Here is a 576716-nt window from a genome sequence, read left to right as displayed (position 1 = left end):
GGTAAGGGGTCAATCTCGCAGTTTTATGGTTTGTGAAGAAGCAGGATGCTGACTTCTATTTTACTGAATGTGGTGGGTAAGTCATGGTATTCCTGTGGGAGTTAGGTGAGGTTGAGAGTTTCCTCCATTTCCACTGACTTATGGAGTGAAGTCAACTGGGTTTGCAGGCAGATGGTCCAGTACATGCATCCCCAACTCAGCAAAGTGAGGGTCATGAGTGGAGAGCCAGGGTAACCAAAGATGAGGAGTATTAGGTGAGTTGATCAGGAAGAATTGGATTAATTTGCAGTGCTGTCTGATGCTCAAGTGTACAGCTGTGTGCACACTACCCCAGACCCTAAGGGGTATTCATTAATGGCAGTGAAACAAAAGAGATGAGAGATAGGCTCAGTAGGAAGTCCAAGATGCATACGCACAGAGTCCAGTGCAGAAAGTTGTCTGCTTTGCCAAAGAGCACCAGAGTCTCCTTTGCATGAAGAGCTGTTGGGGTGTGGAGGAAGACAGAGAGAGTTCGTTCGGCTATGGTGCTGGAACAAAGGTACGGGAGAGAGCTTAGCAGATAAAAGGCCCTTTGTTTCCCAGGTGCAGTGTGCATTTGTTGTGTGGGCGGTCAGCAGCTCCACAGTAAGCACCCAAGTTGTTTTTCCACCGATGCTCATGCTCTTGGGGGGCATAGATTCTGGGGGCATTGCTGATGAGGGTCCCACAGCCTGAAACGCTTCAAAGTTCAAAGATCAACTTCCAAAGTAAATTAATTATCAGAGTATATTTATGTCACTATATACAATCCCAAGATTCATTCTCTTACAGACATACATAGTAAATACAAGAAACACAAAAGAATCATCCATGCTCACCCCTCCTTCCCTCTGCCTTAACAGGGATAGATTTCCTCTTGTCCTCACCACCACCGGATGAGCCCACACATCAAACACATCATTCTCTGTAGCTTCTGCCATCATCAACAGGATCCTACCACCAAACACATTTTTACTCCCCCCTCCCATCCATTTTCTACATGGATTGCTCTCTCTGGATTCCCCTGTTCATTTATCCCTCACTATTAATCACCCTTATGGCACATATCTCGGCAAGTGAAAGAAATGCTACACTTGCCCTTTCACCTCATCCCTCACCTCCATTCAGGGCCCTGAACAGTCCTTCCAGGTGAGACAATACTTCACTAGCAAATCTATTAGGGCTATCTATTGCATCCAATGTTGCTGGTGAGGCCTTCTCAACATTGGTGAGACCAGGCATTTACTGAGGGATCATTTTGTTGGGCACCTCTGCTCCATCTGCCAAAATCAGAATTTACCAGTGGCTAAGCATTTTAATTTCTGTCCCCATTCCCATTCCAACATGTCGGTCCATGGGCTCCTCTTCTGACATGATGACGTCACTCTCGGAGTGGAGGAGCAACACCTCATATTCTGTCTAAGTCATGTCCAACCTGAGACATCAGCATTGATTTCTCCTTGCAGTAATTTTTTTTCCTTTCATCTCCCCCTTCGTCTATTCCTAACTCCAGACTCTTACCTCTTCTCCTCACTTGCCTCTCATGTCCCCCCTCCTTCTACCCTTTCCCTCAAGGTCCACTCTCTTTTACCATCAGATTCCTTCTTCTCCCGCCTTTTACCCATCCCACCCACTCAGCTTCACCTACCACCATCTAGCTTGCTCTCCTTCCTCTCCCCCACCTTTTTTTATTCTGCCATCTTTCCCCTTACATTTCAGTCCTGATGTGGACTCTTAGACCAAAACATCAACTGTTTATTAACTTTCATAGATGCTAACTGACCTGCTGAGTTCCTCAGTAATTGTGTGTGTGTTGCTCGGAATTTCCAGCATCCGCAGAATCTCGTGTTTAGAGTCAATGAAAGACCGCATCCAAAAGGAAAGACAAAAAAAAAACAATGTGCTAAAGACAATGAACTGTAAAAATGCAAAAAGAATAAATAAATAAGCAATAAATATCAAGAATATGAGATGAAGAGTCCGTGAAAGGAAGCCTTAAGTTGTGGGAACAGATAGGGAGAATGAAGTTATCCCCTATAGTTTAAGAGCCTGGTGGTTGAGGGTTAATAACTGTTCGTAACCTGGTAGTGTAGGTCCTGAGGCTCCTGTAACTGCTTCCTTATGGCAGTGGTGAGAAGATGGCATGGCCTGGATGGTAGGGCTCCTTGCTGGTGGATGCTGCTTTCCTGCAACTGTGCTCTGTGTAGAAGTACTCAATGGCGGGGAGGGCATTACATGCGATGGACTGTGCTGTATCCATTACGTTTTGCTGGTATTTCCATTCAAAGGCATTAGAGATTCCATACCGAGCTGTGATGCAACCAGTCAGTACACTTCACAGCACACATCTATAGATGCTTGTCAAAGCTTTAGGTAAGTCTAAATGATGTACTCATCTTCGCTGTCCTGATGTTCCAGGGGTGAGTGAAGAGCCAATGAAATGGCTTCAGCTGTTGGCCTGTTGTGACAGAAGGAAAACTGGAGTGAATCCAAGTTGCTTCTCAAGCAGGAGTTGATGTGTGTCGTTACCAGCTTCTCACAGCACTTCATCACAGTTTAGGAATGGACCTGGGGTTTAGCTGATGGTCATTCCATAAGATACTTATCAACTCAGAGGGTCAGAGCGATGAGGCTTTCGAGGTCAGTGAGCATCTCCCAGATAGACAGCTCATCTTTCAACCGACCTGAAAAGCCATGATGGTAATGGGCCAGCAGCACTTGCACATTCCAGCCTTACTGGGCAGCAATGGTCCTGAATTCCATGGTGCATTCTAGTACAGGGTGTGAGCCCTGACACAGACGAAGTATCTGATGCACTGCCTCCCTTCCACTTCCTGGCTGGTTGAGACAGAGAATTGGTTGAGTGTAGCGAGCAGCTGCTGCTTCTGGATTAGATACTTATGTCGGCAGATGACTTCTTTTGTTGCAAGCAAACTCTGCTTGGTCAATCTCTGGTTTATTTTTCTGTCAAGAAATATATAGGAAGTTTCACCCAAAAGTTGAGCAGCAGAAGTTTTTCAGTACTGAGTGATAACTTTAATAATAAACTGCAAAATAAAATGCATGAGGGGCTACAAAACAATAGAGAACAAACACTCGACACGTGGTACTTACAATTGGCTGAGGCTGGCTGGTTCAATCAGTGAACAAAGACTGAGCTGGGTTTAAATAGGCTGCAAGTGATGAGTTGGAAACAAGTGGCAGGTGACTCGTGTTAGCGGGATGGCGACTACGAGATGCCTGCCTTATTTAAACATTCCAATAGATTTTCTTTCTATTTTAAGACTTTGGAAAAAAAAAATATACATGAGAAGAATATGAACATCAAACATTATTACAGCTATTTATCTTAGGGGAAAAAAACAGACACTTTACACACAAAATGTACTATTGACCTCATTTCTGCATTTACTTTTTGCAATGATTATCTTTATAATCAAGAAAGTATAAAAATAACACTGAATATATATCAACTGCATTCAGGTAAATAAGTGGAGTTCAGTCAATGAGCCTAAAGTCTTAGTTTTGGGCAGCATTCATATTATCACTCCAAAGAGCAAACCAAGTAAAAGATTAATGGATCTCTAAAAAAACTACACTTGGAAAACTGGCAAATAATTTATTGTGGTAGGTCAATAAAAATATTTAATGACTTGAAGAGCTGTACAAAGAAGTTAATCCAAGTCACGCTGCCTTCTCAGTAGCACCATAGGTCAAGTGGTACAAAAGCCTTAGGTCCCACACAAACAGGTCCGAGAACAGTTATAACCCTTTAACCATCAAGGTTTTGAACCAGCGTGGATAATTTCATTCAGCTCAATGCATAGCCGACTCCATAACCCATAGACTCACTTTCAAGAGCTCCACAACTCAATGTTTTTTTTATTATTTTTACAGTTTTTCATCTTTTGCACATGAACTTCGGTTAGTGTTTGTTATTTACAGTTTTTCATAAATTCTATTGTATTTTGTTATTTCCGTTTAAATACTTGGAAGAAAATGAATCCCAAGATAGTATATAGTGACATACGGTATACATACTTTGATAATTTACTTTGGAATTTGAACTTTGAAGTTATTTGTTTATATTGCTTATTTTCATTTACCTATATTGACTATGTTGGGGGACGGTAAACTAATATTTTTAATTTAATTTTTTTTATCTAGGCATACAGCACAGATTAGGTCCTTCCGACACTTCGAGCCCTGCAACCTGCAACCCCCAATTTAACCCTTGCCTAATAAAGATAATTAATTTTCCAATGACCAATTAACTAGTATATCTGAAGTCTAGGGAAGGAATTCAGAGCATCCAGAGGAAATACCATGGACGTCCAGTCCTTATATACTTCCATCCCCCATCAGGAAGGTCTTAAAGCTGTATGCTTCTTTTTGGATTCCAGACCTAATCAGTTCCCCTCTACCACCACTCTGCTCCGTCTAACGGAATTAGTCCTTACTCTTAATAATTTCTCCTTTGGCTCCTCCCACTTCCTCCAAACTAAAGGTGTAGCTATGGGCACCCGTATGGGTCCTAGCTATGCCTGTCTTTTTGTTGGGTTTGTGGAACAATCTATGTTCCGTGCCTATTCTGGTATCTGTCCCCCACTTTTCCTTCGCTACATCGATGACTGCATTGGTGCTGCCTCCTGCACGCATGCTGAGCTCGTTGACTTTATTAACTTTGCCTCCAACTTTCACCCTGCCCTCAAGTTTACCTGGTCCGTTTCCGACACCTCCCTCCCCTTTCTAGATCTTTCTGTCTCTGTCTCTGGAGACAGCTTATCCACTGATGTCTACTATAAGCCTACTGACTCTCACAGCTATCTGGACTATTCCTCTTCTCACCCTGTCTCTTGCAAAAACGCCATTCCCTTCTCGCAATTCCTCCGTCTCCGCCGCATCTGCTCTCAGGATGAGGCTTTTTATTCTAGGACGAGGGAGATGTCTTCCTTTTTTAAAGAAAGGGGCTTCCCTTCCTCCACTATCAACTCTGCTCTTAAACGCATCTCCCCCATTTCACGTACATCTGCTCTCACTCCATCCTCTCGCCACCCCACTAGGAATAGGGTCCCCCTGGTCCTCACCTACCACCCCACCAGCCTCCGGGTCCAACATATTATTCTCCGTAACTTCCGCCACCTCCAACGGGATCCCACAACTAAGCACATCTTTCCCTCCCCCCCTCTCTCTGCATTCTGCAGGGATCGCTCCCTACACAACTCCCTTGTCCATTCGTCCCCCCCATCCCTCCCCACTGATCTCCCTCCGGACACTTATCCGTGTAAGCGGAACAAGTGCTACACATGCCCTTACACTTCCTCCCTTACCACCATTCAGGGCCCCAAACAGTCCTTCCAGGTGAGGCAACACTTCACCTGTGAGTCGACTGGGGTGATATACTGCGTCTGGTGCTCCCGATGAGGCCTTTTATATATTGGCGAGACCCGACGCAGACTGGGAGACCGCTTTGCTGAACATCTACTCTCTGTCCGCCAGAGAAAGCAGGATCTCCCAGTGGCCACACATTTTAATTCCACATCCCATTCCCATTCTGACATGTCCATCCACGGCCTCCTCTACTGTAAAGATGAAACCACACTCAGGTTGGAGGAACAACACCTTATATTCCGTCTGGGTAGCCTCCAACCTGATGGCATGAACATCGACTTCTCTAACTCCCGCTAAGGCCCCACCTCCCCCTTGTACCCCATCTGTTACTCATTTTTATGCACACATTCTTTCTCTCACTCTCCTTTTTCTCCCTCTGTCCCTCTGAATATACCTCTTGCCCATCCTCTGGGTCCCCCCCACCTTGTCTTTCTTCCCGGACCTCCTGTCCCATGATCCTCTCATATCCCCTTTTGCCTATCACCTGTCCAGCTCTTGGCTCTATCCCTCCCCCTCCTGTCTTCTCCTATCATTTTGGATCTCCCCCTCCCCCTCCAACTTTCAAATCCCTTACTCACTCTTCCTTCAGTTAGTCCTGACGAAGGGTCTCGGCCTGAAACGTCGACTGCACCTCTTCCTACAGATGTTTCCTGGCCTGCTGCATTCACCAGCAACTTTGATGTGTGTTTCTTGAATTTCCAGCATCTGCAGAATTCCTGTTGTTTGGAGTATTGTGTGTAGTTTTGGTCACCTTCTACAAGACAGTTATCAATAAGATTGAATGAGTGCAGAGAAAATTTGCAATCATGTTGCCAGAACTGGAGGATCTGAGTTATAGCAAAAGCTTGAACAGGTTAGAACTTTATTTCCAGATTCATAGGAGAATAAGGGGAGATTTGACAAAGCTATACAAAATTAAAAGGGCTATAGAGAAGGTAAATGCAAGCAGGCTTTTCCATTGAGTTTGGGCGAGCCTAGAACTAGAGGTCATGATTTAAGGGAGGAAGGTGAAATATTTGAAGGGTACATGAGGGGATTGCCAGCTGGTGGTGTAGTGGCATCAGTGCCGGACTTCGGAGCAAAGGCTCCCAAGTTCGAATCCAGCCGGGTCCCTTGCACACTTTCCATCCGTGCTGGGTTGAGCGTTGAGCTAGCAACTCGGCCTAGTAAAAATAAGAAAGCCTGCTAAAAACAAACACCGTCATGATGGCGTCTCGATGACTCCACTCAGAGTTAAGGGCTTTCTTCTTCTTCCTTCTACAAAAGGGGGTCTTCTTCACTCAGAGGATAGTGAGAGCACAGAACAAGTTGCTAGCAGAAGTAGATGCAAGTTTGCTAACAACTTTTATGAAAAATTTGGATAGGTATATATATAGCTATAGTCTGGATGAAGGTTAATGAGACTATGCAGTAAGATGGTTCAGCACAAGATAGAGGAGGCACATGGCCTATTTCTGTGCAGTAATGTCCTATGATACTATGATTCTATAACATGGAAAGGTTCGTGAGTGTACAGTTAGAGATTGGGTGCAATTTGAGCAGACATGTAGATTCTTGGAGAAATAATGAACATTTCACAGAGAATATCAACTACATTGCTAAAATCAATTTAGTAGATACAAGTCATATAACTGGTTGAGCATAAAATCAAGGTGATAAGATACTTGCCATTTAAAAGAAAATGAGGACATCCAAAAATATCATTCAGCTACTGAATTATTTCAGAAGTGGATTAAAGTTAAAAGGAAATGTGAGAAAAACAATTCACATTCACAATGATGTCCCATGCACAATCATTAATCCTTCCTCAGTGCAGTTGACTAAAGGATGAAAATTGGTTAAGTCTGAGAACCATCCATCTTCTTTGCAAGAAGTTCTGTGCAAGATTGTACTCTTCAATGGGCAGGCAGGGAAAGTCTATTTCCAGTGACATTTATGACATGGGAACCCTTCAATATAGCCCTAATTGTGCAATAAAGAACTGCTGAGTTAGTAAATTTCAAACATGCACTTCATGCTTGTCCTAGCATAATTATAACTTAGGGAAAATATTATATTTCATTGCCTGTGTTACTTTTACTGGTAATACTTATTACTTTCACTCTTAAAGTATACTTCATACAGTGAGGGAACCCACAGCGCATGAAAACTAAACAAACCATTTACCCCACAGAAATGGTTCTTTTTGATTATCGTGGTAGGATGACTTTCTTCATCCATGTCTTCTTGCGATCTATTGTCACGGAAGGACTCAGGCAGATACTAAATTAGACATACTCATTTAAATCAAATTCTAGCCAGCTCTCCACTTCCTCTATCCTATCATTCTTTTAGACAATGTATTGTCAGAGGTTTGTCTACTCTTGTTCCTGATAGTAAAACACTTAATATAGAGTCATGGAGCCATAAATTCATAGTCATAGAACAATACAGCATAGAAACTGGCCATTTGGCCCATCTAGTTCATATTGTCGACCTGAACCTGGATGATAGCCACCCCTCCCACCCCCAAATCCTGCCCATCATGTACCTATCCAAATTTCTTTTATATGTTGAAATCAAACACAAATCCACCACTTCAGCTGGCAACTCGTTCCACCTCTCACCACCCTTATTTTCACCCTTAACCCATGACCTCTAGTTTGAATCTCACACAACCTCAGCGGAAAAAGCCTGCTTGCATTTACCCTGTGTTTACCACTCATAATTTTATATACTGCTATCAAATCTCCCCACATTCTTCTACACTCTAGAGTATAAAAATCTAACTTATTCAACCCTTCCTTATAGCTCAGGTTGTCAAATCCAAGGAACATCCTTTTAAATTTTCTCTGCAGTTTTCAATCTTATTGATATCCTTCTTGTTAGTAGGATACCTACACTGCACCTGTTTACCAACACTCCAAATTCAGACTCATCAATTTCTTATGCAACTTCAACATTATATCCCAAATCATGTACTCAATAACACAAAAGATTCTGAAGAAGCTAGAAAACCAGAGCAACACACAAAATGTGGAAAATCTCAGCAGGTCAGGCAACAACTATCCAAAAGAATAAATAGTCATTTTTTCAGGCCAAGACCCTTCTTCAAGATGGAAGGAGAAATCAATGTTCATGCCACCAGGTTGGAGACTACCAAAACGGAATATGAGGTGTTGCTTCTCCATTTTGATAGTGGCCTAATCATGGCAAAATAGAAGGCCATGGATGAACATGTTGGAATGGGACTGGGGACAGGAATTAAAATGGTTTGCCACTATGAAATTCCACTTTAGGTGGATGGAGCAGAGGTGCTCCAAAAAGCGCTCCACAAGTTTATATTGAATCTCATCAATGTAGAGGAGGCTAACACTGGGAGCACCAGATACAATCGACAACCCCGACAGATTTGCAGGTGAGGTGCTTCCTTCCCTGGAAGAACTGTTTGGGGCATTAAATAGAGGGGAGGGAGGAAGTGAATGGCCAGCTGTAGCATTTCCATCACTTGCAGGGATATGTGCAGGAGGAATATGAGTGAAGAAGGACAAATGGACAAGGGAACCATGGAAAGTGCGATCCCAGTGGAAAGCAGAGAGCTGGGGACGGGGGGTGGTGCAGAGGGATTAAAGATGTGTTTGGTAGTAGGATCCCATTGAAGATGGCAGAAGTTACAGAGAATGTAGTGTTGGATGAGATGGTACATGTTCTGGTTAATGAGAACAAGAGGAACTCTATCCCTGTTAAGGCGGCGGGAAGATGGGGTGAGTATGGATGTCTGGGAAATGAAGGAAATGCAGGTGAGGGCAGCATCAATGGTAGAGGAAGGGAAATCCCATTCTTTGAAGAAGGAGGATATCTCTGATCAGGTCTGGCAGCATCTATGGATGGGAATAAACAGTGAATGTTTCGGGCAGAGACCCTTCAACAGGAATAACAGAATGGAGCCGAGTTATGCGGATATGAGCTCAATGGGACAGGAGCAGGCAGAGACAATGGGCCTACCTGGAGAGTCAAGTATGTAGATCTTGGGTAGAAGGTACAAACGAGCAGTGCGGGGTAAAGGAACAATGAGCTTGGTGGCAGTGGATGAGAGTTGTCCTGAGCTGATGAGGTCAGTGATGGTGTCAGAGACAATTTTCTTAACATCCAGATTGGGGTCCTTTTTAGGTAACAGGAGGTATTTGAGAGTTGGCGCCTGGCCTCAATAAGGCAGAGGTCAATGCGGTACACCACAGAAGCACCCCACTTATCTGTAGATTTGGTGGTAAAGTTGAGACTGCTGCAGAGAGAGTGGAGGGCGGTGTGTTCAGTGAGGGCGAGGTTTGAGGAGTAAAGAGGAGTGTTTAAGTCAAGCTGATTGATGTCTTGTTGGTGATAAGAGATTAAATGCTCCAGAGTCAGCAGAGAACCAGAGTAGGGTGCACAAGAAGAGAAAGAGAGTTGGAGTCTGGGAAAGAGGTCATCAGTGTGGGGTGGGTAATTCTTGCCAAAGAAGTGGTCTCAAAGACAGAGGTGACAGAAGAAGAGCTCAGCATCATGGTGGAACTCACTGAGCTGCAGTGAAGGGGGACAAAGTTAAGGCCCTTACTGAGGACAGAATGTTCCACCAGACAGAGAATGGTCAAAAGGAATAGTGAAGACATGGTGGTGGGATCAGAGGGGGACAAGCGAGTTGGTCGTGTCAGAGGAGGAGGGAGGGTTGGAGTGTACAGGGAAGGTAGGGTGAGAGAAAGATGGAGACTCTAAGAATACAAGAGGTGTCAGCATAGCCCGTGAGACCTGGGGTTGGACAATGGTTGTGGGTCAAGGGGGCCTGGGGGCTCAGCAACAGCGAGGAAGATCTTGGTCTGCAGGTGATAGTGACAGAGGTCAGGCTGAAGCCAGAGCTAGAGGCCGTGTAATTCATGGTCTGAAGATATCCGGGGTCATTGGAACAGGAATTGGTGGTAGTGGGAAGGTGTTTAGGGCTGTCAGAACTGGAGTTGGAGGAGGCAGGGTCTGTTGTGTGGAGCCACTCGGGGTCATTAGAGATGGTGTTGGAGAAGGTGGGATCTGCAGTCTGGGAATGGGCAATCTTCCATTCCTTCCTGAATGTAAGGAAAATGAAGAACCGGCCATTGAAGCATTGATCCAGCAGAGGATGAAATGTTGGAGGGGTCCATGGCAGGCAAAGGAAAGAGGCCTGGAGCTGTCGCAGAGACTAAGACAGGATGCGTAAGTATCTGCTCATGGCAGAAAGGGTGGTGCATAGAATTTGGAGAAAGAAGCAGCAGGAGACATAGTAAATTGAACAATTTCCTGGGATCTTCAGTGGTCCAAAATTAAGCTCAATCAGCCCATTTTCCCAGCTGGTCCAGACCTCCTTGTAGTCAATACTTTGATCTATGAAGGCCAATGTGCCAAAAGATCTCTTTATAAACCTATCTCCCTGTGACACCACTTTCAAGTAATAACAGATCTGTGTTCCCACTTCTCAATGTTATCCCACATTCTCAGTGTCCTGCTGCTCACTGTGTAAGTCATAACCTGGTTTGTCCTCTCTACATTTAACACCTCACACTCTGCTGCCTTAAATTTTATCTGCCATTATTCAGTCCATTTTTCCAACTGGTCAACCTCCTCCCCCCACTCCCCCCCACGCCAAATTTGATAGTCATCCTCACTGTCCACTATACTCCCAGTCTTGGTGTCATCCACAAATTTGCTGATCCACTTTACCAGACTATCATCCTGATCATTGATGTAGATGACAAACAACAATGGACCCAGCACCGATCCCTGTGGCACTCCACTAGTTACAGGCCGCCAGTCGGAGAAGCAACCATGAGCTATTCCTGCAAAGCCAATGTCTAATCAAGTTTACTACTTCATCTTGAATGCCAGTTTTCTATTTGGGAAGACCATGCATAAGTCTATAAACACAATATCCACTACCATGCCTTCATCAACTTTACAATCTGTCCCAATCCACACCTGCCAAATCCTTTCTGACATCATCAAAATTGGCCTTTCTCCAATTTATAGTCTCAACACGAAGACCAGAACTATCCTTCTCCATAATCATCTTAAAACTAATGGCATTATGATCACGAGATGCAAAGTGTCCCCTACACAGACTTCTGTCACCTCCCTTGTCTCATTCTCTAATAGGAGATCTAGTACTGCACTCTTTCCAGTTAGGAATTCTATGCACTGATTAAGGAAACTTTCCTGAACACCTTTGACAAATTCTATTCCATCCAGTCTTTTTACAGTATGGGAATCCCAGTCAATAGGTGGAAAGCTAACATCACCTATTATCACAACCTTATGTTTCTTGGAACATGTCGAGGGATTGTTGGGTGCTCTATAATATAATCCCATTAATGTGGTCATTTCTTATTCCTCAATTCCACCCATACAGCCTCAGTAGACAAGCTCTCCACTGTGTCCTGTCTGACATTTTCCCCGACTGCTAATGCCACCCCTCCCTCTTCAATCTCTCCTGCTCTATCATGTATATAACACTGGAAACCTTGAACACTGAGCTGCCAGTCCTGCCCCTCCTGCAACCAAGTCTTGCTAATTACTACAATGTCATGATTCCATATACTGATCTATACTGCAAGCTTATCTGCTTTTTCTACAATACTGCTTGCATTGTAATATGCACAACTCAGAACGTTTGTAACACTATGCTCAGTTTTTCAATTCCTGACTTTGTATGTAGGCTTAACAACATCTTTCCCCAAAAATGTTGTTATTTTTCATCCAAAATAAACTCTTATCTCACCTCCTCACACTTCAGTCTCGCCTTTGTTCTTCCTTTTTTAAATTTCCCAGCCATGTAAGATGCATTGGAATGCTTTTCTATGAATAGAAAGAGAAGTATTATCGCATCTCTTTAGTATTAAGAAATGTGTTTTTATGGGACATCTGAATATGTAATGAAATACAAACAAAATGAAATTGCATATGAGACAGGCAAGGATTTACAGAAATCAAAAATACAGTTGTGGTTTATTTTCACACACTTAGCACTTATGGAAATTTTAAGACAATAGTATCCAAGCAATCTTTGAAATAATAAATCCAGTATGAAATATTAGGCTGGCCTGCATTGGGATGATCAGCATGACTTTCTGCAGCAAAGATAGTGCATTCCATATTTGATCTTTTTTTTGAGTTTACCAAGGAACTTCATGAAGGTAAGGTTATCAACATGGATTTCCAATAAGCGCCTCGTGGTATGTTAATTCAGGAGGTGAAGATGCTTGGGATCCAAGGTGAATATAAGGGCAAATTTTCAAAAATAGCAAATGATATAAAACCTAGGCAAGCCATTGGGATCAGGAAAAATCTTGTATCAGTATTGATATTGTGGTCCTGAGATTGCGAATGAGACCAATGTGGACTCTTCCATGGATGGGCAGGGGATGGGGGGGAGCAAATAAGTAGCTTATGAAATGCTGTACACTCCCACCATGCACATAGGACATCTGTATGTTCTTAGTTCACAATCTCACGCCATCCCGGCTACAGCTTTTAGGAGGATATTAACAAATGTCAGGGAGTCATAAGGCTATGAGACCTTAAGAAGTAGGATCAGAATTCGGCCATTTGGCCCATTGAGTCTGCTCCACCATTTAATCAAGGCTGATCCAATTTTTCTACTCAGCCCTAATCTCCTGCCTCCCCCCCAATATCCCATCATGCCCTGACTAATCACGAATCTATGAACCTCTGCCTTAAATATATATAAAGACTTTGCCCTACAGCTACCTGTAGCAAAGAATTCCACTGATTCACCACTCTTTGGCTAAAGAAATCGCTCCTCATCTCTGTTCTAAAAGGATGCCCCTCTATTCTGGGGCTGTTCCATCTGGTCTTAGACATTTCCAATAAAGGAAACATTCTCTCCACATCCACTCTATCATGGCATCTTACCCGTCATCAAACGCTCTTCATATGACAAGTTTTTTAATCCTGGAATAACTTTTGTGAACCTCCTTTGAAATCTCTCTGGTTTCAGCACATTCTTTCTAAGATAAGGGGCCCAAAACTGCTCACAATACTCCAGGTGAGGCCTCACCAGTGCTTCATAAAGACTCAACATTACACCCTTGCTTTTATATTCTAGATCTCATGAAATGAATGGTAACATCACATTTGCCTTCCTCACCACAGACTCACCAGCAAATTAACCTTTAGAGAATCCTGCAAAAGGAATCCCATTGCACCTCAGATTTTTGTATTTTCTCTCCATTTAGAAAATAGTCAACCCTTTCATTTCTTCTACCAAAGTGCATGACCATACACTTACCGACATTGTATTCCATCTGCCATTTCTTTGGCCATTCCCCTAACCTGTCTAAGTCCCTCTATAGCTTATTTCCTCAGAACTATTTTCTCCATCTGTTTTCACATCATCTGCAATCTTTGCAACAAAACCATCAATTCCAACATCCAAATCATTGGCATATAATGTAAAAAGAATCAATCCAACACATAACCCTGTGGAATACCTGTAGTCGTTGCCAATCAACCAGAAAAGGCTCTCTTTTGCCTGACACTTTCCCAACCACTGAGGTCAGACTAACAGGCCTATAGTTTCCTTTCTTCTGCCTCTCTCCGTTCTTGAAGAGTGGAGTGACAATTGCAATTTTCCAGTCTTCCAGAACCATTCCAGAATCTAGTGATTCTTGAAAAATCACCACAATTTAATGCCACCACAATCTTTTCAGCCACCTCTTTCAGAACCCCAGGGTGTACACCATCTAGTCCAGGTGACTTACCTACCTTCAGACCTTCCAGTTTCCCAAGAGCCTTCTCCCTAGCAATGGTAACTTCGCACACTTCATGACCCCTGACACCCAGAACTTTCACCATTCTGCTAATGTCTCCCACTGTGAACACTGATGCAAAACGCTTATTCAGTTTGTCCACCATTTCCTTCTCCTCCATTGTTAACTCTCCAGCCACAAACAAGAGAAAATCTGCTGGAAATCCAAGCAACGCACACAAAATGCTGGAGGGACTCAACAGGTCAGGCAGCAGCTATGGAAAGGAGGACAGTCAATGTTTCAAGCTTCAGCAGGACTAGAAATTTTAAAAAATGAGGAGTAGATTTTAAAGGTGGGGGAGGGGAGGGAGAAACACAAGGAGATAGGTGAAACCTGGATGGGGAGCGGTGAAGTACAGAGCTGAGGAGTTGATTAGTGGAAGACGTACAGGGGTAGAGAAGTGGAACTCTAATAGGAGAGGACAAAAGGCCATGCAAGAAAGAAAAGGTGGGAGGAGCTACATCTACAGCATTGTTTTCCAGTGGTCCGATATCCACTCTCGCCCCTCTTTTACCCTTTATAGAACATAGAACATAGAATAGTACAGCACAGTACAGGCCCTTTGGCCCACAATGTTGTGCCAACCCTCAAACCCTGCCTCCCGTATAAGCCCCCACCTTAAATTCCTCCATATACCTGTCTAGTCGTCTCTTAAACTTCACTAATGTATCTGCCTCCACTACTGACTCAGGCAGTGCATTCCACGCACCAAGCGCTTTCTGAGTAAAAAACCTTCCTCTAATATCCCCCTTGAACTTCCCACCCCTTACCTTAAGGCCATGTCCTCTTGTATTGAGCAGTGGTGCCCTGGGGAAGAGGCGCTGACTATCCGATGTATCTGAAGAAACATTTGGTATCCTCTTTATTATTGCAACACACACAAAATGCTGGAGGAACCCAACAGTCCAGGCAGCATCTAAGAAAAAAGTACAGTCAAGCAGGACTGAAAGGTTTTGGCCTGAAATGTCGACTGTACACTTGTCCTAGATTCTGCCTGGCCTGGTGAGTTCCTCCATCATTTTGTACGTGTTGCTTGGATTTCCAGCATCTGCAGCTTTTCTCTTGTTTGTGATTGGATTTCCTCTTTAATAATATTGGATAGCTTACTATCATATTCCATATTTACCTACTTAATGACTTTTTTAGTTGCCTTCTGTTGGTATATAAAATCTTCCCATTCGTCTAACTTCTGCTCATTTTTACTCTATTATATGCCCTTTCTTTGTCCTTTCTGTTGGCTTTGACTTCTTTTGTTAGTTATGATTATGTCATCTTTCCTTTAGAATACTTCTTTCTCTTTGAGATGCATATATCCCGTACTTTCCAAATTGCTTCCAGAAATTCCAGCCATTGCTGCTCTGGCATCATCCCTGCCAGTGTCCTTTTCCAATCAATTCTGGCCAACTCCTCTCTCATGCCTCTATAATTTCCTTTACTCCACTGTAATACTGATACATCTGACTTTAGCATCTCCTCAAATTTCAGAGTGAATTTGATTATTTTATGATCACTCACCCCCCGAGGGTTATTTTACCTTAAGGTTTCTGAACGATTCTGGTTCATTGCACAACACCCAATGCAGAGTAGCTGATCCTCTAGTGGACTCAACCACAAGCTGCTCTGAAAAGTCATCTTGTAGGCACTCTACAAAACTCCCCTTTTTAGAATCCCACACCAACCTGATTTTCCAAAGCTACCTGCATATTGAAATCCTCCATGAATATTGTAACATCACCCTTTTGGCATGCATTTTCTTTCTCCTATTGTAACTTATAGATCACATCCTTACTACCGTCTGGTGGTCTGTATATAACTCCCATCAAGATCTTTTTACCCTTGCAGTTCCTTTGCTCTATCCAGAATGATTCAACACCTCCTGGCCCTTTGTCACCACTTTCTAATGATTTCATTGCATTTTTACCAACACAGCCACACCACTGCCTCTGCCTACCTGCCTATTCTTTCGATAAATGTGTATACTTGGACATTAAGCTCTGAGCCTTAAACTTCTTTCAGCCATGATTCAGTGATGCCTACAAAATCATATTTGCCAATCTGTAACTGTGCTACAAGTTCATAAACCAACTGAAGTAGCAGATTTTTAAAGACAGATGGAATAATACAAAATATTGCACATTGAAAATAAACTTGTAGATGCTACACATATCAATGTAATTTCAATGGTGATACAGGAATAAGACCTCCCGTGTTCATACAAAAAAGTCTTTGATGTATAGGTGTCAATGATAAGCCAGTTTAAAAGCATGAAATACAACTTACTTCAAAAATAATTCAAAATACACTCAGAATCCAATTTATTAGGTATACCTGTATATATTAATGAGCAAATATACCTGTATGTATATTTGCTCATTAATGCAAATATATAATCACCAATCATGCGGCAGCAACTCGATGCCTAAAAGCATGCAGACTTGGTCAAGAGGTTCAGTTGTTGTTTGGACCAATCATCAGAATGGGAAGGAAATGTGATCTAAGTGACTTTGGCCATGGAATGGTCTTTGGTGCAGTTGTAACCCTTCAGTAGGACCACTCAGCAGGCCAGGCAGCATCTATGGAAAAGAGTACCATCGACGTTTCACCCCGAAACATCATCTGTACACTTTTCCGTAGAGACTGCCTGGTCTGCTGAGTTCCTCTAAAAATTTGTGTGTGTTACTTGTTCACGAAAGAGGGCAGATGAGAATGGTTAGACTTGTTCAAGCTGACAGGAAGGCAACAGAAACTCAAAATTAGCAAACAATACAACAGTGATGAGCAGAAGAGTATCCCTGTAGGCACAGCACATTGAACCTTGAGGTGGAAGGGTTACGGCAGCAGAAGTGGTGAACGTGCACTCAGTGACCATTTTATTAGGTATAGAAGGGTCTAATAAAATTGCCATTGGGTGTACATTGGCAAGGAAATTTCCTTAAGCACTTACAACATACTTGGGGAATGTACCCTTTTACAAATATTTAACTGGTCCTTTACCCTCTACACCTGCATTTAAGGCCCACATTATTTTTTAAGAAGCACATGTTCATGTTGCAAAAATGGCTTCAATGTAGTGTTATCAACTGGCATGTAAGATCTTACCGTGTAACCAGTCTTCTGTGCTCCATACTCATGGAGGATTGCACACAGCTTTCAGATTTTATATACAGTATGCTTTTAATCATACAATACTTACAAATATTGTGCTATGCAATAGAACTTCTGCTTCTCGAACAATCTACCACAAGATTGAAGGCGGAGCTCAGGAGGGTTAATGGCAACTAACGGCGACTCCTTTGTTTGAATCTTCAGAAACAGTTCTATTTCCATCTTTAATATCTCTATTTTTCCCTTTCAGGGTTCTTTTGAAGACTCTGACCTGAAGTTACATGCTGACTACGGTTCTTTGTAGAAATGGGACCTGCTCTTGGGGTTCCATAACTGGCCGTTTTTCAGCACACCAAAGGCTCAGCCTAACAGTCCAGCTCGAATACGGAAGCCTAGGATCTCTGGTCTCCGGAGATGGGTGGATCGAGAGTTGGTGTCATTGCAGGAGACCCATGTGTCGTCGGGGCAGTTGGGACATTTGCTGTGTGCCTGGAGACCCGGGATATTTTCGATCTTTGGGCCCAGAGCTCGAAAAGAGCGATGTAATGGACTTTTAACATCGTAAACCAGCAAGTTGTTTGTTATGTCTCCCTGCTTAATCATAGAACATAGAACATAGAATAGTACAGCACAGTACAGGCCCTTCGGCCCACAATGTTGTGCTGACCCTCAAACCCTGCCTCCCATATAAGCCCCCACCTTAAATTCCTCCATATACCTGTCTAGTAGTCTCTTAAACTTAACTAGTTAATCTGCCTCCACCACTGACTCAGGCAGTGCATTCCACGCACCAACCACTCTCTGAGTAAAAAACCTTCTTCTAATATCCCCCTTGAACTTCCCACCCCTTACCTTAAAGCCATGTCCTCTTCAATTGAGCAGTGGTGCCCTGGAGAAGAGGCACTGGCTATCCACTCTATCTATTCCTCTTATTATCTTGTACACCTCTATCATGTCTCCTCTCATCCTCCTTCTCTCCAAAGAGTAAAGCCCTAGCTCCCTTAATCTCTGATCATAATGCATACTCTCTAAACCAGGCAGCATGCTGGTAAATTTCCTTTGTACCCTTTCCAATGTTTCCACATCCTTCCTATAGTGAGGCGACCAGAACTGGACACAGTACTCCAAGTGTGGCCTAACCAGAGTTTTATAGAGCTGCATCATTACATCATGACTCTTAGACTCTATCCCTCGACTTATGAAAGCTAACACCCCATAAGCTTTCTTAACTACCCTATCCACCTGTGAGGCAACTTTCAGGGATCTATGGACGTGTACCCCCAGATCCCTCTGCTCCTCCACACTACCAAGTATCCTGCCATTTACTTTGTACTCTGCCTTGGAGTTTGTCCTTCCAAAGTGTACCACCTCACACTCCTCCGGGTTGAACCCCATCTGCCACTTCTCAGCCCACTTCTGCATCCTATCAATGTCTCTCTGCAATCTTTGACAATCCTCTACACTATCTACAACACCACCAACCTTTGTGTCGCCTGCAAACTTGCCAACCCACCCTTCTTCCCCTACATCCAGGTCGTTAATAAAAATCACGAAAAGTAGAGGTTCCAGGACAGATCCTTGTGGGACACCACTAGTCACCACCCTCCAATCTAAATGTACTCCCACCACCACGACCCTCTGCCTTCTGCAGGCAAACCAATTCTGAATCCATCTGGCCAAACTTTCCTGTATCCCATGCCTTCTAACTTTCTGAATAAGCCTACCGTGTGGAACCTTGTCAAATGCCTTACTAAAATCTATATAGATCACATCCATTGCAGTACCCTCATCTATATGCCTGGTCACCTCCTCAAAGAACTCTATCAGGCTTGTTAGACATGATCTGCCCTTCACAAAGCCATGCTGACTGTCCCTGATCAGACCATGATTCTCTAAATGCCCAGAGATCCTATCTCTAAAAACCTTTTCCAACAGTTTTCCCACCACAGACGTAAGGCTCACTGGTCTATAATTACTCGGACTATCCCTACTACCTTTTTTGAACAAGGGGACAACAGTCACCTCCCTCCAATCATCTGGTACTATTCCCGTGGACAACGAGGACATAGAGATTCTAGCCATAGGCTCAGCAATCTCTTCTCTCGCCTCATGGAGCAGCCTGGGGAATATTCCGTCAGGCCCTGGAGACTTATCCATCCTAATGTATTTTATCAACTCCAACACCTCCTCTCCCTTAATATCAACATGCTCCAGAACATCAACCTCACTCATATTGGCCTCACCATCATCAAGTTCCCTCTCATTGGTGAATACCGAAAAGAAGTATTCATTGAGGACCTCGCTCACTTCCACAGCCTCCAGGTACATCTTCCCACCTTTATCTCTAATCGGTCCTACCTTCACTCCTGTCATCCTTTTTTTCTTCAGATAATTGAAGAAGGCCTTGGGGTTTTCCTTTACCCTACTCGCCAAGGCCTTCTCATGCCCCCTTCTTGCTCTTCTCAGCCCCTTCTTAAGCTTCTTTCTTGCCTCCCTATATTCCTTAACAGACCCATCTAATTCCTGCTTCCTAAACCTCATGTATGCTGCCTTCTTCCACCTGACTAGATTTTCCACCTCACTTGTCACCCATGGTTCCTTCACCCTACCGTTCTTTACCTTCCTCACCAGGACGAATTTACCCCTAACATCTTGCAAGAGATCTCTAAACATCGACCACGTGTCCATAGTACATTTCCCTGCAAAAACATCATCCCAATTCACAACCACAAGTTCTAGCCTTATAGCCTCATAATTTGCCCTTCCCCAATTAAAAATTTTCCTGTCTTCTCTGATTCTATCCTTTTCCATGATAATGCTAAAGGCCAGGGAGCGGTGGTCACTGTCCCCCAGATGCTCACCCACTGAGAGATCTGTGACCTGACCCGGTTCATTACCTAGTATTAGATCTAATATGGCATTCCCCCTAGTCGGCCTGTCCACATACTGTGACAGGAATCCGTCCTGGACACACTTAACAAACTCTGCCCCATCTAAACCATTGGAACTAATCAGGTGCCAATCAATATTAGGGAAGTTAAAGTCACACATGATAACAACCCTGTTATTTTTGCACCTTTCCAAAATCTGCCTCCCAATCTGCTCCCCTGTATCTCTGTTGCTACCAGGGGGCCTATAGAATGCCCCCAATAGAGTAACTGCTCCCTTCTTGTTCCTGACTTCCACCCATACTGACTCAAAAGAGGATCCTTCTACATTATCCACCCTTCCTGTAGCTGTAATAGAATTATGACCAGTAATGCCACCCCTCCTCCCCTTTTTCTGCCCTCTCTATGCCTTTTAAAGCAATGAAATCAAGGAATATTGAGAATCCATTCCTGCCCTGGTGCCAGCCAAGTCTCTGTAATGGCCACTACATCATAATTCCATGTATGTATCCAAAATCTCAGTTCATCACCTTTGTTCCTGATGCTTCTTGCATTGAGGTACATACACTTCAGCCCTTCTACCTTACTGCCTTTACACCGTTTATTCTACTTCTCTTTCCTCAAAGCCTCTCTGTATGTTAGATCTGGCTTTACTCCATGCACTACTTTCACTGCTCTATTGCTCCGGGTCCCATTCCCCTTGCAAATTAGTTTAAACCCTCCTGAACCATGCCAGCGAACCTACTTGCAAGGATATTGCTCCCCCTTGAGTTCAGGTGCAACCCATCCAATCTGTACAGGTCCCACCTTCCCCAGAAGAGATCCCAATGATCCAAAAATCTAAAACCCTGCTCCCTGCACCAGCTCCTCAGCCACGCATTCAACTGCCATCTCCTCCAATTCTTACCATCACTGTCACGTAGCACTGGCAGCATTCCTGAGAACGCCACCCTTGAGGTCCTGTTCTTTAGCCTTCTGCCTAGATCCTGAAACTCACACTTCAGGACCTCATCCCTCTTCCTGCCTACGTCATTGGTCCCAACATGTATCACGACTTCTGGTTGCTTTCCCTCTCGTACCAGGATGTCGTGCACCCGGTCAGAGACATCCAGGACCCTGGCACCTGGGAGGCAACAAACCATGCGGGTGTCCTTCTCACGTCCACAAAATCTCCTGTCTGCTCCCCTGACTATAGAGTCTCCAATGACGACAGCTCTCCTCTTCTCCGTCCCATGCTTCAGCACCACCGGGTCAGAATCAGTGCCGGAGGCTCTGCCACCATGGCTCACACCTGGTCAGTCGTCCCCGCCAACAGTATGCAGGACTGTAAACTTATTATTCAGGGGAATGGCTACAGGGGTGCTCTGCACTACCTGTCTGCTCAACTTCGCTTTCCCCCCTCTGACTGTCACGCAACGACCTGCTTCCGACAGCCTAGGTGTCACTACCTCCCTGTAGCTCTCATCTATGACTGCCTCATTCTCCCTTATGAGTCGAAGGTCATCCAGGTGCTACTCCAGATTCCCTACACAGTCTTCCAGATCGCCCAGCCGTACACACTTCTGGCAGATGTCACTCTGCGGGAGAGGTGCGTTCCCCCAAAACTGCCATATCTCACATGAGAGGCACATCACCGTCTCAGGAGGCATTGTAAAGACTAACTGCGAGCAAGCTTGTCCTCCGCCTCTCCTCGTCGAAGCCTCTCGAGTCAAAGCCTCAAAGCTCCACTCCTTCACTGGCCCACTCACTCTCATGCTTGCTGGGAAAATAGAGACATCTCTTTCTCCCTTATTAGGGAGGAAGAGAACTTGAGGTATGTCAAAGTTTTTGGGGTAACTGCAAGTCTGTGTCTTTGCTGATGCTTTGAGCGCTCGGTGGCTGTGCTGATGCTTTTTTTTGCCAGTGGTTGGGGGGAGCTGGGAGGGACTTCAGGGTTCTAACATTTGACCATCATTCATTCTTTGGGGCACTCCTCTGTATTCGTGGATGGTTGCAAAGAAAAAGCATTTCAGGATGTATATTGTATATATTTCTCTGATATTAAATTGTACCTTTGAACCTTTGAACCTTCTCTGTTACCACAGCCAGAGCTGGACTGGGACCAATGTCCTAGGGGTAGCGTTTGCTACTGTTGTTCAGGAGGATTTAAACTAATGTGGCAGCGGGATGGGAACAAGTGCAGAGAGACAGAGGGGTGTAAAGAGAGGGTAGAAGCAAAAACCAGTAAGGTGAAAAGTAAAAGTGGCAGGCCGGGAAATTCAGGGCAAAAGTCAAAAAGGGCCACTTTTCAACATAATTGTGTAAGGGCTAAGAGTGTTGTAAACGCAAGCCTGAAGGCTTTGTGTGTCAATGCAAGAAGCATTCATAACAAGGTGGATGAATTAAAAGTGCAGATTGTTATTAATGAATATGATATAGTTGGGATCATAGAGACATGGCTCTAGGGTGACCAAGGATGGGAGTTCAACATTCAGGGATATTCAATATTCAGGAGGAATAGACATGAAAGAAAAGGAGATGGGGTGGCATTGCTGGCTAGAGAGGAGATTCACGCAATAGAAAGGAAGGACATTAGCCGGGAGGATGTGGAATCAATATGGGTAGAGCTGCATAACATTAAGGGGAAGAAAACGCTGGTGGGAGTTGTGTACAGGCCACCTAACAGTAGTAGTGAGGTTGGGGATGGCATTAAACAGGAAATTAGAAATGCATGCAATAAAGGAACAGCAATTATAATGGGTGACTTCAATCTACATATAGATTGGGTGAACCAAATTGGTAAGGTTGCTGAGGAAGAGGATTTCTTGAAATGTATGTGGGATAGTTTTCTGAACCAACATATCGGGGAACCAACTAGAGAGCAGGCCATTCTAGACTGGGTATTGAGCAATGAGGAAAGGTTAGTTAGCAATCTTGTCGTGCGAGGCCCCTTGGGTAAGAGTGACCACAATATGGTGGAATTCTTCATTAAAATGGAGAATGATATAGTTAATTCAGTAATGAAGGTTCTGAACTTAAAGAAGGGTAACTTTGAAGGTATGAGATGTGAATTAGCTAAGATAGACTGGCAAATGATACTTAAAGGGTTGACGGTGGATATGCAATGGCAAGCATTTAAAGATCGCATGGATGAACTACAACATTTGTTCAAGCAACACACATCAAAGTTGCTGGTGAACACAGCAGGCCAGGCAACCTCTCTAGGAAGAGGTACAGTCGACGTTTCGGGCTGAGACCCTTCGTCAGGACTAAGTGGCCTGCTGTGTTCACCAGCAACTTTGATGTGTGTTGCTTGAATTTCCAGCATCTGCAGAATTCCTCGTGTTTACAACAATTGTTCATCCCAGTTTGGCAAAAGAATAAATCAGGGAAGGTAGTGCACCCGTGGCTGAAGGGGGAAATTAGGGATAGTATCAATTCCAAAGAAGAAACATACAAATTAGCCAGAAAAAGTGGCACACCTGAGGACTGGGAGAAATTCAGAGTCCAGCAGAGGAGGACAAAGGGCTTAATTAGGAAAGGGAAAAAAGATTATGAGAGAAAGCTGGCAGGGAACATAAATACTGACTGTAAAAGCTTTTATAGATATTTGAAAAGAAAAAGATTGGTGAAGACAAATGTAGGTCCCTGACAGTCAGAAACAGGTGAATTTGATCTCAGGGAACAAGGATATGGCAGACCAATTGAATAACTACTTTGGTTCTGTCTTCACTAAGGAGGACATAAATAATCTTCCGGAAATAATAGGGGACCGAGGATCTAGTGAGATGGAAGAACTGAGGGAAATACATGTTAGTAGGGAAGTGGTGTTAGGTAAATTGAAGGGATTAAAGGCAGATAAATCCCCAGGGCCAGATGGTCTGCATCCCAGAGTGCTTAAGGAAGTGGCCCAAGAAATAGTGGATGCATTAGTGATAATTTTTCAAAACGCTTTAGATTCTGGATTAGTTCCTGAGGATTGGAGGGTGGCTAATGTAACCCCGCTTTTTAAAAAAGGAGGGAGAGAGAAACTGGGGAATTATAGACCGGTAAGCCTGACATCGGTGGTGGGGAAAATGCTAGAGTCAGTTATCAAAGATGTGATAACAGCACATTTGGAAAGTGGTGAAATCATTGGACAAAATCAGCATGGATTTGTGAAAGGAAAATCATGTCTGATGAATCTCATAGAATTTTTTGAGGATGTAACTAGTAGAGTGGATAGGGGAGAACCAGTGGATGTGGTATATTTGGATTTTCAAAAGGCTTTTGACAAGGTCCCACACAGGAGATTAGTGTGCAAACTTAAGGCACACGGTATTGGAGGTATGGTATTGATGTGGATAGAGAATTGGTTGGCAGACAGGAAGCAAAGAGTGGGAATAAATGGGACCTTTTCAGAATGGCAGGCAGTGACTAGTGGGGTACCACAAGGTTCAGTGTTGGGACCCCAGTTGTTTACAATATATATTAATGACTTAGATGAGGGAATTAAATGCAGCATCTCCAAGTTTGCGGATGACACGAAGCTGGGTGGCAGTGTTAGCTGTGAGGAGGATGCTAAGAGGATGCAGGGTGACTTGGATAGGTTACGTGAGTGGGCAAATTCATGGCAGATGCAATTTAATGTGGATAAATGTGAAGTTATCCACTTTGGTGGCAAGAACAGGAAAACAGATTTTTATCTGAATGGTGGACGATTAAGAAAAGGGGAGGTGCAACGAGACCTGGGTGTCATTGTACACCAGTCATTGAAAGTGGGCAAGCAGGTACAGTAGGCAGTGAAAAAGGCGAATGGTATGCTGGCATTCATAGTAAGAGGATTCGAGTACAGGAGCAGGGAGGTACTACTGCAGTTGTACAAGGCCTTGGTGAGACCGCACCTGGAGTATTGTGTGCAGTTCTGGTCCCCTAATCTGAGGAAAGACATTCTTGCCATAGAGGGAGTACAAAGAAGGTTCACCAGATTGATTCCTGGGATGGCAGGACTTTCATATGATGAAACACTGGATCGACTAGGCTTATACTCGTTGGAATTTAGAAGATTGAGGGGGGATCTGATTGAAACGTATAAAATTCTAAAGGGATTGGACAGGCTAGATGCAGGAAGATTGGTCCCGATGTTGGGGAAGTCCAGAACGAGGGGTCAGTTTGAGGATAAAGGGGAAGCCTTTTAGGACCGAGATGAGGAAAAACTTCTTCACACAGAGAGTGTTGAATCTGTGGAATTCTCTGCCACAGGAAACAGTTGAGGCCAGTTTATTGGCTATATTTAAGAGGGAGTTAGATATGGCCCTTGTGTCTAAAGGGATCAGAGGGTATGGAGAGAAGGCAGGTACAGGGTTCTGAGTTAGATGATCAGCCATGATGGTACTGAATGGCGGTGCAGGCTCGAAGGGCCGAATGGCCTACTCCTGCACCTATTTTCTATGTTTCTAAAACCATCGAAACAGATTTTAGACAACTGACAAAAACAAATTGATGGAAGGAATGAGCTACAAATCAAAATGCCTTGTCTGAGAAATCAATGCATGCAAAGTCAATAGAAACCTAGAAACTAATGTACAAAGAGAGACTTAGAGAGAAAGATCAGAAGATGAAACTGTTATGAGCTCTTTTTAAAAAAAAAACAATGCAGACATGCTTTATAATTCTGTCACAAACAACAGGAATTCTGCAGATGCTGGAAAATCAAGCAACACACATCAAAGTTGCTGGTGAACGCAGCAGGCCAGGCAGCATCTGTAGGAAGAGGTGCAGTCGACGTTTCAGGCCGAGACCCTTTGTCAGGACTAACTGAAGGAAGAGTGAGTAAGGGATTTGAAAGTTGGAGGGGGAGGGGGAGATCCAAAATGATAGGAGAAGACAGGAGGGGGAGGGATGGAGCCAAGAGCTGGACAGGTGATAGGCAAAAGGGGATACGAGAGGATCATGGGACAGGAGGTCTGGGAAGAAAGACAAGGAGTGGGGGGGGACCCAGAGGATGGGCAAGAGGTATATTCAGAGGGACAGGGGGAGAAAAAGGAGAGAGAGAGAAAATGAAGCCACACTCAGGTTGGAGGAACAACACCTTATATTCCGTCTGGGTAGCCTCCAATCTGATGGCATGAACATCGACTTCTCTAACTTCCGCTAGGCCACACCTCCCCTTCGTACCCCATCTGTTACCTATTTTTATGCACACATTCTTTCTCTCACTCTCCTTTTTCTCCCTCTGTCCCTCTGAATATACCTCTTGCCCATCCTCTGGGTCCCCCGCACCCCCCCCCCGTCTTTCTTCCCGGACCTCCTGTCCCATGATCCTCTCGTATCCCCTTTTGCCAATCACCTGTCCAGCTCTTGGCTCCATCCCTCCTCCTCCTGTCTTCTCCTATCATTTTGGATCTCCCCCTCCCCCTCCAACTTTCAAATCCCTTACTCACTCTTCCTTCAGTTAGTCCTGACGAAGGGTCTCAGCTTGAAACATCGACTGCACCTCTTCCTACAGATGCTGCCTGGCCTGCTGCGCTCACGAGCAACTTTGATGTGTGTTGCTTATAATTCTGTCACTCCACATTTTTAATTTAGTATAACTAATTGCAGAAAATATTAGGACATTTGGTCAAGATATTTGTTTTAAAATCATGATCAGCACAAGTTGCACTCATTACATGTCAACCTCTACATCTGAGTCCAGGGCAAAGTTCAAGTTTGACCTTAGAGTGCATTACCAAGAAGTGCTGCATTAGCAATGTCAGCTTTCAGATGTTAAACATTCTCAGGTTAATGTAATGGATCCCAGAACACTACTTCAAAGATGACTGTTGAGGTAACATATTTTGACTTTTTGAACACTACTTGAAAATCTTTCAGTTTTTAATCCCAAATGGCTTGGCTAAGGTTTTAGGATGATGATATCTCATTTTGAGCCACCAGGAAAAGTATTTTTTCCCTGTTGATGATGTTAACTCTTTTTAAAACGTTTTAAGTACTTTGTTCAAATCAGCCCCCAGTCATAAATATTTCAAGGAGTAAGATCCAGTTTTGTGGAATCAGTTCTCTCAATTCAATCCTCAAAGTCCCATTATTTTGATGAATTTTTGAGATGGCAAGATGGCACTGGTGAGACAGAACAACATTTTGTGAACAGCAAACGAAACTACTAGATATTCTATTAAATATACCTTTTCTGGACTACAATCACTGTAAAACACAGCCTATAATTTTCTTTGGGAGTTGTGTTTTTGAACCATCTATACAGCTTGACATTTTTGAGGAATCCTAGGGCCGGCTGGTGGTATAGTGGTATGAGCACTGGACTTCAAGGCAGATGGTCCGGAGTTCAAACCCCGCTGGGTCCCAGCAATGATAATTCAATGAACTGGACTCTTGAGAATGCAGGTATGGCCATGGTGGCCATTGCTGGAGCGGACATGGGGCCAACTTGAAATGTTGGGCCTGATCAATGTGGCAGAGCCCGCACCCGAGAGCAAAAAATAAATAGTAGTTTAGCAGATTTAAGCATGAAGCCTGTTGAAATAGATCAAGGCATCAGGGCCGAGTGAAACAGACAAGCCAGTGTTCAACTCACTACTTTGAGAGGCTTTACACACCTCAGTGCTGAACTGGCTCCATGGCTGTGGGCTCAATCTCAGGGACTCAGCAGTTCATGTTCTGTGTTATTTGTTTACTTTTCTATTGTTTGCGTGATCTGTTTTTTTTATGTACATTGGGTGTTTGACAGTCTTTGTTGAGTGGGTTTTTTAGTGGGTTCTATTCTTTCTTTGTTTTATGGCTGCCTGCAAGAAGATAAACCTCTGGGTTGTATATGATTTACAAACGAGGGGTGATTAATAAGTTCGTGGCCTAGGGTAGAAGGAGTCAATTTTAGAAAACCTAACACATTTATATTTCAACATAGTCCCCTCCTACATTAACACACTTAGTCCAGCGGTCGTGGCGTATACGGCTCTTGGACTTCCAGATAGTGCCCACAGTGGGGGTGATAGATACGTTCATGGCCTAAAGTAGAAGCAGATGAGTTATACAGCTCTCTTTACATGCACATGCAGGTCAACTGTTTGTGTGATTATGCAGAAAATTTGAAGTTAATAACTTATCAGGGGTGATTGATAAGTTTGTGGCCTAAGGTAGAAGGAGAAGAGCTATAAAGTTCTCATTCCATGCTGGTTGAGTCATTTGTATCCCAGAGTCAAAGATTTGGTGCTTCTGACTGGTCTCTCTCTCTCTCCCTCTCACTTGCTGCTGTCGGCAGAAGGTGTCTCTGTGTGGCCAGTCTCTCTCTTGCTGCTCCTGGAGGAAGATGCCTGTGTTTTGACATGTCTCTTTCTCCTTCTTGATCAATGCAGCTGGTGTCTTGGGCCTTGGGCAAGGTTTAATTGATGCAGTATGTGGATTGGACTTGGTAGTTCATGTTATGATGTGGTTTTGGTTACTACATTTTTTTTTGCTATTTCATGCACAGGAGCGAAGGGCTGAAAGTAACAGGAGTGACACCTAACTAGTTAGCTTTCTCCCAGGACTTTGTGATGTATTGGGAGTGTCTTCAGGATGAGTAGAAGTTCTACACTACCCTTTGACTGCATCTTAAAGCCAGCAGAAAAATAACTGACCTCACTTGTCTTACCAATGGGATGTGTATTCAAACCAACTAGCAATTATTTGTGGCATGTGCTTAGCAGTTTTCAGTCTTGACTTTATCTTTTCTGCTCAGAACTAGTCAATGTAACGCGAGAAATCACCAAAGGTCATTCCCAGTCTAAATGCTGATTTTCTTATTGTGTTACATGCTGAGCAATTTGATTGGAAAGATCTTGAATGACATTGAGGAATCTTTCTGACTCTAATTCAGATTGTTTCAAAATTTAGCAAGTTCCTAACTTATGGGAGAATGTTGCAAGGAGTCCATGATACAGTGTGTGATTGTGTTTGAGTTGCACTTCCAACAGCATAAATCGTATACTGCAACAATTATCAGAGAAATGCTCAACATAAAGCCTCATTAACTTAGGTTGCTCTAAGCAAATTGACCTTAAAATCACACAGCAATGCCAATGGAACTGTTAGTTTAAAAAATACACAGTTAATTATGCAGAATATGTAATTTCTGGCATTTCACCATTTTGCTTCTTAAGTCCAAACCATCACAATGCAAAACTGCACTTTTTTTTATTTCATTGGTCCCAATTTCAATTTATTTCATATGTTAATGCCTTAGTAAAAGCAGCAGAAATTTTACTAGGCAAATGTAAAACTTCATTTGATTAGCATGCAGATCAGGATAGGACACAATGATCAGCATGCTGGGGTCTTGGCATCCAGATTCTAATTACAATTAATCATCAGGTAATTGAGAGCACTGTGAATCGACATGCTGGTCTTTGCAGCTGATTCTCTGATTCTGCTTCCAATGAGCAAGGACCTAGACTCGAGAAAGAACCTTGCAATATATTTCCCCAGTATGGATTCTACTTCTGATTAAAAAGGTATGTCACTGAATCAGACTGAATTCAATATGATAGCTCATTCCAAATAGAATATAGCTACTTCTCCTCTTTTGGATGCATGTAGAATATATTCACTCTGGAAAAATTAAAAAATATATCAGCATTATTGAACCACAAACATGAAAAAGTAAGCTTATTGTTGACTCCTGTTTGAAGTAAATCTATTTCAGACTCTGTACCTGAATGACTGTAAGAGACTTCATTAAAGGCGAAGCCATTCCAGAATTACTAACCTTGTTCCAAATTTACACTAAACTAATGCAATCCAAGTGTGTTGGTCAGGTTAGTGGTATTTATAAAATCAGATCTATAAAACAGATGGCTACTTCAAACTTTTTGAGTCATTCTAGATTATTTTGTATGATCCTGTCTTCACGTTAAAAGCTTGTAAGTATTGGAGAATTGTATAAAGGATCTGCAAGTGTAGCAAAGGCTGCACAGCCTGTTGTTTTCTGTAATTTTCATTACAATTATGAAGAGGGTTGAAAGAATATACATGGAACACATTTCAATTTGTGTATAAATTAAAATCTACTGGTTTCAAACATATAATAGTGTATAAAATTTAGAGACACGTCTTAGAGATTAACAATGGTTTTCAGTGTCAAGTGGAGAAGTTAGACACATATATGTGGAACAAATTAGTGAGAAGATATCATAGGGTCATACAGAACAGAAATAATCCCTTTGACTTACTGAGTCCATACGTCCATGTAACTATGAAATACATATTCACACTAATCGTATTTTCTAGTCTCCATTTTCTCATCAATTCCACGCACATTCTACCCCTTACCTACACAACAGGGGCAACTTGCAGAGACCAATCAATCTACCAACTTGGATGTCTTTGGGATATGGGAAGAAACCAAAGCACTTGGAGAAAGTCCCAGAGAGAACGTACAAACTCTTTGCAGCCATGAGACAGTAAATCTAGTAGCTGTGCCAATGCACCCTACATGCGTGAAAAGAAGCAAGGTGTAGGGATGGAGAGGTCTTCAACCCTATTTCAGCCCATTTTTTTATTTAGACCACAAATACTGACAAAAATTTATGATGGGCTGAAAGCCTGCTGCTATGATGTTATGTCTATTATGATATACAGGTCATTCTGGTGTGAATGAAGTATGAAATCCATGTCATGGTGAATGCAGGATATTCTGATAAATCAACACATTCTCGAATTGCACCGGTTCAGTGATGGCACAAAGTTGAAAGTATCCGTGGGTTTAAATTAACAATCCAGAATGTTTTGTTTAAATACACCATGGCAATGTGAATTCAGTTAATAAATTTCAAATCAGCAGTTGATCTTTGTTATGATGAGGACATTCTACTAGATTGTCATAAAAATCTAATTTTGTTCACTCGTACCCTTTGGGAGTAAGTCTGCCTTCTTATCCTTATCCATTCTGGTCAATGTCTCACTTCAGACCATCTTAAATGGGAAAGAGCTGAAGCATCATTTGAATGGCCAATCAATGACTGGCATGACAAAAGTAACTTCCGACTGGCAAAATTAAGCATTCATATTACATCAGCCTAGTAGTGAAAGTAGATTAATATCCTCTGTCCAGAATAGAGGATATCTTTGCAAATCTTTCTGGAGGGAAACATATCAGCAAAGTGGGTTTAGTTGAGGACTACCTGCAGATGGAGATAGAAGAAGAGCCTAAAGTGTTTCTCACTTGAAGGGCTTTATAACTATCATAGGCTTATTTTTGCAAAAGCATCAGTACCTACACTCTGGCAGAAACCAAGGACCAGGTGCTGCAAGGTGCCCAGCCACTCAGTGTTACCTTTTTGACATTATAGTTACAGGTAAGAATAACAAGGAACATTTCCAAAATTTCAAGAGTGTTAAAAAGATCAGAAGATTATGGGCTTAAATGCAGCAAGTGTGAATTCTTTAAAACAAGCATCACATACTGTGGTCACACAATTGATGCTCAAGAATTATGCAAGTGTGCTGAGAAAATTCAAGTAGTGGTGGATGCCCAAGTCACAGACTGTGTCACAGTTGCAGTCCTTTTTTGGATTTGTCAATTACCATGACAGGTTCCTGTTCAACCTGACGACTGTGCTCCATCCCTTGAACTCATTACCACAGATCAGGAGGAAATGGCAATAGACAAACCTGTGTGAGGTGCCTTTCCAAAAGGTAAAGGAAATGGTAACATCAGATGCTGTACTGACACATTGTGATCCACATCATACAGTGAAGCTTGCCTGTAACACCTTGCCTTATGGTACAGGTGCAGTCATGACACATATTATAAATGATAGAAGTGTTTGCATCACATTCCTTTACCACTGAAGATAAAAATTTCACACAGATTGACAGAGAGGCCTTGCGTCTGGCTTGGGGTGTAAAATGGTTCAACCAGTACGTGTATAGGAGGGAATTTACCCTCATTACTAATCATCAACCACTGGTGTCCATTGTCAATCTACAGAAGGGTGTTCCACTAACAGCAGCAGCATGAATGCACAGATGGGCTCTGTTTCTTGGAGGAGGCTATTACAAGTTTGAATTCAAGAGGACATCTAATCACAAAAATGCTGATGTATTGTCTCATTTACCCTTGTAAAAGGAATTAACTGAAAAATTTACTAAAGAGGACACTCCTCTTGATGTATTCTCCCTAAAGCAAATTGAAAGTCTCCCTATAATGGCAGTGATGATCCAAAGAGAAACCAGAAAACACCTCAGTCTGTCTGAGGTCCACAGAGCAGCTCAAAATGACTGGAGTGTGCAGCAGAAATTCCAGTTCCCCCATTTTTTTTTTACCAGCGCCAGAATGAACTTGCACTTGACTGGGCTTCCTTTATGTGAGATTGAGAACTGTTGTACTATTCAAGCTAAAAGCTAAATTGTTCGAGGAGCCATGTGCTGGTCATCTTAAAAGTGTTGGCTTGAAGCTTTGTCTTGTGGCCAGGGATAGATCAACAAATAGAGTGTCTAGTCATGCTCTATTTGGGATGCCAATACGCTCAGAAGATGTCAAGAGCAGCAACTCTCCATCCTTGGGAATCGCCTGCATTGCCCTAGCAGAGGATTCATGTGGATTTTGCCAGACCTTTCATGGGCACAAATTTCCTGGTCATAATTTATACAACTACAAAGTGGCCAGAAGTGTTACCAGTGGCCTCCATTACAGCCTCACATACTACCAATGTATTGAGAAGCTTCTTCTCAATGGCTGGTGTTCCAGAGCACTTAGTCAGTGACAATGGACCACTAATCGAACTGTGGCAAATACTTCCATCCATGATAGAGGGTTTTATGAAATGACCACCTCACAGTCTTTATGAAGACAAAGTCTCATATTTCCCAAGAGGACACAGGTAATTCAATATTAGGCATTCATGCAGTATCGAGGCAAATCAGCAGCAATGGAAATGTTCACCAACACAATGATTTAGTGTATTTCTCTTCCTACTATTACAAAGGATCAACCATCTTCAATTGAAGAGTGCAAGAAGGCATTTTGTGAGCAGCAGTTCTTATATTAAATAATGATTAGATGCCAGCTGAATGAAGCTGCAACTCAGGATCACACAGATACATGTAGGTGTCTGTCAGAGGAACTGGGATCTATTGATGGTGATGTGAATAAGGAAAGAACTTGTTCGAATGGATGCTTGATGTTGAGCACAGAGAGGTTTGTTTACATTATGAATTACTCTATGACTATACATGATGATTTGATCTATTAAACATCATCCTTTGAAAGTGCTTTAATGCAGAAAATTTCTCCTGCCCAATGGTACTTGTAAGAAAATGTCATGGTCCAGATGTTGGCGACTCTGATGGTAGAAGCTGACATAATGCCTCCTGAAGGTATTACCCATAGTGGGGAGCAATGTGCCTGAGATGTATTGGACAGAATCAGCTACTCTTGATGTCTTCTTATATTCCTGTTCTTTCAAACATGATGCAACCTGTCAGGATACTTTCAACAGTACACCTGTAGCAATTTGTTAAACCATTTGGTGACAAGCCAAACCCCTTTAATGTCCTAAGAAAATAAAGACACTGTTTTGCTTTCCATCTGATTACATCTATGTGCTGGGCCCAGAACAAGTCTTCCAAAATGTTAACAACCATCTATTTAAATCTGCTGACTTTCTCCAATGCTGATCCACCAATGTAATTGGCACATGTTTGTCCTCCTTCCCATTCCTAAAGTCAAGAATCTTTCACTTTTACCAATGCTGTGAGAAGTTATTGTTGAAGCCCCACTCAACCAAGTGTCCTATCTCATTTCAGTAAGCTGACTGTAAAACCACCTGTGATTCATCAAACAGCAGTTTGTTATTGGCAAATTTGAAGGCATTAGAGCCACGTCTAGCTGCATGTGTGTACAGATAGTAGAACAGTGGTCTAATAATGCAACCTTGAAAAGCACCTATATTGGTGATCACAAGGAGGGAATATTTTTACCAATCCTCACTGATTGGGAAGCTGAGTATCTGTTTGAAGATGGAAGTACAGAGGCCCAGGTCTTGAAGCTTGATAATGAGTTTGGATGGGAACAATGGGTTGAATGTCATGCTGCAGTCAATGTAGAGCAGCCTGATTTCCAGATAGTCCAGAGCAGAACGAAGAGCCAGAGAAACAGCAAATCCTATTGACCTGTTGTGGCAGTTGGCAAACTGGAATGGGTCCAGGTCATTTCTGAGACAAGAGTTTACTTGCGCCATAACCATCATCTTGAAGCACTTCATTACAATTGATGTAACTGCTACTGGATTGTAGTCATTTGAGGTGGGTCTCAACGCACTTTTTGTCACCGGTATACTAGATACATATTTGAAGCCAATGAGAACTTCAGACTGCAGTTGCATGAGTTTAAATATGTCCATAAATACATCAACTGCACAGATCTTTAGTACTTATCCAGGTGCCAGAGGCACTGTAGCACCAGATAAAGCTGATAACCCTAATTCAAGGCCCCAAAATTTCTTCCAGGTGAGGGCAAAATAAGTGTGTCAGGGTCATCTACTCTATCTGGTGCTCCTAATGCAGCCTCCTCTACGGTGGTGAGGGAGATTGAGAGACTGCCTTGTTGACCATTTTTGCACTATGCACCACAAAAGGCAAGATTTCCCAATTGATTACTCATTGAACTTCCTAATCCCATTCTGGTATATAGGTTCATGGCCTCCTCTACTGCCCCATATTCTGTCTGTGCAGCCACCAACCTGATGGCATAAATATTGATTTAGCTATCTTACAGTAATTTCTTCCTACTCCCTCCCTCCCTCTTTTTCCATTCTCCATTCTGGCTCCCCTCTTACCCCTTCTATGCTCCTTATCCATCCATTACCTCCCTCTGGTGCCCTGTTCCTTCCCTTTTTCCCATGGTCCCCTGCCCTCTCATATTAGATTCCTTCTTTAGCCTTTGCCTTTCCTTTGCCTTTTCCTCCTATTACCTCCCAGCTTCTCAATATTCTTCCTACCCGACCCACCCACTTTACCCCTCACATGGTTTCACCTATCACCTGCAAGTGTGTACTCCTTCCCCTCCCCCACCACCTTCTAATTCTGTCTTCTTCCTTCTTCCTTCACAGTCCTTCAGATAAGGTCTCAGCTTGAAATGTCAACTGTTCATTCCTCTCCATAGATGCTGCCTGATCTGCTGAGTTTCTCCAATGCTTTGTGTATGTTCTCCATGTGTCAATAATTTTTTACCCAAAGAAAAGTATTATAATATCCTTACTATATAGCCCCAGTATTGACTTCAATGGTATGTCACTCGATGAAATACTATTCACCAGCCAAAATAGTTCCTTTCTATCATTTTTTTATATGTTCACTTCCTATCAATTCTTTTCCAACTTTTAATAAGATCAATCACGTCACTTGTTATACTTCACAGAGAATGTGCCTCATTTATATGAAATTTCACGCCAATTTCTCATGCAACCCTCGCAGAGGTGGTGACATAATGAATTTGCACTGCTCTATTCCAGAAATATATTAAGATTTAAGATTTATTTTATTTCTTACATCTGTCTCTCAAAATGAGGGAGTAAGAGTCTACATTGCGTCTCCATCACTATGTACAAACAATAAGAAGGGAAATGTGGGAGAATATTACCCAAATACTAAAATTATATACATAATTGTTTTGTATGATCAGTCATAAACAATCAGATCAATGTACAGTCAGATATGCAATCAGATCAATATGTATTGATCAATTTGATGTTGTGGTGAAAGAAGCTGTCACAGAATCTCTTAGTCCTGGCCGTAATGCTGCAGCACTGTGTACCAGATGGTAGCAGCTGAACCAGTTTGTGACTGGGGTGGCTGGAGTCACTGATGATCCTCCGGGCCCTTTTTATGACCGCTGCTTGAAATGTCCTGAACAGAGGGAAGTTCATATCCACAGATGCATTGGGCTGTCCACTGCGATTAAGGGTAGTACAGTTCCCATACCAAGAAGTGACACAACCAGTCAGGATGCTCCCGATGGCATCTCTGTAGGAAGTCCTGAGGATTTGGGGACTATGCCAAACTTCTTCAGCCGTCTGAGGTGCAAGAAGGGCTGTTGTGCTTTTTCACCACACAGCCAGTATGTACAGTCCAGGTGAGATCCTCAGTAATGTGTATACTGAGGAACTTAACTACTCACCTTCCCAACAACAGTCCCATTGATGTCAATAGGGGATAGCCTGTCTCCATTCCTCCTGTAATCCTCGATCAACTTCTTCGTTTTTCAACATTGATGGAGAGGTGGTTTACTTGGCAACACTGTGTCAGGGTGTTGACTTCTCCTCTGTAGGCTGCGTCACTACTGTTGGAAATAAGGCCTATCAATGTTGTGTCATCTGCAGATTTGATCAGCAGATTGGAGCTGTGTGTGGCAGCGCAGTCGTGGTTGTGTAGGGAGTAGAAGAGGGGGCTCAGGACACAGCACAGGGCTGCTCCTGTGTTGAGGGGCAGAGGTGAGGAAGCCCATCCTTCCCACCTACCAGTGATCCAACAGGAATTCCAGGATCCAGCTGCACAGGCCAAGATCTCTGAGCTTCATGTCAAGCCTGTGGGGTGGGGGGTGGGGTGGAATTATGATGTTGAATGCTAAATTGTAGCCCAAGAACGGCATTGTAACAAAAGCATCCCTCTTCTCCGGGTGAGAAGAGGGATATATATCTCAACTAGATATTGTAGATACTAGAACAGATCAGGTCTGGGAATCCCTAAGGTACAATATTGTTATTCATTGTTTGTTGATGCTGGCCTATATTCATTGCTCATTCTTGATTGCATCTGAGAAGCTGTGGTTAATCGCTCTTCTCAATGGCAGAAGTACCTTTATGACAAAGACAATCGCAGCTCAACTATGGTGATTTTAGGTAGGAGCTCCAAAACAGAAATGGCAGTAATGAATGAATAGAAAAAAAATCCATAGCAACTTGGAGAGAAACCTGCAGTTTGTGGTATTTTCCCCTTTGCTTTCTGTTTTGCCTTTCTTGATGGTAGAAGTTACAGATTTGAGAGATGTTGTCAGCTGAGTAAGTGCAGTGCATTTTGTAGATGATCTTCCCTACAGCTGCACTGCATACGTAGTGAAGGGTACCAGGATATTAGTACAGGGAGCTGGCTGGTACTTGTAGCGATAATCATTGATAGCCTGGAGCTTTATCATGTTGTCAGAGCTGCGCTTTTCCAGGCATAAGCATTTGTCCAGATATAGTCCAACCATGAAATTAAATAGGAGAAAAGCTTCCACATGTTGATATGTAACCCTCAAGTTAAAGAAATTAAAGTTCCATTTGCAGGTTTTTTTTGTATTTCTTCTTCATTCTGTATGTGAACTCTTAAATATCTTCTGTGTGCCATTGTTCTTCACCTCTCACAATTCAACAACACTTCAGGTTATCCTTTTTGAGGATATTTCCAGACTTAACACATGTAAAATGTTTGCTCATACAGCTAATGTATCAATTTCCTTTTTAATTTCATGTTCCTGTCTTCATTATTTACTATGCCACCAATCTTTGTGTCATAGGCAAACATGAATTTATGGCTTTCTACTGTGTTGCCTAAGTCATCAATAAATATAATGAACAGTTGAAACACCAATATAGATCATTACAGGACATCACCTGTCTCCTCTTCTTCAGGCGCCTTGCCGTTTGGCGTGGGTGATCATGTCTCTCCACCCATTATGGTCCCTGACCTTCCGAATTGTAGTTGTTGCCTCCCCTGTTTCTAACCATGATGTTATTCCATCTATCATTTTCATTCTCTGTCTGCCTCTGCTTTTTTCCTTCCAGCTTTCCAGTTGTAACTAAATGTTCTAATGTCTCTCTTCGTATGATGTGTCCAAAGACTTTTGATTGCTATTTTCTGATTTCTTTTAAGTAATGTACGTTTTGTTTTCATTTTCTGTAGAACAACTTCATTGGTTATCCTGTCCGTATATGATATGCATAGCATTCTTCTGAGGAACCACACCTCTGCTGCATTGATTCATTTTCCATTGCATTTGTGATGGTCCATGACTCGCAGCCATACATCAGTATAGGAAGAATGTAGCAGCTGAGAGCTCTAAGGCGGGTGTCAATTGCTATTTTCTTGTTTGTTAGGATGTTTCTTATTTCTGTAAATGCTATTCTTGCCATTGCCATTCTTGCTTTTATCACCTGTCACTGGTTTCAAATTCAAATATATAGTGTATAACTCTATTAACGCACCATGCTTGGGATTTTGGTAATATTGGGATGAGTAGGGACTCCGGACTTTTGGGTGTTGTTCCAATTAATCAAATTTTAGTTTTCTTTTATAGATTTTTATGCAGTAGTTTAATAAATACTCCAGTGAACCTGGTAAGTTTTAAGAGAATACAGAAAATGGACCCCGGTAAATTTTAAGGAAGAGGGAAATTCAGATGAATATGAAAACAGGGACCATGGTGTGTCAGTAGAAGAGTGGGAAGCAAGGGCCTGCCATGTTCATGGAACCACAGAAACCTGCACGTGTGTTAAAGAAGCACAGGAACTAGGGATCTGGTATTTTAAAAGAAACATAGGAACCAGGAGACTGTTGAGATAATGGAAACCAGGGGTCTAGTGAGTTCATGGTATGTCAGGAACCAGGCATCTTTTGCATTAATGGGACCATGGGAGCCAAAGGTCTGGTGTATTAATAGGACCAGAGGAACTCAGGGTCCAGTACGTTAATGGGACCAGAGGAACCAGGAGTCAGTGTGTAATGGGACCATAGGGATCAGGGGTCCGGTGTGTTAATGGGACCATAGGAACTAGAATCCTGGTAAGTTAAATGAAACATGCAAACCAGGTTTGTTAATGCAAGTGTGATAAGTGGAGTCCCAATGTGTTAATGGAAGTATTGGAATCAGCACCCCCTGAATCAGTTGTTGAACTGTAGGGTAACATAATGAATGACAGATGACACATACTGTTTGTCACAGAAACTGTTTTATATAATTCAAAACACAGTCATTGAGTGGTGTTCACTTTAAGAGACGATGTCTGACATGATGTCAGTGTAAGGTAACTGTTTTTGTTTTATTCGGAAGGGAAGAAAAGGACTGCGACTTTTGTTAAGCACATCAAATGACTCTTGCAAGTTTTATTCACAAAATGTCACAGAACCACTGAGGTTTCTCAACAATAGGATAGCAAATTGTCAGAGTTTTATAGTTTTCACTGCTTTAATCTGTAATGCCCAACCATTCTCCAAGCAAGTTTGTTATATGTCTTTAATTTTACTAGTAATAATGAACTATGCAAACACCACCTTAACAATGAGAAGTAACTCCATTTCCAAATGTGGAAATATACAAGAAAATGTGAAATTACAATACAAAAATATAATATAGTTGCTACATAAAAATGTAAATAATTCATAAAGGAATCCTGAAGGATTCAATGAACTTGACTCTCAGGACTCCAGGTACAGCACCAGGAAGTAGACGAAGGTCAGCCATCACCAAAGAGAGAGCGCCAGGACAAAGACTGAAGCCAGACTGAAGTGTCAAGGCCGGAGAAAATGAACTTGTCTCAGCCCCACTACTCTGTGCCAGCCAAGATACCCAACCTGAGCCCACCCAACTTGCATGTGTTTAACCCATCTCCTTCTCTTCTTGCTACTACCATCAGGTAGCAGGTGCACAATTCTTGGTTCCCACACCACCGGGTTCAGGAACGATTTTTGCCCTACATCTATTAGGCTCCTGGATCAGCGTGGATGTCTTCACTCAACTCAGTACTGAACTAACTCCAAAGTCTATGGACTTGGTACCAAGGATTTTACTGCCGGTGGACTCAACATCAAGGATTTTACAGTCTATGGACTTGGTATCGAGAATTTTTACAATCTATGGACTCAGTATCGACAATTTTACAATCTATGGACTCCGTATTGAGAGTTTTACAGCCTATGGATTCCGTATCATGGATTTTACAGTCTATGGATTCGTTATCGAGGATTTTACAATCTATGGACTCAGTATTGAGGGCTTTACGATCTATGGACTCAGTATTGAGGGTTTTACAGTCTATGGACTCGTTATCGAGGATTTTACAGTCTATGGACTCGTTATTGAGGATTTTACAATCTATGGACTCAGTACCGAGGATTTTACAATCTATGGACTCAGTATTGAGGGTTTTATGGACTCGTTATCGAGGATTTTACAATCTATGGACTCAGTATTGAGGATTTTACAATCTATGGACTCAGTATTGAGGGTTTTGCAGTCTATGGACTCGTTATCGATTTTACAGTCTATGGACTCAGTATTGAGGGTTTTACAGTCTATGGACTCAGTATCGAGGATTGTACAGTCTGAAGCACCTTCAATAACTCCAAAAGACTGAGGTTTGGTAAAATACTGAAAGGCTTTTACTCGCTGTACAATACGACCTCCACAGTGAGTGTCTGCCCCCGGACTGAGGGGGAGGGGCAAGGTGAACACCTTTATACAGGACTCTGTAGGAGGAGCCACAGGGGAGTCAGCAGAGGGACAAGTCCAGACAGTTAACCCAGTTACAACATATATAGTTTACCACACAGTCTATAGATTCAGTATGAGGATTTTACAGTCTATGGATGCGTTACTGAGGGTTTTACAGCCTGGGGACTCAGTATTGAGGATTTTGCAATCTATGGACACGTTATTGAGGATTTTACAGCCTGTGGACTCAGTATCAAGGATTTTACAGCTCGTTCTCAGTATTATCTGTTTACTTTATTATTCGCATGATTTATCCTCTTTTGTTACTTTGGATGTTCATTAGTCTTGGTTATGTGTGTTTTTTCATGGATTCTATTGTACTTCTTTAATTTCCTGTGGGTGCCTGAAAGAAAATAAATTTCAAGGTTGTAGATAGAATACAGACTTTGATAATAAATTTAATTTGAACTTTGTACTTATAGAGGGTGAGAGAAACCTATTAGGTAGGTCAGAGATTTAAGAAAGTTTTCACATACATTTTGTCAGTTCTCGCATATTGAGAGATAAGTCGCTTCATTGTTTCATTATTTTGAAATGGACAGGTTTCCCTGTTAGATGGGAGAGCAAGAATTAGGTGGCTGAGTGGAATGGAGTGCTGGAACTGGGTTTTCAGTGAGTCAGTGGGGAGCACAGAAACTGGGGCCCCAATGAGTTGGAAAGGGAGCACAACAAAGGTGAATCAGATGCCAAAACACTGGGAATTGTCAGAGTTGTACTGTACACAGAAAGGCGTGAACTCAGTCTAGACTGGGGGATTACCATCGGCCAAAAACATCTGAACCATCCACAGTACAAGAGCTGATCAGAGGCTGAGTACACTGAAATGAGGATGTCATACCCTGCTTTTTTAAGTCCTTTGTAATATGAAATAGTTTGTGATGGAATGTTTTATTTTTGGCTGGAAGAATACAGCTCCAAAAATACTTTAATTTACTATATTCAAAAACCACTTAAGAATTTCAAAAGTTATGAGATGAACGGGCTATGTGATTAACAGAGCAAACGCACTCTAACACATATTCCCTCCACCACAGCTGCTGTATATGTCAGCTACAAATAACCTTTAATTATGCATGAAGGCTGTTTTGGCAGTATGCACAGTTTGGTATTTTTTACACACTGGTTTTCTGCCCTGTTGAGTGCGGTCTTTCATTGATTCTATTGGATTTACTGTATGCTAGGAAGAAAACTAAGCTCACATTGTATATGATGTCATATATGCACCTTGATAATAAATTTACTTTGAACTTTGAACCTCAAATCTGTAAATTCTACGAGCAAGAAGAATACAGGATGTGTTACTAGCACCTCCTGAATATTGTTCTCCAAGTCACACCCCATCCTAACTTCGAAATATCATAGTTTATCATTGTTGGATCACAGTCTGGAATTTCCTGCTCAGGACCATCGTAGAGTAGATGCAGTTGAAGAACTGCAGAAGTAAAGTGAAAGAGCAAGTCACCACCACTCAGGGTTGCGTAATAAATGCTGGTTTGCCAGTAATGCTGCCTCTTTATGAATGAATAGTTAAAAGCAAAGACTGAATCTTGATGGGGTCAGTTTCTGTGAAGTTCAGTAGAAGAGCCATAGTAAAATAGCATTGATGACAGATGATTGGCAAAACCTTAGTAAAGTTCACCCAACAAATACTTCTCAATACACGGTAGCTATGTACTACTGATAATCTTGTCAGCAAGTGGGTGCAATAGAAAGCTTATAAACTATATGACTGAAAGGTCGATATCCTGTGGTTGGTTTATCTGCCCATTTTAGAAGAACAAGGCAGTTTTTTATTAACATTGCCAAGTGAGGTTAACATCCACCTCCAAGGATGACCTTTCTTGAGCCTATTATCTCATTCGAAAATCATCAAGATGTGCAAATTTTCACCTCAGGTAATAAAATGCACTGTATACTTCTTCAACTGTGCCTATATTTCCAAAACTATCAAGTTTTGAGAAATGGTGAACAATTAACTTCTTTGATTTGGAAAAGATTTAATGTATATTTGTACCACTTCATAAGTGTATACGAATTTTCAGGTTCAAGAAAAGGGCCTGTAATGTGTTGTACAGTTCTATGTTCTAAGTAAAACAAATTATCTTATTCTTTTCTCATGGAAAATATCCTTGTCATCAAGCATTTCAGCTTTATATTTCAAAGTCTACTAACATAAAATAGATAAATCATATCAAAGATTTTTCCTTTCATCATCTGTTTTACTCTGTTATCCAATCTATTGTTGATTCCCTTTATGTTTGAACACATCATGACAAAGAATTTGACAATGTAACTTAGTTAAGTTCCTTTATATAATTTATTTTTAAACTTCAAGCATAAGTTAATAGATTTTGAAATTGATGAAGGGTTGAACCAGAATCTACTGGTCCCCTGGGCAGAGTCTCAACCAGGAGGGAAATGCCCTTTCCAGTCACAGGTTTTTCCTTATTAAAGGAAATGCAACTAAATTTCCTTAGCATGCCTTTAGAAACCCCAAAGTGTTTGATCATTTCTATAATCTCTCCTTAGTAAAGCATCTTTAAAACAGCTTGCAGATTTCTTCTGTGATTGGAATATATTCAGGTGGTTCTCTGCGATTAATAATTGAGCTTAATTATTGTAGTTGGGGCAGGGGGGAAATCTCTTTTGAACTTTACCTGATCTTAACTGCATTAGAGCAGATAAAAAGACTAATCCATGTCTTATCCAGCTGAGAATCTCATTGTGGGAAGCTCAATGGATAAGTGGAATTGGGTTTACTTTAATGGAGAGTATCATCAGGAAGGTGTAAAATCAGCAATTTTCCATTATTGTCAGTGGGAGGTTAAGTTTACCAACTGACAGTTTACCAGCAGTATGCAGTATGTTGGCATCAAGAGAAGAAACAATTGCAATAAAGGTAATTTTACTGCAAAACCTTCTATTGAAGGTATATTTATGGTATACATTGATAATACCCTGTGACAAATGGCTTCACAACCTTTTACAATAAAATTTCCACTTCCGTTTCAGTAAAAAAAATGCTTATCTTGCCCCATTATGACATAAATGTCTAACAACACCACAATTGTTTCTTTCTGTAGTTAAGGTTTTTCCAGACATACACTCAGACAGGAGCAGCCTGAGTGCTTTTACTTTGTTTTTACTTGTTTTGAATTTTCCAACTAAATTAAATTTAAATTAGTAAACTCTCATGAACTTCCAACAAAGTTTGGCTTTGTCTTCATCCACCATCAGGGGATTGTCCTCCCTAGAATATGATCTACTTTAAATGATAAATAGCAGTATGCTCTGAAAATTTACTTTCAATATATTAATACTTCTACACATCAAATGCATAACTTCATCCATACAGTTAGCAATTCTAATGCAGCATCATATCATTTCTGATATGATGAATCATATCATCATATGATTCATGATGATATCATGCATATCATCATTTTCAGATCTGAAATTTGGCAGACTATTTTCAAATCCAGTCCATCAAATCCCTAAATTACGCACATTGCTACCAAGTGTCAAAATGAATATTGAAATGGCCCAGTATTTTACAGACTAAACTTCCTTGCTTTGTTCATCAACACAAGGAATTCTGCAGTTACTGGAGATTTTCAGCAACATGCACAAAATGCTGGGGATCTCAATAAATCAGTCAATATCAGTTCTGTTATGTTTGGTAACTTCAAAACATTAAACTAATTCATAAGAAGGCACAGAAGTCTGAAATACAGGTCTAACGCAGTTTACTTTAAGCAAGGTATACATGTATCACGTAGTAGTGTAATGGTGTATGCAATTCATGTATACATATAAACCATAATAAATATATATATATATATATAATTATTCAAATATTATTGAAATATTAAATACACAGGTTCCTCTAGCATTTTGTGTGTGTTGCCCTTCCTTTTTTCCACCTTGACTTGATGAAAGACACAGACGGTAACAATCTTTCAGGAGAGGTAATGAGTTCTGGATCTTTCAAGATTTCCTCGAGACTCCCATCATCACAGAATATTTGTATCGCACTGTGTCAGACAATGACTTTCTAAAACAAGAGTGGGCTTAGTCACATCCAATTAATAATCGGTGTAATTACCAAGTCCCCCGATCATGAACATCTGGAACATTAGTGGTGATGATCTGCTAAACCATGGCTGCAAGAACAGGGCAGAGGATGTATATCTAATAGGGAGAAAGTTGCCTCCTGATCCTCCATATTGTAACAACAATCTGCAAGGCAAATCAGCACTATGATGCAATATGCACTATGTCTGGATTTGTGAAGTTTCACCACACATAAGAAAGTTGACACCAACCAGGGCAAAGCAGGAAATTTGATAGCTCTTGATCCACTACACCAGTAATCTTCAACCTTCGGGCCACGGACCAATATCAGGCCGCAAAGCATGCAGGGGTGCAGTGGTAGCTGGAGCATACCCAGCACATCTTAAAGAAAAAAGCAGAAAAAAACAAGCTGATTAATTAGGTGCCACTCAGCATGTAAATGTCAGCCCAAATCAGAGGCGATTGTTGATTTCACTTGCTCTACATGATATTCACTCCTCTTTCCAGGGCGCTGGAGCCTTTAGCTGTTCCATTGTTTGGTCAATTTAACCGCCAGCCCAGACAGGCTGAAAAGACAGGGCTGTCAGGATCGAGTCGATATGTTGAATCTACACAAACTTCTAATAAAGTATAGGTGCCGCCGTGCTTTCTTTGTAATGACAGTTACTCGCTAGTCCCAGGACAGATCCTCTGAAACTTTACAGAGAGAGAAACATCAATCCTTAATGCCGAAGAATTTAAAGTTATTGACCCTCTCCACCTCAGTTCCTCTAATGAAGACTGGCTTCTGGGCAGCACCTAATTAATTAGCTTGTTTATTTTGGCTTTTTTCTTAAAGGTGTGCTGGGTGCACTCCGGCTACCACTGCACCCCTGCATATTTCGCGGCCCAGTATCGGTCCGCACCCTGGAGGTTGAGGACCACTGCACTACACTATCCATTCACACTAATGCAATGTGTGCCATCTTTAAAGTGCATTCCAAAACCAACCAAAGTTTTCCCAAAGGCAATTCTCAAGGGCACAGTCTAAAAGAACCATAACAATCTGTGCACTGAAACTCCATTATAATGTTCCCTTCATGTTGTAACTCTTTTTGACCAGAAAATAGTTTGCAGTTCTTCACTGTTACTGGGTCAAAATCCTGGAATCTTTGGTGCAGAAGTATTATGGAAATAATTTCAACATTAGTAATGCAATGATTCAAGAAATTGTCTTAATGTTGTCCTCTGTGAATGCATAGTATAGTGGATCGGGCACTCCTCAATATGGCTGTTTTGCCTTGAACTCTATGGACAGATTTTGGCCCAGTGAGTGATGTCCAAATCCCAGAAGACTAACACACAGTAACCCAATGAAACTTCTATGATACAATTTTTCCTTCACGAATGCACTGAACTAGAAACGTGTTCAATGTAACCCTAGAATGAGCATCTAAATGATTTACGAATGAAAGGTGTTAAAAATTTTAAAAATACAATCTATCTTTTGATTATCCAGAGATTTGAACTTTGAGCTACCAGAATTAGTGTAAAAATACCAAGCATAATCATCATTAACTTACCTGATTAATTTGACTCTGATTGGCAACAACATCTCCTACACAATCTCCAGCAGCAGAGGTGCACCACAAGGCTGTGTGCTTGCCCCTCTGCTCTATTCACTTTACACTTATGACTGGTAGCTAAGCACAGCTCCAATGCCATATTCAAGTGTACTGAGGACACCTCTGTCATTGGCTGAATCAAAGGTGGTGACAAATCAGCACATAGGAGAGAGATTTAAAATCTGGCTGAGTGGTGCCACAACAGTAACCTCTCACTCAATGTCAGCAACACCAAGGAGCTGATTATTGACTTCAGGTGGAAGAAACCAGGACTCCATGAGCTCATCCTTATTGGGGGATCAGTGGTGGAGAGGGTCAGCAACTTTATATTTCTCTGTCTTATCATTTGAGAGGATGCAAAAGGTAATGGATATGGCCCAGTCCAGTATGGGTAAGGCCCTCCTCACTATTGAGCATATCCTCATGGAGCGCTGTCACACGAAAGCAGCATCCATCTTCAAGAACCAACCACACCCCCCCCCCCCACCCCCTGGCCACCACTACAGAACCCATCTGTCTTCTCATTGCTGCCATCAGGAAGCAGGTACAGGAGCCTCAGGACTCTCACCTACAGGTTCAGGAACAGTTATTACCCCTCAACCATCAGGTCTTGAACCAGAGGGGATAACTTCATTCAGCTTTACTCACCCCATCATTGAACTGTTCCAACAACCTGTGGACACACCTTGAAGAAATCATCTCATGTTCTTGATATTTACTGTTTAATTATTATTACTATTTATTTCTCTTTTGTATTTGCTCAGTTTGTTGTCTTTTGCTCATTAGTTGTTTATCTCTCCTGTTGGGTGTTGTCAATCATTGAATCTGTTATGTTTCTTGGATTTACTGTGTATGCCCAGAAGAATATGAATTTCAGGATTGGAAATAATGACATATATGTACTTTGATAGTGCATTTACTTCAAACTTTTCTTGAATTTTGAACTGATTATTCTTGTTTTAAGTGTACATTCATTAACCCTCCCAACAGTAGTTCCTGGGCAATAATTTAAAATGAGTAAAACGAAATCAGTTCTTCGACAAGTACTTAACTTTGTGATTTCAAAATCAGAATCATGTCTTATATAACCTGAATTTATTGTTCTGTGGCAGATGTAAATTAACTGTAAGAAATTAGTTGATGGGATGGAATCTAATGTTGAAAGAACCTGAGTCTATTTTGCATGTACATAGGATATTGCAAAGGGATTCACAACCAATAAGTTAAAAGAAGCTGTTTTTATGCAGATAAATGAAAGTTGTGCATTGTTGTAAAAATCACAAAATATCCCTTTTACCCGGCTTTTTGAAAATGTTTTCCCATGCCCAATGGTAAATGGAATCTTCATCTCTTCTAGACAGTTAGGGTAGATGATGTAAGAAAATGCCTTTCCATTTTTGTCTATCTTCTCTGTATTTGTGATGTTGTTGGCTATTTTTTAATCTCACCGAGTAAAATGTCTATTTTGACAGAAAGCATGTTCACTAATGCAGTATTCTATCAGCACTGATTTGGCACTGCTAAATTGTCAGATTAACTGAAGAGCTCAACCCATTAATTACTGGGTGGAACATGAATTGAAAATTTATTGACAGAGAATTAAATACTTCCTCAGAGCCAGCCTGACACTGAAGCAAAAGTAAAATGCTGTAGATGCCGTAAATTGTAATTAAAACAGAAAATGCTGAAAATACTCAGCAGCAGGTTAGGCAGTATTTGTGGATGGAGAAACAGGGTTAAATTTATTTCTGAGACATCAGCAGGCTGCTTTAGACACTCCTAGTCTGGGGAATGAATAGGTTTAATGGACCAAATGACTGTTATATGTTCTATGCTTTGAGTTAACCTGCCTAATTCAATAATTCACTAATCAATACACAAAAATCCAAGATACAGGATAAAATTTATTCATGTAAAGTAAAATTAAAATCAGAAATTTCAATAAATACATTTTTTCTCTTTTATAATCTTTTTACAATTCACCTTTCTTGATACAAGCACAGGTGATATGACAGGTTTGCTTTTAATGCGATACATTCATTATGCTGTCCAGCAAGTTCGTTTTCAAATTTTCTATATTATTTACCCCTGAGATGTTTGAAACAGAGCCAATGCCTTTTAGTGCAAGTTGTGAACTGAAGCAACCATGACTATTTTTTCTGAATTTTATTGTTAAATTATCTCATTTACTGAGATGTGTTTAAAAATGCATGCTGCATTCAAACTGAAGACTGGAAGGTAATAAGCAGCTGCAGTACCTTACCACTCCAAATATTGCTGCTGGACTCTTGAGAGATTGTCCTGTCAGTTTCCAAAGCAAATCTCTTTAGTGCCTCCTCACTGTGAACCAACAGCTGCATTATTACTGTCGGATGCATTTCTGCTGACAACATGGGAATAGGTTTCATGTTACAGGAAATTGTGATAGTTACAGCTTTCCAGGAATGCAACCTTTCCATAACAGAGGGGTGACCTGTAGTAATCAAATCAATTGCTGCTTTGAAAAAAAAGAGAATAGATAATTTATGGGCAAGAGGTAAATTACACCAAGTGATTTAGAATGTTTTTCATAAATAATAACTTCATTATATGACCTCCCTTTTCAGCAATTAACAGTAAAAAAATAATTAGTTGATTTTTCACAGGTGTCAGACTGAAAAGCCACTTTTCAATGTTGTCCATGACATTGTCAATGAGAACACATGTGGGTGTTCATCAGTTACTATAGTAAAATTCAGAATATGTACATCAAATGTTAGCTGTCTAATTACTGAATAGAGCTGTAGTACCTAGCTAGTCTTAAGATGAGATTTTTTTTTCACTCAATGACACAATATATTTCAGTATCTCTTTTTAACCGACAACCTAAAGCCTGTATTGAGTTCACTTTACAACATTTGAAACATTTTATCCGGTTTAATATCATTGACATATTTCATGAAATGTGTTGTTTTGTGGCAGCAGAACAGTTCAATACATAAAAATTACAGTAATTACAAAGTTACATTAAAAATATACACTCAGGTGCCAACTTTATTAGGTACACCTGTACACCTGCTAATTAATGCAAATATCTAATCAGTCAATCATGTGGCAGCAACTCAATGCAAAATAGCATGCAGACACAGTCAAGAGATTCAGTTGTTGTTCAGAATGGGGAAGAAATGTTATCTAAGTGACTTTGACTGTCAACTGATTGTTGGTGCCAAAAGTTGGTAGTTTAGTATCTCAGAAACTGCTGATCTCCTGTGACTTTTCACACACAACAGTTTCCAGAGTTTACAGAGAATGGTGTGAAAAACAAAAAAAAATCATCCAGTTCAGTTCTGTGGATGAAAACACCTTTTTAGTGAAAGAGGTCAAAGAAGAATAACCAGATTGGTTCAAGCTGACAGGAAGGCAACAGTAACTTAAAAGACTATTGTGTGTAGAAGAACATCTCTGAATTCACAATACATCAAACCTTGAAGTGGATGGGCTACAGCAGCAGAAGACCAGGAGCATTCACTCAGTGACCATGTTATTATGTACAGGGGACACCTAATAAAGTGGCCATTGAGTGTATAGAGAAATAAAGTACTGATAAAAGAGAACAAAGTAGCAAGGTAGTGTTCATTGGCTCATTCTGAATCTGATGGCATAGTGGATTCTTCAATAACGAGGTGGCCAACAAGAAAGAAATCATCTCTCTGGCACTGTAGTGTCAAAAAAACAACCTCTCCCTCAACGTCACAAAAACAAAGGAGCTACTTGTGGATTACAGGAGGAATGGAGACAAGCTAACCCCTATTAACATCAATGGATCTGGGGTTGAGAGGGTAAACAGCTTTAACACATCACCAAGGACCTTGTGTGGTCTGTACACACCAGCTGTGTGGTGAAAAAGGCACAACAGCGCCTCTTTCACCTCAGACGGTTGAGAAAGTTTGGTATGGGCCCCCAAATCCTAAGAACTTTCTACAGGGACACAATTGAGAACATCCTGACTGCTGTATCACTGCCTGGTATGGGAACTGTACCTCCCTTAATCGCAGGATTCTGCAGGGAGTGGTGCAGATAGCCCAGTGCATCTGTAGTTGTGAACTTCCCATGATTCAGGACATTTACAATGACAGGTGCGAAAAAAGGGCCCGAAGGATCACTGGGGACCCGAGTCACCCCAACCACAATCTATTCCAGCTGCTACCATCCAGGAAATGGTACCACAGCATAAAAGCCAGGACTAACAGGCTTCGGGTCAGCTTCTTCCACCAGGCCATCAGACTGATTAACTCACGCTGGTTTGAGTGTATTTCTATGTTATATTGTTCTATTCATTATAAATTACTGTAATTGTACATTATATATTTAGATGGAGATGTAACAAAGAATTTTACTCCTTGTGTATGTGAAGGATGTAAGAAATGAAGTCAATTCAGTATTCAAGTCTCACCCATGTCCTCTGGTGGAGAGGCTAGAGCCCATGATGCAGCTGGTTGTCTACAACTCTCGCAGCATTTTCTGATCCTGTGTTTTGATGTCTCCATACCATACGGCGATGGAACCTGCCAGAAAGATCTCCACAATGCATGTGTAGAAGTCTTCTAGAGTCTTTGGTGACATACCAAATCTCCTCAAATTCCAATATAACTGCTGCCATGCCTTTTTGTAATTCCCACAATATTTTGGGCACAGGATAGATCTTCTGAAAGGTGTTGACACCCAGGAACTTGGAGATGCTTACCTTTCCACTACTGACCCCTTGGTGAGGACTGCCATGTGTTCTCTTGATTTCTCTTTTATGAAATCCACAATAAATTCCTTGGTCTTACTGACGCTGAGTACAAGATTATTTTTGCAACAACACTAAACAGATCAATTTGTCTCACGACAGTACCCCTCCTCTTCACAATTTGAAATTCTGCCAACAACAGTGGTTGCACTGGCAAATTCATAGATGGCACTTCACTTGTGCGTAGTCCCACAGATATGAATAGGAGAGAGCAGAAACAAAATTCCTTTGCCCTTGCACCATCAAGAAGAGCTTGCTGCTTGCAAATGACAATTAAAAGCTATGAAATGAACTTCCTTAGAGGCCTACAGAGATTCAGCATGGCATTAAAAACCTTGAGAAACTTCTATAGATGTGTGGTGGAAAGTGTATTAACTGACTGCATTGTGATCTGGTACGGGAACACCAATACCTTTGAGCAGAAAATCCTACAAAAGTTAGTAGATTCAGACCAGCACATCTTGGATAAAACCCTCCTAACCATTGCGCACATCTGCATGAAATGCTTCCATAGGAAAGCAGCATCTATCAAAGATCCTCACTACCCAGGCCATATTCTTTCCTTGCTGCTACCATCAGGTAGTAGGCACAAGTGCCTCAGTACTCACACCACCAGGTTCAAGAGCAGTTACGACTCCTCAGCCATCAGCTCTTTGAACAAAAGAGGATAACTACACACATCGATTGAAATATTCCACAACAAATTACCTCACATTAAGGACTCATTATTTTGTTATTTCATGCTCTCATTAGTTATTGTTACTTATTTATATTTGCATTTGCTCAATCGTTGTCTACTATACTCTTGTTCTTTCATTGATCCTGGTTACAGTTACTATTTTACATATTTGCTGAGAATGCCTGCAGGAAAGAGAAGCTCAGGGTTTCTACGTGGTAATACGTATGTACCCTGATAATAAATTTTACTTTGAACTTTGACCTTTAGATGGAGGAACTCTATGTCTGGGGGCACCCTTCACCTTACGCCATTCAAACCATGACCCAAAACTTAAGCTAAAATTCCAAAATACTATGAAGTAAAATTGTTACTTACTGCTTATAGTGCCAATAAGTATAGTACAGACTAAAATCACTCCAACATTATCCACGTGTTGAGCAGGAAGCAAAGAGATAAATGATTATATTTGAAATCCCAGTAAGAATTACCAAGTGTTTTAATTATGGCAGCTTCATTTATTTGGTGTGTCTCTCTCTTTTTCAGAAGATGCTGATCTATTCTTCCTGCTTAGCCAATTGAGATTTCTTTTAAAAATAAAATTGTTGTCTTTGTCTTATGCTTTCTGGAGCATATCCTGAAAAATCTAAGAGGCAAGTTTGATTTTTGCACACTGGCAGATATCTGGAACATGCTGCCAGAGGCAGTGGTGGAATCAGATACAATTACTATGTTTAAGAGCTACCTAAATAGGCAAGGCTTGGAAGAATACATTCCTAATGCCAGCAAATAGGATTAGTGTAGATGGCGGGGGGGAGCATAAAGACAGGAACAGGCATGGTTGGCTGAAGAGTGTGTTTCTGTGCTATTTGACTCTGCGATTCTTAGACTTATTATAATAATCCTGAAACATGAGTTCAAATCTCACCATTCCACTTAATAAAATACATATATAATTATTAATTACATAATTTTTTTAGGATTATGAAGACACGCAGGCCTCTTTTATTGTCATTTAGTAATGCATGCATTAAGAAATGATACAATATTTCCTCCGGTGTGATATCACAAAACACAGGACAGACCAAGACTGAAAAAAACTAACAAAACCACATAATTATAGCATATAGTTACAACAGTGCAACAATACCATAACTTGATGAAGAAGTCCATGAGCACGGTAAAAAGTTCAAAGTCTCTCAAATGTCCCACATCTCACGCAGACGGAAGAAGGAAGAAAAACTCTCCCTGCCATACCTGACCATGGTCCAACTCTGAGTCATCTGAAAACTTCGAGCTCTGATCAGCGCTCCGACACCGAGTACTAAGTGCCAACTCTATCCGAATGATTCAACCTCCACCTCAGTCGCCAACAGCAGGCAAAGCCGGGGATTTTGAGGCCTTCCCGCTGAAAGATTCCCGATCACACAGAAATAACAGCAGTGAACTGGCGTTTCAGAAATTTCTCCAGATGTTCCTCTGTGCTTTCACGTCCGTCTCCATCAAATCAGAATTGTCCATGGCCCCTATTTAACGGATACGATATCATTTTTCACCGGAGGGCTGCACACGCGAGGTGCGCTACTCTTTCTCCTCCCGCTGAGATTACATAAATTTGGTCTTCAAAGCTAATATCAATATTGCTGACAATGAAACTATTAGATTATTATAAAATACTATCTAGATCACTTTCACTTTGTCATCTTTACCTATTGATCTTATGATATTATTTCAGACCCACAGCAACTTGGTTAACTATTAACTACCTGCTGTAAAAGTCACAGGTACAATAAGGAATAGGAACTAAACTATCAGGCCCCTGTACTCAAGTGATCCTTCCCTTTCTCCCTTTTGATGGAGAGAGAGAACGAACCTGTCAGCCCTTGAGAAAGGGGGCTTGGAGAATATGGAAAATTGTAACATCAGAACAGTAAGCTGCTGGTCTGTGCTCTCGTTGTCACAGGAGCAACCTCTTGCTCTCCTGCTGGAGAGAGAGAACCCACATAAGACACCAAAATGCTGGGTTATGTACTGTAGTTTTGATGGATTCTGGATCAAGGTCTCTTCAGGGGCTTTTGCTGTTGCTTTCATTGTGTGTGGGTGGGGGGGGGATTGGTGCTTCTACTGGCATGGGGGGATGGTTGATGCTTTTACTACTGCTTCTGTGAAGGGTGGGGTGCGGGGTGACTTCATTGTTCTAACGTTCATTCCATTCGATCACTTGTTTCATAGGTGTCTGCGAAGAGTACAAATTTCAGGTTGTATACTGTATACATTCTTTGAAAGTAGGTGGATCTAAATGAAATTACAGTAGTTAAATATTACATGGGAACTATTGTTATTATTTGGCCTTGATGAGATGAAAGCCATCCTGAATCTCATCATAAATTTGAAAAGAATATCAGTAACTTGGTTCATTTTTAATCAATAGCTCATATGAAAACATAAAACAGTGTTAGGGAGAAAGAGAAAATGAGCTGGAACTTTCTTGGAGTCATGGAATAATACAGCAAAGAAATGCGTTCCTCTACAATACACACAAAACATTGGGGGAACTTAGCACAGACAGCATCAATGGAGGGGAATAAATCATACTGTAGGTTCTTCTGTCCATCAAGTTCACACCAATCAGTACATCAAGAATGTATCTGCAGACTCAGTTTCCACTACACTTTGAGAAAGACTTACTATCCTCTTGGGGAGAAAAATCACCTCATCTCTGCCTTAAGTGGACAACCCCATATATTTTACAGTTCCCGAATCCAACCCATTCGTGAATCACGCACAACAAGCAAATCTTTTCTGTATCTCAGAGCTCAGCAATCTCTCATTGTTTAGTTGCTATGCTCCTTTTAACTTTCTGACTGAAATAAATAATTTCATAATTGTCCACATTATACTGCATTGCCAAATCTCTGTCATCCATTTACCCTATCAATTTCTTTATATCCTCTTCACAAATTATTTATTATGTATTTTTGTCCTATAAGAAAACTTTGCAACCATTTTACTACTGTAAACTATTTACATAAATCAAGGATTTTATATCATTTGTAAAAAAAAAGCTTGAAGTCCAAAGCTAATTATGTTTTTAATAATTATCATCACAAATTTGCTTATTCACTCTTTCCTGTTAACCTGCAAATCAGGCATCCATGCCAACATATTACTTCTACATCAAGAGCTTTAATGTTCCACAACAAATTTTCAACACAGCACCTTTCCACATGCCTTCTCCAAATTTAGTATATCATTTGGTCATATGAACATATTAAGTAGAAGCAGCAAAAGGCAGTTCATCCTCTTCAAGGTGATCTAACATTCAAGCCAATCATGGTTGATCTGACTACAGTATAAACACAAATCCACATTGCTGTTTACTTCTAGGAAACAGTCACCTTTTTGTTTATCTGCCCACCTCTGCCTTATTAATATTCATAGACTCTGGTTCCATTCTCCTTTTTAAAACATAATTCCAAGGGCTCACCACCCTTGGTGAGAGGGAAAAAATAAGAACAATCATTCATCTCTGGTTTAAGTGGGCAATTCTTTTTTTTAAACAGTCTGAGATTTTAATCCACAAGTAATTCAATAAACAGAACCAACTCACGGTGATATGAGACAGAAAGAGAACAAATGCTTTCAATTGGTAAAACCACATTTGTTCATTCCAGCATCAGTATTTTGTGTGACAATTGTCTATGGTTAAAAGTTTACTCAGGATGGGGCAGAGACACTTGGAGCAAAGATTAATCTCGACCCCACAATTACTTAATTCAACTGCATGCATCAAATATATCTCAAAATCAGACAGAAAATAAGTTGTTGGAGTCCAGTTTTGAGTTATGTAGACTTCCTTCATATCTTTCACTATCTTGTAAATCATTAACTTATTGACCATTATAAATATTATATGCTATTTCACCAGTCCTCTGCCACCAGTATCTCATAATGACCCAGAGATCTCAGTTCTTCATAGGCTCCCACTCAACCAAAGAAGGGCCAACTCTGACCATCCATTACCTGCTCAGCCTTCATTCCTAATGAACTGGCTGATCCCCATATATTGCCTTGATCACCTATCTAACTAACTCTACTGCATTCCTTTCTGCAGCCTCCTCATCTCCAGCAAACTTGTTTTCAATCAACCTCCCACCATCTCTGCCTTCCCAAGTAAATAAAATGTTTGTCAACTTGTTATGGATCCACCTACAGGGAAAAAAAATCTCAGATTCCATGGATTTTATCTGAAAGATTCATTACTCCTGCTCTTACTGTTTTGGTTTGGAGAACTTAATCAATGGTTTAAAGAACCTCATAACTTGCCTTTGTCTTGGGAAGTGAAAGGAATGCCTGGTTTATTCAAATTTTCTCATTGATTTTCAAGAGATGATATTTTGTTGTTGTTTTCTTAACATTTAATTTAATATGCCAGATATGTGGCAAAGTTAACACTTCCGACTCTATACAGACATCCTGAGTCACATGGAGCCAGGGACCTCTATCATTCTCAGACAATATTTCCGTCTAGATTAAAATTCAGCAAATTATGATGTGCTGCTTTGTTGACAGAATGATTTGTTTGAAATCATTTTTCACTTTGTTCAGAGCTGAAGGTTTAATGAAGTCTGGATTCCTTCATTAATTTAAAAAATACAGATTTTTCTGTAAATTAAATTAAACATTCATTTCTACATCAACACATTTTTTATGTGCTTATGTGACCTTATCAATTGGTTACACACAAGATTCGGCAGATGGTGAAAATCTTAAGCAACTCAAACAAAAAGCTGGAGAAACTCAGTAGGTCAGGAGATACTTAAGGAGAGAAATTAACAATCCACATTTTTGGGCCAAGACTCTTCATCAGGACTAGAAAGGAAGAGGACAGAACCCAGAATAAAAAAGATAGGGGGAACCCTGTTAGATTGTTTTGGTGTTTTTAGAACCACATAACATCCTGAGCAAAATAATTTTTAAGAATCTCCAAATCTTTTTCTTTTTCAATCTTTTTATTAATTTCATAGAATATAAACATAACATAGCAATAATACAAAATTGTTGGGATTACACTGTTATATTTAACATGAGTAATTATAAAACCAAATAGTATTTAATTGACAAAACTCCCAATCATGTAGGATACCAATGAATAAATCAGGATAAAAAGAAAATATCAAGACAAATATCATGAAAAAATAAAAAATAAAAATAAATAAAACCCCCTCAAAAAAAACTAATCTAAACAGAATTAATCAACTAAACTAAAAAAAGACCTGGGCAATTTTAACAACGTAAAGATGGAAGAAAAGAAAACTTTAGTGCCGACGACTCCATTCCTCTCAACCAATACTACAGAGAAGTAAAATAAGTTTGGAAATGGTCAAATTACATCATATGAAAATGCTGAATAAATGGCCTCCAAGTTTTTTCAAATTTAATGGAAGGGTCATAAACCACATTTCTAATTTTTTCCAAATGTAAACACAACATACTTTGTGAAAACCAGTGAAATACAGTAGGAGGGTTAATCTCTTTCCAATTCAGCAAAATGGATCTTCTAGCCATTAAAGTAAGAAATGCAATCATCTGACGAGCTGAAGAGGCTAAATGATTTGATCCTATCATTGGTAATCCAAAAATAGCAGTAATTGGGTGAGGTTGTAAGTCTGTATTCAAAACTGTTAAAATAATACCAAAAATATCTTTCCAATATTTTTCCAACAAAGGACATGACCAAAATATGTGAGTTAAAGAAGCTATCTCGGAATGACATCTATCACATAAAGGATTAATATAAGAATAATAACAAGATAGTTTATCTTTGGACATATGAGCCCTGTGCACTACTTTAAACTGTATCAACACATGTTTAGCACATACAGAGGATGAATTAACTAATTGAGGAATTTTTTCCCATTTTTCAATCCTTGATCCCATCAGGTTACGGGGTATATTTTCAAAGCTCATGCATCTATTTTACAAATAAATTATCAGAGTTCACAAGTGTTATGTTTAGTAACTCCAAAACATTAAAAAGTTTGAAAGGAAAACACTAGAGCCAGATGAGAGTCTAACTTTGTGTTTACCTTAAAGCAAGGCACACACATATCACAGACATCCCACCCTGCAAAAACTCATTTCAGGGAGGTAGCACCATCAATTTGCGGGAGACTTTCGGGAGAAGTGGGATGTCTGCAATAGAGTAGCTCCTTAGCTGGCCAGCTAGTTTAAATAACGTTAGCTATGTTAATGTACGAATGACACCTGTTAAACTCACCTCAACATGTCTTTTACAGTCCTAAACCACCATGGGCAATAGAAAAGTCATTGTTGCAAACAGTGCAGCGAGCAATATTGTCATTATTTTGACCCCTATTAGGCAGGGGTACACTTTAGTGTGGTCTGGGGTGACGTACGTTTTATATTTTTTTGGAACACTCTGCAATGGCGCGCCCTTGCTTGCGCTCTCCCTCTCTCTCTCTCTCTCTCTCTCTCTCTCCCGTGGTCACTCGCGCGCTCTCAAGCCCTCTCACTTGCTTTCTCTCGCTCACGTGCTCTCTCTCTCTCTCTCTCTCGCTCGCGTGCTCCCTCTCTTGCTTTCTCGCTTGCTTGCTCTCTTGCCTTTGCTCTCGCGCTCTCGCTTTCTGTCTCGTATGCGCGCTCTCGCTTTCTGTCTCGTATGCACGCTCTCTCTCGTGGTCGCTTTCGTGCTCTCTCTTGCTTTTCTCTCGCTTGCTCTCAAAAAACTTGATTTCTGTGACATTGTATATAATTTGCAGGCATCAGGGAGCCACTATTAAAATACAGGAGACTCCCGGAAGTCCCGGGAGAGGTGGGATGTCTGATATTACATGGTAATATCATAATGTATGCAATTCACTTTCATTTACATGAATTATTTAACCAAACAAAGAATGCTTAATCAACACATATTTTCGGGATTACTGAAATATTAAATGCATAACAATACTAAATATTCAGGGCTCCAAGACCACAACTGGAGTTTAAATAACAAAACCAAAATTCCTGCCCAAATTGTACTAGTAAGCCTCAAATCCAAAGAACAAATAAGAGCCTTTACGTTGGAGAATGAAGGAGCTCCATTCACTGGAATTTGCTCATGCATTCTCTCCAAACGAAGTGTGTAATAATACAAGAATAAATTGCAGGAGAAAAGCGCATCAGGTCAAGCAGCATCAACAGGGAGGAACAGTTAAGGTTTCAGGTCTGGGATCCTTAAATAAAATCAATGAAAGTTCTCAGACTTGGAATGTAACTATTTTTTTCACAAACTCTGTCTGATCTGCTGATTTTCCATAGCATTTTCTAACTTTTATTTCAGATTTTCAATGCCTACAGTTTTTTTTTTGCAGTGCTAATGATGTTCCTGCAGTCATTGCAGAAGCTGAATGGAAGAGCCCTCCCCAGCCGCTACAAAGCAATTCCATATCACTACTGTACTCCTTCAAATACCTAACAGCAGCATCAAGAAGCATGATCCAAACTAACACAACAGAAGCAGCCTACACAAGTTACCTGGGAACCCAATCCAATTTAGCTGAGTATGGAAAAATTGAAATTATGGGGAAAGGGAACTTTTTGACAAATTTATTTCTTCACACTTGCAATGCTCTTATGAGAATCTAGAAATGTACAAGTAGGAAGGAAGCTTTCCATGACTGCTTAGTCATTCAATATAATCATGGCTGGCCCTTTTTCTCAATATCATATTCCCATTCTCTGATTTTGATACTCTTTAGAAACATAGAAATCCTACAGCATAATAAAGGCCCTTCGGCCCACAAAGCTGTGCTGAACATGTCCTTACCTGAGAAATTACCTGGGGTTACCCATAGATCTCTATTTTTCTGAGCTCCATATACCTGTCCAGGAGTCTCTTAAAAGACTCTATTGTATCCGCCTCCACTACTGTCACCAGCAGCCCGTTCCATTTACTCACCACTCTCTGCGTAAAAACATACCCCTGATATCTCCTCTGTACCCACTTCCAAGCGCTGTGCCCTGTCGTACTAGCCATTTCAGCCCTGGGAAAAAGCCTCTGACTATCTACACGATCAGTGCCTCTCATTATCTTATACAGCTCTACCAGGTCATCTCTCATCCTCGGTCACTCCAAGGAAAAAAGGCCGAGTTCACTCAACCTATTCTCATAAGGCATTCTCGCCAGTCCAGGTAACATCCTTGTAAATCTCCTCACACCTTTTCTATGGTTTCCACATCCTTCCTGTCATGAGGCAACCAGAACTGAGAACAGTACTCCAAGTGGGATCTGACTAGGGTCCTATATAGCTGCAACATTACCTCTCGGCCTCTTAAACTCAATCCCATGATTGATGAAGGCTAATGCACCGTATGCTTTCTTAACTACACACTCAAACTAAACAGCAGCCTTGAGTGTTCTATGGACTCGGACCCCAAGATCCCTCTGATCCTCCACACCGCCAAGAGGCTTACCTTTAATACTATATTCTGTCATCATATTTGACCCACCAAAAAGAACCACCTCACACTTACCTGGGTTGAACTCCATCTGCCACTTCTCAGCCCAGTTTTGCATCCTATCAATGTCCCGCTGTAACCTCTAACAGCCCTCCACACTATCCAAAACACCTCCAATCTTTGTGTCATCAGCAAGCCTTTAGTGCCAAGATCTCTATTTCCTTCTTAAGTGTATTCAGTGTCCTGACTCCACTATTTCCATGGGAATAAATTGCATAACAACTTCACTTTTGAATGGAGAAATGTTTCCTCATTTCAGTTTTAAAAGTTCTAGGTCATCCCTTCCTTTTCTCCAGCCTATTGAGCTCTGCTGGAATTTTAATGAAGATGTTCATCTTCAGTCAGTTCACTTCCCTTGTGATCCTTTCTCTCTCCTTCTGATCTACCCAGGTCCTCTCAACAACTCTTCTAACTCACTGCCCCCGTTATCTAGTTTCTTTCCTTTCCAACAATCCCTCCACCTCCCATGTTTTATTCTTCTCCTTCTCCTTGTTCTACCAGACTTCCATCCACACAGTCCTGTCACCAGTCCCAGACGGTTTCATCTGTGCATCATCTCTTCCTTATCTAGTTCTACTTATTGCCTTCTTGACTCATCAGATCCCAAAACCTACAACCTCTTGTGTCTCTATTTCTCACCTTTTGTCTCTATTTCCACCTCCTCTATGCTTCACATTGGTTCCATCTGTCCCATTTATTTTCTCTCCTTTTTGTTCACTTCCCTTCTTGCTCCTTTATTTCTTCCTTCTCTCTACCTATCCCTCACCCGTAACCATGTTCCTAATCCACCCCTCCCATACCAGGCTCCAAATGCCCATCAACATCCTTCTCACTGGTTCCATCCAGAGCTTGGCAGGCCCAGTCTCACCCTTCTCTCTTATCTCTTGTAATGACTATTTCCCCCTCTTCACTCTCTGTCCTAATGTAGGGCCTTGACCCAAAATGTTGAATATCCTTTGTCTCCACAGATTCTTCCTGACATGCTAAGTAGTTTGTTTTATAATCCAAACTTTTGTGCCTTGATTGCTTCTAAAGTTGAACAGTCTGGATAGCTACTCTGGCGAAAGTAACTGTAGCTTGAAATTATTGAAATTGGGTTAGTGGAATATAGTGTAAGGAAATGAGGGTTATTGCACTTTGGAAGGAAGGTAAAAGTGTAGATTATTTTCTAAATAAGCAGAAAATTCAGAAATTGAGGGTGCAAGGAAACTGGGAGTCCTACTTCAGGCTTTCCTTAGGGCTAGCTTGCAGTTTTTGTCAGTAGTAAAGAAGGCTAATGAAATGAGAGGATTTATTTTTAGATGTAAGATGGTGGTGCTCTTGGATGTGGAGCCTACTCTGGGAGCATTCAAAGGAGTTTTTATTCATCCTGTTTCTCTTTTTTACAATCACAAGTAACTACTGGGTACTAAGAACATCAGGTACTGCAGGACTAACCTATCAGCGAGTTGCCTAATAGCAATGGAGCTGGACACATTGCATACCATTGTCGTGTTGTTGCTTGGACTTGTTACATACTGTTGTGCTGTGACTGTGCAAGTGATTGGCATGGACATTCTTAGTGGGATTGCAAGACCGTTGTTGACATTGATAATGCAGTGTACTGCAAGTCCGGTTCATTAGTTCATTGTAAAAACCGGTGGTGGTAGAGTTGCATTGCCTCAGTTATGACAAGGACTAGGCCAAAGCTGTGGTCTCTCCTGTTGCGGCCTCCCAGAAGAAGAGATGTTGAAGCGGTGTTGAAGAGCCTATGTAGGGTGCACTGAAATCTTTACTAGGTTGGGGCTTGGCCTCTCTCATCAATGCTGCCCTCTAGTGTTTGTTAAGTGGAAGAACAAGCTGGACCAGGAAAATCTGCAATCATGCCATTCAGGGACTTGGACTATATTATTTTTATCTTTTTTTTCTTTGTGTCTGTTTTTGTGCTATTTGTGCTATGTGCTGTTGGTAATGTACGTTGCACCTTGGCTCCAGACAAATAATGTTTTGTTTGGCTATCTTCATGTATGGATGAATGGCACAGTAGTGTAGTGGTAAGCACGACATTTTACAGTACAAGCAGCCTGAGTTCAATTTCAACCGTTGCCTGTAAAGAGTTTGTACTTTCTCCCTGTTACCACATGGGTTTCCTCCTTGTGCTCTGGTTTCCTTGCACAGTCCAAAGACATAAAGGTTAGTAGGTTAATTAGTCACTAAAAACTGTCCCATGATTAGACTAGGGTTAAATTGGAAGATTGTTGTGTACAGTTGCTCAAAGGGCCTATTCCATGCTGTATCTCAATAAAATTAAATTAAAATAATTAAACTTGATTTTGAATTTGAATTTGAATTTCAACTAAAGGTAAGGATGTATTGCTGAGACTTTATAAGGCATTACAGGTTTCCCCCGCCATCCAAAGGTAGAGCGTTCCTATGAAACGGTTCGTAAGCTGAAATGTTTGTTGAAGCAAAGAAGCAATTACCATTTATTTATATGGGAAAATTTTGTGAGCGTTCGCAGACCAAAAAATAACCTACTAAATCATGCCAAATAACACATAAAACCTAAAATAACAGTAACATATAGTAAAAGCAGGAATGATATGATAAATACACAGCCTATATAAAGTAGAAATATTTCTCTACAACGATCACCTGTACAGATCTCCGTAGTGAAAATCTCATGCAAGCGTCGTCGGCAGAAAATCTTATGCAAGCGCTGTTGGCAAGAACACTCTGTCCAGTAACTTTTAAGCTGCCAAATCATACCAAATAACACGTAAAAATACACAGCCTATATGAAGTAGAAATAACGTATGTACAGTGTAGTATCAGTTACGGGAATCGGGAAGACAGCGAGCACACTGATGATGGCATGTTAAACTGAGTCGTCGCAGGCTGGGGTGGTGCAGTGGCCCCCACCCACCAGGCCGCTGAGCGATACATTGCCGCGAAGCACTCAGGGGTCCAACGGTAGCTGGGAAGTACACAGCACATCTTTAAGAAAAAAGCCGAAACAAGCATGCTAATTAATTAGGTGCCACCCGTAATTGTCGGCCCAGATCAATGCCGATTTCCGATTGCATCGTCTCTGGTCTGGGCCGACAATTACTGCTACTTGGTAAGAGTAGACAGTAAGATAATTCAGAATTGTTTTGCTCATTGCCTTTTTAAGAACTCAGATTTGGAGATGCCAAAAATGGCCAGGAGTACAAATAAAGTTATTTCACTACTTCAACAAATTAGGAACTACAATGAATTTGAAGGTGTTGACAATTATCTTGAATATTACAATGAAAATGAAGATTTTGGAGGATACAACCATCAAAAGCATTATATGAAGGCAGTCCATTATCTGCACTGGGTGCCTGTGCTGATTTTGTTCATTTACAGTCAATCAAAAGAAGATGGCAGCAGACCCTGGGTGAATTCCTCCATCGATAACTATTAGGAATTAATACTCAGTTTTATAGTACTGTAGTACTTTTGGTAATGTTCTAATTTGATCTGTATTTTATTTAAATACATAATTTGTAATTTGCTTTATTATACCTTATTAACTATTTTCATGAAACTTTGGTTAATTGGGCAGCTACTTAACTTGACCAAAGTGTACTTATCACGATGTGTCCCAATTAACCAGAGTCCACAATACTTAATATGTGAAGAGCTATGGATGTCTTTAGACCTGTACTCAATCAAATTCAGAAGAATGAGACGGTTGCCATTGAAACATACTAGATACTGTAAGGCCTAGATGTTGCCATTTGTAGGAGAGTCTAGGATCTGAGGACACAGCCTCAGAATAGAGGGATATCCCTTTAGATCTGAGAAGAGAAGGAATTTCCTCTGCCAGAGGGTAGTGAATCTGTGGAATGTGTGGAATCTGTGGGTTTATTTAAGGCAAATTTTGATAGGTTCTTGTTCAGTAAGAAGAAGGCAGATGAACAGGATTGAAAAAACATCAGCAAAACTTCCTTACTTTTATATTCAACACCACTACCAATGAAGGCAAGCATGCCATACATCGTCTATACAACCTTATCCACTTGCACAACCACATTCAGCGAGCAATGATGACACTTTGATGCACATTGATTATTCATGACATTTATTTTATTTTTTAACACTGCTTTTTTGTCTACCATTATCAATTAACCTACCAGCATCTTCGGAATACAGAAGGAAACCAGATCACCCATGGAAATCCACATGTTCTTTGAGAGGTCCCTGGAATTGTAAGGCTGAAGCACAAACTGTTGCACCACCATGCTATCTTCCCAGACAATTATCTAGCTGAACAAGTCAGTTACTAATTCACAGGACTGGAAAGACCAAAGGATTAGGAAAATAATTGCTATAAGGTGTACAAATATTTCAGAATGGTGTGTTTTCTAGTGTGCCTCCTTTATTGGAAATGGGTCCTTACAATGAGTCGAACATTACTCCATGACTGGAAACAGAGCATTTATTAATTGCATAAGTATGAGTATCAAAATGTCGGTGAGATGATTGAGTACAGAGAAATAAGTTTAAGCATCATTTACTTGGATATAAATAACCTTAAATTCCTTGCAGTTTAATTCATAAATTACTCAGGCTGCTCAAAAATATGGATAGATCAGTAGTGCATGCATACACAGGAATATGTGGAGTATGCAAATGATAACCTAAGTCCTTCTGAAATATAGCTTTAGTGCTTACCTTATCAAATTGGGTCACGACAGTCCAGCAAATGCTGTATGTTAATTTTGCTCTGTTCCCTTTAACTGAATATGTCACTGAACAATTAACCATCTGAACACATTTTTGCTAAGAAATGAAATGACAAAAACAACATCTGCTGTGAAAATCTCTGGCAAATTTAAACACTTTATTGACAAATTTAGACAGCAGCAGAAGATGGAAAACCATTTTGCCATTTTCCTATTCACCACAAGATCAAGCTTAACCATTCAGGCCGCTGTAATAGTTTTTCATGACATGAAGGAGGATCTGCACCTAATTTACCCGGCTTTGCTCCATTTTCCTGGGTAACAGATTTTGTTAGAAAGGTTAATCTTGATTGTTTCACATTTTGAGCATTGAAAACGTCTAGCGCAAGAAATTCGACAGATGCTGGAAATCCAAAGCAAAACACAAAATACTGGAGGAACAGTTGATCAGGCAGCATCCATGGAAATGAACTAACAATCAATGTTTCAGACCGAGACGCTTCGTCAGGCCATCTAACTGTGCCCTAGTGCTGATTTGGTGTCTTCTTATTAAGGCAGACTATTTGGCAGCACCACATGCGCTCTACAAGTGGATCTTCAATTATATTCAGGTAAATTGGTGATAGATTTGGAGCAGAGGTCATTATTGAAAACTGCAATTATTAGAGATGGAAAATTAGTATTGCACGAGGACTGAGTACTGGCATTTCAGAATCATTCACTTAGATTGTACAAGTGGACATTAATTGCTTTTTGGAGTTGTACCTTTATCCATATCTGTTTGCTGACAGAACTGATACATTGGTGAGCATTATCGTACAGTATGTACGATTGTACTTTTCTGGATTTTGCAGAACAAAAACTGCTAAGTCTAAATGGTTATATTGTGGGTCCTATATAATTCATCAAAATGCTTGAATCTTGACCTGATTCTCATCAATCAGATTGAAAAATTACCTTTCTGTTCATTGTTAAAATATGACTCATGGTTAGATTAGATTTTTTGGCTCATTTGGTTTATCCTTTGACATATTTGATTCATGTGTGTGAAAAATGTTGTTGGCAGACAGAATATAAGTTATCACTCATGATATTCAATCAAGTCAATAGAAACATTTCCTTCAATTGAATACAGCATAAGCTTTAATTTCTCACTTTTGAGGTTCTTATTAGATTGTCAATTCAATAATTACAAATAGAAAGAGGAGTTAACAGTACTTAATTGCAATTGGTAGAAACATTACAGAAGTTTTCTTTAATATTACACTGTAAGTAGTGGACATGGATGTTCTCCTGCATTGTTGGTTAAGTTTTAGGTGAAGGAATTGAGCAATACAGATCTGGAGGAGTTACAGAACCAGCCAACACTGACAGGATGTTATAATTAAAAAGTGATAAATATGACAATTACCTCTTGCACATTGATGACGCGAATTAAAAAGATGACAAACACATAAAATGAAGACAAGTGTGTGTAGTTCTTGTTGCATAACCAAAGGAAAGATGTCACTAAGCTGGAAAAGCTGCAAAAAAATATTTTCAAAGATATTACCAGGTATTCAGGGCTTGAGTTAAGGGGAGATTGGGTAGACTATAGACTAGAAGTGAAGGAGGCTGTTATGTTTTGTAATTTCAAAACATTAAACTAATTCAAAAGAAGACACAGGAGTCCAAAATGTGAGTCTAACTTTGTGTATATTTTAAGCGAGACGTGCACATGTCACATGGTAGCATGATGACAAACGTATTTATACATATAACCCACAATGATTTATTTAAATGAATAATAATGCTTAATCAAACAATATACATACAATATATTTACTCAAATATTACCAAAATATTGAATAGAGAAGACTAGGGGTTACGTTATAGAGGCAGATAGGGTGAATGTTCAGACTTTTTTCTAGGGTTAAAGTTAAAGTCTGTCCCGAGCCTTGTGGCCCATCAGGCCAGAACTTATGCCGGTTTCTGTGGCGTGAAGCAACTGAGAGTACGAGACTCCCCCCCAGATAGGACGCCAGTCTAATGCAAGGTTAACCCCCAGCATTTGCTGGTACCCATTTTCAGCTGGGTGGACCGGAGCAATGTGTGGTTAAGTGCCTTGCTCAAAGACACAACACGCTGCTTTGGCTGAGACTCAAACCCACGGTCTTCAGATCGCGAGCCCAACACCCTAACCACTTGGCCACGCGCCACTTTTTCTAGGGTAGAGAAATCTAAATCTATAGGACATAGATTCACATTTGTAAATTGAGATGGGAATGATTTCAGAGGAGTCTGAGAGTCAACTATTTCCACAGAGCATGGTTTGTATGTGATTCAAAGTATATATATATATATGTTATACAACCTCGAGATTCATCTCCTTACAGGCAGCCACAAAGCGAGAAACCATTATCAAAAAACAACAAACGCCTAATGTGTAGAAGGAGAAAAAAATTGTGCAAACAATAAAAGTAAGCAAGTAGCATTTAGAACGAAATTGAGTTCCCACTCATGGAGGCCAGAGCAGCTGGCGCAGGCTCACAGCCTCAGCCTGAGTTCATCACATAGTCCAGTAACCGTTGTGGAGCTTGCAGACGCAGAGCGCAGAGCAGGCCCACGGGCTCACAGACTCAACCTTAGTTCAGTGAAGAGTGGAGTAAATATCATAGAGCAGTGAGCAGAGTCAGTCCAACCCTTGCCTCTAGACCCAACACTGTGTCTTTTCAAACCATCTAGCCCAGCATTTAAATCATCCAAACATTGGGTCATTCCTCAAGACGTAGGCCCTGTCGCATCAATGCACTCTGGGCCTAGACCCTGCTGCCACGTTTCAGCTGGTACCCGACCTTTCCAAATCAGCCCAGTGCTTAGATTGATCAAGCCTCGCTCTCAGTTTAGGTGGACGGCCTTTGAATCACCTCTGCTCCGCTCACTCCCACCCACATTCTTCAACCTTCAACTCAGCCTCACCTTTGTTCACCTCTTCATTGTTTGCAATGATCATTAAACATTCTTTTTAAAACAGAAAAGTGTTACTAACGAAGTATTTAGTTGTATTTCTTGCTTTGAAAACTGCCAGTAAGTTGTCTCTCATCCTCAACAGTGCCATCTAAAACCAAAAGTTTTAGTTGCCAGAGGAAGTGATAGAGGCAGATAAAATTACAATGTTGGAAAGACATTTGGATCGGAATATGAATAGGAACGGTTTAGAGCAGGGCTTACCAACTTGGGGTTAATAGAGCCCTCAGTTAATAGTGGTGGTCCATGGCATAAAAAAGTTTGGGAACCCCTAGTTTAGAGGAATTTGGGCCAAACGCAAGCAAATAGTACTAGTTCAGCTGGACAACTTGGCCAACATGGATATATTAGACTAAAACATCAATTTGTGTTGTATAACTCTAAAAGCCTTTAAGAAAGCTGTGTGTACAACGTTTTTGAGGCTTGGAAGACAATGATGACTTTCTTCTCCAATTATGTGCTACTGCAACTCTTTCAGCCATTCACCTTATGTACTTGTAAATCAAGCTCACTAATTTTCCATTAAAATATTTAAAATGCTAATTGAATTTCCAAGGCGAAATATTTGCCCACTAAACCCTACCCACTCTCTTATATACAGTATCTCACTCCCAAGTAAATTTGCTTTCTACTTATTGTCTAGGTTCATTAGATTTATTACATCTGACATTTGTGCAGAAATAATTCCATTTCCTAATTGTCACTTGCTAATCTTTAAAGCATACAAGCAAAGGGACATGAATAAACTACATTAAACAAAAGCTGAATAATAATAGAAGAAATATTGTAATATGAACTTGGCCCTTGCCCAGCTTTACACTTCTCATGCTCAAGAAGTGTTCATTAACACTTCAATTTGAAAGAAGCAGACTGAACTTCAATGATCCATTAGAGATAACAATCAAAAATTATAATTAGAATTTATGTTGTGCTTTTCAGTGCTACTTATTGTATGCTTTATATATTCATGGATCATTGATAGCAATGAACAAGCATAGAGCTGTTGGTGTAAATAAATTAGAGAACGATTCAGCTCCAGGCCTGCAAATAACTCTGAGTGGACAAGCTTATGTGAACTGCAGTACTTTATTTTTCTATTACCTCCTGCCAATGGCCTCCGAATCTCTTAAATTGCTTCATTGTCAGTGAATTAACTTCTGAGCTATTTTGACACCTTCAGCCGAAGCAGCTCAGTAGATTATCTGAAACATTTCTGTTGCTTTGTGGGTGGATTCTTCCTACTACTGATGTCATCAACAATGCATCTAATGTAACACCATAGAATACAGAGGAAACTCCTGTGGTTTATTTTCACTCAGCTATCCTGAACAAAGTCTCCAGCCAAAATACACCTACCTTTCCAGACTTCCTTTAATTAGTGATGATGTAATCCTCACCTTCGTTAAATAAATCAAAACTATGACTGCATACGACGGCTCTTTTCTTTATAATAAATGGTGGCAATCTTGTTAACAATAATTGGTAGCCCAGTCTTAATTGTACACATATGACTGGGTGTGAGCCACTTGACCTGTCCTTTTGCTGGGCCAGAATTGGCTCTCAGATGAATTTCTGCACAGTAGAGACACAGAAGATGATTCCATTGCTGAGATAATGGTAACCATAATGTTCCTTAGCTCCTTGATATTTAGAAAATAGAGTAAGGGAAAAAGTAGTTTGTAATAATGAGTGAAACCTAATCCAACATAGTACCATAAATCTTACTGCCTTCTGCATATTGACTGACATGTATGTCACTCATAAATCAAGTGGTATGCTGTTTAAGTAGTGAGAGAAATAAACACTTCAGTAATACAATGTTGATTTCTGTGTAAGGCTGATGTCAGTCATTACAATGGTCATGTCCATTTTCAGCAGCTCCAAATAGAGAGTAATCTGTGACTTACACACATCATGGAGTGCAGGTACACAATGAGACAAAATTATCACCCAAGTTTCACAGAATAGATAATTACTTCATCTATAGTAAATGGTGAATGTTAAATCCATTTGATTTTAATTTTTTTATTCCTTCACTGCAATGTACAAACTCCTTGGAGGTCCAGCCTAGTTCAATGATGATGTTGATTTATGGAAAAGGAAATAGGTTGTACTAATGTGCTACATCTTAACTCAGTTTGTAATACCGTGACCTGTCTGCGAACCTCACCTTAAACACTTATTTCCAGTGGTAAGCAAATTGAGCAACTTGAGTTTTTGATTAGCTTGCAAATATGCCCATGGTGGAGGGCACTGTTGTTGACATACCATTTGGCCTTCTAGTTGTTGTCTGACTGTTGTCAGTCAATAGGTCATACACACAAGAAAAGATTCAAAGCATGCTTGAAAAAAAAATGAAGCATCTCCACAGACTGCTGGGAATCAATGTACCATGACAGACCAAAGTAAAGAAGGAACATTTAGGATGGTATTGAGAACCTTAAGCTCATACATACAGAATGAGTTCAACAGACAGAAGCTCCACATGAGAAGCAGAAAGAGTGCACCACCTCACAAAGTACACCCACTGCCTTGGCAATCACATCCTGTCTCGTCTGTGGAAGCAAATCCCATATTGGCTTCATCAGCCACTAAAACACACAAATTATGTGGCAGCAAATAATCCTAGATCCTGATGGTTGCCTAAGAAGGAAGTGAAAGAGAAGGAGAAGAAAAGGCTCTCACAACCCGTAGTGGTGTACAACTCAGAAGCAAATATTGTCCATCTTCTTCCTCTGATATCTGCCAATTAATTCTTTGTTTTGAAGACTTCTTTGAATTGCTTTTTCTTTCCCTAGGAGTCAGGTCTTTACTGTTTGTGATATAATCAGCTTCAGGTTTAATATCACTAGCGTATGTGGTGAAATTTATTGCTTTGCGGCAGCAGTACATTTCAGTAGATAATAAAAGACTATAAATTACATTGAAAATTCTATACAGTATGTATTAAATAAGTTGTGTAAAAAGAGAGAAAAAAATAGTGAGGTAGTGTACATTGGTTTATTGTCCGCTCAGAAATCTGGCAGTGGGGAAAAAGTTGTTTTTAAAACATTGAGTATGTGTCTTCAGGCTCCTGTACCTCCTACTTGACAGTAGCAATGAGAAGAGGGCATGTCCTGGATGATGAGGGTCCTTAATGACAGATGTCACCTTTCTTGAGGCATCGCCTTTTGAAGATATTCATGATGCTGGAGAGGCTAGTGCCCATGAAGCTGAGTTTGCAACTTCCTGCAGCTTTTTCTGGTCCTGTGGCTTCAGTTCTCCATGCCAGATGTCGATGCAACCAGTTAGAATGCTCTCCATGGTACATCTGTACAGTCTTGTGAGTATTTGGCAACACACTGTCTCCTCAGTTTCCTAATGAAATATAGCCACTGTAGTGCCTTCTTTGTCATTCCATTGATCTGTTGGGTCCAGGATAGATCTTCCAGAGATGTGGACACTCAGGAATTTGAAACTGCTCACCTTGTTCACTGCCGATCCTTCAATGAGGACTGATAGGTGTTCCCTCAACTTCCCCTTCCTGAAGTCTAAATCAATTCCTTGGTCTCAGTGTACAAGGTTGCTGTTGCGATACCACACAACTGGCTAATCTACCTTGCTCCCTTCTCATCACCATCTAAAATTCTGCTAATAACAGTTGTGTCATCAGCAAATTTATAGCTGGTGTTTGAGGTGTACCTAGTCACACAGTCATGAGTATAAAGAGAGTAGAGCGGTGGGTAAGCATATATTCTTGTGGTGTACCGGTGTTATTTTGTCATTGAGGAGGAGATGTTACTTTCGATCCATACTAACTGCGGTCTCCCAGTGAGGTAGTCGAGGATCCAGTTGCAGAGGCAGGTACAGAGGCCCACTTCTTGAAGCTTGTTGACTAGAACTGAGGATAGGATTGCATTGAACACTGATCTGTAATCAATAAACAGGAGCCTGAAATAGGTATTCCTATTGTCCAGGTGATCCAAGGCCGAGTGGAGAGCCAGTGAGATTGCATCCATTGCAGACCTATTGTGGTGATAGGCAAATTGCAGTGGGTCCAGGCCCTTAGGAAAGAGTTGATTTTGGCCATGACTAACTTCTCAAAACACTTCATCATGGTAGATGTGAGTGCAAGTGGGCAATATTTGATAAGGTAGCTCCCTGATCTTCTTGGGCACTGGTACAGTTGTTGCCCTTTTGAAACACCTTGGACTGCAGCAGTGAGAGATTGAAGATGTTCTTGAATACTCTTGCTATTTGGCTGGCACAGATTTCCATTGCCCTACCAGGTACAGCATCAAGGCCTGATGCCTTGTGAATATTCACCCTCTTGAAAGGCGTTCTGACGTTAGCCCCTGAGATAGAAATCACATGGTTACCAATTGCTGTAGAGGTTTGCACATGCTGAGTGTTATTCTTCCTTTCAAAGCTTGCATAAAAGACATTGAGTTCACCTGGTAGTGAAATATCACAGCCAAGCATAATGTTAGGTTTTACCTTGTAGAAAGTCATGACCTGCAAACACTACCAGAGCTCACATGCATCTGATTCTGTCTCTAACTTAAATCAGAATTGTTTTCTCACTCATAAAATAGCCTTCTGTAGGTCGTACCTGGGCTTCTTGTATTGATGTATATAAATAACCTGGATGAAAAGGTAGATGAGTGTGTAAATAAGATTGTGGACAACATGAAGATGGGTGATCTTACGAATAGTAGAGACGACTGGCAAAGTATACAGCAAGATGTAGATCTGTTGCTGATATGGGTGGTGAAAGTTAACCCAGCCAAGTGTGAGGTGTTGCACTTGAGAGACTTCCTGTAAAGTGACAGTACACAGTTAATGTCAAAACCTTAACAGTGTTGATGTGCAGAGTGACCTTGGGGTCCAAGTCCATGACTCCCCGAAAGTGACTAAAAAGCTTGATAAGATGGTAAAGAACTCATGTGATATACTTGCACTCATTTGTCAAGGAACAGCGTTCAAGAGTCAGGAAGTCATGTTGTAGATTTTTAGAACGTTCATTAGGCCATGTCTGGAGTATTGCATTCACTTCTGGTTATCCCACTATGGAAGGATTTGGAGACAACGCATAAGAGGTTTACCAGGATGCTACCTGGATTAGTGGGCATGTGCTGCCAGAGGAGGGTGGACAAACTTGGGTTGTTTACTCTGGAGTGTCGAAATCTGAGGGGAGATCCGATAGAGATTTATAGAATCATGACAGGCATAGACAGAGTAGCAAACTAGTATAATTTCCCCCCACCACACACACAAGGTGGAACTGTCTAATACCAGTGGGTATGCATAGGAACATAGAAACCCTACAGCACAATACAGGCCCTTCGGCCCACAATGCTGTGCTGAACATGTACTTACTTTAGAAATTACCTGAGGATATCCACAGCCCTCTATTTTTCTAAGCTCCATGTACCTATCCAGGAATATCTTAAAAGACCCTACCGTATCTGCCTCCACCACCATCGCTGGCATCCCATTTCACACACTAACCACACTCTGCAGAAAAAAAATTACCCCTAAAATCTCCTCTGTAACTACTTCCAAACACATTAAAACTGTGCCCTCTCGTGCTAGCCATTTTAGCCCTGGGAAAAAGCCTCTGACTGTACACACAATCAATGCCTCTCATCATCTAATACACCTCTATCAGGTCACCTCTCATCCTCCGCCACTCCAGGGAGAAAAGACCAGGTTCACTGAACCTATTCTCATAAGGCATGCTCCCCAATCTAGGCAACATCCTTGTAAATCTCCTCTGCATCTTTTCTATAGTTTCCACATCCTTCCTGCAGTGAGGTGACCAGAACGGAACACAGTACTTCAGGTGGGGTCTAACAAGGGTCCTATATAGCTGTCACATTACCTCTCAGCTTTTAAAATCAATCCCACGGTTGATGAAGGCCAATGCACCATATGTATTCTACACCACAGAGTCAACCTGTGCTGCAGCTTTGAGTGTCCTATGGACGCGGACCCCAAGAGCCCTCTGATCCTTCACACTGCCAAGAGTCTTACTACTAATACTATATTCTGCCACAATATTTGACCTACCAAAATGAACAACCTCACACTTAACTGGGTTGAACGCCATCTGCCACTTCCCAGGCGAGTTTTGCATCCTATCAACATCCCACTGTAACGTCTGACGGCCCTTCACACTATCCACAACACCCCCAACCTTTGTGTCATCAGCAAGTTTACTAACCCATCCCTCCACTTCTTCATCCAGATCATTTATAAAAATCACAAAGAGTAGGGGTCCCAGAACAGATCCCTCAGGCACACCACTGGTCATCAACCTCCATGCAGAATATGACCCGTCTACAACCACACTTTGCCTCTGTGGGCAAGCTGATTCTGGATGCACAAAGCAAGGTCCCCTTGGATCACATGCCTCCTTACTTTCTCAATAAGCCTTGCATGGGGTACCATATCAAATGCCTTGCTGAAATCCGCATACACTATATCTACTGCTCTACCTTCATCAATGTGTTTAGTCACATCCTCAAAAAATCAATCAGGCTCATAAGGCACAACCTGCCTTTGACAAAGCCATGCTAACTATTCCTAATCATATTATGCCTCTCCAAATGGTCATAAATTCTGCCTTTCAGGATCTTTTCCATCACGTTACCAACCACTGATGTAAGACTCACTGGTCTATAATTTCCTGGGCTATCTCTACTCCCTTTCTTGAATAAGGGAAAAACATCTGCAACCCTCCAAACATCTGGAACCTCTCCCGTCCCCATTGTTGATGCAAAGATCATTGCCAAAGGCTTAGCAATCTCCTCCCTCACCTCCCGCTGTAGCCTGGAGTACCTCTCATCTGGTCCTGGAGACCAATCCAACTTGGTGCTTTCCAAAAGCTCCAGCACATCCTCTTTCTTAATGTTTATACGCTCAAGCTTTTTAATCGGTTGTAAGTCATCCCTACAATTGGCAAGATCCTTTTCTGTAGTGAATACTGAAGCAAAGTATTCATTAAGTACCTCTGCTATCTCCTCCAGTTCCATACACACTTTTCCACTGTCACACTTGATCGGTCCTATTCTCTCACATCTTATCCTCTCGCTCTTCACATACTTGTAGAAGGCCTTGGGTTTTTCTTTAATCCTGCTTGCCAAGGCCCTCTCAAGGTCCCTTCTAGCTCTCCTAATTTCATTCCTAAATTCCTTCCTGCTAGCCTTATAACCTACTAGATCTCTATCAATACCTAGTTTTTGAACCTTTTGTAAGCTTTTCTTCTTGACAAGATTTACAATCGCCTTTGTATACCACGGTTCCTGTACTCTACCATCCTTTCCCTGTATCATTGGAATGTATCTATGCAGAACTCCACGCAAATATCCCCTGAACATTTGCCACATTTCTGCCGTACATTTCCCTGAGAACATCTGCTCCCAATTTATGCTTCCAAGTTCCTGCCTGATAGCTTCATATTTCCCCTTACTCCAACTAAACGCTTTCCTAACTTGTCTGTTCCTATCCCTCTTCAATGCTATGGTAAAGGATTTAGAATTATCATCACTTTCTCCAAAATGCTCTCCTATTGAGAGATCTGACACCTGACCAGGTTCATTTCCCAATACCAGATCAAGTACAGCCTCTTCTCTTGCAGGCTTATCACCATCTTGTGTCAGAAAACTTTCCTGAACACGCCGAACAAACTTCATCTAAACCCTTTGCTCTAAGGAGATGCCAATCAGTATTTGGGAAATTGAAATCTCCCACCATGACAACCCTGTTATTATTACACCTTTCCAGAATCTGTCTCCCTATCTACTCATCGATGTCCCTGTTACTATTGGGTGGTCTATAAAATACACCAAGTAGAGTTATTGATCCCTTCCTGTTTCTTACTTACACCCACAGAGACTTAGTAGACAACCCCTCTCTGACTTCCTCCTTTTCTGCAGCTGTGACACTATCTCTGATCAGCAGTGCCACGCCCCCACCTCCTTTGCCTCCCTCCCTGTCCTTTCTGAAACATCTAAGCCTGGCACTCTTAAGTAACCATTCCTGCCCCTGAGCTATCCAAGTCTCTGTAATGGCCACAATATCATAGCTCCAGGTACTGATCCAGGCTCTAAGTGCATCTGCTTTGCTCATGATGCTTCCTGCATTTAAATTGACACATCTCAAACTATCGGTCTGAACGTATCCCTTCTCTATCACCTGCCTATCTCCCCTATCGCACTGTCTACAAGCTTTCTCTATTTGTGAGCCAACCATCCCTTCCTTTGTCTCTTCAGTTTGGTTCCAACCCCCCAGCAATTCTAGTTTAAACTCTCCCCGATAGCCTTAAAAAAACCTCCCTGCCAGGATATTGGTCCCCCTCGGATTCAAGTACAACTCGTCCTTTTTGTACAGGTCACGCCTGTCCCAAAAGAGATCCCAATGATCCCGAAATCTGAATCCCTGCCCCCTGCTCCAATCCCTCAGTCATGCACTTATCCTCCACCTCACTCTATTCCTATACTCACTGTCACGTGGCACAGGCAGTAGTCCTATGATTTCTACCTTTGAGGTCCTGGTTCTCAACTTCCTTCCTAACTCCCTGTAGTGTGTTTTCATGACCTCCTCCCTTTTCATGCCTCTGTCATTGGTGCCTATATGTACCAGACCTCTGGCTGTTCACCCTCCCACTTCAGAATATCGGATATCCTATGCATTTAAGATAAGAAGTAAATTTAAAAGAGATGTACAGGACAAGTTTTGTTTTAAACAGAGTGTTGGGTCCCTGAAGTGTGTTGTCTGAGTGGTGGTGGAGGCAAATATGATAGAGTTATTTAAAAGACTCTTAGACAGGTATACAAATTGGAAGGATATGTACATTGTATGGATTATAAGGAATAGTTTACTTGGACATTTCATTACCAATGTAATTAGTTATGCCCAACATCATGGGCCAAATGGTCTTGGCACGGGCTATACAGTTCTATTTCTGAGGTCTGCAGCCCATTACCCAAAATCACTGGCAGATATGCTTGGGTTCTACAAGGACCCTTGCCCTGAAAACCCTTGTGACTGTTTCCTTGTCTTTCTGGTGAGATACTGAAAAACTTTAGATTATTTTAAATGCTACACATATGTTATAAACTGTGCCAACTTTTCTTTACTTTTAAAATATACATGAAAGTAATTTCATAAATGGAAGATCAGGAGCTTGAAGGCACACATTCAACAATTCAGGAACAGCTTCTTCCCCTTTGTCATTGATTTCTGAATGGACCTTGAACCCATGAACACTACCTCACCACTTTTTTGCAATACTTATATAATTTAACATGTATATAATTTGCATTTTTTATTATTATGTATTGCATTTTACTTCTGCTGCTGCAAAAACAGAAAAGTTTCATGACATATACAGGCAAATTAGAAGCTGGTTCTGATTCTAAAAATAAAAATGCATTGTTTTTACATATGTGAAAATTTTCAGATCTTTGAGTGGTATTTCCCTAGTGAAATTTTGAGACTGTAGCTCCAAAGACAAACTGCACTGCCAACATTTATTGTCCATCCCGATCTCAGTTGTGTTCTAAAGTAGGTAAAATATTTTCTCAAGTACAAGGTAATTGTGAAAATCAGAATAATTTTAAATGCCTAATTCTATAGCACTTTGAGAGTAATATTCCGATTCTGTAATGTTGCATGAAAGGAGGAGCTATGGAGATAAATTGTGCGGTAGGTGGGCCTAGGTTTGATCCGTCTTTCCAGTACTGACTTTGTAGAGGCTGCATGCTCATCCTATGATCATGTGGGCTTCCCGCAGAGCCTCTTGTTCCTCCTCATATCCCAAAGATGAACAGATTAATTAGTGACTGTAAACTACCTTGGTGTAGGTACTTAGGCTCCGTCCACACTAGACCGGATAAATCAGTAACCAAAGCTTTTTCTCTTTGTTTTGATCCTCCGTCCACACTGAAATGGCGTTTTCCTCCCCCAAAAATGGAGCTTTTCAAAAACGCTCTCCACAGTGAATAAATCTGAAAACACCTAATGACCGGTGTAGTGTGTACAGGGTAACCGGCTCTTTTTAAAAACGCTGTCATGACGTGCCGGAACAGATAGTGGCGGCAGTGCGGCATTTCATTGTTTTCTTGAACGCAACCTCCAACACCACAACAACAACAATGGTGGACAGCTTCATGTGTGAGTTGCTTATTTTTATTGTCTACATTAATTTCAACCCCCCACACAACCTAACAATTTCCAAACAGACGGCAACGAGATTGAAGCCAGAAGAGTTAGAAATGTACTCACCAAATACTTTGACCCATAGCTTACTGAATACTGAATAAATAAGTATACTCACTTTGCCCTGTTTTCTGTCCTTGCTTGTATGGAGGTGGTTTACCTACTTATGCAAGTACTTCTCTGACAATAGATGAGTAACAGCCCAATGTAACATTGTATGGAAATACAAGATAAAACTGATGCAGACATGTTTTATACATTTAACAAGGTGATTTATTAATGTATTGCTTGTGCAAACATTCAATAGATGCAATTGTCACTACTTCCAAAATGTCATTTTTAAATAGTAGCTTATATTTGGCATAGATGTGAAAATACTAAGGCCGAAGAGGAAAATTGTAAGTTTCACTTTCACTCAGGTAAAAATAAAATCACTTTTGCCCAGTAACTTGTTTTATTGCACATGTTAAATACAGCAACATAATACAGAAAGGCATGGCAAAAGTAAAGGCAAACAAATGAGGTAACAGCAAATTTCAATTTTGCCCAGTAACAAGCCTTATTGCATTTAGTTGTAGCTGTCATCCCTTTCATCGGTGAAAGGATTATGGATGTAGGAAAAGTTTCCAGAGTGACCCCTCTGTGGGAGTGGGGAAGATGTTGGTGGGGCCACCCGGGGGTCTGTGTGTCCGTATGTGTAGCTATTGTAGTGGCTGTGAGGCTGGTATTGTGGCGGTGAAAAATACTGGGGAGTGTGGGGAACCATCATATTCCTCATCATTGCAAATCCCTCTGCAACAGAGTTAGCCAGTTTTTCAATGTTCATCGTCAGCCAGGTCATACTGTCCATGAACTCCCTGTCGGTTGCCTCCATACACTCCAGTATTTGTTTTTATTAGTTTTAAGTCCTCCTGCGCGAGAGCCAGCAGCTGTCCGTCATTTGGCAATTTCCTTTTAAGTTTTTCTAGTCTGTAACTGGACAAATGTTCACCGAGTCTTTCACGGCGAGATTCCACACCAAACATGTCACAGCCATCACCTGTTGCTTGGTCCAAACTGTCGGAGTCGGATGTACTCATCAAAGCAGGTGAATTCTGTAGATGTGTCTGTGCATGCTCAGTAGGAGGAGATTCGCCCAAATACCCATTTTAATGTGGACGGAGGTATTTTTAAAAACGCCTGGTGTGGATGCCTATCATTTTTACGCGAAACCGGCGTTTTCAAAATTAACCAGTCTGGTGTGGACGTAGCCTTAGAAAGAGAATCAGGGATGGAAAGAGGATTCACTGGCTATACAAGAGAGAACATATTATAGGGAAATAAGTGGGAATTAATTAGATTGTCCTAAGAGGTGCAAGGTTTCAATGGGCTGAATGTCTTCCTTCTGTCACAACGAAGTATGAGAAACAATGCAAATCTATCTGAAAACACTATGGAGATAATTTAGGTGCTTAACTGCAGTTAAATCAATTAATTTGTATGACTATAACCGCTCTTTTCTCCTTTAAAATACATGCTAATGCCACATTTTAAACATATGTGTACCTACTGAATATCACTGAATGTACTTGTAAGTCAACCTTTGTTTGATCATGGTCCTTCAAAGCACCTTGAGATAATTTAGTTCTTGACCAAATTGTTATTGTTGTCATTGTCCTATTATTCTTATTTTATCTTCTTTCATTTTTAATGCATGAATTCTCTCCCACCTAAATCTCCAGCACCACTTCATAGATTAATATCGAAACCTTAGAAAGTATAATGAATTTCTGATTGCTGTTACATCAAGGATATTGACTGATGAGAAATCATTCAGATGAAGAGCAGAGTAAAGAAAGCAAATCATCACAAGTACCTCAAATTACACACTGAAAGCAAGAAACTATGCCTATAAATCTTGACCTATAACTGGATTTTTTCTTGGTCTTGAAAAGTAATGTTGATAATTAAGCATATGACTCAGTTTGTGAATTTCATAAAGATATCAATGCCAAGACTGGCATGCAAGTAATTGTGCTTTAGCCTGAATGAAGTTAATTCAATCTTATGCTGCTGTTTGATGGAACCACCATATTATTTGGTTTGTTGATAGAAACAACGATTACTCTGAACTTGAAGCATGAAACTTCATAAATGCAGTTAATGAAAGAGAGGGACTGGAAAAGAAATATCAATAACCTGCCTTTTCTTATCTCCAGCAGTCGTTCAATGCATGTTGCTTTTCGTGATTGATAATAGGAAGAATGGAAAACAATAATGCATTTAAAACTGTAGTCCTCAATATTAACCTGAGTCATTGGGATAGGATGGCGGAATTCTGTTGGGAAAGCTAAGAAGTCCATCCTGCAACCAGTAAATTCTGATTATAGATGAAATGCATTAATTTTTGGCTCATGACAGAATGACAAATATCTCCAATGAATGAATACAACTTTTATCAGTGACTAAATGATGAAAAAGCTAGACATGGTGATTATCTAAATTGGGCATTGTATATATTTGAGCTTCGACAAAATTCATTTTTTTGTCTTCTAAGAGTTTCTCACATATCACAAGTGTCTTAGAGACACATATGGATGGTTCATTGGAGAAGCTAATCTTCCTGTAGCCTCACTGTCTCCGGACAAACAATGCATCATTTGCAAATGTTCACACTCTGAGGGAACTACTTCGTCATTTAGTTGAGTTTCCACAAATGGATTCATGCTTTGCAAGTGATGACAGCTGTGGAGATCTAAAACAGCATTCTGTTCAGCAGGCCTCACATGCCCAATCCCGAAGGGTGTTGCTAATAAGGAGTTTGCTGAAAAACATCAGCAATATAATGGGAGCTGCTTGATAAACTAAAATAAAAACAGTGTGTTGAAAATACTTAAAAGTTTGCTCTGTTTTCATTCCACAGCTGTTGGCTGACCTGCTGAATTTTTTCTAGTATTCTCTTTTTATTTCCAATTTCCACCACCTGGGTGTTTTCCTTTTGAAGAGTTCTGTAACTCATAATTTCAGCACTCTCCTCTTTATTCCTTCCTTCCACTACTATATTTTTATTCGTCTGTCTCTTCTAGCATCTGCTCCAGTCAGATTACCTAAAATGAACAAGACTTCAGAGTCAGAATCAGGTTTAATGTCACTGGCATATGTTGAAAAATTTTTTTATGTGCCCACAGTACATTGCCTTCTCTCATCCAGCACTACCACCTCTTGCCTCATTCTGACTCTTTTGGTTGACTTCTACTTTATTCAATTTTATGAAAGGTCACCCACCTGAAAAATTAACTTTTTTCCCCTCCCCCTCCCCCTCTCTCTCCTGTCTAACCTGTGAAACATCTCCAACAGTCTCAGTTTTTTGAGTCATCACTGATGCCAGCAAACCTGGAGGCAATGTCTCAGGAAGTTCTGCAGTATCTTTGAGAGATCCACTTACAAAAGAAAGCTTATATGAATAAATGTTTAGTTTATTAGGAACTCTACCAGTCAGCTTGCTTGTATTGTCAAGAAGCATCGGCAGCTCTAGAAGCAACCTTACAGATGGATGGCTCTTGATGAGGAACCCATCCTGTCTGAGCATGGAATGGAGCACCTATGCTCCATCTTCCAGAACAAGTGGTATCTACCAAAGGCCACCCATTTTAATTCCCATTCCTATTCCAATATATCCATCCATGTCCTCCTCCACTGTCATGATGAGGCTACACATAGATTGGCCTTATATTCCATTTGGGTAGCCGCTAACCTGGCAGGAACATCTATTTTCCAGTAATGTCCCCCCACACCCCCTCTCCTTCACCATTTCCCATCCCCTTTTCACTCTCTCACTTTATCCCTTTGCCCATGTATCGCCTCCGTCTGGTGTTCCTCCTGCCTTTTCTTTTTTTCCATAGTCTTCTGTCTTTTACACCAATTAGCTTCCCAGCTCTTTACTTCATCCCTCTTCCTTCAGATTTCACCTATCACCTTGTTTCTATCTCTCTCTCCATCACCCACTTTTTAAATCTACTCCTCAGCTTTTTTTCTTCCGTCCTGCCGAAGGGTTTTGGACTGAAATGTCGACTGTACTCTCTTCCTAGATGCTGCCTGGCCTGTTGAGTTCCTCCAGCATTTTGTGTGTGTTGCTTGGATTTCCTGCATCTGCAGATTTTCTCTTGTTTGTGATGGAATGGTGTCCACCATCAAAAGCATACTTTTGTCCCATTTTGATCCAGTATCACAACTTCCACTGCACACAAGTAACAGTTGTCCACAGGGGTGGATCTTGTAGTGACTATCGAACTTCCTGAGCTGACCATTCCAATGCCATTTGGAGTAGGCAGGTTCATGCTGATCTAAAGTGCTCCATCCTGCTTTTGTATATCTGGGTAGTTTTTGCAGGTCTGAGGGAGAAGACTGAGAGTAGAGACTGGAGGTCAGGAGAGCAAGTGAGAGACTGGCAAGGGAAGGATTGGGGGATCAGGAAGGCTAGAGAGATTTTAACACTGAGCTTGGAACTTAAAGGTTTAGGATGTGCTTCTCTTCCTCCCCACCCCCACTCCCCTTCACCCTATCTCCTTTAATTCAATACTAATGTGGCCCTTCCTGGATTGCCAGTTGTGCTGGACATCCATTGCCCAAGTTCTGGAAGTTACTGCCGATCAACTGAGCTCCTTGCTGAGTTAGAGCAAAGAGCTTCAGTACAAATGAGTTGAGTAACACGTTCTAAATTCATTTATTGTTTTTCCTCTTTGTTCTCCCTAGAAGTACTTCTATTTTGAAATATTCTGTATGAATGGCATGTAAGACAAAGTTACTCAATGTATCTTGATACATGTGACAATAATAATCTAATTACCAATTAAGTGCAGGCTCTTTATTGATGAGTTTCTCAAAGGTCAGCCCAGAGGCACCGTAGAAACAGACTATTGTCAAATTCCATGGATTCAATGTCAGGCATCAGGAATAAATTATCAGCTCATTAGTTAAATTTAAAAGAATTAAATACATGACTATTAACATATCAGTTCCAACGGCACTTAGGAAAGGAAAAACTTTTACGGTACAATGCACAGAATAAATTTTTTTCAGCAAACGTGCTCAGAAACCTTAGAATTACTTTCATTTGGATTGTCACGTATTTTAATAATAATTGAAGTTGCATTCCATGTGAGGCATCCATTATAACATGTTATATGTTCACTGCAGTAAATAAGCTAATACCAATCTCCTGTCCTTTCCATTGAAATAAGTAGTTTTAAATGTGCTCCTACAGTAAAAATAATTGAATATCTCTACATGAATTAAATATGTACAGTCACATAGATGACTCTCCACATTTCCTAAAAATAACCAGATTAATATCTATTAAATATTGCCTGCAGAATTGTAGATGTTTCCTATCAATCTGTGTTTGACTCACGGGAATCCAAAGAGAAATTCCCTTCGACCATCTCCAGACTGGGACTGAAGTTAATGCATATTTACAGGTAGGAAAGTATCAATGTCAAGATTAATTGTATACCAATCTGAACATGCGATTTATGTTAACTATAAATAAGCATTGTACCCTCAGGCAGGGTTTTTGAGGAGGATTTATAAAAATGTAGCTTGCAACATAAATATTACATTAGCTCCTTGATAACTCCATCCTGATACCTACATTAAGCCAAAAGGTGACAAGCTAATTATTGTTTCTGATGTCTGATATTTGGTGATAAACCGCAGCGATTACATTTTAATATGTGTGAATAAACAATTGCTTTTTCATACCAGAAGCAATTTGCTAAATCAAATATCTTCGCAAATTGTAACTGGCTTCATGGCAGTTTTTTTTGAAACAGGACACTCACCAAAAAATAACATTGTTACTTCACCAGGCAGCGAAAAGCACAAGAACGCAATTGGAGTAACTGTTCAGTGCAAATGGACCTGTTGAATGCATTCATGGTCAAATGAAGGACATCAGCAATAACAGGAATGCTCATCTACTACTCACTTTTACTTCAGATTTAAGCAAGTTTTAAAGATAAGATTAGAAAAGCCACAAAAGAGCCACAGGACCACAATGAGGAACAATGTATTACTGAGAAAATGTAAACAGCTCACTGTTAAATATACAGCTGGATGGTGAGGCTTCTTGTTCTAGTAATACGTTTGCACCAACAGAATGTTGCAAACTGGCAGCTGGATTGTCTCCGTTCTTAGGTGGGTTTCATTTACATTCACTCAGTGGCCACCGAATAAATTTGTCACTGTGTGTACTACGTTCATGGTCTTATACTTCCATCGACTTCAGGGTTCAGTTCATTGTGCGTTCAGACATGAACGGCACATCACAGTTGTAACACATGGTTATTTGAGTTGCTGTCACCTTCCTGTCAGCTTGAACCATTCTGGCCATTCTCCTCTGACCTCTGTCATTAGCAAGATATTTTCATCCACAGAACTGCCACTCACTTGACGTTGTTTTTTGTTGCTTTTTGCACCATTACTCTGTAAACTCTAGAGACTCTTGTGCACGAAAATCCCGGGAAGTCAGCATTTTCTGAGACGCTGAAACCACCTCATCAAGCATCAACTATCTTTCCACATTCAGTCACTTTCTCCCCCATTCTAATCACAAAATAATCTGCAGATGCTGGGATCAAAGCAACACTTACAGTACGCTGGAGGAACTCAGCAGGTCGGGCAGCACCGGTGGAAATGATGAGTCGACGTTTTGGGCCAGAACCCTTCGGTTCTGACTAAGGTCCTGACGAAGGGTTCCGGCCCGAAATGTCGACTCATCGTTTCCACCGATGCTGCCCGACCTGCTGAGTTCCTCCAGCGTACTGTAAGTGTTGCTCCCATTCTAATGTTTGCCCTGAACTACAACTGAACCTTGACCATGTCTGCATGCATTTATGCATTGAGTTGCTGTGTGTCACATGATCGTCTGATTAGATCTTTGCATTAACGAGCAGGCGTCTAATAAAGTAGCCACTGAGTGTATATCAGAATAAATATAATTAAATTTTGAATCACTGCATAACAGACAATGTCCCGTGGTGTTAGAGGTAGAGGAGAATGTGTGCCATTTTTTAAACTGATGCCTATGGATATTTAACTTGCATGGGATAATGAAGAATTAACTTGTAGCTCAATCACCATGAAAAATGAAAAGCCTGTGCTAGAAATTTATTGTGCTTCCCGTAACACTATTCAATGGAGGGAGTTGTAGAGGGGAAAATGCACCATCACTAACACATAGTGTGTTCCCTGCTTTGGCTAGGAGCTGAATTTCTATGGACTAATAAAGAAGTTTTACAAAGGCTGTAACTATTATTTGAGAAGTTTGGCAAGGTGAAGAAATCATGGCCAATTACAAAGTCATAGAGCAACACAGCACAGATCCAGGAACTTCAGCCCAATCAGTCCAGATGACCAATTTCCTGCATTCTCCATTATCTTCTGTTCTTTCAGTAGATTGAGCTAAACATTTTCATAGCTAAAGCAGCATTTGGAATTAATGAAACATACTGCCTGATTAAAACTATTCCAGTCAGAGGACATTTTGCCAAGAAAGAACTTGAAATATTCCTGGAAACAACTAATAAAATTTGAGATCACATGAAAGGACAACCATCAGGGATAAAGTGCACACTAGTCAACCACCAGAATCACTGAACTAGCCAAGCATAAATGAACATTTAAATGTAAATTTGGAAGAACATTTTGCATAATGTTTGTGCTTCCACACGGATACTTAATGACACTACAATCCGGACACTTTAAGACCATGTTTTCAACTGCATTTCATATTCACTTCATTAACATTCACAGTGAGAAAAAGGCACACTGTCATAAGTAAAGAAGATAATGATATAATTTCATCTTTGTCTCATTTGAAAATACATTACACACTAATGGCATCCATTAGTGTAGAGAAAAGCCTAAGAGGTATTCCAGACCCATATCTTTAGAAACTGAGGCAATCTCGGGTCCCACCATGCACTAATGGAACAGGCCTAACACGTAGTGAACATATTGAGTGTTACAGAGCATACTACGAAATATAGTGTTTACACGTCCATTTTCTTCTCTCTGCTGCACAAATACTCGGGACCATAGGACCAAAACACTGTAGGACAGGGGAGCAGAATTAGGCCATTTGGCCCATTAAGTCTGTTCTGCCATTGCACCTTGACTGATTTATTATCCTTATCAACCTCATTCTCCTGCATTCTCCCCATTATCTTTGACCCCTCTTACTCAGACATCCCACCCTGCAAAAATTCATTTCAGGGAGGTAGCACCCCCACCCCCTGCAACCCCATATCCCCCCCCCCCCCAGTCGACCTCCAAGGGTGTATATAATACTTTGTTTAGTGATCTTGTCTAATCTGTAAGCCAAGTTGGGTATATGCAGAAAATGTGACATTTAAAATATGTACTTATATTATCATGTTTATCCTATTACAACTTTAAGCAAGTCTACAGGGAGTTTGACCTCATCACGTAGGACATCAGTAGCATAGCTCCTTAGCAGCCAGCCAGCTAGTTTAAATAACGTTAGCTATGCTAATGAACGAATGACACCTGTTAAACTCACCTCAACATGTCTTTTACATTTTAACCCACCATGGACAATAGAAAAGTCACTGTTGCAAACAGTGCAGCGAGCAGCACTCATTATTTTTGAGGTCGACTGTAAAGCCTGCCCACAGAGAAAACTGATAGGTTTTCTTAGCAGGGGTCCCCAACCTTTTTTGCACCACAGACCGGTTTATTATTGACAATATTCTTGCAGACCGGCCGACCGAGTTGGGGGGGGGGGAGGTGTTAATCACGACCGGAATATAAGTGATCAGTCAACTATAAGTCACTTGTAAGTGGCTAATACATTCAATTTCATTTCCAAAAGGGTTTATCGAACAAATTTAATATTAAACACACAGCGCATATTTTCCTTGCGTGGATATAGTGATAAGTCAATTATAAGCCAATAGCATCATAACATTTTAAGTAACGTTTGGATATTGAACACACAGCGCATATTTTCCTCATATGAACATATAAAATCATTGCAACACACCACTATCGCTGAATCAGTGGGAGCCCTGGGCTTGTTTTCCTGCAATAGGACGGTGCCATTGAGGGGTGAAGGGAGACAGCGATACTTGAAGGGGTTTCCTTATGTCCAGTCTGTTCCGCAATTTTGTTCTTGTTGCATTCATTGCCGAAAAGCCCGCTTCGCAGAGATAAGTTGGAAATGGAAGCAACGTTTTCAGTGCATTCATGGCTATCAGGATATTCAACCTTGACTTTGATCCAGAATGCCAGCAGAGATGTTATGTCAAACATACTTTTCAGCCCGCCGTCATTTGCAAGCTCAAGGAGTTGATCTTCCCGCGCTGACATGGATGACGTGTGCGTAATGCCCTCACGTGCGTTCAAGATCAACAGTGCGTGACAGGGAATGAGGAAAGGTGCAGCTGACTCATATCATTTCAGATCACCAAATCATATTGTTTCCTCGAGGCCCGGTGGTTGGGGACCACTCTTAGCACGAAAAGAGACCAATCAGGATGCTCGCTCTCCCTCTCCCTCTCTTTCTCAAAAAAATCGATTTCCGGGATATTGTATATAATTTCGGGCATCAGGGAGCCACTATCGATATGCGGGAGACTCCCGGAACTTCCAGGAGAGGTGGGATGTCTGCCCTTACTACTCAAAAACCTATCAACTTCTGCTTTAAATATACCCAATGACTTGAACTCCATAGCTGCCTGTGGCAATGAATTTCACAGATTCACCACCATGTGACGAAAGAAATTCCTCTTCCTCCTCTCAGTTCTAAAGAGATGTCCTAATATTCTGACGTTGAAGGGTTCAGACAATATGCTTCTACTTAACACTAACGTATATACTGTGTTTACTGCTTCAGGTCCAGCTATCACTACTTTCACATTGTGGTTCAAGGTTGACTTCAAAGCCTTTCACTTAAAGATCTAAACTGGTCACTTCAGAATTAGAATCACTCTATTACCAGTTTCTGAAACATACCAGAATTGATTGTGGTTCAGTGCCAAGCATACAATGATGCTAGAAAGTTTGTGAACCCATAGAATTTTCTCTATTTCTGCATAAATATGAACTAAAATGTAAACGATCTTCAAGTAAGTCCTAAAACTAGATAAAGAGAACCCAATTAAATAAATAACACAAAAAAATTATACTTGTTATATTCATTCATTTGTTTATTGAAAAAAAAGATCCAATATTACATTTATTTCTTGGAGAAAGTATGTGAACCTTGATTTCAGTAACTGGTGTGACCCCCTGGTTCAGCAATAACTTCAATTAAATGTTTCCAGTGACTGTTGATCAGTCCCGCATATCAACTTGGTGGAATTTTAGGCCATTCCTCCTTACAAAATTGCTTCAACTCTGAGATGTTGGTGGGCTTCCTTGCATGCATTGCTTGTTTCAGGTCCTTCCACAACATTTCAATAGGATTAAGGTCAGGACTTTGACTTGGCCATTCCAAAACACAAATTTTCGATTCTGTTGTTGATTTACTCTTGTCTTGTGGATCATTGTCTTGTTGCATTATCCAATTTCTATTAAGCTTCAGGTGATGGACTGCTACCTGACATTCTCCTGTTAAATATCTTGATACAATTTTAAATTCATTGTTCCCTTCATGATTGCAAACTTTCCAGGCCCTGAGGCAGCAAAGCAGCAGCAAACCATGATGCCCCTTCCACCATGCTTCACAGATGGGATTGATATGCATTTGGGAGGTTTTGGTGTTGATATGCAGTGTCCTGTTAGCATTATGCATTTCTGGCAAAAAGTTCAACTTCTATCCACAAAACACTGTTCCAGTTATTTTGTAGATTAGAACATCCAGGTGGTCTTTTGCAAACTTGAGATGTACAGTAACGTTAGTTTTTATTTGGAGAGAAGTGGTTTCCTCCATGATGTCCTTCCATGAAAACCATTCTTGTTCAGTGTTTTTCTTATAGTGGACACATGTACTGTTTAGCAAGTTCCAGAGATTACTGCAGGTCTTTTGCTGTTATCCTTGAGTTCCTTTTCACCTCTTTTAGCATTGCACATTGTGCTCTTGGTGTGATCTTTGAAGGATAACCACACCTAGGAAGGGTAGCAACAGTACTGAGTTTTCTCCATTTGTAGACAATTTCTCTTGCTGTGGACTGATGAACACTCAGGTCTTTAGAAGTGCTTTTGTCGCCTTTTCCAGCTTCATGCATCTCTACAATGCTTCTTCTAAGGTCCTTTGAAAGCTGTTTTGATCGAGGCATGGTGCACTAAACAGATCTTTTTCATAGGACAGCACCTGTACAACCCACACCTCCGATCTCATCTCATTGACTGGAACACCTGACTCCAAATAGCTTTTGTAGAAAGCATTACTCCAGAGGTTCAAATACTTTTTCCAACAAAATACATGTAATATTGGATAATTTTTCACAATAAATAAATGAATAAGTATACTGTTTTGTGTTATTTATTTAATTGGCTTCTCTTTATCTAGCTTTTGGACTTGCGTGAAGATCCATTCACATTTTAGTTCATATTTATGCAGAAATAGAGAAAATTCTACAGGGTTCATAAACTTTCTAGCACCATTGTAAAACGTAGGACAATGCCATAATAGACAACATAATAGCAATCAACTATTTACAAGACAGTAGTGCAAACAGCCATGAGAAAGCAACAATGAGCAGAATGGTCCTATGCACAAACATCAGTGATCAAACTGAAGTAAATGTGAACTTATGAACAGACTCAATAATTATCAACAAAACAAGAAGAGCAGGAAAGACCATTTAGTGGATGTTGTGCAGGGATAGTTAGGGTATTACTCCTGAGAGAGTTTTGTTGAGATGCTGGATAGCTACAGAAAATAAGTTTCAGAGTTGATATGTAGTCCTGGTGGTGATCGACCTGTAGTGTCTACCTGATGGCAATTTGCTGAATAGGTAACTGCTAAGGTAGCTGGAGTAAACAATAATATTTTCAGCTCTTTTCTTCAGTCTGGCAACTAACACATTTATTAATGTTAGCAGCTGACAGCCAATGACCTTCTCCGCTGACTGGTCCACTCGCTGCAACCTAGACTTGGAGAGGGAGAAGGCAGCGGGAAAACAAACGGCGATAGAGGTGATCACGACACTCTCAATGATGGGTGAGTAAAATGTCATCAGGATACGCCCTGAGATGTTAAGTTTCCTAAACTGGCATAGGAAGAAAAATCACAGAAACACCAGTGATTCTGCATCACTGGAAATCCAGAGCAACACACACAAAATGCTGTAGGAACTCAGCAGATAAGGCATCATCCTTGGAGAAGAATAAACAGCTGACATTTTGGACCAACACTTGATGAACTGTCTTGTCCCAAAACATCAACTGTTTATTCCTCTCTATAAGTACTGCCTGACCTGTTGAATTCCTCCAGCATTTTGTGTGTGTTGCCACTTCAGCACAGTGCTGAGGAGGGCTTGCACTGTTGATGGGGTTCTTTCTTAGATAACATGCTCTATTAAATGGTATTATGTTGAAGCAAAGCAGGGAAAATTTGCTGGGCAATATCTGTTATTCAATTAATCTTGAGGTAATGAAAAAGGAATAACTTGGTCAGTATCAGCTTACAGTGTTCCCTTCATTACAGCTGCAACAATATTGTGCAAGTGCCCTACTGGTAATGAAATACCAAGCAATGTTCTGAAAGGTGCGATTTAAGCACAAGCCCAGGTTTTAATGACTTTATACTTAATTTTCTCAATCTACAGAGGCCATGTAAAGCAACCTTGCTGATCTGTAGTGTTTTATACCCACAATACATGACACTTTTTTTTTTGGAAAGAGGGTTTGCTCTGCAAAGCAATATATTCACAGTGTGATGGTACTGACCAAACGACTTCAACTAATTCTGTACTGCATGACCAGGAAGAGCAGAAATTTCTGTATATTTGTCTCAGTTACTTGACATCACCTTAAAGTCTTCTACTGCCAGAAGAATATTGCTGACCTCAGAACACAAAACACACATTCGTCAGAAGGAAGCAAGGATTAAAAGAGTTAATGTAGAATGATGGTTTGCTCAAACTTTTCCCCTTGACTACAGAACAATAAGAAGTTATGCAACAGTAATGCCTAAGTTGTTAAAATATTTGATAGGGTGGCTGAAGAAAAATTAATTTGATGAGGTGAAATTTGGAGTATTGTGTGCAATATTCTTTGGTTTCTCTTTAGATGATGTAAACCTTTCTGGGCACCTACATACAGGAAAGAGCACAGGGCAAAATCACAAGGGTGTTGCCAAGGCATGAGGACCTGAGCTATAGGGAAGGTTGAATAAGTTAGGCCTTTATTCCCTGGAGTTTAGGAGAATGGGGAGAGATTTCATGGGTATACAAAATTATGAGGCTTGTAGACAAGTTAAATGTAAGCATGCTTTTACTGTATCACTGAGGTTGGATGAGACTGGAATAAGAGATCATGGGGTCTAGATGAAGTATTTAAGGAGAATCTGAAGGGAAATTTCATTACTCAGAGGGTGGGGCAAGTCTGGAATGAGCTGCCGGTGGAAGTGGTGGATATAGGTTCTATATCAACATTTAAGAGAAGTTTGTCTAAGTACACGGCTGGGATTGGTACAGAGGGCTATTGACCAGATGCAGGTCAATGGGGCTAGGCAGGTTAACAGTTTGGCAACAACTGAATGGGCTGAACGATCTTTTCTACATTGTAGTGCTCTATAATTCAATGACTCAATAATTCCTCTTTTGGGGTAGCCAGGAAAGATGAAATAAAAATAAAAACAAAACCAGAGCAGCTAAGGAATCTCAAACAAGTTGTGATTGAATACTTAAATTCTCTTCCTACTTCTACCAGCTAGGTTATTTGAAAATTGTAACATTTCATTGATAACGATTTATTTGTTGAGAATTTTAGGTTTAGGGATAGGTGGGATGAAATGGTTCTCAGCCATGAATTGGATGGTAGAGCCAGGATGATTCTCCTATTCTGATTAATTCTTCCCTTGTTTGGATCCTGTACTGAATGACCATTTGTGTTTCTATTGTCCTAAGCAAACTTCATAATGTTACAAATGCAAAATAATCAGATAGAGAAGAATTGATTTTTGTATTTATAGAATGTACTTAAACCTGGATTTGTATTTAAAATTGTAAAGAACAAATTTTATACAAAGTTACTCTAAAATTCTTTGATTAGTATTTCCATGAGGACAATTGCTTTCTAATACACTTCCATGTATGATTCAGGCAAGTCTGTTGTATTTCTTATTCACGTGTGACGTGCTGTGATCACTGGCCAGGTGAACACTATTGGCCTCGAGAAGATATTGATGATTTGCCAATTTGAAATGATGTAGAAAGCATGATACTAGTATGCGATAGGGAGTTCTAGGATTTTAGCTCAGTGAGAATGATGAAACAGTGAAAAGTTTCTAGGTTGGGATAGTTTGTAACTTGCAGGGAATCTTGCAAGTGATGGTGTTCACATGTTTCTTCCATTCTTATCTTTCTTGATGGTAGACTTTGGAGGCTACTATCAAAAATATTTTTGATTTCCTTCAAAGTAGGTTGAAAAGTATGAATGCTTGAATGATTAAAGGAATGTGAATTGAGTGGGAAGTTGTACACAGTACTATTGGATACTTAGTTTATTGGATGCATTAGCGGTCACATTCCTGTAGAGGGCATTCCATCATATAACTGTCTTGTGCCTTGTAGATAGTGAAAACCATGGAAAGCCAGAAAACGAGTCATTTATGACTGGATAACTAGCTGTCTTGTAGTTAATTGTGATTTACAGGATTCTGAAGTGGCACTGATATCATTGAACATCTGGCTATATCCACAGAAAGACTGTCAAGTGCAACTTTAATGGAGCTGGATGGTTGGACAGTGAGGGCATTTTATTTTGTGAGAGAACAATATACTTAAAGAACCTGCTAGCTGTGAGAACTGGATTGGTCCTGATGAAGGGTCTTGGCCCAAAACGTCAACTGTACTCTTTTCCATAGATGCTGCCCAGCCTGCTGAGTTTGTCCACCATTTTGTGTATGTTGATTGTATTTCCAGCTTCTGCAGATTTTATCTTGTTTCTGTTTGTCCTCAGCCTTCAGAAATATTAACATAGGCATGGACTACTGAAATAAATAATCCATTACAAAAATTGCCCCAGTTATCCAAGATTCTGCAATTAGAAATCTTGCTGTAAATGTCAAGGATTAGCTAGAATGAGTAGAGATACACAGCTGGAGAAGATTTTAAGACTTGTTATTTTTCCCACCTAACATTCTGGGTACAGAAACAGTTTTCACACCTGAAATTCAATTTAAATGAAAAGTGTAACCAAATATAACTACTAGAATTTTTTGACCACCCAAAATGCAATTTAGATAATGAAATTGTCATATATTAATTTCCTTTGCAAACAAATGAAGAAGGTGTAGGATAGCAAGCTAAATCCTGTTTCTGAAACCACTGTTTGGATCGAGGAATGGAGAGACCACTCGAACATAGGGAGCTTCCTTTGGAAGCGGCGAGTGAGAGACTGTCACATGCATACACTTTCCTGTGGTAGCTGCGAGCAAGCGGCTGTTGATGGCATTCCACACTCACCACAATGTTTTCAATCTTCCTCGATGCTTTAACTGGTGAGATCATAAAGCACCATCAATGAATACTGTGGGATATAGATTAGTTACTGATACACGTAGAGGAAAACCTGGTGGAGTTTAATCTGGGCAAACGTGAGCAGTTGTATTTTGGGGCATGAAATTAAAGAAGAAGTTACACTGTTATTGTTAGCATCCTTAACAACTGTGAAGTACAGCAGGATCTTGGGGTTGAAGTCCATACTGCCCCTAGCAATCCCTTCTGAGCCCGTAAAACCACAATGGAGACAATTTATTCTCCATCCTTGAGGACTATTTACAGAGAAGAAAAATCCAATGCTGAGATGGTCATACAACCAAATTAGAAATCCTAAATCCCTATTGATATTAGGCGAATCCTCATCATAGTGGCTGAAAAATATATTTACAGATAAGGAAAACATATTCCTACAAGAGGACCACAACTTTGTTGTTGTTTGGAGGCTTGCTTGCCCCAATAACCTGGACAGCTATGCTGGCTGGAGTCCAAGTCTTATGCTTTGGTTCCTGATAAGGTCACCTATGCCAAACAGATCAAAGGTTAGAGGCCAGACCCAGAGTGGTCCACTGGTCCTCCAGGTTCGGGAGTTCAGCTCAGGGCTAGCAACCCTGACGAGTCAAACAAAACTATTATGGAAAGAGCAATGAAGAAACCTTCTGCATCTGTGTATGATGGTATAGGAGACCAAAGCCAACTTGGTGGTGTACTGTAGAGGCATAAATGAGGGCCCTGAACCACACCTAGAGCACAATAGAGAAGAAGGCCAAGCACAGACAGAGATGGAGGACCTTCATTGCTGCCGTAAACGCCAGCAGTATGATGGAATCAGTGTTTTTTAAGGGATTGTGGTCAGAGACAGAGAGAATCCTTGTGGGAATATCCAGGCTGAGATTTCAAAGACATTGCAAAAAATATATTAACTGGCTATGAGTGGCATCTAAATTATAGCAAGAAACACCATTAAGTATAACAAATAAGAGTATACAGTATATCTATACATGTATGTTATTGTACACACAAGTGGCCAGATCCTCAGTGTTTGTTATGTGTTTGAGCTTCTGGGCTAAAAAGTTAAAAAAGAAAGTGCAAAGTTAACAAATTGAAATGAAAAGTTTGGATACAATGGTGTATTTGTTGAGCTTCACAGGAATATAAATTGTAATGCTGAGGATGGAGTCTTCCTTCAAAGCAACAAGTGAGCTTCAGTCAACAAGTCTCATAAATCAGTAAGTGCTGGTTATAAAGTGAGTAACATTGATCATAATAGAAAAATATGATTTATAACAGGGAGTATGCTCATAAAATATAAACACTGCTTTTGCAGATGGAATATAATAGTGTTTTACAAACTAAGAGCAATACTTATGATAAACAGAATATTTCTATAAAATTACAACTAATTTGAAAGGGAACATATTGTTTCAAAAATTAAACCACAGTCTTCCACTGGAATTGCTTTTGCTAAACTTAGAGAATGGAACTACTCCCAAGGTGCGATTATGATCACAACAGTAGTTTCACATGTGATTCAAGGTATATCTCAGCACAAATATTAAAAAGCTTTGATTCCCTTGAAGTTCACAGTTTTAAGAAAAAAATTAAAAATTTGTTCCAGTAATCACTATCTTTATTTTTTAATTGTGAATGTTACATTGTAAGTTTGTAATAGTGATATAATTCCTCTCATAAATAAATGTAGTTAATACATTACATTTTACACCGAATTTAGTGCTGGAAGTTCAAACATGATATTGAGATCAGGCATTGCTGCATAGTGTAACGGAATTACAGTATGCACTAACAAGAAGCAAAGATATAGGGGTAGAAATTCAACCTAGTCAGCTGCCCATGTTATTCCCACTTTGATCATTTTTCAGTTTTTGCATCTATTGAGAATAAAATCAGCCAGAGTACAACTCAAACTGTTGATTCACTGTTTTCTCATTCATAGCCTAAGATGAATATCTACCATAAAGATTTCAAAATGACACTCTGCAAAGATTAATAAATGGGTTAACCCTTCCATTAAAATAGATAAGAAATTTCATTTAAGATTTCATTAGTATACTGTATGCAATTCCAAAACAATCATCTGTTTTATCCTATTAAAAAGATATAAAGAAACTGTCCAAATATTGAGAGCAATAGATTTATTTGCAGACATACTTCAACAATAGATGACAGTTACTGAAATTGTTGGACATGTTTCCGCATACTGTAATAATCTGGTAGGTCAGGATATCTGGCATTTTCTTGGCATCCACAAACCCCAGATGGTTTACATTCTTATTAATATATTCCATCTGAGCTTTACTTCATTATCTTTTCTAGAGCTTTACCTTCAGTATCATTTTATGCTAGTCTCACAGGCTTTGCATGCTGCCAAATAATTCCAAATTATTTGTGGATCAGTTAAATTGATTTGGTATCTGTATTTCTTGCTGCTGATGACTTTATTTGATCAATATCCATTCCATTTTTCTTTTGGAATATCAGCTATTGAAATGCAATATCTGATCAGTTAATATCACAGCAGGGGTGATTGATAAGTTTATGGCCTAAGGTAGAAGGAGATGAGTTATTGACTTCAAACTTGCTGCATAATCACTCAAAGAGTTGAACTGCATGTGCATGTAACAAGAGCTGTATAACTCATCTCCTTCTACCTTAGGCCACGAACTTATCAATTACCCCTGCTGTGGACACTTTTTGGAGGTCCAAGATCCGAATGCTCCATGACCGCTGGACTAAGTGTGTAAATGTAAGAGGGGACTATGTTGAAAAATAAATGTGCTAGGTTTTCTAAAATTAAGTCCTTCTACCCTAGGCTACAAACTTATCAATCACCCCTCGCACTTGGACAATACAATTGTGGCTGTATCTTGCTTTTATACACTGCTTATGGATTACATTGAAATCCTTTGGATTTTTCCTCAGGAAAATGTTTGACATGTAAGCAAATACAAACAGCCGATTTATATGCACTGTACAAAATGGACAATGATTCAAAGAATAGATTGTCTGTTTTTAAAGGAGTTGATTAGGAAAACCATGTTGGCAAGAAGGGCTCAACTTTCTCTGTTCTTTGCCATGTGCCTACTCTAATGTTTCATCATAAAATTATTATAGCATAAAATTATTGAATCACAGTTACCGATGGTAGACTGCCATTTGGCCTGTCAAGTCTGTACCAGTTATATGTATGAATAATCTAGCTTGTCCTACATCTATAAAATTTCTCTTACTTCAGATACTTGTCCAGCTCCTGTGAGAACACAACAAATGAACCTCTCATCCCTGTTATGCCTACCAGTGCATTTCAGAATCTAACCATAGGCTATGTGAAAAAGTTCTTCTCCCTCGTGTTCCATTTAGTTCTATTGCTAGTCCTGATGCAATGATGAAATGTTATTTGTTCATTTCCTTCTATAGATTCTGCAACTCACCCATTACTCTGGATTCAAGCACCAAGTGTTTCCATAACCCTATTGCCAAACACCTTTATTGTGTTCTTCAATTCCTGGTCTTCTTTACCAATGGGAACACTTTCTATTTGCTCTTTGTATCCTGCATTATATCAGATCCCTTTGAAATCAACTCTATTCCTGGGAGAATGACCATGGGGTATCCACATAACAAAAGCATATTATCTCTGTGATCTGCTCACAGGATCTCTTTCATATCTTTTCTGAAGCCTTTACATTTTTCCTAAAAGGTAGTGTGCATAAATTAACACAATATATCAAGGGTGGTCACATCACCATTTCACAAATGTTCAACATGTTTCCTTTTCTCTGTTTTTCTACTTATCAGACCCAAGTTCTTTTCCACATCTTTAACTACTTCCTCAATTAAATATGAACATCTACCCAAGATCTCCCTGTTCCTAATTCTGCAGTTTATTTTGCTTCTTCTCATTCTTCCTGCCACTTTGCATTGCTCAACATTAAATTTTAAATTTTATTTACTTGAGGTCTTCTGTTGGTCAGGGTTGACCATGAATGTTGTGTCCTAGCTCTCCACATGATATGTAAGACAGGGCAGTACGATATGGAGAGCAAGCTGTTGCTCATGTAGCAGACTCCCCCTCACCTCGCTGCTGAGGAATTCAAAGGAATGGCAGGTACCGATAGAGGTTGGTTCCAGCGGTGTCAAGGCATTGCCAGTCAGCATTGAGCTCAACATGGGACTGTCTTAGGGACTCCAGCTCTGTATTTTTCCCTCTGGGTTTACTCCTGAATGAGTGGATATAGCTACAAGGCAGTGGAGGTTTGTGATCAGAGTTTTCCTTCTCCTAAATGAGCTGCTAACCATGAATGATGAGCCCCATCTGCCCACAGCAACTGTTTTTTAGGTGTCAGTAACACGCCTTTTCCCCTCCTTCTGTCAGTAGAAACAGTTCTTCCAGGATTAATAGTTAAGCCTCACCTAAAGGCCACAAGCTGGATTGATTGTCAGAGGCTATTTGAGATGCATGCCATTGGGAGCATTTAATAGGTAGCTAGGGCTTATTCCTGTTACCACCCCCAGCTACAACAATCATAAGGAACACACACAAACTGCTGGAGGAACTCAACAGGTCAGGAAGCATCTATGGAACTGAATAAACAGTCGATGTTTCAGAGGAAGACACCAGCATAAAAAGGTGGGGGAAGGGGAATGAGAATAGCTAAAAGGCGACAGGTGAAGTCAGATGTGTAGGAAAAGCGAAGGGCTGGAGAGGAAGAAATCTGATAGGAGAGGGAGTTCACCATAGGAGAAAGGGAAGGAGGAGATGACCCAGGGTGGGTGATATGCAGGTGAGAAGAGGTTAAACGGCCAGAGTAGAGAATAGAAAAAGAGGGAAGGGGGAGGGAATTTTTTTTTTACTGGAAGGAAAAATCGAAACTCATGCCATTAGGTTGGAGGTTACCCAGACTGAATATAAGGTGTTGCTTTTCCACCTTCAGGATGGCTTCCTCGTGACAAAAGAGGCGGCCATGGACAAACATGTTGAGTACAGAGAGGAAATTAAGAACCTGGTGGCATGGTGCGAAGACAATAACCTATCCCTCAATGTCAGCAAGACGAAGGAATTGGTTGTTAACTTCAGAATGAGTAGCAGACCGCACGACCCAATTTACATCAGTGGTGCGCAAGTGGAACAGGTCAAAAGCTTAAGATCCTTGGGGTCAATATCACAAATGACCTAACTTGGTCCAACCAAGCAGAGTCCACTGCCAAGAAGGCCCACCAGCGCCTTTACTTCCTGAGAAAACTAAAGAAATTTGGCCTGTCCTCTAAAACCCTCACTAATTTTTATAGATGCACCGTAGAAAGCATTCTTCTAGGGTGCATCACAACCTGTTATGGAAGTTGTCCTGTCCAAGACCGGAAGAAGCTACAGAAGATCATGAGCACAGCGCAGCACATCACACAAACCAACCTTCCATCCTTGGACTCACTTTACACCGCACGCTGTCGGAGCAATGCTGCCAGGATAATCAAGGACACAACTCACCCAGCCAACACACTTTTCGTCCCTCTTCCCTCCAGCAGAAGGCTCAGGTACTTGAAGACTAGTACGACCAGATTTGGGAACGGCTTCTTTCCAACTGTGATAAGACTGCTGAACGGATCCTGATCCTGATCTGGGCCATACCCTCCAAATATCCGGACCTGCCTCTCGTTTTTTTTGCACTACCTTACTTTCCATTTTTCTATTTTCTATTTATGAATGTAGCCCCCCTGGCCAGCCTCAGGGTCACTCAGCTCGCTGTTGTCTAGGGAACCAGCACGCGGCCCCGCCAAACTGGGTAATTAGTTTGTGTGGATGCTGTGTGATGTACCCCACCCCGCCCAAATAACAGACAATACACCAGATACGATTAAATGATTTACAGTTTATAGTTATTACTGGAACTATATAATTAATAGAGAATAAAATATAAAAGGAAAATATAAGGTGCCACACTTAACAAAGTTCAATCTGTTCATGCACAAACAGTTGGAGCTCAGGACCCTCCTTCTTCACTCTGCGATCCTCTCGGACCACCTCGATCTGCCACCTGGGACCAACAACAGTGGTCGACCAGACGATCCACACGAGTCCGTCTCCATCTCCTCTCCTCGCCGAACACCCTGGACCTCGGATTCCTGCTCAGGGTCCGACCCCCTTAACGGACTCACAGCACCTGGTCCATCCTCTGCCTCTCTCTCTCCTGCCTTCTCCCCAAAAACCCGTGCATACAATATCTTACAGACACACAGAAAGCATGACAAATATCCCAATTGGTTCATTTGTCCTCTTATCAATAGATAATCCAAAACAATCTGCTAGCGGGAGGACTTTCTCAGCAGTTAGCATAACAAAGAAGCCCTTTCAATTATAACATAACAAAGAAGCCATTTTAATTAGACTACGCAGTGACAAAAAAAACCCTTACAATTTATAATTTAAATTTTTAATATTTACTATCGATTTGTAATCCAGGGAGCGGGAAGTGCGGAATCAAATATCGCTGTGGTGATTGTGCATTCTAATATCAATTGTTTGGCGACAATAAAGTATAAAGTAAAGTGTAAAGTAAAGTAAAATTAAATCAAATTAAAATGTTTGGCCACCGGAAAAGTTTCACTTTTAGTAGATGGAGACGTAGGCGCTCTATGAAGCAGTCCCCCAATTTACCGCAGGTCTCATCATTGTAGAGGAGGCTGCATCAGGAGCATTGGACACAATAGATGGCCCCAGAAGATTCACAGCTGAAGTGTTGCCTAACCTGAAAGGACCGTTTGGGGCCCTGAGTGGAGGTAAATGGGCAGGTGTAGCACTTTGGCTGCTTGCAGGGATAAGTGTCGAGAGGGAGATTAGTGGGGATGGACAAATAGACAAGGAAACCACAGAGGGAGCAATCTCTGCAGTAACTGGGTGGGGTAGTAAAGATATGTTTGGAAGTAGGATCCCTTAAGGATCCTACCATCAAAGGAACAATTTTATGGGTCATTTTTAATTTACTACCAATCATTTATTCCATCAGCTTAATTATAACCCCTTATTATTACCGTCAAATACTCAGATAGAGGCTATTTAACGTATTGTCCATGTTGGTTCTTTGCAGAGTAATCTAGATATCCCATATCACTGCTTCATCCCATTGAAATGCAAAGTATTTTTCTTCAAGTGTCTGCCTAATTCCCTTTTGATGTCAAAAATTAATTTTCCATCTCTGTCAATGGAGTGCACAATGACTGTATGCTACAGTCTGTAATTGATTTGAAATGGAGTTGTATTACAAATGTGAGCCAATATTCCAGTCCTCCACCTAGGACAAGAATCAAGCTGGGTATTTCTTGAGGTGGTCTGTCCTCAGAAAAGTGCCATACATTGCTCATAAATAGTTCAGAGTGAAAATATTGCATTCTAGTTACATGAGTTAATACAACTTGAGGCTATTATAAATGATTAATTATAATATTATTGCAAAAGTAATAAATAGAGGCTGCATGGTAACAATCTACAATAAGCTTATTAAGCAGTTAAAAGGATTTCATTTATTGGAAACCATCAAGCAGAGCAAAATTATACACACACAAAGCCAGAAGGCATGTGCTTCTCTAAGTAGTTCTCAAATGTGTCTGGAATTTAACATTTTCAAACAAATTCATTGATAATTGTGTGAATTACAGATAGCATTCTCTCATACTTAGCTGTGAGCTGCCACACTCTGAAGACCTGGCTTATCAGTCTCCTTAGTAAGAACTTATTTATACAGGCTTGGTTAGCGCACTGCCAGTAAATTTAATATCATGTCAGAGTTGAGTTCATATTTTCCCCAAAATTTTAAAATGAATGCCGTACCTGCCATCTCAGTGAGCTAACAGGATTTCAGTTTCAAAAGGTGCCACGTTCTGTGGTACAGCATTCTCTCAGTATTCATTATCAACTTAGATTTTTGTGTTTGAGTCTCTGGCTTGAGACATGAACCCACGACCTTCTGTCCTTCCCCCCCCCCCGCCCCCGATCCTCCAGCTCTCAGAGGAAACAGAGAACCAGTGAAGAGCTTTGTGTAAAGGCGGTTTTCCCAGTATGTTGAAATGACCTGTGGGTAGGCTGAACAGAAAGGCGCATGCACTTGTCATGATCAAAATCATACCCAAAGAGCACTGGATGCTCAATAATCCAGCTTAGGCATTTCTTCCGCATCATATAACAGCTCCTTTCTTCACAGAAGAGCCATGATTCTCATGGGACTAGTGCACTGAACGTGTGCATTCTGCTGAGCAATTTAGGCAACACATAGACTTCAAGCTTCCATATCCAACAGCACAAGGAGTTGAATGACCACTCTCGGATCTTTCTACAAAGAACAAAATACACCTGAAATAAAACAATTCCTCCTTAGTTTTGCTTTCCCCATCATTTGCTTGAAAAGCCAGTGGTGTTGGTTGATCACCTCAGAAGCAATGGTAAGCTAGAAGTTTAGAATTATGGTTATTTAGAATTGGTACAGCAGTTTCAGGTAACCTTAAATGGAGACTAAAACCCACTCTAGTCCTTGCTAACTTTGTATGGAAACAACAGACTCAGAATAGGCTGTGGTTACCAATTTAATTTAATTTTTATTTATAAATTCCAAGTGTATGTTATTAGTGCTATTTACGTTAATTGGCAGATTGGTCAGTTGGTAACACATGGATTATCCAAGCACACCAGAAGTATGTACAGTAGGCTATTGATGTCATCAATTTCGTTGCAACAGTCATTGATGCCAGTCCTGCCAGCTTTGCATGTGACAATCCAGTAAGGATTAATGAAGCAAGAGGAAGCTAGCATGTAACAGCAGGGAGACTCCATAATCATCTCTACTCAACATAATGCCCACAAAGGGGATCCTAAACATCACATATGTTTGCTTGTTGTTGATATTATTGGGGAAAACTGTAGTAATAGCTTTGAGTAAAAAGGTAACACTCTCGTAATCCTTCAGTGAATGTTTAAGATGGGTCTGACTGCTCTGTGCAAGGAACATATTGTCTGAGCTGTGATGGTGGGTCTGACTGTTAAACTCTTACTGTCTCTTACGTCCAGGTCTGGCTTCATCTGAAACAGAGAGGTACAGTACCGAAATAGCCCTTCGGCCTACCGTGCCTATGCTGATATTCTATACCAGCACGAGTCTATAGCCTTCTATTTCTAGGCTATTCAAAGACAATTCACTCTATTTGGTGTGTAGTGGTAGTGCAGTGGTGGAGAGCAGCAAAATATGGCTATGTAGAGTCTTGTTAACTTTGTGGGCTTGCCAGGGGAGCAATTTTGACTGACAGCACCCAATTTGCCTTGCCAAAATTTGGTATTAGCACCCTCCCACAGGAAATCCCAAACCTCAGTATTATAATCCTGATGGTTAATCATGGACATGAGAGGCAGTGTGGAAAGGTACCTTAAAACCTTAACCCTCCTCCAAGCTCTTTATCTTTTGGTTCCTACACTGGACCAATAGATTGCTGCTTGAGAAAAAGGTTATCCTTGTTAAACCTGGCTCCAGACACCAATCCAAGCCAACACAGGAAGTGTTCTTGAAAAAGGATAAAATAATCGGCAGACTATTGGCATTCGAAAGGAATAGTCTCACTTATTGAACTACTTTCGACATAAAACTGTTATGCACTGCAGTGAAGGTTTTCCAGCATGTGGTGACTGCTAATTCTTCCACAATCTTGGTTTAGTACATGTTCAGACACTATCAAGAGGAGGGACTGAATGATAGAAATGGCCTTAAAAAGCCCTCCTATTTTTTTGAACATGCAGCATGGTTTTCGGCCTTTCGGGTTCAACAAGCCTGCACTGCCCAATTGCACCTATGTGACCAATTAACATACTAACCCACATGTCTCTGGAATCTGGAAGCAAACTGGAGTACCCATAGAAAACCCATGTCGTCAAAGGGAGAATGTACAAACACCTTACAGGCAGTGGTGAGAATTGAACCTGGATCACTGTGCTATAACAACGCTATGCAAATCATTCCATTACCATGTCACTTTCGTATGGATAAAGCTGTGACGAAAAACATCATAATATCACTTCGTTCTTCAGGGAAGCATTCTAGGTTCAAAAATCCTTGTTGCTTCTTCAACAGTTTCAATAGCTTCAATTCTTCATAAGATTAGAAGTGAAGGGTATCCATAGCAGATCATAAGTGACAAGTAAAACTTGTGCTGCTGCAAGGTCCAGGTAATAAGCAAACTGCTGGGTCAACTCAGCAGGCCAATCAATACCTGGGGAAGGAAAGGATTTGAATGCATTTTGGGGAGGGATCCCAAAACATCAACCGACCTTTTCTCTCCACAGTTGCTGCTCAATAGGCTGAGTTCCTCCAGCAGTTTGTTTGTTGCTCCTGATTCTAGAATCTTCAGTCCCTTCTAATCTTCGAGTGCAGGTAGTGATTATCTATAACAATGACAGCTAACCCTACTCCTCTTAAAATTCAACAGCACTCATTGTGAGCTCCTCCGCCATAAACATTCTGTATGTCATCACACATCAGAAACAACTAGTTTGATGAGTAAAAAAGCATAAGTGCTGACTATCTGCTGGTGTTCTGTATGTCAGGTTTCTTTGCAGCAGCTCCATATCCCCCACTTCTACCATCTGGAAGAGAAAAGGAGGCATCTGCAGGCTTACCTCCACATGGCACATTATTCCAGGTTGGAATTACAGTATTTTAGTGATCCTTCATTCTCAATCTATTAAAACCTAGCAAATCTCTTCCTAACAACACGTTGGCAGTACATTCATCACAAAAACTACACAGGCTCATGATAGTGAACCCTGGCTATCAGGACAACAAGGAGTGCGTAATAAATGCTTGTTTTGAAAGCACTGCCCATATTCTATAAATGAATATGAAAAATGTGAATTATTAAATCTGTCTAATAATCTCTTCTTCCTCATTAACATACTTAGTTGCAATTAGTCATGTTCCTCATTAAGTAACATGCCTGGGTGAAGGTATTATGTTTCTGCATTCAATTTCCCCACCATGCAATGTTGGAGACTTGCATCTAATTGGAATTGCATGGTGGTTTGTGAGCAGTAAAACTGAGGCACTGCACATTAATTTTGATCATTTGCAGTCTTTATAGACTCTAAAATTGGAATTACCCAGCTTGGTGGAGGGTATGTACTGCCACATGGAATAACCATACATCACCAGGATTAATCACAATGCCACATAATATAAATTAACTCATGTCTGCATTATAATTATTTAGCATTTGTTTATTTCTCACAAAACCTTCATTTCCTACTAGAACAGTTAATAATTTTTAAGAACTCTTCCAGTATTTCAATATAATTAATCATATTTTTACCGTCAAAAGTATCCTGACCGGTTACATCTTGGCCTGATATGATAATTCAAATGTGCAGGAACATAAGATATTGTGGAGAATAGTAGACTCAGCTGACCACATCCTTTCCCACTGTCAGTTGTATCTACAGGTGACATTGACTTAAGAAGGCGATATCCGTCATCAAAGAACCCTACCATCCTGCACATGAAATCTTCTTGCAGCTACCATTAGTCAAAAGGTTAGAAAAAAAACTTATCACCAAGTTCAGAAGCTCAGCAGGCCAATCAATACCTGGGGAGGAAAAGGATTTGAATGCATTATGGGGAGGGATCCCAAAACATCAACCGACCTTTTCTCTCCACTGTTGCTGCTCGTTAGGCTGAGGTCCTCCAGCAGTTTGTTTGTTGCTCCTGATTCAAGAATCTTCTGTCTCTTTTAATCTCCGAGTTGCAGGCAGTGATTATCTACACCAATTGACAGCCAAACCTCTTCCTCTTAAAATTCAACAGCACTCATTGTGAGCTCCACCGCCATAAACATCCTGTATGTCATCGCACATCAGAAACAACTAGTCTGGTGATGTTAAGAAAATACAAGTGCAGAGTACCTGCAGAGTGTTCTATATGTCAGGTTTCTTCTGCAGCAGTTCCATATCCCTCACTTCTACCATCTGGAAGTAATTCACCATCTGCAGATTTACTTCCACATTGCACATTATTCCAGGTTAGAATTACATCAAGAGTGTTAAAAATTAAGTTAAATGATATTTTATCATCCCTTATTCTTTCAAAGATAGGGAGCCCGGCAATTTCATGTTCTTGTCTCTTTAATGTATTAACCCATTTATCATATATAAGGCAGAAACAGCTTTCATACAGCACAACTCCAATGCCATATTTAAGTTTGCTGATGACACCACAATTGTTAGCCAAGTCAAAGATGGTGACAAATGTATGTATAGGAGGGAGACTGTAAATCTGTTTGAGTGGTGCCACAACGGCAACCTCTTTCTTTTCGTTTTCTTGGCCTTAATTTTTCTTTTATTTCTCTTTTATATTTTATTTTACTTTTTTTCTTTTTTGTTCTTTTTTCTACATAATTATATATATATATATATATATATATACACATAATTTTACACATTTTTTTGTTTTACTATTTTGTATTGCAATGTACTGCTGCCACAAAACAACAAATATCATGACATATGCCAATGATATTAAACCTCATTTGATTCCGATTCTTACTCAATGTCAGCAAAACCAAAGAACTGATTATTGAGTATAGGAGGAAGAAACCAAAGGTCCATGAGCCACTCCTAATTAGTCCTAACTCACTAGTCCTGCTGAAGGGTCTGGGTCCGAAATGTTGACTGTACTCTTTTCCATTGATGCTGCCTGTCTTGCTGAGTTCCTCCAGCATTGTGTGTGTGTTGTTTGGATTTCCAATATATACAGATGTTCTCTTGTTTGTAATTGGATTTATTTGTAATTGTATTCATCTCTCTGACTTTTTGTTTCAGTCTTGTGAAGTCTTGACCTAAACACAGTGATGGTAACACTCCCTACTTACCTCAGTCCACATTCCTAGAAAGTGGATCAGTGATTTGTATAGACACAGTTAATGGAGCGGTATTAATTTAATTCCAGGTTACTGCTTTTGAGCCACAGTGATGGCATTAGTTTCTAGTTAGTTTGAGAATTTTTATAGTTACTGGCCCTGTTGGCCTAGTGTTTATTATTTTCCTTTGTACTGTACAGGTCTTAATAAAACTGAGTAAACTGTTCATTCCGTATCTGTGGCTCTCCCTCTGCACTGGGGCCATCACTGAACTCCTGTCATCAGACTACTGAACCAGAATGGGTAACTTCACTCACTTCAACACTAAACTGATTCCACAACCTATTGACTCACTTTCAAGAACTTTACAACTTATATTCTCAGCATTTGTTTATTCATTCATAATTATTATTATTATTTGTCTTTTGCACATTGGTTGTTTATCAAGCTTTGATAGTGTATAGTTGTTCATTGATCTATGGTGTTTCTTTGTTCTGCTGTAAATACCAGCATGAATAAATGATTTTCAGGTGTCATATGGTGACATATGTACTTTGATAACAAATTACTTTGAACTTAGAAACAGTAATACATTGAGTTATATCATTTTACTATAAGAAGTTTGAATTTTACAAAATTTATATACATATAATAATACAGAAATTGAACTAATTGAATGGGTTGAAGCTCAATTCTTTGGAAGAGGTTTAAGGTATTTTTTAATATAGGATATGCATAAAGGATGCTTCCAATTGCAGGCAAGATCAGAGCAATAAGTAAAAGTATACAATAAATTCACCAGCAACTTCAACAGAGATACAGGAAAAAAACATTTTTGCTGATATATTTGTTAGAAAGAGCCCCACAAAAGGGATTTGGACTAAATAACATACTGTAGTTTCACATAAAGGAAAGTGAGAATAACATATGGAGTTAGGAAACTGGAGGATATGTTTGTGGAGTTTGATGGACACTGATGATGAGTCTGTGTGTCTTGCAACGAATGAGGTGAACCCAAATGCAGGACACAGGCATGGAGATTGAGTTAGGATGCAGACGCAGGCGTGAGCGCTGAACGGCAAACAGGAGGGAGTGCAGGAAAGCAGGAGGCAGGCAGAACTTATCTTGACACAGAGCGTAGAAAGGAAAGTGGCAGACAAAATTTTTCTTAGCACAGAGAGACTGAGTTACACAGGTAAACCTTGGTGCTGAAATAAACCTTAGAATACTTATCTTGACACGGAGAGACTGAGTTTCACAGGTAAATCTCGGCACTGAAGCAAAACTTAGAACACACGGGAACACACTAAGAACACACTAAGCGGCCGGGAAACGTTAATTACCACCCTGACAAAACCAACAATCTGGCAACTAGTGGGTGCAAAGCCGGGCTTCTTATGCTGCAGGTTGTGATGAAAACAGGTGTGCTATCATCAAAGGAAATTAGGAGAAAATAAGGAATTAACGGTCGGAACCCTGGCACAATCAATGGGAATTAGGAGAAAATGGGGAATTAATGGTCAGGACTGTGACAGTAGCCTCTCCTCAATGGGAGCCTCAAGGTGAACCACTAGGCTTGTCTGGATTGTCTCGATGTAAATCTCGGATGAGGGAAGAGTCCAGGATGAAGGAGCAGGGAATCCATGAGCGTTCTTCCAGGCCATATCCCTCCCAATCAACCAGGTACTGGAGACCCCTGCCTCAATGATGCACATCCAGTATTCGCTGGATGGTGTAAGCTGGGTAGTCATCAATGATCCGGGCGGGTGGAGGAGGTTCAGCTGGATGGCACAAAGGGCTGACAGACACAGGTTTCAGTTGGGAGACGTGGAACCTGGGATGAATGTGCATGGACCTGGGCAGTTTGAGTTTGACCATCGAGGGGTTGATAATGCTCTCGATTTCGAATAGTCCAATGTAACAAGGATCGAGTTTCTTGGGTTCATTCTTGAGGGGGATGTCTTTTGAAGAGAGCCAAACCTTCTGGCCAGGCTGATAGTTGGGTGCAGGAATTCGATGGCGATCGGCAATCCTCCGGTTGCGGTCAGCTGAGTGGAGCAGGGCCACACGTGCATCCTTCCAGAACTTACGGCACCAGTGGAGATGGGCCTGAACTGAAGGCACAGTAATGTTGTCTTCATGGGCAGGAAACAGAGGGAGTTGATAACCGAGGGAGCTTTCGAAGGGAGACATTCCGGTGGTGGTGCTAACTAGGGAGTTGTGGGCATACTCCACCCAAGTGACACTTACAGTACCCTGGAGGAACTCAGCAAGTTGGGCAGCATCAGTGGAAACGATGAGTCGACGTTTCGGGCCAGAAGGATTTGAAGAATCCACCCAAGTGAGATGGGTGCTCCAGGATGACGGGTTGTTGGCAGATACGCAGCACAGTGCTGCTTCCAAATCCTGGTTTGCTTGTTCCGTTTGACCGTTAGTCTGTGGATGGAAACCGGAAGACAGACTTATTGAGTCTCCAAGGGCTTGACAGAAGGATCTCCAGATTTGAGAGATGAATTGGGGGCCCCGGTCAGAAACAATGTCAGAGGGAATTCCACGAAGGCGGAATACGTGATGGACAAGGAGGTCGGTGTTTCATGGACTGCAAGGAGTTTGGGAAGGGCTATGAAGTGCAGGGCTTTGGAGAAACAGTCTGTGTCTGGACTCTTCCCTCATCCGAGATTTACAACGAGACAGTCCAGACAAGCCTGGTGGTTCACCTTGAGGCTCCCATTGAGGACAGGCTACTGTCACAGCTGAGTACGTCTGTGTTACCATGTGAAGGGGTAGTCCAGTAAAAAAATCCAGAGCAATGTAGGACCAAGGGCAGCCAGGGACAGGGAGGGGACGAACCAACCCAGCGGGTGGCTGATGGGAGGCTTTTCCGTGGGCACACACAGAACAGGCAGAGACGAAGGAGCGAGTGTCAGCATCCATGGTCGGCCACCAGAAATGTCACTTCAAAAGGAGCAGAGGTCGATCGATTCCAAGATGGCAGGCGAACCGGGAAGTATGCCCCCAATGGAGAACCTGAGACCGAACAGAGTCAGGCACGAAGAGACCACTGGGGGGGTCCATTGCCTGGGTCAGGTAGATTCTGTTGTCCTCTTTGATTATGGATTTGATCTCCCAGGTGAGGGCAGCCACAACACAGAACAAAGAACGTAGAACAGTACAGCACTGTATAGGCCCTTCAGCCCACAATGCTGTGCCGACCCTCAAACCCTGCCTCCCATATAACAGGATGGTGGAAGGATGTTATCAGGGTTGGGAAGGCAGTCCTCGGAGACGTATTGACGAGAGAGAGCATCTGGCTTCCCATTCTTGGAACCAGGACAATAGGTGAAGGTGAATTTGATACAGCCAAAAAATAATGCCCAACGGGCTTGGTGGGAATTAAGGCGTTTAGCGGTTTGGATGTATGCCAGGTTCTTATGGTCCACCCAGACGATGAATAGATGTTCAGCTCCCTCCAGCCAGTGCCTCCACTCCTCCAATGTGAGTTTGACAGCCAGCAACTCCCAGTTCCCAATGTCATAGTTCCGTTTGGTGGGGGATAGACAACGAGAGAAGAAGGCGCAGGGATGGAGCTTTTGGTCTGGGACGAAGCATTGAGAGAGAACCACTCCCACCCCAGAGTCGGAGGCGTCAACTTCCACAATGAATTGGCAAGAGGGATCAGGTTGTGCCAGGATGGGAGCAGAGGTGAAATGTCTCTTCATCTCTGAGAAGGCTGAATCCACTTTCGGGGTCCAGTGGGAGGGGGTCGCAGGAGAGGTGAGTTGAGTAAGGAGCGCTGCCACCTGGCTGTAATCCCTGATGAAGCAACGGTAGAAGTTTGTAAACTCCAGAAAACGCTGGATTTGTTTGAGTGTCGTGGGTTTTGGCCACTCTGCCACCACCGGGATCTTTTCGGGATCCACCCTCACTTGCCCGCTCTCAATGATGTACCCCAGAAAACTGACAGAACGGGCATGGAACTCGCACTTCTCTGCCTTAACGAATAGCTTGTTCTCCAAAAGCCTCTGAAGAACCTGACGGACATGATGGGTGTGTTCCTGAAGACTACGTGAGAAGATTAGGATGTTGTCCAAATAAATGAAAATGAAACGGTTAATAAGGTCCCTAAGGACATCGTTGACCAGGGCTTGGAAGATGGCAGGGGGTATTGGTGAGACTGAATGGCGTGACCAGATATTCGAAATGACCAAGGGGGGTGTTAAAAGCTGTTTTCCATTCATCTCCCTTCCATAGGTGTGCTATCATCAAAGGAAATTAGGAGAAAATGGGGAATTAACGGTCAGGACAGTGACAGTGTAGAGTTTAAACACCGGTGAAAAACCTATCTTGGTTCTGAATTTGCCATCTAATTGTAAAGTTGTCTGATTAGATATTTTGTAGTGAGTGAAAACCCTTTGGCACAAGGGATACAACAGCAATCATTCAGAGATTTTAAAATTGAAAAAGTCATTTGTACAGACCTGAAATCTGATGAAAAGTTATTGGCATGAAATGTTCTCTCTATGGATGCTGCCTGATCTGCTGAGTTTTCCAACATTTTCTGCTTTTATTTTATATTTAAGTTGTGATAACTTGCCATCCTCTACAAGTGAAGGGATTATAGATCCTGTGCAGGCAGACAGAATTAGCTTAATTTGGCTTCACATTTGGCACCAAAGGACCTGTTTCAGTACTGGACTATTCTATGATCTATATTCGTCCTCAAATTGTCATTGTGATTCACTACAATAAAAACTCTCCATCTCCAAAGATTCTGCTTTAAAAGATCTTGCACAGTAGGTTGCAAGAAGCCATCTCCTCAACGTTATCCAACGACTTGCCCTCAATTGTACTGACGAATATTTTTGATGTACGCTTACATTTTTCATCCTATCTTTAAGACAGCAAGAACTACAATATCAATTGACCTTACTGGAGATTATTTCCAGAGATTCCAGTCTGTTCCCCCTCCATCAACCAGGAAGTAAAACAAGAAGTTGACCCAAACATGCTGGATTATATTGATTCTCTTAATTTGTTTTGAAGAGAGAAAAACAATGCTTATCTGAGAAGGACTAAGCTATAAATGTAAATGATAAGGCATGTTAATGGAATGCCCTCTAGGATCATTGGGAGAACAAATGGTTGTTAGTCTTTAAACAAAGGGATTGTCATGACTCAAGCTTGAGTAGATTTTTCATTGAGTCCCTTCAGTGTAGGAACACAATTGTGATTAGATTATGTTGTAAGTAAGTAAAAGACCAACAAATATCACAAACTGTTTCCTCAGTCTTCAGACCCATAGGCTGCTTGCTCAGTCTTTGGACCTTCTGAAATGTTCAGCAGTCCCTATGACTGTAATGAGCTGCTTTCAATTATGTGCATCCCGGCTTTATTCCAGAGCAGCATTTTTCTTTTCATTGCTAAACTGTTACCTTTATTTCTCTGTGACTTGCAGCTGGATTATGTTAGGTTCCCAGATTTCTGTACTCACCTGGCCCATGTGTGGAGAGGAAATCACACTGGCACTCTGAATTGGCCGCAACAGCCCAGCATCCTCTCATCCTGCACCCAGAATGTCACTGGGGTCTGCCTTCCGTCAGAACTTCAGGTGAATCCAACAACATTTAATGGTCTCTAGTTATGAAAATATTAAGTAAATCATTTTAAACTAATTAAAATTAAGTAGTAAGAAGTTAAATAGAAGCATACAAATAATTTAGAAATAATTTGAAAAACTGAATATAGTAAAAAGAAAATGGCTTACTTACTCCTATGACATAAGAGATTCTACAGATGCTAGATATCTTGAACAACACACACAAAATGCTAGAGGAACTCAACAGGATTTTGCTAGCATCTATGGAGGGAAATGATCAGTCCATGTTTCAGACCAAGACCCTTCATATGCAGATGAACATCAGTTCTAATGAATCATTCAGCTCAGAAAAAAAAAGCTGTTTAGTCTACTGAATCCACATATCAATCTACACTAATCTCATTCAATTAGTCTCTCCAATTCTGCGTATTGTTCTGCTGAGCATTGTGGACATGGTATGCAGACACTGAAATGTGAGGAAAAACTTGAAAGATTGTGTTGGTTGTTAACATTAATAATCTACTTCACTTGTAAATTTGATTAATAAATTAATCAATTTAATCCAATCCAATCTGATATGCCCGCAATCACATGAATAATAGCAGCAGTTTACAATAGCCTACCAACCTGCTTATTTTGGAGTTGTGGGAAGCCAGAGAACTTAGAAGAAGCCCATTTAAATATCATATAAAGTACCAGAAGAGTTGATGAAAGTACGAGGAAAATAAAATGAAATAGGTGTAAAGGGGAACCTGAATGTCAGCATGGAACTACTGGCCTAGTTCCCTGATATACTTTAAAAAAAACTCAAAAGTTCATTTCTTCAACAGTTCACTGGGAAATCCCTGTTATTCTGGACTTCACCATAGAAGTCCAGCAACAGAGTGCAGTCACAAATGCGAAACCGCCTGTCTCTGTAAGGCTCAGCCTTGTTGAGCAGCCTATCCGTTTCAATGGATGAAAGCCAATCAAAACTGTCAAAATCAGTCCTTGAAAGATTCAGTCCACCGTATCATCAGAAATGCACAGATCTATACATGCAATGCAATATCTTCAAAGTGGAATTGTTTGAATTGCACACAATAATTGTATTAACCTGATTCTGCGAAGAAAGTTAAATATAATTGCACTTTTGAAGAAAAATACCATGGCAACAACATCTAAACTTCCAATTCCTTTTGTCAGTAGAGTATGAATTTTGCAATGAGCTATGTAAGAGATGGAACAGGTTGTGTGAACATGAGATGTGATATTTAAATTCTGACTGCTGACTTTTGGAACCTACTCAGAATGAAATCTAGAGGAAAAAAAAAGAATCATTACTGCACAATCTGTCAGTCTTAATTCAATTAAAATTACAAAATTAGACTGCTTTATAATGGGTAAGAGCATACTGCAGGATTCTGAAACTACAGTATGTAACATATTAAAGCAAACTTGCAGTTATTTGTCATTGTTTAATGAGACGATCTGTGTAGGTTGATGGAATAGGACTGGGAAACCATTTGACAGTAACAACATAGAAATCAATTTCTGAAAAAGAAGATAAAAATACTCTTAAGTACTAGAGTCTCAGAGTACATACTAGAAGTAAACAGCAGAAATAAATATAAAACAATCTAGGGTCACCCTATTCCAGTGGTAAGGAAAAGAAAGAAACATTGGTTAAAAACAAAGGATTTCCCAACAACACACACAAAATGCTGGAGGAACTCTGCAAGTCAGGCAACATCCATGGAGGGAAATGTACAGTCAACATTTCGGGCCAAGACCCTTCATCAGGACTGGAAAGGAAGGGAAAAGAAGCCAAAATCCCAAACAAATTTCTGCATTTGCAGTATTTTTAAAAACACAGGCAATTGTGGAATCTGCCCCCCCGCCTAAGTCTTTGGAAACGAAAATTTAACTTCAATTAATGATGCATTCTGTATATCATTAATATCTTATTTTATAATTAACTAAACAGGAATTTCCGTAACGTTAGTTACCTTAGTTCAAAGTTAAGATTCCTAAAGCTCAATGCAATGTTTACTATCTCAAGAGGGGATTGGCACTTTAATAAGACATACATCACAATCATATTTTGCACCAAAAATAACTGACTATAGTTATGTTTCAAATTGCTTATCAATTGGCTTAGCCATCCACATAGTTTATTGTTATATGCATGTCTGGCTAAATATAAAAATAATAAGTTAGGATAATATCCAAGATAAATATGTCCAGCTGTAAGTGGAAGGGATTTTTTGCTCATTAACTGAGGGAAATATGATAATTGTTATGACGTACATCCCTATAATGAATTATTTTTCTGGTTTATGGGTCTGCACTTGTTGACTGGCAATGAAATGACATCCAAGTATCCTTAACAACCAAACAAGTTCTGGGCTTAGCACAGAAATAGAGATTTAGCATAAGAACAGACTGGTATTCCAGCAAATAAACATATAAACAGCTATCCAAGGAAGCACAATTTGAATATCTGAACATATGACTATGTAGTTTTGAATATATGAACATGTGGACATACAAGTGGTCAAATATTTGAACACTCAAGCATGGCAGCATTTGAATTAGCTTAGAAAGGACTTACTGATCCAACAGCCCTCTCCCACATATTTTCATATTTATACTCTGCAGCTGGGGTTCCTTACCTGGGGTCCACAAACCCCTTGATTAATGCTCATGTTCCATGGCATAAAAAGGGTTGGGAAGCCCTACTCTACAGCCTTCCTGGCAGTCACCCAATCTCATGGAATAGGGGAGAAACAGATAAACCCCAAGTTATTTAGGAAGGACATAATCCAGGACATTCATCTCCAAAACAAGTCAGAGATCTTGTCACTGATAAACACCTCCTGGTTCATGTATAAACTGATTTTTCAGGCCAAACTGTAAACTCCGGAACCCAATAGAAGAATTCATCAAATCAGTGTTCATTTCAGAGCCAGCAGGCTGCTCCACTGCTCCACTGACAAAAGAGCTTGTTTTCATCTTCAACTGAGATTTGCTCTGATATTCCTTGAGATTATAACCCTGTGGTCTTCCCCGAGATTTCACAGATCCCAGCTGTTGTAGGAAGGATGTAGTCCTGACCCATGAAAAGTACAAATTAGAAATTCAAACATTAGCTTGTCAAACTTACTGTTCTTACTGTCAGATAGTCAGTTCCTAAATTATTGCTGACATCTGGCTCACTAAATCCACTTACACTAAATGTATCTCATTCTCCCCAGTTTCCCAGTAACTCTGCTACAGATTCATTGTTCCCCTATTTACCACAGCCAATTTATAGCAACATGCATATCTTTAGAATTGTTGTGCATTTAATATTTCAGTAAAATTTGAATAATATTGTAATTATGTTGATTAAGCATTCTTTGTTTAAATAATTCATTATGGGTTATATGTAAAAGTACGTAAATGGCATTCGTCATCACACCAATACATCTTGTGCACACAGCTTACTTAGACGTAAATACAAACCTACACAGTTACTCTCAGCTCTGTGCTTTTATATTCAATTAGTTTTTTATGCTGTGCAGTTACAAAACATAAAAACTAATTATTAAAGTGCAGCAAGAAATGATTGGGTTAAAAAAAAAAGCACAGCACATCTTCACCAAAGGAATGACAGTTGAGTTTAAAAAAAGAAAAAAAAGACAGAAAATGGAACAATTCACTGGTTCATAAATAATGGCTATCAGTTGATCATAATCCAAAAAAAAAGAGCAGAAATTTCTGGCTACATCGGATAGATTGTCACGCTCGATTGTTCAACGGATAACTGGTTCATGTATTCTGAGTTTATTGAGCAGTATTTTGAAGCACCGAAATAGCCATTGAGAAGTGACTACCAGTATTGCTGTGTATTGGGATTAAAGGCATAGAATTTGTTTAGAAATTTGACTGAGATAAGCTGAAAAGAGCATGACTGATACTGTGAAAGTAATGCAGCAACATTGAGAACTGAAACCATGGCTGATTGTAGAACACTTTTAGGTTTTATAACCAAATCAAAAAGAAGGTGAGTCCAATTCAGTTTATGCGGCTGAATTAGAGATTGTCGGAGCATTTGTCAGTTCAATGATGGTCTTAAGTTTGATCATTTAGTTTGAGGAATCTTACAAGAAAGCTTTCAAAAATGCATTCTAGCTACAACTTCAGAGGGAAGACAAAAAGATTTTAAAAAATCAAGTCGCAATTTCAAAAAAATCTTCTGCTGCTGATGAACGATCTAGTAATGATGAGAATGAAACAGGACTTGATAGCTTTGAGATTTACAATGTGAAAACTAAAAAGAGACATGCAACACACACAAAATGCTAAAGGAACTCACCAGGTCAACTGCTGAGTTCCTCCAGCATTTTGCGTGAGTTGCTCGAATTTCCAGCATCTGCAGATTTTCTCTTGTGTGTGAAGAGACATGCAACATGGATTACACGGAAGTGAGCAGCAAATTAATTAAAATTTGATTGGTTATTGGCTCTGCTGTTTCAGTCATTCCACAAAATGAGTTTGAACAGCATTTCAAAGGTACTGAACTGAAGCCTGCAGACATCCAGTTAAGAACCGATAATGATGAGAGTGACACAGGACAGGGTAACCTTGATATTTACATGTGAAAACTAACAAGAGACAAACAATATGGCTTACACCAAAAGTGAATGGCAGATTAATTAAAGTTGGCATTGCTTTGGCTGTTTCAGTTATTCCACAAAATTAGTTTGAACCTCATTTCAAAGGTATAGTACTAAAGCCTGCAGATATCCAATGAAGAACTTATATTGGAGAAAAGATATCTCCTATAGGAGTACAGTCATATCAGTAAAATAAAACAACCAAAAAGAAACAATGGGCTTGTATGTGGTAAAAGCAGGAGGGCTAGCATTGTGGGGATGTGAGTGGCTGAGTCAACAATAATTTGATTGGAAATCCATCCACCATTTGCATGCCACATTCCCTGTAATAGAGTCAACCGAGAGCGAATGAAAACACCTACAAAATGTAGCGGGGATGGCACAGTCCATCAGGGGTAAAGTCCCCCCCACCAATGAGCACATCAATATGAAGCATTGTCACAGGAAAGTAGCATCCATCATATCACCAGGGCCCTCTACTACCCAGCACATGTTCCCTTCTCATTGCTGCCATCAGGAAGGAGGTACAGGAGCCTCAGGGCTCACACCACCAGGTTCAGGAACAGTTATTACCCCTCAGCCATCAGGCTCTTGAACCTAAAGTGAAAACTTCACTTGTCCATCACTGTGACATTTCCATAACCTATTGACTCATTTTCTGGGGTCTTCATCACATGTTCTTGATATTTATTCCTTATTAATTTATTATCACTATTTCTTTTTTTTTTGTACGTGTTGTCTTTTGCACACTAGATGAACACCTAAGCTGGTGCAGTCTTTCATTGAGTTTATTATGGGTATTATTCTATTACGGATTTATTGAGTATGCCCACACAAAAATGTATCTCAGAGTTGACATATATGTACTTTGATAATAAATTTTCTTTGAACTTAAAAAGGATGGACACTATAACAACACTGACTTCTCAAAACAGAAGACCATTGATGCATACAAGAAAATCACCAAAACATTTCTAAAAGATAAGCTATCTTCTTCAGTTTGTTCACTAATTCTCCAATTACAGAGACAACTGAAAATCGAGTGTAAAGCGTTGGACATTGATGTTCCACCTCTGGGATCTCAGTTTGAATTAAACTCAGACTAACAAGATTAAAGCCTCCTGGAGATATGGGTTATACAAGAAATAAGTTTCAGCCATCTCAAATCTGAGCTCACAGCAGAGACAGCAGCAAATAACTGTTAATTGGGACTTCACTCAAGAGAGCCAGCGTGGGAAGTGAAAAGATGTCATAGTGCTGCAGCAGTGTGTTATCCTTCGAAGTTTGGGGCTCAATACATTTTCAGGGGAAGGTAGAGTAGGTTTACCCCACAACCAGCTATTATATTCTAAAATGGAAATCCTTTCACTGATTTGAAATTAACCCTCGTTAGTGTTCACAAACTACCCATTGATAAGCATAAAATCAAAGCAAAGAGATTAAAGTAATAATCAACAGAGGGAAAAAAATGTACTTATAGTCAAGAGTTTAAGCAGAAAATTGCAGCCTGCTCCCCACGTTAAAGTGAAAATTAAACTTCTGTTCTAAGCAACTTTACAGATGTTGACAGGTCTGGGAAAGCTAATGTATCAAAAATAATTTCAGTGCTGTGGAGAATTGCCAAATGCCTTTTAATTATATAGTTGCTTTTCATCCATCTTGCTTCTTTCATGCAAATATGACTTTTTCCACATATTTGCCTTCTCTTCTATTATAAATTCTTGAGGTTAGCTATGGTCTCATACCCCTTCGTACTGACCTGTAGAATTTAAGGATTGAATATTGGTACAGATTTTATTTGTGGATTTAAATGGCTCTGTAATCAAAATCATGTATAGTCACACTCTAGACAGAAATCACAGTGCTGAACTTAAAGTGCACTCTTATTTTCCCCTCCATAACTCAACTGTAAATTTACTGCTTTCATCACCATTGCAAATCATGTCAACAATTTAGGTAGCTTTAGATTACAAACATTTCTTTCTTTTGTCATTGAATACCCTTGCAGAATACAATGTATGAGTAATTGAGCTAATATGAAGAAAGTGCTTTCAAGGAAATAGTTGATTGGTTCTCCTCAAAACAAATTAAGAGAATAAATATAATCCACCATAATCCATCTTGCTTTACTTCTTGGTTGAGTGAGTGTGTGTGTGAGAGAGAGAGAGAGAAGAAAAAAATGAAAAAAAAGAAAACATACCAGAATCTGGAAACAATCCCCAGTCAGAACAAATGATATTGTAGTCCTTGCTATCTTAAAGATAGGATGAAAAGTGTGCGTCAGAAATATTCTTCAATACAATTGAGGGCAAGTCGTTGGATAACTTTGAGGGGATGGCTTTTTGCAACCTGCTGTGCAAGATCTTTTAAAGCACAATCTTTGGAAATGGAGAGTTTGTTAATCTTGAGGATTTTTGTTACTTGTTTGCGTCCCAAATTCTGTTTTTTGTAGCTCTGTGCATAATTGATACTAAATGTCTTCACACATTTCATCAATATGACGAACTACATAGTTATTACTCAGGGGAATTGATTTTAAAATAATGTTATCCATTTTGAGAACAGTGGTGAGAGCTTCTGATATAGCAGGCATTATTAATCTTTCACCAGTTGTATGAGATTTTGCACACTTTTCCATCATTTTTGGATATGTTATAAGAAGCAATGAGACCACTATCAAGGTCATTTTAGCTTTCTGGGCATATGACTAAAGTGTGCAATGCTCAAATGCTTCTTATCATCTTCTGGAACTGAGTAATACCATAAGTAGCCTTTCCAGGGTGCTTTTACGAAAGTGTTCCTACACTTCGTGATTTCATGGCTTCATTAGACAGTACAGTATTACAAATAAGACACATGGTTCATCGCTGATCTGATAGGAAGGGGATATGTAATGTTATATTGACACACTTTCTGTAGTTTCTGTTTCTTAGGATTAGAATTCAAGGCTTCACTGCCTTCAGGGCTAAATTAAAATAAAAAATTAACACAAACTGGGAGTGTCTATTGGATGTTGATGACAGCAGCGTGTTAACATGAAACAATGTAGCGGCACGCAAAGGAACGGTGAGGAGATAATGAAGATCATCATCAACAGTGAAATTTATGTTGACAAGATTCAGATTGGAATCTGAATGTTAATCAGGATAGAGCTGGTGTTTGGGAAGCTACCTTTATACTATTGCTGTTAGCGCAATTGACCTATCATGCATGGTCTCATAATCCCCAAAGATGGTTCTTGACTGCACATATGAAGTTAAGGCCTCTTTGAACACCTCAAGAGGAATCTTCAAGGTCAGCAGGTTTACTGATTGGCTCTATTTCATCGTTTGATTCCAGTTAGCTCTGTATTGTTGCATGACCTGTTTTTCCATAGGTCTGTAGAGAAAGTTGAGAGGGTGTACTTGACTTAGCAACTGTTAAATGACATGAATTTCTTCCATTCCACAAGTCAAGGAGAACTGTTGGGCAACCTGGTTACTAACTTATCCATTCCCAATCATGTCTGTTTGATTGGTGTGGTCAAATGAGATTGTCGAGTTTCAGACACGTTATGAGGACAAGTTCTCACCATGTGAAGAGCTATGGTTCTTCCTGTGTTCCAGTGCCTCATCCTTTTTTCAAGGAAGTGCCTCCTCTACTAACGCTCAGTCAGGTCTCTTGCCTCAAGTTAGGGTGCGGATTACCTCCCCCCACTCAAGAATCTTCAATGTCTGCTGTCGACTTCTATTTCCACTAATGCCCCCCAGCACACGTAATTGCCCCCTGTTGGGAATCACTGCTCTCAGATTAAAGCTGATCAAAGGAAAAATGGAAAATTAGATTCAAAGATGATGTTGGTCAGTATTTTTGTGACTGGAAATCTCTGAACAATGGTGTTTGACAGTAACCATTGCTGGAATCCCACCTATATATATTGGTTTATAATATAATACATATAATATAATTATATTTTGACCATCCACTAGATTATTTTATATAAAATCTAGATGTGAATGAGAAGGCATGATGAGTAAATTTGCAAGTAGCATGAAAATTGGTGATACTTTTGACAGATGATATAGAGTACTGTGAAAAAGTCTTAGGCACATATATATAGTTAGGGTATTTATGTATTGCAATTTACTGCTGCCACACAAAAAACATAGTTCATGACATATGTGAGTGATGATAAACCTGATTCTATATGTGTCTCCATTGTGGACTGAGAGTTAGAAGGGGGCAGAGAGAGGGAAATCATGGTTTGGAAAAGGGGAAAGGAAAGGAGAGGGAGCAGGAAGCACCAGAGAGACATTCTGTAATGATCAATATACCAATTGTTTGGAATCAACTAACCTTGCCTGGTGTCTTAGGGTCAGGTATGTCAGCACCCAAGCCACTGACAGCCCCGGCACTCTTCTCTGCCAGGTGTCCTACACCCCTCCCTCATCGATCCACCCTCATCATTTCCAACATCCTTTGCTCCCTGCAGATTTACATACTTGCTCTCTGCTCCATGTTGAGGAATACAGTACTGTGCCTAGAACTGTACATCCATTGAAAAGGTGGAATTTATTTCTGATGAGTGTGCGAGGCAATGAATTTTTTAAAGTCTTGTCAGGGTATACACCATGAATGGAGAATGCAGAAATGAGGATCCCTGGGAGTACTGGAGAACAGATATGTTGCTGCTGAAGTCCAAGGATTCATGAAGGTGAAATCATAAGTAGATAAGTTTTGAAGAAGGTATATGAGGTATTTGTTTTCATTGGCTCAGATGTGGAATATAAGACCAAGAAGATTATGGTACAACTTGAGGAAACATTAAGTGAAACTACAGCTGGAGTATTGTATTCAACTCTCGTGACAACACTATAGGAAAGACACAGTGGCTCTGGAGATGGTACAGAGAAGGTTCACAGAATGTTGCCTGGAATGGAGTGTTTTGTTAGTGAGGAGAGAATGGATAGGCTGTTTTTGTTTCCATTGGAGGGTGAGTTGGACCTGACTGTGATACAAGTACTCCGCAGGTCATGGCAGCATTGCATTCCTGTGAATTGTTCATAATCTGGACAGTTCACAAATTGGAAATGCTGCCAGCACCAAGTTCTTCAGCTAGCTGAAAATGCCTGCAGCCCCAGAGCAGCCGGCATATCCGTCCCTTCGGTCTGGGCAGGGGCCAGTATACAAAATTTATGAGGGACACAGATAAGTTAGATGGTCAGAAAATGTTCACTGTAGCTGCAGAGTCTAAACCTTGTGGATATCAAGACAAATCTACTGTCAGATGCTGTTATTTGGTAAGATGAAGGTAAAACAAAAATAGATTGAAGGTAAAGAATAAAAGGTTTAGAAAGCTCTGAGGAGCAATTTGACATGGATGTGGTGGACTAAAAATTCTGTTTCTGAGTGTTGTGAAATGGGACTGGATGAGATATATCCCAGTTTACCAAGCAAGCAAAGGAAGAGATTGCTGCGTCTTTGGTGATGAACTGTGCGTCCTCACTGGCCAAGGAGTAGCACCAGATAACTGGACAGCGGCAAATGTTATTCTTTATACAAGAAAGGGATAACTCTGGGAATTATAAACCAATGAGTCTTACTTTAGTGGTGGGCAAATTATTTGTGAGACAGGATTTACAAGCATTTAGGAAGCATAGACTGATCAGGGATAGTCAGGATTGTTTTGTGAGGGGCGGGACATACCTCACGAACCTGAGTGAATTTTTTGAGGATGTAACAAAGCACATTGATAAAGGTAGAGCAGATGAGGTGGTGTATATGGATTTTAGTAAGGCAGTGATGTAGTGTACTTGGACTTTCAGAAAGCCTTTGATAAGGTCCCACATAGGAGATTAGTGGGCAAAATTGGAGCCCATGGTATTGGGGGTAGGGTACTGACATGGATAGAAAATTGGTTAGCAGACAGGAAACAAAGAGTAGGGATTAACCGGTCCCTTTCAGAATGGCAGGCAGTGACTAGTGGGATACCGCAAGGATTGGTGCTGGGACTGCAGCTATTTACAATATACATTAATGATTTAAATGAAGGGATTAAAAGTAACATCAGCAAATTAGCAGATGACACAAAGCTGGGTGGCAGTGTGAAATGTACAGGGGGTGTTGAGATAATGCAGGATGACTTGGTCAGGTTGGGTGAGTGGGCAGATGCACGGCAGATGCAGTTTAATGTGGATGAATGTGAGGTTATCCACTTTGGTGGCAAGAACAGGAAGGCAGATTACTATCTGAATGGTGTCAAGTTAGGAAAAGGGGAAGTACAACGAGATGTAGGTGTCCTTGTTCATCAGTCACTGAAAGTAAGCATGCAGGTACAACAGGCAGTGAAGAACGCTAATGGCATGTTGGCCTTCATTACAAGGGGAGTTGAGTATAGGAGCAAAGAGGTCCCTCTGCAGTTGTAGGGCCCTGGTGAGACCACACCTGGAGTATTGTGTGCAGTTTTGGTCCCCAAATTTGAGGAAGGACATTCTTGTTATTGAGGGAGTGCAGCGTAGGTTCACGAGGTTAATTCCTGGGATGGCGGGACTGTTATATGTTGAAAGATTGGAGCGACTGGGCTTGTATACACTAGAATTTGGAAGGATGAGAGTGGATCTGATTGAAACATGTAAGGTTATTAAGGGATTAGACACGCTAGAGGCAGGAAACATGTTCCCAATGTTGGGCGAGTCCAGAACCAGAGTCCATAGTTTAAGAATAAGGGGTAGGCCATTTAGAACGGAGTTGAGGAAAAACTTTTTCACCCAGAGAGTTGTGGATCTGTGGAATGCTCTGCCTCAGAAGGCAGTGGAGGCAAAATTCTCTGGATGCTTTCAAGAAGGAGTTAGATAGAGCTCTTAAAGATAGTGGAGTCAAGGGATATGATGAAAAGGCAGGAACGAGGTACTGATTGTGGTTGATTAGCCATGATCACAGTGAATGGCGGTGTTGGCTCGAAGGGCCAAATGTCCTATTGTCTATTGTCTATTTAATAAGGTTCCTCATGGTAGACTGATTCAGAAACTGAGGAAGCATGGAATCGAGGGACGTCTAGATATGTGGATTCAGAATTTACTTGCTCGTAGAAGGCAGAGGGTAGTTGTGTATGAAGCATTTTCTGCCTGGAAGTAGGTAACCAGTGATGTTTCCCAGGGATCTGTTCTGTGATCCTCGTTCTTTCTCATTTTTATAAATGACTTGGACGAAGAATTGGAAGGCGAGTTAGCAAGTTTTCAGATGACAGAAAGGTTGGTGGAGTTATCAAAAGTGTCGAAGGTTGTCATAAGTTATAATAGGGTATTGAAAAGATGCGGCACTGGGCTGAGCTGGGCAGGTGGAACTCAATCCAGAAAAGTTAACTGATTCACGTTGGAAGGTGAAATTTGAAGGCAAAATACAGGGTTAATGACAAGATTCTTAGTAATGAGGAAGACCAGAGGAATCTTGGGGTACATGTCCATAGATCTCTCAAAGTTGCTGTGCAATTTGCTAGGGTTATTAAATAGGTGTATGGTGTGGTAGCGTTCATTGGTCAAGGGATTAAGTTCAAGAGCCGCGAGGTAATGTTGCAACTCTTTTCTTTTTTTCTTTTTCAATCTTTTTATTAGTATCGTAATGGTGAAGTTTAACATAATGTAATAATCATACAGTTATTGGGATTACATTGTTGTAATTATCATATATAAATATAAACCCAGTTAATACATGGATATTAAACCTCCCAATCTTACAGGATACAAATATTATATATAGGTAAATTAACATGAAAAAGGAAAAAAGAAAAAAATATATACCCCCCAAAAAAAACTAATCTAATAAGATAGACCAACTAAACTACAGGAAAAACAAAGACATGAGCTGTTGTGAAAAATAAAAAAAGAACTGTTGGTGTCGTTGACTCCGCTCCCCTCAATATATACTAAAAAGAAATAGAGTACGTTTGGAAAAGGTCAAATTACATCATATGAATGTATTGAATAAATGGCCTCCAAGTCTTTCCAAATTTAATAGAGGGATCATAAATAACACTTCTAATTTTTTCTAAATTTAAACTCAACATAGTTTGAGAGAACCAATGAAATGTGATGGGCGGATAGATTCCTTTCCAATTCAACAAAATGGATCTTCTGGCCATTAGTGTAAGAAATGCAATCATCCAACAGGCTGAAGATGTTAAAAGATTTGGTTCTATCATTGGTAAACCAAAAATTGCAGTAATAGGGTGGGGTTGTAAATCAATACTCAAAACAGTTGAAATAATATCAATGATATCTTTTCAGTATTTTTCTTTAAAAGAGGACATGACCAAAATATATGAGTTAAAGAAGATATTTCGGAGTGACATCTATCACATATAGGATTTATATGAGAGTATTAATGAGCTAATTTATCCTCAGACATATGAACCCTGTGTACTACTTTAAACTGTATCAACACATGTTTAGCACATATAGGGGATGAATTAACTAATTGAAGAATTTTTTCCCATTTTTCAATAGGTAATCTTAAGTTCCCTTTCCCAATCGATCTTAACTTTATTAGATACGTCTGGACATATTTTCATAATTATATTATAAATGTTTGCTATTACACCTTTCTGAAAAGGATTTAAACCTAAATTTTTTTCCAAATTATCCGATGAACGTAAGTTCAGGAAGGTAGGAAGAATGGTATTTTAAAAATTGTTGCAGCTCTATAAAACCATGTTTGGACCACAATTGAAATAGTATGTTCAGTTCTGGTCACCTTATTATAGAAATGATGAGGAGCTTTAAAGGTAGGTGCTGAGAGATTCAGCAGCATTCTGTCTGAATTAGGAGACATGGCTTATGAGAATAGGTTGAGCGAGCTATAGCTTTAACCATCAGCCAGTCCTGATATCAGAAGTTTGGAGAGGAGGGAACTTCAATCAGATCTACTGCCTGAGGATAAGAGGTAGGAGCGGCTCATGGCAGTGCAATAGAGCTTTGCCCAGCAGCCAGTTGACATTTGGGATTGATTAGACAGAGCAAATTAAAGAAAGGCAGGAGCAAGCGCAGCGGCTGTTTTCTGAGCAGACATAGTCAGAGAGGTGATCTAAAGGATTTAGCTCTTCGAGGCTTCAGCAAAGAGAGGCTTCTCTCAGAGAAAGCAAAGGGTAAAAAAGCTCATTTTTTCCTTCTCTTCTGTATATTTGTTCAGGGACATTGGAGATGCCAGGCAGGATAGCTCAATGCTCCTCTTGCAGGATGTGAGAAGGCAAGGACACCCCCAGTATCCCTGGCCACTACACCTGCAAGAAGTGCATCCAGCTGCAGCTTCTTACAAACCATGTTAAGGAGTTGGAGCTGGAACTGGATAAACTCTGGATCATTTGGGAGGCTGAAGGGGTGATAGGTAGGACATATAGAGAGGTAGTTACACCCAAGGTGCAGGACACAGGAATATAGGTAACAGTCAGGAAACGAAAGGAGTTTAGGAGCCAGTGGCCATCCCCCTCAACAACAGCTATATCTCATTGGATACTATCGGGGGGCGGGGGGAGATGACCTATCAGAGGAAAGGCACAGTGGTCGGATCTCTAGCACTGAGTCTGCCTCTGTGACTCAGAAGGGAGGGGAAGCAAGAGGCACGCTGTGGGTACAGGGGATTCGTCAGATAGGGGAATGAACAGGAGGTTCTATGGGCAAGAGCGAGATTCCCAGATGGTATCTTGCTTCCTGGGTGCCAGCATTCGGGATATCTCGGATCAAGTCCTCAGCATTCTAAGTGGGAGGGTGAACAGCCAGAGTCATGGTCCATGTAGGTACCTATGACATGGGTAGGACGAGTGATGAAGTTATGAATAAGGAGTTCAGGGAGTCAGGTACCAAGTTAAAAGGCAGGACGTCCAGGGTTGTGATCTCAGGATTGCTACCCATGCCACATGCTGGTGAGGCTAGAACTAGGAAGATTATACAGTTTAATATGTGGCTAAGGAGTTGGAGGGAGGATAAAAGATTTTTGGATCATTGGGCTCTCTTCCAGGGATGCTGGGACCCATACAGAGGGACAGTTTGCACCCGAAATGGAGGGAGACTAATATCCTCACAGAAAGGTTTGTTATGGCTGCATGGTAGGATTTCAACCAGAGTTGCAGGGGGATGGGACCCAGGGTACCAGAAAAGTTAGTGGAGAGGTTGTGGAGGCTGATGTTGGTAAGAACTCTGACAAGTTAGGAATGAAAAGGTTGAGCATAGTGCAACAAAATCGAAAAGGGTGAATACAGGACTGAAGGCGTTGTATCTGAATGCACTCAGTAAACAGAATAAGGTAGATTAACATGCAGCACAGTTGCGATTGGCAGGTATGACATTGTAGGCATCACTGAATCATGGCTGAAAGAAGGTTATAGCTGGGAGCTTAATGCCCAAGGATATACATTGTATCAAAAGGACAGCAGGAAGGCAGAAGGTGTGGTGTTGCTCTGCTGGTAAAAAATGAAATCAAATCATTAGAAAGAGGTGACATAGGGTCAGAAGGTGTTGAATCATTTTGGACAGAGTGAAGGAACTGCTGGGGTAAAAAGACCTTGATGGGAGTTGTATACAGACCTCCACACAGTAGTAAGGATGTTGACTACAATTAACAATGGGAGATAGAAAATGTATGCCAAAAGGCAATGTTACAATAGTCATGGGGGACTTCAATATACAGGTAGATTGGGAAAATCAGTTTGGTACTGGATTACAGGAGGGGGACTCTCTAGATTGCCTCCAAGGTGGCTTTTTAGAGCAGTTTGTGATTGAGCCCACTAGAGGACCAGTTATTCTCGATTCGGTATTGTGTAATAAACCAGAATTGATTAGCGACCTTAGGGTAAATTAACCCTTAGGGGTAAGTGATCAAAGCAAGATTGAATTCAACCTGAAATTTGAGAAGGAGAAGCTAAAGTTAGATGTATCAATATTACAGTGGAATAAAGGGGATTACAGAGGCATGAGAGAGGAGTTGGCCAAAATTGATTGGAAATAAACACTGGCAGGGATGATGGAAGAGCAGCTAGGCTGGAATTTCTGGAAGTAATTCAGAAGGCATGGGATATATACATCCCAAAGAGGAAGTAGTAATCTAGAGGAAGGATGATACAAACGTGGCTAACAAGAGAAGTCAACACCAACATAAAAGCCAAAGAAAGGGCATATGATTGAGCAAAAGTTAGTGGGAAGTTTTTAAAAGCCAACAGAAGGCAATGAAAAATATCATTAAGAAGATAAAGATGGAATACGAAAGTAAGCTAGCCAATAATAGTAAAGAAGGTACCAAAAGTTCCTTCAGATACATGAAGTGTAAAACAAAGGTGAGAGTGGATATCACACCACAGGAAAACAATGCTGGAGAAGTAGCAATAGGAGTCAACAAAATGTCAGATGAACTGAATAAGTATCTTGCAACAGTCTTCACTATGGGAAACACTATCAGTATAGTGGAAGTTCCAGGTGTCAGGGGGTATGACATTTGTGAAGTTACCATAACTAGAGAGAAGGTTCTTGGAAAACTGAAAGGTCTGAAGGTAGATAAGTCACCTGGACCAGATGGTGTCCACCACAGAGTTGGCTGAAGGTATCATAGAGACATTAGTAATGATCTTTCAAGAATCACTAGATTCTGGAATGGTTCTGGAAGACCGGAAAACTGTAAATATCACTCCTCCCTTCAAGAAGGGAGCGAGGGAAAGGAAATTATAGGCCAGTTAGTCCGACCTGAGCTGTTGGAAAAACGTTGGAGTCAGTTAAGGTCATAGGGTACTTGGAGGCACATGATAAAATAGGTCGTAGTCAACATGATTTCCACAAGGGAAAATCTTGCCTGACTAATCTGTTGGAATTCTTTGAAGAAATAACAAGTAGGATAGACAAAAGAGAATTGGTTGATGTTGTGCAGAATTCCCTAAAGGTTAATTTTTAGGTTTAGTTTGTGATGAGGAGGGCAATTGTGATGTTAGTATTCTTTTCAAGAGGACTAAAGCTTTCAGAAGGCCTTTGACAAGATGCCACATATGAGATTGCGGAACAAAATATGAGTCCATGCTGTTACAGGAAAGATTCTAGCAAGGATAAAGCAGTGGCTGATTAACAGGAGACAAAGAGTGGGAATCAGGGGAGCTTTTTCTAGCTGGCTGCACATGACTAGTGCTGTTCTACAGGGATCTGTGTTGGGACCGATTCTTTTTACTTTATATGTCAATGATTTGGATGATGGAATTGTTGGCTTTGTGGCAAAGTTTCCAGACAACATGAGGATATGTGGAAGGGCAGGTAGTTTTGATGAAGTAGAGAGGCTACAGAAGGACTTAGACAGATTAGGAGAATGGGTAAACAAATGGCAGATGGAATACAGTGTCAGGAAGTGCATGGTCATGCACTTTGGTAGAAGAAAGGGTTGACTATTTTCTAAATGGAGAGAAAATGCAAAAAATAAACTGAGGTGCAAAAGGACTTGGGAGTCCTTGTGCAATATTCCCTAAAGGTTAATTTTTAGGTTGAGTTTGCGATGAGGAAGGCAATTGTGATGTTAGTATTCATTTCAAGAGGACTAGAATATAAAAGCAAGGATGTAACACTATGATTTCATAAAGCACTGGTGAGGCCTCACTTGGAGTATTGTGACCAGGTTTGGGCCCCTTACCTTAGAAAGGATGTGCTGAAACAGCAGATGGTTCAAAGGAGGTTCACAGAAATGATTCCAGGTTTGAACACTTGTCATATGAAGAGTGTTTGATGGCTCTGAGCCTGTATTCACAATCATTCAGAAGAATGAAATGTAACCTCATTAAAAAATGTTGAATGATGAAATGCCTTGATAGAGTGGATGTGGAGAGGATATTTCCTGTGGTGGAAGAGCCGAAGACCAGAGGCCACAGCCTCAGAATAGAGGGGCACCCTTGTGGAAAAGAAACAAGAAGGAATTTCTTTAGCCAGAGGGTGGTGAATCTGTGGAATTCTTTGCCACAGGCAGCTGTGGAGGCCCAGTCCTTATTATATTTAAGCTAGAGATTGATGGGTTCTTGATTGGTCAGGACACGAAGGGATATCATAGTCATAGTCATACTTTATTGATCCCGGGGGAAACTGGTTTTCGTTACAGTTGCACCATAAATAATAAATAGTAATAAAACCATAAATAGTTAAATAGTAATATGTAAATTATGCTAGGAAATAAGTCCAGGACCAGCCTATTGGCTCAAGGTGTCCGACCCTCCAAGGGAGGAGTTGTAAAGTTTGATGGCCACAGGCAGGAATGACTTCCTATGACGCTCTGTGTTGCATCTCGGTGGAATGAGTCTCTGGCTGAATGTACTCCTGTGCCCAACCAGTCCATTATGTAGTGGATGGGAGACATTGTACAAGATGGCATGCAATTTGGTCAGCATCCTCTTTTCAGACACCACCGTGAGAGAGTCCAGTTCCATCCCAACAACATCCCTGGCCTTACGAATGAGTTTGTTGATTCTGGTGGTGTCTGCTACCCTCAGCCTGCTGTCCCAGCACACAGCAGCAAACATGATATGAGGAGAAGGCAGGAGATTGGGGCTGAGAGGAAAATTGGATCAGCCATGATGAAATGTTAGAGCAGATACGATGGGCCAAATGGCTCCTACATCATATGGTCTTATGGTTTTTCTCTTTGGAGCAAAGGAGGATGTGAAGTGGCTTGATAGGAGTACAAGATGATAAGGCGTAAATCAAGGGGATAGCCAAAGGTAGTTGCCCCTGGTGGAAATGGCTATTACCAGGGGGTATAAATTTAAAGTGATTAGAAAAACACTTAGGGGAGGATAGAACCACAGAACCATAGAACACTACAGCACAGAAAACTGGCCATTTGGCCCTTCTAGTCCGTGCCGAAACATTATTCTGCTAGTCCCATTGACCTGCACCCAGTCTATAACCCTCCAGACCTCTCCCATCCATGCATCTATCCAATTTATTCTTAAAACTTAAGAGTGAGCCCGCATTTACCACATCAGATGGCAGCTCGTTCCACACTCCCACCACTCTCTGAGTGAAGAAGCTCCCCCTAATGTTCCCCCTAAACCTTTCCCCTTTCACCCTAAAGCCATGTCCTCTCGTATTTATCTCTCTTAATCTAAGTGGAAAGAGCCTACTCACATTTACTCTGTCCATAGCCCTCATAACTTAGTAAACTGTAAGGTCGTTACCCAGAAAGTGGTAGATGCAGGGAACCTGCCAATGCTAGTGGCAGAGACAGATAAACCGGGTTCATTGAAAAAAAAACTCTTAGATACCCCTCCCACTTTCAAATCTCTTGCTAGCTCTTCCTTCAGTTAGTCCTGACGAAGGGTATCGGCCCGAAACGTCGACTGCACCTCTTCCTAGAGATGCTGCCTGGCCTGCTGCGTTCCCCAGCAACTTTGATGTGTGTTTCTTAGATACACAAATGGATGATAGAAAAATGAGATCATGAGAACTGAAGATCAAAAGACATAGGAGCAGAATTAGGCCATTTAGCCCATTGAATCTGCTTTGCAATTCAGTCTTGGCTGATCCTTTATTCCCCTCATCAGCCCCACTCCTCATAATCTTTGATGCCATGGTCAATCAAGATCCTGTCAATCTCTACCTTAAATACACCCAGCAACCTAGCCTCCACAGCTGCCTGTGGTAACAAACTCCACAAATTCACCACCTTCTAGCTAAATGAATTTCTCTACATCTCGGTTTTAAATGGACGCCCCTCTATCATTCAGCTCCCATCTACAACCATTCTTCGGCCACGATTCAGTGTTGGCCACAAAATCATCCCCAAAACAGCCTTAAAAGTGCAACATGATTGTGCTGTTTATTTCTTATACTCCATGCACTTTGAGTACTGTATTTGCTACCCTTTTTGATTCTGCATCCCCAATGCACTTATACTCGCCCTAATGGCTACAATTTTATCCTATCATTTGCCTCCCCTTCCTGACAATCTGACTGCACACTATCTATGCTTTTTTTTTTACCAACCATCCAATCCTGAGTCCCTTCTCCAATTCCCATCCCCCTGCCCAATTAGTTTAAACCTTCCCCCAGCACCTCTAATAAACCTGCCTATGAGAATATCGGTTCCCCTTTGGGTTCAGGTGCAACCCATCCCTTTCGTACAGGTCATACATTCCCCTGTAGGAATTCCAGTCATTCAAGAAACTAAAGCTCTGCCCCCCGCACCAGCTTCTCAGCCATGCACTTACCTGCCAAATCATCCCATTTCCACCCACACTAGTGTGTGGCACAGGTAGCAATCCAGAAGTTACTACCATAGAGGTTCTGCTTCTCAGCTTTCCTCCTGGCTCACTAAATTCTCTCTTCAGGACCTCTTTGCTTTTGCTTCCTATATCATTGCTACCAATATGTACCAAGACATCTGGCTTAGTACGTATTGGAGGGCTATGTGGGAAGGAAAGATTGGATTGATCTTAGAATAGGTTATAAGGTCACCATCCCGTCATGGGCTGAAGCTTCTGTACTGTGCAGCAGTATTCTATGTTCTATATACTATGAAATTATTCTCAAAGTCTACTAATTCAGGCACATTTATCATTTGAAAAACCTCTCAGGTCATCCATTCTCTGAAGAAAAAGTTCAAGCCTGTTCAGTCTTCCATGATAATTGCACATTTTAGTTCTAACATCATCCCTTTAAATTTATTTTGCAGTGTTCTATATCCTTTTTATGACATGAAGTCTAGACGTGTGCATTACAATCTAAAAGCAGGCTAATCATGGTAAATTTAAATTAACTTCTCTACAACTGAATGTTGTTCTATTGGAAGTGAACCCCAGTGCACTCCTTTTGCAATTTGATGCCTTTATTAACCTGTGTCAATTCATTTAATAATTTATTATGCTGAATATTCAGATTCATTCAATACATTTATGCCTAGGAATTCATTCCTGCTCAGTCATACTGAATCTTGTTATGTTGTACATTAGTACATTTTGCTACAGATTTCAAATTAATTTCATAGGAGAAGCTAAGGGTGGATCTAACAGAGGTATACAAAATTAGGAGAGCATAGATAAGGTAGATAGTAGGAAGAACAGACGTGTCTTCAACCATAGCTTTGGGGTCCGATTTTAAAGCGGATCTAAGGAGGATTCTCTTTTTTAACTGAGAGAGTGATTGAAGCTTGGAACATACTGCCCAAGAGCCAATATTTCAGGGGTATCTAGCCAGCTAACCAGTCAATCTATCTCACTCCTGTACATCTCCAATTTGCTACTCTGAGATTCTGCCAACAGTGGTGCGATCAGCCAATTTATAGATGGTGCTTAAACTGTGCATAGCCTGACAGCCTTGAGTGTAGAGAATGTAGAACAGTGGACTAAGCACATGTCCTTGGTGTTTCTGTGTTGATTGTTAGCGAGGAAGAGATATTTTTACCAAACCACACTGACTGTGGTCTCTCTATGAGGAAGTCAAGGATCCAATTGTAGAGGGAGATACAGAGACCCAGGTTTTGAAGCCTGTTGATTAGTTCTGACCTAACTCTCAATAGATTACAAATCTCTTGGTTCATCCTCAGCTTCCAATTTGGGTATATCTGGTTCATGAAGGCATACACTTGTCCACACGGGTCTTGATGAAATCACTAACAATTGTGGCATATTCATTCTGATGCAAAGATGAATCCCTGATGAATATAGTGAATATAGAATGAATATAGTGAATATAAGATGAATATAGGTCAGTCCAATGATTCAAAGCTGTCTTGTAAGCACCCTTGTATCTCCCTTGACCATACCTTCATTGTCCTCATCATCGCTGCTGTGGTCCTCAGTCTCTGTCTATATGACAGGAGTAGAAGTACAGCCATGTGATCTGAATTGCCAAAATGCAGGCATAAGATGGTACAGTAAGCGTATTTGTTGGTGGTGTAACAGTCATCAAATGAGTTGGTTCCTCTGGTTCTAAGTATGACAAAATGATGGTATTTAATGAGATAATTTTTCAAGCTGGCCTGGTTGAAGTCCCCTGCAATGATTAGGAAGGCATCAGGGTGTGTTGTCTTGTGATTATTGATCAAGTTCAATGTGTCAATATCTCAGAGGATCTAAACTGGGCCCAACATATTGATGCAATCCCGAAGAAGGCGTGTCATTGGCTATACTTCATTTGTCTCAGGAGATTTCGGATGCATCCAAAGATTCTAGCAAATTTCTACAGATGTACCATGGACAGCATTCTGACTGGTTGCATTAACTCCTGGTATGGAAACGCCAAATGCAAGAGGAAAAGAGTTTGCAGAAACTTGTTTTCTCAGATTGCACTTTCATTGGCACAAGCTCCCCTCAGTCAAGGGCATCTTCACATGTGGTGCCTCAGAAAGGCAGTATCTATCATTGAGCACCTTCACCACTAGGGACATGACCTCTTCTCATTAATACCATCAGAGAGGCGGTACAGGAGGCTGAAGACATAAATTCAAAGTTTTAGGAACAACTTCTTCCGCTCCGCCATCAGATTTCTTAATGGACCATGAATCCATGAACACTACCTCAATATTCCTGCTTTGAATTATGTATTTATTTATTTATTTTAATTGTAACTTATGGTATTTTTTCTGTTTTGAACTGCAATGTTACCACAAAGCAACAAACTTTATGACATATGTCAGTGCTAATAAACCCGATTCTGATTCTGTGCAATTGAATTGTTGCTGCACTCAAGGATATGGACCAAGTGCTGTTAAATGGGATTTGCGTAGGTGGGCACATAATCATTGGCATGAACACGTTGGACCAAAGGACCTCATTCTGAATGATTAGTTGCCCTTCTGAAGGAATGAAGTAAGTACCAAGGCAATATTCAATGCATTGACATGAACAAATAGTATATCTACCATTGCCAGCTGGGGCTGAATTTGCAGGCGATTGCCATGCTTTTCAAATGCAATTAGACATATGCATATTTGCATGTATGCACACAGATACACTACCACACAGATGAGCGAACACACAAACACACATTCTTACACATACAGATGCACAACCCACTCACCTTCTCACACATAGGCTCAATCTATACTTCTCTAATGAACATTTTCTATGGACCCAGACTTGATATTTACCATTTTTAGTGCTGATTGGTTGATGAATTTTCATTTACATTTTATTTTAAAATTTTATACATTTGATCTCTAATGCCCTGCTGTCTTGCTGGTTTCTCTGGTAAGAGGTGAAGCAAATTAACCATTCAGCAACTCTGCTGTTTCACCTAGAGTTAATCTTTTGCAAACTTTTGCAGTTCTATACCTTTTTGATTGGTTCTTTGCTGTTGATGGAAATTCTACCGGATGTTTTTTGTGTTACTTCACATAATCCCATTTCTTAATCATCATAAATTTAAAATTGTATCTATTCACTAAGAAAGGACAACCACTTGCATATCTATCAGAACTTTTGGGAGAGGAAGGAGACAAAATCAGTGAAAGAAATTCAGAACATATCAGCAAGCTTAAATGTCTTCGGACTTTTAAATGTCTTTAGTAGAAGCTTAGACTTGAAGTAATAATTGTCTCTCCACAGATGACCTTTGAATTGTTGAATATTTTTAGCATTTTCTGTTTTAACTTCAGTCTTCCAGCACCTGCGAATTTCCTTTAAAGTTTGCTCATCAGCCTGCCACCTCTAATTGTTTTGAGTCATTTGTTTATTGGACAGTTGTTTAGCAGAACATATTGGAGGATTGGCCAACCATGTCTCATAAATGCTCTGGAAACAGGAGCTCATTACCATGATGCCAACAAGTTAAGAGCATCAGATGGGCTCATTACTGCTACCTGCCAGCTCTTCTATGGCACAATAACTGTAATGGACTTGTTTTATTTTCACTGATGCCAACAAAATATTCTTGGTTTTCCTGAGCAACCTGAGCAACCAAAAATATATATTTTTTAGTTCTCTTTTTTTTTGCTGTTGGTATAGGTTTTACTGAGGAACATTCTCACAGTGCATGTTGAACACAGTAGAAATTCTGAATTGTATTAGCATCTTATCTGCATCACAGCTTCCCAAACTTGTATGGATTAAAGAGATCACTGCCTCACAGAAGATCCAGGAGAACAGGAAGAGGCCACTAAGGTCATTTTGATTCTGCTATCACTTACCAGGAAGACAAGTTGAAATTTCCTCTCTAACTCTATGGTAATAGTACACAAAATAATAGAAGTTAAACTCTCTGCAAACATATTTTTGCAGAGCCTTTGCCTATAGTATTTTAAAATGAAGCGCTCTTGCAAAATTTAGGTTAAATATTTTAGATGCACACAGCTCTAGCTCTGTATCGTGACTTAGTACTTCAGCTTTTAGAAGCACAGAAAAAGACAAATAAATGGGATTGTTAGGCCGACTACAATTGAATCTATTATCCATCACATTCAAAGTATTATCAGTCTTCATTGTCAGTCAATCTGTAGACACTTAAAAGTATATTCTGTTACTGAGGGTTCATCTGGATAAAATGTAAATGCAGTGCTGCATAGCTTCAGTGAAAGGCTTGAATATAAGTATGAAAAAGAAAATATTTTGATGTAGGATTTGAAAGGAAACAGTCAAAGAACAGATCTATGTGGACACATTAATATTCTGATAGATGTTTAATGTAATTGAGTTAGAGCGATAATATGGAGTAACAATGAACAGAATTATTTAAGAGAACTCTCTGGACATGGAAGAATTGAGAACTAGTAGTGCTATAAGACACCATCATGAGGATTTGCTGATGAACGAGCTGTTCAGGATAAAGAAAATAGATTCTGAACACGGGCCATTGGCTGAAACACAGGATCAGTTCCCAGCAGTGGAAGCAGGGACGCTGAGAAGTTTGCTCTACAATGAATGTCCGCTATTTCTCAATGTGGCCTTGTAATGCTATTACATTCAAGCTGATAAATATATTTTTTTTACTGAAAATGGTTGATAATAAGCCAACTTCCAAGAGGTGTCAGTGGTTTCAAATCATTTACCAGTGCTCATTCTTTCACCACTTTAAATGGAGTAGGATGACAATACTTTTGCCAATCATTCTTACAAATTTGGCAGAAATATCTTGTGAATGCAAGAAAGAAATGACAGAAAATGGCATTAGTACTAGCTAGAAATAAAGATATCAACAAAAGAATCTTGAATCAGCAAACAATTAGAAGATGGACATAAGTTAACAAAAATTAATTATGTATTGCCAATAAATAAAATGATAGGTTCACTTAGTGTTTTGCCATACTGAATCTTCTCTAAGTACTTCAGTGTGTTTTGAAGTGCTTTGCTGCAATTAAGTAGGTCTGCAGTGAATGGAGAGAGGTAATATAAATTGAATATAGTTCCCATATTATAAATTATAAAGGATATTCTGAAAGAAGAGATGCAAAGAACCAGTGCCCATGTGCCTGGGAGATATATTGCTTGAAAGAGACCTGCAACAAATCATGTCCTACAAGTAGAAACATATTTCAGAACAAAAAATGGGAAAGCAAATAAAAATCACTTCTTGTTGATTAATGGAGCAGGTGGAATAAGAAATTAAAATTGTTTCATCTTGATTACTCGCAGAAAGCTTTTGCTATATTAATATCTGTAATTGTATATAAGTTATTAATTATTAGTGCAATGGAATTTCAGGCTAGCAGCCTTACTTGGGGGAAAAAAAATCAAATCCATTATTAAGAAAGCCATAGACCAGTATTCAAAAAAATCCTAATATAATCAAGCAGAGCTATTCCACTATATATGAATAGGAAACTGTGTTTGATCATTTGCTTTAGAAATTTTTGAAGATGTAAAGAGCAGGATGAATAAAAGTGATCACTAGAAGAAGTACATTTGATGATATACATTATAAAATGTTAGCAACCAATTTAAATATTTATGGCCATGAGATAACATATAGGACAGTTGATTGGTTAACTAACCAAGAACAAAAAGTTGGGATAAATGGGACATTTTCAATTGGCTTACTTAGTAGAATCAACGCTAGAGCTTCAAGTTTGTTGTGAGCTATTTTCAAGACAAATTAAAAAAAACTGCAATCAAATTTACAGATGATACAAAGAAAGGAGAAAAACTACTTTGGAGGACATAAAGATCCTCTGGAATTATAGGCAAGTTTAAAAAAAGCTGGCAAACGTATGAGAAAATGGAGTTCCCTGTTGGGAAATGTGAGGTGTGAAATGCCTGTACACCTGTAACTGACCATGGCCAGATTCTGCTCTAACTCCACCTATAAATTTGCAGCTGACACCACAGTATGGAACTGCATCTCAAATAATGAATAGTCAGAGTACAGGGAGTCACAGAGCTTATTAACGTGGTGCCATGATAATGACCTTCCCCTCAACGTCAGCAAAAAAATAGAGCTGGTTATTGACTTCTGAAGGGGGGATGACGCACATGCTCCTCTACATCAACAATACTGTGGTTCAGAGGGTTGAGAGCTTCAAGTTCCTGGGAGTGAGCATCAGCAACAGCCTGCCTTGCTCTAACAGCCAAGAAAGTTCACCAATGCCTCTACTTCCTCAGGAGGCTAAGGTAAATTCATATGTTCCTATCAACTCTTACCAAGTTTTATTGATGCACCATAGGATGCATAATGGATTGGTATGACAACTGCTCTGCAGGTGGCTGCAAGAAACGGCATATGGACAAAGTTCAACACATCATGGAAAGCAGCCTGCTCTCTATAAACTCGCCTGTATTTCTCGCTGCATCAATAAAATAATCAAATGGCCCTACCCACCTGGACATTTTATCTCCTCTCCTCATCTATTGGGTAGAAGATACAAAAACCTGAAAGAACATATCATTAGCCTCAAGCACAAATTCTATCCTACTGCTTTAAGATGACTGAATAGTTTCCTAGTACAATAAGATAGACTCTTGTCTTCACAATCTACTTCATTATAATCTTTCACCTTATTGTTTACCTGCACTGCTCTCTGCAGCTGTTACACTTTATTCTTCATGACACTGAGTATCAGGTACCTCCAGTACCTGATAAAATGGCCACTGAGTGTATGTTCACAGTCTTCTGCTGCAGTAGCCCATCTGCTTCAAGATTCAATGTGTTGCATGCTCAAAAATGCTCTTCTGCACACCATTGTTGTAACATGTGGTTATTTGAACTGAAAGGTCTCAGCCCAAAATGTTGACTGTACTCTTTTCCATAGATGCTGCCTGGCCTGCTGAGTTCCTCCAGCATTTTGTGTGTGTGATCTTCACCTTCCTGTCAGCTTGAACCAGCCTAGTCATTTCTCCTCTGACTTTTCATTAACAAGACATTTTCACCCACAGAACTGCTGCTTAAAGGATGTTTTTTCTTGTTTTTTTTTTGCAGCATTCTCTGTAAACTCTAGAGACTGCAATGCATGAAAATCCCAGAATATCAGCAGTTTCTGAGATACTAAACTACTGCTGTCTGTCACCAACCGTCATCCCACAATCAGTCACTTAGATCACATTTCTTTACCCATTCTGATGTTTGAACTGAACCTCCTAAACATGTCTTAAACATGTCATAAAATCCTATGCATCAAATTGCTGCCACATGATTGGTCGATTAGATATTTGCATTAATGTGAAGATATACAGATGTACACAATAAGGTGGTCACTGAGTGTATTGTTGTTTTCCCTTGTACTATCTCAGTGCACTGAGTAATGATTTGATCTGCATGGACAGTATGCAAGACAAGATTTTCAGTTTTTCTTGGTGCATGTGACAATAATAAACTAATTCTAATTCTACTTTCTTTGATTATCAGTGAGGAAGGAAGAATGGAAATGAGGGATACTATTGAAATGGAGAAAGATTTCAGAAACAGCGGCTCAGAAGAATATGGTGCCCTCATGCATGAATTTAATTAGAAAGACAATGGTGTATAAAAGTAGAGAAGAACTGTTGCACAAATATTGATGAGACTGTACACAAAGTCCTTCTTGCTGTTTTGATCTCCTTCTTTTAAAGGAGATGTCTTCTGAGGAAAAATTGTGCAGTTGGGCCAATGCTCATTGGACATTGGAATGTCTGGCAATCTGTTGAAGCATACAAGTTTCTGAGGAGGTGTTTCATCTAATGGGGGTGTCTAGAACTATGAACTATTGTTTCAGAAAACAGGGGTCATGCTTTTATGACTTTTTGAGAATTCTTTGTCAAGAATCATGAATCTTTGAAATTCTCCACACCCAGAGAGCTGTGGAAATAATTGAACAAATTCAAAGCTGAGATGATCCTTGGCCTGAAATCCTATTAGACAGAAACAGGAAAGTGAGGGACAGGTCCAGAGCAACTACAAACATATTCAATGGTGTAATAAGTTCAGAGGATAAATGGCCTTCCTCCTCTGCATAGTATGCTCTTGGGCTACAACACACAAGGCAACCTGATTCAAGATTTACAATGGACAACTTGTTTGCCTTTTAATGTTAAAACCAAAAATGTGAAACCTTTCCAGCAGAGGGCCCTGGTGTTGCAATGTTGCATTGCTTCTAAAAAAACAGGCTTGACTACTGAGTACTGTTTCACTAACCTTAGCTATAAGACAGAAATTATGGCATTTTTTATTATGACAGTTCATATGCAAGCAAAGCAATAATCCATTTCAGAGTAATTAAAATTTATCATTTTATCATAGATATATGAACTAAGGTTTCATTCTTGCAGTGCCCTTAGAATATAAAATATTATTATCAATGTAAATGTAATCAGTCTAATTGTCCATGATTATGTCCATTTTTATGCTGACTTTTGACCAGATCAATCCTTATGGTATATTTGCATATTTCACCATAGCTAGCTTTTAGAACTGGCTTAATATTAGTACAGATTTAAAAATAATCATTGCTGATCTGACAGATAAGATGCTAAAGTGTATCTTCCTATGAGGCAGAAAAAACAAGTGCTAATAATGCATTTCTTTTCTCAATCTATCATTAAATGGCTACCATCAAGAAGAAATGAAGAAAATGTATCCCAACCTCTTAAAGGAGCAAGAGAGGAAATAATGAAAGCTCTTACTATCATTTCAATGTTCTTTGGTGATAGGCATGATGCCAAAGGAAGGGAAGATTTGTTAATATTTAACCATTGTTTAAAACAGGAGAAAGGGATAGACTAAGTAAGAACAGTCAAGTAGTAACTAATGGAAACAGTAAGATTCTGAACTTAGTGATGTGGACATTGCTGGAAAAAAATTACTGAGGATAGCATAAATCAGCATTTAGAGGGACACAGTTTAATGAGGACAGTTAATAAGGAAAATTTTGGAAAGGCCTTGCCTAATTTGAGGAGGTAATATATGTCCATTAGATTAGAGCTCCTGGTGTAGTTTATGCAGATTTCATCTAAGCATTTGACAAATTCCTTCATCGACCAAGAAAGTAAAAGCCCATGGGACCCAGGGGAAAGTGGCATGACGGATTAAAAGCTGACAGAAAACAAAGGGCAATGAATGTTAATGAAATGAGGGCTTTATATAGTAGGACAAATTAATGATTTCAACTTCAAAGCTGAGGTCAGTAGTAAGAAACTTCTCAATGATGCCAAAATTAGCAGTTTGGTTGATAGGTGATGATATTATTGAACTTGTTGCCTGGTCAAATGGGCTTACAAGAGGAAATATGTGAGATATTGTATTTTGGGAGGACAAACAACACCAAAGAAATAACAGAATTGACAGTAGAACATCATAAAATGTAAATGAATACACCCAACAAATCCTGAAGAAAGTTGAACAGATCAAAAACAGAGCAAAGAAGGTAAACAGGATACTGAGCTTTTTTAACTAGAAGTGAAAAATTACCAGGGAGATGGTCATTCCAGAAATGTCCTTACACTGCAGCTACAGGCTGGTGAGCACATTACAGAAAGGATTTAATAGAATGAACAATTTCTTAGGGTGTTCTCTGATATGAGAAAATGTTGTTATGGTTAAAACTGCTTGCTTTGAACAAAGGAGACTCGGAAGTTTTAATTGAAATATATAAATAAGGAGAGGGTAAGTCATGGTAAACAAAAGTGACCCATTTGCTTTCAAGAAGATTTCAATAACTGAAAGAGGTGGAGGATGGGATGCATAATTGGTAAATTAGCTTTTTTATTTTCACACATATCAAGGTACAGAGAAAAACTGGCCTTGCATGCTGTTCATACAGATCAATTCATTACAACAGTGCACTGAGGTATTACAAGGTAACCCAATAACAAAATGCAATGTGTTGTAATTACAGAGAACATGCAGTGTTCATTGGCAAAAAGGAGAAATGTCATTATGTGGAGATTGTGAGGTCAAGAGTCCATCTTATCATACTAGGCGCTGTTTAATAGTCTTACAACTGTGTGATACATGCTTTCAGGTTTTTATATCTTATGCCCACTGGCAGAGAGTAGACGAGAGAACATCCGAGATGGGTAAGGTCTTCGATTATGTTGGTTACTTTACCAAGAGTGAAATGTAGGCAAAGTCCATGGACAGGAGGTTAGCTTCCATGATGTCCTGAGCTGCATCCACAACTCTCTGCAATTTCTTGCTGCCAGATGCAGAGCAGGTGCCATATCAAGCCAATATGCATCCAGACAGAATGATGCATCAATAAAAGTGGGGTGAGGATCAAGAAGGGCATGCCAAATTTCTATAGCCATCTGAGGAAGCAAAGTCATTGGTAAACTTTCTTGGCCATGGTATCATCAAGGTTGTACCAGGCTATTGGTGGAACTTAAAGCTCTCAACCCTCTTAATATCAATACCATTGACATAGACAGGAGTATGTGCACAGTTTTCACCCACCCCACCCCACCCCACTTCCTGAAATCAAAGACAAACTCTTTAGGTTTACAGCCATTAAGGAAAAGATTATTGTCATGACATCTTGTCACAAGACTTGCTCTCTCTCCTTCAGACTCTTCATTATTTGAAGTACAGTCCACTATGGTGGTCATTGCATGAACGAAATCACTGGAGAGAGAGTTACTAGTAGATACAAAGCAGCTTCCTTATTTGACAAAACAAGGTACAGCATGCATCATACTGAGACGCTTTCAGAGGAAAGGTCTGCTGGCCCAACGTGGGGCTCAATATTTACAAAGGACAATTCCATATTTACAAAGTATAGATAATGCTTTCTTTTGAAGCTACATGCAAACTTCACACCTTCTGGTTCACATCCATCCTACAGATACCAGCACTGTCTGTGGATTGGGATTCACAGCTTTTAGGAAATGCATTGTGACAAATTAAATCCACAATATATTGTCAAGGAACAGAAGTCTGATAGCCAAAGCCATTTGCTAAATGTAAATGACCTAAACCCAAAAATCACTCTAACAGTTCCTCCTCTTGGCCCTCCTGGACAAAAATAAATTTGTACCAGGAAAGGCCAACCTAGGAAGATCTACTCAAATAGGGCAGCAAAAATGCCCTGCCATGAAATTCCCCCCCAATTTTGTGTGCCTCGATATCTACCCCAGCATTCCCTAATCGCTACCTATCAGATGTTAAGCAGAGAGGTTGTTCCAGAAATTTGAACAAGTCTTTAGAAATGTGGCTTCTTTCGTGAGTCTCTCGGCTCTTTCCCTGCAGGCTGATTGCCGCTTAATCACATTCCTTTGTCTTCACACCTTCATTCTCTGGTCTTTGAAACACTCTTTCCAGGAGCACCCACAGGCCCTCTCATCGATGTAAAAGAAGAGGTTGGGGTGGCCTCTATGTAAATGTCTGCAAGGACCTCTCCCCAGTGGCACCCCCTTCCGAATTGTTCGGTCGATCACTGGTCCAACTGCTGAAAGGGGCCCAGCTCCTCATTCAGACCGAGGATGACTGCCTTTAGATGTCGTGTGCAGCCTGAAATGCTATCAAAGTTTTGGAACTTGCTGTCTCTGCTTTAACTTAAAAATCCCTCCCATCTATTTTCCAATCTTTTCTAGTCTATGCTATGAATCTAATCATCTACCTTCAGCAACCAGTCTTCACTACAGTGTACCATCATCATCACACTTTTGCATGCTATTCGTGGTTTTCTGTCACACTCTCAGGGTTTTCTGCCTTGCATTTCCTCTGGGTATGTTTTCATCAGCTGTGGTCAGGTCTAGCATGGCCGGCTGGTGTTCCTCTCTTAGGTTCTCTGTAATTACATGGTTACTGCGTACGTTTGATCTCCCGTTCTGTCTGTGGGAGCAACAAGAGGGTGAGTTGTATGTCCAATGTTTCCACTGGTTGCCTCGCCAAGTGTGCACACAGACACAAGTATCATTGGTTAAGAGTACCGTCTGTGGTCCTATCCACCTGGGGGCAAACCCCGGCCTTTCTGACAGCACCCTCACCATGAGTTGGTCGCCGGGCTGTGGAAGGACGATCTCTTTTCCCTCTGGCTCTCTCTGATCAGCGATTCGCTGCTGTTGTTTTGCTCAGTCCTTCAATACTTTAAGTTGGTTACAAAGGTCTTCCACATATTGGGTCATTCTATCCCTGTAGGCCCCAGGCTCCGCACAACCCGTAATTACCCCATGATATAACTTCAGTAATACCTGCCTAATACATGGTGGGGCCACCGCGACTCTTCTCTACCCGTGTGTCCAGCTCCCATCTGGCCCTCCTTTGCTCCCTTTCTCTGCCACCTCTCCTTCTCTTCTGCCTCCACCTCTTCATATAATTTTACTAAACTGACTTCTGTCACTTCTTCCTGCACACTCGCAATTTCAGTTGCCTCTTGTCCCCCTGCTACCTTATTCGCAATAATGTCTGCCCTCGGAGGGACTGGAAAATCTTTATGTTCTGGGGACAAGCCATTCAGGATTGCTACAGGATTACTATGGGATGCAATCTTGACATGGTCTTAAGGGCGGTATAGCCTCTTAATGGATATAATTCACTGGGCTTTACTGGCCATGTAGGCAAGTTAGTAGTGGCCACAGTCTCTCTGAGTATCCCCTGGTGTTTTTGTTCCTTCACTATACCCTGAACAGCGGTCAGTGCGTCAGTTTTTATAGGGTACTGCTTACGGGGTTTATACAGACCCTCCTCTATTTTAACTGGGTTTATCTTTACTCGACCACAATTTTGCTTGTGTCTAGCTCACATAGCTGGGAATTGCTGACAAGGTAGCCCATAGACCCCATACGGGCTTCGGTCTCTGGTGATCGGGGCAGCTGCGACTATACTAGCCAGGTTGTGTATTCTGTTGGTTATATGTGTTCGCTGCCTCTGACTTTTCCATGTTATTTCTCTCTTTCCCGAATCTATAACAGCTCTTGCTTCCCTGAGGATGTCTATTCCAAGGATAGTGCCCTCGATATTTGGACGTACCCAGAAATACACTGGGAGCTGCATTCCCCCGATTTCTAGTACTTGTGACTTGCTTTTTTCTGCTTTCACCGCTTTCCCTCCTACACCCCTAATATAAATGGCCTGTCCGATTGTTGGCAAGGGTAGGTCTGTTATTGATACCAATGCCCGTGTCCACTAACATATTGCATTGCCGTCCCTGTAACAAGGCTGTTGTGTACATCCGTAGGTCACCTGCGCTGGCAGTGGGGCCCGCCGCCACATCTTTTTCTCACCTAGGAGGGGTCATTACTAGCTCTTTGATCTGATCGACAGTCAGACTAGTCAGACTGGGCACCGATGGGGTGAAAGATTGCGTGTCTGCTCCGACATTCACCTGTTTTTCCTTCCTCTTTTTTGGACACTGCCTCCAACCATATCTCAATAGGCCGCACCTGTAGCATATCAACTCCTCTACCTTCCCACGTCTATTCCAACAATTCCTCGCTTTGTGCCCTGGCTGCCGGCAAACAAAGCAAACTCTCTGGGACATCACAGCAGCTGCATCCACTATGGCCACTTTACGATCTCTATTGCACTTTCTTTGGTCTATCTCACTGGCCCACGAAACTATCACAGAGTAGGTCGACCCCACTGTTAAGCCTAAACCTAAAACTTCCTGGTGGGCTGAGCTCAAGCCTTCCTTCAGCATTTTCAGGAGGACTTGGTCGTCCCTCCCTGGATTATCCAACCCTGAATACTCATATGCTCAATATTTACGTTCTGCATAATCCACGGCCATCTCATCTGCTTTTTGAATCACTGCCATTATCGTTCCCCAGTTACTCTCGTCTCCCCCCAGTCGCTGCCTCACTTCCCCTTTAAAAGAGCGATGTCTTTCTTTATTGTGGCGTTCCCAGTAGTTGCCCAGGTACCATCCCGCACCCCCTGGGCCATCCTGTCCCACATATTCCCTGGAAACTTTGCTTTTACCAACACATGTATATCTTTAGGGTGCATCTGGTGAATTTCAACCATTTCCTCAAGCTTACACCAGAATTCCGAATTCCCACATGCAACTTTAAGTGAGCACAACTCAGACAAAATGTTCTGTCTCTCGCCAGCGGTGAAGGGCTTATGAATGGTCATAATAATTGTCAAGGGCTGACTTGGATCATCAGGGTTCTCGACCTGATGTTGCTTGATCTCAATAGGTGCCACCCCGACAGATATATCTGGGTAAAACCTCTGCCTGAAACACCACCACAGTAATTCCCACACTACACAAAATATAAAACATGGGTACCAGTTAAACAGCACATACTTAAAACCGCAGAGTACGTGCTCCACAATCTGCCACTTTTGAGCACTTGAACTCATGTTGCCTGCTGTATTCCTTTGCATCGCACTTGCAAACACATACACTAAAATGCAGCTCCCCGAATGAGTATACACGCCCCCACTCTGGAGTCCCAAACTGTCGGTAACCACCCTTCACAAATGGAGAATGCTTTCTTTTGAAGCTGCATGCAAACTTCACACGTCCTGGTTCACATCCATCCCACAGATGCCAGTATCGGTTACAAACTAAATCCACAATACATTGTCAAATGACCGGTAGCCAAAGTCATTTGCTAAATGTAAATGACATAAACTCAAAAATCACTCTAACAATGGTAATATAATTGGCAAACTTGTAGATGGAGCTAAAGCAGACTCTGGCCATGAAAGTATTGCTGCCTATCCTTACTGATTACAGTCTATTTGTCAGGAAGCCAAGGATCCAAATGCAAAGGGAAGTGTTGAGTCCCAGATATACAAGTTTGAAGGTGAGTTTGCTTGGAGATATCATGTTGAAGGTAAAGCTGTAGCCAATGAGCAATGGCTAATGTAAGATGGCTTTACTGTCCAGATTCTCCAGAGATACGCACAGCAAGTGTAAGGCCAGAGTAATGGCATCCACTGCATATCTATTTCTGAAGTAGGTGAATTGTGGTGAGCCAAGGTTGTCAGATGGGCAGCTTCTATCCCACATATGAGTTTTGAATTAATACATATCATGACCAGCATCTTGAAGCAATTCATGATGTTGGATATCAGAGCCACCCAGCAGTTGTCATTAAGGTGTCTTACCTTGTTTTTCTTACATACTGGGGTGCCACAACAGGTCAACAGCAGATTTTATTTGATTGGCTCTTCATTCAGCTCTGGAACATGTGGACAGTGAAGATGCTTACATCACGATTCTCTTCATTGACTGCAGATACTCATTTAGTATCATCATCCCCTCAAAACTGATCTACAAACTTCAAGACCTAGGTCTCAATACATTGTTATGCAAATAGATCATCAATCTGCTGACCCAAGTCTCCACAATCACCATCAGCACAGGTGCACCACAAGGCTGTGTGCTTAGCCCCTGTGTTACTTTAAATTACTTTTGCAGGAAAGTAATTTCCATCGTCAAAGACACCCGCCACCTGCGCCATGTTTTCTTTTCACTGCTGCCATTAAGAAGGTGGTCAAGGAGCCTCAGGACCCACACCACCAGCCTCAGAAACTGTTATGACCCCTTAACTATCAGAATCTTGAACCAGAGGGGATAACTTCACTCTATGTTACTCACCCCAACACTAAACTGTTCCCACAACCTATGGACTCATTTTCAGAGACTCTTCATCTCATGTTCTTGATATTGATTGGTTATTTATTTATTATTATTATTTTTGTATTGGCACAATTTGTTGTCATATGCACATGGAGTTGTTTGTCCTTCTTATTGTGTGTGTGTTTTATAGACTTTATGGTGTTTCCCTGTACCTACTGTGAATGCCCATAAGAAGATAAATCTCAAGATGGTGACTTATTTTTTTAATAAACTTGATCTGAACTTTGATAGCAAATGGAAAACTCCGATTCAAGCAGGGAGAGGTGAAAAATGTCTGCAAATACCCCCACTAGCTGGATCTGAGCAGGGTCCGAGGATAGACGAGGGGTACCATCCAGACCCAGAAACCCTTCACAAATTCATCTCTGGAAGACTGATCTTGCATCTGCAGTTGTGACTGTAGGTCCAGATGCATTAAATTTAAATTATTTTGTGAAGAGTAGGAGGGAAAACTGATGAAGAGGTAGGGGACTTGAAGTTACTGTGTGGAAGAATGCTGGGGTTAGAAGTTCTGATCTCATTTAAAGTAAGTGCATGGGTGAGCACTTAAAGTTCCACACCAATTTGGGCAACAAGATTAGCCTGGTCTATTTGTGATGGTGGTAATGGTAGGCCAAATTACCTCCTTTTGTGTTTTAAATTTTAATGATTCTATGATCCACAGCCAACATTGACTTTATGTGGGACTCAGTCCTCAATAGTAGATGCTTTTGGAGATTCTGTTCGTTGTTATTGTTAGGAAATAGGAGCTATAATTAGGAGTTATGGTGTAGTAGATATTTCATACAAAGAAGACTCAGTATTCAAACTGTTTTCAAATGTAATCCACAAACAGTAATTGGTCTTAAAATTATAAAGGCAGCTACATAAACAAATACCACACTGATGAAAAGTGCAGCCTACCACCCACTGCAGAGGGCCACTAAATAAAAATACTTTGGAAACTAAAAAGAAAACCTCTTAGCAGTTAACTGTATAAAGATACCTTGAAAAAACTGACATCAATCAATGCAATAGAGTGTACAGAGCACTGGAATAGCCATTAGGCAAGTGACATCATAATCTTTGCACCACTAGGTAGAGGAACGCAATAGATCAGAATCAGAAGCAGTTTTAATAGCATTGGCATATATCATGAAATATGTTAACTTTACAGCAACAGTAAAATGAAATGCATGATAAATAAATATAGAGAAATGATTAAATTATGTTAAATATTTATTTATTTATTTAAAAGGTTAAGTTAAAATGTAATTCCAAAAAAAACCTCATAATCCTGGACTCATTTGTCAATCTATACTTGTGTGGCAGGGTGGGATGCATCTCTACCAAAGGAAGTCAATTCAAGTCGTGAAGTTTACTGTCATTTAACTACATACATGTATTTAATGTTCATAGAAATGAAACGTTTCTTCGAATCAAGGTGTGCAACACATAACACACGATAACGTAGGAAGGCAAGGATAAAATCTACAGATAAATTGCACATAAATATCAAACTGAATTGCATTAATACTAAATATCGTAAAGTACGGAACAGATTAACCAGTGACACTTCAAAGACAATGCAGTCGGGACTTCAGATGTCTAATGGTCTGGAGGAAGAAACTGTTTCTCATCCTGACCGTTCTTGTTTTTGTGCATCGTTGTTTCCTGCCTGATGGTAGAAAGTCAAAGAGGATGGGTAAGTTCCTTAATAATACTAAGGGGCCTGCATAGGCAGCGTCCTGATAAGTGTCCCCGATGGATGGTAGGGAGACCTCTATGATCCTCTCAGCTGCTCTCACAATCCTTTGTAGGGACCTTAGGTCCGATACTCAACCGCCCCCATACCAGATGGAGATGCAACTTGTCAGGATGTTCTCAAAGGTGATCCTGTGAAATGCAGTTAAGCTGGGAAGTGGGAGCCTTGCTTGCCTTAATCTTCATGTTGATTATAATGTCCTCCAAAGGGGTTGTCTACTATTGGCGAGCCCTCAGGTGGCTGTAGACATTGAACTGGGCTGTTAGGGTCGATTTCCTCACTGGAGAGTGCCTGTGTGTGACATTGTTTAAAATGGGCAGGTTGATGCACAGGCAGCTACCACACCATCCTTGACGGATCCGGATCGGGGTCAAGATCTAGTGGCCTGGAGTGTGAGGGAACTGAGGACCCTTCATTTCTGCAGGCTTCCTCCACCTTCACTGCTGTTGTGATGTCTCATCATCTCCATCAGCTCAATTGCTGGGGTCTCGGTTAGATCGCTCTTTGACTGGAACTTCCTCCTAGACCTTACCACACTGGGGTGACCTTACCAGGAGCTAAGCACCTGATGGCTGAACTCCAGACAGCATTACTCTTAGGATCTCCGGAACTCACAAGCATCTCCAGCACAAAAAGGTGACAATCCTCAGAGAAGGGAATGGATAGAACAAAGGGACTGTCTCTATAGGGTGAACCCAGTTAAGGGAAGTAGCAGTGAGGATCAGATTATCCTTCTTTGTCTGAGAAATATGTTGCAACATAGCATGTTCTAGCAGGCTGATGATAAAGAAAAAGATACACTGAACCAAAAGGTGATAGATAGAAATATCTACTTCTGATACACACATAAAGAAGGAGTGAGAAATCTAAAATTGGAGAGTTCAACAACAAGTTCAGAAGACTGGATCACGCCCAGGTAGAGGAAGAGGTGTTGTTGCTCAAGTTTACACTGTGTCAAACTAACAGTGCAGAAGGCCCCGGATGGAAAGATCAGAGTGGGCAGAGGATGTTGAATTAAGATGGCAGGCAATAGAATTCTCCAGCAGACTTGAAGTCTTGCACTGCCTAGTCCTTACTTGGTACCAGCTCAGGAATTGTGCTTAGCTTCCTGCATTTGCCCAGGTAGAAATTCCACATCCAGGGCTTGCTATCAAAGCAACCCTTCACAAAATTTCTGCAGTATGGATCATTTACCACACTCCAGGTTGAAAGGAGGGAAAACAAGAAACTAGTTCAAGATTGTACAATTCATTGACTTCACTTTGAGATTACAGATTTAATAGATTTAAAATAAATTCAAAACATAGCAACAGTATAACTCATTAATTAAAAATAATGAAGTGTTTCAATATGTAATCTTCCATATTGAAGGCCGTTGTGGTATAGAAGCACAGAACATGAAAAATCAAATCAAGAGTAGCCTATTCTGGCATTTGAGCCTTTCAGTAATATCAAGGGTGATGCTCTATCTCAACAGCATGTTACTATTCTCTTGCTATAATCTTAATCTCTTCTGTTTCTGAAATGCCATGAAATGCCCTGACCCACCTGGACAGCCCCAACTCTTACATCAGAATGCTGTTCATTGACTTCAGTTCGGCATTCAATACTATGATCCCCTCCAAGCTGATCACCAAACTTCGCCAGCTTGGTACCAGCTCATCCCCCTGCAATTGGACCTTGGACTTTCTGACTATCAGACCCCAATCAGTTAAATTAGACAACCTCTCCTCCTCCACTCTCACCCTGAACACCAGTGTACCTCAAAGCTGTGTGCTGAGTCCTCTTCTGTACTCCCTTTTCACCTATGACTGCGTTCCTATACATGGTTCTAACTCCATAATAAAGTTTGCAGACGACACCATAGTGGTTGGTCTGATCAGAGGGGATGACGAGATGGCCTACAGGGACAAGGTCCAGCACCTTGGCCGCGTGGTGTGCTGACAACAACCTGGCCCTTAACACCCAGAAGACCAAGGAGATCATTGTGGACTTCAGGCATTCTAGGAGCCACACTCACATCCCCATCTACATCAACGGAGCTGTAGTGGAGCATGTATCAAGCTTCAAATTCCTTGGTGTCCACATTTCCAAGGATCTCACCTGGTCCCTGAACTCCTCCATCCAAATCAAAAAGGCGCAACAGCGCCTTTATTTCCTGCGGAGCATCAAGAAAGCTCACCTCTGTCCCAGGATACTGACGGACCTTTACCACTGTACCATTGAGAGCATACTCACCAATTGCATCTCAGTGTGGTATGGCAATTGTCCCGTATCGGACTGTGAAACACTCTAGCGTGTGGTGAAAACTGCCCAGCAGATTATTGGCACCCAATTGCCCACAATTGAGAACACCTACCATAAATGCTGCCTGGGCAGGGCGAAACGCATTATCAAGGATGCATCTCACCCTAACCATGGACTTTTTACTCTCCTCCCATCCGGTAGGTGCTACAGGAGCCTCCGCTCCCGCACCAGCAGGCACAGGAAGAGCTTCTTCCCTGAGGCTGTGACCCTGCTGAACCTCACATCACAGCACTAAGCAGTATTGCACCCATATTGTACTGTCTCAGTATTTTTATATTTGTGTGCTGTAGCACTTACTTTTTATTTGCAGTTATTTTGTAAGTAACACTATTCTTTACATTTCTGGTCAGATGCTAACTGCATTTCATTGGCTTTGTATCTGTACTTGGCACAATGACAAAAAAGTTGAATCTAATCTAATCTAATTTCCTTATATACATACAGTCAGCAGCCACTTTATTATGTACAACTCCTCGTTAGTACAAATACCTAATCAGCCAATCAGGTGACTGTAACAATGCATAAAAGCATGAAAATGTGGTTAGGTAGTTCAGTTGTTGTTCAGACCAAACATCAGAATGAGGAAAAAATGTGATCTAAGTGACATTGACCGTGGATTGATTATTGTGGCCAGTCAGGATAAATTGAGTATCTCAGAAGCTGCCTGGGATTTTCATGCACAATTGTTTCTAGAGTTTACAAAGAATGGTGTGATAAATAAACAAACAAACAAAAAAACATCCAGTGAGCAGTAGCTCTCTGCTTGAGTACAGCTTGTTAATGACAGAAGTCTAAGGAGAATGGCCAGACTGGTTCGAGCTGACAGAAGGGTGACAGTAAATCAAGTAGCCACACGTTACAACAGAGCGTCACAGAACATACAACACATTCAACCTTGAAATGGATGGGTTATAGCAGCAGAGACCATGAACATACACTCAGTGCCCCTATTATCAAAATCTCTTGCTACAAGGGCCACAATTCCAATTGCTTTTTTTAGCTGCTTGTTACACCTGCAGGTTAGTTGTCAGTGACTGGGCTGCTAGGACCAAATCCTTTTTGTTCATTAGCATCTCCCAGTCTATCGCTATTTTAAAAAAATACTCTGCCTTTCTGTTTCACTACCAAAGCAGATAACTCAAGGTTATATTACATCTGACATGCATTTGTCCACTTATTTAATTCGGCTATATTATCTTGAAGCTTCTTTGCATCTTCTTCACACCACACCATCTGATCCAGTTTCATGCCATCAGCAAACTTAGAAATAATTAATTCAGTTCACTCTTCCAAATCATTGATGCGTATTGTGAATAGGTAGAATTCAGATGCTGTTCCCTACGTAACCCTGCTTATTATCTCCTGCTATCCCAAGAACGTTCTGTAACAGATTAAACAATCCAAATGGTAATTAAATTTGTATACAGTAATGAGTAAGAAAAGAGAATTATGAAGATAGAGGAATATAGGAGATGAGATGTCATGGTGTTATGACTCAGTTGCATGTGGCAAGAGAAAGACAAGTATGACTAAAGCCTCTGCAACTCTCTCCCACTGTAATTTGGAGACACAGGTGTTCTATGGCATGCTAATTACTTATATCTCTGAATGGAAATTAGATTATTAATATAGCAAAAAAAAAGAAGCAGCTAGGTAATGTGTTGTCACTAGGCCCATTTTCAATTATTCTCCATATTTCTAACAATGAGATACATAATCTCAATGTACCTAACATATGCTGTGAAGTAATTGCTTCAAATTAATGAGCTTGATTTCCATGTAACATCACATTATCAAATGTGCCGTGGATACATTCATTTCCCTCAAATTATAAACTGTCAGCTCAATGAGTTCATTGAGGAACCCCTTCAATATCATCAATGACGCAAACTACTGAAGAAAAATACGACTTTGATGCAGTTGAATTATATTCAGATGCTTTATCATACTCTTAAGGCCATCCAGTTCTTTATAAGAAGTGATTAAGGTATTCATTATTCAACAGAATCTTGTTAATATACCTCATTAGCAAGTATTTTTGCTCCTGTACATGAAAAGGCACTCGACAGCATTCCTTTGTGAGTGCTTTTTTCCTGAAATGTTGCAAATGCAGTGGATAATTGTGACAAACTAGTTGACCATGTTTAACAATCATTTCATGTGCAGCCAGGTTTCACAAAGTTCTATGTTAAAAACCACTGATTATACAGTCATCGACCGGAATGTTAACTCTTCCCTCCTTCCGCATATGTTACTGCCGAATAGTTTCAGAGTTTTCTGTTAATATTTCGAGTTTTCATCATCTATATTATTTAGCTTTTGTATCTATTCATTTATGTTTGGTTGTGGTGATAAAAATCCTCGTTATTCCCCAAATAATGCACTGTAAACCAAGGCATTTTATCATCCTTTATCATATAATGAAACACCAATTATCTTACATCCATACGTCTTAGGATAGGATTTAGCCTTCAGTTTTCTAGAAAAGTCGGACAGATTGTGATGGAGTTGTTGATATTGAAGTCAACCTTCCAATTTGTACATTAATTTAATGTCCACAGCTGAGTAAGTCAGACCATGAAATTATGAGCTTTTATTCAGATTTTATTTTGGGTTTGCAGTATCTGAATTATTTTTTTCATTCGTTTTAATTGAGTGTAACATTGTGACTGATTACATCTTCCAGTCTCGTTAGCCTATTATAGGAAAGAGAAGTTAAATTGAAAGAGTGCAATAAAGATTGATGAGAATGTGAGAATGTTGACAGGACTCAAGGGAGACACTGACAGATAGAACTTCGTTCCTTAGAACTGAAGATGTGTTATAGAGCTATATAAAACCACAAGGACATACAGTGAATGTGTGAGCATTTTTGCAGAGAAAGGGAATCAAAAGATAGAAGGGTGTAGGCTTAAGGTGAGAGGGGTAAAATTTAAGAAGAACACGAAGGGCATCCTTTTCACACAATGTGTGATGCGTATATTGAACAAGCTGCCTGAGGAAGCGGTTAAATTTACTTACTTAGGCCCAACACCCCTCCTGAACCATTGGCCACTGATAGAAGCTCACGAGAATCCTCTACCCTGGGCCATTCTTTAAAGTTGTCCCTAGGTTTAGCCCATCTTGAAGATCCAACTTCTGCGAGGGATACTTCATTGCACCTGTGTCTGAACAAATGACAATAAACTCTGACTTTGAACTGGATTTGCTACATGTCAAACAGCAATAGAAACTCATAACAAGAATGAATAAATTCAGATAGCTAAAGCTAATCAGGAACAGATTCGTATGAAGAGATTCATATAATTAGTTTCTTGGGGCTGAATTTAATTTAATATTTTATGTGATATGAAAATGAAAATTTGGGCCTCAATCAAAATTGCTGTTCTAGCTCGTCGTTAGAGCAAGATGCCACCTGATAAAGGAGTAGAGGTCAATGTATGAAATGGCTCCTAGGAGACTTGCTAAATACTGATTGTTGCTTAAAGATCTGCATATCATTTTGACGCCTGGTGCAGCAGCTGATAAATCCTCTCAGCAAATAGCAGCTGTTCAAGAGAAAACATGCTATTGATACCAATTTCAAGTACTAGGAATTGCACTCTTTCATATTCATTGCTTCTTCAGATGCAAAGGCCATTTCAGAAATACATTGGCATGTTGATTGGCCATAATAAATTGTCACTGGTGTGCTGATGAGTGGTAAAATCTGAGCAGGGCTAGCAGGAAGAATAAAATGGGATTACTGTAGGATTGACTTTTATGAGTACATGTTGATCAGTGAAATTTTGGTGATCATTCGCCAAAGCTACACCAAAACTGAGCAGCACTTAGTACAGAAGTTCTTTGAAAACTTTACTGTTATGAATAATTGCTGTACCAGTCTACCTGGCTGGACACCTTATAGCAATCACCATAAAAGAATAATTATATACTTGGCTTTGGGCATCTAGTTTCATTCTGATCATGAACAGAATTAGAATATTTGCCATGTAGAGTAAGACCAGATGCTCTTTGGCAAATTTAGTAGAGTTCTTTGAGGACACAACGAGCACAATGGGCAAGGGAACAGGTGGATGTTGTATATATGGATGTCCAGAAGGCATTCAATATGGTGCCACATAAAAGACTAGAAATAGGGGACACAGTCTAAAGACTCAGGATGGAGATGAGGAGAAACTGCTCATCCCAGACAGTAGTGAATCTGTGCAATTCTCTGCCCAGGGAAGCATTAGAGACTACCTTATTAAATATATGCAAGACATAGTAAGATAGATTTTTTCATAGTAAGAGAATTAAAGGTCATAGGGAAAAGGCAGGTAGGTGGAGCTGAGCCAAAGACCAGATTAGCCCTGATCTTATTAAATGGCGGAGCAGGCTCAGCGGGCCAGATGACCAACTCTGCTCATATTTCTTATGTTCTTAAATTGGAGGAGAAAGGAATACATGAATAATTATGGCAAAGTCCCATTCTCCATCAACATGAGTAGACAACATTACTTCTCCTCTGGACCTCCACTTCCTAGGTCCAGTCTGGGTTTTCATTCAGCCTTAAGTTTTCCTGCATTCTGCCACTCAGTAACAGCCACACTATTCTGTGCCTTAAAAGCTATGCCTCATTTCCATCTGACTTCTAACCTTGCAAGATCTTCTCTTTCCTATCTTTGTGGAGTTTCGAATGATGTTAATAAACAACCCATACCAAAATTCTGTGCTTCATGTGGGTTTTCAGGCAGGCATTTCTTATTAACATAGAACATAGAATAGTACAGTGCTGCACCCATTTTGTGTGTAATCCTCATGTATATCCCCTCTCTAAATTTAGTTGAATTACATTGATTTTAGTTGTCTAACTTATTTGTAGTCATTATCTTTGAGAAGACATTGAAACATTTGGCTGGAAATACTGTATATTAAAGACATAAAATGAAATAATAACTTGACTCTTAAATCATGGGAAAATTTGCAAGTCTGCTAATTCAAGCTTTGGCTGGAACTATACAAAACCACTCTGTGCTTTCACATGTGCTTATTTTTAATGGGTCTAATCTTCCTGGGTTGATTGCACTCAGCAGATCAAAAATGCATAACAAGTAAATCTCCTACGGTGTTGCTTGCGAAGATTCAAAAGTGTTATGAAAAACATGGTTCATGTATTACCAAAAATATTCCCTGTTCTCCCCCACACTAAATACCTTTTCTGCACTAGAGACTGTTATGCGGACTAGCGTGGGGGTCTGAATTAAAACTATGAAAGAGACTAAATAGTGAACTGCTGGAATATTCGTTTCTGTGTATGTTTTTCATGGAGAATGAATCCTGCTTGAGACATCAGGTAGGAGGAGTGGGATCCTGAAAGCAAGATGCACAGAACTATGTTTAAATATCTTTACAGAATTGTATGTATTGTGATACAAATTAAAACAATTCACACCTCACCAATCTTATGCATCATGCTTGTTACCTGCAATGCATATAGTCAGTGCCACCATTTCTATAAATACCACTTACTACAAGTCATTCCTTAGCAGATTTTCTGTGGATGCCTACAGTTCCTCACACTGTAGGCATTCAAACTCAGCTCTATAATCGAACTAAGATGTTAGCAGAACATCAAGAGTAGATGCTTCCAAAGGCAAGATATTGCAGATGCTAGAAATATGAAGTGAAGAGAAAAGACAATGCAGGAGATACTCAGCAGGTCACCAAATACCAGCTGAGAGAGAAAGAGAATTGACATTTCAGGTCAACAACCTTTTGTCTGTACAGGGAAAAGTTTAAAAAAAAGTTTTATGTTACAGTGAAAGAGGGAATGTTAGTGAGAGCATGACAGAAAATGTTTGTGTTTCTATTGAATAAACCACAAACACTTTTTTTAAAATACTGAACTCTGGAAATCATTTTAAAAGTTCATGTATGCAATTCATACAATACTCACATCCAATGTTTTATAAATAATGAATCAAATTATCTTATGGAGTTCAAAAGCAGTATGTTGTGGATACTAGAATTCTGATTTAAAAATAAATTATGCTTTAAATTTGCTACAATTTAGACAGTGTCTGCGGAGATGAGGATCGTGTTCATATAAAACAGACTAATCTTTCTATCCGTTTAAACTCTTGCACTATTTGAATGAAAATCAATGTGTACCTGAGGAATAGTAGGTCATCTTTCAACCTGACACATTATCAAGGTTATAATGTGTCCAGCTGAACTCATTACAGCCTGAATTCAACAATATTGATTCCACTATTCCCATTTGTGCCCTTCAATAATTTGTTCAATCCTGACCTTTTTTTACCTTGCATCATCCATTTCATCATCTAATCGCTCCTCTCTTTGATATCCTTGGTATTGTGTCGAGTTAAAACCAGTTTGTACGGAAGTTCATTGACTACTTTTCTCTCTGCGGTGACATGACATGACTTGTGGACTGTTTCTGTTTTATCTTCTTTCCAAAGGACGCTCACCAGTCGAGAAAGATGATCAAAAAGTAACAAATAAATATTTGTTAAATCATCTGAAGAACAATAACTAGAATGAGATGAATGAGGGCAATAAAGAGGGGAAAATAAAAGCAATGTGGGAAACTGTGAGATGCAGAACACAACTATTGCTGGATATTTGAAATAAAAAGAATATTGAAAACACCGTAGAGTGAGAAAAACTGAATTAATGTCACAGGTGGACAACCTTTCATAAGAACTGACTAATTGTATCATAAGTAGGAAAAGCTTATGATCTGGAGTTGCAACTTTATTCTTCCAAGGACTGCAAAGTTCTCAGGCAGAAGATGAGTTTCTGCTCTTTGAGCTTCTAGATTTCTTGGGAGCAATGTGGGACAGAGGGATCAGAGTAAGAATGGGATGACAAGTTAAAGTGACAGCAGCAGGAAGCTCACATTCAACTTTGCAGACTGATTGAAGGTGCTCTGCAAAGTGACTGCCCAATCTGCATTTGCTTTCTCCAGTTCACTGCAGACTGGATCGTAAGCCCAGAATGTAATACATTAAATGAAAGAAGCACACATGAACTGCTGTTTCATCAGAAAGACTGTTTTGGTAAGAATGAGCAGTTAATCTATTTATGGTGCTGTATGAGGAAGCAATATTGTTCAGCATTTGATTTATTATATCATTCAAAGGATAGCACCTAGAAAATAGAGTATTCCCATAAAATGTCAGCCCACAAAATATACTTGCGCATGAGTGACTCTCAATCCAGCCTTTCCAGGTCAGTCATAAGTGTTACTAACTAAGGTAAATAGCAATAAGGGGTATAGCCAATTAGATATATAAAAAGATCATTAGCGCAAGGAGTCTGGGTCAACCTGCATCAAATCTAATTTCTCCATCAACAACTTGCAGCCTTGTTTTCTATTTAAGTCAGGCTATAAAAATCAGTTTCTCGGCAATGTAATCCTGAAATTGCATTAAAGGAAACCTTAGAACAAGACATATTTTGCAACATTCATTTGGTTTCACTTGAATTTTGATTTCAACCATAACAGTTCCAACCCAATTCCATGCCTCTTGCTCACACTAAAAAAAAGAAAAAAAAATTGCACTAAAAATGATTTTTTTTAATTAAATGCAATCGTGAAGAATAGTCAGTTCAGAAGTGCTGATCAAGTCAACTAGTTACCAAAGAGAACTCTGACAGGCCAATCAGATAGTTCATTGCTGCTCAGTGATAGAACACAAAAATAAATCATATGTACAATTAAAAAATAGTAGAAATACTGGAGTCATGATGATCGTGATGAAGTCTGCTGGAGAGAGACATTTATACACATGCTGTCCTCCATAATTCAAAGAGCTTGAAGGATAAGGTTGCAGAGTGACAAAACGTGGCAGGAGCACAATTTCAATGGAAAAGATCGAAAGATCTGCAAACAGGAGAAAATCCGCAGATACTGGAAATCCAAGCAAGACACACAAAGTGCTAGAGGAACTCAGCAGGCCAGTCGGCATCTATGGAAAAGAGTAAACAGTCAACATTCTTGGCCTGAAACATCGACTGTTTACTCTTTTCCATAGATGTTGCCCGGCCTGCTAAGTTCCTCCAGCACTTCATTTATGTTGCTTCAAAGAAGATCTGCACAAGGTGAAACATCAGGTGGCTTTGGAGGTTATCACAAGCAAGCAGTCCATGTCAGAATAGCCCTACCTAGTGCAAGGTAAACCTTTAAAATGTTTACTTGTCCCTGAGCTCACAATCTTCTTGCTTGGTGCCATTTTATGTTTTGGATGCTCTATCATACAGAAACAGAAATAGGAGCAGAAAGAGGCAATCGTGGCTAACCATCCTCTGTTCTCATCTTCTCCCCATAATTCCTTGATCCCCTTAACTTACTTGAATGCATTTAATAACTTGGCCTCCCCGTGTCCCAAAATCTTTTCTCCTCTCTTCAGTTTGAAATGTCGTTCCCTTCACCCTGAGGGTGATTTGCCTGATTTTGAACTCTCTAGCCACTGAAACTTCCCTCCTTTATCAAGTCTGTCTAATTCTGTTAGAATTGTGTAGATTTCTATGACATCCTTTCTCCTTGTTCTATATTCTGGTGAATATATGCTTAACCAACTAGAACTCTCTTCATACAACAATCATGCCATCCCAAGTCAGTCTACTACACATTTCTTTCACTCTCTCCATGACAAAGATATTCCTCCTTAAATAAGGAGAACAGAGCTCAGGAGGGAGGTCTCTTCAAGGCCCTCCAGATGAAGTAAGATGACCTTGGTCCTGTAGCCAAGTCCTCTTGCAATTAAAGCCAAAGTGCAACTTACCTTCCATACTATTGCTGCACATTAACATTTGCTTTCAACAACTGTTGCGCCCAACTAGCCAAATCTTTCTGCACCCTCTATCTCCTTTTAGATAATAATTTTCTTTCACATCCACAATCACCTCCAGAATGATTTATGTCAATTACGAATCTGTACCACCCTCTCTCATTGGTTTGTCTTGGTAGCCAACCCATTACAGACGTTCAATTTTTTCACTTCACAATGTCCCTTTATTTGCAGCTTAAAACATGTGCGATCATACCTCTGCCTGGTTAGGATGATAGGTCATCAACCGAGGAGTTACTTCTTTTCCATTCTGCATAGATGCTGCCCAATCGCATGAGTATTTCCACTATTTCTGTTTCGATTAGCTGTCTCTATAGGCACCTCTAATGTTTTGTGTCATATATTTTATCGCTTTTGTCCTAATACGAAATCCATCTTCCAGCCACCCTTGGCACCTATCCAAAACTGAACTAGACTATTTGCAAATCTGGTGTAACATCTGAGACTAAATTAAACTTCAGATCTCATATTTGATCATTAGTAAGTTGGGCTGTATGCCCATAACATTAGCTGAGTCTGCCCCAACCCCACTATTAGTGTTGCTAAAACCATTATCCATATGTTCGTTGTTTCTAGAATTGACTCCTGGCTGGCCACCTGTTTTTTGATTTGCTGTAGCTTTATAATCCAGACTTCATGTGCACACATCCTAAGTGTCACAGAGTTACACCTGTGAATAAAGATTTACTTTGTAAAGACATCAAAGTAGCTCATCAATTATAAAGTTTTAATCATTCATCCTTTCATGTTTCTCTGTTTCCTTGCCCCTACTCGATTCAGATTCAGATTTCCAATTTCAAAAGCAACTCTCTATCCTCCCCCTCTGTCTTCATTACCAAGCCAGTTTTGGATCAGACTTACATTAGGGCTGGTATCAGACCGTTAGCATCAGATTGTGTATTGAGATATTAATCTTGGAAATTACTTAATGGACTGTGGAATCCTATTAAATGTTGTATTATCCTGCATTCCCAGCAAAATAGATGACAATGACTACAGAAGCTTACTGAAACAAATGAGAGACAGCACACGAATCCACACTTTTCCTCTATAAAAAGCAGCAAATTAATTCCATATGATTCAATTACCATTTTCTATTTCACTCTTCAGTAAAGATAAAGATTAGCTTTTGTTTGTCAGCTGTATATCGAAACATACAGCAAAATGAATTATTTGCATCAACGATCAACACAGTCTGAGGATTGTGCTCAGGGTAGCTCGCAAGCGTCACTTTTGGCCCCAACATAGCCTGCCCAAAACTCACTGGCCCTAAGCTGCAAGTCTTTGGAATGTGAAAGGAAACCAGAGATCTCAGAGGAAGCCCACGCAGTAACAGGGTGAATATACAAACTTCTTCCAGGCAGCCAGGTGAATTGAACCTCAATTGGTTATCACTGGCACCATAAGGCAATGTCCTAACCACTACGCTATTATGCCGCCCTCAAAATTTAACTTTATCAAAAACTTTTGCAGAATACTTTCAATTTTATGGGATTATGCACACTCCACCATTACTGAAGTAATGCCTTTAGAATTCTTAGCATGTATGCACTTGCAGCTTTATTCCAGGTTTTATTTCAGTAGAGTCGCAGCTGGTAACAAGTCTGTTGAGTATCATTGTACCATACAGTCTGGTACCTCTTGTGAATTATTAACACTGTTTCACTTTTGCATTGTTGCTGCTTCCACCTTGAAGGGCCTCCTCTCCTATTTCTTAAATTATAATTGACTTGTTTCAGCAGAGTTCAGCAGCATCTGCTAATATAAATCAAACAGAATATTGTTATAACCAATAAATTTTGAGTTTTAATAACTTTAATGCGATGAAACCACAAGTGAACCTTGCACAAAGGGCCAAAGTGGCCTCATATTTTCAGACTTAATGCTCATTAAGCTGAAGGATCCCAACATTCAAGAAAAGCTTGTAGTTAAGTATCAGTCGGGGTATCAAATTTTTTTCTAGGACATACATAGCACAACTTTGCTTAACTACATGACTCAACTACTATCTAAAATTCTCCAATCCTAAATATTCACACCATATCTCTGAAATATCTCCATCTTCTACAAGTATTCTTGAGTCTTCAGTCCCTCAATATCCTCAGACCTTTTCCATGTGATTAGATGCATGGCACAGGTCGTATTGTTGCAGATTTCCAGTGCAGACCACATGTATTAACTGCTTCCTCATTGGAAAATACCAAGGTGAAAAAATTACTTATCACTTTAGTAACCTGTGCAGCAGTCATCAACATAGACTCATCCAATCACACTTCCAAGTGGTCCTCATGACCCCTTTTTATATTTTTTTCCTCTTAAAATAATTGAGAAACCTTTTCCTGTTCTTCATTACTTCTTCCATTCCCATTACCCTGTATAATTGTGTTCATGCATTTTCAATTCAAAACTTTTTTTTGTTAGTTTTAGCCATTCACAAATGAAATACTGTAAATTATATCATTTCAGTTAAGTCAGAACCAGGATGAGCTTGGTAGGCGTGTGACAGTGTTCTGCAGTGAGCAGTGGCTATCTACAATGAGAAAATAGCACAGAAACCTCCCTCCAATATTTTTACCAGCAATTCCATTGTAAAATTCTCCACCAATGGCATTCTGGACATCAATTCTGACCACAACCTTAACAATAAGCCACATTTATGTAGCACCTTTACCAATATAAAATATGTCAAGATTCTTCATGGAACAATTAGCAATCAAGGATTTGGCACTGTGACAAAAAAATAATGCTTCACAGATTATATTCTGTATGTGTTGGTGACACAGTGGTTAAGTAGCCAAACTGGAAAGCCTGTCCTAACAATCTAGCAAAGGGAGTTTGAATCCCTTGTTTACAGAGCAGAACTGAAACTCAGATAAATAATTTTATAATTTAAGAAACAGGACTAGTCCTAAAATGCTAACAAACTAGTGGATTATGCTATATATTTAAAAAAAATCTGCTTGACTAACGTCCTTGCAAGATGTTTCCCTGCCATCCTGACCCACTCTGGCATTGGACTCATAGCTCCAAACATAAACACAAATTAGGAGCTAGTAAAACCTTCCTTGGCCCACGTGATATTTCAAAGTCTTTCTCAGAAATATTTGGAAAGTGCTGTCTTAATTGGAAGAGTTTCTGCCAACTGCATCTGCAGACAATTGTATTTGAAACCTTGTTGCCATTAGTTTTCAACTATTTAAGTTGAGAGTCTGACCTAATTGTGTGACGAGTGCAGAAGGGCATGCTGAGAGCAGAACCAGGACCGTAGTTAAAAATGTGATGTTGTACTAGTGATACTGCAACATGGTCTCAGCCTGAAGCCTCAGTTCTTTATTCCTTTCCATAGATGATGCCTGACTTGTTGAGTTCTTCCAGCATTTTGTGTGTTGCTCTAGAATTTGAGGAGCTGAACAAGCACTTGTATTTTTAACATGGGGAAAACAGCTGTGCTAAATGATGCATGCCAAAGCAAGATAAAAGAGCACATAAAAGACAGATATGTAATTTTTCACTCAATGGATTAGATAATAATTTTCAGCCAGCAGTACTGAGAAGTGATGGTGGGAACCTCAGCTCCCTCCTGAGACTACCACGACTACAGAATCCAGGTTTCAGCCAATTGAATTTGGTTGATGTGTTACCAACAAACAGCTGGGAGTACTGGAGACCATCTTAGCTGGTGTACTGAAATCATGAGCTCTAGATCTAGTGGCTCCACCGGCCAATTTGTTCCTGTACTTTTACAATGGATGGCAGAGTGGAGATGTGTCTCTGCCAAAGGAGGGGTAGTGAACTACTTCGCTCCGCTAGCCTGCAGGTCACCCATGGGCAAGGTGTAGCACCTGCTTAGCCCCACAATCAGGTCCCATGAAACCATGGGAGCAGGTGGTGGATGGTCCTATGGGCAGCTGGTGCTTATCACTAGACCTGGTTATGCGACCACTGACGCCAGACAGACAATCTCTGAAGAGTATTGATAATGGTTGGAGTCACACGTCTTGTAAAGGCACTGCCCAAAAGAAGGCAATGGCAAACTACTTCAGAAGAAAAGTTTGTCAAGATGATTGCCCATGTCATAATGATGATGTTGATGACAACGACTGCTAGAGCATTGGGCAAAATATCTGATAGTGGGGAAAAATGACCAAGTGTGTCTTGCTCACTGAAAAAACAATAAATACAAGCTGGTTGATCAACACAAAATTAATCTACTCTCAATAATCAGCGAATTGACAAAAAATGTTATGACAGTGCTATCAGGAGCCATTAATTCTCCAATAGACTGGTTTCCAATTCAAATCAATGTCTATTGATTGTGGAATTCTAAAGGAAAAAAACTATGCTGACAAAGTTTAGTAGGTTAGGAAAGGAGAAACATAGTTAACATTTCACATCAAAGGCCCTTGTAATGTAATGTTAATTCTGTTTCTCTTTCCACAGATAATGTCTTATCTTGTAAGTTCATGCAAACACGAGGAATTCTGCAGATGCTGGAAATTCAAGCAACACACATCAAAGTTGCTGGTGAATGCAGCAGGCCAGGCAGCATCTCTAGAAAGAGGTACAGTCGACGTTTCAGGCCCTTCATCAGGAATAACTGAAGAAAGACCTAGCAAGAGATTTAAAAGTGGGAGGGGGAGGGGGAGATCCAAAATGATAGGAGAAGACAGGAGGGGGAGGGATGAAGCCAAGAGCTGGACAGATGATTGGCAAAAGTGATATGAGAGGATCATGGGACAGGAAGCCCAGGGAGAAGGAAAAAGGTTGGGGGGAACCCAGAGGATGGGCAAGGGGTATAGTCAGAGGGACAGAGGGAGAAAAAGGAGAGTGAGAGAAAGAATGTGTGTATATAAATAACGGATGGGGTACAAGGGGGAGGTGGGGCATTAGCGAAAGTTAGAGAAGTCAATGTTCATGCCATCAGGTTGGAGGCTACCCAGACTGAATATAAGGTGTTGTTCCTCCAACCTGAGTGTGGCTTCATCTTTACAGTAGAGGAGGCCGTGGATAGACATGTCAGAATGGGAATGGGATGTGGAATTAAAATGTGTGGCCACTGGGAGGTCCTGCTTTCTCTGGCAGACAGAGTGTAGGTGTTCAGCAAAAGGATCTCCCAGTCTGCGTCGGGTCTCGCCAATATATAGAAGGCCACATCGGGAGCACCGGACGCAGTATATCACCCCAGCTGACTCACAGGTGAATTGTCGCCCTACCTGGAAGGACTGTCTGGGGCCCTGAATGGTGGTAAGGGAGGAAGTGTAAGGGCATGTGTAGCACTTTTTCCGCTTACACGGATAAGTACCAGGAGGGAGATCGGTGGGGAGGGATGGCGGAGGGGACGAATGGACAAGGGAGTCGCGTAGGGAGCGATCCTTGCGGAAAGCGGGGGGGGGGAGGGAAAGATGTACTTAGTGGTGGGATCCTGTTGGAGGTGGCAGAAGTTACGGAGAATTATATGTTGGACCCAGAGGCTGGTGAGGTGGTAGGTGAGGACAAGGGGAACCCTACTCCTAGTGGGGTGGCGGGAGGATGGAATGAGAGCAGATGTGGGGAGGGAGGTGTCGGAAATGGATCAGGTAAACTTGAGGGCAGGGTGAAAGTTGGAGGCAAAGTTAATAAAGTCAACGAGCTCAGCATGCATGCAGGAAGCAGCGCCAATGCAGTCGTCAATGTAGCGAAGGAAAAGTGGGGGACAGATACCAGAATATGTACGGAACATAGATTGTTCCACAAAGCCAACAAAAAGGCAGGCGTAGCTTAGACCCATGCAGGTGCCCATAGCTACACCTTTAGTTTGGAGGAAGTGGGAGGAGCCAAAGGAGAAATTATTAAGAGTAAGGACTAATTCTGCTAGACGGAGCAGAGTGGTGGTAGAGGGGAACTGATTAGGTCTGGAATCCAAAAAGAAGCGGAGAGCTTTGAGACCTTCCTGATGGGGAATGGAAGTATATAGGGACTGGACATCCATGGTGAAAATAAAGCGGTGGGGGCCAGGGAACTTTAAATCATCGAAAAGTTTAGTCAGGGAACTTAAGATCATCGAACAGTTTAGCCAGGGAACTTAAAATCATCGAAAAGTTTAGTGTTTCTTGTAAGTTCAGTTTGTTCTCCCTAGGACCAATCAGCCTTGATATCATCAAGCCCTTGTTTCAATATGGTCTAAAGAGTTCATAGGCTAACTTGATGTCAAGGAGCGTTATCAAGGTGAGGGTTTGACTCCTTGGCATCAAGTTAGCACCTGAGTGAGTTTTACATCACTGGGCCCAGGTAAAATTGAAGTTATATACATACACACAATAGCATTTCATTCACGCAGTCATATATCACACAAAAGGAAGTGGTAGTGCATGTTGAATTCAGTCCTCTCAGCTTTAGAACATTAGCACACGAGTTCCTCAGAATCATGCGCTAGACCCAAGCACCTTCAGTGGCTTCAAGGACCTTCTTCAATTATATGGTCATCTGCTGGATGATGCCGAGGATGTTCTACGAGTCTGTGGTGGCCAGTGTTATCATGTTTGCTGTTGTGTGCTGGGGCAGCAGGCTGAGGGTAGCAGACACCACCAGAATCAACAAACTCATTCGTAAGGCCAGTGATGTTGTGGCGATGGAACTGGGCTCTCTGACGGTGGTGTCTGAAAAGAGGATGCTGTCCAAGTTGCATGCCATCTTGGACAATGTCTCCCACCCGCTACATAATGGACTGGTTGGGTACAGGAGTACATTCAGCCAGAGACTCATTCCACCGAGATGCAACACAGAGCGTCATAGGAAGTCATTCATGCCTGTGGCCTTCAAGCTTTACAACTCCTCCCTTGGAAGGTCAGACACCCTGAGCCAATAGGCTGGTCCTGGACTTATTTCCTGGCATAATTTACAAATTACTATTTAACTATTTATGGTTTTATTACTATTTAATTTTTTATGGTGTAACTGTAACAAAAACCAATTTCCCCCTGGGATCTATAAGGTATGACTATGATTGTGCATGTTACTATTGATTGTCCAATTTAATTCAAAGCTCCTCAGAAAATAGCACAATCCATGCCTGTCTGCAAGAAAACGTCATCAACATTCAGACCCAGATTGACAAGTAGAAAGTGACATTTGTGCCATGAAAGTGCAGGCAATAACCATCTCCAGCAAGAGAGTCTAATCCCTGACCACTGATACTCAATAACATCATCACTGTATTCCCCTACCAATAATATACTGAGGGCCGCCATGGACAAGAAAAATCATCTTGATCAGTCTCGTAAATATTGTTACAATAAAAACAAATCACAGACTAGATATCCTACAATGAGTGACATCTCAGAGTCTCTCTGCCATTTACAACACACCAGTCTGGAGTTTGGCAATCCACTTCTATGTATTGGTTCTGCTCCAATTATTCAAGATGCTTGGCACCATTCTGAACCAAGGCAGCTAACATTGATTAACTCCTCATCCACCATCCTAAGAACTCACTCCATAAACCATTAGCATATAGTGGCTGCAAAGCCCCCATCCACAAATTATAGTGCAGGTTACTCCAGAAACATCTCTCAAACCTGTAACTTTTATCATCAATCAAGGGGAAAGCTTCATGTTCATCTATGTTTCCCATCAGGATATATACTATTCAGAACTAAAAGCACATCAATGTTCCTTCAATGTTGCTGGATCTTAATTCTGGAGCTCACTACCGAGCAGCACTGTGGGAGCAAAACTAGAAAAAGCTGTTGTAACTCAGTCGGTCAGACTGTATCTCAGTCAAATATTAAGTCTGCAACCTCTCAGCAGAAGATGTGATCTCAATCTCTTTGCTATATTTTGCTTTGCCTGCATTTTGTCAATTTCTAATACTTTTTTTCTTTCTGCCACCTTAGATGGCTACTGCTATATAAAAGAGTGAAGCATAACTCTCCTAAAATAAAATAGTACATATCAAAGTTTCAGGAGGATATCACTCCAAAATATAGAGTAAAATCTTGTACAAAGGATAATAGTTGTGGTTGTTGGGACTCAATACTTTCTTCTCGTCTCTTCCATAAGGTAGAAATTTCAAAAGCATAATATGCATAACTCCCCATGATTATAGATTTCATTTGATATTTCTGTTATTTTCTCTATTCCAAAATCTTCTAAGGCCAGTATCATTTCAACAGTGATGTTGTCTGGACCAGTTGCTCTGTTAGGTTTTGTTTTATTTACGGCTGCTCGAATTTCTGATCTTAGAATGCTAGGTACTTCAAGATTCTTCTTTATGTTTGGTTTTTCTCCTCTGGTCTTCAAAAAGTTCTTTTATATATTCTGCTCTGTCCATCTGTTTAGGATTTCCTTTTTGTTCATAATTAAGCTATCATCTTTTGCCTTGATGCATTCATTTGCTGAGCAAGGTAATTTCCCCGTTAGTTCTTTAATCTTATTGTGCATCAACTTTGTTCCAGGGTTATGGGTTTGTAGCATTTTTATCTCTGAGCATTTCTCATTTAGTCATCTGTCTTTAGCTTCTCTGCATTTTCTTTTTATTGTCTTATCAAGTTGTTTGTATTCTTTGCTGTCTCTTAGTTTGATGGTCTGTTTTTGTTTCATCAATTGTATTATATCTTCAGTTATCCATTTCTTCTTACTTTTCCATTCTTTTCTTGGGATTGTTTCTTTTGCAGCTACAACCATCTACAAATGAAATCTATGATCATGGGGAGATACCTGATGATTTAAGTAAATCAGTGTTCATCACACTTCCAAAGAAAGAGGGAGCAACAGAATGAGTTACATCGTACAATAACCCTGATGAGCCACATGGCAAAATTATTCTCAGAGTAATCATGATGAGAGCAAGACACTGTATAAAATCAGAAATCAGTAAAGAACAATGCCTCTTTGTGGAAAACACTGGAACCAGAAACACAATTTTCATGCTACGGATGATCTGTGAACGAGCCATCCGGGTATAAAAAGATATCTACCTATGTTTCATTGACTATACAAAAGCTTTTGACACTGTCAGACAGCAAGATCTTCTGGAAATGCTTCAAGATCTTGACATAGATGGGAAAGATATACATTTCTTAAGAAACTTATACTGGGACCAAACAGCATCCATCAGAATAGAAGGAGAAGTGAGTGAGTATGTGAATATCATGAGAGGAGTCAGGCAAGGTTGTGTCTTTTCACCAGACTTATTCAACCTGTACAGTGAAAATATCTTGAGAAGTATCAAAGACATCAAAGGATTCACAATTGGAGGCCATAATATAAATAACATCAGATATGCTGATGACATCGTACTAATAGCTGACTCAGAAACAAAACTTCAAGAACTACTCACTATAGTGGTAGCAGAAAGTAATCGCAGAGGCCTCTCAATCAACACCAAGAAGACAGAAAGCATGGTCATCTCCAGAAAGATAAACATCCCACAACGTGTGATCAGGATCAGAAATACAAACATCAAACATGTCAACAAATTCAGATATCTTGGCAGCCTAATAACAATTATTTGCAGGTGCGACACAGATATCAAATACAGAATAGCAATGGCGAAAGAAGCTTTCCAAAAAATGAAGACCATATTAACAGACAGAAAGATGAGCATGTACACTAAAAACAGAATACTGCAGTGCTACATTTATTCTATCCTGACTTATGGAAATGAATGCTGGACCATTTCTCCAGCAATGGAAAAGAGACTAGAAGCAGCTGAATTATGGTTCTACCGGAGAATGTTAAAAATATCATGCACCACACACACATCAAATGAAGAAGTTCTCAGAAGGGCCCAAGCAGTTTGATCACTCATACCAACAATAAGAGAAAGACAACTCAGATTCCTAGGACACATCATGTGGAAAGATAAACTAGAAAAACTCATACTCTCTGGAAAGTTCGAAGGGAGCAAACCTAGAGGAAGACCTCGGCTTATGTACATCAAAAGCATAGCCAGGTGGCTACACATCGAGGAAATGGAAGTCATCAAAAAAACGAAGGATCGATCTGTATGGAAAATCATGGTCACCAAAGTCCGCATCGGATATGGTACCTAGACAGACAGAATACACATATCACCAAGCTCAAGAGCAGCTTCTACCCTACTGTGATAATACTACTAAGTAATTTCTTGGAACAATTAGTTAGACCCTTGGCCTCAATAATTTTGCACCTTGTTGATTCCTTGCACTGCATTTTCTCTGTGGCTGTGGTATTTTATTCTGTCCTGTTATTCTTTTACCTTTTTCTATGTCAATGTACTGTGTAATAATCTGATCTGTATAACAGTATTCAAGAAAAGCTTTCCAGTCTCCCTCAGTACATGTGGCAATGATAAAGTAATTCCAGTTCTATTTCCAATCATTTAAGCATCAGCACATCATTACAGAAATTCTTCAGAAATAATATAAGAATTTAAGAATTAAGAGTGCAAATATGCCAAACAGCCTTTAGAATCTGATCATGGTTGCTTGAATCACAAACAGGAGAAAATCTGGAGATGCTGGAAATCTGAGCAACACACACAAAATGCTGGAGGAGCTCAGCAGGCCAGGCAGCATCTATGGAAGAGAGTAAACAGTCAGCATTTCTGGTTAAGAACCTTCATCATCCTGACAAAGTGTCTCGGGCTGAAACATCGACCATTTACTCTTTTCCACAAATGCTGCCTGGACTGCTGAGTTCCTCCAGAATTTTATGTGTGATAGTTGGTTTAATTCTCAGTCTCAACACCTTCCTGCCCCGTTTCTTGGTTTTTTGATTCCTCTGGTCCAATAAATCTATTTATCTAACCCTTGAATATGCCTAACAGGTCTGTGTTCACAGATCTCTGGCAAAGCGAATTCCCAAATGGATTCACAGACTGCTGAGTAAAGAAATTCTTCCTCATCCTTGTCTTAAGTGGACTGCATTAGAACACGAAACATAAAACAGTATAGTATAGTGCCTGCGATATTGTATCAGCCTTTTAACATACTCCAAGATCAATCCAACACTTAACTCTGTCGTAGTCCTCCATTTTTCTTTCATCAATGTAATTTGGACATTAATCAAAGATTGTGTCCCTTTTGGAATATTCCCTTGAAATTATTCTCATGGAATTTTTCCTTTCTTCCACCCAACCTTGTTCAGCTTCCAGCCATGTTTCTGTAATCATAACTTCTTATCTCTGTTTGTGTATATCTTGTTGTGAATACTTATTGCAATCATAAAGCAAGTATTTCATTTTGACATCATGATTTTTTTTTGGTTCCATATTGTTTCACTGCTACACCATGACCTGTCCCTTCCCTGTCAACATCTGCTTCTGTTTACCAATGTCACCACACTGTACAACTGGCCTTTTCTTATCAACTTTCTAATTTACTTATCTGTTGAACTATCTGTGCTTCCTTCCCTTTCCTACCATCCCAAACTGTGTTCCAAAACTGCATGCCATTCAGTCCTCCTGAATACAACAGCAGGGTCACTCTATTCTCAGTTGCATTTCAAGAAGATAATTATTGTTGAATACTGCATGTTACTGCTGAAAATATTAGTTTCTACAGCAACAATACTTGATTACTATTCTGTGGCACCTATTTATTCATTAGAAACACTAATTTTGATGGAAAATGACTCAAATTAAGGAAACCTGCTACATTCTGAAACCTAATCAAGTTCTTTAACTGATATACTTTTAACAATAGAGTGCCCTGAAATGATTCTCCTACCCTCAATTATTGCTTCCATTATGGGACAACAAACAGCTCTGCTGTTTTTTTTATGTTTAATCATGTTTAATGCATTTGTAAAAGAACTCTTTTTTCACCTCAGTCATTGTGTTTTTCTTTGTTCAATTCAGTCACCAGTCTAACCCTAACAAGATTTCTGTAAAAGGAATACAACATGTTTATTCATGGATCACTTGGCTCAGACTGTGAGTTCTGTACTTCTAGTATTATAGAATCTATGCAACACAGGAAGCAGGTATTTATTTGGTCTATCAAGTGTAGCAGCTCTTTGCACTCCATTCCCCAACTCTTGAAGTGTAACTTTACAAAATATTTTCCTCATTTACACATCTAATTCACTTCAGAAAACCCTGACTGATATTTAGTCCTTCTATCGATCATCCTTTCAGTCTGAGCACTTCGTCACAAGTACTCTCTGCCTCAGGAAGCTTTCCTTCACCACACTATTTCATTGGTCATCATTTTAACATTACTATTTTTCTTTGATTCTGTTTTCTCACTCATCCCTTCAACTATTTACGATCAGCTTTCCTCCACTTATCATATGGTAATGGCAGGCTGGAAAGGCAAGATGTCGGGATTAGAGGTGAGGCCTGGGCCGATTCTCCTCGCTCTTCCATGGTGTTGACTCCTCTCTCTGCGGTGCTGAGACTGTGAGGATGCTCCAGCTGCTGTGCGCGCACCAAGTGTCTGTAAGCTTTGTAATGATTTGCCCCGCTATATGATAAACTGAGATCGAGGCTTTGGGCCTACTCGGAGATTCAGGACTACTATGGACTCAATCTGGTTCGGAATGCTGTTGCTCAATCTTATTATAGAAAATACACAATAGGTGCAGGAGTAGGCCTTTTGGCCCTTCGAGCCAGCACCGCCATTCACTGTGATCATGGCTGATCATCTAGTATTTACAGATGGTTCAAAAGGGGGAGGGGGGAAAAACCCAAGGGATGGGCAAGGGGTATAGTCAGAGGGACAGAGGGAAAAAAAGGAGGAAGAGAGAACGAATGTGTGTATATAAATAAATAATGGATGGGGTACGAGGGGGAGGTGGGACATTAGCGGAAATTAGAGAAGTCAATGTTCACGCCATCAGGTTGGAGGCTACCCAGACGGAATATAAGGTGTTGTTCCTCCAACCTGAGTGTGGCTTCATCTTTACAGTAGAGGAGGCCGTGGATAGACATATCAGACTGGGAATGGGATGTGGAATTAAAATGTGTGGCCACTGGGAGATCCTGCTTTCTCTGGCGGACAGAGCGTAGGTGTTCAGCAAAATGATCTCCCAGTCTGTGTCTGGTCTCGCCAACATATGGAAGGCCACATCGGGAGCACCGGACGCAGTATATCACCCCAGCCAACTTACAGATCAAGTGTCACCTCACCTGGAAGGAAATCAACATATTATTCTCCATAACTTCCGCCACCTCCTACGGGATCCCACCACTAAGCACATCTTTCCCTCCCCCCCACCCCGCTTTCCTCAGGGATTGCTCCCTACACGACTCCCTTGTCCATTCGTCTCCCCCATCCCTCCCCACTGATCTCCCTCCTGGCACTTATAGACAATAGACAATAGGTGCAGGAGTAGGCCATTCGGCCCTTTGAGCCAGCACCGTCGTTCACTGTGATCATGGCTGATCATCCACAATCAGTATCCAGTTCCTGCCTTATCCCCATAATCTTTGATTCCTCTATCTTTAAGAGTTCTATCCATCTCTTTCTTGAAAGCATCCAGAGACTTGGCCTCCACAGCCTTCTGGGGCAGAGCATTCCACATCTCCATCACTCTCTGGGTGAAAAAGTTTTTCCTTAACTCCATTCTCAATGGCCTACTCCTTATTCTTAAACTGTGGCCTCTGGTTCTGGACTCACCCATCAGCAGGAACATGCTTCCTGCCTCCAGCGTGTCCAATTCCTTAATAATCTTATATGCTTCAATCAGATTCCCTGTCATCCTTCTAAATTCCAGTGTATACAAGCCCAGTCACTCCGATCTTTCAACATATGACAGTCCTGCCATCCCAGGAATTAACGCAAACATGAGGAATTCTGCAGATGCTGGAAATTCAAGCAACACACATCAAGGTTGCTGGTGAACGCAGCAGGCCAGGCAGCATCTCTAGGAAGAGGTAAAGTCAACGTTTCGGGCTGAGACCCTTCATCAGGTTAATCCCGGGAATTAACCTTGTTTGCATGATTCATGTTCTTTCCCCTCTTTCTCTGCGCATTGAGTGTTTTTTTTAATTGGGTTCTTTCAGGTTTCTTCCTTTGTGGCTGCCTGTAAGCAGACAAATCTCAAAATTCCATAATTTATACATATTTTGATAATTAATGTACTTAGTTTGAATTGTAATGTAACATGATTTTGTGTAATGCTGTCTGAGCTTTTTTTCAGCGTTTATGCCCCAAGGAAACTATCCCACCTTCTCTAGTGTAACTTTAAATGTTAGACTGGAGGGTTCAACAGCTGAAATACTTAAACACGAAAGCATCCTGATAAATCTTTTTGCCACCTTTTCGCAGGCATTCAGATGCTTTCTAAACTGTATTAACTAGGACTAGATACAATACTAAATATGTTGCCTAACCAAACTCATCACAACCTCCCTCTTTTTAGAAGATGGAACACAGTACAGTACAGCAAAGGGAAAGGCCCTGTAGCCCATCATACTTGCACTGACCATGATTTAGTAGGACATTTATGAAACCCAGGATATGACATGCTTTGATCATCATTCTCTCAACTCTACTGCCACTTATTTAGGCACATAATTTGATAAGGTAATGAATGAAGAGAAACACTTAATTTTCACATACCTGCAACCATGTTCCTTTTATGTTGAATACTAAAATACTCAAAGCTTTACCATAATTGAGGCTTGGAAACTGAGATAAAGACAACGTTAAAAGAACTATTAATGTTAAATGGAGGCACAAGAAATGGCAGATGCTGACATTTGGGGAAAACAAAAATGTGCCAGGCAGAATCTGTAGGGAGAATTAGGCAGCGGTATTCTGGGAAGACTGTCCATTTCCTTTCACAGATGTTGCCTGACCCACTGTAAATCTTCAAGCAGCATTTTTTTGGCTCTTAATGTCTGGTGGGCAAAGGAAATGCTTCAAAGATAACATCAAAAACAGCCTGAAAAACATTAGATCTAAAATCTGGGAAGACATTGCACTCCATAGATCCACCTGGAAGAAATCTGTTCAAGAGGGAGCTGCACTACATGAGAGCAACCTCCACTGTGTCACAAAGAACAAATGGCAGCTGCGGAAGGAGAGACTGAACAACCAAAGGGCTCAACCACGAACCACAGCCAACATTTTCTCTTGCCAACACCCACCAAAATGTGTAGATACCAGATCGGCCTCTACAGCCACCTGACAGCCAGTAATAGACAATCCTTTGGGGAACCATACTAGACTCGACAATAGTAGTAGTGCTATTACTCAAGTCTTAAATTTTGGAGTTGAGTTACTATGATATGTGGCAACAACACCATTGTGATTTCCAATTCTCCATACAATGTGACAGTTTTAATGGAATTGTAAAAATATTGAGACCCACAATTTCACCTTAGCATAATTTTAGAGGTGGTTGATCAAGATGTAATGGTTATAAGTAATATATTGATTTATAAATAAGTGGCAAAGAGTCTTGATATTCTGCCTCCTTCATTTCACCTTCTTACCTTCTCTGTTTATGTAGTCCCTTATATTCCAGTACATGAATCCACCTTTCACACTCGCCTCCATACCCATGGAATTTCATGGCCCACTTCAATATTCAACCTCACCAGGTAAACCATAAGACATAGAAACATAGAAAATAGGTGCAGGAGTAGGCCATTCAGCCCTTTGAGCCTGCACTGCCATTCAGTATGATCATGGCTGATCATCCAACTCAGAACCCTGTACCTGCCTTCTCTCCATACCCCCAATCCCTTTAGCCACAAGGGCCATATCTAACTCCCTCTTAAATATAGCCAATGAACTGGCCTCAACTGTTTCCTGTGGTAGAGAATTCCACAGATTCACCACTCTCTGTGTGAAGAAGTTTTTCCTAATCTCGGTCCTAAAAGGCTTCCCCTTTATCCTCAAACTGTGACCCCTCTACCCACATCAATACCATTCCCCCAATACCGTGTGCTTTAAGTTTGCACTCTAATCTCCTGTGTGGGACCTTGTCAAAAGCCTTTTGAAAATCCAAATATACCACTGGTTCTCCCCTATCCACTCTACTAGCTACATCCTCAAAAAATTCTATGAGATTCGTCAGACATGATTTTCCTTTCACAAATCCATGCTGACTTTGTCCAATGATTTCACCGCTTTCCAAATTTGCTGTGATCACATCTTTGATAACTGACTCTAGCATTTTCTCCACCACCGATGTCAGGCTTACCGGTCTATAATTCCCCGGTTTCTCTCTCCCTCCTTTTTTAAAAAGCGGGGTTACATTAGCCACCCTCCAATCCTCAGGAACTAATCCAGAATCTAAAGAGTTTTGAAAAATTATCACTAATGCATCCACTATTTCTTGGGCTACTTCCTTAAGCACCCTGGGATGCAGACCATCTGGCCCTGGGGATTTATCTGCCTTCAATCCCTTCAATTTACCTAACACCACTTCCCTACTAACATGTATTTCCCTCAGATCCTCCATCTCACTAGACCCTCTGTCCCCTACTATTTCCGGAAGATTATTTATGTCCTCCTTTATGAAGACAGAACCAAAGTAGTTACTCAATTGGTCTGCCATGTCCTTGTTCCCCATGATCAATTCACCTGTTTCTGTCTGTATGAGACCTACATTTGTCTTAACCAATCTTTTTCTTCTCACATATCTATAAAAACTTTTAAAGTCAGCTTTTATGTTCCCTGCCAGTCTTCTCTCATAATCTTTTTTTCCCTTTCCTAATTAAGCCCTTTGTCCTCCTCTGCTGTTCTCTGAATTTCTCCCAGTACTTAGGTGAGCCGCTTTTTCTGGCTAATTTGTATGTTTCTTCTTTGGAATTGGTACTATCCCTAATTTCCCTTGTCAGCCACGGGTGCATTACCTTCCTTGATTTATTTTTTTGCCAAACTGGGATGAACAATTGTTGTAGTTCATCCATGCGATCTTTAAATGCTTGCCATTGCGTATCCACCGTCAACCCTTTAAGTATCATTTGCCAGTCTGTCTTAGCTAATTCACATCTCATACCTTCAAAGTTACCCTTCTTTAAGTTCAGAACCTTTGTTTCTATGTCACTCTCCATCTTAATGAAGAATTCCAGTATATTATGGTCACTCTTACCCAAGGGGCCTCTCATGACAAGATTGCTAATTAACCCTTCCTCTTTGCTCAATACCCAGTCTAGAATGGCCTGCTCTCTAGTTGGTTCCTCAACACGTTGGTTCAAAAAACCATCGCACATACATTCCAAGAAATCCTCTTCCTCAGCACCCTTACCAATTTGGTTCACCCAATCTATATGTAGATTGAAGTCACCAGTTATAACTGCTGTTTCTTTATTGCACGCATTTCTAATTTACTGTTTAATGCCATCCCCAACCTCACTACTACTGTTAGGCGGCCTGTACACAACTCCCACCAGCGTTTTCTGCCCCTTAGTGTTATGCAGCTCTACCCATATCGATTCCACATCCTCCCGGCTAATGTCCTTCCTTTCTATTGCGTTAATCTTCTCTCTAGCCAGCAATGCTACCCCACCTCCTTTTCTTTCATGTCTATCCCTCCAGAATATTGAATATCCCTGAATGTTGAGCTCCCATTCTTGGTCACCCTGGAGCTATGTCTCTGTGATCCCAACTATATCATATTCATTATTAACAATCTGCACTATTAAGCTATTAAGAATTAAGCTATTTGCCTCATCAAATCTTTTCTGATATTTGATCATGGCTGATTTTCCCACTCAACCGCATTCTTTCACATTCTCCACATAAAATTTGATGCCCTTTCTGATTAAGAACCTATCACCCTCTGCTTTAAATATACCCACAGCCATCGATGGCAATGAATTCCACAGACTCACTACTCTCGGGCTATAGAAATTCCTCCTTATCTCTGTTCTAAATGGATGTCCTATTCTGAGGATGTGTTTGCTGGTCTCTCACTATTGGAAACATCCTTTTTACATCCACTCTATCTAGGCCTTTTAACATTTGATAGGTTTCAATGATATTTTTCCCTCGTTATTGTAAACGCCAGTGATTCAAGGCCTATACCCATCAAATGTTGTTTGTATGTCAAACTTTTCATTTCTGGATTCTCCAATGGCAGCATATTCTTTCATTGATATGAGGCCCAAAGCTGCTCACAATTCAAGACCTTATTTATTTTAGTTAAACACACAGCATTGCACATGTTGAATCTGCTCATTTTTCCTTTGCAGGACCTGGAATAAAGGGAGACCGAGAGAACCGTGTGCTGTCTTCCAGTCATCAGATAGCTAAAGAGCAGTAGGGCAGATAATTAGGTTTTCACCTGGTGATTTATGCTTCACAAATGATCAAGAGCAAATGGGGATCAACAGCAGAGAATTAGCATTAGACTGTGCAACTATTCCCAGGCTGTGTTCAGCTTGGCACGGATCCTGTACCCTCGGGACTGCTGAGTGAGTAATAAGTCCAGCTGTGGCATGTGTGAGGTAATGTTGCAATTTTGCAAGATGAGGCACTGTCCATGTTAGAGGTTTGAACTACAGACTGCCAGATGCTTGAATCAAATGCCTGTCTCTATCAATTATGTACAGAATCTGGATGTTAAGACATCACCCACCTGAAACAGGATGATGAATAATTCAGTCTTTATGTTGCAAGAGCTCATTCATTTGCAATCGTCTTGCTGTCCAGCATTGAACTATCAATGAAGTAGAACAATAAAGGTAAAAGAGGATATGGAAGGCAGGAATTAACTTGAAATCCTTTTATCTTACATCCATAATCTATCTCTTCAGTCAAGTAACACATTGTCCCATTTGCCATTACTGTATCAGATACTGCACAAGTATAAGTGACACATCTTTGTAGGATTGTTCACCAAGCTTGGAGATTAGGTTGCAAACGTTTCATCACCAGTTGAGTACACATCATTGTGCACAATTGAGTGTTGTTTCTGCCGAGTACTTGCGTTTTTATTGGTCCAACTGTTTCTGATTGGTTGGCTGTTATGCTGGCTGCTGGTCTCCACTGGGTCTCAGCCAATCAGATAGCTGAGTGTTCTCTGCTGGCCTGTATCCCTGGTTATCTGCCTTTGTGAGCATTGGTTCTTCAAGTGTCAGCAGCTCAGCCCTCTGCCCCGATCCTGCAGATCCACAGGTTCGTAAATAGCATCCAGTTCAATATGCTTGTTATAGAGCCTTCGTTGAGAACCAAGCTTCTAAGAATTCTCTTGATTTCTTGTTTTGTGGTTTTGACTGTGAATGAGGTAATCTTACAAGTTACAAGACATTGGTCAGAACCCACTTGCAGTTCTAGTCACCTCACCACAGGAAGGATATAGATACTATAGAGTGCAGAGGAGATATACAAGAATGTTGCCTGGATTGGAGAGTGTGCCTTATGAGAATAGGTTGAGCAAACTTGCCTTTTCTCCTTGGAGCGACAAAGGATGAGAGGTGACCTGATAGAGGTGTATAAGATGATGAGGGGCATTGATCGTGTGCATAGCCAGAGGCTTTTTCCCAGGGCTGAAATGGCTAACACGAGGGGGTATAGTTTTAAGGTGCTTGGAAACTGGTGCAGAGGGGATGTCAGGGGTAAGTTTTTCACACAGTGTGTGGTGGGTACGTGGAATGCACTACCGGCTACAGTGGTGGAGGCAGATGCAATAGGGTCTTTTAAGAAACTCTTAGATAGGTACGTGTAGCTTAGAAAAATAGAGGTCTATGTGATTGGGTAATCTTGGCAGCTTCTCAAGTAGGTTACATGGTCGGCACAACATTGTGGGCCGAAGGGCCTGTAATGTGCTGTAGGTTTTTATGTTCTATGTTTTATGTTCCAGTGGTAAGGCACAGGGTCAATGCTGGAACTTCTGTTGTTCGTAAATTTATATAAATGACAGATGTGAACGTGCAAGGCACTTTTAGTAGATTTGTGGATGATACTAAAATGGATGGTATAGTACAAAATAGATAGGATAGTACAGAAACTTATGAAAAATTACAGAGGAATCTGGATCAACTAGGTATCTGGGCTGAGTATTGGCAAATGATGTTCAATGTCTAGGCTAGGGTCAAATCGGGGCTGATTCCTGGACAGCAAGGCTTAAAGAGCTGGAAGGGCCTATTTCACACTGTATTTCCCGATTATTTTTTTTAAAGTGTTTAATTATTTGTAGTTAATTATTTTCAGCAAAGATATTTTTCTGTTGTAAATATATAATGCAATGAAATGACTTATCCACACTCCAAAGTATTGAAGTACTCTGTGCAATTGTAAATTTGACGCTGTACTTTACCACCCTGGTGATATACGTCTGCTTAAGGAGTATAAAAAGTCTATGTATTTTCAGTTCAGAGAGACGCTCTCAGGAGATTCTACCAAGAAATTCTCACGCAAGGTTTCCAATTTTGTGTCTGCTTCTGCTGAATAACGACCTATACATCTCGAGCTTTGGTCTCCATATACATCATTCAAGGTCACAACCTCCCCTTGAAAATGTAATAAGTTATTCTTCTCTTTGTACTCTATGTCTTGCAAATAGGCCAACAATCTACTTAACTACTTGCTGCACTTTATGTTAACTGTCAGAGAACCAAGAATATTCAACTCCCTTTAAACACTGCCCTTCAGTCTCTCATCACTTTAAAATTCCTTTGCCTTTCTACTTTTTTCTGCTGAGATGACTTCATATGTTCCCACATTATTACCTATTTTTATGTTCTCCTTTCACTTAGCCTGCCTATACACCTTCACGGCCTCTCTGGATCTTCCTCACAACACTCACATTTCCACTCGTATTAGCATCAAAAACAAACTTGGCTACATCACCCATGTTTGTCTCATTACTATTAAAGATTGTGAAGTCAGGTAATCTCAGCAGCAAACTATGGTAAAAATCTCAACTAACAAACTATCTATTTATTTGTATTCTTCCTTTTATGTCCAACAACCCTCAGTTCATGCTGATGTGCTGCCCTCAATCCCATAGACTCCAACGGAGTTCAAAAAGCAAAAAATCCCTTATTCAGTTTACATTTTACATTTTACATTTTACCGTAAGGAAGATGGAGACACAAGAGACTGCAGATATGGGAATCTGGAGCAAAAACACAAGAGATTCTGCAGATGCTGGAAATCTTGAGTCTCTCACATACATACACACACACACACACACACACGTACGCACATACACAATGTGCTGGAGGAAATCAGCAAGTCAGAAAGCACTGTGGAGGGAAATGAATAGTTGACGCCTTGGGCCAAGACTGTTCATCAAGTCTGGAAAAGGGGGAAGAAGACAGAATAAAAATGTGGGGGAGAAGAAGAAAGTGTACAAGCTAGCAGGTGATAGGTGAAACAAGGTGAAAAGGAAGATGGATAGTTGAGGGAGGGCAATGAATTAAGAAGCTGGGAGATGATAGCTGGAAGAGGTGGAGGGCTGAAGAAGAAGGAATCTGATCGGAGAGAGTAGTGAACCTTGTGAGAAAAGGAAGGAGGAGGCGCACTAGAGGGAGGTGATGGGCAGGTGAGGAGGAGAGAATAATGAGTGGGGAACCAGAAAGGGGAATAGAAAATGAGATTAAGAAGATCATGGATACATTACTAGAAGTTTGAGAAATTGATGATCATGTCATTAGTTTGGAGGGATCAAGATGGAATATGAACCAACATGTCAGAATGGGAATGAAAAGCTGAATTGAAATGAGTAGCCATTTGGAGGAACTCAATGTGCCAGTCGTCGTCGTTGTCGTCGTGGCTATCCCTCAAGGTTGAGGATGATGATCTTTGTTCTGTTGATTTACTTATGGGCTCTCAGGTGGCTTATGAGTCCAATCTTGGCTTTGAAAGTTCTTCCACATTCAGGACAGGTAGTTCCAGATGGCAGATCGGGCTTTGGTTGTTGCTGCCTCTCTTTCCATTTTCTTCTCTTTTCTTCTAATTCTGCACATCTGTTGGCTTCGAAAGTTGCTGTTCCTTCTCGGATGATGGCTTGCCAGAGTTTCCTGTCCTTGGCATTGGCTTCCCAATAGCTGATGTCGATGTTACAAAGAAAGAAGTTGTGAAAGGAAATGGACAGTTGACATTTCTGGTGAAGACCCTTCATCTGGACTGAAGTATATTCTGAACTAGAATATCTACGTGATTCTGCCTTACCCATCCAGTTCCTCCAGCATTTTCCCCCCTAAGGTAAGGAAGCTTTGGTCTACTGCACCAATTTTTTTCAATAAATTAGGAATATTACTGGCAATTCAAATTCTGAAGTGAAAACTAGTTTGGTGACCATAACAATATTAAAGGTCTAATTGGAACAAGTGGTTGTTTTATCTCAAATAAAGACTTAAATGAAATGAATATAGGATAGTACAGGCTCTTTGGCCCATGATATTTTGCCAAGCTATATAAGCCTATGTCACTGTCAATCTAAACCATCCCTCCTACAAAGCCTATAACTCTCAAATATTCTTACATCCATTCAAAAGTCACAAACACCCCTATTGTATTGGCATCTACCACTACCCCAGGCAGTGCATTCCAGACACCCACCATTCTTTGTATAAAAATCTTACCTCTGACACCTCCCCTAAACTTTTCTCTTTTGTTTAGGGAAGATTTGTTAACTTCCCCAAACAAATCTCATCTGATATAGACTACTGCCACCCTGGGAGAAAAGTGCTGACTGTCCACTCTATCCGTGCCTCTCATACTCTTAACATACCTCTATCAAGTTGTCTCTCATCCTCCTTCACTGCAAAGAAAAAAGCCTTTGTCAATCTTTCCTCATAAGACTTGTTCTCTAATCCAGCATCCTCTCTAAAGCTGCCACATCCTTCCCCTAATGAGGCAACTAGTTCTGAACACAACACTCCAAGTATAGTCTAGCCAGAGCTCTTGGACTCATTCCCCCTTCTAATAAAGGCTAACAAATCATATAGCTTCTTAAACACATTATCAACAAGCAAGGCAACTTTGAAGAATCTATGGACATGGGTCCTAAATTCCCCCTGTTCTTTCATACTGCTAAAAATCCTACCATTAAACTTTACTCTGCCTTCAAATTCAACATCCACGCTTTTCCAGATTGAACTCCATTTGCCACTTCTCCATCCAGCTCTGAAAACCATCTATGTCCCCAAATTTACCTTATCTACAACACTACTGACCTTCATATCATTTAATATAAATTGTCATTTAGTATCAACATTGAGAGCTAAATGGCCTGTACTTTGTTGTACTTTTGTTCTATGTTCAAATAGGAGTTGAAGGGAAGATTTGCCTTTCCAGTGCAAGAAGAACAGGGATCTTATAAACTTAAATCAGAAAATGCTGGTAAAACTCAGCCCAGCTAAGAGAGAAACAGAGTTAATGTTTCAGATCAAGCACATTTCAATGAAAGATTTTCTTCTTTTCTTGAGGTCATATCTATCTTGCCTCTGTACCTGAGCGAAACATAGGTAAGATAAAGATACAGTACTTGAAATTAAGCTGACCAAAGAGTAGAATCAAAATATCTAACGTATTAATAACATAGCAGAAAAGCTGCATACAAATATGTTAAGCTCTGCCCACAATCATTCATGGCGATACTGATTTCCAATACAGCAGAAAAAAAAAACAAGCAATTATAACACATCACCTCACAAAAAATAATTTATTTTCCACAATCGTCTTCTGTTTTATTAGGTGACACACACTTCTTTTTTGGATTTCTTCAGCATATAAATCTAAGGCTGCCTGCAGCTCCTGTTCAGTTTCGTTTCACTCCTATCTCAAACTCCCATCTTTCAACCTGTAGTGATATCAGTGATTATGCCCTAGAGAATGATGACTTCATTTTCCAGGCAGCTGAATGAATGCCTAGGAATGTTCAGGACATCAAATAGATTGGAAAGGGTTGACAAGGCCAATAAACTTAACAAACCTTTTTAAACTTTCTCTTAGTATTGGGACCTGAGCTACAAACCAAGTCACTACTGAGGACCACTCAGAGAATTCTAAGCCTCCAAAGTGACTACCATTCATATAGCATTCTTAAAGTGGATTGTCCATGGAGACCAAAGGCAATCTGATCATCAAATCTGTTCCAGGCTAAATCACGTGATGAGAATAACACTGATAAATAAAAATGTATTTAGTAACCTATTTCTGTGTTTTCATTTTAAAATCCTTACATCGTAAGGCAGAGAGAATACTGAGGTTATTAATCTGCAATTAATTTGTGCTTAGAAAGAATAAGTTTATATAGAAGAATACCCATTGATTTGTGAGTTTAGCTTTATAAAATCCCAACAGCTTCACAGATGATCTTTAGGGAAACTACCACTGTTCCCTGGTCTAGCTCTTTGTGACTCAGTTCCTACATCTCTAGACACCTTAGTTTATTCAACAGCTTCTTATGGACAGCCAGGCATGGGAGATAAATTCATGAATTACCCACTTCTTAAAATTTGGTATAACTTCGTGGAAAAGCCATTTTCAGGCTGTAAAATATTCCTATTGCTTTCTGTAACTATTGACATGATGAATTGACCTACTCATTATTACTAATAAATCTGTAAATTAAAGTTGTAATATTCATTATGCATTTACTTTGCCTCTGTGTATAGAGCTATTTATTCGTATGGTAGTATCACACAGAAATATACCCTTTGGTACACCACAACTATGACCATCATTTTGCACATTTATATTAATCCCGTTTGTCTGCTGTTACTCCATATCCTTCTATATCTTGCCTACTTAAGACCATGTCTAAACATCACTTAAACGAAATGACTATATCTTACTCTATCGCCTCCTTTGACAGGGAGTTGCAGAAATTAGCCATTCTCCATGTCAAATCATTTCCTTTCAAATCTACTATAAAACTCCTCCTCCTAACTTAAATCTATGCCCTCATTTTTTTTCCTCTTTGATGCCCTGCTACAGGAAAAAAATTCTAAATACCCTATGTATGCCTGTTTATAGATCTCATTTGGGTCACCACTCAGCCTTTATCACTCAAGGAAAAGCAAACCCTGTATAACCAATCTCTCCCTAAAATGGAAGTCCTCCAGTCCAGGCAACATCCTTCCAAATCTCCTTTGTACTCTCTCCAGCACAAGATACTTGTCCTGTAACTTGTAACGTGGCAACTGGAACTCCACAGAATATTCAAAGTGCAATCTAGCCAATGTTTTGTAAAGTTTCAATATTATATCCCAAATTTTATACTCTATGCCATAATCTATGAAGGCGTGACATGCAAGCCATAAGCCTCTCTTGACACTGGCTTCCTGTGTTGCCACTTTCAAAACTTCCTTAGTTTCATATCACTTACTTTACATTGTCTTACCCTTATTTGACTTTTCATTATGGTGACAAGAGAAAAACTTCGAAAAAGTAAGGACTAATTTCACAGTACATGCATCAAGGACAGCCTTGCCAGTAGATTTAAAGCATGAATCAAAACTATGAAAAACTGAGACAAAAGTAAAGTTCTACATTTTTTCTTTAAAATGATAAATCATTGAAATATTGTTTTCGTACACATCTCCCATTGTGGAAAAATTGTGACATTTTTATTAGAGATTTCTATTTTGGAGTTTGCAGTGTATTATTGAACTTCCATAATCATTCTGGCTTAATACAATTAATATATTGATGTTGGTTATGAAGAAGCAATCAGGATATCAGTGAGTAGCAATTGTTAGGAAAATTGATAAGTACCAATCAAAAATCCTATGTTTCCCATCATCAATCAATGGTTATATATGATCCATATTAATTGTAATCTATTATATATAGTCCTACTTTAATACTGATACATAGAATTTGAATTAATTACAAATAAAAATTATATAGCCCTTGAGAAGACTAATATTGATATCAAGTCAAGGAAACTGAAAGAATGGTTTGAAATGAAAAGTAGAAGAAAGCTAGACATTAGTCAGTGTGGCATAGTCCTGAAGTGGATTTTGTATCCATACTCAAAGGGAGACAATCTCTTTTTCCCATGTACAAAACCAGTTTATCCTGGATTGGGACCACATGCCAAGGTAATTTTCATAGTCTTATTCATCCTGCATTGAAAGAAAATTTTTCAATCAGCTTCATAGAGCAGTAGAAATATTATGGATTAAGATAAATAACAGTATATGATTCAAGACTGCTGAGAACTGTCAAATTGACCCTATTATAACGGTGATTTAATTGGACAACTGACATAATTACCCAAAGTCTTGGAACTCCCTCAAACAGTCCATAATAAAAGGAAGGCAGATGGTTGGACTGAATCTTTGCACACTGAGAAGTAGGACTGTGTATGACAGACTACAATTTATATGGATTAAAAATTCTACCAAAATTGTTTGCATATTCAAATAGCAAATCATAAACAGACTTCAAAGTTATTCTCTATTGTCTCTAGCCAAAAGAACTCCACAAGGTTAATTTTTGAGTACTTAGAGGCAATTTGATATTTTACATTCCGTGTGTGTGTGTGTGTGTGTATGTATGTGTGTGTGTATGTAAGTTGCCAGCTAAATTCAACATCAGGAGGTATGAACTGTCAGGAGTAAACAATAAAGAATGATAAATCAATAAAGAAGATATTACTGACAGATAATGTCTAATAAGTCTAAGGTTAAGCTTTCATAAATAGAGGGTCTGAGACTTGCAAAGTTTTGATGACGGAAATTGCTTTCTTGATAATTGAACAAACGTCAGTGTGGAGTTTAGCTCTGTGTTAAACAGAGTTTTTAGTTTACAAATTAGGGTGGAAATTCCATTATTTGTTCATCTGTTACCTAAAAACATTACGATCTAACAGGAACTTTTCCTGGACAAAACTCATGTAAACTATATGTGTCTCTCAAAGCTTCTGTTGAAGTAATATTTTATTTTTCCCCTCAGTAAATAAACTTACAGACAGTCACTTCAGTTCTTTTTGTTTTAACTTTCTTTACTGAGCTTCTTTCCTAAGTGCTGCAGTATGATGTGTGAGTGAGCAAAATTTGGGCATCAGCCCAATTATCCCTTGGTTTGGGTTATCTTAAGGGAATGTGTTTCGTTGTGCAGCACAGTCACAATGCGCAAGTGAAGAATAGGCTCACAACACAAAACTGTTTCTAATTCAACAATAATTGGCAATCTCATTCAGAGAGATCAAAGGTTAACTTGAAGTAAAGATGTAAGATATCATTCTGGTACAATAATGAGTACTGTTCAGATGCTGGTTCTGATGTACACCACTGAGAGAGAGTAAACAGAGCATTAGTCTGAGTATAACTGTATGACGCCAGCCTTGGAAACACTTACTGTGTCACTAAATGACTGAAATATAAGTATTCTATTCCCCAGCACAGATACCTCTCATTTTGTTGATAAAAACAAAGAATCTGCACTGAAGAAGAGAGAACCAAGCTTACATTTCATGACACAATGATGAATGGAATGCATAAACACAAAATAGAAACGCACAAAAATAACAGAACAAAATATGTGCCTTTTGGGCTGGATTTTCTGAATTAAATTTAAGGTAAACAAACAATGTAACTTAAAATGCCAACACAAAACTATGTTATGGAAGTTTCACAGTCATCAATCAGTTTTCAGCCAAATGTTTCCTTCATTGCTCAGGTGCAGCATAGTATGTCTCCCTCTTTTCTGACATCTGTTATCATGGCAACACCCCCTCGGGGAATGAAAACATTAAATTCTCTTGCGATAGACAGTTGTTACATGGGCACTTTAAGAGCACAAACTGTAGTGCATTTTATATTTACATATTGCCCAAATATTTTGTTTGATTAAGCACTCTTTATTTGTTTAATTAATTCATTACAGATTATATGCAAAAACTACGTGAATGGCATATGTCATTGCACAATCATGTTATATGTTCACCTCACTAAAGAAAGGGAAAGTAAAAATTAAGTCAACCAATTTCCCAACTCCCGTGTTTTCTTTTGAGAAGTTTTTGGAGTTACAAAACAAAAGATTAACGATGAGGTAGTTTTAAAATGAACCTGAAATGACTACCTACCTGTTGAAGCGTAACATGTTTGAATTTAAAAATGCAGAAAATAAACAAAATTCATGGGTTCATAAGCAGTGAGTATTAGGAGATGATGATAAAATTTAGAAATGCAAAATTGGCTGTCCATATCAGGAAGATAGACATGTTCAATTCATAAGAGATGGCTGTATCTTGTATGCTGAACAAATATTGAAGGAAATGAAATAGCCACTGAAAAGTGAGTCCCAGTGTTACAGATTGCAATGGGTGGAAAAGTATACAGCATGCTTAGAAGTTTAACTGCTCCAAGCAAACCAGCTGATATTGTGAAAGTAATGCAGGAAAATTTAGGACCAAAACCACTGTTGATTGCAGAATACTTTAGGTTGTATAAGGATGATGAAAAGGAAAGCGAATCCATTTCAGTTTACACGGCTGAATTGAAGAAATTATCTGAGCATTGTCAGTTGAGTGATGGGTTTAATAATGCCCCGAGAGATTGTTTACTTTGTGAAATCTTACAAGAAAGCATTCAAAAAAGACTCCTAACTGAAGCAAAACTCACATTTAAAAGAGCTCTTGAAATCACTGTATCAATAGCAACAGCAGCCAGAAATGCAATTGAGTTGGAGTAAGGAATGGCAGTAAGTGTAAACAAAATTTCAGCTTCTAGCCTGAGGCTGCCCTGGCCAATCAAATAATGTTCCCATTGTGGCAGGGGCTCACATAAACAAGAGCAACCCAGATTTAGAGGTGAAACTTGCAAAAATGCAACAAAGTAGGACACATACAAAGTACATGATGAGCAAACAAAAATTAAGTGGACTGTACAGGGAAGAGAAAAAGATTTTTAAAAAGCCTCAGTTTCAAAAAGAGCAATAATCTCCATGCTGTTTATGAAAAAGCTGATAATGATGAGAGAGACACAGGACTTGAAATTTACAATGTCAAAACTAATAGACACACAAAATATATATATGAAGAGGACTGTCTAACACCCAATGTGCAGAGATTTAAAAAAAATACATCATGCTCACAAAAAAAGAATAAAATATCACCCAATGACCATTTTTTTAAAAAATCATGCAAACAGTAACTTCAAGACCCACTTCTTCTGGCAGATAGAATGCAGGTGCTCAGCAAAGCTGTCTCCCAATCTATATCGGGTCTCATTGGTATACAGCAGAACCAAACCAGGAGTATCAGACACAGAATATGACCCCAGCAGGCTCATAGGTGAAGTATTGTCTCACTTGGAAGGACTGTTTGGGGCCTTGAATAGTAGTGAGAGAGGAAGTGTAGGACAGATAAGTAATGTGGCTTACACCAGAAGTAAACAGCAAACTAATTAAAAGGGAATTGGACTCTGGCTCAGCTGTTTTAGTCATTCCACAAAATGAGTTTGAATGGTATTTCGAAGATATTGAACTGAATCCTGTAGCTATCCAACTAAAAAGTTATACTGGAAAAAGATAACTCCTGTGGGAATGACATTTGTAATAGTAAAATACAACAACCAACAAGCCACATTGGGTTTGTATGTGGTATAAACAGGAGGGTCAGCATTGTGGAGATGTGATTGGCTGAGACAAATACAACTTTATTGGACATACATTCACCATTTGCATGCCACATCTCCTGCAACAGAGTCAACTTAAAAGCAAATTAAGAAAGGTACTGGATGATGCAATAGCAGTGTTCAAGGATAGCATTGAAGAACTCAAACTCAAACTCAAGAGTAAACTAGTGTTAAATGAAAATGCCACACCCAAGTTTTACAAAACCAGTCCAATTACTGACAGTATATCCGTCTGTGATAAAGTAGTCAGTGAGCAAGATCACATGGAGGCCAAAGGAATTCTTTCCAAGGTTGAGTGGAGCCCATTAGCAACACCAGTGGTCCCAGTAGCCAAAAAGGATAGATCTGCAGGGATCTTTCAGTACCATCAATCCTGTACTGAAAGTAGATCAATATCCTCTGCCCAGAATAGAGGATATTGTTGCAAACCTTTTTGGAGGAAAACATTTCAGCAAAGTAGACTTAGCTGAAACCTACCTACAAATGGAGATGGAAGAAAAGTCCAAACTGTTTCTCACCATAAGCACTCACTAAGGGCTTTATCACTATAATAGGCATATTTTTGGAGTAGCATTTGCACCTGTATTCTGGCAGAAAGCCATGGACGAGGGGCTGCAAGGCTGCCCGGGCTGGATGACATAATTGGTACTTGTATGGAAGACAAGAAACATTTCCAACATATCAAGTTACTGTTAAAAAAGATTAGAAGATGATAGATTCAGAGCATAACACAACAAGGATGAAATCTTAAAATGAAGCATCTCTTGCCATGATCACACCATTGATGCACAAGATTTACACAAGTGTGCCGAGAAAATTCAGGCATTGGACAATGCCCCAAGTCCAAAGGATGTGTCATAGTTGCAGTCCTTTATATGAATTGTCAATTACCATACTGTGCAAAAGTCTTAGGCACTGTAGATTTTAATGTAAATTTTTTTTAGATTTTTATTTGTGTTTTGTCTTCTGCATTTGTGTATCTGTAGAAAAGAGCAAATTTCAGACTTATAATTATTTATTTTTCAAAAAAAATTATATATTACAGACAAATTTGTGTATTTTGTTAAAGAAAGTAATATAATAAGTAATGGGCCGCTCTTTGAACAAAAACTTGATTATTTTGTAGGTACTGTCTATAGTCCAGTACAAGATTAAACAAAGATAACAAACAGGTGCTAGTGATCAATGATATAACGAGCTGAATGAAGCAAACTGATGAACTGAAATGGAAATGGGTGTAGAAGAAATCAAATTGGGCGAAGAACAACCAAACTAAAAGGTGAGCGTGTTGGCAGATGTGACAGTTTAACCTTCAAATCCTCATTCCTGCACCATTGCATCAGTGAGCATAGCAACCAGATACAAGGTGGTCATCCTGCATCAGCAAGGTCTCTCCCAAGAAATTTTGTGGTATACAGGAGTTTCAAGATGTATTTCAACACACTACGTGAAAAGGAATTTGGTAAGTTTTGTTGGGCCGAATGGCCATTTCTTGTCAAGAACCTTTTAATGCTCTAATGATCTATCCAAGGTCTTAAGAAATGGACAAGGTTAGGAACATAAGTGCAGTGGCTGGTCTCGGAAACTGAGTGCAAGGGACAAGAGATACATCAAACTGATGCACTTTCAAAATTGGAAGAAGTCCAGCACTGCCACCAGCTCTGAACCCACAGAAACCTCTGGAATCTAAGTACACTCCACTACAGTCTAGAGAAATCTTGTTAGAAATGGTCTTCATGGAAGAGTTGCTAACAAAAAGCTGTTCCTTCAAAGTGGAAACAAAGTCAAGACACTCACCTGTGCACAAAAACACAAGGACAAATGTGCTGAACAATGGCAGCAAGTGCTCTGGACCGACAAGTCAAATTTTGAAATGCTGATTCAAGTAGGATGCAGTATGCCTGTAGAAGATCTGGAGAGTGCAACATTGATGAGAGCCTCCAGCCAACAATGATGTATGGCGGAGGTTCCCTGCAAGTTTGAGGCTGCAAATGGAGTTGGTGATCTGGTCAGTATGAATGGAATCCTCAATGCTGAGAAGTACAAGCAGAGTCCAATGCATCACACAATTGCATCAGGGAGGTGTCTGATTGATCTCAGTTTCATTTTGCAGCAAGGCAATGACTGCAAACACATGGTCAAGGCCATAAAAGCGATCTTCAGTGCAAAGAAGAACAAGGAGTTCTGCAATAGATGGTACAGACTCAGAAGAGCCCTGATATAGAAACATAAAAAAAGCCTACGGTACAATACAGGCCCTTTGGTCCACAAAGCTGTGCCATACATGTCCTTACCTTTTTTTTTCAGCCCCGTTTTGCATCCTATCAATGTCCCACTGTAACCTCTGACAGCCCTTCACACTACCCACAACACCTCCAACCTTTGTGTTATCAGCAAATTTATTAACCCATCCCTCCATTTCCTCATCCAGGTCATTTATAAAAATCACGAAGAATAGGGGTCCCTGAGGCACACTACTGGTCACTGGCCTCCATGTAGAATATGACCCACCTACAATCACTCTTTGCCTTCTGCGGGAAAGCCAATTCTAGATCCACAAAGCAATGTTCCCTTGGATCCCATGCCTCCTTGCTTTCTCAGTACGCCTTGCTTGGAGGTACCTTATCAAATGCCTTGTTGAAATCCATATACACTACATCTACTGCCCTACCTTCATCAACGTGTTTAGTCACATCCTCAAAAAATTCAACCTCATTGAGGCTGCTTGCGATTACCTGGAGAGACTAAAGCAAGTGAAACTGCTAAAATCTGCAGAAGAACTGTGGTAATTTCTCCAAGATGCTTTAATCATCCTACCAACCAATTTTTTGTATAAAACTCCACGACAGTATACCCGACAGAACTGATGAAGTTTCAAATGCAAAGGGTAGTCACATCAACTATTGATTCGATTTAGTTTTTACCATTTACTGCTCTTTATAGTAAATATTTGATATTTAGAATTGTTTCATTTCTATTATTTTCAAATGCAAATAGTATTAGTGGGTACAATAGTCAGCATGGAAATGGTGGGCCAAAGGACCTGTTTCTGTGCTATATGACACAATATAGTTGGCCCTCCTTATCCATGGGGGTTTGGTTCCGGGACCCCCCTGCGGATACCAAATTCTGTGGAATCTCAAGTCCCGTATATAAAATGGCGTAGCATTTGCATATAACCTATGCACATCCTTCCGTATACGTTAAATCATCTCTAGATAATGTTATGTAAATAGTTGTAGGGAATAATGCCAAGAAAAAAAAGTCTGTACATGTTCAGTACAGACACAACCATCGTCGTTCTTCTGGGAACGCTGATGCTGCCTTGGCATCAGCCGATGCTGATTCTCCCGTGATCTTTAAGTTCTTGAGGCTGTAGCACTTTACATAGCTAGCCAGCCATTCCTTAGTAGCCTTAAACTCCTTCCTCTCGCTCATAACACAAGTAGCGAATGAACGAGACACAAGGTGAACAATGCTTAAACAACAAGTAATATTTTTAATCATCTCTAGATTACAGTACTTGATGCTCCCTCTTACTCTTTGAGGAATTGCTTTGACCACTTAATTGCTTTCTGGGAGCCATTTTTTCACAGAAACAAAGGGTGCACACAACACAAGTAGCAACCAAATGAGACGGGAGGTAAGCAATGCTCAAACAACAAGTGCTGGAGAGAGAACTTCCAGGTTTTTTCTTCTGTCCTGATCCGTGGTTGCTTAAATCCGTGGATATGGAGGGCCGACTGTAATTCTATTTTATCTTCATGATTTCAGCACTTTACTCATCTTTCTTGTTGCCTCAATCTGTATAATATACTGCTCATGCCTTGTCTCCTCATGGGCACCACTTCTGAATATGCAAATTCAGATTACGTGATTCTCACGTGTGATAAGTTTGATGAATTTCATATGGTCAAAAAATAGGTCAAGTTAAATTATAGCATAGTAGCCCAGGTCTACAGCTGAACAATGAGACACCTAAACTTGAACCCTGCCTATCAGGATGCCTTTAAAGTCCCTTTCATTCATGAGTGGCAATTCTAAAGTGCAGGAACATAAGAAGCTGCAAAGATTAGAGAATTCAGTCCAGTACGTTATGGGCACTCCCCTCCCCACGATCAGTGGTACTTACATGAGGTGCTGCCTCAAGAAACAACATCTGTCATAAAAATTGCTGACCATCCGGACTATGCCATATCCTTGCTTCTACCATCAAGCAGCAAGTATGGAAACCTGTAAGCTTCAAAAATGGCTATTCCCCTTCAACTGTTTGGTTCTTGAACTATTCAGCCCTATCCTAATCACTACCACACTATAGCAACACTATGACCACTTTGCAACATATTTGGTCTAATTGTATTTTTTCTTGGATAATTTATATAATTTATGTTTTCTTTCTTGTAAATGTTGTCATTTGAATTCCATCTGCTTGTCATGCTGCTCAAGTAAATTTTTCACTGCACCTGTGCATACATGAACCTGTGCAGATGACAATAAGCTCAGTTTGACTGTGTGCCCTAACCATGGATAGGTGATAAATGTTAACCTTGCCAGTGATACTAATGCCTTAAAATCAAATCAAAGATTATCCCCTTACAGTTATCTTTCCCACTCAAGCCTAAATGTGAAGAAATGTTTGGATATTTGCATTGTGTGAGTGGTGATCAGTAAGCGTAAGTTTTCTGTATGTTTGCAAATCCAGACTTTCAGCCCAATTATGGATTGAAAAACATACAGATATTTCATGCCAAAATATGAAAAAACATATCATAGACAGGATTTGCCAATCTGTAGTCTGGATTTCTCTGATTTTTACTTGAATTGAGTGATCATTAGTGAGCTGATAACGCTGCAAAGCCTCTAAGAAGTTTAAAAGAGTACATTTTAATTTCCTAATGGTTAGTTCATTCAGTTACTACTTGTGCTACACAGTAGGACATATGAAAATATTGTGCAGGAAACAGTGTCAAATATTTGGGACCAAATGATTTACACGATTGATAGATACTATTGATATTGAAAGGCTACTCTGGGGGTATTAATCGAATCTATTTCTGTAATTAAGAAGTGTAGTAATTCAATGCAGTGATCCTTGAGTTCTTGAGTTAGTCCTGGGGAAATGATCTAAAGTTGCATATTTGAATTAAAATGAGGAATTTTAAATCAGGTAAGGATTTAATGCCGGAGCCCAGTGAGGCAAGACCCAGTGTTAGGACAATTTATACACCAGCCTAGGTAGGCTGGAAAGACATGGTGCCGGGACCAGAAGTGAGGTTCGGGCCGATTTCGCTCACTTTCCCAAGATGTTCACTCCTCTCTCCTCAGCACTGAGGCTCTGAGTCTGTACCCACTGCTATGCACTTTGTGTCTGTGAGCTTCATGGCGAATTGCTCCGCTACATGAAGAACTTGAGACTGAGGATTTGGGCCTACTCCAGCTGCTCTGGGCATTTGCGTCTGTGGACTCAATTTGGTTCTGAAAGCGGTTGCTTGCTTTATTGTTTGCATGATTTGTGTTTCTTTTCCTCTTTTGCTGTCCATTGAGTGTTGATCTTTTATTTTCAATTGGGTTCTTGCGGGTTTCTTGCTTTGTGGCTGCCTGTAAGCAGACAAATCTCAAGGTTATATAATTTATACGTACTTTGTACTTTGAATCTTTGAATGACCCTTTGTTGTCTTAAATTCCATTCCCATTGGTATCTTTATACATATTACTGCAATGTTAGTTGTCAAAAAATTATCTTTAAAGAAAATTTGGAAATCAGAATATCTTATACTGATGGGACACTAACTTCTAAATAGCTGGATGAGTTTAAATGTGTTTAATAATAGAATTCTGAGCACTTTTGATAAGATCAGGGCACAAAATTATGCAAGATGGCAATCCACAACACAGCAGATAATTGTTCTCTCTACTCCTATTAACAGAATACTTTAGAAGTCTACAAGGGTTCAATGAGAAGAAGAGGGCCAAATACAGGGCTTGCTCTCTATCATGGTTAGCAGGAGTGAGTAGATGACTCTGGTTTTATTGGCCAAGGTGAGATGTCTAAGAAATGGTGCAAATGGCCATATTTCAAATGGGAACTTGTAGAATGTTTTGGGCAAGGTGTTGAAGAAGAAATCTGATACTGCAGTTGAGCATGGCTGTGAAGACATGGTCGTCAGGAAATCTTATGGACAACACCAGTACTGAAAAAAATGTATCTTACTAGTCCTAGAGATATAGTATTGAGAAAGGCTTTTTAGTTTAACATGTGCCAACCATTAAGGGCTGAATTTACTCTAATCACACCCTATCCCATTTTACTCTCCCTAAAGTCCCATCAACATCCCTCCCATCCACCAGACTTACAATGGCTAATTAACTTCCTAACTCAAATATCTTCATGATGTTGGGGGAATCTGCAGCACCTGGGTTAGTTTACAAGGTCGTAGGGAGAATATGTGGACTTCACACAGACAGTATCAGAGATCAGGAATGAACCCCTGTTGCAGGAGCTGTGAAGCAGTAGGTGTACTAGCTGCACCACTATAAACAGAAAAAAAATACAAGCCCAGAATAGAGCAACAAATACAAAATGCTGGATGAACTCAGCACGCCAGTCAGCATCAGTGAAAATGGATAAACATGACGTTTAGGGTCGAGACTCTTCATCAGGACTGTAAAGGAAGGGGGGAGACGCCAGTACAAAAAGGTGGGGGGAGGGAAAGCAGGACAATCTAGAAGGTGAAAGGTGAAGCCAGTTGTGTGGGAAAGGTAAAATGTTGGTAGAGGAAGGAATCTGATGGAGAGGAGAGTGGGCCATGGAAAAAGTGAAGAAGGAGGAAGGGCAACAGGGGGAAGTGATAGGCCAAAGTGGAGAATAAAATAAGAGGGAAGGGGGAGGAGTAAAAGAAAAAAGAGAAAAAGCACTGGAAGGAGAAATCAATGTTCACACCATCAGCTTGGAGGCTACCTAGACATAATATGAGGTGTTGTTTCTCCATCTTCAGTGTGGTGTCATCATGGCTGAGGAGGAGGCTATGGATTTACATGATGAAACAGAAATGGGAATGGGAATTAAATGCGACAAATATGATACACTTGCCCAGTCACAACCTCCCTTACCTCCATTCAGGGCCCAAATGGTTCTTCCAGGCAGAAGTGGGAGTTAATTGGCAGGATGCTCATGCCAGTTCATATTTTTTGCACTCCTACTCATTACATGCACAGCAGTACTAATAGGTGATGAAGTTGCTTGCTCTTAGACAAGAACTACTGTAGCCATCTGGATTTGTAAAAGTGCATAATTTCTGTGTAATTAAAAAGAATGACATCTGAAATAAATATATAAGTCGAGTGTGAAAGGCAATTGCACATAAAATATTCATGCAAGGAATATTTAAATTAACCCAGTTCAATTTGTGAACTTTGTGTGGTGAAATTATTACCAGTCATGAGATCTTTTTTCACTGCTTCTGGAATCAGTAGGGATAACTGGATATTAGATTAGGAATATCATGGTTTGCACATTATGAATGCTGCAACATATTTCAATGATTGACTCATCCATTTTTGGTGGAATAACCTCCATCACAAATCCTACAGTGATCCTTTTGCTTGTATTCAACTGCCGCAAAATATTGACTTGCAGGAGAGAGGATTGAATATTTAGCAAAGTAACTTAAATTGGATTTTAAAGATCATTAACTGAAGAGTCAATCAAGTAGCAATGGACTGAAATCAATCAAAAGTAAAGCAGAAATGAATATCACTGGAGTACTTTACTCCCAGAATATGAAATTGTTTCAATAATTTGTCAGATATGGAAATGATCTGGTAAAAATTCATGTTACTCAAAATAGTATTAAATCAGCAACTCATCACATTATAATTATGAGCTTCAATGAGCAAGATGTCTTTCTCCACTTCTAGCACCATTTATTAACACTGAAAGCACTTTTTTTTTCCTAAAATTAAGTTGTGGTTTCAAACCTATCACCAGAAAGATGAACACAAACATACTGAAAGAGCATGTTTTGAATGAAACATCAAATTAAGGTCCATTATGTTCTTGCACAGATATAAACAACTGCAAGACATTATTGCAAAGTTATCATAGATGTCTTAATCAATATTTTTAGTCCACACCTGAATAGAACAATTAGCAGATTGCCACTAGAATGAGCTTACTCTCTGGTAGTTGCCATTGCTTTTCCACCTCTTCATAATGACAATCAGCTGTAAGTCATTATTGTACAAATTAGTCTTGAGCGATGTGCTATAAATGATCATTCTTTTTCTAACTTATTGTAACATGCTCCCTAACAAGGAACAAATAAGACTTAATTGACAATCATCAAATCTCATTTTTTTTTATATAAAGAGGTTATGTGGCAGTTCTGATTATCAGTAATTCTAAAGGATAGTTGTACAAAGGAAAGTAATCATCCTGATATTAAAAAAAAGAACAAGAGAAGGTCAAGTTTGCTCTTTACTTCAGTATGAACATTGATGATCTTATCCTGTGTCCACTTTCCAGTTCAGTCTTCATCCCACTTGATTCCAGCATATACCCATAAAAGAAGAGGATGCATTTAATCCACCAGGTCCATTTTGGCTCACCTCACAAACCTATTTCCCATCTCTTTATTTCCCTGCACCCTTCAAAATTCTCTCTCATTTACCCACAAATTCCCACACTGTTTTTTTGCCATTACACTATAGCAACTTACATAAGGCTATTGACCTACCAGAACATTTGTGGAAAGTAACTGGAGCATCCAGAGAATATTCAAGTAGCCATAAAGGGAATGAGTAAACTCCACACCTACCATCTCTGAGGCTAGCATCAAAGTTTCCTTGTTGGAGCTTCAAGGTAGCAGCTTGAATTGATGCTCTACCATGCCCCACCTTCTTTTCAAAATGTCTGTTGAGTATCCACAAGCCCCAAGAGTAAAGAACTCTATTGATTCACAACCATATGAAAGGAAAGACTTTTCAATTCTGAAGAATTGATACCATATCGAGAGGTGAGTCCCCAAGTTTTTTTATTCTGCAACAAGTAGGTAACAGCTCCTCAGAATCTACTCTATCAAATCTTTTCAGAAATTGAAGTTTCAAATGAGATTGTTTCTTATTTCTGTAACCTCATGAAAGTTAAGGCCGGCATCACTAATTACCCCAGGAACTGAAGTGACTTTTCACTGAAGGTGTGATGGCAAACATTTGTGTCACATTGACCATCAATTTGAGCATGAAGCCACCTAACCTCTGGGTATCAGTAGAGGCAAGGTTGGAAAAGGCTTGTCTTTTGAAAATCTACTTATTCTAGATTTTTAAACAAGAACAATATTTTAAATAAAATGTCCATTCACTTCCAGCCAATGTTGTAGGATTAAATAAAATATAGATGATCAGCAGATCAGACAGCATCTGTGGAGTGTGGAGCAAATGTTAGCTGACCAGGTTGATGCAGGATAAATCACTAATTTTGTTTCCTTGCCAACAAATGCTGCTTGATTTACTGCACTTCCTGCTTTTCCTTCACATCTCCAACACCCATTGTACATATGTTGCCTTTTGATAATCAGATGATGGTTGCAGAATTTCTGTGGTGGTGTGCTAAAATGATCAAGATGTCCCATCAATGGAAAGAGGGCCAAAACTGCACTCAATACCTGGATTAATTGCCCCACTGTCTGAACTAAAGAGCTACAGGATTGATGGGAGCCATAGGGAGAATAATGGAGGGTTACCTAGGCCAAAAATAGCAACATTTATCCACTGCCTTTGTAGCAGCTGCAAATATCTGGCCACAACCATGACAAGGTGTGATCTTCATTGGCACAGTTTTATTGAGGTTGTATGGTACAAGCAGTACTAAATTGCACAGATGGTACAAACAGTAACCTGATGTGATTTTTACTGGTTTTAATCTTCTCAGGGTAGAAAGTCCAGCAGGCACAAGAATGGGCCAGTTAGAGAAAGCAATAGGCTGGTCAGTCATAAGAAATTGAGGCAATAATGATACATCATAGGAACCTTTGTCCACCACCTCAGCTGCATCCTCTTTCTCCTTCCAGCCTTGACACTTCCTCATCTTGCTCAATGACCACTCTCCTCCCAGTTCCAGCAATAACTCAGGATAGCTGATGATTGTCCTTGGCATAATACTTTCTCTCTTCCTTTGGTTGCTTTTCACTTTTCGCCTGGGGCATTGTCTCAGGTTTGAGGATAATTTGCTTCCAGTTTAGTTTTGTGGGTTCTGATGAGACCAATGCGGAAGCCACAGACTCATCATCAGATGGGTGAGGAGGTGACTAATCAGGCAGGTGAATGGGCAGTTTGTGCCCCTCCATTTATGTAAAGCTCTGTATACTCCTAATACTCAGATAAGAGATTGAATTATACAGCACAGGTACAGACCTTCAGCCCAATTTATCCATGCCAACCAAAGTGCCTCTCTGTTATAGCCCCATTTGCCTGCATTTGTTCCATATCTTCTTAAATGTTTCTTATCCATGAACATGTCCAAGAGTATTTTAAACATTGTAATTGTTCCTGCCTCTCTGGCAGCTCCTTCCATATACTCGCCACTGTCTGTGTGGGAAAACCTTGCCTTTCAGGTTCTGCTCCTGCTCCATCTCCAAGCGGAGTAGTCATGGGCTGTGGATCTCCTTAAGTCACTGGTGATGCTGCATTCTTTCAAGGAGTTTTTGAGTACAATTTTGAATCTTGTCCTCTCTCACTGCCAGGAAATCTATCCAATGTTGAGATGATTCCCTTGTTGGCATGTAGGTGTCATTGAATGCCCAATGGGGCTGACTTAATGTGATTAGGGTTTTGGTGCCGGGAAGTTAACTTGCCAATTGCTTCACTTATTCTTCCAGCGAAGTGGGAGGATTTGCAAAGGAGGAATCAGTTATATATTTCTCAGTCTCTCTTTCATATATTGCTCCTCAGCTCCAACATCATTCCCGCAAGGATATCCTTCAGTCTTAACGAATGACTTTAGATGTGCAGCAAATACATTAATTGGTCACTTTATTGGGTACCCCTCTATACATGCTTGTTAATGCAAATATTTAATCATGTGGAAGCAAGTCAGTGCAAAAAGGCACATACAGACAGGGTCGAGAGGTTCAGTTGTTGGTCACACCAAATATCATACTGAGGAAGGAATGTGATCTAAGTGATTTTGACTGTGAAACAATTGTTGCTGTTGGATGGGTGGTTTCAGTATCTCCAAACTACTGATCTCCTGGGAGTTTCACACACAACTCTAGAATTTACGAGAATAGTGTAACAAAAACAAAAAAAAAATCCAGTGAGCGGATGTTTTGGGGACAAAAATGCCTTGTTAACGAGAGAGTTCAGAGGAAAATGGCCAGACTGGTTCAAGCTGACAGGAAGGCAATAGTAACTCAGATAATCACATGTTACAACAGTGGTGTGCATAAGAACATTTCTGAACACAAAACATGTAGAATCTTGAAGTGGGTGGGCTACAGCAGCAGAAGCCCACAATTGTACACTCAGTGGCCACTTTTTTAGGTTCGGGAGCTACATAATGAGGTAGCCACTGACTGCACTCTCCCTAATACTAGTCAATGAATTGAAGCATACAGATGGCACTTGCATTTGAATTTACTTGAGAGCTGAACCTCCAGTCCTCTTTACAGTGCCCATCACAATGGTCAGTCTTCACTCTTGCTGCCCACCATTTTGCTGTAGGTGATCAAACTCTCACTGATTAATCAAGTCCATTACATATCAGCTTCAACCTGATGGCCACACTTTTGACCACAGTATTGCGTTCAGTTCACGTCGCCTCATTATAGGAAGGATGTGAAGGAGGATGAAGAGGAGATTTACCAGGATAATGCCTGGATTTGAAAGCATGTCATATGAGAATAGGTTAAATGAGCTGAGGCTTTTCTCTTTGGAAAGAAGGAGGATGAGAGGGGAGTTGTCAGATGTGTAGAGATGATGAGAGGAATAGACTGAGTGGACAGCTAGAGAGCTTTTCCCAGGGTAAAAATAGGGGAGCAGAGCTTAAGGTACTAAGAGGAAAGTATGGGGGATGTCAGAGGTAGTTCTTTTACACCGAGAGTGGTAGATGTGTGAATCATGCTGCCAGAGGTGGTGGTAGAGGCAACTACATAAGAGGCAGTTAAGAGACTCTTAGGTACATGGAGGAAAGAAAAATGAAGGGCTATGTATGAGGGAAGGATTAGATTGACTTGGAATATATCAGCAAAATATTGTAGGCTAAAGGGATAATACTCTGCTGTACTGTTCTATTATCAATACTCTATGATGGTCAACAGTGAAGCTGGCAAGTTCCCATTGTGCTATGAAGAACCTCTTTATCCGGGGATTCTTCTACATCGTCTCGGATTCTGTAAACAGCACTGTCATTACCTGAGACAGGTTGATAAGTATAAGGAGTGGTATCTATTGAATCTAACAGAGTACGTATTATATTGCTGCTACTTTATTCTCTTGCAAACCCTTGTCTGATCAAACATTCATCATCAGGACCATGCTGCCAATTTGTGAGTCTCATTCACAATATCCCACTATGTAAGGAGCAATATACTTGGAAAAGTTCAAAAGAGGTTTATTTCTATGGCTAAGGCTTGTCTTATTAAGTAGAGTGGGACCATATTAATTAGAGCTCAGAAGAATGAGAGGTGAACATAAAGTATTCTGTAGGGACTTAACAAGATAAATGGTTGGAGGATTTCTCCCTTTGGAGAAATTTAGGCAGAGTCTTTGAATAATAGTTACCCTGATTTAAGACGGAGCTGAGGAGGAATCACATTTTTCAGAGAATCACATGTTTTTAAAATTCTCTACTCCAGAGGGTTGCAAAAGTTGGGTAATTTAATGTATTTGTGACTGATTAAAGAAAAATGTCAGCCTTTTGGGGAGTCAAGGGTTAAGAGTAACAAACATAAAAAGTGGAGCCAAAGTCAGGATAAAATCAGCTAATTTTATGAAACAGAAGAGCAGGCTCAAGAGGCCTTATGCCTGCTCCAACTCCCATCTTTTTATGTCAGACCTACCATGTAATTAGCTTTAAATTAGTCATAAGAATAGAAGCATTTAACTCAGTGTCAACTATGTTTTATGCAATTTAATAAAAAAAAACGCATGTCATTCCCACCAAGGGACTCCTTATTCTCATTTTAAATGAGTTGGTGAAGATTTGTCATCATCCTCCTTTTGCAGGTGACAATGTATCTCTGTGGCATTGGACATAATTGTCTCCTCAGTTTTTCTTTAACTGGTGCACATAGCAAGAAAAAAACTGTTTTGCTTTTGAGCTTGAGGTAGTGTATATTGTGGCAGAACTTATCACCTGTAGTCCTGATATCAATGCTCAAATTCTCCTGTGTTGATCCCCAAACGAGATCTTACCAATGTGTTTTACAAGCTGACACAGAAGCTGTCCTTTGCATTTCTCCTTTTAGTTTGACTTTGACAAAAGCTATTTTTCAATACAGTAAAATTCAGTCCATGGGATTACAAGCTCACTTTCAAACACTTTTGAAGAGAGCAACGTTCCACTTTATTGAATCTAACCATTGAGATTTAACCCTCTTTAGGGTAACTCTGTACATTGAAGCACTGTGAACTAAAAGGGAGCCTTTAACTCTCTAGTAAATCACCAATTGAAACATGAAACTGCAATGTTAATGGCATATTACGCCAGTAAACCAAATGAATATATAATAATAAAATTTAATTTTGTGAGCTAATAAAAATGACATAACATGGACAGTTTTAATCTAATGCCAACCCACCCTCCATGCCCACATGAATAAAGTGCCCTGTCTCTAACTTTTTATTATTACAAACTAAATACTAATCTTACAATTCTAACAAGTGGTACAATCCAATAGAGTCTCACATTTAGGTTATATTCAGATAAAGTCACCAGGTTCACAAAGGAACCATAAAAACAAGAGATTTGCAGGCGCTGGAAATCCAAAGCAACCCACATAAAATGCTGGGGAAATCTCAGAAGGTCAGGAAGCACCTTTGGAAGTGAATAAACAGTTTACATTTTGGGCCATGACCCTTCATCAGTTTAAGGGAGACCAATATCCTTGTAGGCAGGTTTGCTACAGCTTTTAGAGAGGGTTTAAACAAATTTGCATGGGGATGGGGCAGTTGGTATACAAGTCAATACATTGTGTAGTGAGATGGTGAGGAAGGACAAACACAGTAAGCACGCTTGATTTTAGGATGGCAGAGGAAACTCAATGGGTAAGTGACCTAATTCTGCTCCTATGTGTTATGGTCTTTTAACCTTATCTCCATAATATGTGGATCCAATCTGCAGCAGGTTCATCTGTTTCTCCAGCTAACAGCTAAACAATCTTGGATGAGCTCCAGTCCGGATATTACTCTGATCTGTGGCCACTCAACTGTATGCTCAACAAGATTACAACCAGAACAAAAATCCATCAGACCCCATGGCTTATCAAGGAGTGAACACAATATTTAGGTGGGTCATATTTAGGTGAATCAACATTCTCTCTTCTTAGCAAACAGTTGGATAAAAATTAACAGGATGTTGCAGAATTTTTTTTCAAATATTTATCAATCTTTACTATTAATTTATAGTTGGAGATTTGAAGATGTATGAAACAGTGGAAGAGTTATTGGGGCATTCTGTCAGTATTTCTGCAAGTTCAACATCAGAATTAGAATCAGGTTTAATATCACTGGCATATGTCGTGAAATGTGTTGCTCTGGGGCAGTATTACATTAACAAGCCTATAAATTACAGTGAGAGGTATACATCTTAAAAACAGTACATAAATAGTGCATAAAGAGAGGAAACTGTTCCTATACATTAAGTGTGTGTCTTTAGGTTCCTATACCTCCTCCTTGATGGAAGATATGAGAAGAGGGCATGTCCACAGTGAATGGTGGTGCTGGTTCAAAGGGCTGAATGGCCTACTCCTGCACCTATTGTCTATTGTCCTGGGTGATGGGGGCCCTTCATGATGAATGCCATCTCTTTGAGTCATCTCCTTTTGAAGATATCCTCAATGCTGAGGAGGCTAGTGCCCATGATGGAGCTGGCTGAGTTCGAAAATTTCTGTAGCTTTTTCCAATTCTGTACAGTGGCTCCTCCATACCAGATGGAGATGCAACCACAGTGCATTTGTAGAAATTTGTGAGCGTCTTTGGTGACACACTGTCTCCTCAAACTCCTAATGAAAGATAGCCTCTGTCATATGCCTACTTTGTAATTGCATCAAGATGTTGCACCCTGATAGATCCTCAGAGAAGCTGATACCCAGCAACTTGAAACTGTTCACCTCTTAAGCAAGATGGCACCAGTGACAAAGGTGATATGTTGAAGAAATATCACAAAACTTCAAGATACCCTTCTTCTTCTAGACTACATCCTGGACTTTAAGAGGAAGGAGGTGGAGGAAAACCAATCAGTGATAGGCGTGGTCACAACACTCTCAATAATGGCTGACTAAATATTCATCAGGATATGCCCTGAAATTTTAAGTTTCCTGATGTGGCAAAGGAAGAGCAATCTATGCTGGTCTTTCCTAGTGATGAGTGCTCATTCACAGCCATTCATGATGTTAGGTTTCAGCTTGTAGGAAGTAATGGCCTGCAAATGCTGCCAGAGGTTACTTGCATCTGATTTTGTCTTTAACTTCAATCAGAATTGTTTTATTGTTCTTAACCTAGCCTTCCATGCATCATACCTGGACTTTATGTATAGTTTTGTATCATAGGTCTTAAATGCCACAAATCTAGCCCTCAGGAGCCTATGAATATCCTGGATCATCCATGGCTTTTGGTTTGGTATGCCCGGTATTTCCTCGAAGGCACACATTCACTCACACGCCTTGATAAAGCCAGTGACAAATGATGCATACAGTATTCATTCAGATTTGAAGATGAATCCCTGAATATTGTCCAGTCCACCAACTCAAAGCAGTCCTGTAAGCACTCCTTCACATCCCTTGATCATACCTTTTTAATCCTGACTAATGGTGCCACAGCCTTTAGTCTCTGCCTATATGCTGGGAGTAGAAGTAGAGCCAGGCGATTGAGTTTCCAAAGTGTAGTCGTGGGATGACATGGTAAGCGTTCTCAGTGGTGGTATAACAGTGGTCAAGTGTGTTGACTCCTCTGGTTACATAGGTGATACATTGGTAATAGTTGTTCAGAAACTTCTTCAAGCTGGTCTGGTCGAAATCCCCTGCAATGATAAAGAAGGCATCAGGGTCTGCCTTTTTGTGATTGCTGATCACAATGTTCAGCTCCTCCAGTGCGTGCCTGATGTTGGCCTGAGGTGGAATATAGGCCACTACCAAGGTGGTGGCAGGAAACTCCTTTAGCAGATAAAACAGATCACACTTACCTGCTAGATGTTCCAGGTCAGGTGAGCAGGACTGAGACACAACCATCACATTTGTGCACCAAAACAAGATAATCATGAAGCCTACTCCCTCTCCTCCACCTTTAAAAGACTTGAGTGATCCGACCTTACAGTGAATGGTGAAGCCATCTGGGTGCAATGCTGCATCCAAAATGGCAGGGATTAACCATATTTCTGTAAAGCTCAGTGCACAGCAATCCATGATGTCCCTCTGGTATTGCAATCTTGCTCTGAGGTCTTCAGTTTTATTTGCCAGAGACCATATACTTGCCAGCATGATAGTCTGGAGTAGGAGACTAACGCCTCTGTGTTTCCATCACATCTGTAGCACAGCACATTCATTTTGTTAAAGGGAAACAGCACTCACAACCTGAGTCTGCCATCTATGGTATATCAATTTGAAGATCAATAGACTTTTTAAACATTTTAAAACAATGTTGCTTACTGAAGTATCCATAGCTGCTCTCAGAATTCTCTCTGAAGTTCAGTCAACAAGGAATAATTCTATCTCTCTGAATACTTTAGTGGATTCATGGGAAGAAAACTAGGAGAGAGCTAGGATCTTCTATTAGTGTTGGAGAAGAGTGGGAGATTGATGTGAAGCTAAATGTGGCAGAGTAGTTTCTGGAGGTGAATGGGACTTAGGAGTGAGGAATGTTCCATACTTGCGATGACCTAGTACATGGGCTACAATCTGCAGGTCATAAAACAAAGGAGGCAGACGGTCACATCCAGGAACCACATGGGGAAGATAAGCAGGGGACATCAACTCCACAAGCCTCCTCCTGTGGACCATCTCCAACAGGATCACCATCACAAGTCTGGGGATCTATAGTATAAACCATCCAGCAAGGTCTGTGATGCATCTGGAGATCTGCTGCATAGTATCAGCCATGGCACTCCTTCAGTAGAATTCTCTTTGTGGAGGCCACATGTACTTCTCCACAATTACTGGACTGGAATATGCTGACAGCTGGATAGCAATTCTGTTGAAAAATGACAGTTAGCCGAAATGTGCAAGTACGCTTATTCCAAATTTGGCTGTGTACTTCAACATAGTAGTCATGAGCTTGTTTTCTGACTTCTGTGTTGAAGTTTGACCATTCAATTTCCAGGTATAGCTTGCACATCCAACCATTTGAAAAGATTAAAAAAGTTTCAGAAAGTCAAGGTCTCATGCTGCACTGCTTGAAGTCTACTCATTACTTGCAGCCCATTCCACTTCACACAGTGGCTGTGGCCGTAAGGCCCTATTGGTTGCCAAAGGTTATTGTGGGTAAGAGGCAAGTGCATCAAGTATCAAGTTTGGAACCAAGCTGGATTTTAATCGGTATTTCACTGTGATAGAAACTACACATAGTACTTCACTATGCATCTTTAGTTTATCATCTCAAGGTAACCTCAAGACAGCAAACAAGACCAAACTGTTGTGCAGGAAGCAAATTATCAAGGGAGCTTCTTTTAGCGGCACTTAAGAATACAACAATATAGGAAATAGAAGCAGGTATAGGCCATCTGGTCCGCTGAGCCTGCTCCTCGTTCTTGGCGGACTCAGTTCCATCTACCTGATTTTTCCTCAAAACCATTAATTCCTCTGCTATGCAAAAAATCCATTTAACTGTACTGTATATGTATTTAGAGAAGTAGTTGCGCCTGTTTCCCTGGGCAGAGAATTCCACAGATTCACTACTTTCTGGGAAAAGTAGTTTCTTCTCATCTTTGTACTGTGTCTTGAGGCTATGTTCCCTAGCCTAGTCTCATTTGCCAGTGGAAACAACTTTCCAGCCTTCATCCTATCTGTCCCTTTCATAATTTTATATATGTCTATAAGATCCTCTCTCATTCTTCCAAAATCCAGCAAGTATTGTCCTGGGTAACTCATTCTCTCCTCATAGACTAACCTCCTCATCTCTGGAATCAACTGGATGATACTCATCTGACTGCCTCCAAAGCCAGTATATTTTTCTTCTAGTAAGGAGATCAGAACTGTGTAGTGCTGTGGGTGCAGCCTCATAATATGATCTTTTTTCAGTGCTTGTTGGTATCCCAGATACTTCCACGTTTCATATTCATCCATCAGTTGTATTGTATCTTGCTGCTTTGTATTCTACTAATTCTGTTGCACCTTACTTTATGTTTAATGTTCTGCACTTGTCCAGTCCAAAGTTCATGTTTGTACCTTTTTCAAATAGTTCTACTATTTGAATGTTTGTTTTAGTTTTACTGATGAAGGAGTGTATGACTTCAGATCATCCATATATTATTGTTATTTTTTTATAATTTTTTTTCTCAGCTCAAGCTGATAAAACCTGAGCTACGGGCATAGCCAAGCACACTCATTTCACAATTGCTAAGTACTTTCAGAATATTCTGTTGGTGTTTAGTATTGTGGCTTTCTGAAGATTTACATATTTATTATTATGTAGCCCTAACTGTTTAATGCTATTGTGTAGTGCCTTTGGGATGACACCTGTTGTAGATATTACTATCAAGACGATGCACACCTTGTTCATGTTTCAAAGTCTTTAAATTTCCTATTTCAATTCAGCATATTTCTTATATTTTTCGCATTGATTTCTGTAAGTTAGTTATGTTTGTTTGGAACGGCTATATCTATTAAGTGAGTTGTATTTCCTTCCGTATCCTGTACTATTATATACGAACGGTTATTGTGGATTGTCCTGTCTGTAATCATGACATATAATTTAATGTTGTAATATAATTTGTGATATTCTGACTCTAAAACTGGATCAGTCATATATTTATGGTAAGGTATGATTTGTATTATGAGTTTGTATTTTAAAGCAAGATTTTGGTGAGTGATGTTTGCCATTTGATTGTGTCTGTGAAAGTAATCAGATTGTGTTAAGCTGCTACAGGATCCTGTAATTTATTGAATTGTTTCTGGTTTTCCTTGGCATTTTCTACATTTTTCATGTTGACTTTTGTTGGTCTTTTATTATGCATTTTTAATATTTTTGTGTTAATCACCCAGTCCTGTATGTCCACAAGGAACCCTTCTGTTTCTGGGAAGAGGTCTCCAACTCTAAACGAGGTGTACAAAACTTCCTTGTCGACATCCAGCCCGCTCAAACCATAGGGATGTCTTTCATGGAGGATCATGCTCTTCTATTGGTTAACTTTTTCTTCAATGGTGATAATTTCTTCATTTTCCTGGGCTGTGCTCTCATTTAAGTTTTGTGGTATATTCTTCTTATCAGAATTACAGATGGTTAGGTGGAGTTTTTCCTGTTTTTGTTGATGAAAGTATGTCCTTAGAAGTTTTATCTGATAGTTGTGCAGATTTTTAATGTCTGTCATTCCTCTTCCCCCTTCTGTCCTAGGTGGTGTTAATCTAGGTGCATCTGAGTGTGCATAATGTTTTCTGAAATTTGTCATTTCAGTTTTCATTTTTCTTTGTAAATTTTCCAGATAGGTTTCAGACCAAGATATTATGCCAAAAGAATACATTATTTTGGGTATAGTGAAAATGCGTATTGCTTTTGTTATAATTTTACTGTTGAGCTCTGTTTGGCAGATTTTCTTAAATCTTGAAGTAAACTCTGTCAAAAGTTTTCCCTTTATCGTACTATGATCTATTTCCTATGCTTGTTGTTACCGCAGATAATTGTATGTTTCATATTCATCCATTGGTTGTATTGTATCCTGCTGCTCTATTTTATATTCTAATAGCTCTTTTGCACCTTACTTTATGTTTAACGTTCTGCACTCATCTAGTCCAAAGTTCATGTTCATACTCAGTGTCTTTAGAAATTATTCTATTTGAATTTAATTGATTTAGCTTTACCGATGAAGAAGCACATAATTTCAAGTTGTCCATGTATAGAAGGCATGCCAAGATATAATTTGTTTGGCTGTTTCTGACGTGATACCCAATTTTTATCCGATTCAGTAAATTAGAGAGTGTGTTTAAAGCTAGACAAAACCATAGGGGGCTTAGAGAGTTGCCCTGGAAAACGCCTCAGTTTATTTTCATAAATGTGGTTGCGTTATTTTTTTTGGTTGTTAATAGGTAGGGTGCTTGTAGTACACCAAGGCTTCATCTGGTGTAGGAATTCAACAAGTATTGAGTGTAGTTTACATATATGAAGAACTTCTATTAACAGTCAGTGTGGGACAGAATCAAATGCTTTTTGTTAGTCAATATAACAACATGAAAGTTTTCTGCATTCCTGCCTGGCTTGATTTAGAGTTACAGAAACTATTATCAGTTGTTCTTTACATCCTTTCATACCCTTACAGCATCCTTCCTGCTCTTCTGTGAGTATATTGTGGTTATCTAAATGAGTGCTAATTAGTTTGAGATGCATGATGTTACAATTTGATATATAGTTTGTAAAGAAGTAATAGCACAATATTGTGCAGGTCATTTGTGATTTCTCCTTTGGGTAAAAGATATGTTTTTACCTTCTGTCAAAAATTCTGGCACTTTCTCAGGTTTTTTAAGAAAATCATTTATATGTATTAATAGGTACACATGAAGTTATTATTATTTTTTAAGTTTTTCTCAGCTCAAACTGGTAAAACCTGAGGTACAGACATAGACAATCACATTCATTTCGCAATCACATAAATATTGCTGTGTAGGCCTAATTATTTAATGTATTGTGTCATGACTTTGGGGTAATACCATTTATAGATATTACTATTGGGACAATATATGCCCTATTCCTGTTCCATAGTCTTACAATTTCCTCTTTTAATTCAGCATATTTCTGGTGTTTTTTTACATTGATTTTTGTATGGTATGTGTGTTTGGAATGGCTGTATCTGTTATGTACTGTAAGTTGTTCCTGTTAATCCAGTAATATTATTTCTAGATTGTTATAATGGTTGTCTTATCTGTAATAATGGATCAGTCATAATATAATTTGTAAGGCTTATTCTAAATCTGGAACAGGCTTGTATTTATAGAAAGATGAGATATTATTTATGAGTTTGTATTTTTATTATTAATTTTATGAATTATTATATTTGCACATTAATTGTTTGTCAATCCTGTTGGGTGCAGTCTTTCATTGATTCTATTGTGTTCCTTGCATTTACTGTAATGCCCATAAGAAAATGAATCTCAGGGTTGTATATGGTGACATACAGGTACTTTGTTAATAAATTTACTTTGAACTTTGACTGTGATTCACTGTCTCTGTCCGGCCATTCGATTGGGAGTGGAATCCTGATGAGAGGCTGGCTGTGGCTCCCGAAAGAGAACAGAAAGCCTTCTAAGAGTGGGACATTAACTGTAGTCCTTGATCGGATACTGTGTCCTGAGGGAAGTTATGCAGGCTGAGCACATGCTGATCCATGAGAGTGGCAGTGTGACAAGCTGACAGGAGTTTGGGGATAGCAATGAAATGGGCTGTTTTAGGAGAACTGGTCCACAGCTACTAGAATGGTACTGTTCCCATCTGATGGGAGAAGATCAGTGATGAAATCTACTGAAAGATGTGACCAGGGATGGTGGGGCACAAGCAGCAGGTGCTGACATGACACCTTGTTCTAGGCACAAATGGAACAGGGAGAGTCGAAGTAGTAGACATCTTAAGACATGCGTAGATGATCAACAAAATCATCTCTTTATAAACTCCAGAATCCCTTGAATCCTCAGATGGTCAACCAGACAGGAGGAGAGACCCCACTTCATTCTGAGGTACACAGCAGCAGGAACAAACAGCCAGTTGGGAAGTCCATCACCTGGACCTGGATCCAACTGTTAGGCAGCCCTCACCTCTCTTTCTATTCCCCATATCACTGGAACAGCTATGCATGAGTGAGTGGATAGGTTTGTTATATGGCACCTTATCAAATGCTTTCTGGAAACTCAAGTATACAACATTCACCTGTTTTCCTCTATCCACTGCACTTATTATAACCTCAAAGAACTCCAGTTTGTCAAACAGGACCTGCCCTTCATGAATCCATGGTGCATCTGCCTGATGGAACCACTTACATTCAGATATCTCGCTATTTATTTTAATGACAGCTTCAAGTATTTTCTTGGCCACAGACGTTAAGCTAACTGGCCTACAGTTACCCACCTTCTGCCAACATCCCTTTTAAACCAAGCAGCTTTTATAACCCCAAAAATAAACCCTCAGTTTATATGTTCAGCATTATTGAAGAGGAACTGCAGGCTTTGCAATACAGCTGAGAGCAAGTATATCAGTGTAAGGCTTGATTGCTCATGGAATTTAAGTCAAAGAGATCACAGTTTAGTGTCTACCTTGACAATGCCATATTCTCACCTGTGAGAAGGATTGATCTTAGCCAGTATTTACCTTCAAACTGCATCATTAAAATAGAAATCTAATCATTTATCCCAGGTGCAGGGACTGCTACATTCAAACTGGCTGTAAAATGTGTTGATACATTGTTTGCTTATAAAACAAAAATATTTAAACACAAGATAGCCAACTTTCCTTTAGTTTTATGATGAACCCAGTTTCAATGTTAACCAAAGGCATGAGGAGAAGTTAAGGTCAGGACCATAAAGCACCTTTGTTGTCTATTTTCTCCAGCCTGAACTGGGCAGGTATCAACATCCGGCAAAGGGTGGAAAGTAAATTTGGGCAGCATATTTTTGTTGGCAGGACCTGCAGTCTGTTCACCTATGGTCTGCTGGATATTGATAGGGAAAGGTGGCAACCTAAGAAAACTTAGGCCCAAGATGTCCAGGAGGAAAAAATGTAATAAGAAAATGTAATAGAGTTATTCTAGCCGTAGTCAAGAGCTTCTTCAGTTTGTGCCCAAGTTAAAATGATATTCTAGCCTTTGGGGATGTTGCTGGAGTTCAATCTGCATTTTAAAGATGGACCATACAAACTTTGGGCCTCCTGTCCTTGTTCCAACAATTCAAATTCAGATTGCACCATGACACATGGGCACCATGGACAAGGTCTTAGCTTGCATTGCCTGGGTCCCAATCACCACCAGCAACCCACTCCACTACACAGAATGGCTGTGCTGGTAAGATCCTGAAGTGACTGCAAGCTACAAGGCTAGTGTATTTGTTGCAAGATAAGTATAGGGCTGAACGTTTCACAAACAAAAAGGTCTGCAGATGTTGGAAATCAAAGTAATACATGCAGAATGCTGGAGGAACTTAGCAGGCCAGGCAGCATCTGTAGAAAAGAGTAAACAGTCAATGTTTTGAGCTGATACTCTTCACCAGGACTTCATCAGGTTTACTCTTTTCCATAGAGGCTGCCTGGCCTGCCGAGTTCCTCCAGCATTTTGTGTGGGTTAATATGGGCTGAAAGTTTCACGCGGGCAAGCAGAATTGCACAGTTAAGGTTACAGTCAGATCAACCATGATCTTTTTAAATGCATGGTCTTATTAATCAATCATGATCTTATTAAATGAGAAAACATGGTCTGCTCCTGCTCCTAATACGGTAAGTTTGTATGTTTGAGTACTCCACTGCCTGGTTTCATCATACAAGGAGAGTTTAAAGTGAGACCAATGGCCTATTGACTGTCATGAATTTCCATAACATCTCATAAAGAATGTCTCATCAGGTGATTCATAAAAGCCTGAAAGTTGTATCATTTTCTAATGTGATTCAGAGCACAGAAGAGACAGAGATAGAAATACTGTGCACGTATAGTTGGGGACATTAGCACTGGAAAACATCTGACTCAACCAATATAAGTGTATATGGAATTTCTGCTGGTTAAAGAAGTGAAGATTATCTTTGACAGATCTAAAGTATTCTGATTTATCTATACCACCTCAATTGGCTGATACCTTGCATTATACATGACATATTATGCAATACTCATGGTGGTGATGATATTGAAACTGTTAACATCTTCTAACAATGAAGATTCTGTCTGTACTTTGCATAAAAGAGCAGCAGTTGAATAAAATGAGTAAGAGATGTCACAGATAGGATGATGAGAACAGTGAATAAAATTAATTTTAATAACCCACCTACAGACTGATGTTATACAGGAATAAAATCCACAATATGCTTCAGTTTCACCTCTGTGAGCTGCTTAATCTGGTAAATGCATATGCATCAGTGATGGATAAAAATGATCTAAAACATGAATTAATAAATTCCCCCTACAATATCAGTTTTTCTGAACATTTCAGCTGGTGTTCAGAAAAGGTTTATGTGCTTTTTCACAAGTAAGGAGAGAGATGCTGGACAATCATCTAGCAAATTACCTTGTGTCTTTTTTTTTCCCCACAGACATCTTAATATTGAGATACAGTGCTGTTGCCTCACATCTCTAATGACCCAGAATTGATTCTGGTCTTTTAGTGCTGTTGTTGTAGAGTTGCACATCCTGCATGCAACTACTTAGATTTATATGGTTTCTCATGCCTTTTTTACCATCCCAAAGATACTCATGATGTTAGATTAGTTGGCTTCTATAAATTATTCTGAATGTAAGTGGGGGGTAGGAACATCAGATAGGAGTTGACAGGCATCTGAGAAAGAGTGGGCTGCAGGGAAATGGTGGGGGAATGCGGGTGGTAGAATTTCTCTGTGAAACATGATTGTGTAAACTCAACTTCATTTGCCTAATCACTGAATTGTTCCCAGAACCTATGGATTCACTTTCAAGGACTCTTCATCTCATGTTCACAATATTTGTTATTTATTTATCTGTTTATTTCTCTGTTTATCTGTTTGTTTATTTCTTATTTTCTCTTTCTTTTTCTGTTTGGTCAGTTTGGTTTTTTTTGCACATTGGTTGTTATCCATCCTGTTGAGTGCAGTCTTTCATTGATGCTATTGTGTTTCTTGCATTTACTGTGTTTGCCCAGAAGAAAATGAATCTCTGTGTTGTATGTGGTGACGTATATGTACTTTGATAATAAATTTACTTTGAACTTTGACTTGATAGGTAGCATGGCCATGTTGTAATATTATGAAAATATGATATGAATGTGAGAGTTAATGTAATAAATGGCAGAAACTCAAAACTGGGGACTAAGTTGGAATTGAAAAGCTAAGCACCCCAAAGGAGCATAGAGTTGCAAAATAGTCCAGCTAGAGGGCTCTTTCAAAAGACGACTTTCTATACAGTACATTTCTAGGAATATTCCTTCACTGAAATACAAAAGATGCAAATAATGATTGGGAATGCCGATATGTGTAGAAATGAAAGATGTGACAGGAAACATGACTTGAAGCAAACAACAGACTATGTAACAACAATGAAGCTAAATTTAGGTAGAGAACCCTCATTGCCAAAATGTTCTGCTTGAAGCATTTACTGAAAACTAGATAAAAGAAACAGCAGATTATTCTGTTTCAGCACTACGGTAACTATGCGGATATTTGTTGTACTAATTGACTGGTGGATTCTGCCAAGGCAGAAGTTTGAATTGCAGTATCATGACACACATTAAATATTCTCCCTATTAGAATACATTCATTCATCGAGGCCTGCACCCATTTCCTTTATTTTTCCAAAGATAAGGCAATGCCAGCTGCTCACAGGTAAGGATAGTGGATCAATAAGAGTTTAGATACTTACACTGCTCAATATTTAGATGAAAATACCTCAACTTACAATTTAGTTATTTGCAAAAATAAAAATAGAAAATGCAAGTAATATTCAGAAACTCTGTCAGCACATGTGAAGAGACAGACAGAGTTAATTTTTCTAGTCGATATAGAGTACACCCAGTATAGGATAAAGCTTAGTGACCTCATCCATGGAACCTAAATGAATAATTGGCATCACTGCCCCCATGTAATGCTCAAGAGAATATGCCCTAAACTCACCGAAGTTGCAGTCTCCATCAGGTAGAGGGCAGAGATAACATTAACATGTTCCAATGCATTTTTTATACACTTACTATTTCTCCAGCACTAGCACAAATATCTCACAACCTCCACACACTTCCAGCTATTCAGATGTGAAGAGTATATCTTCCCAAATTAACTCACTAGCATATTTCTCTCTACCTCTCTAGTCAGAGAGCAAGGTAAGAAATATCAAGTGATCTCAGCTGGGTCTCATCCAGACTTGTCCGCTATTTATTTTCCTCCATAGATGCTGCCTGACGCGTTGCGTTGCTTCAACATTCAGTGTGTGTCGATCAAGATTAAATGAGTCATTGGCTTTGTATTCTGGATGACGTAGTCATTGGAACTGGAATAGCAGCACAACAAAAGAGACACTGTATCATACCAAGAGATCAGACCGTACCCATGCGATGAGAAACAGAAATAATGTTTCAGGTCCAAGATTCATCACCGGATTTCCTTTCCTGTTTTACTTTGGAAAATTATGGCTGTTTATGACTTAATCTATAGTTCACATTCCACTTTTACCTCATGCAACAACTTTGTTTGATTTGCAAATTGCACATGCATATGCATGTGCCTCTTGCTTCCTTCTCCTTCATCATGACCATATGTGTGGGTTTTTCTTCTTCAAACTGCCATAACTCTGACCTGGCAAACAGTGACCATCTCGGTGGTTGAACACAGCCGTTGCTCAGGCGTTGAGGTTGAATATGATTAGAACCTCCACATGATGAGCTGTTGGTCTTGAGTTGACTGCAGCACAGCCAAGTGTAAAGAAACTGCAGATTCCAATGACCAATGAGATGGTTGCACATGGGTTCTGTTGCACTGGACTCAGAGGTAGGCAATAATAAAGAAGACTAGAAGGAATGGTTGATGAAAGTGCCCTGTGACATGATGAAGTAGTGGTCCTCTTTCTGTGCTGAACAACTGATTCAGGTGTAACTTTAACGCAGTTAATTGATAACTACAAGAAAATACATTAGGTCGGCAGCAATTCCGTACTGCAGGAGGATATACGCTCAGTGATCTCTTTATTAGACCATGAGACGCAGAATAGAATTAGGCCATTTGGCCCATCGGGTCTACTCCGCCATTCCATCATGGCTGATTGATTATCCCTCTCATCCCCATTCTCCTGCCTTCATCCCAAAACCTTTGACGCCTGAATAACCAAGAACCTATCAACTTCCGCTTTAAAAATATTCAGTGTCTTGACCTCCACAGCAGTCCATAGCAATGGATTCCACAAGTTCACCACCCACTGGCAGAAGAAATTCCTCCTCATCTCTGCTCTGTTCTAGGCTGTGCCCTCTGGTACAAGCTTAGAACTATCAAACGCTCCTCACACGCTAAACTTTTTATTCCCAGAGTCATTCTTGTGAACTGCCTCTGGACCCTCTTCAGTGCCAGCACAACTTTTCTTAGATGAGGGGCCCAAAGCTGCTCACAATATTCCAAGGGTGGTTTCGGCATCACATGCTTGCTCTTATACTCTCATCCTCTCAAAAAAAATGCTAACATTGCATTTGCCTTCCTTGCCACCAACTCAACCTGCAAGTTAACCTTTATGGAATCCTGCAGAAGGACTCCAAATTCCCTTTGCATCTCTCATTTTTGAACTTTCTCCCCATTTAGAAAATAGTGTACACCTTTGTTCCTTCTACTAAAGTGCATGACCATACACATTCATAGAGTATATTTCATCTGCGACTTCTTTGCCCATTCTCCCAATCAGTCCAAGTCCTGCAGACTCCCTGCTTCCTCTATAATACTTGCCGCTCAATCCATCTTTGTATCATCAGCAAACTTGGCCACAAAGCCATCAATTCCATCATCCAAATTGTTGACATATAACATGGAAAGAAACAGTCCCAATACTGGCCCCTGCAGAACACCACTAGTCATTAGAAGCCAACCTGAAAAAGCCTCCTTTATTCTGCCTCTTTCCCTCCTGCCTGCCAGTCAATCAATCTTCTATCCATGCTAGTATCTTTCCAGTAATACCGTGATCTCCTGTCTTGTTAAGCAACCTCATGTGGCATTTGTCAAAGGCCTTCTGAAAATCCAAGTAAGCAACACTCATTGACTCTCCTTTGTCTATCCTACCTGTTATTTTCTCAAAGAGTTCCAACAGATTTGTAAGGCAAGATATCCCCTCAAGGAAACCATGCTGACTTTGACCTATTTTACCATACACCTCCAAGTACCCTGAAACCCCATAGTTAATACTGGACTATGTTAAATGGTCTATAATTTCCTTTTTTTCTGCCTCCCTCCCTTCATAAACATATTGTCAATTTTCCAGTCCTCCACAACCATTCCAGAATCCAGTGATTCTTAAAAGATCATTACCAATTGCTCCACAATCTCTTCAGTACCCTGTGGTGTAGTCCATCTGGTCCAGGTGACTTAGCTACCATCAGACCTTTATTCTTCCCAAGCATTTTATTCAGAGTAATTGCAACAATACTGACTTCTGCCATCTGACACTTTGAATTTCTGGCACATGGCTAGTGTCTTTCACAGTGAAGATTGATGCAAAACACTTAAATTCATCTGCCATTTCTTTGTCTCCCATTACAACCTCTCCAATATCATTTTTCAGTCGTCCAATATCCATTCTTGCCTATCTTTTACTCTTTGTATAGCTGAAAAATTCCCCTTTTATATTATTGACTAGCAATCCTTCATATTTAATTTTTTCTCTCCTTATGGCTTTTTAGTTGCCTTCTGTTGTTTTTTAAAAGCTTCCCAATCCTCTTGGCTATTCTGGATTATACGTCCTCTCTTTTATTTCTATGCTATCTTTGACTTCCCTTGTCAGCCACGGTTATCTCATCCTTCCTTTAGAATATTTCTTCATCTTTCAGATGTATCTATCTTGTGCTGAATTGTCCGCAAAAACTCCAGCCATTGCTCTTCTGCCACACCCCAGCTAGTGTCGCCTTCCAATCAACTGTGGCCACCTCCTCTCTCATGCCTCTGTAATTCCCTTTATCCACTGCAATACTGATACATCTGACTTTATTTTTTTTTCCCCTGAAACTGCAGAGTGAATTCCATCATATTGTAATCATTGTCTCCTAAGGGTTCCTTTAACTTGTGCTCCTTAATCAAATCCATTTCATTGCACAGCACCCAATCCAGACTTACTTTTTCCATGGTGGGATCAACCACAAGCTGCTCCATAAAACTTCCTCATAGGTATTCTACAATTTCCCCCTCTTTGGATCCAGTACCAAACTAATTTTCTCAATCCACCGACGTATTGAAATCCCCCTTGGTTATTGTAACATTACTTTTATTACATGACTTTGAAATTTCTCATTGAAATTTATAACCCTCAATCTGGAAACTGTTTGGTGGCCTGTATATAACTCCCATCAGGGTCTTTTTACCCTTGCAGTTTCTTAACTCTACCCACAAGGATCCTACATCTGCTGATCCTACATCACCTCATTCTAAAGATTTGATTGGAATTTTTACCAACAGCGGCACCCCACCTGCTTTTGCTACCTGTTTGTCCTTCTGATACAATATGGATCCTTGGATGTTAAGCTCCCAACTATGATCTTCTTTTAGCCACAGCACAGTGATGGCCACAACATAAGATAGAAGCAGAATTAAGCCATTCAGCCCATTGAGTCTCCTCTGCCATTCCATCATGGCTAATCCTGGATCCCTCACAGCCCCATACACCCATCTTCTCACCATAACCTTTGATTCCCTGACCAATCAGGAAACTATCAATTTTCGCTTTAAATATACCCACAGTCTTGGAATCTACAGTTGGCTGTGGCAGAACATTCCACAGATTCACTACTCTCTAACTAAAGAAAATTCCTCTTAACTCTGTTCTAAAGGGTTGTCTTCTAGTTCTGGACACCCCCACCAGAGGAAATATCCCCACCAGATCCACCTTATCTAGTCCTTTCAACATTCCGTAGGTTTCAATGAGAATCCCCCACATTATTCCAAATTCCACAGCTGCCAAATGCTCCACATATGTTAACCCTTTCATTCCCGGAATCATCCTCATGAACCTCTTCAGGACTCTCCAACGACAACACATCCTTTCTGAGATGTAGAGCCCAAAACTGGTGACAATACTCCAAGTGCAGCCTGACTAGTATCTTATAAATGATCAGCAATATCCCCTTGCTTTTATATTCTATTTCCCTTGAAATAAATGCCAATATTGCATTTGCCATCTTCACCACGGACTCAACCTGTAATTTAACCTATTAGGACTCTTGCACGAGGACTCCTAAGTCCCTCTGCACTTCTGATGTTTGACTTTTCCCACATTTAGATAATAGGCTGCACTTTTGTTCTTTCTACCAAAATGCACTATCATACATTTCCCAACACTATATTCCATCTGCCACTTTTTTCACCATTCGTCCAATTTGCCTAAATCCTGCTGCAATCACATTGCTTCCTCAGCACTACTTATCTCTCCACTCATCTTTGTATCAGCTGCAAACTTTGCAACAAAGCCATAAATTCCATTATCTAAATTATTGACAAACAATGTGAAAAGTAGCAGTCCCAATACTGACCCCTGAGGAACACCACTAGTCACTGGCAACCAATCAAAAATGGTCCCCTTTATTCCCACTCGTTGCCTCCTGCCAGACAGCCATTCTGCTGTACATGCCAGTATCTTTCCTTAACAGAATAGGATTTTATCTTGTTAAGCATCCTCATGTCAGCACCTTATCAAATGCCTTCTGAAAATCCAAGTAAATGACTTTTACTGTCTTTCTTTTGTCCACCCTGCTTGTGATTTCCTCAAAGAACTCTAACAGATTTGTCAGGCATGATTTCCCTTCACAGAAACAATGCTGATTTTGATTTATTTCATCATCAGTCTCCAAGTATCCCCAAACCTCATCTTTAGTAATGGACTCCAACACTTGCCCAATCAATTAAGTTAGGCTAACTGGCCTATAATTTGTTTTCTTTTGCCTTCCTCCCTTCTTAAAGAGTGGAGTGACATTTGCAATCTTACAGTCCTCCGGGACCATGCCAGAATCAAGTGATTCTTGAAAGATCATAGAAACGTAGAAACATAGAAAATAGGTGCAGGACTAGGCCATTTGGCCCTTCGAGCCTGCACCGCCATTCAGTACGATCATGGCTGATCATCCAACTCAGAACCCTATACCTGTCTTCTCTCCATACCCCCGATCTCTTTAGCCACAAGGGCCATATCTAACTCCCTCTTAAATATAGCCAATGAACTGGCCTCAACTGATTCCTGTGGCAGAGAATTCCACAGATTCATCACTCTCTGCGTGAAGTAGTTTTTCCTAATCTCGGTCCTAAAAGGCTTCCCCTTTATCCTCAAACTGTGACCCCTTGTTCTGGACTTCCCCAACATCGGGAACAATCTTCCTGCATCTAGCCTGTCCAATCCCTTCAGAATTTTATATGTTTCAATCAGATCCCCCCCCTCAATCTTCTAAATTCCAGAGAGTATAAGCCTAGTCGATCCAGTCTTTCATCATATGAAAGTCCTGCCATCCCAGGAATCAATCTGGTGAACCTTCTTTGTACTCCCTCTATGGCAAGGATGTCTTTCCTCAGATTAGGGGACCAAAACTGCACACAATACTCCAGGTGTGGTCTCACCAAGGCCTTGTAAAACTGCAGTAGTACCTCCCTGCTCCTGTACTTGAATCCTCTTGCTATGAATGCCAGCAAACCATTCACCTTTTTCACCGCCTGCTGTACCTGCATGCCCACTTTCAATGACTGGTGTACAATGACACCCAGGTCTCGTTGCACCTCCCCTTTTCCTAATCGGCCACCATTCAGATAATAATCTGTTTTCCTGTTCTTGCCACCAAAGTGGATAACCTCACATTTATCCACATTAAATTGCATCTGCCATGAATTTGCCCACTCACTTAACCTATTCAAGTCACCCTGCATCCTCTTAGCATCCTCCTCACAGCTAACACTGTCACCCAGCTTCGTGTCATCCGCAAACTTGGAGATGCTGCATTTAATTCCCTCCTCTAATTTATTATTATATATTGTAAACAACTGGGGTCCCAGCACTGAGCTTTGCGGTACCCCATTAGTCACTGCCTGCCATTCTGAAAAGGTCCCGTTTATTCCCACTCTTTGCTTCCTGTCTGCCAACCAATTCTCTATCCACATCAATACCATACCCCCAATACTGTGTGCTTTAAGTTTTCACACTAATCTCCTGTGTGGGACCTTGTCAAAAGCTTTTTGAAAATCCAAATATACCACATCTACTGGTTCTCCCCTATCCACTCCACTAGTTACATCCTCAAAAAATTCTATGAGATTCATCAGACATGATTTTCCTTTCACAAATCCATGCTGACTTTGTCCGATGATTTCACCGCTTTCCAAATGTGCTGTTATCACATCTTTGATAACTGACTCTAGCATTTTCCCCACCACCGATGTCAGGCTTACCGGTCTATAATTCCCCGGTTTCTCTCTCCCTCCTTTTTTAAAAAGCGGGGTTACATTAGCCACCCTCCAATCCTCAGGAACTAATCCAGAATCTAAAGAGTTTTGAAAAATTATCACTAATGCATCCACTATTTCTTGGGCTACTTCCTTAAGCACTCTGGGATGCAGACCATCTGGCCCTGGGGATTTATCTGCCTTCAATCCCTTCAATTTGCCTAACACCACTTCCCTACTAACATGTATTTCCCTCAGTTCCTCCATCTCACTAGACCCTCGGTCCCCTACTATTTCTGGAAGATTATTCATGTCCTCCTTAGTGAAGGCAGAACCAAAGTAGTTATTAAATTGGTCTGCCATGTCCTTGTTCCCCATGATCAATTCACCTGTTTCTGACTGTAAGGGACCTACATTTGTCTTAACCAATCTTTTTCTTTTCACATATCTATAAAAGCTTTTACAGTCAGTTTTTATGTTCCCTGCCAGCTTTCTCTCATAATCTTTTTTCCTTTTCCTAATTAAGCCCTTAGTCTTCCTCTGCTGGACTCTGAATTTCTCCCAGTCCTCAGGTGTGCCGCTTTTTCTGGCTAATTTGTATGTTTCTTCTTTGGAATTGATACTATCCCTAATTTCCCTTGTCAGCCATGGGTGCATTACCTTCCCTGGTTTATTCTTTTGCCAAACTGGGATGAACAATTGTTGTAGTTCATCCATGCGATCTTTAAATGCTTGCCATTGCATATCCACTGTTAACCCTTTAAGTATCACTTGCCAGTCTATATTAGCTAATTCACATCTCATACCTTCAAAGTTACCCTTCTTTAAGTTTAGAGCCTTTGTTTCTGAATTAACTATATCATCATAACTAATGCATCTGCTAACTCTTCAGCAACCTTTTTCCAAAACCTTGCAAGTAGTGAATCTGGTCCAGGTGACTTACCCACCTTATGACCATTCAGTTTGCCTAGTACTTTTTGCTTTGTAATAGCAATGGCACTTATTTCTGTTCCCTGACACTCATGGACCTCTGGCACACTGCTAGTGTCTTCCACAGTGAAGACTGATGCAAAGCACCCATTAAGTTCATCTGCCATTTCCTTGTCCCCCATTACTACCTCATCAGCATTATTTTCCAGTGGTCCAATAACAACTCTCACCTCCCTTTTGTTCTTTATGTTACTGAAAAAAAAAACTTTTAGTATCCTGCTTTTTATTATTAGCTAGTTTGCCCTCATATTTCATCTTTTCCCTTCTTATGACCTTTTTAGTTGCCATTTGTTGGATTTCGAAAACTTCCCAATCATCCAACTTCCCACTCACTTTGCTACCTTGTATGTCCTTCCATTGGCTTTTATGCAATTCTTAACTTACCTTGTCAGCCGCAGTTGCCTACCCCTGCGATTTGAGTACAACTTCTTCTGTGGGATGTATCTATCCTATGCCTTGTGAACTATTCCTGGAAACTTCAGCCTCCTCTACTCTGCCATTATCCCCACCAGTATCCTCCTGAAATCTACCAGGGCAAGCTCCTCTCTCGTGCCTCTATAATTCCCTTTATTCCATTTTGATACTAATACATATGACTTATGCTTCTCCCTCTCAAGTAGCAGTATGAATTCAATCATATTATGATCACGGCTTCTTAATGATTCCTTTACCTTAAGCTCCCTATTAAAATCTGGGTTATTACACAACACCCAATCTAAAATAGCCTTTCCCCCCAAGTAGGCTCATGCACAAGCTGTTCTAAAAAACCATTTTGTGGGCATTCAACAAATTTGTTCTCTTGTGATCCGACACCAAGCTGATTTTCCCAATCCCCTTGCACATCGAAGTCCCTCATTACAATAGTGACATTACTCATATTACATGCCCTTTCCAGCTTCCACTGCAATCTCAACCTCACATCTTGCATACTATTTGGAGGCTTTAGTATTATTCCGAAAATGGATTTTCTTTACCTTTACAGTTTCTTAACTCCATCCACAAAGATTTGACATTCTCTGACCCTATGTCACCTCTTTCTAAAGGTGCAATTCCATCTCTTACCAACAGAGCCACACCACCGCCTATGCCTTCTTGCCTGTCCTTTCAATACAAAGTATATCCTTTGATCTTAAACTTCCAACTAGGGCCTTGTTTCAGCCATGACTCGATGATGCCCACAACATCATACCGACCAATCTGTATTTGCACGAGTTCATCCACCTTATTCTGAATATTATGTGCATTTAAATACAGCACCTTCAGTCTTGCATTCTTCACCTTTTCGAATTTTGCCTCTGTGCTGCCACTTACTCAGTGCTTTGTCTGCATTTGTACCTAATCATTGGCTTGTCCTTCCTTACATTCATTTGCACCAATCATCTACTTGTAAACCTTCTGTATCATCCTCAGCTCTTTCATACTGGTTCCCATCCCCCACCATATTTGTTAAAACCACTCCAAACAGCTGTAGCAAACCTGCCCTAGAAGAGGTCCCAATAATCCAAAATCTGAATCCCTGCCCCCTGCTCCAACATCATACAAGCCAATCTCTAACCGCATTACAAGATCATCTACTTTATTCAATATTCTGCGTGTATTCAAATATAAAACCTTCAGTCCTGTATTCGTCACTCTTTTTAATTTTGCCCCCATGTTGCACTTCAACTCATCCACCAAACGCAATTTTGCCCAATCATCTGCATGTCCTTCCTCACAGTCTCACTAAGCACTGCATCAACTTGTATACCAATTGCCCTATCATTCTGGTTCCTATCTTCCTGCCAAATTAGTTTAAACCTTCCCCAATAACTGTGGCAAACCTACCCACAAGGATATTGGGCCCCACCCCACCCCCCGACCTTGGGTTTAGGTGTAACCCATCCTTTTTGTACAGGTTATACTTTCTACAGAAGAGATCCCAGTGATCTAGAATTCTGAAACCCTGACTCCTGCATCAAGTCCTGAGCCACACATTCATCTGCTAAGTCATCCTATTCTTCCCCTCATCCCATGAGAAAATGTCAAATGCATCTGTGGGCACTTTTGCAATTGGAAACTCATTCTTGAGTAGTTCAAGTGAAGATCGACATGCTGTTAGTGTTCAAAAATAATCTGAAGTACTGTAACAGAATAGCAGTGCAAGGAGGCTGAATTTGTTGTTTTCTTGCTACCATAAATTGAACATTTGAAGGAATGAATTGTAGCAATATGCCATGATTTATTGTTTTTGATGTGTAACCCTTTGTCAACAACTTCATGTTAAATAGACTGCCACCTTTGTTCTGCAAGACAGAAGTAAGATGATAAAATGATCAATAATGTATTGCTTTTATGAGTGGGTTAAAAGATGCAAATATGGGAGAAGACCGTAGAGTCGGGTGCCAAACTTAAGTGGATATTTTTGTTCCCTTGTGGTTTCCTTTACATAAGGAGTTCTGAGACTCCCATAGCTACAGTAGTTGTATCCAGAGTCTTTAAAAACCATTCATAGCTGTAAAAAATGTTCACTCACCAATGGTTTTAATTAATATCTGGATTCTAAAACAAAAGAACTCATTAAGGAAAACAAAAGATTTTTTAATACCTTTCACATCTCTTTCAAGCATCCCAAAGATCTCTACTGTCAGTGAAGCACTGTTGCAATGAAGAAGACATTGTCCCAAATTTACCTCCTGTACCTAATAAAGTGGCCACTGAAAGTACGTTTGTTGTCTTCTACAGCATTGCTCACCCACTTCAATGTGCAACATGTTGTTTGCACAAAGATTCTCTTCAGCACATTCTGTTATAATGTGTGGTTATTTCAGTTAATGTTACCTTCCTGTCAGCTTGATTCAATCCGGCATTCTCCTCTGACCTCTCTCATTAACAAGGCATTTCACTCACAGAACTGCAACTCACTGGATGCTTTTTGTTTCTTGTGCCATTCTCTGTAAACTCTAGTGACTGTTGTGTGTGAAAATCCCAGGGGATTAGCAGTTTCTGAAATACTCAAACTACCCTGTCTGGCACCAACAAACATTTCACCATCAAAGTCACTTAGATCGCATTTCTTTCCCATTCTGATATTTGGTCTAAAAAATAACTGAGCCTCTTGACCATGTCTGCATTCTTTTATTCATTGTGTCACTGCCATATGATTGGCTGAATAGATCTTTGCATTAAGGAGCAGGTGTACACATATACCCATTAAAGTGGCCACTGAGCGTATAATCGCCAAATGGCTACGCCACATCTTTCTAGAAATTTGCACATGCACTTGGTCCTCAACTGTATAGAATGCAAGACACATCAAATACACAATGTGTATGAAGAAGTTTGTACGTGCATTATTTGGATTCTGTGAGATGCAGGAGGAAAATATCTATTCAAAGTTATATTTATCATGCCTGCATGAAATAACTTCCACAAACAGAACATACTGTTCCTTTGACAACACTGAGGGATATTTGTTTTCGCTCTGTACTGCAGCAAGTTCAGGCAGTTAATTAGTCCATGGGAGATATGTTCCTTGCGTCCAGACATTTATATTTCCTCCATATCTCTTTAAACCCTTACACAAATAAATCTATCAATTCTATTCATTAAAATTTAATTTGAGTTGGCAACAGCAGATCTTTGGGGCCAGAATTCTACAACCTGTTCATTGAAGAAGTCAAATAGTTTCACCATCCATAGACCATAAGACCGTATGACCATTGGAGCCAAACTAGGCCGTTTGATCTGTCGAATCTTCTCCGCCATTCCATCATGGCTGATTTATTATCTCTTTCAACCTGATTCTCGTGCCTTCTCCCTGTAACCTTAGATGTCCTTACTAATCAAGAACCAATTAACCTCCACTTTAAATATGATTCTGGCCATGCCATCTTCTCGTAGCTACCATGGTGCAGGCAACATAGAAACCTGAATTCCCACACCATCAGGTTCAAGAACAGCTACTACCCTTTCCCTTCTTGAACCAACCTGCACAACCCTAATCACTTACTCAGTGCAGCAAAAGTATGAACACTTTGCATTACTTTAAACTTCTTTGTCCTAATCATGTCCTTTCTTGTATAATTTTGTATAACCTCCTTTTAATTGTGTGTTTTTCTTGTGAATGTTGTGCCTCTAATACTATGTGCCTGAGACGCTGTTTTAAGCAAGATCTTCATTGCACCTATGCACAGATATATATTTGTACAACTAACAATAAACTCGACTTCAACTCTGAAGTGATTCCTGATTTCAGTCTTTAATTTATCCAAACATAAGAAATGGTTTCCTTTTATCAACCTAATCAAAATCATTTTATTGTGATAAATATTTCACCTTACTTATTCCTAATTTTATAATACTCAGGAGATTATAGAGGGAGAGTGAACTAAATTAATCTTATTTAAAAAAATTCATAAGAAATAATTAAAGGCTTTTGACTATATTTTCTGTGGGGAATATAGCATAATGAATTAAAAATTACATTGATCCTATTTAATCTGAGAGTTTTTCACACTATTTTCTCAATAAAAGTAGGTAATCTTAGCCAAAATTTAAATAAAACACAAATGCTTTAAAACAGTCCAAATGAAATTAGTTCAAATTGAAATCATTTGGATTGGCATTTACAGCAATTATATAAGTATTTAAAACTCCTGGACAATCTATGAGGGTTTAGGTGATGTTGCTTAGTGATTTTTTGTTCAAGAGCAGTATATTGGATCAGAGGCTCACAAACACCAAATGAAATACTGAATCAGAATAATTTGAATAACATATGCACTAATTAGCCTGAAGACATAATTATTCTTCAAAAATATTCAGCACATACTATAAAATAATGCACACACAAAACAATTTGAAAGAAGAATAAAAGCTGACAGAAAAGAATCTTAGGCAAGCACGGTGAGACAACAAAAGACCAAAACTTGGATCATACAGAATGTAATGATGAATCAGAGTATAGGAAAGATGCACAGTTTAGTGACAAGGTGGCATGACAACAACCTTTTGCTCAATGTCAACAAAAGAGCTTTGACACAGCCCCAGCACATCATGGACACTAGTTTCTCTGCCATGAATTCTTTCCATACTTCTTGCTGCCTCTGTGAAGCAGCCAGCATAACCAAAGACTCCACATATCTGGACAGTATCCATTCTCCCCGCTTACAATGGGCAGAAAATATAAAGGCCTGAATGCAAATACCACCAAACTCAAGGATAGTTTCTATCCAGCTGTCATCAGACTCTTGAAAGAACCTCTTTTACGATAAGATGGACTCTTGACTTCTCGGTCTACTGCACCATATTGTGATTGTTGTATTTTATTGCTTACATTTACAGCACTTCCTCTGTAGCTTTTATACTTTATTTTGCATTGGTTTTTTATCTTGTTTTACCACAATACACTGCAATGATTTAACTTGTGTGAACACCAAGCAAGACAAGTTTTCCACTGTACATTGGATCAATAAACCAAGACTGTAGAGTGAAAGAGCCAACCTTGCAGAAGCACATGATTGACATGTCTAGTCTGATTGCAGTCAATTATTGACCAGAGAATTGCCAGCTTTGAAAGAATTCCCCCTGCTTCCCCACATTTAATTGGTGACACTTGATGACATCCACAAAGTGACATGACTTTACATAGTAAATTATCTCAAGCAATTTAAAAGGAAAGTTAAAAATCAAAATTTGACACAAAGCCATTTAAGATACCATGAAATAAAGCAAATAAATATTCATGGGTGAGTCAGTTTTGTGGAGAAAGAAACAGTGACAATGTTATTTCACCGATCTTTCATCAGAACAGGGAAAAAGGGCAAGTTTTAAGTTGCAGCGAAAGGCAGAGTAGAGAGAAAAAGTTCTCTGAAGGCAAAGGGTAGGAGAGAGACAATAATGACAGGGAGATTTAAATAGATGGAGGCAAATGGAATTTTAAATTAGCAGAAGAGGTTTAAAACTGTTCTGGATTTGTGAGATTCAATGAAGTGGATGGTGATGATGTAAAAAAAATCATCAATCTGAAATATTAACTCCATATTTCTCAACAAAAAGCTACTTGTTCTGCTAAGCAGTTTCAAGAGATTTTTTATTTATTTCAGATTGCCAGCATCTGTGATAATTTGCATGAAGTGATAATCCGGCAGATGATCAAAAGCTTGATCAAAGTGATTTTAACAAGGATTTTAAAGTTTGTAACTTTCAGGAAAGGAATCCAGATTTCAGAGTCATGGCAGCTGCAAGCAGACTACCAATAATATACCTGAAATGGAGGGGTTTGGGATTCCCAGATAGTTAAATGGCTGAAACAGTTTACCAGGACTTTGAGAGGACAAGTACTCAGAGAGATTTGAAAACAAGGATTAAAAGTTTGTAATTGACCAACTCAGGCGTTAGAAGGGTCAGTAAGCAAAAAAAAAATGATGTGTGTCATTGACTTGAAGCATGTTAAGACAAGAAATACATCAAATTATTGCCTGACAGTGCTTAATATGCTATAGTGTATTGGATGCACATTCAATTCCACTTTTAAAATAAAGTTTTGTAAAGGCAAAAGAACCATATCAATGAAAATATTCCTATGTGTCTCCTACTCACATCTAGTTAAAATTACGAGAAATGTGCTTGATATCTTGGCAAAGTGCTATCGACTACTGTGTCCTTTATTCACCATAAAATCTTTGAAAGCTTTTACACTTTGCTGGACTTTAAACTGAAAGATAAATTGGCTAGGTTGAAGAACATGGTATGTGATTTGATCCAATACTTTTCCCCAAAATAAAAGATTTGAAAGTGACAGCAAAGTGGCAAGGCACTTTAGTGTAATTGTGGTTCACTGAGTGGCAATCTGCCTGCACCTGCTTTTGTGAATTGAGTCATGTTTGCAGTATTACCTGGTACTGTCAACAAACAACAGCTTTCATGGCTTAACATCTGTCCTTGAGGCAGTGATGAAGTTGTCTCTACATGAATCACAACAATCAAGCTTCAGATATTCTTCCTCGCAGCTTTTGCAACACAGACTCTCACAGTGAAATTCATTAGCTGTGACTTAGTAACCCAAAATTCCAGTAACTACCCATTCTGCAGGCTGTGAACCCCCTGACAAAGTAAAGGAACTGTCTCTGTGATTGGCTGGGACTGGTTACTGATGTTTGTAACAGATCTGTGTCAACTCTAAGTCCCTGATCTAACTTAGTGATACTGTACATATTCACCTACAAGATAGTCGAAGATCCTCTCAGGTGCAGCAGCAACTGGCTGCACAATTGCAACTCATTAAATTCACAGATGGACATCAAGCCTTCAGAAAAAAAATGATCAAAACATGAAAATATTTTGAGATTTATTGCCTTTGAGTAGACTTTAGAGGATTTCAATAACCCTCTCAGAGGGTTATTAAGATTTTCAGCTTAATGAAGTTAGAGTGAAGCAATGTGATGAGGTCACATTGTAGATTTATGAGTTACTAATAGGTCCTTCCAACTACTACAGAAATTACCTGCAATATTGATCAAGTAATATTATTTGAATTATTGTTTTATTATTGGCACATGTACTGAGATACGGTGGAAGACTTTGTTTTGCATACCATTCATACAGATCATTTCAAAACGTAAGGACATTGAGGGAGTACAAAGGGAAAAACAATTATTCAATGCAGAATATAGTGTTGCAATTACCATCACATTAAATGTGCTGTGCAGATCGACAAATAAGGTCCAAGGATCATGATAAGGTAGATTGAAAGATCAAGGGTTCAACTTACATTGTGCATGACATCCATTCAGGAGACATGTAACAGTGCCTCTGAAGCTGTCCATGAGTTGGATGGTGTGTATTTTCAAACATTTTTATGTTGCGCAGTAGAAGAAGGGAGAAGAGAGAATGATCATGGTAGCAGGGGTCTTTGATTATGGTGTTCAGTTTCCTTGGGTAGCAGGAAATGTAAACAGAATCAGTGGAGGAGAGGCTGGTTTTTATGATGCACGAAGCCATGTCCTCAATCTCTGAAAATTCATGCAGTGTTGGGCAAGTTTGTTGCCATACTAAGTTATAACATATCCAGATATCTTACCTTGTATGATGTATTTATAAAATTTGCTCTTAGTCATTAGGAACATGCTGAATTTCCTATGAAGTTGAGGGAATGATGCGCTTGCTTAGCCATAGCATCAATGTGGCTCAACCAGGACAAGCTACAATATCAGTGATATTTACACCTTTAGATCTTGAAGTTCTCAACCATCCTATGGCCTGGTCTCTAATAGTAAATCTGATACATTCACTATGAGTAGAGCAAAATATCTAACAGACAATTATCCATCCTACAGCCAATCATGCACTTTGAGTACCTAAGTATACATTATGCACCTAAACTTTGCCATGTATTTTTGTAGCAAGAATTTTAGAGATATATTTCATGCAGAATTAATGCTCTTCATTGTATTGTTGGAACAAGTTATTTTTCCATTGGTTTTGATTGAGGCACAACTGTGCAAGCGTGTGGACGTCAGTCATTTAGAACAGTGAGAAGAGTTTAAAGGAGACAGCTTTATAGAATGGGCGCAGGAAGAGTGGGCTACAGAGTAGAGGGAGACAGAGTAGGAGGGCATTGGCTCAACAGGGCTTCGGTGATCACGAGTCTAGATGAGGTATGTTACCTGTGTAGAATACAGACAAGAAGTATGTGTGTGAGGCCGGTGTTCTGTGCTTGGTGTCAGATGTGGGAAGTCCGGGAGACTCCCAGCCTCTCAGACGGCTACATCTGCGCCAGGTGCATTCAGCTGCAGCTGCTTAGGGACCGTGTAAGGGAACTGGAGATGCAGCTCAATGTCCTTCGTCTGGTCAGGGAGAGTGAAAGGGTGATAGATAGGAGCTATAGGCAAGTAGTCACATCAGGGCCTCGGGAGACATATAAGTAGGTAACAGTCACAAGAGGGAAAGGCAAGAGTCAGATACTAGAGAGCACCCCGTGGCTGTCCACCTTAACAATAAGTACTCCTGCTTGAGTACTGTTGGGGGGAACGGCCTACCTAGGGGAAGCAACAGTGGCTGCGCCTCTGGCACAGAGTCTGGCCCTGTGGCTCAGAAGGGTAGGGAAAGGAAGAGGACAGCAGCAGTGATAGGGGACTCTATAGTTAGGGGGACAGACAGGTGATTCTGTGGACTCAGGAAAGAAACACGGATGGTAGTTTGACTCCCAGGTGCCAGGGTCCGGGATGTTTCTGATCGCGTCCACGATATCCTGAAGTAGGAAGGAGAACAGCCAGAGGTTGTGGTACATATTGGTATCAATGATATAGGCAGGAAAAGGAAGGAGGCCCTGAAAGCAGACTACAGGGAGTTAGGAAGGAAGTTGAGAAGCAGGACCTCAAAGGTAGTAATCTCGGGATTACTGCCTGTGCCACGTGACAGTGAGTATAGGAATAGAATGAGGTGGAGGATAAGTGCATGGCTGAGGGATTGGAGCAGGGGTCAGGGATTCAGATTCCTCGATTATTGGGACCTCTTTTGGGGCAGGTGTGACCTGTACAAAAAGGACGGGTTGCACTTGAATCCAAAGGGGACCAACACCCTGCTATGGAGGTTTGCTACAGCTATTGGGGAGAGTTTAAACTGGAATTGCTGTGGGGGGTAGGAACAAAACTGAAGAGACTGAGGAAGAGGCGGTTGGCTCACAAATAGAGAAAGCTTGTAGACAGTGCAAGAGGGAGGATAGGCAATGATAGAGAAGGAACGCACTCAGACCAGTGGTTTGAGATGTGTCTATTTGAACGCAAGGAGTATTATGAACAAAGAGGATGAGCTTAGAGTCTGGATCAGTTCTTGGAGCTATTATGTTGTGGCCATTACAGAGACTTGGATGGTTCAGGGGAAGGAATGGTTACTTAGAGTGCCAGGCTTTAGATGTTTCAGAAAGGACCAGGACGGAGGCAAAAGAGGTGGGGACGTGGCATTGCTGATCATAGATAGTGTCACGGCTGCAGAAAAGGAGAAAGTCATGGAGGGATTCTCTACTGCGTCTCTGTGTGTGGAAGTTAGGAACAGGAAGGAGTTAATAACACTACTGGGTGTTTTTCATAGACCACCCAGTAGTAACAGGGACATCGAGGAGCAGGTAGGGCGATAGATTTTGGAAAGTTGTAATAATAACAGGGTTGTCATGGTGGGAGATTTTAATTTCCCAACTATTGATTGGCATCTCCCTAGAGCAAGGAGTTTAGATGGTATGGAGTTAGTTAGGTGTGTTCAGGAAGGTTTCTCGATACAATATGCAGATAAGCCTATAAGAGGAGAGGCTGTACTTGATCTGGTATTGGGAAATGAACCTGGTCAGGTGTCAGATCTCCCAGTGGGAGAGCATTTTGGAGATAGTGATCACAATTCTATCTCCTTTACCATAGCATTGGAGAGGGATAGGAACAGATTAGTTAGGAAAGCGTTTAATTGAAGTAAGGAGAAATATGCGGCTATCAGGCAGGAACTTGGAAGCATAAATTGGGAACAGGTGTTCTCAGGGAAATGTACGGCAGAAATATGGCAAACGTTCAGGGGATATTTGCGTGGAGTTCTGCATAGGTACATTCCAATGATACAGGGAAAGGATGGTAGGGTACAGGACCCGTGGTGTACAAAGGCTGTTGTAAATCTAGTCAAGAAGAAAAGAAGAGCTTACGAAAGGTTCAAAAAACTAGGTAATGATAGCGATCCTGAAGATTATAAGTCTAGCAGGAAGGAGTTTAAGCATGAAATTAGAAGAGGCAGAAAGTGCCATGAGAAGGTCTTGGTGGACAGGGTTAAGGAAAACCCCAATGCATTCTACAAGTGTGTGAAGAGAAAGAGGATAAGATGTGAGAAAATAGGGCCAATCAAGTGTGACAGTGGACAAGTGTGTATGCAACTGGAGGAGATAGCAGAGGTACTTAAAGAATACTTTGCTTCAGTATTCACTACGAAAAAGGAGCTTGTTGATTGTAGGGATGACTTACAGCAGATTGAAAAGCTTAAGTATATAGATATTAAGAAATAGATTGTACTGGAGCTTTAGGAAAGCATCAAATTGGTTAAGTCACCAGGACCGGATGAGATGTACCCCAGGCTACTGTGGGAGGCAAGGGAGGAGATTACTGAGCCTCTGGTGATGATCTTTGCATCATCAATGAGGATGGGAGAGGTTCCAGAGGTCTGGAGGGTTGTAGATATTGTTCCCTTATTCAAGAAAGGGAGTAGAGATAGCACAGGAAATTATAGGCCAGTGAGTCTTACTTCAGTGGTTGGAAGATTGATGGAAAAGATCCTGAGAGGCAGGATTTATGAACATTTGGAGAGGCATAATAGTCAGCATGCTTTGTCAAAGGCAGGTCATGCCTTACGAGCCTGATTGAATTTTTTGAGGATGTGATTAAACACATTGATGAAGGTAGAGCCGTAGATGTAGTGTTTATGGATTTCAGCAAGGCATTTGATAAGGTTCCCCATGCAAGGCTTATTGAGAAAGTAAAGAGGCATGGGATACAAAGGGACATTGCTTTGTGGTTCCGGAATCGGCTTGCCCACAGGAAGCAAAGTGTGGTTGTAGACGGGTCATATCCTGCATGGAGGTCGAAGAACAGTGATGTGCCTCGGGGATCTGTTCTGGGACCCTTACTCTTCATGATTTTTATAAATGACCTGGATGAGGAAGTGGAGGGATGGGTTAGTAAATTTGCTGATGACACAAAGATTGGGGGTGTTGTGGATAGTGTGAAGGGCTGCCAGAGGTTTCAGTGGGACAGCGATAGGATAGAAAACTGGGCTGAGAAGTGGTAGATGGAGTTCAACCCAGTTAAATGTTAGGTGGTTCATTTTGGTAGGTCAAATTTTGGTAGGCAGAATATAGTACTAATGGTAAGACTTTTGGCAGTGTGGAGGATCAGAGGGATCTTGGGGTCCAAGTCCATAGGATACTCAAAGCTGCTGTGCAGGTTGACTCTGTGGTTAAAAAGGCGTACGGTGTATTGGCCTTCATCAATTGTGGGATTGAGTTTAGGAGCTGAGAGGTAATGCTGCAGCTATATAGGACCCTGGTCAGACCACACTTGGAGTACTGTGCTCAGTTCTGTTTGCCTCACTACAGGAAGGACGTGGAAACCATAGAAAGGGTGCAGGAGAGATTTACATGGTTGTTACCTGGATTGAGGAGCTTGCCTTATGAGAATAGGTTGAGTGAACTCAGCCCTTTCTCCTTGGAGTGACGGAGGATGAGAGGTGACCTGATAGAGGTGTATAAGATGATGAGAGGCATTGATCGTATGGAGAGTCAGAGGCTTTTTCCCTGGGCTGATATGGCTAACATGAGAGGGCACAGTTTTCAGGTGCTTGGAAGTAGGTACAGAAGAGATGTCATGGTAAGTTTTTTATGCAGAGAGTGGTGAGTGCGTGGAATGGGCTACCAGCAACGGTGGTGTAGGGAGATGTGATAGGGTCTTTTAAGAGTCTCCTGGATAGGTACATGCAGCTTAGAAAAAGAGAGGGCAATAGGTAAATGTAGGTAATTTCTATAGTAAGGACATGTTCGGCCCAGCTTTGTGGGCCGAAGGGCTTGTATTGTGCTGTAGACTTTCTATGTTTCTATATTCTACATTCAATAATTCAACATTGACATCATGAGTTGAAAGAAGTGCTTTATATAACATAAGTACAGAACATAGGTTAATGAAAATATTGTAAAGGAACAGTCTTTGGGTGTACAATACCAAATTTAAGCTGGTGGTTAATTTAAAAGGTCAGGGAGGGGCCGGTTCCGATCACTGCTCGAAATAGCAGAACCTGATATTCGGATGGAGAGTTAGGTGCTGGGCCAGATTGAGATTGAAAAGGACTGGGAGTCAGCCTGAGGTAACAAACGGGCTGATTAACATTGCTGCTCCATGACACTTACTCAGCTCTGCACTGGACTATGGGATTCTCTTTGTGGACTTCAGTTCAGAAATGCTCTTTGCTTGAAGTTACTGTTTGCATGATTTTTTAAAAAAATGGTCGTTGGGTGATATTTTATTTTTTGTGAGCATGATGTGTTTTTTTTAATCTCTGCACATTGGGTGTTAGTGCGCTCGCGCTCTCTCTCCATGTATATGTCTGTTTTGTGGCTGCCTGTTAGGATATGAATCTCAAGATTGTATAATGTATAAATACTTTTATAATGAATGTACTTTGAACTTAATTAGACTAATCCCTCCTCCCAGCATGTGGTTCATATCCTGCCATTCTCTTCATATTTATGTGCAGATTGACTCTCAGACACGTGTAATATCTGCCTTTATCACCAACCCTGACAGTCCATTTCAGGCATGCACCTGTGCACAATGTACATTCACCTCTCACATTAAATGCATTCCTTCTAGTATTAGATGATTTAATCCTGGGAAGAAGATACTAGCTGTCTACTCTATCTACATTTATCTCTCATAATTTTTCCAAGATTCTGCTGTACATCAATGCTGTTAATTGCCCTGTCATTAACTGTGTACTTTCCCTTAATATTTGATCTCTCAATGTCAATATCTCACACTTTTCTGGATTAAACTCCATCTGCCATTTCTCCACCCATATCTACAACTGATCCATATATCTTTTGGCAATCCTCTACACTATTCACAATGCCACCAGTCTTTGTGTTATCTGCAAATCTACTAACTCATTCTCAGTTAAGCCATTTACATAACACCCAAACAGCAGAGCACACACTAAATGTGAGCCTTTCTTGCTTTAATATTGGCACATAGTCTAACAATTCAATTCGCTGTAACATAACAGTTCCAGTTAGAACTTAAAGACTTCTCCCTTAACTGGGGAGAAGAATGTGGAAGCTAATTAAGACAAAGATCTGTTGATATTCTGCAGCATTTCTGTATCATAAAGGAAGACGGTTTTAAAAAATATTGTCATGCATTAAGGTAAATAAATTCCCAGGACCTGACAGGGGAGGAAAGAATGAGACAGCTGAAGCTGTAGGAGAGATTTTTGCATTTTCATTAGCTATGGGTGAAATATCAGAAGACTAGATGATAGTTTGTCCTTTATTCTACAGTAATGAGAGGCCTGGAAACTACAGGTCAATTAGCCTTACATCAGTGATGGAGAAAATTTTGAGGAAGATGATTTATGTTCACTTGGACAGGCAGAAACTAATAAGGAGTCAGCACATTTTTGCATAGAAGAGATCATGTCTATCAAAATTAACTGAATCTTTTGAGGAGGTAATTGGAAAAATTGACATGGGCAATGCAATAAACATGGTTTCAATCGACTTCAATGAGACTATTGATAAGATCCAGCATAGGTAGCCTTGTTCAGAAGGTCAGGGATCTGAAATGTGTTAGCAAACTAGATCCAAACTTGGCTTGGTGACAGGCTGTAAATAGTTGTGCATGAGTGGGTGTTTATCAGACTGGAACAAGTAGTGTACCACAGGCATTTGAGCTGGGGTCTTAGTTGTTTGTGATATATTGTATATAGATTGCATAAGAATGTAGGTGGTGCAACTCATATGTTTGCAGACATGAAAATTGGTGGAGTCCTCGATTGCAATAAAAGCTGTCTATAGCAAGACATAGGTTAGTGGGAGAGTTGGGCAGAGTAACGGCAGATGGAAAATCTTTGGGAAATCCAATCCTAGTTGGATATACAGAGATAATGACAGAAATGCCAGGATAATTGATAGACAGTGGAACCTTGAAGTGAAAGTACATAGTTCTCTGAAAATGGAGACACAGATGGATAATGCAGTGAAGAAAGCATTTAGTATGCTTGCCTTCATAGGCTAAAATTTGAGCATAAAAATTGGGACGTCATTGTAAATGCATGAAATATTGGTTGGAATGCAATAGTAGTATTGTTTACACGTCTGGTCATCACACAACAGGAAGGATGTAGACACAGAGAGGAGATTAATTTGACAGGGCTGAGAGATGGATGTGCAGCAGGGCTATCAATGGGCCCACCCCTTGAGCTAGCTGCATCAGACGGTCCCAGTAGCAGATAGGCTAGCAGACAGCTGATTTTCAGCCAGTGAACCTCAGTCATTCACCACTTCTATTAGTTGGCAATAGTGTACTTTATATAAGTACTAGAGAAAGAAAATGACTTTTAAGAAAAGCAGTGTAGATTGACAGTTCAAAGAAAATAATGGAAATGTAAAAAATAAATGCAGATGCAGGAAAACTGAAATAAACAGAAAATGCATGATATATGCCCCATTTAAGGCAGCATTACAAAGAGAGAAAAATGATCACAGATCAGGTTGACAGTCTTTTATTAGAATAAGTGTCCCTTTCTTATAGAACCTGATTAAAGTTCATCAACTTGAAAGATTAACTCTATTTCTTTCTCCACAAATGATGCCCGACGACCTCACTATTTCCAGCATTCTCTGTTTCAATTAAATCATTGCACCGTAGTCTCACTTTTAACTTCCCATACATTAATCTGAACTGTGGAAAGAGATATAAAATTAATTCCTGATACTTTCACCTTGAATTCTTAATAAATTCTCTTTCTTACTTCAGAACATTTTGCAGCCATTATTTCGTCAATGGAATTGTTACATTTCATAAGAATCAAGACAACCCTCACACGGGGGAAAAATAAACCTCAGGTTATCATAGCTTTCACAGAAATGCAATTAAGATAATTGAAGCAGCTTTGCAAAACTATCTTTAGTGTATAATTTTAGAGAGAAATGGTAGACAGGGCATTAATGTCACCTTTTGACACCCACACACAAGGGAAAGTCAAAATTGCAATCTGAGACAAAATTAGAATAGAAAGAACAAAATAATTTCTTACTGAAGCAGCTGGCAAAGTGAAAAGTATCATCTGATCCAATTGATCATAACAACTCTTTATATTCATTCCAAACTATGTTAGGGGAGCTGACTAATCTATGAGCACCAGATCAAATTCCTTGAAGATCCAAATGTTTATTTGTACATTACCTTTTTGGGGTAGTTTAATTGATCAGAAAATAAGCAAGTTATCTGAGTTTAAAATGTTCAAATCTTTATCCATCAGTATAAGTGGGGGAAAACTGCATTTCTAATTTGTTATCAAAATATTATTGTTGCCAATTATAAAATGTCACAAATGTTAATGCTATTCTAATGTCCTATTAAAAGTCTACACATGTGATTTGGAACGAAAGCCAGGAAGCATTATGTGGCTTTCTTCTGGATTCTTCTAAGCCTCAGTGTATTTTGCTTCTGGTGAACTGCCAACCTTGCTGAAAACCTGATTAAATTGTGTGGAGGATTCAAATGAGTCATCAGGCATCACTGTTACATTTTAATTAGATCTTCACTTGCCTTGGACAAAGAGCTAGTCATGCTGGCTCAAAGCATCTTCTGAATAGTGCAGTCAATGCAGATTCAGAAGTATCCACATTCCGCTGCTTTAACCCAACAAGTGCTCTGCTCTTGTTGAGGACTAGGGATTTAATTTGGTCCACTAATGACCAGCTTACTCAGACGATAGCTATACCCGTCATTAACCTTCTGATTCCAGTCTGAAACCATTTTTCTAATTTTATGTCCTCATTGCTGTGTGGATGAACCACCATAAATTTGTTGAATCAGTTTAAGCCAAGGATATTTGATTGTGAGAAATGAAATTTAGATGACTGTAAGGCAAATAATCATGTCGTTATATTCTTGTAGGTTCTTAAATACTGCATGAATAACCACGGGAACCTTAAGTACAATCTTTAAAAACATATATTCCTATCACATACATCCTGAGACTTATTTACCTACTGCTTCCTTTCAAGCAGTTGTAGCAATATCGAATTTTCTCTCTAAATGTGTGACCTTACAGCAATTAGCCAATTTCATAGTAGAAGCTTGTATTGAATGTCTAATCAGGATGACTCCGGGAGATTGAAGGCTGACTGTGTGTTTAATGAGCACTGAAGTGTTCTTGTCTATATCTATGTACGTTGCAAAAAACCTACCCCAGAGTGGCAAAGAATGCAGGACTAATAGTATCACCATATGTTGAAGCACATAAAATTGATTGCATCGTTTAGACAAGGGATCCCTTTCATTTCATATAATAAAAATCAGCCGTCTGGATTTCTCGTAGACAAATCAATACCACAGTAACTAAAAGACAAAGGAAACTTAAGCCAACATATTTCAAAGAATGCATACCCACTCTCTACTATCACAGTAACTGCCCCATGTCATGCAAGCTGAGAAAATTTATGGCAACGGTGAAAGGTTTCATACTGGTTTATTGTACAATGAGATTTTAGAAAATGAAGGCATATGGCTCAGTCAGCCAACAGCAAATTATGCTTGATTATTACTGCCAGTTAAAGGCTATGATTCAAAAGGTCATGACACCTCAGGGAGAAGGCTAATCCTTAGCTGATGGATGTAACTTATTTAGCCTTTTGTTTTGGAAAATAGTGCAACTGCCATTTCTAGTCTGGCATAACCATGCTATTTATAGCCAGTTTATTTATATAATCAAACAGAGGCGTTCAGCAGTTATTTCACATGACTGCACAATTCCCAATATTGAGAAGAGCAATATCTTTTGAATTGACAGAACACCCCTGCAGCACAGAAAACATTTGTGATTATGCAAACAGGAGATGATAGAAACAATGTACTGAAAAGCTTCTGAAAATGCACACAAAGTTTCACTTTAGGTACTTGTCAGTTTTTGAAGCCAGTGGAGAATATGGGCTTTAAACCCCAATTTAGCAATCTTGCGATTCGTTAAAGAATTTTGTAAGCACCCTGCACAATAACAAACTGCTGTCTTCACAGGCTAACCTGTTTGAGGAATAGTACACAGTCTTGATCAATTTAAATACCCCAGGGATCACATTAAATCATCAGCAGTTCTACATTGTTCTGCTGGTACTGTATTTAGCTTCCACCCTGTTTGTTAGGTTTGGAGCTCCGCCACCGAAATGTACATCCCAATGTTGCAGGCTAGGTTCACAGCTGAACTCCAACACAGTAAACCATAGGAAGTCCAGTGATAGAGCAGGAAATTATTGCATTCTCTGTCACTTTGCCTGAGAGGTCTACATGTTGAACTTGCACCAGGTTGGATCATTTGACTGGCATGATATTTATCTGCCTCAGCATTCACTTCTTCCACCAGGTGGCTGCAGTGTGTGACACCTACAAAATAGTTACTCATCTAGGCTTATTTAGCAGCGTCTCCCAACCCTCAGTCTCAACCATAAAGGAGGCCGTCAGTTGGTCCATGCACAAACCACGCCCTACAGAGACCCCTTACTGATTTCATCACCATCACTGGGTCTAAATCCTGAAATTCCCATTGCAACATAAATAGAGAAGGGCATCAATGATTCAAGAAGCAGCTTGCTGCTATCTTCCAAGGTGTAAAAGAGAATAGACAATAAATTCCAGCCTGACCAGTGATACATTTTTCAAATAAATGGATTCAAAAAGTCTCTACAAAGGTTCTTCTCATAATTACTACCCAGAAACTGCTCTTGGGAAGAATATGTATCGACAAAGGACATGAAGATCTGGGCTGATCATTATCATCCTTACAGCACCCACAGGAGAGGAAGGCAGGAGTCTGAGACAATGATTAAGAAAATTTAAAGACAATATTAGAAACAAGATCTGAACATAAAACGGTGACTAGAGCATTTCTCAACAATTTTCAAAGAAAGATGGCACTTCCATGAAGAATCAATTGAGAATTATGAAGATATTTACAATGAATTTAATAACAATGGCACAGGTATACACCTTTGATAATTACTTCACTGGCAGGTATTGTAGATTTTAAGTAGAAAACGCTAAATCTCAATCTTCTATTACATTTCATGGTTCACTGCTTCTTTTGCCAAAAGGACTTGTAGAAAATTCTCAATGCACTTAGAGTAGGAAACACTCATCAAGCAAGACACATCTCTGGAGAGAACAGGCCACTTGGTAACTCTGGCACAGACTTAGGTTCATCACTGTTTAAAAGAAAGTCTATCCGAATAACTGGCTCATTCTTTCAATCAGCATTATCCAGTTTGCTGTACTTCTAACTTTTCAAGACTTTCTTTCAGATTTTTGACGTTTGGCTTTTTTTTTATAAGAAAATGTTTTCTTTACATATTAAATATATACAACATTTTTTTGAATAAGGGGATCAGAAAACATGTGTTTTGAACACTAATGAGCTAAGCCTTGTTGAATACCCCAGAAATTTAACTGATTTGTAATTAATCTGTTGATAAAACTCATACCTGCTTTTCTTTTGAAAATTGATCCAGTACTGATGCACCTGCATTAGAGAAATTCATCCTTTCAAATCACTACTCAAAATTTGAAATATGAAATGAAATTTACTCACAGAATTTATGTGAAAAAATTCACCTCAAACATTTTCTTTCAACTTGCATTTCCAGACACGTGCAAAAGATGTGGTTTTGCATTATGGAAAGTTGGAATAAGGCTGATTTTCAAGACGACACCTCCATAATGAAAAAGCTGGCTGTACTATGTTGAAGACTATGACAGAATTAATATAATCTTATCAAGGCATTCCAAATCCCTAACCATTAGCTGAATAGAAAATTACCTTTATGATCTCTTAGGTTCTAATGCCAATTAAATTAAATCTCTGCTTATGGAACCATCAACTAGCAGTTTTACTTTATTCACTTCTGGGTGAAAAAAATAATATTTCTGTCAAGAAAGATTAGTATGAGTTCTCAATGGGTTGACTGTGGATTGAAGATTATGGATCTGGGCTAGATGGAAGGGTGGGCAGAAAATAGCACAGAGTCCAGGAAGAAGAGTGATCATTCAGATGGGGGCGGGAAGGGTGGAATTGGTGGGTTTGGGTGGATTAATTGGGGTGAGAGACTATAGTAGACAGGGGTCATTGGGTTGGGAGATTGGTAGGGTAATTGATGGGTCAGGAAGTGGAGATCCATATTTCATGACATCAATGGATTTGTGGTGAGAATCTGTAGGTGATAGTTATGAGGTTAAGTTTGACAATTGATGCTTTGGTAAAGAGATCAGTGGGTTTGGTGGGAGATACATTGTGGTCGGGGAGATAGGTAAGTTTAGGCAGAAAATTTATTGCATTGCAATTGATTGATGGGTCAAGGGGGATTCCCATGTGTCAGGAGGTGTGGTGGTGGATTATCAGAGATTTGTGAGGTAGATCATTGGCTTAAAGGGGAAGACTTGTGGAACAATGACAAAACTAATTGTTACTACCTCAGTTTTAGTCACCCTGGTTCAATGCTAAACTTGGCTACTGTCTGTTCTCCCAATGACCATGTTCTTCAGGTGTTCTGGTTTCCTCCCACATTCCAAGGGCTCGCAGGTTGGTAGTTTCACTGTCTACTGCAAATTGGTAGAATCTCGGAGGAACAGAGGGGATGTGAAGAGGCAGAGAAAATTATGAATGGATTTGCTCTGAGCTGGCATAGACTACATGGGCTGAATTGTTTGTCTTTTATGTCTTGACAAAACATGGTGAGTTATGTGAAGCCATTGTTGGGCAGTGGGGGTATCAACAGGTTAGGGAAGGCAAGAGATTGCTGGGTTGAGTGGGAGATTAGAGATATTCAGTATATTGGACATGAATCTGGGGAGAGGTATGTCACTACTCTCAAGAAAGCTAACAATAATCATATCCAGTTAACTAAGTCCACCACCCTGCTTCCAAGGTGAATGACAGTATCATCCCATTGAATGGTGTGGATGGAAATTACATCAGTTCCAAAAGGTGAATTATCACTGAAAACATCCAGTAGAAATTCTAGAGTGGTTCAATTCCTTTTTGAAATCAGTTTTCAGAACTGGAGAAATGAAATGCACATTTCAATTTCTGGTTTTTAAAAAGCAACCTGAAGGAGTAACTGAAGTGTGTGATTACTGATGGACCTTCTACTGAGGACAGGAAACCAGTTAAACCCAACCCTTCCTTACAATCACAGGACGAGTCAAGAAACAATGATCCTTGACTATTTCATTTGTTTCCTCCTTGGGGGAAATCACAAAATTATATTCGTCTTCTGTGGAGAATGGTTAAGTCAGCACACAGAAGCAAGTCGAGCTCAATTATACTTTATATTACACAGGAGAGTCCACTTTGATCCATCAAGTTCATGTAGCCCACAGAGCAAACTCATTCCCCAGTAAATTTCCTTACAGCTGATTCACCATACATTCCTATCAACTCCACACAGACTCTGCCCCTTGCTTACACTGAGGGCTATTTACAGTGGCCAATTAACCTAACAATCTGCACACATTTTAGACATGACAGGAAGCCAGAGAAAATAGGGAGAATCTCTAAAAATGGCACTGGAGGTCAGAACTGATCTTGGGTTGTTGGAGCTATGATCCATTAAACTACCCTCTCAATACTGTACAATACTGAACAGACTGCACGAAGTAGCTGGAGGTGTGGTCCAGCAGTATCTATGGCAATATAGAAGAAAATGAAATTATCAAGAGTACTCATTATTCTCACACATCAAATAATGACAGGTAAATATATCTAAGCGAAGCTCTGTTTCAAAGAACTGGCAGAGAGTTAATGTCCCATGCTGTGAGAAAATGTGAGGATCCATTTTTTTTTGAGCATTGATTCTTCAAATGATTATTTCTGATAATAGTCACCAAATAAGTTTATGCTCGTCTAGTTCTCATTTTTAGATCAGATATAATTTTTCCTGGTCCTTCATAATGAGTTTTAGTAAGTACACTACTTATAGTTTACATTTTTATTAGAAAGGACACATTCATTTGTGCTCTGAAAACTGTACAGAAAAACTGACAAACATGGATATAGGAAACCAGTACCAGTTTAACCAACCATAAAAGTAGAATCTTGTAGGTCAACAATTATTAAACACGTGGCATAACATTAGCTTTACTCTGTTGTTGTACAGAACACTGTTAAAGTTTGTTAACTTAACAGGAAAATTAAACACAGTAGAAAGATATTTAAGCTAAAAGTCAATAGGTGTAATAATTACATATTATACAGCAGGGTAGCCAAGGCCTTGTGCTTTCAATTTATATATCTAAAATCTTGACAGGTACATCACAGTTTTTAAGTATGTTCATTGTATTTACTATTTGAAATTTCATTTTTATATAATACACAATATGACAAGAAAATGCCATTAAATTTTGATGCAAAAAATGCTTGCATATCAAGCAATCAACACTAAACTGGTTACTTGTTTTTTTTTGTATATATTTATATATATATTTATATATATATATATAATTTGCCCATTACTGTCTTTGATAAGAGCTTCTGGACTACGAGTATTGAGTTCGCTAGCGTGTTTTCTCACTGCAGTGAGACAACACGACGCTGACTGCATCACAAGGTTTAAAACAATATCTCTCTGAGAACAAGATATCTGTACTGTATAAGGTTTCAAAAGAAACCAATCTGTTTTAAAATTTAAAAAAAAGGTCGCTCCTCAGATCAGACTTCAGTCTGAAGGTCAATGATGTCCTGTCCACCAAGTGGTATCGTAGCTCCTGTTTTCTCCCATTCCACTGTTCTCATTTCTAAGGGAGAATGCTGAGTGGGATCCAGTTCCTTTTTCAGCCATGTGGGCGGAGATTGTATTTTTCGGATCCCTTCCCAAGGCCGCTTGATTGGAGTCTGCTTCTCCTGCTGCTAATATGATGAGAAGCTTGTTATTTACAAGTAAGACCAAGGAACTAAGCTCCAGAATTAGAAATAAAGGGCTTCCTATTTATTTGAATTTTATCAACTAAATACATGCAAGATTCAAGATAAACGCAGAAATCTATGGAAGCATGCTGTGTGTTCATCAAATTCTGGAAAAAAAAAGACTATACTTTCACTTGCATATAAAAAACACAAGAAATTCTGTCACTGCTGGAAATCCAAAGTAACATATACAAATTTCTGGAGAAACTCAACAGATCAGGCAGCACCCATGTAAGTGAACAAATAGCCAATGTTTCAGGCCAAGACTCTTCTTCAGGACTAGAAATGACAGGTAGGTGGAGATGGCCAGATCAGCCATGGTCTTGTTGAATGACAGAGCAGGCAGATAGCCTACTCCTGCTCCTATTTCTTAAGAAAGGAAGGAGGAAGATGCCAGAATAAAAAAGGTTTGAGGAGGAGGAGGACGATAGCTAGGAGGTGATAGGTGAAGCCAGGTGGGTGGGGAAGGTAAACGGCTGGAGAAGAAGGAGAGTAGAGTGAACCACAGGAGAAAGGGAAGGAGGAGGGCACCCAGGAGGAGGTGATAGGCAGACAGGAAGAGATAAGAGAGCAGAGTGAGGAATAGAAGAAGAGGAAAGGGAGAGATTTTTTTTACTGGAAGGAGAAATCAATATTCATGTCATCAGATTCGAGGCTAAAAAGATGGAATATAAGGTATTGCTCCACCACCGAGGGTGTCCTCATCTTGGCACAAGAGAAGGCCATAGACTGATATGTCGGAACGTGAAAGGGAATTGGAATTAAAATGTTTCGCCACTGGGAATTTCTGCTTTTGGCAGAGCGGAGGGCCTCGATGAAGTGGTCCCCCAATTTATAATGGATCTCACCAATGTAGAGGAAGTCTCATCGGGAGTACTGGACACATAGACATCTCTGGCAGATTCACAAGTGAAGTGTTGCCTCAGAGATGGCCCATGCTGAGCTCATCATTTTCCTCAACTTTACCTCCAACTTCCACCCTGCCCTTATATTCACTTAGTCCATTTCTGACACCTCCCTCCCCTTTCTCGATCTCTCTGTCTCCATCTCTGGAAACAAACTGCAGAGCAGCAAACAACAGGAATTCTGCAGACGCTGGAAATTCAAGCAACACACATCAAAGTTGCTGGTGAATGCAGCAGGCCAGGCAGCATCTGTAGGAAGAGGTGCAGTCGATGTTTCAGGCCGAGACCCTTCGTCAGGAAGGGTCTCGGCCTGAAACGTCGACTGCACCTCTTCCTACAGATGCTGCCTGGCCTGCTGCGTTCACCAGCAACTTTGATGTGTGTTGCAGAGCAGCAACTTGTATAAGTCTACTGATTCCCACAGCTGTCTTGACAACCTCTTCCACCCTGTCTCCTGTGAAAATGCTATTCCCTTTTCTCAGTTCCTTCATCTCTGCTATATCTGTTACCAGGATGTGGCTTTCTTTTCCACAGCATCAAAGGTGTCCTTCTTCTTCAACAAACGGGTTTTCCTTCCTCCACCATTGATGCTGCCGTCACCTGCATATCCTCCATTTCCTGAACAACCACACTCACCCCATCCTTCCACCATCTGAACAGTTAGAGATCCTTCTGTTCTTACCTACCACCGCATGAGCCTCTGCATCCAACACATCAATTCTCTACGACTTCCACCATCTCCAAACGGATCCTACCACCAAACATATCTTTACCTCCCCCTCTTCATTTTCCACATGGATCACTCCCTCCGTAACTCCCTTGTCTTCCTCTCTCATCTTCATTTATGGTCCCAAACAGTCCTTCCAGGTAAGGTAGCGCTTCACCTGCGAATCTGCTGGGGTTGCCTATGCATCTGGTTCTCCTGATGTGGCCTCCTCTACATTGGTGAGGGCTTTCGTAAATTGGGGGCTGCTTCATCGAGCAGGAACTTCCAGGTGGCTAAACATTTTAATTCTGATTCCCATTCCGATATGTCGGTCCAAGGCTTTCTCGTGTCATGATGAGGCCACTGTCAGGGTGGAGGAGCAACACCTTATATTCCATCTGGATAGACTCCAACCTGATGGCATGAATATTGATTTCTCGTCCTGGTAAAACAAACTCCCCCCACCCCCCTGCTCCTCTATTTCCCATTCTGGCCTCTTACCCCTTTTACTCACCTGCAAATCACCTGGTGCCCCTCCTTCTTCCTTTACACCCAGGTTCCACTTTCCTCTCCTCTCAGTTTCCTTCTTCAGCCCTTTACTTTTGTTACCTGTCTGGCTCCAGCTATTACCTTCTAGCTATCCTCCTCCTCCTCCCCCCACCTTTTTATTCCTTTCAAGTCCTGATGAAGGGTCTCTGCCCAAATTGTCAACTGTGTGTTCATTTCCATAGATGCTGCCCGATCTGCTGAGTTTCTCCAGCATTTTGTGCGTGTTGCATTAAAATTGAATGCTATCTTTCTTTTTCAAGTTGTGTGAGAATATGCTTGTGGTGTCAGTTCCTGAACTGGACAAACAGAAATAATCACACTTTCCTCAGAGCATAATGGTTGCAGTGTGGTCATGACTACATAATTACCTCCTAGCTGAGAGATGGAAGTGGGGTCAGTGCAACACAATCGTTTGGACAGAAGGTTTATTGGACGACCATAAAGAAAAGACTAAGGAAAATTGGGAGCATTGTATTTGTGACCTCACTTACACATAAAATTCTTCAGTCTTTTAAGCCATATAATTGGTTTGCACATAGAATACATTCACATTTGACAGCGCACATAAATGGAACTTTAGGCTGCCATTACTGAAATCTCCCCAGGGGACGACTTGATGGGACCATTAAGAATAAATCCTAATGGTGTTTGTTCACTTTACAATCTTAGTGCATCTGTTTCTGCACACTTCCTGATAGCAGTCATAATGTGAAATAGTCACTATGTTAAAAAGGCTGTATTTTTTGGTGCTTAGAAGAATGAACAGTGATCTTACTAAGACATGCAAGTTCCTAAAAGGACACGTCAAGGTGGATGGTGGGGCATTTCACTGGAGGTGTTTAAAGAGCCATTTCCTTTTGGTAGATGGAGGGGGAGATAGGAACGGATATCGCAGTTATAGGAGACCAGCACACAGAGGAGTTGAAGCCTGGAGTGAATCAGTCATAGTTAAATTAAATGATAGGGCAGGTTTGAAGGGCCAAGTGACCATTCCTGCTCCAATTTTCTTGTGTTCTTCTGCTAACTTAGAAACAGCCATCAATAAATTTTATGATTTACTGTCGTTTGTCTAGTTATTATAAGTCTTATATGGCTCTTCTGATTTAATGCAAACTTATGGAAAAACTCACTTAAAACGCAATTAGCTCCCTATATAATTCATACTACAACCTTCGGTATTCCTTAGTATTATGCAGTTTAATGGGTGAAAAGCAGCCAGTCATTGTGAAATAATATAATCTGCGAGGTTAGCACATTTTAAAAGAACTTCATTTAATTATCTTAGTAGGTTAGAAAATAGTTTTAAGAAACTTTTCTCAGCAGACTTGCTTTTGTGCAACTTACAAAGCAAGGAGAAGTGATAGAGGAGAGCTTTACGCCTGAGTGGTCTCAAAAGCTACATGTCGATCACAAATGGGGTCCCATGACAATTTTATATTCAGCCTAACTCTCTATCATGGCCTCTGTCAAATGCATCTTTCCAGACACGCTATTTTCCCTCCATTTATTTCTTGGCACACAAACTGGACTGCTGTAAGATGTTGAGTTTTGGGGCTCTCTTTGAAAATTCTTAATTACTAAGCCATTCAACTGAGCACAGTGCCAGGGGCATCCTGAAAACAGTAAACTGTTAAGAAGTCAGTTAATAAAAACGTCACACTTACATTGAGACTGGCTTTATCACTTCCTGCTGATGAAACACTCCATCGTTTCACAGCCTATTAACAAAAAAAACAATTTTAAAAACTAAAAGTACAGAACAGCATTAATAAGGGCCAGTACTACAATACTGCATAATATGCATTACAAATACCTGCTGAAAGTGTAGTAACAATATTTATTTATTTATATTTATTTATTGAGATACAGTGCAGAACAGGTCCTTCTGGCTCTACAAGCCACACTGCCCAGCAACCTCCAAGTCTAATCACAAGCCAATTAACTTACCAACCAGTACTTATTTGGACAGTGGGAGAAAACCTGGGCACCTGGAGAAAATCCACATGGCCAAGGGGAGAACATACAGACTCCTTACAGGCAGTGGCAGGAATTGAACCTGGGTTGCTGGTACTGTAAAGAGTTGTGCTAACCACTATGCTACTGCGTCGTTCCACTACAGAAGCTCAAACATTAGCCAATATGGAGATGCTGATGAGCTAAATGTTGGAGATTGTCAGCATTATGACAAAATAATTTTATGGTAAATACAATTCAAACATTACACTTATTCAAACGTGATTCTGTACTTGACAGGACTCAAAAGGGAGAATGCTTCTCCTGGCTGGAAGGAATCTAGAACCATGCGTCAATATCTAGGAATAGTGGATTAACTACCTAGGACTGAGATAAGGCGAAACTTTTCTATCAAAGAAGGTTGAAATCTAATATGTCGTATATATTTAAGAAGATGAATAGACCTCTGGACACAAAATTTATCATTGAACATAAATGTAGCATTGAGTTAGAGGATCAGGCAAGATTATAATGTATGGTAGAACAGACTTGAAGGGTTGAGTGGTCTATTCCAACTGTTTTTTCATGCATCCATTTGTTTTGATCTAAATAATAATGTCTTTCTATCAGAAGTATTGCCAATACTTTGAAATTAACTTTGTATTGCTTGGATTGGACTAGTCAGAAGATAAATTAACATGAACATAGCTTGGTGTTAAATCCTTTGATGGTGTAATAATTGTCATAAATATTGTGATATATAGTCAGATATATATCATATCTTGACCCATATGAACATAAGAAGTAGGAACAGGAGTAGGTCATATGGCTCGTAGAGTCTGTTCCGCCATTCAAGAAGATCATGGCTGATCTGGCCATGGACTCATCCTCCACCTACCTGCCTTTTCCCCTTAACCTTTACTTCCCCTACAATGCAAAAATCTATCCAACTTTGTCTTAAATATATTTACTGAGGCAGCCTCCACTGCTTTATTGGGCAGAGAATTCCACAGATTCACCGCTCTCTGGGAAAAGCAGTTCCTCCTCATCTCCGTCCTAAATCTACTCCCTTGAATCTTGAGACTCTGTCCCATAGTTCTAGTCTCACCTAGCTCTAGACCCAACATTGAAGGTTGTGGATTCAAGCCCCGTTCTGGTGATCAGAGCACAATCATCTCATTTCATATTTCAATTCCTATGCAGTTACACTCGAAAATCTAAATGTTAATCTGAGCCCATGCCTCCCCTTTCCATGAATATAAAGAAGGTCCATTTGGATTCTTCTGAAGAATATGGGATTTAGTTCAACAACTTAGCTCGTACTTGACCTTCAATCAATATAACTAGAACTTATTGGCCTACCCATTATTGCATTGATATTTACGGAGGCTTCTAGTGCAGATAGAGGCTACAACAATGACTGCAAAGCCCTTTGTACGTTGTGAGATTGTGAAGGACACTGAATAAATGCAAGTCAGTCAGTCAGTGCATCATGACAACACTGTACAATTTTACCGCCTTCAGATTTTTTTTTTCCATTTTCCACGATTTACAATTAAAATGGAAAAGACAAAATGGGTAAAATGATTACAAATAAATTTAAATTGACACTGCTAACACTGGCCAACATTAATTGGTATTTTCAGAGGGAACTTAGGTGCCAAAATTACAAGACTTGATACTGCAATGAGAGTGCTGGCTTTGGTACTCGAATGCAAAATTTGGACAACTGCATGGAGAGGAAAGATTTAGAGGCAAATGGAAGTAGTTTAGATGGGCTTCTTGATATGGACGGATTGGGCCAAAGGGCTTTTTCCATGTCATATGATTCGGTGACTCTAATTATAATAAAGGGGATGTTCATAATTTCTATTTATTACATTAAATGTGTTAAATTTAACTGAATATATATTATATATTCTATGTGTTTGCTTTTTTTTGTTGAAATTTGTGCAACTTGTTCTTTTTTATGCATTGGGGGGGGTTGATGTTTTTCATATTTTTCTTTGAATGTATTCCATGGTTTTCTTTGTTTCGTGGCTGCCTGTGGGGAAGATGAATCTCAGGGTTATACACACTTTGATAGTAAATGTATATTGAATCTTTGAAATTGTAATAGTTATTAATTCTTTGGTCCAAGCATGAAGAGCAACTTAAATTCAGAGGTGAGCTGACAGGCAGCAGCAACCAATGTAAAACAATGACCATTAATGGCATCAAGAAGCTTTAGAAAAACCTAAATCAATGTGGATCTGGACAAAACCCTTGTATATACAAAGCCATGTCTAACATAAAGGTTTTGCTTGCCACAGATTATCACCTCAGTGTTGTGACCAAGGCTAAGTGATGATAAGTGACTTCCCCTCGACTATGAGGTCAAAAATCTGAATGTTCAAAGAATGTTCTGAATGTTGATGAATGCCATTGTATTTTAGATCTACAGAAGGGAGCTCTAGTTGGGGATGATAGCAAATATTTGTAAATCTGAGGATGACTCAAAACTTGCCACTGCCAAGAACTGCAAAGCAGATAGTGTTAAATAAATGAAAACAGGATATTAACAAGCTGGTGGAATGTAACACATAGGAGATGGAATTTAAAGCAGAGGTTTGTGTGGTGATGTATTGTATTTTGGTAGGAAAATGAGGAGAGATAATACAGCATATTGTTCTAAAAGGGGTGAAGGAGTAAAGAACCTCAAAGGAAATGGGCAGAAATCAGGAGCAAAAACAGAAAATCGATGGCACAAAACATGTCAGAGGGTATGGCAGACAAGGCATCAAACCCCTTCATGTTTCTGCACAAGTGCTGCTCCAACAACATTCAGAAAGCTTAGTATCAGTCAGGAATAATCAGTTGGTTACATGCTAGCCCATCCATCAAGAGGTTCCCTTCGAATGTAAGTAACTTGTTTCCACTCCAGTTCCATGTGTGACTGTTTTCCATGTGGGGAGGCTGTTACACACCAGCTAACAACTGGCCTTTATAGAGTGTGGTCTTGACCAAATGGCAAGGAGATCCAAGACAAATGTGAGCCAGCAACTCCATCTCTCTTCTTTCCCTCTTCCTATCCATCTTAATTTCCCTTCCTAAGATCTTTATCAATAGCCTTGACATTTCTGGACTAGAACATAGAAACAGGCCTTCCAGCCCACAAGGTTGTGCCGAACTAACGAGACTGGTAATCACAATTCCCAATAAAACTAATCTTTTCTACCTACACAATGTCTATATCTTCCATTTCCTGCACATTCATGTGCCTATCCAAGAGCCTCTTGAACACCTCTATTATATTTGCCTCCACAATCACCCCAGAGCGTTTCAGGTATCCATTACTCTGTAAAAAAAACTTTCACAACGCATTCCCTTTGAATTTACCTCTCACCTTAAATGCATGCCCTCTGGATTTAGACATCCCAACCCTGAAGTAAAGATACTAATATATCCTCTATCTATGCCTCTCAAAATCTTAAAAACCTCTATCAGATTTCCCCTCAGCTTCCAATACTTTTAAAAAATTTATTGAGACACTTGCAGAGTAGGCCCTTCTAGCCCTTCAAGCCTCGCTGCACAGCAACCTCCAACTTAACCCTAGCCTAATTACGGCCAGCTACATCGTGGTTGACACTCAGCTGGAAGGCCGAAGAAGCGCTATAAGGATCAGATGAAGAATGTTTCAAGGAAGAGCAAGATCAGACCCGAGGACCTGGAGGAGGTTGCTGCTGACCGTACCACTTGGCGACAACTCTGTAGGGAAAGAACAACCAGAAGACAGGAGAAGAGAGCCAGGAGAAATGTAGCCGTGGTTGCCACCACTACTACATATGCATGTCCCACCTGCAATAGCGCTTGTGGGTCCAGGATAGGACAGCATAGTCATCAAAGATCTCACCGTTAAAGCAGTGGACGTCATCAGATTTCGATGGACAACCGAAGAAGAGAAGAATTATGGAACAATTCACAATGAGCCAATAACCTACGAATCAGTACCTCTTTGGATTGTGGGAGGAAACCAGAGGACCAGGAGGAAACCCATGTGGTCATAGGAAAACATACAAACTCCTTACAGACAGCAGGAGGAATTGAACCCAGGTTGCTAGTACTGTAAAGCATTATGCTAACTACCATGCCACCATAATACTCCAAAGAAAACAAGTAAAACAATACAAGTTTGTCCAACATTTCCTGATAGCCCATGCCCTCTAATCCTGCCAGCATCCTGGTAAACCTCTTCAGCGCCCTCTCCAAAGCTTCCATATCCTTCCTATGATAGGGCAACCAGAAATGCATGCAATACTCTAGATGCAGCTTAACCTGAGTTTTGTAAAGCTGCAAAATTTCTCTCTGACTCTTGAACTCAGTCCCTCGACTAATAAAGGCAAGCATACCATATGCTTCCTTAACATCTTATCGACCCGTGGAGCCACTTTCATGGATACTGACCCCAATATCCCTTTGCACATCAGCACTGTTAAAAGTCTTGCTGTTAACAAACACTGTCCATTTACATTTGATCTTCCAAAGTGAAATACTTCATATTTGGCCTGAAAACTCCATCTGCCATTTCTCTGCCCATAGAAGGAGTACCTTCATCATTGATGAAGGAAGAGCAGTAGATGTAGTGTATATGGATCTCAGCAAAGCATTTGATAAGGTACCTCATGCAAGGCTTATTGAGAAAGTAAGGAGGCATGGGATCCAAGGGGACATTGCTTTGTGGATCCAGAACTGGCTTGCCCACAGAAGGCAAAGAGTGGTTGTAGACGGGTCATATTCTGTATGGAGGTCAGTGACCAATAGTGTGCCTCAAGGATCTGTTCTGGGACCCTTACTCTTCATGATTTTTATAAATGACTTGGAAGTGGAAGTGGAGGGATAGGTTAGTAAGTTTGCTGATGACACAAAGGTTGGGGGGTGTTGTGGATAGTGTAGAGGGCTGTCAGAGGTTACAGCGGGACATTGATAGGATGCAAAACTGGGCAAAGAAGTGGCAGATGGAGTTCAATCCAGATAAGTGTGAAGTGGTTCATTTTGGTAGGTCAAATATGATGGCAGAATACAGTATTAGTGGTAAAACTCTTGGCAGTGTGGAGGATCAGAGGGATCTTGGGGTCTGAGTCCAGAGGATACTCAAAGCAGCTGCGCAGGTTGACTCTGTGGGTAAGAAGGCATACGGTGCATTGGCCTTCATCAATCGTGGAATTGAATTCAGGAGCCGAGAGGTAATGTTGCAGCTATATAGGACCCTGGTCAGACCCCACTTGGAGTACTGTGCTCAGTTCTGGTCACCTCACACAGGAAGGATGTGGAAGCCATAGAAGGGGTGCAGAGGAAATTTACAAGGATGTTGCCTGGATTGGGGAGCATGCCTTATGAAAACAGGTTGAGTGAACTTCGCCTTTTCTCCTTGGAGCGACAGAGGATGAGAGGTGATCTGATAGAGGTGTATAAGATGATGAGAGGCATTGATCGCGTGGATAGTCAGAGGCTTTTTCCCAGGGCTGAAATGGCTGCCACAAGAAGGCATAGGTTTAAGGTGCCTGGGAGTAGGTACAGAGGAGAAGTCAGGGGTAAGTTTTTTTACACAGAGAGTGGTGGGTGCTTGGAATGGGCTGCGGGCAACAGTGGTTGAGGCAGATACAATAGGGTCTTTTAAGAGACTTTTGGATAGGTACGTGGAGCTTAGAAGAATAAAGGGCTATGGATAATACTAGGTAATTTCTAAGGTAGGGACATGTTCGGCACAAATTTGTGGGCCAAAGGGCCTGTATTGTGCTATATGTTTTCTATGTTTCTATACTTACCTTCATCAATCAACTACTTGCAAAACTCAATCAGTTAATGAAACATGATTTGTTCTGCACAAAGTAATGTTGACTGTCTGTAATTATGCCATGGTTTGCCAAATGTTCATAAATCTTATCCCAAAGAATCTCCACCAGTAACTTAGTTGTTCCAGACCTCAGCAATCTCATCTCTTGCCTATCTCAATAACTTGGTGTACACCCAACTAGTCCGGAGGACTGAATTACCACAAATTTTCTTTAAGGGGCCCAATACTACCTTACATTTTATCTTGAAATGCCCCAACAAGTTAGCACACTACTTACTATTCACAAACACGTTCTCGTATTTTGTAAATACAGAAGTAAAGCACTCATTTAGGACCTCATTCACATCTTCTGGCTACAAACACAAAATCCCTCCTTTATCCCTGATTGGTCCTATGCGATCTGCCGTTATGCTCTTGCTCTTCAGGTATGCACAGAATGCCTTGGGATTCACTTTAATCCTAATTGCCAAGGATTCTTCAGGGCCACTCATGGCTTTCCTATTTCCCCCCTTGAGTTCTTTTCTGGCTTCTTTATATTCCTGAAGGTTTTAGCTTCCTAAACCTACTTCCCTTGACATCTAAGGTTTGCTAACCTTGTCATCCTTGTCCTTCTTTCTTACTGGAACCTCTCTGTGCAGTTGATTTTTACAAATGGCTGAAATATCCAAATGTCAAATGTGGACTTGGCCCATTAACTCTCCAGTTTCATGACTAATAGACTAGTAATTCTCCCTTCTCCAATTTAATATTCTTTTGCAAGATCCATACTTATTTTTTTAAATCTGTAGCTATCTTAAAACTTAAGGATGATCGTGATTGTTGCTATCCAAGTCTTTTCCCACTGGTCAGTCACCAGGCCTGACTCATCCCTCAACACCAGGCCCATATGGCCCCTCCTCTTCTTGAACTCTCTACAGATTGATTTACAAATCCTTCTTGGATGCATGAAATAAACTTTCCCTCATCTGAACCTCTTGAAACCTCCCATCCTTGCCTGGTCTGCCCTGCATATGACTCAGATCCACTAATGTGTCTCAGCTTTCCCTGCTCTCTTATTTCAACTGAGGACAAACAATAAAATCTTGCTTTGCCAACAATAGTTGTGCTCCTTGAACCAACCAAAAACACCAGCAGCTTCTCAAGATTGGATAATTGATAGCATCTTTGACAGGGATGCCCAGACAGCATAATTTTCAATACAAAATAAGACAGTGTCAGTGAGGCTCAGGTAATTTACAGAGCATAAGACAATAAAATATAGAACAGTAAAACACAAGAACAGGTCTTTTGGCCATTGATGTTGGATGGAACTAATCGAGCTAATTACACTAATCCCTTCTGGTTGCACATGGTCCAAATCCATTCTCTGCGTATTCAGAATGGACAAGGGGTCAAAATTGTATATGACTTTAGCTTAAAAACAGAACTTGCATTCATTCTGTGTCTTATATGCTTTTAAGGCTTTCCCTCAATAATTCACACTTAATAAAATATATACTCACAACTAATGAAACAGGTTGAAGAGCCTGTTCCTGTGCTGTACTCTTCTATTTCAAAATGTAATGTGATAAAAAAAAAATGCAGAAGCTATTTTGTATGCAGTAAAGTTCAGGAACTGAAGAAATAATGCCTAGCTTTATCCCCAGGGTTGTAGAATTAAAACCAGCCATCTTAGGTTTGAAGTGAGAGTGGAGAGATACAACAGGAATTTGAGGAGCAACATTTTTCACCTAGAGGGTGGTCAGTATATGGAATGAGCTGCCAGCATTAGTGGCTGAGGCAGGTATATCAACAATATTTAATGGATACTTGAACAGGTACTGGACATGAGCAGGAACAATTTAGATGGATATGGGTCAAATGTGGGCAAATGGGACTAGTTTAGATGGGAATCTTGGTTGACGTGGACTAGTTGAGCCTGTTTTCATACCCTGTGGCTCTAAATAATCTGTTTTGATCCAATTTGTTAAGGAATAAATGCTGGATTAAGACAGTGAAAACACAAATGTGTTGAAGAATCGTAAGTGGAACAGACCGGATGGTTCTTTACGTTCCTACAGTTATTACTATCACAGATGGTGGCATTGTCCATTAGTGTTAAAAGTTACACTTTCACACATACTCAAGATGGCAAACAGTTTAACACATCATCATAGAGAATCTCTGAAGATACAACACTTCACCATCACAGGCCTCCTCACTAATCTCCCTCCTGGCCCGTTCACATCCTCCCTCACTTCCATTCAGGGCCCCAACCAGTCCTTCCAAGTGAGGCAACACTTCACCTGCAAATCTGCTGGGGGTCATCCATTGTATCTGGTGATCCCGATGCGGCCTCCTCTATACTGGTGAGACCCATGGTAAATCAGAGGACTGCTTCATTGAGCACTTTTGCTCCATCCGCCAAAAGCGAAACTTCCTGGTGGCCAACATTTTAATACCAATTCCCATTCCTATTCTGACATGTCAGGCCATGGCCTCCTCTTGTGTCAAGTGAGGCCACCCTCAGGGTAAAATAGCAATACCTTATATTCCATCTGGGTAGCCTCCAACCTGATGGTATATCGATTTCTCCTTCCAGTAAAAAAATCTCCTGCCCCCTCCCCCACCCCTTCTTCTATTCCTCACTCTAGCCTCTTATCTCTTCTGACCTGCCTATCACCTCGCCCTGGGTCCCTTCCTCCTTCTCTTTCTCCTATGGTTCACTCTCCTCTCCTATCATGTTCCTTCCTCTCCAGCCCTTCATCTTTCCTACCCACCTGGCTTCATCTTTCACCTTCCAGCTATCTTCCTTCTTGTTCCCCATCTTTTTATGCTGGTGGCTTGCCCCTTCCTTTCCAGTCCTCAAGAACAGTCCAACCTGAAACATCAAATGATTACTCATCTCCATCGATGCTGCCTGACCTGCGAAGTTCCTGCAGCATATTGTGTGAGCTACAATGAAATGTTAGCTTAGGCTATGTGTTGAAGTCTCTGCAGTGGGCCTTCAATTCATGACCTTTTAATTCAGAAGTGGGCGTACTGCTGTAAAGCCAAGGCTAGCATACCTAATTTCACACTCAGAACATGCTCAGCAGGCAATTAATTAGTTTCTGTAAACATGAATGCCAACAAAGATCTATTATTATAAAAATATATATTTAAGTAAATGCACCACTAGCGAGGTTTTAATTGAAGTACACAAAAGACAATGGTTTTGGCAAGTTTGTATTTTCCCCTGGAAGGTGGTCTGATAATTTCCATAGTTGACTATCATATTTTCCCCCAAAAACCATACATCTTGACACCATCCCATCAAGTCGACTTCCCGGCTATATAACGGGTCATCACCAAGGTCAACTACTTTCACTGTTGAACATTCGCAATTCTCTGATTGAACTTAATTAATGACAATATTACTATTGAGATATTAAGATAGGCAACTAACACAGTAAAAGCAAAGTTCAGGGATGTGATTTTGACAAGTTTTGGAATTTTTTTTGGATTGTCTTTCATTAATCAGGGAAATAAGTTTAAAGAGATTTGTATTTGTCCTCTGATTTGGCTGAAGTGCTTTTTCAAATAACCTACATTTCAAAGAAAAACTTTGTTGAATCAATCAAAATTCTCTTGTGAGGTCTCTCAAGGTATTAAACATTGACTAGTGGTGTAACGTAGACATAAATGTTCGGGTACCAGCAAGTCACAATACATATATGGAAGAGGGGATTGAATATATTTCTATGTTTGCAAATGGCACAACACTGAGTGTAATTTTGAGCTTTGAGGAGGATACAAACAGGTTCAAGGAGATTTGGGCAAGCTGAGTGAATGGGCTCATACTTAGCTACAATGGCCCTTTGTCTTCAACTCTCCAATGGTCATGGTTACAAAGGATATGTATCAGATATACGTATACATGTCTAATGTATATGGTACATTTGACATGCATGTCGAATCTATGGAACACACTGAAGCCAATGCATCAATATAATATGTCCAATGTATTGTACAGATTTATCCAATGTAGCCATTAGATATATATCAGAAATGCATCCAATATATCTAATTTATCCAGGGGAAAGGTATAAATGTGAAATTATGCACTAAAAACATTGAAAGATAGTATGTTGATTACTGAGGGATTGGGAAATCCTGATGTACAAAGGAATCTGTATACCAGCCACTAAAAACAAACCTGCTGTTTAAGAAAACAAATGGTATATTGGCCCACATTGCAAGAGATTCAGAATACAGAAGCACAAATGTCTTCCAAGAGTTATACAAGACTTTTAGCACACACCTGAAGAGTTATATGTAGTTCTGGAATCCTTTTCTAAAAGCCTGTACTTGTCACAGAGGGAATGCAATGAAAAGTTCACTAGACTAATTTTTGGATGGAGGAAGTAAGTGAACCACTGGAGAATGAGAACGTCACTCTTGTAGCTGCAAACCAAATCATTATTATGACGAGATAGCATGTATAATTTGCAGTGAAGCTGTGACAATAATTTATGGCCATATGGACTACATGGGTAATGTAGAAAGGGTTTTGAATTTATGAGCCCTCTTGGATTACAGATACCCATTCTTACTTTGTTGTCCACTGTTGGAGATTCTCTATCTTTCTCAGCGTGCTGAAGCTTCCTGTTTAGATCCTGAAACATGTCCTGATGCCGTTTTCTTGTGTGCATTATTTTCTAGAGATTGAAAGCAAGACATCAGTTAAGATGCAGCTGAGTGCACCTGGTACAGAATCAACACATAAAGCAGTGAACTTAGCAGAAAGGGCTCACCTCAAAGTCTAATTCGGCATATCTAGATTTTCTTCTCTGGAAAACAAATTGGACAATTAGTAACATCTTTTTAGAAATAAATAGCAAATTACGATCCAGATGGGGCAACTAATCTATTCTATTTTAACAATCACAACTCCACTTCATCGTTGTCATCGTAATGTTTTTGGAGTTTCTTCATTAGGTTTTACCACGTTGTGAGGAGCCAGGGGAGATTTGGATAATGCCAAGCCTTTAAAAGCATTCTCTAATCTTGAAAATCCAAAAACATTTTGCTCAGATTGACAAAAAGAACTTCTTTTTCACTGGGTAATCGGTATGGCACTATGCTTAATCATTTTAGGCAATCTCAAGTCAATTCCTTGATGAAGTGGCCGTAGCACACTTTGTCTTGGCAATCTCATTCAGATCTGCTACAGGATAGCTGATGAGTGAAATTAGATATTATTCTGCTACAGCAAGAGACATTTGGAGCTTAATCAGAGTTGTTTTGCTGGCACAGAACTTCACTTTGCATCTAATTGTGTAAAACCTGACCCGAGAATACTTCATGCTGACACTGATTTTTTGAAAGAAAGTGTTGACTTAACTTTCTTGACAAACACAGCAACAAAAAAAAATTAAGAGAACTCAGATGTAAAAGGTTATTGAAATAACTCTTTGTAAAATGAGAAAACACTACAAACACTTTTCATTTCCCCAGACACATAACACAAAGACATAAATCATTCTGGAATGCTGACCACATCACTTCAAGCAGATGTCACTTTCAATATAATGGTACTCCATACAAAAACATTTTACAAAGCACTTACTCAGGGAGATAGTGGTCTGAAGTCATTTTGGGTCAAAGCACAATGATAGATGTAAAAGGATTATATTATATAAAGCAGATCAGGGTTTGGACTGGGGAGGAATGAGCCCTGTAAAGTAGCTGCTTCAAACTGACACTGAGGTTGATGGATCAGGATCCTCTCCAACACTGTTCCTTTACTTTCTCTTTTATTCTGCAAGCCATAACTCAAGTATATTTAATAATGTCTACAGATAGTCAAAGATTCTTCAGGTTCAAGGTGATCAGGTTTAAACAGCTCAAATTCTTAATAATTTACTGTCAGTAATGTATTTTGTTAGATTTACGTGAAAACTCTAGTTAAATGATAATGACATGTGATCTTAGTTGGGACCGACGCATCCAAATTACAACCACAGGTACACTAATCTTTCAACTGAGGACAAAAGTTACTGAATAATTCTAGAACACAGAGCACAGAAAATCTACAGCACGTTACAGGCCCTTCAGCCCGCAATGTTGTGCTGACCATGTAACCTACTCTAGAAACTGCCTAGAATTTCCCTACTGCATAACTCTCTATTTTTCTAAGCTCCATGTACCTACCTAAGAGTCTCTTAAAAGATCCTTTTGTATCCGCCTCCATCACCATTTCTGACAGTGCATTCCATTCCACGCACCCATCACCACTAATTCTAATGAAGGATCATGAATGTGAAACACTTAACTTTGCTTCTCTCTAAACATCTATTGCCTAACTTGATGAATATTTCAAGCACTTTGTTTTAATTCAGATTGCCAGTACCTGCAATTGATACGTAAACACGGGGAATTCTGCAGATGCTAGAAATTCAAGCAACACACATCAAAGTTGCTGGTGAACGCAGCAGGCCAGGCAGCATCTCTAGGAAGAGGCACAGTCGACATTTCAGGCCGAGACCCTTCGTCAGGACTAACTGAAGGAAGAGCTAGTAAGAGATTTGAAAGACCTGCAATTGATGTTGTTTGCTTTTCAGTACTCAAATTGCGAGCGAAGGTTTGGTACTATTGTAACTGACAATGCTAGTGTGACAATACTGACTCCAAATCTAGTGACCACCAGAGGGGTGCCAGAAATGGGCTTAAATTTTGGTCTACAAATATTACTCACATTCTTCTTGGAATGTGTCTCTTAATTCTTATAAGATTTATGCAATTCATGGCCATTCATTTCTTCAATGCCTTGTTTCAAAAATAATTTTTGCGACATCTTAGCATTGAAATTGAAGGCTTAAAAGCCATAATAGACACATTTTATGACCATACCAATGATATGTGACCCCTCATCACCTAGTCTCCAACTCTTAGCATATTTGATTACATCCACCTTCTTCTAAAATGGTATGTCCATTGGTTAATCAATTTCATAATCTTCAATGTTTTTACTAAAACTAGCTCATCTCTTCCAATGGCTCTGTTCTTGCTCTTTCACTGTTGCCTCCAAACCCATCAAAGGTCAGTAACATCACGCAAAAATCCAGCATTATGTTTCACTAATATCCAACTCCATGTCAGGAAAGGCACAGTCACTCTTTCCAATGTCCACTAACTTGATTAAGATTCAGGTTTAGTATCACTGGCCTATGCCATGAAGTTTGTTGTTTTGTGGCAACAGTACATTGCAATAATTAAAAAAAGACTATAAATTACTAGTACATTAAAAAATATTAAATTAAATAACTAATTCAAAAACAGAGGGGAAAATACTATGGTAGTGTTTATGGATTCATTGTCCATTCAGAAATCTGATGGCAGAGGGGAAGAAGTTGTTCCTAAGTTCTCCTCAATGGCAGCAATGAAAAGAGGGCATGCCTTGGGAGGTTTGGGTCCTTAATGATGGATGTTGCCTTTCTGAGGCATTGTCTCTTGAAGGTGCCCTGGATGTAGGGCAGGCTAGTGCCCATAATGAACCTGGCTGAGCTGACAACTTTCTACAGCTTTTTCTGATCCTTTGCAGTGGCCACTCCATACCAGATGGTGATGAAATCAGTTTGAATGCTCTCCATAGTACATGTGTAGAAATTTGTGAATATCTCTGGTGATGTACCAATTCTCCTCAAACTCCGAATGAAATACAGCTGCTGTCGCGCCTTCTTTGTTATTGTATTAATACGTTGGGCCCTGCATAAATCCTCAGAAATGTTGACACCCAATAACTTGAAAATGCTCACTCTTTACACTTCTGATACCTTGATGAGGAATGGTGTGTGTTCTCTCAACTCAATTTTCCCTTCCTGAAGTCCACAATCAATTCCTTGGTCTTAATGACATTGAGTGCAAGGTTGTTGCTGTGACACCACTCAACCAGCTGATCTATCTCACCCCTGTACATCATCACCATCTGAAATTCTGCCAACAATAGTTGTGTCATTGATACGTTTATGGATGGCATTTGAGCAGTGCCCAGCCACAGAATCATGGACGTAGAGAGAGTGGAGCAGTGGGGTAAGCACACATCTTTGAAGTACACCAGTGTTGATTGTCAGAGAGGAGGAGATGTTATTTCTCATCTGTATAGACTGTGGTCTGCTGGAGAGGAAGTCAAGGATCTAGATATCCTGCAATACTATGTTTGGGAAGATTAGAGCTGTCTTCAGCCCCTCCCATTAGCTCTGTTTCCCTTCACTTGATTCCATCTACCTCTCTAGCTACAGTCCAAGGCTGCACAAGATTATTTGCAATTATCAGAATTACCCATTAATCAATTACAATCATCTGTTGTCCAATTTCTGTCCTGTGAAATGTATTGGGATATATGCCTGGGATAAAAGTGCAACATTAATGCAAGTTGTAGCACTAGAATCCATGCTTATTTACTTAGGAATGATCTGTTTTTCATTTTAGGGCGTGGTTATCAAAGATTCATTCAAATTAATCACATGTTTTAGAGTAACCTCACTTGTGCTGCTTTTATTTCCAAACCTGTAAAGCACTGTGGATCAGTCTCTGAAAACAACGACTGCAAGTGAAGCAGAACTGTGTATCAAGATGATGATGATGATGATGATGGAAAGTTCATCCAAAATATTAGCATATCTTTCAGATAGTGACTGATTACCTACTGTGCACTTCCAACAGTGTATGTTAGTATTCACAGAATGGGTGGGAGGAGGCTTAGCATTAACAGTGAATTCAACACTTAATCATAATGAAACCATTTATTTAAAAAAAAATTGTGGTGACAATGGCAAGTAGATCAGAGGGAGAGCTGTCTTCATTACTGAAAACAAAAAAGGATGCTGTTTACATTAGATTCGTGGAGGGAGTATATTCATGCAGTGATGGCGTTAATCATCATTCTGAGCTCCTCTTTCAGAATATACTTCCAGTTTTGCCAAAACGGCTTTCTTGGGAATATGCTATCTGTGTGGCTGAAGGTACGAGCCAAGCAAATTCCCCAAACAAACCATTTGGATACAACAATAAAGTGCTGCATCAATTTGCCGTTTCTCCGGAGATCGAGGAAAATTTCTACTCTCAGGAGTTAGATAATGACTCATACATAACTCATTTTTTAAACCACGTCTTTTAATATTTCATTGCTTATATGGGGTGTTGCAACATATCAGTCAAGTTACTGAACTAATAATGAGAAAAAAACAGCACAAGTAAAACAGAAACATGCTCAAATACCACCATATTAATTGGGGAGCCTACATTCAGTCATTTAAGTAACATTTGATCCACTACAACCTATCCCTGGCTGATCTCTGAAATGCCCCAACAAACCTAACTTTCTACGACGAGTTCATAAAGGAATAGAGAATAAATGCGGTCCTTGCCGGTGATGCCTATGTAATATGCAACAACAAAACAGCAACTGAAAAGGCATATCAGAGAGGCATTTAGGATACTAAGTGGAATAGAAAAGGCTACTATTCCAAGTTAAATCTCAAAGGAATCCAGGTACAAAGTAGTAAAAATGCAAGTTCAGAACTTGTGTCAGGATTGTTTCTCCAAAAGAACTGAAGACCTGAAACTGCAGTGGATAGCGTAGTACAGGACAATTTTGAGAAGCACTCAAAAGGCAAGTAGATTCTTTGGCAGACAGAAATGTTTCATTGAAAGGCAGCACCACATAAGCTCAAAGGATCAACTGCAAAACAATAGTTTCTGTACACCTAAGCAACACACACAATTTCCAACACCTGCACATTTTCTCTTGCCTGTTTCTGTATAGCTACTCAGTCATATGTGTGATCATTGACTCGGCAGGATGATTTTTGTTTTCAACATCCAAGTAAAACCATAATACATAATTTAACCAATGTATAGTGTATGTAAAAATATTTGGGGCAAATGTTAGTCAAGTATCAAGAATCAATGAATTGTTAAATAAACTAGTTGCTTCCAAATAGGAACATTATAAATAAATTTTAGATTTGGTGACTTTGATCAATGAGTTTATATGTATGTTGAAATCAATAAGGTATTCTTCAAATGAAGAATTTAAAGAAATTAAGTTTTAGAAGTTGAAATCCAATGAATAATGTAAACAATTTGTGACCACACTACATACTGTATATCCTTACAACAGAGCTACTAAAAGGCTCAAAATAAATTATAGTTTTTGTTAAATTATTTTTAGAAGTGATTCTGCAACCTAACCTTCAGATTTAACAATCCACAAAGTATCCAGATCTGATAGGTTGCATCCTCAAAGTAATTACAGATTCATTTGTTTAGTTCTTTGTAGGAGCACCATAAACACTTCAGAATTTTTTTTCCCAAAGAATTAGAGGGCAATGTAGTGAAGTTGGGAAAATATTGGCCAGACACATCTCATGTTCCATAGTTCAAAAATTAGGATAAGCACAGAATTCCAAAGGATTGGACTCTTCGTGATAATTTAACGAAGTGGAGATCCTCAATGAGAGTCCAGATTATTAAGATATTCAGATGTCAGTTGATTAGGAGCAGTATTTTCAGGAGGTACTTAATAAAGCACCTTCCTACTAAAATTTGTGGCATGTGGTAATAGTGTATGCGGAATTCAAAAGTATAGAAAGCTGAAAGGACACAGTTATCTTAAATACCGAGCATCTGCTTTCTAGTTATCTAGATGAGGTTTACATAATCAAAAGAGGAATCAAAATTTGATTAATTTCATATAAAATGGTCTTGCAAACTGTGAACTTATATTGGACCTCTTAAATTCCAAGAATTGTTTCCTGCTTTATACAGTACAGTAACAGTAAGGTGAAGAATTTAGTTGAAGGCTGGTACATCTGTGAATCCTCCTCCTCCCTTAATTGGTGCTCGAGTATGGTGTAATGTTTTATAGATGGGAAAGAAGGGAGAGTACATAATGGAGGTCTAAAGGAGACCTGAATTGATAGAGGTAAAGAATAGTAGGACTATTGTGCAAGTAAAGAGCCACAGAATGTTGAGCTGCAGAGAATCTATGAGCTCAGAGACGGTCAGGCCAGTGCTCTAGATCATAATGCAAGTAGATGCCATGTGTCTTATGCAGACATCTTGCCCCATTCACAGGTCATGCATGTATACATGAAATTTGAAAAGATGACCTCAAAATGTGTGTCAGGCATTGTTTAAAGCTACACTGCAATATAACTGTGTCATACAAGTACTGCAAGCTACACTGACAAATCACAAAAACTGAATTATTGCAGTTCACAGTGAGGCTTGCTTAAATGCAAACACGAGGAAATCTGCAGATGCTGGAAATTCAAGCAACACACACAAAATACTGATTAAATTCCTTTTTTCTTGCACTATCTAAATAATTTCTATGCTTGCATGCCTTGGAATATTAAAACTGGACATTAGTAAAGGAGAAATAGGTACGGTGCAGACATATGGAGGGGAAGGATTTATACAGATGAAATGCTGAATTTTAATAGCTGGTATGCCGGATATAAAAATCAAAGAAAGTGGAACTCAATTTGTACAACACATTGTTAAACTATCATTATAATATTGTGTAGAGTCCCTGGACCCCCATTACAGGGAGCATTAAACAAAAGATCATGCAAAGCTGAGATTTCCTGGAACTGTCTCATTATGGAGTATGATTACATGGTCTAATGAAGGACTCAAAAACCAGAAGCATCTCGCAGTAGAGCAGAGTGTGTTAAGAACGGACATAAAACACTCAAAATTAAGAAAATTTGATAGACATCATTAAATATTATTTCCACTGCCTAACAAATCAGCACAGGTGGTGTATGCGTTTTGAATAGTCACAAAAGAATTAAAAGAAAAGATAAAATATTTTTCTGAGAAATCCAGTCCCTTAACAATATTTTATCAGTGTTATGTAATTGAAAGTTGATTCTTCCTACCTTCAACTTCTGAGTGATTTCACATCACACCAGATAAGGCCTTTTGGCATGAGTCACTTTTGCACATCTAGCACAATTTTCCCTTTAGTCGTACACTGGATGACATGCTTTCCCTGCAGAACTATTTGAGAGCACTGTATAGGGTAACTAAGATAAAGCTGTCTGTAATGTAAGCTGTTGTCAGTCATGCTTAAGTATAATATGCTAGATTGGGACACCTATAAACTCGTCTATTACGTATTAAAGTCAATAGGTTATGTTTCGTAAGTCTACAATTATTCTTTAAGGAGGTAACTTAATTAAAGCATGAGAGTTGTTTTGTTGACATAATTCATTTGCACTTTTAGATGTTGTATGATAAAGTCCAATATCAGAAGGGTCTTTAGAAATCAACCAACTACGCACAACAATGATATGGGAATAGAAAACAGAATGCACTGAAAGCCATAAGCCCTGACTGAGGATAGTAACTTGTACCATTTCATGGCATATGTTCTTTGTCTCTTAATGTTCTGAATATCCATAAGTAAGTAGCAAGGGAAACAACTGGAATATAAAGTTTGCTAATGACACCAAACTCTACATGTAGATCATCAGAATGATTTGTAGCCTTCGAGACATTCGAATGAATTAAGTGGATGAGGTAATGAATATGAAATTATACGTAAATATGACATAACACATACACAGTGGGGAGACTATGCTCACAGGACTTGTAAAATTCATGATTAAACACCACATTTAAGGGTAATTTTCTTAATTCTGCTCCCAGTATGACGTTTTGCCTACTGGGAATGTGCATCAGCGATCTACATACACACCCTCCAAAGTATTCTGTCCTTCATATCAATTTTAGCGATAGAGAAACACAAATTTCCAATGTGAACTTTCAGCAAAATCAAACCAGGAGCACAAGGTCATAAAATCAGCCCTTTAGACTTCCATGTACAATTTTCATTATCCTACCTTCAACGGTACACTGACACATTGGAGAGAATTCAGGGATGAGCGACTAGGATTATTCTGGGATTTAGGGCTCTATAGATTGAAAAGAAAACACCAAGATCTGATCTTACTTCCATTGAAGAATTGTCAATTAAGGGACATACAGACAGACACAGATTATTCAACTTTGATTTCAATCATGGAACCAGCAAACACAAAAACAAATTTATCCAGCACCCCACAGGAGTGGAGATTTTAAGATTTCTACCCACTGAGACATTAATTGGGTAAGGCAGAACCTATAGGATCTGGAAAGGAAATATGCCAAATTGACTTTCTATATTCTATGCTGTGCAAATTAAGATCCGGAAATACAATTTATCAGAAATGCAAACTAACTTTTGTTTATTCAATTGGTGCAGAAGAAGAGTGGGATTTAATACGATAGGATTCTAACACACTGCAGTTTCTGAAACAACATAAATTCTACTCAAGTGAAAATGGTCTATTCTAAATCTGCAGGCAACAGTTCCCCATAGTCACCTTTAATATTGGTACAATGTATATAACTTCCTAGAAAACATATTTCCCCAGTTACGCTAAATAAATCACCCACCTGTATTGAAGACCATGCCTCTGGCAAGACCGCAGAAAAATCTATACAAAACTGTTTTACTATTTGCTTATTTTTAGGATAAGAAGACAATATATTTAATCTGTTAGAAATTTTATACCTTGGGCAGCTCACTATAAGTTTGCAAGGTTTGCATTTGTGTCCTTTTCCACAACTGCAAAAAAAAAGTTATTCTTCGGTTAACTCCTAACTCACGCAAATCTTCACGTGCCAATCCAGAAAACAAATTGCCAGGAAATTAAGTTGCATTGGAAACATAACCAATTCCATTGCACTGTTGGCCCAAAGAGCAATTTTTTTTTTACTCCATGGAGACACAGTTAAAACTGTGCAGCCTTGGTTCATACTTCCTCCCCCATGTTAGGGGGAACTATGGCCAATTGGAATGTTCCAAACTCCACATGATAAAAATCAACAAATTCAGATTTCACAATGCAGAAAAACAACATGTTCACATTAACTTTTAACAACAAAATACATGGTATAGAAATAAAATTTAATAACCCACAATTGTTCAAAGCAGTAAGTGTGCTCAAATCTATGGATTTTTCTGGTTTTTCAACTAATCTTCAGTCAACGTTAAGGTCAAAGTCTCAAAGAAATTCTATTCAGGGCTGTTTTGCCCATTTCCTTCAAGTAAATGTATTCCATATTTCATAGGAGAATATTCTGCTGGTTCCTGTTAACACTGAGCTCCTGTTGAGGCAAGCATCTCTAACTATAACAGGAATCAGCTGGTTTCCTCAGACACCATTAACAAGTACAATTTTCTAGTATGTTGCTTTCAAAGTAATGAAACCATTCCTACATGAAAAAAATATAGAATCATTTATCTTTCAAGTGATTTGGCTACATTCCAAGAAAAAGTCTCCCAATACTGTACCTATACATTAATTTGAATATTTGGTGAAAGGAAACAATATTGAATGCTAATTTTTTTAAATTTTAGAGAATTTAGTTACCTGTATACTTATCTGTAAGCCCCAGTCATTCCTTCTTAATTTGATTAATATTCTAAAATTGGAAGCCAGAGACAAGGGGAACAAAATGTTTGCATGCATCTTTCCGTAGTAACTATACTCATTATCTCAGTAATTATGACTCATTATCAGTGCCATAACTTCGTATTTGTGATACTATTGGACTTGAAATGGGAGTCCATACTAAATTTCATAACCAGACTTCCTCCAAGTTGCGACTCCAAGTCACAAGGAGCATTTGAGATAAGCACCAGTCGACACATGGAATAACACGGAAGGATGCCCACAGGTCAGCATGTACGCATTGGGCTGAATGGTCTACTTCAGTACCAAATGTTTCCATTACTCTATAAATTTTCCATTACTACATTTGAAATTCTGAAGCACTGCTCTTCCCCTTTTACGTGCAAAGTTCCCTTTTTGAAGTGAAGTAGAGAATGCTAGAATTAAGCAGCAGGACATGGCTCTGTGGAGAAACAGTCAGGTCAATGATCTATCATCAGAACCTGAATAACAGTTAATCAGTAGAACATTTCTCTTCCCAATGAACCTGGTGAGGATTTCTAGCATGGATGATTTTATATCAAATTTTCAGAATTTCAGTACTGTTGGATTTTCTGATATTGTTCAGAATATGAACATCAATTTAACGGTGCATGAGATAAAAGCCAGTCAGTGATATCCAGCCTCTGCATGAATGCTTCAAACTGGTGATTCCAACTTATCCAACTTCGTACCCTCTCAGTACATAATGCTACCTAAATATATCACTTAGTCAGCGGATCCTTTGCTATATGCTTTGGAATGAGAAGAGCCCACCAAGCGTTGGTCTGGGCTAGACGGACACTACTTCTAACAACCAATGGAATGGTTGACTCCATTTCAGGTACTACTACAGTATCCCAAACCAAACAGCATTGATAATGGTATGTTGAAAGTCACAGCGTATATGAAAGCTAGACAAAGTTAAGATTTATTTTGTGTTTTCTCACTGTATCTTTTGGAAAAACTTTAATCGTGACCATAAATTGCGATCTTTACCATGTGTTTTAACTGACTCAGTGGTTCAGTATTGCTTAGGAAGATTCTGCTTGGATAAAACCTTGGAAAACTTAGATCTTCATGCTGATCAGAGCTCGCAAAGCAGTGAAGACAGCAACAAGCCTGGAGACTGCAAACTATGCCCGTAAGTGATAAAAGGCCTTAGAGAACAAAGGATCATAATAATGTCAATGAGGAAGTTTATGAGAATGAAAAAGATACACTGCAATATAGAGGAAAGTACCTTGGATGGAAGCATTATGTAACCAGATAAAGTAATTTTCAGTGATTAAGTTTGAAAACTCCCTCTTGAGGGCTCAGAGCTCTCTCTAGCTCAACACACTGGACACCAAGATGTCAATAATGTGTTGTCAATGAAGTACATCAACCAGGGCAACTTTAGCCTGAAAGCTTTAACAAAGTCTGGCCCAGAGAAGCATGGCCAACAATGTAGGTAATGTCTAAACAATTAGTCAGATGAAGGCCAATAGCAGAGACCAGCAGCAGCTCATGTTTGCTGTACCTTATGCTTTGAAGCACCCTTTCACTAGTTTCAGATATGCAGCCTCCTTTCCCATTCATGGGGGGCTTTCAGCGCCCAAAAAGAATTCAAAACAACCCACACACTATCACTTTCAACTCCTTGCTGCTGATTATAGTGGTAAGAATTAGACAGCTGGCCGTTGAAAATCCCCTCCCAAATTTTACATTACATCCTCCTAAAAAGTACGACCTTGACAATATGCTATAGATTCTAACGTACACATGGTTAATAATTTTTATTCTTCTCTCAGTGATTTTTAAATTAAGAGTACCAATACCTAAAATATTTTGGAAAACCCCTTCACCTGAATATAAGAGGAATCATTAATCTCCATAAAATCAACTGGTTAATCCCTATTTCAGCGAACTGTTAAAGGCTTCGAGGGTGGAAAAAGATCCAGAGTTGATGTAAAACTCTCCATAGTCAGTCATAGCAAGTTGGAGGAAATCTATATCATCACATGTGCTTTTGAAAATCAAGATAAATGTCCAACGGGCAACAATTGGCCTACAAGTATCAACAGGGCATGGTTGAAATGCATAATTCAACAGTCTTGAGATGATTTCATGTACATTTCATTCTAGTTTTATTTTCACAACAAAATCTGTACTCACAGGCAAAGAAAATGGAGTAAACGATTCTGCTGTTGTGGATATTCATTTGCTGAAGTGGCTCTTGTTAAAATAACATTCTTCCTGAAGTGATTGGCAAAATCATTAGATTTAAAAAAAATAGGTCTGCTATGACCCTAATTTAGGGTGTATCTGAATTAAACAAACATAGCTCTGTTCTGTGCTTGGAAGCTATTTCCTTTCAATCTGATTTTTGCTTTCACTTTCTAGCAGTCAACATCCAACACCTTCCCCATTTCACTCGCCCTCACCCACTTCCACCATAACCATCTGCCACATTCCCCTGAACATACTAGGTGGGTAAGCCAAGTGAACAGATTGTCATCCACAATACTTTCATTTGGCACTACTTGAGACGACTTGAGGAGCCTGTGATCTCAGCCTGGGGTGACTTGCATTCTTCCTTCCTTCCTGAAAAGAATCAGAGCCCTTCTCTCACAAAGGTAAAAGTTAGAACTGAGTGTTGAGAAATTACATAAACAAAGATGTGCTTCTTTTATTCAGGGTGATGGCTGCCATCTGCTTGAGTTGTATATATTGTTTGCCATATTTTCAGCTAGTGAGCAGCAAATTTTGATAATATGCAAATTGGAAGGTAATCTTCATGGGCGTTGACTGTATATACCTTCTACTGTTCCCATGCTTGAAAGGCTAGTTGAAGAAGCTTCTTCATGATTGGGCTGTAGTATTAACAGATAGTATGCATTTCAGCCATGGTAAATACTGTAGATGATGGGGGAGAAAATGGTCAAGATGATTGACAGGAAATGCAGCATTGGCTGCCAAGGACAGTGTTGATCCTGTTCAATAATCTTTGGAGTTAGACTCATCTAAGCTAACACTGCTTCATTGTACTCCTGGCTTAGATAAGATATAGACAATAGACAATAGGTGCAGGAGTAGGTCATTCAGCCCTTCGAGCCAGCACCACCATTCACTGTGATCATGGGTGATGATCCACGATCAGTACCCTGTTCCTGCCTTCTCCCCATATAGGAGCAGAATTAGGCCACTTGGTCCATCGAGTCTGCTCCACATATGCACAGTGAAGGGGCTTTGGGAAGTCATCAGCTGATCAGAATACCAAATACCTGACATGCTCCTGTAGCCACAATATTTATCTGGCTGATTCAGTGAAACATGGTCTAAGATAATAGTGACAGGGAAGTTGATGATAGCACTGAATAAAAAGAGGGTGGTAGTTATATACTCGCTTTTTGGAAGTGGGCAATGGTTGGTAGTGGGCATGGCGAATAGTGCTGCTGGTTCATGCCTCCAATCTGGACTTCAGTCTTCCAGTGCTCTTCTGTGAAGCTTGGATGTTCGCTAAGTGGTTGTGGGCACTTTCCCTGGGTGCTCCCGTTTCCTTGCACATCTTAAGGATGTGCAAGGTAGATTCAGTGGCTGACTTAAATTACCTTTGGTGCAGGTGGCTGGTAGAAATGGTGTAGAGTTAATGGACATTGAGGCAGAGTAGCTCACATGAAAACCAGTGGAAATGGCACTGATCAGATCCTTCTTTTGAGGCAAAATACACACAATGGGCCAATTTACCTCCTGCAACATTGTAAATAAAAATGAATAATGCTGTAGCATATATACTAGTTATAAATATTAATTGTGTTTCTAAGGCTCCAACTTATTAAACAGTTGTCTGATCAACTACTCCATGTACATGGAACGTTCTAGTCAGTTTATGAAGAACCTTGAATGAACTACATACATATACAACTAATCTCCTTAATGGGACAACATCTAAAAAGTATCTCATGAAAACTTCTTTTTAACCTGAAAAAAAAACATAGCATTGATTTTGGGTTAAAATTTTCACTCAGATATTCTCTACAGATTAACTTTTTACTCATTTTTATAAATGTGTGTATAGTCACTTGGTATCAAATATTCTCATGCATATATATATTTGCACACTCTACAATAGACTTCCGGAGGGAGCAAGAACCTACTGAGCAAGCACAGTTTATAGTCATAGTCTAGTCCAAGCCTGGATGCTGTTCATGTCTTGCTACACAAGGTCACAGACATTTTGACATCTTATCAGCTACAACAGAGCTGAACATTAACACAAGGCTCTGAAACTGCAAGTCATGTTTCACTGAAGCTGTGACAATATTTAATATAGGAAACCAAAATATTTCAAAAAGAGGTTTCAGATAATTATTTGCAGCTTGTCATTATACTTTTGACTGCTTCTGCCAAATTAGAAACAGAAAAGATAAAAATAAAATCTGAAACTTGCTCAGTGAAAGACACCCCACTTGATTTCCTTACCTCTAAAGAGCTTGTGGATAATGTAGAAACTGTCTCACTTTTGGATACCATCCCCGAGTTCCCTGAATCACCTGCATCACACAGGTTATTGGGAGGTTGGGCTTCGTTTGTAGCACTCTGTGTCTGGTGGCCAGGAGAAGCCCTTTCATTGCAAGAAATGTTGATGCGATCCATTGGGGTGTTTTTAGCACAAAACCCACTGTCTGCATTGAGGTGAATAAGTCTAGTCTGGGGCAATTGACTAATGTTAATGTTATATTTACTTTCGTCTTTTGGTTTGGCCCTCAGGGTTGAGGTATTGGTGGGCAGAATGACATAGTTAGTATCCATCACTGGTTCCTGTGCTCGTGCTAGCTCTGAGTCTAACTGCTTGAAAATGTCACCGTCACATATATACATTGATTTTGGTTGTTCACTCTTATTTAATTTCAAGGTGTGGTCACTAAACTCGTTCACATTTAACGATCCTGGATAATTCAGCGATCCCTGGAGATGCATTTTTGACACATTTGCTGGAAGACTTGAAAAGCCAGATAACTTCTGATGGGTGAATTTTATTTTCATCTCGTCTTCATGGGCCATCGAGCGCTTCAGTGTTCCTGTGAGCGTCCCTGTTCTGACTGCGTTGATATCCTTATTTAAAACTGCAATGTGGAGAATAACAACTGATTTATATTTCATCAATGCATTTGGAAAATGCTGCATATCATTCAACACATGTTTCTGGATGGTTCTGTTTCTGTTTAATGGCAAGCAACATGTGGCAAAGTGCTACATGAACAGGAAACCACCAACAGAATCACCAGATGTTCACAGCTGTTTTATTGAACCTCTTAAAGGGCTCTAATTACATAAATATGATTGCATTCTATGGTTTCCCTGAAAGACTGGGTTTTTAAAATTTGTATATAAAGCAATAATATCATAGCAATAAAGATATTCATACTAAGAAATAATTTTATTGCTATAGACTTAAACAAAAAAAATCAGTAAAGTATATATTTAAACAAAATTGTTTTATATAAAACATAAAAGAAATTTGGTCTCAATCTATTTAACTCTTTGTCATGTATCTCCCATTCTCATTAGTTTAAAGTGAATCTCTAACTCCTTAAATTGAAAGGACTTAAATATGCAATTAATCTATAAGCACATGAAAGGTTTATCTTGCTACAAAAATATTATCTAAGCAAACCATGTAAATTTAAGTCTGCAATAATTGAATGGTGTGGATGTTGCATCAAACCCAGAATGTCCTCTACATTAATTATAACAACACTATTCCCCTCCCAATTAGCTTTCAGTGTTTAAGATAATTTTCTTGTTTTCCTTTTTTCTTCCACTATTCCAAAGCAAATAGTCTCTGATTCTGTTGTTATTTTGTTTAATTAATTTGTAACCATTCTCAACTCGTGTTTTTGTGATGATCCTACCATACACATCAGCATTTAAATTGCATTTTCTCACAGAGGCTGGTGTCATTAATGAAAGTTCACATTAGTATAGTTAGGGGGGGGATGCTCTACTGTGATTGGGATTAAAGACAATTTGGTGGTGTAGAGGGAGCTTTATTCCGTTTCTAGCCCATGCTATTCCTAACCTGGGAGTGCTTGATCCTGACACTGCTTTCTCAAAGTAGAAAAGTGATCCACTCCCCAGCGCTGACATCCTTCAGCTTGATAAACTAAAAAGAATATGAATTTAAAGAAAGAATAACTAAAACTGAGTCTCAAATAGTGTTGCAATACAATCCACTCTTGTCGAGAAAAAAACAACTCAAATATGCAGTTTATAAATACATATTTTCCATAAGATCAGCATGTAAAATGCCAGCTGTATGTTTTAATTATAGCTGTTTCAGAGACAACTAATCAAATAATTTATAAACACTCCTCAGAGGATCTTGAAAATTAATTATTTACCATGGCAAACAAATATACATCATATAATATTTCTTTTATTAGCTATATTTGAATGCTTGATCAGAACTCCAATTAGGGTGTCAATTTGGAGCATAAGCTTTAACAAGTCCTCCACACTAACAACCAAAAAAAAAACACCGTCATATAGTATAGACAATGAAGTGGATGAGTTTCCTTTGAGCTTTTTCTGTCAATCTTTAAATTGGTTAAACCGTTTCTTATACAGGAATATTGCTGAATGAAAGAAAACTCAAACACTAAATCACCTCATTGACCTTTTAAGCTTTTAAAATAAATAGAAAAATATGGCCACAAATATTAATCCCATTCAGGATATGCAGCAATGCTTGAAGTACACTTGAGCTGTTGGTTATGAAGGGAGGTAAAGAAAGGAAAATCAGTTCAGTCTCCTGATGGCCTCCAGAAGCCATCTATGGATGATGCACAAGGGCATCAATGACAATGTGAATGGGTTCAGTGGCTGAAGCCACCTTTGGCCAAACAGCCTGGCAACAAGCAATGCTGTGAATCCCTTCACAAAAACATGGGTTATTTGGTCAAAGTAGAAGATGATACCTGCAGAATAATTCCACAGCAAGAATTATGAGGTAAAAAATAAAACAAACATTATTTTATCACTTACCTGATCTACATGCCATATCTACATCCTTTTCAAAGTCAGTCTATAAAAGTTAGGGAAAAATAGTTTAGAAAAAATGACACATATTGTTACTGCGTGTCTTTTTCCTGACATTTCACGCTCCTTTCTTGCTTCAGCAATGACTGTCTGGGTGATAGTATGCTGAATCACTCTTGGATCTCAATACTGCTTGAAATTGATGCTTCTCATGACTAACAGGCTCAACTAATTCCACTGAAGAGGACACCTCACTGCACTTTGTAAGACAAGTCCCCATTTGAAAGCCTCATCAAAAAGAAACATTGATTGGAGAACTGGAAGTGATTTTAATCCCTGGATAACTGGAAGCAATGTCATTTGAGTATACTGAGTACTGTTCCGAATTCTCGATTCCACTGTCTACTATCCTTAACTTTTGTGGGCTCAACAGAGATGCCCTCCCGGCAAACCCCTTCCTTTCTAGAGCCCACAACAGTATGACTCATACCTCTGCTGGCTCCATTCAGTTCCACCATTCACAGAACTTTGGCTAGAGAGTGTACCCCGCAGTTTTCCAATTCTGACTAAAAACAGCAATCAAGGTCACATATACATCTAACAGGTGTTCCTAACCTGAGATCCACAGACCTCTTGCTTAATGATTTTGGTCCACGGCATAAAAAAGTTGGCAACTCCTTATCTAATTGAATCAGATTTCTACATTCAAAGATGCTTTAAACAGATGGATAATTTGCACAGCAAGTACTGCAAGAGCCATATTTTCATTATTTAGAGGTTGCTAACTTCGTATTGGGATTATTGGCATCTTTAATGCTTGGTCAAAGTAGTATATTTCAGTTGCACTGATTCCAAAAACAAGTTTATCATTAACAATGTTTAGTGTTTACCAGACCAGTTCATGGGATAGGAGGTTTATCATACAAGAAGAGAGAATGAGTAGGATTGGTCTCTATTCTTCAGAAGAGTGCACAGTGACCTCACTGAAACAAAATTTGCCACAGGATGTTTCACCTGGCTAAGTATTCTCAAGTTCAGATTGGATCAGAATTAACAAAACAATACATAGTGGGAAATGGCACACCTCAAGGTAGTGTGATTAGCCCGTTACTTTTCATCATTATGATCAATGATGTCTTCACGAAGGTACCAGTGGATATAGGTAGGTCACTGTTTGCAGATGATGGGGCCTTGTGGAAAAGAAGCAGGAACATGGAGCATATAATCAGGAAACTACAAGGAGCAATTGATGAAGTGGTGGAGTGGGGTTACGATTGGGGATGTAGATTTTCAATAGAAAAAACTCAAACTGCATTTTTCACCAGGAAAAGAATTGAGGTAGGGAAGAAGTTAAGGATGTATGGGATTGAATTAGAAAGGGTTGGATCATTTAAATTTCTGGGAGTTATATTTGATTCACAATTAACATGGGCAGACCATATCAGGAAAGTTGAGGAGAAGTGTAAAAAAAGTAATAAATGTGATGTTTGACTGGTAGGGAACGGGGAGCAAGTTGTTCAGCGTTGGAGAGAATGTATGTGCCTTTAGTAAGATCTGTGTTGGACTATGGAAATAATAGTATATGGATCAGCAGCTAGGTCTCTTATAAGGAAACTGGATGTGATTCAGGCTCAGGCTTTGAGAGTGTGCAATAGGGCTTTTAAAACATCACCAGTATCAGCCCTACAGGTAGAAGTGGGAGTAATGCCTTTGGAACTAAGAAGGATGCAATTGATGGCAAACTACTGGGCTAATTTGCAGGGGCATAATGATTCTTACCCTGCAAAAGGAGTGTTGCAGGAGTGCTGGTAAAGTGGGAGGTTTCAGTGGGATAACTTTAGTCGGGTAGGGAATGATATTGTTAAAGAAACTGAAGTGTTTGATCTAAGGTTAAGTCCTTCAGTAGTTTATCCGGTTGTGGTTCCATGGAAGCTTGAATGGCCTGACATAGACTGGCATTTGTTAGAGGTAAAAAGAAAAGGAAAATATAAAACTGATTTGGTAAGTGCATTTAACTGTCATCTGATGGAAAAGTATAGTTATTATACTCAGATTTATACAGATGGTGCTAAGGATCCTGAAACAGGAGTGACAGGGTTTGGGGTAGCTATACCAGCAAAAGAAATTGGAATCAGCAGAAGAACATCTAATAAGTTAGGGGTGTATACAGTGGAGATGCTGGCAGTGTTGGTTGCGTTGCAATGGGTAGAGAAAGCTAGGCAAGTCAAAGTGTTGATATGCTCAGATTCATCCTGTCCTAACAAGTTTGTCTTTTCACTCAAACAGTTGGCAAGATGTATTTTATGAAGTCCTTCAGTCAGTCACAAGAATTGCAGATCAGGGAGGTCAGGTAAAATTTCTATGGGTTCCAGCACATGTAGAGGTGAAGGGGAATGAGAGGGTGGATGAGTTGGCAAAGAGGGTGTTAAAGAAAGAAAATATAGAAATGCACATCAGTATCAGTAAAGCAGAGGTTAAGTGTGTAATCTGGGAAAAAAAATCAACCAAATCTGGCAAGAAAGATGGGAAAGGGAGGCATTTATATCAAATACAAAAGAGTGTTGCAGGTACTAGGGTAGGTAGTGAATACAGAAGAGAGGAAACTGTGTGGACTAGGTTAAGGCTGGGACACTGTGCATTAAATAAAACATTGAAAATGATAGGGAAACACCAGACAGGATTGTGTGAGGAGTGTCAGGAAGAGGAGTCAGTAGAACATGTAGTTCTGAGTTGCAGGAAGTATAGGATAGAGAGAGAGATGATGAGAATTAACCTAAGGGAATTGGGGGTGCAGGAATTCACATTAAAAGGGTTGCTGGGCATGAATGAGACAGCACAGGTCAGGGTACTTTTAGCTTTCTTAAGGGGTACAGGGTTTTTTTATAGGGTATGATGGATAAGCAGGAATAGGGTACTAGGATGGCAAAAGATGGAAGGATAAAATGTAGGTTAGGGTGTGTGAGGGTGTGTGAGGGGGGGGGAGAGAGAGAGAGAGAGAGAGAGAAAGAAAGAAAGAAAAAGAATGAGAATGAGAATTTAGAATACAAGTCTATTACACACACTCCGGAGCAGAAGGTGGTGGTAATGCACCATTAAGCTAGGTGCCAACCGCCATAAAATAAAAAGAAGATTTCTCGAATGAGGGGTCAGAGTCTTAAAATAAGTCACCACTGAAATGGGCAAGAATTTCTCCACTCTTACACTAGAGTCTTGGGAATTCCCTACTCTGAAAGGCTGTGGCAACTTAGTCTTTTAAAATTAAGATAAATGGATTTTAGGTTCTTAGGGAAATGAGGGATACAAAAGAAAAATGGTATCAAGGGACTAAAATCAATTATGATCTAGTAAGGGGATAAATGGTTGACACACATTCCTATGTTTTATATTTTATATCCTGTATTATAGCAGTGACAGCACTGACAGCACTTTTGAAGTAACTCATTGAAGAGAGCATGTTTTGAAGTACACTTTGTGGTACCCAAAGTTTGTGAAAGGCCCTTTAAAGTGATGAGCTTTCAGTCCATGGCAGGCACAGATACTACATTCTCATCAGATGTACACCTCTCTTCTTGTGATAAAATGGAATATTTTTCACTTTGAGATTGAAAGACACTGGTGGGGAGATTAGATTTAGATTTAGAGATACAGCAGGGTAACAGGCCGTTCCAGCCCAGCAAGCCTGCGCTACTCAATTACACCCATACGATCAGTTAGCCTACTAACTCATTCAACTTAGAAATGTGCGTGGAAACCGCAGTACCCAGAGGAAAACCACAGGGTCACAAGGAGAATGTACAAAGTGTTCGTGTTTCACTCATCGCATGGATGGAGTATGAGAGAGTGACGATCAAATCACTGGATTAGCATCCCAGCTATCTGGAAGTCATCCAGAGATACAAGATCAAATCACGATGGAATCTGAATTTCAATTTATTAAGTAGAATTTAGAACAAAAAGCAGCATCAACAATAGCATATTATAAATTGTGTTTATGTGGCTCTAGAACCATAGTTATGTGGTTGATTCTTTGTCCTTTGAAATGGTAGGCAACGGAATTGGTGGGCCTTACCAATGACATCCATATCTCATCAGAGAATTAACAAATTACGAAGGGAAGGCAAATTCACTGCGTCAGTGTAATCTTCTCTTCAAAAAGAACATTGGAATTAAGGATACTATTTGGCATGAATGTGAGAAAGGTACTGAATGTAAGCTATCTAACACCCATCTTATGTCATAGATATGCAAACTTGGGGAATCTTTTTGGGAAGAAATCATCTGATATATATAGTTATTCATCAATCTATAGACATTCAATTTGCAAATTTTCACTTGTAACACTGGCTCCTTAGAGTCTATTCCTTCAGCTTACAATGCCATGTTTTGTTTTAATGAATTGTGTCTAACTCGACAGCACAGGAATACTCACAAAGCATTTCACCCACTCTTCTTGACTTATACAATGTCACTTAATGAAATATTTTTCATTAACTTTCTCTCACATAAACAATGAATGATTGATTTTGTATACAACCTTAAATCTTCAATGTTGTAATCATTTCCTGGACAGCATCCAAGGCCAACCATTAACATTTTACAGGGCATTAAAAGAGTAATTGCAATGCAAGTCAAATTCTCACTAAAAATCAATAAATTCCAATGTCACAATATTTACTTACACAATTAACCCAGTTAGATAAACGCTTCATATAATGTATTACAGCATTGTGAACTAGTGCAAAGTGGATGCCAATGATATTCCATTTATATGACATGATTATTGAAGATATATTGCAGCTGACAGAAACCAATAATCAAATACGTGAATTTGCCTCTTATTCTTATCATTATCTTTAAACTTCCAATACGGTTGACACCACACTAAGTTTAAAGCAGAGTAATAGATTGTTTGGTGCAAGAAGATAAGAAGATATTGTCAGGTTGACATTTCCTCTGCTTTTCTGTTTCCCCAAGTTGAGTTTCATCATACCCAGCATTTTGGGAAAAATATCCAAACTTCAAGCAACAACTGAAGAAAGATCAATTGCAAGATTGACAAGACTGGCCCAATTTTCTGTTCCATTTTGTTGTTCTATTGTGCCTTTTGATGTTTTAGCTTGTTTGCACTGTATTTCAGAAAAAAATTATTTTTGGTCTCCATCCCAATCTATTCATGGCATAAATCCATATGAAGGGTCTCAACCTGAAACAATAATTGTCTATTTCCCTCCAGAGATACTACCTGACTGCCAAGTTCTTCCAGCATTTTGTGTGTTACAATGATTACTAGGCCTAGGTTTGCTACAATCAGCAGGAGATGCAAACCACAGTAATTGTTACTTTGCACATAACATGCAGTTTCAGCAACAGATACCTTTTGCAAATTACTAATATAATGTTAAATTCTGCATGTAAATATACACAAATAGGAACAAACAAGACCTCCAAGATGCATCAGTCTATTGCATTTACCAAATCACCTACACTTTACACCCAACATTAGTCAGATCATCTTCTAAGACAACAATCAAAATTCCTCACCAAACCTGCCAGAGTATGTTATATGTCTAACCATCAATTATTCAAAGGATGCAGGTAATCATTCAAAGTATCTTATTTTAAGCAAAGCAATCTATACCATTAACTGTGCATGTCCATTCTGAAACGAACCCCCAGAGTCTCCATTTCCCTCTTCTTGACGATCTACAACTCTACATTTCACTGCATCTTGCACCTGTGAAGGGAAATGAAAACTTTTGGTTACATTAAGTATTAATAAAAGAAGAAAGAAAAGCAAAATCAAATAGGAAAACTTTAAAGTTTATTCATTAGTTTCTTAGCAAAGATTCCTGGTGAAGAAAGAAGAAAGGTTGTTCCTCAACATAGCTAGACTGAAATAGTTCACAATTTCAAGACTTCAAGCCTCACCAACAATACCCACTTCTTCAATGCTGCTGAACATTTTCATTTGAAGGATTCCATGAGTCCCAAGCCATGCTGGCTATCTAACAAAATGGCCTCCTTTCTGCTAATTTCCATTTAAATAACAAGCACTACCTGAAGGAGTTATTGCGACCAGCAATGTGAATTATTTTCCATATTCAGATTTTAGTTCAGTGTGATTCAATCACTTTGCCATCTGAACTAGGAGTAGGAAGAAAATGTGACATCTTGCTGTGAGTGTTAGAAATAGATCATGTAACCAAAATTAAGTTTTAATATAACATCCCAAGACCCATTGTAAAGGAACTGCAATGTGATAAGGAAGCCTACAAGTAAGACAAGTTTTTTGTGACCTTGCATATGAAGAATAAAATCTGGAATTCACTCTCCAAAATGTTATGGATTTTGGTTGAACTGAAATTTTCAAAGCTGAGATGGAAAGACTGCTGTAAGTTCAGGGAATGAAGGGCTTTACATGAAAGAAAGGTAGACACAATTGAGCAACAACTAACCCATTTTCTAACTGAGTAGTGAAATAGTTTTTCTGAGCTAAATGGCCTACTCAAATTGCTATAGTTCTTACTTGAACTTCTCACTGCAATGCTTTCAGCTTAGCAATACAAAACCTTTCCTACATTTCCACTCAATTGCAGTTGAATTCAGGATAGAAGTGAAAGTGGCAGAATACCAACATATCTTCTCTAAACGCCAAATTCGACACTTCCAAATCCACTGAGATGTAGCTGAGAACTTCAAAATGTAAGGCAGCACACCATTACAAATCAGTCCACTGTCGATGGTATTAATGACATTACAAGTGACGTGTTTCTCAAGTTCCATTCAATTGACTTCCGTAAAATTGAATTTCAGAAATGCATACAATATATACGTAAGTGCTGCTCGGCAGCAGCCCTTCTCTCCTTTCATCTTCTGATATGTTCCTGAAATCTTATTTGAAATAACGCGTAGAGATAACTTGACATTCATTTTAAATGGGAAACAATGAAAACCATCAAATGAATGCACTTAAGTAATGCCTGTTTATGGCAATGAATACAGGTTTCGCTAATTCTTCCTATCAAGGGATGGTGAGTTTAAAGGGAGCGCACGTCTCTGCGAGGATCTCTAAAAGGAAGAGTATTTACACAATTCCATCTCTCAATATGTCTCACTGTGTCATGCACATAGTTATTTGGTGAATATCACGAGCAGGTAAACACAGCAGACTGTGCATGGTAACCGTATGGCAAAACAGGAACAGGAGTAGGCTATACAGGCTGTCAAAACTCCACTTCCACCAATCTCCATTTTCCTTGATTACCTTAGTCTCCAAGAATCTAAGTGTTTGCCTTGAATGTATTTAGTGGCTCAGCACCCATAGTCCCCTTCTAAATAAAGACATTTATTTTATTCTCAACCCACATCCTTCAGATTCAGAGGTGAACATGTTGCAAACTGAGACAATTTCTTCTCATTTCATTCCAATATGGCAGAATCCTGAGACTATCATCAGTGCTTCCGGAATTGCTAACCAGAGTAAAGTCCCAGTTAGTGAAAGAGATATTGGTAATGTTAGCTGAGGAAAGAAGATTGCCCAGAAAATGCAAACTACATTTTCAAATATTAAATCATGAATGCCTCTCAAAGAGCTGCATCCTTACTACATAGATCTATTTCCACCTTAAATATTTCCACATTATGTCTTAATTATCTCTTTAGACAGTCTATTGCCCACAGCCTCCTTTATCTACTGAGAAAGAAAATAGGTCAGTATTTTACTGAAGCAAAATGGGTCACAGCTCCTCTGAAGGAGCAACATTCCCATCAAGTATGACCGAGGATTCAGCAAGAGTGTATTTTGAAGGAAATGGATGCTTTCTTCAAACCAAATTGTTCTGATTCAGAGGCAAACATGCTGAATCTGAGCCAAACTGTGAAGATATTGGTTCGTGCACAGACAGCTTTTGAGAATAGTTGTCTGTTAAATAGTATATGCAAGTTCATTGAACATTTTTGCAAAGATGGAAACAAAAATGTTGACAAACATTGTATGGAATTTCATCAATTCTCTCCCACACCAGCGCACTCATCTCCCACCAGCTCAGGAAGAGGTTGATATACTATCTTTCAATAACTATGCAACTGTCACATATTTTGTAAAAGTAATAAAATAAAAATTGGGAAGTGTTAGAAATTTTAAAAAATCAAAATGCTCAACACATCAAACAAGGAACTGAAAAGTTAACATTTAACATGTCAAGGGCTGTGAAAATAAGTGGTCCTTAAATGCTACATGGTGTGATTTCCTGCAGTGCTTTTTGCTTCACTTGGACAACTTGGCTGATGTATAGAAGAGCCATTCTTTGTCAATGGACTAAACTTTAAGCATTGGTTGTCAATAGACAGATTATTCATCCATAGGGAAGATAGCAAGGACAACATTCACATGCATAAAGGTCAGCAGGAACTAATGGATCAAATCAGGAATAGGAAGCAAAGCTGACATTGTTTTTTTTATTTCTCCATGGTTCTGAGGCCAATAGTTCCACATAATTTAAGTTAACTCAATGTAATTATCAAGGGAATTTATTAATTTCAGTAAATTTAAAAATGATTTTTTTGCAACATTCAAGTTATAGACTGATTATTTGATAAACTTGGATTTAAATGATCGTGAAATACTTCAAAAATTGATTTCACTGTATAGTGCTGCTATGAGTCACTTTCAAATGCACACATTATTTTCATTATGCCAACATTTTGATAGACAAGAGTTCAAAATTGGGGAGAATAGCATATAACTCATCACTTAGAACTGAAACAGAATGGTTTCAAAATGTCTGGTTTGCTTATTTCAATTCAAATTCATGTGAGTTGTCAGAAACATTTCAATCAATGTGAAAAAATGGCATCAATTTATCCCAAAGTAATGCTTGAGAGCATTCCATCTCAACCTTCACGTAAATGCTACTCCACTAAGATACTGTTCTGTGTAATCGACTTTACAGACTACACAATGCTAACAAAGGAAGATAGATATATGTTACTTCCCAACAGATACCAGATCAAAGAGGGAGACACTTGAAAAGGCCAGTTGAAGCTTGATGTAGATTTAAGGTAGATTTTAAGAAAGAAATGGAGGTTGAACCATGGAAGATTTGAGAAGAGTGCATTCCAAAATATGATGCTTGAACTAAAGAAAAAACTTCAGATTGGCCAATGAATAAGAGTCCGCACTTTCTCTTCCATTGCTCATCACTCTGTTCTTCTCCTCTAAGTTCAAATGTCCACCATAAAGTTATATTCCATCATTGTAAGATACATCCATCACCTCAAATGATGTGAGTCTGTAAGTTTGCATCAGTCTGTAAGTTTTTCCTCTTTATCCAGTTTATATGCAAGGCCACAGGGACAAGGATTCAGAGTACAATTTTGGACAAAATTATAGATTTGGAGAATGCTGGCTGTGGCTGAATGGGATAAGTAGGTTGAAAACACACTGTAAGAAGGGTAAAGAATTTGTAAGGAGAACTGAAACTACTGGGTATAGTCTTCCCAGTCTTAAGTCCAAAACAACTTGAGCACATCATATGCCTTTCCTTCAAGAGAATACACAATGTACTAACTTTCTACATATCAAAGATATCAACTGTGTTCAAAATAAAACAATAGTTACTATTAGTTTTCAAGTAATCTGTTTATTCATAGAAATAAGCAAATTCGTATTGTTCTTACTATTATGTAATATTCAGAATAGGAAAGGTACAGAGCATCAATCTATAAATGCTATGTGACGGAAAGAAACATGCATCAAAATCCACATAGGACTCTTAGTATCCAAAAGGTTCAAGAAAATATTTTTACTTGAAATCTTTATAAATTCCCTTCCTTACATGAATACCATTTTTCCTTACTTCAATTTTGCTACCAGCAATTGGATTCACTGGCATTCAAATTGTTATTCAAATGACACTGGATCAACATGTAATCAAACCCTTTAAAATAATTTGTTTTAATATCCTGCTTTTAATTTCAAACAAATAAGGAGCATAATTTATGCAACATATTTTCCCCCTGTAAAGGATTTATGTATTGGAAATACTACAGCTTAATTTTCGCAATATACCTATAAATACAAAACTAAAATCATCATTAATCAATAATATCAATGGTTTGTCCACTATCAGACCCAAACATTATTCATACCATCATACTACCAGCTATTATGTTCAGTCTGAGATCTAGTTTGTACTAAGAAACACTAATAAGGAAGTGCAATCATTTAACAAGTCTCACAATAAAACAGTTGGTTTTCTAACTTTCACAAATGTACATTGACACCAGCTCACCTTCCCAGTTACAAGAGCACTTACACTAAATTTATAGCTGTCACATCACATTTATTGATGCATGATACCAATATGTTGTACATAGAAAACGTACATGCCATTTAGCCCACAGATAAAATTTATAAAATTGATGTTCCACACAATTCTCCTACTTCATTCCAGATTATTAGTATAGCCCTCCTTACTTTACCCTCTCAGGTACTTATTTAGTTCTCCTTAAATGTGTCTATGCTCGTCTTTCCAACTAATGCATGTGGTTGGCAGGTCTAAATTCTTACTACTAAAAAAGTAAACCAAGTTGTTCCTCAAATACTGATTGCATATATTATTGATTGTCTTATAATGTTGGCCCAAATTTATATATATATTATTCTGATGTACTCAGAGGAGGTATTAATTAACAGACTGCCAACACCCTGAATTAATATGATTTTTTGAAACATACTCAATTTAGACACACACAGACACACACATAAATAAATGTAACCAGGTAATCTCTCTCTCTCACACACACACACACACACACACACATATAGAAATATTATAAAAATGCTGCCCTTCCACAGGCATTAACTAAGCTATTGTAATATCACATTATTACAGTAATATTAAATTAATGCAAGTGAAATAAAAAAGATTTTAAAAATACAAGTATTTCACACAATTCACTTCACCAGTATTTTCCCATTCACGGCTATTTTCTCATCTCCATTTGCTGTCATCTATAGTTTATTTTTAATACTTTAAATTTAACGTAACGCAAAAGCATTTTGAATAATTTCCTCTTTTCTAGATTCAAATATTGTTGCACATCTTCAGTTATCAGTATTTATCAAGAAGTGGAACTGATAAATTTAAAAAGTCCCCAGAAATTCATTCTTAGATGGTAGCACCAAACAAGCTTCATAATCATGGTATCGCTACGTCTATATTCTACACGTTCAATGGAAAGAATTTTGGAGGAAGAGTACGAATTACTAATGCTACTATATAGTATGTTTAAGCTCTTATCAATGGGAGGGAATTTCTAGAAAGTGCTTTAGAATAATACAGACTGTCAAAGCCACGTGGCAGATTTGAACAAGCATGACTTAAAGTTATTCAACCGAGTATTCCCACAAGAACAATATTATCAGTACCCCACACACTGGAACAAAATAACCTTTCTGTGCCGAATAGCTTTTTATTTGGAATCAAGTAACCAACTTCCCTCAAATTATTCAGTTCAAATGTTATAAACCTCCTGATTATTAGAAGCATAACATCAAAATCCAAGATTGCCATCATAAACAGTGGCAGGATTTTTTTTATCTGTTTCTATATTTCTGAAGCACATAGAAGATATCACAACCAGAATTGAAAAGGAAATACATGCAAACTGAACACAGTTTTGACATTAATCGTTTTTCCCCATTTCTATTTGCTTTCCAAATACATATATGTAAACAGATCTCTGCAACATTTCCCACATGTAAGCTTCAATCCTCTAATCCATTATCCCCGACCCCTTAATTTCACATGTATTTCCATGTGACATACCTCTCTTCTCAAAATGCAGTGGACCATTACAATGACAAAGCCTTCCAAAGAGTCAAAGACTGCAAAGAGGATTTGAAATAGAGCTGATCTTCGATCTGTGATGGCTAAGACAGCAGACATCCAGGTCAGAGCTAAGAGTGGGAGAACAACACAAGAGCTCCACAAAGATGCCCTGCAAAGAGAGAAAGCAAAATGTCAGGTAGAAAATGTGAACTGAGCTCTAAATATTAGATCAACTTTATTCACAAAGGGTGTGGTTTCATAATAAAATTCAAATAAAGGGGAAATGCTAAAAAATTACTACAATTTAAATAAAAATCCCCAATGTTGTGAACTATTACCAATGATCATGCAAATTCCAATGTGTAAAAAGAATGAAAAAGCAATCCTTGGTTGTTTGCTGAAAGGTTTACATTTATTCCATTGACATTAACAATAAACAGTTCAGCTTGGTCAAGATACTTAATTTACACATTAACTTGCTCTATGAGAAAGGCTGTTCCTCACTTGCAATATTACACATTTAAAATGCCTTTTAATTGCTTTGTTAAACTAATTGGTCCAATGCCACCTAGAGTTTCATAAAACTGTGTAATTATTTTGCACACAATACACTTGAAAACATTTTGAGAAGAAAATAACAATCTGTCATTACCAGCAATGAGATGCATATAATGAAAGGACGTGGGAGAAGATGTGATCTATCAAATATACATCCTGCAACTTTAACAAACTCTGCTGCAATCTTATTATACCTCCTGAAAAAATAGTAACTGATTATTTTCTTTACACCTTCCTCAATCCTAAAAAGTATGATTCTCATTCTGTTTCACTGCAGAAAAGTTGAATTTTGCTATCTTAACTGCAAGTTCAAAATAAATGAACAAAAGACAGGCTTTAAGTAGTTTAAACATGTACAATTCAAATGCAAATAAATAAAACTGCAACTTTTGATTTAAGAAATCATGTTTTGATTGGCACATCCAAACATACAATTAATAAGAATTTAGATGATTGGCAACAAAGTAGCAGATTTGTAGTGCTCAACTTCGTTGAATCTGGTGGAGAGATTTTATGAACCCAGCTAGCCTCAGGTTGGTTGGGCTGCCATCAAGGCAAGTCTGTTTTAGTTTGAATACTTAAAATGTCTGCCTAAAATGTAAACTTAACATTTAAAAACACATAGTTCCCACTGACACGATGCATGGGGAGAGGCAAAGTTGTGGGAAACAGGTTTGTGATCAACCATTCTGGGATATGGAACACAATATTAAAAATGCTTTGGAAACATTTGCTTACAGGTCCTGCCATATCACAAGAAATCTCTGATAAAGCAATTCATCAAAATGATTTTCATTTATATGATGTACAGTCTTTTATAGCTTGCAGATGGCCACTTACGGCCATGGAAATATTGTTCAAGTGTGGCATTGAAAACACGCAGCCAAAATACATAAAGCAAACCTTCATAAAGAGAAATGTGATAATAAAGTTAATCTGATTTACGTAAGGTCACTGAAACATGCACGCCCCTATAATTATTTTTTCTGTATTTTATTTCCAAATAAATGGAGATTTTTTTTTTCAGTTCAATATCACATATGAAAGACAGCACCAGGAAATGCTGCACTCTGTAAATACTGTACTGAGCAGAACAGCCTGAATAAATTTCCAGAGTGAGACTTCAATCTGCAATCTTTTATCTTTGAGGTGAGGGTTCCATGGCTTTACCTGCAACACACTCAAAATGCTTGAGTAACTTAGCAATTCAGGCAGCATCCACAATGGAGAATAAATTGTGAATGTTTCAGGCAAAGACCCTTCATCAGGTCCAGAAACGTCGACTGTTTATTCCCCTCCATAGATACTTCCTGTCTTGCTGAGTTCCTTCAGCATTTTGTCTTGTTGCTCAAAATTTCCAGCACCTGCAGAATTCTCTTATGTTCATCATTTCACCTGAACATTTTTAAAGTTTCTTGCTATCTCAGGGAATCTATCAAAATGTTGAGACAGATGGTTGCAAGTTCAAACCTTTAGCAAATAAAGCCGGCCAATGTGTTGGTTTACCATTGCAATGCAATGTTGGAGGTGTCTGTTCTTGGATGATGTGTTAATTCAGGGTCTTGTTACCTTCTTTACATGGATATGAAAAAAAGGCATCAAGTGAAGGTGGTTATGTTTAACTCTCTGTCAAAATTACTATACAAATCATCACAGTTTGTGACATCCTGTTCATGATAGTTAGTGCACATTTCCTTTTTCACTTCTCCCTGTAAGAGTGAATGCACTTCAAATGGTTCTCCACAGTCTACAAAACACTTTGAAAAATGTGGGGAAAAGGTATTTATTTCATTTTGATTAGTGAGGATGTTTCTTGAATACTAATGGTGTCAAAGGGTGTGAGGAAAGGCAGGACAATGGGGTTGAGTGAGAAAATAAATCAAGAGTGGCAGAACAAACTTGATGGGCCAAATGGCCTAATTCTGCTCCTATGTTTTATGGAAACCCTGCAAATACGGATTTTCTTTCTTCTCGAAGAATACAAATAATAACTAATTAAGGATTGTACCATAAATATTTTTTCCTGCAAGAAAAATCACCTTATAACAAGCAATCACACAAGAAAGTCATCAATCTCTTCAGCATATTCACAATGTTACTAAAATGCATTTTTGTCCTTCAATGCCATCAACAAACATTGTGGTTAAAAACAGGAGAAAGAAAATGCATGCATTCAACAAATTAAGATGGTTAATTATCTCAAACAACAAAATGGTTCTGATTTGGGTCATAGGAAGCATCTCAGCATGTGTGCTTCTATTCAGGCTAGTCCTTACACCTTCTGGTTTTGTAATTATTAACTAACAGCTTTCTTTAAAATGCAAACTTAAAATAGCTCAGGGCATCAAGTATCAGAGGTCTGAATGAACAAGAAATCAGGAGGGTGAGAAGCAGGCTAAGAAATGAATCGAAATACACTGAGTCTTTCAAATGCGAGGTAGAGAAAGAGGAAGCCAGAAAAGACTTCAAAAAGAAAAACAGCATCAAGGAAAATATGTATCTACTTAAAATTTCCAATAAAAGACATGAAAACAAATTGCTCATATATTTAAATGTTAACTACCTATATAAGAAAGGTTAATTAGTAATCATTAATAACAATTACATGGATAAAAGGGTACTTGTGCAGTTAATTACTAAACTGATCTGTTGTTGGCAAGTGTAACAGACAATTAACTCAGCAACATTATGAATATTACAGGAAAGTGGAGGGTGATATGCTATTTTCAGAATTTGCAAGCTACAGAAAAATTCACAATCCCTGAGATAGATTCTCCTCCTCACAATTTAATAACCAACTTGTACATCTGTGACTGTGTGCAATTTTTCCCCCAGCCCCAATTGCACATTTCTGAAGATTGCTAAGGGATGTAAAAATCAAATGCCCAGGATTGGCAAGATGCCTGTCAAATTTCATGTATCTAGGATTTTTATTCTTAAAGTTTGTCAAAGTTGGCGAGGATGCAGGATCAAAAGCACTCGATTCCATTTTAGCAGCAGGTTGAGATCTCCATGCTACAAGAACACTTGTCCTTTTCTCTTGGCAGCTAATTGAGTCTCATTGCCAGGCCTGGGAGAGGTAGTTTCTGGCTATTCTTCAGAGGATTTCATCTTGCAATTTTTGCTCTCACATTCATTTACCTCCGGGCCAAAAGCCTTATCTAGAGGGAGAAGTTTAAACACCAAATAAAGAAAAACCTCAGGAAAATCCTGAGACTAGACCCTAGTAGGATGAAGTCACAGGTAGAACATTATCAGTACATTTGTACTTCCAGTATTATTGCTCTTTGTTTAAAAAAAAATCTCAGTATGATACTAGTAATGAAATGTTATATAGCACTTCTGAATGAATAAACTGGAAATGCTTAAACTTGGCAATGCACAAGCTTGGATAAGACCACTAGAGTCTATCTAACAGGGCCCTAATGATTGTTAAATTATGCTGGTTGTTGTACTTACTTGCAAAGGAATTTTACCCAAGTCCATCTGATGTCTTTTTTGTACTCTTGCTGAATCCAACATTTGCTGTACACTGAAATCAAATGTTTATACATGATGCCCTCACTGTCATATTTGAATTTAGCCAACTGTGATTTGCAAGAGCTGTCTGTAATGAGTAATGAACATTCTTTGGTTGTACATTCAAGATAATGGTGTGATGAAATGAGACACCTTTGTGGTCAAACAATAAATTGTTCTGCTTCCTACTCTTAAAGACATTATTGAGCAGCCAGAGATCACCATTCTGTTCAATTTTTTCACCACAACAATGGCTCATTTCCAAGGATGACTAGCACCATATCACATCTTAAAGGGCTGGGTAGAGAGATGCACTGTAGCTGAAATAGGTGCAGGCAGGTGACGTGGAGCTGGTAACTGAGCTGGGCATACCCTGACGGCTGGCATTATAACTTCACAGATTTACAGCATTAGCCAGAAGGTGGAAAACATTAAAGATTAATTTGCTGGGGCCAGGACATGAAAACACTTCAGCAGAAAGCAGTGGGAGGAAACAGGTTTGAAGGGCCCAAGTCTGAGGACTCATTGGATGTATCACTATGGGCTCAACCACTTGAAAATTGAACCCGTCTTCCCAACCAACACCATCTCAATGCATTACACCCTGACAAAATGCTCACTAATAATCACCATGAATTAATATATATCACTCGCCTCTGTGTGCTCCGTAACATCTGCTGTCTCAACACTGCTGTTAAATCTCAGAACCATATTTTACAGCTTGCATATATCAAGTATGCAGCTATGCCTGTTATGTTGCCCTTGCCCCACAGTGCCTGACAGCTTTCGCTCTTTTGCTGCATAAGATGGTGCATAACTGGAGGCATCAGTGCTACGTGACAGGAACATACAGTAATGACCATCACTGGAGCAGGCAGTGTATAGCTTGTTACTGGAAGATGATGGTAACCAGATGACAAGTTGGTATCCTCATTTTCATCTTTTTCACACCCTCTACACCTTTCATCCCACAGTAATCTCTTTTATAAGCAGAAAACAACACAGGCATGGAACTCTCTCCTTCCATCACCCACTCAAAATAATCTCACACTGTCCTCCTTCACACCTTTATAGGCATCCGTTAGTCTCATGAGACCGTGGATTTGTGCCTTCGGAGGTTTCCAGGGCGCAGGCCTGGGCAAGGTTGTATGGAAGACCAGCAGTTGCCCATGCTGCAAGTCTCCCCTCTCCACGCCACCAATGTTGTCCAAGGGAACATCACACTGTAGAGAGTCATAATTTATCATCTGGATAGATGGTAGTAGAAGGGTGAATCTGAAGACACATAGAACATGTCAACAACTCTACTTCAATAGTTCATACAGGCGGCACATCTTTAGCTACAGAAACTTACAATTTAGCTTAAAGCAGGGGTTCCCAACCTGGGGTCCACAGACTCCCTTGCCTAATGGTATTGGTCCACAGTATAAAAAAGTTTGGGTACCCCTGACTTAGAGGATAGTTCTGATACAATGTGAGTCATTGGGTACACCTGGCTTGCAGGAGGAAGAGGACAACGTTGGTAGGAACTTAACCATTGGGTGAGGCTATGTACTGCAGAGCACATTGACCTTGCACCTTATTGTTTACCTGCACTGCACTTCCTCTGTAGCTGTTGCACTTGATTCTGCATTCTGCTCCTATTATACCTTGTTCTCCTTCAATGGACTGTGTAATGATTTAATCTGTATGAACAGTGTGCAAGGCAAACTTTTTACTGTATTTCAGTACATATGACAATAACAAACCAATTCCAATTCCAAAATTCAATGCAGCTGCTGGGTTTGGTACAATGGAAGCCTGACTGAAAGGAACCCAAGATATACAAGTGCTGGCTGGCCTCAGCTAAGCTGCCACTGAAGGATTCAACCAACACCATGTTAATGTGGTGCAAGCCCAGAATTTCTCACACAAGTTCACATCAAAGCTGCGGAAGGCAATAATCTAAGGGTTTGCATTTTGTAATACCACTCCAATATGTTCTCAGGTTGCTCAAGGTGAAAAAAAAACACAATGAACTACACAGACTGGTAACATTATGACTATTGCTATAGGGATACTGAACTTAGCCTGCATAGCGGACTGTGCCATGTCACACCTAGATGATGTTGGAAGGGCACAGTTCTTTCTTATGTACATCTTTGAGATGGCTAGCGATGCACAAAAGCTAGCAAGAATATAGTCAGTGGCTTGCTGTGCCAGGCTAAATCTCATAATCCATGTGCAGCCATATGTTTCAACTCAACATAAAATGCACATTGTAAAACTATAGTGAAAATACACTGACATGCTCCCAGCCACAGTGACTTTGGCATCCAAAACTAAAGCAGTATCAAAGCTAAAGCTAAAGAGGATCGAATAAAGCTTGTAACATGTATCCCATTTCAACAAGTGAGTCTTTTCTGTAGAGCAGCTGTTTATAAGGCAATATTAAAGGTCCCTGAAGAATCATGGTGGATTTCATCTTAATAGCCCCTCTCCTCCCTCTCTCTTTCAGAGTAATCTGTGCCATTTTTTCATTCTTCCAGTCACAGTGCACTCCAAGGGGAATATTCCTAATTCAGGCATGTCTCATGAAGAAACTTGAATTGAAGATACAATATTTCAGCCATGGACATAACACCCTCAACAGACTTTAATAATGTTATTGGCAATAGCTGAGCATTACAGTTGTCTAAGTGAGAGAATCCTAATGATTAACATCCATATGACAAAAAAAATTCTCTTCCTTCGAATTCTGCTGCATGTAGCTCAAAAGAATATCAAGCCCATAATTACTTTTCTGTGTGATGGATTAACTTTATCTGTAGTGAAAATATAAGATGGGATCACTTGCAAATTCAGAAACGTTAATGGCAGAAAACAAATGAAGCTGCTCCCATTTTATTTCTCCGCTAAAGAAGTCTATGATATTGAAAGAAAAATAAATTATGCATCTTATTACTGAGACTCCTGCTCTATCTCTTTTGCCTTCCAACCACTCAGCTTCAAAAATGTGCTCCAGGGTCACATAGCTTCAATGTTAATGAGCCGCTCTAAACAAAATCTTCTATCCACAGGGAAGGACAACTCTGACAGGACCCATTCAAGAAAATACCTCAGCTGTCAGATAACTCCAAAAATGACACTGCCTAGTTAAGCTGAACAATATATGAGATGTGTCAGGAAACCTAACATGAAATGTTTAAATGAGCCAAGTGAAGAAAATGATTGAATTTCCTATAATGCAAATAATTACATTTCTACTTGCATCTGTTTAAAAGACAAATTTCAATAGAAAACAGTGAAAAGTGGTCTTGAATTTCCACAAGGGCATTCCAGAACTTTCACCAGATACAAAAATCTTGGCAAACTAGATGATCCAGTACCTTAGGCTATTTCTATCTTTTTTGGAATTTGTTATTTTCATATAAAATCAGACATAAAAAGGCTGAAGGCACAACTTATCCAAGTGTCACATTTTAAGTCATTCAGTGGTTAAATCTAATTTTGTTTATTTCCCAACTTTAATATCACATGAGGGATGCCATTCATAATACAGCTGTCCATGAGGTTGCATGCAAAGACTGCTGGAGCCAGATTCTTACCTGAGGAATCACTCAGATTAAATGACAACTTTTTTCTCAGGTCAGTGACAACTATGGGCAAAATGGAGTTAACTGGAATTTCTCAGCCATTGTACTTCCCTTACGTAGTAATTGTGCATATATGGATTTTTCAATTATAACAATGGATTATTTTGCTTCCAAATTCTCATCATTTGTCAAAACTCTTCCCCAAATAAAAATCTGGAGTTAAATTCATTACTGCTCCACCTGGTATACAACATAAACTGTGGGCAGGGTGAGGAGATACCATCCACATTGGAACATCATACATGCAGTAGGACAGTATATCTATTTTGGAGGAATAAATGACTGACTGACTAACAGGAAACAAAGAATAGGCATAAATAGGCCTTTTTCCACTTGACGATGAGTGATGTGTCACAGTTAACAACGCTGAAGGGCTCATCTTCATATGATTGATTTAAATTGCATTGATAAAGACAACAGAAATGATGTTAAGTAGGTCAACTGAATGGGTAAATGTGGCTAGATGGAGTACACTGAAAGAAAATGCGACCTTCTGCATTTTGGAAGTAAAAATTAAATATATTATCTAAATGATGCAGAACTTTGAGATGCAGACAAATCTTCACAAAGCAAAGCAGGTAAAGCAAGTAGAACCAACAAAATGATTTTTTTTATTGTAAGCGGAATTGAATACAAATCAGGAAATATATTTTCAGTGATGATGAGCATTGTTGCAGCTTTGGCTCCTTTTTAAAGGAAGGATGGTAATGAGCTGAAAGCAATTAAGAAAATACTTACCAGACCTTGCCCAGGTTATTATAGTTGTCTAAGCTATGCTTGTAGAAGGCTATGGTGGTTAGAAGAATGAGAAGTATCTTGATTGAAATATGCAGATGCAAAGGGATCCAGATAGGACAGGGGTAAAAAAGATGTTTCCTCTCGTGGGAGAACATAGAACTTAGAGCTAAAGGTCATTATTTAAAAATAAAGCCTATTTAAGAATTAAGTAAGACAAAAATATATTCTGAGTGCTTTGAATTGTCCTTCTCAAAGGTAGGTGAAAGGAGAGTCTGAAAATAATGTAAAAACAGATGTAGATAGGTTCATGATTAAGAAGGGATATAATTTATCAGCAGCAATTAAGAGTGAGTGTGCAGTTGACTTCACAATCGATCAGCCATGATCTTACAGATAGCAGAGCACAACTGAGGACCAACTGATTTATTCCTGACCTTAAAAATGCTTTGGGTAAGTTTCTCTTTCTTCTTTTACTATCATGCAGTGTGCTCCTCTTGCATGATGTGCAAAGTTGGGGTGTCCTCCAGTGTCCCTGATGACTAAACTTGAGAGAAGTGCACCTGGCTGCAGCTCCTTGCAGACCATGTAGGGAAATGCAGCTGGATGACCTACACATCATTCAAGAGAATGAGGAGTTGATTAATAGGAAGGCAGTCACACCTAAGTTGCTGTGGCAGGTAGCTGGGTGACGGTCAGGAGGAGGAGAGTAAATACACAGATTATGAGGAGTACCACTGTGGCCGTTCCCTTCATTAATAAGTATACTACTTCTGATACTTTGTGGGAGGGAGGAGAAGCCGAACTGAATCTAGTACTTAGGCAATGAACCTGGTCAGATGATAGATCTCTTAATGAGCAATGAATTTAAGACAGTGACCACAACTCCCTGACCTTTAACATAGTACTGGACAATGATAGGAACAGACGGTGTGAGACAGTACTTTACTGTACTTAATTCTGGGAGGTCTAAATATGATGCTAGGAGGCAGATACTTGGGAGCGTAAATTGGGAACAGACGTTCTTGGGGAAATGTATAATGATGATCTGAAGGGTGTTTAGGGAGCTCTTGCAAGGGGTTCTGGACATGTTTGCCCCACGAGGCATGAAAGGTAAGGAACCATGGCTAACATGAAAGATGGACATTTAGTCAAAGAGAAAAAGGAAGCACATTTAAGGATTGGGAAGCAACGATCGGACAGGGATTTTAAGAGTTACAAGATAGCCAGGAAGCTTAAGGAGGGTCTCAGCAGAGCAAGGCAGGATGCCAAATTGGACTAAGAAGTGACAGATGGAGTTCAATCCAGAAAAGTGTGAAGTGAAACACTTTTGAAGGTCAAATTTGATGGCTGAGTACAAATTTAATTGCAGTATTCTTAGCAGACTGGAGGAAAAGAGGGATCTTGGGGTCCACATTCATAGTTGCTGCATAAGTTGGTAAGTTGGTTAAGAAGGTGTGTGGTATGCTGGACTTTATTTCTCAGGGGGATATGGTTTAAGAACCACAAGGAAATGTTGCAGCTCTGTAAAACTCTGGTTAAAATACAGTTGAAGTACTGTATTAATTCCTGATTACCTCCTTATAGGAAGATGTGGAAGCTTTAGGGAGGGTGCAAAGGAGATTTACCAGGATGCTACCCGGATAAGAAACATAGAAACATAGAAAATAGGTGGAGTAGGCCATTCGGCCCTTCGAGCCTGCACCGCCATTTATTACGATCATGGCTAATCATCCAACTCAGAACCCTGCCCCAGCCTTCCCTCCATACCCCCTGATCCCCGTAGCCACAAGGGCCATATCTAACTCCCTCTTAAATATAGCCACTGAACTGGCCTCAACTGTTTCCTGTGGCAGAGAATTCCACAGATTCACCACTCTCTGTGTGAAGAAGTTTTTCCTAATCTCTGTCCTAAAAGGCTTCCCCTTTATCCTCAAACTGTGACCCCTTGTTCTGGGCTTCCCCAACATCGGGAACAATCTTCCTGCATCTAGCCTGTCCAATCCCTTTAGGATTTTATACGTTTCAATCAGATCCCCCCTCAATCTTCTAAATTCCAACGAGTACAAGCCCAGTTCATCCAGTCTTTCTTCATATGAAAGTCCTGCCATCCCAGGAATCAATCTGGTGAACCTTCTTTGTACTCCCTCTATGGCAAGGATGTCTTTCCTCAGATTAGGGGACCAAAACTGCACACAATACTCCAGGTGAGGTCTCACCAAGGCCTTGTACAACTGCAGTAGTACCTCCCTGTTCCTGTACTCGAATCCTCTCACTATAAATGCCAGCATACCATTCGCCTTTTTCACCGCCTGCTGTACCTGCATGCCCACTTTCAATGACCGGTGTATAATGACACCCAGGTCTCATTGCACCTCCCCTTTTCCTAATCGACTACCATTCAGATAATAATCTGTTTTCCTATTTTTGCCACCAAAGTGGATAACTTCACATTTATCCACATTAAATTGCATCTGCCATGAATTTACCCACTCACCCAACCTATCCAAGTCACTCTGCATCCTCTTAGCATCCTTCTCACAGCTAACACTGCCGCTCAGCTTCGTGTCATCCGCAAACTTGGAGATGCTGCATTTAATTCCCTCATCCAAGTCATTTATATTGTAAACAACTGGGGTCCCAGCACTGAGCCTTGCGGTACCCCACTAGTCACCGTCTGCCATTCTGAAAAGGTCTCGTTTATTCCCACTCTTTGCTTCCTGTCTGCTAACCAATTCTCTATCCACATCAATACCTTACCCCTAATACCGTGTGCTTTAAGTTTGCACACTAATCTCCTGTGTGGGACCTTGTCAAAAGCCTTTTGAAAATCCAAATATACCACATCCACTGGTTCTCCCCTATCCACTCTACTAGTTACATCCTCAAAAAATCCTATGAGATTCATCAGACATGATTTTCCTTTCACAAATCCATGCTGACTTTGTCCGATGATTTCACCGCTTTCCAAATGTGCTGTTATCACATCTTTCATAACTGACTCCAGCAGTTTCCCCACCACCGACGTTAGGCTAACCGGTCTATAATTCCCCGGTTTCTCTCTCCTTCCTTTTTTAAAAAGTGGGGTTACATTAGCCACCCTCCAATCCTCAGGAACTAGTCCAGAATCTAACGAGTTTTGAAAAATTATCACTAATGCATCCACTATTTCTTGGGCTGCTTCCTTAAGCACTCTAGGATGCAGACCATCTGGCCCTGGGGATTTATCTGTCTTCAATCCCTTCAATTTACCTAACACCACTTCCCTACTAACATGTATTTCACTCAGTTCCTCCATCTCACTGGACCCTCTGTCCCCTACTATTTCTGGAAGATTATTTATGTCCTCCTTAGTGAAGACAGAACCAAAGTAATTATTCAATTGGTCTGCCATGTCCTTGCTCCCCATAATCAATTCACCTGTTTCTGTCTGTAGGGGACCTACATTTGTCTTTACCAGTCTTTTCCTTTTTACATATCTATAAAAGCTTTTACAGTCAGTTTTTATGTTCCCTGCCAGTTTTCTCTCATAATCTTTTTTCCCCTTCCTAATTAAGCCCTTTGTCCTCCTCTGCTGAACTCTGAATTTCTCCCAGTCCTCAGGTGAGCCACTTTCTCTGGCTAATTTCTATGCTTCTTCTTTGGAATTGATACTATCCCTAATTTCTCTTGTCAGCCATGGGTGCACTATCTTCCTTGATTTATTCTTTTGCCAAACTGGGATGAACAATTGTTGTAGTTCATCCATGCAACCTTTAAATGCTTGCCATTGTATATCCACCGTCAATCCTTTAAGTGTCATTTGCCAGTCTACCTTAGCTAATTCACGTCTCATACCTTCAAAGTTACCACTCTTCAAGTTCAGAACCTTTGTTTCTGAATTAACTATGTCACTCTCCATCTTAATGAAGAATTCCACCATATTATGGTCACCCTTACCCAAGGGGCCTCTCACGACAAGATTGCTAATTAACCCTTCCTCATTGCTCAAAACCCAGTCCAGAATAGCCTGCTCTCTAGTTGGGTCCTCGACATGTTGGTTCAAAAAACCATCCCGCATACATTCCAAGAAATCCTCTTCCTCAGCACCTTTACCAATTTGGTTCACCCAATCTACATGTAGATTGAAGTCACCCACTATAACTGCTGTTCCTTTATTGCACACATTTCTAATTTCCTGTTTAATACCATCTCCGACCTCATTACTACTGTTAGGTGGCCTGTACACAACTCCCACCAGCGTCTTCTGCCCCTTAGTGTTACGCAGCTCTACCCATATCGATTAGAGAATATTTCTTATTAGGAAAGGTTGAGAAAGCTGGGGCTTTTCTCTTTGGATCAAGGGAGGATGAAGAGAGACGAGAGAAATATATAAGATGGTAAGAGGCATAGATAGAATTGATAGCCATTGCTTTTTTCCCAATGTTGTGCTGGCTAATACAAGAGGACAAACCTTTAAGGTGAATGAAGGAAAACATGGGCAGGGGTGTCAGAGGTAGGCCTTTTCCTTAGCATAGTGAGTGGCAAGTGCATGGAAAACGCTGCCAAGGGTGGGGGTAGAAGCAGATACATTAGTGACACTTAAGAGACTGTTTGCTGGGCACGTGGATGAAAGGAAAACGGACGGCTATGTAGGAGGGAAAGGTTAGATTGATGTTGGAAGAAGGCAAAATTTTATAAAGCACTGGTGAGGCGTCACTTGGAGTATTGTGAGCCAGTTTGGGCCCCTTATCTGAGAAAGGATGTGCTGAAACTGTTCGAAGGAGGTTTACAAAAATGATTGAATGGCTTGTCATATGAAGAGTGTTTGATGGCTCTGAGCCTGTATTCACTAGAATTCAGAAGAATGAGAGGTGATCTCATTGAAACCTACTGAATGGTGAAAGGCCTTGATAGAGATGATGTGGAGAGTATGGTTCCTATGGTGGGAGAGTCTAAGACCAGAGGACGTAGCCTCAGAATAGAGGGGTGTCCTTTTAGAATGGAGATGAAGAAGAATATCTTTAGCCAGAGAGTGGCAAATCTGTGGAAACCTTTGCCACAGGCAGCTATGGAGGCAAAGATTTTATGTATATTTAAGGCAAAGGTTGATTAATTCTTGATTGGTCAGGGCATGCTAGAACACGGGGAGAAAGCAGGAGATTACAGCTGAGAGGAAAATAGTGGAGCGTTCTCGATGGACTAAATGGCTTAATTCTCCTCCTATATCTTATGGTCTCATGCTGTAAACAGTCAGCAATATTGTGTATTTAATACTTCAGTAATATTTGAATAATATTGTAAAGACATTGGTGCCTTAAGTATTCGTAGTTGTTTATATTATTAATTACAGTTGTATGCACGAAGTACGTGAATGACTACACACCTGTTGAAGCCAACCAAGACATCGGTGTTAAAAAATGTGCAGCAATACATTCAGGTTTCAAGAAATCACAGCATGCTTCCTTCGCAAGAGGAGAAGACACTTGAGTTTCAAAAAAGGCAAGAAATAGATAGAATTCACAGGTTCATAAAAAGTGAGCATAGGTGATAATAATAATAATAATAATAAATAAAACCAAGAGAAATGGCTAGCTACTTCAGAGAGATAGACTTGTTCAATTGCACAAAAGATAAATGGATTATGTATTCTGAATGACTTGAGCAGTATCTTGAAGCAAATAGAATAGCCAATGAGAAGCGAGTACCAGTTTTGCTGAGTGTAATAGGTTGGAAAGCACAAAGATTGCTTAGAAGTTTGACTCTTCCAACCAAACCAGATGAAATGAGTTTTGATAATATATTAAAAGTAATGCAGGAACATTTAGAACCAAAACTAATGTTGATCACAGAATGCTTTAGGTTTTATAAGCGGAATCAAAAGGAAGGGGAATCTAATTCAGCTGAATAGAAGAGATTATCAGAACATTGGCAGTTCACTAATGACCTTAATGGTGCACTGAGGGATCATTTACTTGCAAAATGTTACAAGAAAGCATTCAAAAATAGCTCCTAACTGAAGCACAACTTACATTTAAGAGAGCAGATAAAATAGCTGTATTAATGGAAACAGCAGAGAGAGATGCAATCGAGTTGCAGTCAGTGTGAACAAATTTGCAATGTCCAAACAGAAAACTGCCTGGCCAACAAATAGTGTTATCATGGTGGCAGGGGCTTACATACACCATACATATGCAGATTTAAAGGTGAAGACAAAGAGCATGTCGGGCAACAAAAATAAATGGACTGCGTAGGGAAAAGGAAATGATAAATATCAAGCAGGAGTTCAAAAAGAGCATTAATTTGCTTGCTGTTGATGAAAAATTTGCTAGTGATGACAGTGACACAGAATTGAGTAACCTTGAGATCTACAGTATGAAAACTAATAACAGGCAAGCAATATGGTCACAGCAGAAGTGAATGGCAAGTTAATTAAAATAGATTGGACACTGGCTCGGCTGTTTCAGTTATTCCACAAAGTGAGTTTGAACAGCATTTCAAAGATACTGAACTGAAGCCTGCAGATATTCAACGAGGAAATTACTCTGGAAAAAGGATGACTCCTGTGAGAATGACATTTGTAGCAGTGAAATACAGCAACTTTGATGTGTGTGGCTTGAATTTCCAGCATCTGCAGAATTCCTCGTGTTTACGTTTTTTAAAAAAAAACAGCAAGCCACATTGCACTTGTATGTGGTAAAATCAGGAGAGGCAGCAATGTGCGGGCATGTGCGCTACATCCCCTGCAATAGAGTCAACTAAAAGGTACTGGGTGATGTCACAGCGTTGTTCAAAGATGACATTGGAAAACTCATATGTATCAAGGGTAAAATAGTGTAAATGAAAATGCCACACCCAAGTTTTGCGAAGCCCGTCTGGTTCGTTGTATCATCTATGGTAAAGTATCCAGTGAGCCAAATCACACGGAGGCAGAAGGAATTCTTTCGAAGATTAACTGGAGACCATGGGCAATGCCACTGGTCCCCGAAGACAAGAAGGATGGATGATTTTAAGGTCACCATCAACCCAGTAGTGAAAGTAGATTAATACCCTCTGCCCAGGATAGTGGATATCTTTGCCATCCTGTCTGGAAGATAACAATTCAGCAAAGTGGACTTGCTGAGGCCTACCTACACACAGACTTGAAAGAGTCCAAAGTGTTTCTCACCATAAACACTCCCAAAGGGCTCTATTGTTTTAAAAAGCCTATTTTGGAGTAGCATCTGCACTTGTACTCTGGCAGAAAGGTGTAGACCAGGCGCTGCAAGGCTGCCCAGGCACTCCGAAGTATCTGCATGATATCATTGTTACTGGTAAGAGTGACAAGGAACTTTACCAATCTCAAGACAGTGTAAAGAAGATTTGATGATTTTGGGCTCAGAGCATGGCGCAACCAATGTGAATTCTTTAAGCCAAGTATCACTTACTGTCATCACGCCATCAATGCACAAGTATTACACAAGTGCACTGAGGAAATTCAAGCAGTGGTGGATGCCCCAAGGCCAAAGGAAATATCACAGTTGCAGTCATTTTTAGGATTTGTCAATTACTATAATAGGTTCCTGCCAAACCTCGCTACTATTTCCTCCCCTTGAACTCATTACTAAAGATGGGGAAGAAATGGCAACGGACAGTGAGAGGTGGCTTTCAAAAAGGTAAAGTTGACTTCAGACACTGTACTTATATATGATGATCCACATCATCCAGTGAAGCTTGCCTGTGATGCCTCGCCTTATGGTAAAGGTGCAGTCATGTCACATGTTAGGAGTGATGGAGGTGAAGGCTTTGCACCACTTTCCCTTACCACTGCAGAGAAAAATTACGCACAGATTGACAGACAGGCTTCAAGTCTGGTTTGAGGTATAAAATGTTTCAAGCAGTATTTGTATGGGAGAGAGTTCACCCTCATTACTGATCACCTACCACTACTGTCCATTTTCAATTCACAGAAGAGTGTAACACTAACAACCACATAAGGAATGCAGAAATGGACTCTGTTACCAGGAGGCCACAAATATACGATAGCATTCAAAAGGACAACTAATCACGGAAGTGCAGGTGGATTCTCCAATTTACTCTTGGGAAGGAAATACCTGAAAAATTTACAAAGAGAATACCCTCTTGACATAATCTTCCTTATGCAAATCAGAAGTCTATTATGGCAGAGATGAACCAAAGAGAAATCAGAAAAGACCCCATACTGTCTCAGGTTTTCATGGCCACCCAAAATGGTTTTAATGTGTGGCAGATATCACAGTTCCCACATTTTACCAGCACCGTGATGAACTTTCCTTTGACGATGGTTGCCTTACATGGCGATTCAGAGTTGTTGTACCTCCTGGAGAGCTAAAATATTTGAGGAGCTACATGAGGCTCAAAATAAAAGTGTTAGCTCTAAGCATTATATGGAGGCCTGGGATAGATCAGCAGATCAAGCAGCTTGCCATGTACTGATCAGGATGCCAACACGTCCAGAAGATGTCAAGAACAGTGCCACTTCATCCCTGGGAATAACCTGCATTGCCCTCGCAGAGGTTTCATGTTGGTTTTGCCAGACTATTCACAGACACAAATTTTTTGCTGCAAGTATCTACAAAATGCCCAGAAGTGTTCCCAGTAGCCTTCACTGCAGCCTTGCACACTGTTGATGTGTTGAGATAACTCTTCTCAAAGACTGGTGTTTGAGAGCACTTAGTCAGTGGCAATGGGTTACAGTTTCAGTCATTTCTGAAGATGAGCGGAGTAAGAAATATTATGTCTGCACCATACCACCCAGCTACAAATGGCTTGGTGGAAAGGTTTACCCAGAGTCTAAAGAACGTACTGCGAGCAATGTCAAAAACATACATACACACACTGAATCAGAAGCTCGCCAATTATTCCAATGCAGCACACTCCATAACCAAAAACTCACCAGCCACGCTACTCCTGGGTTGTCCCTTCATTCGCATTTGGATCTCATCAAACCCATTCGCAGAAGGAGTGTGCAGGACAAACAGCTGAGGCAAATTGGAGACTCCTCAAACAAAAAGATTCAACGTTTCACTCCTGGACAAGCAATCCTGGTGAGGAACTACAGAGCTGGTCAAAAGTGAGTACTTGGAAAGATTAAAGTCAGAACCCGACCACTCTCCTGCATTGTGGAGATTGTGTCTGATATCATCTGGAGATGACATATTGATCAGTTAAAGAAAACAGAGTTAATCGTCAGAGAAGAAAGGTTGCCAGAGCTGTCAGAACCATTTCCTGCAGTCTCAAGTCAACTCCCACAACTATCATGGAGAAGGCCGCAGAACGTGAGATTGTTTCACAGTCAAATGTCTCACCTGCCAAGCAGAGAGATCCCTCTTTTCAGGAAAGACGTTATCCCACAAGAGTAAGAACACCAACACAGCGATTATATTTCTCAGCCTGATTGGTACAATTTAAAATTCTCTATACTGTGGATGTCTATTAGTTGTATTTATATTTTACAGTATACCATATTCACAGTGTATACACACACACACACACACACGTATTACATGTCTCAGAGGATCTGTCCTGGGCACAACATAATGATGCAATCACAAAGAATTAGCCAGTGACTGATGAACTCATGATCACTACCTCACTATTTTGGTCTCTTTATGCATTATTTTTTATATATTTCCTATTGTAACTTATAGTAATTTTTAAAATATTGCACTATACTGCAAAATAACATATTTCAGAGATGATAAGCCTGATCCTGGCTCTGATTCTAGTCCCTTACATATCCCACTTCCATTGATGTACCATTGTCCAGGCACCAATTGTTGAAATTCCCTTCAAGTTTTTTTTCCTTTTTGCCTCTATTTCCACTTTAAGATTTTCCTTAATATTCGTCAGGTTGCTGTCGAATGCTTGTCTGATTACACTCATTTAGCATCTTGACATCTTCCTAAGATACAGGAACAACATAAATGAAAACTGCGATTACCCAATTTAAGCCTTCAATGGTAGAAATGCCTTTTGTTTTCCAATTGGTAGCCTGAGGTAAATGAACACTCTGACCAAATCCCATGGTCTTAGCTGTAGGGGTATAAATAACCTGGGTGGAAGATGATGATTAACTGGCACAATAATAGTGTAATGCATTGTAATATGAAAATATACAAGGCAATGAAGCCATTTGGATTAATACAAGTTGATAGAACTGCATTGCTTGGTTTAGAATGAAGAATTATTGCCTCTTAAAAAAACTGTAATGACTACATTTACTGCATTTCAAGTGTGAGGAAAGTTTCATCACTGCACGGTAGTTAGGTTTAAACTCAGTTTGGAAATTAGTACCACCTCCACAATGGAAGGGGATAAATAGCCAACTGGATTGATGATATGTATGGCCGCTCAAAGCTTTCATTAAGTGATAATGAGTGATGTCAGCAAATCTGAGATCATACTACTGTTAAAGTATCATACAATTTCATTTTCTGCACAAGATGATTTTTTTTAAACTTTAAAAAATTAACAACCCATGCATGCAATGTGCTCAGTAAACCAATAATTAACTATTGGTATGTCCTTCAGAAGACAGAATTAAAATCAAGTATTGAAATTACAAGAACTAACATGGCATTACTGGTGACTGTAGCCGATACTTCAGCTGAAGATATAACTCCACACTTGGAACATTTGAGCGCCATACCGTAAAGGGGAACTGTCATCTGACTGGAATTAAAATTAAAAGACTGAAACAAAAATTGAACTTTAACACAAAAATCAGAGACAAATAATACGCATCCAGAAAATAAAACTTCATTAAGATTCTTCATTTTGTCAGTAACTTAAAACATATTTACACATACAGACAAGTCCAAAAATCTACTTAAAATGACAAGCAACATTCCATATTTCCTTGATGGGAAGCAAAGCTTCATTGGAAGGCAATGAAGTTCCAAATTTACACCATTCAAAAACTTAAATTTTAGATATTTCAGATATAATTGAAATATTTTCCCTCAAAATTTTTACTTGGCATTTTTGTCATAAATATATTCCCATGTAATTATACGAATGTTCCTTTGAAATTTGACTTTAAAAAATTTTGTAAGACAACATCCTTTTTATCTGTCATGCCTTAATTCCAATTATACTTATAAATCATGTTATTTTCCCTCAGTAAGATGTGATGTACACTAATGTGCATATATTTAGGTTTTAAATTATGAGTGACATTTAATACTACATTGTTACAATGGAAGGTTTCAAACTTCTTACAAATTATAAAAAAAACTATTATGATCTTCCTATTTTTGCTATATTTTGTTGGTCTAAATGATGCTCAATATGTCACTGCATTTGATGTTCTTATGTTACGAATCATGCAGTTTTCCATGATTTAGGTAAAATTTGATAGGCATCTGGATAAGCATAGACCAACAAAGAAAAAGCAAGATGAACTTGTGAAAGAGACCTCATAAAGGTACGTCATAACCAATGTGGTATGTGTCAAATCTGCTTATAGTTGCCACTTGATATAGGGCAACAAGGATGCAGAGAGCAAGCTTCTACAAATATTAAGGTTTTAATAATTAGGGCATTTTTTTAAAAAGTTGATTGAGGAATAAGTATTGGCCAAGGTAATGGGATAACTTCCAAATTATGATGAACTGCTATTGAATCTTTTACGTTCACTCAAGACAGTTGACAGGATCAAAGTCTGATGTCTCAGTTAAAGGACACACTGTGGATGCATGACACTTACTTAAAAAGTTTCAAGTGACACAATATTTGGAAGTGGAGTAAACATTGAGGAAGGTAGTAATAGACCAACAGAGCATAAGCAACATGACAATTGAACTTCAACAGAAAGAGAGATGTGTCATACTTTAACAGAAAGAATTAGGCAACAGAAAACCTGATAAAAAGCTACTATTTTGAAGATAATTAGCAGAACAGAGAGCTGTGGAGTTGTACACAAATCTCATAAAAAATGCAGATTACCAAAGTAAACTACAAAGAAAATATGGGATCTAAAACTTTATTAATAGAGAAGAAGAGCTCAAAGATTGATAAGGATTTGTTGAACTTGTACAGAGCACTTATTCAACTCCAGCATGCACTGTGTACAATTCTGGGCACCACTCTTTAGAAAGGATGTCAAGGTTTTTGAAAATGTACGAAATAAGATTCCTGAGGGTGAGAAGCTAGTTTATACAAAAATCAGGTTTATTCAATTTACAGCAGAGAAAACTAGGATGGAATTTGATAAGAGTTTAAGTGTAAGGAAACCATTTCCATGTTGAAAACTGGGTAATCAAGTGACACACCCTTAAATGGATTGGCAAAATAATCAGAAGCGAAATATGGATGACTGTTTGGAATTGGAATGCCATGTCTGAAAACAGAATATTAATATCCAAAAATAAATTAGTTAAATCTTTGAAAGATACAGGAGAATGGAGGGAAAGTGGGAGCTGGCGGGGACTCAATGCGTGAAATTAGTGCACTATACTGTTATATAATTTAGTTTTTAATATATGCATACACAGTTCCCTACTGGGCTAATTTCACCATTGTGATCTGGAGATTTGTGGAGCAGGAATTGAAGGAATACATTTGTAATTGAATGGATGACAGGGTCCATAAAGATGTCTCTTATTTACTCAATTTCCTAAATTAATGAAACTTCCATTTAAAAAAAAAGTTAAAGAGAGTGGGAGATTTAATAAACCAATTGAAGCATGTGTTATAAAAATCTACAATCATAGATCTAGAACAGAAAGTAGTTTAATTTTTAAAAAAAGGAAATCATAACATTTAGTAAAATAAAAACCTTTCCAATTAGAGTTTTCTAATTTTCTCCACTCCAGCTGAGAAATACCATGGTTTAGATCTAATGCACAAATTTGTTGCAGAAGCTGAATGGAACTCTTTCACATATATTGCTGTCTCCAGTGAGGTTGCCAAATTAGTTCCAGTGAGTGACAGACTCAGAGCTGCACAATACCATCCACTGGGGCTGCCCAAACTGATTGTACACTAACTTTCAGCAGATTTCTCAGGCTTTGGGAGAAAAGGAAACTGCATTCACTTGTGCAGTCTATTCTAAAGTTCAGTCTCAACGTTACAGCAATTTCACGAGTTGAGACTGTGAAAGCTGAAATGATTTGTGAACATGATAAAAGATTTCATTCAGAAGTATGACTTTACCTGAAATGATATTTAGTTATCTTTTTCTCATCAATTAATCTATTAGCATAATAGCCTGCTGGATAACATACTTCAGCTTAAGATATGATCCTTTATAATTTAGCTTTGAATTCACTTCAGCATTTGGTCAAGCGACAGCAAGAAGCTGCACATTTCGTCATAAAAAATGGAATAACAGGCTGATACAGAAATCCACTAGGGTGCACAACCTCAGAAGCACAGATTTAAATCACAATTCAGTAAGATGCAACAGATACTGAGAGGTTTTTTTAAAAAAGGGGAATGAAACAAAAAAATACAATGCTGAGTGATGAACAACCTCCGGAGCGAAATTGGAAGCATCACTGACCATGTGAGGAACTTTCAACATTGTCTGCCCAAGAGTAGGCAGGAAGCTGATGTTAGGGCTGGGGGTCCATCAGAATGCCAGTGTATTCCTGCCATTTTAGATTGGAAATGGGATACTATCAACTAAAAATTCAAACACATGGTTCCATATATCACTGACACTAACACTAAAGAAGTAGCAAAGTGAAGAGCAAAATCAGAAAGAAAATGCTGGTGATATTCAGAGGGTCTGGCAGGGGAGGGAGGGAGAGGGAGAGAGAGAGAGAGGGAGAGAGAGGGAGGGGGAGAGGGAGAGGGAGAGGGAGAGGGAGAGGGAGAGAAATGTGATTATTTTCTTCCCAGAGATACCAACTGATTTTCTAGGTATTTCCAATATTCTTTTCCTCTTATTTCAGATTTCCAGCATCTCGAGCAGGGTTTCCCAAGCTGGGGTCCACGGACCCCTTGGTTAATGGTGGGAGTCCATGGCATAAATAAGGTTGGTAGCCCCTGATCTAGAGGTGTTTTTTCTTCTGTTTCAACAACAAAAGAAAATGGGAGTAACTTGTTTTCCTATCCCCTTGTTTCACCCTATTCACTTTGACTCAAGTGTCTGGAGACATTCGTGGTTCCAGCCAAGCCCTAGGTTCAGCCAATGCACATCAGTCTGAAGATGAATTTCCAGAGCAGTCAGCGTGTTTTATGAACCATATTCACCAAAAAAATCCTCTGTGCAAATTTCTGTGAATATGCATTCAGAATACCAATTTACAACTTTACAGCACTGGCTGCTGGAACAGTGTCAAGAAAGCCTATAATTTTAAGGAAGCAAAAAGTCACAACCGGCTATGAAGACAAAATGTGAAAATACTCAGTTTTATCAGAAAATCATTTAGATAGTGTTGTACATTTTCATTAATCATTTACTATCTCTGCTTTGGAATCACCTAGTACAAATTTCTCCTCTAAAACATTGGTCTATCTTGCTTTACTAAAAGAAAACAAAAAACATATTTTACTAATAAATTGTTACTGTCTCAAAGTTGGGTTTCCATTTCACTCCTGTGAGAAAACAGGTTACTAAGCAACAGTGTGCTTATTGTTGTTATGAAGGAAGCCCAAGCCTTTACTGTGAAGACCTTGAATTCAGATAGGTTTGGGGGTTTCAAGGTCACAACTCTCCTCACAAATAGTCGTCATGTTATATAACTAACTTCAGCTTCTACAGTTTAAAGGAATGAACACCAATAGTTTACAATTACTTAACACTGTTTTGCTATCACTATGGAAATCAAGTACAGAAGGCCAGGAACATGTTGCAGTCTTTCAACAATGGTAAAGTAACTATGCAGACTGAGAATAAGAATCTGTCTGGAATCTCATCTCTAAGTGCCAAATGGAACTGAAATTTGGAGAAGAAATCAGTGCAACGGGACAAGATTCTAGGCAATCACGGCAGATTGTCGTGCTTCTAATCACAAATAAGAGTACAAGTCCTGCCGAAGGGTCTCTGCCTGAAACGGCGACTGTATTCCTCTTCATAGATGCTGCCTGGCCTGCTGAGTTTCTCCAGCATTTTGTGTGTGTTGATTGCTGTGCTTCTAAATGATTCACCATATTATATGGTAAAAATACTAAATTATTTTTAGTTCCAAAATACATAAGATGCAAGTCTGAAAAGATATATATTTTTGTATTCCAGTTGTTCAGTCAGCGCACTCAGCTCTGGTTGTCTGCTGTTTGCTGTCCACAACCCTGGACCCATCTTAATGTCTTTTCTAGCAATATATCTATACAGGTGTACACATTGAGGAACTAATTACTCCCTAAGGTGATCAGTTTCCCAACCCCTTGTGTAAGGCACTCTTTGCTATGTGCCTTTTTAATAGAAAACAGTCTATCTTGAGGCAATACCATCATGCAACTTCCAAACCAATCACTGCTTGTAAGTATCAACAAATTCAATGGAATTAGTTAGCTGCAATCATTTTTATTTAGGTATTTAAGTATTTTGATGCATTTAATGAAGTGCTTATACTCTCAGAATCATTGCAGGCATATTGATGTTTGCTGGGGAATCTTAATAACGTCCATAATTTTTGTTATCCATGAAAGTCCAGGATCCCATACCTCCAGCATCAAAATGATTAAGTGTCATACAAACTAGGGTCCTAGTCCATGCTGAACTAGCTAATATCTACCAGACTAATGGCTCCTCAAACCTCCTCCACCAGTCAACGAGATTATAGTTAATCTTAAACCCTTTTAGCTATTTTAAAACTCCTGAAATTTTGAATTCAGCAAATAGTTATAACCTTTTGAACATAGTTAGTAGGCAGCCGTTGATCCCAAGAGATCATGGGTTTGCTCCTCTGGTGGACTGTGTCCTCTCCAGGGTGCAAGCCTGGGCAGGAAGATTTGAAGGACTGTTGCCCATGCAGTGGGTTCCCCCTCTCCAGGTCACTGATGTAGTCCAAGGGAAGGGCAAGCGCCGATACAGCTCGGCATCAGTGTCGCCGCAGAGGTTGCTAGAGTGAAGCTGTAAACAACATCAAACTGCCTTAGGGACCCTAGCCTGGATTTCTTTCTTGGGGTTTACTCCCGAAGCCTTTCCCATGGGTGGGTCTGGCCGCAAGGCAGCGGAGGTTTAAAATCAGAATTTTCATTCTCCTAGGCAGGCTGCCATCCAAGGCTGACGAACCCCACCTGCACCAAGCAACTGGTTTTGAGGTGTCAGTGGTCCGCCTTTGCCACTTCTCTTGTCAGTAGAAACAGTTCTGTCGGGCCTAGTAGCTAAGCCACACATGAAGGCCGAGAGTTGGACTTTGGTTATCAGAGGCTGTTAGAGACGCATGCCATTTGGAACACATTATAGGTAGTGGGAGCTTATCCACACTACCACCCCGGCTATGACAACCTTAGGAACATAGTAATGTTGAGATTATTTCTGAAGGTGCAAGTCCAATTGGTCCACATCAGTCCCAAAAAGCTAACAACTAAATGCAGATCACATCCTAATCACAGATAGTGTACTTCACAGACGTCAAATAAGGACAGTGAAATGTATGCCTATTATGCTCAACAAGGTCAAGTAACTTTGTAATATACACTGCTGGGCCCAAAACATGACCTAAACATCAGAAGAACATGTCAGTTTGGTCCACGGAGTCATTATCAAGGATTAAGCACTCACCTCTACTAATCCTACAACAACCCAGTATTATTCGCTCCATATTCCCAGTAACTCTTCCCGGATTCTACCGCTTGCAAAGAAAATTGGAGCAATTCACAGTGGCCAATTGACCAACAAATTAGTGTGCCTTTGGTGTATGATTGAAAAGTGGAACATCATGAGAAAGCCCACACAGTCAGAGAGAAAAGTTGCAAACTCAAGACAGAGGTCAGGACTGAACCAGGGTCATCGGAGCTGTTAGGGAGCCACTCTATTTCCCATAACGGAGAGGTACTGAATGATAACCACAGGTTATGTGACCAAATACCAACAGACATTACAAAACAAATAAACTTTTGGCTCTCGTGGTGCAGTGGGGAGGATCTTTGGTACGTGGATCACTGGGATCACCTCTTCGGTGGGTGGGAAGAAGAAGGAGAACAATTTCATTGCAGGAAGGTTTGCTCAGACTACTCAGGAAGGTTTAAACTAATTTAACAAGCATATTAGCAGTGCAGCCCATGCAGTAAAAAATGTAGAGGGTAATCAAATAAGTTCAATGGGCAGAGAAAACAGAGACAGGTTAGGGAGTCTGGGAAGATTGGCAGGCTTAGCCACATTTACTTCAATGAAAGGCACCGGTGAGCCCAATTCACTTTGAGCATCAATCAGCACTTGGAACTATGATGCTATCACAAAGACAAAAACATAGGTCAGGGAAGAGCAGGACTGGCAGCTTAATTTTCCAAGTATAGAAGTTTCAATTGCGACAGATCAGAATGCAAGGGAGGTAGGGGCATGGCACTGCTAATTTGGGAGAACATGATGGCAGTACTTAGCAAAAATAAGCAATTGCCCAATGAGTTTATTTGGGTAGAGCTTAAAAAGAGAGAGACAATCACTTTGCTGGGGCTATACTATCGGCCACCCAGTAGTTAATGGGAATTAAAGGAACTGTAGAAAGCTGCAAGAGCAATCGGGTTGTAGCAGTAGAGGGTATTAACTTTTTGAGACAGTATGTTTAAAGTCCTATTAGACAGAGGGCACTACTTGACCTTATCTTAGGAAATAAAACTGGACTGTGGTGAGTATGTCAATGAGGGCACACCTTGAATTAGTGGCCATAGGTCTGTAAGTTAGTTAAGGAAAGGAATTACGAATGAATGGCCCTCAAATTGAGGTCTGAATTGAGAGAAGGCTGATTTCAATGGCATATGATGAAACTAGATTAGCAGTAGATGCTTGCAGGTAAAATGATACCTGATAAATTGGAGTCCTTTTATAAAAGAATTAGTAAGAATTGAGGGCCAGTGTGTTTTGTTAGGGTGCATATGGCAAGATTAGGGAATCATGGATGACAAAGGACATTGACAGTTTGAAGGACATTGAAGGAAAAATAAAGGACACATATAGCAAGTAAAAGCAGATGGGATGACAGTAATGGAATATAGGACAGAACTTAAGGAAGTAACTAAGAGGGCACTGAAGGATCAGGAAGTAACCTCAGCAAGTAACATAAAGGAAATCCTCAAGACATTATATTAACATATCAGGAGAAAAGCGTAGTCGGGGAAAGAGTGCATCCTCTAAGGAATGATCAGTGTGTGGAGCCACGTGATGTGGGCAAGGTCCAAGGGCATGGAATGTTCAGGGAGGGGTACACAGATATTCAGGAGCAGGTCAGTATTAAGAAGGAAAAGCTATCAGATATACAGGTATTAAAAAATCCCCAGGGTCAGATGAACTGCATTACATGTTTCTATGGGAAGCAAGTGAGGAGGTAGCTGGGGTCCTGATGCAGATTCTTGCAGGTAGGTGGCAAGAAGACTAAAGGATAGCTTAGATTGCTCTTTTATGTAAGAAAGCCAGCTCACTACAGCCAGCAGGTCTTACATACGTTTGGAAATACAGGGCTGATTAATATAACTTTGTGCTGCGGAAAACCTGCTTTACTGACTTATCAGAGCTTTTTTGAGGAGGTAAGTAAGATTGATGAACGCAGGGTGATAGATATTGTCTATAAGGTCTTTAGTGAACCACCTGTGAAAGTCCTAATTGATAGGCTGATCCAGAAGATTAAGACACATGGCAAGCTGGCTAATTGTATTCAAAATTGGCTTGGTGATAGGAGATAGAGGGTGGCAGTGCTTTTCTGATTGGAAGTCCTTATACCACAGGGTTTGGCACTACAGGCCTACTTGTTTGTGATATTCATTAATGGCTTGGATAAGAAAGAAGGAGCTGTGATTATTAAGTATGTAGCTAACGTGAAAGTTAGCGGTTTTGCAGATAGCAAGGGAACTTATCCAAGATTACAGCAGTATAATTAGCAGATTTCAGAGCAGATGGAAGGTTATGCAGGGCAGAATTTATTCCCGGTGATGCATTTTCGAACCGTAAATAGAGCTGTGACATATACAGTAAATATTGGGGTGCAAAGGAATGTTGATGGTCAGAGGGGCCTTATGGTTCAAGTCTAATGTTCCCTGAATGTGACAACACAGACAGATAGGACGGTAAAGGCAGCAAATGGTACACTTGCCTTCATTAGTAAGAACATGAAATATGAAAGTCCTGATGTTATGTTGCAATGTTACAGAATAATGGTTAGACTATGACGTTATGAGTGGAGCCTTTGGAAAAGAAAGAAAGAAAACTAAGATTTTTTTTTTCTATTCATTTAATTGCTACTGAGCTATATTTAAAATAAACTGTTCAGACTGTCCAATTATGAAGATTGCTATTCATCCTCTTGCTAGAAAAGTCTCAATTGTGAATTGCATCTTTAAATGCATGTATTTATGGAATTTTATTTCCAGCCCCTAGCCAAATGTTTCAGGTGCTGACATCTATGCAACCTATGAGCTAAATAACACAACTGTTTGCTGACCAGCAAAAAGGATGTTGTTTCATTAAAGTATTCTCTGGAACACAGTAGCGGTAAAGAAATCAGGAACAAATTTCAACACAAGCCAAAAAAAATGGCTTTAGAGTATGCCAATGGTTGGTGGCTCACTACATTTGGTAATTAATCATAATTTACATTTTAAGGTTACTATTTGCAAGCAACTATATTTGGTTAGTAAACAATGGAGGAATAATAGATCACATTGATTATGTCTAATCAAGAAAATATGGTGAGCATCTTTCAAAGGTAACATAATGCTAGATGATGTATTTATAACCATACCCTGCCCGTTCCTTCAGTTTCTTATCTGTTATTCCATCTTTCGAAACAAGTTTGTTAAATACCAGAATGCCAATAACCATGTTCACCTGTTGAAATAAAAATGGTATAAATATAAAATATCTTTTTAAAGGCAATAATCAAAGCTCCAAAATGTAACTTTCTCTTTTGTTATTTTACTACCAAGATAGCAATCAATGGTAAATGAAATGAGACTCAAAATATGATACCAAAACAACAACAGCCGCAGGTCCAACAAAGGCGTAGAGGAGACCACCTTCCAAGGAAAGCCAGCAGCTGCAATACAAGAAAACAATGCAAGGTACAGAGTTAGGCATAGCACATGGTGTCGAATGAAGAATATAGGCTGTGTTGTGGTGAAACTGCTTAATCATAAGTGGGGTAACCCAACATTAGGGCAGCACAGTAGCGTAGCAGTTAGCAAAATGCTATGGCAGCACCAGTGACCCAGGTTCAATTCCACTGCTGTCTGTAAGGAGTTTGCATGTTCTCCCTGTGATCACTCGGGTTTACTCCGGGTGCTCTGGTGTCCTCCCACATTCCAAAGATGTACAGGTTAGTAAATTAATTGGGCACATGCAGGTAAGGTAGGCGGCGCAGGGTTGTTGGTCCAGAACAGCCTGAAACTGCTGTAGCACTAAATAAATAAATTATATTAAAGCAGTTTATTTAGAGAGCATCTTTTATCATATAATCTCTATTGAATAGAACAATTTGTAAGATTTACAGTATGCATTCATTATCATCTTCTCCAATTTACTTCTAAAGAAAGAATTACATCTCCAGCCAATTTCCCAGCCCTGCCTATCTTAAGCAGTCAAATTGTAAGTTCAGCATACAGCAGCAACTTGTTAGAGAGCAAAGTTTTGGCACCTTCTGGAGGTGCAAGTCCAAAAGAAGAAAAAATGCAACAACTTACAGTCTCAAAAAAAAAGGGTAACTTATTTCCTGCTTCATGATAAAGCAAGGGAGAAAACAAATTTCCAGTCCATTAATAGCCAGCTAAATGCATTTTAATTCATTAAAAACAGTTCTCTGTGTTACAATTTGTTAAACTCTTAATCATGACATAACATCGGACTTTCAGAAATCACTGAAATATCCCATCTGCTACCTCAATTATCACTCTATTTCATTCAATCTTTCTTATCAAACCTTGACATTCTTTGTGTCTTTTAATTCTCCTCCAATTTAGATTGACATTTCTTCCCTTTTCCTTTAATATTAACCTAGCTCCCCACACATTTTGACCTGGAATTGTCCTTGCCCATGGTCTTGTTCCAGAAAAACAATCTTCCCAACCTCACACTATGTTATTTTTTTCTTCTTCCTTTCCTCTTTCTTTACTGTTCTTGTCAGCAAAGTCCTTCTCCTGATCAAATCCTCTAACGCTGGAACTGCCCTACTCCACCTTCACAATAATCATGTCACAAACTCTTCATTCTAGTAAATCAGCATGCTTTCTTGTGCTCATCCTCTGTGAATCCAATATTCCTTCTTATGCACACACTGTTTCTAGATTGTGCCCATCTTAAACTGCGTCCTTTCCTTATTTCGTTTTTATTCCTCCCCCCTTCCCTGTTGTCCTCTCTACATACTCCAGCCTCCATTTCCTCTCCAGTGTTTCCTTCCCTTCTCGATTAAATTCACCTCTCTGCTTTCTCTTTGCTTCTTCCCCTTTTGGCTTAGTCGTTCCCTCAGTCTCTCTGTCACTTCTTTCCTAAATCCAAGACCAATCCTACTCAAGCTTTGTCTGTTGGGAATGTTTTATTGCAAGGATGCAAAGTAATAACATCTGCTGTTGGAAGGAAATGTGTAGGAGAGAAAATATCATCATATTCAATGAATCGCAAGATACGGATCCATCCACAATCTTCACATAAACAGAACTTTCTCTCCAGCCCAAAGTCTGCAAATGATGGCAGCACAAAGGCCCATGGAGTGGCATCACCCCACTGTTTTCCCAACTTAATCACTGGCTCCCTGTTTAATGCTGATCAACAGCTAAAGCTCCCAACTTCAGTTTTTAAACTCACATGAAGAGTGTCCCTGACAAGGCAAAGAAATGGACGTTTGCCAAAGTTGAAGGACTTTAATCCAAATGTTAAAAAGGAACAGAGAAAATTATAAGCAAAACAATTAAAAGGATAAAATTGTTTCACAATCTGAGGTAGCCACAGTATCTAATTATTAATTCTAATTAATTAGCATGATGTTCTTTAAATGCAGTACATTCCATGGTTCTGTCAGAATATGGTCTCCTTCTCTCTGGTAACTGAATACACTCACTGCAGCAGTTTGATATTTTTAATGAAGATTAATGGAAAGCACGTTTCATGAATAATGTTTGTTTATTAATTACGCAAAGGTTGGTGAAGTTACTGATGCCAAGTATGATCAGGAAACTCATTACTCAACGTCAGGAGTCGCCTGTGAGAAGAATGATGCATTAAACCCTCTTTGTCAATGAAGCTCAGCGATTTCAACCAGCCTTTAAAAACCCCTTGAATAAATAAATTACACCACATTGAGAGTTCAGACCAGTTTCTGGCAAAATATAAAGAACTGCTAAGTCAATTGTGATGCAAAAGTTTAATTCATTAAATTATCCTTTTTATTTTAATTTTCAATGGCGTTTCGTCACTAAACAAGGATCTGTGAGATTAAAGCACTAAATGATATTTAACCTGTATGCAAGGAAGTCAATATATTCAAGCAATTCAAAATTAAGCATATGGGGCATTTCTCATTAATATTACAGAGGAACACCTAAATTTAAGTTTATTTATGCATACCAGATGTGGAGCTGCACAATAAGACTGCGTAAATACTTCTAGATCACATTTAGAACTAATGATATAGATGAAACTAAATGAAATTATGCTGTATTAATGCAGTTAACAAGTGATCCAGCTCTGCTTTGAAAGGTTATCCACAGCCAATTCAATTTATATGAAAAATTTAAAAAATTGTTATCAGGACAATGGTATACCTAAAGGCATACTAGAAGATAATAGGAAAGCTATTATGATCATTCTGATGATATACATTATTTTCGATCAGTGCTTTAGCTTCTATCAAAGGTAACAGTTCAACATGGTAGTAATGTATATAAATGATGTAGTATAAAGCTGCACAGTCAATGGTTATTCACCTCCAAGCCAGCAGAGGTCATGATCCTTTTGTGGAGTTTATCTTGTGTCACTGTTTTGGCCTTTGGCAAACATCATTTTGTCTGATTTTGGGAAGGGTTATGTTTGAATACATGTGCACTCAGCAGGCTTAAATAAAATAAATAAACTTCCCAAAGGATGAAACTCAGTTTCCACCATTTTATATGCTAAGAAAATATATTCATAACCAATTTCAAATCAGACTTAGTTCCCTCTTGTGCTGAATATGTAAGCTGAGAAAATCGCTTTCTGTCAGTAATACTATTGAAATCAAATGTACATTTTATGCTGTTTTAGACTGACAAGCATATTTAACATATTTTGTCAGACTAAAACAACTTAAAAACTCAAGTTCCAATAATTGCAATTAAATAAATTGACATTTAAACCTCCTTCGGCAAAAAGCAATTGGAAGAGATTTTAATTTAAATGTTATTCATGAGGACTCCAAAAATAATCAAAATGGAATTGAAAACAGTTTAAGATTCTTGATAAAAACAAAAATACCTCAAAGGCAAAAAGAACCTACTCCTGAGAGTCAAAGGAGAGTTGTGAGATAATGATGTTATAACGTTACAAATAACATTTTGTTCAGTTTCAAAAAGACTCATTCGAACTGCTGAGCAATCAGCATCATGAACTACGTAGGAACAACCTTGACAGCCAATAGAAATCAACTACAAATGAGCAGCGAAATAGAACTTGATGGAGTTAGATCAAGCCTGACTTACCTCATTAAGACCATAAGATATAGGAGCAGAACTAGGCCATTTGGCCCTTCAAGTCCGCTCTATCATTTCATCCTGGCTGATCCAATTTACCTCTCAGCCGCAATCACTTGCCTTCTTCCCATATCCCTTCATACTCTGACCAATCAAGAATCTATCGACCACATAAAGACTTGGCCTCTACAGCCACCTGTGGCAAAGAATTCCACAGATTCACTATTCGCTAGCTAAAGAAATTACTCCTCATCTCTGTTCTAAAAGGAAGCCCCCCTATTCTGAGACTGTGTCCTCTGGTTCTAGACTCTCCCACCATTGGAGACATACCCTCAACATCCACTCTGTCAAGGCCTTTCACCATTCAATAGGTTTCATTGAGGTCGCCCCTCACTCTTCTGAATTGCAGTGAATACAGAATCAGAGCCATCAAAAGCTCTTCATATGACAAGCCATTCAATCCTGGGATCATATTTATGAACCTCCTTTGAAATCTTTCTAGTTTCAGCACATCGTTTCAAGATAAGGCACCCAAACCTGCTCACAATACTCCAGGTGAGGCATCACTAGTGCTTTATAAAGTCTCAACATTATATCCTTGCTTTTATATTTTAAGTTCTCTTGAAATGAATGCTAATGTTGCATTTGCTTTCTTCACCACAGAATCAACCAGCAAATTAAGCTTCAGTAAATCTTGCACAAGGACTCCCAAGTCCCTTTGCACCTCAGTTTTTTTTCTGTATTTCCTCTCCATTAAGAAAATAGTCAGCCCTTTCATTTCTTCTATCAAAGTGCATGATCATACACTTCCCAACACTGTATTCCATCTGCCATTTCTATGCCCAATCTCCTAATCTAAGTCTACTTGTAGCCTCTCTACTTCCTCAAAACTAACTTCTCCTCCACCTATCTTCATATCATCTGCAAACTTTGCAACAAAGCCATCAATTCCACCATCCACATCACTGACATATAGTATAAAAAGAATCTGTCCCAACACAGACCCCTGTGGAACACCAACAGTCACCAGCAGCCAGCCTGTAAAGGCTCTCTTTATTCCCATTCCTTGCCTTCTGCCAATCAGCCACTGCTTTATCCATGCTATAATCTTTCCTGTAATACCATGGGCTCATAACTTGTTAAGCAGCCTCATGAGTGCCACCATCTCAAAAGCCTTCTGAAAATACAAGTACACAACATCAACTGATTCTCCTTTGTCTATCCTGCATATTATTTAGAACACAGAACATAGAAAACCTACAGCACAATACAGCCTCCTTGGCCCACAAAGCTGTGCCGAACATGTCCTTACCTGAGAAATTACCTAGGGTTACCCTTATTTCTTTAAAGAATTCCAACAGATTTAGCAGGCAAGATTTTCCTTTGAGGAAACCATGCTGACTATGGCCTATTTTATCATGTGCCTCCAGGTACCCTGAGACCTCATCCTTAATAATTGACTCCAACATCTTCCCAACCATTGAGGTCAGGCTAACTGGCCTATAGTTTCCTTGCTTCTGCCTCTCTCTCTTCTTGAAGTGTGGAGTGATATTTGCAACCTTCCAGTCTTCCAGGACCATTTCAGAATCCAGTGATTCTTGAAAGATTATTACTAATGCCTCCACGAACTCTTCAGGCACCTCTTTCAGAACTCTGGGGTGTACGCCATCTGGTCTAAGTGATTTACATCTGACTTTAGGTTCACCTTCTCAAATTTCAGGTTGAATTCGATCATATTATGATAACTTGCCCCCAAGGGTTCTTTTACTTTCCGGTCTCTAATCAATTCTGATTCATTGCATAATACTTAATCCAAAATAGCTGATCCTTCAACCACGAGCTGCTCTAAAAAAACATCTTGTTTGCACTCTAGAAATTCCCCCTCCTGGTATCTAGCAACAACCTGATTTACCCAATCAACCTGCATATTGAAGTCCCCCAAGAGCACTGTAACATCGCCCTTTTGGCATGTACTTTGGCCACATCCTTACTACTGTTTGGGGATCTGTATACAACTCCCATCAGGGTCTTCTTACCCTGGCAGTTCCTTAGCTCTATCAACAATGATTCAACACCTTACGACCATATGTCACCTCTTTCCAATGGATTGATTTCATTTTTCACCAGCAGAGCAATGCCGCCCCTCTGCCTTTCTGCCTGTCCTTTTGATACAATGTGTATCCTAGGACATTAAGCTCCCAGCCATGATTCTGTGATGCCTACAACATTATATCCCCCAATCTGCAATTGTTCTGCAAGTTTCTCTACATCATTCGGTATAATACGCGCATTCAAACAAAACATCTTCAGTCCTGTATTCACCCCTTACGATTTTGTCTGCCTTTTACATTACAACTCATCCCGTTGACTGCAATTTTGCCCTGTCAGCAGCCTCTCTTCACCATACACTGCTCTGTTTGTAACCCAGCTACCTCATCTTCAGCACTATCATCTGCTTTTCCTTTGATACTTCTTGCATTGAAATATATGCAGCTCAGGACACTATTCGCACCATGATCAACCTTCTGATCCCTAAGTTTGCCTAAGGTCTTACCAACATTTGCTTCCACGACCTCTCCACTAACTGTTCTGGCACTCTGATTCCCATCCCACTGCAACTCTATTTTAAACCCCACCGTGCAGCTTTAATAAAACTTCCCTATGTAGAACCTTGTCACTAGTCCTACCCATGTTGTCGGTACCTACATGGACCACGACTTCTCACCCTCCCACTTAAAAACATTGTGGATTCAATCCGAGATATCCCAGACCCTGGCACCTGGAAAGCAACATACCATCCAGGAATCTCATTTTCGCCCACAAAACCTCCTGTCTGTTCCCCTAACGAACGAATCCCCTATCACAACAGCGTGCCTCTTCTTCCCTCCATCCCTTCTGAATCACAGAGGCTCACCCACTGCAACTTTCCTCTGTAAGGTCCTTCCCCAACCCTGCTCTCCCTGCCTCCAACAGTATCCAAATTGAAATACCTATTGGTGAGGGGGATGGCCACAGGGGCACTCTGCACTGACTCTTTAACCCTTTTCCCCTTCCTGACTGCCACCCACTTTCCTGTGTCCTCCACCTTGGGTGTAACTACCTCTCTGTATGTCCTATCTATCACCCCCTCAGCCTCCTGAATGATTCAGAGTTCATTCAGTTCCAGCTCCAACTCCTTAAATTGGTTTGTTAGAAGCTGCAGCTGGTTGCACTTCTCGCAGTTGTCATCAGGGACACTGAAGGTCTCCCTGCTTTCCCATATTCCCCAAGAGGAGCATTTCACTATCCCACCTGTCATCCCTACTGCCCTAGCTGAGAAGTTATAAAGAAGAGAAGGAAAAAATTCGAGCTTTTCTTTGCTTTGCTTTTTCTGAGTGAAGCCTCAAAGAGCCAAGGCCTCAAGATCACCACTCTTTGTCCACTCAGACGATGGCCATTGCACCTGCCCCTGCCTTCTTATAATTTGCTCTTGCTAATCAATCCCAAACGCCGACTGGCCACTGGTCAAAGCTCTTTTTGCTGTACTGACTCGCTGCTGCCTTTTATCCTCGTGCAGTGGACTTGATTGAAGTCCCCTCCTCTCAAAACTTCAGATGTCCGGATTGGCCGCTGGTCAAAGCTCTTGTTAAGATGGAGGTGACAAAGCAAGTGGAAAGAGAAAAAACTCTACATCCTTGTGCACTTCAGCTTCTGAAAAATGATTAACAAATATCCTTATAAATGGCTGAAAATTGAGATAAAACCTGATAAGAAACTGGGAGAACAGTAACTTCCCACTTCTACAAGGATTTCTGGCAAGGATACTGCAGTGATACAGAAGCAAAACTCGGGAAATGAACTGTCAAACAAAAATTGAGATTGGAATGGGCTCAAAGCAAAAATGCTTCTTATCATATAACAGCTGTCAATACCTGTTACTATCAGGTGGAAAGGAGAAGATAAAAACCCTGTAGAAATAGTTGGCCACTGATGGCCAATGTTAATTTTTTCTAAGGGCATATTAATAACAACAGAACTAATAACCCTATTTTGTAAAGAAATCCTGAAATCAAAAGCACCACAACACATCAGTTTAACAACAGGAATAGTAAAAACCTTGAAGTCAGACCTACAAAATGTGATTTCTGAACAAACATACTGAAATATCTCATTCCTGGTAAATGCTCATCTTTTGAACTTGCAAAAGAATAATGTGTTATAGTTTACAATATGGACAAGCTGAAATCTGTGAATTTTCAAAACTGGCCTTTGCTAGAAATACAAGCAATCAGATCTTTCAAAAACTTGTCGATGCTCATTAGTGTCAAATATTTCTTCTCACGTCAGGTGAATGTACAAGTATAAGACTCAGGTTTAAGGTAAGACGAGAGAAGTTTACAAGGAGATCTGATGGATAAGTTTTTCTTCACAGGGGATGGTGAATATTTGGAATGAGATGCAAGAGGAGGTCACAGTACTTAAAAAGGCATTTGCACAGGTACTTAGATAGGAAAGAAGTGGAGGGATAATGGCCTAATGTGGGCCAACCAGATTAATGCTGACAGACATCATAGTCGGCTTGGATGAGGTAGGTCATAAAGGACCATTTCTATTCTGTACGACACAATAATTCAATGTGGTACAAGGTAAGATTTGGATTTCATTCCTCCCATTTATCAGCCCCAAAAAGCCAGTTTGTTGGAAAGTGAAATTCATTATGGTGTCCCATGTACAGTACATGTTTTACTTTTGTAACATCTGATTCTCTGAAGCAACTCTTGTCATGATATGTCTCATTCTATTTGTCACTGAAACATAGCCATTTTATTTCTCAAGCCAAAAATATTTTATTAAGAATATGGTTGTATTTTTACTGTCATGACTTCATGCCTGAAAATGTCTTGTAAGTAATGATATGTCTTTAGGTGCCATGGAAAAGGAAGGAAATAACCATATGATTAGCAAAGGGACACATGACCAGAGTATTTATTCCAGTTCTATTTGTTGAGGGAACAATGTGGCTTGAATAATGGGAAAACTCTATTACTCTACTTTGAATAGTTTTGTGCAATGTTTACACGTATTGGTGAGGTCAGTGTAATGTCTTGGTTAGAAATTCTTTTATGTGGTGCAGGTTTTTTCAGCATTATAAGATGGAAATCATTTATTTCTGGAGTGGACCATTCAATTACTTGTCATGCCATACATTCCTCTTGTGTTAAAAGCATGTTTGCTGATAGTTGAACAAAAGATGACATCATTCCCTGGGCTATTAGAGTTGCCTTGAAAATCAGTGTTGGCTGATCACTCCAAGAACAAGCAACCTGTCTTAATACTGCTGTAGAGTAAGGTCCTATTCAGACTTTACCTACTTTTCTCATGTCACACTCCCCTGCTCATCCATCCCACTATAATACCAACTCACACCACCAATCTCAACTACCACAACCCAAAATAATTCTTTATCATTGCAGCTCACACCCAAAGCACAAACACATAGACTCCATGACTGTACAAGTATGAAACCCTGCATTCACTGACTGCCACCTCCAGCTGGCCAAGGGACTCTGCTCCTCACTTGACAGTTGACTAAGACCCCAAACTCCCTTCATGCTATAAAGTTCAAATCCAAGCCACCAATGCACCCTTCCCCCTCCATCCATTCCACCAAACAGGCTCCAACAGCACTCCCTGACCACAACACTCTCCTCCCCCTATTCGAATCCTGGCCAAGACATGAAGGGAAGTGTTCAAAGACAATGGAGCAACCTTTCGCGGCCCAGAGGTCTCATGCAATTTCCAGCAATGGGCCTGAGACTAAACAGAAAACTGATGAAAATGGGGGCATGATGATATTCCCTCAATTTCAATAAAATCAGTTTGCTGCTCTTTTCTCAATGATCTACTTGTGTTCTAAAATGCTGTTGTCAAATAACTGGCGGGAGACATTTCCATTCACAGTTGCATCCACTTATGATTTACTGGAAAGGAAATTCCAGCATTGAAATTGTTGCGATGAAGTCTGCATGCTGTTAGCTCCCCAGAACTTCCTGTGCTTCCTCCTGTAGCTGTTCATTGTCTATTTGTTCTAGCGGGTTCTGAAGCGGTGACATTGGCCGCTGAGAGACTACCCTTGAGCACCTGTTTCAATTTTGCAGCTCAACAATTTCTGCTGCACTAAAGTAGTTTCCATGACTACCTTGTAAACCTAAACATGATGCAGTGATGCCACATTTATGTGCTAATAGCTGCACTTTTCCAGCAGTGGAAACCATCCACTCTGATGCTTATAATCTGAAAACCAAAGTACACTGAAAGAAATTAAAATAACGTGGGTAAGTCTCTTTCTAAAAGAAACCTCTTAAAATTATCCTTATTGCTATCATTTAAGTCAATGTTGCAACTTTCTTTAGGCAAGAAACAAACTCCGTGGATATCTGTCATCATCAATGTCTACGTAGGAAACAGATTAAATGCTTCATCATTCTATTTTGACCCGCTACCTGGAAGACATCTAGTTATTTGGTGGATAACTCTCAACCCAATTTTCTTTTCACTATACAATATAACTTGGATTAGAAAAGAAGCAACAAGGCTCAGTCAATACGTAAGGAGTCACACCATACTGTGTTTACAGCTATTCTAATTCAAATTATAAGATTACACATAATCTCTGATGTGAAATACATACATTCTTTGTACTACTACATAAGAACTAGAAACAAGAATGATGATAAGTGGATTGATTTCTTCCAGTATTGCCATAAATTGGGCCAAAGAACACACTGCACTCCATCACTGCCATGGGAGGATCCATGGTACAATTCAAGGGTTCCTGTTCCCAACCTTGTTTATGCCATGGACCAATATCCTTAAGCAAGGGATCCATGGATCCCAGGTTGGTAACCATGGTACCCTTGGACTCGGGTGCTATGAAGGTCACAAGCATCGGTTAGGCCTTCTGTGGCAGAAACCAAGGCTGTATTCTGAACCACCCTAAACAGTACTTTCAGAGATGTTTGAAACAATTCATTCAGATGTAATTAACTGATCAAACAAAATAATTTCATAGTCCTTTAAGAGAAACAAGATAAACCGAAAATCAGTAATTTATTTATCAGTATTTATCTTTTCATTCGGGTCAGTGGAAGATGGAAGCTATATAATCGAAACTAATGAGCAATATGAAGTTGAAGGGACAGCTGCACAGTGCATTAGCCTTCTCAGCTCTCTCCACAGCCTGCAGCAGAGTGAAATCTCAGGTACACCGAGATACTTCCAGTAGCCAATTGTACCTCAGGACTTGTAATGCCTCAACCACTGACATTTGCAGTGAATTTAGCACATCAGTCACCTGTATTTTTTTCAGGTGCCATATAATTATTTGTAATTATTGGCAGTGTAGCAGTGCACAGGGCTTCATTCTTTTTAATTATGCCTTTGGGTACCAAAGAAAAATAAGTACAGCAATTCTACAAATTATTAAATAAATGAACTAAAGCAAACAATATTCTTGTAGGCAAGGTTTTACAGGAATAAACAAGCAGGGAAGGCTCAAAGCAAATCAGATTGTCTGCTACTGTTTACTTAGTCTACTATAGTCGACCACTGAAACACTTCAGGAGAGAGAAGCCAATTAAAAGCTTGGCTCAATTAAAACAGAAAAATGCTTGAAGTCACACAGTATAATGAGCAACAAAGCATATTTATTTAACATTTAATTTTTAATTGTTTCCAACAGGTCCAGATAGAGCTTACCACTGGTTAGCCAGCTCTGAAATATGGCTGGCAGTTGCGTTTGTAACACAACTATCACAGGGAGAATAAATGAAAAAAAAACTGAAAAGACAAACACATCTCAGAGCTTTTCAATGGTGAACATCTAAAATGTCCAAGCAAAGACACTATAAGAATAATCACAAAAAATTAAAACCTCATTAATGCCAACCCTGCAATTCCAGAATGCCAGGAAGGTCACTTTCTTAGGGCAGATTTCCTTTGACTGAAGACTTTCCTCCACCCTACCATGCTTCTACCAGCAAATCCAAGTCTAACACTGTCATTGCTGTGAGGAATACGGAGAGAGCAGATGAGGGGGATGGCTGGCTGCCAGGATCCAACTCAGTGGTAAATAGCTGGCTGACACCTTGCCCCAGGCCGTCAATAGCCACAATTATCTGAGGCAAGAGTCAAACACCGCCTGGGGTAGGACAGCTGCTTGGTAATTGTGCAAAGTAATTTAGAATTGCCAAAAAACTCCAATGCCTTGGCTTTTCTGTATAATTATGTTGTGGGATGCCAATTGTTCTGTATGTCCATTAGAAAGGCTGAAGTCAGGCAGGGACCTTCTTGCACATTTCAAAGCAATGTCCTACTAACTCAGAAGCCCTAGGCCAAATATTGAAGGAGCAAGATTGTGGCTACAGAACATCAATGAAAGAACTCTTATATTACTGTTATTACTTGCATTAAATTCTATCAGCTTGGGTGTGTCTCCATGACTGCAAACCTTTGACCTTATTCTCCCTGCTATTGTATTAATGCTCATATTGCAGCTTGGCTTACTCAGCTCTTAGCTGTCAGACTCAAAGCTATCTAGGATGGTTAGACCTCTTCAATCAGGAGGGCGGGGGTAGGACAGGAGACTGGGAGGGATTGGGAGAAAAATGGAAGTGGAGGTGCGAGGCAACAGGCTAGAGATTAGCTGCAACTGGGAGCAGACTAGAGGTTGGGAGGACAGTAGAAGTTAAGTAGTACAGGAGTACAGCAGGAAGACTGAGTGAGCGCAAAATGTAAAAAAGCCAAGAGAACACCAGAGGACTAGGGAGGGATAGGAGGAGAGAAGAGGTGAAAAGAAGAACCGTAGGGCTAGAAACTCCATGACTACATACATAGATGTCAACTGTCCACTGGCCTCCATGAACAAGCGGTCCATCATGTTTGTGCAGCACTGACGAGTAAACAGGATAGAAGCAACAGTCCTTTATAAATTTGCCAGACACAGGTAAACACACTTGATTACTCACTTTGCAGATGCTGTCTGACCTGCTGGGTGTTTCCAGCGTTTTATGTTTTAATAAGTATATATGATTGACTTAGCCCATTTTGTAAACTCCTTGTTACTGTCTGACTGCAGTCCAACTGTCTTCAAGGCTAAGTTGAGAAATTTAATATAATGGCCAGTAAATAAATATCAGACAGCTTGATGGAAAATGCAGCTAAAACAGACTGCTACAGCAACAGTCTAGCACAGTACAAAAAACATGAATGTGGAAGCCAGAAAACAAGCCTCCATTACCAGGGGCACTTGTTAATTTTAAACACCACAGTCAATTGTGATAAGAGGGAACCTGATATAATTTACCACCTCCAAGTGGTCTTAAAGAGCAGACAGCAGAAAGCCCATTAACTCTGCAAATCCTTTCTGCTCTATGAAGGCAGTTCTCATCCAAATTACTGATGGATCCAAAATGCCAGTGAGGTAATCCAAGCAGAACCTGAAGACATCTTAAATCTTCATGGTCACAAGCGGATCTCCTTTCAATCAATAGATATTAAAATAGTGGCTAATTTAAAGACCATTACCGAAATGAGGACCCTCTGAGTGACACCAATATTTTATCAGGATGCTTTAGAAGGTAGCCCAATCAACTCATTCCAAATTTGCAGTACTGCTTTTTTTTAAGCTGCAGAACACTGAGATACCTTTCAAACTGCCTTTCTTCAGGCTGGCTACATTTCTCTGCCAAGAATAGAGTTCCTATTCCAAATAAAATAAACAAATCCGATTTCCCATTTTCACCAACAAGGTATCTTTTGTTTTGCAGAAAGTAACAAAACAAATTCTGCAAATCTCACCGTGTAAACAAAGGCATCAATAGAACTTCATTAATATGAGTACATAACATCCCAACTCTACCTGACACTTAGGGTTAGCTTGTCTGCTTCTGATTGGTTCCTATATAAGCTTTAGCACCAAGGGCTTGGAACTTCATCTTCTCATCCTTAATTCTTAGATTACAGGAAAAACTTGAGGGGTAAGTATACATTCATTTGAAGACATAAATAGTGATGGATAAAGTAATAAAACAAAATAGCCAAGAGCAATTTGTGGAGTCATGAACAAGTGCATAAAGCTGAAAAGTAAAATGTAATTAACTTATCAAACATTTACTAGGCAACTGTGAGCAGGTTTAGGTAACTTATTACAGAAGCATTAAGAGTAAAGGACACAAGGAGTAACTATGCTGGCAGGAATTACACCTAGCACAACAGAAGATGACTGTAAACAACAGGAATTCAGCAGATGCTGGAAATTCAAGCAACACACATAAAAGTTGCTGGTGAACGCAGCAGGCCAGGCAGCATCTCTAGGAAGAGGTGCAGTCGACGTTTTGGGCCGAGACCCTTCATCAGGACTAACTGAACGAAGGGTCTTGGCCCAAAACGTCGACTGCACCTCTTCCAGAAGATGACTGTGTTTGCTGGAAGCCAAACAACTCAGATCCAGAACTAGGCAGTAGGAGATCCTCAGTTCCTCTGGAGTTGTTACATGAAGAACTGCGTTGGTGCTGCTTCATACACCCATTCTGGACTCATCAATTTCAGAAACTATGTCTCGAACTTCCTTCCTGCCAACAAATTTACTTGGTCTATCTCCATTGTCTCAATCTCACTGGCTTCATCTCTGGAGACAGACTATCCATTGTCAACTTTTACAAACCTACTGACTCTCACAGTTATCTTGACTACATCTCCCCATCTTATCACTTGTAAAAATGCTATTCGTTTCTCACAGTTCCCCTCCACTGCATCTGTTCTCAGGATGAGGCTTTCCATTCTAGAACATTCTAGATACCCTCTTTTTTCAAAGAACAGTGTTTTCCTTCCACCACCATCAATGCTACTATCACCTGCATCTACTACATCTGCCCTAATCCCATCCTAGAGTCGCAGAATCATAGAGAAGTACAGCACAGCAACAGGCCCCTAGCCTGTGCCAAACCATTTGAACTGCCTACTCCCATCGATCTGTACCATCCTCCCACCATTATACCAGGGATAGAATCCTCATTGTCTTTACATACCATGATTCTCTGCGTTCAGCATATCATTCTCCATAAATTCCACCATCTCCAACGGGGTCCTACCAGAAAGCACATCTTTCCCCTCTCCCCTGTCATTTCTTCACTTTCCCATTAGGATTGGTCCCTATCTGACTTCCTTGTCCACTCAACCTTCCTCAATAACCATCTTCAAAAAAAGTGTAACCAATTCCTCTTGACATTCAATGCTGCAAGCAAAAATCATTCAACATCAATTTAACAAGCAGAATATCTCGCTTCTGCACTATTACCTTCCATCAATCTATACTGTTAATTATAAGATTCTCCTTTTATGGATCCCAAGTCATGTTGTTGTAAGATCCTGCAGACATTTCCAAACTAATTGATATGTACATATAAACAAGAGAAAATCTGCAGACACTGCAAATCCACAGCAACACACACACAAAGCTGGAGGAACTCATCAGGTCAGGCAGCATCCATGGAAATGAATAGACAGTTGATGTTTCGGGACATGTATTCATAATAATGTGATATCTAACGATTGAGTCACTGGCCTTAATATACATATAATATTATGTTACAGATAATATGATTTGTTTGTGATTTGGTGGCTCCGGGTAAGTTTCAGCAAAACTGAAGTGTGGCTTCCACGCCAATATTATCCAAGAGAAAAGGCAGAAGTGCAGTATCCAGAGAACAACATAATGTGGACAATGGGGGGGTGGGGGTGGTGGTAAAGAATAAAATGCAAAACTGCGACCAAGTGTATCTCCTCAAATGGTTGGAAATAGACCATGAATGTGATGGGTGCTTATGAAGGCGTTGAATATCTGTAGATCAGTGTAAATATTATACTGTACATTAGACCAAACGATAAAGGAGCAGAGCTAGGCCATTTGGCCTGTAGAACTGTTCCACAATTTCATTATGGTGGATCCATTTCACTCTAAGCCCCAAACTCCTGTTTGTCCCATAACCCTTCATGGCTTGACTAATCAAGAATCTATCAAACCTTGCCTTAAATATACCCAAATATACTACAGCAGCTTTGGCAACAAATTCTGCACATTCACCATTCTCTGGGTAAAAAAATTTCTCCTCACTTCCATTTTAAATGGGCGTGCCTCCATTCTCCAGCTGTGCCCTCTGGTCTTAGACTCTGCCATCACAGGAAACATCCTCTCTATTCAGGCCTTTCACGATTCAATACATTTCAATGAGGTCACCCCTCATTTTTGTGAATTCCAGTAAGTACAGGCACAGAGCTATCAATCGCTCCTCATATGATAAGCCTTTCAATTCCAGAATCATTTCCATGCACCACCTTTGAACCTTCTCCAAAGTCAGAACATCGTTTCTTAGGGAAGGGATCCAAAACTGATCACAATACTCCAAGTGAGGACTCACCAGTGCCCTATAAAGCTTCAACATTACATCCTTGTTTTTAATATTACACCATAAGATATAGGAGCAGAATTAAGCGATTTGGCCCATCCAATCTGTTCCGCCATTCAATCATGGCTGATCCTTTTTTTCTCCTTCTCAACCCCATTTCCTGGCCCTCTCCCCGTAACCTTTGATGCCATGTCCAATCAAGAACCTATCAATTTCTACCTTAAATACACCCAATGACCTGGCCTCCACAGCTGCACGTGGCAACAAATTTCATAAATTCATCACCCTCTGGCTAAAGAAAATTCTTTATATTTCTGTTTTGAGAGGATACCCCCCTATCCTGAGGCTGTGCCCTCTTGTCTTAGATGCTCCCATCATGGGACCCTTTCCACATCTACTTTCAACATTTGAAAGGTTTCAATGAAGTCCCCCCTCATCCTTCTAAATTCCAGCAAGGACAGACCCAGGGCCATCAAATATTCCTCATATGATAACCCTTTCATTCCTGGAATCATCCTTGTGAATCTCCTCAGGACCCTCTCCAATGCCAGCACATCTCTTCTAAGATGAGGAGCCCAAAAACTGTATACAATACGAAAGGTGAGGCTTCACCAGTGCTTTATAAAGCCTCAGCATCACATCCCTGCTCTTGTACTCTAGTCCTCTCCAAATTAATGCAAGCATTGCATTTGCCCTTCTCACCACCGATTCAACTTGCAAAGTAACCTTTAGGGAATTCTGCACAAGGACTCCCAAGTTCCTTTGCAACTCCGATTTTTGAATTTTTTCACTGTTTAAAAAATAATTCATGCTTTTTTCTCCTCTACCAAAGTGCATGACCATACACTTCCCAACACCGTATTCCATCTGCTACTTATTTGCCCATTCTCCTAATTTGTCTAAATACCTCAACAATCTCTCCATCCTCCTCTTTCAGAACCCTGGAGTGTGGACCACCTGGTCCAAGTGATCTATCTATCTTCAGACCTTTCAGTTTCTGAAGCACCTTCTCCCTAGTAATTGCAACTTCACTCACTTCTTCCCTCTGACATGCCTGAATGTCCAGCATACTACTAGTTTCTCCCACAATGAAGACTGATACAGAATACTCATTCAGTTAGTCGGTAATTTCCTTGTCCGCATTATACTATATATATATATATATATAGTATAGATTTTTTTTGTTTTTTTTCCCTCACTGTATATATATTTGAGCCTCGGTATGGAAAATTCAGAGCACTTAATGAAGCACCTGTACCTGCTATTGAATTGTAACCAGTTTTTATTTTCAAGAAACATAGAGCTTATGTATTTCCTCTACATCACTGGGGCTTCATCCTTCAGATGTGATCTCCATTCTAAATTGAAGATGACAGCAAAAGAGAGGTGTGGACTGCAGCACTGAAGAAAATAAAATGGCCAGGAAATGTAGGGTTGGCTAGCTCCAACCCCAATCAATGTTACGAGAATGTGATCAGACACCATGAACAATTGTTTCTTTTATATTATCATCAACTAAGCCCCTGTACCGTTCTCTGTAATCCCAGATATAAATCATAACATCTGCAACCAAACTTTCTCCTAGATTGTGATCTTTTCCTCAAGTTCCACTGCCACCTCGTACACCCACCATCCCATACAAACTATTCCCTCAATATACCAACAACCTGTCTGTCAATTAAACAAACTTTCCAATCGAGAGGATAAAATAAAACTTTTCAAGCAATAAGCTCCATTTCCTCCTAGAAATGCCACTTAAAGAAACATCCGGACCATTTTGGAATAGAAAGCAATTCCAGGAGCTCATCATTTACAGAAATGTCGCCGGTCTGACTACAGACCGGTGACATTGACCTCCCACATCATGAAGACCCTGGAGAGACTTGTTCTGGAGCTGCTCCGGCCTACGGTCAGGCCACACTTAGATCCCCTCCAGTTAGCCTACCAGCCCCGACTAGGAGTTGAGGATACCATCGTCTACCTGCTGAACCGTGTCTACGCCCACCTGGACAAGCCAGTGAGCACTGTGAGGGTCATGTTTTTTGACTTCTCCAGTGCTTTCAACACCATCTGCCCTGCTCTGCTGGGGGAGAAGCTGACAGCGATGCAGGTGGATGCTTTCCTGGTGTCATGGATTCTTGATTACCTGACCGGCAGACCACAGTACGTGTGCTTGCAACACTGTGTGTCCAACAGAGTGATCAGCAGCACTGGGGCTCCACAGGGGGCTGTCTTGTCTCCCTTTCTCTTCACCATTTACACCTCGGACTTCAACTACTGCACAGAGTCTTGTCATCTTCAGAAGTTTTCTGAGGACTCTGCCATAGTTGGATGCATCAGCAAGGGAGATGAGGCTGAGTACAGGGCTACGGTAGGAAACTTTGTCACATGGTGTGAGCAGAATTATCTGCAGCTTAATGTGAAAAAGACTAAGGAGCTGGTGGTAGACCTGAGGAGAGCTAAGGTACCGGTGACCCCTGTTTCCATCCAGGGGGTCAGTGTGGACATGGTGGAGGATTACAAATACCTGGGGATACGAAATGACAATAAACTCGACTGGTCAAAGAACACTGAGGCTGTCTATAAGAAGGATCAGAGCCGTCTCTATTTCCTGAGGAGGCTGAGGTCCTTTAACATCTGCTGGACGATGCTGAGGATGTTCTACGAGTCTGTGGTGGCCAGTGCTATCATGTTTGCTGTTGTGTGCTGGGGCAGCAGGCTGAGAGTGGCAGACACCAACAGAATCAACAACTCATTCGTAAGGCCGGTGATGTTGTGGGGATGGAACTGGACTCTCTCATGGTGGTGTCTGAAAAGAGGATGCTGTCTAAGTTGGATGCCATCTTGGACAATGTCTCCCATCCACTACATAATGTACTGGTTGGGCACAGGAGTACATTCAGCCAGAGATTCGTTCCACCGAGATGCAACACAGAGCGTCATAGGAAGTCATTCCTGCCTGTGTCCATCAAACTTTGCAACTCCTGCCTTAGAGGGTCAGACATCCTGAGCCAATAGGCTGGTCCTGGACTTATTTCCTGGCATAATTTACATATTACTATTTAACTATTTATGGTTTTATTACTATTTATTATTTATGGTGCAACTGTAATGAAAACCAATTTCCCCCGGGATCAATAAAGTATGACTATAACTAAATAAGGAGAAGTTAGCATTTTAACTTTGACCCATGTGTTAAAAGTGTGCACTAAAATATAAACTTATTTATAGTAAATCTCCTTACTGCAAGTACATCCTCCATTCAGAACACATGCCAGATATCAGTAAGCTATTTTGAAATAAAAATGCTATTTCTTAAATTATACAATATAATAAATAGGTAATAATTTTTAAAAAGCACGCTGACAAAATGTGGAAACTGATCAAATATCATTCTCATCATTTAAGTTATTAACAACACAATTATGTGAAAGCGTAGCATATTTCCTCATCAGTCAACCAGCTCCTGTGAATAATGTCAGAGACCAGTAAAGTACTGTGCATGCTTTTTTCCCCAAACAGATTATTCTGACAGTTAGTACCTTAAATACTCTGTTAATATTCAGAATTATATTTGAATAAAGCATTTATAAAGGAAAGGCCACATGTAGAAACAACAAATTTAACACAGCATGAAAAGTCACTTTAAAAAGCTACAGAAAGTAAATGAAATGCAGCCAGATAATTAGCTGATCACCCAGCGGCAATGGCTGACTAACTGCAAGATGTAGGAGGAGGCAGAATCAACTATTTACACAAGGTAAGACTTACAGAGAACTAGAATGACAACAACAAGTAACTACGTGGACACAGAATCATGGAAATATACAGAACGGAGAAACAGCCACCTGGCCTGACCATCAAGCATCCTTTTACATTCATCTCACACTCATCCCGTTTTATTTTCCCTACATTCCCACCAACCCCTCCAAAGCCTACCACTCATCAGCACAGCAGGAACAATTAACCAACCAACCCGCATCACGGATTGCCCACAAGAAAACGAATCTCAGGTTTATATATGGTGGCATATATGTACTTTGATAATAAATTTACTTTAAACTTTGAACATCTTTGCAATGCAGGAAGAAATCAGAGATATTTAAACAGGCATTTAAATACTGAAAGCATAAAAGGATACAGACCTAACGCAAGCAAGCGGGATCAATGTAGAAGGACAATAAGGTTGACATAGGCCTGTTTCTGTGCCATACAACTCTATGGCACCTGGAGGAAATCGGTATAGTCACAGGGAGAAATGCAAACTCCACACAGCATAGAACCTGCATGACTGGAGCTGTGAGGAAGTGGCTTCAATTGTATGCCACTGTGTCCTTCTTAAACATTGCTGAAAGAAGTTCACGCACTTATGAATGAACTAGTAAGAGTCCCATGGTCTACTTACTAATTTACTGTTCCATATCCCTTTGATTTGGTGAATCCAACAGATGTTGCCACAACAAGAGCTGGAAGTCCTAGAAGAAAATCAAGGCAATTTAGAAACTGAGAGCAGCATAAGGTGCTTTTCAAAAAATATGACTTGTGTGTCCAGAATAATTCAGCCTATTTCTTGTGATTTTACTCGGATATAGTGAAGAGTTTTGAAGTTGAATGTTTCACAACTAATTGAAAGAATGAAACTAAAACTGGAAGGAGGTTATTTGGTTCAATAACATAAATACTATTTACAGAAGAAAGCCATCCAGGCTTAAATGCTCTGTCACAATCTACTAAATTTCAGGAGTATTTCATCAAATACATTAAGACTTCAAATTGAAGATCACAAAGAATATAAATATGCTGGAAATCTGGAAAAAATAGAAAATACTGTAAAAACTCAGCAGCTCAGACAGCAAACTTGAATCATCTTTCCATAAATGTTGCCTGACTTCAGAGTATTACCCACATTTTGTAACATGCCATTTCCAAGCATGACTGAATGAGCCTGATGACAATATTATACTGCTTGCTTCAGTGAACAAGATATTTCGGGCTTCCCACGACCACAGCATAAGTTACAACAAGCTCAGGCACCTGCTTCATCAACTCATTCCATTTTGTTTGGGGTATTAGAATCAACAGCAATGGTTTCAGATTGTTTGCTAAATTACCAGATCACTGACTACGGCTCAGTATCTCATCCATCAATCCACCTAATACACAACATCCTGGCTTTTATGCCCACTCTCAAACTATGACAAGAAGTTAATGTCTCTCTTAATCACTACCAGTTCATGCTGGAAGTCTGTCCCTGCTGCACTTTAAGAAGGATGCCAAAGCCAGGTAGAGAGGAGATTTAAGACAATTGATAGTGTTGAGGTAATGCAGTTATGGATAACAGGATAAAAGTGTTGTTCATCTCCTTCGCTCATGATAAATTATAAGGAAATACTTGGAAAATCATTTTGGGTTGAAACCAAACAAAGAAATATAAAACATGTTTTCCAATTTTTATTTCATTGTTCACAGGATGTGGATGGTACTGGTGAAGCTGGCAGTTCCTTCACAGTTTCCACTGAATTGATGAGGCAATTAAGAGCAATCAAACACATGCATAGATCTGGGGTCACACATTAACCAGACGAGGTGGGAAAGAGAGGTTTCCTTCTGTGAAGGACATTAGTTGACTTTCACGAGTTTAGTAGTTTCCTACTTTCAATTACTGAGATTGGCTTTAAATTAATTCCGTAGCTATGACTTGAATTTGGTTCATACCTACCATGGTGGAATTTGATCTATTGTCCCTAAATGGTACAGGACTATTTGCCGAACTAAGCCATTAGTTTCAACCACTGCCCTGGATGAAATTATTCAATAGCTGCTGGGTTGAAAACCAGAGAATATAGATTTAAGTAAACTGGCAAAAGAAACAGAGAAAACTACAAAAAAATGTTTTAAGTGATCTAGATTTAGAGCGTATTAGCTAAAAACTGTGGATAATACAGATTCAGAAGTGAATATGGAAAGGGATTGGAATAAATACTGAGAGAAAATAATCACAGGGATATGGGGAAGCTGAATGAAAGACTGGGTAACTGGTAATGGCGACCAAAGGGAGGGGGGCACAGAGACAATACAAGTTGAATGGCTAATTGCTGCTATGGAATATTCTAAGCTTTCATTATTTTTAAGTCTTATGCAATTTTTAGTGTTTGGCTTTTTCTAAAACCAAGTACATTTCACTGTATCCATTGATCTCTAGGTTGAAATTTCTTTTATATAAATGTGGGGTATAAAGTGTTACTCTTGCCAGGCGCTCCCAGTGAGAAATAAGCTTCAATTAAAAATGCTTAATTCTGAGATAATTTATGATGCAAACCAATTCAGTTCATAAGGAGGTTGGTTTGTAACAAAATTTTTTGTTGATCTGTGAACATTATTGGAGGAAAGAGTGATACTAATATCATTGAGGTCCTTGTTTCCAGGGGGAGGTGGTGGGACATTGGTAAGGAAAATTCAACAAAGAGAAAGGTAGAACAACACTCACAACACGCTGGAGGAACTCAGCAGGTCGGGCAGCATCAGTGGAAAAGATCGGTCGACGTTTCGGGCCGGAACCCTTCGTCGAGACTGTAGGGGAAGGGGCAGAGGCCCTATAAAGAAGGTGGGGGGAGGCCCTTCTTTATAGGGCCCCTGCCCCTTCCCCTACAGTCCCGACGAAGGGTTCCGGCCCGAAACGTCGACCGATCTTTTCCACTGATGCTGCCCGACCTGCTGAGTTCCTCCAGCGTGTTGTGAGTGTTGCTTTGACCCCAGCATCTGCAGATTATTTTGCGTTTAAGGTAGAACAATATTGTAAGAAAACATTTCTTGAGGGATTAATGGGTCAAAGAATGGATGCCGTGGACATCACAGGCACAACCCTCCCATCATTGATGACACCTTCAAGAAGTAGTGTCTCAAGAAGGTATCATTCATCATTAAGGCCTCACCATCTTAATACTACCTTTAGGGGGGAAATAGAGGTCCTTGAAGACCTACACTCAATGACTCAAAAATGGCTTATTGCCCTCCCTCATCAGGTTTCTGAACAGTCCAACACCACCTCACCATTCCTTGTACTTTGCACTATTTATTTTGTAACTTATGACTTTTTTTGTAATTTTGTCTTTGCACTGCATTGTTGCTGCAAAACAACAAATTTCACATGTAAGACAGTAATAATAAACATGATTCTGATTCATCTAGACCAGGGGTTCCCAAACTTTTTTATGCCAGGGACCAATACCATTAAACAAGAAGCCTGTGGATCCCCAGTTGGGAACCAATGAACTAGACTAAAATTGGAACACACTCAATGAGATCAACAGTCTGTTACTGCACCATGCTTCCTATGCATGTGTCCTTTATCTTGAGGATAACATACAATAGTGATTTCTAATCCAATGCACAATCTTTTATTGCATTTCGATTTGTAAGTAGACAACACGAATGCAGCAGGCCGTGTTGGCGTCTCCTGCAACCCAGGTTCAATCCTGACCTCTAGCGCTGTCCGTGTGGAGTTTGAAAGTTCTCCCCGTGACTGCCAGCATTTCCTCCAGATGTTTCAGTTTCCTCCCGGTTGTGCCAGGTTAATTGGCCAATGTACACTATCCGAAGTGTGGCCAGAGGATCAGGATGGATTTGATAGGTATGTGAGGGGGAGCAGGATTCATGGGAAAGCTTGGAGATGTGGCAGAAACTTGATAAGCCAAATGGCCTCCCACATACTAAAAAAATTAGGCAGATCGATTAATATGTCACACTTTCCAGATCTCTGTTGGGTTACAGTTTTATGGTATAAAACATCTTTCTGGAGAGTTGAATAAGCATATAAAGTTAAAGGAGTGCAATTATGAGGCCATGAAAGCAGAGCTGTCTAAAGTAAAAAGGCACATTCATTTTAGGGGGCCAGTCAGGATGCAGAGGTAGGTATTTAAGGGGATTATTAAGAATGTATGGAATCAGTACATCCAACAAGAAAGTAAAATTCAACGTTGAGGAAATCATCTGTTGTTATCTAAGAGTTAAAAATTGGCTCACACTTCAAGAAAACAGCATATAATTGTGCAAAGACAAGCAGATGGTCATAAGATTAGTTGGAATATACATAGGAGCAATGAATAACTAATAGTTTAATAAGGAAGGATAAATTAGAATTAGCTAGAAATATTTTAAAAAGTTTATAAGGGTTTATTTGCACATTTAAAAATGCAAATGGTCTTTCGTTGATTCTATTATGGTTAATATTTTGTTATGGATTTACTGTGTATGCCCCTAAGAAAATGAATCTCAGGGTTGAATATGGTGACATACATGTACTTTGATGATAAAGTTACTTTGAACATGTTGAGAAAATTGAAATGGGGGATATACAGCAGAAGTGAGTCGCAAACATCCAGCCTATGGAATACAATGAGAAACATGCATCTGCAATCTTCGTCAGGAAATAAATTAAATAGAAGCTCATTATCTAATAGGTGAGAGCCTGAAGAGCTATGATGCAGGGGAATCTGGATGGCTAATAGCATAATAATCAAATGGCTATTCTGAAGGTAAAGAAAACTAATGAGGGAAATTGAATTCAAAAGAGAGGTTCAGCCTGAAAATATCTGATGCTGCCATGTTGTGAGTAATGTGTACGAAACTGGTCTCATTACTTAAGGCAAGAAGTTAATATGCAGTAAGCAATTAAGAAAAGGCTTTGAAAGGATGGATGTTAAAAGAAGGTTCCCTCATGGAAAAAATCTGCCAGCGAGCAAATAAACTTTGTTCATTTAAGAAAAGCGTCTGGTGATTTTTTTTCTGAAAAACATGAGTCCTTGGAGTTCATTTCGACACGAGGTCATGGGAAAAGCGTCTTTATAGATATGACAGAAGCAGACCGTTTCCAGATGAACATGGGAGTGAAAGGGTAGCAATGTATCTTATTGAATAGTGAAACAGGATCAAGGCACTGAGTAGCCATCCCCTCCAAATGCAGGTGATCATGTTTGCAAGACTTCTATAGTTAAGGATTGCTAAACTTTAAACACTGAAACCAGGAACTCACATTTATGTAAGTTATTTAATAAAATCTGGGTGAAATTAGTAATATTTGTGCTGGTTGAAACATATTCAGTTATTCTTCAGCATAAAACTGGCAAAAACAATGCTTCTTAAGTACCTAAAAATTTTTGATTGCCAGTCGTGAAACAAAGTTGCATCTATCAAATCTTATTACTCACTTTTAAATTGAAGCAAATCTGAACATCCTGAATAATAAGTTTAACACAATACAACTCACTACTAAACTAAAACCATTTTATGTCCTCTCTTCTTCACTGCTTCAATGTTGCTGTGGCAGTTTACTACTGTTTTTTCTCAAGGAAAATACAGACATTTATTACGTTCCATATTTAGAAAGCAGGTTACAATGCAAAAAACCCCAAGATCCCAAGAGAACCTGAAAGCTCAACTCAGCACGAAGGCAATTTGGATTGCTAAATCTGTGCTATTACACTGGGGACAAAAGGCTGGATTACAGAGTTCAAAATTTCTTTGGACTTCAGGTACATTGTGGGAGCCAGATTTGAAAAGTGAGAGGGGCCAGTTGGGACATTCTTCATTCTTCAGATCATAAGAAGCTGTCAAATTGTGCATTACGGGAAACATGAACAGGGCCAGACGGGACATTCAGTGCACTAGAGGTCATGGGGTAATTAGACACTTGGCAAGGGCCAAAAGAAAGAAGTTAGGTTTAAGTGTTGGGCCTATCATGGGAGTGTGTGCACCTGAACTGAAGGAGCACCAATATCCTTGCTGGAAGGTTTGTTAGTGCTGTTCCAGGGCTTAAAATTAGAGTTGCAGAGGGATGGGAACCAGAGAGCCAGGATCGACAGAGGAGTGATTTGGGAAAAGATGTTGTTAAGCCTACAAACAAAGATAGGAACTGAAAGACTGAGCATGTGGTAATAATGTTCTGAATTGTGCCTATTTCAATGCAAGGAGTATTGCAGGCAACGTAGATAAACTTAGTGCATGGATTAGCATGTGGAATTATGAGACTGTAGCCATTAGTGAGACTTGATTGAGGACGGACAGGAATTGTTTTAGAGCAAGAGGGATGGCATTACTTGTCACGGAAAATGTCACGGCAGTGCTCAGACAGGGCACACTGGAGAGCTCATTTAATAAGGCTATGCAGTATAGGAGGAACTAAGGAATTAGAAAGAGATGACTATATTAATGGAATTATATTATGAGCGAACCCCATAGTCAGCAAGATTTAGAGAGACAGCAGATAGTTGCAAGGAACATAAAGTTCTTCCGGTCCTTACCTACCACCCCATCAGCCTCGGCATCCAACACATCATTCTCTGCAACTTCCACCATCCTCAAAGGGATCCCACCACTAAACACCTTTACCTCCCCATCCTCCCTCCGCTGTCTGCCGAGATTGCTCCCTCCACGATTCTCTTGGCTGTCTGGTCCTCCCCATTAATCTCCCTCCTGGCACATATTGACTGGGATTCCCATACTGTAAAAGGGCTGGATGGAATAAAATTTGTCAAATGTGTTCAGGAAAGCTTCCTTAATCTATATATAGAGGTCCCAACTAGAGAGACTGTGATACTGGATCTCCTATTAGGGAAAGAGATAGGGCAGGTGACAGAAGTTTATGTAGGGGAACACTTTGGATCTCGTGATCATCATGTGAAAGTATGGCTACTCTAACAAATGATTTTGGTTATTTTCTGATTCACAAACAAAACTGACTTATAAAGCTCTACAAAAACAAACCTGTTCATTACCTAAGGATGACCCGTACTCACAACAGATGTTTTAAAAAAATACATGAATCAAAAAATTGTTTTAAAGGCATGAAATAACATTCCAACAAGATGCTCTACAACGTACAAAATCAGCATACAATGATATTTTCATTCTGACAATATAGCTTGTGAAATATATATTGAGGAAACGGGGGATGCTCTTGCAGCAGAAAAAGGTTCTCGAAAGTCAGTGGGATAAGAACTTCAGAAAAAAATATCAGAGCTACAGAAGAAATGGAGAATTGGGCTTTCCGAAATGTCCTTATTAAAGCCAATAAAGAATTAATGAGTCAAATGACATTCTGAGCTGTAATTATTCTAGATTTATCTCAAAATAATACTTGCAAATATAACTTGTCAACATCTGGGAGGTGCTCATAGCCAAAACTATACTGAACTTCCATGTACACACAAGCACGTTTCCATAACTCAAATGACTCCAGAAGCCAAAGCTGTCTGAATTACTTTAATACTGCTCAGGAATATAGTTTCTTCTCAAAAGGTTAACTAAAATAAAACTGTAAAAGGCTCCTGAAACAGAATCAGTGCAGATGAGCACATTGACCTCACTGCCCTACAACAGCAAATCTTCTCGAGGCACCTCAGCCTCAAGGAGAATGAAAGAGGTAGGGCCACCATGTAAAATAGTAATGGAAGTGAAAAGTTGTAATATATAGTGTAAAGATATGCTACTGACCCCATCCAAGACAAAGGAAACGCTTCCGAATTATTCGGTTTCGTAATCTTCCTGTGACGGCCATGTATGACTGCCAGGCCTCAGTCAGAACCCAGCAGAATGATGACAGGAAGAAGAAATGCAGAAATGCTGCCACAAGGGTACAGATTACCTGTCAAGTAAAGCAAAGAAACAGCAACTAGTAAACCACTTAACCAAATCAGTAAAATTATTCTTCTAATCACTGCAACTCCAGCTTTGTATTTTGGACGTCAATTAATTTACAGAGCATTCCTACTTTACTGGATATTTTATAAATTTAAGAGATGAGAACTAATCACCATGCTCTTTCAAAATATCAAAACAGAAAAATGCTGAAAATAGCCCTCAGTTCCAAAACCATCTGCGGAAAAATAAACAATTACATTTCATCTGTTCTGATAAATGGCCATTGACCTGAAGTATTAACTCAGTTCACTTCCACATTTGCCGAACTACTGAATATTTCCAAGCATTCCTCTTTTTATGCAAAATCGTTGGCACATTATTCAGTCCTTAAGAGAAAGCACATATCCCAATTTTAACCTCTACTGGAATCTATTTGGGGGGGAGAACTAACAGCAGTTAAGACTCTCATTAAGCCCTCCATTTAGAGGCCTGCTGTCACTTTGCACTCTCCGTGGAAAATACCACAGAGAAAGTCTTCTCTTGGCCACGTGAATACACATGACTCCTTGCAATGAGATTAACTGACTACTTCCCAACACAGGTATTTGTGCAGCCCCTGTTCTAGTCCTACAATAAGTAGGATTTAATCTTCCTTTGTTCCGACTAAAGTCTTCCAGGAAGATGGATATCACATTGTGTAATTTCAACCAGAAACATTATTGAGGATCATTTTCAACCCGCAGTTCATACTTAAGCCTAATTTTAAGTACCTGCTCTTTGGTGGGTTCTAATCCACTAGCTGCTCACTGCTTATTGCCCATAAAAAACTAAGGCATATGTCCAGCATTGCTAAATTGTCCTGAGTTCTCCCAAGCCACAGCAATCCCAATTCCCAGCAAGGGTATTAAGGTCAATTTTCATTTTGGCATACATCAATAATATGCCAAGACAGAGCATTAAATCACCTGTACAGGTATTCTGAAACCTCATTACTTTCACACCTCTGAGAACCAAACCATAAGAATTTTGAGAGAAATATTATTTTGCTTGCAATCTCATATGAACACTTCATTTTAAATTGATATTAGCTTTCAACACTTCACAAGAATTGATCAGCTGACATGAGAGACTGATATAGCATTGCACAGCTCTGCAGACTCTGGGGTCCTGACAAGAATTGTCACATTGTTTGTTAGCACATCAACTAACGCAGTGAAATAGTGGCTTAAATGAAAGTGAACGAGCCAATGCATAAGGACTACATGCATTCAGATCAAAGTCATTGTGCAGCTGTGTGATGATAAGAATTCTCTTCAATTAAGCACTGTGTACAGAAATCTCTGTTGTTAGCAGGTGCTGAGTCCAAGGGCACTCAAAATGGAAGCATCTATCAAAGTCCAGAAACAGTTAGAAATTGTTTATCTGAAGAGTTAGAGTGCTAAAGTGTAAATTAGTTCACTGGTGTTTTAATGGAGTAGTTTTATGTGTGCTATTGAAAAAGTCTTTGATTATAAATGACTAATGCGAATAAGGAAAATTAAAATGCTACCAGTTCTTATTTTTCCTTAAAATAATTAAATTTAGTTCAGCAAAACATAATCTATTTTAACTAATGCAGCTTGTAAATCACTTTGAAATCGCGACCACAAGAATCAGCCTATCATCACAGGGAACTGATGGGAGCACTGCAAGACTTCTATGGAGAACAGGGAATTTTCCCACCTTGTCAGTTTCCATTATCCATTAAGTTACTGGGGTGGGAAGGGATGTCCTGATCCACACAAGTTGCAACCAAGCGCTACCCACCACTCAATACCCTGCAGGCCTCTGAATGCATGTCATTTTGACTAGAGTGTGGTTAAGCTCTATTTCAGATATTTTTACACATGTAAGGAATATCCTCAAAGTGACTTCTATACATTACATTTGGGATTACCTTGATAAAACGCCAATATCTAATGACTTATTAGAATAATCTTAAGATTTAAGGACAATATTTCTTTGTGATTTCATTGAATCTCTTCTAAATATTTTTTTCTCTGGTCTTTTTAAAGGCAAGCTAAAAAATGGAACAAAAAATATTGTCTATTTGACAAACTACAGGTACTCTGATCCTAAGCCTTGACTATGTTTTTTTGTTTAAAGTCTGATGAATATCATGACCTTTGCTATCCATTTCTTAATGTTGATAATCAAAGAGGAGACACTGTTTCAGCAAAATCTGGCGATCTCCCAAGACAAGAAGCAATTGAACACAGTAGGAGTGAGATGGTCATTGGATACTAAAGCAGACTAACAAATTGCCTACTATTTACTGTCTTTGGGGTGGGGGCGGGGGAATCAGTATGTGCATCATCTTTCATTCAGATTTGTTTTTTTTAAACTCAATCATTTTGTTTAAAATGCCAAGGTTCAAAAGAAGTCGTTTCTCTAGAAAACAGTACAAATATCGGGAAAAATATTTTTTTAATGATATAAAACATAGAAATCAAGCTATTTAAATCTGAAATCTGTCTGATAGCGCAGGAGGAAGGAGGTAATTGGAGGAAGTGAAATACAAAGTGACTTGCAGAATTGCTACTGTACATATTTCTACTTTAAACCAGAGGGTCATTTGTCAGCAGGAATGTTACCAGCATCAAGTTAGAAATAAATATTAGAACGTACTAAAATGTTTACTGCTTAATCCTGGCAATACCTTAATAAATTGGCAATATAATGCTTGAATGAGGCCTTCTGAATGAGACAAAATCGCCCAGTTGGCTTTGAAGCACAGCCAAATTAGATTATCATCACAAAATATAGCCACCTCAAGTGGATTTAGCTATTCATATCATGAAGCATTGGATACTGGCATAATTGGAGTGAAATGGAGAGAAGATTCAGAAATTATAAGATTATATGGTATAATATGAATAAGTTAATTATTCCGTGCACAAGCTGATTATACATTGAGATCTCCCTCCCTCACTCACCTTAAAACTGCTTGTTACTTGTTACATACACCTGTCAGGGTGCATTCTGCAGATACCTTATAAGGTAACCGTAGCCTTCAGCCAGGAGCAGATGTCATCAGGTGGTTCCCAAACTTCACAGAGAGTTTTGACCCTTAACCATGACACTCTCCAGTTGGTGGGCCGGCAGTGGTGGCCAAATTACTGCCCATCTGCTCCTGGCTTCCAGCTTCCCTCCTCTCGCCTACTCCAAATCCAACAAGAGGCTCGTTCTGCCTCTTCCCCCATCCTACGAGCTGCTTGTTTTTTCCTTTCATCCAGGCCCAGAGCTGACAACAATGCTGATTTGGGTGGGAAACCTCTGCAGCCGATCTCCACAGGGAACAACCATGCCTGCAATCACTTGTCTTTGCACTCCTGCACTAAAGGCTGGTACTTCAAGGCCTTTCTCTCATGGGCCTCTTCCCATTCCTTCTCCCACAGCACAGTCAGCTCAACCAGAATTATTTTCCTGTCTTCAGCTGACCACAGTACAATGTCCGGGTGTAGGATTGTGTGCACCACATCCAGGAACTGCAGCCTCCTTTCCCACATTGACCTTCATCTCCCAGGACCTGGCCGTTCGCAGCAGATTGGGCTTTGATTGTTTGGTTACGAAAGGCCTAGCTCCCTCTTTGGTGAAGGTGATGGCCTTCCTCAAATCTGTGCCAGCCATCCTCTTCTTGTATCTCTCCCGCTCTAGAGTGTCAGCAAGAGCCAGAAGCACCTTATCATGGCACCACCTATACCGTCCTTGAGTTAGAGCTGTTCTACACCCGGACAGTATATGAGCCAGTGTCCCCTTTTGACCACAGAGCTTACAGTTCGGGTCCTCTCTCATCCCCTATGTGTACAGATGTAATGGGGAAGGAAGGGTGTCATACATGGATTGCAAGAGGAAGGAAATACAAAGGGCTCCAGTCTCCATAACTGCCCATGAGATCTTGCACTTGGGCAGATCCCATTTTGTCCAGGCACCCTGGGACCCTTGTTCCACTGCCTTTGACATCCGCTTCTCTTCCTCATGGATCCGTACTTCTGCCTGTACCATGTCTCGCCTGTTCCTTATGCTTGCGTTTCCCCATTGCTGGAAGTAAACTGAGCCGAGGCCTTGTCGCCCGACGCAGGGGTTGCCAATGATATCTCGCAGCTTCAGAGAACACACTGCCTCCTCCACAGCTGCGTTGGCTGCCCACTTGCACCCAGATCTGGTTGTAACGCCTGCTTGCTTTACCAAGACGTCATTGAAATCTCTCAAGCTTAATAAGGCTCTGCATTTTGCAACCTTGAATTCCTCCACAACAGATGACAGGGGTAGCTGCAGTTGCTCAGAATGAATATAGAGGCCCACTGAAGAGAAGCTTGGGGGAACTCCCAACCATCTTCGCAGGTGCTTGTTGGTTTTTTTCTCGATGCCCTCTACGGCAGTCATGGGGAACTCATGAAGTGTGAAGAGCCAGAGAAGCCTGGGCAGAAGGCCGTATTGGTACAGCCAGGTCTTGAATTTACCAGGAAGTCCGGGTTTGTCGATCTTCTTCAACCATTCGTCTGTCTGCTTCATAGCATTAGCCCCATCTGTCAGTGACACACTAAACCACTTCCCCAAGCATTTTATCAGGTTATCTTCGATGGAAGGGATGACCTCACCCTGAACTTGGAGGCTAAACTTGCTAATAACTTTGCCCTTTCTGATCACCATACACCTGAACTTCTTGACTTTGAAGGACATCCTCACCCAAGTGGCTTCATTGTCCAGGGTTTCCAATACCCATCTTGCTTGGACATGTGATACAGTTGTTATAGTGATATCGTCCATGAACCCTCGTAGAGATGACTGAACAAAGCCCGACTCCAGCGTCGGGCCGTGGGTTACATTTTCTGCTGCTGATATTAGGAGGTTCATTCCCATAGTAAATAGGGTGGGAGAGATGGTGCACCCTGTTGGAATCCCCTTCTGGAGGTCCTGCCAACTAGTTGCGAAATAGGCTGATGTAAATCTGAGTTTGAATCCTCCTAAGTAGCTAGTGATCATGTCTCGAATAGCCACTGGGATGTAGTAGTGGTCAAGTCCTTCTAGGATGAGGTCATGTGGAATATACCCGTAGGCATTCGCGAGGTCTAACGAGACAACTGTTAGGTTGCCTTTTTTCTGCTTGGCCTCACGGATCAAATGGCTAATCATTGAGGTGCGCTCCAGACACCCCGAAAAGCCTGGAATACTGCCTTTCTGGATGGATGTGTTGATATAGTGGTTCTGCATCATGTAAGAAGTCAGCCTTCTTGCGAGCAAGCACAGAAAAGAAAATCTTACATTCCACATCCAGGAGAGAAATTGTCCTAAACTGGGCAATTGTGGAAGAATCCTCTTTCTTTGGAATAAAGCATCCCTCTGCCAATTTCCAAATTGATGGAATAGTACCTTTGGCCCAGATCCTTCTCATGACCTTCCACAGCCCCTGAAGAAGTTTTGGGCATTTCTTATACACCTTACCAGGTACGCCGCTTGGGCCTGGGGCAGCTGATGCTTTAGCTTTCCGGATGATGTCCTGGATTTCCTATCATGTAGGCTCCTTCACATTCAGCTCAGTTGATGGATTTTCCGGTCTACGCACAGCCCGATTGGTTCCTAGTCCCTGACCCCTCCGTGGGTCGCTGTGTGCCTCCCGCAGGAGCTCCTCTACCTCTGGCTTCGAGCTGGATAGTATACCAGATTTTTGTTGGCCGAGAAGAGTCCTGGTGAAGCTGAATGGATCTCTCACAAACTGCGCTCGCCTCTTCTCTTTCTTCCTTCTTTGCCGTTGTAGATGTTTCGCCTTCCAGAGTTTGCACAGCTTTTCCCGCAGCATACTGGTTAAGTCCCTGATACCTTCTTTTTCAGCCGGTGAGCTCGTTTTAAACCTCTTGTTGAGCATCTTTAATTCGCCTCTCAAGCGACGAACCTCTTAGTTTCCCTCCTATTTGGTTGCTGCGGTAACTCGGGTTGGTTCTCCGCTCCACTGGGCCAAATTGTTCCTTGGCTAGATTGTACGCTATGACTCTCAGTGAGTCGATCTTTCTGTGCACTGGACCTGCTAAGGCAACTTCCAGGATGCCGTCTAGATCATCATCGAACTGCATCCAGGTGACGTTGTCTGATGATCTAGACCATTTGATCCTGTCTTTCCTTGACAAATGGATTGGGGTAGCAGAAGAGGAACTCACTTGATCTGTTGTTTGGTGCTGAGGTGACAAGTGCGGAGAGATCTTCAGCTCTGTGGGATGCTTCCTGGCTCGAATTCTCCTTCGTCTCACCGGACGCTAAGTCTGTGCACTGCACTTGGGTCACCATTGATCCACATCTAGACCAGCTCTGATGTATCTTGAGCCCTCTGTTTTTGCAGACTTTCCCGCAATAACACCTTACCGTGAATTCCTCTCCGGTCAGTGTTGTTTGCTTTAGCTTCCTTGTAGTTGTGTTTCCTGTCCTGGCCGTTGTCGGTATGACCGTCCTGTTGAGTCTCTCATCCTCCCCCCGTCTCGGGAGACTCTGGGGGTATTGCTCTTCATGTTCAATCATAGCTTGAGTGGGGCCCTCTTGCGAGTGCTGCCCACAAGGTTGCTAGCCTTGTGAGCCTGTGCCAGTCTTTCCTGGAGGTCAGCTGTCTCTCCAGCGTCACCAACTTCCTCGGTTGCCATCCAGTCTTTTCTGGAAGCCACTGGTACAAACCAGAGATTACTTGTTATATACACCTGTTAGGGTGCATTCTCCAGATACCATATAAGGTAACCGTAGCCTTCAGCCAGGAGCAGACGTCATCAATCTCAAAAGTCTCAAAAAAACTGCAACACTGACCAATTTGAATAACCTCTTTTGAGAAACACTATACAGTGCCTTGAAAAAGTATTCAGCCCCCAACCCTTTGAGTATTACAACCAGGGATTTGAATCAATTGAACTGAGCATTTGTATTTGTGAATCACATGCTCCTCTTTTTCACAGTAGTGTCCAAAAGCAGGGAAAACTGTAAAGCACAAAAACTTAAAAATTCAAAAACTGAAATGTCAGCAGTTCAAAAGTATTCATGCTCAGCAGTTGGTTGAACAACCTCTCACAGCTACTACTGTTAGCAGTCTTTTTGGATAAGTCTCTATTAGCTTTGCACAATGTGATGGAGCAAGATTTGCCCAATCCTCCCTGCAAAATTGCTCAAGCTGTGTCAGGTCAGTTGAGGAGTGGCGGTGGACAGAAATCTTGAGGTCTTGCCAGATATGTTCCATTAGGCTAAGTTCTGGACTCTGACTGGGCCACTCAAGGACATCAATTTTCTTCATATGAAGCCACTCCATGCTTGCTCCGACAGTGTGCTTTGAGTGTCGTCCTGCGGAAGATGAACTTCCTCCCCAGTTTAAATTTTCTGGCAGAGCTAACAGATTTTTATCCAGAATCTTTCTGTATTCAACAGAACTCATCTTCCCATCAATCCCAACCAAATTTCCAGTTACTGCTGCAGAAAATCATCCCCAGGGCACGATGCTACCTTCACCATACTTTACAGTAGGGGTGGTGTTACCTGGCTGATGCCCAGTATTAGATTTACGTCACACAGACCACTCAGTGTTGAGGCCAAGAAGTCCCACGTTAGCTCATCTAGCCACAAAATCTTCTTCCACATCTTACAGTACCTTTTAAGTGATATTTTGCAAAGTCTTTATGGGAAAGGATATGAATTTTTTTTTAAAAAGACAGAGCTTCTTCCTTGCCACTCTTCCTTTTTATGCGTGGTCTTGGAGCTTGAGGAGCTATGAACTTCATTTCCAGTTGCAGCCACTGATTTCTGCAGCTCACTCAGAGTGACTGTTGGTGTCACAGTAGCTTCTCTTACAAGTGCCATTCTCTTCCAGCTACCAAGTTTAAAGGAGTGGCCTGACCAAGGCAGAGTGGCTATGGTTTCAAGATGGGTTGCTCCAAGCTCTAAGGTATGTTCAATGCCTTTGTAATGGTCTTGTACCCTTCCCCAGATTTGTCCTTCTCTATTATCATTTCCCTAACTTGTCTTGAATGCTCTTCTGTCTTCATCTTGATTTGATCTGTTGAAAATCTGTTATACTGTCGGACCTTACAAAGAGAGTAAGTACTTAACAGTATTCTTATGAATTCATTGAAAATAGATGATCCTCCAATGTTCTACATCAATAAATTGGGTGAGTTGGTAAGGCAGTATACAGTTCTGCACCTGAGGAAAATTAGCATCTTAATTCCACCTCACAATTTTGGTTCTTAATTTTTAGTAAATTGTTGACATTTTTTGGAATCTTTCTTTTGATTTGAAATGATGCACAATGTTTCGCAGATGAGCTAAAAAAAACCTACTTCAATATATTTTAAATTTAGAAAATATACCAAGTAAAATGTGAAAATAGTTGTGTGGGCTGAATACTTTTTCAAGGCACTGTATTGTCCCCTACCTGACTGATGTCTTAATTACTGTGACTGACTTAGCAGAAATATTCGTACAATTGATTTTATCTTCCAAAACTTTGGAAACTGGTGGTTATATGTAATCACTAACACCAACTCTACAAGGTTGCAGCAGTTCTGTAATACTTCCCCATACAGTTGCTGGATTTTTAGATTTTAAAAATTCTCCACAATAGCACAGCAGATAAACATGCTGTTTTAAGTAATTCCCAGTCATGTAGACCAGTGGATAGGCTGCAATTGACATTCTTATCTTGTGTTAGTTGGTTATATTTGTAGGTATCAGCCTTGGTTCAATAAAACTCTTTGAATCAAATTATGTGTTCAAACATAGAACATAGAAACATAGAAGACCTACAGCACAATACAGGCCCTTTGGTCACAATGTTGTGCCGAACATGTACTTACTTTAGAAATTACCTTGGGTTACCCATAGCTCTCTGTCTTTCTAAGCTCCATGTACCTATCCAGGGGTCTCTTAAAAGACCCTATCGTATCCACCTCCACCACCATCACCAGCAGCCCATTCCACACACTCACCACTCTCTGTGTAAAAAACTTACCCCTGACATCTCCTCTGTACTTCCAAGCACCTTAAAACTGTGCCTGCTGGAAATGCTACACATTGGAAATGCAGCACGGCTGGACACGCTGCCTTTCAGATGAAATTGAAACGAACAACTGCCTACCCTCTCACTGAGAATATGCATGTTCAAAGAGAAACTGGGATGTTCTCCTGGTGTTCTAGGCAACAGCAATCATTCAAACAACTGAACAATTTAGTTGGTCTGGTTGAGAGTCGGGGGAGTTGTTATGCCCTGTATTTGCAGTTTACCCAAGAGGTAACAGTGACAAAATGTATTTCAAAATGGCCTTAAAGCAGTTTGAACATCAGGATATGAAAGATGCTTTCATCGGAAATTCATTCTCCCTTTCAATTAAAAGGCCTCTGCAGAAAAGCACAATTTCAAAAATAATGGTTACAAAATGGATTGCAAGTTTTCTGGTGATTTTATCAGCCAACCAAAGTGCCAACATTCATCATCTTTGCTTATATCTGTGGAATGACAAATTGGATGGAAAATGGATGACCATCAGCATCGTCAGCAGCTTTGCGAGTGAAGAAAATTTGAAATGTGGCACGCGAGATTGCAATCCTGAAGGACAAATGGAGCTACAAGCTTGGAGGCCACTTTGCCGAGAAATCAGTTAAAATTTTGAACAATAAACAAGTTAATGTTGTAGAGTTGATGGGTGGAAATAAAATTTCAAGCCTGACATTGAGAGTAAGGAATCACTTTACTTACAGACATGTTTGACCTGCAGGGTCACAAGTGTATAATAACTTGTATTGTGCTGCAGATGGAATAGTATGAGTATGCTGTAAGTGTTGCAGACAACTTTAATTTTAAAACACTTCCCTGGACACGAAGTACACCATAACAGGATTGGATTATGCTTCCAAAATTCATAATGTCACAGGCAGAGTATAATGTTCTGGTTCAATGACTGCCATATTTTATACTATTGGTCTGGATAGATATCTAGGCAAATCAGATAACAAAGTGAGCTCCAGAGATGATAGTATGAACAATCAAAGCCCATCATCCTTAATTTTAATTACCTCTCACGGCCCTGGAAATTCATTTACACACTGAAAATGTTTTGAGGGGTCATTAACTTAATCTCATAATTTTATTTTTTTCCATATATGTTCTAGACCAGCTGAATATTCTCAGAATTTTCTGCTTTTTGTTCTAACTTTGAATAACATCAGGATTTTATTTTTTACAATGTTGAATTCAATTTGCATTGATCCAGTATTTGCAATCAGCAGTTCACTACCTAAACCTACTATTCATCTCATTAACTAGCTTAGATATACCTTCGTGGTGGTAATCAGCAGTAAGATAATGTCTTGGATACTTTTGGGAAGATGTGGGGGTGTGGAGCGGTGGAGGAGGGCGAGGGATGAGAACAAGACTTTTCCAAAAACACCTGAAATAAACCTTTGATTGGTGCTTGGTCAGCTGCCAAAATTCTGAATATTTCTGGCATTCAGAAACACTCAAGTACTATTAAAATAATTAGTAATGTTTTTACAGTTTGCACTATTAAAATTTAAAAAAAATTAATTCAGAAACAACTCTATACTTTTCCCCAATGAAATGATCAGAGTATCTGTCCCTGCCCAATCGGGTGGATTGCTCCACTGAATTCCATCCGTGAAAAGTGGCAAAGTTCTGCACTACAGATCTACCTCAATGCTGGACTATGCTGGGCGAAGATGAACTGTCACAACCATGGGATTTCTATAAAAATGCATACGTTTTCAAATTGTGGACAATCAGCAAACAATTCTAGTACATAAAACTTTTAAAAATAATTCTCTCTTTACATAAAAGTATGCAAAAATAGATGTAGCAACTGTTGACAATTTGAAATAAAAATAGAAAACTTTCTTTAACCTTGAGCTTAACTTGTTTGATTTTTTGATCTTCATTTTTTGGGGGGGGGGGGCAGAATAGTCATCTGCTCTCAATTCTAAACTTCTCTCTCCAAATTTATAAATGCACCTTCTCAGAATCTGGCTGATGGTGAATCTTCACACTGAGAGAGTGATATACTTTTTATAGATCAGGTTTAATTTAAATATCAAAGGAAGTTAAGGATGCCCAGATTAGCTCCTTACGAGCAAGAGGGGTGGGGACTAGAAATGGAGCACACAAACAAAGCCATTGTTCCAGAGCTAGTCCGGAGGTCTGCCATTATTATCAAATGCACTGTCCTCCGAAAATGAAGTCATGAAGTTAGATTATACTGGATAAGACAAAGGTTAAGGACTAAATACACTGAAAATAGAAAATACTATTCAGAAATCAGGCAACATACACTCTGTGGCTACTTTATTAGGTACACCTACACATCTGCTCATTAATGCAAGGGATCACTCAACAACAATCACTGCAAACAATAGCTTGTAACTTCCCTTTCAAGCTGTGCTTCTAAACTGCCTGTACTACCTTGGTTTTTTATTCTCTGGGGGATTCAGTGAACTGGAGCCTCGAAGGTACAGTGCGATTGCAGTGGCACTGAGGGGCCTAGGCCTGAGAGTGAGGAACAAGCCAATGTTTGGCCAATTTAAGCACTGGGCCAGATTGAACAGGTCGGCTACAGGCCAAATTGAGACTGCAAGGCCTGGACTCAAGAGTGAGGAACAAGCCGATGTCTGACTGATTTTAGTTCAGGGGAAAATTGAAAAGGTCGGGGCCAAAGGCAAGTGTCAGGCTGCTGTTCAGCTCTCTGCTCCATGAGGTTTACTCATCTCTGCGCTGAAATTAGGCCGTGGCCTGCAACTAAAGGGCTCTTGGAATGGCTTCAGTGATGAACTGGCTTCAAGGTTATGGACTCACTTTTGTGAACTTTAGTTCTGAGTATTACTTACTTAATTCTAACTGTTTACAAAATTTGTTCTTTTTTTTGCACAATGAGTGTTTGACAGTCTTTTTATGTTCATGGGTTCTATTGGGTTTCTTTGTTTTTCTGACTGCCTGTATGACGATGAATTTCAAGGTTATATAGTATACACAGATGATAAATATACTTTGAACTTTAAAATATCTAATCAGCCAATCATGTGGCAGCAACTCAATGCAGAAAAGCATGCAGACATGGTCAAGAGATGTTTGTTGTTCAGATTAGACATCAGAATGGGGAAGAAATGTGACCTGAGTGACTTTGACCATGGAATAATTTTGAGTATCGCAGAAACTGCTGATCTCTTGGGGTTTTCACGTACAACAATCTCTACGGTTTCCAAAAATGGTGCAAAAACCAGAAAAAAAAATCCAGTGAGCAACCGTTATGTACGCAAAAATGCCTTGTTAATGAGAGAGGTCAGAGGAGAATGGCTAGACTGGTTCAAGCTGACAGGAAGGTGATAGTAATGCAAATGACCACGCATTACAACAGCAGTGTGCCATACAGCATCTCTGAATGCACAACACATCAATTCTTGAAGTGAATGCACTACAGCAGCAGAAGACCACACTGGGTTCCACTCCTGTACCTAACAAAGTGGCCACTGAGTGTATGCAGCGAGCAACCAAGTTACTCCCCATTTCAGATTGATGATCTTTTCATGAAAAATGAGAAGACGGTGTCATATTTTAAGGTGCATAGAATAGGTGGTCATGGAGACAACAGAGCAAATGTCTGCGACAGTGGAAACCAACATTGTTTTTGAGAGCTCCCATGAAATTGGGCGATGTGCAGATTTTTTTGTTGCTGACTGAGCAATATTTGTTGGGCAGCGCAGGGAAATTTTTCTGCTTTTCTTCACTGGTTCTCTTACATTCATCCAAGAAGCAGGCTCTCAGTTTAACGTCTCAACGGTAAAGCAAACCTTCCCAGAGTATAGCCTTCCCACAGGATTGCATTCTCCATAAATTTCTGAAAGGGAGTTGAAGTCATAATCTCCCAAGCTAAGGCTAACACTTCCAAGTATTAATAAATCACAACTATTTATCCACATTCCTATAATTGAACATTTTTATTTTTCATTGAATATCTGAAAATAACAGGATGAGAGTAATTTGGTTAAATGTCTAAAATCATCACATTAACATACATATGTGGTTTTCTGTTAAAAAATACAACACTTACTTTATTTCTTGTCTGAGTTTGTCCTATCAGGATGAGAGCATTTGATGAAACGATTGACAGGCAGAAGTTAATTAAAATTACTGATCGCTCTGATCGAATATACCTGCAATGTACATTAAAAACATAAGTTACAATCTAAGGCATTACAAATGAAAGGTAACTGGACATGCAACCAACAGTTAGTCATATGTCTGAATAAGTTTTGCCAACAGACATCCTCGTCAGAATAAAGTCCAATAAAAATGGTTGGGGAAAATTGAAAGAACTTCTGACGCCTTAGCTAAAATTGCAGACCCCAAAGCACGAGGAACATGTTAACTTAAGATTTTAGTGAGAAGGTCATATTTGACAATCAAAGTTAATGGCTTTTATACAAATGTGGACAAATTGCCCTCTATCTCAACCCTATGGGATATTGGGTAGAAAGTCTGTCAAGTTCAACTGCTTGGCTACAAGTCCCTCAAGACTCAGACAAATATAGAATGAAGATCCCAAGTATAATTCTGAGTTTATGCTCAGCTTTCCAATCTGAGCTAGTGATGACAGGATTTATTAATTGACCTCAGTGTCTTAGAGAGATAAACAGCTGGCCAAATTACCCAGTACTATATGCATGTGTGAATGAGTGGTATCAATGGAAGCAAGTTAGTTGTAAAGCTAGTGGCATTCAAACACCTTGTTAACAATCAGCATTCTTATTTGTGAAAACTGTCCTTTTCAACCACCTTTGGTGTCCATGAAATAATTTTCACATAAGTTGCCTGAGCTTTCAGGAAGAACAGAGAACAAATTAGAAGGTAACAGGGAAAATGTTAATACAAAGTTTTTAAATAGAGTAGATTACGACATGTTCACGTGTCCTAGAAAATTTTCTGTCAGTGCAATTTTCTTTCTTCCTCTTGGGCCCATGAAGATCATCACCAACACAAACTCTGTTACCACAACTATCACCTGTATAGTTGGTTGAGGATTCCAAGACATAAAAAGTTTCCAAAATCAAGCTAAAACCTTCTCATTTTAATTCAACTCTAGTGAACAAGAAAGAGATTTGTCAACCTCAAGCTAATCTCACCACTTAATGGTTTCATTGGTGATCGATTTGACTATCAATTATATGATAAACTGGTGATTACACAGAACACCAAAACTGATCTTGAAATCAAAATACTCAAGAATCATATAATTTTAATCCAGGAGAGAATGACACGTTATCGTCCATAAATAGTCAGAAATCATCAAAACAAGCCCTTCAGCACTCTGTCCACTCTGATGTTCAAGCACTTAAAAATACTAATACCATTTTATCCTTCCCAGATTTCCACCAATGTCCTGACTGTCACCACTAACCCACTCCAAACCCAATTCCACTACATACATAGACACTGGGAACAATTTACAACTACCAATCCTCCACATCCAACACATCATTCTCCAGAGCTTCTGCCACCTTCAATGATATTGTACCACCAAGCAGACCTTTACCTCTCCCCCACTCTCTGGTTTGCACAGGGATCGCTTGCTCCATGATTCCCTTGTCCATTCTCCCTCCAGGCACGTATCCCTGCAAGTGACAGAAATGCTACACCTATCCATTTGCCTCCTCCATCACGTCCGTTCATGATCTCAAACAGTCTTTCCAGGTGTGGCAGCACCACTTTCAAATCTGTTGGGGTCATCTACTGTATCCAGTGCTCTCGACACGGCCTACTCTATGACACATGAGACCCAACGTAAATTGGGGTCTGCTTTGTCAAACATCTTGACTCCATCCCCAAAAAGTCAAATTTTCCAGTGGCCATATATTTTAATTCCTATCCCCTTTCTTATTCCAGCATGTCAGTCCATGGCCTTCTCTTCTGTCATGATGAGGCCACTCCCAGTGTGGAGAAGTAACACCTCATATTTCATCTAGGTAGCTTTCACCCTAATGGCATGAACATCAGTCTCTCCTTCTAGTAATTTTTTTCTCTCTTCTTTTATTCTCTACTCTGGCCACCTACCCCATCTTCTCACTTGCCTAGCACTTCCCCTGGTGCCTTTTCCTTTGCAGTTTACCTTTTCCACCTATTACCTCCCAGCTTATCACTTCACCCCTTCCTCCACTCACCTGGCTTCACTTTCTAGCATGTTCTCCCTCCCTCAGCACCACCTACATTTTTATTCTGACATCTCTCCCTTCCTTTTCAGTGCTGATAAGCGGTCTTGGCCTGAATCATTGACCATTTACTCCTCTCCATAGATGCTGTCTAAACTGTTAATTTAATAATAGTCACAAGACTCACAAATGCACAATAATTTACCTACTCAGTGGATGATTGTATAGGTGCAAGTCAGTTTTTAATGCCTAACCCTACTTGAATTGAACTGATCTTCAAAAAAATAGCTTCTACCCCTCTGCCATCAGATTTATGAACAGTTGATAAATCCTTTATTAATCCTATTATTCCTCTATTTATTTATTTTTGTAAGTTATAGTCATTTTGTGTCTCTGGACTGTACTGCTGTTGCCAAAGCAGAAACTTCTTGCAATTTAGAGACAGTAAATCTGATCCTGAATCTGATTTCTGATTCTTTAGTGTTAGTAAAGAACAAAACAAATTCCCTCAACCATTAGGCTCTTGAACCGGAAGGGATAATTTCACCTAACCTCACTCGCCCCATCACTAAGTTGTTCCCACAACCTATGGACTCACTTTCAAGGACTTTTCATCTCATGTTCTTGATACTTACTGTTTATTTATTATTATTATTATTATTATTTTATTTTTCTTCTGTATTTGCACCATTTGTTGTCCTTCGCATATTGCTTGTTCCTGTTGGGTGCGGTCATTTATTGATTCCATTGTGTTTCATGGATTTACTGTGTATGCCCACAAGAAAACTAATCTCAGAGTTATATATCGTGACATATATGTACTTTGATAATAAATTTACTTCAAACTTTTGAACTTTGAACACTGAGCTGATTATGGAATACGACAGTAGGTGGACACAACAAATTTCTTTCCTCAAGAGTGTTATTAAACTAGCTTTTATGACAATCCAGCAGTTTATGGTCAATACTAAATAAGTGAATATTTATTCCAGATTTGATTTTGAATTCATATTTCTTCTATAATCAGTTTAAATTCATGATTTCTGGTACAAAAAGTTAACACTGTGCAGTAGGATTTTCTATATTGCAAAACGTACTTTCTACAGAATTCATGTTACTCATCATCAGAACTGTTTTCTAGTTTGCAGCACTTCTTGGAATTTAACTTATCGTTATATTATCTCTGCCTTATCTTCTTTACTGAAAATACATAACTGAAACCAGTGGTCCAATTTTGAAACTCAAGGATATACCTCTGTTGTCCACTTTTTCTAATTCCAAATACATTTTCTCCATTTCTGGTTTAATCCTAGATTCTCATGATCTCATTCCTATATGACTGCCAGGATCGATTCAAGCGGTGCAAATATTATAACCAATACGAATTGGTCCTGGAGCCTCCCTAAACTACCCTTACTGATCAACCATCTTCTCACCTGCTGGGCTATCTGTGAATCATCTAGACTAAAAAGACGTTATCTATCAAAACATGCCACTGCTGTGCCAGGGCTAAATTTGAAACTTGAAATATAACTATCTTGTGATTTGTGATAAGATGAGATGTTCCTTCTACCTCTTTATCCCTCCAACGAAGTCTACACTAGAGCATAATCTCTTTTCCTCAGCTCGTTGCTCGCACTTCAAGTTAAATGCATGTACCAAAGGCTGTGTGCATTTGTCATTTGAAATTGAAGCAGTTGTGTGCATTCAAAATTAGGCAGACTAGTTGAATGATTTTATGAAACATTCCACAATGTGTTATAAAGAATTACAGAATTCAATTTCTTAATTCATTATCTGCATGAAACGCTGTCACAGAAAAGCAGCATTCATCATCAAGAGCTAACACCACCCAGGTCAAGCTCTCTTCTCACTACTGCCATCAGGAAGAAGGTGCCGGAGCCTCAGGAGCCACACTACCAGGTTCAGGAACAGTTATTACCCATCAACAATCAGGCTGTTGGACCAAAGGGGGATAACTTTACTCAACATCACTTGTCCCATCACTGAAATGTTCCCACAACCAATGGACTCACTTTCAAAAACTCTTCATCTCATCTCATGTTCTCAAAATGTATTGCTTATTTATTTACTAAATGATTATTATTTATTTTTGTACTTGCACAGTTTGTGACTTCTGAACTCTGGTTGAATGCCCAAGTTGGGTGGTCTTTTATCGATTTTGTTACTGTTATTAGTCTATAGAGTTATTGAGTATGCCCACAAGAAAATGAATCTCAGTGTTGTATATGGTGACATTCATGTACTTTGATAATAGATTTACTTTGAACTTAATCCAATGCTTAATTTTTAGAAGGCCTTTGACAAGGTGCCACACATGAGGCTGCTAAACAAGATAAGAGCCCATGGAATTACAGGAAAGTTACATACGTGGATAAAGCATTGGCTGATTGGCAGGAAACAGAGAGTGGGAATAAAGGGATCCTATTCTGGTTGGCTGCCGGTTACCAGTGGTGTTCCACAGGGGTCCGTGTTGGGGGCCGCTTCTTTTTACGTTGTACATCAATGATTTGGATTATGGAATAGATGGCTTTGTGGCTAAGTTTGCTGATGATACAAAGATAGGTGGAGGGGCCAGTAGTGCTGAGGAAACAGAGAGTCTGCAGAGAGACTTGGATGGATTGGGAGAATGGGCAAAGAAGTGGCAAATGAAATACAATGTTAGAAAGTATATGGTTATGCACTTTGGTAGAAGAAATAAACAGCAGACTATTATTTAAATGGCGAAAGGATTCGAAGTTCTGAGATGCAATGGGACTTGGGAGTCCTCGTGCAGGATACCCTTAAGGTTAACCTCCAGGTTGAGTCGGTGGTGAAGAAGGCTAATGCAATGTTGGCATTCATTTCTAGAGGAATAGAGTATAGGAGCAGGGATGTGATGTTGAGGCTCTATAAGGCGCTGGTGAGACCTCACTTGGAGTACTGTGTGCAGTTTTGGTCTCCTTATTTAAGAAAGGATGTGCTGATGTTGGAGAGGGTACAGAGAAGATTCACTAGAATGATTCTGGGAATGACAGGGTTAACATATGAGGACCGTTTGATCGCTCTTGGACTGTACTCCTTGGAGTTTAGAAGAATGAGGGGGAACCTCATAGAAACATTTCGAATGTTGAAAGGCATGGACCGAGTGGATGTGGCAAAGTTGTTCCCCATGGTGGGGGAGTCTAGTACGAGAGGGCATGACTTAAGGATTGAAGGGCACCCATTCAGAATGGAGATGCCAAGAAATTTTTTTAGCCAGAGGGTGGTGAATCTGTGGAATTTGTTGCCACGGGCGGCAGTGGAGGTGAAGTCATTGGGTGTATTTAAGGCAGAAATTGATAGGTATCTGAGTAGCCAGGGCATCAAAGGTTATGGTGAGAAGGTGGGGGAGTGGGACTAAATGGGAGAATGGATCAGCTTATGATAAAATGGCGGAGCAGACTCAATGGGCCAAATGGCCAATTTCTGCTCCTTTGTCTTATGGTCTTACCTAACAGCTTTTTTATACGTGGTATGAAGCAAATCCAAAACTCTGTTTACTAAAATTCTGCTCTTGAAACTCTTTCCCTTACTATTGTTCTGGCTATTTCAAGAATTAGTAATTCGATACCACCTACCCCTACTCCACCAAAGAGGCACAGTTAATTTGCCCCCTCCATTATTTTGTCCATTTTTATATCCTGCCTCCTCCCTTGTTATCTCTGATCCCTTAATACATGTGCCTCTCCCATCCTTCCATGATATCAACTGTCTAGTCAGCAGCCTAGGTATCAAGTTCCATACAGTTCTGCCATTCTTTATTTAAGGTTTACCTATTGGTCTGTATCTGTAATTGCCAAAGCCCTGAAAATCACTAAGACTTCCTAATATAATTTGCTGCAAAAATCAAATTAATGTCAAGTACATTTTTTTTAGTGGCCCAATCCTGTCTACCAAAAGAATACTATTAACATTTTACACTTCAGGGTTGTATTTCATATTAGTTCAGTCCTAAGAAGCCAGTAAAAAAATTTTTAAAAAGCTGATTTTTCCTAATTCAGAGTTTTAGGTGAGAACAATCAGAAAATGCATTAAGGAGAATTAAAGCTAAATTTGAATTTTCTATTAAACCACTTGTCACTGTGACACAGATATGTAGCCAAATGAAACACTATTTTACCACAAGGCACAATTTGAAATTGCTCAATTTTTCTTCTGCATGTCCAATAGCGCACACTTAGAGCACAGATGTTATAGATTAAAACAATGAAAAAAAACTGGACCAAGTAGAAAAACTACATCTGAACTTCAAGCGGACTAACAAACCCTAACAATACAAGAGAGGAGAGCCAGCCGACTCCTAAGCTTCATCATTTAATACAATCACGGCAAATCTACCTTAACAGCTTTCCATCCCAAAATCAACAACTTCCCTGGATTCCAAAAATCTTCCTTTGAGAATGAAAATTCCGCTGATTCACAAACTGAATCCACCAAATCTCCATCGCAAATGTCCAAAACATCCCGAGATTAATGTTTCCTAGTTATACATTTCCAGTCAAACAAAACAATTTTCATCATACAGTACACAATTCCTTCAGAAATGTTCAAGGCAATTCAAAAATTTAATAAAGTGACTTAGAAAAACTCTCAAAAAGCTTAATTAATTTCTTTTTAGTAACATATTCCATCAAAATCTATGCTGCATCAACAGAACACTTAAGGACTGAATCAAAAACTGGAAATTATTACAGGATCTGTGACTGCACATCACCCAATATCGTAGTTTACAAGCTGCAATCCAGATAATTAAAATAGCAAAGTTGTTTATTATTACCTCCAGACAGATACATAAATTATTATTAACAACAGGAGAGTCAATGAGGAAACTCCACAACCAACGATCAGAGTGACTGAAGGTAGAATCACTTTGTCCATGTTCTAGAAGAAAGTCAGAGAAAGCAAACAGTGAGATATTATGGTTATCAGTGAAACAGTTCAGGCAAGGATTTGGCAGTAATATATTTTAAATTAAGGCAGACTTGTTTTTTCCAAACAAATTTTCATGACTTATTTGAAACAATAATTTCTCTTTAATATTTTATACTCAATGTCACAGCTTGTCCATCCAGGAAAGACAAGCCCAGCCTATTCAATCCTCCCTGGAACTGAAGTCCTTGAATCCAGGCATGATCTTGATTTGCCTCCTCTGCCGTCTCTCCAATACAATCACATTCTTAAAGGTTCCCTTAAAGATAAGATGTTGGACTATGTAGTCTTTAGATATGTTTGGTTCCTAAAATACAAAGAAAGCACTGATATTTGCTGATGATTGATGCTCTTGATAGAAGTAACAACAAACCAAATTCTGTCCTATGGTACAGTTTAACGGTTTTGCCCTAAGGCAGTGACTCATGCCTGTCAACTCACAATGACATTGCCTTTTAGTTTAGCTTAGGTCTCCAGGGTATTCAACTGTCAAATGTGTCACTACAAGGTCTGATGTTCTTGCTTCCAATAATTCATGCAAGTGCATTTTCCATCATCAGCTGAATTAGACACATGGACCTCAGCTGACTTTTAGATAAGGTGCTGTCAAACACTTCTGCAACTGAGGTCGAACTTATTCAACACCAAACCAGGAATCAAACCAAACTCTTAGTTTCCCCTCAATTCAGCTTGAAGCCTAATCAGCTACATGCCGTGTCTTTTAAATTTAAAACAAAGACTACTCAGAGTAGAGGCATTTAACCCTCTACTTACAAGTCCCTGACATGCCTAAATTCCCAATCATACACTGTGATCAGTTGGAAATACTAACCCTAAATTAATTCTATATCAGAAGAAAGGGAAAATCCCACAAGAAATTGCATATTCTTGTTGGTCTATTCTGAATATCACTGGACAAGTCTGAAGTTGGGCTAGATAATGTTTTATCAAAAATGGAATTGATAATCTGATAGCAGCTGAAAATACTATATAACTGCCTGATCAATGTGCTATAAATCTACATCCATTAGCAACATAATAAGAAACTTGCATCTCTAGACTCTTCCAGTCAGTTTTAAATTATAAGTTCTTAAATACACATTCACTTAACACACTGAACTGCATTTGTGTCTTCATCCCATCTGCACCTCCGCCTTTAGTGTGGGTGCTCCAGTGCCAACATTATAAGGGTGGTATAATTATAGTGTGACAATGATGAATTTGGCAGAGAAAACTATAACTGAGATATAAAAATAAGTGCATAATACTGATTGCTTTGTCTATGCACCCCAATGCAACTGTTTCCCAACATGCTTCAGCTAGAGGCTGTTCTGGGTCTAATTTCCATCTATTTTGTTAAGTAACATAAAAATAAACTCATCACAATTTTGATATTTCACACACTGTTACAATGAAAATTATGTTAAGAGAAGAGGGCAAGCTAGTTATAACCTAAACCCTAAGAATTAAAGGCAGCTGAGCGACATAAGCAGCATTCTATGAACTTGCAATTTTCTGGATTTTTAAAGGTGCAGGCAAATTGATAGCTAAACCTCACACCACACTTCAGACTGTACATTACCCATAGGAAATTTTTGGCTACATGACATTCATCAAAAACCATTCTATCTTTTTAAGACTGAACTTTAAACAATAAGATAACAGAAGGAAGACATAGGTTAATTAATAACTAATGGACTGATGATTGGAATGCCATTCCTGGTCAACAAGTCGCATTCTGCATTGGAAATGAATACTTGAGGAGGATTACAGTGTACCACTACTACTATATAGCATCTTTAGTGCTACCAACGGAGAATGACTCGTCTGTATTTTTCTTTATATTTATAATTTGGATAAACTTCTTTCAATCTTTGCTTCTGTCTAAGATCAGTCACCATATTGAAAATGGAGACTATGGCCCCTGTGTGTATGTTGAAAGATGGTTTGTAATCTCATTGCTCATTTCTCCTAAATTCCTTGCTTTGAATATGCACTTTTACAGTCTAATAAGAGAAGTAGCTAGATAAATGGCATGTTTTCAACCAATTTTCTGAAGATAATTTCTGCTTCACATTTTCCATTCACTACATCTTGAGAGCGAAAGCCCACTTTATGATTAACATCACAATTGCAACAGAAGTAATATATGTCATAAACTCTGTGATTATCATTCTACATTGTACAGTAATGCACAAATATAACTCTATATCAATTCAAAAGGGAAGATATACAGTAATAGTTTCAAAGCTAATATTTGCCAAATTGCATCTAGTTATTCTAAAAGCAAATATATCTGATCCCCCTAGTGAAGATTAAATGCATTGGATTCTTATTTGCATAAATAATAAAATGAACACAATTCCATCTGACAAATAATGCAAGCTGCTCCTAAGTAAGCATTTTATTGATGCCCTGGTTTTGATTATACTACACGTGAAAGTCACCTTACAATGTAGGATGCATAATAAAACTGAGAGCCATGACTAACATAAAGATTAAAGAGAAGATCCAAAAAAGGCAACCAAGTGCTGGAGTTGTACAGCACAGAAACGAGGCCCACAGTCCAACACGTTCATGCTGACCATTTTCCCCATCTGCACAATTTACATTTACCTATATTATATTAGGTCTGTATGGTTTTGCCTATTTAGGTGTAGCAACAAAGAAAATGGGTATCATATTAGTTTGAAAGCTAACACGAAAGGAAGCCCAAACATTGTAAAAATATGAAAAGGGTCAAAAGAACGATGGAGGCAACCAGGGATCAATAATATCTAACATAGAACAGGACAGCACAGCATGGGCCCTTTGGCCTACAATACCGTGCTAACCAATGTAAACCTACTCCACGATCATTCCCTTCTACACAGCCTATTATTCTCCATTTTTCTAATATAAATAAGATCATAAGATATAGGAGCTAAATTAGGCCATTTGCCATCGAGTCTGCTCTGTCATTTCATCATCACATTCCCTCCAAACCCCAATCTCCTGCCTTCTCCTGGTATACCTTCATGCCCTGACTAATCAAGAATCTATCAACCTCTGTATTAAGTATACCTAATGACTTGGCCTACACAGCTGCCTGTGTCAACAAATTCCACAGATTCGCCACTCTGTGGCTAAAGAAATTCCTCCTCATCTCTGTTCTAAAAGGATGTCCCTCTATTCTGAGGCTGTGTCCTCTGGTCTTAACTCACCCACCACAAGAAACATCCTCTCCACATCTACTCTGTTGAGGCCATCAACTTCAGAGCAGATCCAGGTTGCTTGTAACATCAAGCTGGTGCCGCCATTCACTCATAAAATAGGCAATCTAAGTTTAAACTCAACTCAGCATTCATGTTGACCTACAGTGATATTTCAATCCCTTGCTTATTAAGAATCTATGCACCTGTCTTAAAAATAATCAAGCGCTGTTTTCACTATCTTTTGAGGAAGAGAATTCAAAATATTCATGATCATCAGAGAGAAAAATGGTCCCCTCATCACTCTTAAATGGGTAGCCCCTTTATTTTTAAGCAGTGACTTAGTTCAAGACGCTCCCACAAGAAGAAACATCCTTTCAATATCAACCTTCAGAATACTATATTTTTGATTCAATGTGAATTCTCTGACTTTGGCCTTTAACTCCCAGCGAAATAAGGAGAAAAACTTTGTAAGAGAAATTAATTCAAAGGCTTACACTGTTAGATGATATACCTTTCTCTAGTTTAATGACCTAATTTAACAAACATCAGTATTGGATCTCAAAGTACTCATTGCAACTACACAAAGCAGAAAGATAGCTACATCTCTGCAGTGCTAAAAACAGTCACTATATATGTTCTACTGAGCTTAAATGGTTGCGTGGTAGATCCACTCAGTATTTCAAATAAAGCAATTTGATAGGGCAATTCTAGAAACAAGAAGTAATTCTTATGAAGACATATAAAGCAAGAGCAAACAACCGCACAATGATATATTGGTAAATTGCTTTATTAACTCAGGAGATGGATATAGTCTATAGAGGTGAGGGAAACAACAGTGAGGTCATGGACTACATACAGACTACAGAGGAGGAGGCCTTTGCTGCTTTAAGGCAAATTAGGGTAGATAAATCCCCAGGACCTGACAAGGTGTTCCATCGGACCTTGTGCAGGCTAGTGCAGAAAATGCAGGGAACCTAGGTGAGATACTTAAGATGCCCTTAACAGCAGGTAAGGTGCCAAAAGAATGGAGAAGAGTAAATATTGTTCTGTTGTTTAAGAAAGGAAAGACAGCTAGCGCTAACTACATGACAGAACTTACATTTGCATCTATGAAATTGGCACTGACAGGATTTTTGGAGAAAAGGCTTGACAAGACAACAGTCGGTATTAGTTTGAGCCCAGAAATGTATACTTCACTGAACAGAAATGAGAGTACAGCAAGCATAGGTCCCAGACTGACCAGATAAGGGTACCATTACCTGGCACAAATCCATTAAACAAGTATGGCAGAGATCGAAATGTGCAATTTGTCAAAATACTTACCACTGGGCAAGAAAGTGTCCACTCAAAAATTGACATGTTAGGCTAACTGAAGAAAATAACAAATCTGAAGGTGAAGAAGAGTGCCATATCACATTGTTTGCAAAGGAATCATTTACTAATGCAGAGATTTTGATAACAGAATCTCTAGGATCTGCTGTTATTGATACAGCATACACGTGCATAGTGTGTGGAGAAAAATGTCTTGGAAGCTACGTTACTGAACTAAACCAGGATGAAGTGCATAAACTGGTGAATACGGACACACCCAGTTACAAAGCATTCAAATTTGGAGGTAGGAAGATTGTAAATTCAATGAAAAGAATGAGAATTCCCGCAAAAATAGGGCAGACAAAATGTTACACTGAAACGGACGTGGAACCAGTGAACATTCTATTACTCTTGAATAAAACCTTCCTAAAGAAAGCAGAGGCAGTATTGGATATGGAGAATGACCAAGCAATGATATTTCAACAGCCAGTGTCTCTTGAGATCACCAACTCTAGACATTACTGTGTGAACATTCTAGCTAAAGACTTACAGAGAATAGATATGAGAATGAAGTACCAACTGTCATGACCACAAATGAGAAAGGCAAAAACATTGCTCAAGCTTCACAAGCAGTTCTTCGTGCTTCGACTGATAGACTTCAGAAACTGCTCAGGAGTTCAGGAAACAAAGATGCAGATTATTTTTCCATTCTAAAGCAGATAGTTGATAGCTGTAAGACACACCAAAAGTTTGGTAAGCTCAAACCCAAGCCTGTGGTTGGTCTGCCATTAGCATCTGAGTACAATGAAACAGTAGCAGTAGACCTACATGAACTGGAGCAAGGAGCATGGTATCTCCACATCATTGAAGAGTTCACACGTTTCAGTGCTGGTAACACAGTTGGAACAAAGAGACCCTCAGAGACTGTAAAAAAAAACACTTCATCCATTCCCGGATAAGTGTGCATAGCCCACCTCAGAAAGTATTCAGTGCTAACGTGGTGAATTTAACAATGATTAATTCAGAGATATGGTGGAGAAATTTAACATGGAAACAAAGACGATGGTGGCATATGGTACTTGGAGTAATGGACTTCTGGAGCGATGCTTATGGAAATAATGTGGCTAAAGATAAGCAATAACTGTGATTGGAACACAGTACTGGACTGGGCCCTTATGGCAAAGAGTACCATGCACAATGTACATGGCTATAGCCCATATCAAATGGCGCTTTGCCAGAATGCAAACCTTCACTCTGTGCTGGCTGACAAGCCACCTGATCTCGAGGGTACTACAAGGAGTGAGTGGGTTGGGAAACATATTTCAGCACTGCATGCGTCAAGGAAGGCTTTCTGTGAAGCAGAGTGTTCAGAGAGAATTCGATGAGGGCTCAGGTCCATCTTACAGATGAGAAATATGAGATGGGGGACAAAGTGTATTACAAAAGAGCAGACATTACAGAACGGAAAGGTCCTGGAGCTGTGACTAGTCAGGATGGAGTTGTGCGAGACATGAATGTGGCATTGTGAACATGTGAGAGTGCAACATTCCAGACTACGTAAAACACAACCTGAAGATGATCAGAATTCCAAGGAGAGTGGCACAAGAAACGAAAAGTACTTACCAGTTACAGAGTCACATTGCACAGACAGTGCTGAATAGAGTGTAGCTGAGGACCCAACAGATTTGCTCAATAGTAGCACAGACAGTGCTGAAGAGAATGCAGTTGGGGTCTCAACAGACTTACTTCAACAGAAATCATCACAAGTGCAAGAACAACATGGATGTTTCAGTCTTAAAACAGGACAAACTGTGAAATTTGTAGACGGAGATACTGATATCTCATACAAGCTGAAGTCTTGGGCGAGCAGGCAAAGCCACCGGGAGAAACAAAAGTTGGTGCAACTTGAATTACCTAGAACCAGCCACAGTCACTGGCACTGCAGAGTCAGACAACATGTCACGTGTAGACAGACTTCATATTGAACCAAGTAAAGATCAGGCTGGACCACTGAGAAATGTCAAGTGGAAGACGTCCTTCTAACTAAGGAGGTGTCATTTGAATCTGAAGAACAGGATAAAATCAATAGTTGGAGAAGTAATGGAGTGTTTGAAGAAGTCAGACACTGGCCAAAAGACAGTGTCTACAAAATGGGTGTGCATCCTAAAAGAAACCCCCAACAGGGATCACGCTAAAAGCATGCCTGGTAGCTGGAGGATTTGAGGAACTGAAGTTAAAAGAACTTCAAAAAGACTCACCAACATGTGCATCAGACTCTCTCCGGCTACTTCTTTCAGTGATATGTCAAAAGCATTAGCAACCCCATTCCACAGACATAAAATGCATATTCTTACAGGGAATGGAGCTGTCATGTGACATTTACATTGAACCCCTGCTGAAGCCAGAAATGAAGGAACACAGTGGAATTTCAAAACATCTGTGTATGGTCCAGCAGATGCATCATTCTACTGGTAGAAAATAATGCATTTTATACCAGTAGAATGATATAAAATTCAAGAAATAATGTTGAAAACATGTAGAAAGATGTCACGTTTTTTTTTAAACTGGCAAGATCGAGACTGTTATGTGATTGGAATACTTGCCTGTTATGTAGATGTCTTCACATGGGGAGGCTCACAAATCTTTGCCACAACAGTTATCCCTCAGCTAAAGTCAGCCTTTCAGGTTGGACGTAAGGAATATGACAGAATCTACTATGTAGGGATAGACATCCTTGCTGTTGATGGAACTGCACAACTGCAGCAAGAAAGCTACATAAGGAATCTTTAGACAATCCACATGGAATCCCCATGTGCCACACAGTGAGATTCACCCTTATTGAAGCTGAAGCTAAGCAAATTAGGTCAAAGATATGCCAGATTCTGTGGGTGGCAAGGCACAGCAGACCTGACATCACAACTTGGCATCCAGCAAAAAGATGCCACAGTACAAACTTTACATGAGGCAACAAGACAGTGCAATACTCAATCTGAAAAGGTATTCACTAAAGCTCATTGCCTTCAGTAATGCCTCACTTGGAAATCTTACTGAGGCAGGTACGCAAGAGGACATTTTATTGTACCGATTGAAGAAGAGGTAAGATTTTCACCTTTCTGTTGGCAATCAAAAAGGATCCCAAGAATTGTATGCAGTATGCTGGCAAGAAAAACCCTTGCAATCTCTGATGGCATTGACAACGCCGCTTATCTGGCTACACTCTATTCTAAGATTGTCCATGCAGACCCAAAGAAGAACACTGTACAAATAACTTCTGTTACAGACAACTTCTCTCTGGTTGGTGCCCTCAAATCAGTTACAGAAAAGAGGCTTTGCCTAGAGATAAGCAGCACCAAGGAAATTGCCCAAGCACAGAAAGTTCATCATGTGCTATGGTCAACAACAAAGAAATGACTCAATGACTCTCTCAAAGGAGGGAGCACCAGTTCTTGTGCTGCAGAAGGCACTTAGAGAAGGCATTTGGTACTTTAAGAACAGTATCTTAAGGTAGGGATTAATGGGTCCTTTTCAGAATGGCAGGCAGTGACTAGTGGGGTACCCTAGGGTTCAGTGCTGGGACCACAGCTATTTACAATATATATTAATGATTTAGATGAGGGAATTAAAAGTAACATTAGCAAATTTGCCGATGACACAAAGCTGGGTGGCAGTGTGAAATGTGAGGAGGATGTTATGAGAATGCAGGGTGAATTGGACAGGCTGGTTGAGTGAGAAGATGCAATTTAATGTGGATAAATGTGAGGTTATCCACTCTGATGGTAAGAACGGGAAGGCAGATTATTATCTAAATGGAGTCAAGTTAGGAAAAGGGGAAGTACAACGAGATCTAGGTGTTCTTATACATCAGTCACTGAAAGCAAGTATGCAAGTACAGCAGGCAGTGAAGAAAGCTAATGGCATGCTGGCCTTCATAACAAGGGGAATTGAGTATTATAGCAAAGAGGACCTTCTGCAGCTGTACAGGGCCCTGGTGAGACCACACCTGGAGTACTGTGTGCAGTTTTGGTCTCCAAATTTGAGGAAGGACATTCTTGCTATTGAGGGAGTGCAGCGTGGGTTCACAAGGTTAATTCCCGGGATGGCGGGACTGTCATATGTCGAAAGGTTGGAGCAACTGGGCTTGTATACTCTGGAATTTAGAAGACTGAGGGGGGATCTTATTGAAACATATACGATTATTAAGGGACTGGACACGTTCCTGCTGATGGGTGAGTCCAGAACCAGAGGCCACAGTTTAAGAATAAGAGGTAGACCATTTAGAACATAGTTAAGGAAAAACTTTCTCACACAGAGGGTTCTGGTTCTGTGGAATACTCTGCCTCAGAAGGCAGTGGAGGCGAATTCTCTGGATTTTTTCCGGAAAGAGTTAGATAGCGCTCTTAAAGATAGCGGAGTCAAGGGTTATGGGGAGAAGGTAGGAAAAAGGGTACGATTGTGGATGATCAGCCATGATCACAGTGAATGGCGGTGCTGGCTCCAAGGGCTGAATGGCCTACTCCTGCACCTATTGTCTATTGTCTCTCTACATCAAGGGTTAGAACCAATTCCTATATCCTAATGGACATTTAAATTGATTTTTTTTTAAACTTTTGATTTTTTTAAATATACATAAAAAGGATAGAAGATTGCTGAGTTCTGTAAGCATTCAGCTGGGATGCATGCTTTCCCTGTTATGGACATGTGTGCGGTGCGGGGGCGGTTGAGAGGAGTATTGTGGGTAAGAAGATGGCTGCCCTCATATACTGAAAAAGTAAAGTTGTTTAAATGAAAGAAAATTTTGTCTTTGTTGTTTGAGCATTACCATTACACAGTGAGCAGCACACCACTGATGACTGCAATAGAACAGAAGAATCTGTGAATACAGATCCATAATTCCTTGAAATTGGCATCTCAGATAGAAAGGGTTGTAAAGAGAGCTTTTGGCACATTGACCTTTATAATGTTACGCTGAAGTTGTATAAGACATTGGTGAGGTCTAATTTTGGAGTATTGTGTGCTGTTCTGGTCAAAAAGACTGAAAGAGTACAGAGAAAATTTACAAGGATCTTGCCAGGATTTGAGGACCTGAGTTATCAGGAAAAGTTGAATAGGTTAGTACGTTTGTAGTTTACTCCCTGAGCGTAAGAAAATGAGGAGAGATTTGATACAGGTATACAAAATTATGAGGGGTATAGATAGGTTAAATGCAAGCAGGTTTTTTTCCACTGAGGTTGCATGACACTAGAACTAGAGGTCATGGGTTAAGAGCGAAAGGTGAAATATTTAAGGGTAACATGAAAGGTAACTTCTTCACTCAAAGGGACGTGAGAGTGTTGAATAAACTGGCAGCGGATATGGTGGATAAGGGGTCGATTTCAACACTTAGGAGAAATTTAGATAGGTACATGGATGGAAGGATATGAAGGGCTATGGTCCATTTGCAGGCCGATGAGACCAGACAGATTAATAGTTTGGTATGGACCTGATAGGCCAAAGGGCCTGTTTCTGTACTGTGGCGTTCTATGATTCTATGACTCTAATAGTGCATTGTGGTAGCATAAGGTAAAACTATAACAGAGTGCAGAATAAAGTGTTACATTATAGAGAAAGGGTAGTGCAGGTAAACAGTAAGATTCAATGTCACAAAAAAGTAGATTGCGATGTCAAGATTCCATGTTATTGTGCTAAGGAAACATTTAAGTCTTCAACAGCAGGATTGAAGCTGTCCTTGAGGAATCTTAACATCAGGACATTTTAGTAAGCGAATCAGCCTTCTCATGATCATGTAATGGCTAAAACATGGACATCAAGGTTTTCATGATTTGTAATGTCTTATTTACATGGCCACGGAGACAGGTAAACGGAGGTGCTACCAGTTGGGTATAAACTAGTTCAATGACAAAGAATGCTCAAAATTCTGCACTGCGTACATTTGACTCAATTGTCCTCTGCAGTTTAGGGACCTAATCTGTTGACAGGATCTGAAAGGAAGAAACATTGACAACTACTCTATCAGGTACATGGATAGGAAAGGTTTCGAGGGTTACGGCCCAAATACCACAAATAGGATTAATTCAGGTGGGCAAATTGGTGAGCATGGACAAGTTCAGTCAAAGGATATGTTTTAATGCAGTATGACTGTAACTTTCTCCATGACTCTAAATGACAAAAACTTTTCATATTGGAGTTCTTAACAATTCTTGGTCAGATTCGTGTTTAGTAAGTGATGGTGTTGAGTACATGTTTACTGCACTTACGACAAGTGAAAGAGAATCTAGTTCTAATTAGACTATATGAGCAAGAGAACATGGTATTAAACATTTACAGTATACCTCTGGCAGATATATGTATGTACTGCTCAGTATGGAACAACTAAATACTGTAAAGCCCAAAGCACACCAACATGTCATTTTAACTCTAATGCTTTCGGGATAGAATTGAGTGTTTTGAAATGATCCTCTTTTCACTGACCTTGATTTAGGCTGATTATCTGCAGAAAAACAATGAACACTTTACATCAATTCTACCTAATATAGGGCAATTCTACCCAATTACCAAAATAAATCATCTATCATCAAAGGTCTCCATAATCTGGGCCATGCCATCTCTGCAGATACCATCAGGCAGTAAGAACAGAAGCCTGAAGTCCCATGTTATCAGGTTAAAGATCAGCCACTTTCTTCCAAGTATTTCTTTCTTGAATCAACCAGTTAAAGCATAATCATTACAATTTAGCAACATTATAAGCATTTTGATCAGTTCACACTAAAATGGACATTTGTGTGTTCTAATTGCATTCCTTCTTGTAAAAATTGTGTACAAGTTATTTTAATTCATGTTTTTCTTGTGAATGTTGCTTCTATGAAGCTATGTGCCTGTGATTTGCTGCAACAATGTTTTTCATTCCATCTGTGTATATTCGTGCTCGTGAATATGATAATCAACTTCAAATTTAATTATTTTAATATTGCTCTCCATGCTCACCCATTGACATGTTCAGGGGTTTGGCTGATGGGGGAGGGTGGGAAAGTGGAAGCATCTATTCTCATGCTCTGTTCTTACAATCTCTGTTTGCCACTACATTTTTCTACCTTATCATCATCACTTCTTTTCTACCTCCCTCGATCACATGCTCCTCAGTCTCACATCTAGATGTCATATGTCTTCCTTTGGTGCTGAATCTTGCAAATGTAATTAAATAATAGTCCAGTTCACAAAAACAAATTCCCCTTGTCTCCACAATATTTAATTGGAATCACATTACAGGTGCATATTTTATTATTTTATGCATGTTCATCACACCATTACTGATGCACCAATTCTGACAGACTCAAATTACATTCTAATTCAAAGGAAATTTAAATGGGTAGTCAACTCTTGTTTATCAACAATAATTATCTTCAAAAACAAAATCAGTCTCAAAAAAAGGACAGAAGCTTAATTACTTAGATTACATATTTTGAGCAGATAGGTCAAGTTTCAATGTAATTAAACAAATGATCAAATTGCAAGATGCTAAAAATCAATGTTTGTGCTATTGGTAACATAGACACACTATGTTTGCCTATTATTTTACGTGTCTGCAATGCTGAAAGAGCTATGACCCACTTAAATTAAATCACTTAACACAAATATTAAAATAATTGTCAATAGAATATCATGCTAAGTGTTCTATTAACTACAGGCATTTCAAATGTAAGATATCTCAGGCTATCTGAGAATACAGATTGTCTTACTGGACATTTTAAAAAGGTAGATCTCATTTTTATGAATTTTCAGACCTGTACAGTATTGAATAGTCAATGAAAATGCTACAAAAAATTCTTGTTCATGTTTGCTGCTGGGCATGTTTCTGCCACAGCAAATGCCTGATGTGCCACAGTATGAATTACTGTGACATATAGATGAGGACAACCTTAGAGGCAACCTAATGCTCTATGAAGTCAGTGGTGTCACTTCAATATCATCACTGTACAAATCCTTTTTACAAAAGTAACTAAAATCTCTCTTTTTGTACTCTTCAGGGTGAGATTTTAACACACAAAAATGGAACACCAATTGCAGCATGTCAGCATAAAGCATTGTCCGAATGTCTATGGCGAAATGCAAAGTGAAGCTTCTCCTATGCTGCCTTAACAATTAGCTTTCCTCCATCACAGGGAAAATAGCCCTAATCGAGGATTATTTTTCCCATTTCCTACAGCTGCCATTTTATGGTCTCACTGTATGTATTTGCTAATCTAATACCAGTTATTCTGAAAGCCCGATCATGTTTCTGCAATACCAGTAGGCAGAAGCCTTCACATCAGTGTAGGCTTTCTTTGATACCAGGCCAAGTCAGTTGACAAAAATGACTTGATTAGCAGCCCCAGCTGGTACTGTACAAATACAGAATGCTACATGACAGAATGATACATTTAGCCCTTCATCCTTGTGCCAACTCTTTGAAACAGCGATTAAATTAGTCCCAATCTCCTGCACATTCCCAAATGTCTAGCAGTTGTCCCCACTTTAAGAAATTACACAATTGGCATATGAAAGTTATTATTAAATTGTCTTTTAGGCAGAGCATTCTATATTATATAACATGTTCTGGAAAAATAAAACTAAATCTCTTCATTTTCCTCTCACCCCAATCCTCTCCTCTCCATTGACACACCCAGCATCCCCCCTCCCCCCTCTGATCCCAGCTCTCATCCGTGCCGGGTCTTTACCATCCCCTCCGACCTTCAACTGTCGGAGGCAGAACGCTCGGTCCTCAGTAAGGGCCTCACCTTTGTCCCCCTTCGCCCACACTTCAGCAAGTTCCGCATTCGCCATGATGCGGAACTCTTCTTCCGCCGTCTCCGAGCCTACTTCTTCGGCAAGGACTCTTCCACCTCCACCGATGACCCCTTCTCCCGTCTTCAACCCTCCTCTTCTTCATGGACATCCCGCTCTGGTCTTCTGCCTGCTCTGGATCTCTTTATCGTTAACTGCCGACGGGACATCAACCGTCTCGACTTCACCACACCTTGTCCCCATTCCAACCTCACTCCTTCGGAACGCTCTGCTCTCCACTCCCTCCGCACTTATCCTAACCTTACTATTAAACCTGCCGATAAGGGGGGTGCTGTTGTAGTCTGGCGTACTGACCTCTACCTTGCCAAGGCACAGCGACAATCGCGGATACCTCCTCTTATTTATCCCTCGATCGTGACCCCACTAAGGAGCACCAGGCCATTGTCTCCCACACCATCACCGACTTTATCCGCTCAGGGCATCTCCCATCCACTGCTACCAACCTTATAGTTCCCACACCTCGCACTTCCCGTTTCTACCTCCTACCCAAGATCCACAAACCTGCCTGTCCTGGCCGACCTATTGTCTCAGCTTGCTCGTGCCCCACCGAACTCGTTTCTGCATACCTCAACACGGTTTTATCCCCCCTTGTTCAATCCCTTCCTACCTATGTTCGTGACACTTCTCACGCTCTTAAACTTTTCGATGATTTTAAGTTCCCTGCCCCCCACCGCTTTATTTTCACCATGGATGTCCAGTCCCTATATACTTCCATCCGCCATCAGGAAGGTCTCAAAGCTCTCCGCTTCTTTTTGGATTCCAGACCTAATCAGTTCCCCTCTACCACCACTCCTCTGCTCCGTCTAGCGGAATTAGTCCTTACTCTTAATAATTTCTCCTTTGGCTCCTCCCACTTCCTCCAAACTAAAGGTGTAGCTATAGGCACCCGTATGGGTCCTAGCTATGCCTGCCTTTTTGTTGGCTTTGTGGAACAATCTATGTTCCGTGCCTATTCTGGTATCTGTCCCCTACTTTTCCTTCGCTACATCGACGACTGCATTGGCGCTGCTTCCTGCACGCATGCAGAGCTCGTTGACTTTATTAATTTTGCCTCCAACTTTCACCCTGCCCTTAAGTTTACCTGGTCCATTTCCGACACCTCTCTCCCCTTTCTAGATCTTTCTGTCTCTGTCTCTGGAGACAGCTTATCCACTGATGTCTACTATAAGCCTACTGACTCTCACAGCTATCTGGACTATTCCTCTTCTCACCCTGTCTCTTGCAAAAACGCCATCCCCTTCTCGCAATTCCTCCGTCTCCGCTGCATCTGCTCTCAGGACGAGGCTTTTCACTCTAGGATGAGGGAGATGTCTTCCTTTTTTAAAGAAAGGGGCTTCCCTTCCTCCACTATCAACTCTGCTCTTAAATGCATCTCCCCCATTTCAAGTACATCTGCTCTCACTCCATCCTCCCGCTACCCCACTAGGAATAGGGTTCCCCTGGTCCTCACCTACCACCCCACCAGCCTCCAGGTCCAACATATTATTCTCCGTAACTTCCGCCACCTCCAACGGGATCACACCACTAAGCACATCTTTCACTCCCCCCCCCCCTGCTTTCCGCAGGGATCACTCCATACGCGACTCCCTTGTCCATTCGTGTCCCCCATCCCTCCCCACTGATCTCCCTCCTGGCACTTATCTGTGTAAGCGGAACAAGTGCTACACATGCCCTTACACTTCCTCCCTTACCACCATTCAGGGCCCCAAACAGTCCTTCCAGGTGAGGCGACACTTCAACTCTCAGTTGGCTGGGGTGGTATACTGCGTCCGGTGCTCCCGATGTGGCCTTTTATATATTGGTGAGACCCGACGCAGACTGGGAGACCGCTTTGTTGAACACCTACAATCTGTCCGCCAGAGAAAGCAGAATCTCCCTGTGCCCACACATTTTAATTCCAGATCTCATTCCCATTCTGACATGTCTATCCACGGCTTCCTCTACTGTAAAGATGAAGCCACACTCAGGTTGGAGGAACAACACCTTATATTCCGTCTGGGTAGCCTCCAACCTGATGGCATGAACATCGACTTTTCTAACTTTCGCTAATGCCCCACCTCCCCCTCGTACCCCATCTGTTACTTATTTTTATACACATATTCTTTCTCTCACTCTCCTTTTTCTCCCTCTGTCCCTCTGAATATACCCCTTGCCCATCCTCTGGGTTCCCCCCCCCCCGTCTTTCTTCCCGGACCTCCTGTCCCATGATCCTCTCGTATCCCTTTTGCCAATCACCTGTCCAGCTCTTGGCTCCATCCCTCCCCCTCCTGTCTTCTCCTATCATTTTGGATCTCCCCCTCCCCCTCCAACTTTCAAATCCCTTACTCACTCTTCCTTCAGTTAGTCCTGACGAAGGGTCTCAGCCTGAAACGTCGACTGCACCTCTTCCTAGAGATGCTGTCTGGCCTGCTGCGTTCACCAGCTACTTTGATGTGTGTTGCCTAAATCTCTTTATCTTGTCTCTGTTTCCTTTACCAGCTACTTTAAAATTGTTTCATCTGCTTCTCAACCCTTCTGAAATAAAAACCCTTCATGATTCTGAATATTATTAATTCCACCTTTAACTTTTTTTTCCGCTACAACCAAGGTCTCCCAGTCTCTATAAGTAAATGAAGTTCCACATCTCAACTACCATTCCAGTAAACTTCTCAGCATACACCCTTAAGATTGAGGCCAGCTCATCATTGATCAAACTTCATTAGATCATTGTTTTTTTAGCTTAAGATGCCACAAATCTTGTGCAATTTAATAGCAACCTTCTTGATTTGCCGCCATTTTCATTCAAGTATTACATGGATCACTCTGTTCCACTGATATTGTGCCATTTAGATTCTACAACATGCTGAAAATTCTTTCAACCAAAAGACATCACTTCACACCCTCCACATTCAATTCCATCTGTCATCAATCTGAACGCCTCACGACTCCTGACAAAGAAATGTAGGGAAATGTAGCTAAGAGCTAATTCCTTACAATATAAATAATGAGTGGGTCTTATTTTAAATTTTAACTCAGTGGCACTGACTGAAAAATAGAAGAGGCATTAAACACATACAGTCAAAGCACTAAGCAGGTTTCATATGAGGAGCATAATGGCTATGACTTTGTGTGTGATCGCTACTAGAAAAATAGTCATACTTTATTAATTCCGGGGGAAATTGGTTTTCATTACAGTTGCTCCATAAATAATAAATAGTAATAGAAGCATAAATAGTTAAATAGTAATATGTAAATTATGCCAGTAAATTATGAAATAAGTCCATGACCAGCCTATTGGCTCAGGATGTCTGACCCTCCAAGGGAGGAGTTGTAAAGTTTGATGGCCACAGGCAGGAATGACTTCCTATGACGCTCAGTGCTGCATCTCAGTGGAATGAGTCTCTGGCTGAATGTACTCCTGTGCCCACCCAGTACATTATGTAGTGGATGGGAGACATTGACCAAGATGGCATGCAACTTAGACAGCATCTTCTTTTCAGACACCACCGTGACAGAGTCCAGTTCCATCCCCACAATATCACTGGCCTCACAAATGGGTTTGTTGATTCTGTTGGTGTCTGCCACCCTCAGCCTGCTGCCCTAGCACACAACAGCAAACATGATAGCACTGGCCACCACAGACTCGTAGAACATCCTCAGCATCGTCCAGCAGATGTTAAAGGACCTCAGTCTCCTCAGGGAATAGAGATGGCTCTGACCTTTCTTGTAGACAGCCTCAGTGTTCTTTGACCAGTCCAGTTTATTGTCAATTCGTATCCCCAGGTATTTGTAATCCTCCACCATGTCCACACTGACCCCCTGGATGGAAACAGGGGTTACCGGTACCTTAGCTCTCCTCAGGTCTACCACCAGCTCCTTAGTCTTTTTCACATTAAGCTGCAGAGGGCCACATGGAAACAGCCCCCCTTCCACCATCCACAGAACCATCAAACAGCCCTCACATTAAACTTCTCTCAGACTCTATCACCCCACACACACTAAGGGCAATGTATAGCAGCCTATTAACCTACCAATCTGAATGTCTTTGGAATGTGAGAGGAAATCTATGCCCCTGTTGGAATATGGTCACTGGAAGAACTTGCTGACTCCATAAAGACAGCATCGAAAATCGGAATCGAGCCCAGGTGTCTGGTGAGGTACCAACTCTACAAGCTGTATTCCTGTGCCATCCAAAGCGAAGGGTGTGTTTTAATTTTCGACTTCCTCTCTTTGAAAAGGCTGCTGTCCTTAAGCCATGAAAAGGTTGGATTTTGAGCTCAGCCAACCGACTTCTCAAGAGTAACTAGTGTTACCAGTAATAATTCTTTGAACAAAAACATTTATCAATTTGACTACTTAGTAGGATAATCTGAGAGGAGTGAACAAAATCCAGCTGAAGACGGCAAGGAACCTGCCTGCTACAAAGAGCCAGCACTCATTCCAAATTGTTTCACCAATTAGCATCTCTGGGCCTGTTTTCCTACCTCAGAATGTTGTGAAGAAACATGAATATTTTCAACATGTCTTCATAACTGACCTATTGACTTTCTACAAAGTAATTTTGTGCAGAAGCAAATGTAGGAATGAGTTAACACACAAGTGGCTCAAAAGTACTCCTCTCAATTTCTCATCGGGGTAGGTTTTGAGTACAGAACTTTGAGAACAATTCAACAGGGTACCAAGGAAGTGCTGGATGGTCTGAAGGGATGACTTCTGCATGAAACACAAGTAGTCTTTCCATTCAAACAGGAATTCTGCAGATGCTGGAAATTCAAGCAACACACATCAAAGTTGCTGGTGAACGCAGCAGGCCAGGCAGCATCTGTGGTGATAATTCCACATCCCATTCCCATCCTGACATGTCTATCCACGGCCTCCTCTACTGTAAAGATGAAGCCACACTCAGGTTGGAGGAACAACACCTTATATTCCGTCTGGGTAGCCTCCAAGCTGATGGTATGAACATCGACTTCTCTAACTTCCGCTAAGGCCCCACCTCCCCCTCGTACCCCATCTGTTACTTATTTTTATGCACACATTCTTTCTCTCACTCTCCTTTTTCTCCCTCTGTCCCTCTGAATATATCTCTTGCCCATCCTCTGGGTCCCCTCCCCCTTGTCTTTCTTCCCGGACCTCCTGTACCATGATCCTCTCGTATCCCTTTTGCCTATCACCTGTCCAGCTCTTGGCTCTATCCCTCCCCCTCCTGTCTTCTCCTATCATTTTGGATCTCCCCTTCCCCCTCCAACTTTCAAATCCCTTACTCACTCTTCCTTCAGTTAGTCCTGACGAAGGGTCTCGGCCTGAAACGTCGACTGCACCTCTTCCTACAGATGCTGCCTGGCCTGCTGCGTTCACCAGCAACTTTGATGTGTGTTGCTAGTCTTTCCATTGTCAGGTGTGCATTAGGGATTCCAAGGTACTGAAGTACTCCTGGTGTCCAGCACAGAACTTATTGTTCAGTGAAAAGCACTTTAACATAATGAATTGATCATTTATCTTCCCTGATGTTTTTCAGACTTTCTTCAGCAGCTTGGCTATTGTGAAGAATGGAAACATAGCAATGCTTGGAAAAGGAATATTTTGCAATGTATAGAACAGAAATCATAATTAGAAAATCCTGCAAATGCAGAGGTTGGAAAGCATCAGTTCCCAGAAAAACAGAATTAGTGTTTCAGGTCGTTAACCTTGATCCATCTAAACTTTAAATCCAGTCTCTGCATTTGCAACATCACACACTATTTCTCTCTCCAATTATGCTGAAAGTTCTTCTGACCAATTCCAGCATTTTCTGTTTTCAGTGAAGAATAATTACTTGGCTTTGAATCAGTTCTGGATATGCTGGAACCATAAACAGTACAAAACTCTCTGCAGTTGGGAAACAGCGACCTGCAGACGAAAATGATGAAAAAATGTAGAATTTCACCTTACTTCCAAGCTGTCAGACGAAGGACTTACAGTAAACAAAAAATAAATCATCATTTTTTTAAGATCATGACATCATGAATGTTTCTTAAATGGACTGGTTATTATCATAGAAAGAAAACCCTTGCAAGACATTGGCCCCAATGATACTTATCTTATGTTGGTTTTTCTGTTCGTATCTGCTTCTGATATCCTCTTTGAGGATCATCTCATCAGAAAGCCGCGCACACACACATTCCAATGAGTTGATACCCTGTCATCTTTCCTTAGTATACAACCCAGAAAACAAAATAAAGTGTTTGTCTCGTGGAGCAACTACGAAGTGTCAGGGGAGGAAAATATAATTTGCAGATTTTGTAGTAATAAATTATTCTGGGAAATGAAGGGTATGAAGTTTGATGTAGCATCCAAAAAAAAAAAGTTCCTCCTACAACTGGCAGGAGGAATACAACACACAGATGTAGTTTAGTGTCGTGACTGAAATTCTACAAGACTCCAGTGCACCTACAAGGAAATTATCCTCTGTGGAGTCCGGGTCTAGAAATCATGATCTCAAAATAAGTAGTAGACGATTTAGGAATAAGATGACAATATTTTTCTATTCACTCACAGAACTGAATTAAGTCTTATCCTGAAGGCCAGTGAGGCTTAGTCACTGACTGCATTACAAACAGCATTTAATGGATTTCTGAATATTACAGGAATCAAGACATATGGAGGTAGGCAGGAACATGTTGTTTTGGAAAATCAGCCCTGATATTGTTGATCTATATTAAAGATTATTACTGTAATGTCACTAAGCAGGCAACATAATCAGAGGTCCCACCCACCCTGGACATTGTCTCTTCTCCCATCTCCAATTGGGCAAAAGCCTGAAAGTGTGTACCACCAGGTTGAAGGACAGCTCCCATCCCACTGCTACAAGACTATTCAATGGTTCCCAAGGACAATAAGATGACTCTTGTCCTCACAATCTGCCTTATTATAGCCCTGCATCTTACTGTCTGCCTACACTGCACTTCCTCTGTAACTGCAACACTTTATCTGCACTCTATTATTGTTTGCCCTTGTAACTCCTCAATCCACTGAAAGTAAAAACTGATCTGCAGAACAGCTTGCAAAGCTTTTTCATTGTACCTCGGTACACGTGACAAAAATGAACCAAATGCACCCTCTTGGCTCAACTCCATACCATCAGAAATCTTTCCAAATTATAATAACGTGGTGTTACTCTGTCTACTATGGCCACCTTGATCATTAATTCTATATCAACAATATTGATTTGTTCACTTACAGAATTGAATTAAGTCTTATCCAGGAGGATGAAAATCCAAAATAATTAACTTTGTTCCTCTCTCCACGGATACTTGCTGCCCAGCTGAGTATTTTCAGCATTTTCTGTCTCAGAATGGCCATGAGCAGCTTTGTGCAACTTCATGCCCTTTGATAACTGGAGGTGTTTTTAACCCAGATTCACATGGCTGCAATATTGTTAATGCACAAACATTAATTGAAAGCTTTCCTTTCACAATCAATAACTGCCAAAAGCCAAGTTCTTTGAAATCAAAATCTATCCATAGTTATGGCCCACTTGGGAAAGAAATAATTATTTGATTCAAACACACTATAAAAATGAACACCCACTACTGCCTATTACACTGCCACATGTAAAAAGGAACACTTCAGAGGCTCAAAGTCTGGAAATACTCAGCACATTGGTTCACAGCAGAAATTTAGCCATTCATCTGAGCAAAATGACCTGTAAATAGAATTTAAAGTCATTCCCAAAATGATCATTAGCCTTTTTTCTCTGACTTAAGCTACAATTCCCGTATTTATCTGCACTGTTCCACATATTTCATACATCAATATGGTTAAATTTACAAGTTGCCTTTAAAAGCAGAATCACAAAATTCTGTATTCAAAATCACAGGTATTAAATTAGAGCATCCATATTAGAAAATCTTTATAGCAGATTCAATACACTTCCTTATCTAGTGAATGACAGTTGAAATGCTTTTTTCTATTTAAAATTAAATCTATAAAATCCTTATTAACTACCTGTATAAGCCACCTACAACTCTCTACATAGTAACTATTTAAAGAACTAATAGAAATTAAACAAACTATATGAAAGCACCAATAAAATTGTGGATTAATTACACAAGAATGTATCAAAATATACCAAATAGTTAGCTGATAATCTAAATACCAACATTACATCGAGTGTGAAATTTGCTTGCTTACAAAACCAATTTAATGATATTTTGCTCATGAGTTATCACTAATAAATATTCATCTATCTTTAACCTGTATTTTGATTACTGTAAAAAAAAGACTTAATAGTATGATCACCATGCATTCTTGTTCTGGGTAAACATCACATCCATTGACACAAAAGGTTAAATGCACTAGCAGTAAGCACCAAAGAAAAATGCAATTGTTTTATATCATATGCTTATATTTACACTCATTTAATTTAGAATCAGCCTATGCTTTTAACATACACAGCTGACCTCAAAAGTTTAACTTCCCAGCTAATTTGATGTATTGAAAAATGAATTATCACATGGTGCCAAACTCTCTTTCCTCATTTAAACTCAGTACAGAAGAGAAACGAATGCATATGATTCAACATTGATGAATGTTTATAACTACACACTTAGTTATTGTGCTGGTATAATATGATATATTTTTACATCAGGAAGGCAAATTGCATTATGGTCAATTGAGACCGACTATAAGTAAGCATTTAACGTTGATTTGAAACAGACCAAATCACATAGAATATTAATAGTCATTATAACATTAAAGAACATTCAGCTGAGAATATAGTGCAGTAAAATAAGAAGTTCATTTTGACATGTTTCTATCCAGCACAGAATTGTACTGGTGTCTTGTGTATAATTTACGTGTGCTGACACAAAAACTGTAACATTTTGAAAGGATGGGATCACAAAATGTTCCTACATTTTTACAGCATGTGGAATATATATATATTTAACAAAAATTGAGCTTGCCCATTTCATTTGTATCAACTAATCACGTAGAATATTAATACAGCCTAGACATCAATTCATGGGGCAACATCCGGACAGAATATTTTAATGAATTCCGATTGCAATTTATTCCAATGCTAGGGACCGAGGTAAATTCTGGCTTCCAAATAAATGCGTCAATAAAATGTACATGTAATTTAAAAAAAATGAAACGTCAGCCTCCAGTCGCAGCTGGAATGTTCCTCTTTTGTTGCATCCAGTTACAAGGAAGGTTCATGGATATTTTACATTGTTTTCACGGAGGCTAATGGAAAATTGTTTCTTTAAAAAAATAGAAAGGACTTACCGAATCTGGAGAGAGCTGAGCCAAAATGGCGAACCTGGAGAGTCGGTCACACTTGCATTTTGTACGTGACGAGTCGATAGGGAACGTCTTGCAGCCCCGGCTCGACCAGACCCCATGTACACCAAGACTAGAGATTCCCAAAAGAGAGAAAAGCAAAACACACACACATAGCTCTAAGTACGAGGCAAATAATAAAATAAGCAACAAATCCGATCCACGCACGATGATAAAATGCACGCACGTCAATGCATCGCAAAGATTTAACCACTATTATTTTTCACGACGTATTGAATTATTGCAACTACTTAGATGACATTTCAACCCCTCGCCATAGCGACATCACAGACCAAATTAAAAGTCAATGTAAAATTCCCACATTTCACACACAATAAGAGGAAAGTACCGCTATATGCCAAAATATTGACGGCACTGTAAATCCCTTAGAACCGGCTATTTACGGAAATAAATTGCGCTGATGTAACACTACGAGCAAAACCAGAATTATTACTCCCTCCATAGCACGACACACATATAAAAAAAAACAGATTATCCAAAGAGTGCATGATCCATCCTCAACGAACGGAAAAGAGCCCGGGATAAAATAAAACGCAGCAGCAGCTTGGTACCTGAGAGACAAGCTTTCAGTTTACTTTGCCCCTCACAGGTTGTCTAGGCAATACTAAGATATTTGTCCTTTGGGAGATTATTAAACATCTCTTCGCATCTTCGCAATAACAATTTACAATTTCTTTTCAAAAACGCTCTCCTGAAAGCATGCCAAACAATTTAAGTCATCGGTGCAACAAACAAATAATTAACAAAAATAAGTCTGCACCAAACCTTTTTCCAAAACAAGAGAACTACAGGTCCATTCCAAGTAGCACAGACTTAAAGCAGAAACGCACTCACACACTGAAACAAGTGTTGAAATGATTTAGAAGTAAATCAGATGCAATGAAAGGAGGGGGACAGAAAATACACTGGGAAAAAAAGCAAGTCTCCCACCATTAAATTGATGAGTCAAAGAGCTGGTGGTAGATTTGGCAACAACCCATGGCAAAGGAGCTTCTGAGCATAACTTTATCCAGTAACCGTGGTTTTGTTCTATGAGGGATCAACTTAAGGGACAGCTTTTAAGTATCAAACCACAGTAACAGTGCAAAACTAAATATTTTTCAAACGTCACATTACACTTGAGGGAAGATCATTGATAAATTAATACCGCCACAGTTTCTCAGATCCAAATTGTTCCTGCTAGGACAACTTTTATGCTTAATGGCACCTGTCTCTCCTGAAATAGATGTGCGAATATTCCTTGAGACACATTGTTCCTCTGTGCCAGATGCAATTATCATATTGAATGAGCCTGAGCCCATACCTACAAATATAGCTCTTTAAAAAAGTTGTATTTTAACAAATTCTTGCTTTCAAAATTTAAGTAGTTGGGAAATTTTAATCTGAATAATTATGCACATGCACATCTGATCATTCAAGTACATGTATGACTTTTGTAAGTAACATGGAAGGATTGAAAAGCCACCTTACTAGATTCTATAGGAAGAAGTACAGTCGACGTTTCGGGCCGAGACCCCTCGTCAGGACTAACTGAAAGAAGAATCTCTTCTTTCAGTTAGTCCTGACGAAGGGTCTCGGCCCGAAACGTCGGCTGTACTTCTTCCTATAGATGCTGCCTGGCCTGCTGCGTTCCACCAGCATTTTGTGTGTGTTGCTTGAATTTCCAGCATCTGCAGATTTCCTCGTGTTTACTAGATTCTACATGTGTCTCCTGCATATTATTCAAAAGATTTATTTACAATGTCAACCTTCAATAATATCTATACAGAGAGAGACATAGAGTTGTGCATAACACAAGTGGGCTGCCTTCAGATCATCATGTCCATACTAACCATTTTGTCCATCTACACTAATTTTATTTGCCTGCATTTCACCTGTATCCTTTTATACTGTTTCTATTTAAATTGCAATTTCTCTGGCTCTGCCACCTCCTATGGCATTGAGTTCCAGATAGTAATGATTTTCTCTGTAAACTAAGCTCCAAAACCTGGGCCTCTGTACCTCCCTCTGTAACCGAATCCTTGATTTCCTCACTAAGAAACTACTGCAGATGAGAAATAACATCTCTTCTTCGTTGACAATCAACAATGGCGCACCTCAAGGATGTATGCTTAGCCCACTGCTCTACACTCCCTACACCTACAATTGTGCGAGAGGCACAGCTCAAACACCACCTATAACTTTGCCAATAACGCAACTATTGTTGGCAGAATTTTAGATGGTGACGAGGACGCGTACAGGAGCAAGATAGACCAGCTGGTTGACTGGTGCTGAAACAACACCTTGCACTCAACATCAGTGAGATCAAGAAATTCATTGTGGTCTTCAGGAAGGGGAAGTTGCGGGAACGCACACCAATCCTCATCAAGGGATCAGCTGTGGAAAGAGTGAGCAGCTTCAGGTTCCTGGGTGTTAACGTGCCTAAAGATCTATCCTGGGCCCAACATGCTGTTGTATGGCAGTGGCTATGTTTCTTTAGGGGCTTGAGGAGACTTGGTATATCACAAAAGACATTTGCAATTTTCTACAGATGAACTGCGAAGAGCATTCTAGCTGGTTGCATCACTGTCTAGAATGGAGAGGCTACTATACAGGATCAGAAAAAGCTGCAGAAAATTTTGAACTCAGTCAGCTCCATCATGGGTACTAGCCTCCCCGGCATCAAGGACACCTTCAAAAGGTGATGACTCAAAAAGATAGCATCCATCATTAAGTACGTACCCCCATCACCCGACATGCCTTCTTCTCATTGCTACCATCGCAGAGGAGATACAGGAACCTGAAGACACACATTCAAAGTTTCAGGAACAGCTTTGTCTCCTCCACCATCAGATATCTGAATGGACAAAGAATCCATAAACACTACCTCTCTTTTAGCACTACTTATTATATATATGGGGTGTCAGGGAGGGGTAGCACCTCTGGTGGGGAAACATGTTACGTCTTTTTCAAGGCAGTTAGTCCACCTTTGGTCCCCACCTGGCACTCAGCTCTCAACTGTGGCTCCCCGTAGCTGTTTGCATGCGACAGCGGCTACACCCCGGGCAACGGCTTTGACAAGCCGGCTAAACCAGATGAGGGTAGCTGATGGGTCTCAAACCCCTGGTGAGGTAGGGAGTTGTCTATCCCAGCATGTGAAGATAGACTCCGGCGAATTGAGCGGACGAGACCAATGGAAGATCCAACGGTCAAGAAGGCATTCCCTGCAACGTCGTGGAACGTGTAGAGCACGACAAGACACAGAAGACGTCCTGGTCATCCACTACACCTAGTCCCATCTCCAGCCGTCTCGATTATTGTCTTGCCACTGGATCCAGATGGGAATTGGGAAGAGAGAGTGAGCCTGACACTGTGCAACTCTCCCTCATTTAAATCCAAATCAAGCGCTAGTCTCAACACCATCATAATAAGCCAGCTGGTGACGTAGCGGCATCAGCGCTGGACTTCAGGGTGAAATTCGGCCTGCTTCCGTGCACGCTCTCCATCCGTGCTGTGTTGAGCGTCGAGCTAGCAATTCGACCTTGTAAAAAGTACTAATGGCATCAAGGTATTCATCGATGATGATGGACAAACCTTACTGATATTATATATATAAAATATATATACATATGCACACTCCTTATTGTAATTTATAGTTTTTTTTATTGTGTGTTGCAGTGTACTACTGCTGCAAAACGGCAAATTTTATTACATATGCCAACAATATTAAACATGATTCTGATTCCTTCCTCCCACCTCCAACCTATGTCTTCTTGTTTTTGATGTCCCTACCACTAGAAAAAAGAGTATCTGCCTTATTTAAACTGCTCATAATTTGACATACGTTTATAATCTCATATCAATCCTCAGCTTCCATTAGTAAGGAAAAACAAACCAGCCTATCCAATATCACCCTATACCCAATCCAAGTAACATATTAGTGAATCTCCTCTACAATTCTTTCATCACAATCACATCCTTCCTCCAGTGCCATCCAAAACTGGGTGCATTGAGTAACTTGCATCATTCCAAAGTATTCTATTTTTTACCAGCATAGAAAAGTAGGGCTGAATCACCTCTTTCTATGATGTGAATTTCTAACATCCTAAGATAATTGCATGATAGAAAGAGAACCAAAAGGAACTTAGTTCTGTTGTTTGTTTTGTGAAGAATACATATTCATTGAAACATTGTTTGTCTTAATGTATGGTTGCCCCCATGCCATAAGACAACAATCTAGACTTTTCTCCAGCCCTGCTTGTTATTCGCCAATCTATGGCACAAGACCCAACTCCAGAACCATCCAGCAAGACAGTGAGTGGCAAACAGGCCTCAGGAGGTGGAAACAGTGAGTGGCAACCAGGCCTCAGGAGTGAAAGCCGGTAGGTCACCATGAATTTTCCAGTGGGCTTTCAGACAGCTCAGAGCTGTCAAAAACCTTAATAACTGGTTTTAAATATCTCTGAAAATTAGAGATGTTTAAGAACAGATCAAATAGATCAAAAACAGACAAGTAAAATAGATATTTAATAAAGCATAAATAAGCAAACAATTATTATTTATTAAGATTTATTAAATACAATTGAAAAGGTAGAAATTAATTATAAATACCAACTGATGGGAAAACAAGTTTCTAGTCGCAGGAATGAATGTTTCAGCCAATGCCTAGTTTATGCTATTACGATTTATGGATTGATTACAAACATAGCAGTTTCCAAATGAAAAACTGACAACCACAGAACAAAAGCTATAAAACAAAATCCCAAAGATTTATCTCTGTGCATTAATACTACAAAGGTTAGGATAAAAATGGATCTTTGATTGGTTGGTGCTTACCAGTAGCTATAGGTTATACTGATGGAATATCTTTAAGCGAATACAATGGATAGGCAACACTAATGCACGTTTGGGTGTCAATCAAAAACAAATTTTCATCCAGTTATGTTTTATGGACAGCATTAGTGATCTAAGGACAGACTGACATACTGGAATAATAAGCAGAAAAGAAAACTTGTCTTCTTATAATGATGTATGCTAGTTGACAAACTAGTCTCTTGTGGAAGCTTTACCTCAAAAATGGCATACAATGGATGAGAATATAGAAGCTAGCATGTAATGCTGAGGCTTTATAAGACACTGGTGAGACCTTACTTGGAGTATTGTGAGCAGCTTTAGGCTTCTTATCTAAGAAAAGATGTGTTGACATTGGAGAGGGTTGAATGGAGGCTCACAGAAATGATTCCAGGATTGAAAGGTTTATCATTTGAGGAATGTTTGATGGCTCTTGGCCTGTTCTCACTGGAAGTCAGAAGAATGAGTGGCGGGTGGGGGGGGGAGGATCTTATTGAAACCTATCAAAAGTTGAAAAGCTTTGATAGAGTGCATGTGGAGAGAATGTTTCCTGTGGTGGGGGAGTCAAAGACCAGAGGACGCAGCTTCAGAATAGAGGGACATCCATTTATAATGTGATAAGAAGAAATTTCTTTAGCCAGAGAGTGGTGGATCTATGGAGTTCATTGCCACAGGCAGCTGTGGAGGCCAAGTAATCGGGTATATTTATGGCAGAGGTTGATAGATTCTTGATTAGTCAGGGCATAAAGAGATATGGGCAGAAGGTAAAAGATTGGGGCTGAGAGGGAAATGGATCAGGTATGGTGAAATGTGGAGCAGACTCAAAGGGCCAAGTAGCCTAATTCTGCTCCTGTATCTTATGGTCTTATTGTCCAGGTGTTCGACTGACAATAATTACCACCCAACTTTTGCTCAGTGCTATCTAGAACAAACAGTTTATAACATTAAAATATATTCTGTAGCTGACACAATAAATAGTATGACAACATTGCTGTATTATTAAATGAGTCACTGCTTGTTTTCTTTACTGCAATCATTCTGTGGTCACAAAATACTGATTTCTACAACATTCATTGCTACAAATTTTGTTGTATGATACACTGTATGTGGTGCATAGTAGAAATACATGAACAGTGAATACGGCTGAGAATATCTCTGGAGAATTGTTTTATGTGATGCTGTACACATTCCTTGTGTTACTGCATTAATCATTTCAATCCTTTAGCTGCAATATGAAGGGAATAAAAAGCCACCCTCAGGGTGGAGGAGCAACACCTTATATTCCATCTGGATAGCCTCCAATCTGAAGGCATGAATATAGATTTCAACTTCCGGTTAAAAAAATTACCTCTCACTTCCCCCTTCTTCTATTCTCCACTCTGGCTTCTTACTTCTCCTCACCTGCCTATCATCTGCCCTGGTGCCCCTCCTCCTTCCCTTTCTTCTATGGTCCACTCTCCTCCCCTATCAGATTCCTTCCTCTCCAGCACTCTACCTTTCCTTCCCACCTGGCTTCACCTATCCCCTTCTAGCTATCCTCCTTCCCCAACCCCCACCTTTTTATTCTGGCATCTTCCCCATTCCTTTCCAATCCTGAAGAAAGGTCTCGGCCCAAATCGTCAATTGTTTATTCATTTCCACGGGTGCTGCCTGACCTGTAGAGCTCCTCCAGTATTTTCTGAGTGCTGCCTTGGATTTCCTGCACTGCAGAATTTCTTGTGTTTATAAATGGCAAAAAACTGTGACGGGTGACTTTTATAGGGCAGAAGTCTTCAATCTAAATGTGAAGATTTAGTAATTTTTTTTGCCATCTAAGGTTTCTTTTGACACTTGTTTTCAATAATCACTATTTGCTTCCAGAATGAGCCTACATTTTTAATCTATGCACTAAGGAATTTGTGCAGCATTTGTGTTTCTCTATTGATATTCACAGATGACATCACTGTTATTAGTAACATCTCTGAAGGTGATGCAGAGACCCAGTGGAGTAAGATAGTTCTGCTGGTTGAGTCATAACTGCAACTTTATAATCAATACAAGACAAAGGAATTGACTATGGACTTCAAGAAGGAGAAGCAGGACTCAACAGTCATCATTGAGGGGCCAACGTTGGAAAGGTCGAGCAGCTTTAAATTCATGGGGTTAACACCTTGGAGGATCTATCCTGAGCTCAACACATCGTTGCAGGCAGCCACACCAGTGGCTCCACTGTTTCAGAACCTTAAGGAGATTTCAGATGTCATGAAAGACTCTTATGAATTTCTATACATGTGCGGTGGAGAGCATTCTGACTGGAATGGTGCCTGTATGAAGACTCCAATGCACAGGATCTCAAGAGGATGCAAAAGGCTGGTAGACTCAGCCACCTGAATGTGTACAACCCTTCCCACCATCAAGGACAACTTCAGGAAGCGGTGTCACAAGAAGGCAGCTTTCATCACTGAGAACTTTCACCAGCTCGGGCATGCCCTCTTTCTGTGAGTGCCGTCAGGGAGGATGTACAGGAGTCTGAAGACCCACACTCAATGATACAGTCAGTCCATGAATCCATGAACACCACTTAGTTTTGCATTATTTGTTTATTTTGTAAATGATAGTAATTTTATCCCTTGGCTCTGCACTGCTGATACAAAACAATGAATTGCATGCCTTATAAGCCTGATTCTGATTCTGATCTTGGTAAGGTACCAAACATTAAATTAGAAAAGTATCAGTAAACTTACTTACTCTGTGAATTCTACTGCTGTGTATACTTCCTGAGTTCATTCATTTCCATGCAATGATCAAACAGATCATAAATCCCCTACTCTCCCCAGATCAGCCACAGTGACAAATCATATATCTTCCACTCCATGCTACATGAGAGGCTGTGTCAGAAACAGTGGAGGGAGGGAGTGTACAATTGGAGTCTATCAGAACAGCCATGTTCAAAATGGAGGAACAGGTGGGGCCGAGTTCAAAATACTTTTTTTACTTTGCAAAATACTTTGCATTTCTAATTGATAAATTGTTGGTGGGAGCATTTGTAGTACTACAACTTACATACCAAAATCAGAGCAATTTTAGTATGGATCCCATTTCACACTTTACTGCAAAAGATTATAATAACAGATTAAACTTTAATATTTAAATTACACAGTGAGACTCATGAAATAAAAACTTCTAATAGTTCCTGTAATTTATAGAATATCTTCTGCTGTTGCCAAGTGTTTCAGGAAAATCCATGCAACTTTTAGACTGCTGTAGAATATGGCTGAGTACTCAAGATGAAGACTAATTCTAAACTTCATTGGCCCTCTCCAGCCCTGCAATATCTAGCTATCATTCATTCAATACAGTTTTACATGTGATGAGATGAAACATAGATGCTAAGACTAAATTATCCCGAGCTGTATTACCTTGCTTTCTCTTGCATAAGGAAAAAGTGTCATATATTTAGTGACGTGATGCTTGCTTAACCATTTTTGATTGTAGATTCCCAGTCCAGGGATTATGCGACAATGCAGAAGTATATCACGGTCATGCTTACAATGGAGACTAAAGAACACAATTACCTTGATTGTTAAATAACTTCTGATGAAAATGTAGGATTTACGGTTGCTTGGAGAAGACAGGATAAAGGTTAACCGACACATTAAGGGACTTCTGGCAGAGCTGTCTGAGTTGAAAGAGTAGAAGTGGTCATTTGAGCAAGAACTAGTAATGTAGCATGCTCAAGTGATAGGGGAAAAGAAATGATCGGACAACTAATGCAATGTGACTTTACAAATGAAGAAGTACCACTTCAGATGATCTTGCAGCCAGTGATGCAAAACTGTGAAATAACAATGAAGCTGCTTCCGCTCCACTGTCCTGCCTGTCATTCATTTAGTGCACTATCAATCTGTTTGTTTATTTATCCAGATACACCATGGAATGCTGCCTAGAAAGCCTTGATTTAACCCAAGCCTAATCACAGAACAATTTACAATGACCAATTAACTGAACAACCCGCACATCTTCGGACTGTGGGAGGAAACCACAGCACCTGGAGAAAACCCATACGGTCACGGGGATAACACACAGACTCTTTACGGACAGCGCTGCAAATTGCACCCGAGTCGCTGGCACTGTAAAGCGTTGTGCTAACCACCATACCACCCAATCAAGGAGAAAAATTACACAAGTACATAATAAATTAATGAAATGTCAATTACAATTCTAAGAGCAAAATTGCCATGATAGTTTTGGCAATTTACTGCTTGCTACACTGTCATTTTATTCCAAATGTAAATTATTTACTGCTTTATATTCACACTTTCTTCCACATATAATCAAAAAAACACAAGCTCCTACAATGCAATATAGGATCTTTCCCTCTATAAATGTACACTATTATTACAAAGCTTGCACGGTTCATTTCAAACTTCAAAGTAAAATTTATTATCAGAGTACATACATATCACCACATACAACCTGATATTCTTTTTCTACGGGGATGCTTAGCAAATCTATAGAACAGTAACTGTAAACAGAACCAAACTGTGCAAATGCAAATATAGATAAATAGCAATAAATAACGAGCATGAAAAAACATGATAAAGAGTAGTTAAACAGAACCACGACATGACTTCATTTTCTGCTACTGCACGAAACAGGAATTGCAAATGTAATGAGGAATAAAATACACTGAAGTGTACTTTGCATTTGACAATACTTAAGAACCATCACAGGAAAATAAATTGGGCACCACTTCACTGCCCTGAAGTTACTCCCTCCATCACCAGGACAAACAGGCTCCAGTAGGTATTACCTAACAAAACACAGTACATTCCAAATTTGAAACATATTCCTGTTGTGTCATCATCATTGGCTCTAAATCCTGCAATACCTTAGTCAATGACACCATTATGTACTTTTACCCTGCCAACTACAGCAGATTGAGATGGCAGCTTTCCACCAATGCCAAAGACATTGGGGATTAACAATAAATACAAAATGACCCATTTAACCTTTGTCCCATGAAAGAGTTTCAAGATAGTAGTAGCTAAACACAAACCAATGATTTGACCAGTTACTCTGATGAAAGTTTCTAAATTGCATCATTAATCCCAGTTTATCCACAATTAGAAGGGATTAAGTAATACATTACAAGCACATAAATTTACCTTCATTCAGCTATATTTGCCACTTTGCTACAAAGAGCAGAAATAATTTCTATTAGTTGGCAATCATGGTCAATAAAAGAAAGGGCAATTTTGAAATAAAACACTGTTTCTTTACATGATTTTTTAAAAATAGGTATTTGCCTTCCAGTCAGTAACAGCACAACAGTTAATGGCTAAGAGTTTCAGACACAAAACCAGAGAAACTTTAATCTGTGTTAATTGTTGCCAGCAATACCAAGCATGCAAAACAAAATGATGGTGGCATATAGCATTCACTTTGCAGTGTTAAGTAAAGCAAATCATGGTGCAAGTGTGTAAATTGTTTCCTTTGTCCTCGTTAAATGCATCAACTGAACATTAATTTGTTGAGGAGTACATGAATGGAACTTTTGCATTGGATGTTTCAGAAATATTTACTTACAGCCTGCAAATTCCAATCAGCATGTTACACTTTCTTTTGTTCTTCTAGTTTTCCCCAGGCCTCCCCTGATGATATCAATTTACAATCAAGTGTGCTTCTTCAAACACCAATTAGTTTTCATTCCTTTTCCCTGCTGAGCTAGAAAAGCTGGAAGAATTGCTACTGATGTACTCAATTCTGTTATTGCCAGGTATTGATGTTTGCACATGCTCAGTCTGGCATCACTACATAGTGACCTGGGATAAGTGCCCTGGCTATATTTCCCCCTCTTCAAGCAAGTATTGGCAAGCTTAACAGTTAACCATACAAATACTGGAGGAACTAAGCAGGTCAAGCAGTATCCATAGAAATGGACAAACAGTCAACATTTTGGGCTGAGACCATTCTTCAGGACTGGAAAGTAAGACAGAAGATGCCAGAATAAAAAGGTGGGGGAATGAGGTAGAAGGTGATAGGTGAAGCTAGCTGGGTGTGAAAGATACATGGCTGAGAGAAAGGAATCTGAAAGGAGAGGAAAATGGACAATAGGGGAAGGAGGAGGAGCACCAGGGAGACGTGACGGGCAGGTGCGAAGAGGGGAGGGGGAGGGAACTTTTTTTAATGTGAAGGAGATATCAATATTCGCATCAGGTTGGATACTACCCAAATGGAATATAAGGTGTTGCTCCTCCACCCTGAGGGTGACCTCATCAAGGCACAAGTGCTTGTCAAATTCATCAACTTTGCCTTCAACTTTCACCCTGCCCTTAAAATCACCTAGCCTATTTCTGATACTTCTCTATCCCTTCTTCATCCCTCTGTCTCCATCTCTGGAGGCAAGCTGTCTACTAACATCTTTCGTTAACCTACCGATCCCACGGCTTTCTTGATTATATCTCTTCCCACAGTGTCTCCTGTAAAAATGCTGTTCCCTTTTCTCAGTTCCTTCTACTGTGCTGCATCTGCTCCCAAGATGAAGCTTTCCTTTTCAGGACATCAGAGATGTTCTCCTTCTTCAAAGTATAGGGTTTCCCTTCCTCCACCATTGATGCTGCCCTCACCTGCATCTCCTCCATTTCCTGGACATATGTGCCCACACAATCTTACCACTGCCTTCGCAGTAATAGAGTTAGCCTTGTCTTTACCTACCACCCCATGAGCCTCCACACCCAACACATCATTCTCCTCCATTCCTGCAACCTCCAAGGGGATTCTATCACCAAACACATCTTTCCTCTCTCTCACTCTCCACTTTTCACTGGGATCACTCCCTCCATGATTCCTTCTCCATTTGTCCCTCCCCACTAATCTCCCTCCCAGTACTTATCCCTGCAAGTGGCCAAAGTGTTAACCCTGCTCATTCACCTCCTCCCTCACCTACAGTCAGGACCCCATACTATCCTTCGGGGTGTGGCAACACTTCACCTGCAAATCTGCTGGGTCGTCTATTGTATCCAGTGCTCCAAATGTGGCCTCTACTCTATTGGTGAGACTCATCGTAAATTGGAAGACCACTTTGTTGAGCACCTCTGCTCCACCTGCCAAAAGTGGAACTTCCCGGTGGCCAAACCTTTTAATTCCTTTTCCCATTCCCGTTCCGACATGTCAGTCCATGGCCTACTTTTGTGCCATGTTGAGGCCACCCTCAAGGTGGAAGAAAAACATCTTACATTCAGTCTGGCTAGCTTCCAAGCTTATGGCATGAATATCAATTTCTCCTTCTGATAAAAAAAGAATTCCTCCCCCTTCCCTTTTCTTCTATTCCCCACTCTGACCTCTTATCTCTTCTCACCCACCTATCACCTCCCCCGGCACCCGTCCTCCTTTCCTTTTTCCTATGGTCCACTCTCTTCTCCTATCAGATTCCTTCCTCCTTCCCCTCCCCCCACCTTATTATTCTGGCATCTTTCCCTTTCCTTTCCGGTCCTGAAGAATGGTCTTGGCCTGAAATGTTGACAATTTATTCATTCCTGCCTGAATGTTGGGTTCCTCCTGCATTTTGTGCTGAACTTCACCATCTGAAGAAATTCTTGTGATTATGAGTTGGCCACCAGGTACTTCAGGCTGTGGTAGCATAGTGGTCAAATTACGAGAGTGATATTCAAAACCTGAGACTACTGATCGTGATATATGTTCAAATTACACCGTGGAAGCTGGGGAGTTTTAATTTAAATTTTAACAATCCAATGTCAGTAAAAATGGCAGAAATTGACTGGATTGTAGTAAAAACCCATTAGCTCGTTATTGTCCTTCAGGTTATCTGTTATACTGATTCAGCCCAAGACTGATTTTATACCTGCCTACCAATGTGTTTGGCTTTTGCTACAATCAGAAATGGCCAAGAAACCACTCAATTAAAGATTAATTATGAATGGCAGTAAATATTTGCCACATTCTCAGAGCAAACAGATCAAGGAAAAGCACATGTTTGTTAAGCCAGTCTGATCTGAGAGCTTCTAAACAGGATGGCCAAGTTCCCAAACAAATAGAGAAATTAATCGTAAACCATTTGGAGAGGATATGGCTTTCCTGTAGCCTGAAAAATATAGGCAAGATTTTATAGAGTCATAGAGTTATACAACATAGAATAGGCTCTTTGACATGCTTAACATGCTAACCATTAAGCCTATGTGTACTAATCCCATTTGCCTGCATTAGACCCATTTCACCCTAATTCTTTCCTATCCCATAAACTGGTTAACTGCCTTTCAATGCTGAAATTACATCTGCCTCTATTATTTCCACTGGCAGCTTGTGGGTGGAACTATGAAGGTGCTTAACAGCGACTCCTTCGATTTCATCTGTGGAAACAACATAACTTCTAACTTTAATGTCTCTCTTTTTCCTTTACAAGGTGGATGGGGTTCTGTCGAGGACCCTAACCTGGAGCTACACAGACTTTGTCGTTTGCTGCGGAGGGACCCGTTCCTGAGGGGCCACGACTGGCCATTTTTCAATATCCCTAAGATGTGGCCTGGAAGGTGAGTTCCTAGGTTTTGCGGCATTGGGGACAAGCAACTCTATGATGGTGTTGCCGACTGAGGTGTTGTGGGAGAAAACGGAACATTGGGAACAGCGGAGCGGCTGTTGGTGTCTCTGTATTCTGCGAATCGCGTGCTCTCTCATTGATGGGAGAGAGTTTGTTGCTGATTCCTGAGTTGGAGAACTCGGGGTGGGGGGGGGGGAAGAGTGATGTAGCAGACAGTTACATCATAATCAGTGAGTTATTTGTCTTTGCTGGTTTCCCCACTTGCTGTAAAAGGGAGCACCTCTCTGCCCCTTTATTAGGAAGAGAGGGAGCCTGTGGTATGTTGAATCTTTGGGTGAATGATTAGTTTTTGTTGTTCTGCAGATCATGGTCTTTCTTGGGGACTTTGCTATTGATTGCTTGGTGGGTGGAGAGTGCTGGTGTTTGTTTTGCTGAAGTCAGCAGGGGAGGGGAGGACCATTGCTTTGTTGCTTGTGTGGGGGAGAGGGGAGTAGGGGGTTTGGGGGATCTAACATTTTAACTGTCACTCATTCTTTGGGGCATTCTGTTTTCGTGGATGTCTGCAAGGAACAAGAATTTCACAATGTATATTGTACACATTCCCTGATATTAAATGGATCAGTGCTGGGTCCATTGTTATTTGTCATCTATATCAATGATCTGGATAATAATGTGGTAAAATTGGATCAGCAAATTTGCTGATGATACAAAGATTGGAGGTGTAGTGGACAGTAAGGAAGATTTTCAAAGCTTGCAGAGGGATTTGGACCTGCTGGAAAAATGGGCTGAGAAATGGCAGATGGAGTTTAATACAGTCAAGTGTGAGGTATTGCACTTTGGAAGGACAAACAAAGGTAGAACATACAAGGTAAATGGTAGGGCACTAAGGAGAGCAGTAGAATAGAGGGATCTGGGAATACAGATACAAAATTCCCTAAAAGTGGCGTCACAGGTAGATAGGGTCATAAAGAGAGCTTCTGGTACATTGGCCTTTATGAATCAAAGTATTGAGTATAAGAGTTGGAATGTTATGGTGACACACATAAAAGTTGCTGGTGAACTCAGCAGCCCAGGCAGCATCTGTAGGAAGAGGTGCAGTCGACGTTTCAGGCCGAGACCCTTCGTCAGGACTAACTGAAGGAAGAGTGAGTAAGGGATTTGAAAGTTGGAGGGGGAGGGAGGGATCCAAAATGATAGGAGAAGACAGGAGGGGGAGGGATGGAGCCAAGAGCTGGACAGGTGATAGGCAAAAGGGATACGAGAGGATCATGGGACAGGAGGTCTGGGAAGAAAGACAAGGTGGGGGGGACCCAGAGAATGGGCAAGGGGTATATTCAGAGGGACAGAGGGAGAAAAAGGAGAGTGAGAGAAAGAATGTGTGTATAAAAATAAGTAACAGATGGGGTACGAGGGGGAGGTGGGGCATTAGCGGAAGTTAGAAAAGTCGATGTTCATGCCATCAGATTGGAGGCTACCCAGACGGAATATAAGGTGTTGTTCCTCCAACCTGAGTGTGGCTTCATCTTTACGGTAGAGGAGGCCGTGGACAGACATGTCAGAATGGGAATGGGATGTGGAATTAAAATGTGTGGCCACTGGGAGATCCTGCTTTCTCTGGCGGACAGAGCGTAGATGTTCAGCAAAGCGGTCTCCCAGTCTGCGTCGGGTCTCGCCAATATATAAAAGGCCACATCGGGAGCACCGGATGCAGTATATCACCCCAGTCGACTCACAGGTGAAGTGTTGCCTCACCTGGAATCGGCTGGGGTGATATACTGCATCTGGTGCTCCCGATGTGGCCTTTTATATATTGGCGAGACCCGACGCAGACTGGGAGACCATTTTGCTGAACATCTACGCTCTGTCCACCAGAGAAAGCAGGATCTCCCAGTGGCCACACATTTTAATTCCACATCCCATTCCCATTCTGACATGTCTATCCACGGCCTCCTCTACCGTAAAGATGAAGCCACACTCAGGTTGGAGGAACAACACCTTATATTCCGTCTGGGTAGCCTCCAACCTGATGGCATGAACATCGACTTCTCTAACTTCCGCTAATGCCCCACCTCCCCCTCGTACCCCATCTGTCACTTATTTTTATACACACATTCTTTCTCTCACTCTCCTTTTTCTCCCTCTGTCCCTCTGAATACACCCCTTGCCCATTCTCTGGGTCCCCCCCCACCTTGTCTTTCTTCCCAGACCTCCTGTCCCATGATCCTCTCGTATCCCTTTTGCCTATCACCTGTCCAGCTCTTGGCTCCATCCCTCCCCCTCCTGTCTTCTCCTATCATTTTGGATCTCCCCCTCCCCCTCCAACTTTCAAATCCCTTACTCACTCTTCCTTCAGTTAGTCCTGACGAAGGGTCTCGGCCTGAAACGTTGACTGCACCTCTTCCTAGAGATGCTGCCTGGCCTGCTGCGTTCACCAGCAACTTTTATGTGTGTTGCTTGAATTTCCAGCGTCTGCAGAATTCCTGTTGTTTATGTTATGGTGAGGTTGTATAAGGCATTGGTGAGGCCGAATTTGGAGTATTGTGTACAGTTTTGGTCACCAGATTATAGAAAGGATATTAATAAGGTTCAAAGAGTGCAGAGAAGATTTACAGGGATGTTGCTGGGACTTCAGAAACTGAGTTACAGAGAAAGGTTGAATAGGTTAGGACTTTATTCCCCAGAGCATAGGAGAATGAGGGGAGATTTGATAGAGGTATATAAAATTATGATGGGTATAGATAGAATGAATGCAAGCAGGCTTTTTCCACTGAGGCGAGGGGAGAAAAAAAACCAGAGGACGTGGGTTAAGGGTGAAGGGGGAAAAGTTTAAAGGGAACATTGGGGGGGGGGGCTCCTTCACACAGAGAGTGGTGGGAGTGTGGAATGAGACCATAAGACCATGAGACAAAGGAGCAGAAGTCAGCTATTCGGCCCATCAAGTCTGCCCCGCCATTTTAGCATGAGCTGATCCATTCTCCCATTTAGTCCCACTCCCCCGCCTTCTCACCATAACCTTTGATGTTCTGGCTACTCAGATACCTATCAATCTCTGCCTTAAATACACCCAATGACTTGGCCTCTACTGCTGCCCCTGGCAACAAATTCCATAGATTCACCACCCTCTGGCTAAAAAAATTTCTTCACATCTCTGTTCTGAATGGGCGCCTTTCAATCCTTAAGTCATGCCCTCTCATACTAGACTCCCACATCATGGGAAACAACTTTGCCACATCTACTCTGTCCGTACCTTTCAACATTTGAAATGTTTCAATGAGATCCCCCCTCATTCGTCTAAACTCCAAGGAATACAGTCCAAGAGCAGACAAACTTTGCTCATATGTTAACCCTCTCATTCCCAGAATCATTCTAGTGAATTTTTTCTGTACCCTCTCCAATACCAGCACATCCTTTCTTAAATAAGGAGACCAAAACTGCACACAGTACTCCAAGTGAGGTCTTACCAGCGCCTTATAGAGCCTCAACATCACACCCCTGCTCCTATACTCTATTCCTCTAGAAATGAATGTCAACATTGCATTCGCCTTCTTCACCACCGACTCAACCTGGAGGTTAACCTTAAGGGTATCTTGTACGAGGAATCCCAAGTCCCGTTGCATCTCAGAACTTTGAATTCTTTCCCCATTTAAATAATAGTCTGCCCGTTTATTTCTTCTGCCAAAGTGCATAACCATACACTTTCCAACCTTGTATTTCATTTGCCACTTCTTTGCCCATTCTTCCAATCTATCCAAGTCTCTCTGCAGACTCTCTGTTTCCTCAGCACTACCAGCCCCTCTGCCTATCTTCGTATCATCAGCAAACTTAGCCACAAAGCCATCTATTCCATAATCTAAACCTTTGATGTACAACGTAAAAAGAAACGGCCCCAACACGGACCCCCGTGGAATACAACTGGTAACCAGCAACCAACCAGAATAGGATCCCTTTATTCCCACTCTCTGTTTCCTGCCAATCAGCCAATGCCCTATCCACATATGTAACTTTCCCATAAATCCATGGGCTCTTACCTTGTTTAGCAGCCTCATGTGTGGCACCTTGTCGAAGGCTTTCTGAAAATTCAATATACAACATCCATTATGGCTCCCTTGTCTAGCCTACTTGTAATTTCCTCAAAAAATTGTAATAGGTTTGTCAGGCAGGATTTTCCTTTAAGGAAAGCATGCTGAGTTCTGCTATCTTGTCATATGCCTCCAGGTACTCCGTAACCTCATCCTTGACAATCGACTCCAACAACTTCCCAACCACCGATGTCAAGCTAACAGGTCTATAATTTCCTTTTTGCTTCCTTGACCCCTTCTTAAATAGCGGAGTGACATTTGCAATCTTCCAGTCCTCTGGAACCATGCCAGAATCTATCAACTTTTGAAAGATCATCGCTAACGCCTCTTCAATCTCCACAGCTACTTTCTTTAGAACACGAGTGTGCATTCCATCTGGTCCGGGAGACTTATCTGCTTTTAGATTATTCAGCTTCCTGAGCACTTTCTGTGTTGTAATTGTGACTGTGCACACTTCCCTTCCCTGCCACCCTTGAGTACCCGGTATACTGCTGATGTCTTCCTCAGTGAAGACTGATGCAAAATACTCGTTCAGTTCCTCCGTCATCTCCTTATCTCCCATTACAATTTCTCCAGCATCATTTTCTATCAGTCCTATATCTACTCTCACCTGTCTTTTACTCCGTATATACCTGAAAAAGCTTTTAGTATCCTCTTTGATATTATTTGCTAGCTTCCTTTCATACTGTCAGATGAAGTGGTAAATGCGGGCTCACTTTTAACATTTAAGAAAAACTTGGATAGGTACATGGATGAGAGGTGTATGGAGGGATATGGTCCAGGTGCAGATCAATGGGACTAGGTAGAAAAATGGTTTGGCACAGCCAAGAAGGGCCAAAAGGCCTGCTTCTGTGCTGTAATGTTCTATGGTTCTATGGTTCTAATAATTGTTCGATGTGACCACTACCCTCTGTGTGTGAAACATACACTCAGATCTCCTTTAATTATCTCTCCTCTCACCTTCAACATATGCCATCTAGTTTTGGACTCCCCCATCCTAAGAAAAACACTCTATCCACTCCAACCATGCTGAAGATAGATTTATAGACCTCCATAAATATGGTCACCATTCAGCCTCCTACATTCCGGAGACGATAAGTCCAGCCTGTTCAACCTCTTTTAAATGCATTTCCTCTCACTTATCTGGATTAAATTCCATTTACACCATTCCGCTCAACTTTCCAAGTGATCTATGTCTAACTTCACTGGATTTGAAAAGACTGAACCAGGGCACATTAAGACATAAAAGTTTGAGATGAATCTTGAGGCCATATGCTGAGGGATTGTTCCTATCAACTGTAAAATGTGGAATTAGGTGGTAAAAGCATGCTCATTCCTGCTTCTATTTTTGTGGCCGTGCCTCATAAGCATCAATGGAGCTGACAGCTTGGAAGGTTTTTCTCTTCCAGTTCATTTTATTATATTTGAACTAGAGTTCATTTTTTAGCATGGAAACCTATTTTCTGCATTTAATGCAGGTCCTTCCAAGTTGTACTACCCTGACTCTCACTTGCAACAGCTTATGAGAGTGATGCCAATCTTCTCCTCAAGTTCACCCCATGGGAAACTAATATGTAGCGATTTTGTGCACGTTATTCAGAAGATTGTATTTAAGATTACTTCTGCCGACAGCAATATTAAATTTACCAAGAAATACTGAATCCATTTTAAGGGAAATATATTTATAGCTTGCTTTTAAATAGTTTTATTGATACCAAAAATATTCTAACATTATACAGTACACTGTATTTTGTAGATTCATATGATAGTGCAACTGTGCAAAATTAAGTTGCCAAGGTCAAATTGGTAAATGAGTGAAGGATTTGAATTCGACAATACACCAATGATTACTCTATTTCTGACTGAATATCAGATAAGCAAATATTATCTATAAAACTAAATCTCCATACAATATAAGTAAATACTTTCAAACGATTAAGTTAATCCAATCTCACAGTAATTGGTGAACAAATCTGTTGCAATCTATGATATATCTAAATCTGTGGTTTGGATTAGAGTATCATAACCCACAGCTACTTTACCAGAAAACTCCATACACTATTTATTGATTTGTGCTATCTTCTAAACTAAATTGTTAATTTTATTACCTGATCATCTTCCAGAAATTCTTGTAAAATCATTAAATGTAAAAACATTCTCAAGCAGTAATTATGCATGGTTTGATTGTCAAGAAAATTACCCACATAACACATCCTCCTGGAGTTTTATGGTACTGACAAAATAATAAATATATGTACTCCTTAAGGAAAACTGTAAATTATTGTAGATTTACCATTATGTGAGTCGGTTGCCTTTAAATTATTCCAAGTTATCCATCATTCTTTCCATCAACTAAACTTCCAAAATGTATAATTTTCCCTGTTTTTCTTCTTCATATGTACTTGCCTGGAAAACCTTGCTTATGTTTTAATAAGTTTCACTGAGGTATAGTTAACAAATTTGCCTCTACAGCTAAAGAAGGATATACCCTCTAGTCCAGGGAAGGTTCACGAGTTGATTCCTGGGATGTGAACAGACAATATGTTGAGAAGTTGTTTCTTTCAACTGCAAAATGTGCAATTAGGTGGCAAAGGAGTTGGTCATTTGGGACTGAAATAGGAACAAAAAATCTCTATCCAGAATTCTATACATTAGAATGCCTTAGATTTCCAGCATCTGAACATTTACAAGTGATCACGAGGAATTTTGCAGATGCTGGAAATTCAAGCAACACACATCAAAGTTGCTGGTGAACACAGCAGGCCAGGCAGCATCTCTAGGAAGAGGTACAGTCGACGTTTCGGGCCAAGACCTCTTCCAAGAGATGCTGCCTGGCCTGCTGCGTTCACCAGCAACTTTGATGTGTGTTGCATTTACAAGTGATTCAAGGTTTGGAACACTAAAGGAATGAGGAGATATTGAAATCAGGCAGGAAGAAGAGCTGAGAGATAGAATTAGCCATGACTTTATTCTTGCCTTTATTTTATCTATTACAATTCAATGGAGCTGACAAATCTGATTTGTCTCCATACCTGTGGTCAATTGCAAGATCCTTAATAAAGCCCAATAACAGCAAGTAATTTAATTAGGCAACTCAAACTTAAGCCTATGGCTTGAACACATGACTATCACACAAAATAAGGCATTGCCAACTGAGCCAACAAAACAATTTAAAAGATAATCACTTACATTTAAACTAGTTCAAGGCTACCAGTCTGAAGCTGCAACGATGTGTTTTCACTCATTAAAAGTCTGATCCCTGTTCTCTAGAACCTGGATGACTATATTAGCTTAAATCTGTATTTGTCCCCGCACAACAGCATACTCAATGACACCAGCCTACTGAGAAAGTACTGCAGTGTAAAACAGGGGAACAAAAATATAAACCAGGACATCAAATCATGACGATAACAGTATAACCTTGCATGCTTACTGCCATATCACCACAACAAACTAAAACTAACATATGTGATCTATTTCTTTTTCCATCTGCTCTGTTCCTACTAGCAGAATGAATAGTTATTAAAAGAAGGAACAATAATGCCACTGTAACATAGAGGTTATAGTGACACTATTGCAGCTCGGGGCATCTGGAGCTCACGGTTCAATTCCAGTGCCATCTGTAAGAAGTCTGTGTGTCCTCCCTGTGGAATGCATGGTTTTTCCCCAGGTACTCGGGTTTCTTCCCACAGTCCATAGATATACTAGATTGGTTAATTGGTCATTGCAAATCATCCCGTCATTAGGGTGGGGGTTAATTGAGTTTGTCGGGGGTTGCTGGGGTGGTGTGATTCAAAGGGCCTATTAGAGCCTACTCCACACTGTCTCGCTAAATAAATAAAAGAAGGAACAAAAGTGTAAAATATTAGAGCAAACTGCAAACAACTAGGAGCAAAAAATCTATCTTGACCAAATAAAAAAATAATGATTTTTGTTAGTTCAGTATCTTCAGTATAACTAGATTCTCCTGTCCCGAGGAAGGGCCGTGGCCCGAAATATCAACTATATTCCTTTCCATAGAAGATTCCTGGCCTGCTGAGTTCCTCCAGCATTTTGTGTGTGTTTCTTACGCTGAATTACTTGACCAAAGGCTGTAATCTATAGGTTTTAAGACACTATCAGAGTCAAATGGTATTGGGAATCATAGAGTTTTAGACCTTGTGGGGCCAGAGGGTATTGGGATTAGGCAGAAAGGTATATGAGGAATGGGCTCAGCAAGGATCTGAAAGAAGATTGTGGATCCATGTGGTCCATTTCAATTTCTATTTGTTACATTTTTTTCACGGCTAGAAAGAATAAATAATCAAAGGAAGGAATAAACTTAGGTGCAACTTTTTTTCATGTTTCCAAATTTATCCATCCCAAAAATTCCCTTCATTGGAAGATGGGAACAATCTTGAAAAAAATAATAATACTAAATTGAGACTGGAAATGAGAAGAAAAAAACAAATAATAGGAGATAGATATATTGTGTGGTTCAGATAATTTACTGGAAGTAATATTCAGAGCTTTCAAGTACTTGATGCTAATTTTCACTTTTAAGTTCTAACATTGCAGCACAATCATTTTTGTTTCAATAGCTAGAAATATGGTTCTCCTTCATTATCTCTACTATTATAAGTCAGTGTTTCTAGATCAAATAATTAATTCTTGTTACAGCCTTTTCTTAAAGTTTAATATTAATATTAGAGATTAATAATAGAAATTAACTGATATTGATTTTTCAAACAAAATTTATTAAAACCATAAGACCATAAGACATAGCAGCAGAATTAGACCATTTGGCCCATTGCATCTGCTCTGCCATTCCATCATGGCTGATTTATTATCTTTCTCAACCCCATTCTCCTGCCTTCTCCCAGTAACCATTGATGCCCTGACCAATCTCTATCTTAAATATACCCAATGAGTTTGTCTGCATAGCCATCTGTGGTAATGAGCTCCAAAGATTCACCAGCCTCTGGCTAAAGACATTTTTCTTCATTTCTGTTCTAAATGGATGTACCTCTATTCCGGTCCTAGAGTCACCATATAGGAATATCCTCTCCACATCCACTCTTTATAGGCCTTTCAATATTCAATAGGTTTCAATGGGTGCCCCCTCATTTTTCTAAACTCTTGTGAGTATAAGCTCAGAACCATCAAACACTCTTTATAAGTTAACACTTTCATTCTTGTGTTCCCCTTCTGAATCCTCCCCAAAGCCAGCATATCTTTTCTTAGGTAAGGGTTCCAAAACTACTCACACTGCTTCAAGTGTGGTCTAACCAATGCCTTATAAAGCCTCAGCATTACATCCTTACTTTTGAATGCCAGTCTTCTCAAAATGAATGCATTTGTCTTTCTTACCACCAACACAACCTGCAAGTTAACCTTTAGGGAATCCTGCATGAGGACTCCCAAGTCAATTTGCACCACTGATTTCTGAGTTTTCTCCTCATTTAGAAAATGTCCACACCTTTATTCCTTTTACCAAAGTGCATAACCATATACTTCCCTACACTATATCCCATCTGCCATTTCTTTGCCCATTCTCCCAATCTGTTTAAGTCCTTCTGTAGATACCCTGCTTCTTCAATACTATCTGCTCCTTAATTTATCTTCCTATCATGTGAAAACTTCACCACAAAATCATCAGTTCCTTCATCCAAATCATTGACATAAAACAAGAAAAGAAGTGGTCCCAACACTGACCCCTAAGGCACACTACTAATCACCGGCAGCCAACCAGGAAAGGTCCCCTTTATTCCAACTCTGCCTCCTGTCAATCAGCCAATCTTCTATCCAATCTAGTACCTTTCCCATATTTCCATTGGCACTTATTTTGTTAAGCAGCCTCCTGTGTGGCACCTTGTCAAAGGACTAATGGAAGTCCAAATAAACAATGTCCACCGACTCTCCTTTGTCAATCCTCTCTGTTTTTTCCTCAAAGAATTTCAACAGATTTGTCAGGCAAGGGTTCCCCTTTAGCAAACCATGCTGACTTTGGCCTATTTTCTATTTTGTCATGTGTCTCCAAGTACACCAAAACCTCATCCTTAATAATAGACTCCAATATCTTCCCAACCACTGAAGTCAGGGTAAGAAGCCTATAATTTCCTTTCGACTGCCTTCCTCCCTTCCCAGACATCCCACCTCTCCCGGAAGTTCCGGGAGTCTCCTGCATATTAATAGTGGCTCCCTGATGCCCGCAAATTATATACAATATCACGGAAATCAATTTTTTTGACAGTGAGCATGCAAGTGAGAGTGAGAGAGAGAGAGAGAGAGAGTACGAGAGCGACCACGAGAGAGCGCGCGAGCGAGAAAGCGAGAGATAAAGCAAGTGCGCAAGCGAGAGAGCGCGAGAGCGCACGCGAGACAGTGCGAGAGCAAGCGAGTGACCACGAGAGAGAGCGCGAGCGAGTAAGCGGGAGATAAAGCAAGACCGCGAGCGAGAGCGCGAGAGCGACCACGAGAGAGAGAGAGAGAGAGAGAGCATGAGCAAGAGAGAAAGGGAGAGAGACAGTGAGAGCGCACCATGGCAGAGTGTTCCAAAAAAAGAGAATATAAAACGTACGTCACCCCAGACTACCCTAAAGCGCACCCCTGCCTAATAGGGGTCAAAATAATGACAGTTTTGTTCGCTGCACTGTTTGCAACAGTGACTTTTCTATTGCCCATGGTGGGTTAAAACTGTAAATGTAAAAGACATGTTGAGGTGAGTTTAACAGGTATCATTCGTTCATTAGCATAGCTAACATTATTTAGACTAACTGGCTAGCTGCTAAGGAGCTACTCTATTGCAGACATCCCACCTCTCCCAGAAGTTCCGCGAGCCTCCCGGAAATGAGTTTTTGCAGGGTGGGATGTCTGCCTTCCTAAAGAGTGGAGTGACAATTTTCTAGTCCTCTGGAACTATTCCAGAATCAATGATTCTTTAATGATCATTACTAACGCCTCCACAATCTCTTTAGCTACCTCTTTCAGAACTCTGGTTTGTAGTCCATCTGGAGCAGGCAACGTAGCTATTTCCAAACTTTTCAGCTTCTCAAGTGCCTTCTTCTTAGTAAAAGCAACAACACTGTTGCATTTCTGGCATTCTGTTAGTGCTTTCCACAGTGAAGACAGATGCAAAATACAAAGTGTACTTAATAAGTTTGTCTGCTATGTCCTTGTCCCCATTACTACCATTATAGTGTATTTTCCTGTCTGACATCCACCCTCGTCTCTCTTTTTACTCTTTATATTAAGAACTTCTTGTATCCACTTTTATTTTATTGGCTAGCTTACCCTCATATTTCATCTTTTCTATCTTCATGGCAATTTTAGTTGCCACGCATTGTTTTTAAAAACTTCCTAATCCTTTACCTGCCCACTAATTTTTGATATATTATATTCCCCCTCTTTTGTTTTTACATTGTCTTTGACTTCCCTTGTCAGCCAAGTTGTCTCATTCACCCTATACAATACGTCTTCTTTGGGATGTATCTTTCCTGCACCATCTGAATTGCTCCCAGAAACATCAGCCATTACTGTTCTGCCACCTTCCCTGCCAGTTTCCCCTTCCAATCAACTTTGGCCAGCTCCTCTCTCGTACCTCTGTAATTTCCTTTACTCCACTATAATCTGATTTTAGTTTCTCCTTCTTAAACTGCAGGTTGATTTCTATGATCACTGTCTCTTAGAAGTTCCTTTATCTTACACTCCCAAATCAAATCAGGGTCATTACATGATATTCAGCCAGAATTACCATTCCCGTAGTGGACTCAACTACGAGCTGCTCTAAGAAGCCATTCTGAAGCATTTACAAATTCCCTCTTGGGATCCTAACTTACCCGCGTACTGAAATCACCCATGACTTATACAATATTGTGCTTTTTACATGCCCTTTCTATCTCCCATTGTAATTTGTAGCCCACATCCAAGCTATTGTTCGGAGGCCTGTATTTAACTCCCATCTGGGTCTTTTTAACCTTGCAGTTTGTCCTACCCACAAGGATTCTACATCTTCTGATCCTATATCACCTCTTTCTAGGGATTTGATTTCATTTTTTATCAACAAAGTTATCTTACAGCCTTTGTCGACATGCCTACCCTTGGATGTTAAGTTCCCAATTATGATCTTTTATCAGTCGCGATTCAGTGATACTCACATCAAATTCAAGTTCAAGCTTATTGCCATCTCACTGTATATATGTATTACCAAACGAAACATTGTTCTTCTGCACCATGATACACCCACACAGCATACAGGTATATCACGCATAGCAAATAACCCAAAATATTATTCTATAAATAAGTTAATAAAATATAATTCAAAATACATGTAGTAAAATGCAGCACAGCTAAACAGTAAACAACTCGCTGTCCTAGTGATGAGACCTCGGTAGTGGCAGGGTATTTATTAGTCTCACAGCTTGAGGGAAGAAGCAGTTATCCAGTCTGGCAGTCCTAGTCCTGATGCTTCTGTACTTCCTTCCTGATAGTTGTGGGCCAAAGAGATTGTGCATGGGTGGCAGGAATATTCAACAATGCATCAGGCCCTGAATCTGCAATGCTCCCAGTTCATGTCACAAATAATGGGAGGGAGACCCCAATAATCCTCTAAGCAGTTTTTCTTCTGTCCTCTGTAGAATCTTGTGGTCTTTTGCCTTGCAATTTGTGTATCATACAACGTTGCAGCCAGACAGAACACTCTTGATGGTGCTCCTATAGAAAGTTGTTAGAATAGGGGCGGGGAGCCTTGTATACCTCAATCTCCTCAGAAAGTGAAAACGCTGCTGTGCTTTCTTCACTAGTGAGGAGGTGTTGTGGGTCCACATTGGACTGTTGGTTATGTGCACACCAAGGAGCTTTGTGCTCTTCACTCTCTCTAAAGCAGAACCATTGATGTGCAATGGAGAGTGATCAACCTGTGCCTTCCTAAAGTTCACATTCCTCTCTTTTATTTTGTCCATGTTAAACTCAGGTTGTTGTTCTCACACCATTTGACAAACCTCTCTACCTTCTCACTGTATGCCAGCTTACTATTGTTGCTGATAAGGCACTGTGGTATCATCAGTGAACTTGATGATGTGGTTTGAGCTGGATTTGGTAGTACAGTCATGAGCCAACGGCAGGCTGAGTGCACAGCTCTGGGGAGCACCAGTGTTCAGCGTGATGCAGCTCGAGATATTGCTGCCAACTTGGACTGACTGGGATCTTTCCAAGATCCAGTTACAGAGGTCTGTTGAATCCTGTTGAGGACAGATTACCCACCAGCCTGTTAAGTGCCAACTGAAGTTGATTAACAATATCCTGTTGTACGAAGCATCATTTTCTTGGTGGGGCAGGAGAAAATGCAGGCTGAGCCAATGGCATCATCAGTGGATCAGCTTGAACGGTAAGCAAACTGAAAAAGGTCCAATGTAGCTGGAAGGTGGGATTTAACACAATCTATTATCAGCTTCTCAAAGCACTTATGGATTGTTGAAGTCAGTGCCACTGGACATGAATCATTTAGGCCAGTTACTGTTGCTCTCTTGGGCAATGGAATGATGGCTGCCTTGATGCCTGCAGAGACAAAGGACTGTTTCAGACAGATATTAAAGATGTCTGTTTCAACCTCTGTTAGCTGGGCCGCACAGTCCCTCAGCACCTGACCAGGTATGTTGTCTGGACCTGCGGATTTGCTTAGTTTTATCCTAGCTAGGGTCCTCTTCACTTCTGCTGTGGCCAGACAGGGGTCCCTGTTCCTCAGGAAGAGAAAGGGCTTTCCTCAATATCACATCGTTCAATTGGTCAGATCATGCATGAAATGCACTCAGCCTATCAGGAAGGGAGGTGCTGCTGTTGTTGATGTGCAGGATGGACTTGTAATTTGTTATGGGTTGTATCCCTTGCTACATGCACCACATGTTCCTGGTGTCACAAAGGTGTCTGTGGATTTTCCGTGCACACTCACATTTTGCCTTTCTTATGGCACAGGAGAGCATGGCTCTCGCCGACCTTAGAGTCATGCTATCCCCTGATCTGAAGGCAGTGTCCTGATCTGCAAGCAGTGCACAAACCTCTGCGGTCAGCCATAGTTTCCAGTTTACCCTGTCAGTGCAGTGTTGAATCACGGTAACATCCTCAATGCACTTTCCTGCACAGCCATTCACCGAACCCGCATATTCATCAATGTTGACATGATGATCATAGGTAGGCGCCTCCCTGAATCTGCTCCATGCTTTCGAAACAGTCCTGCAGCATGTTTTGGCCAGGTCCTGATCTCCCTGTTTGACTCATTTAACTAGGGATTTGCAAAATGGATATGTGGTCTAAGTATCTGATGTGAAGGCAGGGGATAGCCTCATAGGCTCCCTGAACGTTGGTATAAACCAGGTCGAAAATATTCTCTCCTCTGGTTGCAAAGTTGACATGCTGTTAGAACTTTGGCCAGGCTGTTTTCATGCTGGGATGATTGGGGTGAGTGGTTTTGAGGTTGCAGATTGCACCGCTGAGATCCTGCACTGTTTCCCCAGAACTCGCACGGGGAGGAGGGGCATGTGAGCAGTAATAATCTTAATGGCAGTTAACTCCCTCGGTAAGTAGAAAGTCCTGTACTTAGTCATTAAAAACTCTGTCTGTGGTGTGCAGTGGGCCATTACTACCAAGGCGTTCACACACCAGTCCATATTGATGTAGACACAAGGCCTCCTCCTCGGTCTGGCCAGAAGTCGCAGCATTCTGTCTGCCCAAAAGCAGGTTAGACTTTCTGGTTAGATGGCCAAGTCTAGAATGGTGTCTTGAAGCTACGTTTCTGTAAGGACAGATGTGCAACAGTCCCTCATCTCCTGCTGATCTAGTCGCAGATGCAGGTAATCCAGTTTATTTTCTCATGATTGGATGTTAACAAGTACAATTGACTGAAGCACAGACTTGTAGGGATCTGCTTTAAGTCTTCCTTTAATACCGGCACGCTGACTGCATTCCTATATTCAAATGCACTACATCCAACGGCCACTTCCCTGAGTAGCTGTAGTAGACATTGGCACGGAGCAAGAGTCTGCTCTCTGTGTTAGTTCATAACTGCACAGCACCTTCATCATTCTGCTCTCTACCGAGGTACACTGGCAAAGTTTAGAGTTCTCAATATTCAGCTGTGCTTTTCAGTCATAGACAAGATGAAAAAGACAAGAAATATCACCATTGGTTGGAGCTAGAGTGGTTGCTGCATCCATGTGCACCACCATCATACCTGCCAATCTCTAACTGTGCTACAAGATCATCTACATGATTCAGTATACTGTGTGCATTCAAGCATATAACATCTCCAGTCCTGTATCACCCTTTTTGATTTGCCCCCCCCATTAAACCTGATTTCATCCCACTTTTTGCAATTTTGCTCTATCATTTGTCTGTCTTTCCACACAGTCTCACTGCATACTGCATCTACTTGTATACCAACTGCCCTTCCCTCAACCCTAACACTCTGGTTCACTTCACCCTGCCAAATTAGTTTAAGTTCTCCCCAACAGCTCTAGCAAACCTGCCTGCAAGAATATTCGTCCCTTTCAGGACCAGGTGTAACCTGTCCCTTTTGTACAGGTCATACCTTCCTGAGGAGAGATCCCAACGATTCAGAAATCTTAAACCCTGCCCTTTGCACAAATTCTGAAACAATGATAATAACCGTTGAATCACAAACAAGAGAAAATCTGCACATGCCAGAAATCAAAGTAGTACACACAAAATGCTGGAGGAACTCAGCAGGCCAGGCAGCATCATTGGAAAAGAGTAAACAGTCGACGTCTCGGGCTTGGGTTGGAGCCAGAATAGACATGATTGAATAATTAAAAGCCACTACAGTTCTGTATCTGCATTATCAGTAACATTGGAAGCTCTGTTGATAATCAATGCCAAAAACACGTTCTAAAAATATCTTTTTTCATTTAAGAGACTTGGAGAATGTGCTAAGAAAGAAAATCGTACTTTGTTATCAGTGTAAATTCTGCTCAAAATGGTGAACTAAAGACAGTCCCCAATGGTAGACAGCATTTGAACTCTAGCACCTGGGAGGCAGCACACCATTCTAGCTGCAGAATCTCCTGTCCATTCCCCTTAACTATCACCTGAGCCTCAGAGTCTTGCTGCTGCTGCTGTGTCCCGATAGGTCATCTTCCAACCCCGCCCACCCCCCACCCACACCAACTTGCCCTCAGCAGTATCCAAAAGGGTATAGTTGTTGCTGAGGGGAATAGCCACAGGGGAACTCTGCACTGTCTGCCTTCCACCCACTTCTCCTGGTGGTCACTCAAATACCATCTGAAGTCTGCACTGAAGCTTCCCACTTCACAAATATTAGCCAACCTTCTGAGATTTTCCTGTATTCTCTGTTTTAGGCTTTGTCCCTTTTAGTTATAGATTTAGTCAATGTAGAAGTTGCCAAAATATCATAATTTGTTGTCTGCTCCCAATTGCTCCTGAACTGGGGAGAGGGTTAAGATTCAACTGCAGAGACAGGACAGGAATCACTGTCTCCCTGATGGTCATACAATAAATAATTAGTCAACTAGTCATTGCATTAATTAATCTTCATTGATTAGTCCCCTGAAAACCCAGTAATAATATGGTGAAAACACTTGTGCCAGAGAGCTATGAGAATTATAGATCCAAAGCAACAATTTTCTCCCAAGCAGACTACACTTCTCACATGTCATATATCAAACTGTTCACGTAGAACAAATAGAAGGTTTAGGAATATACTTTAAGGTGGGAGGACAATTTAATTAACACTCTAAAGAAGGGAACATGAATCCAATGTTTTATAAATAGACACATTAAGCATAAAAGCAGACAAATAATTTGCAAGTCCACATGTAGAGAATGGTCAGGTTATGGATGGACTACTTTGTAGAAAATATCATAATCATGGCAAGGCAGCCCAGAGGAGTTAGACTTAAAGGCACTTGAGGTATCAATCATTTCAAAACTGAAAATAAAGGAATTCTTCAAAGTTAAAAAATAGAGTAAATCTCATCGATTATAAATCTACTTCTTGTACATAAGAAACATAAGGGTATAAGAGAAGAAGGAATGGTCACAAGAGTAGAATAGAAAATATTCCTTTAGGGACTCCTTTTAGTCAATCATAGGTAGGACATGGAGCACCCAATAAATGAAAAATAAAAAAATAAACTACTGGAAGAATTCAACAGGTCCAGCTGCTTCTATGGAGGCAAAAGAATGATGCTGGGTCTCTCCTGAAATGTTCGGAATCCCCTTAACTCCAAAATTCTAGTTGACAAGCTGAGTTCTTCCAGCAGTTTATTTTTATTGTAAATTCCAGGATTTGCAGTTCCTTGTGTCTCTAGAATGGTTAGGGGGAGGAGAAGATGGTGACATGACGCAGCGTGCACGGCCTCTCCAGTGATGAATATCAGTTATCTGTCAAGTAGGAGGCCACGCACAATTCTGATTTGATGGAGGCAGACATGAGAGCACGGAGGAACATCTGGTGAAACTGTGAAACTTCTGAAATGCCTGTTTCGCTGCCGCTGCTACAGTGTGAAGCAAAATCTTCGGAGGGAAGACCCCGAATCCTCGGCTTTGCCTGTTGCTTGGCGGCCGGGGCCGGGGTCGAAGCATTCGGCACAGATGGTGCTCAGTGTCGGAGGGCTGGTCGGAGGCTCGAAGTTTTCAGACAGACTCAGAGTCGTCGGGTGCTTCCAGGATGCTGCATTGGCAAGTTTGCGGTGCTGGAAGCTCATGGCAGGGAGAGTTTATCCCTTCTACCATCTGTGTGGGATGTTGGGGCTATCGGGACTTTGAGACCTTTTTTTACCGTGCCCATGGTCTGCTCTTTATCAAATTACAGTATTGCTTTGCACTGCTGTAACTATATGTTATAATTATGTGGTTTTGTCAGTATTAGTCTTGGTCTGTCTTGTGTTTCTGTGATATCATACTGGAAGAACCTTGTATCATTTTTTAATGCATGCATTTCTAAATGACAATAAACGAGGACTGAGTGTCCTCATAATCTAAAAAAATGTAAAGTTTGAAGAAAGAGGTGAATTAATTTATGAAAAATAAATGTATTCTCTATGAATGGGAGAAGAGTGGGAACATTATTGGTCAGGCTTTTCAGACTCAGTTTCAGATTCATTTATTTATCACATGTACATCAAAACATGCAGTGAATTGTGCCACTAGCGTTAACAACCAACACAACATGTGGGGCAGCCCACAAGTATTGCCACATATTCCAGTGCCAACATAGCATGTTCACAATGTTTTGCTGAACAACACAGAACACAACAAAACAAAACAGCAAAACAAAACCTTTTCCTCTCTCCCACTCACCAACCAACCCACTATGGTGTTCATAGTTGTGGAGCATCGATAATGGATTGAATTACAACATATGGTGTAAAATTACATAATATTTTAACTATTCAATTGAATTTTGCCTTCACCATGATTTTCTCTCCATTGAATTGGTAATAAAACAAATTATCTATTATAGGGAGTATTAAATGTTTTGCTGTCACAAAAGAATTATTATCACATTCTCTGGAATCGCCAACTATATAATCCAATGCCATTTAAGTAACACCAGAAGTAATCAAACATTTCAATATAATGCAAATTTAATGCTAATAGGTTAATCTATAAAATGTAAACAGAAGAGCATATAACTCAATGCATACTTTTATGACAATGTATTCCACCCCCCCCCCCATATTTTTGAAAGATTCAGCTTTCTATCATTTAACCAGAAAATAACCTTCACATTTATATAAAAGGAATTGGCTTCCTGTATTCAACAAAGAGCAAAAACTCTTCTGGGATTTTTTGACTCACAGCCTGAAGACTTTTTCTGCTTCTGAGTGTATTTCAGTAAAACTGTCAAATTGAGGTCATCATCAGAGCAAATTCCAGACCAGAAAAAAAAGATCAAGGTTCACCTAATTCAAATTTGATTGTCTTCTTAGTTACACAATGCAATGAAATTGGAGTTGTTGACTAATCATAGCAATCAATATCTATCAATTAATCTACAACACACAATAAAGCAATTAAAATTCAAGTGATGGACAGTTTTGGAAACCATAAGTAAAAATCAACTATTTCCTCTCAAGAGCACAACAATTACTACATCATGCCTGAAATTATTCATGAAATATGTCTGAAAAGTTTCATTTGCATTTAAATGCATCAATATTATCAGCATTGTTTCCCTCTGGAGTGCCTATTCTATAGATTTAAAGCTTTCCCCTGGAAATATTGCTTGTATGCTTTAAGTTTGAACTTGCCATCCATGTATCACCATTAACAGATAGGAAACTAGTACAAAGGGATTAAAGAGGGGAGAATAAGGTATTATGAAAGATCTAAATGTTGTACAATTTAGTGGAGAACATTGGAGCCTTGGCAGCTGAATTGGAGGAAGCACAAGACACTGAATTTGGAGGAAAATAGAATATGTTGAAAAACCTGAAGAAGATCAACTTACAACTAAGTGACTCTTGTTTAGAGTAATTCTAACAAAAATGCTAATTCTTAAAACATGGGCTAATTCTTGTCCTTTAATTTTTCCCTTCTGGCGAGCCACAGCAATGTTTTACTGGTAGCAAACAAAGTTACTAACTACTCTATTAATCACCCTTTTTCTGCACAACAAACAATGCAATCAACAGCCTCTACCTACACTTTTGGAGTCGAGCTTTTGACTACCTGTATGACCTGACATTTTTGCGATCTTCTGGGGATTTGGTGAACTGGAATCTTTAAGGGGCAGTATAGTTATGGTGGGATGACAGGTACAGGGTGAATTGAGGTGAGGAATGAGATGATTGAAAAGATCGGGTGCAGGCCAAAACAAGGCTGTGGGGCCTGGGCCCAAGAGCAAGGAATTACCTGACATTTGGCCATTTCTGGAGCAGACCTGGGGCCAAACTGAAGTGGTAGGGCCCATGCCTAAGAGCAAGTAATGGGCTGATGTTTGACCGATTTAAGTACAGGGCCAGATTGAAAAGGTAGGGTGTTGTAGCCGAAGGCAAAAGATGGACCAGTGCTCAGTTCACTGCTCCATAAGGCTTGCTCATCTCTGCACTGAAATGAGACTGTGGCCAGCAACTAATGGGCCCCTGGATCGCCTGCAGCAATGAACTGTCTTCGTGGCTGTGGACTCACTTTCATGAACTTTAGTTCTGAGTGTTATTTGTCTACTTTTTATTGTTTGCATGGGACTTGTGCTTTTTTAACACATTGAGTGCTTGACAGTCTTTTTTAATAGGTTCTATTAAGTTTCTGTATCTTTGTGGCTGTCTGCAAGAAGACAGATTTCAAGGTAGTGCTACTTTGCTAATAAATCTACTTTGAACTTTGAGGTGCTTGAGTTGGCAAATATAAATCAAGAATCGAACATCTTTCTCTCCATTAAATTGCTACTTTTCCAAGTGGACCTTCTTAGAAATAAAAGTTAATGCCAGGCACTTTCTGTACCCATGAGGATATCTCTTATTTTAGCCTAGACCATTTAATGTACATCACCAGAGGCTGATAGGTTAAAGTTCACTTTCTGTCTGATGCTTTGAAATTCAAATACTAAATGTGGCACCAAATTATTCAGCCTATTTGAATTTGGCACGAGCTATAATGTGGCATAAACAAATAATCTAGGGCAAGGCACAAAGTGGACTAGTTAAGGACTTGAGAAAGTGATGAAGTGCATTATAAGCAGGAAGTGGAGAAAGCTCAGTATTTATACACAGAATGTCCTTATTTCTCCCACAATAAAAACTGCTCAAAATATAGACTTTGAAAAATAATAAGATAGTTAAAATTTAAAAAACGTTTCAAGCTGAATAATGTTCTTGGAGGACTTCACAGATTTAGATTAGGATCCCAGTTTGGTTAAATAGAAAATAATGAGTAACTTGAAAGGACCAAGTCATGTCGCAATTTTATTTTGTTGACTCCAACTCCCATAGTTTTAGAACAAACAGGTATGAAGAGTATAGTCAATTTTTCTCATGTTCATACATGCACGGACAAGTGAAGACTTGCAAATTGTAATTTCTATTATGGCTGTGCTGTAGGGCATGTTTTGAACAACTGAGTCAAATAAATAGAAATTTTCTTTAAATAAGCAATTTTGAGGAGCTGATAAACCTTGCAGTTACACCTACAGATTCTTAAAGATATTATGCGAAGTTTTGTTATCCAGTTGCAAGGAGACTCCATCAATTGGCAATTCAGACCAAAATATTGCAATGGGAATGTGGCAAAAGCCTTTCAAACTTGAGCCTTTCTTAAATTTTAGAGAGCCATGTTTTGGTCAGAATGCAGAAAAGGAATGGGATTGAATAGTGAGTGAATAGAGTAAGTCAGGAAAGACTGATCAAGGATATTGTGTTTGCATTTTAAGAGGCTGTAGGTTTTCTGACCAATTGAATGCTTCATCCAAAAGGAGATTGAGGTGGAGTAAGAATTTTACTTCATTTATATCAAGATTTATAGGGGATTCTAAAGTTGGAGTGTAGTAAAGGTCAACAAGAATCAGTACTTGGGCTTTTCCTTTTTGTAATACTGTAAATACTTTTGATTTAGATCTAAATACATGGAAATGAGGCAAAATGATACTGTAATTACTGTGTGCTTTATAGGGAAGACAAAAGCTTTAGATTGCAAAATGAATGAGATGATCTGGTCAGTTTGGGAGAAAAATATCAATTGCAATTTAATGTAAAGATGTGAGGTAGCACATTTGAGAAGACATAACAAGATAAGAAAATAATTAAATAACAAAAGGTTGAAGAGTTGAGGAACCTTGGTGTAAGTATTCACAGGTCCTTGAAGGTATTAGCTTAGTTTAATAAAGTTGTTAAAAAGTGGCATGTATGGCACTTTCTTATATTAGTTGGGACAAATAAGAGCAGGAGCACTAAGTCTAGTGTACTTCGACCAATGCTTCAGTATTATGTTCATTTCAAGTTTCAAGAATTACAGGAAGGATTGGATTGCATTAGAAAAGTTCAAAAAAGTTCAAAATAACTTCATTAGCAAAGTACATGTATGTCACCATATACAACCCTGAAATGTATTTTCCTGTGAGCGGTTGAGGAAATTTGGTATGGGCCCCCAAATCCTAAGAACTTTCTACAGGGGCACAATTGAGAGCAACCGAACTGGCTGCATCACTGCCTGGTATGGGAACTGCACCTCCCTTAATCACAGGACTCTGCAGAGAGTGGAGCGGACAGCCTATCACATCTGTAGTTGTGAACTTCCCATGATTCAGGACATTTACAAGGACAGCTGTGCAAAAAGGGCCCATAGGATCATTGGGGACCCAAGTCACCCCAAACACAATCTATTCCAGCTGCTACCATCCAGGAAGCAGTACCACAGCATAAAAGCCAGGACCAAAAGGCTCCAGGATAGCTTCTTCCACCAGGCCATCAGACTGATAAACTCATGCTGATTTGAGTGTACTCTATATTACATTGACTGTTCTATTTATTATAAATTATTATAAATTACTATGATTGCACATTGCACGTTTAGATGGAGACGTAATGTAAAGATTTTTACTCCTCATGTATGTGAAGGATGTAAGAAATAAAGTCAATTCAATTCAATAAATCCATAACAGAATAATAACCTTAACAGAATCAATGAAAGACTGCACCAACTTGGGCATTTAACCAGTGTGCAAAAGGCAACAAACTGTGTAAACACAAAAAAGAAAGAAATAATAGTAATAAATAAATAAGCAATAAATATCCTGAACATAAGATGAAGAATCTTTGCAAGTGAGTCCACTGGTTGTGGGAACATTTCAATGATGGGGCAAGTGAAGTTGAATGAAGTTATCCCCTTTGGTTCAAGAACCTGGTGGTTTCAGGGTTAATAACTGTTCCAGAACCTGGTGGTGTAATTCCTGAGGCTCCTGTACCTTCTTCCGGATGGCAGCAGGGAGAACGAGAAGAGACTTAAGAGCATGTTATCAGAACTTAAAAATTGTAGCAATGAGGAGTGTGCTGACTGCAGCTGTTTAGAAATATTTCAGGGGAGAGGAGAACTTGTACATCTGAAGAAATAATACGATTGGAGAATTACCAACCGTATAACTTTTCAAAGAGGGAGAATAATAGTTATTTAGAAAATGAATTTGTTTGTACATTTTTACCAAGCTCCTTTGAATAAATTAAGTCAATACAAGGATATACTTGGATACATTTATATAACAATAACAAAGTTAAGCTGCTGGGAAAAGCATATTTCAGGAGACCCTTTGAGCAAATCTAAGGTCAGCCAGCACTGCCAACAAAGATTGGAAGTAAAATCATCCAACTTATAGGTGAAGTAGCACAACAAAAAATCAAATCACAAATTCAGCCTCAGTCACACTAAGCAATAAAAGTAAGAGGCATGGCTACAGTGAGATAAAGAGAGAGAGAATAGGAGCAATGGGAGTGCTCTCCTGGGAGATGGCATGGACCAGCTGGTATTCTATGGTATGAAAAATACGTTTGAGTAAATGCATCAACTCTTGAAACTCTTTTCAGAAATATTTATTAAATGCCTACTAAGTTTTTATTCATGAGCAGTGTTAATTAGATATTGTTCTTCAGTTCATCTGTGGAACATGGTAAATAGTTACCATGGCTTACCTTTGCATATCAACTTTAATCCTTCTAACTAATTTGTTTTATATTGAGTAGACTCAAGAACCTGAATAACTTGTTTGTGCTCTGTCAGCAAAATGAGTAAATGACATGTTCATTTTTAAAACATATGGATATGTGTAGCCTCAATTAAGCAGTTCAAATGAGAAAATCTGTAGATGCTGGAAATCTGATTAATACACACAAAATGCTGGAGGAACTCAGCAGGCCAGCGACATCTACGGAAAAGAGTAAACAGCCAGTGTTTGGGGCCAAGAGCCTTCATCAGGACTGAAAAGAGACATGAGAAGTCAAAGTAAGAAGGTAGGGGATTAGGAGAGGAAGAAGTACAAGGTCGTGAGTGATAGGTGAAACCAGGATGGGGTGGAGGAGAGAAGGAACAAGCTGGGAAGTTGATTGGTGAAAGAGATAAAGAGCTGGAGAAGGAGAGGACAGAGGGCCATGAAAGAATGGGAAGGGAGAGGAGAACCAGAGGCGGGCGATGGGCAGGTAGATAGATAAGGTGAGAGAAGGAAATGGGAATGAGGAATGGTGAAGAGGAACAAATTGGGGGGGGGGAGGATGGTTACTGGAAGTTCAAAAAGATCAATGTTCATGCTATCAGCTTGGAGGTACACAGATGGAATATAAGGTGTTGCTCCTCCAACCTGCGTGTGGCTGCATCGCAGCAGTAGAGGGGGCCTTGGACTGACATGTCGGATATTACTTGCTTTGATCTAAAATATTACTTGCTTTGGTTAAAGAAAGTGGAAGGACATATTGTTCTTTCCCCAGAAATCCAGAAGTAGTTCTGATTGGAAAGTATAAACAAGTCTCATGTTATAAATTACCGCATCTTCCACTCAACCAAATGTCAAAAAGAAATAACTGGTTTTGGAAGTTATTACTGCAGTTAGTTTTGGCGTAGTCAAATTTAATATGAATACTTTAGCATTCATAGGAATTTAGAAGATTGAGAACTGTCATACATGTTTATCCATTGATGGTACCAAAATCCTCTCTAAAAGAGCTATTTAGAGACTTAAGACACTAAAAAATTCACAATTCAAGATGTTATGATGATGAGACCAAAGCTTAAATATTTCAGTGCTGCTATCAGAGAAAAATATATGTTAGGATGAATGTTAGTGCTTGTGAGCTGTTGCGAATTAACAATATCAATTATTCATAGCTCATTTGATTATTTCTTTTCATGGACACGTTAGAACACTTTGATAAAACAGTGTGGCAAGAAGTATAATTTCTTAACCAATTGACCATTGTTATTGCTGACAATAGTTCTTGATTTCTATTGATCAAACAGTATTTTTGTTTTATTTAATTGTTAGCCAATAAAGTAACTTTTGACTAATCAGATATAATATCAGTAGCCAATTCATCAAATTGAAAAACTGTTCCCCCAAGCATTTATGCTTAGGAACATATCTAGGTAACAAATCCCATTGTCTGATAAGTTGATTGCTGCTAGCACTTAAGAGCCTTAGAGTTATAGAACAATATCTATACAGACAAAGGTTTTTCAGCCCATTGAGTCTATGCCAATTTTCTGCATTCAGCCCATATCCTTCTAAGCTCTCCCCCTCCATGTCCCTATCCAAGTGTTTCTTGAATGATACAATTATACCTGCCTCAAACACTTCACCTGGAAGTTTCATACACTCACCACCTCAGGATGAAATGATTACACCTCTGGTTTCTTCTGAATCTTTCCCCTCTCACCCTAAATTTATGCTTTCTAGTTTTGTCTCCCCTATCCTTACTGTGCCTCTCATAATTTTTACAAGTTCACTAAGGTTGCCCCCATTCTCCTACCTTCCAAGCATTGAAGACCAAGCCTGGCCAACCTTTTCCAAAAACTCAGCCCTCTAGTCCTGGCAACATTCTTGAAATCTTTTCTGCACTCTTCCCAATTTAAACACATCTTTTCTTTAATATTGTAATCAAAACTGTACACAGTACACCAAGGCCTCACAAATAACTTATACAACTGCAACATAATGTCCAAACTCCTAAACTCAATGTCCTGACTAATCAACACCAGTGTGTGAAAAGTCTTTTCCACCATCTCTCTACCTGTGATGTTGCTTTCAATGACCTTTGCATTGATACTTCTAAATCATTCTGTTCCATTATACTCCCTGGTACTGTACTATTCACGGGCTTACATTGGTTTGACTATCCAAACTGCAACACCTTGCACTTAACTGTATTGAACTCCATTTGCCAGTCCTCAGTCCACTTTCCAAACTGAAAAAGATCCTCTTCTCATCTATGATAACCTTCTTGGCTATCAACATCTCTGTCTTTGTCTTCTGCGAAAATACTGATCAAGTCTGATGCGTTCACATTCAAATTATTTATATAAATAATTATTAACAAGCGTTGCAATACCAAGTCCTGTGGTACACCCCTGGTCACCTACCTATATTCCGAGAAACAGCCTTCACCCACCACCCTCTGCTTTTTACTTCCAAGCCAATTTTGAATCCACTTTCTGCACATATTTCAAATTTTCCACATCTGCAGTCATTGGCTTTTTATTTATATCCAGATTAAGTTATGCACAGGAGTGAAGAGGAAAGAACAGTAGCCTTAAAATTATATCAGAAGTATTAACAATAGCAACTTTGGTACAAGCATTTTACATAACTCTGCTTATTTTAAACGAGCCAATGCCTATGCAAAAGAAAGAATTAATTCCAATTATGTTGGTGTGATGTGCAGTATTTGTTGCCTTTCCTTAATTGCTATTTCGTAATTTGGAGTTAACCAGATAATACAGAATTGGAGACTAGAGCAAGTATGCATCGTTGGCTCTTTCACTGAAAGATACCGATGAGCCAGTTGGATTTTGCAAAAACCCAGGAGTTTAATGGACTCTTTCCAAGTATCAACTCACAAGTTATTAAAACACAAGGATCCTGAAAAGCAGAAGGACACAAAGCACTCAACTAATACTTAATTAAACTTATCAAAATAGAGTTGCAGACTCATAAATCTTGTGTTTTCTGTTCATTAGATTCAGCTCAGCATTCCATTGGAATTGTCAAATTCCATAACTTCAAGGCGAAAGTGGTGTCAGAATATAATATCACTATAGAAGATTATAGAGAATGAACATCAGAAATAGAGATTAGAATTCAATCTCATAAATAAGCAGAATTACATTGTGGGTTGTTCTTAAAACTCAGAGGCATCAAAAGAGTTTCAGGGATTTTTTTTAAACAAGTGACCAAAATAACAATAAGAGATCAAAAAATAGGAACGTTAACAGACCCAAATTAGAAGAATTCACAGTAGCTGAGAACAGCCTGCCACTTTGTACTAAGACGTGCATACAAATCATTATCACCTCCACACTTAGCTTGTAATTGCTGTAACTGACAGTCACCAGAAAATTCATACATACAGCTCTCAGCACTTTTTCTGGGAAAAAGTCATCCAATGAACATAATATAATAATGCTTCAGCCTACATCTCAGTAATGAACATAATATATGACTCAGAAATGAAGAGTGGAGTGATGATATGCAGCTATGTTCTTATAAAAGATAATCAATGAACCTATCTGCAAGGTCAGAGAAAAGTTAGACGTAAATTTCAGTACAATCTTGAGCAATATGAAGATGTTGCAATATTGTATATTTATATATTTATTATGGGATTAGAAATCATTTAAAAATACCAAGTATTTGATTTTAGGAAACTACCGGACCAATTTTCCTCTCAAAGTGTTTCCTATGAGCAAGGGAAGTTTAATTGTCTTAAACGAAGGATAGAAAATGAGAAAAGGAGACCTAGAAAACGGTTTTCAAAACGTTTGAGGATTTTGTGGTGATCTTCTGAGAAGGAAATGGGGAGAATCAAGCTGTTGCCTTGCTCTAGCCTCTTTAATAGACCTTCCTAAAGGTACACACACTTACAACAGTAAGTAAGTTCTTAGATTTTGCATTCTAACTCCTTCAGGTTAAAGAGGCTGAAGGGGTATAAGATACAAAGAAATGGAAGAACTCCCAATCCTACTTACCAGGCTATATTTAAAAAGCATTTAAGCCATATCAGAAGCACAATATAGTCTTTCCGAGGCATAATAAAGTCTACTGGAGATTATTCATATATCAAGAGTAAAGATTTTGAAATGAGATTAAAGAAGTTGTGGCTTATCGATGGTAAGAAATTTATAAGTGATTGAAGCAGTGTCTTGCATATGTGATTTTTTTTTACAAGGAAAAGCTGAGGTAACGAAGTCATGTTTAAAAATGGGAAGTTATGAACTGGTTGAAATTGTTGTCTACAAGCAACATACATCTTGTGAATACATTACTAAGAAAAGACACCAAAACAAATACCACAAGAAGTCTCAGGACACAATTCATGAAACAAAATAAATTGAATGGTATTACTAAGGAAGAAAACAAATGAGATCAGTCAATATTAATATTTTATACTGTGATCAATTAAATCCACTTGCTGAATCTGTGAAAGCACACGTACTGAAATGCAGTTCTGACGGAAAAAAGCAAATGGCACGGTTCTCAACTTTCATTATTTGTACAAGTCAATAAAAGTATTTCAATGATTACAGTATTAGAATTGGAAATTCAGAATTTACTTTTAACCAGTATGGGAATGTAATGAAACAACAGAAATGTGCAACTTTCAACATGAAGTGTGTCTCATCAAAAAACTTTAACACGTACATGCTGGCTAAATTCACTAAGATTATTTGTTCATAAAACCATATGCTTTGCACTGGTTAAGTCTTTAAGATTAGCACTGGCAAATAGAATATTTTCCTCTTTGGCATTCAATCTCAGTTCACATGTAAGAAGAAACATCAACTCCATCCTCTGAAAAGTAATTACTTTGCATTGATATTACGAGCATACCTGATGATATAAAATACAAAAAGCAAAACTGCAAAGCAAGACATGTGAATTCAAAGTTGATCTATTTCTTAGTTCACTCAAAAATACTTGCACCAGTATGGGAACCAGGGCAAAACGTTGTTTTTTTTTTGGGACATAAATAGCAGTAAGACAGCATTTAAGGTCATTTGAAATGTCATCAAGGAGATTAAATATTGAGTGAGTAATACACACCCGCAGTCACTGAATAGAGAAAGCAATCTCTTTTTCTTGAAGGACACTTATAATCACCTGGGGTTTCATAACTATCCAACAACTTTCATTATACCTGGGTCGCTATTCCAAAATGTCTATCACAACAGCAGCAGCTAGGATTGTTTATGAAAAATCATTACAAATGGTACCAATGCATCATCACATTTAAATCAATCTCCACAGGTGACAAACCTATGGACATCTAAAAATTCTCTGTTATGATTTGTGATGTTATTTAAGACAGCTAACTAGATTATTGTCCAATAATTCACAACTAATACCTCAGACAGTAAATACCTAAAGACCTGTGTTCTCTTTCAATATAATGGTACTGCCACAATTATAAAAATCTATAAACATATAAAAATTTTATTGCTATGCTGCAAGTAGTTTAAGGCTTGTCACTCGTCATGAGTGAAAGCAAAGCAGAGTAAAATTATTATCTAACTGCAAGGCATCAGAACTGATTTTCTTCCTGCTAATTTTCTTCTTCCTCTTCTGAAGATGTTTACTCAAGCTGCACTGAAGTATAGAATAGAGGACACCATTCTACCTTCAGGCCAGTTCTGCTTCTGTGAACAACTCATGTCTAATTTTCTGTCCTTTCCTTATAGCTTATTTTGATAATTTTGCATTTGCTTTATTATATATGTAGATTGTGGTACCTCAGCCAAAATGACCATTATTAAAATTATTTATGATGAAAACACTCCCACGGCCAATTATGGACATCATTGTCCATCTTTTCAAAATATGGGTCTTGTTATCAGGTAAAACATTTGTTCATCTCCCTAAATATCCTTAAAATGAAAACAGCGAGGTATATTCTTTAACCCTTGCAGTGTTTCTAGTGAAGATAATCCACAATGTTTGATCATATGCAATTTAAGGAAAAATACAGGTGGAGCTGTAGCCCGAGCTTTTCCTGATGTTGGAGGCTATGGCTTTGGGAGGTCATGTCGGAGTCACCTAATCAACTCCAGTGCATGCTGTAGATGATGTAGACTGTAGTTACTGAAGGGAATGTGGGTTTACTGTTATGTTTGGGGTGCCAATTGATTGATTGCTTCAGGATTGTTTGTGTTGGATTTCTTGTATATCCTTGGATCTTTACTCAACCAAACAACTGGAAAATATTCTTTCATACTTCTGACTTGTACCAGCTAGATGGTTTAAAGAATTTGATGATGTCGGGTGACTCACCAAATGATATCCAAAATTCTGATCTGCCACAGTCATCGTTTCTGATCCAGTTGAGTTTCTGATTGATGTTGGTCATCAGGATGTTCATGGTGGGGAAATCAGCAACATTAATGCCACTCAATGACAAGGATAAGTGGTCACATTCTCTCTTGTTAGAGAGAGTCATTGTCTAGTGCTTTTGTAACTACATGTAACTTACCTGCCCATTCCCGAACGTGCTCTAGGCATTGTTATATTGGATAAGAACACAGGCTGAGGAATCGCAAAATGAACATTGTACATTCGTCAATGAACATCTCCACTTCTGATCTCATGATGAAGGGTAGGTAATTGACAAAGCAGCCAAGATTGGTTGGGACTATAACAATTATCTGATGAACTCCTGCCATGATGGCTTTGGGCAAGGAAAGAAGGAGAGGTACTATTTTAAATTTGCTTATTAGGATCTGGGAATTCCTTCGATTTCCCAGTCATAAAAGCCTCTGAGAATGTGGTGCATTGCTGCTTCGAGTAATGTCAGTCCATCTAGTGGTAGAACTTCCATTGTGCTGCTAGAGAAAGAGTTCCAGGATTTAGAACCAGTTCTGATGAAGGATTGGTGATATATTCTCAATTAAATATAGTATGTGACTTGGAGGAGAAACTGCAGAGCCTGCTGCCCTTGTCCTCCTTGTTGGAAGACTTCAAGTGTTTTGCAGATGCTGCCATAGTGGTCCATAGGCTCCGCTGTGTTCAATGCTCTCTAACACTTCTTGATATCATGTACACTGAATCAAATTACCTTAAACCTGTCTTCCTCAATGGTAGTGATGTCAGGATCATCCAATTGGCATTTCTGACTTTCATGTTAGATCCCACCATTGTTAAGAATCAGAATGATTTTCAGCTTCCTCCTTTCATTGCCTCTTTAATTTTCCAAGATCTGATACAAACCTAGTCATTCGATCAATTTTTTCATTGTGAGAATTCTTAGCTGTCTTCGTCACATGCTATACTCGCTGTTCAGTATATGCGTAGTACTGTCTGCAGATCGGCACCTTAGTTTTGGGTAAAGCTGCAGCCCTCCTGGCATACCATTCTGCATTCATTAAACTACCGGTGATCATCTAGCTTGACTATAAAGGCCTGTTGATGCTCCATCATGCCACTGACACCTTCTTTTGAGATGCCAGATATGCTTAAAATCTATCCCAATTAACACAACTATAGTGCTTAACAACAAGAAAGAAGGCTTTTATGGGACTGTCTCTCCAAAAGCATTATACAGTGATGGGTTCAGATGCATCCGTGTAGTTAAATTGACGACAACAAGATCACATAGGTTTATACCTTATGCTGGTTCATTTCCCACCTGCTGCAGAGCCTTTATGGCTCGGCCAGCTCAGTCAATGAAGTTTTTCTCTGTGATGGTCACTGAAGTCTCCCGACCATACTTAACAAGTCCTTGCTACTTTCTGCCCTGAATCCACACATGGTTCCATGTGAAGAAACATGGAACCATCGGCTGAGGGAGAGTACTAAGTGGCCTTTAAAAGCGAGTTTTCTGAACTATGTCTAATCTGATTCAATGAGACTTCAGGAAACCAGTTCTAAGGACTGAACATAACTGTATTAACACACTCTGGTGCTTGTGTCCTGCTGGTGATTGAGGAATCCGGCATGTTTCCTGTAAACACAGATATGTGAGGTTAGATTATTATTAATCTGTGGGACAGTCGACACCAATCCCTCATATTTCTGACTCAGAATTTAGTGTATCAGAATTTGTTGCCTAGGTTGAGGTGTCTTAGAACACTTGGATAGAAGCTGTCCTTGAGCCTGGTGGTACATGCTTTCAGGGTTTTGTATCTTCTGCCCAATGGAAGGGTGGAAAAGAGAGAACGTCTGGAGTGGGTTTTTTTTTTGATTATCCTGGCTCCTTTACGGAGGCGGTGATAAGTATAGATAGAGTCCATGGAGGAGGGTGCTGCTTTTCATGATGTGCTGAGCTTTGTCCACAACTCACTGAAGTTTCTTGCAGTTACATGCCAGAACAGCAGCCATACTAGGATGTGATGCATCCAGATGGGGCATTTGTAAAAATTGGTAAGGGTTGATGGGGACATGCCTCCTGAGGAAGTAGAGACATTGGTGAGCATTCTTGGTCGTGATATCTACATTGATGATATTCACTCCCAAGAACTTGAAACTCTCAATACTCTCAACCTCAGTATCACTGATGAAGGCAGGAGCACCCACCCTCCAGAAGTCAATGACCAGTTATTTTGTTTTGCTGCCACTGAGGGTTAGGTTGTTATCATGACACTTTGAGAAGATGCTGACAAATTATTAAAAGCAAGAATGATGGAGATAATAGATATGATGATAGATGATAAATAGGACGTAGTAGAAGGGCTGACAATGCTTCGAAAGTTGCATGATCTGGATGACTTGACTCCCAGTGAACTAAGTAAAGCGCAGAACTGTATAATGAAACATTTCCCATAGACCTCCAAATGAGATAGGGCAGGAGGCTAATAATTGAAAATTGTGACAGTCTTACTTAAGAAATACTCTAATGGACTGAAATGATTACAACTGATTAGTTTAACAACAATGGTGGACGAGGTTTGAGAAACAACAGCAGGAAAGAATTGATCAGATACTTGGAGCAATTTCAGAGCATCAAACACAAAATGATAGGGCAACTAAACACATCCAGAATGGCCTGATGAAGGGTTTCAGCCCGAAATGGTGATTGTTTATTCCTCTCCATAGGTGCTATCTGGCCTACTGAGTTCCTCAAGCTTTTTGTGTATGTTGTTCTGGACTTCCAGCATCTGCAGGATCTCTTGTGTTGATGAAGCAGTTTCAATTTGTTTAGGGAAAGCCAGCAAGAATCTATAAATAATATTTGACTCCCCTGATTGATTTTTTTTATGATTAAGTATCAAAGATCGGTGATTAATGGAATACAATGGGTGCTGTCAACATACTTTTTATGAAAACATTTGAGAAAGTGGCACATGAAAGGCTTAGCAGGCTGAATCATGCTGATCATCACTGGCATTCAGCTAATGGAATAGGAATGGGAAGATCAGTAACAGCTTGGATAAAAACTGGAAGCAAATTACATATTTATTTTTATTTTATTTAGCGATACGGCGTGGAGTTAGCCCTTACAGCCGTTTGAGTCATGCCACCCCAGCAACCCCTGACAAGCCTAATTAACCCTAACCTTGTCACGGGACAATGACCAATTAACCTACCCGGTAGATCCTTGGAAGGAAACAGGAGGACCTAAGGAAAACCCAGGCATTCCATGGGGAGGATGTACAGAGACTCCTTACAGACCAGAGTTGAACTCTGGCCTCCAGAATGCCCCGAGCTGTAGTAGCATCATGCTAACTGCTATTTATCAAGTAGTATCTTTAGTTATTTACTTTTGAGATTTAGCACAGAGTAGGCCCTTCCGGCCCTTTAAGCCATGCCGCCTAGCAACATCTGATTTAACCCTTGCCTTTAAAATGACCAATTAACCTACCGACTGGTAGGAGGAACTGGACTGTGGGAAGAAGGTGGAGCACCTGGAGGAAACCCACATGGTTATGGGGAAAACATACAAACCCTTTACAGACAGTGGCAGGAATTGAACTTGGGTTGCTGATACTGAAACTGAAAACAAAGACTGGTGGAGTGACAAATATTATACAAACAAATGTGAGGCAATGTATTTGGGCAGAAGGATTGGGGAGAGGTAATAAAGACACTGCATAGTTCTGAGAGATTGTGCAGAAACATAGAGAGCTGGGGGTTAATGTACATAGATCTTTGAAAATGGCAGGATACAATAAGAGAGTAGTTATCAAAGCATCTGGTATCTCAGGTTTCATAAATAGAAATATTGAAATCAAAAATAAGGAAATCATAGCTGTCACAATTAGAGTATTGTACAGATATAGTCATTGTATTTTGGAAAGATCTGAAGATTCTTGAAGAATTTCAGAGAGGACTTAACTCAAGGATGAGAAAATCCAAGTAGATGATTAGTTAAAGGAAGATGGAATTGGTGTCCATTGCAGAAAGGGGCTGAAGGGAGTTTTAATAGCAAATCAATGTTACTGCATGTTATGTCTAAATAAGACTGACAAAACGATGGTACAAAGATCTTCAGACATAGATTTAGGGTTTTGGGCAAGAGATACTGAAGAATGTGAGTGATGACCTGGACACAAGAGATTCTGCAGATGCTGGAGTAACCTGGATCTCACTCCCCGTGAAGGTCATGGAAGTAGAAAATAGGAAGGTTATTGAGGGAAATAAACTTACAGGACTATATAAACATTTAAGAAAATATTCAGATTCTGAGTCCCCACAGTTCATTTCAGTGGTGTTTCAAAGATTTGTACACTGGATGAAGAATTTTCTATGCACCTCAGTGCTGAGTGCTTAATCCTTGAGTTTGAAACTGTTAACCAAGTTCTAAACTCCCTTACTAGACAGAATATCATCTCTATTTGCATAATGTTGCTTAATAGTTTTTATATTTCAATAATTTCAACTTTCTTTCTTCTAAATTCTAGAATTTAATCCAATTTTGTGTGATACATCCTTAAATAACAACCTCACTTCCATGCCATGCATTCACACCACCATTTCAGGAATCAATCTGGTGAATGTCATTTGAATGCCCTCAATTGTGTTCTTCCTTTGGTAAGGAGATCAGATCTGCACACAATATCGAAAGCCCAAATAAAACTGCAAATGCTGGAACTCTGAAATGGAAACAGAAAGTGCTGGAAACACTCAACAGGTCAGATAGCATCTGTGGAAAGAAAAAGAAAAACATAGTTAATTCCTCATGTGGAAGATCCTTCCTGGAAGGATTAGAATGATTTTCCTTTGACCTAAAATATTAAGTTCTGAGTTGCTGTCCAACCTACTGAGTGTTTCCAACATTTTATTAAATCCCTGCACAATATTTCTAATGCAATCTACTAAACATGCTGGAAGAACTCAGCCAGTCAGGCAACATCCATGGAAATGAATTAACAGTCAACATTTCAGACTGAGACTCTTCATCAAGACTCAGGATCAAGGATCAGAGTAAAGGTCTCACCCTGAAACATTGACTGTTGAGTTCCTCCAGCACTTCGTGTGTGATGCTCTGGATTTCCAGCATCTGTAGAATCTCATAGTATCTGGAGACCAAGTTGTTGTACAAATACAATTCATCACCTTTACTCTGGACTTAAATCCTACAAATAAAAAAAACAACAAACTATTTTGTCTAATTGCTTGCCGTATCTGTTTATTAACTTCCAGTGGCTTGTATATAATGCCACCTACATTTTAATGTGACACCATTTTAAAAACCTGCTTTTCCATTTTTCTACCAAAATAATAACTTCACATTTTTCCATATTGTATTTGGTCTACCATCGCTATCTAATTTACTTAACACCTCTATATCTTTCACAATGAACAACTCACATTTTCCCACATTATACTTCACCCATGTAAGTTTGAAAGGTGACAATCTGTGAATCCATAACTGCTTCTTGCAGAACCTTGGGAGGCTGACTATCAATTGTGGGTGATTTACTGACTCTTAAGATCTCTAATATTTATGACTTACTACTTTCTGATCCTCATTGGCTCATAAATCTGTGAGACTTCACTCATCTCAGCACTAAACTGACTGCAGCTGCGGCCTGCAGCAATCGATAATTGCCTCAGTGCTAAACTGGCTCCATGGCTGTCAGGCCTCAGGAATGGGCACAGAACTAAACTGGCTCCTTGGCTGTGGACTTACTTTCAGGGACTCTGTGGTCATGTTCTGTCAATTATTTGCTTGCTTTTTTTTATTGTTTGCATAATTTGTTCCTTCTTTTCGCACATTGGGGCCATTGTGGAGTGGGAATTCTCATGAACCTCTATTGTGTTTCTTTGTTTATTGGATGAAGCATAGAAACATAGAAAACCTACAGCACAATACAGGCCCTTCGCCCCATAAAGTTGTGACGAACATGTCCCTCCCTTAGAAATTACTGGGCTTACCCCATAGCCCTCTATTTTTCTAAGCTCCATGTACCTATCCAAAAGTCTCTTAAAAGACCTTATCGTATCTGCCTCCACCACCATTGCCAGCAGCCCATTCCATGCACTCACCACTCTCTGCAAAAACTTACCCCTGGCATCTCCTCTGTACCTACTCCCCAGCACCTTAAGCCTGTGTCCTCTTGTGGCAACCATTTCAGCCCTGGGAAAAAGCCTCTGACTATCCACACGATCAATGCCTCTTGTCATCTTATACACCTCTATCAGGTCACCTCTCATCCTCTGTCGCTCCAAGGAGAAAAGGCCGAGTTCACTCAACCTATTCTCATAAAGCATGCTCCCCAGTCCAGGCAACATCCTTGTAAATCTCCTCTGCACCCTTTCTGTGGTTTCCACATCCTACCTGTAGTGAGGTGAACAGAACTGAGCACAGTACTCCAAGTGGGGTCTGACCAGGGTCCCATATGGCTGCAAGATGATGTATCTCAAGGCTGCATATGGTATACATACTTAAATAATAAATGTACTTTGAATTTTAATTCCAGACCTGTGGTTCTCCACTTTTTCAGGGTGTTCTTCCAAGAAGACATGCACAAAAATACATCTGCCATTTCCTTATTCCCCACTCCTAGTCTGTAAATGACCAGCATTCATGTTAACTATTTTTTTCATCTGTTTAGAAAATCTTGGAGTCTGCTTCTACTCTCAGATTTGACTTTCGCTTTCCTTATCAATACCTTGGTCCTTCTTTGCTGATTCTTGCAATTTTCATACTCTGTAATGCTTACATTCTTTTCTTTGGTCCAATACTATCTTTACCTTCTCTTGATACCCACAATTAGACTATTTCACCTGTTGGGTTTTAATACCATAAAGAAAAATAGATTGTAAATCATACATTATTTTTAAAAGTTTTAGCCATTGCTTGTTTACTGTCAAGATTTTTAGTGTGGTTTCCCAATCTATCATGATTCTTGTCTCATAATTCTATAGTTCACTATGCTGAGAGTTAAGAGCTTAATTTCATATTGGATTTTTAATGACTTTCAGTTTTGAAATAAAACTCTATTGTTTTGTGATCAATCATTCCTAAACACTCAATGACTGCCCAATAATAGTTCTACTTTCTCATTGCAAATACTAGATTCTGAAATAGCCTGCTTCTTTGTTGTTTTTTCAACATACTTATCTAAAACAGTCCTTTCAGCTTATTAGCACCAATTAGCTTGCCCGGCCTCTATGAAGATATAATTCCCCATAATCACTGTATTGCTCTCGTTCCCTATGCTTCTAATTTCTTGATGTACAGTATATCACCTCTATATTAGCATTATCGTTCGGAATCTATGAACAACCGACAACAATGTTTTTGCCCTTACATTGTTTCCTAGATTCAGCCAACTGATTCTACTTCTTGAGTTTCTGAGCAATGATCCTTTCCCTTGACTCTATCCAATCTTAAAACTTTTCTTTCTTTGTGACAGCTCTTAAGATTAGTTTCTATAGGGATAGGGTGGGAGAATGGTACTCTCCAGATTGTTCTGCTGAGAGCTGGCATGAACTTAATGGACCAAATGGTCTATTTCAATATTATAGTAACATTATTACATGGCAACGTGGTACTTTTAATGCAAAGACTGATCATCAACTATAAAGATGTATGAGAAGCCAGAATTTTGAAAGGCAATTTTCTGCAAGGATTAGTATGATCACAGTGACTTGGTGGAAGTTTGTGCATCTTTGATTTTGAGTGATGGCACAATGTGCTCCACGAACTGATGGTTACCTAGGTCAATGATCACTGTGCTTTTGACCACCCATCCACTAAAAGCAGAAGTAGAGAGATCTGCCACTGAAGTGGCAGACATCAAGATGTCAGGTTGGTTTCCATGGTAGCAGCAATACAAGTTTGGGTGCACCATTGAAGTTGGGCTGCATCCAGACCTCACAGTACAGTCATAGCCAGCTCCTGCTTGTGAAGCCAAGCTATTTCTAAAGGATACATTCTCACTAAAATGCTGCAATAATGATGCGATCTGCGATGTCTGCCATATAGCCAGTAAATTCCTTGCATAAAGCAGTCTGTCACATGGAGCACCATCAACAATTGACCATACTGCACAATGCATGACCTCTTTAACCACTTGGTTTTTGTTCCAGTCAACTGCAAAGTGTTGTATCACACAATAAATTCACTGTAAATGTTATTGGCAAACACAGGTGTTCTGAGATACAGGCTTAAAGTAATAAGACTACAATGCATGGAATTTAAATAGGACTTTTTGCTCAATCATATTTTAAGAGAAAAACAGCAATGATAATAATATGTTAGAGGGAAGGAAAGTGAAGGTTACAGAACATGACTTCAAATAATAAACACTATGCAATTATAAAATAACTGACATATAATAAATATAACGCAAGACAAGATCATTACATATAGTGTACCCCAAAGATCAGCAATAACATACTATTATTTCCAACAAATCAATAAAGTAACATGACCTAGATAATTCATCTGTGAGAAATTGAAATGAAGCTGATTTGAAATGTATTTCAAAGCTAGTATTTTGCAGACCACAAAAATAATGACTTGCTGACCTTTTTTGGTATGGTTCTGATCTTTGATGTGCAATCCTCTGATTTGGCTAATAGGAAATTTCACATTAACTCTGCCTTGCGCTTTATAAAGCAATCATCGACTGCGAAAATTGAAAGCTTCTTCATGCTGTGCAGCGACAGGAAAAGGTCACATGACTGTATTAAACACAATCAATGATTTCATCCTTGCCTCCATTAATTTAAAGAAACAGTATCACATTTATGTTAAACTACATGGCAAGATTTGTGTGCATTGTAATATTCAATATAGCTCAAATGTCATTCTGCATAACTCTCCACAGTTTGACCTTTAGTAGAATATAATATAATATTGCTTACAGCTCCCTGTAGAGTATCAGAAACAGAACATGATAAGAGGAAACTGAAATTCCTCATGCTAAGAAACTTGCAAAAAATAATTATTGACATGTAAGAAAATCGAAATAACAAGAGAGAACAGTTTATGACTATTTTGTCATGCAGATTCTCTCCTTGATAATTGCTGCTCTGACAACAAAAAATAAAATAGAAAGATTTGTGAACTGGCATGGAAAAGTTTAGCCAGTGCTTATTAAAATGTTATTAAAAGGCAATGATCACAAAAATAAACAAAATCACACAGGTTAGGTCATTAGTTAAATGCATTTATGCTTAAAAGTAACATGGTCATCCAGGAGATAGTTGCACAAGTAAATCACTATATTTGGCCATGCTTTGATACAGAAACGTCACAACAATGTCACACTTCAAAGGTTCTTCACGGGACATTCCAAAGTCAAGAAAGGTGATGTATAAAGTTGAGTCTTTGGTACCTAATGATGGTATATTTTAAAGAACGTACTTCATTCTTAACTTTCAGTCTTGAAATATGAGAAAATAAAACACTAATATTGAACGCGCAGAAAGTTGATTTTATCCCCAGTCTAAATTTTCTTAAATCCGCATTCTCAAAATCACCTAGCATCATCACCGTGGATCTATTTGCAGCTATTCTTCAACATATGCAATGATTTGTAAAAATATGACTTTTTTTTCTAATTGTGAGATAAGTTGATTTTGGTCTTTTGTATAAAGTCAACAAACTACAGGAATATGTTAGCTTGTAATCATTCACGAGTATTATTTCCCTTTACATAAATAAACTTGTACATGAGCATTGTGCATGGACATAGTGAAAGTGCAAATTACAGTACATCAGGATAATTAGTAGTACACCACAGCCGTTAGCAAGATCCAGCTGTGAAGGAGAGCACTCCGTATATGCACTCCTTCCACACACACAGAAACATTGCCTTGTTATTCTGATGTCTCGCACTGGGTGTACATACTTCAATTCCTTCCTTGGTATATTCTCAAAATTGCTCCTAAACCAAGCTGATGTGCTCATGTTAGCTTTATGGTGCCTTTTCCTGCCAAACACAGCAGAATAATCTATTTCTTTAGTAATGGGGATGTGTAAATGTGTATATGCTGTTTGTATACTGTATTTAAGGTGGATACTTCTGTTTATTTTGTATTATGAATGTAACTGTATCATATTCCATTTCATGTGTAGTCTTAAGTTAACTTTGTTGGCAATTAAAGACAGAATGCCCTGGTGCAGAATAAAAAAGCCCTCAGTGAGAGAGAGATGGGGGCTACCAGGATTTCACATGGGACAAGAACAGTATGGAATTATAACTATGTCTTCTGGTAGATGTCTTTTTGTAAGTATTGAGAGTTTTCTTTTCATTATTTTTACTAATTTTTGTAAGTTTGATTTTTGATGCATCTAATAAACAGACTTGCACTAAAGTGCTAAGCGACTCTAACCCATTTTCTCTTTGGTCATAACCCATGGACCTAATACTAACAAACACTAAAAACACTTTATCTATCAAAATCTTTCCTCCGACCTGTTCATTTATTTTGCTACGAATGCTGCACAGTCTATATGATTTACTCTGTGAAGCTGTTGCTGTACTCCCACTGAATACCATTTTTAACTTGAAATCCAAGGCTTGTGAAGATTCAGACAGGACTATTCATTCTTGCAACAGTCCCTCTCCATTATAATGAAGATCTGTTTGCATAGTTCTGCTATTTGTTGTTTGAATATGTTTTCAGGGGAAGATTCTTAATATTTGTGTCAGTATATCATTTATTTGCATACTCGTATTAAAAATTATACAGTGCACATGTTTTGTGCTGTAATGTTTCGGTTGCATTCTGTTTTTAATTTGATGCTTCTCTAAATCATGTAGATTATTTTTCTCTTTCTTCTGAGCTTCCTTTCATCTTGGATACCATGCGCACCACCTGGGTGATATACTCCCACACATGGCTCATTATCTGCTTATTTGAGACTGCTCCTCGCCCACCAATGTGTCACTGCTATATTTCACTGCAACTTCCATAATAAAAATTCAACTGTTTTTTTTCTGTTTCTCTCTGCTACTGTTCAAATGTTTTATGTAATCCCTGTGGTCTCCACACGTGCTTTGATAAATCTTGGGAGATTTAAACTGGCTTGTTAGTTGCTTCAAAAGTGGTTAAAGATCTTGGTTACAGAAATAATCCAATCGATTCATATATTTCATATGATATGAACCAATGTTTTTGCCGATTCATATTATAGATTCAATGTTACATGTTAAAGGCCTTCACTCCTGACTTTGGTAATTAAACATATAAATTATATTTGAATAATACAAAAGTACAGCACAGAAACAGGTCCTTTGGCTCAAGTAGTCCATGCTGAGCCATTTAAACTGCCTACTCCCATCAAACTGCGCCGAGACCATAGACCTGCATACCCCTACAATGTGGGTACCTATGCAAAATTCTCATAAACGTTGAAATCAAGCTCACATGTACCACTTGTACTGGCAGCTCATGCCACACTTTCAAGACCCTTTGAGTGAAGAAGTTTCCCCTCATGTTCCCCTTAAACTTTTCACCTTTCACCTTAACGAATGACCTCTAGTTGTAGTCTCACACAACCGTAGTGGAAAAAGCCTGTTTGCCTTTACCATATCCATACCCTTAATAATTTTGTACATTTCTATCAAATCTCCCCTCAATCTTCCTAGGAATAAAGTCCAATCCTATTCAATCTTTCTTAAAACTCAGGTCCTCCAGATCCAGCAATGTCCTTGTAAATTTTCTCTTTTCCCTTTCAACCTTATTTACAACTTTTCTGAAGGTAGGTGAACAAAACTGCACTCAATACTCCAAATTGGGCCTGGCCAATGTCTTATACAATTTCAACATAACATCTAGTCACCTGGACTCAATACTTTGATTTATGTAGGACAATGTGCCAAAAGCTTTCTTTACAATGCTATCTACCTGTGAATTAATGAATTACGGACCTGTATTCCCCAATCCCTTTGCATTACCGCATTCCTCAGTGCCCTACCGTTCACTGTGTAAGACATACCCTGGTTGGTCCTATCGAAGTGCTACATTTTGCACCTATCTGCATTAAATTCAATCTACCATTTTTCAGCTGAGTTTTCCAGCTGGTCCAGATCCCAGTGCAATCCATGCAAGACTTTCTTGCTGACCAGTACACACCCAATCTTCGTGTCATCTGTAAATTTGCTGATCCGGTTTACGACATTATTATCCAGATTGTTGATACAGATGACAAACAACAAAGACCCCAGCACTGATTCCTGCAGGACTTAACTAATCACATGCCTCCAACCAGAGAGGCAACCATACATTACCACACTCTGGCTCCTCCCACAAAGCCAATTTCTAATCGAATTTACTACCTCATCTGGAATGCCAGTGACTGAAGCTCCTTAATCAATCTCCCAAGCAGGACCTTGTCAAATGCCTTGCTAAAGTTCATGTAGACAACATTCATTGCCCCATCTTCATCACCTTCCCTGGTAATTTCCTCGAAAAGCTTTGTAATATTGATTAGACATGACCAACCACACACAAATATCCAGTCCCTTAGAGTACCTTCCAATAACTTTCCACTACTGATGTCAGGCTCACCAGCCTATAATTTCTTTGTTAAATTTTAGAGCCTTTCTTAAACAGCGGAACAAAATTGGCTATCTTCCAATCCTCTGGTATCTCACCTGTCACTAAGGGTGATTTTGGAATCAATTGTTAGGGATGAGATTACCAAGTACCTGTAGGCACATGACAAGATAGGCCAAAGCCAGCATGGTTTCTTGAAAGGAAAATCCTGCCTAACTAACCTACTGCAATTTTTTGAGGAAATTACAAGTAGGGTAGACAAAGCAGATGCAGTAGATGTGGCAAATGAAATACAATTTTGGAAAGCGTGTGGTCATGCACTTTGGCGGAAGAAATAAATGGACAGACTATTATTTAGATAGGGAAAGAATTCAAAATGCAGAGATGCAAAGGGACTTCGGAGTCCTTGTGCAAGATACCTTAAAGGTTATCCTCCAGGTGGAGTCGGTTGTGAAGAAGGCGAATGCAATGTTGGTATTCATTTCTAGAGGTATAGAATATAAGAGCAGGAATGTGAACTTGACGCTCTATAAGGCACTCGTGAGACCATACTCGGAGTATTGTATGCAGTTTTAGGCTCCTTATTTTAGAAAGGATATACTGACATTGTAGAGGGTTCAGAGAAGATTCACGAGAATGATTCCAGGAATGAAAGGGTTACCATATGTGGAATGTCTTGCAGCTCTTGGTCAGTATTCCCTGGAGTTCAGGAGAGTGAGGGGGGATCTCATAGAAAGATTCAGAATGTTAAAAAGCCTGAACAGATTAGATATGGCAAAGTTACTTCCCATGGTAGGGGAGTCTAGGACAAGAGAGCATGACTTCAGGATTGAAAGACATCCATTTGGAATGGAGATGTGGAGTAATTACTTTAGTCAGCTGGTAGTAAATCTGTGGAATTTGTTGCCATGAGCGGCTGTGGAGGCCAAGTCTTGGGTACATTAAAGGCAGAGATAGACAGGTTCTTGATTAGCCAGGGCATTAAAGGCTATGGGAAGAAAGCAGGGTAGTGTGGATGACTGGAAGAATTAGATCAGCCCATGATTGAATGGCGGAGCAGACTCAATGGGCTGAATGGCCTACTTCTGCTCCTATATCTTACCGTCTTATGGCCTTATTTAATTACCTCTGCTAGGGCCCCTGCAATTTCTACTTTTGCCTTCTGCAGGGTCCGAGGGAACACCTCGTCAGGCCCTGGGGATTTATCCACCCTAATTTTCACCAAGACAGCAAACACCTTCCCCTCTGTAATCTGTCTAGGGCCCATGAAGTCGATGCTGCTTTCTTTATTTCTATAGACTCTGTGTCCATTTCTTGAGTAAATATAGATGCAAAAATTGCATTTATGATCTCCATTATCTCTTTTGGTTCCATGCATCAATTACCATTCTGATCTTCCAGCGGACCAATTTTATCCCTTGCAATCCTTTTGCTCTTAACATATCTATAGAATCCCTTTGGATTCTTCTTCACCTTGCCTGCAAAGGCAAACTCATGCCTTCTTTTAACCTTTTATGATTTCTTCCTTAAGTGTTCGCTTGCATTTCTTACATCTCCTTTATTTTCTTAACCAGGGCCTCAAAATATCTCTTAAAAGCCAAGTTTCCCTACACCTGTTGGCTTAACCTTTTATTCTGACAGGCACATATAAGCTTTGTACTCCCAAAATTTCACTTTTGGAGGCCTCCCTCTTACCAATTACACCTTTGCCAGAATACAGCCAGTCACAATCCACACTTGCAGATCAGTTCTGATACCACCAAAATTGGTCTTTCTCCAGTTTAGAATCTCAACCTGCAGAGCAGATCTATCTTTTCGCACATTTATTTTGAAACTGATGGCACTGTGATACAAAGTGTTCCCCTGCACAACCTTCTATCACCTGCCCTGTCTCATTCCCTAATAGCAGATCAAGTATCACATACTCTCCTACTGGAACTTCTACATACCAGTTAAGAAAAGATTCCTGAACACATTTGACAAACTCAGTTATCCCATCTAGTTCTTCTACAGTATGGGAGTCCCAGTCAATATGTGGAAAGTTAAAATCACCTACAATAACAACCTTATGTTTCTTGCAACAGTTTGCTATCTCTACAAATTTGTTCCACTAAATCCCTCGGAGTGTTGAGTGGTCTATAATATAGCCCCATTAACAGGGCCATACCTTTCTTATTACACAGTTCCACCCATAATAATTCACTAGAAAAGTTCTCTAGTCTACTATACAAGTTTTCTAGTCTGTCTTCACTGAATACTGCCATGACCCCTCCTCCTTTAATCTGTCCCGCTCTGTCAAAAACAATGGCACCCTGGAATTTTGAGCTGTCAATCCTGCCCCTCCAGCAACCAAGTCTCGCTAATGACTACAATATTATAATTCCAGGTGTTGTTCCATGCCCTGAGCTCATCTGTATTTTTCAAATTCACTACAAAGACACAAAAGCATTAAAATAGGAGCCAAGCAGGCCATTTGACCACTTGATCCTGTTCTGACATTCAATATCATTCTGGATGAATCAATGTAATCATGCTCATGACATTCAAGTTTACAACCTGATTCCAGTTTCTTCCCATGTTCCTTGATCCTTCCAACCTTAAGAATTATATCCAATTCATTTTTGAAAATATTTAATAATTTTCCTTCAATTGTTTTCTGTGGGAGACAAAATAGCTCCTAATATCAGTCTCCAATAACTTATCTTTTATTCTTTGACTATATTATCAAAATATGTGTCTGATTGGTTCTATTCAAGAATGGGTACTATTTAAATCCTTGACCTAAGAGTTATAAAGAAATGTTACATAAACCTAGATATGTTCCCATGATCTTGAAGGCAATAACGGGATCTAAATGAACATGTAGAAATACAGGATAAAGATAAAGAAACTATTTCTCTATTTAGAGGATCTAGACCAAGTTGCTGTTGCTCAATTGAATTCACTCTAACTTACTGACTTTCGGAGGTTCTGGGTTCAAGTTTTGCTTCACAATATTAAGCACAGTGACACAGAGAGGAAATTCTGATCTGTTGTAAGTCCTTTTTTCAGATGAGATTTTAAACAAAGCGTTCTCTGCTTTTTCAAATGGATGTGAAAGATCCTATAGCACTACTGAAGAGCAGCATAAAATTAATCTTTAGTCATTTCATATTTTCAAGCAAAAATTCTTAAACAGATTAATGGGCTGTTATCATATTATTGCTTCTCTAATAATGGAGGTAGAAGGACCTACCAGTGAGATGAAAGTCATCATAATCTCAGGCTGGCTTCTGTAGATGGGTGTTTTAAATATTGCTGGACTAAGTCACAGCCAGCTCCAATCTTTGAAGTCACACAATTACTAAAGTATATATTCACACTAAAATATTATTATGGCAATGAGAACTATTCATTGCTATTTTTGAAAAGAGTGCTTTGAAATAATTCACATCCATACTAAAAGGACATGAAAAGTACCATATGAATTCAATTTTGTATTGCAACCTTAAAGAACGTTCTATTGAACTCAGAATACAGTTTTTCAAAGGATAGATGTAATATGGAACTCTTTTCCCAAATATTGTACATTCCAGATTGAATGAAAGTTTTGGATCAGCATTTTTTCATTAGGTATGGATATCAATGATTATGGAGGAAAAACTGGTGGTGGACAGAGTGATAGATCAACTTTGACTCAACACATAAGGGCATAAATGAACCGGATTTCATAAGTCCAGTGACTAAAACAGCTCTTCAATCAAGTATATTTGTGATTGTGTTATGCTGAAGCCATGAAAGTCTATCAAAACCTATCAACTGTCAAACAGACTTACATTCTACATGCTCTGTGCCACCTAAATCAAAAATTAATGAACAAAATTATATTATTGAATAAAAGAAAAAAGCAGAGGAACTCAGTGAGTCAGGCAGCATCTGTGGAGGAAAATAGAGACCTGAGAGTGTGCAGATACTGAACTCTTGAACAAAAAAAACCCAAACTGGTAGAGGAGGCTCAGTGGATTTTTCAGTTTTAATCTGGTCCATGTAATCACAAAACAAAAATAGAACAGGACAACGAGGGAAACGATAATTAGAGTTCTAATTTATATATTATTAACTGAATAAATAAAGATAAATAATGAGCTTGAAGAAAGCTAATGCTATATGATATGAACAGTTAAATCACATATGAGTTCTATCCTTCTCCTCAACCACTTAAATCCTTTCTTTCTGATCTTCATTTTAAAAGCAGTGTGTTAGATATAACAGCATGCCAGCATTTCACAACTTCAAGTTACATAAACCCAAATTATTCTAAGTACACGTGGGTGGAGAGAACCTGGTTTGCCAGTAGAAAATACGCCCACCAAAATGATTATATGTTCTGCCAGTGGGTGGACTTCTCTACTAAATGTATCTACTCAGAAAAATGTCCTTTTAATTAAAAATGATGTTTAATAGTCAGTTTACAGATTACTTTATAACAGAAGCACGTCTATTACTGCAGTTTAATTACTTTGTCTTGGAAATAAGTACGTAAGTAATAATAAACAGGTCCTGTGTTGAAAAATCATCAACTTGCCCACTGTGACATGTCACTAGGTTCATGCTCAGTCTATGCTGAGTTAACTGATCTTCATAGGATCATCAGTCAGAAAGGTCCCATAAACAGTAATATGATAATAACCAAATAATAAGCTTTGTTATGTAGCGATGTTGAACAGGGAATAAATGTTGGTCATGTCACCAAAGAGAGCTCTTCTGCACATTTTTAAATAATGTGATAGGATATTTAAAGTTTAAAGTATACCCATCAGGATAGATGAAACTTCTTTTTGAAATTTTGCACAGAACAGACACTGACATTGCTGTACTTTCAGTAAACAGCCTGAATTGTCAGCATAGATCTTATGCTAAGGTCACTTGACTGCGATCTGAAATTACATCTTCTGACTCAACGCAATGAAGCTAACTATTCAATTCAATATGTTTGCATAATTATCATAAGACCATAAGACATAGGAGCTGAATTAGGCCATTTAACCCATCGAGTCTGCTGCACCATTCAATCATGGCTGATCCTTTTTTTCCTTCCTCAGAACCACTCACTGACCTTCTCCCCATAATCTTTGATGCTGTGGCCATTCAAGAACCTATCAATCTCTGCCTTAAATGCAGCTATTAACCTGCCTTAAGCAACTGCCCGTGGTAACAAATTCCACAAATTCACCACCTTCTGGTGAAAGAAATTTCTTCATATCTCTGTTTTAAATGGATGGCCCTCTATCCTGAGACTGTGCCTTCTTGTCCTAGACTCCCCCACCAAGGGAAACATCCTTTCTTCCTCTACTCTGTCTAGGCCTTTCAACTTTCATAATATTTTCTTTTTTTTTTTTGCCTGCTACTTTCTAGATGCGTTGGCATAAGGAAGGTTTATCTTGTGCAAAATACATAAGACCATAAGACTATGTAGCCAGATGACGGTTAAGTATCATTTATTACGGTTAAGGTGTACTTATGCTTCACCCTGGTAATGCTAAAATATAATGCCTGAGCCTTTAAGAGAAATCAGTGACATCATTATGCACGTGTGGAATAGAAAAAGAGTTGCAAAGTTCTGTAATGAATGTCGACTGCGGGTCGTATAGTGAGGAAAGGTGAATAATATTTGATAATATCCATGTAAATTCATTTATACTTGTTTGTAAATCTTGAATATCAATAATTTAACATGTTTTACATGTGGGTGCTTTAGATTTTTGTGAGTAAGGTATCAGCAGATAGCATATTTATGTAACGTTCCTTATGGGCCTAGTAGGTTAGTCTTTCAATTTTACGACACAATACATTGTAAAACTTCTAGTAAAAATTTATTTTGTCTAACTTTATTTTTTCATGATTGAATGTGAATGTAACGGAGCAATTTCAATGTGTTAATCTCTGTTTATGTAGCATGAGTGAGGAGAACTCGTTTCAGGGTCTAGCCTATACATGTTTGGAAGTTAAGCATGTATGTGCCAAAGTGAGTATACTCCTTAGTTAAGTTGAAATGTATTTATTCATATTTTTGATGTTGTGTGTAAGGTACAGGGCTGGTGAGATTCTAATATTGTTTGTATTTTGTTTTAGAACTGCCACTACCGTATTGGTTTCGTATATTTTGTTTTATTTATCTTCATACTGCATATGTAACAAGAGTGTGGACCAAAATTAAGCTGAAATTGTAACAGCGGGAACTGTTTTTATAAAAATTCATTTTGTTGTTTTTATTCTGCATTAAAATATCTAAAACAGATAAAAGATTTAAAGTGTTTGTTATCCTGTGTGTGTATTTTTCCCCAGGCTACAAAAACCATACAATTACTGGAGTGATTGACAGCCAAAAGGGATGAAGAATCCCTTTGACACATATCAACCAATCTGATCAGATGGTATGGACGTAGATTAGTTTTGAATTCAGGACATAGCATAGGGAAATTAGCACACAATTCAGCATGCCTTTGTGTTAAAACTTTTATATATTTATTAGGTATTATTTCGCTTTATCAATGTGTGTTGCCACACTAGAAGGAATGCAAAATGTAGTGGACACTGGAAATCTGTTAAAGAAACAGAAGTTGCTGGAAATCCTATCAGCCTGAGATGTCTTTCTTCACAAAGGCTGCCTAATCTGTTGAGAAGTCCTTGAAATGTTGTGCTTTTGCAGTGCTACACTTGTCCAGCTGCATACTAAAATAAAATTGTTCGTAAGTGTCAGATTCATTCACTCAGCAGCTGATGGGAGTCCAACTACAGTGATCTCCAGTTCCATTCAGCCAAAATAATATGGTCCAATAGTTCATTCAAGACAATCCTTTCTCTACCATGACAAAATCGAGTCAAGGAACTCTAAACAGAACAACACTCACAACATGCTGGAGGAACTCAGCAGGTCGGCAACGTTTCAGGCCGGAACCCTTCATCAGGACTGAAGAGCGAAGGGGCAGAGGCCCTATAAAGAAGGTGGGGGGAGGGTGGGAAGGAGAAGGCTGGTAGGTTCCAGGTGAAAAACTGGTAAGGGGAAAGATAAATGGGTGGGGGAGGGGAAGCAGGGAGGTGATAGGCAAGAAAGGTGAAGAAGGAATCGGGGAAAGCACAATGGGTTATAGAATGAGGTGGAACCATGAGGGAGGTAGTAGGCAGCTGGGGGAGGGGGCAGAGTGAAACTGGGATAGGAGAAGGGATGGGAATTACCAGAAGTAGGAGAATTCAATGTTCATACCAAGGGGCTGGAGACTACCTAGTTGGTATATGAGGTGTTGCTCCTCCGATCTCAGTTTAGCCTCATCATGGCAGTAGAGGAGGCCATGTATGGACATATCTGAATAGAAATGTGAAGTAGAGTTGAAGTGGGTGGCAACCGGCAACTCTAAACAAAATCTTGAAGTCTAATTCTTGGGCATTTCGATGTTGACAACTGAACTTTTCTACTCTTCCCAAAAATGAATCCGTTACAGATAATATGCACAAGTGCTTTCTACATCTGTTTGCCCATTCACAGCATCAGTTCAATCTGTGAATAGGAAATTTGTTTATTGTCCAAATCAGGAGCAATGCTGTTCCAACTTGCCTCACTGGATCCAAGAAAATAAACACCAAGATGTAATCCAGGAAGGTTTTGATCTCATCAGAAATCACAAAAGGGTACTTTTTACTAGTTGAGAGTGGGTTCTCATCTCAATTAGTGCATCTTAGATATCTATTATCCTTATGACATAAGAAATTACCACAAGGTCTACTCACTGCTATGGTCTTGCTAATCTTAAGTATATAGCAAGGATGTGATGCTGAGGCTTTATAAGGCACTGGTGAGGCATCTTGAGTATTGTGAACAGTTTTGTGCTCCTCATCTTAGAATAGACGTGCTGGTATTGGAGAGGGTCCGGAAGAGGTTCACAAGGATGATTCCAGGACTGAAAGGGTTATCATACGAGGAACGTTTGATGGCTCTGGGTCTGTACTTGCTGGAATTCAGAAGAATGAGAGGGGATCTCATTGAAACCTTTCAAATGTTGAAAGGTCTAGACAAAGTAGATGTGGAAAGGATGTTTCCCATGGTGGGAGAGTTGAGGACAAGAGGGCACAGCTTCAGGATAGAGGGGCACCCTTTCAAAACAAAGATGTGGAGAAATTTCTTTAGCCAAAGGGTGGTGAATTTGAGGAATTTGTTGCCACATGCAGCTGTGGAGGCCAGGTCATTGGGTGTATTTAAGGCAGAGATTGACAGGTTCTTGATTGGACATAGCATCAAAGGTTACGGGGAGAAGGTCGGGGACTGGGGTTGAGGAGGAGATAAAAAAAAATCAGCCATAATTGAATGGCAGAGCAGACTCGATGGGCCAGATGGCCTAATTCTGCTCCTATGCCTTCAGAATCCAGAAACACAGATATGGAGCCATCAGTTTAGTATAGATGGAGGAGGGGAACTGATAGTGAGTCCAATCAGTGGGCCAGATCCTGTATGATTTGACCTAATTATTCCTTCTGGGTGGTTAACTTTTCCCATCACTTCCTTTTATTTTTTTTCCAAACAATGACGAAAGGCGATGAAACTGAAAAACCAATTACCTGTCTTGTCTTCACAGGTACTCAGTGATCTGCAGGCATTTCCAACATATTTTGTTTTTATCCCCTATACCAGTGATTTATAGATATACAATTGTGCTTTATTTCATATGGCCATATATTTCGTCACATAAATTTAACTAGTTTAAGACCCAGAATGGCATAAGGCCAATCAAATACCAGAAAGTCCAAATGAATAAAAAGGCAACAGTGAGTATACAGCTAATAAAATCCGACATAAGTACTTTTCATCCAAGGATTGTTTGTAAAAACAGAGCAGGTCAACAAAGTGCACATCTAACCAGAGAGGATGTGTCCTAAATGTGCTGTTTATGTCAGTTCTTGACATAATTGTATCCAACTTATCCTATCATATTAGGCACAAGAGATTCTACAGATGCTGGAAAAGTTGAGCAAAACACAAAGAGCTGAAGGAACTCTGCAAATTAGAGGGAATCTATGGAGGAAAATAAACTGTTGTCAACTTTTTAAACTGAGACTCTTCATTATTTCCCTCCATAGATTCTGTCTGACCTGCTGATTTCCTCTACCATTCTGTGTGTTTATCCTGTTATCTTGCAACTTTGCACAAAATAAAAATGATTATATTGAAATGAATATTGAACTACCAATCTGAACAGTGTATTGTCACATAAGGAATACCAGCAACGAGCCAGTCTAAATTTTAGCACAAGCTAAAACCACATTCCTGAAACGGTTAAAAATAGTCTAAGTAATTATAAGTGTATGAGGATAGGATTTCAATTAAAGAAAAACTACTTGACGACAAAACTGCACAGTTAATCAATCACCTTATTAACCTGTCCATGGACTTGAGATTCTGCCTTCCTGAACTGAAACCATAAGCTCTGACTTTCCTGAGTATGTTCACTTCATGGTGTTTTAAAGACCAATGTTGCACTTGTTTAATCTTTATCACTTGGAATTGTAACTCTGACAAATTTTGTTCACAGGGATTTTTTTGCATTTAGAATGAAAGAAATGGCACAGTAATTGTTTACATCCTCTGGACGGTTTATGATAAGCCTTCATTTTGTGAAAGAGAGCTACTGAATTACCAAGCAAGAAATAATTATGCTGAATAAACTAATGGTGAGAGTCATTCAACTGGTAATGCAAGCAAATTCAGAAAATGAATAGCCACTGAACGTTAGTGCCAGGAACTCCATCAAAGCATGAGACCTGCATATTGGCCTACAGCTTCTATAAACAAGCAAGTACTGCAAAGGTGACTTGAATCTTAATAAATGTAACAAAGAAAGAAAATCAAAGTTATTTTTATTTGATCAGGATGGAGTACGTCAGTGTACTGTAGAACAATTATAATATTACATTCAACTTGGTGAATTTCAATTCTTCCAAGCCACAAATAATTAACATTATATGAACATATCAAAAGAGTTAGAATATACTGGGTCCAAGAAAAAAGTCCTTGGCTTATTATGAAAGATCAGATAATGGACAAGAACATTAAAGGTTCAAGGCTTGAAGCAATGCATACTGAACACCTGTGATTCCCCCAATCACAAGGGAAGACCAGAAAAACAAAACTTTCCTAAATTCAGACAAAATTAATGCACCTGGAAAAGAGATTTGAGGAAGTTAATAAGTGAAGAAGACCAGAAAGGTGACTTTGTGGAACAGTGATTATTCCTCTTAGAGAGCTGTTGGATTCTGGGAAACAGCAGAGGTGAAAAGTGCTAAATTCTGTCCCCAACCCAGCAAAGAAAACAGAACCACTTTCATTAAAACTTTGATAATCTGGTATGCTGTTGGCCAGAATCACTGATCATTTAGCGTTTGGTTAATTTGTTAGTTCTGAGCAAGGGTCGGGGTCTGGAATGTGAACAGGATGTGTAGCTGAAGTTAATCTTTTTGTCTAGCTGAAACGTACATATTAAAACCTACCAGGTCATTTTTTCCTACTAGCTCCTTTAAAGTCACTGAAAAAAAAAATTTTCTCACTATAAAAATGTGAAGCTGAAGTGTTATAAACAGGTGTAATTTTCAACGGTTCAGAAAATTGTGAATCCAACAGAAGCAAAGTCAAGAAGGTGCTGGATTATAAAATAAACTGCTGAAACTTCAAGCATTCATGTTAAAAGTACAGAAGAAGGAACTCACATGGATTCCAGCTATGCCTGTCTGTTTTTTGGCTACATGGAACAGTTTATGTTCCAAGCCTACACCGGTGACCATCGTGCTCTTTTCCTATGCGACGATGACTGAATTGGTCACCCATGGGGAACTCGTTGACTTCATTCACTTTGCCTCCTTCTTCCATACTGCCCTCAAATTTACCTGGTCCATTTCTGACACTACCTTCGCCCTTCTCCACCTCTCTGTCTCCATCTCTGGAGACAGCTTATTTACGGATGTCTGTGACAAACCCACTCTCACAGCTACCTGGAGTATACCTCTTCCCACCTGTTACTTATAAAAATGCCATCCTCTTCTCTCAATTCCTCCATCTCTTCTGCATCTGCTCTCAGGATGAGGCTTTTCATTCTAGAATGAAGGAGGTGTCCTCCTTCTTCAAAGAAAGGGGCTTACCTTCCTCCACCATTAATGCTGCCCTCAACCACATCTCTTTCATTTAATGCATGCCTGCTCTTACCCCATCCCCCCACCACCCTACCAGGGACAGGGTTTCTCTTGTCCTCACCTACCACCCCACCAGCCTCCACGTCCAGCACATAGTCCTCCGCAACTTCCACCATCTCCAACCAGATCTCACCACCAAACACATCTTCCCCTTCCCCCACTTTCTGCTTTCCGAAGGGATCTCGCCCTACCCGACTCCCTTTTCCATTTGTCCCTCCCCACTGATCTCTCTCCTGGCACTTACCTTTGTAAGCAGAACAAGTGCTACAGCTGCCCTACACCTCCTCCCTCACTACCACTCAGGGCCCCAGACAGTCCTTCCATGTGAGACGACACTTCACCTGTGAGTCTGTTGGGGTCATATATGGTGTCTGGTGCTCCTGGTGTGGTCTCCTGTATATCAGTGAGACCTGATGTAGATTTGGAGATCGCTTCGCCAAGCACCTATGCTCCATCTGCAAGAAAAGATGGGATCTCCCAGTGGCCACCCATTTATATTCCCATTCTGATATGTCTATGCATGGCCTCCTCCATGTCGTGATAAGGCCACCCTCACTCAGGTTGGAGGAACAACGTTAAAGATACAGCAAGGCATCTGGAAAGAAATGGATCAATCAGGTAGACACAGCATAGATTCAGCAAAAGCAGGTCCTGTTTGACAACCTTACTGGAATTTTTTGAGAATATAATGAGCACAGTGGATAGAGGGGAACAGATGGACATTATTTACTTAGATTTCCAGAAGGCGTTCGATAAAGTGCCGCATTAAAGACTTATCCATAACATAAGGATGCATAGAGTTGGGGGTGATGCATCAGCATGGCTAGAGGATTGGTTAACTAATAGAAAGCAGAGAGTGGGATACATGGGTGTGACTCTGGTTGGCGATCAGTGGTGAGTGGTGTGCCGCAGGGGTCGGTGCTGGGCCCACAACTGTTCATGATATACATTAATGATCTGGATGAGGGGAACAAGTGTATTGTATCTAATTTTGCCGATGAAACTAAATTGAGTGGAAAAGCAAATTGTGCAGAAGATATGGAGAGTCTGCAGACAAATATAGATTAAGTCAATGGGCAAGGGTCTGGCAGATTGAGTACAATGTTGGTAAATGCAAGGTCTTCCACTTTGGAAGGAAAAATGGAAGATCAGATTATTCTTTAAATGGTAAAAAATTGCAGCATGCTGCTGTGCAGAGGGACTTGGGAGTGCTTGTGCATGAATCACAAAAGGTTGGTTTACAGATGCAGCAGGCTACCAAGAAGGCAAATGGAACATTGGCCCTCATTGCTAGAAGGATTGAATTTAAGCGCAGGGAGGTTACGCTGCAACTGTACAGGATACTGGTGAGGCCACACATGCAGTACTGCATGCTGATTCCAAATATGAGGGGGTTAGACTCTGAGCAGAGACTGAGTTGTCTGGGACTGTACTCACTGGAATTCAGAAGAATGAAAGGAGATCTTATAGAAACATATAAAATTTTGAAAGGGATAGGTAAGATAGAGGCAGGAAAGTTGTTTCCACTGGTAAGTGAGACTAGAACTAGGGGACATAGCTTCAAGATTCGGGGAAGTAGATTTAGGACGGAGATGAGGAGGTGGTGAATCTGTGGAATTCTCTGCCCAATGAAGCAGTGGAGGATACCTCAGTAAATATATTTACGACAAGGTTGGATAGATTTTTGCATAGTAGGGGAATTAAGGATTATGGGGGAAAGACAGGTAGGTGAAGATGAGTCCATGACCAAATCAGCCATGATCTTATTGAATGGCAGAGCAGGCTTGACAGGCCAGATGGCCAGCTCCTGCTCCTATTTTTTATATTCTAACACTTTATATTCCATCTGGGTAGCCTCCAACCCAATGGCATGAACACTGGTTTCTTGAACTTCTGTTAATGTCCCCCCCACCTCACCATTCCCCATCCCCTTGTCCCTCTCTTACCTTATCTCCTTGCCCACCCATTGTCTCCCTATGGTGCTCTCCCCCCCTTTCTTTCTTCCATGGCCCTCTGTCCTCTTCTATCAGATTCCTCCTTCTCCAGCCCTGTATCTCTTTCACCAATGAACTTCCCAGATCTTTACTTCATCCCTCCCCCTTCAGCTTTCACCTGTCACCTTGTGTTTCTCTCTCCCCTCCCTCCATCTCTTATATCTACTCAGTTTTTTTTCCAGTCCTGATGACAGGACTCGGTCCAAAACATCAACTGTTTGCTCTTTTCAATAGATGCTGTCTGGCCTGCTGAGTTCCTCAGCATTGTGTGTGTGTGTGTGTGTGTGTGTGTGTGTGTGTGTGTGTGTGTGTGTGTGTGTGTGTGTGTGTGTGTGTGTTGCTCGGACTTCCAGCATCTGCAGATTTTCTCTTGTTTATGATTAGAGCCCATTTTATCAACCTGAATGACTTCATTAAGAAATTAATATTGAATCTGCAATGTAGATAACCAGACAAACAAAAGTTCTTGAAATTTCATAAGCCCAACTATAAGAGTTAAGGGAAATTATTTGGATATGAAATTTGGTGAAAACATATAAGAAAATGAGAAACAAAAGTATGAGTAGGTAATTTAGCCCTTGCATCTCCTGTATCCTTCAGAGGATTATATTATATTTATAGGCCCATTGAGTCCATATCAGCTGACCAGTGCATTCTCATCAGTTCTATCTTCCACTTACTGCAGTGACTATTCCTTCTCACACGCCCATTGACTATGCCATATTTCTCTTGCTATCCACCTACACAAAGGGTATATGCAGTGACTAATTTATTTACCAACCAGAAAGTCTTTGGAATGGAGAAAGAATCCCACCTGGTCACAGTGAGAAGGTGCAGTCTCCACACAAATGGCAGTACATGCCCGGATCGATCTTGAATCTTTAAGCTGTGAGGTGTGGATCTAATCCAGTGTGATTCATATCACTTTCCCACACTCTCCCCTTTTTCTTGATTCTCTGTCAAATGACTATCTATTTCTGCCACATATAGTTCAAAACTAATCCAGCACAGCTCCCTGGGCTCCCAAATTTCAAAATTTCATGATGCTGTGAGAGAAGAAATTCCTCATGTTCTAATTTGAATAACGAAGATCCTTTCACCGCCCATACTAAGATACTAGACTTCTTAATGCAAAAAACTAGTAAAAGTTGCCCTCTGCCTTGGACTAGATAACTGCAGACATGGGAGCTATGGGTGTGAAAAGGTTATGAATCAGAGGGAGAGTTTTACTGCAGGCATAAGTTATAGGCAGTGAAGACGAGGGCAGTAAATCTGACCCATCATTAACTTTCAGAGATTGGATCAGCTTCAAGGAAAGTAATGGGCATTAAAAACCAATGAGTTCTACATCAGTGGTGGGCAGAGAAGGGGTATATGAGCATTTGGAGAAGCATAGTTTGATTAGGGATAGTCAGTTTGGCTTTGTGTAGGAAGAGACTAAACAAGTTAATGAAGGTAGAGCAGTCGATGTTTTTATATAGATTTTTAGATGCTTGACAAGGTTCGCACGGCACACTCATTCAGAAAATTTGGGGGCCTAAGATCCTAGGAAAGTTAGCTGCATGGATTCAGAGTTGCCCTGCCCACAGAAGACAGAGGATGATAGTAGATGGAGCATCTTCCGCCTGGAGATTGGTGATCACTGGCATCCCTCAGGTACTTATTCTGGGAACCATGCTCTTTGTAATTATTATAAATTACTTGGATGAAGAAGTGAATATGCCAGTTACTAAGTTTGCAGATGACATGAAGTGATAGGCAGGACATTGAAAGAATGGAGAACTGGGCTAAAAAGTGGCAGATGGAGTTCAACCTTGAAAAGCGTGAAATGATGCACTTTGGAATGTCAGACTTGACAGATAATGGTAGCATTCTTAGCAGTGTAGAGGAACAGGGATCTCGGGGTCCACATCCATAGATCGCATAAAGTTGCCATGCAAATTGACAGCATGTTTAAAATGTTGTATGGAGTGTTGGCCATCATTAGTCAGGAGAATAAGGTCAAGAGCTCCAGGGTAATGTTGCAGCTCTATAAAACTCTGGTTAGACAAACCATGTAATATTGTGTTCCCTTCAGTTTGCTTTGTAGTAGGAAGGATGTGCAGAGGAGATTTACCAGAATGCTGCCTGGATTGTCTTATGAGGATAGGTTGAGCAAGCGAGGGCTTTTCTCTTTGGAGCAAAAGAGTATGAAAAGTGACTTTATAGAGATGTACAAGATGATAAGAGGCATAGGTAGAGTAGATAGCCAGAGACCTTTCTCCCAGGGTGAAAATAGCTGATATGAGAGGACATAATTTTATGGTGATCTGAATGAATACACCATGGTTGTCACAGACTCCATTAAAACATTTGTAGATGAGTGTGTCCCCACAAAATCATTCAATCTACTCCAACAAGAAGCCCTGGATGAACCATAAGACTCACAATCTGCTGAGGGCCAGGCTATAGGCATTCAAGTCTGGTGACCAAGAAAGTTACAAGAAGTCTAACTCATGGGAAAGGAGCAATTCTGGACTAAACTTGAATGAACAAAGGGCACTCGACAGTTGTGGCAGAGCTTGAATACTGTCATCGCTTCTAAAGTTAAATCAAGCGACAAAGGCGACAACAGGACTTTACTCCAGATCAGCTCAATGTCTTCTCTGCTTGTTTTGACCCTCAAAACATGGAGGAACCACCACAAACTCCCACAGTCCCCTATAGTCCTGTGATCCTCTGAGGCCAACATGTGAGCAGCTTTCAGGAGGGTTAACATAAATGCATACAGCCCAGATGGGGTACCTGGCCAAGTAGTAAGGCCCGCGCTGATCAATTGGCCTAAGTGTTCACTGAGATCTTTAAACTCTCACTTCAACAGTCTGAGATACCTATGTGCTTCAAGCAGACTTCACTCATAGCACTGCCCAAGAAGAACATTGTAACCTGCCTTACTATGCAGATCCAGTAGCACTTACAACCACAGTGATGATGTGTTTCGAGAGGCTGGTTGTGAAACATATCAACTCCTCCCCGGGAAGCAACTTTGATCCTCTCCAAATGCTTACCAGAGCAACAGGTCCACAGCAGATGCCATCTCATTGACACTTCACTCAACCCTGGAACATCCGGACAGCAAAGATGCATACATCAGGATGCTCTTTATTGAGTAAAGCTTGGCACTCAATACCATAATCCCCTTATAACTAATCAATAAGCTTCAAGACCTGGACCTCAATACATTCTTGCACAATTGTATTCTCAATTTCCTCACTTGCAAACCCTGGACAGCTTGGATTGGCAACAACACCTCCTCCACAATCTCTATCAGCACAGGTGCACCACAAGGCTGTGTGCTTAGTCTCCTGGTCTATACAGTTAACATTTATGACTGTGTTGCTAAGCACAGCTCTAAAACCACATTCAATTTCACTGATGACACTGCTGTCATAGGTGGTGATGAATCAGCATTTAGGAGGAAGATTAATAATCTGGTTGAGTGGTACCATAACAACAATTTTCTACTCAATATCAGCAAGACCAAGGAACTGATTATTGACTTCAGGAGAAAGATACTAGAGGTCAAGGAGGATCAGAGTTGGAGGGGGTTAACAACTTCAAGTTCTTGAGTGTTATCGTTTCAGAGGATATGTCTTGGGCCCAGCATGTAAGTGCAGTTACAAAGAAAGCATGGCAGTATCTCTACTTCCTTAGGAGTTTGTGAAGATTTGGCATATCCACATCATGTTCTCTTTTCACTGCTACCATCAGGAATGCAGTACAGGAGCCTCATATATGGTAGTGTGGGACCTATGGCTTTTGTATCTTCTGCCTGATGGAATGAGCGAGAAGAGGGCATGGTCTGGATGGTAGGGATCTTTGATGATGCCACCATCATAGAAGGTACTTCTGAAGACATACTTAGAGTATTGTGCACTATTTTGATCCCATTATTTAGGAAAGCATACAATGCTAATTGCTGGGATGAGAAGGTTACCCTATCAATAATAGCAAAAGAAAATAAATATATATTCTTTGAAGTTCCGGAGAATGTGCTGTAAATTTCTATGCTCTATGTTCTAATGAGTTGTGATCTCACATGTATGGCCCTTGAGGGGCATGACAGTGTAGATTGTGAGATATTTCCACAAGTGGAAGAATTGTAAATGAAGAACATAGGAGGCAGTCACTTAAAACTGAAAAGAATGGAACCTTCTCACAGAAAGTGGTGATTCTCAGGAATTTTCCATTCCAGGCTCATGTGGCAACTAGCTAATTAGAGGTATTTTGAAAGGAGGTGGGCAAATTTCTGAATGATAAGGGAATTGAGGATTATGGGGAAGAGGAGGTAAGACCTGAGGGTGATCTACTATGACCTTGGCAGGATAGGCTTGAGAGGCTGAGTGACCTATTCGTGGTCCTATTTACATATATTCTATTTTTAAAATAGAAATCTTTATTCTTCCATCTATTCAGCCCTGAGCTAAGCTTCTGGCTCTACATCTTTTCTGTTCCAACACTATCGTACCCCAGGTCCTATTCTTCAACAGGTCATCTGCCAATGTAATCTTCTTCACTGTTTTGTCACCGCAAGACACAAGTGGCTTCTGCGGTGAAGAGCATTCTGACTGGATGCATCACAGCCTGGTGTGAAGCCTGCAATGCACAGGATCACATGAATTTTAAACTCATTACAAGCACAACCCACCCTCCCCTATAGAGGACACCTTAAAGACTCGGTCGCTCAAGAAGGTGGCACCTATCATTAAGGACCCTCACCATCTGGGACATACCCTCTTGATGTTACTATCGCCTGGGAGGTGGTGCAGGAACTTAAATACATACTCTCAAAGTTTTAGGAATAGTTTCTTTCCCTCTGCCATCAGATTTATGAACAACTCATGCCTCTTTTTTCACCATTTGCACTATTTAATTTGATGATTTACAGTAATTTTTATATCTTGTACTGTATTGCTGCCACAAAACAACAAATTTGACAACATATGTCAGTGATATTAATTCTGTTTTGGTAAATGTTAGTTTTACCATAAAACATTGTGCCAATGCCTTACTTTTCTCAGCTGATTAACAATTAAAGAAAACATGCAAAACATGCTAAAGGAACACAAGTAAATTGGTCAGCAGGAAGGAGGACCCTAATGGATTTAAAGAGGAAAGGGATAGAGTCAGACAGCTCAGAAATGAGTCATTTGGTCTAACTTGTCTATGCTGAGCAAATTCCCTACACGAGCTAGACCTATTTTTCTATCTTTGGCTTTTATCTTGCAAAACCTTTTCTTTCCAAATGTCTTTCAATTGCTTCAATTTTAGCAAATCTACTTCCTCTGACAGTTCATTTCAGATACCCATCATGCCCGGTGTGAAAAAAAGTTTAAATCTTTATCCACTCACTTTAAATCCATGCCCTCTAGTTTTCAGTTCTCATACCTTGGCATAAAGATTGTGATCTTATCTATTGTGACCTTATTCACCTTGTCTATACCCTTCACGATTTTATAGATGTGAATAAAGTCACCCCTCAACCTCCAATGCTCCAGAGAAAAACCCAAATCTATACTTTCTTGGAAATAGCTCTGTGAATCTTTGCTGTACTCTTTTCAGCTAAATGATATTTTCTTATATGGCTAGGTGACCAGAACAGCACACAAGGCGTATTTTTGAAATAGGCAAATAAATAACATCTCTTGTACAATCTGGAGAAGCATGAGCTAATACATTTTGTGAGGACACTTAATAGGAACTGATGGGTATAATTGGTCAGATCAACTAAATTAAAAGATAATATGGATAAAGACTGGTTAATAACAATGTATTAAGGCAGAGAATCTATGGATCAATAAACACTTTCTCAAAGATAAATGGCAAAGGCAGACAGTTGCAACAATTAAATGAAATCTGGATAAATACCTGAAGCTGAAGAAGGTACATGGTACATAGAGAGAAATAGCTAGTGTGACTATACTCTGGGATGCCCTCAAGCAGCAAAAGAATATTAGACAATTGTGACAGAAACATTTCTTGTCACTTGTCTCAAATGCACATTCTTGACTTTTACTAGCTCTTAATTTGCTTTCAACTTAATGATTGCTGATTTTATGGTTCAGATGAGCTTCTATGTTATTTCAAATTCTTCATGAGGAGTTTGCCTATAAACATAAGCAACGTTATTTACAGCAGAAATGTAATAAGAGGGATGGAATGTAAGGCTCTCAAATAGTAATGAATTATGTCTGCATTTTTGATCCAATTATCCTACCATCTTTCACTTTGTTTAATCACAAGGCTACATTGACTTTGACAGCGGAAGCCCATGTTTGGCATTGACTTCCCATGAGCAATGAAATGCAGGATCCAGAAGTTCACACTTAAAGAGTAAAATTCAACAATACTGGATTCAATGGAGCTGATTACAGCCAAGCATGAAGGAGGATCTGATCCAGAGCAAATAAAGATAATAATCACATACATGTCAGCCCTACACTTGGCAGGAAAGTTTCTCTGTCCTGAGTCCATCATAGGGAAAAAGAGTAGGCTTAGATTGTATCACCTGAAATGAATCCAATGCCAAACTGTCAGCAAACACCAATTATGCAGAACCCCGCCTTCATTTCTTCTGTAGAGGTTCCACCCACGTGGTTACTTAGTTGTCTAGCAACAGTGGTTGGAGACCCATGGTGTGAAGCACAACTGCTGTGAACTTCCTCCAGCAATTCCTATTCTGATGCTAATGTTTTTTGCCTTCTGACACCTTGTCATGCCCTATCTAATAACTCCAATTATAAGCACCTGCCTTTGCTGATTCCCTTAAGAGCTGTGTTAATTTTTTACAGCAGCAGTGGATAAAAAGCTGTACTGCAAAACAAGCTCACACTTCTTACATTTTTTGTTTGCAGAAGTTGTGAAGTTAGGAGGAAAGTTTGTAAGTTCTAGCCTTGCTTGGCTCAGGGACAGTCGTGGCAGGTCTTGTTTATTAACCATGCAATCCTAATGGAGAAGCTGTCTTCTTATCTTTTACTTCAGAATATCTGAGTTCATCTCACATTGGTGTACTGTTTCTGAGCGTAAACGTCTGATGATGACATCACTGGATCATATAACTAAGTGCCAATTATCAACCACAAATGCAGTCTACAGCCTTAAAACTTTCTGGAATGCACAGATAGTTAATGTACTTGAGAATTCCTAATCCTCAAAGTAGATTGATAGTCCTGCTCCTCTAGGCCAATAGCTTTCAAAGAAAAAGCCTTACAGCTCACAATAGAAATCAAATAGTAACCTGGTTGTAATAAAGCTACACAAATGCCATAAGTAGACTGCATTGGACAATAAACTAAAGCCTTTTCTTCTCAGTAGGGTTGATCTTAAAGACCCTATAGTCAATTTCAAAGAGCATCTGGAGAATTGAGCCCTGGGTTCGAGCCAATATTTATTCCTCGAGCAAACTCACTAACCTTCAGACTTAGTAGTCATTGTAACATGGCTGATATTTTCAGGTGTTTGTTTTGTCCAAGATGATTGCTGCACTTCTTATAATCCAATAATAATTAAGCTTTTCGAAGTGCTTTCTTGGTTATCAAGCAACTTGAGGCATCCTAAAGTTAACAGTAATGCAAGCATTCATTTTAATATAGCTTTATGATTACAGACTAGAGATGAAGATACTATCTACTTTAATGTAAATACAGCGAGTGCAGGGAACTATCTTTTTCCCATCCTGTTTCTGGGTACACTTCAAATAATATCAAGAAAATTATCTTCAACATTTCCCTTCCACCATTCCAATTCTAAATCATCCTCGTCCCAGGGCTAGATTCTAGGAATTATTTTTTTTTCCAAAAAAGGCAAGCTGACAGAAGGAGTGTGTTCACACTAGGAAGTACTAGTTTTGACATTATCTTCATTGCTGATAATGCTAAAATGTACTGTTCATCATTGAGAACGCAGAAATGACCTTCACATTAAATTATACACACTTCAATGTAAGAAAACATGACTTCGTATTTCAACTAAATGTTGTTGCACATTGTGTGATGGTAATATACTTATTTTAAAGCACCCTAACATCTCTATCAATCATGGTTCATTGGACTTATATAAAGTAAAGTTTAAGTATCTTTTTAGCCTACTTGACACTTTGCAGTGTTGCTTGCTGAAGTATACAATCAATGTCAAAGACTTGAATATTAATATTAATCTGAAGAATCAAAATTATTACGTCAATCTGTCTTTCATATATCGGCGTTAGTTGTGCTTTAGTTGTGGCACTCTCATCTCTGAGTGACAACAGTACAGATTTAAATCCAGAGATTTAAGCCACAGAAATGTAAGCTGTCACTTAGTCAATCTCTTCCTTGCTTAAATAACTTTTGAAAAGTAAATGAATAATTACAAAAATATTAAGTAAAAAACAAGATGATGATTACAGAAAACATACATTATTATTGCTTTTTTGGTTATGAGTCAGTATTTATAAATGTTACTGTATGTGTTGATGCCTTTTAAAAAGCAACTTATTGAAGTTGCTTCCACTCAGAAAAAAATTTCACCAAGTGGAAGACGCATGAGCTCTATTAAGTAGAAACCTGTTGGTCACATATAGCAGAGAGGTATCTCATTAAAGAGGCTGTTCAGGACTGGAAATCAGGATGAGGATAAGATTACTTGTTCATGATGTTAACAAGAATACTGAAATACTGCAACATTTTGCTGACAAATCTTTGATAAACTATAGACTTTTTTTTTAGAAATGGCTATTCATTTAAATTTCAGAAGGTTAAAGTGGATGGCATCTGAAAATGAGCACAGGGACAATGATGCTTAATTATTCTCTGCCTGGTTAATATGCTGTGGGGAGAACAGACTGTGTGTTTATAACAATTGCTGTGAACAGCCGTTTAGCAGTTCAATCTATAATGTTTAATCCTTCTATACATCAACAGGAGGATCAATATTGTTTCTGTACAATGCTGGATGCACTTTTCAATGGGCAGGACCATCCTAGATGCTAGAGTTTATCAGTACAAGTTTGGCAGATAGCAAGGGATAGAGAAAGGGTGAGAAAGGGAGGGAGAGATAGATTGATCTAAGGTTTCTCTGTACAACAACTTCAATGACCTCACACTCATGATTGAGATCAGTAAACATACATGTATCCTACCAAACTCATCACTAGCCTTTGACAATATTCAGAATCACTATATTCAGATCAGTCACCTGTCCGTAACCTTCTTCCATTATGAATCACGGTATTGATTCAGACACTTCTCACCTACATGCTTTACACAGCTGTAAAAATCACACACCCCATCTTATAACACACCTAAAAATAGACTGTTACAATCATATCACTTTAAAAAAATCTACATGCTGCTCTACAACCAACATCTCTTTGGAGAAAAAGGTGGCACAACCAGAGAGGTTTGGATGGCATATTCTAATTCTCATTGAAGAAATAGGTCAAGCCATTACAGAAAAGCCATTGTTAAGGCATCACACAACAGATATGAATCCATTAAAAATTAAAGTACTTTCAGATCTAATCCTCAGTAAGACTTCTCTCTTAAGCCAATCACTATTATCTTTCAAACTGTGGAAGGCAGCATAATCATGTACATCTCCATTCCATATTTTTCTTCCTTACCCTTATGCCCTTTCTCCATTCAGATACTTAAGAACAGTAATGTGCCTAGGCAGTGGAGGACAGTAATGACAAAGACATACATCCCCTGTTTTCACACTCAGAGCAATGCACACTAATGTAAAGGATAACACAGAGGCAGCAACTGCTTATGATGAGATACTATGCAAAAGAGGCTGGGGGCAAAGATGATCCAAGTGCCAACTTGTCTGAGGGCAAGGTTAAATCACCTTCTGCTTCAGTGGATAGACTTTAATGGAACAGGGTTCAATGAAAAGTCTGAGCTTGATTTCAAAAACCATGGACAAATCCAGCACAAAAGCCACGTAAGGTTTTGCACAGACGCAGTTCCGTGAAAGTGACAACACAGGAAGGCAGCATGGTGAGGAAGGCATATGGCACATTTGCCCTCATACGCTGTGTCTACAGGAGCTGAATTTCATTTCACAGTTGTATAACATGCACGTCCGACAGCAATTGGAGTACTGTGCACAGTTCTGCTTCTCATGCTATTGGAGGAAGTGATTAAGGTAGGGTACAGTAAAGATTCACAAGAATGTTGCCAGGAGTGGAATGCTTGAGATGAAAAGAGAGATGGGATAGGCTTGGACTGTTTACCCTGGAGTGAAAAAGGCCGAGGCTGACCTCATAAAGGTTTACAAATTCATGAGTCGCATAGACAGAGTACATAGGCACAGTCTTTTTTCCCCAAGGTTGGGGCATCTAAGACTACGGGGCATGGGATTAAGGCGAGAGGGGAGAGATTTAAAAGGTATCTGAAGAGCAAGTTCTTTTTCCCCCTACACAGAAGGTGGTGGGTATATATAATGAGTTGCCACAATACATAGTACAGGCAGGTATAATTACTACATTTAAAATTCATTTGAACAGGTACATGAAAGGAGAGGAATTAGAAGGACTGGGCAAACACAGGCTTGGTTAGCTTGGATTGGCATGGATAAGTTGTGCGGAATGTCTTTGACTCATTCTTGATGCAGCATGTCCTGGAGAATATCTCAGCATGAATTTCACACAAGTAACAAAATCCAATGTTTACATAGAAGTCAGACAGAGCTCAGCATACCTTGGGATACAAATTTTCAGCATATTCTATCAGGCATCACAACTGCCCACCAGTACCTCTTCTGGCACATCACCAGAACTATTGCAATGGTCTTTTGCTGGTAAGCCTGAATCCCGTTGTGTCTGCTCAGCCATAGTATCAGATTCACACCGGCAGCTTGAAGGTGGTAAAGGTCTGGGGATCACTTAGCCTGCAGTCACTTCATACTTGCCCAAAGTCACCAAAACCCTCATACTTTGATAAGAATCTGAGGCTCCAGTGTCAAACTGAGAACCAGCATAGGTCAACAATACAAGGAGTGATAAGTGAATTGGATTTGATGTCAGTAACAGGCAGCACAATGCTTTGCTGAGTAGATCCTGCATTTTCTATTTTAGGGTTTACGCAGTTATTTTGATTTTCATTATTTTTCAGGAATGAAAGATCAGCATTTGTCCAGGAGAGCGATGGGAGAGTGAACAAAGGCATTGTCGAGGCTTTCACTAATGCAGCAAAATAATGCAGTGCACTGGATAGCAATTTCATATACATGTCACTTTCTTTTTACAGTAAGCCAATTGAAAGGAGGATTAGAGGATTAGATTGCTGGGCAACTACCTGCTGAAAGCTTGAGTTAAATACAGTAGGATTCACAGCCTGCGAGACCCTTCATCATATTGCGGCTGTATTCTTTCAATTCAGGACCTCATTTAAATCCTCAATTATAATTCATCAGTATCTGTGCTGTTCCCTCTGCATTGTAACCCACAAGCTCACAGACAATTCCAAAGGTAACTCCATTTTACAGAGAAACTGAAAATGTACTTTCACCTGAAATGCTTACAAATATAACATGACACTTCCTGCTATCCGTCGGATATTCAAGGACATTGAACCTATGAACACTACCTCTCTACTTTTTTTATTCCTATTTTTGCACTACTTATTTAATTTAACTATTTAATATATATATTTACTGTAATTTGTTTTTTTTCCTCTATTATTATGTATTGCACAGTACTGCTGCTGCAAAATCAACAAATTTCACAACATATGCCGATGATATTAAACCTGATTCAGATATTGATGGCTGGTTCTTCATTCCATTTCAAGTAGAATATCTCAAAACGTTTCCATAGCAATCACTTTGAAAAACCTGCTCAAATGCTTTGAAAGGGCGGAAACAAAATCTTACAATACTGGACAGCACTTAACATTGAGATAAACAACTCCATTGGTGCGCTATATTAATACTGCTCTCAGCTCAAGAATTGGTCATGTTATACGTATGTATCTCAAAAAAATACCAGCATTACAGATATTGAGCAACATTATGGTTAAGGTACTGGACTAGATCATTAACACAAGAGATTCTCTAGATGCTGGAAATCACGAGCGACACACACAAGATGCTGAAGGACCTGCTGACTTGCCGAGTTCCTCCAGCATTTTGTGTGTGTTGTTGGACTAGTCTATTGATTCATATACACTAGGAAAATTTAAACACAAGTAGTTTACTGAATAGTATCAGTAATGACAACCATAAATGAATCTACTAGATCTGGACAGTTCCATCCATGTAATTAGCGCAGGGCAATGAATAAATAAAACAATCCTGTCAACTCATCATCTAAAACATGTGTTAGAATGGGCTTGAAAGCTCAAACAGCCTCTAGATAAGCTATAAAAAATCCCAGGTTGATGGTGCAAAGTACCCTTGAACTTTTTCAAGTGTTTGAAATTTATATCAGAAGACTAGCACCAAATCATTTGCTCCAACTAAGAAACGTCATGCGATTGAATGATCAGTAAATAAAATGCAACAGTCAGGCAATGCATTAAGAATTAGTCAGTTTCATAGGGAAACACCTGGTTCTTACTGCAGGTGACACTGCTTGTTCATCAGTGTTACTGGAAGAGAAGAATTTCCTGCATTTATCTGTTGAGAACTGCTGGAACTTGCAATTGCCCGACATGACTACGTCAGGTTGCCCATGTGCCATACAGGCCTGTGTTAAGTACATAGGGTTGGCAATGACTAGCAAAGACATTCACCCTGGAACCACGTGGATAGTCCTTTGATAGCACACTACTGAGCAAAGAAAAACCAAACTGTTTGTAGATAAATAAAAAAAATTCAAAAAATTTAGAAACTGAAATTAAACCACTTTGAAGTTATAGAAATCAATTAAAAACATGAAGGAGAGTAAAGTAAGTTGAAAACTTACCCACACTTACCTTTCACTCTGGTTTAATGATGCCATTCAGGTGAGTACCTCTGTATTTCTTATGTCAGCTCAGGTCTGGCTTAAGATAGGGAGCTAAATGTTTTATTAACTCTGTTCCACTCTGGTTAATCCAGTGCTGATTGCAATGGTGAAGTAGGAGTTTAGATACACTGACATCTGACCTATGACTTATCTCTGACTTCTCAGTTTCAGTATGTAAGCTCAGTGGAAAAATGCCATATAGATAGGGTAGTAACAGTATATTAACTAAATGGAAGCTGTACATTTTCTTGGTGTTGTACATCCCAGGACATTCTCTCTTCAAGCAGAAGATATAAAAGCCTGAAAGCACACACTACCAGGCTCAAAGGCATTTTCTACCATGCAGTGAGGTGACTATTGAATGATTCCTTGGTATGATAAGGGAGACTCTTGACCTTACATTCTACCTTGTTATGGCCATGCACTTTTGTGTCAGCCTACACTACACTACCTCTGTAACTGTAAGACTTTATTCTTCATTCTGATTTTGTTTGACATTGTACTACCTCAGTTCACTGATGTGAAGAAATGGCAGGACTGACCTCGATGCATGGGACATTAAAAAAAATCATCAGTTTTACTGTTCTTAATTCTTATGTGCTTACCAACTCTACCATCTTTCTCACCCCCATAACATTAGTAACTTATACGAACTGGAGTAACATGGTACTGCAATTCTGTACTCTATGGCCTCCCATATCATCATATTTGTATCAACTAGATCAAATTGTTCAGAGGAAAGTTCACAAACTCAAAAAATTAACTCTGCTCCACACTCCACGGATAATTGCTCTGTATAGATGGAATTTCACTGTAACTTGGTCCATGTGACAATAATAAAAAAATATATTTACCTCCATTTATTGATGAGCCTCAATTATCAGTGTTAAAAAAAATCAATATTTCTGATTGTTACTTGATTATCTAATCATAGAGTTTTGAGTAGATTAGCTAAGTGCTTCTTCCAAAGGTGATTTGTGCAGAATGTTATTAATGAAAAATCTCTTCCCCTAATTCAAAACTAGACTCAATGATTAGTACTGCGGCAACTGAAATCAACATCACAAGTTATTTTAAAGTGAGGGATTGGGCAACAGTTTTCACACATAATCCAATGGTTGAGTTTCCTGTTGACACACAATCCTTGCAACAATGGCCTTGTACAGTAAAGAATAAAAATCAGAACTGAGCCAGCTATTTAAAAATAGATAAATTATATAATTTAAGAATATTGTCAACAATAAATAATTGATAATAGTGCTGTAAATCATCTTGGCCACTTATTATAGATAGGATTGGAAATGATCAATATTGCTTTTCCAGATGAGTATAGAATCTCAGACATTTCTTTGTGTTCTACAATAATTTACAGTTTATTTCTGATAATTCACTTTCTTACACAAATAATTGTAATTTGTCACTGCTGTTTGATTTTCACTTTTACCATAGGAACCATATAATGTTTCAAAACCATAATCTCAGCAGACTATCACTCAATTTGATACAAAGGTGAACAATAATAATCCTAAATATACCAGACAAGGAAGGGGATTTCCCTTGGTTCCTATAACCTTTAGTTCATTAGGGAATTTGCACTTGACAAGTGATTTAAAACCTAGATTAGCAGCCAAGAGATCTCAGTTTCATTTCTCATCATTTTATTCTGCAAATTTGCATAGGGCTAAAAAAAAATATGAAGTTTAGAATTGAATACAGTGATCATGTAGGAATTTCAGTGCCATAACTTACAAAAGGGTTCACAAAATGGTTCCTGATATGGTCAATATGTATCTCTAAACCCACATCAATCTGATTGACTCTGCCCTCTGAAGTATCAAAGTAAAACAATGTTGCATCCAGATAATAAGGATTGGGAATAAATGCAACATGGAAAGATGGTCATTAGTGACTATGGATACTCCACAAGGATATATTGCTTGTCACTAGAATCCTTTATTCTGTAAAATTTATTGAAGAATTATATGTTGCCAAGTTCATGTGTGATTCAGTTTCTTGCAGGCATTTACAGTAAAGAAAACACTACAATAGAATTTACAGAAACTATACATAAACAAAGGCGGCAAAAAACGGTGTGCAAAAGACAAACGGTGCAAATAAAAGTAATACTGAGAACATGGGTTGTAAAGAGTCCTTGAAAGTGAGCCTGTAGCTTGTAGAATCAGTTCAGAGAAGTTGTATACTGCATCCCAAATTGACAGTCCAATGTGGCGATTGGACAGAGAATTAGAGTGACAGGTGAATAGGGTCACCTCTGCGGGCTGAAGGAAGGTGCTCTGCAAAGCAGTGCACCCAATCTGTGTGAGGTTCCCCATTGTAAAGGAGAACACATTGTGTGCAGGAAATGCAATACAGTAGATTCCAAGAGCTGCTGGTGAACTGTAGCTTCACTTGAAAGGCCTGTTTTGGTCCCTAAATGGTGGTAAATAACAAGGTAAAAATTGCCTCCTCTGCCATTGCATGGAAAGATGTTGTGTAAAGTGGACAAATTGGTGGAAGTTTATGAACAGTTCTGGAAGTTTGAAAGTGATAAGTCCTTTCAGAATGCTGAAAGGGAAAGCAAAAATATGTCTGCTGGTGGAATCTCATTGAAATTGGTGAGAAGTCATGATCAACCATGATGAAATGACGAAGCAGACTTAGCCAAATAGCCTAATTCTGCTCCTCGGTCTTATGGTCCACATTGTAATGCATAAGCTTGTGGGGTATAAGATGAAGACCAGGTAAACACTATCCTTACTCTGGCTTGGAAGAGAAGTGTGAGCAGAGGCTCAGGAAACAGACGTGATGTAATCAATGGTTCCATCAGCAACAACAGAGATGAGGTCATGGATTAGGGAGAAGGAAAACATCTCAGAAACGTGTGTGTGGAATGTCTTACCATCACAAATTTGGGAAAATGAAGGAAACAGAACAATAGAATGGGGACCTTAATGAGACAGCGTGAGAGGAATATAGTTGAGATAGTTGTGAGAGTCTGTGATCTTAAAATAAGTATTGATAGCTAACCTATCCCTTCTGATGAAAATAGACAGGAAGGGAAAAATCAAGGGTGGATCATGTGCGGAAATTAACAGCAAAGGTAATGAAACGTGTGTGTTCTTTATGAATGCATGATCCAATAATCAATGTATGGCAAAGGGTTGGGGAATGGGGTTGATGAAGAAAAGTTAGTTGAAGTGAACATTGACAAACCTTCAGAGGCCATTAGAGGAATCTGGAGTCACAAGCAATCTGTTGGAGGAACTTAGCAGGTTAAGCGTTATCTGTGAGGGGAAAGGAACTGTCAATGTTTCGGGTCCTGATGAGAGGTATTGACCCAAAATATTGACAAGTCCTTTCCTTCCACATTAGAACATAGAACATTAGAAAGTTTTTGACAAGAGCAAGCCATTCAGCCCAACAAAGCTTGCCAAATTCCTATTCACATAGTGTGTTGAAATAACTATTGTGACATGCTCAAGGAGATCTGTGTTTTTTTTTTGTGAGAATGACGTAGTGGTCTTTTGGAGGTCACCTGATGTGATTTTCCCGCCGATGTGAGGTACGTGATGACATGTGAAACATGGGTATACAAGGGAAGATCCAGGTGACACAGTTAGTTTTTAGATTGTAGGTTTCCAGGTAGAACATGCTGTGTCTCCATTTCTGTTGCGTGTTTATTTTTGTGACGCAGTTTCATTTTTAAAACGGAGTGTGCATTCTGTTGCAAGATATAATATTATTGGACTGGAAATTTTTGCTAGATGTGTTGATTTACTTAATTCCAACAGTAGAAGGGAGAGTGAAGGATTTATCGAAGTACAGGATTGAAAGATCGAGAGGAGTCGGCATCGTTCAGCAGTTTAACAAAGGATCAACCTTATTGAGTCTTCGTTGGAGGAGTAGCGACCTGCATCAGAGATAACTTTTGCCAAAAAGAGAAAAGGGTTCATGCAAAGGTTTGCTCTCTCTCTCTCTCTCTCTCTCTCTAAAAGAATTTAAGGTCAGTTGGTTTAAACTGTTTATTTCCGGCATCGTGAATCCTGTGGACAGAACCAACAGGAAAGTCGTGTCTATGAAGAAGTCCTTCTCCAGAGAAGTCTCTCCCAATTGAACGTATAAATCTGTTGGACTTTCGAATTTCCCATTTTAAGAACTATATCCGACTTTGTCGTTTTAAGAACTGTTTTCGCATTTAACGCTTTAAGAAACCAGTGCCGAGTGACGAGTTGTTGAATGGCTGCATAGTGGTTAACTTTCGGTTAATGTTTTTGTTTGTTTTTTACCTTATCGTTTATCCGTGTTTAATAAATGTTTGGTTGTTTTTATATAACCTGTCTCGGTTGATATTTATTGTTGCCATCTACGTAACACTATCGAGTTTAGATTGGAACGTTTCTAAGGTACTACTCTCAACTACACACCTAGGTAGTTTGCTCCATGTGTCCACAACTGCTATGTAAAGAATTGCTTCCTGATGTAAGCCTGAAATCTCCCTTAACCAGTCTCTACCTATGGCCCATGCCACTGTTGATGGATTAATTTTGAAGTAGCAGCTGGCATCCACCTTACTTATACCCTTAATGATTCTGAACACTTCTATCATGTCTCCTCTCATTCTATGTCTACTTAGGCTAAAAAGATTTAATTCTTTCAATTTTTCATCATAGCTCATTCCTTGCATACCTGGAATGAGTCTTGTTGCCCTTCTCTGAATTCTCTCCAGTGCCTTCACATCCCTCACAAAATATGGAGACCAAAATTGTATGCAGCACTCAAGTGCATTAAACAGTTTAAGGAAAAAGTCTCCAGACTTGAACTCCACTGAGTGCATTATAAAGCCCAACATTCTATTAGCCTTCCTAATAACATCTGTGCATTGTCTAGTTGTTGATAGTGATAAGTCTACCAGGACGCCCAAATCTTTCTCATTCAGTGCACTTTCTAACTCAGGACCCCCCCCCCCCAGTGTATATTTGAAGTATATCTAATATTTCTACTTCCTAAATGTAATATTTTACATTCAATTTCATCTGCCATTTAACTGGTCACATTTGAATTTTGTTTGGCTCTAACTGTATTGATTTTGCTGTCTGAACATTACCAGCCCATCCTGCTAATTTTGTGTCATCTGCAAACTTTACTAATTTATTTGTTAGGAGCTTTTCCAAATCATTAATGTAAATTAAAAACAGCAGCAGCTCCAAAACTGAACCCTGTGGAACTCCACTTTTAACACAGATGCCACTCAACCCATTGAGTTCTTCCAGCAGATAATGCATTGCCTCTGAGATCTATTCTTACTTTGTCTGAGTTTTCTTTTTAAATAGCTTTGCAGTTGTTTCAAATTAGCTTAAATAGTCTGGAATAAAATGTCGTTATCTCTCCCATGAAGGGTATTGTGTTATCACAGAACAGCACTGTTCAGGACCAAATAGGAGAGATCATCCATGAATAAGAACTGCCAGGATGAAGTACCACAGGCCAGTTGGCAACTCATGTACTTAGCCTTGGAAAGGGAGAAAAATAAAAGGAAATAAGATAACGGAAGCAGTCAGGAAAGATATATGCTAAAGTATACAATGTAGAAAGGAAATGAACTGCCACAGTCTTTTTTCCTTTTGTCACATGAATTGGATTTGAAAGCAAATCGAATATTTACTGCCAGGACTTCAGAGCTCATTAACCCAAATCCATAATGTTTCTAATGGACATAACTACAGACTCTATTTTTTTGCAATGCTTTAGCCAAAGCAAAGTCAGTTGTGGTTCAATTAATTTCCCTTAAATTGATAGATATTGGTTTGTCTAATCTCAACTTTATAGCTTCATCTGTTTACACTCACATTTACAGGGAATTTTGCATTTCCTTTTCTAAGATAGATAGAGCCATTGGCTGAGTCATACTGCTGAACTCAGAACAGCTCACCCATCAATAGTGAAGATGACAAAGGCTACAATGAGTGAGCATGGAGATTAATGAGCTTTGACATTCACAATCCTCCTGGTACCTGTGCTTTTTCATTTAAATAGCATATGTAAGCAATGGTGCCCAAAACTGATGCTTATAAACATGACTGGAGAACTATCAATGCGCATTGCAAAAGAGAAGGAGCTTCAGTTAAACAAATTGCACACATTATTTTCTCACAATTTCTTTCCTTTCTTTGTTAAGGGTAACTTGTGGTCACACAACTCAGTTACACATATTTAAGTGCAACATAAAACCACAGTGCAGTGAAATGAGAAAAGTGCTTAATGTGAACAAATGTACTACCTACCTTAAGTGGGACTAAACTATTCATATCAGAAGCATTTCAGGTTGAATATCTCAGCAGGGAGCAGCTGGGGTTATAATGAGACCTAGCATTGCATGCCAGACTGGAATTCATATGTCTGACAATGTGACTGAACATATAAACGAGCTTGCTTTTGTCCTCTGCAATGAATTGTCATCCATCCAAGGGAAGAGTGAATATTCCAATATCTCTCTTGTATACAATTAAACAACTAATGGGAAGAAGCTCCAAGAGCACTCTAATTCTCAATAATGCTTGAAGCCAACACATAGGTACTAAAACAAATGCCTGAAGCATTTTCAGCCATGTATAGTCAGAAATATTGGCTGGATGATCCATCTTAGCTTTCTCTTGAGAACCCTAATATTACAGAAGAATTTTTTTAATCAATTCCATTCATTCTATGTAACATCAAGAAAAGGTGAGGAATACCAGATAAAGCAAATGCGATGGAACCACACAACATCAACACTGAAAACCTGTGCTCTGGAAACACGTTCCAGCATGTTACAACACTGGCTGCTATGCAGCAAAATGGAACATTGTCCAGGCAAGATATATATTAAAAATTCGGACAAATCCAACATGGCTAATTACTGTTCATTTAATTTGCTCTCAAGCATCAGCAGGCCAATGGAAGCCAACATCAACAGTGGTGTACAGCAATATTTACTCACCAATAAACTGCACAATAATGACCTGCTTGGATATTACCTGAGCCACTCTAGTCCAAACCTCATCAAAGCTTTGGTCCAAATAAACTTTAAACAGCTGAATTCAACAGATGACGGAAGAGTGACTATCCTTGATATCAAGGAAAAGAAAATCTGCAAAGGCTGGATATCCAGACGACGCACACGAAATGCTGCAGGAGCTTAACAGGCCAGGCAGGAACTATGGAAAAGAGTATAGTCAACATTCTGGGCCAAGACATTTCAGCAGGTTCTGATGAAGGTTCTTGGCCTAAAACATTGACTATACTTTTTTCCATAGATGTGGACTGGTCTGTTTAGCTCCTCTAGCATTTTGTGTGTGATTCTTGATCTCAAGGCAGCATTTGAATGAGTGTGGGGATCCAGTATCCCTGGTGAAACTGAGGTCAATGAACATCAAAGGAGAAACACTCCAGTTGCTGGAGTCCTACCTGACATTCAGGCTGGTGGCTCTGGTTGATGGAGATCATGTATCTCATTAGAGAGATTTTCTTAGCACGATGCCCTGGGTCCAACCCTGACAGTTCTGTTTAAACCTTCTCAATAAATGAAGCAATCCATGCCTTCATGCAACAAGGCAACTATCAGGCATAAAATGGGAAAAAAATATTGATTGATTGATTGGTAGATAGATGTGCAGTATGGAATAGGCCCTTTCAGACCTTTGAGCCCAGCAATCCTCTGATTCTAGTCTAATTACAGGAAAATTTACGATGGCTAATTAACATACCAACCGGTACATCTTTTGACTGTGGGAGGGATCTGGAACACTCAGAGGAAACACACTTGGTCATGGGGAGAACATACACACTCCTTACAGACAGCAGCAGGAATTGAACCTCAGTTGCTGGTAGCTGTAAGGCATTATGCTAACCACTATGCTACCGTGATGTCCCAAGTTGGCATGTAGCATTCACACCACTGAAATGCTGGCTGAGCAAAGACCTTCACCAACATGATAGAGACAAGCCACTTAACAGTGACACAGATTAATGCTCCCATCAACATATACCCTTACCATTGATCCTGGGATTCTTCACTGACCTGAAATTCAGCTGGAACAGCCTCACAAATACTGTGGCTACAAGAGCAAGTCCGGAACAAGTTATCTTGAGATGATTGAATCAACTCTCGACAGTCTCAGAATTTCAGGAGCACCCAGAAGCTCTACACCTTCACGACAAGGAAGCTAACTTATCTGGAACCTCATTCATGACCATAGAGAATTAATTTCCACCAACATTAATGTGACTTCACTGAGTACTGTTTAAAACCTGCACTGCAATTACTATCCTGGGCTATCCAATAGAAAATCCTGGACTTCCAACCTCAAGTATCAAGAAGGGTTGTAGATGCATGAGTACAGCTCAATCTGCATGTCGCTTCCAAGTCGCACAACAAGCTGGCTTGGAAATATACGACAGTTCTTTCTCTGGAACTCCCAACCCAACAGGCAAAGTGCCCTCACCAGAGGGACTACAATGATTCAAAAGCATATATTTTTCTATTTAGAAATACAGCGCGGAATAAGCCCTTCTGGCTCTTCGAGCCACACTGCCACACCCGCCCAATTCAACTCTAGCCTAATCATGCGACAATTTACAATGACCAATTAACCTACTAACCAGTACATCCTTGGACTCTGGGAGAAAACCAGAGCACCCGGAGGAAACCCATGCATTCCAAGGGCAGGCCGTACAAACTCCTCAAAGAGGATGGTTGGATTGAGCTCCAAACTCGAACCCCCTGAGCTGTAATAGTGTCGTGTGAACCACTACGCTACCAAGATGTCCAAAATTACACCGACTATACCCACTCCATAACAGTCATACCTTTCCCAATGTACCAATTACTGCCATAAGAGAAGAGGGGCAGCAAATGACTAAAAGAGAACAGAAATTCTGGCTCTGATTTTCATAGAAAACTGGCCCTTTGATCCAACTGGTCCATACTATCCATTTAATAAATTTCATAACATTTTAAAGAAAATCTTGTCTAACAGTGAAGTAAGAAAATAAATTGCAGTACATGTTGGATTCCAGTTAACTGGGTTATCAGTTAATCGCAATAGCCACTTACTTGGGATAATTCTTAAAGAACAAAAACTAATTCAAAAAATTGCCAGGATTTCGTTCATTTATTTGGGACACTATGCTGCTTAATTGGGGCAGGAGACTTTTGCTGAGGTTCTAACAAGCGACAGTGGCAAGCGCTTGTGTGGCTGTTAGACGCTATACCATGCTAAGAGAAAATTGTTTTTAAATAGCATCAGTTACGTGCATTTGTGTTCAAAAAGCAGTGATATTTTAATCTCTGATAGATGGTGATAAATAAGTAGTAAGACAAGTCTGATCTGTTTGGCTCACTGTAGTTTCAAGCATTCAGGCTTGGAGATGCTAGAAATGCCCACAGGTGAAAATGAAACAATTTCATGAGGAACTATGCAAAATTTGAAGGCAACAACACTCATCTTGAAAGTTATACTGAAAATTAGGATTTTGGAGAATGCAATAGTTGATAGCATTGTATGAAGACAGTCCATTTTCTGTACTAGGTGTCTGCACTAATTTTGTTCATTGCATATACTAGATGACTTCCTCAGTCAATAACTATTAGGAACTAATACACATATTTATAGTACTGTAGTGTTCTAATTTGTTCTGTATTTCATTTAAATACATAATTTGTTGCTCTGCTTGTCTTTTTTAGACCTTTTCAATTATTTCCATGAAACTTTGGCTAATTGGGCAGTCACTTAAATGTGCCAAAATGTACGGGTCCTGATGTGTCCCGATTCTACTGCACACCAATGTTGGTCTTCAACCCTCAACACAAACAGAATTTACTCAACACTTCACTCTGTAAGGCTGCTTTTAAATCAGGGACTGAATTCAAAAACTTACCTGTCGGTCTCATCCCATGCAATGCATGACTGGTTTGTGGTGCCCTGTCAAATAAAATGAACACTTAAAATATAGCTGATTCTACTCAGTACAAAGTGAAATCTATACAACAATGTTTTTTTTTCTGTAATATAATCCCCTGTCAGTATAGTCCACATGTAACACCATGTTAAGTTGTGTAGAGTTCCATTCTGGATATAACTGTCCTGCTCTACAGGAATATAAATGGGAGAATGAAGGTACAGGCCATCTAACATGGTCAAATATTCCAACCATGCATGTCAATCAGCAAGAAACTAAGAAGGCCCCATATTGCCACTCACTTTACACACTTCTGGGTGGAACTGCGGCCAACAAAACTGATCAATCAGAATATATTAGGAATGAACTACAGTAAAGTTTGCTATGGGTAGATAAACCATCAATGTATTTCCAGCTATGGTATTTCAACAGTTTTTAACAACTGAATAGGTTTCTTCTTTGCTAGAGATGCCAAATAAAGAGAAACATATTATCATAGACTAGAATCACATGTAAGACATTAGAAAAAGGACATCAGATTTTATTTTCCTTGGAAATATTAGTGCACTAGTTGAGTTTTCATCAGAGTGCAAGGGCTTCAAATTCATTTCAACTGCTATCAACATTTGATTCTTAATTTATTAGGTTGGGTTTATAAAACTGCAATCTCATGTTTCTGGTTTCCTCAATTACTGATCCAGGAACATAACTATACTGTTACTATCCCCATTTAACTTTAAAGAAATTTCCAACATGTTATAATGGTAATAACACTACCGATTCACTCGTCTCTAAAGTTGTGGATAGGGAGGGGGAAGAGTGGTTGCTGTTGTGAAACAGAAAAATAATTGAAAAAAATATACTGGATAAATGTTTTATAACATGTTAAAAGCGGTCTCCACTAAGAGCTCTTTCATGCATAACATTCAGTCCAAATAGTGAGAAGAATGCTGAATACAATCTGTTAAACTGAGGGAGGATCACCCTGGGATATTTACACGATTCAGAATAAATATATTATTGAAAGCAAAACACTTGCACGCTCATCATTTCTAGAAGATTTCACTGTGGTATAATAAAGAAAGATGAGCTTGTGAAAACCATTGCCATGTTTACATGCATATTCAACCCTTGCGAAGTAGAAAAATCTTTATTTTATTTACTTGGAGACACAGTACCGTAAAGGTCCTTCGGTCACAATGAACACATGCCACCCAATTACACACATGACCAATTAACCCACTAACCCATACATCTTTAGAAGGTGGCAGAAACTGGAGCACCCGGAAAAGCCCCACACAGTCACAGGGAGAAAGTACACACCTCCTACAGATGGTGGTGGAATTGAATCATGGTTACTGCCATTGTAATACTGTTATGCTAACCACTACATTAGCATGCACCTCTAATCTAAATCATAATCATTATTAAAATGCAGGGAGCTAAATATTTGTTTTACTACACTGGACATTACAGATTCTAGAGTTTCTTAGTTAAGACTAAAATAATTTGTAGCTATTTCTGCACAGAAAATCTTCCAGAAGTGAGCTCCAATTCATAACAACTAACCAAGGGCTGTTTTTCAATAATTATTTAATTGATGAAATAACAATTTGTCATTGTCATATCAGTTCAATTGGGTTTAACTGTGCATTAAATATGCACTTAAGTGACAGAATTGAATAAACCTAATCTGAAGTGTGGTGGATAATATCATTCCATTGCAGAATACATAATTTGAATGCACAACTTACATTGTATAGATGAGAAAATTCAATTTCCAAAGGGTTGGATATAGATTTTGGAGAAGGCTTTACAATAACCGAGATTATCTTTGAATTCAACACTGTGGCATTTCTGAAAATGAAATCAAATGACAGGTAATATGTTAGAGATTAAAAAATATATTTTTAAATAAAAGAATAAAATAATTAAGCCTCACTCCATAGCCTGTGCTACCGACAGCTCCTTTGTCAGTTGCTGCATTAAATTAATTGTGCTGGTGTTACTGGTTGCCTATTTTGCACAACTACATGGCTAACTGTAACTTTCATTGTTTGTTACATTAATGTTGGATAATTTGCTCAATAAACAGAGATTCAGCCATTTCAAAATATTTTGGTGTAAAGCAATAGTCAAAATGCATCGTAACCAAGTTATTTTTAGTCAGCAAGACTAAAAATAGTTACAATTTTAACAGAGAGATTTCATCACTATTATCTAAAGTGGTGTATACTAGAGGGCATACCAGTTAAGGTGTGAGAGGAGAGGTTTAAAGGAGATTTACAAGCCAAGTTATTGTTTACATAGAGAATGATAGGAGCCTGGAACATGTTGGCAGGGGAAGCAGATGCAATAGCAACATTAAGGGGTCATTTAGACAGGCATATGAACAGGCAACGAAAGGAGGGATACAAGCCATATGGAGACAGTTAGGATTAGTTTGGATTGGCATCATAGTCAGCATAGGCATCATGAGCTGAAGGCCCTGTTTCTATGTTTTTTATATGTCAATTTTCTTGTACAGTGCATCTTTGCACATCAGAGTTACATTTCCTTTGTCTTTTTCTTTGAGATGGGTGCTTCGACGGGCCATTAAAGGAGGTCACAAGCCTCAGACATGAACCCAGTCATATATGTGAGATCTTTGGAAAACCTTTGGTGCAAGTCACCAAGATCAATCATATTTTTTGTTTATCATCCATAGTCTTATAGTTTTCAGTTTACATATACCTATATCATAACAATGTATGCAGTAGGCTTCAAAAATGCTCTGAAGCAGAGATTTTAACAATTAACTAACCCTCCCCCCTCCCCAAGTCTCACTTCATTTTGGGAAAATGTTAAAGTTTTGCATTCTTAATGAGGGATTTTTTCTGTCATCATGCTTTGGAATGCAAATGACTCCCAGTCAAACCTTCCCAATAATGTTGAATTACCATTTCCAGTCTCTATGGTAACTTTCTGTTTAACATCAAGTGGCTTTTTAATTTCACATTTTATAAATCAATTATTAAGCTCATAAATATTTCTGAAAAAACATTGAAACATCTACAGTTACAGCAATATTATGATAGGATGAGGATACATTTGCAGCATTATGAAAATGCACACAAAACTGGATCAGTTCACAGAAAGATTTTATTGAGAAATTCTGTTGTTTATAGAAAAATGTGTTTGAGATCCCTCCATTTTAGAGAGAATATAGTGTATACTTCTACTTCTGTATTATGTCCGAACATATCATTGTTTTACCTAATAGCAAAGGTTTCTCAGTATTTATCTGTCACCAGTTAATTATCTCAACATTTGTCTCAAGGAATAATCCAGGGAAAATGAAGTTGAGAATTATCAGCACACTGTCTGGTACTGAAAAAAAGATAACATGCTCAAAAACTCTATTTTTCCTCTGCTGTTCTTCATAACCACAACAGTGTTTTGTTCTTTGTGGATAAATGCAGTCCATTATTACATCATCATTTACATTATCAAAAAGGCACCATCGATTGCAGGCAGCAATCCACAATTTAAAAGCAAAGACAACCCCTCTGCAAATCTATGCTTCTGAAATTGAGTAAACATGACAAACTGCTAGAAGCCATATGCTGCTATTGCAGGGAATTGTGGGGAATTGCCACAAACGTTAACAATTTCAATGCTGACATGTGGCTGATTAACTTCCACCATTCCTATTATTTCTTTTTCATTTGTAAACTACAATCTACAGGTGATATTTTTGAAGTATAAAGACAAGTCATAGAAACTGCTTTCCTTGACAGATGCCAGGAGTTAAGAAGACGTTAGTAACTGCTAAGTTGGGTGGAATAGGTTTTCTGCAAGAGTAATGGTGGACGGCATTTGACACCATTGAACCATATGCTATAAATATATCCAACAGGCAATAATTCACTTCTGGAGGAAAGAGACTGAGTGACTGTTGCAATGTGACTGCCCTGTTGGAATGATGGCATTGATCCAGGTTGAACCTTAACACGCTGTTGCCTCAGTTCCACTGAGCAAACATGACCTCTTATCAAACCTTGATGGAAAGGTTAATTTATCAGAAGGGTTACAAAGAATCCAAACTAAGTATATTGGTTTTGACCATTAATTCAAAGCTTTATGGCATTATATTGCTTGGCGATATACTGTTTTACCTGGAATATTTTAGCAATGTGAGAAGTCTTAAATATTTCAACTAATGAACTCTGATTTACTTATCAATATCCCCTCTCACTTAATTTGGCACACCATTAATAAGCAATCTGCTTACACATTAGTGATGTGTGATCAGCAAAATTTGAAGAAAATATCATTATCTTGCATTGGAGCGGGAGGAGAGATAGTAGCGCGCCGTGCGTGCGCAGCCCTCCGGTGAAAATGATGTCGTATCTGTTAAATAGGGGCCGTGAACAATTCTGATTTGATGGAGACAGACATGAAAGCACAGAGGAACATCTGGAGAAATTTCTGAAACTCCCGTTCGCTGCTGTTGTTACTGCACGATCGAGAATCCATAGAAACCATAGAACCATAGAAATTACAGCACAGAAACAGGCCCTTTGGCCCTTCTTGGCTGTGCCGAACCATTTTCTGCCTAGTCCCACTGACCTGCACACGGACCATATCCCTCCATACACCTCCCATCCATGTATCTGTCCAATTTATTCTTAAATGTTAAAAAAGAACCCGCATTTACCACCTCGTCTGGCAGCTCATTCCATACTCCCACCAATCTCTGTGTGAAGAAGCCCCCACTAATGTTCCCTTTAAACTTTTCCCCCCTCACCCTTAACCCATGTCCTCTGGTTTTTTTCTCCCCTTGCCTCAGTGGAAAAAGCCTGCTTGCATTCACTCTATCTATACCCATCATAATTTTATATACCTCTATCAAATCTGCCCTCATTCTTCTACGCTCCAGGGAATAAAGTCCCAACCTATTCAACCTTTCTCTGTAACTGAGTTTCTCAAGTCCCGGCAACATCCTTGTAAACCTTCTCTGCACTCTTTCAACCTTATTTATATCCTTCCTGTAATTTGGTGACCAAAACTGAACACAATACTCCAGATTCAGCCTCACCAATGCCTTATACAACCTCATCATAACATTCCAGCTCTTAGACTCAATACTTTGATTAATAAAGGCCAATGTACCAAAAGCTCTCTTTACGACCCTATCTACCTGTGACGACACTTTTAGGGAATTTTGTATCTGTATTCCCAGATCCCTCTGTTCCACTGCACTCCTCAGTGCCTTACCATTAACCCTGTATGTTCTACGTTGGTTTGTCCTTCCAACGTGCAATACCTCACACTTGTCAGTATTAAACTCCATCTGCCATTTTTCAGCCCATTTTTCCAGCTGGTCCAAGTCCCTCTGCAGGCTCTGAAAACCTTCCTCACTGTCTACTACACATCCAATCTTTGTATCATCAGCAAACTTGCTGATCCAATTTACCACATTATCATCCAGATCATTGATATAGATGACAAATAACAATGGACCCAGCACTGATCCCTGTGGCACACCACTAGTCACAGGCCTCCACTCAGAGAAGCAATTCTCTACCACCACTCTCTGGCTTCTTCCATCGACCCAATGTCTAATCCAATTTACCACCTCTCCATGTATACCTAGCAACTGAATTTTCCTAACTAACCTCCCATGCGGGACCTTGTCAAAGGCCTTACTGAGATCCATGTAGACAATATCCACTGCCTTCCCTTCATCCACTTTCCTGGTAACCTTCTCGAAAAACTCCAACAGATTGGTCAAACATGACGTACCACGCACAAAGCCATGTTGACTCTCCCTAATAAGCCCCTGCCTATCCAAATGCATGTAGATTCTGTCTCTTAGTAGTCCCTCCAATAACTTACCTATTACTGATGTTAAACTCACCGGCCTATAATTTCCCGGATTACTTTTCGATCCTTTTTTAAACAACGGAACAACATGAGTCACTCTCCAATCCTCTGGCACTTCACCCGTAGACAGCAACATTTTAAATATTTCTGCCAGGGCCCCCGCAATTTCAACACTAGAAATCTCCGGAGGGTAGGCCCCAAAATCCACGGCTTTGCCTGCTGCTGGCAACCGAGAGTGAGGTTGAATCGTTCAGATAGAGATGGTGCTTGGTACTCGGTGTCGAAGGCTGATTGGAGGCTCAAAGTTTTCGGATGACTCAGAGTCGGACTGTGGTTGGGCATGGCAGAGAGAATTTTCTTCCTTCTCCCGTCTGCATGAGATGTGGGACATTTGAGAGACTTTGAACTTTTTACTGTGCTCATGGACTGTTCTTCATCAAGTTATGGTACTGTTGCATTGTTCTAACTATATGTTATAATTATGTGGTTTTGTTAGTTTTTTCAGCTTTGGTCTGTCCTTGTGTTTTGTGATATCACATCGGAGGAAATATTGTATCGTTTCTTAATGCATGCATTACTAAATGACAGTAAAAGAGGACTGTGTGTCTTCATAATCTAAATCATTGGGACTGCATATTATATGGCCTTTCTTTTAGCTAATGACTTCCGAAGAACCTAACTTCTGAAGAACAGCAGGAAAAAGTAAATATTTTATAACAATTGTCAAAATGGCCATATTAAGATTTTCATGATGGCATATTCTGCTGTATGACTTTGTGTCATGAAGGTCGAAATCTTTCTCTCAATGCCCCTGAAGAATAATGTCATCAAAAGAAAACTCACTGGCATTCTTGACTGTGCAGAACAAAGAACCATACAGCACAGGAAAAGTCACTCTAGATCATAATGTCTGTGCTGAATACAATGCTAAATAAAACTATTTCATTTCTGTCTGCACATGATCCATAATTCTCCATTCAACGTGTCTAGCTAAATGACTCTTTAAAACCACAATTACGCCGTGCTTCCACCATTACCACTGGCAGCCCATTTCAGGCACCCATCATTCTGTGTTTAAAAAAAACTTATCCACACATCTCCTATAAACTTCCTCCTCCTACCTTATAGAACATAGAACATAGAATAGTACAGCACAGTACCGGCCCTTTGGCCCACAATGTTGTGTCAACTCTACCTTAAATGCATGTCCTTTCATGTTTGATATATCTACGCTGAGAAAGGAATTCTGTCTAATCTGTCAAGGCTATTAGATCAGATGCTATAAACTAATCTAACAGGCAATAATGAGGAACCATTTTTGTATCATAATTGCCTAGCTGGATAGATGATAAATTATGAAATTTCCATCTCATAATTTGAGAAACTTTTATCTCAGCATCAGATACCACAGAGAAAACAACCTTCATTCGTACAATTTCCTCTTATAGCTCATATCCTCTGATCCAGATAGCATCCCAATTACCTCTTCTGCACCCTTTCCAAAGCCTCCACATCATTTCTGTAATGTGGTCATCCAATATGAACATAATACTCTGGGTGTAGCCCCACCAAAGTTTTATATAGCTGCAACATGACTTCCTTACTCTTGTACTCAATTCCCCAGCCAATGAAAAGAAATATGCCATACACTTTCTTTACCACCCTAACTACTTATGTGGTACTTTTGTAATTATTGGAAGTATCACACCAATATAATTGATCTGGAGAAAGTCACCAATTGCCTCTTCATATACTCCACTGGAGAAATTAAGTATCACAAAATGCACAGAAGAAGACTATTCAGCCCAGCAACTTCGTACCAGTTCAATGCAGCTAATATTCCAGCTAATCTCATTTAACCACTCCATCCTGATGCTCCTGAATTTTTTTTTATTTCAGAGATTTATCCGTCTCCTTTCTGGAAGTTGCAATTGAATATATTTCCTCTAAATTTAGCCACAGACTGAAAGAAAAATGTTTAAATTTTCCTATATTTTGTTCTTTTACCTTCAAAATTTGCTTCAATAATTCTTGAGCATCACAACAATAGAAATACAAGTATAAATCTTTTAAACTAGCTGCCTCATCAATAAAAAATATGCTTATAGCTGAAGAACTAACACAACAGTGATTTTGCTGTACAAGTCATCGGAAGCTAAAGGTCAATGAAAAATATCTAAAACTAGAAGACTTTCTAAAATGAATTACTTCATATTGAAGAGAAATGCTTTACAGGCTGAGATTCAAATGCTAAAATTAAATTAAATGTTTCTTCTTGGTTTCTTTTTGAGAGTTGTCATCTTTTCACCATAAAATCCATTTCTTCTAAATTACTTTCTTTACTGATGCCTTTTTCTCCATAGTGACAGACATGTAATCGACCAAACATAATCTTCAAGCTTCCCAGTTAAATAACAGTGGTACTGACTGTGAGGTTTTCTTTGCCATTGTTACCTCTTTGCTGAGTATACCTATTATATATTGGCATTTAAGTGACGGTCTTCAAAAGGGTGAGATGAAGGTCATTTCAGGCATAAACCTCTCCAAGCCATTTGTTATTTTTTTTTAAAAAATGTTGTCTCAAGATTCTGGTGAATGATTATATGATATGGAGTTCTGACAAAAAGGACCTCAACTCAGATCCTTAGCCTCTCAACTTTGCTGATGCTACATCTGGAGTTAGCATCCTGCAGCAAGGGGGGAAAAAAAACACCATACCACCTGCTCAGGGTCACCATCTGGTGATCCCATCTGGAAAATGCTCATTTATGTGTATCACATAAGGACAGATGTGAAGAATGGGGCTGAAGTATTAAGAATAGCCACTCTGGCCCAGTCTGTGAGCTCTGTGGCTTTCAAGGCATTTAGTAAAATAAGTTAGCTCAAGGGAAGAGACAAGTTATGTGATGGGGTTTGGAGCATTATATATAACAAATTCTATTCTGATTGGGGATTTTTAGGCCTTGTGTCTTCAGTAAAACCTGGCTACAAGACAAATAGGATCTGCATCAAAACTGGGGCAAATGATTTAAGACAAAATTGTCAGGTTCTGCAGCTGTTAGTTATTTGCTAAATTTAAGCGTAATAATATTCAAACACAAAATTATAGACTAGCTTTCACCTTTCAATTTCAGTTGATTTTTATCTGAATATATACAAATATGAATAGTATATTTTATACGAATATATGCAGATATGAAGCATACCAGAGAAATGGTAGAAAAATTAAATAAGATCCCTTTGCAGGATTTCCATAAAATTTCATAAAGAATCAATCAATATAGGCGACGCCACCAATATGGGGGTGCTACCTTCATGATTTCTCATAATGTGAAGTTGCTTCATCTGCCCATGATTTAAGAAAAGCAATGGAATAAAAATGTTGTTGACTCTTTTCATATAATTACTATGAGAACAAATTATTTAATGTGTATCAATATTGTCTTTGGTAGTTTACTTTGAACTTTGAACTTTGATTTGTATGCATTCAGCTTTGAATTTTGTAAGGGTGAATTCCTATAATCCAAATGCCTGAAAGTGGTATCACCTGTAATATTGACATTTGCAGTCTGAGAATATTCCCTGAAAGTAAATGTCATGCAAACTTGTTTACAAAGATTTCCTGATAGAATTGAATGTATGAATTATTAATCATAACTAAAGAACAGATATAGAATCAATAGTTAAAGACTTAGTGTTACTGTACTGTGTACCTAAACTCTTGTTTTCTAAGATACCCCATTAGTATGCTTTAATTGCCTTAAGCTTTACTTTAGAAGCTACTAATTTAACCCAATTAAGTAAAACTAAATTATCAATAGGATCATTTACCTTTGAAGATCCAGGAATGCCCCCAGGTTTCTATAGAGGATAGTTCCTATGACGAAGACTGAAGAATCATCTGGCTCTGTAAATAAAAGTACAGATTATCAGTCATGTAGTTGGCAAACTCTCAACAAAAGCTTATGGAACAATATTTAAGTATATCCTTGAAAATAGAGATGAATTAACTGAACCATAATTCATTTTATGTTTAAATTGTTAAGTCAATATATTAATATTTTTACTGCTTTGCCTCATCTTCTCTACCTCAATGAACATATTCCATTCCTGATTAACCCTAATCTCTCTGGCAATTGTTAGCTTAGTCTTTCCTTTAAATTAAGATTTTAAGTAGTATTATGAAGTTCCCCGGTCTGCAGCTGTCCAGTTTAAGCTAAATGTACAAATTATTGCAAAATAGATGCTGTGAATTAAGAGAAATATGATCAGCTATTTCTTTGTCCGTGCTCCATGAACTAGGTGACATGGATTACTTTGCATGTTTTGTGCATTATTTGAAATACATTCAACAAAGTATTAGGAATACTGATTTCACCAAAGTATCTAATTTCACACACTTTTGGATCTTGAAATAAAGAAATAATTGTTTTTAAACATTACCTTTCACAATCTCAGCATGTCCCTCAGTAACTTAGAGAAACAACAAGGGCCAAGAAATTCACTCCTGCTTTGGTAGTCCTATAAACAACACACTGTTGCACTGGGGAGTTGCAGTCTGCTTGCAAATTCAATCTTTTTTGTAATGGATTTCAGAGGCAGATTGCAACATACTGTTCTACTTCAGAGCATGTTCAGTACCAGTGGCAGGGAATGTTTTTTGAGGCATTCAATATATGTTAAGAACCAGTCTTGAGACTATGAAACACATTAGATAATCCTTTCTTTTGTTCAAGCTCCAGAATTGTATGAACTGAGAGATTCTCTGATGGTAACCCTGACTGAACTACCAGGATATGATGTGCAAATAAGGACAAGTGATTTATGTTGATCAATTCATGCTGGAAGGCTTAATATTTCCATGCCACTCAGTTGTAACAGCTGTTTCTGGAATGGTTCCATGGTATTGTTTCCACCCAGAAATCAATTCAACACATTGATCACTACTATGATAAAAAAATCATGTGATGGTAATCTGGGTGGTAGTTAGTGTTCTGCCTTATAGCTCAAGTATCCAGGCTTGATGCTGAACTAATGTGCCATCCCTGTGCAATATGCCATAACCATGTGCTCTTCTGCTAAGTGCTCTCAGTTTCCTCTTCCGTCCAAGGAAGTGCCATCAAGTAAGTTATCCTTTAATGTTGATAAGTGGCAAAGACAATCAAATGGAATAAAATATAGAATAAATTGCAGAACTACCGTGAAACGAGTACAGGGGGAATGGGACTGATGAAATTGTTCTGCAGCGAGTAGTCAGAAAACTAATAGTAGAAATAGCCTCCACTTGTGTCAGAGTAACAACGTATACACTTAACAGGTTTGAACCGGATTTGTATTTTATATCATTTGCCTTGGCTTCTGCAAAGATCCTTCCTTGCTATATCTTTCCAAACTAAGTAGCCTCAGGACTTCATAACACCAGGTTCACGAACAGTTATTACCCCTCAACCATCAAGCTTTTGAACCAAAAGGGATAACTTCACTCAACTTCACTTGCCGCATCACTGAAATGTTCCCACAACATATGGATTCACTTTCAAGGACCTTTCATCTCATGTTCTTGATACTTATTTCTTGCTTATTTATCATTGTTATTTCTTTCTTTTTGTATTTGCAGTTTGTTTTTTGCACATTGGTTGAACACCCAAATTGGTTCAGTTTTTCATTGATTCTATTATGGTTGTTATTTAGTTATGGATTTATTGAATGTGCCCACAAGAAAATGAATCACAGGGTTGTATATGGTGACGTATATGGTGACATATATGTCTTTTGAAAATAACTTTAGTTTGAACTTTGAAGTTTGAAGTATGTGCAGTGGAAAATACTTTCTGCATCCTCTTCAAGATTTCAACTTTTTGAATCACTACTTATGATGTTATCTGATGGGAATAATTTACAATACTAGCATGAGATCCTCTAATTCGTACTACAATTACAGCCTATTATTTTCTTGGTGTTTTTGCTCTTTAAGTGTTTATTGTCAGTGGCTTAAATTACTATTCAATGGAGAAAATGAAATTCCATAACAAATAATTAGCGGGAATGGAAGGGCAGACTGTCCGTTTTATACCAAGAATTCAACCTAATCTATAATGATAGGATGAAAGTCCATACATTGTAAAATTGGTAAACAATCTGTAAAATATATGTAATCAGGAAATGTTGTTTCTATGTCAATGGTTTGGATGATCATGTTGTTAACTGGATCAGCAAATTTGTGGATGATACCAAAAATCGAAAGAAGCCAGAGAAAGTTGTAAAATTAATCAAGTCCATCATGTGTACTAGTCTCTATAGTATCAAAGACACCTTCAAGGAGTGGTGCCTCAAAAAGTAGCGCCCATTATTAAGACCCCCAACACCCATGATATGCCCTCGTCATATTGTTACCAGGAAAGAGGTACAGAAGTGATTCAGGAACAGCTTCTTCCCCTTTGCCAACCAACTTCTAAATGGACATTGAACCCATAAACACTACCTCATTTTCTTTTATTATTTCTGTTTTTGCACTTAAGCAAAAAATTAAGTTCTTAAATTTAACTAGTTAATGTGCAGTACATATATATACTTACTATAATTCATTTATTTTTCTATATTTAACATGTATTGCATTGTACTGCTGCTGTTTAATTAACAAATTCCACGACCTTTGCCAGTGATATTAAAGCTGATTCTGATCGGGGGTATGGTAGACAGTGAGGACGACTATCAGAGCTTGCTGAGGGATCTGGACCACCTGGAAAACTTTGCTGAAAAAATGGCAGATGGATTTCAATGCAAACAAGTGGGAGGGGTGTTGCACATAGGTAGGCCCAACCAGGGTAGGTCTTGCACGGTGAAGATGGGACACCAAGGAGTGCTGTAGGACAGCGGGATCTGGGAACACAGGTCCATAATTAACTGAAAGTGGTGGCACAGGTAGGTAGGGTTGTAAAGAAAGCTTTTGGCACATTGGCCTTCATAAATCCAAGTATTGAGTACAGGAGATGGGATGTTATGTTGAAGTTGTACAAGACATTGGTGAGGCCTAATTTGGTGCATTGTGTGCAGTTTTGGTCACCTGCCTACAGGAAAGATGTAAATAAGGTTCAAAGAATATAGAGGAAATTTATAAGGATGTTGCTGGGGCTGGAGAACCTGAGTTATAAGGAAAAATTAAATAAGTTAGGACTTTATTCCTTGGAACACACAAGACTGAGAGGAAATTTGATAGAGGTACACAAAACTACGAGGCATATAGAGAGGGTAAATGCAAGCAAGCTTTTTCTACTGAGGTTGGGACTTCAACTAGAGGTCACGGGTTAGGGGTGAAAGGTGAAAAGTTTAAGAGGAACATGAAGTGAAACTTCTTCACCCAGAGCGTCCTTAGAGCACGGAGTGAGCTGCCTGCGCAAATAGTGCATGCGAGCTCAATTTCAATGTTTATGTTTTGATAGGTACATGATGGTAGGGGTATGGCCCTGATGCAGGTCAATGGGAGTACGCAGACTAAATGGTTTAGCACTGATTAGATGGGCCAAAGGGCCTGGTTCTGTGTTGTACTTTTCTATGACTCAATGATTCTGTTTTATATTGGTTTGCATGACAGAATTCCTCCAACTTGGCATAACTTGGTTTGAATATTAACAATCACTCAATGATAATCTAAATACAAGCCACTTTACTAAAATGATGTTCAGAATGAAAACAAGACTTAGGGAAGAGCCAGTAGCACTCAATCCTGTCATCAACACCAAAATGTTAACCTAAGCAGTGCAAGAATATGACAGCTAGTAGATACTGATGTCCACACTACCCATGTTTACATTGCATTTGCTTCAATGGCAAATAACCCCATGAATAATATTTCTATATACCCTAAATGACATACTAGGAGACCATTAAGTCTGTGTTGGCTCTCAGAACAACCCTGCCAATGCCATTCCCAAGTTATTTCTCTGCAAACTATTTTTTCACATGTTCTTTAATATCCCACTCCCTCGTAAACAATCTGGAATAAAATAACAGTATATCTTTGCAATGTATTAGGAAACTGAAACACCCCAATAGGAGCCCATGTAGACTCCATGCAGAGAGCAACAGAGGTCAGAATAGTACTGGAACTGAAGAATGTACACATTTCCTGCCGTATCACTGTTACCTGAATTAAATCTGTCCTATTCCTGAAAACTGGGGCTTAAATGGAAATATTTTTAAAAAGGTAAACACATCAAAAACATACAAAAGTGTTCAGCTTTTCAAAAGTGAAATACAATTGAAAATAACATGAACATTGTAATTGACCATGGAAACCTCATCATAAATGGATGTAGAAACCTTGACAAATATAACAGCTGAATTTCAGGGCAGATGTGCAGATCTTAAATGGGTTTTCACAAAAGAATCATGTAGGCTGTCCTTGAAAATGGTTAACATGACCCTCCAATTTGTGTTACAGAAGCACAGCATTCATGTCAGCATCAGACATGAGGCTTTAAAGCAAATTTAATAAAGGAAAGCAATACATCTGCAGAAAAATTCTGTAACTGGATCATAAAGTGGGAACTGCATAGTCGGCAAGATCTTTGGAACCAATCCAGATGCCACTATCACAGACAAAAAATAAGTGAAACAAGAAGATTCTTGAAAGGGTGTCTTGTAAAGCTATTAGCATTCAATCACTTTGGCTCTCAACTAGGGATGTAGAGCAAGTCCTAACTCTACCAGAAGACATAACAACTTTTGTGGACATTTTAATGAACTCCCTGTGTGTAAAGATCATAACTGCACATAACATGCAACTATACCTGAAAATTTTGAGAAATGAAGAAATAATCATTTCAGACACAGATTCAACATTAACCTCCATTTGGCTTTCTCTAATTTAAATCAGGTACCACATGCATGTTCAATTTGGGCATGATTAAATTTTGATTGTTAAACCTGTATATAATCCACATACTCCACCTAAATATGCAGTTGTTCAGTGCATTTATGCCAACTACATTACAGCTTTAGACTCCCAAAGCTGGGCATTGGATCATATTTGCCTTGACTGGACAAGGTTAGCAGAACTACTTAAATGAAGAACATCATTGAATCAGATAGGTGTTAATTTAAAAAAAACTGTTTCAATGGTCACCAAAACTGATAATATTCCAATGTTATTGAAAACTGAAATTTAAATTACCTAATCAATAACATCTCCTCATACTGATAATCAACACAGGCTCATCTCAAGGATACGTGCTTAGCCCACTGCTTGACCTTCTCTACATCCATGTCTGTGTGGCGAGGCACCATCTAAATTTGCTGATGACACAATTTTTGTCAGCAGAATCTCAGATGGTGACGTGCAGGCCTACTGCTGTGAGATAGATCAGCTGGTTAAGTGATGTCTCACTTAATATCAGTAAATCCAAGGAATTGATTGTGGACTTCAGGAAACAGAAGTGGAGGGAACACACACAAGTCCTCATCGAGGGATCAGCATTTTCAAGTACCTGGGGTCGACATCTTTTAAGATCTATCCTCGGCCCAACATATTGGTACAATTACTAAGAAGGCATACAAGTGGCTACATTTCATTAGGAGTTTGAGGAGATTTGGTATTTCACTAAAGACTCTAGCAAATTTCTACAGGTATACCATGGAAAGCATTCAAACTAGTTAAATCATTGTCTAGTATGGAGCAGCCACTGCACAGGATCAGAAAAAGCTGCAGAGGGTTGTAAACACAGCCAACTCCACCATGGGAACTAGCCTCCTCTGCATTGAGGACGTCCTCAAAAAGCGATGCTTCGAAAAGGTGGCATCTATCATTAAGGACTCACACCACCTAGGACGTGCCCTCCTCTCACTACTACCATCAGGGAGAATGTACAGGAGCCTGAAGACACTCACTCAATGTTTTAGGAACAGCTTCTTTCCCTCCACTATCAGATATCTGAAAGAGCCATGAACCCATGAACTCCACCGCACTATTTTTGCTCTCTTTTTGTACTACGTACTTATTTTTCACATATAAGTTTCATTGTATTTTATATTTTGCACCGACTGCTGCTACAAATCAACATATGTCAGTGATAATAAAGCTGATTCTGAAACTTCAGGGAGACACCAGAGACCAGTCAACGAGTGGCATGGAGAACCACCACTATTACATTTTCAGCAGCAGAGTTTCTTTTGGGAACAGAATTTTTATTCATCCACTGTTTTAATTTTTTCTGAAGCATCTACCTGCGTCCCATATATTGTTGCAAGGTGTGTACCAAGATCCACAGGGAACAAGTTATATCCACATTATTTCTCTTAAAAAGCAAAAAATTTTGTGGCAGACTTATTGACAGACAGTGATATGTTTGACAATGTCTGCATTAATGATGTTGGGGTCGTCCAGAAGGAAATAGGGTGGGGTGCAATAGTAAGGGAAGACAGGAAAGGTATTAAACCCTCCTTATGAAAACTTATCCTCATTTCCTCTATAATCTTTCCACCAATTTTATCTACACTCTCCAGGTCACTCATGATTTTATACATCTCAATAAAGACAATAAGACCATACAATATAGGAGCAGAATTAGGCCATTTGGCCCATTGAGTCTTCTCTGCCACTTCATCATGGCTACTCCAATGTTCCTCTCAGCCCCAGTCTCCTACCTTCTCCCCATATCCCATCACGCTGAACCAACCAAGAATCTATCAACTTCTGCCTTAAATATACCTAAAGATCTGGCCTCCACAGCTGCCTGTGGCAATGAATTCCACAGATTCACCACTCCTTGCTAGAGAAATTCCTTTTCATCTCCATTCTAAAAGGACACCACTCTATTCTGAGGCTGTGTCCTCTGGTCTTTGACTCTATCACCATAGGAAACTTCCTCTCCATGTTCACTCTATCAAGGCCTTTCACCATTCAATAGGATTCAATGAGGTCATCCCTCATTCTTTTGAATCTGAGTGAATATAGACCCAGAACCATCAGATGGTCTTCATATGATAAGGCATTCAATCCCAGAATCATTTTCACGAACCTCTTTTGAAGACTCTACAGTTTTAGGCATGTCCTTTCTATGATAAGGGGCCCAAACCTGCTCATAATACTTCAAGTGAGGCCTCACCAGTGCTTTATAAAGTTTCAGCATTATATCCTTGCTTTTATATTCTAGTCCTTTTGAAAGGTATGCTAACACTGCATTTGCCTTCCTCACCACAGATTCAACTTGTAACTTAACCTTTAGGGAATGCTGCACAAAGTCCCTTTGCATTTCAGTTTTTTTTTGTATTTTCTCTCTATTTAGAAAATAGTCAACACTTTCATTTCTTCTACCAAAGTGCATGACCATACCCTTCCCCAAATTGTATTCCACTTGCTATTTCATAGCCCATTCTCCTAATCTATCTAAGTCCTTCTGTAGCCTCTCTATTTCTCAAAACTGCCCGTCCCTCCACCCGTCTTCATATTGTCTGCAAACTTTGCAACAAAGCCATCAATTCCATCATCCAAATCATTAACACATAACATAAAAATAATTGATCCCAACACAGACCCCGTGGAACACCAGTAGTCACTGGCAGCCAGCCGGAAAAGGCTCCCTTTATTCCCACTTTTTGCCTCCCGCCAATCAGCCACTGCTTTATCCATGCTAGAATCTTTCCTGTAATACCATGGGCTTGTAGCTTGTTAAGCAGTCTCGTATGTGGTACCTTGTCAAAGGCCTTCTGAAAATCCAAGTGCACAACATCAACTGATTGTCCTTTTTCTATCCTGTTTGTTACTACTCTAAGAATTCCAACAGATCTGTTAGGCAAGATTTTCCCTTGAGGAAACCATGCTGACTACAACCTATTTTATCATGTGCCTCCAGGTACCCTGAGACCTCATCCTTAATAATCGACTCCAACATCTTCCCAATCATTGTGGTCAGACTAACTGGCCTAGAGTTTCCTATCTTCTGCCTCTCTCCCTCTTGAAGAGTGGAATGACATTTGCAATTTCCAGTCTTCTGGAACCATTCCAGAGTGTAGCGATTCTTGAAAGATCAATACTAATGCCTCCATGATCTCTTCAGCCACCACTTTTGCTACTCTGGGCTGTACACCATCTGGTCCAGGTGATTTATCTTCCTTCAGAACTATCAGTACCCCAAGAAACTTCTCTCTAGTTATGGTAACTTCATGCACTTCATGCCCCCGATACCTAGAACTCCACCATACTGCTAGTGTCTTCCACAATGAAGACTGATGCAAGATACTTATGCAGTTCATCTAACATGTCATTGTCTCCCATTACCACCTCTCCAACATCATTCTTCCAGTGGTCTGCAACCCATTCTTGCTTTTTTAACACTTTATTTGTTTGAAGAAACTTTTGATATCCTCTTTAATATTATTGACTAGTTTACTTTTGTATTCCATCTTTACCTCCTTAATGACATTTTTAGTTGCCTTCTGTCGGTTTTTAAAAGCTTTCTAATCCTCTAACTTCCTACTAATCTTTTCTCTATTACATGCCCTCTCTTTGGCTTTTATATTGGCTTTGACTTTTCTTGTTAGCCATGGTTGTGTCATCTTTCATTTAGAAGACTTCTTCCTCTATGGGATGTATATATCCTGTGCTGCCTTAATTGCTTCCAGAAATTCCAGCTATATCTGCTGTGCTGTCATCCTTGCCAGTGTTCTTTTCCAACCAGTTCTGGACAACTCCTCTCTCAAGCTTTTATAATTCCCCTTACTCCCCTGTAATGGTGATACATCTGACTTTAGCTTCTCCTTCTCAAATTTCAGGGTGAAATCATTCATATCATGATCACACCCCTAAAGTTTCTTTTACCATAGCCTTTCTAATCAATTCTAGTTCATTGCACAACGCCCAATACAGAAGAGCTCATCCTCTCGAGGGCTCAACCATGAGCTGCTCTAACAAGTCATATCATAGGCACTCTAGAAATTCACCCTCCTGTAATCCAGCATCAACCTGATTTTTCCAGTCTACCTGCATATTGAAGTCCCCCCATGACTATTTTAATATTGCCCTTTTGGTTTGCCCTTTTCTATTTGGAAGTTTCTCATCAGTCCACAATAAATGGATATATTCTGCATGTCAAGGAGCATCTTTCAATCGAGAAATTCTAAACCTTTCAAATTGATAGTGAAAGGTCATTAATGAAATGTTAACTCTGTTTCTCTCATCAAAATTGCTGCCAGGCCTGTTGAGGTTTCATTATAATTTTTGTTTTCATTTCTGAATTCCAAAGCTTATTGATTTGCTCTCCTGATACAAGCTTTTCATTCAGTTTTTGGTCTGGTGATCCCCATGTGGAATCTGTAAAGTGAAATGAGAAAAAATATCATACCTGTTGATACCCCCTTGGAAAAGACTCTCTTCGAAATAGTGACTTTATCTTCGGAATTCCTCGCCCAGCCAACCATCCCTCTCCATCCTTTCATGGGGAAATTGATATCTGTAGCCCCATTGGCTGGGCGTTTATAAATACATATCACTGAAAAGAAAACAAATACACCAAACCACTTACTTAATAACAAATACTGGTGAATTCTAACTATTTACTATCACACAAGTATATTGGACAAATTTAGCAGCCTTTCCGAAATCATTTGACAGCAAAACAGAAATGAATTGACAGAGCAGCTCCAAACTTCTCTCTCCTACCAACACAAACTTCCAATCTGTTTTCTGACTTTTTGCCATGACAAACTAGTTCCATTTTTCAGCAAAACTGCATAGTCTCACTTCTCTCAGGTATTTTGTCAACAATGTACTGCTCAGCTACCTTAATGGACTACCCAAGAATCAGGAATTAATCAGGGTGAGTGGGCAAATTCATGGCAGATGCAATTTAATGTGGATAAATGTGAGGTTATCCACTTTGGTGGCAAAAATAGGAAAACTGATTATTATCTGAATGGTGGCCGATTAGGAAAAGGGGAGGTGCAACGAGACCTGGGTGTCATTATGCACCAGTCATTGAAAGTGGGCATGCAGGTACAGCAGGCGGTGAAAAAGGCGAATGGTATGCTGGCATTTATAGCGAGAGGATTCAAGTACAGGAGCAGGGAGGTACTACTGCAGTTGTACAAGGCCTTGGTGAGACCACACCTGGAGTATTGTGTGCAGTTTTGGTCCCCTAATCTGAGGAAAGACATCCTTGCCATAGAGGGAGTACAAAGAAGGTTCACCAGATTGATTCCTGGGATGGCAGGACTTTCATATGAAGAAAGATTGGATGAACTGGGCTTGTACTCGTTGGAATTTAGAAGATTGAGGGGGGATCTGATTGAAACGTGTAAGATCCTAAAGGGATTGGACAGGCTAGATGCAGGAAGATTGTTCCCGATTTTGGGGAAGTCCAGAACGAGGGGCCACAGTTTGAGGATAGAGGGGAAGCCTTTTAGGACCGAGATTAGGAAAAACTTCTTCACACAGAGAGTGGTGAATCTGTGGAATTCTCTGCCACAGGAAACAGTTGAGGCCAGTTCATTGGCTATATTTAAGAGGGAGTTAGATATGGCCCTTGTGGCTACGGGGGTCAGGGGGTATGGAGGGAAGGCTGGGGCGGGGTTCTGAGTTGGATGATCAGCCATGATCATAATAAATGGCGGTGCAGGCTCGAAGGGCCGAATGGCCTACTCCTGCACCTATTTTCTATGTATGTTTCTATGTATCTATCTAATATGTTAGTTCTCACTACTGGTTAGATCTCAAATTGGAAAATATGTGCCTACATGAAAGTATTGATTTGCTTGGAGCACACCAAGGACAAGGTAAATTGGAGATACAAGATATTAAATTAAATCCAGGTTCCTTTTCCCAAATTTTGCTGAAGAACTTCATGGTAGGGATTTGTTTCGCAACCTGTCCTTGGGCAGACCATAATGGAAAAAAAAACATTGAATATCCGTTCCAGAACTAAAAGTAAATAAATAAATAAATAAATAAAGCCAATTTCAGAACCATATCATGCCTCTGTAGATAATACTTCTTGGCACATAACTCTGAGAAATATAAAAATATATTTCACTAAGGTTTCATGTGCTTTGCACTAAGCATACACTTGAGTATAATAATTCAATTTGCAGTGAAGTGAGCAAGTTGGTCCATTAGTTGAGGAAAAATCAAGCTCAACTCAATACAGTTCCCACTGTCAACGTATGCATCAGTCCAGAAGAATTATGAAGATTAAGTGGTCATCCAATGGCTAATGCAATGTTAACAATGTTCAATATAGATTACCCATTTCCTCAAGGAGTTAAGAGGTATAAAATATGGTCACTTTTGATGAACAATCAGGACGCAGGTTTTCCAACAAAGTCCAGTGGTAAGGAGGATTCTTCTTCTCCAGTATACCAAGTCTGCAGATTCGGATTGCTTGTATAGTTGAGAACAAGCAGATATTTGTTCAAAAGAAGTTAGTATTTGCTAGATAAGAATTTTTGGATTATCAGGGAAGCTAAGATCACTGCACTGAATTGAAGTGCTGTACAAATTTATTGTGATCAAACTGAAAGGTGGGCCAAGCTTGTGGAACTGAAAGGCCTACTTATGAACTCCTAAGACTGAGATACAAGGTGAGAAAATACAAATTAGGACCAGGATTATGCTCATATGGTTCTTCGAGCTCACTTTGCCACTCAATAATGTAATTGAAATGATCTTGTCATCAGCTTCAGTTTCCTATCTGCTCCCCCTAAACAGTGATTTTCCTTTAATCTAAAGGATGGCTTATAGCAATCAGTGTACAATGTCCCAGCATATCAGGGGAGAACAAGAATCCTTAATATCATGTTCTTACACCTCAATGACAGCCACTGGTTTAGGATAGGCAGATAATTTTATTTTATATTGGAGCCACACATCAAAATGATTTCTGTGAAAAGTGACATGCCGTATCCAATAAGGGTCATTTGTGAAGAACACAATGCAGGCAGTCCCTGCAGGACTATAACAATTAATCTACTTGATTTCTAACTGAGAAAAGTAGGGTCCTTTAGGGGGCTTGAATTTTTTCAATTAATTCAGTGCCAAGTATGGAAATGTAAGAGTAAAGGTTTTGATCCATGAAAACTCAGAATATGTTTGACATATTAAGAATGAGGGAAAGAATAATACCCTCAAGCAAATGTCCTCTGCGGAACTCAATTTTTGAAGATGTACTTGTTGCATGCATTCTTATGATAAAAAATATGACTTTTAGTTTATGTAGACTCTATTTCAAAACTATTTTCCATTTATTCTGCTCTAGACTTCATTGTTCTTTGGAAACTCTTCATTCTCATACCTAAAAGGAACCATACAAACACACTGAAAACAATTCAGTTTTCAGTGACAAGTACGGCTGAACTATGTAAATGAAAACAACGCAGGGGGAAAAAAGCATAAATTTACATAAATAATTATACTATTAAGGCAGATCATTTTGAACTGCTTTATCTGTTATAGCACTCGTATTTTCCATTATGTTTCACAGGCCTTATAAATCCTATAATATTTTCAATAAAATCATTTGAGGTTTGGTTGAATCACAGCCTCATAAATATATGTTCAAACATAATCCAGTTCTTACACAAACATCTTACTGCATAAAATTCAAAGGATAAGAAGCATCAGATTGTGAACATAAGATTTGGAAAATCAGACAGAAATTCAGCATGTATTAAGACTATTGGTACTATCCTTGGATTTGTATGCATGTACTTGAATTGTTGGGGGTTTCATTTCCCCTGGTGGCACTTGCCTTAATAAGCATGCCTACAATTCAATTGTGGACCACTTAAATATGTTAATGTTTGTATTCAAGCAGTTTCACAGCTGTACTCAGCAAGACAACAGAAATCATCTGAATGAAGAGATTAGTATCATACATTTTTATAGAGGGAAAATAGAAAATACAACAGGCTGGTGGACATATGGCAGATAGATTTTAAACACTAAGAAATATTAAGTTTTTCATTATAGTAGGAAGAATGAAGGGTGACAATAAAAACTTGCAATTGTCAAAAGGAATAAAGGGATTTGGAGAACGATATATGTGCATAAATCATTGAACGTGGCAGGGTCAGTTGAGAAAACAGTGAAGAAAAACATGATCGCTGGCTTGATAAACAAAGGCGGCATACATGAGCAATGAGGCAATGATGTATCATAATAAAAACCCCCTTTGGCCACCACTGTAGTACTATAGTCAGTTCATGACACCACCCTCCAGGAAAGATGCAAAGGTCTTAGAGAGTGTTCATGTTGGATTTACTGGAATTCTTCCAGGAATGAATAATGTAGATAAACTGGAGATGCTGGATTTTGCTCTCTTTGGAAAAGGAATGGATGCGCAGAGATTGACACAACTCTTCCCATTTTCTCTATTTGATCACAAGAAAACATTTTAAAAGTTATTTTAAGGCCTCAACAGCTTTTCGGTCATGGCAGATACACTTTTTCTTCCCAGCCTTTTCAAACTCCAGCCCTCCCCACCCTTTCTGACTTCCAGTTCTCTCCTGGTTGATAAGGTATGAGCTAGGCTGTAAGTAGTTATTTGTTACCCTAAGATTATTTTGCTTTAGTTTAATATTGTTAATTGTTAACTAATTTTCAAAAACATCAGAAACGAAAATCAATATCACATCATGACTAGTGAACATTTTAGAAGTTATAAAAAATCAGCACACCTAGGTTTTCAGTGACAAGATAGGAGTCTCTGAAGTCATTCAGTCGAAAACCAATGACATCAATAAAATTCTCAACAGTCTGCATCACTTCCCTTGAGTTTGGCCCAGTCTGTAAAATGAAAACAAAACACTTGAATTGTAGCAGTCACAAACTCAACAGAAGATTGTCTACAGTGCCATCATCTCTGTTGGGTGATGAAAATCACACCATGTAATAATGACAGCTTATGTAATATACTTGCAAAATTCACTTCCAATGGAGCACATAGATAGCTTTGTGGTTTGGCACACTGCCTCCTACTTGAGATGGATTTCTGGGCAAATATCTCAAGAGACAGTATTCCATTACAATTAGTTCAATTATGCGACAGGAAAGATATTATCCCACAAGAGCAAGAAATCCTCCACAGCAATGAAATCTTTTGGCCTGAATGGGACAATTTAAAATTTACTATGCTCTGTATGTCTATATAGTAGTTGTATTAGATAGTATACTGCATATATAGTGTATGTATACGAATTGAGATGCATTCTATAGAGTTGGTTTATAGCTAAGCAGGAAGGAGAGTTGTATATTTCATATTTCAGCAATATTTGAGAAATATTGTAATTATATTGTATATAGTTTGATTAAGCATTCCTTGTTGTTGAAATATAGTTGGTCATGGTGTATATACGTATACAATGTATACAAAATATGTGAATTACAATGTTTTGACACTACCAAGTCATATGTTCACACTTGGCTTCAAGTAAAAACTAAGTTAGACTCGTATCTCTCAGCTGCCTTGCTTTTTCCTTTTGCTTATTTTTATGTTTTGGGGTTACAAAACATAACAGTATGTCTTTGGAATATGGGAGGAAACCAAAGCACACAGAGTCAACCCACATGATCACATCAAGAAGGTACATACTCCTTACAGAATGCGGTGAAAATCAAACCCTGATGACTGATTGCTGGCACCATCTAGGTTACTCAGTCCCGTGCAACTCTCTTAGTTATCAGATTTTTCATTAGCAGTGCAGAGTAGTGCTCTTTTCAAAACTGCAACTTGACTTTTTACCATTTTCTCTTCCCTGTGCAGTCCATTTACTTTTGTCTGGCTGACATGCTCTTTATATTCATTCTATTTTGTTATGCATTTAAATCTGCATTGGTCTAGTTTTGTAAAGCCCCTGACCCAATATTAACATAATTTATTTGGGCAGGGCAGTTTATGTTTAGAAGGTGCAATTTTGCTCATGCTCCTTTTAATTCCTGACTGTAACTCAATTTTATCTCTGTCAACTGTTTCTATTGATACAGCTATTTTCAACTGCTCTTCTAAATATCAGTTGTGCTTCAATTAGGAGCCATGTTTAATGCTTTCTTGTCAGATTCCAGAAAATAAATGATTTATCAGTGAATCATTAAGCCCATTACCAAACTAACAATCCTCAGACAACTTCTTCAATTCAGCCACATATGATGAAATGGACTCTCATTCCTTTTGATTCCACTTATGAAATCTATAATTTTCTGCAACCAACAATGATTTTGGTTCTAAGTATTCCAGCATTACTTTCACATTATCAGCCAAGCTCCTTTGGTTTGGTTGGAGCAGTCAAACACTGAAGCAAACTCTATGCCTTTAAATCAAATACACTCAGCAAAATTAGTACTTGTTTCTCATTGGCTACTCCATTTGCTTTAAAATACTGCTCATTCCATTCCTTATACAGTTATCTATTATGTAATCAAACATGCCAATCTTTCTGAAGTAGCCAGCATTTTCTACTGTTTTTTTTAATGATTATTATCACCTGATAACTCACTCTTTATGAATTCGTGAATTCTTCCATTTTCTGCCTTTTTTTTTAACTTATTCACCCTTCCTTTTGAGCAGCTCTGAAGGAAAAAAAATCGTGCTGTGCTTTTTAACTCGACCAATTCTCGCTGTGCTTTTCTAAACTTGAATATTCACTGTGCTTCAACAGCTAGGTAGTCATCACTGGATAAAAGGGAAAAGACAGGAGGCCAGGAGAACGGGTCATAATTTCAGTTTTACTTTAAGTGAGGCACAAAAATATGACGTGTGGCAGCTTCATGATGTATGCAATTCACGTATTTCATACAAAGAATTATGATGAATTATTTGAACAACAAAGAATGCTTAATCAAATGAATATTTACGGTATTACTCAAATATTATAGATACCTTAAATGCACAATACATACTGTTAGGGTTAGTGAGTTGTGGGCATGCTATGTTTGTTTCGGAAGCATGGCAACTCTTGCAGGCTGCTTCCAGCACAAACCTCACTGATATGATTTGAAGAAAACAATGCATTTTCCTATATGTTTCGATATACATGTGACAAATAAAACAAATTTTTAAAAAATCACTAACAACAGCCTGTCAACCTCCCCTCCACCCCCATCTTACCCACCCCCCCTACACACACACACACTCCTCCTTACCCTCACTGCTCTGTCCTTCTTTCTCCTAAAGAAGAATAGTAATCAAACAAGAACTAAACCTAATGTTCCTCTCTCAGAATCAGAATTATCACCGGCTTATATGACATGTAATTTGTTGTTCTGTGGCAGCAGTACCTTAAAAAGACATTAAAATTATTATAAATTACAAAAGAAATAAAAACTGCCAAGCAAAAGAAATAATGTGACCAGACAGAAATCTGATGGTGGAGGGGAAGGAGCTGTTCCCAAATCATTGAGCATGAGCCTTGAGGCTCCTGAACCTCCTTCCTGATGGCAGTAACGAGTAGAAGGCATGGTAAGTCCATGATGGTGAGGGTGCATTCTGCAGTCCTGAGGCATACAAACAGTAGGGGAAGGGGTGTGTCCACGATTGAGCTGGCTAGAATCTACAACCCTCTGCAGCCTCTTGCAGTCCTTTGCATTGGAGGCTCCATGCTATGCTGTGATGAACCGGATTTGATCAGGGACCTCGAGGTAAAGGAGCCATTAGGAGGTAGTGACCATAATATGATAAGCTTTAACCTACAATGTGAGAAGGAGAAGGGAAACTTGCAAGTGTCAGTATTACAGTTGAACAAAGGGAACTATGGTGCTATGAGGGAGGAGCTGGCCAAAGTTCAATGGAACAATACCCTAGCAGGGATGACAGTGGAACAGCAATGGCAAGTGTTTCTGGGAATAATGCAGAAGGTGCAGGATCAGTTTGTTCCAAAGAGGAAGAAAGATCCTATGGGGAGTAAGGGGAGGCCGTAGCTGACAAGGGAAGTAATGGACAGTATAAAAATAAAAGAGAAGAAGTATAACATAGCAAAGACAAGTGGGAAGCCAGAGGAGTGGGAAAAATTTAAAGAGCAACAGAAGGTAACTAAAAAGGCAATACGCGGAGAAAAAAATGAGGTATGAAGGTAAACTAACCAAGAATATAAAGGAGGATAGTAAAAGCTTCTTTAGGTATGTGAAAAGGTAAAAATTAGTTAAGACCAAAATTGGGCCCTTGAAGACAGAAGCGGGTGAATTTATTATGGGGAACAAGGAAATGGCAGATGAGTTGAACAGGTACTTTGGATCTGTCTTCACTAGGGAAGACACAAACAATCTCCCGGATGTAATAGTGGCCAAAGGACCTGGGGTAATGGATGAATTGAAGGAAATTTATATTAGGTAGGAAATGGTGTTGGATAGGCTGTTGGGTTTGAAGCCTGATAAGTCCCCGGGACCTGATGGTCTGCATCCCAGGGTACTTAAGGAGGTGGCTTTAGAAATCGTGGACGCATTGGTAATCACTTTCCAATGTTCTATAGATTCAGGATCAGTTCCTGTGGATTGGAGGGTGGCTAATGTTGTCCCTCTCTTCAAGGAGGGAGGAAGAGAGAAAACAGGGAATTATAGACCAGTTAGTCTGACGTCGGTGGTGGGAAGGATGCTGGAGTCAATTATAAAAGATGAAATTACGATACATCTGGATAGTAGTAACAGGATTGGTCCGAGTCAGCATGGATTTACGAAGGGGAAATCGTGCTTGACCAATCCTCTGGAATTTTTTGAGGATGTAACTATGAAAATGCACAAGGGAGAGCCAGTGGACGTGGTGTACCTGGACTTTCAGAAAGCCTTTGATAAAGTCCCACATAGGAGATTAGTGGGTAAAATTAGGGCACATGGTATTGGGGGCAGAGTACTGACATGGATTGAAAATTGGCTGGCTGACAGAAAACAAACAGTAGCGATTAACGGGTCCCTCTCAGAATGGCAGGCGGTGACCAGTGGGGTACCGCAGGGTTCAGTGCTGGGACCACAGCTGTTTACAATATATATTAATGATTTAGATGAGGGAATTAAAAGTAACATTAGCAAATTTGCTGATGACACAAAGCTGGGTGGTAGTGTGAAATGTGAGGAGGATGCAGGGTGACTTGGACAGGCTGGGTGATTGGGCAGATGCATGGCAGATGCAGTTTAATGTGGATAAATGTGAGGTTATCCACTTTGGTGGTAAGAACAGGAAGCCAGATTATTATCTAAATGGAGTCAAGTTAGGAAAAGGGGAAGCACAACGAGATCTAGGTGTTCTTGTACATCAGTCACTGAAAACAAGCATGCAAGTACAGCAGGCAGTGAAGAAAGCTAATGGCATGCTGGCCTTCATAACAAGGGGAATTGAGTATAAGAGCAAAGAGGTCCTTCTGCAGCTGTACAGGGCCCTGGTGAGACCACACCTGGAGTGCTGTGTGCAGTTTTGGTCTCCAAATTTGAGGAAGGACATTCTTGCTATTGAGGGAGTGCAGCATAGGTTCACAAGGTTAATTCCCAGGATGGCGGGACTGTCATATGTCGAAAGATTGGAGCGAATGGGCTTGTATACTCTGGAATTTAGAAGGCTGAGAGGGGATCTTATTGAAACATACAAGATTATTAAGGGATTGGACACGCTGGAGGCAGGAAGCATGTTCCCGCTGATGGGTGAGTCCAGAACCAGAGGCCACAGTTTAAGAATTAGGGGTAGGCCATTTAGAACGGAGTTGAGGAAAAACTTTTTCACTCAGAGAGTGGTGGATATATGGAATGCTCTGCCCCAGAAGGCTGTGGAGGCCAAGTCTCTGGATGCTTTCAAGAAAGAGATGAATAGAGCTCTTAAAAGTAGCGGAATCAAAGGTTATGAGGATAGGGCAGGAACTGGATACTGATAGTGGATGATCAGCCATGATCACAGTGAATGGCGGTGCTGGCTCAAAGGGAGGAATGGCCTACTCCTGTACGTATTGTCTATTGATGCAACCAGTCAGAACGTTCTCCATCATCGTACATCTTCAGAAATTCAAGATTCGAGATTCAAGTACATTTATTATCGAAGAATGTATACATTATGCTACCTTGAGATTTGCTTGCTCACAGGTAGCCATGAAGCAAGAAACCTGAAAGAACCCAATTAAAAAAAATAAAAGACCAACACTTGATGCGCAACAGAAAGAAAAAAATACAAATCATGCAAACAATTGAAGCAAACTACAGCATTCCAAACCAAAATTGAGTCCTCAGATGAAAACCCCAGAGCAGATCAGGGTAGGCTCAAAGCCTTGCTTATCAGTTTATCATATTAGTGGGCATGGAGCACAGCAGCCAAGACTGCCTTCAAAACCTTAGTGCCATGAAGATAACCATTGCAGCATCTTTGTTGACATACAAAATCTTCTCAAGTTTCCAGAGAAATAGAGCCACTGCTGTGCCTTCTTCATGATTGTATCAATGTGTTGGACTCAGAATAGATTTTCCAACCTGTTGACACCCAGAAACCTGAAACTCCTCACCTTTTCCACCAATTGCCTCTCAATGACGAATGAAGAGTATTCTCCCAACTTCCACTTCCTGACGTGCACAATCGACTCCTCGGTCTTGCTAATGTTGAGGGGGAAGTTGTTGTTGTGACACCCATCCACCACCTGATCTGTCTCACTCCTGGGTGCGTCCTCACCATCAACTGTGATTTTACCAATAACAGTGTTTTCAAGTGCAAATTTATATATAGTGTTTGAGTGCAGAGAGAGTAGGGTAACTCACCCTTGTGATGCAACAGTGTTGATTGTCAGTGTAGAGATAGTATGACAGATCCATTCTTCCTAAGAAGGAAGTTGCAGAGGGAGGTAGAGAGCCCATCTTTTGAAGCTTGTTGATTAATACTAGGGATGATGGTGTTGAAATCTGAGCTGCCATCACAGCAGCCTGATATATATTTTGTTGTTGATTAGATACTCCAATGCAGGTAAGAGAGCCAGTGAGTTTGCATCCACTGTAAACCTGATGTGGTGGCGAAATAATTGCAGTGAGAGCGGACCCTTGATCAGGCAGGAGTTCAGAGTCATCTTTCAGCCTCTCGAAGTACTTCATTAATGTAGATGTGATCTTGCCGTAAAGATGCATTTTTTTGTGAATCGAGATTCCAAAAGAAACCAGGCAGTGTTTGTTCGCATAGCACCTCAGAACTTATTAGCTCAGAGGCACTGCCGAGTGAAGGATGGTGACTTGCAAGGTTTGTTGATGAATCAAGATTCTGCAACAGTTATAAACTCAGGAAAAACAGACCCAAAGCTCTGGTAAGAAATCACATGTAAAGAGTTTTAATGAATGTATAAATTAAACCAACACACACAAAATGCTGGAGGAACTCAGCAGGCCAGGCAGCATTTATGGTAAAAAGTACAGTCGATGTTTCAGGCCGAGAGCTTTGGCAGGACATTATTTGAAATTAAATATCATTTTTATCTAATGAAGAAATGAACGAAGGGCCGTAATTTGAGAATTACTGTGTCATTCTGCACTCGTGTGAAATGTCCACTGTGGTTCATAATATTACTCAGTCTTGTCAGCAGACACTTTTGATAAAGCTGGTTAGATTGTCCTCTATGCTAACTTGATTCGTTATCAAGGCAATACACGTTGAACAGTGACTAAAGAACATATATAGCAGAAAATCTTATTGCCATCCATTGTCACTCTGAGCCACCTCTTCCTCGATAGTTGCCATGGCAGCAGAAGACTTGGCTGGATACATTCAAATCTGTGGGAACTAGTAACAAATGTTTTCTGCTTTTTATATTCAATGGAGAGTGATGTGATGAGTGTGAGCACATTAACCATTTTATTGCCAAACTGGTGTTTTTTCTTCTTTTGCCTATGCCAAAGCATTATCAGACATGTTTCACTCAAAATGTCAGATTCTTTCAAAAATAATTATCACTTTGACAAAACTCCAGCCAGAATTTATATTATTTTTCTTTAGACTCCATAATATCGTCAGAATCTATTTATCTCTGAACATTCAGTTTAAAATGCTTCCCACCCCAAAAACTATTCCACAAGATATCTGGGAACAGTGTGGTATCATCACTTTGGCATATTGTGGCCAGGACTTCCATGGAAATAAGGACAAATGGAATCAGGTGATAAGAGCTTTCAGCTCTAGCCCTTCTTATAACCACAGCCTAAACATGTTTGAAAAAATTGGCATCTTATCCACAAACCTAATTTTCTTCCTATGCATCAGTGGATTTTTCTGCCTAGTGCACTGCAGCAACTTACTTATCAAAGTTACAAGCTTCCTCAGCAACAAGCCACTTAAAGGGCAAAGTGTGGTGGTGCAGGGAAACAGCACTACAGAGATGTTTTGCTCAAGTCACATGTCAATCTGATTTGGAATGACATTGGCATTCATCAACCTTGTTACAAAAACCTTAAATATGCTATGTAAATTTTACACCAACTTAACCACACAGATAAGACATTGACTCACTACCCACTAAGATGATAAGAGCCATAGGATATGGTTCAACACACACACAATCCTGGAGGAACTCAACAGGTCAGGCAGCATCTATGGAAATGAATAAACAGTCGACATTTTAGGGTGAGACCCTTCATTAGGACTGGAAAGGAAGAGGGAAAACTGTAGAATAAAATTGAGGGGGGAGGGGTAACTTCTTCTTTGGGATAAAATAATCCTGCATCTTCCAAATTACTCCCAGTAACACCTGCCATTGCTGCTCTGCTGTCATCATTGCGAGGATCACACTTCCAATCATCTTTACCAGCTCCTCTCTGGTGCTTTTGTAGTTACCACAACTTAACTGTAATATCAATACATCTGACTTTAGCTTCTCCCTCTAACTTTGCAGAATGAATTCTATCATATTATGATGGACCGCCTCTTCAGAGATCCTTTGCATTAAGCTGCCTAAACAAATCTAATTAGTTGTACACACCAAATCTAAAATTGCCCTTTCCCCAGTGGGCTTGACTATATAAACTGCTCTAAAAGGCCATCTAATAGGCATTCTATAAATTCCTTCTCTTAGGATCCAGTACCAACCTGAATCTCCCAGTTTGAAGTCCCTCATGACCATGGGATCATGTCTTTTCTAGCTTCATGATCTTTAAATAAAGCTTAGGTTTGCAAATGATTAAAAATATTATAGAAAATCATTCCAATGGAATTTGCAGCTACAATATTTACTGTACTCAACTAGCGCCAATTGCATTTCTGATCTATAATGACTCCAAAAGTGTAAATAGTGGAGCATCTGATATCCAACAAAATAGATTAACTTCTTCAGGTGAAATGATTTATTGGATACGATTTTGTGACACAAATGTTACTTTCCCCATACCAGGCTTCATCTGGTAAATAAACCTGAACTGATAAATGGTAACAATAATAATAGTAATAATAATACTACAAGATTGGGTGGTTAGCAAAAAGATTATCAAAAATACATAATAAAAGATCAGCAAATTCCAGATGATAAATGCAGAAAATACGAAGAGAAACCAGAACCAATCCAGCACATTACAAGATCCTGCAGCAGTTTAACTCAGTCTGATTACTTGCACAGGCACAATCAAATGGCAAACATTATTCACCAAAATCTTGCTTTAAAGTACAAACTCATAAAAGAAACTATACGTTATTATAAGTACAAGCCTGGTCTAGTTTTAGCGTCAGGTCCCATAAATTATATTACAAGCAATCCATTATCACAGGTGGGACAATCCAGAATAAACATCCAGATATAACAATACAGGATAAACAAGCAAGAGCAACTTACTTAATAGATATAGCCATTCCAACCACACATAACATACAGAAATCAATAAGTGAAAAACATCAGGAATATGCTGAATTAAAAGATGAAATTGAAAGACTATGGAACATGAACAGAGTATACATTGTCCCAATAGTAATATCTACAACTGGTACCATCCTAAATCACTACACAATAGCATTAAACAATTAGGCCTAAACAGCAACATTTATGTAAATCTCCTGAAAGCCACAATACTAAGCACCACTAAAATAGTCTGAAAGTTCTTGGTAATTGAGAAATGAATGTGCTTGGCTATGCCTGAACCTCATGTATTACCAGCTTGAGCTGAGAAAGAATAAATAATATAGCTTTATTTATATAGGACCCCCATTTCATACATTAAGATGCAGGCTCAGAGTGCTTTACATTGATTGTAAAGATAAATCAATATAGTCATAGAAATACGAGGCAAAATTAAGAATCATAAGTAAAGACAAACATTATATAGAATAAAATGTAATAAAATATACCAAATTATATAAATGTAATCAATATCAAGAGGCATTAATTGAATTGAATTGACTATTTCTTACAACCTTCACATAAATGAGGAGTAAAATTCTCTACGTTAGATTCACACTTCTTTTTTATTGCTAACAATAACAAAAAAATCATTTTTTTCCTTACTTAAATAGTTTTAAGGTGCTTGGAAGCAGGTACAGAATAGATGTCAGGGGTAAATTTTTTTACACAGAGAGTGGTGAGTGCGTGGAATGGGCTGCCAGCAGCGGTGGTGGAGGTGGAAATGATACTGCCTTTTAAGAGACTCCTAGATGGTTACATGGAGCTTAGTAAAATAGAGGGCTATGAATAAAGCCTAGGTAGTTCTAAGGTAGGGACATGTTCGGCACAGCTTTGTGGGCCAAAGGGTCTGTATTGTGCTGTAGGTTTTCTATGTTTCTATGTTTTACGTCTCGGTCTGAATGTGCAATGTGCAAATTATAGTAATTTGTAATAAGTAGTATGTACAGTAAGATATACAACAGAACAGTCAATATAGCTTAGAAATACAATTGTGTCAGCATGAATTAATCAGTCTGAAGGCCTGTCCCGGAGCCTGTTAGTCCTGGCTTTAATGCTGCGGTACCATTTACACTTACAGTAGTCCTATAAGTAGGCCAAATTAAAAAGTTGTTTTTTAGAATTACTTTGAAGCATTCCTCCGTATTAGCCTGGCATATCTTAGTCGGTAGACTAATCCAGATTTTTGGTGCATAGGAGCAGAAGGCCACATCACCAGACCTTATATGCTTGGCTCCCGGAACACTAAGCAAACCAGTATTCACAGATATAAGATTATGATAGGGATGTAAGTGGATAGACACTCCAAAATATATGGAGGAGCTGGACTATTCAGAGCCTTATATACAATTAAGAATCTTTTAAAATCTATCCTAAGGGACTCAGACAAAGAGTGCAATAATGCCAAAACCAGTGAAGTGTGCTCAGATTTTCTTTTTTTTTGTTGTTAGGATTCTTGTTGCTGTATTTTGAATAAGCTGCAGCACTTCTTAGGCAGTCCTGACAAGAGTGCATTACAGTAGTCTGATTGGCTAAAAGCAAAAGTGCATACCAATTTTTCTGCATCTTGCGATGTTCCTTAAATGAAAGAATGCAGTCTTAATAATATCGTTAATATGTGATTTGAAATTTAGCACAGAGTCAATAATAACACCTAAATTATTTACTTCTAGCTTGATTTGTAAGGCCTGAAGGTCAAGTTTATTTCTAAGATTCACACTTTTTTTTGCTAACAATAACAAAAAAATTCAGACTTTTCCTTATTTAATTTAAGGAAATTTATATTTATTCATTCTGTAATGCTAGCAAGATATTGGAGCAGAGGGTTTAGAGCCTCAGGGTCCAAACAAATACAGCTGTGTGTCTTCTGCATAGTTGTGGTAATTCACCTTGTGATTTGAAATATTCTGACCTAATAGGAGCATGTAGAGTGAAAACAACAACGGGCAGAGAATTGATCCTTGCAGCACACCAAACACAATGTCACGGATTTTGGACGCACCATCACCACAACTAACAAAGAATTTTATTTCCGTTATATAAAACAGAAATCAGGCTAAGGAAGTACAACAAAGTCCTGCCCATTGTCTAAAGTTGTTTATGAGAATGCTGTGATCTACAGTATCAAATGCTGCACTTAAATCGAAGAGAACAAGGACTGATATGTTACCTGCATCGGCGGTAAGACCCAAGTCACTAACTAATTTAAGAAATACAGTTTCGGTACTCTGATATTGCATCTTTACATCCATCAAACAGCTTCATCAAAACATCAAATGAGGCAAAACATTGCTTTAGGAAAGCTCAAATGCATACTCAAAAAGCAACTTAATTTTCTGGATGTGCAGGTATCTATATGTATATCCAACTTTACAGAAACTAAGAAAATCAATTTTTCATTTCAACTTTAACTCCATGGCTGTAAACTAAACAGTCCAATAACAGCATGGTTTGCTGTCAAAAGGAGTTGTAGAGGATTGACCATATGCATTTAATTCAGTGATTGCTTCAACAGAACTTTTTTAATTATTTAAAATTTGACTTTCTCTTTAACTCTTACCAGCTGCGCTTCTTTCCATCTTGGCTTATTTTCTTCTGATAACAAATTACTTACTATTTGAACAAAATTCTGCAAAACAAAAAAAAAATGTATATTGCAACATTAATGATAAAATGAGCACTCCTAAAGCAGAATAGATATTAGATTATATGTGTAGTCAGTTCAGTAATATGTACCTGAGGCGCTGCCTCGAGAAGGCAATTTCCATCATCAAAGTTTCCCACCATCCATGCCATTTTCTCAGGGCTATCATCCGGCAGAAGTTACAGAAGCACAAAGTCCCACACCACCAGGTTCTCGAAAGGCTACCTACCTTCAACCACTTACTTCTTGAACCAATCTACATAACCCTAATCACTACTTCAATATAATGACACTCTAATCACTTTGATTGCTTTGCACTTCTTGGACTTTGTTTTTCTATCTGATTTTATTTGTGTTCTTTCTTGTAAAAGTTGTGTATAATTTTGGTTTAACTGTTTTTCTTGTGAATGCTGTAATTTTCAATACTTCTCCAACAATATCCCTCAAACGCAACACAGTAAGAAGTATATTGTTCTGAAGAAGGGTCTTAGCCTGAAACGTTCAATGTTTGTTCATTTCTATGGATTTTGTTTGACCTGCTGAATGTTGTCAACTCACTTCTCACAACAAAGATAGCATCAGAGAACTGGCTGTTGAACTAAATAGTAAAAATGATGGATTGATTTGTTCTCCTTCCAACTCTGCAACTTTTTCTGGAAGTGTGAAAGTGACATTTTTGGCATAGAACAATTTGAAAAACACATAATCAAAACGTAAGAGAATTGAAAGAATAGAAAGATGAAAAGTTTGATGTGAATAGATTTCAAGCCTTATCTGCTATTTCATCCAATCATGACTAATCCATGTCTAATACCCATTTACCCTCCAGGACACCATAATACCTTCTCTGAGGTAACAGATTTATCATTTTCAACATAAAGCTACAGAGCTGGATTCAGTATTAGATTGCATAGAAATCAGAGCAAGTGAAAGGACTTTTATTTCATATCTTTTCAATAAATAATTTGTCACATTTTACCAACCTGGATATCTCCAGAGACAGGAGTGTAATAAGCCCTACGGAAGATTTCTGTCACATTCTTCAAAATGTCAAGTAAGGCTAGGATGTCTCCACTGTAGCTTGTTCCTCCCTCTGAAGTGTCTGCCAGCTTTCTTATAATTGCTGATACCCCGTCACCGATTAGCCCTCGCTGGGCCTTAGTTAGGTGTTCTCTTGTCTGCAGATTAAACAAACATGTTGTATAATGCACAAGACTGTGAAAATATGAGCAGATTCTGTGACATATAAACTGTTTTTATGCCTAACACCAATTTTTTTTGTGCTAAGTTCATTTATAAACTATGCTGGTAATAGCCATGATAATATCAAGGAGGATTATTGAGCAATCTAATCACAAGAACAAAAAAATACTTAAGTTGTACTTCAATGATATGGATATTTTTCATATTTGGATTTCTATTTTAAATTACTTAAATGGGCCATATGCTCACCAAATAACCCTTTTCAATTCTTTCAATTGCAAACATTTTTTCCTGTGTTATAAAAATAGAATATCAGTGGGCTGTGTATGAAATTAATTAATGACTTTGTGGACCGCCCTTGCTTAAGAAGCATTTATTAAACAAACATCTCACACTATCCAAATTGTCTCACAACAAGGCTCCAAGTCTCACCCTGTTTATTAGCAACAATACCCTTTATCAGCCATTTTATTTTTAAAGAAAATATTTATATAGAAAAATAGAATGTATATTTTAATTTAATTGTCACCAACTCCATTGCATAAGAAAGTGTTCCTCATTATTTTCCTACTCTCTGGAATTCTTGTGTAGAACCTTTTAGCTTGCTCCCTTTCCCCATTTTCTTCCCTTCCACTTTCACTGTATGTTTAGTAAAATCTTCCCAAGACATCTTAGCATTCTACTGGATAACTGCCTCTTCTTTTGGAAGATGTGCTGTGAAGATTCCTTGCATAAGTGAACTATTTAACTGCAAGTTACTGTGATTTGTTGGGGTCAGATTTGGAGAGGAACCTCATGAAAGTAACTCTACAAAAGTTGTGTGCAGCAAGAAGGTTCTTTGGCCAAGGTTGATTTCTGAGGCAATTTGTTTCAGATATTCAAACAGTCAGAAGTGTCTAGAGCATATTCTGGCTCTATTTCTGAACAGTGTCTTTGTTTTTTTTTAATAATTCACCTTCATCATCTTGGTAACCTTGACAGCAAATTGCTTTGCTTACAGTGCAAGTTCTTTGCTTCACATATCAACTATGGTAATTCACCGCACCAAATACATTTGTGTAGATCCTTACACTAGACCATCAATGTGCCAAATCCATACTGATGGAGCAACCCTCTTATAGTTTACAATCGTATCCGTCCTTCCTGCAAAGTTGTGATTGCAGGAATAAGTTGAATTACTGTGCTGCACTTCTATCAGGACTGGGAAAATCTGTGATCATGCCTCAGATCTTGAACAGAATACATCAGGGAACAACTAAAAACACCATTTTCTTATTATTTTTGGTGCATCTGGCTATAATTGATAAGGCATGCATTACTGCCCAACCCTAATTTCACTTGAGAAGATGGCAGTGGCTGATGGAGGAGGGCCATCTTCTTAAACAGCTCCAAATTTCTAGAGGAATACCCACATGATGGTGTTTGCTAGAGAGCTCCAGGATTTATGTACAGCAACAATAAAGAAACATTGTTATTGTTCCATGTTGGAATGGTGTACGACCTGAAGGGAAGACTGAGATAGTGATATCTGATGCACATGTATTTTATGACAGTAAATAACTGCAGCACATTTGTTACTGGCTCTGATAGTTTCCATTTTGTACCAGCGGTGGACAAAATTAATGTTAAAGGGAGTTGATGGGTTACCAAAATAAGTAGACTGCTCAATCCTAAGTGTTGTTAAGCTATTTGAGTGATGTTGGAGCTGTACATTTTCAGTCACGTGGAGTGTGTTCCACACATTCCTGGTTCATAGCTTGAAGAAGCTAGAAAGAATCTGAGATGTGATAAAGTGCACCAATCTCATAGAATACCCAGCTTCTGAGCAGTTGTTATAGTTATATATTTATGTGACTGGGCTTAGTTGCATTTCTGGTCAACAGGATGCTGCTGGTGATTGATTCAGAAATGACAGAGACAACAGATGCCAACAGGAATTGGCTCAACTCTTTCTCATTTGAGCTGATAGTTTTGTGGCACAGATGTTGTCACTTATCAGCTAGTGCCTGAACACTGCCTGGGCCTTGTAGCATTCGGGGATGGGCTGCTGCATTTGCTGAGGATTTGTGAATTGAAGTGATCGTTATCCAATCGTGAGTAAACATTCCCGCTTCTGACCTTATTATGCAAGGAAGGTCATTAATGAAGTAGTTGAAGCAGCTTGGACTTTGGACTCTGCCCTGAGGAACTCCTGGGGCTGGGGTGATCAGCTTTTAACAACTATTTTCAACACTGTACTCATCAGAATTCACACGCCCTGGAGTGGAACATGATTACTCTGAAGCTTGCACGTATATTTTCATTTTTCAGTCTTTTATAGTGTCGGCCATGCTTATTCCCAGATTACCTTTTGTTTTGATCAATACTTATGGGAATTGTGCAGCAGCAACCAATAAGGTTTCCATAGCACTTCACTTCACACAGGTGCTCATGGTTATCTGGAATGAGCTGCCAGACCAGGAGGCAAGAGGCAGATATAATTACAACATTGAAAAGGCATTTGGACAGCTATTTAAATGGGAAAAGTAATACAGAGAATACTGTGGATGATTCAGTGTGTGTTGTTTTAGATAGGAGCTATAAGGTGTACATATAAAACAAGCCACATTGAATCATCCACAGTATTCTCTGCATTACTTTCTGGTTCTTCATTGGTTGCTTTCCTCCCTTGCTAATGCCTGTTATTTCCAGCTCCGTTATCCTCACTCTGTCCTATTCCTTAGCACATGGTCAAACACAAGATTTGAAACATTCACTAAATCCCCTCAATGCTGCTTCACAGCACATCCATCTATTGTTTGGCCTACTGATGCTTCTCCCACCCTGACCTGGCTCCTGACCTTCCTTTTTCTTCAGTACCACAGAACTATTAATTGTCGTTTCTAGCAGCCGGATCTCTATCTGGAAACATCATAGCCTGGGATGGCAACTGATCATCTCCAAAACAATGCAAAATTGAAGAGTTGTGAAAACAGCCCCATCTCCCTACCATTGATTCTATTTATACCTCCTACTGCTTCGGGAATTCGGCAAAAATAATCAAGGACCCTTCCCAGCCGAGTCATTCTCTCTTCTCCCTCTTTCATCGAGCAGAAGATACAATAGCTTGAGAATAGTATCACCAGACTCAAGAATTACCTCTTTCTTGGTATTCTGAGACTATTGAACAAACCTGGTTTATGAGGAGGATGAAATCTTGGTTTCTCAGTCAAAGTTTTTCTTGTCAAACCCTTGCACCTTATTTGTCTGCCTGCGCTGCACTGGAACATTATAATCTGCATTCTATTATTTAGTTTTTTTTGTCTTTTGTACTGTCTCGATGCACTTATGTATGTAATGGATGGCATACAAAGAGAAACTTTCGACTGTGTCTCAGTACAATAATATAGTGATTGCCAATCACCTGCTGTCCAAGCATTAAGTGAGACGTTACTGAATTTTCAGATGATCTGACACTGCCGTCTTAGGGTAACAGAACAGTTCAAGGGTATTAAAGGTGGGATGTGAAAAAGGGAAAGAGATGAAAGAAAGGTAAAGGAGCAGATAGAGAGGCTGAGGGAACCAGGGCAGAAATAACATGTAGTTAGGAAAACAGGGGAAACTTAGGGGACAGGGGTCAAGTGAGAGCAATAAGAGAAATTGAAGAAAAAGTGGGAAAGGATGGAGGAATTACATAAAAAGGAGTGATATTAACCCCAGAATTAAGTGAAAGATGGGAATTACAGATGAGGGCAAAGATGGTCAAAAAGTAACAGTCGTGACATAAAAGGAAAAACAACAAGAAAGAAAGATGGGAACCATAGGCAGTGAAGGACCAGTAAAAATCAAGGGGAGAAAAGAAAACTTAGACAGAGACTTGTTAAGGCCAGCAGCTCTCACATCACAGGCATCCTGTGGCTTCTCTCCCACATAACACAAAATTAAATTAAGGTCGGTAATGTTGGCAGCATGAGCTTTTGTAAAAGATACAGATTACTTATTAAAGTTATACCCTGGACAACAGCACTTATTTATGTGAGTGTTTAGGTAATATTTTAATCTCTCTCTGGCTGCAGTCTAGCAACTGAAATTAAAAGATGATTTTTCAAAAAGAATGAATGCAAAGCAAAATTAAGTTCTGAAATAAATTTTAAGATTTGCAATTAAATTAGTTAGGCACTTATTTACTGTATAAAAGCATTTAACGTCTGATTTTAGTATTATGTTACTTTCTTCAAAGAAACCCCTTAAGGCATTACAAATTGTGTTAATGCCTTAGGCATTTTAACGATACTATGTTTAATTTAAATCAAAATATAAGCATATTAAAAATACGAGTTATTCAAAGAGCTATGACAATAATTGATTAATTGATATACAGAAATTAACAAGAAATATAAGGTCATAATGAACTCAGGAAGATTACAATTTCATAGAGTATTTCCAAATGGATGAATCTTAACTGACGTATTTTGGGCTCCCAGGAAATAATTTATGAATTCTACCACAGGCAGAAGCCAGAAAGATTTTCTTTGCTTTATTTCAATTAAATGAACACCATGATCCATTTCTGGGACGATAAGTATGGAAGGCAATATAAGCAATTTTCTATTTGCTACTTCAACCAATAAATTACGGCAATATTATCTAATTTCTTTCAAGCTTTTGACATGATTTAACAAATGCATCAGTTACAACTGTATCTTCACACTACCTAGTTTAGAAAATTAGTCAAATAGGTTGTGAATGAATATATTACTGTACAAGAGAATCACAGAAAGGTAGCAGCAGAGGAGAGTGCACTTGGCCCATCATTCATGCTGATTCTATTCAAAAGCAACTTATCTTACCCCACTCCTCCGCCTTCTCCCCATGGCTTTAGAAATTGACATGCGCGCGTGCGCACATACACACATAGACACACATATACACACACACACGCAAGCCTCTGTCTCTCATTTTTTGCATGCAAGGCATGGTCAGCCCAAACCAACCCCAAATGAATGGTTCAGGAACATGTATACCCAACCTGACACACATGGTCTGGTCTGATCTGATCAGGTTTGCTCGAGTGATTGATTTTAATCACTATCTGCCCTGTATCGCTTCTTCATGATTTTAAATAACTTGATCAGATTTCCTTACAATCTCCCCTATTCCAAGAACACCATCAGCTTCTCCAGTCTATCAGAGTAACTAGTCTAGTTTCCCTGGAGTTATTTTTGCAAACCCTTCTTCACCCTCACTCATACCCTTACATCTCTCAAAAGCATTAACACCCTGAACTGGACATAAATTTCATTTGTGACCAAACAGGTTCATCATGATTACTTTAAGATAAGATAAAACTTTATTTATACCGAAGGAAATTATTGTTGCAAAGTTGCTCAGTCAGAAATATATACTTTAAAATACAAAATGTAAGCGTTGTGGCATGAAAGAGAATACAATATGTGCACTGAAAAGTAATAGTTCAAAATACAGCTGTGCAATGAAACCATATATTTATATACTTAAAGAGGAGGAGTTGTAGAGTCATTTAGCCACAGGGCAGAAGGATCTCGTGTGGTGTTCTGTGTTGCACCTCGGTGGAATCAGCCTGTTACTGAAGGTGCTCCTCTGTTTGTCCTGTGCGTCATGGAGGGGACAAGAGGGATTGTCCATAATGCTCCATAGCTTCTGCAGCATCCTCCTTTCAGACACAAGCACGAGGGAATCCAGTTCCACCCCTAGAACAGAACCAGCCTTCCTGACGAGATTATCGATCTTCTTGGTGTCAGCTGCTCTCACCCTGACACCCCAGCAGACTACAGTGTAGAATAGAATGTTGGCCACCACTGAGTCATAGAACATCTGCAGCATAGTACTGCAGACACTGAATGACTTCTTTATGCCTCTGTTTATAAGAACATCATAAACTCCTCTGCAGTACAATAAACAATGGTTCATAACCATACAGCTCTGTCACATTTATTTTTTTGGCAATTCTTCTACTGCACTTTTACTTCAAGGACTCTGAAATTATAGACAAACCTATTTTTAGTGTGATATGTAACATTCTTGGGCATCAACATACACCCATAAGTCATCAAAAATTTCCATCAAATTTTTATTAAGATTATTTTGTATTTAAGATATTCATACTGACTTTCAAACTGTGTTCTTTTGTTCCCGCTTCTAAAAGATTCTCCACTATGGTAAACTATTTGGCCTGTGGTGTCAAGTTTATTCATTGAACAGCAGTGTAGCATCTACAGTATCTGCATTTCTCCAGTCCTCGGCCTTCCGCTGTGTGCAAGATTATAGCTAACACCACCACTTAGCAACTTCATATCCATTTGTGTAATTAATTCTGCTGAATGCTGTGTCATATTTCTAATCTCATCCCTGATGTCCAAATATGAAACTCTAACTTTCAACATGAAATCAGAAAATACACCTCTACTCATGAGTTTTCTTCAATTACTCAGAACGTCGTGGAACTTACTGAGGTTATTAAACTCTTCAGGCCTGTGTTACTTAATGCCAAAGTTGTCCAATTAGTCCCATTTCTCTTCCCTCACCACTTAGCCCTGAAATTTTCTCATTACTAGTACTGACCAGACTTTAAGCAAGATGCTCCAGATCAGCTTAAATTGCTATTGAACTTGAATGTGCATCCTCCAATAAATTACCTTTCACTGCTGTAAAGTGATTATATTTTCTTAATTGAAATCTTCCATGTTTTCCAGCATGTCTATCAAATCTCCTTTTCTCTTTTACACAAAGGAAAACAGCTTTAATTTCACTTGTCTTTTGGTGGAGCTGGAGTCCTCTATCCCTAGTATCCTTTCAGAACATCCTTCTGCACACTTGCCAAAGCTTTGACATCCTTTCTACAGTGTGAATCCCAGAAGTGCCACAGACTCCTCTGGAATCTAATCAGTATTTTATAAAGAATGCTTCTACACATCATCCCTAAATTTATAAAAGCAAGGATATCTTTAAAAATAACACTCTGCCATTTTTAAAGGGTCTCTGCTCTTTGATTTTGTGCCATTCAATTGACACTGCTTTCCTATATTCTTGTTATCCAATGAATCATCACACTGCAGATTTCATTAACAATGAGTCTATTCCTCTGGCTAACACATCACCACCCTCTTCAAAGTTTATTGCATTTTATGTCATTTCTACGTCATCTACAAACTTCGAAATTATGCCTTCCATACTCATCTAAGTCATAAATAGTTAATCAAGAAAGTACATTTAGTTGACATTACATTTTTGTCCACTCTGATAAATTGTTCTTCTATACTATTTTCTGCTATTTAACCAATAATGTAGCAGTTTTCTCATCCCATCCAATTATTTTTGTGCACAGCTTTATCAAAAACCCTTTCATAGTCTAGATACACATCCTCCTTCCAATATTCTCATTTACCTGCAACTTCACTCATCAAGCAAACTAATCACATAAGATTAACATAAGGTAAAAGCAAAGTACTGCAGACACTCTAAATCAACAATAAAAGCAGAGAATGATGGAAATGTTCAATACGTCAGTCAGCAAAGGCGAAGATAGAAATTCAAATCTAACGCCTCAGTTCATTGACAATAATAGGTTCAAAATAATGACAGGGCAAGGGAAAGCAGCTAAGGCAAGCAAAGAATAAAGTGAAATCTCTCAGTTAGATTTGGTATTTTAAGTCACTAAATGACAAGCTTTAATAAACAAGACAAAAGCACAATTGTCAAAAACAACCAACTTTTTTGATGACAGCAGCACCAGAACCAGCAGATGTTGTGCAAAAAAAGGTTATGATCCGAAATGGTTAAACACAGTTAATGGTTAAACAAAATTGAGGCCACCAGGTGTTAAGAGTCAAACTGAGACAGCAATAAAATAAATTTGAGTGCTTATCCTTCAGGTTTATTAATATTCTCTGATTAAAATTACCCATTTAAAAAGTGGCATTTTGTTAATATAAGTTTTAATTTGATAATACATTAGTACATGATCTTCTTTTTAAATTCTATCACACTGTAAAATAAATTCTTCATGGCTTCACAGTTTTTCTTTATTCTTCATTGTCAGTTGTGATTGATGTTGACTTTCTCGGCATTGATTGCCCGTCCTTAGTTGCCTTGGTGATAGGCCTTTCTCTGGCCTAGTTTAAAGTCAGTGCTGTTTACCTAGCATTGCAAAATCTCAAACTCTGAGCTACCTTGACTCTATTATTTTATTGAAGCTCTTATGAATGAGGATATTTAGTAAAACAACATGACAGAAAGAAAAATGGGAAAATAAAAATCTCATTTAAACACAGGACTTCAGAACAGGTAGAAAAGAAGAAACCTGTCACAGAGATATAGAAAAGAAATACCTTTACTGGTTAGACAATAGATTAAAATATACCTCACCTCAGAGTATAAGACAATGCACATACCTCAGTTTGCAACATCTGGTAGTCATTAGATACACATTTGGTAAAGCTTGGAGGTTCCCAAAAGGCGATTCCCTCATCATCTAGGAAACAATTTCTCAGGATTATTCCTGAGAACATCAAAATATTTAGTTGTGGTAATTTTCAATAACAGCATTTGGAAAAAAATACAAGTAACATTGATAATGAACAATTCTATTAACAAATATTTAAAGTCCTTCCTATTTACATGCAAGATTTAGTCCATCCATTAATAGGCTGATCCAGCCGAGAAGAAGATGAAACTTGGCAAGAATGTGTCAAAGGTCTGTACAATACACTCCAGGTTGTTAATTTAATCCTACATTGTCAAAGTAGTAGACTCTTAATTACTAATCTGAGATCTATTCTTTCTCCTAAGTAATGATTCAAGGGAAATTCAGCTCATTAATTTGAAATGAATAGCAGGTTTCTTCAGCTGGGAAGCAACATAAGCAACTAGGAAAAAATCATGATATAGCTTAGTCCTTGCATTGAGATCTAAAGATCCACGGGTTTATACATTATGGTCTTCTTTTCCTTTCCATTTTGTACTCAAAACTAAATGACCTTGATCTTTATGTTGCCCTTTGCTCCAATGTTTCTAAACTTAATTTTTTTCTGAATAAGTTATTTTGTGCCCTTTTGATTTACACGTGATTCGGATGGGATAATTTTGATTGTCTCATGATATATTTAGCAAATGGCATTCTGTTTTATTACGCTGTCAGATTTATGAAAAGGCTACAGATTTTTGACCTGAAATGTCAATAATTCTCTCCAACAACTTTAAATCCTTTCTCATTTCCAGATGCAACACACCCATGAGATACGTCACCACTGGTGCATTTCTATGAGGGTGATTAACATTTTAATCCCCTCTTAATGTGCAAGCACATCAAACATATTGAAATTTAGCATTGATATGTGGTATTCAAAAACACAGATGTTTGTCAAACAGAAGAAAATCTGCAGATGCTGAAAATCTAAGCAACACAAAATGCTGGAGGAACTCAGCAGGCCAGGCAACATCTATGGAAAAGATACAGTCGACATTTTGGGCCGCGACCCTTCAGCAGGATTGATTAATAAACTGAATGATAAGTATATAAAGGCCAAGCATTCAGAGGACACACCACAATTAATGGTACACTGATAATGTCTCCTAGTATAGTGATGAAATGTTTGCAAGAAAATTCCCAAGACTGGAGAACACCTCAGCCCAACCATCGACCACCTGAGCTACACATTTTCTGAATTATTTGAAACATACTTTTAATGTTCAGTAGGAGGTTAAATCTCTCAATCGCCATTAGGAGGGAATGAAGCACAGAGGTGAGTGCTTAGCCCCTTGCTCTACTTGCTTTACACTTATGACTACGTGACTAAGTACAGCTCCAACACCATATACAAGTTTACTGATGACACTACTGTTGTGGGCAGTATCAAAGGTGGTGATGAGTCAACGTACAGGAGGGAGATTGAAAACTCGGCTGAGTGGTGTTATAACAATAACTTATCACTCAATGTCAACAAGACCAAGAAACTGATTGTAGACTTCAGGAGAGGGAAACCAGAGGTCCATGAGCCAATACTCATTGGAAGATCAGAGGTGGAGAGGGTCAGTAACTTTACATTCCTTCCTGGATGTCACCATCTCAGAGGACAGGTCCTGGACCCATCAATATTTCAAAGAAAGCACACCAGTGCCTCCACTTTCTCAGGAGTCTGCGGAGATTCGGTATGTCATCAAAAAACCTTAACAAACTTTTATAGATGTATGATGGAAAGTGTACTGACTGGCTGCACTATGGCCTGGTATGGGAACACCAATGCCTTTGAGCAAAGTATCCTATAAAAGACAGTGGATTTGGCCCAGTACATCATGGGTAAAGCCCCCCAAGCATTGTTTACATCAACATGAAACATTGCCATAGAAAAGCAGCATCCATCATCAAAGATCCTCACCACCCAGGCCATGCTCTTTTCTTGCTGCTGCCATTAGGTAGATGGTACAAGTGCCTCAGGATTCACACCACCAGGTTCAAGAACAGTTACTACCCCTCAATCATCAGGCTCTTTAACAAAAAGGAATAACCATTGTATTTCTGATGTTCCCACAACCAATGGTCTCACTTTAAGGACTCTTTATCTTGTTATTTCATGCTCTCATTATTTATTGCTATTTATTTGTATTTGCATTTTTACAGTTTGTTGTTCATTGATCCTGTTTACAGTTACTGTCCTATAATTTCCTAAGTATCCCCACGGGAAAAAGAATCTCAGAAATGTATGTGGTGACATGTATGTACTCCGATAATAAATTTTACTTTGAACTTTGAAGTTTCTTCCCGGCTAACTCCTGCCGGCAGTAATTACCTGCAGCACTTGGAGGGCAGTTAACCACTGCAGATTCGCCTGCTGCTGTCTTTGTCCACACCATTGAGTTGTAATTTTCTTCCTGACAGTATTCATGAGGTTCTGAAGCAAAATGATTATGTCATGGTTAATGTGAATTCATTTTGATAAGCTCCAATATTAATATGTACCATACAGCAAAAGGAAAACAGAAAGATTCGATTGTTATTTAAGAAGAATCTCTCGATCTCAAAACCTAATGAATTTAAGTTTGATCAGAATATTGTTGAATATCATATCAACTGAATGTTCTAGATACTGTAAATCTGAAATAAAAAGAGAAAATGCTGAAAATACTCCATAGGTCAGGTGACAAAGGATGAAGTGGTAATCAGTTAATACTTGGAAATGTTAGAGATGAGCTAGCTGTGAGATGCAGAGCAAGGGCGAAAGGGGAGGATAAACAAAAAGTACAATGTGATTGCAGGAAAATGAATAATGAAATATGGGCAAATTTCACAGAGAATAGACCAACAATAGTAAGGTGGAACATACATAAGAACAATAGGATCATCGTATAAAATTGCAAAGCTATATTTCATTATGAGTTTTCATTAAAACCCTTCAAAAGGTGATGCCTCAAAAAGGCGGCATCCATCATTAAAGACCTCCATCACCCAGAACATGCCCTCTTCTCATTGCTACCATCAGGGAGGAAGTACAGGAGCCTGAAGACACACATTTAATATTTCATGAACAGCTTCTTCCCTTCCACCATCAAACCTCTGAACGGACAATGAACCCATGAATACTATCTCCATATTTTCCCTCTCTTTTTGCAGTACTTATTTAATTTTCTCTTTTACATGCACTTCTTATTGTAATTTATATTTTTTATTATGTATTACAATGTACTGCTGCACCAAACAACAAATTTCACAACATATGCCAGTGATGCTAAACCTGATTCTGAGAATGTTGAGTCTATAAGGCTGTAATATACATAATCATAAGATAAGGTGTTATTCCTCACAATCTGGTGGGATAGGTTTGCAAGTGAGATGTAGAATGATCCAAGCAAGATTAAATGAAACAGCATGATCATGGAAACTTGAGGCCATTTCTGTGCAATAATATTCCACAAAGTGATAGCTAAATCTGCTTTTCGTCTCCCTGACGTGCATTTTTCAGTGAAATGTTCATTGTGGGTGTGGTCACAAGACTGTGTCATGTGACCAGCTATCCCAGAGTATTTTACTGTATCATGTTTGCAGGATCAGGTGACAGTGAATAACAATATTAACCCAGAAAGTGAAATTTATAGAATCAGAGGTCGATTATGAAAAACTACCTGTCCTGTTTAGAACCATACCTAAGAAAATAGCTTGAATTTAATTTGAAACAATGAAAGATAGGCTCTTATTTGTACTCATTAAGACCTTTGGGATTAACACAACACAATTGAAGAACAGCAAACAACCACGCCAGTCAACCTTTGTGCCTTGTTGAACTTCCCAGCAGAATGTCAGTACCAAAGAAGTCATCAGAAACTTCTGTGACACATTGGCTTGGAAAAGTAGATGTCAACACATCAAAATTCACAGCAAATACAGGTTGGCAATAGAACAACAAATTTTAGAAATGACTTTGAGTAAGAATAATGCATGTGTAGATTATCTGCATGCTAATTCTGCAACATGATCAGTATGTTAATTTACGACAGAAACTCTTCTCAGATCTGTATTCACGAGAGAATGTATCAGAATGTTGAATATTCTCTGGGTATTGAGGAATGAAAGGAGATGTAGACATGGCAGTCATGGTGTTTACAAAAAACATGGTCCTTGATCGTCTGACCTTAATGCAATCAAAAATATTGCACCCAACACTGCCCATTTTGCTTTGGTGAAGCTGAGTGTGCATTTCTGTGCAACCTAATGTCAGCCAGAATATTTCCCTCGAACTGGTGCAGGCAACCCCAGTGCAATAAGATCAATACCAGAAGAGGTCACTGCACAAGGGTAAAGTATGTTTTAAGATGAGAGTGAGAAACCTTTTAGAGCAAACATTATAAGGAAAACAACACTTAACCCTTTGCCCAGCACACTGTAGCAGTAATTAATTAAAATTACTCTGTACAGAATATAGAGTCATAGAACACTACAGCACAGAAACAGGCCCATCTAGTCTGTGCTGAACTATTAATCTGCCTAGTCCGGACCTGGACCACTGCCCTCCATACTCCTCTCATCCGTGTACCTATCCAAATTTTTCTTAAATGTTGAAATTGGCCGCACATCCACCACTTACGCCGGCAATTTGTTCAACACCCTCATCACCCTTTGAGTGAATAAGCTCTCCCTCAAGTTCCCCTTAAATATTTCATCTTGCGTCCTTAACCTATAACCTCTAGTTGTAGTCTCACCCAACCTCAGTGCAAAAAGCCTGCTTGAATTTACCGTATCCAAACCCCTCATAGTTTTGACTATCTCTATCAAATCTCCCCTCAATCTCCGACGTTCTAGGGAATAAAGACCTAACCTGTTCAACCTTTCCCTCTACTCAGGTCCACAAATCTCAGCGACATCCTTGTAAATTTTCTCTGTCCTCTTTCAATCTTATTTTTATCATTCCTGTAGGTAGGTGACCAAAACCGCATGCAATACCCCAAATTAGGCCTCACCAACGTCTTATACAATTACAACATAACATCCCAAATACTGTACTCAGTACATTGATTTATGAAGGCCAATGTGCCCAAAACTTTCTTTACTATTCTATCTACCTGCATTCCACTTTCAAGGAATTATGGATCTGTATTCCCAAATCCCTCCGTCCTACCACATTCATTGCTACCGCTCACCATGTAAGATCTACTCTAGTTGGTCCTCCCAAAATGCAACACCTCACACTTGTTTGCATTAAATTCAATGTCATTGTTCAGCTTCCAGGTCCCACTGCAAGCTTTGATGGTTTTCCTCGCTGTCCACTACACCCCCAATCTCGGTGTCATCCACAAATTTGCTGATCCAGTTTACCACACTATCATCCACATTGATACAATATGTTGCATTTTTAACTTTTGCCTCCCGAAAAGGATACGAAGAAAATTTGTCAGTTGTTTCCAAAGATCTGTGATTACCACAGTAGGAAGACAAACCTCAGGCTTTAGCTTGTAATCGCTGTGCAGCAGCTTAATTTGAACATAAATGCCTTTAAGTTTATGAATCCAGATGCGATATAATGAACGTCTGGAATTAGCACAGTTGGAAAGGATGCCGAAATCTGATATAAGTTGTATACAATTTTTTTCTTTATAACATCAGTCCATCACCAGCCCGTCTCAGAGCCAATTAGATATCTTGCTCTGAATGTACTATAATTTTCATTAATTTTGTGCAATATTTATTTTCCCCTGAAGGCATGAGCAATTTCATAGGCAAGCACTCATATGGATGAATGGTTTAATGAATAGACTAAAAGATAGCAAACTTTTGGCCATGTTATGCCTGTCAGAATTCACTCATAATTAATATTTGGTTTGGTTATACCTGGATTAAGTTATTATCTGGTTGAGGATTAGCCAGAACCTTGTAGTTTCATTAGATTGAGATGATGACTTTTTACAATCAAAAGGATTGTATGAAAGCTGTGCACGTGTATTTTTGTTCTAGTATTTCGCACAATAAAATTCCACTTATCAGCCTGGCTTGGCATTGTTAAATATCTTGCTTGAATGTTCTATAATTTGCACTAAACTTGTCAAGATGTTTTTTCTTTTGCTTCTTTAAATATGTACAGGTAATATTAGGAACTGTAAAATAGACTACCTTTACTTCTGGAGAGGGTCTATTTTCTGATAGCCTGTTTATTTATACATTGTAGTATGTCCAGTTTGAATAACTCATTTTGCTGAAGAGTAAACTTTATTTCTAAGGTACCTTCAGCTAATTCCATGCATAGGCATTGTTAAGAAATAACAACACTGGCAGAGGGACTGTATCAAAAGCAGCAAATCAATTCAGTGAATTCTGTGTATTAACTGACATTCATCAAATAATTAATGAAAAGTTATGAAGTAAGATCCAGGTGCAACTCAAACTAGACATACTTAATCAGACTCAAAAAAATGGCAGATTCAATCCACAAAGCACCAAGTAATTGGCATCCCCAAGAAGTATACATCACGTCTGTTATTTTCTCATTGCATTTAGGGAGATTTTCAGAGCATGCTTAATCACATTCACTGTAGGTTTTAGATTATTGAGGGAACAATATGATATTGTATTCTAAATTGAGAGACAGTATGAAATTTACAGGAAATAATCTGTAAGTATTGAACAGAGAAAGGTGGCATTTCATTTCATTCATTTCTGAATAGGAAAGTGGGGAGGATTCCATCAAACTCTATACTTATAGGTGGCAGTGTTTCTTTTTGGGAAATCGAAAGATGAGTTACCTACTGCAAAAAAAACACTGTCTATGGCCTACATTTTGAACCAGTGAATATTTGTGTCCGCTCAGGCTGTGACTGCTGTCAGAGGCAAAACAGGCATTCTTGCTACACACAGGATGTTACCTTGAAAATTCTAATGTACTTAAGGGTTAGGACACATACACTGAGCAGCTGGAGATGCTCAGAATTCACAGCTTTCTAACCTTGCATGGGTTAATTTATTTAATTGGAAAATATCATTCTCCCTTCAGGACTTTTATATTGTTTTTTAATATAATTATCCCAAATTCTACTTTCCATGGCTTCCATTTATAAAATCAAATTGCTTGACAACCATTTACTGCTGCAATGGTCACAGAGGCACTGTCTGCTTGTTGCTAGGTAACATGGCCTGTGGTTAATTTGGGTGCAAGTGTCAGCAACTTGATAATTGCATCTCCCAGCAGTAACCGTCAGCAACTATTAGAAGAACATGGTGAGCTGAAAGTCATCAGTGCTTTGAATGTCTCAATATTGTGTTCTATTCAGAGCTCTCTATTAATGATACTAGTTATTCAGCTTTATTCAAGTTCTGCCTCCTTCAAAAATGAACCATGTTATGTTTTCATGTATACTTTGACCCTTACGGGTTGCTGTCAAGCTTCCCCGTGTGTTACGTACTGAACGTAAGCTGGGTAGTTGACTTTTAAGTAAAATAAACAGCTGCACGTTTGTTCTGCACTTCTCTATCTCTTGTATGTGTTATTGATGGGCACCCGGCTTTCCAGAACCACAAACATGCTCATTCACTGCTCTATATTAATGATACAAGCTATTCAGCTTCATTCATTATCTGTCTCCTTCAAAAACAAATCTCCTAAATGAAAGGCATTTAGAGTAAACTGCCCCCCAAGTCTTCTCTCCTAGCAGTTTCAATTTTAAAATAACTGCTCAGACAATCCATGCCAACTTTCATGCCTTTTTCTTCATTGCTTCCTTTTTTAAAAAAATAAATACCGAATAGATACAGAGTCACAGGACAAATACAACAGTGAAAGTCACACGAACTCAGCTGTTGGCAAAAAAATTCACAACTAATTGACCTGCCCTCTTGTAACCTCAGGTTACTGTCTATTTTCTCTGCATCACTTAAGCAACATGTTTAATGCAATAGTTTTCACTTCAATCAATCCATGCGGCAAAATATTTTAACAGCTAACCCTACACTCATCCCAAAGAATGCTACATGGATTCATCAGTGCAAAAATAGGCCATTCAGGCTCTTAAATCCGTGCTGGTGCATGTGCTCCAGGAGAATCTTTCCCATCCTACTTCATCTCATGTTGCCATATTTTCATTTGTTCTTTTCTCCCTCACGTGCCTATTTGATTTGACTTTAGCATGTTCTGCAATTTCCATCATTATCCGAGTGAGTACACTTTTCCAAATTTCTCACTGCTTTTTAGTGATTATACCTTTGCTTACATATGTATTTATTTGCTCTAGCTTTGGTCTTCCAAGGAAGAAAACAAATTTGCTGCATGTATCCACTGAACTCTTTAAGCCCTTGCAAAATATTCAAGATCTTCTTTGAAGTCAACTCCTAGTCATAGCATAGAGCCATACTGTTGTAGCATCATAATGGTCATAAGGACACAGAAGACAGAAAATTGGCCCTACAACCCCCTACAGCTCTGACATCATGCACCACTCACACAAATCCTATATCAAATAAACATTTAAAAGTTATACAGAAGTGTTTTCTATATGAAGTAATGTTATTTCACAGTTTTATTTACTTAGTGACAGTTGAATGAAACAACCACTCTACATTCTTATTTCTGAAGAAAATCCAGTTTGTTCTCCTGAGCGTTAATTATCTTTCACTTAAGATCGTAAATAACATCCCCGCTGAACCTTCTGTTTTGTTTGATGAAGAAAATACTGCTTGACCTCATGTTTCTAACAATCCTGTTTTTACACAAGTATCATCTGCTGCATTCTTTCAGTTTCTGAATCATTGGTTTATTGCACATTACCACACTTACTGCCCATTCATTACTCCTGTTTTGGATAACCTGTTCTGTATTGAGACAAAGACAATGTTTACCTGGACATTTCTTGTCATTGCACAGTCGATACTCCTCTTGAGGTCCTTCACACTGTAGCCCTCCATAAAATGGTCCGTAGCAGGCCCTCACTCGAAGCTGTGTTCCGCCATCACAACTTTTGGTGCAAGGTTCCCAATTGGTCCATTTTTGCCACTTTCCATCCACTACAAAACAAGACATTAATGTAGAAAATGGTCTTCAGTTAACCTGGTACATCTGATGCACTGGTTACCAGGAGTTTGAGGTATAGAACATTCCTGTATCAAGCACCATCTACAAAATATAACCTGTGATAATATAGTTATATTCTACAAGAACAACAAGAAAGAGTTTACAGTTTGAAATAAAGAGTACCCACAGTGATGGTTTAGAATTCCAGCTTTTCCGAAAACCAAATTTGGTATTAATTATGAAAACAACACATTTTGATGGAAACAAACAAACTGCTGGAAGAGGAATTCAGCGGGTTGAGCAGCATCTGTGGAGGTGTGGTGGGGTGAAGTTATCACAGACATTTCAGGTTAAAACTCTGCATCAGGATTGAAGGACACCTGAAGTTTCAGGTCCTAAATCAGATCCTGAAATGTTGACAGATTCTTCCACCACATGTGGGGGTAGAAGGGTGGGTTCGCAAGTTTGCAGACGACACAAAGGTTGGTAGAGTTGTAGTTAGTGTAGAGGATTGTCAATATTGCAGAGAGACATTGATAGGATGCAGAAGTGGGCTGAGAAGTGGCAGATGGAGTTCAATCTGGAGAAGTGTGAGGTGGTACACTTTGGAAGGACAAACTCCAAGGCAGAGTACAAAGTAAATGTCAGGATACTTGGTAGTGTGGAGGAGCAGAGGGATCTGGGGCTACATGTCCACAGATCCCTGAAAGTTGCCTCACAGGTAGATAGGGTAATTAAGAAAGCTTATGGGGTGTTAGCTTTCATAAGTCAATATAAGGTGATATAATGATGCAGCTCTATAAAACTCTGGTTAGGTCACACTTGGAGTACCGTGTCCAGTTCTGGTCGCCTCACTATAGGAAGGATGTGGAAGCATTGGAAAGGGTACAGAGGAGATTTACCAGAATGCTGCCTGGTTTAGAGAGTATGCATTATGATCAGAGATTAAGGGAGCTAGGGCTTTACTCTTTGAAGAGAAGGAGGATGAGAGGAGACATGATAGAGGTGTACAAGATAATAAGAGGAATACATAGAGTGGCTAGCCAGTGCCTCTTCCCCAGGGCGCCACTGCTCAATACAAGAGGACATGGCTTTAAGGTAAGGGGTGGGAAGTTCAAGGGGGATATTAGAGGAAGTTTTTTTTACTCAGAGTGTGGTTGGTGCGTGGGATGCACTGCCTGAGTCAGTGGTGGAGGCAGATACACTAGTGAAATTTAAGAGACTACTAGACAGGTATATGGAGGAAGTTAAGGTGGGGGCTTATATGGGAGGCAGGGTTTGAGGGTCAGCACAACATTGTGGGCCGAAGAGCCTGTACTGTGCAGTACTATTCTATGTTCTATGTTCTACACCCTCACCCCACATCCCACAGAGAGCTGCTTGACCTGCTGAATTCCTCCAACTGAATGAAACATGAGATTCAAGCTCCTGCATCAGGACCTTAAATGTCAACAGTTCCTCCCTCCTGCGCCCCCCCCCCACAACCATTCTCCCTCCTTGAGAGTGCTCAACCCACTGAGTTTCTCCAGCAGGTTATTTGTCACTCCAGATTCCAGTATCTGCACCTCTGAAGGTATCTGAGATACCAAGATATTGAGAGCTAAATAATAACAATGCCAGTACATTGAATGACAATGACAAAGTGCTTAAGGAGCAAATACTTCTGCTTCTCTGCTTTTAAGGCTACGTCTTATCAGGCATCACTACAAGACAAAGGAAACCACAAATGTGGTGTTGCCCTTATTCAGACCTTGAAAAACACCTACACAGAAAGAAAATGGACACAATTTAATATGTTAGATATTCTGCGGTTGAGCTTAATGTAATATCGAACCACCATTTTGACTTCAGACTACCAGGAATAAAAGTCTCATGGAAGCACCTTTCAGCTCATTCAATTTCACTTTACACAGGAGGCAAAATTGACTGTCAGAGATATTTCTTCACTGTTAAGATGTTCCTTTGTCCTCATAAAACAGTATTATAAATAATAAAATCCTTTCCAAGCAGTGAAGGAATACAATCCTATTACAACGTGCACCATGAAGTTCCTCATTTCAGCAGTCCTCAAAATAAACCAATGATTGGAAAAAATCCTGGCCAAGCATTATTATTTTACCAGTCAACAACTGTTATGCAACATTACCAACTTCTGGTGGCGTAGTGGCATCAGCGCCAGACTTCAGTGCAAAGGCCCCCCGAGTTCGAATCCAGCCGGCTCCCTTGCACGCTTTCCATCTGTGCTGGGTTCAGCGTCGAGCTAGCAACTCGGCCTCATAAAAATAAGAAAGCCTGCTAAAAAAATGCTGTCATGATGGTGTCCCAATGACTCCACTCCAGTTCTTCTTCACCAACTTCTTATTATTAACCCTATTCTACTTGTCAAAGCATGGGACATTTAGTCAGACTCTCCTTACCATTAGTCCATGGTTTCTCACTATTAATTGACAGAGACTGAGCATACTTATACAAAAAAAGAACCAAGCATCACTCAGGTGAAAAAAAAATCTTAAAATCTGCTGACAGTAATTATTTTTCTGGACCAGGATGTATCAGGTGGTTGTGGGTTCCCAGAAAGACTTGCTTGCAGAGTGATCTCCATTGGTCCCAAGTATAGGACCAGTAATTCTTAATGCCTGGAAGGGACATTGACTTAATGGAGCAACTAACAATCCACTGGAGGGACTCTGTGTGTTGGGCAGCAGCTGTGGGGAAAAAGGGAATTGACACTGTTTCATATTGAAACCCTCCATCAGTCCTGAATCATCCACAATTCAAGTTGGAAGACCTAGAACTAGGGATCACTGTTTAAAAATACGGGGACTTCAATGCCCTTTGAATCTTACTTGGAACTCACTCCTTTATCCTCAGAAAGAGATGAAGTTTTATTTTTCTCTAACCTGTAAGCTTTAAAAGTCCCTTCCTCAAAGGATTAGGAAAGCAGTCTTTGTTTTTTTTTAATGCAAAGTTAAATGGATTCTTGATGAGCAAAGTGATGAAAGATTACCATTGTTGAACAGAAATAGGGAGTTGAGGTTATAATTAAATCATCCACAATCTTATGAGTGGCAAAGTGGACTTAAAGGACTCTGGATACTCCTCATCCTAACTCAAATATTCTTATACAACACTTCCTTACAAACGAATAGAAGAAATATTTAGATTTAGATCTAAGTTTCATCTGAAAGTAAATTTCTAAAGCTGCCATCTAAGATATTAAATTTAATTCATTTCCCTTTTTTTAGGATAGGGGCAGTGCTGGTAATATATTTTAATGCTCAGATAATAGGTGACTCGGAGGAAACTTCTAGATGCTGAAAGGTCAACATTTATTGTGCATACCTAATTTTCCTTGATCTGAATGACTTAGTAAGTCATTTTAAAGGGCTTGTTTTGATTTAAAGATTCACTCATATTAAATGTCAAATACATATAGGTTGTGCAAAAATGGCAGAGTTTTTTTTCCTTTGAAGACCATCAAAAGGAGCTTTACAACAAATCAATGGACTTCTGGCCAATATTACTAATGACAGCTTATTAACAGAGCTAAATTCTACTAATAATTCAGAATTTCAATTTAGCAGCTGTCGTAGTGGGATTTGAACACTATTCCTTGGATTGCTATTGAGGAGCGAAAAAAAACCTGCAGTTACTGGCAGGTAGTATACTCACAGTTCAGGCGGCATATGACGAAAGTTCATCAACTTGAAAAGAGAACTGTTTTGCACTCCACAGTTTCAGCCTGGGCCTTTTCTGTTTTTAACATCTGTACTTGTTAGTCAAGATTGTTGAATGACTGGACTTGTGGTGGTAGCATAGCGGTTAGTGCAATACTATTACAGCTTGGGGTTTTGGAGTTCAATTCCAGTGCCGTCTGTAAGGACTTTCTGTGGGTCCCGTCCAAGGAGTGCGTTGGGTGTTCCCCAGATGCTCTAGTTTCCTCCCACAGTCCAAAGACATACTGGATAGGTTAATTGGTCATTGTAAATTGTTTCATGATTAGGCCATGTTTAAACAGGGGTGTTGTCAGGGATTGCAGGGTGGCATGGCTCAAAGGGCCACAAGGGCCTACTCTGCACTGCATCACTAAATAAAATAAAATAAACCCACTACACCACTCTATATTGCTGTAATGGAAATTTTAAGGCTGCAGATGCTGAGAATCTGAAATAAAAACAGAAAATGCTATATAAAAAAACTCAGTGGGTCAGGCGCCATCTGTGGAAAGAGGAATAATGAATGATTTGGGACCACTTGGCAGTTCAGATCCTACTGAGCTGCGAAGGATCCCAGATCTAAAATTTTAACTGTATCACTTTCCACGAGTGTTTTCCGGTCTACAGATTGTTTACAGCATATTTTTCTTTTGCCCTTCTCACACTGTCCTGTCCTCATCTTAACTATTTAAAAACAAATACACAAACTCACCTGGACACTGCCTTGGAAAGCATGGTCTGTTTTCAGACCAGTAGCCCTGGCATTCAGCCCCTCCAAAGGAAGGACCATTGCATTCCCTTGTCCTCTGCTGAGTCCCATTCGAACAGGTGGTGGAACATTGACTCCAGCCCGACCAGTCGTTCCAATTCCCATCCACTTATTGGGGGGGGGGGGAAGAAAAAAAGAGACATCTCAACGTTACATTTTTAAGGTTATGATGGAAATCAGCAAAGATAGCCCAGGCTAGTTTTGGATTACAGTGGAGAACTGAAATAACTGATAACATAGGTAACATTATTGTGCTGGGAATATGAAAGTAATCATTGGTGACATTCAGCACAGAGATGTGATAAAGCAGCAGGGTGAGCTCAATACTTCAACAAAAGCAGATTGCTCATTAGTTCTAATGGCATTTCTCTCTTTTTAAAATACGTCATGTTTTGTTCTTTATTGCATTTTGTCTGTACTTGCCTCCCAGTGAACAATGCTGTTAGTTATGAATCATACATATCTTTACCTTTTACTCACCTATAAATCATCTATTCTGGTATTGTGTTTGAAAGCTGGGCCCATTTGTCCCTGATTATGTTCCTGCAAAGTTCCGTTTTGTTAAGGATACAACATTGAATGAAAGTTCTTCATTTTGCTATTTTTGTATTGTGTCGAAACTACCTACAGAGGGAAACTCCCCCTCCCCTTCCAATCAACAGATTGCATTTCTCCATTGTCATCCTTGTCAAAAGCAGATAACCTCAATTAAGGGTGAGGATCCTAGCTGCATGCCTGATTAGAAATTACCACACAGATGCTATGTTTAATCAGTAGGAATTTTTGAATCTGGTTTTAAATTAGTAAATACATCTGTCAAACGCACATTTATTTTACAAATATCTAAACGAAGTAATACCTAATTCTGATTTCACACCATTTTTATTATCTGCTTTGGATGTGCACCATAAGGAAATAAAAGAAAACCACGAGACTTATTGGAGTAGGTTTGGTGTGTTCCAGGAAGGAGTAATGTCCATATTTTTCAACTTAACATTATAGAAAAAGTCTGTCAAGTCCATACCTACCTATTTAATATAGTGTGCCATGTCAATATTCACCAGAACTGATAGAATGGCCTTAGAGTTATTTAACCCAAATAATAAACACAATTTAGAATCCAGAATTTTCTTGACTATTACTTGGATGACACAAAGATGCTTCTAGAAGACCTGCTGCCTCATTGCTCCAGTGCCCCTTGTTCTTTCATGACCTCTGGTACTGTCTATGTGGAATTTGCATCTTCTCTCTGTGGTCTAGTGAGTTTCTTTGGGTGTTCTGGCTTTATCCCATGTCCTAAAGACAAGCAGGTTGATAGGTTAACCTGGTACAAATAGTCCCTAATGTACGTGTGAGTGCTAGAGTTTTGGTGGTGCTTATGTGAATGTGGAGAAAGTAAAATAAACTCAGGATTAATGTAAATTGGTGGTTGATGATATTTGAGGGTGCAGTGGACTGAAGTGCTGTTAGTATATTCTATGAGTCAGATTGTATTGCTGAAATTTATATAATATATTGAAAAAAAAACCACCTGTTTCACCATTAAAAAACTGAATGAACAGGTCAGAAATTAGAATCAGTGAGCAGGAGATATATATTTTTTAAAAGTCTTCAAATAATGGTGAGACAGAAGCTGCGTGATCAAGAATGGAATTATAAGTCAGAGATCTCGGTACTGATGGTAAGGCCATTACTGGTAGGAAGGATAAGCAGAAAAACAAGATTAAAGAGTTAGAGGTTTCAAGGAGGGAAGGGAAGTTGTTTTAGGGAAAGATTGTACTGGTCTGGAATTTGTGCATGTTCTTTCACCTTGAATTAGACTTAAAAGCTGCTTTTGGATCACTACATTTCACCAGCAAAAATTTCTGAGTCAATTAACGGCACTGGAAAATTGGGTTGGACACTATTAAATAGGATTCACCCTAGCATATCTGAGGTTTGCTATAGGTATAATGACAATGCCTGATGCCCAGCAGTTATTTTCAATTCTCCCAACAGAAGTAGGCTGTTAATGGTGCAATGTGCTGTACGACCTCCATTTACTACGCATTAAAATAAAGAGTAGCCTGCCAGGAAACTGGCAAAGTGACACAAGTCAAAAGGTCCCCACTTGGACATCAATGGTTTGCTCACAGCCTCAGCTGGAGTCATTTCGTCTTATTCTATTCTTATCCATAAATTTCACTGACCAGGATCACAAAACCTCTACAGTATGTGTCATAGTGTGAGGTGCCACAGTAACTGGTCTGTTGGCATGCCTGATACTGACCGTGACCTGGACCCCATTATGCCATGAGAGCCCATTGGTTCAGGCAGTTGTGTCGGGATATGGGAGAGCACATGTCCATTTTCCTCACCTTCGTGGTAGCCTATTTCATTGCAGCACTGTGACTACCATGGAGAGGTTACCTTGTTTAACTTTCTTCCCAGTGGGCAATGGAACAAGGCAGGCAGCCGTCATTGGCAACTGCACAAGTTAAGTTTTTATGTATGTTTCGGGATTTTTTTAAACAGCTTTTTCACCAATTTCCCACTTTTTCTATCAAAGTTGCTCGATGAAGACTGAAAGGAGATGTGGCATTCAAAGTGTATTTGAACAGATAAAATTACTATAACATATGAAAGATAAATTTCATGTGCAATAATTAATTAGTCAGAATGTGTTTCCAGGACAATGTTCTGAGTGTAGAACATACAGCATAGAAAAATTGAGCTCAGTATAGAACCTTCTGGCCGTAATGTTGTGCTGACTCCTTAACCTATTCCAATATCAATCTAACCCTTCTCTCCCACAAAGCTCTGCATTTTCTATTCACCCATGTGCCTAAGAATATCCTAAATGTCCCAAATGTATTTGCCTCTACCACCTGTAGGTGTGTGGCAGCGCATTCCATGCACCTATCACTCTCTGTAAAAATCTTGCCTCGGATATTCCCCTATACTTTTCTCCCAACACCTTACAGTCATGCCCCTCTTGTATTCGATATTTCTGCCCAGGAGTAGTAGAGAGATTTCTCCCTGCTAAGTGCTGGTGACATTCAGAAGATTCATCCTGGTAATTATTTTTTGTTGAAATTATCATTCTGTTTTATAAAGCATTTTCCCAGCAACAGGCAGCTTAGGAAAACTGTAAGCTATATTAATGAGCTGAACACAGAATATTATGAGGAAGTTTCCCCCAGGTCTCTTTGAAAAGTATCAGCTGTGCGACAGTTTTGAGTCTGTTAAAGGTCAGCATAATATAAACAAAATATCCTAATGTAGACAAAAGTTTAAGGAGCAATTTTAACAAGATATAAGGTGGAAAATACAATTACATCTGGTACTAGCATCACTGCCTGGTATGAAAGCTCCAAATCATAGGATAGTAAAAAGCTGCAGGGAGTTGTAAACTCAGCCATCTTGGGCACTAGTCAGCTACCATCAAGGCCATCTGCAAAAACTTGTGCCTCAAGATGGCGGCATCCATCTTTAAGGACTGTCACCATCCAGGACATACCCACTTCTCATTACTGGCATCGGGGAGGAGGTATTCAGCAGCCCTTAGAAGCACACTCAGTGTTTTAAGAACGACTTCTTCCTCTCCACCATCAGGTTGCTCAGTGATCCATGAACCAACGAACACTACCTCACTACTTTGCTCACTCTTTGCATTGTTTATTTATATATATTTCTTATTGTAATTAGAGTAATTTATGTATGGCACTGTACTGCTGCTGCAAAACAACAAATTTCATGACATATGTCAGTGATAATAAACCTAATTCTGATTTCCTCCTCTTTTACCCTGAGCCCTGCAATATCTTCAATGTCTTCAGTGGAGATTCAACTCAGAACAGGCATAAAAGCAACATTAAATTCTTCCTGAAGCTGCTTGGTTAGAGATGACCTTAAAGTCTGAAATGGTGTCAAAGAGAAGACACTTACCAGGACAGAGTGCAATGTTGCAGAACTTTGTTTGCTTCTCAGGACCTTCACAAGGATTCCCTCCAAATTGGGGCTGTATACAGGAACGGGTGCGATCTCGGTGACCCCTACCACATGTGGAAGAGCACAAGCTCCATGGTGACCATTCCTCCCAGACACCGTGGACTGAAAACAGAACAACAAGATCTTGATCTCTTGTAAGGTTTGGTATATCTGTGAACGCGTGGAAGAAAGTTCATCAAGGCAAATTGGATGGACCTGAAAATTCGATAAAAATGTAAACTGACTGAAGAGCAACACTTCACAAAAAACTGATGAAAGGGAATAGTCCTAAATGAGTTTTAAACTGATTGTCCTACCTCAGCTGCAAAACAAACAAAAAATGATAATTTGCATAAATTAATCTCCCAATAGCATGTATTCTGTTACATGCAACTAAGTCATAAATGTCCATCTGAACCATAACCTGGATTTAAGTTCATTCGAGTTCCTGAGTGAGATGAAGTAAATATCAAAAGGTCTGTTCTCCTGATAAGCAACCACCAATCCATAAGCTAAAGTACAAACTTCGACCACTAAATACATACTTCGTCAAAGAAGCCAATAATAACCTTCATTCGGCCTCACACAGGAGAATGGAAATTTTTTTCATCTTTTCATCAAAAATTTTCATCTGAATAACTCATGACATCGTAAAGCATTTCATGGCTTCTGATTTTGGCTGGAGGGAAAGCACTATTATTGATGAGGAAACCTGAAAGTTTCCACAACCAGGCAAACAATTTATCCTTTAATGAAATAAGTTTACAGACAAGTAATAACTAAGAGACTAGAAGAACTTACCGTGGAATGGAGTGTAAGAAGGGAGGATTAATTAGTGGCTCTCAATTCGTCAAGCAAGGCTGATATAATTTAATATTTCACCCAAAAGTCTGCACAGTCAACAGTGTTCTACTTCCTTAAGTCTATTTTGCTCACTGTTCTACAGTGATCTTCCTCCACTGACAAGGAGGGAAAAATACTATTATTATGCTGATAAATGTGAGAAATAACAAAATGGTCTGCACTTCAGACAGATAATTTAGGAATATAACTGAGATTGAACAAACTGGTACACAAATTCTAAAATCGATTCAGCAATAAGCTGCATTCGGGTTGCTCACAGCCTGACTGCATGTAAGAACAAAGGTGTGCATACCTCCTGCACTGGAAGATTAGTGTAAATTTCCAATTCCTAAGGTTTGGATTTGGACACCACAGCCAATGGAATAATTAATATTTGGAAAGGCTCGACCAATCTAAATATGGTAAGGATCCTCAGTAGCATGGCAATCTATTACGTGGTAAGGTTTGAAAGAAAGCCTATCACCATCCAGCTAACCTTTGATTGTAATAGTAACATTCAACTAGCCCATGTCTGACTGGCCATTCTGTCAAAACATTATACTAACGACTTGTAGGTTCATGCACACCTAATGCAGGGCTATCTCATCAGCTGGATGAACACCAAAAACTGCAATAAAGAGATCATACTTGTAACTTTCATCCCTGGTCTCATGATAGATTCCAATCCCTTTTTGCAGTGTTGCAAGGACTGATCAATATGTGTTTACTGGAACCATGGCAGACTGCACCATTTCTTCCAATTAGGAGTTAAACACTGGTAGCTTCAAGTCTCAAGGCATTGCTCCAGGATAGAAATTTTATTGTTTTTTTAGTTCATTTTTATTTCTGAATTTATTTTCTCTACTCCAGGCAAAGATTATTCATATTTCAAAATATCTGGATTTCTACTAAATGTTCCCTGGAATTCAACTGTGCTTTTTGTGGGTAAACTTCTCAAGCAGTTTCTTGAATACTCAAAAGATTAATACAATGCAATAGGTACAGTATATGCAACTTATAGGTTATAAATAATCAGGAACATGCTTACCAATACTTGAATTGGTTTCCAAGCACCAACCTTATCTAATGGTAATTCTCAACCCACATTTTCTAGTGGTTTGCTCTCTGAAGAACAGCATTTATTCTGTGATGTGTGGTATCATATTGCTTAAAAATGTAAAGCATAATCTGTGAATAAACATTCACTAGCCTTATGGCTTTGAGAAGTGGGAAGCAGTTCCATTCCTAAATATTGCCAGGCTTAGTTCAAACGCAAGTTAATCCAAATCTTCTGAGTTCAGTTTATCCTAATTTTGTTTGGCTGGACTCTTTTTGTATTCAGTGCACTGTTCAGTGCACACAAAATCAAAACCAAACAAGTACTAATGGAGATCCTTTGTGTCTTTGTGATTTGAATGCATAATTTCAATCCTTTCAGACTGACTCTTGGTTCAATGGATTTGGGCAAAGTACTTGGACCAAGGCCCAAGGTGTTTTGTTCAGCTACTACAAAATAACAATTTATTTGTTAATTTTTTTCCCCTACAGGAAGTGAGAACTTTGGTCTTGCATTGGAAGGACACATCTTTTGGAGCTAATTTAACATAAAAAGACAGAATAGCCAAGTCCAATGACGGTACTCAAATGAATTCAAAGCAAGAGCAAACAATAGTTCCCAATTACTTCTCCACTTGTCCCCTTTTTATGCTTGGTTTGCTCTTTTACAATTCAGTCATTTCCTATGGGATTATCATAAGAAAAGTATTTCTTCCTATATCAAATGGCTTCTGCTTGGCCAGCACTGGATGGTTGCCATTATTATCAAATCAAATAACCTATCCATGCAAACCATATTGGACACAAGATCTTTATCCTGACAACTATGAATTGCAGTTTTCTGACTAAAACCCAGATTATTAAGTCTTTTATCAAGTCTTCAATCACAATCACCGATCATAGATGTTTCCTGTTCTAAAATTACCTTCCCAATCCTGATGCCTGCTACCGAGCTGTCATTTGAGACCCTGTTTTTTTTTATTTTAATATAGGTATGAAAGACTGTGCTTTGTATATTGATTATGCTTGATTCCACAGAGGAGTTCTTTCTTGAATAATTGGCTAGGCTACACAGAATGCAAGTAAAATAATTATACCTAGAAGATATTCAGCCTAACAATATGTTCCTAAAGTGGTCCATATGCAATTTACTCTGGTTAAAAGAAACCTTTGATAAATATGCTGTGATTCCCTTAAAATAATCAAACATTCTTGACAGCCCATTAACACATTTTATTAACAATGTAAGTTTTACTTATCTCCTTGGGCTAACCGGCCAGTCTTCCAGAAACTTAAACAAAGGAGCCATCATACCCCATTGTGCTCATTTCGGTCTACACTCATTCCAGCAACTATCAATCTTTTTCCAACAGGGCTAATTTTGCAGCTTCAATTTGTGTTTTCACTATCACATCAAAAAGTTCATCCGTGCACAGCAAACAGTATTTAGCTTCTTCTTAAATCCACATATCGATTGAGAGAGACAGTTGATGAGTTGATGAGTGATTCCAGATGCTGATGTAAAGTACCACTGTTAACAGGCTAGAAGAATCGGTTGTAAGATGGAGGCGGTGAATCACAGTGATGTTCTGTCAGCTACATACAATATTTCCAAATATATCTCTTTTGAATTACTTTCACTGCAATCTACAGCTTGCAATTTCCCTTTAAGCAATGTACTTTTAAATCAATTTAATGAACTACAGATTTCACAGTCTTCTGAGGGACTTGGATTTAACACTCAAGAAAGCAAGAATGGCACATTTAAGCAGACCATGGCCGGAAGTGAGGCAGGAGGGGGGACTCCAAACTAGATTGAAACGCAGAGGGATTTGGTCCCTTCTACCCAGCATCTTGTTAGCAAGTATGCAGTTACTGCAGAACAAGATTGAGGACCTGAGGACAGGACTGCTGCGTGAAAGTGAAATGAAAAATTGTTGTGTTCTGTGTTTTACCGAGACTTGGCTTACTTAGAGTACACCAGATATGGTGATCAGACCCAAAGGCTTTTCAATACACAGGATCAACTGAACTGCTTATTCAGAAAGGGCAAAAGGTGGAGGTGTGTGTTTCATGATGAACTCTTGGTGGTGCTCGAATGTGGCAGTTTTGTCATGCTCGTGTTCCCCGACCTTGAACATATAACAATCCAATGTAGATTATTCTATTTACCAAAAGAATTCCCCTATGTGATCCTGACCGCAGTGGCTGACTATAATCAAGCACTTGAGATACTGTACGATGCTGTCACCAAACATAAAACAGTCCACCTTGGCGTATTTCGTATCATAGTCAGGCATTACAATCAGGCTTGGTTGAAGAAGTCCTTCACCTTTTACCATCAGCACAAAGCCGAAAGCACCAGAGGTTCGAACACATCAGACCACTGCTAAACAGTTCAATGCCCAGACCACATTTTGGGAAATATGATCAATTGGCTGCCCTTCTCCTACCTGCAGAGGCTAAACAGCAAGGCTCCAGAGATTAGGGCCACAAAGAGTTGGTTGCAGGAGGCAGAGGAGTGGCTATGGGATTGCTTTGAGTCAGTAGACTGGGCCATATTCAAGGACTCGAGGATCTGAATGAATACACCACGGTTGTCACAGACTTTATAAAAACAGTCATGGATGAGTGTATCCTCACAAAATCATTCACAGTCTTCTCCATCCAGAAGCCCTGGATGAGCCTTGAGATCGGCAATCTGCTGAGAACCAGATCAGACGCATTCAAGTCTAGTGACCAAGGAACTTACAAGAGGTCCAGGTACGATCTCCCGAAGCAACATCACAGGCAAACTGACAATTCCGGACCAAACAAATCAATGAAGGATGTTTGACAGCTGCGGCAGGGCTTCAATACAATCACCTCTTACAAAGTGAAATCAAATGACAATAAGGCTTCACTTCCAGATGAGCTCAATTACTTCTATGCTTGCTCTGACCATTAAACCATAGAGGAATCCACAGCCCCTGATGATCTGGTAATTTCAGTCTCTGAACCAAAACGAGAGCATCCTGTAGGAGGGCGAACCCATGGAAAGCATCTGGCCCAGATGGGGTACATGGCCAGGTAGTAAAGACCTCTGCTGATCAATCAGATGGAGTGTTCACTGACAAGAGAAAATCTGCAGATTCTGGGAATCCGAGCAACACACACAAAATGCTGGAGGAACTCAGCAGGCCAGGCAGCATCTATAGAAAAACATACAGTCGATGCTTCTGGCCAAAACCCTACGGCAGGTCTGGAGAAAAAAAGAAACAGAGTAGATTTAAAAGGTGGGGGAAGGGGAGAGAGAAACACAAGGTGATCGGTGAAACAGGGAGGGGGAGGGATGAAGTAAAGAGCTGGGAAATTGATTGGTGAAAGAGATACATGGCTGGAGAAGGGGGAGTCTGATAGGAGAGGGCAGAAGGCCATAAAAAAAAGAAAAGGGGGGAGTGTTCATTGAGATGTTTACCCTCTCTCTTTCGGAATCTGGGTTACCCACTTGCTTCAGGCAGGCTTCCATTGTATTGGTGCCTAAGAAGAATGTGGTAATCTCCCTTAATGACTATCATCCAGTAGCAGTAACATCCGCAAGGATGAAGTGCTTTGAGAGATTGGTGATGAAACACATCAACTCCTGCCTGAGAAGCGACTTGGATCTGCTCCAATTTGCCTACTGGCACAACAGATCCACAGCAAATGCCATTTCATTGGGTCGTCATTTAATGCTAGAACACCTAAACAGCAAAGATGAATACATCAGGATATTCTTTATTGAGTATAGCTCAGCCTTCAATCCTATCATCCCTTCAAAACTTATTAATAAGCTTCATGACCTTGGCCTCAGTACCTCGGTTTCTTCACTTGCAGATCACCGTCAGGTTGGATTGGCAACAACATTCCCTCCACAATTTCCATGTGCGCACCACAAGGCTGTGTGCTTAGCACCCTGCTCTACTCTAAATATACTTATGAATGTGTGGCCAAGTACAGTCCCAATGCAATATTTAAGTTTGCTGATGTCACCTTCCTTCATTGGCCAAATCAAACGTGGTGACGAATCAACATTATGGAGGGAAATTGAAAATCTGGCTGAGTGGTGCCACAACAACAGCCTCTCACTCAATGACAGCAAGTCCAAGGAGCTGATTATTGACTTCAAGAGGAGGAAACCAGAAGTCCATCAGCCAGTCCTCATCAGGGGATCAGAGGTGGAGAGGGTCAGCAACTTGAAATTTTTCTGTGCTGCCATTTCACAGGATCTATGCTGGGCCCAGCACGTAAGTGCAATACTGAAGAAAACATTGACAAACTTCTGCAGATGTAAGGTGGAGAGTATATGGACTGGCTGCATCAGAGCCTGGTATGGAAACACCAATGCCCTTAAAAATCCTACAAGAAGTAGTGGATATGGCCCAGTCCATCATAGATAAAGCTTTCCCCACCATTGAGCTCACCTACTTGGACCATAGTTGCAGGAAAGCAGTATCAATCATCGGCGACCCCCGTCGTTCAAGTCATGCTCCCCTCTCACTGCTGTCAGCAGAAACAAAGGTAAAGAAGCCTCAGGACTCACACTACCAGGTTCAGGAACAGCAATTACTCCTCAACCATCAGGCCTCTGAACCAGCAGCAATGACCACTCAACTTCACTTGCCTAGACACTGAACTGTTCCTACAACCAATGGACTCTCTTTCAAGAACTCTTCATCTCACGTTCTTGATATTTATTGCTTATTTAGTAATTATTATTTATTTTTTCTTTCTTTTTGTATTTGCACAGTTTGTTGTCTTTTGCACAGTGGTTCTTTCATTGATTCTATTATCGTTATTGGATTAATTGAGTATGCCCACAAGAAATTGAACCTCTGTTTTCATGACTGAGCCTCTTCCCAAATTCAATAGTTTTGTTGCCGCATTGTAAGACACAGTAAATGTATTCAATTGCCTCATCTCATTTATTTCTAAGCCTGCATCCTTTAGCTCTTCCCACATTGTCCTTTTCAAGGATATATCCAAAGGCTTATCAAACCCAGAATCCCTACCAGCTTAATTTAACACAGTTGCTCCATTCTAATTAATTCATTGCTGTGCTATTTAATAGAAATTCCAAACTTATTTTCTTTTCTTGGTGAAGTTGGTGATACCACCTTACATCATGGAGGAATATTAATGTTGCTATGAACTTGAATAAAGATATTATGCAGCTGAAATGCCAGAACAAAATGTACCAATGCATGATCTAGTAGAGGAATGAGATAAGTACCTTAAAGTTTTGAATCACTGCACACTACTCTACAGTTAGTCAAATGTTATTTGTGTCATGGATAGGCCATTTTGTCTCTAAAGGGTGTTATAGCATGTCCAGCCACAACATTAAATAGTCCTCCAAATAAGCTTATAATAATCTGCGTGCTGCTCTTAGCTGACAATGAACAATCTTTATCATTACATTGATGTAAAGAAAATAAGTAGATATTACATATTTCTAATATTGACAACATATTTTGAGAGAATATTTACTTTTATTTTTTACTATTTCTATTCTGAGCTGCTCAGAAGATATCATATTACCTTTCAAGATCAGTGCATATATGAGCAAGGCAAGTCCTTCCCAAAATAATGGTGACCTTGCATCAGAACAAAATGAAATATGTGTAATGAATGCTGAAGATCAGGAACTATGGCTTTGCTAAATTAGGTAATGTTTGGGAAATTATGAGAATGCTATTCTTTGAACTCTGGATCTGAGGTGAAGTCCAGCACTGACCGAGTGAAAATCTCCTCTTCTCACATCTGTTAAAAGTTTTAAACAAAGCAAGTGAGTCATGTTTTAATTCAGCATTCATGGTAGAAATCTATAGAGTTCTGAAAACTAAGCACTTGGAATTGTTGACATGGGGCATGGATTTGTCGCTCTGATAACATGTTGTTGATCTTGGGATTGGTGCACATTGCTGGGACAAACATAAAGGACAGAAGCATTGCATCAAACCAATGTCATTCTTGACTTTGGGACTTGGATGCAATACAGTAAATTTCCCAGCATGGTCAAGGTTAAATACCTTGGTAAGTCACAAGTACAGGATAAAATTAAGAAGGTAATTGGTGAAGGCAATGCACAGCAACAACAAGTGTTTCCATTAGTTTAAGCAAACCTGGACACACTGCTGAATTGTTGCATAGTCTCATTTCTCGCAGAGGTCCACTGCACGAGGTGCCATATGGAGATGATACACAGGATCTCATCCGGGTCTGTGTACCCTGCCCACAAGTCGAAGAACAGACAGTCCAGGCGGACCATTCCTCTGCTGCAGGGTCGCCTGAAAAAGAAGATTCATTTGATTGTTACTTGGTTATGGCTTTGTTGCTGTGCGGCCTTCTTGTTATTGCCGATCACAATGAATGATGTTAAACAGATTACGACAAAAATGCCAGTAAAATAGTTTTAAAAGAACTGTATGCAAGGTGAAAAGGCAAAGCAGGTGAGGATTATGGGGAATTGCGTGAGAATGGGGGAAAGCAAAGTAAGAGGACTGCAGGATTGCTGCAAACAGGTAAGAATAGGCAAAATGAAATGCATTGCTGGCCACATGCTAGTAAGAGTGTTTGGAAGTATAATCGTATACAGTGCGGGTGTGAAAATTATTTAGACCATGCTGTGAGTCAATATGAATTCCAGTTGAATGAAAGTGAACCGCTTGCTAAAAACAAGAATACCTCTAAAATATGTGCTTTCAGATCGTGCAAACTTTGCCTTAGTTTGGCAGAACTATTATAGGCATGCTTCTGAAATGGAAGATTCTTTTTTGTAGTCACTTTCCAAATGTCTAATGTTTCAAAGTAGAAAAAAATGAATTGGTGCAATGGTTATCTTATTGTCCTCTCAATGCCTTGATGTACAATGACACTTGATGGCAGAATGCTATTAGTGCCCTATTCTCTCTCTATTATAACAGTGGCAAGATGTCCAACGTAGACAACTCAGGTTTGTTCTATTAAAGTATTAAAGTACAACTCAGACATTTAAATGCATTCTGGTGCTGGCAACTCAACTTGGTTGTAAATTAGCTGCAGAGTGAAAATCAATGTTTCTTTTCTGGGAGGCTGCCTTAAATAAGACATAGTATTTGCATCTTATGAAATAGCATCTTGGGTTCAAGGAAGGTTTGAGACATTCAGCAGGATGACAAATGCCATCAAACCAATGAATAACAACAGGAATGGAGGAGATGCATTAGGGTGCTGAAGCACCCAGGTCAGTAAACTGGGAGCAGCATCCTGTTTGTGGCTTAACCATTGAATTGTGCGATTTGAAGTCTCATGTAGACAGCAGATGCTCCTTTATGTGGAGCTAAATTCCAGTTCATTTAAAACGTTCATCTCGACATATAAGTCACGTGAATTCAAATAAGGATCTGTTTTTATTTCAATAAAGGATTATTGATTGTATAGAAATAACAGAAAGTGGGATCATTTTGTGTGAGATGTGGAACCCATGAGAATTAATGCATTTGATTAAACTGTCATGATAAAAAGCAAAGTCAAGGAGCAATTGTGATCTATTTCCTATTTTAAATATTTATTTTTATTACTATCTTCTGGCCTGTTGAACGTATCCTCGCCTGTTCCAGACTGGTGGCAAAATAATTTCCCTCTTTTTCCAAATGAACTTGAACCACTGTTCTCCATACTTATCCAGCAGTCTCAGCTAATTTCAGATTTCTAGCATCTGCAATACTTCACTTCCACTGAAGAGAATACTCATGTTCAGTTCCAAGGGGTTAAAAGTTGCCCTGGTTCTTTACTCCTTGTCCGTTTGGTCTCCTGCATTGAATAATTTAGCCCAGATTTTAATGAATATCTCTGGCATTTTTGAGACATTCTGAATGGTTTCATGACTGAAATAGACTTCGGCACAAATGAAGTCTGTTTTGATGTTAGCAGGGAGCTTGCATTTTCTCCTTGTGACAGTATGGATTTCAACTGACCACTGTGGCTTTTTCCCCACATTCCAAAGCTGTTCTGGTAAGGACGGCTACTAAAAATTGCCCTTGGTCTGTGATGGCCAAGTCATTACATATATTTAATGATAGATTCTTGATTAGTCAGAGCATCAACGGTTACAGGGAAAAGGCGGAGGATGTACGTGAGAGGGAAAGTCAGTCAGCCAGGATGGAATGGTGGAACACACTCAATGGGCCAAACAGCCTAATTCTTCTCCAATATCTTATGGTCTTTACTGTGGGGAGCATGGAATCAAAATGGAGTTGATCGTCTGATGGGAGAGAAGTAGTTGCACAGTGATACAATATGAAAGAAAGGGCAATGATGACTCTGCTGGGAGCCAGCATGGAGCCAACCTGGTGAACAGCATCCTTCAGTGTTGTAGTAAGTAAGAAGGTCCATCATGATATTTGAGTTTTAACCTCATGCTTATTAAGTAAAATGGAATTCACCACTTTTTCATAAAGAATCTATTTTCAAATGTCCAGTCATAGCCACAATAATAACTATAAATGAGCATCCATAAAAATATTTCTAGGGATTGATTTATGGGACTTCAAACAAAGTGCTGGTATGCAAACATTGCTTAGTATCCATTATATTTTATCCAGCAAGATTTGACAATTTATTAATTGACTGTAGGAAGTGCAGAACTTGTTTTATTGAGGCAACAGAAAGCTGGAGGAACTGTCTTTGTATATAAAGACTTTATTTGTAGACGTGATCTGGTCCGAGGAGAGATAAGAATGGAAAATAGAATGTTATATTCACTATTGCAACTTGCATGATGAGTGGATCTGCGGCTGATCTTTGCACCCTTCATTAAAACACAAAGCCATATCCTGAGCTGAACCAAGGGGTACTCTGATCTTGTTAACACATACAAATTGTTGGGCAAACTCAGCAACCTGATGAAGGGTCTTGACCTGAAACACTGACTCTTTCTTCCTCTCCATAGATGGTACCTGATCTGCTGAGTTCCTCCAGCATTTTGTGTGTGTTACTCTGGACTGTCAGCACCTGCAGAACCTCTTGTGTTTCAGATCTTGCTAACGCTTCCAATTTAGGATGAATAGCTTTTCCCTGCATTATGAACTGAAGAATTCAAATCATATATTTGTGCTTGGATCCATTTTTTTTAGATTTCCAGTGTATTCTCAAATTTCTGGTTGAGTTGTCAGTGAACACACATAAGGACATAACTAGATTGGACAAGAACTGAGGACCATGATGCAAGTACCTAGCATGGTATCAAAATTTTAATATTTTATGCTATGGACACATGTACATCTCTCCTATCCTCTTAACATTTATTCAGCTCCAAGAATTCCACAAAAAAATCGAAGCAAGCAAGAGTCAAATACCACTGTTTTGAGACCCTATCAGACAAACCATTATCACCTGAAGCTGCGTCACATTTATGTAGAGGTTCCAGCGGAGAGCAAACCATTAGTTTCTGATTTTTAGTATCTATTTTTTCCATTGATATTTGAGGATAAGATATACTTGAATTCTTGTGGTTCTAATGATACCCATGAAGAATAAAAGAACTTAGAAAGCAGGAGCAAGATTAATCAATATTCCCCCTTAAATTTACACTCCTATTCAAAAAGATCACAGCTGATTGACACCGTGCACCATGTTCCAATCTGACATCCACGTCCTTTTAGTCTTTCACAGCCTTGGACCAGGTACTTCCTGTTGAAGTTCACCCTAATGCTGATGCCATTTCCCTATCGTATTTTTTGAATGTTGAAACTGGAATCTGAATTGCTTTATTAGTGTCACATGTACAGTGGTACAGTGAAAAACTTAGCTCAGATACTGTTGATACAGATCATATCATTACAAAGTGCATTAAGGTAGTACAAGGTAAAACAATAAAAGAATGCAGATAAAAGCACAACAGCTACAGAGAAAATATAGTGCAGATAGACAATAAGGTGCAAGCTTATAATTAGGTAGATTGTGAGGTTGATGAATTAATTACTTACCAAAGGGAATTGCTTTAAAGAGGCATGACATACGCACTTCAAGATACATTCACATTTCAACCAAGCAGTGAATCAAGCTAAGAGTAGTGAAGCCAAAATAATTCAAAGGGGCCCCTCTGATACTGATTTTAAATGTTAAAATGTCATTTACAATCATATAAACCACATTGCTGGAAACTCACTTCACAGATAGAAATTTCCTTGAACTGTTACTTACAACTCTTGGATCCCATGACTTTTGTAACACAATGCTCCTGCTGTTCACGGGGTTCTGGGGCCACCTGTACATTGTGCTTGGTAGATGCTGGTATCTCCCCAGAGATTCATGCAGCATTGCTTCCTTCCTTGTGTGTTGACTTTTCTTATTCAATGCCATGAAGGAAGGAAAAATTATAACGACACTGACCTACATACAGTATTTCTATAGGTCAGTGTGTAAATCTCATTGCCACTTCCTGTCCAGTAGGTGGCAGTGTTTATGAAGGGTATAGGTTGGATTTTAACAGGAGTAAACAGTTAATATCTTAAAGCAAATATGTCATCTTTTCACGATGATTATTTTGGCAATTTTTGATGTGGATGAGCACAAAATGTACAGGCAATTTTGTATAACAAATTCAATTACTTTCTGAAAAAATGAATTTCTCTTCTTCACTGTCCTAAGTAGCTGAACTTTTATTTTGTCTCGTTTTATAGTATGCGAGGTTGGACATCATTTTTCTGAATTAGTGAGTGTGTCTTCTTGAGCTCAGATTCTGTACACACAGCCAACCTTCTTTTTCTTACTGTAGCTAAAGTTATTATATCCACAAAGGTTTTTCAGAGCAATTTAAATCAACATGACAAGAAGAAAAATGTATTACAAAGATAGGTAAAAGAAAGCACAGAAAGTAGTTTCACTGAAGCATGTGATTAACTTTTACTGGGATATATATTCTGCATTTTAAATTTACTAATGCTGTTTTTGTGCTGTTAATAGTTAGCTAGGTCAATTGTTGGCTCAGAAAGGATATAGTGATTTATCCAATTTCTATGACCAATAAACAAGCTTTGTTAACATTGATCAAATCATTAAGAAAGTGACTCCACTCTAGAGAATAGATTTGGAAAATATTTGATTATGGATTTCGTCCAGGAATGTGATGTTCCTATTTTTCCTTTTTATGTCCTTATGGCAAACCGTTTTCTCTGAAGCTCTTTATTCACTCCGAAGTTCATCATTCCAAGTTATTTAGTGACCTCCCTACCAATTCCTATCATTAATCAGACATCTAAATGGACAATGTACCCATGGACATGACCTCACTGCCCTTTTTGCACTGCTTATTTTAACTTAATTATTTAATACATATACATGCGCACACAAAGTAACTCAGTTTTTTCTCAGTATTTATTTATCATGTATTTCATTGTACAGCTGCCATAAAGTTAACAAATTTCACGACATTTGCCAGTGATATTAAATCTGGTTCTGATTTCTGAAGAAGCCTCAATGTTTCAGTCAGCTATGTGTTTCACACATAAGGTAAACGTAGGTCAAGTTCAAGTTTAATTGTCTGTCAGCCATACATGAACACCCATGAATACAGGTTACCCTGGGGCCAAAATGCAAAACACATACCAAAAGACATTCACAGCACAAGGCACACATAGTATGTGTAAGACAGCAGTAAAATACAACCACACACACAAAAAATTCAGTACAAGTCCCTGAGTCCATGAATGTTGCAGCAATCTGCAGCTGAACACAGTATAACTTGTCATAAACAAAAGAAAATCTGCAGCTGCTGGAAATCCAAGCAACACACACAGAATGCTGAAGGAACTCAGCAGGCCAGGCAGCATCTATGGAAAAGAGTACAGTCGACATTTCGGGCTGAGACCCTTCATCAGTATACATCTTCTTTGGCCAAGCAACCACTGCAGAGAAGCACTGACTCCAGCATAAACATTGTGCCACCCTGCCTCCAATGGAGCACATTGACTCTGATCCCTCTCTTCTGGATGGCTGCAAACAGGTGGCATCACATTTTCTGAGGCCTAGCCCTTGCTATGATTGAGGCCACACAGCTCCCCCGTTGTTCACCAATAAATCAGAGCATTGGACTTGCAGTATTCCACATTACCAGTGTCCCCCAGGGCCTTGCGGTCACAACAAAGGCAACTAAGACAATTATTCTCAGTTGGACTGCACACCACCTTCATGCACCAACGCCTCAGTAGCACAATCCGCACCAAATCCAGCTCCTTCAGTTTCTCTGCCAGCAAGCAACTTGCTGATGGGGAACCTGCAGTACTTTAGGTTCTTAATGTCCAGTAGGGTTTTGTCATCATAAGAAATGTGTTTGAAAAAGACAGTAACACCTTTGGTTGGCCCTATATAAAGCACTGCATCTGAATGTGCTGCCATCTTAGCAGTTTACATCTTACAGATGATAGAAAAATGATAAACACACAGACATGAGTCACAGTCTGTAGGTCTTTAGTACATTATAAACTATTTGAGATTCATTCCCATAAATGTCTGAGCAGACTCTTATGGTAGCGCAGAAGTCCTTCGGCAGTCAATACAATGAGGCTGTTGGGCCAGTTTCTGCACAGGCTGTTGCTGGAAATGGGCCTGTGGTTAGCTTCGTACTTTTTTTCCCTCAAAATTTCACAGCTCCCTGATTTAAGACTGCTAAATAAGCTTATAAATAAAAACACACATGGCCTTAATCATTGCCTTGTAAATTATATTTCCTAAATTGGGTGTTAGCAAATACAAGATGGTAATTGGTCAATTACATTCTATTTCCTGAGTAAGCCTTTTGTGAATTGCTCTTTGGATATTACAGATAGGAGTTTCAGGGAAATAATTCCCAAGGTAAATGCCTGAAATAAGAGATTTTAACAGCATTCCATTCCTTAAGTAGCTGAGTCAAGGGACAAGGAGAAAAATATTTGGAGATGCTCACTCTCCTACTTCTGTAACTTTGTCAGACAGCCAGAAAATCTTTCACAGCTTCTCAAAAGTTCAACTACATTTCTGCTAAATCTACACTGAATGACCCCATCCTTACACACTGTAGGCATTTCCTGCAATGACTCCAGCAGAATTTACATAAGTGCTTACACAGCAGTGATCATGATTCCTTGCAGTATTTTGCCACCCCTAAGATAAGTCCTTTCACCCAATCATTTAATGAAAGTTACGTATGTATAAAACTGTGGCGTGTACATTAAGGTAGTTCACGACTTTCAATTTATTGGGCCACAATACCTACATTTCCTGCCCACATTTGCAATGGTACCATGGAAGCCAAGGAAGGAGAGATCACATACCAGCATACACAGAAACATACACTCCCTTGGAGCTACAGTAGCTATAACATTTAAATAGTCAAAATGAAAGGACTTTTTTCATTCATTATTGTATTAACAATGCAAGGAGTGTGCCAGTAATTTAGGACAGTGCAACTTAAAGACAATACCTACTAATACAATACCCAGAAAATGGATGTTCAGAATATTTTTGCTGTGTTCTGAACAGCCTATATGGAAGTCAAATCAATGTAGCTAATTAATCCAAGCCTTCCCTGGTAACACTCCTCAACTCTTCTGCACTACATTGGTGGCTGCATTGTTGTTGCTTCACACAACCATGCTGTGCTTGTCAATTTTGTCTCCAACTTCTAGCCTGCTCTTAAATTCACTTGCTCCATTTCTGACACCTCCCTCCCCTTTCCATGCACCCACCACTTTTTGTGTAAAAAATCCTAGCTCTGACATCCCCCTAAACTTTCCTCCCATCACCTTAAAATGATGTCCTCTTGTATAAGCCATTTCTATGCTGGGGGAAAGGCACTGGCTGTCCACTCTAATGAGGCCTCATATCATCCTATACGCATCTGTCACATCACCTCTCATCCTCCTTCACTCCAAAGAGAAAATCCCTAGTTCGCTCAACCTTTCCTCATATGACACACTCTACTCTGCATCCTCTCTAAAGCTTCCACATCATTCCTAGAGTGAGGCGACCAGAACTGGACAAAAGACAGCAAGTGTGGTCTGACCAGAGTTTTATATACATAACTGCACGTGCCTCTTGAGCTCAGTTCCCTGATTAACAAAGGCAAGCACACCACACATCCTCTTAACCAGCCAATCAACTTGTGCGGCAACTTTGAGGGACAAATGGATCTCAAAGATGGGTCTCAAGATCCCTCTGTTCCTCCACAGAGCTAAGAATCCTCTCATTCTAATCTTGTTTTACAGCTGCGCGGACCAACCATTGCTCTGAGCAGGAATTTTTTACCGGCCTGAAAACTGCGTGACACGTTATATAAAAGAAAATTCTAGCTGCACAGAAAGAAAGGCTATGTGGAAGGGAGCATTTTAGTTACTGTGCAGCCATGTACCTCTGCAGCTAAGAGGGAAGAGTGCTCCTGTATTCTGCCTTCAAGTTCAACCTCTCAAAGTGGATCACTTCACAATGTTCCAACTGAACCCCATCTGCCTTGTCTGTGACAGATGGTGGTGAGGAGGCATACAGGAGTGAGATATACCGGCTGATTGGGTGGTGTTCAAACAACACCCAGCATTGAATGTCAGAAAGAACAAGGAATTGATTGTGGACTTCAGGAACAGGAAGCAAAGGGACCACACAAGTCCTCATCAAGGGGTCAGCGGTGCAAAGGGTGAGCAATCTCAAGTTCCTGGTCGTCAACATCTCTGAAGATCTATCCTGGGCCCAACATATTGATGCAATTATAACGAAGGCACATCAGCAGCTATATTTCATGAGGAGTTTTAGGAGATTCAGTATGTCACCAAATACTCTCAAATCTCTTCAGATGTACAGTGGAGAACATTCTAACTGGTTGCATCACCATCTGGTACGGAGGGGTGACCACAGAGTATCAGAAAAAGCTGCAAAGCATAGTAAATTCAGCCAGCTCCATCATGGACACCAGCCTCAGAAAGGTGGCACCCATCATTAAGGACCCCCATCACACAGGACATGCCCTCTTCTCATTGCTGCCCTCAGAGGGGAGGAACGAGAGACTGAAGACACACACTCAGCATTCTAGGAACAGCTTCTTCCCCTCTGCTATTGGATTTCACATTTCTGAATGGTCAATGAACACAACCACACTATCTTTGCAACACACATCAAAGTTGCTGGTGAATGCAGCAGGCCAGGCAGCATCTCTAGGAAGAGGTATAGTCAACGTTTCAGGCCGAGACCCTTCGTCAGGTCTGCCTATCTTTGCTCTCTTTTTGTACTACACATGTGTATATATACTGTATATATATTTCTAGTTACCAAGACACTCTTGTGTCCCCTTCTAGCTCTCCTTATCCTATACCTTATGGCAAGTATGTGAAGAAGTGGCTTGGAGTACCGAGCAGCCTCACCAATGTTGCAATCCACAGTAGCCAGACAAAGCTTACCATCCCAGTGCAATCCCTTGTTGAGGAGGTCAAGGTAGCCAAGGTAAGATCATTCTTGATGCTTCGAGACTCAAAAGACTCTGTCATCAAGAACACCCAGCCAGATGTGAGATCAGGCAGGAAGTGGTCAGCCCATGTAGCAGTTGATAAGGCAGAGTCTAGATTGAAGCACAAGGAGATGGTTGGGACTATCCAGCTAGGCCACCAGGGACTTGGATGGACAACCCACAAGTGGTGGTCATCTTCTACAGGTAAGGAGCGCCGTGAGCTTGTAATGCAGGAAATACAAGAGGTAGAAGAGAGAAGAGGTTAGCTAAAACAGCTGGCCTGACCAAATAAGGGGTTTGGACTTGGTGGGAATGTGTTGAACAGCGACATCTATCTTGGAATGTTCTCTGGCAGATGGAAACGCTCCGCACCTCTTTTCTATGCAGAGCAGCGTACGATCTGCTCCCAACACCTGCCAACCTCAGCACCTGGTATGAAGATAAGCCAGACAGATGTGCTGCTTGTGGCGAGAAGGGAACACTTCAGCATATCTAGAATGCATGCAGAGTCAATCTTTCCAGCGGCATGTACACTTGGAGACATAACAACGTTCTCAAAGTTGTAACAGAAGCAGCTGAGCAGAGAGTACTGCAGCACAACTTATCTCTTGCCCCATGCTGCACAGAACATCGCATATCATTTGTGAAAGAAGGCTCCAAGTCAAGGGTGTACAGCACAGGCTCACGATCAAGCATACTTTTTTCAGCCAATGATTGGTGTGTCAAGGCTGACCTGGAAGGGAAAGGCAATTTCCCGGAGCAAATAGCTTTCACAACATTGCGTCCAGATATAATCGTATGGTCTGACACCAGTAGAGAAGCGGTTCTTGGTGAACTCACAGTCCCCTGGGAAGACAACGTTGATGAAGCCCATGAGCGCAAGTTAACCAAGTATGCATAATTAAGATCAGAGTGTGGAAGGTCTCATGCTATCCATTCGAAGTAGGTTGCCGTGGGTTTATTGCGTTCACTTTCCAGAAGTGGCTGCGTGAGCTTGGCTTCACTAGAAGGGAGATCAAGTCAACCAGCAGGGCTGTAGCTGAGGCAGCAGAGAAAGGATCAGCATGGGTGTGGACCAAGTATGTCCAGAGGGGTAGATAGTCAGACAGTGTATACATATCTTGCAAACCCTTCAGTAGTTGCATAGACACCTGAAGAGTAGACTATCTGTTGGATGGAAGTGACCAACAACTCTAATAGAGGCAGATGCCAAGTTTTTAAGCTCACCAGTGGGAGGTGGTGCTTTAGCACTGCTGGCCCACCACCTTGAGGGAGTCTTGATCATAAGCGGGCCGAAACTCATGAAGACAGGTGGCAGATCAACTGATGATCCCACTGGTGGTAGCACAGGACAGTTAACATCTTAGTCCAAGTGTATTTTTAACTCTACCTTATGGCTATCTTATATCTCTCAAGAGCACTATCAGATCCTTGCTTCCTAAACCTTAAGGACATTTCTATCTTTCTCTTGGCTAAATATTCCATTTCTCAAGTTTCCTTCACCTGGCAGGTCTTAATTTCTTAACATTTCTTCACATAAAAATTCTGAAAATGATCAGTCAAGGATGCATTAATGGAGGTCTATAAGGAAAGGATGCATCAATGTTGCACGACATTGTAACCTTGTAATGTCTGATGAAGTCAGATTTGATATTTTGTTTAGTTTGGGTCACCCTGTTATAGCACTGGAATGAGTGCAAAAAGCTTTACAGTCGATGCTGCCAAGACTTGAGGAACTGAGTTATATGGAGAGGTTAGACAGGCTGGGCTTTCACTCCATGGGGCATAGGGGACTGTGGAGTAATAACATAAGAGGATTGTAAAATTGTGAAGGGCATGGATAGGGTGAACCGTCTTTTCAAAGATCAAATTTATTATCAAAATATGAATATCATATACAACCTTGAGAGTCAACTTCTTGCGGGCACTCAAAACAAGGAAACACAATAGAATTTATTAAAAACACACCCACACACACAAGACCGCCACATATCCCATTTACAAAAGAGGACAAGTCATGTGAATAATTCAAAAAAAAAGTAAACAAAAACACATGGAGTTCACAGCTGCCGAGTCCATTCAGTGCTTAGGCAAGTGGTGCTTGTCCAGGAGCCTAAAGGCTGCAGAGCAACAATTGCTCTTGAACCTGGTGGCATGGGACTCTAGACTCCCTGTACCTCCTGCCCAAAGTTGTAACGAGAAGAGAGGAAGACCAGTCAAATGCAGGCAGACATTGTTGAACACCTCTTCGTTTTAGACTCTCGTCCACAATGATTTTAATCTTTTTTTTTCCCCAGGGGTGGGAAAATTGAAAACTAGAGGATATAGTTTTCATATTAGAGTTGAAAGGTTTAATAATCTGAGGGGGAAAATTGTCAACATCCATCCACACAACAAGTTGATGAACATTTCCGGGCCTTTCCACAGAATAAGTGAGAAAGACAGAGAAGCAAAGCACGACAACTTCCGCAAAAAAATTATTTCTGGATGTACAGCAAATAGTGTCCTGTTTAACACTAACATTGGAAAGGGACTTTCCTTTATCAAATTGCTTTTTGATGATAAGAAGGAAGTTGCAGAAAATTTACTTAGGAGTTGCAAACAGTAATCTATGCCCAAGAACAGCATGGTTTCCAAAAGGAACATACGATAGACCTGCCAACAACTATGGTTGTCCTTGATAAAAGAAACGGAGGAAAAAAAAACCTGCTCCCAAAATGCCCTTTTTGGATCATTACTGTTAATTGTATCAATCGTGTAAATGCAGTTGGTGTGTACCAGTACTAAAGGCATGAAAAGATGGTATGTCACAGAATCGGGTGCTCTGGCCTCAGTTTATCACAGATAATGTAAATGTCCATGATGGAGGTACTGAAGATATGAAGAAATTAAATAGTGAAGTATTTGCATTGCGATCAGAACAACCAAGATCTTATTAAATGAATGAACAGACCGAAGAAACTGAGTGGCTGAATGCTGCTCCTAATTCATATTTTTTATATTGATATTGTCTCAGATCCTGTTGAAGGACTAGAGAGGCAAATCTCTCATGCAAAATCTCAGCAAGTCTGAACTCCACCAATGATCAATATGGGGCCCAGCCACAAGGTGAATTGATGCACTCAGCCTTCCAAACCTAATAATGTGCCTCAGGTATCCTCATTTGATAGCATATGTGGAAGTCTGGGACTTAAATAAGTTTATTTTGGAACTGATGGCAAAAGCAAGATCTGCATATCATTGCTATCCGTTGTAAAAATAATGCAAGTCACATATACTACCCCATATTCAAACACTTAAGAGCTGAGATGGAGGTTCCTTCTATTACACTGTAGAAGTACCAGACAATTTTCTCAGCTCTTTAAGTGTTTGAAATATAAAGATATATTTGAACTAGCCAGATAAGGAATCTGACTGAGTTACCAACCAGGGTTACAACAGCAGAGTGCTCAAGTAACTGAAATAGCATCTAAAGGCCTGAGATGTTAGTCCGAGAGATCAGTTAAAGTCCCACAATGATGGCTAGGAAATTTAAACTCAAACTTTCTTTGTTTACTCACACCATGGGAATGTCTTCTGCAAAACTATAATCTTCAATCACTAATTGTATTTGAATGGCGGAGGTCGTTAGAAGTTAATCACATTGTCTGGAGCCAAACTGAGACAGAGTCCAGGCGATGGGGCTCAGTCCCAAGAGCGAGGAGTGAGCTGTTATTTGACTGATTTAAGTGCCAGGCCAGATTGGAATGTTTAGGTATAGGCAGAATTGAGACGACAGGGCCCAGACCCGAGAATGTATCAAAGTGACAGGGCCCAGGCCTAAGAGTGAAGAACAAGCTGCTGTTTGATCAATTTAAGCACTGGGCCCAAATAAAAAGGTCAGGATGTCAGGGCCGGTGTTCAGCTTGCTGCTCAGTGAAGGCTGATTTATACTTCTGTGTAGTAGCCTACGCCGTAGCCTAAGCAAGTGGCCTACGCCGTTGTGAGCATTTATACTTGTGCGTTGGTGTGTCTGCGTCGCTCTGCAATTCACTGCCAAAACGCAAGTTGGCGGTGGGGTTTCTATGCCACCGTGTTGAAACACAACATGAAGAAACTCAAACTTCAAACAATGGCGACTAAAACTGAAGGAGGGTGAATTTTCTGTGCTTGTCCAGCCACTGAGAGACATGGACGAGTAAATGCATTTCAAATATTTTCGGGTGTCGGCAGGTAGATTTGACGATTTGGTTCATCGTCTCCAACCATTTATTTCGCATCAGTGTACGCACAGTATACTCAGAGACTGGCAATCACCATTCGAGTTTTAGCTTCAGGTGGAAGTCAACAGGCTGTAGCAGCTAGCTACAAACTGGCATCAAGTGCAGGGTCCTCCATAATTTTGGAGGTCTGTAAAGCTTTATGGAAAGCATTGCAGCCAGAGTTCCTTCCCTGCCCTTCAATCGCCCAATGGGAAGCTATTGCAGCGTAGGAGGAAATGCGATGCTACAGAGCGGACCAATCACAGTTGTTGCAGTCTGCGTCGCTGCGACGCGTAGTGACATTTTTGGGGAGGTGCACGTCAGGCTACGGCATAGAGTACGTGGCTACGCCGTACCTACAGCGTCGATTTGATGCAGAAGTATAAATTGGTCTTGAGGTTTACTCTTTTTTGCACTGAACTAAGGCTGTGGCCTGCAACAAACGGGCTCCAGCGCCAGCTGTAGTGATGACTGGCTTCATGACTGCGAACACACTTTTGTTAACTTTAGTTCTGAATGTTATTTGCTTACTTTTTATTGTTTGCATGATTTGTTCTTTTTTTTGCTCATTGGTGACAATCTTTTTTAATGGGTTCTGTTGGGTTTCTTGGTTTAGTGGCTGCCTGTAAGGAGACAAATCTCAAGGCTGTATATAGTACACACACTTTGATAATAAGCGTACTTTGAACTTTGAAGTGCACAGTAGGTAATCAGTCATTATCTGAAAGATATATTAATACTTTGGATGAACTTTTTATCAATATCTTGACACAACGTTCTGTTTCACTTGCAACCATTTTGTTTCCAGAGGTTGATCCACTTTGATAATAGTGAAGTACAGTTTATTCTGTCCCCAAAGAATATTAGTGAATCGTATTAGTCTTTACAACAATATGGCAGACTCATGATTATCATTGCTGAGACAAGCATTTAAATTTCTGATTTATTTAATTAAACTTAAATTCCCCTGTTGCTATGGTGAGATAGTACATTAGCAGGGATAAAGAACTGAAAGCAGGGAGTTGGGATACAATGTTATTCATGTTATGCTGCAAATAGTAGATGCCACAGGGATCAGTAGTGGGATCTCAACCATATAGTTTGTATTAAGTGAGGGACTGAGTACATTGTAGCTGAATTTGGTAGCTAGGTGGGAAAGCAAACTGTGCAAAGCAAGGGAAAAGGCTATAAAGGGAATATAGATAAGTGAGGGAGTAAAATGTGTTGGATAAAATATTATATGTAGAAATTAGGTAATGTAATTTGGTGGAAAATAAAGAGAGTAAAACGTTTTAATGTAAAAGAACTAGAGAGTACCAATGTAGAGAAGGTTCTGAGTATTCTTATACCTGGAACAGAATATATCAGCAAATCAGCTATAAAAGTAATTTTGGGAGGCAAATGGACTGAGGGCCTTCAGTGAAAGGAGGATCAAGCACAAAAGTAGGGAATGACATGCCATTTGTACAGGGTATTCCTCAGATACTGCCTGCATTCTTGCCACATTTGTGATTGTCTTATTTAAAGATGGATATGCTTATATTGGAGGCAAATCACAGAAGGTTCACTTAGTTGAATTATGGTATGATGGGGTTGCGACATACAGAAAGGTTTGGTGGGTGGTGTATATTCATTAGGGTTTTGAATAATGGGAGCCAATCTGATTAAAACATAAAATTCTGAAGAGTCTTGACATGCTAGACGTTAAGGGAATGTCTTCCCCTACACCTCCACCCCAGGGGGTAAGCTAGAACAAAGAGGCATCATTTCAGTATACAAGGCCAGTAATTTAAGATGAAGATGAGGAAATATCTCTTCTCTCAGGGGTCCTGTTTCTTTGGAATTTTGTGCTCAGAGGATTGTGGAAAGTGAATTATTGAATATATTCAAGGACAAGGTAGATTTTTGGTCCGGAGGGACGGAGAAGTGGGGATTAGACAGGAAGTGGAGCAGAGACCAGGATCAGATCTGTCATTATCTTACCGAAGAGGACTAAGACTCTGCATGACTTCCTCCTGTTCCTATTACTTATGTTCAAAGTGTGTCACAGCTAATGGAGCATAAATCACTGATACATCTGATGAAAAGATATATCAAGATGTTACATCTATAAACAATGATCCGACAAAACGACCAGATACTCTGCTTTCAATGATGTTAGTTTTAACATTGGAAATAAATGAAGCATAAGATTAAACATTGATGACATGGTGTATGTTTACATTTCAAATCACAAGTAACAGATTGCCAGGATGGGACACAGCATTCAAATTCTGAATGGAAAATTCTGAAGCAGAATCGTTATGACTAAAGAGGGGCCATTTGGTCATTAAATCCATTTTTGCTTGAGTTAATCATATCTTTTCTGTAGTTTTTTTTTACTTCTTAGTTAAAGAGTTGGTTGCGTTATAGATTTATGAGAGTTCCATCCACATTGCTTCTCAACATCATTCCAGTTTATTTTTGTTTCTGATTTGTGGAAGTTTTGTAGCTACCAGGCAGGTTAGTGAATAACTGCTAGTATTGTAGCATCCAGTCACATAAACAGAAGGTCAGGGTTCATTCCCAGATCAATGTTAGACCAAATGATTCATTTCTCAAAAGACACAGAGCTCACAGAGGCATCATGCTGGAATTCAACTTCAGGGCTGCTGGTCTTCTTAGGGACCTTTACTAAACATGTTTTACCATTTGTATGCACACAGTTTTTCAGTCCGGTGTCTCTTGCATAATATTGATATTGTGAAAAACATCAGAACAGTCTTCTTTGAAATCACATGGCTATAAATATTTGGAGTAACTCTGCATGAAAAGTGGCGTCAAGCAGCGGCATGCAGCAGGATGTCAGCAGGAAACTTCTACTTCTCTGTGACGAGTATGTCAGTGGGCAATGAATGCAGGCATCGAACAATTGATTTTATCAAACTATTATCCCTTCAAAATTTTCTAACACTTAAACATTTTGCTTTAAGGAAGAATAAATTAGTAGAAATGCCTTAGTAGGTATAAGTTATGATTGATCAACTCATTCTGATTTCTGAAATAGATGCAGTCAACATAGCTGATGGGAGTCTCCTTAAGGTTAGAACACTGTGCACATAATGAACTATTACCAACAGAGCCTGAGATACTGAAATCCCCAGCATTCCCATTAGTATGCAGCCAGCTACTGATCTGAATGGACTAGGACATACTAGTTCTGCCAACACACTGAACAGAACAGTCGGTTGTATTAAATGTCTTTTATGTAATCCTTTTTACGTCACATGATAGCTTCCAAATAAACAAAATAGCGGTGTGAAGTTTCAATAGAAAACTCTAGTTCTATTCAATAGAACGAGAGAAGAACACGGGATCACAGATGACAGCTTTGTACGCAATCTTTCTAGAACTAGGAATCCATGCTTTCCTACTGGCTCTTATTTCAAGTCTACACTAACATGCGGGACAAGGTATCTGTTTTCCAGTAGAACTAAAGTATGATGAATTTCTGGCAATTCATTTTCATTTTGTTAAACATTCTAAAATTTTTAAAGAAAAGTTATGGTTTGGAACCAAACATCACCAACAGGTGATTCTGGAAGTACTGAATAAACATTAAAAATGATAATTTTGTGAATTTTTGGCTGGCACCATAGTAGCATAGCAGTTAGTGTGACACTATTACAGCGCAGGGCGTTCCGGAGTTCAGAGTTCAATTCCTGTGCTGTTCTGTAAGGCGTCTCTGTACATCCTCCTTGTGGAATGCATGGGTTTTCTCCAGGTCCTCTGGTTTCCTCCCACAGTCCAAACGCATACCAGGTAGGTTAATTTGTCATTACAAATCGTCCCGTGATAGATTTGGGTTAATCGGTTAGTTGGGGGCGGCTGGGGCAGCATGACTCAAAGGGTCGTAAGGGTCTACTGTGTGCTGTATCACAAAGTAAAATAAATTAAATAATGATGTTGTGACTTTGTTGGTTTAAATTGCTGAACTACCTCATATGGGAAATACTACTTCCCTCCTTCAGTAGGGTGCTGATTGCTACTAAGGTTAGACGCTTATTTGTCAATGTCCACGTTATTTAAATTTCAAACCATTTTCCATACAGTACAAACAAACAATTTTGAAACTTGTTCTTCTTTCCTTTGGAATGACAAGGCCATCACGGAACGATTGTTTCTTTTCTGCTTACTGCATCTACAGTAAACATCAAGTATGTATCAACCAGCCAAGTTCCTCCTCTCCACAAACTGCCACTGTGGGATGGCCTAGTTTAGCCCTGGCAGAAGAGTCAATTAGGAGTTGCCAACTGGAATTTGGTGGAGCATCCAACAATCTTTCTGTTCGAGTTAACAGATTTAGGTAACTGAACTAAATCCATCGACTGCACAGGTGTTTTAGGGATGTTTGTTGCCTAATTGGAGATCTTTACAAAACTGATTTAGCAAAACTGATTTAGCAAGAAAAAAGCCATACGTCAGTGTGCAATGCATTGTTCTGTCTCTAAATTGCATTCACAGAATCCTTTGTCAGGATGTTTCATCTAATCAATGTATATTGTACATGATGCTTTCTTTCAATCATTCTCTGCCCAATTAATATATTGAAACGAGTGAATTCAATATCGTTATTTCAAAATTCTACCTCTTTTCTTTGAGTGACATACTGTATGTAGTCAATGGTGTAAGTCTTTCAGTCCTGTTTTTATCCACGATAACCTTTTCTTAGTGTGATAACACAGATATAACTCAGGATATGTGACAGTATCATTACTAGAGTGCCGGCGCAATTCACAATAAATCGGGAATATTGGAGCAGAGACTTCTGAAGAGAATGTATAAGGAGCGTATGTCTGATAACTGAGATACCAACATCCAGCCACTTCACAGTTCAGTTTAGAGACCCAACAAAGCAGCATGTCAGTTTCTTCTAATCCAAGATTTTAATCACCGCTAATATCCCTTATATCTCTTTGACTACCAGTCAGACTTTCAAACATTTCAAAGTTTGGTTGCTATGAATATTTTAATGAGAACATACCTCAGATTTTAAAGAATTTTGTTCTTTCTTTCCTCACTGTCCACATAACTTAAGCTACAAATCAAAGTGACACAAGCATCCAGAGTTCCATTTTGTTTTTCTTTCCTTTGCAACAAGGTTATGCTTGCTCACTCCACAGCTGTGCAAGATGAAGACTAAGGTTATGTTCTAACCTGATAGCAATATAAAATTCAAAAGTGTATACTAGTTCATGAAGGATGATAACTTCAAGTTAAAGAATTGGATTAAAGAATGCAAGTTCATACTTTGTACTCAATCAATCACAGGGAAGTTGCACATGGTGCATCACTGGACCTCAGCATACAGCACTTCCAGAATTTTCTAGTCTTCCTGGCTCAACCAATTTTAACAACATTTTAGCGTGCACTAACAAACTGCATGGTATTTCAAAAATTAGACTCTCTGACAGGTTAAGTAAATCTGTAAAACTGACCCTCTATAATGAAACTATGCTGATATTTATCATAATACAATTTTCATAAGCTATTCTTCTGTCCCCCCTTTGGCCAAATTGTTTAATTATAATTTGTATCTAACCCACCCAATATGGCAATTGATTACATTAAGCATATGTGTCAAGAGTTTCACCAATCATTTTAGATACATAAAACATATTACGATAAAATCTCGTTGGCTGTGTCTGCCGTAAAAGCACAACAAACTTGTTTTCTTTTGTTGTTCCAAATGCCCATTTTCAAGGAAACTAGTGTAATAAAAAAAAGGAAATGAATTAGAATTTTTTCCCCAACCAGCCACTACCACTTTCAAGAACTGCTCCTGGAAATTACTACTGGAGAGTAAACACAAACAGTCTCAGAAAATAAATCCCTTCTTTTATGTTCTTCAGATTAAAATATTACCTGATTTTACAGAAGCAGGGGACAAGTTGCTGCCAGAAACCAACACCAATCAACACTAACACAAAAAAAACCATCTGCAGTTAGCACCCAGGAGCCAAGAGTGTACAACAGTCAAATACGAGCAGGATTACCACAAAATTAAAGGAAAATCTGTGCTGGTAGTCTTAACTTCCCAAAGTTAGAAGATGTGTGTCAAATTGATAGTGATTTCTCATTATTAACTCATCCAATGGTTGTGCTTATCTTATCAGTGCTGTCAAGTAAATAACTCTTTTTGCCTGCTCAGTCTTCAATGCACTATTGCTAATAAATTAAATTAGCTTTTAGCAGGTGATTGCTTCCTATAATCAGACTCCACGCATTTCACTTGCTGGCTACCTTTGGACTTCTCCTATTAAAGTCTGGAGTCCAATGGAACCAAAAGCAATTCCTTACATCCTCCTGAGCTCTTCATCTACGCCAAACTAGCTTTCTTAAAGATATTCTTCAAATCCAAGGGGATCCTGCTGGAATATATTTCTTAGTGCAGAAGTTCTGTAACACACATAATAAACATTGAAATCCCAGTAAGGCAAACCTTCAGTCTGACTCCGTAATTTACAAAAATTTCATTCCATAAAGCCTGCCTTTATCTCCTATACCTGCAAAACGGGAGGATCTCCCTTTATGAACTGCAAGGCAAAACTTGCAAGGAGACCAAAATTAAAACTTTAGCAACACCATGTGCACAAGACTCAACACTCAAAACAAATACAAAATACCACATAAAGGCAGGCATTCACATGCAAACTAACAGCATGCTCATTCCACATCACTGAAAGCATTACGTTTACAGGTAAGGTTAATGTTTGCCTAAAACTCAAGAATACTTAGCAAACACTTCAAATGTTTGCACAGGAACTTCACTGAATAACAGTTACAAGACAAAGACAACCTTTCCCTGGCTACATCTCATGACTATTTAACTAAACTGTTGCTGTTCCCTCACTTGGCTGATCTGCTGTTTATTTGTACTGTCCTAGAGTTTGAAATTGAAAGTTTACATGACCAATGACATGCAGAAGTTGTCCAGAATATGTATTCCAGTATACCATGCTAACGTGCATCAACATATGAACTATGCCACCTCCAGACACTTAGTCACAGCTCTAACTAGTCAAATGGCTTCACTGTGTCCTTCTCAGACATGATATGGTACGACTTTTTTCTCCAGTGGAACCAGATTGCTTTAAAAATGTCTACATTTTCCTGAACTATTTCATCCATAGCTTTAAGCTACTCTTCACGAATTCATGAAGAGTATGGGATATTTTTGAATAGCTGTCTGATCCAACTGGTAAAATAAAACAACACACATCAAAGTTGCTGGTGAACGCAGCAGGCCAGGCAGCATCTCTAGGAAGAGGTACAGACGACGTTTCGGACAGAGACCCTTCATCAGGACTGCCTGCTGCATTCACCAGCAACTTTGATGTGTGTTGCTTGAATTTCTAGCATCTGCAGAATTCCTTGTGATTACGGTAAAATAAAACACCGAGTTTTCTTTTTCAGTGAATTCAGAAAATTATACCCATAATTGTGTTTACTAACAGTTTATATTATGGTAAACAAAATTAGAATAATCAAAGTTGCAAGTATTCGTACAAACTACTTGGAGCGAGTATTATCATTCAGATTTTTTTATTGGAAAATCTTCCCTGATGGAACATGGCATGGTAACATAACGGTTAGGGAAACGCTTTACAGTGCCTGCAACCCGGGTTCAATTCCCACCACCGTCTGTAAGGAGTTTGTACGTTCTCCTCATGGCCGCTCTGGTCTCCTCCCACAATCCAAAGGTACACAGGTTAAGGGTTAGCAAGCTGTGGCCATATGAGGTTGTCGGAAACACCACAATACTCTTTGACAAGAGTGATGCATTTCACTATGTTTCAATGTAAGTGTGACAAATAAAGTTAACTTTTATCTTTTAATCTTGTAGCTTGCTGGCTGCAGCTTGTTCACAATGCAGCAGCAAGAATCTTAGCTAAAAAAAAAGAGAATCTGAGCAAATTTCACTGGTTTTGACATTATTTCACTGGCTGCCTGCGCCCTTTAAGATCATTGTTAAAATACTCTTAATTGTATATAAGGCTCTGAATAATCTAGCATCTCTGTATATTTTGGAGTATCTATCCCCTTACATTCTGAATCATAATCTTAGATCTGCGAATACTGGCTTGCTTAGTGTTCCTAGAGCCATACAGATAAGAACTGGTGACGTGGCCTTTTGCTCCTACGCACCAAAAATCTGGATTACTCTACCTGTCTGTTGATGTTGATTACATTTATATAATTTGGTATATTTGATTACATTTTATTCCATATAATATTTGTCTTTACTTAGATTTTTAATTCTATCTTGTATTTTAATGACTATAGTGTTTACCATTACAATCTGTGTAAAACATTTTGAACTTGCATCTTAATGTATGCAAAGGTGCTATATAAAGTTATTATTATTATTATTATTTATCTTCAGATATGAAGGGTGGCAAACTGGTGAAGATCAATTAAAACATGTGAAAATTGCTCTGAATAGTCACGTTTAACAAGGCTGTCCTGTCCTTCACCTTTAGGTGACCTGCTATAAAGGGGGGGAACATCGACTCAGACAATGAGAGGACTGCGTGGGACATTTTCATGCCTTACAAGGCGCAGATTGGAAGTCTGTGTGGGGCGCCACTCCTCGCACAGACAATAGAGCAATGTGTGATTAAGTGCTTTGCTGAAGGACATAAACACGCTGCCACAGCTGAGGCTTGAACTAGCAACCTTGAGATCACTAGACGAACGCCTTAACCACTTGGCCACGTGCCCACTATAAAATCAGTGAAAATGTCTTAGAAACCAAACTGAGAAATCAAATGATTTTATTATTTTATATGAAAAGCTTTCTAATTCCCCTGTGGTGAAAAAATTGAGAACAATTTTTAGAGTTCTGTTCCAGGACGAATTAAAAGCTTATGGATTCATCCCCAATGTTTGTGTTAGTCTGGTCTATTCTGACAAGGCTGGGCAGATGCTATAGTATGAGCAAATATTAACATTGCCCCTTGCCAAACTTGGGTTATTAGGAAATGACACTTTAAATGCATCAGTGTATCTCAGCAGTATTTATTAAATTGGAAAATTCATAAATTGTTGTATTATTGTCACATATACCAAGTAACAGTGAAAAAGTTGCCTTGCATACCATTCATTCAGATCAATTCATTACAAGAATGTCTATATTTTTATGACATTTACAGCCATGTAGACATTTTTATTACCAATGAGGTAATAAAAGGTAAACAATAATAAAGTGTAGGATAAAGTGTTACAATTACAGAGAATGTGGAGTGCAGGTAGAAAATAAGGTACAAGATCATAGTGAGATAGATTGTAAGGTCAATTCCAGTTTATTATGCTAGGGGAGCTACAATAGTCTTATAACTGCAGGACTGAAGCTGTCCTTGAGCTTATTGGTATGTGCTTTCAGCCTTTAGTGTTATCTGCCAAATTGGAGGGGGAAGTAGAAAGAATGTACATGGTGAGTGGAGTCTTTGATTATCAAGTCAACAAGAAGTGTACACAGAGTCGCTGGAGGAGGGCCTGCTTATCCGTGATGTACTGAGCAGATAATGCTGACTTGGCACACGTGACATAAGTCCTGCAGTGCAATTCTAGCTACGAACTCAATAGTGGAAATACAGTTTTAGATTTGATGTCAGTATGCGAATAATTGTTGAATTCCACTATAAATCCACATAATGGCACCATTAATTTTTACAGAATAGTCTTTCTGCATGACACCTATTATGCAGCCACATAAAACTTCTATATATCCCGAACATGGTATGAATCCACTGCTCCTTAGGTTCTCAGTCAGCTGTATACAGTACTTACAATCTGAATTTAGCTCCTACCAAAAGACCAAACCCAGCATAGACCATTATTTTATTTTGAATAAGTTTAAAGCACAAATAGATGCCTGAGATAAGTTTTCACTTGTTTGATTTAGTGTGGTGACTTGGATGCATTTTTCCACTTTGTATCCCTCTTCTTTCCCCTTTGCGGCTGTGAGCACTTACTACCCGTGACAACCCAATGTCCTGACATGATCAGTACCATTGTCACTGCCAATGTCCATACAGAAGCAGAATAGGGTTTAATATCACTGGCATGCGTTGTGAAATGTGTTAACTTAGCAGTACAAAGCAATACATGATAAATAGAGAAAAAATTCAAAAAATGAATTACACTAAGTATGTATATTTATATTAAATACTTAAATTTAAAAATGGTAGTGCAGAAACAGGAATAATAAAAGTGAGTTAGTGTTCATGGGTTCAATATCCATCTGGAAATCGGATGGCAGAGGGGAAGAAGCTGTTCCTGAATTGCTGAGTGTGTGGTTTCAGGCTTCTGTACCTCCTTCCTGATTGTAACAATGAGAAGAGGACATGTCCTGGGTGATGGGGGTCCGTAATAACAGACGCCGCCTTTCTGAGGCACTGCTCTTTGAGGATGTCTTGAACACTGCAGAGGCTAGTACCCATGATGGATCTGACTAATTTGACAACTTCAGTCTGGATGTCTTCCACTGGGCCACATTTCCTCATTGCCTAGTCACCCACCTTCTCTCTCAGACACTGTCACTGACAGCAGCAATGCACAAAATGCTGGAGGAATTCACTGGGTTAGGCATGTGACAAGAATACACATAGGTTAAGATGTAGCTGCTCTGTGCTGGCACCAGTGGGATCAGCAGTTGGTCTGCCACCTGTCTTCAGGAGAGAGAGAGATAAGGAAAACAATGGAGCAGCATTTGGAGATGTGTAATGAAGGGACGGGAGAGAGAGCTGTCAAGAGCGGCTCCCCCTTTGAACCCTGAACTGTTTGAAGTGATGGACAGGCGATACCCCAGCAGGGTGATAAAAAGGGACAGGTTCGCTAAGGCAGGACACACACACGACACCCGAGGTAATGAGACCCTGGAAGCAGTGCGTCTCTCACAAGTCGGTGGGAAGTTTTGGAAGGCTGGTTGCGGGACCGGGCCATAGACGCACAGGGTGGAAAGGCACGATCGGCAGGAACCTGGTGTGTGTCCACCCTTGCCTGGGTGCCAGGTTCACTGCAGGGAAACGATCGTATCTGGAAACGGAGGGGTCACGGTCGGTGACCTCAGATGACATCACAAAGGACTCGCCCGAAAGCTGACTGCTAAGGTCTGTGTGGAAGCCTTGAATATTCATTCGTTTTGCTCTCTCTATCCTTCCCCCCCCCCCACTGTCTATCACCACGGCAGCGATTACTGCGAACTGAACTGAACTTTGCGTCACTTTGAAACTGGTCATTTACCCTTAGACAACGATAGAGCTTGATTGATCCTGTTATCTTAATTTTGTGTACATG

General features: G+C 39.7%; 1 protein-coding gene across 1 annotated transcript; it reads right to left on the bottom strand.

The window, feature by feature from the left end:
* Positions 1-245715: 245715 nt before the first annotated feature.
* Positions 245716-535224, bottom strand: adgrb1a (adhesion G protein-coupled receptor B1a). The gene is made up of 28 exons (XM_072259584.1): positions 535142-535224; positions 528618-528719; positions 526224-526330; positions 517596-517790; positions 516529-516597; positions 504831-504939; positions 500504-500650; positions 490998-491073; positions 483053-483155; positions 481278-481321; positions 389078-389204; positions 366334-366437; positions 359420-359522; positions 346158-346308; positions 339073-339142; positions 318539-318605; positions 318312-318397; positions 290018-290189; positions 283825-283920; positions 278193-278232; positions 277228-277311; positions 275628-276271; positions 270242-270295; positions 269529-269600; positions 261426-261461; positions 261225-261329; positions 250529-250582; positions 245716-246647 (listed from the first exon to the last, which is right to left on the bottom strand). The coding sequence occupies exons 2-28, from the start codon at positions 528679-528681 to the stop codon at positions 246450-246452; spliced, it is 3177 nt and encodes a 1058-aa protein (XP_072115685.1). The 5' UTR covers positions 528682-528719; positions 535142-535224; the 3' UTR covers positions 245716-246449.
* Between the last annotated feature and the right edge of the window lie 41492 nt (positions 535225-576716).

This window comes from Mobula birostris, chromosome 1 (assembly GCF_030028105.1).
Source record: "Mobula birostris isolate sMobBir1 chromosome 1, sMobBir1.hap1, whole genome shotgun sequence".
NCBI lineage: Eukaryota > Metazoa > Chordata > Chondrichthyes > Myliobatiformes > Myliobatidae > Mobula > Mobula birostris.
Note: the sequence above shows the minus strand (reverse complement) of the source record. Positions and strands in the feature narration are given on the sequence as shown.

Bases quoted from the DNA above. Each gene is read 5' to 3' on its own strand.
- adgrb1a (XM_072259584.1), bottom strand. From the start codon at position 528,681: ATGGTGTGGACAAAGACAGCAGCAGGCGAATCTGCAGTGGTTAACTGC. The intron at 526,331-528,617 runs GTAATTACTGCC...TGATGTTCTCAG, and splicing joins CTGCCCTCCAAGTGCTGCAG to GAATAATCCTGAGAAATTGT. The intron at 318,606-339,072 runs GTAAGTAGACCA...CTTGTATTGCAG, and splicing joins GGATATGGAACAGTAAATTA to CTGCTGGCTTTCCTTGGAAG.